This window comes from Haemorhous mexicanus, chromosome 1 (genome assembly GCF_027477595.1).
Source record: "Haemorhous mexicanus isolate bHaeMex1 chromosome 1, bHaeMex1.pri, whole genome shotgun sequence".
Taxonomy (NCBI): Eukaryota; Metazoa; Chordata; class Aves; order Passeriformes; family Fringillidae; genus Haemorhous; species Haemorhous mexicanus.
The window spans coordinates 27,258,466-27,763,318 of record NC_082341.1 but is presented as its reverse complement, the minus strand read 5'-3'; the positions used below and the strand labels follow the sequence as shown (position 1 = coordinate 27,763,318).

At 37.4% G+C, this 504,853-nt stretch overlaps 4 protein-coding genes across 6 annotated transcripts; 2 read left to right on the top strand and 2 right to left on the bottom strand.

Moving 5' to 3' along the window:
* Nucleotides 1–48,738: 48,738 nt before the first annotated feature.
* Nucleotides 48,739–80,636, top strand: VWDE (von Willebrand factor D and EGF domains). Its single transcript, XM_059843935.1, has 30 exons — nucleotides 48,739–48,915; nucleotides 50,201–50,432; nucleotides 52,405–52,470; nucleotides 53,213–53,472; nucleotides 54,865–54,954; nucleotides 56,044–56,188; nucleotides 56,879–57,093; nucleotides 57,419–57,492; nucleotides 59,075–59,348; nucleotides 59,430–59,638; nucleotides 60,084–61,069; nucleotides 62,252–62,388; nucleotides 65,123–65,278; nucleotides 65,896–66,000; nucleotides 66,345–66,459; nucleotides 67,837–68,087; nucleotides 68,206–68,425; nucleotides 68,966–69,103; nucleotides 69,689–69,748; nucleotides 71,146–71,826; nucleotides 72,152–72,247; nucleotides 72,334–72,429; nucleotides 72,953–73,048; nucleotides 74,287–74,382; nucleotides 74,714–74,809; nucleotides 75,298–75,393; nucleotides 75,492–75,587; nucleotides 76,879–76,974; nucleotides 77,535–77,638; nucleotides 78,785–80,636. The coding sequence occupies exons 1-30, from the start codon at nucleotides 48,871–48,873 to the stop codon at nucleotides 78,803–78,805; spliced, it is 5,352 nt and encodes a 1,783-aa protein (XP_059699918.1). The 5' UTR covers nucleotides 48,739–48,870; the 3' UTR covers nucleotides 78,806–80,636.
* Nucleotides 80,637–84,405: 3,769 nt separating this feature from the next.
* Nucleotides 84,406–91,500, bottom strand: LOC132322119 (von Willebrand factor D and EGF domain-containing protein-like). Its single transcript, XM_059838140.1, has 5 exons — nucleotides 91,271–91,500; nucleotides 88,449–88,544; nucleotides 86,836–86,940; nucleotides 86,343–86,438; nucleotides 84,406–84,832 (listed from the first exon to the last, which is right to left on the bottom strand). Exons 1-5 carry the CDS (start codon nucleotides 91,425–91,427, stop codon nucleotides 84,723–84,725), a joined length of 564 nt encoding a protein of 187 aa, XP_059694123.1. The 5' UTR covers nucleotides 91,428–91,500; the 3' UTR covers nucleotides 84,406–84,722.
* Nucleotides 91,501–123,487: 31,987 nt separating this feature from the next.
* On the bottom strand, nucleotides 123,488–140,334 carry TMEM106B (transmembrane protein 106B). 3 transcript variants are annotated; one of them, XM_059843910.1, is made up of 8 exons: nucleotides 140,213–140,334; nucleotides 136,878–137,099; nucleotides 134,104–134,167; nucleotides 132,624–132,783; nucleotides 131,686–131,826; nucleotides 131,548–131,597; nucleotides 129,944–129,997; nucleotides 123,488–129,207 (listed from the first exon to the last, which is right to left on the bottom strand). In XM_059843910.1, the coding sequence occupies exons 2-8, from the start codon at nucleotides 137,095–137,097 to the stop codon at nucleotides 129,069–129,071; spliced, it is 828 nt and encodes a 275-aa protein (XP_059699893.1). In that variant the 5' UTR covers nucleotides 137,098–137,099; nucleotides 140,213–140,334; the 3' UTR covers nucleotides 123,488–129,068. The 3 variants fall into 3 exon arrangements, with proteins under 3 accessions (XP_059699893.1, XP_059699884.1, XP_059699904.1); XM_059843901.1 differs by lacking the exon at nucleotides 140,213–140,334 and adding an exon at nucleotides 139,572–139,952; XM_059843921.1 differs by lacking the exon at nucleotides 140,213–140,334 and adding an exon at nucleotides 139,576–139,952.
* A 39,128-nt stretch (nucleotides 140,335–179,462) lies between these two features.
* On the top strand, nucleotides 179,463–445,758 carry THSD7A (thrombospondin type 1 domain containing 7A). The gene is made up of 30 exons (XM_059843888.1): nucleotides 179,463–179,535; nucleotides 219,831–219,956; nucleotides 255,841–256,370; nucleotides 327,677–328,508; nucleotides 343,985–344,233; nucleotides 345,784–345,965; nucleotides 351,599–351,754; nucleotides 354,084–354,287; nucleotides 375,410–375,601; nucleotides 383,546–383,780; nucleotides 386,770–386,885; nucleotides 389,058–389,190; nucleotides 391,121–391,224; nucleotides 401,575–401,769; nucleotides 404,128–404,391; nucleotides 415,526–415,704; nucleotides 418,697–418,702; nucleotides 420,201–420,334; nucleotides 420,956–421,109; nucleotides 421,927–422,068; nucleotides 422,535–422,650; nucleotides 427,927–428,044; nucleotides 428,743–428,888; nucleotides 429,443–429,617; nucleotides 431,679–431,852; nucleotides 432,838–432,933; nucleotides 435,932–436,014; nucleotides 436,346–436,556; nucleotides 439,930–440,017; nucleotides 441,661–445,758. Exons 3-30 carry the CDS (start codon nucleotides 256,208–256,210, stop codon nucleotides 441,743–441,745), a joined length of 4,932 nt encoding a protein of 1,643 aa, XP_059699871.1. The 5' UTR covers nucleotides 179,463–179,535; nucleotides 219,831–219,956; nucleotides 255,841–256,207; the 3' UTR covers nucleotides 441,746–445,758.
* The last annotated feature ends 59,095 nt before the right edge of the window (nucleotides 445,759–504,853 follow it).

The following is a 504,853-nucleotide window of genomic DNA, read 5'->3' as shown; positions in this document are numbered from 1 at the left end:
ATCTTTTTCCTTATTAATGCCTTTGTTATAAGCCGTCATCACTCCCAGGAGCAGCTTGGTGAAGGAGGAAAGCATGCTTTGATCCACAACGAGGCCCAGGTCTACAAAGAAGTACAGCTGGGGATCTTGTCTGCATGAGAGCAGTAAATTTAGGGCCCTTTTCTCTTTTTGGTACGTTCAGGGTCCTGGCTCCAGCTGATGTCCCCCATGGCTAGGGCGAGGGGCAATAAAGGTTCTCAGCATCTCTGCAGGCTCTGGACTTTGTTCCTCATGTCCAGACATCACTTCGATCTCCTAATTCTGTGTTGGCTCATTACTTTTGGGGTCTTTTTGGTAAGTGTCGTGGGGGGGGTCTTCTCTCGTAGCATTCTGGGTCAGAGGTTATTTGCATGTCCTCCGATGTCCCCTCCTTTCACTGTCCGAGAAGGGCCATCCACCTGGCCCAGGCAGGGTGGTACTGACAAAAAGGGGAATTCTCAACAACAGGGAGTTAACGACCGACTCTAACCGATGATTACAACATGAAGTTAACAAAGAACTCTGCCAGCAACTAGCTCCCAGCTCAACTTGTAACTCTGCAACCTTTTTTAAAAAAATGGGTTTATTTTTACTCCTAACAGCAGGAGAAAAAGGCGAGGAGGGGGTAGAGCTGATGCTCCAGGCAAGCCCCTGCTTCGTCCAAGAAAAGCAGATAATGGCAGCCCCAGGAGTGTGGCGCTGGTAACTGCCTTTATGTACTAAGGCACCTCAAAAAAGCCCAATTTACCTGGTGTTTTCTCCTGGGAAGCTGGTGATCGACCCCATCTGCAAGGGGAAGGCCCTTGAGGCCAGATTGTGGAAGTTTTTCTTTCCTTATTGTCTGTCAAACAAAGTTGCTCGAGGACTGGGCTTCCTATCATGTCAGTACAGCACCTAAAGAAATTCTTCACATCATGTATAACATATGCTGAGGCATAAATAAAAATCAGGTTAGTCCCTCCTTACATGAGTGGTGCCAAGGAGCAAGGTGTGGAGGGAGCAGTGTTGGGGCAGTGCCATGCTCCCCTTGGCATACCTTTTGTAGTGTCATTGTCTCTGAAACCCTTGGGTTTGTGGTTTTCTCAACTCTAACCCTAAGCATAACCCTAACCCTAAGTGTAGCTCTGGCATGACTGTGGCCTCAGAGGTCCTTTTTGGCCCTTTCCTTCAGTTCCCCCTTTCCTTGTGGCTTCTGAGGGAGGTTGGATGACTTACAGAGTTGGTATCTAAAATCTGGAGGTTGTTTCAACCATAAATCTTGTTGGCTTTGGATTGCTTCACTGCAGTTTGTTGTTATGACAAAGGGCAATCAAGGCTTGCAGAAAATTTTCCTTGAGTTTTAAAGAAAAATTTCCTCTCTTCTTGATAGAAGATGAACATAATGGCCTGATGATTAATTTTTTTTTCTCAAATATTGTAGTCCCGGGCAAAACTAAAATGAAAACCCAACACACACATATGCAAGAGTACATTTATTACTGATTGCTACTTTAACTATACTTTTCTTCACAACCCAGCACTTTCACTGAAGATAAATACATGGTTGTACTTTAATATTATTTTGTACCTGTGCTTAGATGAAGAAGTACTGCTTTTTCGTTCTGTCTTTCACTTCTGCAAAGTAACCTGATGAAGGAAGCTCCTGAGCCCAGAGAAAGTCCACCTGAAGTCAGAAGCATGGATGTTAGGAATTTACACATTCATACCAGCCTATAGGAACAGGAGCTCTGAATTTTATTTTAGCTGAAACACATCACTATGTAACAACACAAATACACCCCTTTTTCATGTTTTAATTCTTGTCTCATTAAGCAGTACATCCCTCACAGGAGACTAAACCTGTGCACATGCAGGGCAGCACAGCAGGGGTTTGGGGTTATAGTAGGGCACAACGGGGAGCACACTTGTCTCACTTTGTACAAATAGAAGTGACAAAAAGAACCTCAAGAGAGGGAAATGTTGGAGCTCTGCTTTCCATTAATCCTGATGCATTTTCATCTTTCTCTGCATTCCTGGGCACACCAGGACACAATGTTAATTAGGGCTACCCTATTGCTACATACCCCACACTAATATATGCCCAGGTGTGATGTCCTGCCATGGGCTTTCTGGTTAGCCAGTGCCATAAGCCTCATCCTTTTGCCCAGAGGTAGAGGAAGGTCCTTTCCTACACCCAAGGATGCCTCTGGCCAGGAAGAAGGACCATTGGAGCAGCATTAACACCCTAAACAGGCAGTAAAGTATTTAGCTCTGTGCACAAACTGGATGCAGATACTACCTTATCCATGTTTTCTGTTTTATCTCTGTGATCTAAAAGCCACTCCCAGACTGTTATCTTTCTTACACAAGAGCTCCTTTTATGGCCTGAAAATCTGAAAGAAATACATGGATCATAAGGGTATTGCAGCAGGCCCAAACACAATAAAAACAATTTTTTTCCTATTCTAATACTCAATACTAAGGAAACCTGAAGTAAAGCTCTAACATTACAACTCATTTTTCTTTGTACTTATTCATTCTGAGAGCAGAATTTTTTTTTTTTTTTTCTAAAAGAAAAAGGATCCTATGCATTGAAGGATAAGGGCATATGGAAATATGTCCTTACCAACAAAGCTGTGTTTCTGAGCAAGGATTTGAGTGGGCAGCTTACTGGAGATACATCAAGTACCCACAAATTACTTCTGGAAGGTCACATTTCTGTGCTCTTTTTTTCAGGTGATTTTGGTTCCCTGGCCATGCTCAGCTGGGCTGTGCTGCCAAGACAGGTTCCTTCCAGCCCAGGACCACATGGCTGGAGCACTTCCAGCTGCAGCAGATCCCTGATGCAGGACAGCCTTTGGGAAGGGGCCAAAACTCAGTCTGTACTTCACAGATTACACTCAGGCTATCCAAACACTGAAGCACAACCTGGCCTCGTTCAGCTTAGGAGGAGGCAAGTAGGCACTTTGAGTGGGCAATTTACTTCTGTGTTCTAAGGTGGCCCAGGCTTCCCATCAAGTGTGTGTGGGCAGTCTACAGGCAAACCAGCTGTCCCATCATAGCCAGCTGCTGTGTTTACCTCATCATAGAATGCATTTTAGAAGGAATTTGTCAGTTGATTCTTTATACATGTAAAGCAGCCTTTTCTTGTTATGCAACTACACTGAGATACTGGCAGACTGACTAGGCCAGCTTTAGGTCAAGGTAAAACAGGTACATGCCAAGGTCAGTTGGATGAATAGCACAAGTGCTTCTGTTCTACTCTGTCCTAAAATTGTACTGTCTGAAACTTTGCATTGCTGCTGTTGCCATCATGAAAAGTTGATGTATGCTCCTGCCCCTCCAGAGGCATCAGGAGCAGAAATGTTCAGCTCTGCAGAGCTGTGTGTCCTTCTCTTCCTCCATTCCTCTTCCTTGTACTCCTCCTTGTCCATGGTCATGTTAGTCCCACAGTCTGGAGGCAGCAAAATTCAGAATTTGCCTATGTTCCCAAAAAGACTCAAAACCGCCTAACACTTTGCAGAGATTTTGTTAAAAGGATAATTTTTCTCCATTTCAAACACATGTAACAGACTACTAACATGTTAGTTGCATGAATACACATTTCTTCCTTCCCTCTCAATCCTCTACCTATTTTCTCCAGCCTTAATTTCCTTCCTAAAATCAAAGGTTTGTGCACAGAGTTTCTAAACCTGTGCAATTCTTTGACTCTCCGTTAATTTCACCAGAGCAAAAAGTCTATGTACTTCTACATATCCCACCTCTGCCAGCTTTGTTACAATTGATTTTTGATGCTTATCTTGATATCTTTTAACTGAAATTCACTGATCTGAAGTACCTACAGATCCATATGCACAGTGGTGAAGAAAGACCTCAGAGAGATGCAGACAACAGAAAAAATAGAGATATGACTCACCACTCTGCAAAGCCAGGGACTTCCAGACAAACTTCTGCTGTACCACAGAAGGCTTCCCTTTCCTCTCTTCTCCGGGAAATTAAGTGAAGCAATGGACTTGCAGCACACACTTACTCAGGGAATTGTTTATTCTTCCATTGTACAAAAGAGATGGAATATACAGTCTACCCATCTGTGTTGCTAAGAAACAGGGCACTGTTGCCTTGGGACTTGATTCAGAATTCAAAAAAGAAAAGAATGTCTCAGTAGACTGCCTAAATGCAGCTTGAAACCTAGCAACAAGGCCAGAAGTTCAATATGCTTCTCTTATATGCTAGAAACAAGGGTATTAGAAGGAAAATATATGACTGAGGAAAAGAAAACAGTAATTTGAAAACAAAACAGTGGTGTTCTATCACCAATTATCCTAATGGATGAAAGGATGTTTTACTGAGCATACTTTTATGACTTGTAGGATCTGATGGTGCCCTTTGCTTTGGGCATGCTCATATTTACTAAAACAACTGAATAGAAAGGAGCAGCAGTATTTCCCCAGTATTTCTTAAATATTCATCTTGTTCAGTATAAGTGATAACACAGGAGTCAGGATAGCAGAATTAATTTCCATTTGTATTTCAGTTTTCAAGCATTCTGCCAACAAAACAGTTTAATAGTTGCTACACACACCTTGAAATGGTCACTTGAAATGGCTTGGATCGTATAATTGGGTGTGATTACTTAGCTACATACACATAGACTGTTTTCTTTATTTGCTTATGTGCAAGTGAAGTATAAATTATGAATCAAAAATACATTATATACCCTTTCACCTTAACAAATGATCATTATGTGCTGTTGGAAATTACTTTGGTTCAACCAGATATTTCATTGTAAAACCTGTTCTCTCAGGTTGCAGAATGTCACTACACCTCTGGAACTTTGGCCAGCACTCCAGCAGGAAAGGCCAAGTTTGAACTGAGTTATGGTTCTCAGCTGATCAAACAGAGCTCACTTGGGTTTTTTTTTTTCCTTTCTGATGTTTCATCTTGAAATTATAAAGAGATATTCTTCAGATGATATGACTGTGTACATAATGGATTTAACTGGAGATGAAGAAGGAAGCAAAATTCAGAAGTACAAATCACCTAGAGCTACCCAGCAGTCATCACATTTGTTCCCTTGTTTTTATTCTTATAAAATATACTACTTCAAAAACAAAGAAAAGAACAAAAGCTTTAATCCTTAAATATTTATAAGTTTACAGCACTTCCATGCAGGTCCTTCAACATTTATATTTTTAAATTTTTCAGAGTCAGGACCAAAAGACTATCTGGGAAAATATGTTTTTGTTTGGTTGGTTTTAAAGAATATTAAAAATACTTGGAGAGGGTACACCTTTTTCTCTGTCTTTAAGGAAATTTACATTTTTTTCAGGCTTTTAGCTGAAAAGGAGTTTGGAGGTTGTAGTTGAGCTTTGTTGTAGTAGGACTTTATATCTTTTCAAGTAAGAAGGATTTCACAGGGATCCTGAAGTAAATGAAATGTCCTATGCACATTTATGCTGCTCAGATACCTACAGTTTTACTGAAGAGAAAATAACATCAAACAAACTTCCTTAAGAAGTTGAAGACTTGTATTCCTTAAGTCACTTGAAGAAATAAAATAATTTCTCATTGCCAGTAGATGGCAGCATGTTACTTACTCTGCAAAATAAATGAGTTTTAAAACCCAGGAAAGCCAAAGAGTAAGCCGTGTTGCTCTACCATAGAATAGCTAGAGGGCTTGACAGTTTCCCATACAAAACCACCTCATCTTTTCAGCTAAATATAAGCTGTTTGTAGACTTAAATAAGATTTAGGAGATCTTAAGAGTTCAAGCTGGAAAAAGCAGTGAAGCTAGTCAGGATCCTCGTCTGAGCTGCAGAATCGTCTTAGGGACAAGCAAGCACAGATGGAGTATCACACCCAGATTTAACCTTGGAATCTGGGGCTGTAGCCAACAGTATCTATACTTTTTACCTTGAGGGAAGGCATTTCAGGGGGGAAAAAGAGAGAAAAAATCCAGAAAGAAAGAGCAAAAAGGAAAGTAAAATCTTCCCATTCATTATTTCTAAATGGTGAAAGAAAAGGAGGTGAAATAGATTTTTTCCAGTCATGTTATATCAGTCAAACCAAGACTATAAGGTAAACACATTCCTTCCAGGACCATAAGCATAACTTTTGGAGCATGTTGTGCTCTTTAATTTTTTAGGGTTTTTTAAACTTTAATTGTTCTATGCTGTATTGATTCCAAAGAATCAACAGCAACAACAAAAAGAGAAATAAAGAAAAAAGGAAGTTTACTTTTGATTTTGAAAACAGATCATTCTTATCGCCGCTTTCCAGCCTCTGTTAGAAATGGAATCTTTCCTTTTGGAAAGCTTCTCAGCTTCTTGGGTTAGTGACCTACTTTTTTCCTGTATTTCTGTGTCAGCTAAGAAAAAAAATAAATTCAGGGCACTTGTTTGGGATACATCCTAGCAATGCTCAAAAAAATTAGAAAGAAGACACAAGGTGTTTCTGATTAAGTCCTTGCACTCATGCAGAATCTGAGTATGTCCACTGAAGTCTGTGTAAAGGTAATGTGAATCAGAATTAATTATTGAAAACCACTACTGGAGCAACAGGAAGAAAGATTACATTACAGCAGTTTGCATTCTGTATAAAATGCTGATCAGTATGTGATAACAGGATAATATTTCATTGTTCCTTAACTAGGATATGCAGTGGTGTTTGAGGTTAAATGGGGGCTTAGTGTTCCCTTGCTAAAACTCATTTAAGTAAGGAACAAGCCTACAGATTTCATAAATCCACTTCTTACTTCTCAAATCTTATTAGAGACTGAGTAGAATAAATCCTGGTTTACACTAAAATAACTGTTTCATTTCCCTCACTGAGTAGTCGTTCATCAAACCAGGGAATGCAAGTCTCTGAAATACACCAGCTGTCTCCAGGATCAATGCCTACAGGTCCAGGCCAAGGTGACACATCCATTGTTGCTAATTAGTCTTCTTATTCAGTGTCATGCAAACATGGCTCTTTTGCATTTCAGTGATGGAGTTGAGAAATGCAGGCCAGCTCAGAGCTATTTTAGGCTCTTCTGCACTGCACAAGGAGTTGTGAGGATAATTCCTTATCATCATTCCTTTCACAGAGATGAAGGAAAAATAAAACAGTCTCAAAGTCTTGGCAGGGGCAATTCCTAATTCTTGAAAATGTAATAAACATGAGAAACAGCTAGGATACCTAGAATAACAAAGCAAACAATAACAAACCTGAAACCTTAAAACTAGCATCAGCACTTGTCCAATTTGAGTCCTTACAAATTTCTCCTTTTATCTGGGTATGCCTTCAAACATCTCAGTTATAGTTGATAAATTGTAAGATATTGTATGACACAAAAATAAAGTCTCATCAGGTTTGACTGAGAATTACCACAAAATTATTTTAATGGAAAATTTAGAAAGTGGGATTAAAAGCATAAGAAAAGTTATTTTGTTTTTCTAATCCATTGTGATAGCAGTCTTTCATTCTGCTGTTTCCAAATAACAAAGAACTGAAAAAATAAACACACAGTAAGTCAGCAGTAGAAATAGCAAAAAAATAGCAAAAAATTCTCTTATGATTTGTAATGCCCTTCTATAGCTAAATTAAACCAGATAGACATTTTCTTCCCCTTATACTTCTCTCCAGTAAGAGCAGCAAATATAAGTATGTATATGTGAATAAAATCAGATTGTATGTATTTGGTATTTTTACACCTTAAAATAGTTATAACCTGTATATATTTAGTGTTCTTACACCTTGAAACAATTATTACCCCATAATCTCAGTCTAAGCCAAGTTATGGCCTTAGTCTTTATCACCAAGTTCTAAATCCCTCACAAATAGGATTTAATTTAAAAATGCTGACAAAACCAAAACAGCTACATTGCTATGGATTTGAGTCATTGCATTTGTTACTGATGAAATGTTCTCTTTTCTGAGCTGGAGTTCAGTGGGATTGTATTCTCTGAATTTTGTATTAATAAAAAGCTAGACACTATAACAGGCCCAGTGATTCAGAATTTATAGGTTATATTTATTTGGTTAAATAATTTGACAGATTGGACATCCACAGCTACTCTGGGCTCCTGTTCAAATGCCTCATATTCATACACAACAGAGAATTTAATGAGTTTAAGCACAACATATGAACTATGTATAAAATATAATAAATGTTCTGAAAAGCTACTAGTCTGTGAGGCTTTTATAGCAGTCAAAATTACAATGTCATTCATTCCCACTCACCGAAGTAAGCAGGGGAGGGGTACAAAATATCTGTAAATACCCAGGAAAACAAGGGTTTAACCTTTCTTTCCAGACCTTGTCTTCTTTAAACCTCACTGAAGTGCCTATCTGTATCAGATATTTATGACTCAGACCAACTTCTACAAATTAAGAGCGATGCATAACAAAATAATCTCCTAGAAATATAGCCAAGAACAATATTTCTTTTTAAAACAAGAAACAGGACACCAGAAGAAATCCTGGTTCTTGATTAAGGTGCTCCTACAGCCAACTGGATTGTTGCAAATTGAATCCTGGGAATCCAACTGTCCCTATTCAATATGTTCTGTCTCAGTCATATGAATCACTTCTATGGCCAGGCTCCTAACCTGAAGGCATTACAGCCCTATGCAGTACAGCTCTCAAAATATTCTGTTGGATACATCCTGGTGATTCTTCACACACCACTATCTTTAACAGGATGTAAGCTGGGCAGAGGAGAGAGTGAGTTGCAAGAAAAGCAAGAGGGAGTGGCCAAGTCACAGAGAGCATCATAGGCATGGACATGATATGGGAGGAGGAACTGAGACAAGTTTTGATTAGCTCTACCTTCAGGCTTGCAGACAGTAAACAAGAGAATACCTATTGGTTCTGTCCACTGTGAATAAGTGGGGACCTATGATATCATGACTTAATAAGTGTTCTATGCAATTGTCTTTGAAAGACAGTTTCAGTCATTACTTTGTTGTCATTTGCTAAATACAAATAATTTTCTGCAGGGTGTTTTTACTATTAGGAAACCAATTTCTTAAACAGCAGACAAAATTTTGTTTTACTAGAATTCAATATTTTCTTAATGAAGTTAATTCTTTAATTATATAAGTCATTTCCTCATACAAATTATTTTTCCAGTAATCCCCATATTTCTGTAATAGATGAAAATAATTATATTGTCTCTGCTGAATAACTTTAAGTCATTAAAGTCCTTTAGCTAAGCATAGTTTTATGAAACAGCCAAATGAATACTGTCTTTATAATGAAGATCTGCAATCTTGAATGCTTTATAGTATAAACACAAAATTCTACAATTAGAGTTTAGCTATATCAGCCAGGACTCTTTCAGGTAAATTGACTAATGATTTTCCAACATACTAAATTGTAAACTGCACAATAAGGAGTTAAAAGTACTGAAGTCACAAGAGTCTTTCTTCAGTGTTTCAGAAGCCAAATCAAGTATAATGTGCATTACTACAAAGGTGTTAATAAATATACACCACTTCCAAAGGCTGAATATAAACTTAAATAGATTCTGTATATGCATAGCTCTAAATCAGTTTAATTATAAATGGAAATCATTTATTCAACCACTATATTATATTAATATGTCACATTATCTGACCTGCTATATATTCACATCAAGGTGGATGGAGTTTGTTTTCATTATTCAATATGCTTAGCCTCCAAAAATAAATGGAAAACAATAATGAGTCAGATTGATGTGAGCAGATCAGTGCATACAAAAGCCAGGCTTTTTTTTATTTAGCAACAAAATAAATTTCAAAAGAAAATTCTTATCTAACATCTCCCAGTTGTTGCTTTTGTTCTCTTAAAATATCTCTCTGCCAGGCTTTTCTTGTTGTGAAGCGTGTTGGTGAAAGCAGCCTCTCACTTATGAACTAAACCTTTGTATAAGAGTTCCCTTGTGACAGAACCATGAAAACACATAGCCTTCACCACCCTTTGCTGAAATGCAAACTTGTTATTCTATTCATTCTTTACAGTTTTATTTCTCCTTCTGTCTCTATTTTAGTCTCTTGCTTTCTGTCTTCTTTTACTATATTCTGTCCCAGCACAGGGGTGGTAGGATGGTATAACATCTGTTGGTGGCTCTGCAGAGGTTGGACACCTCTTAACTCAGCTGAATGTTGAGATATTAGAGGTACAGCATTTTTTAGTGAAGTGCTCCAGAATTCATATCTTTATGGCCCATTATACAGGGACTGTTGCAGATGCAGGAAGGGAAAGAAAGAAGCTCTTTGTAACACATTTGTTTTTTGTCCTATCAAATCAGAGTTTTTTTCAGAGAAAATAACAGATTTTACAAATCTTCCAAGTGAACATTTTCTGTCTGAAACTATTCAATTTCATTATTTCCTTGTATCATCTCAAAGATGTTGATGTCACATGGAGCTGGTACACACTACTTTGTACATGAAACTGTGCATCTACTAGAGCTTCACCTTGCATCCTATTGACTTTTCTCTATCAAATGTCTCACATTAGCTGCATGGTTCTCACTGAAAGGAGGTACCACTTGTTAGAGTGATCTGCAATTTGATTATTTCAGCACCACACAAAAAATTTTGTTACTATCTACTGTTTTATTTTACAGCTCATGCAGCAATTAAGCACTAATTTGAGAATGTCAGCCCTGTTGCTTTGTGAAATGCAACCATGTACTTAAGAGATTCTCTGAATACATATAAGTTTAATTACACAGATAAGGGTCTTACTGAATTGAGATGCATGTCCTAAAACATGAACCTGTGTGACACATGATTAAAACCTGCCAGTGCCCAGTACTTGCTGTGCCAAATCTGATAACAGTGTTCTGTACTTGGTATCTGTGTACGTGCTCTGGTTCCAAATGCAACTCTTGTAATGCAAGTGCAACACCACGTACTGGGGTATGACTCTCAGTTGTCTTGGCAAAAAGGTTGTGAAAAATTCAGAAGGAAGAGCTGTCCACTGAGCATCTCTATTTCTATGACTTTATGAATGCTATCTGTATAAAAATAAAGCAGGGCAGCATCTTTAGCACTCACAATGCTGCATATTTACAGTCAAAAAAGTAAAATTAAAATTTTCCACTTCAAACCAAATTATGACACATGCTCATGTAAAGAGAGATCAAATAAAAAACAAGTTTCTATAATAACAAGAAGGTATAGATCTTGTGTGGTTGGCTGACAGACAAGCTCCCTTTAGTAAGGGCTGATACAGATGGTTAGACAGTAAAAGCCAGGGCAGTGAAGCAAAGCTTACAAATGAAGCCACGAGGAGTAACCCCTAAATCCAGATTGGGATGTGTCATCTGTCAGGCAAGGCTTATCTGGGTGTGTGTCCCTCACTAGACACAATTTGAGCTGCTGTTCTTCAAGCAAGAGATCAGCTCTAAATATCGCTCACATTTAAAAGACAAGCAGTTCATCTTCTTGGAGGCTTCAAATATGTCCCTCAGTTAGAGATATTCTGGAATACTTCCCCAGTGCTTCATCTCAAAAAAACAGGTGGTACCAATGAATGCTAGCAATGAATCTTAGCAGTCAATGAAACTACTACCAATGAGTGAAGTTACTACATATTAAAAATCACCTGGAAATTCATGATAGACTTTATACAGACTTTCTGTAACAGTGATTGATACAGCAGAAAATCAAAAGCCTCTCTGAGTTCAAATTGCTTTGAATCAGGACAATTGAATGTACAGATAAATAAGCTATTAACAGAGCTTTGAAGAAAAACAGCTGGACACTTCCATCTTGAAATGGAGTGGAAACACAATCATTGTCATGAAGTAAAAGGGAAAATAAAAGTTAGGAAAAGTGAAAGTGCTCTTTTATGTGCTTCTGTGCTGAGGTCTCTTCACCTGCATAAACTACATGTGCACAGTATGCTTACAGAGACACCTGGCTACAAAAAGAGCTGTGAGTATAGACATGTAGATAAGTGTTTTTGCTGGAATAAATACTAATACCTAAAAACCTTATTTTTATTGTTAGTTCACTTTCCTGAGGATAATAGTGTTTGGTTTCTAGGAGGAAAAATGCATTGCCTAATGAAGGGGAATTGACACAGAAGTAGAGACACCAGAGATTTAGAAATTAGAAGTGTTTATAGAAGACAATACATGGATCACAGGTCTGAAGGATGCAGAAAGATCCAACGTTCTTTTGGATTATAAATTTGGAGGGCATAGGTATAATATAAATATTCATAAGAAATACTCTGCCTAAATTGTCTGCCGTGACGAGGTCATGGGGGAAAAATTACAATACCTCAGGAAAGCCAGGATAAAGTAACAGGAAAATATCTTATATCTCCTAATCCCACTCATAATGACAATCATAAGTCATAATGACAATAAATTCATTTGCTAACAGACTGATATTGACTTAATTTAAGGATGTTGAGATAGAGTATATTTCCACCTCAGAAAATTCCTTTTATTTTTTGGTCAGTGTAGTATTCCTGAGGATCTGCCTCAGACTGAGAGAGGCTTGGAGCTGAATGGTATTACTCTGTCTCCAGCTGCCACCAAGGCTTACTTCTGGCCTTACAGGGAACAACAGAGATGTTTTTCCTAATCTGTAAATACTGAAAAACAAACTAGAGATGGACTGAGTTTTTAAATCAGCTGTTACTGTTTCAAAAGAGACACAAGAAAAGCCTTATAGTGACTTCTCATTTCAGTCTGTTGATAGTAAAATACCTGCTTTCTGCCCAATTTCCAGCTTTGGTGTCTAGGTCCCACAATGTAATTCTGACCTCTAACAAAACTGAAAAAAGTCAACAGATTCAAACAAGTTATACTTCCTTTTGAGGTAGGAGTATTCTCTCAATTCCCCACCTCACGTATGTTGCAGTGTGCCCAGGTCTGGAGACATATCTTATTGGTATGATGAGATAAGTGAAGAGGATTGTAACAGTGTGGTTAAGCCTTTGGAAAGGTCAGAACCTTTATCTTGCTTAATTCACACCTGGCTCTGTGCCAGGTCCTGCTCATGACACAAGTGCAGTTGCAGATGTGTTGCTGACTTAGATGTACAGAGCAGAGGCAGCATCCACCAAAGAACTTGTGCATCCTCACCCTGTGGAAGGGAGGAAAGAAAGGTGGAGCTGAAGTCATGCTTCCTAATTCTCAGAGAAGTGCTGCAAAGGAAGGCAGCAGAAGAGCTCTTAGTTACTTCTCCTAGTGAAGCGCAACCACCAAGAAATCATCCTTCCTGGAAGAACCAGGAATAAGAGAATGAAAAATTAATGGGCTGACTCCATCGCTTAGCAAAGGTCATTGTCCTGGAAGTTGGAATTTTGGATCCTTTTATGGAGACTGTGTCTCCATATGAGTCATTGTAGTGATGTGTTTCCTGTGCCCATTACTCAGCCTCACTAGAGGCCACAACTTCCCTTATGCTCTTCCTGTCATGTCTACCCCAACCAGGCATGTAAGTGCAGTAACAAGAACATGGGTTATGCCTGAAGACTGAAAGGTCTTTATAGATTTGTGCTTAAGCAAAATCAATGTATTCCCAGTCCATGTCTTCAGAATTTGTGTTACATCGAAGTCAAAATGCTTCCCATGTGTTTACTCAGTGACAGGAATCAAACAACATAGTCTTCCACATCCCACAAACATCTGTCTCAACACTGCTGAATAGACAAGAGCTTCTTAAACCAACCTATTATAAAATTATGGTTTCCCATGTCAGGAATTAATAGGCTTACTCAAAAAAAGAGCACAACTTGTTTCCTATCACACAGGCCTTGCAGCTTTCTTTCTATTGACTAATTAATCCAGAATTTCACACAATGTATTTCAGTTGAATACTCTTAAGTTGCATAGAGCTGGTAGGATCATGGTTTTCAGTTCTGTGGCAAAACACGGGTCCTGAAATATATCTGGAAGTCGCAATAGAAGCTTTATGTTCCTTTAAAATGCTCCACATTCTTTACGTTATGTGAATTGCATAATTTTGTAATAGATAGCTGTCCTTTCCTTTCAAAGTTAGAAAGTTTTCTTGTATCATGATCACTGGAATAGTCAAACCCTCCCTATGCCAAAGACCTTAAAATCAATTAATTTTTGTTAAAAGATTTATGACCGGTCACTGGTTCAAGTCTAAATTCAGTTCACAGCTGAATAATTCCTATTCTTGCCTATCTGAATGCAGCTGAAATCCACATAAGTAAGCCTTGAGAACATCAGAAAAAGCTTTTTACTGTTCCATGGCAAAGGGCACTTCAAAAATTAGTCCTCAGTAATCAACAGCAATGCCTGGTCTGATGTCAGACACCTGTTAAAAGAGAGCTTAATTTGTGACAATAATGATGTATCCAAGATTTGCTTTTTCAACTTCCTGAGGCCACTTTTTGACTTGTTAGCAAAGTTACAGGCATATAGTATGCCAAGAAAAATATTGTTCAGTACATAAGCCAGCAATATTTAATTTTGTATAAAAGAATTTGTGATTTACTGAATCATAAATTCAGTGTATATATTATAAACTGAACAAGGATATATAATAATTAGTTTAATTATGTAGTGTAACAATATAGTTTGCTTTTTCTAATTACTGTTTTTCCAACTTGGTTTACAAAATTTAACTGTGCATGTATTTTAATGCAAGGAAAAGCCACTCTGATTTGACCTCTTACATAAACAGGTCTCAAGAACCTTATTTTTTCTTGCTACCTAATTGAGGTAAGGATTAATAAAATTATTTTATACTGCTTGTAATTTTCTTTTTGTGAATTTTTGGGTTTGCTATGTGGTGAGCTGTCTTCAGAAAAAGAAGTATCCTCCTTTACAAATGGAGTAAATAAAATAAATAAATATATATAGGATTAAAACAATATTGTATTGCAAGTCTGAGACAAAAATGAGAATGTTAAATTTTGTTTCCAAATTGAAAGCAGCTGTTTGTTTTTATGAGGCAACGCAGAGGGACCACAGGTTGACATATAGCACAAATAATTTAGATTGAGCAGAGCATCATACTAATGCCACTACAGGGTTTCCAGAACTAGACTCACTGAATTTCAGTTGTCTCTAATATTTCAACACATGGACATTTCTAATGTCTCAGTAAGACGTTTACTATCAAATATCACTGAGATTAAAATCTGCACTTTTTCACCAAAGCTTATCTCAAACAAAGTCTGCATCCCTGATAGCATACAATTGTAACAGCAGCCTTGTGGGGTTTCTCATTCACTTTGGTGTTTCTACCTGTAGTATCTGACTGTTTTATATCTTATTGCAGTTGGGCACCCCAAAGTCAGGGCATAGCTGCCTGCATTTTATTGAAAGGTATTTGTGACACAGAATGTCTTGGTCAGGTAATGTAGGTGGAAGCACACATTTAGGTGAGGTCTAAAGCTTTCAGAAAGATAAGGAATATATGCAGAAAAGTCTTGTTTCTGACAGGAGTTATATGCTGCATTAAGAAAAAAAGAGATGAGTTTAAACTGACACTTTCCTTGGTATATCCTCCTAGTATTGTCAGTCCTAACATGGTGTGCAGCAGATGTCTCTCTCTCTAATTGTGCTCAGATGACTTTCTTTGCTGAATTTCTAGAATTCATTTTTTTAACTATTTAGAAGTCTGGTAGGCCAAATATTTGTTTTAATTACACAGCTTAAAAAAAAGATTTTTTTTTAACTGGAAACTTGATTTTTTGAGCAAATGCCCTCTAGTCCTTGTTTTCTGAGAATATTTTCCTATATATTTTCTTCACCACACTCAAGTTTGATAAATCCCTAGCAGGTTCCTCATCTGGGTTACCTTGTTTCCAAGCAGTAGAGTCCTGCTGTGGGACAAAAAGTAATGCAAAGTCCAGGGCAAGGGCCAGGTGCTTTCAAGTGAGCTCTCCCATAAGTATTAGCTAGAAACCCAGGCTTGTACCTAATCCCTAGAACCAGAGGGTTTTCAGGCAAAGTCTTGTTTTCAGTGTTTCTCAGTGTCTCTAAGCTCAATGCATCTCCTATGCAGAAGACTCTACACGTTTTTTGCTTTTAGACATGTCAGGCACAGTGCCACAGCCAGCACTGTAACAGCATTCAGCAGCACCCCAGGGTTACCTCCCTGGGGTTGCTCTGTTGATTTCCAGAAGTTAAGCCTATACCTTCTACCTGTATTCCATTAAGAAAGGGAAATATTTTTGATGGAAGCAGAGGTATTTCAGCTCTCCTGCTGGCATCATACTAACTGAAACACGAAACCAATACTGAAGTGATGAGGAATAGAGATTGTCAGAGTTTCAAGGGGCTGTTTTTTATTAAATGTTCCCAAAAATATTTTAAAAATCTAATTTCCATTTGAAATGTTTACATTTTGCATTGGATGAGCCTGATTCAGTGAAACAAACGCTGTTTGTCTAACAGGATGTAGACACTTGCTAAGTGTCCTGGTGAAACAAACCCATTATCTGAGAACCATGGGGTCCATTTGATAATCCCTCAGTCTTTCATCTTCAACCAAAGACAATGAATCTGTCCCAGCAAACACTACTTATTCAATGAGTCTTTTCTTTGGGAAAGAGGTCATACAAAAGGAAAAAAACACCGTAATCCAAACCAAACATTCTTATTTTATCAAGTTCCTTCCTGCCATTGGTGTCAGTGTCTGTTTTCACTAAATAAAGATTAGATATTACTTATATAGGGTAAATGCAGAATTGTAGAGGCATTTTCAATAAAGCCAGTGTATTTTGCATCTCAGGAAAGAAACTTATTCTTCATTCTATTTCAGTGCAACTGTTCCAAGTAAATTGGTGGAGTTAGGGAGCCAAGATGTGCTATATACCTGAGGCACTATCAAAACTTTTCAACTTGTACATAATACATACAATTTGTGGATCAGCTTTTCTAATGTATGAGAAAAATGACATATATGGCAGAAGCTCTAGAGAATTTAGTGATCAGTACCAAAACAACAAAGATTTAAAAATTGCTGTGAGTCCAGGAGGAAACCAGTATATGTCTTTTGCCTTCTGCCTTGGTTTCAGGACACCTGCCAAGACTTTGGGTCCCAGTGAGAGGAAATAAGCTCCATGAGGTAGCTCATTATTTGTAAAGATGGTGCATAAATGCCATTATAGCTTCTCTGTAATTACAGTTTTGATGATATGTGATTATGATGCATTTCAGGAAGTGCATATTAGCAAATACAGGAAAACACTTTCTGTTGGAAAAGAAAGCTGGTCAATTACAGTTGCAAAAATCCAGCCATGAAGGAAATTATTCTAGCGTAGTTGTTCCTGACTCAGACATAAATATTGTGTAACAGGCAGAATCAGCTGCTATTCTGGAGTCAGAAAACTGGACAGATCAGCACTGCTCTGATGCACTGCTTTGCTGGGGTTTCTTTGCCATGTCTCTGGCCACCATCCTTACTGCACTATGTGCTGACCCCTTGTCCCCTACGGTTTTATTTTTTAACAAAATACAACAGCTCCTCCCTTCCCTGCAGCATCAGCCTGGCTGCCCCTTTACCCTTCATCTACAGAGGTCACCTGGCTCTGAAGTCTGCCTGTCATGCATCATGGAGGGGCAGAGCTGTGGCTGCCTCCCAGCAGTGCCTGGGCAGCAGAGCATTCCCTTGCCAGCCATTCCTGCCTCTGTTACCTGCTGAGAGTGGTAAGGGAGAGAAAATGCTCAGCAGGTCACATGAGGCCCATCTGCTGTGTACCCTATAGATATATTCTAAAGGACTGAGTAAAAACTGCAAACTATACATACAAACAAGAGGAATTCCTCCTAGGCAGCTCTCCATAGTTCCAAAATCCCTGTGATTTTTGGGTTTTGTTTGTATTTTTTTTACCCTGTCTCTTTGGAAGACAAAACCTGTAAAAGTATAAGGACTTCAGAAATAGACTAAAGTGCCCAGAAAACTTTGAAAGCAACTTCTCAGTGGTAAATGCTAAGCTGAGAAGATACCTTCATAATTTCTTGTTCATACTGTAAATGAAATATAATATCTTAGGTTTTATTCTCCATATACAAACAGAAGTGTTACCACAGTTTGAACACTAGAATAGGACATTTGAATTAACATCTACTTGGAAAAATGTAAAGGCTGTCATTCAGTTTTTGTTTATAAATAGTGCCAATATAATATGTATTTCTTCATTTTCACATATCCTTCAATACCTTTTTTGAATTAATCTGATATTTTCTAATTCTTTGTAAAGAGGAAGAAAATTTGGAAGGCATTGCACATATCCCGCAGTACAGAGCCATGCTCTAACACTTTTACTTAGATTTATTAAGATTTTTTTCTGGATGAATGTGCATTAAAAATTAATAGAAATTGGTTCTTCATGTCTGACCAATCACACAAAAGCATCATCTACAAATACAGTTATAAAGAAGTACGTGCGAAAGCATGGAAGAAAATGGGCAATAAAAAATTCCCTGGGAAAAATTATAAAGTAAGTCCTTGAGCATCTCCAAAAATAAAATCTCTCTCTTTATGAAAAAATGATGACATGAAGCATAGGCCTTTCACATTACTGTCCTTAAGAATGATAGAATTATGGAATCATAGAATGGTTTGGGTTGGAAGGGGCCTTGAAGACTCCAGTCCCTCCTGCCATGGGCACCTTCCGCTAGACCAGGTTGCTCAAGGTTTGCAGCCCATGTGAATCCCAGAAAATCAACATTTGCAACCCATGTGAATCCCATAAAATCCAAAAGGCTTGCATGCTTCATATACATGATCAATACCACTTCCCCAGCAGCTACACACTGTGCTCACCTGCTGTATAACCAACAAAACACACAACAACCTTCAAGTTCACCAGGCAGGCACCAACCTCTCTTATGGCTCAGAGCCATTCTGCTTTCCCAACCCAAATGACATTTTACTGGTTTTCAGTTTTTCAGTACCTCACAGACAGTCACCATCTTGCATAATCCAGTGAACTCCACTACTTGTAGGTCTGTGCCAATGCCAGACCTGCCATCCATGCAGAACTTTTCTGGTTTTTTACTTCTGAAATGTTCACCTCAGCTAATTAAGTACTTCAATAGTCTTTTAGTAGGGATCTATGAAGAAAATTTTGCAAAGTAATAATTTTTGAAAGCTGTCTGTCCTGATACTCACTCTGGTCCCTACTGCAGTGTATGGTAAAACTTGCTTGAATGTTAATGTGCCCAAATTTCTCTTGTCACAATTTGAGAGATGTAAAAGAAAATAGCAGGAAGGGTCTGAAGTGATCTACTGCTTCAGAAAACTGAAAAGTCATATAAAGTGGCCAAGATAAGAGGTACTGGAACTGATGTTCTCTCTAAATATGAGCCTGTCACTGCTTGCAACTGGGAATAACTACAAATAGTAACTTCTCCCATAAATTTTAGAAAAGCCTTGCACTGTTTTTACTTCTGTGAGAAACTGCCTAATCAACAAAAGAGATTGTGACAGAAATCTCATGCTTAAAGAGATAATAGATGAGGCATTTAACATGCACAGCACTTGGGATCCAGTTAAATGAGGAATGTAGGCTGCAAAAGCTCAAGGGGATCTATTAGCAACAATGTCCTGCAGTGAGAGTACCCAGCCAGGTAACAAAATCATTTGTAATTAGGGTATTCCTCAGAAAAAGTAAATCATTAATGTGTTCCTGCTGTGCTGGGAGTATTCATGACTTATGGAGAGACAGCAGTAGTAACTGGGCTGGAGGAGTAAAACAAGGAGTCCTTTGAACAAGATCGATGGTGTTATTTTGTACCAACCAGGTATGGGGGGGAGTAAAACCAATATGTCTAATGACAGCTCACTGGAGGGGTTATTTATGCTGTGCCAGAAGATTTCAGATGCTGAACTTAAGCATCCACCCACCAAGGAAGCATGGAGAAAGAGCAGTAAGACTTGAGACTTAGTTCAGTTTCCAGGCTAAAAAGATGTTTATTGATTTTATATAAACAGTGAGATTTGATGGGTTTGATCTTTGAGTTTCTCTTAATCAGTGTCTGATCATACTGTAAAGATTAGAGTTCATCAGAGGCTTGGCACATGACCCAGAAATCTCAAAACTTTGGAAGGGTTCTGCCTCAGTCACTACTCCACTGTACATGACCAAGGGTAAGAATTCAGTTCTAGATTCAAAAACTGCCACGACTTCAGATACTTTTTTTCATATTTTTCAGGCCATATTTCAGAAATCTTTCTGGATATGGGAGTCAAATCGCTTGAAAATGAATGGGAGAATTCTTACCAATACTAATGAACATTTAATCAGAACTTAAAAGGAAAGAAACTAACTGCATACATCATCTCTTTCTCAAGTTATACTCTTTGGACATTAGGAGTCTGTGTAATCTGTGACTGACTTTCTTCTAACATACTCAATTTTTCATTGGCTTACTGAGGGATGATGCCCTTGATAACAGAGAGTTAATGGATTTCCTGGCACTTAGAGACTTTTGAAAATTCTGACTATCTCCTTTGAAGAGAACTACTTAAACTTGTTAATGTTTACTGAATGGTTTTGAATCCTCTGAAGGAAAGTTTTAGATAAGGTGTTGCTTTTTTGTCTCTGATAGCTTAACTTGGGATTTGCCTTGATGCTGAACAGAGCACTCGAGGGAAAGCTAGAAATCTTCTGGAATTTGGAAGATTCAATCTTACTTCTTAAGCAAGAGAGAGAAAAAAACCTTGGTACTCATAATTTTTACTTCCCTGATGATATATGCAGTTATAAAGAGTTTCATTTGTAAATTCTGGGAAAACAAACAAAAATTTGACAGCATCTCTCACTAGTGTCCTTTGAAAATGGTTCTGGAAGGGAAGAAAAAAAATATTTTTGATTTATTCCAGAAGGTCAGAATTTACATGAACAGGAAATATAACCCATATTGGTCTATCACATGCAATTACTGAAAGCCAGGAAATGGAATGTATTACTTTATGCTTTTCAACATGGGCTTTAGGAATTTAGAGAGAATGACTCTCTTTATAAAAAACATGAAAATTTCTCTTTTCCAGTACCTCTTGAGATATGGGTTTCCTTTTTGTCAATGCAATAGTGTTGTGTTTTTCCTATTCCATTAATTCATTATTCATTCAGTCAGTTATAGCAAAATAAATTAGTATCTTTTTGAAAAATTATTAACAGAATGAAAAGACAGGCACTTTCAGCATATTCATTAACTAGTCTAAAAAGTGAATTTTATTGCTCTCTCAGATTTTTCTTCCTGGTGTACAGTAGGTTACCTGTTGTCTTCACCCCTCAACCACTGGATGTGGAAAAGGGAAATTAGGGAGATAAAATTGATTAAAATAGTTTTTTGCAGCACCACAACAGCATAGTAGAATTACTAAACCTTTCTGCTGCAAAAATATCCAAAATATGCAAAGTAGATTTCTGGTCTGCATTGATTTCTCCTAAAACTACCCACAGTTATTTCACATTTTCTAAAAGTTACTTGTGTGTAAGGTTTTCAGCCCTTGAAACCACAGCTCTGGTGTACTGATTTTGGAGGTGATGTGAAAAGTTGCTTTGGAGCTTCTGTTCTATTTTCTTTCCTATGTACTGGTGTAACAGCCCAGTGTCTGCTTATGAGCTCCTCCATACAGAAGAGTCATGGACACTCTGGAGCAAGTTCAGTGAAGGGTCATGGAGATGATTAAGGGGCTGGAGGATCCAGTGAGAAGAGGCTGAGAGCTGGGACTGTTCAGCCTGGAAAAGGAGCTCAGGCAGATCTTACCAGTGTGTAGAAGACAGATTTCTTCTCCATGCAGTTTCAATATTTCTTGCATCAAGGCTCCAGGGTTGCTTGTGGCAGTTAAAAAGTTTAGTGCAGTTCTGAAGTTTCTAAAACAGTATCCCACCAACACTTTCTTCTATTTTTTGACTCTCTGTTTGTTCACTCTCCCACTCTGAAAAGTCGACTCTGCATCAGGATAGTTGCATTGAAAAATGTAATATACTCATTTAGTCACAAACAAAGCAAACTCTTTCTCCATGAGACAGTGTGCTGAGGAATGCCTCTAATGTTCTGCAAATCCCACAAAAAAAGACAGAGTGGAGATAAATATAATTGGACCTTATAGACTTGGAGGGGTGGCGTGGGGGGGAAAGCAAGCAAGCAGGCAAGTAAGCTTTATGATTCTTATTGTACTACAGGAATCTGTGATCAGATTAAGACCTGTAGGCTAAGTGCCTTCTTTTGTATGACTTTTTTAGGGAACCACTGTTTATAGTTGTATTTGCAATCATAGTTCAATGGACTTTTTCTGTAATCTGAATGCATGTTCAGGGACTTAAATGGGAAGTCTGTTCAGAAGCAATTGCAGAGCTAAGTCCTTAATGATAGAGTTGGAACACAACTATCAAAATAATTACAATTATATACAGAGATAAGACTGAATATTGCACTGCCTTGTAGTGTGCAAAGCATAAACCAGACAGAAAAATAATTGATATCTCAGAACCTATCCAAGTTATCTACTATTCATTTTTCATCTGCTTTTGGTTTAATTTCTTAATCCTTCTGATAGGAGAGCTGTGTGATAATATGCTGAAGAAGTAACTAATGATCTGTACTGGAACATTATAAAGGAAGTAACAGTTCCACATGAAAGATTCTGCAACAAACATTGTTTATGAAAGTCTTAAAATGTCATCATGGGTATTACTGGAGAAACAAGAAAAAAAAGTGCAGAATGCTACGAACAAGAAAAGAGGCCTGAAAACATCTGTGGAAACAAGTACCATCTCTACAAATATTATTTTTAATGTCATTTTGCAATTCTTTTAATGTACAGAATTATCTGCTTGAAGCAGTGCAGAAGGGTGGAAATGAATATATCCTCAGCATGCCAGCTGTTGCTCTGCAGATAGATAGGCTATTTTATGCCAGGCAACACTTAAGTTTATAAGAAACCTCTGCACATGATTTTGGAGTAGGTGACTCAATGGGATTCCATTGCCAGGAGCAGCAAGATCAAATATACTGTCTCAGATTACAATTACCAATTCATTGCCCAAGCAGGAATTAAATTTATAGTCAAGAACATCAGGATGAAGAGCAATAATCTCACCCTATGAAGCCACCCCGCTGCTTTTTTCTTAAGCAAACATAAATGGGTAGATATTCATTAAACTGTTTGGAAAGTGGTAACCTGTCAGCTCCACTGACCACACTTGATTTGGGTGGGTGGGCACCTCAGTGAGAAATCTGATTAGTAGGAGATAGCACAAAAAGCCTCAGTGAAATGTTTTGTGAAAAGAGACAGCCCTGCTGTGCAATATTGTTGTGTCTCAGCCATGCCCTGCTGGGATAACAGATAAAGCAAGAGTAGTTATAGCTATAAAAATTTACCATATGACTGCAATGCAGCAAAAGGATTAAACTTCTTTTAGTGACAGCACTCAACTTTAATTGTATCAACATCACCAGAAGGGGAAATTCTGCTGAACAGAGAAAAGAGCCATAATTTTCACAGTTTTCAGTGCTGCTACCAAATACACAGCCCAACTGTGGCATAACCAAGTTCTTGGCCATTTTCACTTTTTATGTCTGAGAAAATATTTGTTGCACATCCAAATGGTTATCTGATTGGCATAAGTATGACAAAATTCAGACTGTGAAGGAGTATAAACTTTTGAATACACACACTAACGTGCTGATGTAAAAGTATGCCTTGTGTACTTCCACCTGCATTGTGCTTTTTTCCTAAAATAGGCTATATTATGGTGAAAAAGAACAATTTTAACTCATTTTGTCAAGTACTTTTGCTCAATCTCTTGGAACAAAGCCACTTGTTCTCCGGCACTGTCAAACCTTTGGGCTTTTGACACACATTTCAAAAATTTTTTTAAGAAAACAATACAGAAATGCCTTTATGAATAGCTATTTTAAAAGCTCTGAGTGTCCCTTCTCCTACTCCTTATGTGCTACTAACAAAGACAAAGGAACAACCAAGGAAGACAGGGCCTTAAACTCCTATGACAAATTTTGCTGGTTGACACTCAGCATTCTGGGAATATAAGTAACTCGCTGGGCTCTGCCTGAGTTTCCTTCCCCATTTAATTGGCAATGCATTGTGACATTTACTCCCAAATTAGATCCAGACTAGACAGAAGCAATTTTATAGTCATACTTTGTTAGCTTCACTCTGAGCAAACCTAAGCTTGATTGAATGCTACTTTATTATCGAAATCCAAAGTGTTGCATCAAGGGAAAAACTACAGCAGGCAGAAAATACTCTTTGACATGTCCATAATTCAGTAGAGACAAAAAGAAATACATTTCATTAAAGTGCTGGGACTTTAGTTGCCTCAGGTTGCTCAAGAAAAACTGCTGAGAAAATCCTTGCTGCCTGGGTTTGGTCACCTTCTTGTTCTTGCTGGTTTTGGAAATGTTTACCAGGATGGTTGGCTTCAGCACCTTCCCAAGGTTCAAGATTAGGCTGATCAACCTACAGCTTCTGGATCCTCCTTTCTGTACATCTTGGAGACAGGGGAGACGTTTGATTTTTTCCCAACCTCAGGAACCTCCCCTGAGGGCCATGACATTTCAAGGTTTATTGAGACGTTGGCCAGCTCCCTCAGCACATCTGGCTGCTTTCCACACAGTCCCAAAAATTTATATCCAGTTTGTTTAGATGTTCCCTGTCCTTTTACTAAAGACAGTTCATTTTGAATGATTCAATGATTTGTTAGATTTCAAAAATTCAGCATCTTCAGTACTTTATTTATTTCTGGACCTTATAGTAGCTCGAGTAAAGCATTATCAGGTGTTGCAAAGCAATCTTACTAATGTTCTACAAAAATATTCAAAATTTTAAACACTGCAATTGCATTGCTACTGCAACAAAAGCATTAAACCTGTTGATCCAGATTCCCTATTCATGTTGGATATATTCTCTGTACAGTAAATATTAAGACTACTTTTCCAATCTGAGAAAATTCATCTAAGTAAAAATAAAATGTATTTAACAATACATTGCCAGTCTAATAGGGCACAGTGGTGACTTAAAATTTTGAAAAACATTGCTATGTGTAAATACAATAATCAAGTTTCATGTATGAGACCTTTTGTCTCATTCTATGGAAAAATTCACATCATTCAATAAACAGAAGGAATCACTTATGGTTTTCTGTAAGCTTTATGTAAAAGTGTAAGTTCATTTTAGCTCTAACAATGTGTATAAATATGATTTTTCTTAAATCTTGAAGAACAGCTACAACTGTCTAGGCAGATCTTCGTGAAAGAAAATGAGGTACTAGAATATACCTGCAAAGTGCTTGTACCTAAACAAGCTGATTATAAATCTGTAGGTAAGTTTTACAGATCCTCACTAATATATGTGCATAGAATATATTGTTTTACCCTCATGAAGTTTTTGTAACTGTAGTCCAAGAGCTCTAGAAGGGTCAAGGGATTAATAGATATCATCAAAACTATGTAGAAAAACATTTCTCAGCTGCTTGGGAGCAGCACGTTTTGTCAGCAGTTCAGCACGAAGGCGTGTTCGCTGTCCTTGGCTGCGTGTCCACCTTGCACTCTGCAGCACAACCATTTGGCCACAACCGTGGCTCTCAGTGGAGATGTCCCACACTGTAACTCTGCATGCATGTGTTGTTATTTCAGTGCTGGCTGAAGGCAGTTTGCAGTATAAAAAAGAGTTCCATAAAAGCTTACTGGAAAAACATTTGAGAAAACTTAGATGAGATAGCTGTAAGCCACTGAGACTCATTTGTACTAGAAAATAAAAACATCTGTTTATTTCTTTAAAAGCTCTGCTATCACAGGTTTCTCAAGCATATGCTCCAGAAAAACATTACAAAACAATAGAAACCAAAAAGCCTGGATATATGCCATTTCTCATAGCAGTACGTTAATGAAATAAAAGTGACTTTTTTGTAATTGGTAAGACAGCATTTTTTTCCTTTTAAAATGTTTTTTCTCTTGTGTATGTTTTTCTGTAAAATATGTAGGAGATAAAAGGGCCTTTCAGACAGGAAGGTTAGTTGTCTCTAGACGTATTTGCAAACAAAATATCATGAGGACAATTGTGTCATGTTTTCTCAAGTATGTAGAGTGCTTTAGGCCAGATTCTACAAAAGTGTAAGAAAAACCATTTTGACTACAAACATTCCAATTCATGTAAATCATGTGTACAGAGCTGCAGCAATTTCTTGCCATGAAAAATTTCTTTCTCCCTCCTGTATACTATCTTCTGAAGAATCCCCGGGTCTTTAAGAACTGCCACAAGCCTGGAAGAGTATCAACACATTTCACACACACCTTCCTTAGTATTTAGATTATTTCACTGTAAAAAATTATGGAGTAAAGTGTTACCATCATTTAAGAAATGGGACATTTGAAAGAATCTTGCAGACTAAAAATAATATTAAATAAAAATCTTGCATGAAATATGTAAGACTTTTTTTTAATCTTGTGACTCAGCTTAAAGGCAAGTTTTTCAGACAAGACTTCTTTTATTATATGTAAAGGAATCACTCTAATTTTGTGTGACTTTCTAAATTAGATCTAAGTGACAGCAATGACTGATCATGGAGATAACCCCATACAGTGATTTCTTTTTCCTAGAAAGCAGAACCATAATTACTCTAATTGGAAGTGGCTTTCATAAAATTCTGAATTCTTGGTAGATGTGAAAACCATTCCTTAGATATTATAGTTTGGTTTTTTTGATTTTTTTTTTTTTTTTTTTTTTTTTGCTTAGATGTCAGTATTTAACTACTTGAGAACTTATTCTTAAAAAAATAAAATCACATTCTCTGACAATTCTCACATATCTCAATAGTTCCTTCTAAACAGGACTAAGTAGAAATGCAGGAAGCATGAAGAATGCTGTGAGGATTTGGAGCACAAGTAGCTTTTTGTGAAGGATGCAATTAAAAAACAACTTTAATGATGATCTTTAGACAGTAATGATGGCTTTGAAACTGGCTTGCTTTCTTAAACAATTCAAATGCAGAATGTTGCTCCAGGGTACATGTTTTCCTGACCATCTCTTTTTGGGCCATGAGAGTGCAATCAGATTAAAGGGCAGTTTATTTCCAGGACTGATGAAAGACAGTATGCAGATTGAGTTTTGTAACACAGGGCTCAAAAAATAGGCAAACCTTCTTGCTGAATGAAGCAATGTGTTACCACACAGCTTATCTTGCCATTCAGCTCTTATTATTCAAAAAGAAGTGCATCTCCTAGTCACTGCTTGTCATTATGTCAATGCCAGCAGCAACTGAATTTACTGGGGAGAAAATTTTGTTCCGCCTCTGGTGCCCTTGTAAACAGATTCTGTATGTTGTAGTGATCTTTGCCTCTTCATTTTATGGGTTCCTTTAAAAAGAAAACTTTTTTCTGTCGTGCCATTTAAGAACATGATAGGCTTAATTTGAATTTTGCCGCAAATATAACCTTTGAAATATCAGTGGACAAGTCTTTATTCTGTTCCGTGAGTCTTAGAATATCTTTTATCTATACATGTATATATGAGGCAAAAGCACACAAATACATAGATGTAAGAAAAAGCAAAGTTGTACAAAATACTCTTCACCTATCTTATACATGCAGAAAAGAATAAATTGGATTAGGAGTGAAAGTGAAGCTGAAGGGTTAGAAACAACTATCAAGTTTTCTGTAGTCTCTACTCAGCCAAACCTCTCTGGCTTTAAGTTCTGTGGCGAAATAAAATATCTTTATGGAAACCTGATTTGTACCTTTGTTTGTAGATAGCTGTATATTTCTCTGTCTATAAAATTTTTTGGTTTTATTCCTGACCTCAGCTTTGGATATACATATTTCAATTCCACTTGGTCATCTTAAACATGCATCTGTTATCATATTCATTAGTAATGAATACATATTCTCATGTACATTTCTGTTTGAAAATGAGCTCCATTAATTGTTGCTGCATGTGATTCATGAGGAGAATCTCCTCATTTAGCCTCCTTTGTTAGAACCGTTATTGCCTTTCATATCCAGAAATGAGTGGAAGGGGAAAAGTCAGACCACAGGACATTACTGCATGTGCCTTCTTATCTGGTGTGGGTGGGCTGGCAGTAGGCTCAGAATTTTATTGGCCATAAAGCCAGATAAAATCTTCTGAGGGAATGACATTAAAGTCCAGTGACGTAAAATTCCAGTGAGGTAGAGATAACTATGTTGTATTCATACAAAGGTTTCCCAAAATATCAACATGGACAGGTCTGTAATTGTGCTGTAATTAGGTCCCCAACTGTGCCTGCTTTCAACTCCTTTCATTTCCTACCAGGAGGTCTGTGAATGCATGGAACAAGAAAAATCTGGTCCAAATTAGAGCAGGTTGGCAAAACTTCCAACAAAACAGTTTTCCCTGATGAAAAATACCTTAATTCCTGTAAAATTTCAGTGAAGCAATAATCTGGGTTTTTGTCAGGTAGGCTGCTTAGGACACCAGGTCTGCTAAGTCTGTCCTTGCCAACAATTCCATCATGATTTATTCTGAGGCTAAGAATCCCAAACAATTAAACAGTGAAGCTAGAAGACAGAACTCTTTTAGCTAAGTGTAGTGGGTTGATTCCAAATGGCAGATAAGCCCTTCTCTAGTAGATTGAGGGAGAGAATCAGAAAACATAAATAAGAAAACTTGAGAGTAGAGATAGATTCATAGAAGATCGGGAGAAGAGAGGGGAAAAAAAGCAAGTGATGGAAAATGACATTACTCACTACCAGCTGACTGATGCTCAGTCACTGTACAAAGGCAGCTTTGGAAAAATTCCCAACAATTTTATTGGTGAATATGACATTATATGGACTCTCTGGCCAGCTGTGGAGAGCTGTCCCAGCTGTGTTCCCTCACAACCTTTTGCCCATCCCCAGCCTACTGGAGTGGATTAGCAGGAGAGAGAGCCTTGACACTGTACAAGTGCTGTTCAGCAGCAGCCAAAACATTGATGTTCCAAAGACACTGTTTTGGTCACAAATCCAAAATAGAGCTTCATATGGGCTGCTATAAAGAAAATTAACTCAACCCAACGAGGCCCTGTACATTAAGATTTTTAAATAAGTGTTTGGCCTTGAATTCCACAAAACCAATGCCATTTCAACTATAACTGCTTTCTAAGGGAGACAGTGTTTTTGCTAACATCTTAAATTCCTAGGAAATTACTAGGATTTTACATAAAAACAATTTTGCTAATCTGCCCAGTTTTCACAAGGAAGTGGTGATTGCTTGAAAACAGTGATGGCTTCATATTTACAAATGACTTTTTTCTCAGTTATAACCTCTCCTTCTCATGCATGTGTACCAAAGAGAGAAGTTAGGAAAACATTCCTATATTTACAGCTTTTAGATGTAGATTTTGTATGCTATTTGCTATTTTCCGCCTGCCTGTATTTCCAAATCCCTTTTTTGCATAATATTGAGGTTTGACACTGGCCAAACAACAGGCACCCACAAAAGCTGCTCACTCCCCCGCTACAGCTGGGCAGAGGAGAGAAAAATTTAAACAAAGGGTTCATGAATTGAGATAATGGCTGTGAGAAAAATACTCCAAGGGCAAAACAGGCTCAACTTAGAGGTACAAAATGAGTTTATTACTAACAAAATCAGAGGAGGATAATGAGAAGTAAAATAAGCCTATAAAAGTACCTTTTCTTCCCCCAACCCCTCCCTCCTTCCCACCAGTGCAGGGAGACAGGGCATGGGGTTTTGTTTTGTTCATTGCCTGAGATCTTCCACTGCTCCAGGAGAGGAGTCCTTCCCCTGTGAGGCTGTGGGGTCCCTCCCACGGGAGAGAGTCCTCTGTGAACTTCTCTGGTGTGGGTCCACTCTCATGAGCAGCAGCCATACTGCACCTGCTGCAAGGTGAGTCCCTCCCATGGGCACATAGTTCTCCCAAAGCTGCTGTGGCGTGGCTCACTCTTACACAGGGTGCAGTGCTCCAAGGACAGGCTTCTCCAGCCTGGAAGCAGGGGGCCCCCTCTCTCCCCCAGATCTCCCACTGGATTACAGCCTCTGCCAGGCATCCTCCTGCTCTGGCATGGGCACCTCCTCCACAGACTGCAGGTGGATCTCTGCATCCCCCATGGATCCCCAAGGGCTGCAGGGGCACAGCTGCTTCACCACGGTCCTCACCACAGCTCACAGAGGAATCTTGGCTCCCAGGACTGGAGCACCTCCTTCTCCTTCTTCTGCACTGACCTAGATGTGTCCATGTTGTTTCCCTCGCATGTTCTCACCTCCTCTTCTTCTCTGGCTAGGAAAAACTGTACCCACTTTGATTTGATTTTTTCCTTAAATATGTTATCACAGAGGCGTTACCAACATCTCTAATTGGCCCAGCCTTGGCCAGCAGCATGTCCATCTTCAGAGCCATCAGGGATTGGCTCTGCTGGACATGGTGAACGCTTCTGGCAGCTTCTCACAGAAGCCACCTCTGTGGCCCAACCTGCTACCCAAAAACCAGACCGTGCAAAACCAACACACAGATTCAATGTGTACCAAATAACTTGGTTGTGTAGAAAGGGAAGGAACACAGCATGAGTCATTTCTGCAAAAGTCAGCATGAGGCTTTTGCATTATGGTTTAATAGGACTTAAGTGATGCACTGGCTTTGTACTGGTTTTCATACAGTGGGGACTGTGGGTCAGACTCTTAAAATTATGAATCCCCAGCTAAATATAAATACTTAGCTCTACACTGGAAGTCAAGCAGCTTCTGGGGACTTTAGCATCTTATTTATTTTTGTATGTCTTAAACATCTGGTATTATGCGGCTTTCAGATTTGGGATGTTAAGATTATTATTTTCTTATCTTAAAGCTGAATTAATCCCACTTGAAATCTGGTGAAGGTGGTGGTGGCTATCTAATTTGTAGTTCATTCTCCTGTAGGGTCAGTCCTTGAGGGTTTGTTTACTTTTCTAAATTAAGGTCTATTGCACCATGTACTTTCAATGTAAAATTTTCTATAAGAAAAAAAATTGATGGTTTGCATTACTAAAGACCATTTTGTCAGAGAAATAAAGTTCACAAATGTGTAACAAAAATGTCACAAACACACCCTTCAGATAAAAAGTTCTGTGTCAGCTACAGATGCATTGCCAGGGGAGCAGCCAATGACATGGGAAGAACTGATGGGTGGTGAAGTTATTTTGCTGCCTCACACACCGGCTTGGCTTTTAATTCTCTTTATAATTATATATGAGAACACATTATACAAGCAATCAGGCTCAGGGGAGCTCCTCTTATTTCTTATCTGAATAAAGTACATTGACATTAAATAACTATCATGAAGAAGTAAGTCATTGTCTCCCACAGGAGAGCTGTTCTTTTATCTTGTCTCAGAGATTGATCATTTCAGAGCCCACAGACAGGTCTCATCTTCTTTACCATGTTTTTTCATTTACATATGCTAATGGCTACTCTGTAGATGGTACCACTTTCCTAAAGCCATTCTTACAGAAAATTAATTTTCTCTGAATTGATTGATGACACAGTTAAAAATGTAACTTTATTATAAGGTATAATTACTAATACCTGAGCTAACCTTGACAGAAAAAGTATAGCATAAGGAGTAGACTTAAATAAGTGCTATCACAAAAATAAGCAATACAATATATTTATTTTGATCCCTCAGGTCCCATACTTGGTGAACAAAAAAGCTATTCTGCTATTGTAAAGATTAGCAGTTATTCTCCTCAAGGAAATAAAATTAGTCCTTGATTCTTGTAAGTGGAAACATAATTGCCTACTTCAAGTTTTATAAGGGTATTTTAAGCTTTCTAGTGTAGTAGTCATAGATGCCAATACAATTTATGTTGTTGAAAGAGGAGGAAAGAAACATATTATGTAAAAATGCCTCCTTCACTACTCTGTAATTTAATGTCATGTTTATTTTCTGTGCAAAGTGCTGTGCATTAGGGTTTAAATTTCTCATATACACATCAAAGAGGAGGGAAAGAAGAAAGTAGTGTCTGTGTGTACAGCTGAATCTTTTACTGAAACCTGTATGGTACATACATGAATTTTGAGAATCCAAAGAATCTGTTGGCACAGAGAAGATAAGGTGGCACTACACCTCTTCCGTCTATGATGATTTGCTGTCTACAGTTGCTACGTTCAAGGCTCTCCAGCTGCCCAGCTCTACAGTTGTGCCGAGTTCAGTAACAGATTCAGCAATGTTTCCCTCTTGACTTTGCCAAATGCCAGCTCAGAGACAAACCACAATCATATTTTATTTATGTTCAAAAGCTGAGGTTGCATTTTGAAGCAAGATACCACATTGCAAGAGATAGGGAAGAGAATGTCCTTAGGATATTGGAGAACTGGAGAGCATTGTTTAAGACGTCTGCAGTGGCTAGAAGGAAGAGACGACAGGTTTTAACTTATGTCTAGGGCTTCTACCAATCTGTCATTACATCTCTATGTAAATGGCATAGATATATTTGAATTAATCAACGCTGAAATGGAATTGCTCAGACAAGGTACTCAACCTGGCAGGTCTTCATGTTCCAAAAGAACATGTCAGTAGGTTTTAATCTTAGAATTATAGAATTGTAGAATGGCCTGGGTTGGAAGTGACCTGACAGATCATCTAGTTCTAACCCCCGTGCCATGTACAAGGAGATGAAGATTGGGCTGTTTCCATGGTCCTTCATCTGTTCTGTGATAAGACTGGACAATACTTTCCAGAGCTATCCATGTAACGTTTTTTGGTGATTCTTAAAGGCTACACAAAAGAAAAAAAACCCAGCAATTTTCTTATAGAAGATTTAAAAGATCTTAGCAGAGAATTGATAGTATCAGGTCATGAATGCAAAAACCACTCCATATATATTAATATGTATTGTCTGTAATGTAACTTGCATTTAACACAAAACTATGGTATCATGCAGTAAAAATTATGTACAGTTGCTTTAGGCAGATTTACAGTTAAACCATAGGACAAAATAATAAGCCTATTATATCCACCAATATCATTAAGTATGTTTTATATGTGAAAGGTACGTGTGTATGCATTTACACAGACACACACAAGTATATTCTTTAAATGAACTTATATACAACACACACATGTAAAGTTATGATGACTGCTTCAGACCAGCGTTGAATGGAGGCACAAAGATGTAGAGATGGAATTTAAGATTAGAAGAAAAAAGGAAAAGGAGTATTTGGTGGGTTTAACTGTTTTCTAATTTGTAAAATAAATCCTAGTCAATGGTCTGGAATATTGAAAATTGCCTCGAGCTTTGCTAGGCAGAACAGAATACAAGGAAGCGATGGATGGTTTATAGAGCTGGACAGAAAACAAAATGTTTTAAAATTTCCACAGAATGGAGGGAAATGTTCTAAGAAATATTTGGCAATTCCTTTCTCTTCTTGCTTTTTTTCCCCAAGCTTATTCTTGTCATTACCATGTCTACATATGTAAGTTCATGAGTACACATACACACACTAAGGAGATTAGATCACTCAAAGATGATAAATCCCAGATGCAAGCCATGGATGTTCTCCATTTATACATAAAAGATAACCCCTTGGGGAATCTAGCCACTCTTCAACTGCAAAACATTTAATAGTGCAGAGAGGATGTGGATCTTGATCCTGCAAACACTTTAACATGTGCTGCAGTGTAAGCTGTTAAATAGTCTGAAGAAGTCAAGTGTGTAAAGCTAAGTACATAATTTAGTTGCAAATTGAAGGGTTTAAAACACAGCAGAATGTATTGCTTTTAAAACTGCTAATATTTTTTTCCTTAGCAATACCACACAAAGCAGGAAGAGATAATTACAGCTTGAAAGTCTTTTAGTAGAATTCTTGTAAAACCAAAGATTACAGTCAGAAGGGGCAACTGTCATAACCTTTATGCTCACAGATGCTGAAAAGATGCTGGTGGTCTAGGGATTATCTTCAAATACACAATGCTAAGACTCTGCTTGAACAGCAGGATGTCTGCTCTTAGCATTGCAGCAAGTCTGGAATCAAGGAGGTAAGAACATCACAGAGTCATAGATCTGTAGAAGCAGAATTCCTAGTTCTGCAAAACAGCAAATGTAAAAGCTCTAGATTAAGTCTGTGTCATCAAAGAGGAAAGATGTAAGGTCTGACTGATTAGATTGCCTTTGCAGAGAGGGTTTAAAGGCTGAATGTTTTAACTTCATTAAACATGCTGTCAATGGGTTGTGAAGTTTAAAATGACCCTTCATCTTCAAAATGAGGATGAAGCTGAGCTTCTGACGAGCTGGCTTCTACATATGCAGCAGTATTCTGAAAAGAGAAGCCAAGGAGGTTATTAAGGACTGGGTGGGAAAAAAATGCTACAGAGGACATTTGCTTAAAAATATGTTCTTAGTTCTAAGACTGCCGCTCCATGCAAGGCAAATAGCAATCTTTTAGCCTCCACTACATTATATTTCTTCTTCCTGACTGACAGTCCCTTTTCCTATGAACAAGTAGACAAAAATGAGCGCATTTTAAACCCTGTTCTTTTGTAATATGTGTAAGCATAGACCAGTCTAAATACAGCTGAATGAAAGGAAATATTTCATTGTATTAATTGCTTTTACTTCTAAACATCTTCAATTCTGAGTGATAATCACATTAGGCTAGTAACTAAACAAATCTCATTTGCTTTATGACAGTTAAAGAACAGCATTGACCAGGGTAATTATTCGTTTCATTGGAATGCAAAGGGCATCAGCTTGGAATAGTCCTGGTGGGACACAGTAGATGTGTTTGAGATACATTTTATCCATCAGTCTGTACGTGAAGCTTTAAACTCTGATATTTTACATTCTCACAAGGGACTTGTAAGCATTCATTTCCATCACATTTCAGGGCAGGTTACAAAACAAATTTTTAATGGGTGTTTGAGGGCTGTTGAAGATACAGGAACTTTTATTATCCAGTGCTTTTCATTGCCTTGGTTTTTGTTTTTATATTTGCGGACTGTATTTTAAATTCACTATAGTTGATTCTCTGAAAGTATTATATGCAATGGAGAGCTAAAAACATACAAGCAGGACTGAAAGAAAACCCACTAAATGCAAATTCTTTTCCTAATTACTGGAACTGCATAAAAATGAGATAAATCCAGCAGCCAAATTTTATCAGCAGAAAGTCATGTATTTCCGTGGGGCCCACCAGTGTAACAGGGACTATTATAACAACCAACATCTTCCATTCTTTTCAAGCTTTTTCCCTCAACTTGCAATCAGACATTTATGCAGTTTAACAGTTTAATTTGGCTTTGATTTTTGCAGGTTTTTTCTGGTAACTTTTATGTTGATTTCATGTGACAGTTTCAGCAATGACAGGCTGAAAGTATTTTCCAAGCCCCTGGGTGGTCTCTGAGCCATACAGAAGAGGAATTGAAAACTGAACAGTATTGTAGAGCAATAGGCCTAAGAGGAAATGATTATTAGTAAAGCACATTTGTTTAATTTTATATTTTCATAGCTGAGGCCTACAAAGATGGAGATTTAGAATACCAATGGTAGTAGGATACTACAGTAACAGTAATTCTGTCACTCCTTAAAGCACTGCAGCTCCAAGCTCTTCCAGGTGATGAATTTTACTTAACTGTAAATTGAGATATGGCAGGAAATTGGTCTGTTTTTTAGCAGCACTAGCCTTTCCACTGCTGACAGAAGAGACATAAGGGTTTATGACTTTGCTCTAGTGACCTATCAAAACCTTCAGGTATTTGTCAAAATCACATTTCCTCATCAGAAAGAGCACAAGCTGCTGACATCTTCTGAAGATTTTCAAGTTTGAAGGAGTGTTGTATGATACCACGTATATGATGCCTTGACATTAGTAATTATGCAACACCTATGAACTCAGGTTAAGAATATTATCTTTTTTACAGCAAGGGAGGTAAGTTGCTCCAACGGGCTGGAGCAAATCTTTGCTTAAGAAACACAAAGAAGGAGTTCACTCTTAACTCAGGTGCTTATGTGTTTTCTCAAACACAAACAACAATCTACCAAATGTAACATCAGCCATTATTTCCCTTTGTCAGGACCACAGATGTAGCAGCTCTGAAGCTAGGCAGGTGTGGTACAGAAAGGATACACATTTAACTGGAAAAAAACCCAAGAAATTATGTTATGAGCATAGGGTTTGGAGAAGGATTAAGGCAAAGACAAATGTCTATACATAGTTTTTGTAGGTGACACAGTTTGGGGGAAGCAGGTTCAATACAGCCTTGTGCTAGCAGAAGAAATGAAGTAGCTGGTTTGTTGGGTTTTTTAAGTTGCGGTAATATCTCAGTCTAGATTTTACTGATGAAGTTATTGTTTTATTCATTCTTGCCCTGTGTAGTCATTGGAACAAAACTTGTATCATGAAAAAAAAAGAAGCCATAAGGATTTATTTGCTCCCCCACTGACCATCTGGCTTTCATTCTCAGATCTACTTATGATCTATTGCTAAAATGACAAAACTGAGATGATTAACAATATTAAATGTCAGAATAAAGAAGTTAATTTTTTTATCCTTACTCAAAACTCTGTCTCCATAAGCCATTTAATTACCAGGTTCTGTCCAGTCCCATCTGGGTGCCAGAACAACATTACATTTAATACAGTTCATATCAAAATTCCTAACTATAGAAGAAGAAAGATAGTGAAACAGAACCTTCATGTTACAGTAACATTGACAGAGTTGCCCAAAAGACATACAATTAAAAAAATTACATAGCCTTTACCATAGTTATACTGCCAATATAATGAGAATTAATATTTTAAACTAATATAGTTTCTTTTTTCTGTATCTCCCAGTATGGCTTTACTTTCACAATATTTCTGTTCCTTCCTATTGTTAGCTTAAGAACTGGAGATATAGATTCACAAGCCAGCAAGGGTTCCCCATTTAGATCTGGCAATGGTTAGGTAGCTGTTTACCTTGTAATTTTATGTAACCCATTTTTGCATCTCTACTAAAGATTAAGAGCATAACAAAAATCAAACCATGTATTGCTCAATACCAGTGCCTGAGAGGGACCAATACCATCCTGCTTAGAGAAAACAGAACACACAAGTGAAATAATTTCTTGTCATGTTCTCACTTTTGTCCAGTCTGATGCTTTGGTTTTCCTGAGCCAGACACTGGAGCTGTGTTTAACACTTCTTCATGTCTAACACTTCACCAGATTAATAGCCCTCAATTCAGTGTAATTAATTTAGCACCAGCCTTCTAAACCTGGTATACCACTGAATTAATATTTTAGTGGATTTTCAATTTTTTTTATTTTTTAGAAATCCAATTAGCAACAGTACTTTGCATGAATTTGTAAAATAGTTTTTGAACATTTTGTTCACTTCTTTAAAATCAGGTCTGTGCTTTGTTCCTGTGTCAATCAAGTCATGCTCTATTTTTTTAAGCATAATGAAAAACAATGGCGTTAACCTAAAAATTGAGATGGCCAAACCATTGGAGAGGGAAGTTAACAGCAGGCAGAGATTGTCCTTCCAGTTTCTTCAAACTACAGATAAAAAGCAAATTATTTACATAACTTGCTGTGCCAAGAAAATTCTATCTGTAGTGAGATATCTTACTCCTATCCAAGAGAAAGACTTAATTTTATCTGGGGAACAGACAGGAAATGTATTTTCCATTAGAGTGAGGCAGGGGGATCTGTTTTCCTCGAAATACTTGTTTAAAGCCTCAACAAAGCCCAATGGGAGGGAGAAGAAAATCACGTCTGCTTCTCCCTGTGAGGACACTTCTGGTTTTTCTTACTGTATAAAGATACACATGAAAACAGGCATGCTGGGTGAAATCTTCAGCAAAAAACAGTGGAACTTCACACAGTAAAGCTAATTGATAATCTCTGCTTCCTTTAGAGTGCATCTGTTCTTACTGTCCCATCCCATATCAAGTCAATAAATACTGTCTTTCTCTACAATGCAGGGAAAGGCTTACAGAAAGTCACAGCTCAGCTCAGTGGAGTAGTTAAAGCTGAGGAACCCCTCTGCATGTGCTTGCTTCCTTTTATGATTCTCAGCTGTGAACTCCCTCTTTCAGACACTACAGAGACCTTTTCATGAAACAAAGGCAAAGAATGTACTTTTCCTGGTTGGGTGAATGCATCTTTTTCTTACCAGGGCAGCCACAGATTATTTGTTTTTATATTCAGTGTTATCAAATAGCCATGGAATGTGTGTAGGATGTGCCCCTTATCAAGGGTGCCATGTCTGTATTTGGACACAGCCAGAGGTGGCTGCTCAGTGACCTTACTGACTCACTACACAGGGAGCTGTTCCCACATATGAAGTAAAAGCTAGGAGGAGAAATGAAAGGCCCAGAAAGAAGGAACACAGCTTTTAGCACTAGGATGTGGGATTTGGGAAAATTTTAATCCCCTTTCTTCTTGTGGGATTTTACTAAAACACATTTTAGTGTCTACATGATCAAAGGTTTTGGTAGTAACAAAGGTAATCTAAGAATTTGAGAAAAATATTCTATTATTTGTTTCTCATCTGCATAGGTTACATATTTTAAGAATATTTTTTCTCATCTGCATCTTAGAAGACCACATCACTTAGTCAAGACTTTTACCCAGTTATGTTAATTTTTATTTCACAAATATTAGAAATAGTGGTGCAAATACAAATAGATGAAAGTCAGTAAGACTGAGTATGAAGTACACTGTACTATAAGATCAACGTTTTGCACCTTACTCAAGTAGCATTTATTCTATATAGGGTAAAGAATTAATTCTATGGTGTCCTACTTTTTAAAAATTGCTACTAAGTGAGCTGTACACACACAAAGACAAACTGTATGGGAGACAGAAAGAGATGAAATAGTAGTAGTTGAGAATTGTATCATATTCAGCTTATCAATGTAATTATATGTCAGTGCTCCATTTCAGTATGTGTAAAACAAAGATAATTCCATTAATATTCCACTAGCCAAAGAACTTCCCAGTCTTCAAACTATTCTGGCACATTTTGAGTAAATACAGCTGACAGACCATGAATTAAGGATATAAAAATAGTTGAGAAAAATAAAGGAGTAAGTGGTTGATCCAGAGATGATTGAAGTTAATAGAAAGCCTAACACTGATTTTATTTGACTCTTATTAACTCCTGGAGACAGATTTCCCATGATTTACATTAACTCTTATACTGCTTATCAAAGCCAAATTACATTAGATTTTTAAACTGAAGTCTTTTACTGCATAAGTCAAATATAGTATATACAAGAGGTCAAATATAAAAGAGAATTAGGGACTAAAACATACTAAAGATGTCATTACTTCTGAAAGTTAAACAGACTGTCAATGCTGAGTACACTTACATGGCAGCTTAAAAAATACCCTCTACAAATTTTAAAAGCATTTTGGAAAACAAATGTCACTCAAAAGCCCCTCAGTTTTCTGAAAAAGCCGCCAGCAGAATAAACATGAGTAAAGTTAACTTCTTGTGATGCTGCAATATTAGCCACAGAATGACCAAAATTAATAAATGCACATGACCATTACCTGTTCTCTGTTTCTATTTATTTGGTGTCAAAGATAGGAAGGGGGATAGAATCAAATATCTCATTCTGAACTGGAATAGGCAATGTGTCTTAGTGTGCCTTCCTATGTTTTAGTGATGTTTCAGGACATTAGTTTCAGAGCTGCCAAACCATGCTTTTAAATCAAACGAACCTTAGCTAAGTTAAAAGTCACATAACCTACAATTTGAAGGGAAGATTGGAATTTGACTTTAAGGGCAGAATTGATTAGACAAAGAATGTTAACAATTTATTGCTTTGGAAAGGACGAGTTCACTTACCATTCACACACATGAACTGGCACAAGCAAAAAGAAATTATTTTTACACAAAGAAAGAACTAAAAATATTAAGGGAAAAATGCAAGAGAACTCATCCCTCTCTGATACTTTTGGATCTGCCCAGGGCTGCAGGCTATCTCTCAGCCATCTGCTCCTTACAGGAGTGGTGTGATCTGCTGAAGGCAACTCTTTGCAAACATTCAGTGCTTGGCAATACTGCAATAACCCTTTGAAGCTTTGCAGGGAAATTTCTCCCAGCTTCCAAGTTCTGCTCACAGCTTTATTTGGAGTTGTCATCCATCCTCTATCTCTGCATAGATAACAAATACAGCAACATAGATTTAAAGGGCTTATTCAGATTTACCTTGCCTTACACTACAGACATGCTTAATGGTACAGCATGAAAGATTCATTTAAGAAAGAATTCAATTTGTACTCTTAGCTACACAGTTGGAAAGAAAAGGTTTATAATTAATTAGATATAGCGGGCAATTTTAGCTTAAGCTTAATCAGAGTCTTCTTTAAGTGTTTACCTGAGTTCATAAAACCTGGCTAAGAACTTCTGAGTGTCAGAGTCAGTAAATCCCAAAGTGTCAGACCTGGGGATTCATTGTTCAGGACAGCATCCACCTACCCAGCTGTCTTCAGCTCTCACCCTCTGCTTCCCCCTGCTTGTGCCCTACCATTCACACTAATTACTGATTATTCCAAGGAGCCTACCACAAGTACTGCCTTTCTTGTAGGTGATCCCCTTATTTACCTTCGAGTTGAGGGTTTGGATACAACTAGAAAAAAACATTTGTGGCTTTATCTAGAAACACCTACTTTTAAAACTCAAGGTGATTTTTCATTTCCAGTTTACACCTGAGCAGCTATGCACACCTATTTGTACACATTTTGGCAAACACTGCTGATTGTTCTTCTTAGCTTAGTTACCGAAAAGAAATCTTTAATCAACTTGCTAGCCACCTGGCTGATGCTCACTCTGGACTGTTCCCCTTATTGCAACGTGACATAATGACATCTTGTTAAATAATGCATGGACATGTACTTTGTATACATTAAGTTAATGATCTGAGGTGTACTGCTACAAACATACCACTGGCATGTTAGCAATAGAAGTGTCAGATGACAAAGTTACTATGGTGGCTGGGTTTATGAGAAAATTCCTTTTTTTCCCTTGGACGTTTTTTCCTGGGATTCCTGTTACCCATACCCACATGCTGGAGCTGCGCAGTCATGAACTCATGCAGATAACCCTTAAACCAGAACAATCTATTTGCAGATCCAAGAACTTAAGAGCCACCTTCTTTGTTATCTGAATTTTTAAACTCTCTTTTCAGCATTGCCCAAGGTGTGTTCCTTGTCATCCAACACGTCTTTTTTCTTCAATTTATCACTACGCTCTTCCCTGCCTTATGAGACAGTCATGAGTCAGCAAAAGCACTTCTGCTCAGGCTTTGTTCAAATAATAAATTTAATTTATTCATAGACAGGACTTCAGGATCCACCTTAAAATAAATCTATATTTAAAAGCTTAACTAAACAGGTTGAGATTACTAAACTCTAAGTTAGTTTTGGAATAATTTTCAAAACCAAACTTAAACCTTTCTTTCTTTCATTATTAATCATAAAATCCACTCTGAGAAATGCTGCTTTGTGCTGCAGCATCTAAATGCTCCCTAGAATAGATATCATTGCTCCTTGTGCCATGTTTTCAGTGGAAAATTGGGCAATGACTTGGACTACATAAACATGATAGAATCTTAAATTCTTCATTCAACACTCTTGGTTTTCCTCCCAAACATCCTGCTATTTAAAAATATACACATACAAAATTGCAGTTTGACTTCACAATCCACTGTAAATGAAAGAGGTGTTTTCAGCAGTGCAACACAATTTTACCTAGCCTATGATTTACTTAATTGAAACTATGGAGATTACTGACAGAAACTATCTGAAATTCAACCTGCTGGAAAGCCCTATTCTGCTATTATAGGCCTGCGACTGTCCTAGAATTACTTTTGTTTTCCATAAATTCACTGTCACTGACACAACTCTGTTACCATGAGTGCCAAGTACTACTTTTGGCAAGATGTCAGCTCTTTTAACCACAATATGCTCTTTCTCTGCTGTCACTGTAAGAGGCTAGGAGGCTGATAGTAGCAGAGGGAGCTGGCAGAGGAAAACCAGTCCAGAAAAGATGAAAGGTGCCTGTACTGCAGCAGCCGGTACTGCCTCCTCTTTCTATCCCCTGAATGATCCATGACAAAAGGTGTTAATCCTCCTGTAAATACCACTCCATCATGACTAGCAGGGGTCAAAGAAATAGCTTAATGTTTAAATTTTGTCAAAGCTTCTCACATCTCTCTTTCTAGCTCTCGACTTTGTAATTTGTTTTGTAAAATATTTCTCAATCCTCTTGTTTTCTTTATAAACATGTAGTTTGGGAAAGAAGAGAAGTAAAGCTCAAACTAATTTCAGACATATACAGTATTTCAGGATAAAATTTGTCATATCTGCTGACAAATAACGGAGAGAGTTGAGAAAACAATTAAGAAAACTTGTTAAAATTTCCCCAAATTTTTAGGACAAAAGTATCTTCCTTAGACAACTGAGAGGAATCCAAGACACCAGATTCAATTCTCAGGCTGTGCCAGTGATTCCTTTAAAAAACTCACTGCCATCATAGAGCTGAACTGCTTCTTGCAAGGAAGAAGCTCAGGGTAGGTGAACAAAAGATGACTGAGGTTACCCCAACAATGCTGCTCTGCCTCTGCCTTGACTCCAAGCCCTGACAGCTCTTCCTGCCGGGAAAGCTGCTCTGCAAAGAGCCATCCAGGTCAGTATCCCATGGAAGCAGTCTTTGCTGGCCATTGCAGCCTGGCAGATGTTCAGTGGATGGCAGTAAGGTGTGTTTTAGTGTTAGCAACTTTTATTTTTTAGACTTAGGCGTACGTATGCTACAGAGATTATGAAACATTTCTGTGTGCAACGTTGGTGTGTGCAAAGTAGTTCAATGACTGCACAACCTCAGGCCTACAGTGGAAAATACCGGCAGTGACAAATCTTAAATGCTGAGATTTGTCCTGCTTTGTCCTCTGACAGATGTCTCTGAAGAAGAGCATCTCTTAGCAAATCTTGAAACTTGGGCTCTTGGAACTGTTAAATATTTGCTAAACTCAGTCTGCATTCATGGTAATGAAGATTCAATATAGTAAAGGTTAAAGAAATATAAAAGACTCCTGGTGGTCTATTGAAGGACCAATTTGAAACCGGCTCTTCAGCATTTTACTGCACATCAGAAAATAAATACAGTTCTGGGTTGGAGGGCATTGCTCACGATGCCAACCTACTTTGGGTCTGTTTGGACCTCTTTGGGATATGGACACGCATCTTCACAGGCCCCCGACAAGAACCAAGGACTGTTTGGTTCGTTTTCTTGCAGAGAGTCCGTCCCCACGAGGGAGCCCGGGGCAGGGGATGCCACAGCGGCCGGGTACAGGCCCCGGGCTGAGGCGGCCCCAGAGCCGGGCCGGGGCACGGACACCCCCTCGGCGACCCCGGCGGGGCCGGGCCGGGCCGGGCAGGGCAGGGGGCGGGCCGAGGCCCCCGAGGGAGGGGCTGCGCGGAGGAGCGGGGTGGACGCGGAGAGCGGCCACAGGCACCGGGAGCTGCCGGCGGGCCGGGAGCGAGCGCGGCCGGGAGCGCAGCGGAGCGGCGGGGCCATGCCGGGGGCCGCGCCCGCAGCCCCGCGCCTCTGGCTCGGCGCGGCCCTGCTGGGCTGGCTGGCGGCGGCCGGCGCCCGCCGGAGAGGTAAGGGAGCCCGGGCACAGGGAGGGGAAGGGCAGGTGAACGGGCCGGAGGGTTGGGAGCGGGGATGGGCGCTCCTGCGGCGGGGACAGCGCCGGGCTCCTCCGGCCCGCGCACCGCCGGGCGCCCGGCGCGGGGCTGCGTGCCGCAGGTGTCACTGGAACAGGCTGGACCCTGTACCTGCCGAAATAGGAACTGCCCTTGTCACAGCGCACTTGCGGGGAAAACCTGCCAAGGGAACTCCAAGAGCGGGAGAGCTCGGTCTCCCACACTCTCTCCTGTGTTGGAGCACAGGCAGTGCCTTGGCACATTCTTACCTGGGACCTCTGCTGAATCCGTGTCTGGATAGCTTCAAATTTCGGATAGAAAATCTACATCAGGTGTAGATGCAATAACGTATTGCAGTGAGAGCTACTAGAAAACGTTCTATAAACATGTATGTTACAGTTTCATAAAAGTTAGGCGATTATTTACTACCTTTGCAGAGCGCCTCGCAGGGTGTGAACAGAAGTGTCTGAAAAGTGTTTTAACATCAGTCTAATGAGGTTATTTGTAAAGGTGTATTAATTTGTGCATGTTGATTCGATTTTCTTCATTGGTCCATGCACAGGAATCACCATGTTCCTGTTCCATGGGATTGCAATATTGTCGGTGCTACAACATTTTGCTCATCTTCTTTTATAGGTGTCATCAAAGAAAATGGTATTTTTTAGGTTGTTACAGTAATTTCTATTATTCTGCTTTAAAAGTATTACTCTAAAAAGTTGTTCTTCCAAAAAGTGAACTTTTTTTTCTATTTTATTATTTTGGAAGAGTTTAGACCCGCAAATACTTTTGTTAAATTTCAGTCATAGTTGTAATTTCTGCCTTGGTGTGTTGGTATGCTGCATCCTTTGCAGTCAGTAGATGCAATAAAAAGCACATTCATACTCAGAGTAGGCACTTACTAAAGACCTTGTTAGTTTATCAGTGATTTTTGCCAGACCCCAGCCTTTGGGCAGCAGGACATATACACTTAAAAGCTGTTTGTACCTGGGGGACTGCATTGCCAGTGCTGCCACTTGCCCTTGCCTGTTTGTACTTTGCTGTGGCTCCTTTTCTCCTCTCTACAGTTTGTATCCAGTAGTCCGCAGTTCCTTACTGTTCCATTGGGTTGGAAACACTATGGATAGGTGGAAAATCATTGACCCCTCTTTTCACATGGATGGAATAGAGATGTGAACAGGAAGTTGAAAAACCCTTCCTTTGTGGAATTCATTTTCCACCCCAGTGCCTCAGAGATAGTCATCAGGAGCCACTTCATATCTCTTTGAGGCAAATGAGCTCCTGTGTTGGCTTCAGAAACCTCTTTGACTTTTGGTTAAGGTGCTTGAAGGATCTGTTATGTGACTCAGTTTACAGCAGCCACAGTAGAAACCTCAACATGTTTGCAGAGATTTCATCTGTATCTCTCCCAAAAAGCTCATCCTCTAGCACAAGGCCATCCATGTGTTAAAGATGTTGCGGTTTGGGTTCGCATTTCTCAGTATCCATCAGGACCAAGGAAGTCTGGGATGGATCAAAGCAAAGCTCACTGCACTAATCCTGAAGACAGGAAAAAGGAAGTATGGAATCAAATTCTTCCAGCTGTGCAGAGAGACAGACTGAAGAAAGGTAGAGAGCCATGAGCAGTATAAGGTGTTCCTGGAAAAAAAGCGCAGAATATGATAAGTAAACTCAAATGCTAGGGAATTAGCTGTATGTTTTCCCAGGATGGTCTGCTTTTTTTCAGCAGACAGTGTTTAGTATCTGGACCACCAAACAGAATGGGAGAGTTACAATTTCCTAGAAACAAGTCTCTCCTAATAACCTATTGATAACCTTTTTTGTGTATCTCCTCTAGTTCAAGTGAAAACACTGGTACACAATCTACAAAGGAGACTGGATATCATGGTCTTATTTCTAAGTATTCATTTGTGTATTTTAGAATTGGAATTTCACTATTCTAAAGCAAATATTTAAAATGAAACTTAGTAAATCACTAATACATTTAAAGGTCCATAAAAATAACTAAAAATAATATTCCCATGTATATGGAAAGGTTTTTGTCAAGAACAGTCATGAGTAGATGCTAAATTTTGTTAAAACTTACATGATTTTTCTGGTTTGTGTCAGAACATGTTAGGATTTTTTGTGATTGTGGATGGAGTCAGGCCACCAGTAGCACAGAAATCTTCCCCTAATTTAATGTTCCTCACATCTTGGATAGAGCTAGTGGGTAAGTCTGCCCTGTAGGTAACCTTTAGCATTTCAAAACTATCAGAACCTGTTTCCAGGTCCTTATAATTTTGTCAGATTTGAATCATCAGGAAGCCTACAAGAAAAATGGAGAAACACTATTTACAAGGGCCTGTAGTGGGAGGGCAAGTGGTGGTAATTTCAAACTGAAAGAGAGTAGGTTTATATTAGATATTAGAAAAACATTCTTTACTGTGAGGGTGGTGAGGCACTGGAACAGGTTGCCCAGAGAAACTGTGGCTGCCCCATCCATGTAAATGTTCAAGGTCAGCTTGAATGGAGCTCTGAACAACCTGGTCTACTGAAAGGGGTCCCTGCTTGTGTCATGAAAGTTGGAACTATGTGATATTTAAAGTCCTTCTAAGCTCAAACTACTCAATGAATCTATAAAACTGCTGGTTGTTAGAGGCAAAGCTTTTCTAGAGCATTTTCATATTCTAGATGAATAGAGTCACTATTCATCATTCTGAGAATAATATCTGAAAGAATGCTTATATCAAAATCTGTTTTTATTTAAGGCATCCTGAATAAGGAAATCATTATTTCGATGGAAAATGTTGCCAACTCCTTCTTAAATGCTTCTAGTTGGAGCAGATCTGTTCTGCAGGGGTAATGTTTTTGCAGAGAACACAACATTAATTTTTTGCATGTCTGTCCATAAGCATGATCATTTATTTGTTTTTGCTGTTGCTGAAGTTAGAAAGCATTTCAGTTACTCAGGTGTGCAGGAAAGTTGTTTTTATTTGTGTTATTGATGATGACAGTTATTTTTAGTTGTTTTTCATAAAGAAAAAGGAAAAAAAAGTCATCCAGTGTTACACAACATAAGATTTCCAAAGAATAACTATGAAAATAATAGCATACTTCTAGAAAGGAGAAAAGGATGCAGTAGATTCATAAAGAGCTGGATGGCCTTTTAAAGTGTTATGCATAATAACAAGAAACTTATAATTTGATCTTTAGTAGGATTTATAACCCTATTACAAGTGACTACAGTCAGTTGTTTTAAAGATCTATCAAATGGTGATCTAATTAAACTGTGGTGGAAAAGAAAATAAAGACTTGTCTCATGTCTAGCCTGATAAATTAATGGAGAAGGTAACAGATATTAATTGTTTCAGGAGTGATTCAGTTACAGGAAAGAAAACTAATGAGGGTGCTGTAGGAAAGGGAGAATTCCAGTAAAAAATAGAGGACAGGAAGAAACTTTCATCATGGTTCGTAAACTGCTTGTGCTCTAGCTTGCTTGGAAAACATTTCAATAACACACATGACTGACCTGTGATTCTTCAAGGGCTTTTCTCTAAATTCCAGTGAAGGGTAAGTTCCCTGTAAGGTCAAATTGTATGGACATGAATAGCCCACAGGCTACTACAAGAAACTCAGAAACACTGTTATGGCACAGTCAATCACTCTGACTTCCAGCTGCCCTTAGAGGATAGAAGATAAAGCTATTGTTACCTGCCTGGGTAGCCTAAAGCTGTATCAGATTAAATCTTTAGTCTTTGAAAGACTGTAGGATTCTCATCCTGTGCTGAGAGAGATAAAGTGTATTCCTTCACTAGGGCATCTTCTCCTTTTAAAGGTGGGGAATTACCTGATTTTGAAACTGTTTTATAATTGTGGTTGTCTAGAACAACAACGAAAAATGTGGAAGATGGGAAACTATCTAATATTAATAAACCCAAATGTTTCTAATCAGTGGCACAATTATACCATGCAAAATGTGCAACAAATACAGACAAACCTGTGACTGAAAGCTTCAGATCAGAGCATTCATATTCAAAATGTAACATTAGACAGTTTTGCTTACAGCTGCATCTTTTAATTCAATGCATAATGAAGGCAAAAATTAAGATTCACTGTATCATTCAACATAACCCAAATTTCTGTTCACAGCATCAATTGGTATCCATTTTAAAAGCAAGGTAAATAGATAGGCATACTTTTAGTGTCACTTATATATAAATGTTGTCTTACTTTATTTTTCCATTCTTTGACTTTCCAAGCACATTCCTGAACAAGAATGACTATTCAGTATGTTGTATGTAAATATTCCATTACCCAGAACTTATGTTGTCACTGTCTTCTACAAAACTCACCTGCCAGATCAGACTCAGAAATTCTGGCATTCTGCTTTATTTCTAAATGAGTTTGCATTAAAAAAACCCAAACAAACAAATAAAAAAACTGTGATAAAGACTGCTTGAGATTCTGAACCTTCATTTTATCTATCAGAAAATTTGAGAGATTTTTCGAGGCCACGAGGTCACTTAGATGTCAAAAAATATGTTTGACGTTTTCTTTATTATAATTTAGTATGTCATTCATGCAAATTGACTTAAAATGTGTAATCAAGTATCTACCCATTTTAGCACACACTTTTGCTATGTTCTGCATGTATACATGCAAACTGCATGCAACTATCCAGCTATCTCTCATCTGTTTGAGGGAATTATTAATTTCCTGCAGAGGAGTTCTGTAAAGTGGTAATCTGTTATGGATGATCTTTGGATAAACCTTATTCCTCCTGAGGTAAGTTTTGTATTCTCATATATCTGACCTTTCATTTGTATTCAGGTTTCATAAATATCAATAGAACAACCTCAAAATCCAGGTAGAATGTATCAACATATTCCTTCCCACTGGTTTTGCATCCAGGGTAAATGCCTATGTAGTTATTACTGCATTTATTGTCCACTAAAAGAAGGAAAGTTATGACATAATGAATTCTGTTAAATTTCAAGAATGCTAACGTGCTTGTTACTAGAATTTCAATATATTCTTTCATAAATTTAGTTTTGCATAATATTGCACCATATCCTTATTTTCCTTTAAAAATGTTTAACATCTCTTCTAAAATACTTGTTAGGCATTCCATCTTGATACTCTAAATGCTCTTGCTCCACAGTTCTAGAATGTTCCCCTGGTGGCCATCAGATCCTGCAGAGCCCTTACCGAAGTGTGGATTTTGATTCATCCCACCTCCAGCAATCAGCTATTCAGGATTTAATCTGTGACCATTCTCTGACTCCGGGATGGTATCGCTTCATGATTTTTGATAAGCCTGCTGAGATGCCAACCAAGTGCGTGGAGGTATTGTTACAAATCATTTCATTCTGAGAAATAGATATTTTGGTGAAGAATTTTTCAGTAGGGTAGGTATAAAAAAGAGTATGAGTATGGGGACTGATGTGGAAAAATACATAGTTCCTATCTTCTCTAAATACTTGATTATATTAAAATGTGTTTACTAGAAAATTGAGTCTTAAGCATTGAAAATTTTACACTGAATGGGCAATAGCAGAGGATGATAAATCTCTTTTAGAATACTCAAAAACTGTAATTTCCACTCAGTGCTAAAGGAATTTTCTCAGTAGCAGCACAGCAAGGCTATCATGTTGTAAATGGAACTGTGTAATGGTCGGTGTGTCAGGAAGGCGCAGTATAAAGAGAGCAGTATAAAGGCTTGAAGCCACATGAACCCAGTAATTGTGGAGCTTTTAAAGTCATCATGTCACAGTAAAGAGATTACTACTAAATTGACTTGAACTAAAAGAGCTAATTGAATATTAGTTGCCTTGTCATCTGCAAGCCTCCAAAGACTCAAGAGTTACTTGAAATATTTAATACTTCAGATGACTTGTTCTTTATTTCAGAGCTTATTTGTAGCTTTATTATGGAGCTCTTTTATATTCTAAGGAGATACATCTTTTTAGCTTCCCTTTTCCTTTAAAAACCTAAAAATGTCATTAGAATATTGTAGCCTTGACTTTTCTAATGAATTGAAATTTCCTTGTTGCGGTCTCTTAAAAAAATAAGCTAAAATCCTGTCAATTAAGTGATTTTAAATTAATTCAAAACAGTTCAAACATACTAATGGATCTGCTGCCCACATCTCTTAGAAGAAATCCAGGAGGTTAGTAGAGCCTTCAGTTGATGGCAAAGGGCAGATGAAAGGTGACAGTTTTAAGACCTTTAGTTGATACTCAGTGTGCTTCTGCTCTACACTGCGTTTGCTGTGCTCTGACAGCATCCACACAGTCACTCACTGCAGGTTAATGGTGCAAAGTAGCTCACTAAGCCATAACACAACTGTGAGCTTTTCTCAGCAAAACACTCAGGTGTGGCTTCCAGTTAAGTTCTTCAGGCACTAAATTATGGCCTGTCTTTAGAAACAAACACAAATTCACTAGGTTCAGTTAAGGACTTAAGTCGCTTTTGTGTGCATTTGTGTTCAGCCTTGAGGAGGAAAGTCAGCAATCCCTCTGTTATACTGGCTGAACTTTGCTAAAAGCTCCTTCGAGAAATTAATTACATATGTACCTCTCATTAGAGCGCAGCATTAACCATTTCCTGATGTTTTTCTCTGGTGCTGAAGATGAATCACTGTGGGACTCAGGCCCCTGTCTGGCTGTCTCTGAGGGAGTCAGAATCCATGCCTCGACCTGGTGAGATGAAGCAGTTAACAGCTTGTGCTACATGGCAGTTTTTCTTCAGCACTTCAAAAGACTGCTGTCTGTTCCGAATCCCAGTCAGGGTCAGGAACTGCGGGGATTTCTTTGTTTACTTTCTGCAGCCCACCCAAGGGTGCATGGGGTATTGTGCAGAAGGTGAGAAAATGCATGCTCTAACTCAGCTAAGTGTGTGTGTTTATAAGTGTTTTTCTGATTAATATCTGTCTGATATTTGGTGGAGTGGAAATGACAGGAAATAGTTATGCTAAAATTTCTTGCAATCCTTGCTTTTAATATTGGTATGATAGGAGAAATGATCTGAAATGGTGAAGTGGGCTCACTTTACCCCTCTTTAACTTATGTGTAGCATTTGACTTATTTTCAAAGAACAAACCTTAAGAATTGAAATTCTTTCAAAGAACAAACCTTAAGAATTTCCATATAATGAGGTGGGGTTATAAGACACATCTAGAAGTCAAAATTCAGTGTACCAGAATTCAGTGTAATTCATGGCACTCAGACTATCCAAATAGCCATTACTGAACATACATGAATTTTGTATAAAAATAATTTTTTTCTTAAGAACTTGAGCAAACTGTGTTTATATAAATTATTTTTTAGCGCTGTTAGGAGTATTTTTCTTGTTGTAATTTTTATCATTTTTCTGGAGTGTATACATGTTGTTTCTAGAAGAAAATTCAACACAGAAATGCTCTACTGATACTTATTTTATTAGTTCTATGAGAAAGGAGACCCTTTTCTATGTCTCCTACTGTCCTGGGCACTTGTGCTGCAAAAGTATGTTGGTGTTGGCAGCTCAAAACTTCAGCATTTCATTATTCATGACAGATGTTTCAGATAAGCAAGCCAGGATTAAATCCTTAGATTTAACAGTGAAACAGTGACAAATTTGTGTAGTAGGAAATTCTTATTAGCTCATATAACACACCATTATGAAAATACTAGCAGTATTTTCATGCATCCTATGCTGCATTGCTTTCAGTCATATTCTCTGCTACTGACTACTTTCAAAAGCTTAGTAGCAAATCTGTCAGTGGGCTTTCTGGTGCCTTGTTGGCCCATCATTATACCTTTAGGTCCAACTGTTAAGACATTCTCCAAGGGTTCAGCAAGTATGTGCCTGAAACAGTGAAGAGCTCTTGCTCACTAGGTCTTGCATTTACTTTGGATCCTGGTACACGATGAGGAAAAAAGGTATACAAAACCACAGCTAGACAGCAAGCTAGCAAATTTTTACTACCTCAAAACAAAGCAGGCAAAAAGCATAACTCTTACTTGCCTCTACTGAACACTGTAAATCTGGAACACATTTTGAGTTTAAATGCCCATATTTAAGATGATGTTGTCATGAGAAGTACATTGTACTGTTGTACTGCTTTTCGTATCTAGGTTACTGTGTGACCAGTGTTTTTTCTTTAACACTTGGCAGCTCTAAATACCTGATGCAAATTTTCTATCTGTCCTCTACATGCTAGGGAATTCAAACACTATAGCACTGAAGTGTGGAACAGCAAAGTCTGTTCTTTATTCTTTTTGGTGAATAGGATTTCCGGTGTTGCTGCTGTCCTTCTGATGTAGTTTGGGTAGAGTGACTAACTGGCATTTTCATGTTTAAGTCAAGTTCCACTTTTTTTTCTGTAGCATTTAAAATAGAAAACAATAGCAATGCACAAGCAATTTTTCTTAGGCTTCTGTAGGAAAGATAATTTTTTTTTCAAAGCAGATCTGCACTGAATTTTGCTGTCCGGGGTTACAGTTAAAGAATAAGTGTTCAGATGTGAATTTGGAGAGGCAAAAAATATATTTAAGAGAATAGTATAGTTCCTTTTTATTCACTAGCAACATGTGTAAGTATTGGCTGAGCACATCAGCAGTGAAGGTTGTAGAGGTGGTAGAATGTTCTGTACCCTTCTTCCTAGATGATTTCCAGCACAAGACATTGTGCTCACTGCTATCATAGCTGTACATGGATCAGATTACAAGATTGCTTCTGTTCTGAATTTTTGCATTTCAAATTAGTGTTTTGTGACATTTGGTCCATAATCTAAGAGCACTGCTGTTCATATTCTGTATGTGTGTGAATATAAAATGTAAAAACACTTTATAGTCGTTTCAGATGCAAGGCCACAGACCTGTAATCCTGAGGGAATGGAAATTGAAGGCGTCTGTAGCAGTGAGTATTTTGTTTTGATTTTCCAGGTTTTCTGTGCATCTGTGACCCAATAGTGTCAGCATTTAGTGATATTCTGACTTGAATAAAAACGTGTTCATGTTATCAACAGTATGGCTTGGTTTCTGGCAAAATGAGCAGTTTGAAGAATAATTTCAGAGAAACTTGGATTACAAAAGTTCTTTCTCAGAATATTTTGTATAGGTATCAAAATGTCAAAATGTAACTTTAATGCTGAATGATTTTTCAAGAGTAAAATATAAGAGGAATCTACAAATAATGTTGTTGATTTTTCTGTTCCTTTCCTAATAACCTTTTTCTTTTTCCTTTTTTCTTTTTCTTTTCCCCACTTTCTTCATAAATAGTGAAATTATTCTTCTGTAAGGCACATTCCCTTCCATGTTGCTCTCTCCTGCCTGGTAAAATAATTAAATGCATTTTATTCTCTTGTTTATGTTTTTGGTTTAGGTTTATTTGGATTGGGTTTTTTTCATTCTTTAGCACCTTCCTGTTGTCTAGAATGTAATCAAAAGCTCATAGAGAGTTTTTTCTCCATTTAATAATTATTAGCAGGAAGAGACACATTTTTCTTTGATTCTCTTAAGAAATTATGTAGCATTTCCACATATAAAAAAGGTAAATATTACTAGTGTATTATTTAGCAAAAAAAATATGTCAATATCATTGTGTCTAGTACTGATTTTGTGCAGAATAAAAAGCACAGACCACACTTCTGTTTGACTAGGTAACCTGCCTCCTACATCATCTCCAGCTCTGTCACCACCACTTCCATCCGTTCCTGAAGTTGTAGCAGAGATGATCAAAGGCAGCATCTACCTAAGATGTACCTTTGGCATTCCTTCTGCAAACAGCTCTGTTGGATTCATTGTCACTTGGTCAAGACTTTCTCCTGAAGGTGTCAAAGAAGAACTTACACATGAAACAGCAGTTCATACCTTCTCACTTCTAGAACTTGATGGGATAAATGTCAGACTTGGAGACAGAGTATGTTAAAACGTTATGATGATTTCTTTGTGTATTTGTAAATATGGCTCAGTAGACACTAACAGTTTTTAGAGAGAGGTCCAGCACATTCCTGTATAATTTCTCTTGGCAGAAGCCTACTGCCTCTACTTACTTACACCAACTGCCCTTATGAATATGTAAATATCACAGAAATATAACTACCACTGCCTCTGAGGTTTTGAGACTGATTGTCTCAATATAATACCATGTCCCTGCAGGAAAATTTTTTATTCAAGTAATGTAAACTAAGAGGATTTTTGGATACAACTACATCTTAATGAGAGGCTGTAAGAGCCAGAGATTGTGAAAAGCTGTGTTATTGATTCATTAGATGTGTATTTTTCTCTGGATGTGGGTGTGTGTTTGGGATTTATGTTTTAATCTCTGCCACCAAAGGCAGTGTGATGCCTTACCTTCCACTCTACCAGAGTGAAGATTTAGGCTCTCTTGGTAACTTTGAGAAGCCTAAGCATTGGAAAATCAATACATCTTTCAACTGTATATACCAAAATACAGGTTAATTATTCCTGGAGGGGAAAAAACCAAATAAAACCATGTGGTTGGTGTGCATATGTATGTTCAAGCCAAAGACAGGCTGCCTGGATGGCCTATGGACAGGAATAGCAATTTTTATTCCCCAAAAATCATTTGGGGACTTTTGAAGTCTTGCTGACAGTGTTGGCTTGGTAACAGTCAGAAGGAAAGGCACAATCATAAGCTACCTCCTGCTGCTATTAATCACTTTTATTTTCAGGAACAGAAATACTGCATGTATGGTCAACACATCTCAACATGGATACAGCAAAATAAAAACAAATTCCAAAACAAACACCAAACCAAAGCAAAACCTACTACAGTGTCTAGTAGCATGAAACTGGTTCAGTGGAGGGAAGTCACACTGAATTCCTCATCTTGAAGAAAATTTTCCAGTCTCTAACGTCAGGAAAAACATGATCTAAGATCTGATGGTCACTAAACAAAATTAAAAGGCAAAAGTTATGAAATAGAAAAAAAAAAGGCAAATAACATGTAAACAAGTGTAAAATACATTTTCATAGATATCATTGGTTGTAAAAATGCTCCAGAAAAGATTTTTAAAGTACTCATTGAATAAGATTTGTATGCAGCCATTAGTTGAAGATATCTCTGCACCACTGGTAGAATATGCCAGGAAAAGGTCCTAGGATGCTAGTTTGGTTTCTGATTTTTTTTTTTAGCAGTATTTACCTATTACCCATGGCAACTGGTACCTTGTGCAACCAGAAGACTGGCCATGATGAATCATTGAACTGACTGCGGTGGCTGAGTTCTGTCTTCATGTGACTACTTCATACCACAAATATGTTCTTTTATTCTGGTTTTACCCTACAGGTCTACTGTAGCAGTTCTTCTTTTTTCATGGAGAAGCCAGATATACAAAGCTCTTCAGTTGAGAGCAAGGAATTTTTTGCTGGAATTAAGGTAACTTTGTAAAAACCATAATGTGTTAGGAATTTTTGAGTATTGATACAGCAGTCATTCCTTTGACTAGAAAACACTTAAAATGAATAAACTGTGAATTAATTGAGCCTGTTGTCAGCTGAGGTGGACTTAAATTTGTCCAAAAGCAAGAGTCACAGTGGTTTGTGTGCTCCCCATGTAGTGAAGGAGCAGGAAGGCTGAATTGACATCTCACACACACAGTGCAGGCCTTGGCTTCCAGCACTGGAGCTGACTGGTGCTGTGCTCATAAAGTTTGGGGGCGCAGCCTGAGCCAGCCTGGTCTGGGCTTGGAGAGGGCTAGCTGGGAGGTGGGCTGTGCTGTGCTGCGTGTTCAGAGGCCAAGCACCAAACTAGTTTTAGTTCCTGCTGTGGATAGAGCTATACAGACCCTTTTTCTGGACGAGAATGGGACCCCAGTCCCAGAAGGATAGACTGCATGTCAATAATTACATATTGGGTATAGTCCTGCTGACTCAGCCTGAGCCTGTTCCTGTAGGATCAGGGCCCAGATTTCTCTCATGGAAGTGCAGTTCTGCAGTGTACCCTGCAAGGAGGCAATGTGCTCTCTCTGTTTCCCTGTGAGGCTGCATTCAGGACCCCACCCCTCCTACCAAGCTGAGCTGTAAGCCCCTCTCTCCAATTGAGTTTCTGATTATACATTTTTGGTGATATTGTAAGCTTACAGAGAGGAATCCCAGGAGAAATATGGTGCTTCCAAATTCTTTTCGAATTGTTACCTCTAGGTAGCTTCCCACTTCTTCCACCCTTCACTGTCCACTTTGACACTACACAGAACTGTTTGTATCTTAGCTTCCAAGGGTTACTCATTTTTGTGGTGAAGATGTGGTTTGCTAACTCCCTCCTTTCTAGCTAACCCTTTTTCTTGCCTTTTCCTTATCCTTGCCCCTTTACCCACCTCTTCAAGACTATGGCTGCTGTGTCTGTATCTTCTCCTCAATATGCTGCTGCTCCTCAGCCCATGTAAATTAGCACTACTAGCTTGTTAAGAAGCAGTGCTGCAGTTTACTCACAAAGATTGCATTTTAAGCACAATTTCTTCTGTGCTAGATACATCCAGAAACATATGATATATCAGAAGATGGGAAGGAATACAGACTGACAATAGAAAGTAGCATTCCTATTCCTTGTCCGGAATTTAGCCAGCTAAAAAGGGACTGCAAAATCTCATTAACTTTATACAGTGTTGATGAAGGTAAGTAGTACCCTGATTTTGTTTCACTTTGTATATTTAATTACATTTTTGTATATTTTTGTAAATACTTTGCTGGTTTCCTTCTTCTGAGAGGTTGTTGCACTGTAAAATACTTTCTAAAATGTTAAAGTATTCAGAGGCTGTATGATGCTGCTGAAAATATGAAAGAATTGCTTGTTGAAGTTTGCAGGTGCTTTGGTAGACACTGGTATCAGAGGCACATTCTTTAACTTGAATAGGCAGAATTCTGTAATACTTGTAAAGTTTATAATTCAGGTAATTTTGTTTATGTGTTGCATTGCAAGTATTATATATGCAGTCATGAAGTATCACTTTTTTACTCTTCGAGCCATTTTCTGTAATATTTTCTCAAGCACAAATCCTGTGAACCAGAAGGAGCCTTGCCTATGCACGCAACCATTTTTTTTTAATATTATCAAGAAAATAATGTTTCCCATTTGTCTATCAAACTGGGAATGCAAAAACATTGTCTCGGGTATGTATATGAAGAGGTAGAGAGGAGGTTTTTTGCATGACCAAACCAAACCCAAGAAAAATGCATAATTATTTAAGTTTATGAAAGTGTGTGTAAATAAGTTAGTATATATTATTAGTATCTCCATATGTACTATGGAGAAGGTGGCTTATTTAGAGAAGGAACTCACTAATGATGTATTTTCTTTAAAACAGGTAAAGAGCAGTTAGGTCTAAACTTGGCTCTTTCTTCTTGTCATGTGGATCTTCTCCAGAAATTCTGCAATGATGGAATCTGTAGTCAAGCTGTAATTTATTTCAGCGCTGTGACAGACTTCATGCAGGACGGAGACAGGATTACCAGAATTGCAGTCGAGCCCATATCCAGTGAGAATTTCCTGTGGAATGGCTATGTTCCAGAAAGCACACAGGTTGAACATCTTTGTGTTAAGATCTGTAAACTGTCCAGAAGTGTGGCTGGTGTTAGTGAAGCTTTTATTTCAGTTGTGACTCACTGAGTCACACCAAAATTTCTAAGTGGTTGATTTTAGTTGTTTTTTTTTTTCTTCCCTTGAAATTCTGTGTTTTCATTTGCATCTTTTGTCTTGCATTTTAATATTGAAGTAACTACTAAGATTGATTAAAAGTATAATATAAGATACTTATTAGAATGTAAACTACTATCATAAATAATGTAGCTGAGTGCAATTATTTCCTCACCTGACATGTTTTACGTTTTTTTTCTTTGTTTTGAAGATTACAGTTAAGGATTTGCCCACTGCCTACTGTTACTCATTTACTGACCCTCATATAATTACTTTTGATGGAAGGTAATTACTGGCTTGCTTCTCTTAATTTTAAGTGTGTTGGGAGCTTTTCTGGATGGGTTTTGGGGAGTGTGTTCAATTTCTTTAATTATCTTTATATTTATTCTAAATCTGTGCTGGTGATACAAGTAAGCTGTAGTTTCCTGCAATTGCACTGACTGTTTTACAATTCTTTTTGACTATAAGGATTAATGTGCTTTATTTGGTAAAAGCTTGCCAGCTTTTGGGATTCCAGCCAGGTTTTGGTGTGCTTCTTTCTTACAAGGTATTTCTGATTCACAAAGGATGTCTGAACTAACATGGGCTCCACACCTGGAAGTTTTATGTTCTTTGTTCAGCAGAAGCACATTTCAAGCAGCAGGATGAGAAGATGAGGATATGTTGCCTCCAAAAAAGGATGTTCAACCCACACATGATAACAGAAGGGGAAATAAAAGTTATGATTGGTTCTCTAAAAGAACTTTGACTACTACTACTAATAATAAAGTCAATGGGCTTATCCTGACCTTGCAGTTTTTCCTTCAGTGGAAGTTTTAGGAATGTCTTAACTGGGCATTGTAACCATGGATGCATTGTGATCAAACTTTCTCATGACATAGAGTTTTCCTGCAATGTGATCTGTCTGTAAGCATGATGATGCAGAGAAAGAACTTTCTTTATTAAGGATAAATTATGTTGTTACTTTATTTTACAAACTGAGGAAACAAATTACCTACTGAATTATGGACAATCTGATGCAGTCCCAGTAGTGCAGCCATCTGCAGTTTGTCTGCTGCCCCATTATACAAAAACCAAATTGACAGGCTACAATCAACTGTCAAATGCCATTTATAGCCAAGAGGCTATTAAACTTACAGCAAAAGTTTGGGAGTTTTCTTTCTGGTTTTTTTCCTATTTTTTTTTCTTGCTGCTGAATCATTAAATTGGCTATTTTAACTTTGCTTCAGGGGACAGATGGCTAACCCTAAGGAAAAAAAGCAAGTTGCTATTTATGGTTTTCATCTTAAATGATCATTGGGAATAAGCACTCCCCATCTCCATCCTAATAAAGCAGACCTTTTTAAAAGGATGTGACTTTCTAAATCATTGTGTCAAAGGTACTTGTGCAGTTATCAGCAGCTGCCCCCCACATGCATGCTGCTATGCATCTTATTGCTCTTGCTGCATAGGTGTGCCGTTGTAGACACACAAAGGTTGAGAAGTGCCCTCCATATGCACTGTTAAATCAAAGAATGGCAGTAGCTTCATTCATGCCTATGTTTCCATTCACAGCCATTGTCTACATATATTCCACGCATGATTCTTCTTTTCTGCTGTAAAAATAAGATTTTTTTTTTTTTTAATTTAGAGCTGCTCAGAGGAAGATATAATGGCATTTGCTCAGGATAAACCTGTGTTTTGCTCTGTGAGCTGTAGTGTTTTTTCTGACTTGGGAAAATGAGTTTCAGTATCAATGTTCACCAAATACTAGAAATCTGCTTGAAAATAGACGTGTAGTCTATTTTCAAAATAAACGTTGCTGACGTGTAGTGATACTGTTATTTCACAACCAAAGTGATATCATGTGCTATTCTTTTGATTCCAGAGTCTATGACAATTTTAAAACAGGAACATTTGTTCTCTATAAGAGTACATCTCGAGATTTTGAAGTTCATGTTCGCCAGTGGGACTGTGGAAGTCTTCACTACCCAGCATCCTGCAACTGTGGCTTTGTTGCTAAGGAAGGAAGTGATATAATTGCATTTGACATGTGCAGTGGTCAGCTCCATGAATCACAGCCACACTTATCTGTAATAAACAGAGACACAACAGGAAGCAATGTCAGAATCACTGAATCCTACCTAGGAAGAAAAGTAACAGTAAGTGGTAAATAATTGCTTACAGAATAGGTAAAATGAAAAATCAAGTTTCTCATGAGGCTATCTTCAATCTCTTTTTAGGTTTTGTTTTCTTCTGGAGCTTTCATTCGTGCTGATGTGAGTGAATGGGGGATGAGCCTAACGCTTAGGGCACCCAGTTCAGATTACAGACATACAGTGGGACTCTGTGGCACCTTTGATGGAAATGCAGAGAATGACTATCACACTGCAAGTGGCATGGAAATCCCAAACCATGCTAATGTTCCTTTTTCTTTTATTAAGGAATGGAGGTAACAAAATGCTTCTGTTGATGAATCAAATGCCACCATTTTTGGTTCTACCTTTCCTTCACACTCTTAAAAACTTGTCAAAATAAAAAAAAAAAGCAGACTCTCAGGTTTTAAGTTTATATTATAATGTCATAATTACATTCCATAATTAATTTAAGAGAAAATTTAAACTGAATAGCCAAGTAAGTATTTAAGCACTATAATGTAAGATTAGTTTGATTAGGTTTGGAAAAAAGCACCAAGGTGTACAGTAGATATGCACTCATCTCAATTCTTTTTTAAGTTACTCTTGAGGTTTTGTGTTTTAACTGGTGTTTAATATAACTGTGTGATGCAGACTTATGCTGTAGAAGTATGAAACAACAAACAAAAAAAAGTTAATACTTCAGTAACACAAAGAAAATAGTTCAGATGATACAGTTTCACCTTTTCCTTTCTTCACCAGAATTTTACCAGGCGAGAGCTTGTTTGACAAGACACCTGCTTTGCTAACATCTTCTAGAAAAATGTTCTTCTGTGACTGTGCACTTGAAGATGCCAGATTGTATCAACCAGCAAACAACCTGGAGACAGTTACTCAGTCAGAACCTCCTCTGTCTTGTAAAGAAAGTGAAAATGGTAGATTACTTTCTTTGATACCAGGACTGGATGTCACTGCTGAGTATCTTGGTCCTGCTGATCTTGTCAGGGGCTTAAAGAAACGTTCATCTACACGTGAAATGGATTCATCTGCACTTCTGCAGAGGCAGAATAATCAAACCAAACTTCACAAAACGTCCGTATCAAACTCACGTCCCCCTGCCACATCAGAGGGAAATACTGGTACAGAAAGAGAGGGAAGTTCAAACTTAGACATTAGGAGGAATTCTCACTATTACAGCAGTCATTTTCACAAAACTCAATCTGCTACAAGTAGAGGGAAGCGCCAGAATTATTATGAATACCATCCAGTATTTGTCTTCCAAAGTCTCAGCCAAACAGATTTAGAGGGATATAGTTATTTTTTCCCAGAGGACCATGCCACTGACACAGATGAAAAGCTCCTTCCTTCTTGGCCCACACCTTCAGGCCTTACTGAATCTAGTGCTTTGTTCCTGTGCCAGCAGGCAATAGCTAATTCCAGCATAGGGAGGTCCTGTGGTGCCCTCCTTGGCCGGCGAACAGGGGATGCCATCGATATGTGTGTTAAAGATCTGCTGCTGAAAGATGACCTCAGTTGGACAGAAGCTTCCTTAGCTCTGCTGGAGAATGAATGTGAGAAAAGAATTTTAGAAGAAATAAATTACAGCCCACAGGAGCTTGAAGAGTCAGTTGAGAGCCTGCTCACTGCTCTGAAATGTCCCAGTCTCTGCAGTGGTAATGGAGAATGTACAGAATGGGGCTGTGCATGTTTTCAAGGCTACAGCTCATATGACTGCAGCATACTATCTGGTAAGTGGGGGAGGAAATGAGATTTACTTCAATAATGTTCTCAGTGTTTGTGCAAAGTGTATTTTTTTTTGCTTCCTTTCTCTCCTGCTTTTGTACATGGGCAAGGGTTCACAATTGTTTAGTTACAGTTTACTACAGCTGTAATTATTTTGCATTCAGCCTTCTTGTTTCCAAGGCCAAAACATGAGCTTAGTTTCTAATAGGTCAGATTAAAAAAGTCACTTTGCAATGCAGAGTGTAGTCCCAAGAGACTGAAGAGACTGTAAATGTTTCCACGTGCTGTCTCCTTCAGGGAAAATATGCCACATTCATCACTCCCCTAGTTTTTTATAGTTTATGTGATCCTGCTTATTAAATCTCAGTGGGATGTTTTTGTCTTCAGTGATGTTACGTCTCTGTAAGCTGTTAGATGGGATGGGAGCAGAATTGGTAGTGAAGAAAAAAGAGCTGTAACAAATAGTGCTGGGCAGGGTTTTTTTCATTTTCAGTAGGTAAGACATTCCCTAAAAATTCAGTTGAACAATTACACTGGAAAAATATGAACAGTAGTACCAAAATCAAAACTCTTTCAAAATAAAACCTGTTAATATTTTGCAATCATGTTTTTGTTTTAATGACTGACTTAAGAGCAAATAGAGGGAATATAATAATAAGAAATATTTTACTTCAAGAGAAATAAAATAAGATGGTTTTGCCTCATAAAAACTGTTTTTGGGTGTTCTGATCTGTCAGTTTATTTCCTGACATAATTTCCATCTGAGATTTTTTTTAAGTTTTTTTTTTTTTTTAATAAAAAATAATCCCTCTAAAAATTATTGCATTACTGCCTCCTTTCCAGTTTCTATTTCTAAGGCCTTAGTTTCATTTCAGTTCAATTCTGGAAGTCTGATGTAAGGAGCCATAGTTGAGAAAGCAAAACATGTATTCACAAGCGTTTATCAATTGAAATTTCTCTGCTTCCTGATACTGAGGTTCCAAGAGAAGACAGAAGCCTGGCTTTAAATTTAAAGTTTCAGTGTAACATTGTAAAGTCTTTCTGTTTATGCTTCTTTTCAGCAGGTCCCAGATTTTCTTGTTTACATAATTTTCATGGTTGGATAGGAAAACAAAGCTACTGCATAATATAAATGCATATGAATGAGTTCTCATATTAGTATTTATTGTCTAATCTCTGCTTCCAAGACCAGGCTCCAGAAATTATGGAGCTGGAGAATGCTGGGCTGTGCGACATTCGACAGCATGACTGCACATCTGTGAGAGTGTTTGGACATGGCTTCAGGGACTCATTGAACCTGAAATGTGAAATCATCAAATTGCAAGTAGGTCTCCCTGAATAGTGACAATTACATTTTAAACTTCTTAGAGAACAAGGGACAAAATGTCTAACGTATTATTCATTGACGTGGGCACAGCCCAATGGTTTAGTGGAAGCTAAAAGCAAAGGCACTCAGCACTTTGCAGCAAACACTCAAGACTTTGCAAGATTGCCGTTTCCTCCATGATAAGAGAAATACAAAACATAATGGGAATGCTCAGCAGCTGGGAGGGAGATAACAGCACACAGCAGCTATCCATCAGAAGAGGGCAAAGGCAGCCCTATTAGTAACAACCAGCACATCGTTGTGTTTTTAAGTGCTTATAGAGAGGAATTGAAGTACCACTTCTTTGAAAAAGGACAGCAAGGTTAAAGCCATTACTAGATTTCTGTCTCAAATCTAATGCTTGAAATACCATTTTATAAACATAATAAATCTATTAAGAAAAGATAAAGGCATTTTTGATATGTTGTCCATTTCCCAGAGGTAGAATACCATGGCTATTTAATGATATATGTCAGGTTTGAACAGGAGATTAAAAAATGTTTCACTGTAAACTTAAGGGGAATTTGTGTAGAGAGACTGTTGTTACTCATTCTTGAAAAAAATTTTCAAGGCAAATATATAAGCAATTTACAAGTTGTAGCCTGGAATAAATGGTCAGCATGCAAGTTTTTATGTCATGTTAGATGTGAGAACAAAAAACCCTAAAAGTAAAACTGTATTTTATTGGTGTGATGATGGAGGGGGTGAGAGCTGGCAAAAGGGGAACCATTCAATGGGAAATTTTGTTCCTGAGACAATCGTTTTCTTTAGCAATTTCCAGCAGATGCTGAAATTATTTTGACAGATTAGGCAATGCTGGCTGTAGATTTTTCTTAAACTCAACATATATCCACTCAAGTTGGCTTGAAATGATTGTCGAGAGTAGGTTTATGCTCCCCTTATTTTAAAAGACTTTTAGACCAAGCTTGCAGTAAGACAATTATTGGGAGTTCACTTATCACAGTTTGAAACATCTCAGTTTTAACTCATGGCAAGATATTCTGAAATCTCTCTTGGTGATGCTGTATTTTGCTCCCAACACAAAAACTTCCTAATTAGAAAGATCGTCACTTTTAATGATGATCTTCTCACTGACAAGAGCCATTTTATTGCTTTTATTTTTTTCCTTGAGAATACAAAAGAAAGGAAGTTTGTGGTACTGGTTTTTTGTTTATTTTTTCTGGCTGGAGAAATAGTTAATTTAAGGAAATGTCAATGGACTTGCAACATTATAGAACTGCACATATTTTGAGATTGAACTTAAATTATCAAAATTTTGTAGAAAAGTAATTTTGACAGAATCTAGAATTTCTTTTTCTTTTCAATATTTTCACTTTTGAAATGTTAAATCAAATCTATTGTTCATGGGCTGTCTTGCCCTGTTTAGGGTGGATAATTGATACAGGTTTGGGTAGGAAATGGCCAGGAGCCAATGATTACAGAGATAGAGAATTTAAAGGTAAAGGATAAGAGTATATTTAATCTCTGCAATACAAAAATACAGTTTTATTTTCTTCTGTTTTACACTGAACTCCAATTTCCATGAATTTTAGGACCTAGAATGCTTACAGATCTGAAGGCTTTTTGCTTGGCTTTTGAAAGGTTAAATTGTTTCTGAAAAAATTATCTGAACTTGCCTCCAGCTAGTAACAACAGGGTTCTGAAGAAGTAGACTGTATCTACATTTCAAAGGTTGCAGTACTAAATTCACTCAAAATTACATGTTCAGAAATATATAGTTTTTATACTTACCTGTGCTGTGAATTTCTTAAATGAGTATAGGGTGAAAGAAAAAAATGAGTGGCTGGAACAGAAGTAGCACATATGTCTTTTTAGCAAAAGTGTTCCTTTTTCTGTTAAAAAAAAAAATAAGGCAAGGCCTTTATTGCAGATGACTCTCCATGTGAAGATTGGGATTGAATAAATGTTTTGATTGGCTCCAATAACAAAAAAAAAAAGTGCAAGCTCAGTAAAAACTACTCAAGCTCAAAATCCCTTTTACTTGCTGTTCTCTTGATTCTTAGTCTGCCTGGATTCTTAGTTCCATCTCATTTTATTTATTTTCCATATGCTTAACCCCACTTCCACATCAATGCTTCAGTCAAATAGTGTTGTCATCCTTACTCTCTTATCTTGAGCTCTCAAGATGGATCCTTGGATGCTCTGTTCTCACAGCAGTTTAGAAGAAAAGTCTGTGGGTGTCAAGAAAAGTCAGTGGTGACTTGTTCCATTGAACAACCTCTTGGCTTGTACAAGGGCTAAGTGGCCAGCTGCCAGTATTGCCCCAGGACCCAGAATGATTCCTGAGCCCTGCCAAAGCCCTCATCTGCTCCTTTGACTAAAGCCTGTCCTGGCATGGGAGCAGAGGCACTTGCACGTCAGATCAGTGGTGTTTGAGGGTCACCCATGGCTTCACCCTCCTGTTCTCTTCCAGCTGGAAGGACTGTTTGTCCTTGGCAATGCAGTGCCAGAGGGCCATGCATCAGGAAAGCCTTCTCTGCCTGTTCCTCCACAGTAGCAGGATTAGGTAAAAATCTGTGTATGCAAATACTGTCATGTAATATTTGCCACTGCATTCTAATCCAGACACATTAGACTGGTTCAAACACTCTGCAATACATGGGGAGTTTTTCTCTGTTAAAAATGTTTTCATTATGTATTTCAGTGAAAAATTTTCTGTCTTAACATTCAGTATAGTGATAGACAATGGATTCCTGAAGAACCTCTAACTGTGCCAGCTGTCTTCCAAAATGCCAGGGCAGTTGACTGCCAGTTACCAAGTGATGGCCAGCAGTCTGATGTCATGGATATGGTTGATGACAAGCCCCTTGCCAGATGGCAAATAAAGGTACTCTCAGAAATTTCAAATATTTACTTACAAATGTTCCTATTAGGATGAAAATATGTCACGTAGATATTATCCTTTATTTAATGGTACTAAAGGGAGAAGTCAACTTGCTTAACTTGGGGTCTCCTAAGTCTTGTCAGTCTTGTCACCTAAACTTAAGTGTCAAGTATTGTTTAACAGTGTTCTTCTGCAAGGGGACTGGTGGATACAGCCTAGGTCCTGCAGAGACACACATTCTTCAAGAGCAGAAGTTAAAGGCCAAGTAGTTACCCTAGAGTATTTCAAATGACCTTGGATCCATCGTTGGTAGAACCGAGTTGAGCTCAGCCACATGTAGAAATCTCTGTGAGCAGATATCTGAGCTCTCATACAGATGGAGTCAATAAGGTCAATGGAGCCTGCACACAATTCAATTTACCTTAGACACTGATGTGTGGTTGGTCAAAATCTGCCTAGACTCCTTGGCAGATTTGATTAGATTTCTGATGGCTTTTGTGAGGGTTTAGACACCTGCATGTGGGTGTCTGTTAATGAATGGAAGGAAGCTCATGCTAGCAGACCAGGTGGGTCTATCAATACCTGTATCAGTTAATCAATTTTTACTGCTCACCTTGCAGATTTCTAATGATGGATTTGTTTATAGCAACTCTAAAACAATGATATTGTATGATGGAGCCTGTCAGACATGTGAACCACAAGAATCTGGGTTATGTTCATTAAAGGTATGTGTTTCACTACTCTCTGTTATGAATATAATGCATTTTTCAGGCTGAAAAAAAACCTAGAAAAATTAGCAGAACATACCTGTTCTTGTTTCCAGCAGGGATTTTCAATGCACAGAAAGAGAAGCTGGGATGAGGCAATTTTAAACGTAAAAAATCAAATCAAAAGTTCTTAATGTAATTACCAATTAAAACCAAACTTGCTATCAGTTGTTTAGATTTAAAAGCAAGCTTAGTTGTTTAATAGAAGTGCAGAATGATTAGATTTTATTTGATACTTACAAATTCATAACCAGTTTGATAATTAAAACCATTAATGAATCACATTTTCATTTCTCTAAAAGGAGAAAACATGCAACATAGATGGACTCTGTTATGGTGAAGGAGACACAAATCCAACGAGCCCTTGCTTACTGTGCAGACCTGACTTATCAAAGTTAACTTGGTCAGTTGTTGAAAGTAAGTTCTAAATAGTATTTTTAATACCAAGTAGTTGAAAGTCTGCAAAGTTTTTAAATTTATGATAATAGTGATAATAGTGATGTTTTAAGTTTAATTAGGTAAGTGTTCTGGCAATTTATATTAGTTTCTGAAAATTATATTATTGCTTCCAGACCATATATAGACCATATATGTAATATTTTAATTTACTTTCCCTGACTCTCCTGATGTAGCAATTGCAAATAACTAATGAAGATTAACAACTTATTAGTACTTTAGAGTCTTGATATTTAGCACAGCTACATCCACATATGTTTGTCTTCACCACATAGGTTTAACAGGTATATGTCAACAAATTATTCTGATTACAAACAAGTGGAGATCACAAATTAAATTAAATTATGTCCTATTTATTAGACACTTAATATCTGGGTGTTGTTTACATTGATGGCATAGGTACATGGCCTAAATCTAAGTACATCTAAGTGCATCTAAGTACATCTAAGGCTGCTGTACTCTAGTCCAGTTAGAAACCATACCATGAGGAGAAAACTTAAGTCTAAATTTTTCATTTTCTTTCTCTGTAGTACAGAGTTCCAGCAGAGAAGTTGTAGCTCTTTTGGTGCAGATTTCAGTCTTTGGATGTACACATCACCTTAGTCCCTTCACCAAATGGAATGTTTCTTGGAGCTTTCATATTAGCCATCCAGCCTGTCCTGCCAACCCCAGCCTATAACATCACAAATACAACCATCCTACAAGTGTCTTCATGAGTGGAAAACTCATGAAATCAAGACTCTGCCTTGATTAGGAAAGGTCCTGTCTGAATAGGACTTGTGGTGCCTGTCTTGGTGAATCTGGTCCCAGTCCAAACTTGTAGTGAAAGCCAAGGTAGATATAACTGTTGCAAAAGGATGAGATGTGAATAGAAGGAATGAAATGAAACTCATCCAGCAGAGAGGGTGAAACTCATCCAGCAGAGAGGGAGTCAGTGGGTTTCCATGTTATCAGCATGTTATGGACTGGAACTCAATACAGCCAAAGTCAGAAATCTCTGAGAAGAAGGAAAACCAGAGGCAACACTCCAAACCTAAGGAGCACAACCTCTTCCACAAGGAGGATGGTATTAGAAATGAGAGAGTTTAGCAGCTGAGACACTGATTATGCCTTCTTCTGCCTTCATGGTTTTTGTCACAGTGGGTGGATTATTGCTGGCAGCAGTCACTGGCTAGCATTGAAAATGTCAAGTGTTTTTCCTGTGCCATTCAAATGACCTTAGAATTTTTAGAGAAATAAGTACATGAGATTTCTTTAGCAGAAAGATATGTTCCTTTTAATTTTTAAAAGTATGTTGCAACTTTTCCTTAGAGGAGGAAAATATCTCTTTTGTTACAGATAACCAGCCTCCAGTGCTTGAAACTTTTCAGGGAATGCTACAGACATTTTATGGAGAAGATTTTTTATATCAGTTTTTGGCTTCAGATCCAGAAGGCTCTGCTATTCATTTCACATTGGATTCTGGTCCAGAAGGTGCCAGTCTTTCCCCATCAGGTCTCCTTTCATGGAAAGCTGTGTCAATGAATGTCCACAAATTAACATTTTCTTTGACAGATGACTGCAATGCAACAACCAAGGTAGAAATAGAGGTAATGAATATTACAGTAAAATGACACTTACTAAAAAGATACCTAAGATATCTGTTTTCAGAACTCATTGCTAGTTCATTAAAGAAAAGAAAACTGTCTTATTGGGCATGTCTTGTAGGTCAGTGTAAAATCATGTGATTGCCTAAATAATGGCTCATGTGTGACAAACATTAATTTCCCACCTGGAAGTGGAAGATATCTTTGTGTGTGTGTGGCTGGATTTGAAGGTGATCTCTGTCAAGTGAATACTGATGACTGTAAACTTAACCAGTGTGGTATTGGCAGATGTGTGGATGGAATAAACAGCTATTACTGTGAATGTCCACATGAACTTCAAGGTAAATTGCTGCTTTATTTCCATGCATTTATCATGTTTAGTGATAAGTAGGAGTTTTTAATTTTATGTCTACAATTTTCTTTTTTTAATTTTTCGCTGTAAATAACTTACTGTTGTACGTGGTGTAGTATTATGAAGAAACTTTATGGTCTTGTGGTACAGGTATATGATATACTTCAAGATTTTTCTTGCATGACTATAATAGTTGTTTATTTTAGTTCATTATGAAAGCTAATCTGCATTGTTTCCCTCTGCAAAGGTAGATTCACCAACACGGGAAACACAGGAGATTCCTCCTGCAGATAAGCATGTAGTCACCACAGCCCATCTTCTCCATATTCTACAATAAGCAGAATACTTGATATGAGAGGAAAAAATGTAAATGGCAAACCTTATCAGCTGTTCTTATTAGATGTACTGAAATGAATGGTTGAACTTTTTTTTTCTCAGCACTTGCATACATTGTACTTTTATAAATATACCATCAAAGTCTGGTGACACAATATTATCTAAAAAATTTTAAATCTGTATTTCAATACAGGTAAAAATTGTCAAGAAGATGTAGATGAATGTGCATCCAGTCCTTGCTTCCCTGGAGTATTTTGTTTCAATACTTTTGGTTCTTACTATTGTGGTCCATGCCCAAATAATCTTCAAGGAGATGGGAAGTCATGTCATGGTAAAACTTTTTGATTTTCAGAAGAATGGTATTGTCTTACTGTCATTCAGATAAAATATCTTTGATTGTGCTTCATGTTTCTAGCAATAACTTAGAACTCTTTTCAGTAGTCAGCAAAGCAGGGCTCTGTCTCTGCTGGTGGCAGTGTTAGATTCTACTAGGTCAACACAGCTGTAAAACACTTTCTAGCATAGAAAAACACAGATACAAAACACATCCCCATTCTTTTACATCAGAGTAGAATAATACAGTGGAATATTTTTGACATTTTTTGTCATTATTTTCATAATATGAGAAATTATTAATAAATTATTGAAAAAAAATATTTTTATTAGATTGATTAACATAGAAATGTTTATGCAAGCCAAGGCAGCTGCCAAGCATTTATTTAAATGCAATTTCTGAATAACTTGTATTTTTAAAATACTCTGCTAAAAAAATTTTAAGAAATGTTTTTTAACTTTTATCTACTTTCTGAATTTTGCTTTGTTTTTATGTAATAAAATTTTAACTCTGTAATTTTTTTAAATTTTAAAAAATGTAGCTACTTCTGTGCACTACTAATGTGCCTTCACATCTTTTCAGAAAGCTTTGACAACACTGATGTTGAAAGGAAGGATTCCACAGAAGTTGGAAAGAATAAAGGTGATTTTTTTCCTGAAGAAAATGGAATTTCTGATTCACGTGCTTATAAGAATATAGCTGGCAGATACAGGTTCTAGTCAGTTTTATGCTATTCACTTTATGTTTCAGTTTGACACAATTTATTAATTACTGGGGTTGTATTCTGATCTGAAAAAATGAGACTGAAATGTCAATATCAACAAATCTCTTGGGTCAGTCTAACGATTTTATTAACAGTGTGATGTATGACACTCTTACAGTTGCCTTTTGTTTTAGTGACCAACCACTGACATAAAATAGGTAACATGGGGATAGGGACATCTGTTATATAAGATAAACAAAAGTTTATGGCATTATGTTGAATGTCATTTTCCTGCTTCAACTCAGAGGAGAGGTGAAGGATATGGCAAGTGAATGTCTTTATTCCAAAACTCTGTAAGTGCTGTTGCTGGCATTTCCAGGTCTGTGCCTGCAGGGGGTTTCTCTGTAGGAAAGTCTCATGTGTCTGAATTGTTTTTGGGGGGAAGGAAGACTCTCATTGCACTGGTAGTGCTGGATAATTCTTCATCAGCTGCAAAATGGTTTGCTTTTCAGCAGTGGGAGACCACACTTTAGGATGATTAAGTAAAGTTTAACCTTTTGTAAACCATTTTCTAGTTATAAATTGGTTAGGGTTTCAATCCTCTATTGCCCCATAGTGCTAAAACCCCATATATTCTTTGCACAAACCACACTCTTTCCCTGGGCAGAATATGAAGAATTTACCATTCATTTTGTGCTCTCTTGAATGAAGAGACTGAATCAGGCTCTGATGTTTGTTAAACAGTTGAAACATCCCACTACTGAAACCCATGCAGAAAGTTTGATAAAGTTGATTAAAAAGTTTGAAGAATAAAACATGGTAATAATTGTGCTACAAGTTGGTGGCTTGTTCCCCTAGAATGCTGTCCATGGTGCATCAGTATTTTTAAGCATCTACATACATTTGGTTTTATCTCTGCTTCTAGTGCTTAGACACACTGATGAACCATATGCAATATCCTGTCTGAATTATTTCATTTACCTAGTTGAAAGCAATATATGGAGCTGATAATCTGCTGACAGTAAATCTGTTTATTGACCACATGTGGGAAAATATCTGCTCCTATAAATCATGCTTTATCCTTATCTTCCAGCCAAAAAAAGGCCATGGTGAGGGCAGGAGAGGTTATAATCAGAATACCTTGATCTTCTCTAATTCTCCCAGTTAGGTTCTACTGCATACTTACATTCTGACACAGCACAAGGAGAGATTTCCTGAAGCACAGAATGAATGGGCTGTATATTTATCTGTTCAGAAAACATTCCCCACCATCAAAGGGAAAAAAAGTCTGATGGTATTCACATACTTCTCCCCTCTTTTTTTTAACATACTGTAGGTTTTCAACCATCATCCTTTGAGAAGGTTTTAAGCATGTCAGGTTATATTCCCAGTTCTACAGATGTCCCAAAGAGATTTATTTCTACAGAAATGGTCGGTAGCAGCACACTACCAGCTTCCACAGTAAAAACAATCACTGCCTGGAAGACACCTGATTCTCAGAGAAGTGCTTCTGTACAACCTGTGGTTTTTGGAAACATTGCTCATGCTCTAGGCACCATCAGTGGTCAGCTTGCTGACTTGGAAAACAGTTCTTCAGTACATGCTGTAAAGGCTGCGTCTTCAAGGAGCCATGCTGTATCACCTGAGAAGAAAACAAGGGCACAAGTTGAGGCCTTCAGCTATTTTGAGAGCAGCAGGAAGACTTCCCCTAGCAGCAGAGCAAGTATAAGCAAAGGACATTCCTTGCCAAACAAAGCATTCAAAGGTGGAAATGCTCAAAGGGTTCTGCACCTATTAGCTAAGCACCAAGCAAGTAATTTACCTTTTACACTTGTGGAAGTCACTGTCCCACCAAAAATGCTTCCTGAAGAATTGAGTGAAACAGTGATTCCTAAAGCAGTGACCTGTTCTGATTTACCCTGTTTTCCTGGCGTGCCCTGTGAGCCAAGGCAGGATGGAAGTGTCAAGTGTGGTCGTTGTCCTTATGGTTATTATGGAGATGGCTTCACTTGCAGAGGTAGTACAAATTATTGCACTTAAATGCTTTGAAAAAAAGAATCTTGAGATGTCTTTATATTTACAAGTATATTGTTACTGTATTATCAGTGGAAAGTGTAGTGTATTGAATTTTCTCATTTGCATTATTAATATTGGCATAGCCTACAGGCTTTTAGTTGTATGGATGCATTTAAAAATACCTGATGTCTTGAACTTTGCATTTATGCACAGTGACATCATGGATTCTCTTGTGATTTGTTCACTACATTAGGCAAGACACAGTGTGCTGAAATGCCACTTTCATTTACCTTTTTCCTTTCTTTGTTTGCTTCTTTGCCTTTCAGCAAGATGTAGACAACCCTGTGGCAAAAATATGGAGTGTGTGGCACCCAATATTTGTAAATGCAAGCCTGGTTATGCTGGTCACAACTGTCAGGCTGGTGAGTATGGCATGTTAGTTTTGCCTGTGGTAACTCATAGGCACAAATTAATGATTTGCAGAGTGCTGTTGATTTTTTTCCTACAGCTCTATGCAGACCTGATTGCAAAAACCACGGGAAGTGCATTAAGCCCAACATCTGTGAGTGCTTACCTGGATACAGTGGCTCCACCTGTGAGGAAGGTAAATGTAGCAGTCTTTGCTTTTAAATCCATAACTACCCAAAGGATGCTGTGAACAACTCCCATGTCTGTTTGTTCTGACAGAATGAAGGTGTGTTCATTTTACTGTCACTTTAACAGAGCTCTTGAGTTACATTTTGGTGTATGTCCTGATTTTCTTGATACACACTGTAAATGTTGCTTATGATTGGATATGCCTAAATTTAGCTTTCACATTAAGTAGAGCAGTTCACCAATGAATGTAGTTGCCTCTAAGCTAAGCACTCCTAAAGAGTGGGAAGCACAGTCTGGAAATTGTGTCATCTTTCTTTTATTCAGGGTGACCACCACTGTTGGGACTCTGTACTGCTGAAGTGAAGTTGCTCTTGTTGCCTACTTCTGTCAAAAGGCATTGCTTGTATCTTCTTATTTTATTTCCAGTTTTTTGCTCACTGGCAGTTACTAACATTTCATTTTTTATAAAGCATAACCAGTCCATGCATCTTTCTAGAGGCAATTCCTTGAACTTAATTCTGTATCTGCAGCACATTGTAAACCACCATGTCAAAATGGAGGCACCTGCTTGGCCAGAAATCTCTGCACCTGCCCATATGGTTTTGTGGGACCAAGATGCAATACAAGTAAGCAAAACAGAATAAGAGAAAAATACATAGTATTTTTCCTGTTCTTCAGGAGCAAGAAAGCAAATTATGGTTTAAATTTTTTATGCCTTCTGTCTAATGTTAGCAAATGACCTGTGCCTCTTTGACGATTCCTATACCTGGGCTTTTTAAACATCAGGTATTATTTGCACAAAACTGTGAAAACATAATGCACTATAAAATCTGCAGGTAGTTTATATTTTATTATTCACAAACATGGAAAAAATGAATACATTGTGTATGTGATATTACCTTTAGAAAAACATGCAGATGTTCCATATGTCCTGACAGCTTTTTAACTTCTGTTTGCTCAGATTGATAGCTTAGGTACTGGGGTACATTCAGAAGCTGGTGTGTCAGAAAGACTGGGAAACTGGAAGATTGAATTCAGAACCACATTATGTTGTCTTTTTTCCTTTTACCTGGCCTGAAAATTGAAAAATTTGCTGTGATCATGGCTGAAAGATTGGAATTACTTTGTATCATGTAAATTATCTTTTACACATCAAATCATGCATACTGAAATTTGGCAACTCCTAATTTTGGGTAGATTTTATGTGGGTAATTTGTACCCTTCAGAGAATCCAAATTTAGACATGCTGTTTATATATTGTTCACCTGAATGTACCATTGCTTCATTGGCCCTGAATTCAGAAAAACCTTAGTCTCCTCCTCAAATCCCAGGACTTTTGGTTTTCAGTTTTTCCTGTTCTAATTTCAGTTCTGACAAAAAAATGCTGCTCTTTGTGCAAAGAATAAAGAGAATGGGATGTTTTCCTGAAGAAGTGATTAGTGGTTTTCCCCAGACATGATATTTTAGTGTCTTTGCTTGTCAGTCTCACTTTCCTGTGTGCACGCAGCTGCTCTCTCATCATGTAACACAGTCCATTTATCTCAGTATTGCATTTCTCATTTGGTGTAAAATTTTTATTAAAGTGTCTACCTTTTTAACACTAAATATAACCAGACCATGGATATTTGCTTGGAAAGACATTATATTTACCTTTGTCATCTGTGCTTGCTATTATGGGTTTGAGACGAGATTACTCTGTTCAGCAATTCCTCTTCAGATAGGAATTGTAGGTTACTTCCAGTGGTAATTTTTGGAAAAGAACTGAAAAACAAATAGAGAATAATTTGTGATGTATTTCTTTCTTGTCCTCCCACTCTCTGTCTCCTCCCCTGCCTTATGTTTTTTCCACCTTCTTTCATGGCAGTGGTTTGCAGCAGGTACTGTGAAAACGGTGGCGAATGTCTCACTCCGGACACCTGCCAGTGTAAACCTGGCTGGTACGGACCTACCTGCAGCACAGGTAACACCCCTGCAGCTTCCATGGGAGAGCGTCCACAGGACCTCCCATTGTTTGAAATTTGGAACTGCATGGCTTGGGTGGCAGCAGTGGGCAGCTGCTCTCTGTGCAGAGCCCCCACACTCCCCTGAGTCTCTGCAGGTTAGTTCTGCTGCCTGCAGCCCCTCTGGGAAGTCTTGTGCTGATCCTTTAATTTGGGGTAAAGATTCTATGGGAATGATGTTACCTGCAGTTACCTTGGGTGTTTAATTCCTGTTCTTGAAACAGAAACACATATTTGATAGACTTTATTGGGATATCATGCTTCCCACTCTTCCTGACCCTGTTTCTGCAGCAATGTGTAATCCTGTGTGTCTCAATGGTGGTTCCTGTACTAAGCCAGATGTTTGCCTGTGTCCACATGGATTCTTTGGTGCCTACTGTCAGAATGGTAATATTTTCTTTTTTTTTTTCTCCCCACTCCTTAGTTGACTTTATGGGGAAATCTGTGAGAAAACATTAAGACACAACATTAACAATCAAGATATGTACCTGAGAAGTGGTGTAAAACAGAGATTACATTATTTTTTAGATTTTATGAGTGATTCAACAACTGTCCAGGAGAATGAAGACTCAAAATTATTCTTGTATTGCAGTCAACATTTAAGCAGCTTTCATCCCATTCCATTGTATGTTATGTGTAGTCTAGTTACTTTTGTACACATACAGTTGCCAGCCTTGACTCCTTTTTATCTAATTTTGCCTTTACTACAGATTTTTACACCAAACCACATTAATATGATTTTTACAAGCCAGGCTGGATAGTACCGAATGTTCATATAAGCTGTCAGAATCTTACTGTTGCGCTTTGTTTTCCAAAAGTATATCACCAAGTCAAAATGCAAAGTACAGCCTTTTCCTCCTGTTTGTACCTTTTAGCTGTCTGCAGCCCTCCTTGTAAGAACGGTGGTCACTGCATGAGAAATAATGTCTGTACTTGTCCTGATGGGTACACAGGCAGAAGATGTGAAAAAAGTAAGCCAGTGTTAAAATCTTCCTGTGATCCAAAAATAACCAATAAATTACTGTGTAATCATTAAGTGTATTAAACAGCAGATGTTTTTGATTTCAAGGTGTCTGTGAGCCAAGGTGTATGAATGGAGGAAGATGTGTAGGCCCAAACATTTGCTCTTGTCCTTCAGGATGGAGAGGAAAAAGATGTAACACTCGTAAGTACCTTGTAGTTACCAGGACAACCATACCTTAAAAGTAATATGAGATTCAGGGCAACTCTGCCCATGCAAGTAATACAGAGTTAGTGCCAAAGAACTGAAGAACATATATACACATTGAAAAAACAGTTGGCAGGAAAATTTAGGATATCTTGGCAGCAAAATTTAGGATGGAGACCTGATACCATGCAGTTCTTAGGCTAAATCATGGGACCAAAATATCTGTGAAATTCTTGTATAGCAAATATTATTTGTTTCTTTCTGGATTCTTGTCTAAATAAAAACATCTGCATTTCTACAAAGAGAAGAGTCAAAAAAGTGAAAAAAATCCAATTTATGCTGTAGGACATAAAACCAGAAATAATAGAAAAAGAAGTTCAGTGAAATATTGGGAAGCTGGAAACAGTTGGATGTGATATGAATAAATGATGCAGTGGGCACAAGCTCTTTAGGACAGGTAGAAATTGGACTGTGATGGTTGTACATCTGTGGGTCACATTGTATCTTAACAGAGATATTGATGGTGCATAAATAAATTGTGTCAGCATGGATAAAAGCACAGTCTGCATGAAAATCAGCATGAGGATGGCTAAAGTGTTAGTGTCTGTCAGAGTACCCACCCGAGGCTTAAGAACTGATGTGGGCAGTAAGCTCTCTAATGGCATGAAGGAAAAACAAATTTCCCTGGATTACTTTCTGTAATTATTGGAAAGGGGTTGTTTTTTGAAAAAAAATATTACCAGTATTTACAGGGGTGAGATATTCTTGGACACTGTGGAGGAGAGATTTGATTATCAAATAATCAGCTATGAGTGAATGGAAATAATTGTGGGGTAGATCATGGCTTAATAAGTGGGGAACAAATGTGCAGACAAATGGGTCAGAGAAAATAACTTTGGATCAAATATTCTTGATTCAAAGTTGATCATTGGGTGTTCAGTTGAATGACAGACAAAAGATCTTTCACCAAGGTGTGTGCTTTAGAAAGGTAAATTTGGAAAAAATAAAGCTCTTTAATGGTTCTCTCCTAATTCAGTATTTCAGGCTTTTGTAGAAATCTGTGTCACAGCAGAACCTCTGAATGTGGGGTTTGGTTGTAGGGCTTTTTGTTTCTAGTTGCTTCTCTTCTTTAATATCTTGTTGGCCTTAGACACATATTTGAGTGAAGATGATGTGACTCTTGTGTTTGAAAAGCACTCCACCTCTTGTGAGAGCATCCTGAAATCTGAATAACAACTCAGTGTAACCACTTGGGTTATAACCATAGTTTGTGATTATGTTTGTGCAGCAATCTGTCTTCAGGAATGTAAGAATGGTGGGGAGTGTATTGGACCAAGTACCTGTCATTGTCCTCCACAGTGGGAAGGATTCCAGTGTCAAACACGTAAGAATGAAGGAACTTTAAACCTCTTGCTTTTGTGCAGCTCAGAATGCTTCAGCCATGCACAGTGCAGAGAAGTTCTCCTGCACCTTGGATGTAGTTTATCCACATCTGTGTCAAAGGCAGGATAAAGAGTAGAGATGGCTCTGCCTGTTCTGAAGCCCTCCAGGATCTGATGGCACCCTGGGAGTGTGGGCAGTGTGTGTTGGTTTGCTCCAGTGCTGTATGCTATTGCACAAGCCCTGAGAGGCCATTATGATAGCTTGAAATAGCAAGATGTGCAAAAAACCACCTTACTCATGTTCTTTGCTCAGTCTCATTCAAGCCCTCAGCGTGTTCTTACATTAAATCTGCATCAAAGCAAAAGGGAGATGGGATAGACACAAGAACACTGTTTGCTCTATGTGACTTTTAAGTGTCCTTATGCTGAGGGATGTTACCCTGTGAAAATACCTTCCAAGGTCTTGGTTCCTGTAACAAACAGAATAACTATCTAGAGATAGCATCCACTTCACCAAGATGTGTCCATGAATAAAGCTTCACATGCACCTCTCTTGTTTTAGCTGTGTGCAACCAGAAGTGTCTGTTTGGAGGCAAATGTGTATTGCCCAACGTGTGCTCCTGTCGTCCAGGTTATACTGGAGTTCTCTGTGGGAAGAAAATTCAGGTACGTGTAGAGCCAAGACACCATCCCAATCCAGTGATTTGGGAGTTAATTAACTAGTGCAACAATCACAATCCAGTGATTTGGGAGTTAATTAACTAGTGCACCCAAGTCCAGTGAAGCAGCATGATAAACACCAAATGTGTATTTTGTCTGATTGCTTCCTTTCACTCTGTAGCAAGGGAAAATTAATGGAATTTCTAAGAGCCTTTCCAGGAATTTTTAGGTCCTAATACTTACAGAATTGTTCTCAGCACCAAATAAACTTCCTTTGTTTCAAATTAAGCTGATTGTCTCTTGTCATGCAGTAGGAATATGATAACTATCCTCTTCATAACAACCACTATTTTCTTTTCCAGCATCTGGCCTTATTTTAGGGAAGAGTGTCCTACTGATGACTTTCTTAGCTTGCATCAAGTCAAGCCCTGATCTTTTCCCAACTAACTACACTGCCAGTCAGTTCATCAAGTGTAACTTGGGAATAACTTTGCTTTATTGTATCAGAGGGAATGATGACCATTTCTGTGTTTTGTCATGCAGTTTTCTGTTGGATTCCCTTGCTTGAGTGCTGATGCTCACATGCTGAAGTAATTTAATTAAACATTTTGTTGCAACTGTTTTGTGATGTCTGAAGCAAAAGCATTCTGCTCCTCTTGCACCATCTATGGTGTTTCTCATCTTTTAATTTTCAGTGCATTTAGACACATTTGTGCTGCCAGCAGAATTGAGAGATGGAGTAGATTTGTTTCAGGAGTTGAAACAAAGAAATGCTCATACATATTTTTGAAGTGTGCAACTACTCATCCTACATCAAGAAGACTGTAATGTTTGTAATATGGATTTCCAAAATGTGACCCAAAGAGAAAAATAATTTTGATTTAAAGGTTTGCATAAATATGTCCTGCACTGAATTAGTCTATTTTCAGTCTAAAAAGTATATATATTGTCAGTCAGACAGTGCTGTATCATATATTGATCAAAATGGCACATTTTCTTCATGAAACAAACTATAAGCCCAAGTTTCACTTGTTGTTTTCATTCTGCATATCAGGCAAGCGGGGATTCATTAAAATTGTTTCATAAACTTAATCATAATAATGGGTTGCCTCATTAAAGTCTGGTTTTAATATTTTTTTTTTTTTCTCCAAGGTACAAAGACATCATGGTTGAAGAAGTGTGGCAATTCAATTGCAATGCTCTGTGGATGTATGAGACTTGAAAATAGCAAAAGGGTTGAAGGCAATTTCAGAGTCGTTTAAATGAAAGGAATATTCAGAAGCCTAATTTTAAAAGATTCATATTAATCAAAAATGTTGGTGAGCTTCAAAACAACACTGCTATAGTCATTAAAACATACATATATATATATTCCTGTAATTTTTTGCTACCTCATGTACAAACCCCACAGCCTCTGATGTCTTTATTGAATTCCCAGATCAGATGTCTGAGCCCAAAATCCTGCAGTTTATTCAACTGGACTGTGGAATTTCTGTTGAGGGAACTGTAGCAGCTGTTGGCTGACTCTTGCAAGGAAGGCAGCACTTCTGCAAGTGTGAATGGTACCTCCTGTTTACAAACACTGTTTACATACATATTATTTGGCTGCAGGCAGAATTAAAAGCAAAACCGGTTTTTCCTGTTTTGTATTTATGTGGGTCTTGTTGTAACAACAAGCCAGTAGCAAGGAAGGAGGGGAAACCAGAAATGAGGCTGGGCTACTACCAATGAAGGCAAGGCCTCCTGCCCTGTTAACAGCCAGCCAGATGCAGAATGACTCTGATTTATCTATGACAAGCCTTTGCAGCCAGAAGCCAGATCCCAGCTTTTCTGTTTTGACTTCATTACTTACAGTCACAAATTTGAAAAGCCAGCTACTGAATTACTCCTGTGTCTGTAAGATTTGTATGTCCCTGTCTGAGATGGCAGTAATATGAGGAAATTTTGTTCCCAAGACTCTTAAAGAATTTAGCAATGCTTTCAGCAATGCTGATTATTAAAATAGGAACTAATAAGAGGAGAAATTTGTTGTACATCATGCCATCCATACTCACCATGACAGAAAGTATTTGTAAAGACTTCACAGAGGATTTTTTTCCATTACCAATTGCTCCAATGAACTGTTAGCACCTACCAGCTGCCAGATAGTTTTTGAAAAGATAAAATTCCTACAAAGGACTGTTATCTTCTCCCAGAGCTGAGAAAGACATTTCAGCTCCTGCCATAACAATGAATAGACACAGACATCCCTTTAGCTGAGCCATTTGAAGTTTACTGCTTTGGTTTTTTTAAGCCAAAAATAAACATCATGCCTTCCGGTTCTCCTGAGCAATATTCAGTTTATATGCACTAATTTTGAACAGGAAGAAAATAGAGGTAATTTTGCCATTTACTGCCATTCTGGGATGCTGATTACCAAATCATAGCTGTTAGCAGCTCTGTGCCTAGATTTCTCCTCACCTTTTGATAGTTTCTTAAGTCATCTTGCCAAGTAAGCTGGCATTTTGAGAGCTTAGCATCATTCCAGAATGATACCTCATGGATTTCCAAGTGCCTTACTGGCGTATTTAAAAAATGTCCAATTTCCCACTTGCATTTTAAATTTCAGTGTTTCCATAGTTTCTTTCAATCAGGCATCTACATGGCTGATAGCCTGATGATCTGGGAACCATTACATTATTTAAAACCTACTCCTCTTGGACATTTCCTTTCCCACATCTCACAAAGGTGTTGATGAACAAAATCTGACTAGCTCTTGAAACTGTTTTGGATACAAAAGGTACTGAACAAGTTCTTAGAGTACAAGCACACCAATATCAGATAATCTCTTATTGTAATCACTGCTGTTCCATGTGTCAGTTACAGAGATACTGTGCAAAAAAAGAAAGATAACATCTGTCTGGAGCCCTGCTAAAAGTACTTTGGTTAATGAGTTTGTTCAATCCTTCACTCACAAAACTTAATCAATACATATCTGTGCATTTCTAGGATTTCAGGCTCAATAAAGGGGTTTTTTATTATAATTGTTAGTGTTTACCGTTTATTTTCAATGGTTTTTAAAGGCAGAAATTATTTATTTCCTATTTATTTTCTTTCAAATGCAAGCTGTGCGAACAAAAGCACATCCAGAGTTTTGCTACAGTAGCTAAAAATTCTCAGTGCTAAGCTGTGCTATTTTTGCTATTTTCCAGCAAGTGCATGATGCAGAGAAATTATTAGTACATGCAAAATGCCAGATAGCTACTTCAAAACTGCCCAGTAATTATGTGATTAGTTGAAATTTTGTTTCTACATTGTCCATCATACACATGAAACAGAATTCACTCTAATTAGAAAGCACATGGCAACAATACAGTAAAATTGCCCAGTGTAACAAGATGTGGATTTCTGTAGAGGGCTTGTGCACAGAGGTTAACAGAACTGCTGAAATTGTAACCTGCAATTAGGCCCAAAAGAGTCAGGGGATGTGGGAGTGGGGAGAAGGGTTGGAGTTGACACAGTTCCACTCTGGAGGAATGAAGGACAACTTGTATCAAGCTGAAGATTTTGCAGTGATTCTTACCATGTTATGCACAACAGCAGTATCGTAGTTGAAGTTTCTTGCATGATTTCTCTAGACACCAAAGAGTTCTGGAAGGTACCTATGCACACAATCCATTTATTACCTGGTTGTACTACAGTTGCTCTGCAGGAAAGCAGAAATTCTCCCAAGTGCACATTGATTTTTGCCCCCAGTCTTGAAATGATCTTTCAAAATGCAGTACAGTGAATGTTCTCTGAAGGAAGGGCTTGTATCACAGAAGGTATCACATCCTGTTGGCTGTGATGTAAAAATAAAACCACAAGTGGGGCCTATGGGAAAGGCTCTTTCTTTCTAAGAAACTTAATTATATATTTTCATAGCTGAGAAGAGAAAGCAAGTTAACATTTCCATTTACCAAAAGCAAACTCGTGAAGAAGTATCAGCACAAGCCCTAAAGTAAATAGGTATAAAAACTGAAGCTACTTGACTACACCCACTCCATTATTTGTCTAAATGGAAAAATCTAAAGTTTAAATTCTCATAACATTGGGGTACATATACAAACCCAAATGTAAAGGTTAGAAAGTTTTGCTAATAACTAAAGTTGTTTATGCAATTTCTGTCATTTAAAAGTGTCATGTGCTGAGATCAGGTCATTTTATCAACTTCTGCCCACAGCTCAGTTTAGCTAGCAAATGGTATTTTACAGCTAAACCAAGTAAATCCATTCTTGCCAGAAGCACTTAGAGCAGAAGAGAAAACATTAATAAAAATGTGCATATAAGTAAACTAAAAAGAAGAAACACTTCACCTTTCTATGCACACTCTAGAAAGACAGAGTATCAAAAATGCAACCACTGCAATACCCCTAAAATTTTTACAGTTGTTTTAGTGAAAAGCAGAGTATCTGTATAAGGTGTTACAGTTAGCTCTAATGAATAAGGGAGCTAGCATGTTCTGTGTTGCTTTTCTGGACCTTTGAGCTGCATGATTACTTATGTCCCCACAGGAGGACATAGCTATTTCCAAAAATTACATGCTCTAACTAGTATGTTCAATCCTCCAGTGAGCAGAAAACAAACAAAAGGCAAGAATTACTGGCAGTTCTTTTAGTCTTTTTAGTATGTTTATCTGTGGAAATAATAACTGGGGACACAGACTGTTGTTAATAATACATTCTAAGATTGTTCAACTCTAACTAACTAGAAAAATCACTTTTAAACTCGCTTAAATTTTAATTGAATGATAAGAAGAAATATTTCTTAAAATTAAAAAACAAAAAACAACCAAAAAACAAAACAATAACCAAAACCATGAAGAACACTGTAGCCAGTAGATGGTGCTATGTTCAAGTAGTATTTCTGAAATACGCCCTTGCATTCTGTGTGGCATCAAATTACTGCTTACTTCAATCATTTCTAAACAGGAAACTAAATTAGCATTTGTTTTGGCCTGTTCAGAAACACCAATTACAGATCTTTCAACGACTGCTTCTGGTCTCTTGCTCCTGACAATGCCAATATCTCTTCCAGCTTCTAGTCACTATTACTGTCACTTTTGTCTTTATTAGTAGAAGTCAGTCTTTTTGGGAATAATACTGAGATATTATGCTTCTTTTTATTTACATAGTACTGATTATTTGTTCCAAATTTTGTGTCTGGTGCAAGTAATTTTTTTCCCATTCATTCCCTGGCAAACACTATGTCACCTAAGGTATAATACATATATTATAATATTATGATATGTATAATAATATATATATATATATATAATATATATCAGCCTAACTCCTGAATTTCTAAATGGTGGCATGATGTAGTGGATTGTGACACAGAATTACATCATCATCATCATCATCATTATAAAACTTCAGAACTGTTGATGAAACCATCTTGTTCCACACATGATAATCACATTTTCGCCAGCAGGTGTGAAATAGCCAGTGTATCCCAGCAAAAGCAGCACAAAAAATGTGCATTCCTCTTATACTGGGCCCTGTCCTTGCAGGAAATCCTTCACAACATCTCTGCAGCAGGTTTCCTCTGAGCCCCCAAAGCAAGCACAGGAGAAAGCTCAACTATGCAATTGCTCAGAACAGGAAACGGGAGTCTCAGGAGCTAAACCATTGCCTTTCAATTGCCCTCTGCATGCTTGGGCACCCTCTTGTAGAGAAGATTGGTAACTGAGAAGACCCCATTACCTTTGCCTCTTTGCTCAGTGGCTTGTAATCCCTGGAGAAACAGGTCCACCAAAGTCACTGCCCATGAGAGCTACATGTTCTGGTAGTTAAACACAGTTAAAATCCTGTTCAAACAAAAAGTAAAGCGTAGCAAAAATCCTCACACACACAGAGAGAAAAAATTCCAGTTTCATCTAGAAGACAATGAAAAGCAATCTCTCAAAAAAATAAAAACTGATCTGAGCATCATTTGGAAAGTTCACTGATTCAGGTTGCGTGTTTTGGCAAAAACTTTCTTCAACAGTGCCATAGTAAAAACAGCACAAATGAGGCAAGGAACAATGAACATAGGAAACTCAGTCCATTCTGCAGCCCATTCAAAAGGCTGCAAAACCTAAATGAAGCCATACAGGAACATCTCCAGAAGACAACGTCAACATCCTCCACACGTGATTTGTGACAGGCACAGCTTTTCCTCACTGCTAGTCTGCAGCCTCCCATTATACTGCTCCCAGTACAACGCAGTCTTGAATAGCATAGAATTATCAATGTCTTCAGAAGAAAAATTCATTTCCCTGTCTCACTGGGGTAGGGAAAAGAAATAATTGGATGTTGAGAGATGGTCAGATAATATGACCTTAGAAGTAGTCAAGATAAGAACTTTCAGAGTATCAGCATGGATTAAGCTTTTAGGAAGCAACAGCAGAATTGACTGAACAAGTGTTGATGGGGGAGTGCTAGTTGTTGGGGTTTTTTTAAAATACTGTTTAGCTGATTGAGATCCAGATCAGTTTGGAGGGGGAGGGACAGGAAGCAGACATAAAATGATAACCATGATTTAAATAAGATGCTTTGCAGTTTGGTAATGTTCCGGGAAGATGCAAACTCTGCAAGTTTCCTCTTGCAACTATTTAATCTCAAGGCAAATTATATTTGAACTAACATTCACTTCTGATGATGTGAATTGAGGGCTTTTTGTTTCGTGTGCTTTTAAAAAATGTAATTATATAACACAGTAAGTCTAGTCAAAGGGGAGAAAAATCAAAAAGAAGAGCATAGATCAATTCTGACTTGATTTGAGGAAAATTTTATTTCAAGGTCAGCTGCATCAATCAAGAATAATACTTTTGCTTATTAAGAAAAAAATGAGGATAAAAGATGTCTGTCGTACACTGCACACAGTTGGATAATTGTAACAACTTTCTTACGATCAGCAATACCTTCCTTTCATATAGAAAAGCATGTACTTAATATAGTGAGGACAAAAATCTGTCTAAAATCAAGTTACCATGTCTATTTTAAGGTCCCCCACTGCTGCAGACTTCCTCTCCGTATAGTCACGTAAAAAAAAAAATGCAGAAATGCAGATTATCTTGGCTGAAGTTGCTTCATTCCTTCCTTTTCTTTGTACACTGTGGCCCGGAGTATGGCAGTCGACATCTACACACATTTGGAGCGATGCATTTCCCTCCGTGCTGGCAGGGCAGTTTACACACAGCTGAAACGAGACACCAGATACACAGCATATCTTCAGCACAGCACAGGATCATTTTTCTTTTTGTCTCACTGCAGTAGCAGAATTGTTCCCTGGTGACTGCACTGGGACAGTATAAATAAAAGCATAATGGAAGAACTGAAAAGCAATGTCTCTCAATTTATGGCATTGTGGCCTTCACTGGAATACAGGCACAGTACATCTAGTCTTATTCATGCTCCATTTCCCTTTTAAAATACTATAATTTCTGTTCTTTAAGGCACAGGCTTTTTTTGAAATGGATGCTGCCATAAAAGTGAGAGAACAATAAAATTTCCTGCTGAAACTTATTGAAGCCAGTGCTTGGATCCACACCCATGAGGAAACAATCACCTCATCCTAGCACTATCTCATGTACGGTCCTCCTCCTCCCCCCAAGAGCAGAGGTGGGCACAGCTTCAGCTGTCCCCTGCTACACACCAGTTCAGCTGACAAGCCAGGGGCTGCAATTTATGTATGAGCATGTACACAAAAGAAGTCAAACTTGATGCAGATCTAGTTAGCTTGGGAACTGATTATTTTGACATTACTTCTGCCATTACTGCAGCTGCAGGGAGCTAAGCATTCTATAAGTTCTCTGCAACTCCCACACTTGGCTTTTAATATCACCCTCTGTCTCAATACACTGATGAATATAAACCCATTTTGATGGTCAATGGGAATATCAAAGTATTACTTGTGAATGTTTGCTGGACCATCTGTATTGTAGAAGAACTAACACTAGCTGATTTAGTGCCACAGCCATGAGAAAATATCAGATGAGGAGGACTTAATCCAGAGACTCTGAACCCACAATATCCAGTTCAAAACCAATGTTTGCATGAGTTTTCAGACTCTTGGAGAGCAAAAAAAGAAACCCTTGCCTTTTGTAGTCTCAGGATTATTGCCACAAAGGCAGTGCTGTTACAAGCATACAAGGCCCAGGAAGCGAAGATTAAAGACTTTATAATCACCTGCTTTTGTGAATCAAAGTTTGTGAAAATGGAAGTAGTTGTTCAGCAAGAGTGTCAGTACTAATCCTGATTACAGGCAGCTTTCAGAGTTCTAAGAACACATGGAGTTGATTCTATCAACTTAACCTCAAAGTGAGAAGCAAGCTTAAATTTTACATGTCTATAAAATTTAATGAAGCTTCTAACCCCCACCAGTAGCAACAGTACTTCTGTAATTTTCAGTTCCTTATACTGGGGTCTCAGTTTACAAACAATATTTCAGAAACACCAACAAAACATACCAAGTAATTAATTAAAAAAGAAAAATCTGAATCTCTTTCAAAGTGAAATGTTACGTGTTTCTGGCCAATCTACTCCCTATACATACTTGCAAGAGCCCCAGTATGTGGAAGCAGCTCTCAGTTACTACTCAAAGATCCCTTCCCTGGAAGCTTTGTTAGGCCCTGAAGATTTGAACACTTTGATTGGTAAATCAAACAAGCAGAGGAAAGGATAAATGAAAAATGTCAGAAGTCATTTACCTAAGTGACATGCTCTACCGACCCATCCAGCTGGACAGCTACAAATCCCAGGAGCCACACAAGCTCCATTATTCCGACAGCCTTGAGGACAAATTGCTACAAGAAAAAGAATAGGTCAGTCAGCAGGATTTACAAAACTGACGTAAAAGAATCCTGACAGAATGAAAAATTCAGGATGATACAAGTCAAAATGGCAAAACACATTTTCTTCTAGGCCAGATATTCAACTGGTATAACTCCAAAAGCATTTCCAGGACCATGGAAATGGAAAAAAAAAATTATAGGTACTGTGTAATGAATCTTGGTTTAAATGTCAACAGTTGTACACCTTAATACAAAATATTTTCACACTATTTTATCTGTGTAAGCATCCACAATGTAGGTCACTCATTTTTGTAGTAATGCAATGACATTTCCATTAATATACTTAAAATGTTTTTGATACTGCAGTTTTAGAATTAATATAAATATTTGCATAAATGTAGACACACACCTTCCTGGCATCTTGATCCTGTCCAGCCAGAAGCACAGAGGCACTTCACCACTCCATTGACAGAGACACATTCCCCACCATTCTGACAGCCTCCTTCACAGCTTACTGTGGAAGACAGCATACATTGGGCATTTCAAAAGCAGCACAGGACTTCAGATAATTGTCTTTAAACAGCTCGTCTGGCATCAACTACTTGTTTCATCACATCTGCAAAAGCTAAACTTTCAACTGTTTGGGGCAAGGCACTGTTCTACTTCTCACCAGTGACATGGCTGCTCATCAGCTACACCACAGGAACTAGCAACATGCATATTGGTATCAAACTTGCCAAATCACTCTTGGTAAGCCAATAATATGTGGTGAAGGATTCATGTGTTTCCTTACCTGACAGGACCTACATGTAACAAGAGGAAGAGAAGAGGGTATTACTTTGACAAATGAAACTATGACTAAGTCAAGTTAAGCAGTGCCTTCCCAAAGGCCAATACTTGAGCTAGCCTCCTCATTTCAGAATTGTTCTACACATCAAAGCCCTGAAGGCCTCATTAATGAAGCGTTATTTATGCCAGACATATGATTGGTATCAACTGTGGAGAGCACAATCACTGTTCTGTACAATCAAATGCTGCCTTTCACAAGCATGAATGTATATTCTATACCACCTTCACTGTATTGAAGAAAAACAACTATTTTTCACTGTAAAGATGGACAGTTTGGATGTCTGCTTGATAATTTGTAGATAAAATTTCCAAATCTCTTGTTCAACTACAAGTATCGAACACAATTTCAGATAACAGATTTTTGGCACAAACACTGAACATGCAAGGACATGCAAGTCAAACCCAGCACAGCTGGAAAAGATCTTCAATGTTTGTTTGCATATTACTTTGTCACACAATGTAAGTTAATGTATTTAATATTGATTGCATTTGATCCATCAGAGTGACAGAGAGAAGTGCATGAGGACTGGATGAAAGCAAATATTACTCCAGTCCTCTAGAAGGGCAAGAAGGACTCAGGGAACTACAGGATGATCTGCCTCACCTCAGGTCCTAGTGAGGTAATACAAGGACTGATGTTGGAAACCATTTCCAGGCACATTAAGGACAAGGAAATCATCAGCAGGTTTCACAGGGAGGGTGACCAAATGCTGGTACAGATTGCCCTGGGAATTGTGGAGTCTCTGTCCTTGGTGATAATCAAAAGACATGAAGACATGGCCTTCAGCAGCTGGCTCTAGGTAGCCCTGCTTGAGCAGGGAGCTTGGAAATCATGACCTCCACAGGTCCCTTACAACCTCGCCCAGTCTGTGATTTTGTGAGATTGCACATTGCACCACACCACAAGTTTGTACATGTACAACAGTGTATTTTCCAAGGCAAAAAACTCACTCAGATTCTCACAACACATTTCAGCACATGTACTCCATCCCATCCTCCTGCAAGCACGCAGATCCTCTAGGCCATGCATGTCTTGGTAGTAAGGTCAGAGATTTACAGAAGTAAGGTCATTATTTCAAAGTGTGTTAGACCCAGGACTTGAGGCATCCTAAATTAATTTAGTCTCTTTTCAAACTCTTTGTCTTTCCAAGCTATCACTTCCTTGGGTTTTACCTTTATGGCAGTATCTACCCCCATACCCAGGAGGACATCTGCATTTTCCAGGTCGGAGGCACTCTCCCCCATTTTTGCATTTTGGATAACATGTAGCTGTAAGACAGACAACAAAGAAAGCTTGGATAAATATTGGTGAATCTTACTAAAGTTACTACTTAAATACATAAGAAATCTGCAAATAAGAAATTATTTTATTTTCATCTGTTTGTCTTAATATTTTCTAAGATGTATCTGCCATTACATCTTACATTGCTGATAAGGTGAAATCATTTCCCTGCATGGGGGCACTCCACCACACTAAACAAAAGCTTAAGCAAAAGCACTCAAAACTAAGGAATGTTTTGGGCCTGGACAGAAGAGGAAGAAGAAAGATCCATATTAAACAGGAACACAGCTGAACTGCCAAAAAAGCTATTGATAACTGGAGAAATAACAGAAAATAGGTAATAAGAAGAAATGATTCAATATAAAGATGTTGCAACTTGAGAGGCATCATGTGATTCCTAAGATGAAATATCAGACTCTTTACTCTTTACTGGATTCCTGCTTTCATCTTCAGAAAAACTACATGCTCTGTTCCTTATACCTCTTCTCTAAAATGTCTCCAGAAGTAAGTCAGGATTTCCTTCTCCCCCACACTCCTTTCTTCCCTTTTTTTGCTTTGGTTGGCTTTTCAGAAACCTTTCTGAAATGTGCAGTGTTTGTTTAGCAAGCATCAAAGATAAATGTGACTTTTCCCACAACTCTAATAATCTGTTGGGAGAAAAGCATCTATGATCATCATAAATCTTGAAACTTTTTCATTGCTGACAGCTTGGAGAAGTTTGATAAGGTATGAATAAAAATCTCAGTTTTGCAAAATTCTGGATAGATCCATTCAGATTGCAAATGAATTACCTATCATGTAGACCCTTTGCATGTCATAATCACCCCTGAATCAGCCCTGCTGTCTGTGAAAACATTTGTTTATTCACACACAGGTTTTAGAAACCCATCTGTGTCTGGGAGTCTCATCTGAGTTAGCTGCTGGTGTGAGATGAGCCTTCTACTTATTCTTTGTCTGGATGGGTGAAAAGTAAAAAAGATGAACAATGAGGAACACCATCCTGATTTTGTCCTCATATACTTATTGCACTCTCAAGACACCCAATTTGAAAAACAGAGGACTTTTCACATTAGTACCCACAGAATGAGTGCTAGCAGGCAAAGAAAGAACAGAGATATATGAAAAAACCAGCCAGTGCTCAGCTCTCCATAACTTTTACCAGATGCTCTCATTTCTTGGGAAGTGCCATACAAGAGCTCCTGATTTAAGAACAATTCTGTTTCTGTGTTATTTTACACAGTTTTCAGTTTGGTTTTTTTTTGACAGAACAAGGTATGTAGCTTCATTTATCCAATTTTTTTTTCCTACATTGATGACCTTATGAGCACAAGGATTCAGTGGTTTCCTTAGCAATTCCAGACAGTTCACCTCTCTAGTTCAAGAACTGATCTGCCTCTCCACCAATATTTCGCCTCTCCCTAAATCCCAAAATGTTTAGGAACCAACAGTTTTTGAAACAGTTCATAGAGCATACTTTTTAATCTCCACTACACAGCACATCAGCTATACAGTACTTGTCACCACCTGCTAGCCTCAGCCTCAAAATGAAACACTCCATGAACAATTACAGCGCTAATAAAATTTTCAGCATCTCATTTCAGAGTTTAAAAAAAAAAAAAAAATCACTTTTCAAATGAAGAACATTGAAAATTAGAACAAATATCGTACAATTTTTTCACCTCTTCACATTGTACAACATCCAAAGCAAAGGAGCTCCTGACAAAGTGATTTTTAGCATTTAATAGCCACAAGACCTACAGTTAAACTTTTAAACAAGAAAATTGGAAATTCTATATGATACACTGAACAGGGTTTAAACTAAAACTCTTCTTCAGGATGTTTGCTTTTGCTTTTTCAAAAAATACTTTGTCTCTCTATGGAAACCAACAGGAACAGACTCCACCCTAGCTTTATGCCTCCTACCGTGGAAATGGGATGTACAAATGACTCTGTGCCTCAGGTAACATCCAGGAAGGAAAAAACAGTGCTTTTATAAGCATAGTGTATTCCAAATAGAAAGAAATGCAGAAAATAAGCTACTTTCTACACACTCTTTTGATGCTTTTTTTAGTGACTAGTCCTGACTAATTGCACCTAGAGATGCTAATTAAATGTTGTTGTGGCTTAGAATGCTGTTAAGACTCTAAAAGCATTCAAGAACCATATGGATGCAATCCTGTGCATTGCGCTCTAGGATGGCCCTCCCTGGGCAGGGATGTTGGACCAGATGACCTTCTGGTCCCTTCCAACCTGACTGATCCTGTGATTCCTTAAATACTTACAGGGGAGTATTTAAGCGTGCAGTTAAAGCAGTAGGAGGAATAAAACACCAAAGCCTGTCCAGCAAGGGACCTCTTACCCAACACCCAAGTGCCAAAAAGTTCTCTAAGGACCCACGGCCATGTCCAACAGCGGGGTCTGCTTACTAACGAGGGGTCTTCATGCTGGCTTTCGGCTGTGCTCCATCAGTTCGCTATCGCCGAGTGTGATACCAAAGAGTGCCTTAACTCTCTTCTTCCACCTCCCCTCCTTTAGGATCCCCCCGGCACCTCACCATCCGCCTCTCACACCAGATCCAAACCCCATCTCCTCAGCCCTTCCAGCAGGGATTGCTGGCCGGAGGGCTGGCACGACAGAAGCGAGCCAGCAGCGCTTGTGCCCGTCCCTGCCGCGCTCGGAGCGCCCCGGGAGCGGCGCGTCCCGCCCGCGTTACCGTGCTGGCAGCGCTCGCCCTCGTAGCCCTTGGAGCAGAGGCAGGAGCCGTCGGCGAGGCAGAGTCCGCCGTGCCGGCAGCGAGGGCTGCAGGCGGGGGCCGGCCCGGGGCAGAGAGCGCACAGCCACAGCCCCAGCAGCAGCCGCAGCCCCGCCATGACCCGGCACGGCCCGGCAGCCCCGGCTCGGGCAGCGCGTCCCGCTCCGCTGCCGCTCCCCTCGGCTCGCTGCCCTCTCAGCCCCGCTCCTTCACGCTCCTCTCGCTTTTACCCTCTCAGTCCGCTCCCACTCCCCCTCCTCCTCCTCCTCCTCAGCGCCGGCCTCCCCCGCCCGCCGCCCCCCGTGCCGGGTGGGAGCCCCCCCGAGCGCCCGTGACCCCAGCAGGGCCGGGGCTGCCGAGAAAGGAGGCTCTGGGCTGACCTCGTCACCCTCTACGACTCCCTGAAAGGAGTTTGGAGCCAGGTGGGGGGGTCTGCATCTTCTCCCAGGCAACCAGCAACAGGACAGGACAAGAGGGTGTACTCTAAAGCTGCACCAGGGGAGGTTTAGGTGGGACATTAGGAGGAATTTCTTCACAGAAAGGGTTTCTAGACATCTAGACACTGCCCAGGAAGACAGTGGAGTCATCATCCCTCGTGGCGTCTGAGGAAAGACTGGATGTGGCACATAGTGACTTAGTGTGGTTCAGTCATAGATTGGACTCAATCTTCTCATAGGCCTTTTCCAACTTGACTGATCCTGTGATTTTATCTGCAGGTCCAGAGGCCTCCGGCAGCAGAGGAGCAGCCACCAGCTCGTCACACAATGTGTTGGACAAGGAGCCCACCTTAGCACCCAGCCTGCCTGACACCTGCTGGCCCTGCCACCACCTCCAGGACAGCACAGCTCTGAACTCCTGCCTGATTGAGACCCCACAGATTTCTATAAATTTCCATCTTTATAGGTGCCATACATGAATATCATGACACAATATTCAAAGGAGGGTTTCAGAGAGAGGACTTAGGGACTGAACTCACTGCCACCCGACAGAGGAGAGGAATATAGGTCTCACAGAATCATAGAATGGCTTGGTTTGAAAGGGGCCTTAAAAATCATCTGGTTCCAGCGCCCCTGCCATGAACAGGCACACCTTCCACTTCAAAGCCTTATCCAGCCTGGCCTTGAACACTTCCAGGGATATGACATCCTCAGCTTCTCTGGGCAATTTGTGTAAGTGCCTCACCACGTTCACAGTAAAGAATTTCTTCTTTTTATCTGATCTAAAATTACTTTTTTCAGTTTCAAGACATTTGCCCCATGTCCAGTCACTCCATGCCCTTGTCAAAAGTTCCTCTTCAGCTCTTCTGTGGTCCCTTTAGGTAGTGGAAGGTGCTCTAAATTCTTCCCAGAACATTCTTTTCTTCAGGATGAAAAGCCACAGGTCTCAGCCTGGCTTTATAGAAAAGGTACCCCAGCCCTCTGAGCATATTAACTGCTCTTCTCTGGACTTTCTCCTTGTGTCTGGGAATGGCTTGAGTACAATCTTGTGAAAAAATAGGAATATATTTCAATTTGATCATGAAAATATATCTGCTGCAAAGAACGCAAACATAGATGATCAGAAAACATTTTTTTTCTCTCATTATTTTCAATATTTCACAAGCATTTCCTATAATTTCAAAAGTTTCCCAGAGAAAACACACGCTTTCAGCACCAAGACTGAGCCCAACAAAGCATTTTCAAATGCACTGGAATGAGCAGTAGTGAAAATGAGAGATTATAAGCACCTACACAGAGTATCTGCAGAAAAGTGAAATAAACTTCATGCCTTTTGAAAAACTAAGGGAAAACCAAGTCTTGTTGTTGACTGTGAGAGCTGACTTTGGATTACTTTTTCAAGTGGCATAAAACAGCTTAATTTGCTTTCCAGATGAAGCAGGAGTATGATTTGGTAGCTGCTTTCACTTTGACTGGAAATTAAAATTTGTGTGACTGCCTTGTAATTGAAAGAATAAAAGCCAGCAGTACTTCTGTTGTAAAACTGGTTTTAATCCCTTTTCACACCTACAGAGTGTGGAACATACAGCTCATAGCAGCAGTAGAATACAAGGCAAATCTGCTGCCAATAGCATGAGGTGCTGTCTGGCTTCTTGCAAAAGTTAATATTATATACATTATCTTTGCAAGACGGCACTTAGATTTTCAAGTAGCAAAATACCATTAATTGATTAAGCAAGAGTAACCTGAAAGTACAACACTGAATAATTGCCTAAAACATGCACAATTCCCTCTTGCTTAGGCAACCAAAGCAACATTTAGAGGTTACATACATTTGTCCTGTGCAAACCCACATAGCAAATATCCTTTCAAGTAGTAATGATGAATCAAAAAGCCCTGGTGATTTGATTGCTCGTGCATAAATTGCCGTAGTGTGTTGATTTGCTGTCTAGAATAAGAACATCCAAAGCCCATTCCTATTGCAGTTCTAGCTGTGGTGAAGAGAGCAGGGTCTCCTTTTCTCACATGCAGTATTCCTTCTTGCAAAGACAGGAGCAATAGGATTATGCAGTGATACCACTTTTAGTAAAGCTACTTGCCAGAAATATATTGTGGAATAAATTCTTCCCAAAAGGAATAGCTTCCTTTATGCCATCCCCACAAGAGCAAAATGAGAAAAGAACTGAAGACACTGAATATGGGTTTTATTGTTCTCTGAGTATATCATAATTTTGCACCTCCTTGAATTCTGCCAATAATTTCGTGCATATTGATTTCTTCACAGAAATATTTTTTCCATTACTGTCTTTCCTCTATCAGACAGTTTTATGTGGAAGTGTGCCTTTCTGATATTAATGCCTAGCAACAACTCCTTCATATAGAATTCTTTTCAGATTTTAAGAGCTATTCTTCGTTATTCATGATTTTTAAAGCACTATTTATTTTCAGTTCCATTTTCCATCTTCTCTATTCCAGCAAGATGACTTTTGGTGGCTCAGGTTAATTAAGACCCCCTTTTTATTTCTCTCCCAGTTTCCTTTGAGGATCTTAAAATAATTAATACCAAAGAAAATAATCACATTTTGGAATATGGCAAGTGCCCCATCAGAGAGGATAATTAAATGCAAAGACTATATTAAATAAGCTTGCCCAGGTGTTTCATTGAATGAAGTAAATTTGTTTAAACATTATCTTCTATAGGAAGGATTAGGCTATTTCACCATTTTTGTGCATCTAAATTCATCTCAGGGCTTATCAAATTTGCTGAGTGCATGCCTGCATTTACAAATGATTGAATCATGTTAACAGAGGTTCTCACTGAAAACAGAAATGCTTCCAGGCATCCAACGTGCTTCAGCCTTAGAAGCACAATCTGATTAAAAAAAAAGGCAAAACAAATCCCAGCAGGTAGTTTAAAAAAAATGAAGTTTTTAAGTAGAAAATTAGACAAAGAGAATTAAGATTCATTCACTATTGTCGTAATGGTCATATTTAATACTTCTTTTCAAAATAAAACCAAAATAAGGCAGTTTAAGCGGTAGGACATTCACAGGCTCAATTTTGTGTCAACATCCTCCTGATGCACTGTATCACAGCAATATGAAATAGCCTCTTGAGGGACACTGCTGTCCACTCCAGACAAGAAGAGAGGGAAGAAATGAACTCTCCATTATAATCAGAGTTAAGGTACTCCATGGAGTGGTTTATTATGAGAATAAGGATGCTCACCTGGAGCCTGGGGTTCTGCTCCATGTGAGGCAAAGCAGGTACAAGACTCGGGTCCCCAGGAGCCCTGTGGGAAGACACCACTTCTGGCCAGCTTAGAGCATGTGCACATGTCTCTTGCCTATTTCAAAGACTTTTATTTCATTTCAGCCTGAAAAACATTCAGGAAGTACAAGCTCAGATCTCCACATGCCATGGGAATTTATGAGCCAGCCAGCTGTAACACAGCACAACCTCCTCTCAGTAATAGTAACTTCTAAGAAAACAATAAGCTTAGAAATTGGGATACAAAACCTTAGAGGGTGCTTGTGCAGAGGTGATGCACAACCATCAAATAAAATTTCAGTATCTCAAATAATCAACTGGAATTGCTGGGATGAGAGGTAATGTTAGAAGTTGCATTACACAGCTGCCTCTCTACTAGCCCTGTGCAGCACGTGCAGTTCCAAGCTCTGGCACAATCATCCCTGCACTGATACAGCTGCACTGGGTGCTGTACTTAAGTACACCTAAAAAATGTGTCATTCAGAGATGATGCTTTGTTTATCAGTGTCACATCACAGGTAGAAGCCCCATTTATAAGTGCTTTCCAGCATAATTTGGTCTCTGTTCTACCATGTCTGGGTGAGCCATCAGTTAGAGGTACAGTTAAGTAGCATTGATCACAGCTGTATCTCAACTCAAACCCACGTCAGGGCTGGCAGATAACAGGATTTATGACCAACATCAGTCTTTTTGTTGGCAGCTTGAATACTGATCTGTCTTCCAGTGCAATTGGGCTTCAGTGACATTTCAATGAAAGTCACTTTAGTTCTGCTAAAAGAAGGAAATTATATATGGGTTTATTTTCAAACATGCCCATGGGTGAATTTAGTGAGCAGAAATATTATTCATGCTCAAGCTATGTACAAACACTCATCCAAAACTGCCAGGCACATCTCTTCTTGGTGTCCAAAATTAGGGGCCTCTGTGGATTACATGTACAGATTGTCCCCATTAGTGCACCTAGCCCTAGTTCCATAATATGAAACCCTATTTTTAATTTATATTAAATTAATGCATTAATCCAAATTATGCCAGCCCTGTATGCAACTTCAAAACCATTATTCTAATAAGTAATTTTCTTCACATTACAAACTCTCAATACACTAGCTTTAGTCAATAAGACTGATGTGCACTGAGTGCTGGTTTACAGATTTATCTTGCTTACTAGATAGAAACATGAAAAAGATATTTGTTAGTGAGATACTTAAGAATTAACACTTCAGTCATTGCAATTAATTATAAATCTCTCAGATTGCCACCTCATGTAGGCATTTGCAATTAGAGTGCAGAATAAATCTGTGCCTGTGGACTCTGGGTAACCCAAAGCAATACAGGAGTGTTGTCAAAAGACCAGCCAGGCTCACTCAAACAGTTTAACTCTCTTTGTTCTGTGCAAGTCAAGGTCACCCAGTCACTACTCCCTATTTTGAATCCTGGATGTAAATTGCCTGACAGGAAAAGAAACAACATTTCTTCTGCCCATTAAAGAGTACTGAGAAAAAAGATCAAGGCTTGTCTTGCTGCTTGGCATACAGCTCTGCTTTCAGCAGTAACCTTAATTTGTTGTTGGATCTGCTTCTGTCTTTCAGGATAGTTTGGTGATGTCTAAGCTAAGAAACCTTCCATTTCTGCAGAGCCAGTACATCAGTGATTCTTTATCTTATTTCACAAGCATAAACATTACTTCAAAATTTAAATTTTATTAAAGAAGGCCCTAACATTCCACTGCAGGCCACCTTGGTTAGTCACTGCAACCAGGAGAGACCAAATCTCTGCACAAATATAACACCCAATTTAAACTTGAAAGCTTTAACTTGAAAGCTAAGGCCAGGTCACCTTAATTAAGGGATTTTCTGCTCATGCTAAAGGTGTTGAGATCAGCCCCATTCTGTAGATGCACCATCTGAAACATGCTGAGCAGACACCCATCAGTGGAACCCCAAACCTTTGATTAATATTCAAAACTAACTCAAGGACCAAAGTTCAGCTAAAGCAAGACTGCAAGACTCTTAAGTATCACATCCAACTTCTTTTAGAGCCATCTGGAAACCTCCTGATTTTTGTCAGTACTATAGTATCAGACCCTGTATTCTGGCAAATAAAAGGGCATGATGCTGCAAGGTTGCTTCCAAGGTTGTCTTGAATTTCTATTTGGCCTGGAGTTTAGAGGACTCAGTATTTCACAATACCGTCAAAGCCAAACTGAAATAGTCCTGCCCTCATCTGCTTTTCTTTCTGCATTGCATGAAGTTTACTTGCAAGTAAATCAAAATTATTCAGTTTTCTCACCACTCATGGGCTCTCAGCCATGTCCCTCAGAAATAAATATGGAGTTTTTTGGTCCCAGAATCTTATATTTTTCCCTCAAAGGAATTTGGCATAATGTTCAGTGAAAAGAGTTATTGAATAGTACTTGGTGTAACTATTGAGCATAACTCAGACACCACTACTGTACACAGTATAAATACCAGGGGCCTAATGTTCTGTGAATTAGTTGAAGTGGAAATTCCATATTCACAATTCATCCTGATTAACCTGAGGAAAAAAAACAAGAGGCAAAATACCAATTCTAAGATAGGGGCTTTTTTTAATATTGAGTAGTGAATTTTACAGAATTCAGCTTTATATCAATCAACTTCCTGCAGTATGAAGTACAAGTGATGATTTGGTATTTATATAGTTGTTATTGTATCCTAATTCTCCTACACACTTGCACTGCTGTAAGTCAGAGCAGACACTACCGAAGCTGTCCCAGAGTAAAACTAGTGTGAGTGGAAGCATTCAGAGAATCATCCTTAAGAAATAAAGATATCACTTTGTCTGCCACAGAAACAGTGCCAGCTTTAGGGTGAATGTGGCTACTGTTCAGCAGGGCCCAGCAACATTATCCACCAGTGTGAAACAGGAAATGAACAAAAAAACCCCCACATCGAATTGATATTTAAATATGGTAGGATGTAATTACTCATGCTGGAATTCATTCAAAGAATCAGCACTCTCAATGCTCCCTTATTTAAAAAAAAAAAGTACAATCACTTCTTTACTGTCCACTAACAGAAGAGACTTAGGTTTGGAAGCTGATTGTTAAAAAATTGGTTCAAGACATATTTCTCTGGTTTTCCTGTCATCATCATGTTTATTATGCTTCAAATCTACATCTGAACAAAGAAAGCGGTAGCTCAGTTAAACAGTACTTGGAAGTTCTTTCTTTACAAGTTTAAAATGAATTATAAATGTTTCCAGTTTGTGTTCATTTTCACAGTACTTCTGAGGGAAAATTAAACAGCAGAACCTCTTTACAAATGGTGAGACAACAAAAAGTGCTTTGGCAACTCATATTTAGAGCTAAGGTATTGTTTGGGCCACAACTGAAACGTGACAGCATGACTAATGGAAATGTGCCTTCATGAGATCTGGTGCTCTCTGGCCAGCAAATTAATATGAGAAAAGAAGGAAGTCAGACAGTAATTTATTTCTAAAGAGCTCTGTCATTCATCTAAAAACCACTGGCAAGCATCATCTTTCCTAACTGCATAGGTATGAGCATGTCAAGGGAGCACACCTCTGACTTAGAGCTGGAATCTGAGCCCTAGAAACTTAGAAAGTGAGAATTCCTGAACATAAATTCTTAAAGACAACAGAGAAAACAGGTTGATAATGAATTAAAATTCATGTTAGCCAACAAACAAAAAAAGGGAAAATTATCATTAATACCAATGAAAATGTCTCACATCTACTCTGACTCATACATGTGTAGGTTACAGGTGGAGGAAATTAATATATCCAGAACATTTTAATGTTTGTAGAAAAAAACTCCATCTTTGTCATTGCCCCTCCTTAAACATCACATTACATAGGTGATCTCCAATTATTCTGCTCAACTCTGCTCTCTGCCATTTATACACCACTGTGCTCCACTTAAACTCAACCCCTTGATGGACACTAACTCTGATGGACACTTTTGTCTGCACTGATTGAATTTTAAAACTTGTCACAAAGAGTTAGGAATGTAATCCTAGAAAAATCAAGCAGATAAACACAATTTTTACACTATGATTTCTGTTTGTTTATTTAATTTATTTATCTGTGTGTATCTTTTGAACTCCTAGGGTATGTAACAACATTCCTAATTTCACTTTTTATAAATGCAAAATAGCAACTTTGTACATACATGCACAGCTGGGAACACATGCCCATGAAACAGAGCCTGAGGTGGCCTGGCATTCTAGCATAGTCTGAGTCCAAAAAATCCTGAAAATCAGACTTCCAAGACATAGGATTCTCCATTTGCTGGTTTAGACATCCCATCTACCAGCACTAGCAATGCAATCCCTTGAATTATCTTAGATGATTTTGACATTTGACATTTTTTTAAACCGATTTAAAACCAATTTCTTAGGCTGTGTCTCTTCTGGGAAGCTTCCTTCTCTTTGTTACAAAATTACAATTGCAAGTTATATGAGAAACTGCAGTGTGGAGGCAGGACAATTCTCATTTTATCACATGATCATTTCACACCCTCTCAGTTTATTCATTATTATTCTTAAGTGGTTTAAATCTAGCACCAACATAGCTGGCAGATACCCAAGTCTGGAATCCTGGTCCCCACAACTGGTTATTCAACCTAAATCAAAGAGATTTTTCTGCACCTAATTGCCATCCATTGGGAGACTCAGAAGTCCTTGGGTAAAATTTGTCCCATTTTGTCCCCATGGGCACAAAGTGATCACATATCTCTGGGCTGATCCTACCCAGAGCTGTACAATGGAAGCTGTACCACATATATAAAACTTAGATGCTGAACAGAAGAGTGCAGAGCCGTGGCAAACACAGCTCTGCCTTGGAACAGAGTAGAAGAAAGCTCAGCAAAAATGTTTCAGAGCATTTAAACCAAAACACTGACTGTACAAATTAAACTGAGTACACTTGATGAAGATGAGACTAATAAAAGCCCAGCTGCTTAGCACTTTTGACTTTCAGCTCACACTGCTTGTATGCAAGATGATTTTGGTTCCAAACTGAATGTTTCTGGCTGGAGATTAGTAGGTAGGCTGAATATATGTTCTCTGTCTTGTTTTAGGAGAAAAGAATAACCAAAGTTTAAAATCTGAATTCTGAAAACCAGCCTCAACAATGCAAACAGATCTTAAGGCATCCTCTTCCTCTCTGCAATGATTAATACTAATGTAAAAATCTTTCATTTTTACTGATTTCAGTGATGAAAAAGTCCAGTCCTGCATTATTAGCCTCTTCTGTGCCTTAAACAAGACAACCAGACAATACCAAACAGACCTTCCCCTTTTTAGGTTTTTTACATACTTTCATTAAGGGTCTTAACAATTTTTCTAAGGCAAAATGGAATAAAACACCATAAATACAATTTATTTAAAACTGTTAGATTATGATATCTCCATCCTCTCTTTAGAATGTTGCCCAGTGGCAGCAGTTTTCATTTCTAAAAATAATTTTGTACCTATAATTTTATTTTGCCACAATGAAAACTTGTAACAAACATGTCAGCAATAGTATTTCCCAGCAAAATCTTTCAAAAGGTAGCATATCTGCATTAAAAAATGGTGTGACATTCTCATACATATTTGCTCTTTTTTGGAGATATGCTGTTCTGTCTTAAGACCCTATATTGGTGACTATACAGGCTGCCAAAAACACTACAGTAAAGGATGTCAAATGTTGCTCTGTGAAATTGTTTTAAGAGCCTGTTAAGGTGGATTGCAGAATTAATGTAGGTTGCAGGACCCTGTTTTAAGACAAATCATTATTAGAAGCTGAATTTTTATGGGGCTGATATTTTCAGACTTTATGAATTAGCTTATGGGCTGAAATAAACCACAGGGCTGATGAAGTAAAGATGGAACTTATTTTTTTCTGTCTGGTAGAATTTCTAGAGCTTGCTTTGAGCAAGTTGGTGTCTTGCTGCCCTGGCACCTTAAATTAAGATGGCCCTGCATGTGCAAATCAGTGCATATATTCACAAGGAAGAAATGACAAAACAGACATGCTATTTTCCATAAATCATACATCCTCCAATTCCCTCTCTTTCTAATGGCACTCAGAGGAGCACCCGGGCTGCAGATCACAAATGGGGAGCCATCACGTCCCTCCCCAGCCAGCTCAAGGGTGGCATTCAAGTGTTCCAGATGCAATTCAAACTGCCCTTTACACTTGGTAATCAATATGAAACACCACTAATATCTGACTCACTGTCAGAAGTGTTTTTTACACTGCCAAAAGAAGATAAGGCTGATGGGAACCTGCACTATCCCAATGGTTCCAAGGACTCTGGGTCACTTCACCCCTTCTTAGCCCTCTGAGCCATCCAGCACCAGCATCCTGCACAAACAAAAACATGAAATCAACCTCTTGAGAAAATTGTCTTGATCCTCAGGAAAAAACCCTAAACAAATGAAAGATATTGCCAAAGCTCTATTTGCTTAAACCTGCATGGAATTATCTTAGTGAAAAATTAGAGAAGCCAAAATAGCCCTAAGGAGGGAATGTTTCCCATCATAAAGAAATACCCCAGCAGTGGCTCCCTGCCAGCAGAGAATGAGAAAGAGAGGAGAACACCAGCTCCTGTAGAGCAGCACAATCTAAACCGTGTAGCAGTCATTCTGCCCACTCAAAAATCACCCCACTGGAGTCTCCCCAGTGCAAAACCAGTGCTATGGCCCAGGTACTGGCCAATAGCAGGCCAATGATACTATTTCTGGGCATGCCTGTGGGTATAGTTTTCATGAGTTACTGTCAGCGTCCCAGTGAGGTTAATGACAGAAATAAAATAAACATTATATTGCCAAAGCCAAGCAAGACTGATTTAAAAGTAGTACCAAACAAGGGAAGTTACAAAAATTAAACTTGTAGAAGCATGTGTTATGTTCCTGTTTCATAATAAGAATAAAAATAACAGCCTAGAAAAAGAAAGTTTTATTTCTTATTTTCAGTGTTAAGAACACCTACATGGAATAATTCCATATTCATAGCTGTTTCTCCTCTGCAGCTGTTATCTGTAAGCTGACATGGAAGCCAACACACAATACAGTCTAGTGCAGTGAATGGAGTCATTGTGAGACTGTAAGAACTTTTGTCTTCTTTGGAACCCTCACACTAGCTACAGGCAATTATGAATTTGCAATAGAAGGAGAGGACCCAGCAATCTGCACAGCCCACATAGTGCATCCCATTGTCTCCCAGGCACAGATTATGGATACAGCAGAGCTAAAGTGGAGAGTAAATACCTTAATGTCTTCCTTGCTTATGTCATTCCTGAGCATTAGCTCTCCATCTGTAGAGTACTGTCTGAGCTGCTACAGATATGTCTATTCAAATGTGTTTAATATTCAGCTGACTGTGCCTTTTTGACATGTCCCATCAAATAGCCAATAATGATGTCTTTTTTGGCATTCCTAAAACTGCTCCCCATGTCTCTCAATTACTTGCCCCCAGCAAAATGGCTGCAGTTATTAGCTGGTGCTTCACTGTGTCATTTGTGTTATTCCTGTTCAATTGGAAGTAGGACTTCCTGCCACTTATTTGCTGATGGCAGCTAGCTGCCTTTCCTTCCCCCCTGAGGTTTTGTCTCCCCTCCAAAACATACTAGATTTTTCACTGGCCAGAAGCATAATTATTCTTCACTGTCAGTAAATTCCTCAGTTTCTGTTCTGTTTAGGTTCTGTTCACATCCAGCATATAGGTACTATACTTAGTAACAAATAAACTTCTAGAGAATAATTAATAGCTGTTTTCAAAGTACCAAATCCAAACAGCAAAAAATATGCTATCTGACATGGTCAAAAAAAGACAGCCATAGAAAAATTACTTGGAACTTATGATTATGATTTTTTTGGTTGGTGTTGTTGATCACCATGGATTGTAGTCTTTGACTCCAAAATACAATTTCGTATTAATATATGCCCTGTAATGCTACAAACTGCTTTAGCAGAGGTTTTTTATTTTGGTTCTGTGAAGAATAATGAGTGTTTAATTTAATCTTCTTAGAATCAGCTATAAATAAAGCCCACTGAAAATCATTCCTGTCTGTGTTATTTCCACTTGTCAAAAGAATATAACAATGTTGTAGATTTTTAAAATTCAATCTCCATTAAACACTGGTTGCAGAAAAAGTCTTTTGTCTATTTCTGGGCATCACACATAGCTATCTTGAAGTTTCTGATGAAACTGGTGGGGGATTGTAAACACCTAACAATACACTGAAAAAGAAATAAAATCCAAACAGAGAAAAAAAAAAAAAAAAAACCCAAGAAACAAACAGCTGAAGTCAGGATAAAAGGCAGTCAAAGCATGAAGGCAACAGAAGCATGTCTATCCCACATAATCCCATGTTCTGGCCTACTTCATTATTCCCTGTACTGTTTTCTGTAGATTGCATTTCCAGATGATTGTGCAATTGGATGATTGATTGTTGACTGTACACATTACAAGTGGTACTTCAGCATTCTAGTATTTCCTGATCTGTTTAAATGACAAAGTGTGCCCAGGCCTCTCAGTGTTCAGCTCTGAATTCCCCCCTGTGCAGTCATCCTTCCCCTCCATACTCTGCTTGGCAAAGTGGCAGCTCTAATCCTTCAAACCACAAATGGGTCTGAAATGATGAATTTGGGATGTGGTGAATCAAGTCTATAGGTGAACAGCAAGAACAGATATGAAACCAGCACTAAGATCATGTTAAATATGTAGGTTTGCATTAAACAGTGCCAGGGACTGTTACTAGGAAAATGATAAATTCTGTGTTCACATGATCAGGTTGGTCCCTGGCCATATGAGCCAGTGTTCTGACAGGCCACCCCCAAGGACACTTACAGGGATGAGCTCCTTGAGGACCATTCCCAGCAGGCAGTGTGTGCCCCACCACGTGTTCTATAGCCTGTTTACATGGGCAGGGTAGATCATGCCTCTTGGTCTCTTTAGCAGTAAACAAACCTTAATACTTTTAATGCCCTAATCTAGATGTAGCTTTGCAGCCCTGGCATACCCTAGTGTACCATAGGGGTAGCTGCCCTAGACTAGATAATAGCTACCCTATTATCTAATATGTCACTGTATTAAGATTTGGGCACAGGAAAAAACACAATTGTGATCCATTTCTGGCTGGAAGAGCATTTTAGTTCAGTAGAACAGCAGCCAGCAGTTTAATTTTGTGCCATACACTATTATATTTGTATATACTGGGTTATTATATGTGTATATACTGGATGTGTAAAGTATTAACTCCACATTATGTTGTCAGGGGAGAATTGCTCAGCATTCATTTGATATCATGCACAATATCAGATTTAAAAGGTTCAGGATGAGAAGTGTGAGAGGAAGTGATATAAACAGATTATTAGAGAACTGTTTAGACCATTTTTTATGGTGTATCATCTAAATGGATATCTGTTTAGTTATTATTTATACTGTTGTTTGGTTACTACAATATTCTTCTCACACTTTTTGTTTGATAGCAAAAGTTCAGCCTCTGTCTGGACTACATTTCAGACTAGAGAGTAGTAAAAATGTTCTGAGTAAGTTTCTTTTTTACTATGACTACTTTTAGAGGGACTCCACAGATAGACATGATTTGGGAAGAAGACATTCACAAGAAACCTTGTGGAGGAATGAGAGACCTGTCATCTAGAGAAATTGGCTATTGACCTGAAAATAGAGGCAGGGGGAAAGCACCATTGGACTGTCTGTCACAGCTCTTTAATTCCCAGTCTTTTCTCACAGCAACACATATTCATTCCACTTACAATTTCCCCCTCAAATCAGGCTTACAGTCTGCAGCCTAACATAAAAGCAACACAGAAATAGTTGCAGGCTTTACAAAACACCACAAATTACTCTTCACAACATTAATCAATTGTCCTACATTTTATTGGGTAAAAGTCATCAGCATAGGCAATAATCATTAAAAAAAAAAAAAAGAAAACAAATCTGTTTCTCCTTCAGGTTCAATATTGCTAAAAAGCAAAGAAAAGAGAAAACAAAAGCAAACAATGCAAAAACTGTTTATAACCAAGATAGCTGGGTAAAACAAGCAATTTGAATACATCCTGGAGGCAGCAAATGTCCCTCAAAATTGCCTGCACCTGAGGGTTCCCATGTATATGCAATTCACATAAAAATCAATGTAAAGCTCTAGCTATGCTTTCCATTGCTCAGCACCTCAGAGAACCCCAGCATGAGTCCCAAAGAGAGGGTGAGACTTTTATCTTGGCACCCATTATTGAACACAAAATGTACAAAAAAATGGATAAATTTTAAAATGTCTTATATTTGTTCCAACAACATCTGAAAAACAAGGGTTGTAGGCTTCAGTTTGAGTTCAGTCCTGCAGAGTGCTAAGAAAGAAATCCTGGTGTCACCTCAGATACAGCTTAAAAAAAACCATCATCAAAAGGAAACCTCACATCCACCACACTTACTTTACTTGTTCTAGGATAAGGCCATACATCTCCTCTGAAGTAAATGCAGCAAAAATTGGCTTCATTTTTAGCACGAGGAATAAGCACACACTGGAGAAAAAAATTCACCCTCCTTATCTGTATGTGGGGGGGGGGGGGTTGCAGACCTTTCAAGCATTTCCCTGTAGTGGTGCCAAAGGATTGGTTTTGGTAAGTGATTTTGAACAAGCTCCTCTGAATGAAGCCTGCTGAAGCTAATTGCAACCATATTAAATTGAGAGAATCAGAAGTTAGAAGTTAAAGTGGGGAGAAGTTAAATAACTTTAAAGCTACAATGGAAAGCTTGACCATTTCATTAGAAGTTGCTGTCTATAATGCTGCGAGGGATGGAAAAATCTGGTTTTCTCTTGGCAAATTATTTCAGCAGTCCTAGGCAAAGCCCTTCTTAATTAACCAGGTGATATAGACGTAGCCTTTGAAGTCAAGGTATCTGATCACAAGGATTATTGATGTTTCTTAAAGATACACTGTTAGTTAAACAGTGTATCTTTTTGAAACAGCATTTGCTTCTTTATTTAATGCCCATTTTCGGCTGGGCATTAAAGTAAGAAGCAGAAGATCCCTCGTGTAGCTCTGCTGCAAACAGCTTTCAGAACAGTGAGGATTCAGCTTTCAAACAATGAGAGAGAGATTGTCCAAGTGACAATGTACCATTTTGGTACACAGTACCACTGGCAAGAGGGACAGGAAATAGGAAGGAGGCTGGGAGCTGTCCCTGACCGATGAGTAAAGCACTTCTCTGCAGTCTAGGAGGCCAGCAGAAGTTGAGATGGTAACGTTGGGAATCAGCATGGAGCCTGTGAAATGGCTGCAGCTTTTCACCTGTGGAGCAGAGACCTCTTGTGCCCCAGCATGTAATTGGATGCAATTGACAAAATGCTGTCCGCAAAATGCACTTGTCCTTATCGATGCTCTTGGGCACAAAGCAGTGGAAGGGCCATGCAAACATGAAAGTGAGGTCAGGAAATGAGTTTCCCAGTTTCAACTGCAAAAGGATTTATATTGCCCACCACTAGCACTTACTGCCCCTGCAGTTTGACGAGCCTTTGATGTAGTTAAGTGTGACAGTCTCACTGTGAGGTGAGGGAAACCTGCTAGAGGAGCTGGATTTGCTGTGGGGAGAGGGCAGAACTGGTGAGAAACACCTCAAGCCCTTCCCAAGAGCTCTTTGGCAGAGTGGGAGGATGTTTTTCAGAGGGTTCATCATCCTCATAGCCCAGAGGTCTGGACTTTTACCTACTCCACATAAGCAGCTTAGTCTGAGGGGACTCAGCTATCTTGAAAGATGTACGAGAAAATCCAACATATATAATGTGGTGAAACAGTGGGATTGTTTGTGTCTGGTTGAAATGAAATAAATAAATAAATAACGTTTTTGTTTGTGTTGCATGCTTTGGCTGATGTCGTTTATGGCTGTCAGCAGCTTGTGACATTGCAGAAACAGTCCTTGTGACTCTCAGGCAGGGTCCAAGTGACAGAGGTGACAGTGAGCAGTGTATTTCAGGAACCAGTTACACTCTACTCAGGGCTGCTCACTGCTTCAGCCCCTGGCACAGCACAGGTTGGAAAAGCAGGGCTATGCCCTAAGCCCACGTTTCCTTCAATCTCACACACACATTCCAAGCAATCTAGTTTGTGCTTCTTCTCTTAATACTGAAATTGTGGTGGGACCTGATTAACCTGCTCCTGGTGGATTCAAAACAGGCCCAGCAGCTGTGACTTGCACAGTCAAGAAGAAGGCAGGAGGTATCTTTCATGGTTGAGGGAGACTGTATGTTTATCTGAAGAAGCTGGTGTTTCTGAGCTTAAAATTAAAATATGATGCCATGAAAAATGTCCATGTCCCACAGTATTTGTTAGGTTTTCCATCACTCCACGAATGCAGGAAACACTGTCAGCCCATTTACACCTTTGTGGCTCAGTAAAGAAAGTCTTTTGTGAAGGAAAAAGGAAGAAAAGCCTGGAAGAGAGAAGCCCAGAAGCCAGTCATTACTCTTCTTGTCAGTGGCTCTATCTCAGTGAACTTCTTAAGTAATTCATGATGGTCCCTTTGGGTTTTTTACTTCACAGCACTGTGGGACTGTCCATTGAGACTGTGATTCCTTGTTGGGCTTTACAAAGAGTCAATGGTTGACCAGGAAGAGACAAAGGAGGTTTGTGAATCTGTTGAACTGAGGGGCTGTTACATTTTTAGCTAAATTTGTAAGGAGGAAAACGTCATCTAGAATAAAAGGAGCATACTCAACCCATATGTCAAAGCCTAATAAATCCTGTCTTTAATTTTGGGATTGTGAATGGACCAATTAAATGGATGTTACATTCCTGAATGAACCTTTGTAATTTTTATCCATTTGTAGCACAAAAGCATTTTCCTGAGTGGTAACCAGGGGCTCAGAAACAAAGGACTCTTGAGCACACTTTCATTTCCTTTTCCCAAAAAGCTCAAGTATGAAATACTCTTCAGATTAAACCAGAAATAAGGACTCAACACTTAAGCAAAGTAATAAATGAAACCTCTTCACAACAGTGGCACTTCTGGCTGAATGATAAAATACGTAGACAAAAGCTTTTCATTTGGAGCATTTCATGAACATATTTCTAAGAGGTAAGAGTACTTCAGAAGCTGAGAAACATTTTTTTCCTCCCTTTCACAAAAACCACTTCTATAGAACATAGAAAGTGGCAAGGAACATATTTTCCTTCCCATTCTGGGGAAGGTGACAGGCTCTCCTCAGAGCCAGGAAAACAGGTGAAGCCAAATGCTGCCATGGTGCCTGCAGCACCAATTCACCTGTGCAGAGTCACACCATAAACTGAGCAGTCACAAATGCACAGAAGGGCAGGCCAGGGCCAGCATGACTTCACCTTTGCACAGCCAAGATGACAAGCAGGCTTCATCCAGTGGGATATTGCCCAGAGGTGAAATATGTTTAATGGAAACAGCTGGGAAGAAGAAAGGACAAGCAGAGGGCATCATGACAAGGCTGTTCTGAGACACCTGGTGCCATGAGCTGTGAGTGAGCTGGGTGTGCTCTGCCCCAACTGCTGCCCCCGACTCAGCTGGTGTGCTCAGCAGGTCAGGGAGCCTCACTTTTCTGAAATGAACCAGGGATGCAGCAAACCCCAAAGAACTATGTCATTAAAGACAGCAAGCATGCTCCTGGCACCATTGCAGTTTCTTTCTGCTCTCCACAACTGATGACACATATCAAAGGTAGTGATTGCAATTCCTGCTGGTTTTTGACCCTCCAACTTCCACTCTCCTCCCAGAGATTCACAAATACCAGCTACCTCCTCCTCATCTCAGAGCTAAAGTTAGTTCAGCATGTGAATATTTGCTCACTGCAATGACAAACAGGAAAAGTTAGCTTTAATTTTGTTGGTCTGTGTGACTATCTGCTTGCCTGTGTGACGTCATTAACACCCCCTGGTCCAAAAAAAATCACCAAGAGAATAAAGAATTTCAGCACTTCCCATAAGAGACAGGCTGATCAGGGCATTAGGGAAGAAAATTTATTCATAACTTGCATTTACACAGAGCTCTTCCTTAGTGTCCAGGCAGCAGAAAAGGTGGGTTAATTTTCATCTCCCCTTTTTCAGATGTGGGAAGATTACAACATTGAGAGAGCAAATAATTACACTGAGGTCAGTCACCTGTGGAGCAGGACACAGGACCTGGGGCTAATTTATACCATTCTCTGCCACCAACATAGAGTGAACTCAGCAGTGAAGCAAGTTTCAGAAACCAGCTCCAAATCTGGTGTATCAAAGTCACATGAACTGATGAGAGATGCCTGTGTATATGAATATAAACTTGTTTATTCATGCTCCCTTCATGACCACATCCCTCACCTGCAGGGCGTGGTGCAGAGAGATTGTCAGGTTTTTCATGTTTGGTGAAAATTCAGTTATTTGACTCCTGTATCATGCAGAGCTCCATTTACACAAGGATTTGCAAGGCATCTCCAAATCAAAATGACATGAATCAAATCTGTGGGTGAAGCAGCTAACAAGTACAGTCATCATGGAACAGAGACTGTAAGATTTTAGCTTGGTTCTCGAGACCCAAATAAGCACACACCCAGAGTATCTGCCTGCCTCCAGCTTGCCTGTTGTCTTTGAACCTGCTCAACACCACCAAGCAAACACAGAAGCAAAGACAACTGAGATATCAGGCCTTTGCAATTGCTGCAAAAATTGAGAGTCATGTAAAAGACAGATGTCAGAAGTGCTTCCATTGTAGGAAAATCCACCTTTTATGGACCACAGAATACTCCATACAGAAATGGTCCAATTGCAAAATATCTCATCTAAAGGATTAACTGATTTATCTGACACTGAAATTACTGTTAAAAAATGGAAAAGAGAAAGTTCCTGACAGTGTAAGAAAAGTTTTAAAGGAAGGGAAATTAGGGGTGCCTAGATTTCCAGACACAGCATCCCTCTAAGAAATAAATCCCAAATTAGTCAGTGCCAGAAATAATTCCCGAAGAGCCCATGCTTCTGAGATTGTGGCCTCAATTATTTTTGTCATGAGACTTAGAAGAGATTAAGCAGATAGGGGCAGAGCATGCTGATTAAGGAAAAAGTGGTTTGCTCAGCAGATGTCTTGTCAAAACCACATCCTTTAATCTGAAGTACAAACACACTAAGACCAGCATTGCAATGATCTGTTTTAGCCCTTAGAGCATAGAGTATTCTGGGGCACAGCAGCAGGAACATGAAGGAGGTGTGGTCATTAGGGCACAGAGGAGTTATATGGGAAATGTCTTTCTGTGCAAGGGTAAACATGCTTGTCTAGGCAGTTTCCCACCAGGAGGAACGTGGGCACAGCCCTCCCTTGTTGTCAACACTCAAGGGACATTGTGGTGCCCTGAAGATGTGCCAGGGATGGATTCATCTCTCTGCTTTTTCCAGGAAAAGGATGCTCTGTGCAGAGCCCATGAGCCAAGCAGCACTGAGAACAGGGACAGTGGTGTGACCCCAGCAGAAACCACCCCAGTTCCTGGAAAGCTGGAGACAGAACAAACTCATCTCTCTCCAGAGAGCATTGAGAATGCAAAAGATTAACTTGGGCATTGAGCTCAACTCCATGGCTGAGACTTGGAAGAAATCTGCAGACTAAGAGACTGAAGATGAGGCTAAGAAAGTGGAAATCTTAAGTTCTGTCGATGTGGTCACTCATGTGACATGTAAACTTGTCTACATGAGAAAATCTTTCATTTTTATTAGCTGTAATCAAGTGCTTTAAAGTGTTTGCTCACACAAAATTGAAAATAGCAATTTTTGTCCAAGTGTGGGATAGATTCAGCTTGCTCTTCCACAGTTCAGAGGAGACTTTGTGCAAACAGGAGCTGTACACTCAGGAACCAGGGGCTATAGACAGTCTTTTGCAATGTTAATTCACAGTTCAATCATAATGACCAAAAAATAACTTTTTCAGCAAGAGACCTGTGATAAAAAGCCCATTGACAATTCTAGGGCTTGCTTCAAGCTGGCTGCAGCCAGTACGTTGCATCAAGCTAGCTCAAGGAGGGATGGAACTTACAATTCTCTGCAAACTCTTAGTCTAAGAAATACCTTTGTTTCTTCCTCCAAATGTAATTAAATTCTTTGTAGGATTTGCCAGAATTTGCTTGAAGCCTTGAATTTATGATGGGACACTAACTCATCTAAGCACCTGTTGTTTAACAATATAAAACAGCATGGGAACCATATCTGCAACATGCAGCCCCCACAGCTCTTTCATTTGTCATTTCTGAAAATGTAAATACATGGCAAAGATTATCTTCAGTACAGTATTTTATCCATCATAAATAATATTATATAAACCTAACTCACCCGAGACTTTAAAAATAACAATGGTTACCTTTTTTTATGAATCTGTTCAGTTTTCTGAACAGTTTGGTGGAAATTTTAATAGGGTTTGATTAAATATTAACAGTGTATTAGCCATACATGTGATCTTTATACCTAAATGTACAATGACCCAAGGGTGCAAGAATGTGAGTGTGAATATTTGAGGGAGTAAACATGTGCACAAAGCCATTACCTTGAATGTAGGCATGAAATTAAGATTAAATAAACAAGCAACTTCTGTCCAAGGACATGAAATCCCCACACTGATGTGATCTGACGAACAGGGTTTGTCACACTGGGTGTGGAGGTTTCCTGAGGAAAGGCTCAAGGGACTTTGCTGCAGGATGCACAGGATGTGTAAGAGAGCACATCTCTCCTGCCACCCCGTGTCCATGGAGCACCTGCTGGGAAAAGGCAGAAGAGTGTGGAGAGCCACAGGGACTCAGGCAGAAGGCATGAAGTGGTGTGAGATGTATCAGAGCACCCTCCTCATGGGCACTATGTCTGCACCTGAAACTGAAAGGACACTGCCACCCTGTCCTTCTGTCCCTGCACTTCCAATGGGGAATGTGACTGACAAGTTCCCCAGAGGAGCAGCCTGAAGGTACATCAAACAACCACCAAGCTAAGGGCTATTTTCCAGCTGTCCAACAGGACTGTCACATCCAGTGCAGGAGCAAATGGAATGGGGCAGAGTGTCCAGACAGGATTTCACATTACATTACAACCTCTGGATATTATTTGCATCCAGCAGCCTCTCCTGTTTAACTCCTCTCCAGTTCCAGCTCTGTACTGCTTCTGAGCAGGAAGCAAATGTTATTGTAGCTCTAGAGGTGCCAGCCTTTCATGATTACATTGAAGTCCTTGGCAGAGTGATGATTGCCCAAACCAAAAATTGAAAGCTCATTATCTAATCTACAACATTCCTTTTGGCTCTAACAGAAAAAAGCAGCTTCTTGTCTTATTTAAATTATATTAAAAGTTTCAGTGACATTTTAGCATAACATTTGACAGAAGATCTCAACAAAATTTCATAAACTTCACAAAACTCTTAATAAAAGTTTTTAAAAATCAGATAACTAATAAAAGTTCTTTTTAAATATGTAACCAAGTACATGAACAAAATTTTGGAAAAAATAATTTCCTTGATTCAACTAAATTGTGCTCCAAAATTCCAGTTCAGTGAGTCTTCTGCTGACTGTATTGGGGCTTACACCTAGTCCACAGTTAGTTTCTAGCGGAGCATTTTATTCTGCATTGACTATTTACCTTGGTATTTGCAGAATGTGACACAAAAGGATATTTCTGACTGAATTCTTTAGGTTTGCCAGAGGTGCAGAAAAAAGTTTTGCTAAAAATTTCTAAAATGAATATTATTGGCCTCATACTGTTCATGTTTCTTGCTGCAGATTCCACTACAATCTGATGTATAAGTCATGTATTCTGGACACATGCACAGGCATTTGTATTCATATGAATAAATAGAAACAGACAATATGGAAAACAATCTGTTAAACAATCTCCAGCCAGCAAAAAGGTGCAATTATTTTTGCTGGAAATACCAAAAATTTAATGTAAGAAAGTTATTCTTGAGATGCTTTTGTTGGAAAACACCACAGCACAGAGGGGAAATGGAGGAACGGGTTTGTGTTCTAATTTTCTTCCTTCAAGTCTGTGAATGTGTTCTGTGGATATCAAGTATCACTCACAGAATATAAAAGGCCTTAATGTTTGTTCCTCCCTCCTTCACAGTCCCACTTCAGCTGCTGGCCTGGGCAGCCTTTGGAGGTCTACTCTCAGCTGACTCAGCTTTGTGAGCTAGGCACAAAAATTGTACCTAGATAGGAGAGTGTAAGGACAGTGAGGTTGTAAGACTCATTTTATGCATGAACAGATAGAAAGTTTTGTCCTGGATATCCCATGAAAATGCACTTGGGTTACCTGTATAAGCATTAACTTTACTATTCGCTTTCAATGAATCTCAAATGACATTTAAACTAGAAACTGTATTTCCAGCATCATCCACCTGACATGCCCAGGCTTATGGCTTCCAGGCACCATTGTGTTTTTGCTTAAGATGCTTTCAGATACAGGCTACAAGTCAGACACTTCCATCACACACGTTATGAATGGATGCTGCACCATTTGAAGGCAGAAATTAGGTCAGAGGAAAGCAGGAAAGGCTGTTGAATAAACTATGTCAGGGAATTATTTGGATAACAAAACACTGAGGAGAGGTGATGTATACCAATATATAGAATCTGCCTTCAGCTTGAAATACTGTCACATGAAACCTTCAGTCTGTATGTCAATTCAGTTTGAGCCATTAGCCATTTTTCCCCAGTCACCCTGCTCTGGGAGGAACATCTCTCTAGAGACAACACTGGATGATACAGTCATTATTTATCATCATGACACCCCTCCCGGGACTGGGAACAAATGGCTCCTGAAAATCTGTCAAGACCATCAGTATATTACAAAGATGGCAGAGATAGTCATTATATAATAACTCTTCCACAAAAATGTAGTTTAAACAATGTGATATTAAACACTAATAGCCTATTCATCAGCAAAAAACCAGAACAATCCTTAGACTCAATGACCCCATCAATGTTTATGTCTTCTATCATGGGCCTTCAGAGCTTATTAACTAAAATGTTTTTTCACATATGTGTACACATACACATATACACACCTCTTCATGTGCTGGAGGTGAAAATTGCAGTGCACTTTCATGCACAGAAGAGAAGCAAACCTGATGGGTGAAGGCTGTCAGAACAGCAGTGGTGCTTGGTTGTCACCGACATGTTCTATGAAAAATCCTTTCCTAAGGATTTTTCCCTCCTGAGAAGCTGAGAGGCCTCAGGAACAAACTGTAAACAATTCTTATCTGCTGCTGTAGAATGCAACAGGTGGATCTGTGATTGGTCTCATCTGGTTGTTTCTAATTAATAGCCAATCACAGTCCTCGTGTCCAGACTGTCTCGGTCATAGACAAGCCTTTGTTATTCATTCCTTTTCGATTCTTAGCTAAGCCTTCTGATGAAATCCTTTCTCCTATTCTTTTAGTATAGTTTGTAACACAATATATATCATAAAATAATAAACCAAGCCTTCTGAACATGGAGTCAACTTTATCATCTCTTCCCTCATCCTAAGACCCCTGTGAACAATGCATCACTTGGTTCTGCTAATGTCTAGTTCATAGTTTCTAATTGTTTTCTAGTAGACAAACCATTCACTAATCAGCGGTCTCCTAATGTAGTCTTTACCAAATTCAAATGTCCCTGTCCTGGATTGCAATGCAAGATGTGCCATCTGTTAGAACCAGCTGGGGCAGTTATCTTCTGTTAATGGGTCAGCTGATAAAGCCAGGTGGGGCAGTTTGCCTTATCCCTTCCACAACCTATCCTCCCTCCAGGAGATGTCTTCTGTTCATGGGCCGTTGAGTCTCACTGCATGAATGATAAAAATTACATCACCCGTTGTAAAATGCTCCACCCAGGAGAAGCAGCCAAGCATTCCTACCTGGATATAAGCTGAGATTTGGAATACAGTCAGCCTTTTCCCACTGGATTCCCAGAGCAAGACCAGGCCCATCTACATCACCACTGGCCCTTCAGAGGAAACCTTACATCCTTTCTATGGGATCACTTCTTCAACAGGCTGAGTAGAACTGCAGCCACCATTTGATAGGACTGATACCAACAGCCTGACCAACAGGGTGTCAGGCTGTATTCTGACTCTGTCAGTGTTGTTTTGTATTACTGCATTTTTATTTTAATTTTTTTTTAATTTTCCTAATAAAGAGCTGTTATTCCTACTCCCATAGTTTTGCCTGAAAGGCCCTTAATTTCAAACGATAATAATTTGGAGGGATGGGGTTTACATTTTCCATTTCGGGAGAGGCTCCTGCCTTCCTTAGTAGCACCTGTCACTTCAAACCAAGACACTCTATTCTTGATTTAACCAATTTTAGGTCTTCAAAATCCTGGGTTTAGCTATACCTACGAGATTCCATAGAATCTTCAGTGTTTTTCTGTAACCCAGATCCTGCACTCACAAACCACAATAAGGACTGAAGCTGCCAGGGGGATCCTGCTCCTACAGCTGATTAAAATACATTACTTGATAACATCCTTATAGTCTGAGTATCCAAAATATATTTTAATCAGCATTTTCCAGGCTTCCTGGAAAACTCATGATTTTTCTTCTGAATCATAATAAAATAATTTTTTTTCCATGGATACCAAATGTCAGTTGGCACAGGTAGTTTAATGCTAAGACTTAGGCATTTGAGTAGTAATTTGCAAACATCTATAGATTATACAGTCTATAAAAAGAAAGATCGAGATATTAAGATTACAAAAGACAAATGTGTCTCTGGAAAATTGCTTTGGACTTTGAGTGTTGCACTACATTAATAAAACAGCTCTTCCTTCCTGTTTGTTTTATATTACTTTTTAATAGAATTAAGTGAGCAAGGGATAAGTCATATTTTAACCCTACCAAGAAAGAGCAGTGTATCTTTCTATCCAACTTCTTGGAATTCTGCTAACATTATTTTAATTACACTTCTTGCTGCATTTGAATAATTGCTTTCCTTATACATGGCACATTTCATATTTCATTAGAAGGACATTTCATTTTAAAATTACTTAAAATTATTTATTTCATATTTTTAATTTAATGATTAAGTTGACAAGGAAAACACCAGTGTATTTGTAACAGACAATGACAAAACCCCCTCTACTACATGACAATAAAAAAAAAGAAAAAATAATCAGAAACATTCTATTCAATCCGAGAAAATAATAGCTAAACAATGCTGTAAATTGATTTTTGTATCTACTTTAGCATTCCTCCCTCTAATACCTACATACAGAAAGTTTTGTTATGAGGGAGCTCATTTTCCTTTTGAAGATTTTGGGGTTTTTTAGTTAGTTCATTGGCAGCGATTCTTTGAGCAATTTAATTTCTCCGGGTTCTGCTGTTTCCTGTCACTATCTGCCAAATGGAGAAGTGCAGAATCTAAATCTATTAAATGAGAAGTAATATTCCTGCCCAAGACTAAAGTCCAGAAGCCCACTGAGATGGGTATTCATTCATCTTTGAAATGAATGATTTCATTTTGGAAGCTACAACACCAATGCAAATCTCATTAGCTGTCCAGGGGATACCTAAAAACCCGTCCACTTTATCAATGTATCAAATATAGATTCAGCATTTAAAGCTAAAGTACTATCAAAAATAACACATTTGTACTTCTTGCATGGTAATTTCTGTTGGGATACACACACACACACACATACATATATATACATATAGATATATAGATATATATATAGGGGTTTTTGGTGAGTGTGTATATATTACATGTATTACCAAAAATATATATTATATAAAGCATGTGAACATTATTTATTTGATATATGTTACACATTGTATGGTATATTTATTATATACATAAATTACTTTTTTAACTTTTTTGTTTTCCAATAGGATTTACCAACAAACTTATTACATGATGTATCACATCAACTCCAAATAAGTTTATTTGCCCTTTTAAGAGGATTTTGTCTATACAAACTTAACATTTCCTTGACTTTGCACATACTTATATGTCCAGATCTTTCCTAATTATGACTATGCTTTACCAGTTACACAAAGATTCAGTATTTGTCATTTTAATGCTTTTTTTCACAGGGACACTCAATGTTATTCGGTGAAAGCGCTCACTAACCTCAAACTGAAGTTGCACCACTACATGACTAGTGGTGATGAGCAGAAATACAGATCTTCTGTGACATCATCAACTGTAAAATCAGCTCCAAACTACCCTGATGACATCACTATTTAGCATTTGTGGAATATGAATGTTTTTTGGAACAGAATTTGTTTGCTTGAATTAAAGGATAATTACAAAGAAAACACAAAGTATTGATTATCCTTCATATTACAGACCTGAAAACACCCTTTTGTGAACAGTCTTATGCTAATGATAAAATTTATTACCACGAGTTTTCAGCATAGAAGTCACAAATCTCTACAGTAGTTATTTCAAATGGGCAGGCTTGGGTAATGAAACCAACAAAAAACACCTGCAGTGCTGCACTACAGCGATTCACCAGAGGTCATGGTCACAGTGCCTGGCAACGTGACCACATCAGCCTCACAACAGAAGCTGCCCACCCAGATCCAAGCTTTCCTGAAGATATAATGGCAAAGAATTGGAGTCTGGATTGCTGGATATCGTTAATCATACATACATGGACTATTGGTGTTGAACAATTATCCAGAAGCAGTAATGCATGAGATTTCACCCACTTATGTTTCAGTTTCAGTATCACATCATCAGTAGCACAGAAAAGCTCTCCAGAAGACTTTCCCAAAATAAAACAGGAATGCCAGGAATGTACTAAGTGAAGCTAATCTTAAGTGTATTACATTGTCACATGAAGGCTCCACTGATTACCCTGTAAGGTAATACTGCTAATATTTATTATTCAAACAGTTCAGGAGACTAAGAAAAGAAATAAAATTAAACAAGATGCTATTCTCATCAACCTAAAATTCCAGACCAGTATGTCTGTTGTGTCATCACTGCAAATATATTTGCAGGAGCAGAGATGTTCTGCAGTGCCTTAGAGATGCAAAAACTATGGAGGAACATCTGACACACTAAGAAACCTGATTACTGCATTTGTTGTTACACTAAACTTTTACACCCTTCCAATGAATTTTCCCTCCCTCAGCTATGAAGAGATAACTCATTCACTCCAGGCTATTTTTTGCTGCAGGTATACATTTTATTACACAATTAAATGCCTACAGGAAATAGATGCCACTCCACATACACTGGTACATGTAACTCTCAAATATGGTTTAGCTCATAGAATAGGAAAATTGTTTTTCATATTCTGATTTGCATTAATAATGATGATTAACATGCAGTTCTTGAAAATATTGTATCTTAATCAGTCTCTCTGTAATGAAGGAGTAAGACTTTCCACATTTTCACAATAGGGCAGTTTGCTTTTTAAAGGTCACAATTCAAGAGCCAGGGAATTAATTCAGGAATTTCTTAGTTTTGAAGGCTAGGTCCAAGCCATTAAGTAGTATGACATGACTGACTAACTTAATACAATTTTTTTTTTAAATACAAAATTCAAGTCTATTATGTGAGCGTGCTAAAAATTACACAGGGATGCATGTCTGAGAAATAAGATTTTCCCAGGCATATGTTAGAGACTGAATTAGGGATAGGTTTCTCAATGTATTGTTAACAACTCACTATCTAAGGATGATCATGTAGTAAAACTCTAACAGTCTGAGCAGGTATAATTGTATCTCCTTACCTAGGCAGCAGCAAAAAGTACATTTTGATGTTAATATTGATTTTATGTACTTTAAATAACTGATGAAAACATCTCATGAAGAAGAGGATCAGACATTTACACCAAGAAAGCACATTTGCACAGTGAAAAAGAGATTATTTACATATTAATACTTTCTAACACAATATGTATTTAAAGCCATCTCTTACACTGTGGAGGGAAACATGCAGAGGGGTGAGGTCATGGAGCTGACTCAATAATAGCATATGTGCCCCTAGGACAGAGTCTACAGCCATAGTTTTTAACCAAGATCATCTCTTAATGGTGCTCTCCTAGCCCAGAGGATGAACAGACTATCTCACAGAGTACCTCTGTGTCTAACACACATTTGTCCAGTTCTACCTACATTCCTGTTGGTATAATGGTGTCATGGCTGTGTCAGTACCATCCTCTCCCACAGGTTTATAGTGACCTTGCAGAGGTCTAGATTTAGGAACAATTCAAACCGATGGAAATCAGAGGCAGCCAAGGGTCATGGTTTCAGCAGGATATAAAGTAATGTTGATTTACAGGAAATTAGAATATTGCTTTCTTTCAGAGTAATCTTGAAATTCATAACTGTATAACTGAAACATGTTTCTCAGTAGTAGAAATGCTTCTCCAAAAACTCTCCTTCTGCCTGGGGTCTTGAATTCACTGCTTCATTCTTTACATACCGGGTCCCTCACTGCCATTTCAGAGCTCACCACCTGCAATTCTGCATCAAGGGATACTGGAAGAAGCAGCTGATGCCCTTGCAAGGTCAATCTGCCATTTTTGAGTCAGTGGAAATCCAGCTACACAGACACAAAAAGGGGTGCTCAAGAACTTTCACTAAATTAAATGTCTCAGCATCAACATGATTCTCTCCACTGCTCACTTAACACATATCCAGACCTCTTCCATTTTAAAATCCAAAATAGACCTCTGAGTGGGAGTATTTCACACATTCAGAATGAAAGTCATGTACTGGATTTATTAGATTGAAAGTCCATTTCATCTGAACAGTTCAACCAGGACAGCCCTGCTCTTTCCTGGGAGGTTATTTTTCTTCTGGCTGTGCTTAAATATTGGAGTGATGTGGGCAGTGAGGGGCTGGGAAGCAGAAACACACTTTTAACCCTCTTTTCTTCTTCAGAGATCACTTTTCAGCTCCTCGAGCATCACCTGAACTACCCCCATCTCACTAAGGAGGCTGCTGCCACTGGCACATGCTGCAGGCTACTGGCATCACTGATGGAGGGAAGGCAACAGCACCTGATCACCTTGGCATATAAGTTCTCCATATTAAAAAAACCCTACAACCCATCCCTCCCCTCAAAATAAAACCTAGGATGCCTGAGACTGCACTATAAATTTTATATATATATATATATATATATTTGTACATATCATTATATATACAAATAAATTGTTAATAATAGTGGTGGGAGGTTGGTTGTTTGTTTGTTAAGGTTTTTTTAGGGGGTGTCTTAGATGCCAGGGAGCTTCTTTCTGTTTTTTAAATCAAAGACCCGGCAGCTTCCCCTGGGTTTAGCTGGCCTCATCAAGGTTACTAAGTAACCTTGAGTTGTATTTAGCTTTTCTACTGCTCTTTTGAGAAGGAAATTGAATCCCTCCCATGTTTGAGAAGCCCAGCTTTCAGTTTAAATAGGATTTTTCAAGTATTAGCATATCAAACAGTATAGTTGACAGCAAGCAACATAAGATTAGCACATTTTATTTTTTTCTAAGTCTTAGCTTCCTTCTGTCCTGCTATTTTGCATTTTTACTGAGAGCAAACCAAAGGCAAGCTTGGTAGCCATCTGCAGGAGCAAGACACCAGGTATATTTACAAAACAGATTGATTTGCTTGCAGGATTCAAAGCGTGGCTTTCATCCATGAACACTGCTGGCCCTCAGGAAGTCTACAAGGCAACAACATTTCAGCCCTGACCCCTGAAAATATTTACCAGTACTGAAGATCTGGATTCCAGAATGACACAGAGGATATCAGAAATGTTAAAGAAGCCAGGATCCTCTCCTGATCATAAATTGATCAGGGGACATGCCATGTCATGTAGTACATTAAAAGGGATATGGAAATAGCAACTCTGCCCCATCTCTGGATTGGCAGCAAGCAAAAGGGGATGTAGACAGTATGAGTTTTAGAATCTACATTCTGTGAAACCATTTTGGGCTTTTAAGTCTTATTTACCATTTTATTGCATATTTGATGAGAAGCTCACAAATTTAGTGTCAGTGTGGAAAGTGAAATAGTTGTATTGATTGTCTCAACATGTTTAAACACACTGAATGTAAACTTTGGTCACAGGTTTATTGTGGGCATGGATCTCAGGGCAGACAGCCACTAGCATTCCACAAACATAAATTATTTGAGACAGACTTCGTAATTAAAGAATGATATATAGGATATCCTACATACATATATATATGTTTAGGACATAAGCCTCCAAAACTCATAAAAAACATAGTAGGTCTTCACCTGCTTTTTAGCTATTACCACCTATATAGGTAATCCTTTTATCACTCCTCTGACTATACCAGAACAGAAGTCCTGTGGTATAATTGTCATGAGAAAAGACAGACTGAGGCAAATTACATTCATTTCTCAACCTCAACTATATTGCTAGGACCACTAGAAGCATTACTTCCTAAGAAGCTCTCAAGTATGACATACATCATTACCTTCCAGGTATCCATAACTGCAGTCAGTGAAATGTTACATTACGGTGATGCCAAAGCTCCTTAATCAAGTTCTACTTTTCCTGCATTAGGTGATTCACTAGTTCATGAAAAAGCAGCTCCATTATGGAGCAAGGTCAGCTCCACAGTGCCCATGACAGCTCATTAAGCTGTTTGGCACCTGCTACCCATCCACAGGAAAAACACCTCAGCTCCGAGGCTTAAGAAACAAGGATTCCTGAAGAAAAACAAAAAGAAAAAGAAATACAACAGAAATGCAGCAGGATTTTTACCTCATCTGACATCAAGAGACTCATAGCAAAATTAAATGTGTGATTTGGTATTCCTTAAGTTGCCAGACAGACATCACCTTTACACTGGAAGGCAATTAGTGTCATTCATAATCAGTGTACCCAGAGCACTCAGGTGCATATGTCCCAAAACCACATCCCAAGTATGCACTCTGTTACACATCTGTATGAAATTTTGAGAAGTAAAAGGAAAGCAATGTACAGACAGCCAGGGAAAACTTCAAAATCTTTCAGAAGTTTCTGTCAGTTAGGTCTTTGAAATGAGTCTATTTCAAGATGTCAGACCTTTCAGTAGTTAGATCTCAAAATAATCTGGGTGCTCCAGAATAAGAATTTCTAGGTCTTCCAATTTGTCCAAATTCATATTTAAGTATATATCCTCATCTGCTAGTGCATTTGTTCACTTTTGATGCTCTTTATACTCCCCAGACAGGCAAAGTGGCATTTGAAATTTACCTGGTAGAATTTTACCTTTGTAGTCCCCTACCTGCTTTGAATGGAAAAAAAACAACAACAACAACAACAACACAGGAGAGGAATCCAAATAACATAGTTTGATGATTTTGGATCAAATAAAACTGTTCATCATTAAAGATATATTTCTGTCAATCCATTTCCAGATCAGTAGAACAAGACAGAACCAGATCTTTCCATCTCTTCAAGCTCTTATCTAAACAAAGGAAAGCAGTGCTTAGAAGTTGTTCTCCCATTTAGTGTTCCATACAGGGCTTGGACAGTTGTAACAATGGTTATGACAACTCTGGGATGGAAAAATGACTCTATGAAAAATAAAACAGCAAGCATGACTGTAGTTATTTTCCCACCTAAACTCAGTTAAAAAAATCAGCCACTCTAAAGAGATTCACAAGCTGAAACAAAAACCCTCTACATACTAAGACTCCCATTCATGATCCAAACCAGAAAATTGGTGTAGCACTTGTGAATATACAAGTTTTCTCCAAGACAAACATCAAAAATATCCCACTAAGTTGTTCCAAAACACCTCTGTAAAGCTATTTGTAACATTTGAGTATTATGAATGTTCTGAATGTTCCAAAGTCATGTTCTTTGTTGCCCAGTCTTTAAAGATTCGGGTTTTTCAGCAACAATGGTTCCTTGAAATCTCTTTGTAGATAGGTTTAACTGCGTCTGTCTGGGAGGGAGTTAATTTTCCTTACAGCATCCCAGCCTTACAGCTCTGTGCTTTGGGTTTGTGGATACCACAGTGCTGATAACACACCAATGTTTTGGCTAATGCTGAGTACAGTTCACACAGCACCAGAGGTTTCCTTTTTCATTGCCTCTTCCCCCCTTTGTGTCTGCCCAAACCTGCAGGGCCCAGGCTGTGAGTGGTCAAGAAGAGGACACAGCCAGGACAGATGCTCCTAGCTGACAAAAGGGCTATTCCATATGGGATCATGCCCAGCAAAAAAAGCTCAGGAAAAACAGAAAGGAAGGCTAACCAGGGTTATGGGGTTTATCTTCCTGTTGTAAACACCTACCTGCTGCAAGGAAATGAATTTATTTTGTTTTGCTTGTGAACAAGCTTTGCTTCTTGTATTAAAATGTCTTCATCCTGACCCAAGTTTTCTTGCTTTTGTCCCAGTTCTTTTCACCATCCTACTGGGAGGGAAGAGCATATGAGCAATGGCATGGGGGCTCACCTGGTGACAGGGGCCAACCCACCACAACGGCCCAAGTTTGGACTCAGTTACTTTAGTAGCTCAGTGAGACAACACTAATTCATTCACATATGGTGTTCAGCTTTCAGATACTCAAGTTTATTACAGACTTAACACAATAAAACATAGTATAAAAAAAGTAGATTGCAAAGTCTTCACATCATGGAATGCCAAGTTACAAAAATTGAAGTCATATCCTTGAAAATACATGAAAGCTAGTGGGAAAATATGGTGAGATAGAGGGAAAATTTCTGGGAGACAGAGAAGAAGGGGAAAAAATACTAAGTCAGTTAAAAAAAATATATACGTGATCCAAGCTTTTTAAATAGAAAATTTAATATCCTTCTTTGAGTAAAACAATCCTGTCTAGAAACATATTCATAATGAAGTTAGGCCCAGATTTTGAACCTCTGAATAACAAGATCCCTTGTGCCCCAGTTAGCTTACATTAACATAGTTTCTGTGTCCTACAAGTCATTTCAAAATACTCCTTGACTTCTAGAGTTTTTATCATGCTTTACTGGATAGATTGTTTGCTACACTTACAAGAACATCTTAAGTTACAAAAATAGTTATCACTCATTAGTATTTCTATACATATGTCAAGCTATTATATGCACACTCTGTACATTGGATGTTAACAGCAGTTAAATTTGCTTCCTTAAAACAAATAAAAGAACCAAATCACAGTCAGTCAGACCCAAAATACCCAGGTACCATAATACACTTACATGTGTGGTACAAAACATCCCTGCCCATGCAAAGCAAAAGCAGTTTCAGTACCCAGGAAACTCATGCATCCAAGTTGTAGGACCCTTGTGATGGCTGGAGGAGAGTATGAGGATCAGGATGTTATTCCCACTGAACAGTGTCCCACCAAATCGAAGGGCTCTCCACACAAAGTGTGCAGATCCCACACAGACTGGTTTTCCTGACCAACAGGCCTGCTTACCCATGGTAAAGCAGATTTACATGGCAATAGCTGTAGGTAGTAGATCTACCCCAAAATAAGCTTCAGAATTCCCAAGCTAAACACAGACTAGGAAGGTGACTTCTGAAGTGGAACAAACACAGGGTGTTCACCACTGCCAAATAATTGTTGTCAACATCTTTTGGCTGGGATCTATTCCTCCTTCCCTTTGCCAAAAGGGAAAAAAAATGAGAGTTTTTGGTGTGACCAGGGCCATCACTAACAAATATTTTGCTGGTTACAAGTAGTCCCTTGCTGAAGTATATTGGTTGCACTTGCATTATTTATACTTTCAGTAGTGGTAAGCCTGGAAGCATTACTAGGGTTGTGGCATTTTGTTAGACAGGCAAGTAAAAAATGTAGATCTTAGAGGTACCATTGCTGGTCTTTCTCATCTCTTAACTCTACAAGTGCACTTCAGCTGACGTGAAGCTTCCTGCAGCTGCCCAGCTCCAGAACAAGTCACCCATTTCAGAAGGTGCTGTCTGGGAACAGACAGATGTTTTGCTACAGATTAGGGGGGTGGGAAGAAAAACAAAACCACAATTACCACCCCTCAAAAAAATTGAGGAAAAGAAAGGGAAACCTTAAATGCTGAATAAGAAATAAGACTATTTCTCTTTTGACCCTTCCTTAATATAGAAATTTCTCTCATACCACTCCAAGCACCATCCTTTCCATCATGAGGGCACAGCACTTCAGTCAGGTTAAAGACCCTCATGGCTCAATCCAAGCACTCAGAGGTTCGGTGCTTAAATGGTTCCCTTTAAAAACCACAAGCTAAAAAGCCCAGGCATGTTTGCAATGCACTACTATGAAAAAATATATTCACTTGCAGAACTGCAAGGACAATTTGAAGCAAAGTCAACTAGAACATGTACTCAAATCTGCCAACAGCAGGCTGCAAAATATAAACACTGCAATGTTAATATCAAGGTCATGCACACATCAGAAGTGCATAAAGAACTTCAAAGTTATACCACAGAGAAAAAAGATACTTATGGTTTGTCTTCACAAAAGATTAGGAATTAAGCAACCATCCCTATGACATTGAGATGAGTAAAGAAATTATGAATGAACTTCTACAGGCTTTTTCCCACACCAGGAATTCAGGAATGTTATCTTTTAAAAAGAGTGCTTCCCTTTAAAACTCTCCAAATAGATATTTGATGATTAGAGCTTTGATGGTTTGGATCTTGGATGGTTATTTATTAATTCTTTCATTTTTAAAGCAGTATATTTGAAATGTACAATAACTTTGTTATCCAATGGTCAAATAGTCAACATTTTTATGCATTTAAGTGTTCCATACTTCAGTTATATTTTTGAAGAGAATACATTAAGCTGATTTTCAATAGTGCCATTACAGTGCAACATCCAGACTATATTTCTTACTGTTTTAAGAAATAACTATCAGAGCTTCCATTTTAAAGTGCAACAGGTTTTGGTAAAGGAATTGCTACAAAGTATTCAAGTGAAAAGAATTCTACCAGAAATAAACACACTGCAAAATCAGCATAAAGGTATTTGATAGTGTTTGAAGACCAGAGGAAATTACAAGTGAAATATGAATCACTTCAGAAGACAAACATGAGAAAAACCAGGAAAAAAGTTTTACTTTTTCAAGTTGAATTTCAGGAGAGAATTGTATTTATTGATTTACAACTTAATGGAAAGGTTTGCCTTTTTTATTTTAAGATCAAGATAAAAATAATGTGAAAAACGAAAGGTCTGGCACTTGGATCTATATTGATATCTTGTTTACAAAGTTATAAAAGTTAATAGTGAGTTCCCTTGCTCACTTAGCATGTTTCTAAGCTTGGTCACATAAAGCAAGTACCAGTTAAATATTCACACAGATGTTTATCTGTTTATCTGACGACATGCTATATTAAAATCAGTAGATAAATTGAAATACTTGCCTTATTTGGTTAGTAATATGCTGACAGCTGTGCAAGGGAATTCTAGCACTTGGAACCTAAAGCCTTTTACTCTCCCATTATTGACTTAATTTGTGAATTCAGTGGGATTTTTAACCCACAGTTTGTTTCTTAAGATGAGAACTCTTCATCATTCAGTAAGTCTATCACAAATTGATGTTTAGATATCTTAAATAAACTGAGTTTTATCCTCTCTCTTGTGACACATACATGGAAAGAATAACTCCACTCAATTATTTAATTTAAATCAGAGAAATCCAAGCACTTCATGCAAGGTTAAGAATCACAGATTTAAGTATTGATTTAGCTCAATGTGTACACCAAAATTTCAAAAGCCAGTTTAAGTCTCAACACTGCATAAAGTGTAACTTCCCCCATCATGCTTGTGCAAAAGCAGTATTCACTATCATCACCAAATAATTTGATCATTGTGCCATTCCAGTTATTTTAGATTACTTTTGATCCTTGGGAAAAAAAATTGTTTTAAATCAATATAACTATCTGCCTACAGCTGTTTTCTTCTTTTTCTATTTCAAAATCCACAAAAAACAGCCCCCAAACAAAAACAACACTCCAGGGTGTAAATATTTAAGCCTAGAGGAAAAGAGCCTGTGTCACTTGCTGGCAGACTTCAGTTCTGATATGATTTAAACCAACATTCTCTCCCTACTTGTGATTATCAGCATGTCTTTCTACACCAGGTATCATGAGTTTACATCTCTGCTTCAAGCCAGCTCCCCACTCTGCTGGTCTTTAGTTATCACCTGTATCTTTACAGGCTATCAGACAAGCTTGTAAATGCATTTTAGCAGCTACAGGACTGAACCTCATCTAAGCTCTAGAAAGGTGAGTCAGTTGCGGACTAGTTTCCCCCATGACTGTGAGCTGTAATAAAGAATGTTTACTTTTAAGGGCCCAAAATCAAGAACAATCTTCAGAATATAACTACAATAATTCTTCTCAATTGACTATCCCAGCTACAGAAGTTCTCTAAAGGCAAAAGATGAAGGCTTCATCTTATCAACTACATGAAACTGATACATGACAAGAACTATATGACACTTGAGGTTCCAAAGGTTTTCATAGACTCTGAAGTGCTCAGAGCAATTGACATGGGGCGGGGCAGGGGGGTATTATGGTTACTTAATGTCTCTTAAATCAGTCTTACATCACCCACATTTTTTCCTCACCCACCCCCTTAGGTCCATCTAAGAGAGGCCAGCAAAGAGAATAATGTAGACATGTATCTTCACTGAAGTACTTGAGCATCAGAGATTGTTAGCGGCAAGTTACTCAGAAGCCTTTTTCTATTGTGTTTATTGCCAATTCATTTTGTGTAGCTTATTTCCAGGAGATAGGCAGCACAAACCCAGTAATACCTATTTTAAAAAATACATTTTTCATTACAATGCGACAGTCTCAATAGTACCTTCTTACAGCTGCATCTCACCTAATTCAGAAATAAAACAATCCTGATCTAGCTAATTAAAAAGTTAACCTTCAGAACAGTCAGCCTTTAGGAGTCAAACAACTTTGGACCCACAGCTTATAATCATCGTGATTGACAATTACCCCAGAAATTCGCATGTGCAAACTGTGCTACAGAAACTCTTTTGTGCTGTCAGTCAGTAATCTCACAATTCCATCAGCATTTACTCCTACAGAAAGAATTGCTTCATCTTCCCTTACACAACTTTGATGTGACCGTTGAGTGCTCTGGAGGTACAGATAACTACTGCATTTCCCTACTGAGCCTGCGCGAGAATGAACACAACCCAACACATTAACACTAAAAAGTTGCTTAGGTACAGAATATATTAAAACAGTAAAAATCACAAAAATTTACACCAAGCTCTCCAAACCTACGCTCAAAGTTTCCCACCTAGCTCCAACTGCGCAATCTTGATTTTAATACCTGTTCTAAAAAACTTATTAAAAAACAGACTGGTAAAGTCTTGTTTGTTTTCTAGAGTCTTGTATTTTTCCTTTGTCAGTAATTGTTGTGGGGGTTGTTTCTTGTTTAGTTTTTAAACCCAGCTTTAAATCTAACAATTCATATTCTCCTTATAACATCCCAGAGGTAGCAAGAGGGAATATGAATGAAAAGATGCCAGATTCTAGAAACTGCACATTCAACTATAGTGTCATTCAAGAGACCTTTCCTGGTTCTCATAGACTGCATGTCACCTCAAATCATGGATAGCAAATAAAGTGTAGAATCCCAAAATAAAGAGCTACTGCCACTGGGTTACTAACAGAAATTTCATACCCAGACACCTCAAAGTAATCTTGTTATTTAAGTAGTAACATTCCATTTTCAATAGTCAAATATCAAGAACTGAAGTATAAACTGAAAATTTATGAGTATTACTTTTTAAAAATGCTCATTAGTGACACATTTCACCTAAACACAGACATACACACAGTTACTCTAAGTTGATGTACCACGCTGTAAGGAAAAGTCCCAGTTCTGTTCAAGGATCTGATATTCCCCCTCTCCCCCCCACCACACAACTTGACAGAAGTGCTTACAGTAACAGAAAGCAAACAGAAGGGGAAAACACAACATTTAACAAGTGCACCTATTTACAATTTGCACCTTTCCCTCCTTGCATCTAAAGTGTACAGATCTCCACGTTTGCTACACTGTACATCGCGTGTACTCTCCACTCCATGGAACACCAGTTCTATCCAAAGGATCTCTGCAAGCACCAACTGCAGTCATTCCACACCAACCAACAGGTGCTTTTACTGTGGAGGCTGAAGGACATTTAAATATTCTGACTGGCCCAGCTGGTAGGTTGTGTTTCCTCCACAGTCCACATACTGGTATCTCTCCTGGGATATTTGCTCAGGGTGGCCTAAGTACGAGGTCGTCACTGTCACTCTTAAAAAGACAGAAGAGAAGATTTTCAGTTTCCTATTCTAAAAATCACTGTGTTTCTATTACTAGGGTTATTAAGGAAAAGGTTTTGGAACAAAATATGTTTTAAATAAATTTAAGAACATTACTGATTTGCCACTATAGATTTTCTCCATGAAAGACATCTGGTTCCTTTTCCTAAAGATGCTAAAGCTGAGGTTTACTTGTAAAATCTACCGCTACAAATAATATTTCTTGTTTGTGATAAGAAAGCAAATGATTAAACAAGCTACAAGCCCTGCTATATCTAGTCTAAAGATATGCCCTGGTCCCTCACCAACAAAAGACCCCACCATTCTGAAATTCATGCAATGTTACAAAAAGCACTGTCACAAAGCAGTCACTGACAGAGTGCTAAAGCCAGGACCTCCTTCAAGATCAAAGATCTCAGCAAGTTTTGAACAGTGGCTGATAAACAAAGTAATTTTAAAGTTTTTGAGACATCAGTGACTACATGGTTACAGCCCAGCTGCACAGCAGATACAGTAACAATGATTCTCAATCCAGTCTTTACACCACCAGAACCTGTCAAAAGACACAGTTCACTTTCTGTAACTATAAAGTACTACACTAAAAAGCAAGTTGACTTCATTTATCTATGATGCAAAGACTCCAGGATTAAATATTTGAGTATTATTTTAATGAGAATTACATGGCTTCTGAAGTTGTTTCTCATACATAGGAAGACTATCATACTTACTGCATCATCACTACTATGTTATGTACTTTGATAGATGGTAAAGTACAGAAGTCACTGCAAAAAAAAGAAGAACAATTGTTAGATTTACATCAAACTTTTCCAGGGTAATTATCTGAAAAGCAAGACTTCTGGCTTCAACTGGAAATTCTGCTGTCTGTATATAGAGACTACAGAGTTGCTGGCAATGGCAACAGAATAATTTGCCAGTGACTGTACGCTCACCTGGACCACTGCTACATACAGAGTCTTACTTTCACAAGTACTGTCTTCACATGTGTTTGCTTTCCTGTAATGCTGAGGACACAACAGAAGCATCCTCAGAAAATGTTCATTCCATCTTCCAGAAACTAACCAAGGTTAACCTGAGCCACTACATTAAAGCCTGTCAGTGTCAATTCGTCACCTCTTTTTTGACCTCATCCACTTCTATATTATACAAAATAACCTTTAACAAACATACAGATATTCCAAAGTCAAGGTTATTGTTCTCTTGCAAGATAACCTTTTCAGACTTTCATTTTCTGACACATGCCTACATACCAGCCATAAAGAGCACCATGTAAGTGCATACTTTTAACCCCTGCTTCTTAAATCATCGCTCTTGGTCACAAATTTATCAGCTCTAGAATCAAAAGTATGTGATCAGTGCAGTATCAGCTGCAGTGGCAGCCACCTACAATATCTGCATTCCTATTTGCAGCCTTTGTCATTCTTTCCCCCTGAACAACAAAAATAAAATACGAAGAGTCAGTGAACTCAGCTTTTCCAAATTGTAAGAAAATACAGTATTATCATGAGTTCTATGGAGTTTATTTATTCCTCATGCATTCAAAGTGTGGCAGATTCACAAGATTCAGTGTTTACATAAAGCTAACTTACACACTTTTAAAAGCTGACAGAGGTTCAAGGTTTTCTGTTGATTTGAAGTTTGTGCCTCTCTTAGCATTTCACACCTATTTCATTTTATTGCAACAATTGAAAGCAACAAGGTTTTCTCCAATCCCAAAGAGGCTGGCATCCACTAGAAGTGCACACAGACCTGGAGCCTCAATAGTTAACTCTTTCTGTTCAGTCTGGATTTCATTGTAAGAGAACTAAAATCGAGGTTTGTGACCAAGATATAATGAGGTAACAGTCTGTTGGACAAATGAACTTTCAGGAGCTATGAATAAAGCCACTCAAGGGCAGGCTGTAAATACTGCTTACTACTGTATACACAACATGTGAAGACAAGCCCCTAATTTGTATACCACCAAATACAAATTTCCTTCTACTACACAGAAAGTTGCGGGAAAGTTACTTGAGAACTTGTTAGGGGATGACACCTGCACTTCCACCCCTAAAGCAGCAGTCCTAACTAGTGCCAAGCCCTAAAATACTATAACAGAGATACCATTTAAAGGGTTTACAGCCAGGTACAGCAAGCCACTATATGAAACTCATCAAGCAGTTGTGGTTTACCTATCTTTCAGTAGTACTAAACTTAAAGAAAATGCCCCAGTATCTCTTCAAACAGATTCCTGCTAACTTTGGAAAAAGTTGTTTTTAACAGCACTGCAACTTTTAATAAGATTCACGTGATATTTAATAGTGAGTACACTTACTACATGTAGCTCATTTCATCTTGTATGACTGTGGGCACCATATAATCAATCTAAAAAAAAAAACAATGAAAACACCATTAAGTAGATTTATATATGAAGATTAACACATGTTTAACTTTGAAAGCCTGAGCTACTTACCTGTTTCATATCCAGCGGACCAATGTTGGTGATGTTGTTTAACCGTGCTTTGCCAATAACTGTTTTTGAAAACTGAACTTGGGCTGTGATATTTGCCACTTCAACAGAGTAGTAGTTGTTATTTGTTATATTAAGTGTGTTCTGAAAAAACAAACACAAAACAGTAACACCTATCCATTCTGTCTATCTTGTTAAGCAAGCATTTTGAATCTTGTGCATGAGACAGTAATACCAGAAATTCTGCAAGTAGATTTTCCTGCCTGTGAGGACTGCAGAGAGGAGCAGGGTCACCACCACTTTTGAGTTTGTTTAGTGATCATATTGAGTAACACAAACTTCTGCACAACTTTCCTAGTAACAACACTCCACTTCAAATACAGCATTTCTTCCTATCCTCGATTATTCCTTCCAGGATATTTAGCTATCAAAGGACCTCTTTCTCCCATGACATCTTTGCTTTATTTAAAATGAAGAACTCTACCAAAAGTCTTTAGGCAAACCTGTACGAAGGTAATTACGAAGAAATCAAGAACTGTCTGGAAAGAGCTCCTTTAAGTTTTAAGGTGGGTAAGAAAGTACTTTTCCTCAACAACAATTTTGACAGAGGCATAATACCAGGGCAGTAGCAAATAGCATTCCTACATCCACACACTACATTTCAGACATATTCCAAAAGTAACACTGAGAACTCCAAAGTTACTGCTCCCTTGGAAACAGAATACGCAGTGTCAGCTTGCAACTACATCTCTATTAGCTACAGCTATAGGAACCAACCACAGCAGGCTCAGTCACATTTTTCAAACTGGTCACCGACTCAAGTTCTTAAGGCACCAACCAAGCTTTTCAGCCAGACCACAGTTTCTACCTACATTAAACTCTCAAAGCAGTATCTCCTGTTGCATTCATGCATTCCAAACACCCAAAAAGTCAAGACTTACCGTAATATTGAGATAGATTATTCGCCTTTCCTGTTCGTAAGTGACATATACGGACTTCACACCAATGTACTGAACATCAATCGAGCGAGGAAACAAGAAAAATACAGCCAGCCCAGAGAGCAGCAAACACACAGTTACAGAAGCAGTCACATACAGCTTTCTGGAAGAAAAAAAAAAAAGCACAATTCAGAGTGAAAAGCACAATAAAAAACAATGACATGCTATTTTAAGTGATAAGGAGCAGGACTAATGAATGCAATTAATTCAGTCTATTTCTAGCTTCCATTAGCTTCTAAAAAGGGGAAAAAAAACCAATGCTGCACTTCACAGCTATGTCTTAAACAGCTGTTACTCTTGCATAAATATCAGAAATCACATTTCAAATCATGTGGTTATTCCCACATTTGTAACTTGCAAAAGAAAATGGAAGAGGTAAACATTTATGTGCTTTGAAACAAATCCACTTCCTCTTAACATTTATTTATAGCACAACTCCCATCATTTTGTGAAAGGCTCACAAAAACCACCCAGAACACAAAATAAAGCTCTTGTGACAGAGAATCCTGACTTCCAGGGAAAGTGTTAGGACTTCAGCTAAGGAGCAGGAAATGCACAATTAAGCTAATATAAAAAGGCTGTGTTTGTGTGGGTGTGGCTTTGTGGCTCTGTGTGTGTGTGTGCATATAGGAGGGTGGGGTGGTGGTAGTGGTGTGAGAGATAATAAAAAACCCTCCACAAATAAAAGGATCTACTTCAGCTCAAATTTTGTCAAGATTTGAACACCAAAGTTATATGTTTCATATTTGCACTACTATGACATTAGATATATTATCCACAATAGTATTATGTGAAGCTAATATATTTCTTTTACCTGGCACTCATTTCTGTTTACTACAAAAATATCAAAACATTAAAAAAATTTTTTAAAAAGTAAAAACCAAAACATGCCAGAACAATAAGCCCTGAGGATTGTAGTGAACCCCCTATGTAGATCCTAGAAAAAAAATTAAATATGCTGTACCATAAACTGTTGATTTTTCTAGCTGCAAAAATCAGAATATTACAAATTAATTTAAGGTGACTTATTTTGTAGTAGTGGCTCAAAGATGCTACAGATTAACTCGAACTCTAACAGTGAAGATGTGACTGCTTAGATCAATTAGGATGTTACAGAGATTAAGACATACTCACATCATTACTGTAAACATGAATAGATCATACAGTATTCCTTAGCTTTGTACTTAGCTAAGATGTATTGTGATGGAAGTATGCACACCTGTTAATAAATAACTCACCAAGAGTTCGAGGTTAAGGCTGATATTACCCACAAGCCCTGTTCTTCCAATGATGAATGCAAGAAAGCATTCCAGTGATTTTTTGCTTGATTCTTCTTATTGCTATCTCCTTTGAATTGTTGAATTTTAACTAAAAGAGAATAATTAACTGTAGATTCAGGTATCACAAACAGCTATTGACTTACGTTCTTCTTGGCCTCAGTCTCTGATCACTGTATGGAATTAAGGCTACCAGCTGATTTTCCTGCCCTGGAAACAAAAACACCCTTTCAGAATTTAAACAAAGAATAAGTGTTGTTGCAGCTCTTTTAAACAAAGAGTAACCGATACAACTTAGTGGCACCAAAGAATAAACACTAAAGAAAAACATTTAAATTCCAGATAAGGACCCAGGTCAAATGCTACTGTAGCTGATGTCACTTTCTGAAATAGAGCACAGGTTACACAACACCAAGATGAAAAAACACCAAGTCCACAAGGACCAAAACAGCAATAAATTCTGCCTCTGTGCTGCACACATGATCAGAGGCAGTATTTCCTCTGGCACCACTTCCTGGAGAAAAAGAGATGCAGAACAGCTCTGAGCTATTTATGCCAGACCATATGAACTCATCGGACAAAACCTTCAGAAGCCTGGGCAGTAAGAACTGATCCAGAAGTCATTCTGCACACATTCTTCTGAAAAAGCAGAGATCAGGTTTGGTTAAAAAACCCCAGCAAACAACAAGCCCAAACAGAAACAACCAAAGCTAACAATACAGCTCATCTGGGCAACACAAGCTATGCATACATGGCATTCTGGGAATCAGAATTATATAAAACCATATTTATCATGGTGCTGCTGAGCTGTAGCACCCTGGAAGTCAAAATAAGTATCTGCTGATTTCTCCATGAAGGTTATGTCACTGGACAGTATTTTTGTAGGGCATATCTTAACAGCAGAAGTAAAGAGCACATGCACAGAGGAGTAGTTGAAAATACGTGTACTACATCTGCCAGAAGAGTTTTTGCTATTTGTTGTGGTACTGTATGAGAACAGAGGCCTCCAGGCCAAGTCAAATTGGCAATTTTTAAGCCAAATGCAGAATTTGATCAAATCATCACTTAGTTAACCAAGCACTTGGCAACGATTCCATGCTGAATCACTAAGCTAAGCAAAACATGCTAACCAAGCATACAGCAGCATGAAAAACATCAACATTCTAAAAAGTCTCTACCAATTTAAAATATATTTTCATCTCCACTTCAATGAAACATCTTAAAACTTTAAGAAAATATCACAGTACTCCTTTCATACATCAGACTAAAAACTAAAGCTGTTCAAGTAACAAAACAATTTCATGAATTTATTATAGTTTAACCATCATGTCACGTATTAATTATACTCTTACTAGTCATGTTGTCATTCTTAATTTTTCCCCTCTCCCCTCAAATGACCTCCAAACGTGACATTTTTTCTTCTCTAAAATACTAAGGAATGATTACAAACACAATTCTCTTAGCTCTAATAACTCATTTTAAGTTTAAGTTTAACCACATTATTTCATTAGAATGTATACACAACATGCATGTTTTTATAGTTACTGCAAAATTTTTAATAAAATAATTAACTAACATTTATTTAAGTATTACATCCAAGGATTCTGCAGTGAGATTTAAGAAGCTTTGGAACATAGAAATCCTGCTATTTCTGCACTTTGAGTAAAATGTGCTATTGATATTAACAAGTATCTCAAGTTAACGAGTTAACAGAACAAACTTTTTTACCCTCTCTGGCTAAGGCAATTTTTAGTTTCATAGCTTTTCCAGGTGTGAAATTTGCTAAATTCAGAGGTACTCCAAGAATACATTTTAGTTGAAAGTTTAACAGCTAAAACACAAATCTCTTGTGATATTTGCAACCACTGAAATATTCTGTGCTCCCTGGTCCTTCTACAAAGGTGAGATGCAAGTGTTTGTGAACTGTGTCATAACCTAATCTCACTGAAGCACATGCAGAAGGATAACATGGCACAGACATCACTCAAATTTCCTGAGCTGCTGCTCAAAAATCAGTTCCAAGAGCTTTTACACCCAATAATCTATTTTGGGTAAGAGGTCTGGCAAAGGCAAACTCTAACATGAAATCATGTCATCAGCTCTTCCCCAGTGAAAGGGAAAATCTCACAACTGAAGCAAAATGCTGTGCCTTGGCCCACTTGGCTCTCCTTCTGCCCAGTTTCAGATATCCCACGTTCTCCCTTCACAGGTCTCTTCATAAATACTGAGGGAGCTTATAATTTAGGACAGAAGCATAACAAAGCAGCATGTTTTACCAAGAGGAAAAGTAAAGGATGAGGGCAAAGCAAACAAAACAGTTAGGTATTGTAACCTACTCCTTTCCGAGGCAGCCAAAGAACCTATGTATTTTCAACTCCAAGCTGGAGTTATCCACCTAGCAAACACCAGTGGGACAAAAGCAGGATAAAGGAAATCAAGGGACACTGGCAGCAGTGAGGGCAAAAGAATTCACTACAAATCAGGGAAGAGGTGCTGCAGCCCAGGTCTACTTTTCCATCTCTGTATTTGCAGCCATTTTTGCAGTTTTGTATTGATTCATACAGTTTAAAATAGGTAGTTAAAAAAAGATGCAATAAAATGTCACAAAACGACAGGTTTGCTAGTTTAACTTGCAGGACCTATGGTTATGGGCGTATTCAAAGCTGAGGAGGAAGAAACAGTTGCAGGGTACAGACAAGTGGAGATCCAAGTTGTAACAGCCAAGGTGTAACAGCTGATCCAATTTGTTACACTCATCTAGCATAACAAAATCCTTAGTGGTGAAAAAAAAGTCAAAAATATGAGAAAACTTCAACTTGAGTTGAAAAGCTATTTGTTATGCATTATTACAACTGCATAGGGTTATGATGTAAATTTATAGGTTAAAAAAAGAAATAAAATAATAAACAAAAAAACTTACCTCGTGGAATTCTTCCTGTTCCCTGACAGGTGGGGCAGGTGACACTGTCCCTTCCTGTAAATTCCACATAGGGAAATTGTGACACATCTCCACATCTGCTGTCCTCATTTTGCACTTCTGAGTGAACTAAACCGTTCCTCACGTTATCAGACACTGAGCTTCCATCATAGCCATCTTCCTTGCATGCATGCATAGGCAGGTGAGAAAGTGATTTTCCCATGTCTGAAACAAAGTCAGAAGGATGTTTTCAGGGAGAATGATTCAAACATGGCTTGCATTTATTCCTCTGCACCAGGTAACTATTAGTGTGTGACCACAGTCTGACAAGACTCAGTTCTCCTTTGTTCGGACCCCTTAGGACCTGCAAAGCACCAAGGCCTGGTCAAGCTGGATCAATCCCAAACTATAAAGAACCTGAATTATCTGGGAGCTTTGTTCAGATTCTCCAATATGCACAGGGTTAAAGGGGATCAATGAGAGGCTTTAAAGTTAGAACTGTACAACTGCAGGCAAAAGCTGCAACAGCTTTTCAAAGGATTGTTACCGTACAGGCTTTAACACAGCACACTAACCTTAGTATTAAAAAAAAAAAAAAAAAAAAAAAAATCAACACTGGGCCATAGAAAGCAATTTTGAGCAAATTCTACACACATGACAGACTTAATTTTAGTAAATTTTTTTAGCCTGGACTTGTTTTGAGAACATAGGATAGACTGTTAGTTTCCAAGCTAGAAATATAGATCACCTGGTATTTAAACTGATGACTCCCTTTTATTCAAAAGAGAACTAGTTCACAGGGAAGCCAAGTGAAAAATGGGAGTTACTTAAACACAGCAGATACCAATATATAGCATTTAAAAAGACTTGTTTAAAAAAGAGTATCACTCACAAAAACATTTTTGTTACCTGTGTGTATTTTAATTTTTCCTCATTACTGTAGCTTTTCAGCCATGACACTGAAAATACCTTGAAACACAGAACATTTGAAACTAAAGTCTGTAAAAAAGTGCAGTAAGCACCTAGTTTTTTTGCAACATGTAAGAAAAAACCTCCAAGAGAAAAAAAAAAAATAAACCTCTACAGCAATGGCACTTAGTTGTTCAGGTGATCCACATAACCCATTTTAGTTACCTAACATATAGAGACAGCAGTCACTCAATCAGGTTTTTGAGGAATAAAATTGATTAAAATTGATTGACTAATCAATTGATCAATCAATTGATTAAAAAAGAATATGCAAAACTTCACTGTGTTTTTTCTTTTTTGTCCATTAAGAGGTATTTTTAGAGCAGCAGCTAGGAATTATCTTGCTGGTTCACTAAAAAGAAGGCCTAAGAGGAAGATTAAAAGAGGAAAAGAAGCCAGAATACTTTAAACCAACTACTCAAGAGAGAAATATCTCAATACTGATTGACAGTGCAAACACAACATTAATTCATTACATTGTCACAAAGACTAGGTGAATGTGGGAGACAGAAAGCAAGTCAACAATGCCAACTAGTCCCAGTTACTGCCCCAGCAAATATGCAGGATTATTTTTTTCACTTATGTCATTAAACCCTTACAAGCAGGAAAGCTATTTACCCTTCTGCTGCTACAGCACTTTTTAAACACTCTAAGTTTGGGAGCCATTCAATAATGGAAATTGTTGAACTGAAAATTAAAACTACTGAGCTATTAAAAAATCCTGAAAAAGCTGCTGACATTGTTGACAATTATTTCACATGGGGTTTTTGTTTACTTTTCTCCTTGCAGCTGACCTACAGCCTTCAAGCTATGGAACCTGAGTCTTGCAGCTTAGGCAATAGCTGTCACAATTACAGATCTGAAAGCTCAGGGATCGTGCTGTTCTGCCACCACTTCATCCAACACCCACTGGCAACTGAAGTGCACCTTCTAGTTTTAGCTTCTTCCAGAAGGAAAAGTTCACACACTCCCTGATCACACTGTGACATGAATCAAAGTGCAGCAGGCAAGGCTGACTGGGAACTCCTTTCAAGAGCAAATCCTTTATTTGAATTAAAGTACTAAAGCAGGTGCATCCTTCAATGCCAACTGTACCTGGTCTTCAATAACTGAATTTAATGGTGCCAGAGACCAGGGAGAAACATCTCGGTTCACAAACAGGAAAAAACAGAACAATCTTCAAGCAAAATTAGATTCACCAACTTGCTTTTTCCTCTAGCCAAGCCTGAACCTTACTACAGTTGACCACAAATCAAAAACATGTTGATCACTAAGAGGCTAAACAGTAGTAACTCTGACAATATAACATCTCCATATGTCGTGGAGAGCTGGATAGCTGCCATGCCGTCACCAAAGTCAGAAATCTTGCTTCACAAACAGCTCTCCCTTGCAACTGATGTTACATTCCCCTTGAACTTAGCTGGGACTTCCGTGAATTCAGTTTGTTAAAATGGGTTCGGCAAATTAAAAACGTTACAAGTGGCTTTTGTTTATGACCGCACCCTTCAACCTGCTGTGCACTGCAGCACAATGGTACATGTACAAAACCAAAACAGTGTCACAAGGCAGACTGAACCACCACAGCCTGAGCTACAGGCAAGACTAGAGAAAACAACTCTGTTTATAAACTCAATGAAACTTCATAAAGTCAAACGAAATTGTTCTCCAGCAAGTTAGGCTGATGTTCTTACCCTTTATATGCAAAGGTATAAACTTGACATTACAAACCTACTTCTTTTTCAATACAGCAAAATGTTTCGAATCGCAACCACCGTCTGCCCCACCAGCTGCGCCTTAACCGCGAACATCACAAGCGCCTCCGAAGCAGTGGACGCGGTAGGAGGGTAAGGCAGAGGGTAAGGCAGTGACTTGGCAGCCGCAGGCTCGTCCAGCTCGGCCGGGCACGACCAGCGCTGTCTTTCCCGACCCCGTTACAGAGCCCCGTCTCGGACACTGCCTGAGCGGCAAGGCGGGCGCTGCCAAAATAAAGGACTCAAAAATCCTGGCGTTTAGGGATTTTCTCGTCCATCAGCGCTAGCTGCTCTCACAAACATGGCGAAGTTTAGAGCCGGCAGGTTTGGACCAAGGCCCGGCGAGCTCGGCTGCTGCTGGGCTGCCCGGCCGGCCCGCGGTCCCCGCTCGGCCTGGGGTGGTCTCGGCGCAGGAGCCGCCCCAGGGCAGGGGCAAGGCAGGGCACGGCAAGGGCCAAGGCCAGGCCAGGCCAGGCCCCCGGCCCCCCCGCGCACCGCCGCGGGCCTGCCCAGGCCCCGCCGAGGCCCAGGGGCGGCCGCAGCGACCCCCGCCCGGCGCGCAGCTCCGCCAGCGCCCCGCAGCCCCCGGCGGCCGCGGGAGCGCCCTCCCGTCCCCACCTGCGGCACGGGCTCCGCGGGCCGGGCCGGGCACGGCACAGCGGCAGAACCAGAGGCTCCGAGAGCGACGCAGCTGCCGGCGCCGAGCCCCGGATCGGGCGTGTGCGCAGCCGCGGGGCGGAGCCGGGCCCGTCCCGCCCGGCCGCGGGCGGAGCCGGCTGCGCGCTGAGCTCCTGGCCGCGCCGGAGCTGAGGCGGAGCAAGGCTAGGGAGTGGAGCTTAAACCGCCGTCCCACCGGGTGCGGGGCGATCCCGTACCCAGGAGTGGGATCAAGGGTCGGGGAAAGGGGAATAGGGAGGTCGCGCATCCCCACTTTGCGGCAGAGGGTCTAAAGCGGACAGAGCGGGATCCCATCCAGGGTTTCCCTGCGAGTCGTCGTTCAGAATCCTTTTAACAGAATCATCTAGATTGGAAAAGCCCTCTAAGGTTGTCGAGCCCAACCTATGACCGAACCACCATGTCCACTAGACCACAGCACCAAGGGTCATGTCCAGTCTTTCTCTGAACACCTCCAGAGACAGTAACTCCACCACCTTCCAGGACAGTCCATTCCAGTGCCTAATCAGTGCCTAAATCGTTCTGTGAAGAAATTCTTCCTAATGTCCAACCTAACCCCCCCGGTCAGGTTAAACCCATGACCTCTCGTCCTGATGCTAGTTTGCCGTGCTGCCCGCAGCTATGAGCGGCCCCTCCTTCTGCCCTCAGCTTCGTGGCGCCTTGTGAGGCCCCATCGCTATTTTCTGTGTCCTCTTTGGTAGCTCTGGTGGAAGTTCCTCGCCCCCTTGTTCTCCGGGAGAAAGGGGATCTTCATGGGTGCAAAGCGGTGGTAGGACAGCAAAAAGAGGCGCCCGAAAAGAGCACGGTTTATACATTTTACAATGTTGCACATTATACAATGTTGTTGTACGGATGATGTTTATCCAGGGCGTGGGAATTCGATGTTCTCCCAAAGATTTGCCAGAAAAAGATGAAGTGCATTGTTGTTGTGATGGCTTCTCTGCATGGGTCTGCCTCTTGTTCATGAAAACCATTACCTGCTGTCTTTAGAAATGCTCCAGACGACTCTGGGGATATGTGAGCACCAAAGGGATGAGATCTGTGCAGAGGGGACACAGCTCAGAAGGAAAGCAGAAGGAAGCTCTGCCTCATTTGCGAGCCTCGACCCAGCAGCAGGAATGAATCAGGCTGGGGGTAACTGTGATTCACACCACTTATTGCAGTGCAATGACAAGCACAGGGTCAGGGTTCGAGGGAGAGAATTGAGGAAGAGAGGTTCTTATGACTCCCTGGGGTGTCACGAGGCTGGGGCAGGGTGCCAGGCTGCTCCAGAGGCTGGGAGGAGACAGGCTGCCTCCAGCAGCCACCCAGAGCAGGTGCAGCTCTGAGGCCACCTGCAGTACAGCCTTGCCTGTAGTGTGCACAGCACCTGGTAGTGGAACCAGCATATGATCAGCACAGAACAGAACTTTTTCCCAACCAAGCATGTGCTTAGAGAAAAAAAATTAAAATCTTCATTTATTCTTAAGCAGACTAATGCCAGTCCATTTATTCTCTTTATCCTTGGACTTGTTTTCTGGGAGTTTTAGAAGTCTGGGCTTGCAGCAGTGTCTAGCTTTCATTATCCAGTTCAAGTAATGGTGAATCCTGCATCACAGCTGGCTTGGCTCTACTAATCTAGCCAGGCATGGTCAAGCTCCTGGCAGTTTTGGCAAAAGCTGGCATGTTCCATGTCCTTTTGGTAGATCTCCACCTGAATCTTTGGCCCATCACTGTTCAAGTTTCCTGAGATACCCATTGTACAGCAAGATTGACCATGGTGTTTTGTGAGTTCTTACCTACAAAACAGTACGTGTCAGTTACCTTGAACAGGTGCCTGGCATGCTCAGGATTGGTATGGAGTTTGTATCTTGCTTTAAAACATCAGCAAATCCCAAATTTGGAAGGCTCAGGTTGACTAGTAATTTCACTGGCTATTAGATTTTGGATCTGGCTCAACTATACATTGATCCAGGGAGCACAAAATGCACTGTGGCAAATACTCATAGCTTTCAGCTGTACAAACAGAAAGTAAGAGCACCAAGTTTTTGCCTTTCACATTGTTTAGAATAATAGTGGCGGCCAATCACATTGACCCGAATCATCACACAACAGGGGATGTGCCAGAAAGGTCAAGAAAAAAGGTTTTTGGAGAAACTTTGAGAGGTCCCACGGGGATCTGGCAATTAAATTTTTCAAGAGAAATATTACTGGTAAATTGTAATTAGCATGGAGAATTTTTTATCAAATTAGAATTTTGCACCTTGAACTGCAGTAATTTTTATCCAATGCTTACAGCTCTCAATCTGATTTATAAAGCCCCATGCAGGCAAGAATATTATAAGACTGTTGGACGGAGTTTTTTCCCCTGCCATGATAGAAACAATAGCTGAAATCAGTAAGGGCTTTAGAGATAGTTCTCCATTAATGTAGTAAATAGACGTGTTTCTGGTTAAAGACTTACTACTTGGCAGAACCTTTCCTCCATATCTTTGACACAAACAGAATGGTTTGGGGTTTTTATCTCTTTACAGCTGTCATGATGAAAGGGAACATATCTCTGACTATCTGTTTGCTTTGTGTTATTTTCACTTTGAAAATACATGTTAAAGATAGCATTGTAGAAAGAGAAATGGAAACACTATAAGGATCAAGCTCAGCCATAAATCCTCAAGGTCACCTTAAATATAATTTATTTGGTATAAGCTGACATAATTCAAGGAAAACATAATAAACAATAATATAAAGGTGAAGTGTCACACTGACTATATAGTCTTGAAAAAGAAAAAGAAAAATATGTGGGGAGAAGATGTAAAACTTAGAAGCAGTGTTTAAATATATTATTTAAACTTAAATAACATATTTAAGCTAAAACATATTATTTAACTTAAAATGTTACTGAAATGAGACTGAGGTTGGGATAATCAAGACAGGGTTCCTGTGATTATTAAAGAGTATTTTACAGTAAAGAGATACAGAATGCACAACATCCAATATTGCATGAACTGAATAAATTATATCTAGATGAGGATTGCATGCCTAAACAGAGACAAAGAAATTAATCAGTTCAAAGATACATGGTAAAGGGATGGCATGCAATGCTAGTGCTAGTAGGAGGGGTATGAAACAGAAATACTCAGATGGCAGAAGGAGAGAAGCTGAAATCATCAAATCATCACCTTTGGACTGAGTTATGGGACAGCTGCAAGTAATATAAGCTCTTGGTTCTCATAGATCACTAAAGGAGTGCAGTTTATACTTCTGATAGTACATCAGTAAAGAAATCCAAGCAATGAATCTGCTTTCAAGTTGAGTTTTGTGGCTGGGATATGATAAGTGAGTCAAGGCCTTGAAAGGTCTGGAGTTAGCAATCCATAAAGGAGCTGATTGCGCCAGTGTGCAGCCTCCCAGGTCCTGTGAGCAAGAGACTTAGACCCTAGAAGTACCAGTGAAGAATTATATTTACTTCTAATTTTCTCCTAAGATGAATAGCAATCGACTAACATTGGTTATCTGAAAAAACTTCAGGCTGTCCACATTTATTTCATCCTTTAGGAATATAAGCTACTAATTCTGTGAATATTGAAGATAATGAAACTGGTTTCTTATATTATAATAATATTAATAATAATATATAACATCTAATAATTATATAATTATTATATTATATTATATTATATTATATTATATTATATTATATTATATTATATTATATTATATTATATTACATTACATTACATTACATTACATTATATTAATAATTATATAAATTATATTTTCTGTTATGACTGCATATACTTAACACCTTCTACTGCAGAGCATTTTGACAGCAAAGAGCAGGTTGCCATGCTCAGAAGCAGAAATTTGTAGAAATTTGCTGACTGGATGGAAAGTTATTTAATGTTGGCTCCTAAATGTTCAGTTCCTCGTGCCTCCTGTCTGGTTATCTATTTCTATGAAATTTCTGTGAATGATATTATCTCTCAAACTCCACTGAAGCTGGAAAATGCTTTTCAAGGTTAATGAAACTTGGGACAGAGAGAGACAGAGATTGCATAAACCTTGTTTTCATGGAACCTACCAGGCTATAATCAGATGGCATCCTGTCTGAAGGCTGAGCTGGGAACAGAACCTTTTTTTATCTGCAAGCAATCTCCAAGTTCAGAAAAACAATCAAACAAACAACAACAAAACAAACAAACAAAAGAATATGAAAACTGTAATCCCCATCTCATATAATGTATAAAGGATGGGGGATTGTGTCCGTTTGTCTATTGATAGTGGTAGAGAAGATTCTTATGAGTTCCTGTAATTACTTTAGGTTCATCATTACTTTACTGGGAGTTTTCAAATATTACATTTACTGGGAGTTTTGTATATAAGGAAAAGCAGGCTTTGCAGAACTATTACATTTGTTTGTGTATTGGGTTCCTCCTCCACCTTAAGTAGTCCAGGGAATACTTATGTGCTGCCACATTGTAAAGATCATGTTTTTTTCTAAATTTCTCTCTAGTTAATGAGGACACCTGAAAGAAAACATTTGTTCCCTATATTACAGTTTTCTTAGTAAGAAATTTTGGAAAAGAGATACAAGTTAACCAGACAAAAATAAGAAACCTAATTTTTAGTGAATTTACTCTTTATTCCTGTTTTTTTTTTTTTGCAAGTCAAAGATGCACTAGACTGATTTATAAAGGTTTGCAACAGTGACTTAATTTCAGTTTTGCAAAATATGCTAAGTTTCATCATTGAAGGGCAGGTAAGGTCACAGGCAGGCCAAAACAACAAAAAAAAAACAAAACAACAAAACCCTAATATTAACGTATATTAAATTGTTATACTAACTAAGGTAGACTATTTTATACTATCTTAAAAACATTTTCTACTGTCTTAGTATGGACTTTTAAAAGTTCAGTTTTTAAACATCCTTTTTTCCCCTCCTAAAGTATAAGCTGTACTTGTGAATTGCTGTTTTTAATGGTATTCTATGGTAAATATTTTAGACATGATACTTGGGTGTAATTTGTCACAGATACTTTCAATGCTCTGAAATTTCTGATGGTGAGGCCTGAGCACAGAGTTATTTTTCATGAATAAAACATAAGCATATTTTATAACTGATGTGTTTCTGATATATTTCATAGCTACAAGTAGCTGTCAGTGTTGCAACACTCCCCAGTCTTCTGCTGTGTATACTTTATAGCTGCTCTTTGTTCATCACATGTGCAGAAACCCTAAATTCTGCATTAGTTGACAAATGAATAAAATGATTGCATTAGGTAAGAACATGGGTTTTGCCCATTCCTCCACAACTGTGATGCTGTATAAGAACTGTGTCACACTTCCTGCAATACATGCTGCCTATACCTTCTGGGGAAAATGGCCCCTATTTCTCCTGTTTACATAGTCTCACCTCTCTTTTTGAAAGAACATTAGCTGAATATTGATGAGGAAAAGCTAAAACTGACAACAATCCACAGGTCTAGACAAAGAATAAATCTTTGGATTGCCTGCGTGAATGTCCTTGTGATTATACTTCTAATGCTTTTAAATAGCTTCTTTCAGAACAGGGTTTTTATAAATTACATGCAGAACCATTTGTCTTTACCTTAGAAAAGTAGCATTGGGTGGCAGATGTGGCCACCTTCAGCCATGCATATGGGCATAGAAAAATACTATTGTGAGCAGTCCCATAGATCTGAGGCTCATCTAATTTACAAGTGATCTGTGCTGCAGCTTCTGGTGGAGGAAAGTACAAACAAGGACATTCTATCTTTATTATTTCTAATGCATGACTTGTCTAGCCTTATTAAAACTGGCTATCTGCAGAGCTAAACCTATTACTGAGAGGCTTTTAAAATTGTGTAGCTCCTCGGGGGAAGACTCCAACCACCAATGGAATATTTGGCCTTTAAGCATTCAAAGTTATTTAACTTTTAAAAAGAATATGTTTTTAACACATATTTGCAAAAAGTAATGACATATGTATGAGTTGCATAAGCCTCTGAGAAGATCCAGTTTCATGTGGTTGGAAAGTTGTGTAAGTGATGGTGACTCACTTCACTAACAACAAAATCAGTATGTCACAATGCAATAAATACATGAGTTTGCTTTTTTTTTTTTAATTTAAGTTGATCAGCACCAAGAAAATCCACTTTTACTTAAAATGTTCCCATATTGTTCTTCTAAAACACCTTGAGAGAAATCTGGTATTGAGTTCTCCATATTTCATTTAGGAATCTCCCGCCTGCTGTAAGACTCAAGAGTCAATGTGTGCAACCTTCTGCACAGTTTATTCTATTATTTATATAAAGATATTGATTATGGCATAGGTCTTACAGAAGCATGAAGTACTTTTCTGAGCCACAAAATATGAGAAATGGTACCTGTTACAGATAAGTAAGACATAACAGAAGGTGCAGCATCAGGAGCAAAAATGTGAACAGATAACATTGAGGAAAATATTTCACATACATCCTAAAGCCTGTTCCTGGCATCTTAGCTGAAGTGCTCTTTATTGTATGCATTGCAGCAGTAAATATCATGTTTATCAGTAGCAAATGTCAAGACATCTTTGATAGCCTGCCTATTGTAGCAAAATGATAAGCTCCTTGGTCAACTGTTAAAATCACGTTGTGTTAGCCTGCCAGCTATGGTATTTTGGGAGTGCTGTTAAAAACCACAAAATTACTGCTTGTGTAATGGTTTTGTCATTGTGGTCATGCCTAGCCCCACACAGCCTCTTCTGCAAGTTTGCCAAGTGAAGGTGCCAGAAGATGCAAGTTTTTATTTCTTGGAAAATAGATAGAGGCAACCAGTTGACAGAGGTTACTTACATTTCTAGGGGTTTAGCTTTCCAGCAACTACAATATTTACTTTTTACTGACTGGACCAGAGTCAGAAGCTTTGAAAGGTGTTTAGAAATTTGTGTCTTAGAAATGGAACATCCTGAATTGCCTTGCTTCTTAACAGGGTCTTCCACAGAATGGCAATGGTAATTTTTCATTCTTGCCCACTCAGGTGGTCTTTAGCTTTAATACTTCATTAAATAAACGGAAGCTCTCTTTTTTCCTATGTCCATCTCCTAAAGGTTTAATATTAGAAAACATTTTTTATCTTAAAAAACTGCATACAGTTTGTGAAGGCAAATGAAAACTAATCTGTTTTAAGCAATTGTTTAGCTAAAGTTTATACTCAGAAGTTCATTTTTTTTCTTTAGAAAAATACTTTAATAATAATTTTAGTTGGGATATTTACTGTGCCAAAGTGCTATCAGAGACAGTGTTCATGTTTCTGTTGTAAAATGCTCTGCAGTATTTTAATGGAATACATATAGAAGAGATGGAACTAGAAATTAACATTTTAACATATCATGACCATCAAAATAATTTGTCATGGAAAAGATGATCATATAATTGCATTGTGATTATATTAATAGGTGTAATTTGTTATGTCTGATTTTTTGTCCACTTTTGCACTTCTTCAAAATAGGATCCTATTAAAATGTTTTTTATTACTGTCATGACAAGTGCACTGAAATATTTTATTGATAACTTAAATCAAGCTATTATTGCATGATATCTTACTGCAAAAGTAGTTCAGCCAGTGTGGTGGGTTGACTCTGGCTGGATGCCAGGTACCCACCAAAGCCATTGTATCAGTCCCCCCAATAACTGGACAGGGAATTGAAAATATAGCAAAAGGTTCATGAGTTGAGGTAGGGAGAGGGAGAGTTCTCTCACCAATTACTGTCACAGGTGAAACAAACTCAACTTAGGGATGTTAACTGAATTTATTGGTAACAAAATGACAGCAGGATAATGAGAAATAAAATAAATTTTAAAACCACCTTCCCTCCACCCCTCCCTCCTTCCCAGCTCTACCTCCTCTGAAGCTTCATCTCCTACCCCCAGCAGTGAAAGGAGACAGGGAATGAGGGCTATAGTCAGCGCATCACATGTCGTTCCTGCCACTGCTCAGGGAGAGGGGTCCTTCCTCTGCTCTACCATGGGGTCCTTCCCACAGGAGACAGTCCTCCAGGAACTTCTCCAGTGTGAGTCTATCCCATGTGGGTCACTCTTCCACAGGGTGCTTTCCTTCAGGCACAGTCTGCTCCAGGATGGGTCCCTCACAGGGTCACAAGTCCTACCAGGAGACCTGCTCCAGCATGGGCTCCTCTCTGCACTAGTCTGAGTATCCCTGCCAGGAGCCTGCTCCAGCATGGGTCTCCCATGGGTTTGCCTCTCAGACATCCACCTGCTCTGGTGTGGGGCTCCTCCACAGTTTGCAGCTGGATCTCTGCATCCCTGTGATCCTCTGTGGGCTGCAGGGACACAGCTGCTTTACCATGGCTGTACCATGGGCTGCAGGGGAATCCAGCTCTGGCACCTGGAGCACCTCCTGCCCCTCTTTCTCCACTGACCTTGGTGTCTGCAGAGCTGCTCTTCTCACATATTCTCACTCCCCTCTTCCCTGGGGGCAATTACATCTGCACAATAACTTTTTTTTTTTTCTTATCACAGGAGCAATAATATCACTGCTGATTGTCCAGCAGCAGGTTGTACTGGAGTTGCCTGGCACTGGGTATGGCAAACCTGGGGAAAACCTCGTCAGCCTCTCACAGAAGCTACCCCTGGAGCCTCTCCTTGCCATACTAACTCAATACAGCCCAGATGGACTTGTTACAAAGCGTGTGTGGCTGCAGAATAGTGTGTCTCTGCTCAGTACACAATGACAGTGTATTCATTCCTGTAATACCCAACATAATTTAATTATTTTTAAAGGAAGCAGAGACTTCCATTCCAACAAACAATGCCATTTCTAAACATGATTATACCATGTATTTTTTTACTGGGTGATACAGAAGAGAGCTTTAGTTATATGGCACAGTGGAAATTTGAAGAATACAGACTTTAGTTTCTTAAAGATTAAACTTTTATCCTTTCGTTTTTTCCCAGTGAATAATGCTTATTTCAATATGTACATAGTGCTCACAAATCTCAGATTTTAGGTAGAGTGTTATTCATTCATAATTGATTGCTTCTCTGTTGCTATGGCTTTAGATTTCAAAAATTAGCCTCTACTTTTTCCTTCCTTTTTTTGAGTTGCAGATACCACAAATAATATGAATTTGTTGCTAAATAGATTATGAATTTCCATTTTATCTTGCAGCTATGGGCCTCATAGAGCTTTGGTTGATGTTAAGTGTTGTCTTAGCAAAGGATCCAGTAACAGGATTATAAACCTGCAGCTAAAGGTTTGGTGTCTCAGATAAAGCAACAATCACTAAGAATAAGTAGATCTAACTTCATTTTTATGTGTTTAGTATGTTGTGTGTCCTATAATCTTTTAACAACCACTTTCCCATGTGTATACATATAAATAGTCTCACCATAACTGAGAAATAATCTAAAATAATCAGAAATAATTTTATGCCAGCTGTGAATAGAAAAACAGCTGTATAACATCTGTATGAAGTCTGAGGAAGGTTTTAGCCATGGTAAAAATACCATGGCTAAACCTTTCACTAATTACAAGTAATTCAAGTAATAGCTAACTTGTTTGAAATTAGAAACAGAGTTATAATACAGGTAACCTGAACATTCAAAGGAAAATGTAGATTTATGCTTGTGCATAAGGCAAACAGCAGAGGGAATGACATGAACTGGCCTAGATTAGACCATGAGAAAATAAAGCTTAGAGGTGAACATGTCTAAAATATATGTAATTACTGATTAGGTTTTTTGGAAAGTGTGGGGAAAAGTAAATGCTTGAAGGACAGATTTTATGAATTGAGAACTTCACAGCTTATTTTGAAAGTGTGAAGATTTCACTGATGTAACACAGTCACTGAAATCTGTGTTTCTGAGAATGTTTATGTGCAAAATAGTGTTGTTTGGACATTTCTGTTAGCAAGCGTGAAGAGCAAGAAGATTTTATCTCTCAATTTAAATTAAACATATGGAAAAAGTTGGCTTACATTTTTCCAGTCTGCTGATTTGATTTTCATTCATGTAATTTCATACTCTGTGAGAAGAATAATGTTATTCAGGGAGGACACGCCAGGATGAGGATAGGTGGACTCTGGTGGGAAAGGATATCTAGCTAACAACTAGTCACCTTATAAAACAAGGACAAGAAGCAGGAGCAGCATTAAACACTGGGACAGCAACACTGAGGAAGAGGAGATAGCAAGACAATAAGAAATACGGGGGTCCTTTGGACACTGACTGATGGCCACTGAAGGAACCTCTGAAGCATGGCCTTGAAGAGGTTCAACCAGAAATTTGTTGCTGAAAGAACAAAGAAAGCAAGAAACAAGATTAGATTATCATAGAGCTCATGGGGAGGTGCAAGCTTCTAATGGAACATTTGAAGGGACTTCAGAAGTTCTGTAAAACTTCCTAAGGTGGATTGAGGGAATGAACAAAATTTATTATACCACATATAGAAAAGGGGCCAAATGCAAGGAAAGGAAGAGATGGTGAAGAACCAGAGAGGAATGAGTGCAAAAAAGGAGAGGAGAATAAAATGAATCAGTCCTGAGTGAAACAAGCTGCTGGCCAGTACAGTTCCCTGGCTAAACCTTTGGGCTTGATTACCTCAGTGTAGATTATCATGCAGTTAAACTATTGTTCCCATGTGGATGTGTCTGATCAATAGTGAGCTGATGGCTGGGATGGGCATTCAGGGTGCTGACACATGTACACAGGTCAAAGGGGGCCATAGTTCCAGGGGACAGTGACTGGAGAGGTGGGTCAGCTGGCAGAGGGGCCCATTTGTGTGTCTGAACAGCACAGCTGCAGGAGCCAGTGAGTTGAATAAGAAGGCTCTGAGCTTGGCACTGGAGGGGCTGGGGGTCTGATAGCTGGTGACTGAAGGGACCATAGACCTGGAACAACTGGCAGCAAGCCTTGTGTGTGTATGCTGGCAAGTATTGGGCCTGGTTAGCTGGCAAGTAAGGCATGATCAGGCCACCAGTTTTGTTCATGTTCATATTGGTGCTTTTGGTGTAAACCTGTGTGTGTGCAGAGGCCAGTGAAGCCACTGCCATCTCCTTGGGTTGCTCTGTGCTGACAGATGTATGCCTGTGCACATTTGGGATACCTGCCTAGCCAAACTTCTGGACCTAGGAAAGGCCACAGCAGCATACTCAGCAGCAGGAAAATGCCCTGGGGTCTTACAGCCCACCAGACTTAGCTTACCCCAAGAGGCAGCTCCATGTCCTTATATCTGTGTAACAGCACTCTCTCTTGGCTGTGCACAAATGTAAGAGCTGCAGGTTGGCAGATGCACTTGTCTGTAAGGAGAAGTCAGCATGTCAGTAATTTGTGGCCTTGCTTTTTAGCTCATTCTCAGAGGTGGTGATAATGATAAACATATATATGTCCGAGAATGTGGAAACTTTCTGGAGATAACTGAAGTTAATGTGCAAGTGCAGCAGAGAAGTCTGAAATGACTGTCTGAAGTGTAGGTGTGTTTATAGGAGCCCTATTCATATATTACTGTAGCACATTGATTTAATGTCTTATTTCAGGTCCACCTTGTGGATCTCTGGGAATGACATCGCTTTTGCCATCAATATGGTCAGACTGAAAAGTTGTTTTTCTGTCTTCATTTTTATTCCCAAATGTACACTTTTGACACTTGATTTGTGACAGCTGACACCTCAAAGCTTATATATGGCTCAAGAGTTAAGCAGCACAGGGCCAGACAGAATGAGCTAGCTACAATATCTCAAACATACAATACTCTCTGACATGGAGTGTGAAAATCATCAGCTTGTGAATAGCGTCATATAGAAAAAATACTAAAATTAAGTAGAAAATTACTTGAGTTTTGACTTAGAGAATGTTACACTTTTAAACTGCCTGGTATATATTTTTCATCCCCTTCTCTTTCTTCTCAAGGATATAGTAATAAAGATTTTATTCCTGTATTTCAAATCCACTCACATGTCTCTTTTGATGAGGGAAGGGAAGGGAAGGGAAGGGAAGGGAAGGGAAGGGAAGGGAAGGGAAGGGAAGGGAAGGGAAGGGAAGGGAAGGGAAGGGAAGGGAAGGGAAGGGAAGGGAAGGGAAGGGAAGGGAAGGGAAGGGAAGGGAAGGGAAGGGAAGGGAAGGGAAGGGAAGGGAAGGGAAGGGAAGGGAAGGGAAGGGAAGGGAAGGGAAGGGAAGGGAAGGGAAGGGAAGGGAAGGGAAGGGAAGGGAAGGGAAGGGAAGGGAAGGGAAGGGAAGGGAAGGGAAGGGAAGGGAAGGGAAGGGAAGGGAAGGGAAAGGTCAAAGACTTTCCCCGCAGGTTTCTGGATTTTTCAGTGCTGTGCTAGAAGAAGGGACAATTAAACTACAAAGACAAACTTTGTTCTCTGTTTTTGCCTGGAAAAGGACAGTTGGAATGAAGGCAGAATTTATCAGGCTTTTTTAATAGGAAAGGAAAACTGAAGTTGCTACACCCTGAGTTAGTATACTAACCTTTTATATGTTTAAAATTAGTTTGCTGTAAAGCTGTATTTTTCCTGATGGGAAAAAACATGTTTAGTATCTCAAAAAATCCAGACGCTGACTTTGAAGGTTTGGAAATATTTAATTCCACTACTAAGTGTGATCATATATACATGATTGATCAGATTGGAGTTTGGGTGAGAATGGGCTGCCTTCCTCCAAGGAAACAAATGATGGAACAGATTTTGTAGGTAAAACGCAACTGATGACCACTAAAATTTACAGATGGCTAAGAGGGTTAGAAGAAAAGACAAATACATGATTTCAGGTCTCAATATATGATCAATTAAGTATGTTTTGAGATTAGTGACACTTTGGAGACTGAAACCTGAGTGTATGGGAAAGGATATTTCAACCTCCTTAAACTGGGATATTTGCAGTAATGCATGAAAGCAATTCCCACACATTGAAAGGATTTTTTATGTCAGAAAGTCAGAAGGCCTTTCAAAGAAGCCAAATTTCATAGAATTGCAGACTCATAACTTTGATAATAGAATCATAGAATAGTTTAGGTTGGAATGGACCTTTAAAGGTCCTGTAGTCCAACCCCCCAGCAGTGAGCAGGGAGAGACCTTCAGTTCCATATGGTTGCTCAGAGCCCAGTCCAGCATGACTTTGAATATTTCCAGGGATGGGGCATCCACCCTCTCTTAAGGCAACCTGTGTCAGTCTTACCACTCTATTAATAACAAATTTCTTCCTTATACCTAGTCTAAAAGTACTCTTATTTAGTTTAAAATCATTACCCCCTGTCCTATTGCAACAGGCCCTACTAAAAATTTGTCCCCATTTTTCTTATAGTTCCCCTTATATATTGAAAGATCTCCACTGGACCCTTCTCTTCTCCAGGCTGAATGACTCCAGCTGCCTTGGCCTGGATTCATGGGAGAGGTGCTGCATCCCTCTGGTCAACATAGCTGGCCCTCCTCTGGACTCTCTCCAACAGGTCCCTGTCTTTCCTGTGCTGGGACCCCAGAGCTGGATGTAGCCCTGCAGGTGGGATCTCAGCAGAGCAGAGCAGAGCAGAGCAGAGTAGAGCAGAGCAGAGCAGAGCAGAGTAGAGCAGAGCAGAGCAGAGCAGAGCAGAGCAGAGGGGCAGAATCCCCTCCCTCACCCTGCTGCCCACACTGCTTTTGGCTTTCTGGGTTGCAAGTCCACATTGCTGGGTCATGTCAACTTTTCATCCACCAGCATCCCCAAGTCTTTCTCTGCAGTGTTTCTCCCAGTCTCTTCATCCCTAGTATGGATACCAGGGGCTGCACTGGCACATGTGCAGAACCCATTTTATTCACATGGACCCACTTCTCAAGTTTGTTCAGGTTCCTCTGGATGGCATCCCATCCCATCCCATCCCATCCCATCCCATCCCATCCCATCCCATCCCATCCCATCCCATCCCATCCCATCCCATCCCATCCCATCCCATCCCATCCCATCCCATCCCATCCCATCTCCAGACACATCGATGGCACCACTCTTCTCTGTGCTGGCTGCCAGCTTGCTGAGGTTGCTCTCAATCCCTCTGTCCGTGCTGCTGATGAAGACATTGAACAGTTCTAGTCCCAGGAGGGACTCCTGAGGGACAGCACTTGTCACCAGCCTCTGTCTGGGCATTAGCCTCACTTCTGGTAATTAGCTGCCTCATGCATCAGGGATCAGAGTGAAGATGTACCATTTCTCCCCAAAACAGATCAATAAACAGGTTTCAGTAGAAAGAGACATAAATATACTCTGAATATTTTGCTCATTTAAAAATGTTTAAACAAGGATCAAAACCAACCACAGTGTTGGGAAACGGCTTGCTTCCATTCAGAAGGACAGCTATTTTCCATTTTGACCTGCTAAAGAGAAGCCCTATTGTTTGGCTCACTGGAGTCCAGGTCAGGAAACTGAGGTGTTTTATGATCCCATTGGGATGGTATCAGTCTTGCTGAAATTTATAACCCAGTAGTGAAAAATACTAATTCACAATCATGTTTTTAAAATAAAGCACATACTGAAGTATTTTGCGGAAGGTTCAGTACTGCAGCTGAGTGCCAGCTGTGCTGAGCACACACCTGTTCTTAGGTTTAAGTTATTTTATTGCATTTCTAGGTTTTACTAAGGATTACAAATAAGGGTAAATTCTGAACTCCCAAGAAGAATAGTTTGGAGTTTGCTCCAAACACGTGATGTTTGGTGAGCCCCAGGCATCCCTCAGAGCTGTAGCAGGTCATGCTCGGTGGGGCCTTCCTCACTCTGGACATAAAGTGTATTAAGAAACCTAAGTCTTCTTTTGGTTACGGATGATATTCTAAGTAATTTTTAAATTCAGAGTTTAAGTTTGCTTTGAAGATCTCAGGAGAAGCTAAGCAAGCAGAAGGAGATTGAATTCACAATCTAAAATTTGCTTTTTAAACTTGGAGATATTAATACAGGATGCAAGACCAAGTCTGCTTTCCTTTCGTTCTTTTTTTTGTTTTGTTTTGTTTTTTGTTTGTTTTTTTTTCCTTGTGTAACTTTTAATAATAAAGAACCTACGGGTTTATATCTTTATAACAACCCCTCCCCTTTGCATTCACGAACTCTGCTGTCTGCCTGTACAAGTGCAGGCTGAGCAATAGCAGAATACTTCTGCTGCCTGGGGTTTGGGTGACTTCAACAGATAGAGAATCCTTCTGCAGTGCCCTGGGTATCCCATCAGTGCCATCAACTGTACTTGTGAATCCTCTTCCAGCTCAGCATTTTGGTGGCCTACAGTCACTGATACCTGAGATTGAATGCATTGGGTGAATTTATCTTTCTTTTGTTTGTTTCTCCAAGCTGTTAAGGCTAAATAAACAATGTGTTCTTTAACTTTCTAGCCATAAATTGTTTAAACTTGATTATGTTTGCTTTTGAGTAATAAAAAGCTCATGTAAAGTGAGCTGTGTAACACATGTAAAGATAAGAGTTTTCTTTGCAGTCCGATTATGGCTTTGGACAACACTTTAAAGCCTTCTAGCAATTGTAAATCAATATATGTCAATTAAATGTACATGTGGCTGCCAGATCAAATTTGTTCTGTGTTTATTTACTCAGTTTGGCTGCTACCAGTTATTTCACCTTTTATCAAATACAAGCAGTATGAAGCTAACAATGAAGAATGATGTAAATGTAATGATCTTATTGACTGAATCAGAGATTGGTCACCAGAGAGAGATTGACTGCACCTACTGAAACAGAAGATACTTAGGTAATGGACTTAGGTGAACTAAATATCATCTGAAACTCCTACAGAATGGACATCATGGTATTCTCCTCCTGAGAATATCTAGATAATAGTCAATTCTTGTCAGCAGCAGTACCACAGCCCTGCTTCTGGGAACATTAAGGTTCACCATAATGGCTTCCACAGCTCAGAAAGTTCAGAAATACACAGGTAGTTTCACTTCAAAATACTAAAAATAATTTACAGCTATGGTTTTCCTCAGCCTGACAAAAGATACAGTCCATTCTTTCTTTTCCTTTACCAGCTGCATGGCCAGGTTCCCTGTGGTTTGATTTCAGTCCTACCTGTGATGCTACACTGCAGGTGAACAGTGAATATAGAGAGCTGTCAAGTACAGCACTGTTCCCCCTTAGGGACAAATGGGGAATCAATACTGCCTGAACTCTGCTGATGCATCTGCATTGCTTGTATAAATTGTTGTTCCTAATAAGTGACCAACTCAACATCCATTTGTCTACATTAATGGGTTATTTCAAGATTTTCCTCTATTTCAAACAATCCTCTAGACAATGGCATAATTACAGGAAGGGACCATTTCTGTGATATTATGGCCAAGTTAAAATGTGTGATGGGAACTTTGATTCATATACTAGAAGTGCTCTTTTCACTTTGCTTCAAAGGTGTGTGAATAAGATTTTCCTCATTCATTCAATGGCAAGAGCATATGAAATCTCATCTTCCTGATGGAAAAAGAAGTCCAGTCATTTATTTACATAAACACTGAATCACTCAACAGTTTTCAATGCTACATTTTTAGAATACATTTACAAGGTAGACTTGTCAGTTTTCCAAGCTTGGGAGGTGACTGCCAGTTCTGGTGCTCCAGACTGACATCCAGCTCACAGCACCAAATTGGTTAGGGGCCTCACCCTTCACCTGTGCTAGGATTCAATCTTTGTTTGAGTACCAAACCTGGTACATAGTTGTAATTTGATTAAGAGATGCCTGTATGCAGAGAGAAAGAATGAAATCTAAGATCTGGTAGTCCTTTTTCTTTAGCTCTAGCAAGACATTACCATCACTCATTTGCCAATAGATTGTACTAGGTATCATCTAGCTAACTTTCTACAAGCTACAAAAGCAGACCAGTTGCAGTAAAATAAGCTGCTGTCTCCTGAGGATCACTTGCATGGACTTCTGTCTGCCCATGTACCTGCAGGTAGAGTGACAAAATGGTCTTTTTGTTCCTGTGGTTTGCACAGAGCAATGCAATCTGTTCATTGCCATAATGGATGTTAATCATTATTCACACATATGTGTGGAGTTTTCATTTATTGGTCAATCTGACTTTGATAAGAGGCATCATTATTACAGTCTCCAGGAGTTAATGAAGTGGTAAATGCTTCTGTCACATGTCTTGGAAAGGAAAGGCGAAGATTGGGGACAGATGAAGCATTGAAACTTGCACTGAGCAATTCACTGGGTTTTGGTTTAGCTTTTTTAAATGAAGACTTTCTAATAATACAATTATTTATTTATATTTTTCTACAATTTGCTTGGTTGGTTTTGGGGGGGTTTTGTTTGTTTTGGTTTTTTTTGGTTTTTTTTTTGTTGTTGTTGTTGTTGTAGGTTTTTTTTGGGTAAAAATAAGAATTTACATCATCTGATTTCAGAGCAAAAAGATGGGCTTTATATTTTATCCACAGAACAAGGACAGTGCAGTGGCAGCCTGCTGACGTGCAGCCAGATTCAGACTCATCAGAGCTCCTCCACTTTGAATTAGAAGTCCCACACAAACAGGAGAATGTACAGTTTAATTTCTATCTTCTTTCCCTTTCAGACTGCTCTGCCCAGGCTCTCAGCCTGTGTTCTGACACTGAAATGCTTACACTTGTACTGATCTGCACGGATGTGAGATGTTACTGGGAATACAAGGCCAAAACCTGAAAGGCTTTGAGTCAGCGATGTTCACGTACATAAAACTGTGCCAACATCTGCAAGATCAAGGCTCAGGGGAGCAATTAGCACAGATGGTTTTGTGTGGTACATATCTGTCAGGGCCTGGCCTGAGACCAACAACTCATTCTACATTGGTCAGTGAGTAACGTTTCATATCAGCTGTAGTTTACTTCTGGTCTGAACTGACTGGAAATGATGAAATGGGATTTGATCTCTTAATGGGCCCACTGCTCTTTCCAAAAATTTGAAATGCTAATATATATTTTTTTTTTAGACTTATTTGAAATTAATTTGAAAGTCATGCTCTGGCTATCATTCCTTTTATTATGCATTCTTATGAAACATATAGTAAGGATAATTGAACTAAATGAATATTTGAATATTTTCATGGTCTAATTCACTGTAGTTCTCCTCTGGCCTGAGTTAGCATGGTTTGGGTTTTAGGTGTTTCTCTTTTGTTTTGTTTTCTTTGGTTTTCTTTTTTGTTTAGGACTTTTTGACTTTTTTTGTTTGGTTGGTTGGTTTTGTTTATTCTCACTTTTCTGAAAGAAGGTTTTCAGGTTTTCCTATGTTACACAAATCTTCCTCTTTCCCCAGAGGTGGAGTATAACTTATGTTAGGACTACAGGGCCATTTTCTTGCATGTGTGTGGCCTTTCCTTCCTGAAGGCCCAGTAAGTGACTTTTTGGTCTCCAGTTTATTCCTTTGAGAACACATAATACTTTCAATGTATAATTCAGCTAAATTAGCAAATCTTGTTTCATTAGAACCCCCTCACTAAATGAGAAGGGAGCCTAATTAGATGTCAGCCCCCTGGGGTACAGCAGCACCTGCAGAAGCAGGCTTAGATCTCAGGTGTAAGCCTGGGGCTGATTTATCTCTCCCCTCCCACCCCTTCCCTTCCCAGACTTGTTATTTTACCTTTAAATGCTGATGGATTGCCAGCTCCTGAACTGTGATGGATTCTGTGTGGCAGGGTGGGTGACAGTGAAGCAGCTGTGTGAGAACAAAGACTGGTTTGTTGGTGCTTGTGTGATTCTGTCTGTAGGGGTTTTTTCTTTTAATTTCAGCAATTTAGACATGGAATAATGTGGCGGTTTTGTAGTTATATTAGACTTCTGCACCCGATTTGGGAGAATAGCAAAATTTTGGTATCTCTTTAAAATAAGAATATTTATAACACAATTATATTTGTTAAGAGCACATTTCCACTACTTTTCATTGATCCACTAATCTTTTCCCTCTTAGTGTGGGGGAAATAGAGTAATAGAACATAGATGAGGAGGCAAGAGTGCTTGGGAAAAAAGCATAGTGAAAGGAAACAGGAAATACATAATAAAATTATCTATGTCAAATACTTTCAAAATTCTTTGTTGCTCAGAAGCTTTCTACAATACTTTCTTGCAAAATGCTGTTTTCTGCATATAATAAAGAATATTTCTCCTATCTGTCTATAACTTTAAGTATACAATGCTTCAATGCTGGTACTCTTATTTAAACTAAAATGCAAAACTCCAGTCATTCCAAAGACAAAGGAGCCCAAGGGCAAAGTAGTAATTAACACTGAAAATGTTGCAAGGGGGAAAAGAAAACCCTTATATATCTGCATGCTAATGTGAATTAGAAATGAATAAACTTCTGGAATAGCTAAACTGTTTTCATATTTACAGCTTTATTCAACATTTGATATGATGACCCCACTTGGGGTCTCAGCAAGGTGACACCATGAGAATTACTTAGCATTTGTTCTTTAGGCTTCTTTATAATTCTTCTAGTTTTACTTTGTAACTGATTGCAGTAAAGATGTGATCATTCCCTTATTCCCTTTAAATGTAAACTACTCTGAGAACAATTTGCATGAATCTATAATACCCTGTTGGCATATGGTTTTATTAACAAAGTGCATACAAACAACATGAAAGGAACTTTTAGGGATTTTTTTTTTTTTGGTATAATTAAAAAACCACCTGAGCTTTTAACCATGTCATCAGAAAAAAAAAATTATTGGTGTAACTACTGTTATTGGGGGGGAAAAAAAGAAAATATAAAGAAAGCAATATGGAGTTAATAGAAAACTCAGTGAATTAATTGATCCTTCTGATAGCAATTCTATATCAAAGAAACAAGTTCTTGCTCTATAGTGGTAAGCAAGTAGGAACCACAGAAGTTGCCAAGTTGCCTTCAAATTCTCAATTATTTTTTGGGTAAAAGAAAAAAAACACTGAGAGACTTCTTAGGTTCTTCAGCCTTGGATGTGTCACAGCTCGATCTGAGAGTCTTACCACAGATTATCTGCAAGGTTATATAAATAACCAAGGCTTCAGCAGTGAAGTGTGTTTTCCTTCCTATTTCCCCATAGTCTGTGACAAATTTACACTTTTTTTGCGTATGTTACTCTGAATCGAAATTGGATTTTTGATTACATATTAAATTTAAAAGCTAACAGTTTCTGAACAGTAAGGAAATCACAATTAAAAAGAGGAAGAGAAAATGGAAGGGAGTCTGTAAAGGTAAGATTTGACTTTGCTGAGTGTTGGCAAAAGGCCAATCAAACATGTTAGCAAGTGCTTTTATGGTTTGATGCTTTTTTCCAACTTAATTATTTTTATTTATGGAAAACAAGAAATCTTATGAACTTTTAAGAACTAAACTCTGGTCTGAATGAAAGGTAATGTTAGATCAGATACTGATGTAAGAAAAATTAGGAAAAAACATTGTGTCCCACTCAAGTTGGAGAGAGAGTTTTTCTTATTGTCTTTTCAAATCTTTAACCTACCTGAGAAACCAGCAGATTTTTTAAACCTGCACTGAATGTGAATTTTCTGGGCAATGCCTTTTACAAAACTCTGCCTATCTGTAGTGCACGTGCATGCACAAGTGAAGTTTGCCAAGTGTTTGGAAAATTATTCCTGAATGTTTTATAGATATGGAGATGTATTCTTGCATTTCATATTCAAAGTGTTGTGAACTGAATTCTTCAACAAGTATGTCCTTTCCTACTGCTCATTTCCACTGTGAGAAACTGGTGACATAACATCTGTTTTTATCCAATATATCAACAGATGCCTTCTTCAGGAATTACACCTTCTTCAGGAATTACACCTTCTCCTTAAGCAATTCCTCTTGCTGCAGCAGAATCCTTAGGTGTGTTCCCATCAGCAGAAGGCATGGGTTACTCACTATAATTGGTTATCTAAAGGGCACTGATACTCAGTATGCTTCATGTTCATGTTCAACCAGGCAAGCACAGAAGAGGAAAAGGTTGCAGGAATATCTGTGGTTGTCTAAACCAGTAAGGCTACATGGCTGGAAGGAAAATAACTGATTGCATCTCTTGCTACTCAGAGACATAAGGAATTCATTATATTCTTTTTTTTAGGAATTGTTAAACAGGACTGAAGATAATCTCCATTATTACCCTTTAGATTCACTAATCTTATAGAAAAAAAAAAAATGTTTCCTGTGCTTTTAAGATTCTTTTTGTACTCAGAGCATGGCTATGTTGTAGAATTAAAGCACCATAATGAACCAAAAATACTGTTTAGGCAAGTGTTTATTGGCAGGATTTAGGAAGTAACATAAATTAGTTGAAGTCCATTGATGCTCTAGGACATGTTTTGGGATACATTATCTGTGGCAGATTATATACGAGGATGATGTGACTGTCAAGCAAATTAAATGAATCATCTCCAGTGTGTGAAGTGACAGAATAATGAAATTTAAATACAAATAATGACTTCATTTATCTTAATTTAGGGTCTGCACCCTGAATCAGGTGCAGATATGAGATAAAATAGTCTGAAAAATGACACTTGTTCTGTAAACTCTGGAAAATTGTCTGTTCGCCTCTTTTGTCTGAAGGATACTTAAATACCAATTTTATGTTTGATCAGAACAGAACTAACAAGTTCTACTAAACCTAGGCCTGCACAAATAGTATATGTTTTTTAATATCTATTGTTTTTAAAAAAGCTCTATGCCATCCTAATAGAAGCTGTTTGACATATTGTCAAAAATGTGGTTGCTGTGATCTACTTTGCAATATTCTTTGCATCTACGAGGTTTGTAGGGAAAAACCTTCTCAAAACTGATTCAGAGTTAAACTGAAAAGTGTAAGCATATCTGGGTTTAAAATTTGAGCTAAGAACCTGGGTGGGAATATGACAATTCTTAATAGTTGTTTATGGATGCTTTTATAATTGCAGTCCTGCTGCTTAAATTAACTACAAGAAATTCAGTTAACAAGGTAAATCTGACAAGTGGGTCACACAGAGCCACCTTCTTGATTTTTCTTTCTTTCATTCTTTCATAAATAAATGAAGAAAAATTCAAGCTGTTTGTGCTCGGATCTGTGAGATCATTTGCAATACAAGCGATGGCATTTCAAATAGGACTGGGGGCATTTTTTTTTTTGCCCTGGGTTTTGAGGCCAGTATTAACATTTCATAGTTTCCTTAATAATGAAAGGCACAACAGGGAAAACTAGTATCTATCTAATGAAAAAGAATATCTAGTGATTGCTATGAATAAACCAACAGATCTTCTAAAGTGTGTAATGGCAAGCTGCAGAGTTAAATGAAAGCCAGTGATGCTCATTAGAGCCTGCTATGACACCTAGTTAGATTCATTAGTGCACAGGCAAAGGTTTAAACTGCAGAAGACAGGTATATAGTTTCATCTGCACTGGGTTGTTAGTGAACAAAAGGAAAAGGGAACAGTTAAGAAAGAAAATGGTATTGTAAAAGTGCCATGTGGGCAACTAATTAATTACTGGTTGCTTACCTTTAAAAAAAAAATTCTCCTTGGGCCACTTATATGAAAAATAAGCATCTAAAAATCACAAAATCGAAAATGAAATAATCAAAGCCTCTGAACTGGCTTTCTGATCACTGACAAGCCTTTTGCTTTAAGATTACCTGTCTCAAATCCATAAACCAGCTCTCTATCAAGGGGTATTTCTGCTGCTCTGCTTTCCAGCGGGACCTGTGAGATGATATCCTGTTTTAAAGGATGCTACCAAAATTTAATTTATTTTTTTAAAGTATTACTTCTACACTTACTTGTGTTGACATTTTATGTTATTAATAAAAAAAAATATTAACCTGCCAATTTCTTGACACTATTTATGTAACTCATTTATTTTTGACCTGGCCAATTACAATGGCCTAGATGATTTCATTGTATTTTTGAGCTGCTAGCTCAACAGCATTGACTTTAATAATATAGCTATGACCACAGCTCCTTGGGACAGGAAGGGAGTTCCTGGGAACTCCTTTCAAAGGGACTTCCTACACTGGCACCCAGAGCGAGGAGCAGGCTGGGGCACACTCCTTCCTGAGCAGGGAGAGGCAGTCACTGCCTCAGGCTTTCTCAGCTGGAAGGAGGTGGGAAGCCAGGACCTCCTGGACCAGAACTGGGCACAAGAGGTGCTGTCCTGGCTTGTGGTTCCACTGGTGGAGAAGTGGTGAAGGGAAGAGGAGCAGATGCAGCTCAGCACTTTCCGGGCTTTCTTCCTCAATCCTGTGACTGCTGCATCCCTCAGCTTCTCCAGATGGGATCCCCTTACTGCAGGGAATGTGGACTGGACAGGATCCTCTTCCTCAGTGGTCTGATATATGACTACAAGAAACCAACAGCAGTCACTAGGCACAGATAGATGAATTTTTTCTCAAAAATATGTGTAGGTTAGTAAAAAGGTTAAACTGGTATTGGTGCTAAAAATATTAACTTTTATTCTTTTGTGGGGAACTTTGCCCTGCTTACTTTGAGTATTTTCTGGCTAATGTATTTCTTCACGTTTTTTTGGGTTATGTGCAAGAAGACAATGGAATTATAATCAGCATTTCTACATTTAAGTCAACTACAGGCCTGCTTTGAAAACGAGCTGCTGTAAATACTGCAGACCAGCATGCAGAGTTCTATCACTCCTGTAAAATTGCAGAGCAGTTGTGTGCTCTGGGTTTTGTCAAATGGCAGGAAGCTGCTATTTGGATCTAGCTACTAGAGCAAGAACCAGTTTTTCAGGAGAGTGTTTTGGAAAGGGTAATTATGTGGGAAGAGTCATTTAAGTGCACTACTTCATCATAATTAATAATAACTGAATGAATGAGTCTAGTGAGATTGAATTCTTAAGCCCAATTGCAGTGCTATAATGTGCAGCAAATCTTAAGCCTTTCTGCTGGAAAGCTTAAAGTTTTTCTTAGATGTTAGAAATTCTGGTGTAGCTTTGGCAATGGTGGTGATTTATAGAATAATAAAAACCTGAGTTCTTTCAGTCTTTGCTACATCTCTTTATAATTTATAATACAATTGTCATCAGTCACAGCAGTTTCAAAACATTTAGGTGACTTCTGGGACATCAGGTTTGAAGTGAGGCAAATTATGGGTTCACACTTCCAGGCATCATGTTTTATGAGAGCCTGTTGAAAAAGAAAGGTCACCAAATAGCCCAAAACAAAGCAGGAATTTTAATTATTGGTCTTAACAAACTAAATAATTCAAGTTATACAAATTATCTAAGTAGTGTCAGGTTAACTCCTGACACCATAAATCAAACATATGGGTGAGCTGTGTAACCTTGTGAACTAATCAAGGCCTTCAGAGAGCTTGAAAGGGCATTCTCCAGCTTATAGGTTCTGAAAACAAGACAATCTGGGTTGGGGGGAGGGGGGTTGCCTCTCAGGACAGCTCTGGAACAAGAGAAATCCTGTGTTATGGAGGCTGAACAGCAGAAGTTTTCTGGGCTTCAAGACTCTCCTCAATGAACTGTGTCTATAGTTCTGGAACATTCTCATCCCTTTTCTAATCAAGCCAGTACTGTTTTGGGCAGCAGGCCCTTGTCCCTACCCGTGCATTTTTTCTGGAGTCACCATAGCCACAAAGGAGCTACAGCATCTGATTAGGAATCCAAACAGCCAGGAAACAGAAGAGAAGAAATTAAAAATAATGCTTTATTAACCCAAGTCAGCATGCTGATATGATGGCAGAAGTGTAGAAAGACCAAAGTATCTTAACAGATGCTTTAGTGTAATCCAAAGGTGAATATATTGTAAGCAATGCTGCACTTCCCAGTGCCAGTGAGGAGCTGCTCTGCACATGGATAAAACAGAGGAATTAGAAAGTACCGTGCTCTTGTGGTCAGGAGTTAATGAAAGGGATGTAGTCACTCGATTTCTTGGCTTTGGGGTGACCACAATTCTGAGAGCAATAGACTGATTTATTCTGTCCAGCCTCTAGCTCAGTGTTCACTGAGCTCATTTAAATGAGAACTCCAATTCGTTTGGAAGAGATATGAACTCATCCTTGTGTGCTGCTAACCTGGCCTGAGCATAAACAGAATGTCCGTTTGGTTTTCTCATCACACTTGATACATATGCAGTGCCAGAGCAGAGACAAAGTGAATGCATTTTGTTGAGTCCAGCAGTGGACAGTGTCAAACAGAGTCTGTTCCCTTTTAATTTTTTTGTTTGTTTTAGGGTGGTGGGTTTTTTTTATTGTTAGCCCTCAGCTCCTCCAGGAGCTGTCCCAAAAGCATGTTCTACTGGGACTTTATGCTGCATCTCAAGTGCTTAAATGCCTGCTAAATGATGCATCTTGTCACCTGCTGTAGCTAGTGGCAGGTGAGGTGCAGAGGGAAGAACGTTTCTACCTCAGTGTGTGATGCTGACACCAGCGAGGGGAGGGACTCCCCACAGTAATTCCTTTGGAGCCTGCAGCGTGGGATTTGCTTATCCCATCTCTTTAGAGGCAGAAATGTTACAACCATAAAATGATCCAGCTAAACAGAAATATGGAGATAATTTAACACAATACTCTTGCAGAGTGGGTAACATGAATGAATATATAATTTAATATAGGTAAGGGCAGGAATGAGCTGTTGATTAAATGAGACACCTTTACTTCTTGTTACTGGGGATTCAAAAAGATGGAAGTTTATTTCTCTGGGATTCAATTATTCTTTTTTCCTTGACTGCACAGTTAACAGCAGTCTAACTAATGGGCCTGACTCATTTAAGGATAAACAAGTGCCACCTTCCTGTCTAGACATGTATGGTATGTAATGACCAACCTCCCAATTAAATGCCTTTGAAAGCTATGGTTAAAGCCCAGTCTTCAGTTTACAAAGGCCATTCAAGAAAACTAAAACTATTCTTGAACCGACAATGTGCATCCAAGACATCTTTTAGTGTAGTTCAAAAAGAAAAGCAACCAAAAGAAAAGGTAATTGCTGAATATTTTGACGAAAAATAAATGATTCATCTTTGAGAGATAATAAAGGTACATGAATGACATTTTCCATCTTGAAGATTTAAAAATAGATTGTTAGGCATAAATCAAAAAAGGCTTTCATTATTTTACAAAGTAGTATGCCAACTGACCTCAGACCTCAATGATACAAATTGTTGTAAACGTACTTTATGCATTTGAATTGTCATCTAGTCAATCACTCTTGGAAAAACACATTTTTAAACAACACTGTTTACAGGATTTGACCTGTTTTCATTTTGACCAGTTTTAGATGTTGTAACTTAATGGGCAGCCCATTTCTCAGAACTGGGAGAAAGTTCAGGGGTTTGGAATGGTTTGGAGATGCAGTTAGATACAACAGCCCACAGATGGAGATGGTGCTTTCTTTTGATATTATTTGGTAATTATGCATACCTCTATAGATGGAAATTTAAACAAGAAGAAGGTCTCAATAGTTATCACTATGTGAGTTTCTTAAAAGACAAATTTAAATATATTGTAATGTGTTTCGTTTTGAGTTTTATTAAAGCTATTAATGAGTTCTTAAAAGATGAATTGAAAAATGAAGTAGATTGTGCAGATAATAATTTCAGCTTTGGAGATGGGAAGTTGCATTTAATTTTAGTATTCAAAAGAAATTTAAATATCAGGCTATTTATTTTTTGAGTCATCTTAACTGTTTGCAATATTTAAGATAAAAATCTTTACTTTTGAAATACAAATGATAAGTATGTCAGTTATTTGGGGGTTAATATTTGTATATCTATTCTTTATAAACATAGCTGAGTTTATCCTTTTTTTATTGAACTTTATATCCTTCATGCCTTATAGCTCTGTCTCATAAAGTCCTCTGTCATCTATTCCCAGATAAATATCACCCTGTGTACCATTACACACTTTTACGATTTTTTCTGTATGAAACAGTGATTCTTGATGTATTTCTGCTTTCATTTCATGCTATCTAAGCCTCTATAATTCAGTTGCCTACTTTAATCACAGTGTTACCATGAGAGGATAAATTTTCTGCGGTTTATTTAAACTACATTTTAATTTTGCAGTTGTTACTCTCAGGGGGTCTAGAAGGCTACAGCTGGCACTGGAAGGAAAGGTGATCTAGCACAGGCAAGGTCTCAGAGTATCAAAAAAATATTTTTTTTGTTTTTTTCTGGTTTACTACTACTGTCTCAGAATAACCACAATGGCATTAGCCATTGCAGGAATTCCAATTCCTACACATGTAGACTACAGTAGCACATGGGTACAATATTTTTAACACAGATTTGACTTAAAAAGGAGGAATCAGTTGTAGGGGAACTGAAGGCATGGTTATAAATGATTTAAATGTTGCCTTACTGCAGGGTTAGGGCTCCAAGAAAACTGCATAGTACTGACTTTTCCTGACTTCCAGGGATTAAAGTTTCTAAATAGACTGTCTTTTGAGCAGTATATTGAATGATGTAATGCCCATGGCAGTGCAGATAAGGACATATTCTCCCCATGTTAAGAAACAATAAGGGAGGGCTGTTCAGAAAACTGCTTTTTTTTTTTTTTTTCCCTGTAGAAAAACCAAATGTGAATACTTCAGATAATAATTTAAGGATGTTATAGCCATGTCCCATCAACTTCATAATTCAAGTTGAGCACTGTTCTCTGAAGTGTAACTAACTTACGGATTTCAGTGTGTTTACAAGGGCCTTTCGGACTGGTTTTAGAAAAGAGCCTACCTTAAGGATCTTTTTTTTTTTCCTTTTTTCATATTTTTAACAAGCAAACTTTATTTCTGATGAAAGCAGCAGAGTAGGATGGAATTATGAGAACCCCAACGTGGAAATGGCATATAACTGTCTTACGGGCAATTAGAGGAAATGACTACAAAATTCAGGGACACTCAGTGAGATCCTTAAGACTGGTGAGTTAGATTTTCATACTTATCAATTTGGTCATTAAAATGTTCTATCAAACCACTTTTTTTTCCTTATAAATTAATGGGCTTTCAAAGTTTTACACTCGCAACAATTTTCTACTTGCAGTTTGTTGGGTAAACTATAATTTTATGTAACTACAAAATGGTTGAGCTGAAAAGCAGCTGGAGGTAAAGTTTATAAAGCCAGATGGAAGTTGGTGCACTGGCATACTGTCCATTATGTGGTCACCATTAAGATTCCAGGACTTAAGAGCTTAAAAATCTTAAAATTTGCAAAAATTAAGTGGCCAAGCCTGGCAATGAAAGCAGAGGAAGAAGTAACTGAAACTTATTGCTAAGCTATGAAAAGGCTTTTGCTAACAGGTGTATATGAATGGAGGGCATAAATAGCAGCATCTTTGATATCCTAAAGCTACTAATTTTATTATTGGGTTTTAGCAGATGCAATGCAGGCTATCTTCATAAAAAATATGTTTGCTCATGGATAAAGGGTGACTTTCTAGTGAAAATGACTGCTTGGCACTTTCTACTGTTTATATCCCCCTAAAGGCTGTTTCTTAAGTACAATAGAATCTCTTTGGTTTTGTTTTGAAGGGACAAAAAGCCTTTTAAACGAGGAATCCTGAGTGCTTAGTTTGTAGATATTCTTTAAATTTATTTTTTAAGCAAACACACCACATAGGACTAAATCAACGCATGTCTTCATATATATATATATATATATAAAAATTTTTTTTTTTAATAAGCTATGATGTTATCCCTTATTGAAGGATACCTATTTGGGAAATTGCTTTAGGCAACTTCTAGTTTTGCAAATCAGAAAATAAAGGCAGAATTAAGGTTCACAAAAAAAAAAAAAAAAAGCAGTTCTAAAAAACTCAGAATGTTCCTCAAGGTGTAATGTTATCAGCTGACTTATTTTTCTTAGTTTTTCACAGGTGAATCAGAGATAATTAGCAAATTCATCTCTGTAGAACACAGAATTAGAATTGATCAGGTTTGTATTAGCAAAATGAGTGAATCTTAGTACTGCCTAAGTTTATGGGAAACTCTACTTCTGTTTCATGCTAATTAACATAGCATCTGTACCCTCACCTCTCTTCATAAATAAAATTTACTTTAACCAACAATTTGTTCCAGAGATGTGCATACTGTGTCCATTATACTTTTTAAATGATGAAATATAATAGATGCGTCCCACCACTTCTGGGAGGGAAATTAATAAAATTATTATAATGCTATAAGGCCCCCAGTCATTACAAAGGCTTAAGAGAACATAAAGTAGAAAGATTTTTTGCGAACTCTAGAGTATCATACAAGTTCTTCAAAGCTAAGTATACTTTCTAATTGCAATTAAATCTATTAGAGAGGCCAAACAGCTGTGTCATACCAGGCTCCATTTTTCTCTCTCTTTTTGCTTGTTTTGTTTTGGAGGGGTTTTTTGTTTGGTTGGTTTTTAAAGTTTGCTTGTTTGGCATGGTTTGCTTTTCTTTGGGGTTTTTGTTTTCTTGGGGAGAGGGGTTTGGGTTTTTTTTGTTTTGGTTTTTCTTTAAGGGGAAGATTTTGCTGGCATCCATCTCCGTCACACATAATTGTTTGCTTGGAAGATGAATGCCATCACTAAAATCATCCCTCACTTCCTTCTTCCCCCATATGCTGAGCATGACACCATATGGGGAGAAATATCCCTTGGGTCCCTTGGGGTCAGCTGTCCCAGCTGTGCCCCCTCCCAGCTTCTTGTACCCTCCTAGACTCCTTGCTGATGCGGTGAGGAGCAGAAAAGGCTTTGACTCTGTGTAAGCACTGCTCAGCAGTAACCAAAACATCCCTGAATTACCACCACTTTGCAACACAAACCCAAAACAGAGCCCCATGTTAGGTATTATGAAGAATATTATCTCTTCTCCAACCCAAACCTGCATAATTCCCTTCCTACATTTTCTCTGCAAAGGAACAGTAACTTGAAACCTGAGAGATCAAAGGGAGTCACCTATGAAAGGGACTGACATTTTGCAAGCTGGTTAATCTTGCAAATTGGTTAATTGTACGTGCAAGCAGGTATTCACTAATTGGATGCTCAATTATCCATTTTTCTCAAACAATGGACAATTGTGTATGTGAAATTAAAGGTTTTATGGACAGCTAACTCTTTCCCAATAATGAGATTAAGCAGAGACGATCTTAAAAGACATCATCAACATTTCAAGGCTTCAGAGAAGTCAAGGGGGATGAAATTCTCTTATGAATAAGCACCGTGTAGTGTTGCCTAACAATTAAAGTATATATGTGGTAATATTAATATCAGAAAGCAGCAGAACCCAATATAAATGATAATTAGGAGAAATGACAGCTCTGCAGAAAGGAGCGATAGCATCATTAGTGCCACTAGGGGCTTTGTGAAGCCTACTCTTGGCTGTGCAGCTCTGGAGCAGGGAAACAGGGAAGGGGGTGGGGAAAAAAAGCTTTTGATCAGGCCAGATAGTTCTCTGGAAATTCAAACCATTGCCTAGACAGATTGCAATAATTTTCCCATTTTCAGAAGGGTTTACATATGGCTTTTCAATGTGTTTTCAGTCAGACATTGTGAGTGCTTTTTGAAAATAGGACTTAAACTTGATTCCTGAGCTTTTTTTTTGCCTCCTCTCCATATTGCATTAGGACAGTTACTCTACAGCTACAAAGTGATAGCCCTGGAGGCTTTTAAAAATACTCTCAACCTAAAATATAATGAACATTGCTTTGTGGAGTAGAAGATAGGATTACAGGGATCCCATTTAATGTTTCTCTGTTCCTGTCACCTGAGGATTTTGTCTGCCTTGTGGGGTTGATGTGACTTTTATCTACATTCATAAAAAAACTTCCTGGGCTTTGAGGTAAATCTAAGAAGGGAAAAATAAGAAAAAACAACATATAAAGTTGAGAATTGTTTTACTTTCTAGCCAATATTTTGCACATAACTTTAAACTACCTCGAAGGTGAATAAGTTTTTATTTTATTTAGAATATATAAGGGCCAATAGTGCCTTCATTTTATTAAAAAAAAATAGAAGAAATAATTACATAATTTTCTGAGTACCTCAGAGCCTATAATGATGCTTCTGATTTTGTTTATCATTCTTGTCAGTAGTTGATATGAATCCACAAAGTAAAAGCCTATACCTGAAGTCCTAAATCCCAGAAGCTCTCGGTACTGTTCTGCTTTGATTCTGCTTCCCTTCCCTCATCCTTCCCTCTCCTATCCACTCCATTTTTCCTGTGTGTGATTACTGGTCAGTTTTGGGTAGGTTAGAAGCTGTGGAGAGAGTAAGGTCTGTCCCAAGTCCCATCCAACCCAGGAGTCTTGGAGTTCAGAGTGGGTTTTTTTGGTTTATTTTTTGGACTAGAAAACACCAACAATACAAAAAAATCTGAAACTCTAGCTTCTAAAGTCTCAAGCCTTACACTGGACATAATTAAGTTTTTCAATGCAGAGTTTAAAGCTCAGAAATTAAATTTCTATTATTAGTTAGGTTAGAAACATCTGTGTGGCTTATCAGCCAATATTTTTGGCTTTCAAATATGCAAATATATTTACATGAGCTGAGTGAAGGGACTAGAACCAAGTCTGGGATGACAGGTGAGAGTACAGCCAGATTTTGGTCTAGAATTGGTGGAGCAAACCAAAGTATCACAGAATATTCTGGATTAGAAAGGACCCACAAGGATCATTGAGTCCTTTAGTGAATGACCCACGTGGGGATTGACTCCAGAACCTTGGTGTCACTAGCACCATGCTCTGACCTACTGAGCCAATCTCAGGGCATTTCAGACATGGCAGCAAAGAAATAATATCCTCAACAAATCAACAGGAAACTTGGCTTTGAACCTCAAAGATGAGAGGCTGTTTATTATTTACTTATGTTTTATAAATCCCTTTTTTGACACTTTTACTCCATTTTAGATAATGCTATTGGTTTCGATTGTAGTGCTTGTGAACAGAATTTTGTGTAGGATAAGACAGATGAGTTATTCCTGCCTTTTCTCTCAGCTACACCTCCTTTCATTACATGCTGTGAGCTTATTGCCTCATTTCAAAACAAACAAGCCCTAATCTGATCTAAATAAAATCTGAAAATAAACCCAAAACCAGAAAATAAAAAAAAAAAAAAACAAAAACAAAACCAAGCCACCAACCCCAAAATATTTCCACAGTCAGGAAAGGAAAATTCCCTAAGGTTTCAGAAGACCCAGTCATAAGAATAGACATGCACAGTTATTATTTCCCCCAAGGGATTTTAGAAGATACAAACATAGCTCTGCAACCATTTCTGCTGGGCAATTTTTATTATGATATATCTTCTTCTGGTAATGCCTCTGTGATACCAGTTTAAAGCATGACAGCACCCTGTATGACAGTAAAATGTCTTTGAATACTACAGCACAAAATATTTTTATATTCTACATAGTCTAAAAAATGTGCTAAATACTCTATACCCACATTTCCAAAATAATCCTTTAAGGACCATTTTATACCATGATAGTTTATGCTGTATCAGTGATCAAGTCAGCTTAGACAATGTGACATATTTTCTAAAGTATTGGAATAATGCTCTATTGAAAAATTAAAACATTAGTATTTGTGTATGGTATGCAATATTGCAGTTTACTAGAAAATTGTCATATTTAAAAAAAAATGCATCATCACAATAAAATTGATAATAAAGTGCAAATGGAAAATTCACTGTGGAAAATAATTCCTATTTGACAGATACACTATCTCTTAATTGTGTCCCTTGGAATAATGAGCCATTTTTCTGAGCCAAAATCACAGTGAGGTGTGGCCTACATTTGGCCATTCTTGGGCAACCCAACACAGGAGAGGACATAAGAAGTTTAAAATTGAAAATTATGTTTTTTATATTGTAGCGCATTAAAAAATGACCACTTCTAGTGGTCATGGTCAGTTCATATGTCTTAGTGACAGGATGACTTGGGTAGGTTAGAAGTTGTGGAGAAAGCAAGGCTTGTCCCAAGTCCCATTCAATCTGCTTTTAACCCATAACCATAAATGTTTATGTTGTCAGACCAAATGCAATAAATTTTTATGTACAGCATGCCACTTACACAGCATCTGCATAGGCATCAGGTATTTGCTTCACTTGGGAAAAAAAAAAAATTATGGCTAAAAATTGAAAGAAATGAAAGCCTACATGAGCTTTTCTCACCACATCTACTCCCAGGGCCAAATAGCATGATCTTACTGCATATAGCTCTAATAAGTGGATTCCCTTGAAAGAAAAGCAGGTTATAGGAAGGGTTCACTGTGTGATAATACATTTCTTCTTATTGATGAACTAGTGATTTTTTTTTTTTTGCCAGGACACTCAAGGATGCTGTTGGGGATACATTTTTAGCTCTCTACAAGTGAATTTGGGAAAATTTTACCCTAGTTGACTACAACAAGAGTGGATTTTTACAGTTCCTGACTTAGCAATGAATTGTGTCCTTTCTGCCTTTGATATGTGGCCCTTTGTAGTAGATTCAAGCCTTGTTCATTCTGTCAAAATTTCAGTTATGCTATATGTCTTGAAATAGGATTATCCACATCTTTCCTAAGGGATGATGAGAGTAATGAGCAATTAGTTCACAGAGGGCCAGCTTTTCATGTAAATTTCTTCCTTCTATGTAAATTCTGCTTTCGTTAACAGAAATTGACCTTTATTTTTCCAATTGCCAGCTCCCTGGAGTTTCTCTAGTCTCCAAACTATACTGAAAAAAAAGAGCAAATGAAAGAGAATGTTTCAGTATATTATCCTTTGTCATTTTAATGCCAGTGTAAACATTAAACTGGCAAAAAAATTTCTCTATTTAGTAGATAACTAGTGTTAAGAAGGTTCATTATTGTTATTAAATAAATGTGATATACAGCTGGAGTTTTATACAGGCATTACAAAAGTAGTAAAGTTGTTCAATAAAGGTTCTTGTCAGGTTTTATAATGCTAAAGTTGATATGCTTTTATTTGAATGTACAGTGAATGATAGAGCTTCAAATTTCCATGTAAGTAATTGTGAAAGAAGAGCAGGAAGTCCAGTGCAGAGTGAGTTCCTGGAGTGTGAATCCAGGAGCAGAATGTTCTCCTCACACTTCTTATACCTTCAGCATAAAGCAAGGGAGAGGTGAGTTAAAATACTGAAATTAACTTGGGATGAAACCATCTATTTTCTTCCCTTTGTGGGATGATGATCAGGGATATATATCCATTGGATAAAATACATTGAAATCTTCATGAAATTAATAACATTTCCCCAATAGTAGACTTTGAGCTGTTCCATCTCATGGCTGACAACTGACATTCCTATGAGTCTCCTGCAGCAGCTGTGTGCCATCCTGTCCTTTTCATAGGAATGTACTCAAAATACATTGCTGGGAGAGACAGTATGATAATAAGATTTCCTTCAAGAGACCAAATGTGCTCATTGGAATGGCAAGCACAGAGGACCACAGATACAAATTGAAGTGGATGCTCCTAACTTTATTTCCTTTTTCAATTTCCTAAAGCGTCAGTGTTGGAATGGTTCTATTAACTTCATTGATATGAATAAAATTTTCACTGCTTGTTGCATAAAGCTTTTAGCAGCAAGGCTGCCAGGCCTTAGGCAAAGTAAATTTACCTCAGAATGTAAATCCCCATGGGGATTAAAAAAAATTAAATATGATCTCATTCTGTTCTGAAACATTTTCTTCCTACACTTACATAAATGTTCTCAGATCCCAGCAGCCCCTCTGTGCACCCCATTGCTGTTCTGCCTGCTCATATTGCTTGGCAGTCTGATTTCAGAACCTTCTTTCTCCCTTTCCTGCCTGGTGTCTCCAGCCCTTCCTCCTGTCCCTACAAAGCTTTCCATATTTCTTACTCTTGATAGCTGTAAATATTTATTGCTCTTATCATCATTGCTGGAGTTGGTGGTAGATGTAAAATATCATTATATTTTTCTTAATAGCTGATTGAAATATCAGTTCTCCTAAGGCAAGCCTTTATGGCAGGGCAGGACATTCCTCAATGACTGATTTATATCCCAGTACTTTTAAGTATTCAGTTTTCAGAGAATACACAGAAAAAATGGATTTGAACAGAAATGTTAAAAGTCTGTTTTAATTCAAATATATTTTATATAATTATTTCTAGTAGATCAAATGTGCTGCTAACCATTTAAATTATGTCCTAGGAAAAGAAAGTTCTCCAGCAGAAGCCTTTTTAAAGATGCTAATTTGTTAGAAAAACTAAGAGATGGAAGGTTTCCCAATTTGTATATTTCAGATATGAAAAAAGACATTTTTGTTTCTGAGGCAAAACCAGAGGCATCTATAAATAGATAGAAAAATAAGCATTATTTCATTTTTCTTCTGTTTTAGGACATGTGGCCAAAATACCAAGGGAATGCCTTCAAACTGCCCTATTGCTTACATTTGTAAGGAATACTCTGTGAATAAAAAAAGAAATTACTAAATATTTGATTTTATGCTAGGGATAATGTTTCACATGGAGGAAGGAAAAATATATTTATTCAGTATTAATTTGTTTGTGATTTTTAAAATAAAGCTAGGAGACAATGGTTTGGAAAAGAGCAGGTAAGCCTGAGCTGCATGTTAGGCATGGATGATGTAAATCTATCTGTGCTTCATCAGTTTTGCCTTAAATGCTTCTCAGTAATCAGGGGTGTAGTTGTGGGTGTTGTCTGTGTCCACATGGTGCTAGAAAATTAAAGCTTTCTAGACTGAACAGGAATGCCAGTTAGGGTCTGCTGTGCTGGTGATTTCTTGAGTAGACTTCTGCCCACTGGAATAACTAATTAATGTCACATAAAGCATAGGATGTGTAAAATAGCGACAACTCAGTCAATTTATCACAGCTTTGCTGAGCAGAGGCAAGAGCTTCCTTACTGCTCTCCAATTTGTTGGATGGTTTAGTTCCTTGACTATGAACATGTATTTTCAGTTGTCAAGTCTTTTAGGGATAATTTTTTCACCATTTATTTTTTGCATGATCACAAAACTTTTGAAAGCTTTCAGAAGTTTTTAACAGATTTATGAAGATATTTCTTTAAAGTCCCACAGAACACTTCAGCCAATTTATTTTCAATTCTCATCCTTGGTTTTGCTCTAAAGGGTCTGAAAAAAACCCACACAAAACAAATTATGAGCACACCTTGCAAGGCTGATATATTTGTTTAGAATGTGATGGGGATTCTGCATCTAACAGAATTTACATTTCAGGTATAGCTGCAGCTTGGTTCTAGTGTGAAATGAGGATTCTTTCAAAGAGTGTCTGTATCCATGAGATGCTTAAGATTACTTACCTTATATGTATTTTTCATAAGATACATATATGTGTATATGTATATATATAGAGAGAAAGAGCACATAATTTATGCAGTGAAAAAATAGAGAACAAGTTAAAATACAGATAGTGTTAAGGAGCATACTGGTAAACATGTCAAATAGTTGAAGATGAAGACAATGAGCAGAAATCCCAGTTTTCTCCTTTGCTGAGATGGAGGACAAACCAGAGCTTTTGTAAATGAAAGGGAAGAGTTTCAACCTAGGCTGCCCTTTTTGCCTTTTGTTCCCCCTCTCAGCCTCTCTCTGAGCTGCTGCCCCTGACAGCTCCAATTCATGGCCTATCTCAGAACAAGCCCCTGTGGCTGTGCGCAGGTCACATGCACAGAAATAGTATTAGTTTTCAAATATAGCTGAGAAACTTCATCTCAGGCAAAAGTCATTATGGTCAGAGCAAAATCCTAATATTTGGTATTAAACATTTCTTGAGGTGAGGCTTGGGAAACTCAGTCTGCTCTGTAGGTAGTGCTGATACCCTAAAAGTTACCACATGACCAACTTGTATGGCCAAAAGGGATAGAAATTATTTTGACCTTTATCTTTGCCCTTTCAAATATATATAGGAACTTTAGAAATAAGATGAAGTTTTACTTTGACCATGCTGATTTTTGTAGGATTTGTCATGAGTACCCCACTTAGGAGAGGGATGAGTCATTTTGACTACCCATTTTTAATACTCTGAGAGATAAGGGGAAAAAAATCCCCCCAAAAAAGACTTTTGCTTTATAATATTAAATTTGGTGTGATTATTAAAAAAATAAATAAGGAAAGAGTAGTGAATTCATGAAAGGGTAATAATATTTCTGAGAGGTCTGAAGAAAAGAAGGCTAAAGTGGAGGCTGTAATTGCCATTTTCAGCTGCTGAGGGAGTGCTTACAGGGGACTCAGAACCACACTCTGCTCAGGTGCCCCGAGAAAGCATGAGAGGCAGCAGATCCCAGCTGCAGCAAGGGAAATTCTCATTAGGAAAAACAAAAGCATTCTCTACAATAAGCAATTGTCAAAATTGGACAATTTCCCCAGAAAAGCTGGAATTTCCATTCTTGGGGATTTTTGAAACTAGAATGGACAAGGTGCTAAGGAAGCTGATCTAGCTTTGAAGTTGTACTGCCTTGAGAAGGGAGTTGAACCAGATCATCTCACATCAACCTAAATTATATTGTTCAATTATCTTGCTGATTGTAGATAGTGATATTTGTAAGTCATAGAAATTATGTGGATCTCCACTTAAAGTGTTAGCTTTGCCCTTGCGATCTAAAAACTAAACAACTTAAACCTGATTTTCCCCTAGAGTTTGCAGCAAAGTTAGGAAGGGCAATACTTGTGTGCAAGGATGTTTCTACATCACATAATGAAGCATTTTAAAGATGACTCAGGGTAGAGTGCTCAAAGAATCCAAATGCAGATTTTTAAAAAGAAGGCACATTTGATATTTTGTACATCGGTTTTCCTAAATCTAATAAAAATCACAATAATTTTTCTAAAATAAGCTTTTAATAATGGATATTAAACTGATAAGCCTGGTGAATATTTAGTTTACATGTAAGTAGTTACCATTTGAATAGTTTTTAAACAACTATTGTAAACTCGGTGTTTTGAACAGTGATCCTGCTAATGCGATAGAACAGATGCTATTATTGGATTTACAGAGCAGGTTTCTGTAAAATTCTGAATGTTGCTGTAGATTGATCACATTATTGCAGGACATGCAATCAAGCTTACAACTACTCAGTCATAGGTATTGGGGCTAAGCTTATATTTAGACAAGCATTTGACGTATCAATCAATATAACACCATGAAAGATTTACTGAAGTTGATCATACCATAAGTCATTTTTGCTATGTGAAAAAAAAAAAGAATTAGGGGAGACAGACAGAAAAAGTTCTTCTCTCCACTTGGACTATTCAGATTGCACAGAATGTCTCATGTTCCTTTAGGAGTTATGAATAAAAGTTGCATCGATTCACTCCTTTCCTCAAAGTGCATGAAGAAAAAAAAACCTAGATAAAAAATATTTTGCTGCCGTAGTTACTGCAAAGAAAGATAAATCTGCTGGAGATATCAAGACAAGCCTACTAACCAGCAACTTTTGCTTATTTCAGAAAGGGCATTGAAGCAGTGGTTTCAGTACTCGTTTGCCTGGCTTTGCTTCTCATCCATGCCCTGAAGGACAAGAAGTGTGAAAAGTCTTGTTTCTTTTCCGGACTTGGAGTTTCTGACATCCAGAAAGGAAAACCAAAGAAAGAGAAATGTAACAATGATTGGAAAAGCTTTTCATGATATGAAGTGAATATTCATCTGAAGATACACTTCAGGAAAATGTATGAGGTTTTGTCGTTGGCTGTTTAATAATTCCAGACATTGATGATTTACGCCAGACCTGGAGAGCGCAGTGTTTGCCTGCCATCTGTCCCAGCTAATCTCCAAATTCCATCTACAAACGTGGATGACTTACAACTTCCCTGATTAATGTCATCTATCATTTTCTTCATAACACAGAGCAATTAATCTCGGCTGGTCCCAGGGGTCCGCCGCAGTAATAGGTTTGTGAGGGGTAGAAACAACCCGCAAAAGTCTGTTTGGAAAGAACACCCTTTAACACCCTTTTCATCCTTTCCTCACCGCCCCCCCCACCCAACCCCCCTTTATTCTTTCCTTTATTTATTCCTTTTTGTGTGCATATGTGTCTTTTTCAGCCCCTCTCGTCTCTCGTCGCTGTCTGACACCCGTGACCCGGCTCCAGGAGCTCCCTGGCCGTAGGAGCGGGCGCGGTGCCCGCGGGGCTGGGCCCGGCTGCGCAGTTGGCAATCCCGCACCCGCGGAGCAGCGGGCAGGTGCCCGCACAGCCCGGGCGGAGGAGGACACCCGGGAGAAAGAGGAGAGGGCGGACGCAGCTGCATTGCGGATGGAGCCGCTGGCTCCCGGGGAGGGGCGGCCGCGTGATGCCGGGGGCGGGTGGAGGCCCGCGGAAGGCGGCGTGGGCGGCGCGGGGCACCGGGGGCGCGGAGCCTCCGCCCCGCCGCAGGAGGGAGGGAGGCAGGGAGGTGCCGCCGCCGCGTCCCGGCGCGGGCAGCGGAGCGGCGAGGGGCGGTGAGTGCAGCGGGCGGGCGCTCACGGCAGCCGGGGGCGCGTCTGCCCTGCCCGGGCTCGCCCTCCGCGGGCGGCGGCGGGGGCGCGGAGCTGCCGCAGGGCGGTGCGGGGATGGGGCGGAGAGTTGCTTGCGGGTGGCCGCGGAGCCAGGCTCTCACCTGCGTCCTCCCCTTCGCCCTCTCCCCGCCGCTCGGCTCTGTCACAGCGGGACCCTGCCCCGCTGCCCCCTCCCCGCTTGCCCCGGCGCGGCTGCGAGCGCCCGGGAGTTGCCGCGTTCTGGCAGCGGGGCGGCTGCTCCCGATGTGGAGTTGTGAAGGGGCCGGGCGGGCGGCTGGAAAACTGTTTGCTCAGGGTTTTTGGAGGTGTCACGCAGAGTTTAGCGCTCTTAGAGCGGCTGCTCGGCTGTGGATACACTCTTGGTGGAGAGGCAAAGCAAAAAGGCGTGACGTGAAGCCATGCCTATAAAAAGTAAAAAGGCCATCAGAAAGGGTTTGCCCAGAGCCCCGTGAGCAAGCCTTTGGCCCGGGACTGAAGCTGTCAGGGTGCTTTGTAAAAGCAAGTAATTGCTATTTTAAGGAAAAAGCCTCTCGTTTGTCAGGTTGTTTTGGCGTGTTGTAGGAGCAGGGTGTAGTTGCGCCCTTTAAACACGCAGAAGTGCCCGGGAGCGCTCAGCGCTGGTACTGACGCGCTTGTGCTGCGTTTTGTAACGGGACCGGCCAAGCTGATGTTGCAAGAATAGCCAAGACGCATCTGTAAAGAGACCAGAGGGCATGGGGACAGTCTTATGTTGCGTACGCTTAGACGACTTCTGGAGCTCTCTTAAACAACCCAAAGGAATGTAAAGAACAAGGTTCTTTAATTAAATAATTAAAAAAGAAAATAACTCTTGTAGTTAAGGCTTTTGGCATAAAGTTAAATTCAAGTCATGGGTGTTTCCTTTTAATAATTCAGCCTAAGTGAACTGTAAATCTGTGTTATTATGGAAACTGAAAAAAAGTGGTTCTGGGTTATGAGTGTGGCTTTCTATGTTGTATGAACTATTTTATGTCTAACACTGAGGCTGGGAGGCTTAATTCTGAGTGAATTTTCTGATGTGGCTACATTTAACAATTTATAAATCAGCACTAAGTTCAGAGAAGCTGCACTAAAGAAAGTTGTTTCTTATTAAGATACTCATACTTCACTATAAATGTCCACTTTATAAAGACTGACCAGCTCATCCTTTAGTTTTAATATGTGTAAGATAACATATTAAAATAATTTGCTGCTCATGCATAGGTCAGAAGACGTATACTGTCCTTTCCTGACTTTAGTTCTCTTTTGCCAAAGACTCTATTGAAAAAGTCATTTTTTCTAGTAGGATTCTTTGAGAGTATCTGAAAGACAGTTGGGGACAAATGTTATGAAAGTCACTTGAGAACATCATGCTGTGCTCTGGGAGCAGGTGATTTTCTGAGGTACAAGTTGTCCATGACTTGTTCCTGTTTCAGCTATATTATTTGCTTTATTTTGGAATGAATCACTTTCTCCTAAGGTCATTGATATAATATGAGACAATAATTGAAAGATTTTAAGACTTTCTTAAAAAAATCCAGCTTTATGTGACTGGTTCATTTTGTGAGGTCTGTTCTAACTTGAGGTTCAGAAGGACTGTGGAGTTGTTTCTTCTTGTTATCAGATGTTTCATTGGTTTTGTGGCACTGCTCTGGAGTAATGCAGGTTTTCTGGTGAGATGGTATGGGCTCTTATTCATCACTACTTTGTCTCCTTGGAACAGATTAAGTCTTAATATTGTCAGGGGTTTGTTTATGTAAACTAAGGAATTTGGAGCATCTCTAGCAACTACCACATTATTTCTGATGTTTTATAATTCATTTTCCTGGGCAGTACAAAATACCAGGAATTCCAGCTATGGTTAGTCACTTGGATTCCACATTTATCTTCCCACATTGTGCATTTTATGACAAGGAGGAGTAGTGGGAGGCTGACAAAGTGATAATACTTTGACATAGCACTTCTAGAGGCTATATATCACACCAGTGTACCATATATTTCAGCAATCATATGTGGGGTGTCTGTCACAGCTGGCCAGAAGAACTGGGGGGAGGGATTGCTGCAGTCAGGCCTGCCATCCAAATCCACAAGAGAACAACAAAGTTTTTATTTGGATCCTATTGAAACATTAATGTGGACAGTAGAAAAAGAGATAACTTTATTGACTAGATTGTAGTTGATACTAAAATTTTTATTGAATTGAAGTAGTAAAATCCCATGTTTTCTATTCTTTGTAATTCCTTAGGTCAACATGTGTAGGATGAAATACCTTTTCACTTATGTCTTCCTGACTGCTTTAAATTTTAAAGGTGCAAGGCATTGGTTTATCACACTTAAGCAATAGTTAATCAATATCCCAAATGTATTTGGAATGCAATCAGGAAAAGAAAGAATTTTAATTTTTGTTTTAACAGCTGCAAAACTGTATTAAATTGATTTTTATCCATAGCAGTCTACCTTTTCCAGCTTTATTTCATTAGACTAACAAGTAAATATGTAGATAATATAATTTGAAAAAAAATCTTGCTTCTTCATTTACTTTATTTTGTGCTTGAGACTTTTACCTGACAGAGGCTGAAACCAGGATTGAATGTCTTGTGAAGGAGATTCAGGAAAAGATGAGCTAGAATGCTAATGTCACATAGATCACAGGTTTCAGTTTGCTATGATGGATTGTGCTGATGTAAAAGTCACTCTTCCTTTCAGAAGCAAAACTATTCATGAGCTAAATATATTCAATATCTTCTTTGGGCTGTTAGTTTATCATAAGCATAGAATGCCTGTCAGAACTGTGCCCTCAACTCAAATTACTACATACAAGGTATCCAAATCATATGAGAAGTGGTTGTTGCATTTATTTTAATTCATAGATCATGAGTAATTTTACAGTAGAGTCAATTTGCCATTTAAGTTTTGGTTTCAGCAGGCCAGTTTTTCTTAATTGTGTGTATTAGACCACTTGGAAATAATTTGCATTCTACAAGTAGAAAATTACTTTTGTAATATATGAGTATCCACTTTAACTTCCATATGGTTGACTGGTGATGGGTGGATATATAGTAGATTTCTTGAAATTTATGTATGAAAAACAAGTCTCTCTTTCCACAGTTGTCCTTATCTCCTCTGTTATATATTTGGCAAAGATGTTCATACCATAGTTGCTGAAGCTGAAGTCTTTGAATGATGTTGTAATTAATTTATTAGCCCTCATAGTTATATATGTGAATATACAACCTATGTAAGATTTGTTCTGTGATAGAAACATGGGGAAAAATAAAGGAAATATTCACCTGGATGTTCAAGGTAAAGTAGCAGTGGGAAAAGCAAAATCTAACCATATGATCTCTGCATAGAGAGGGTTCTGAAAGAGCTAATAGAAAATAGTATAAACTCACAGTAATTTATGAGGAGGAGAAATGTTCTGGTCACTCTTCTTCAAGAAGAAATAACTGAAATTTGGTCAGGTGCTGTAAAGGGCTGATAGGAAGGTCTGTCATAAGGAGACAAAAGAGGTCCTGATTTGTTTGGCCAAGTGAAATGAAAGCTGTGTAGAACATGGATTCCATCTGCAAACTCAGGAGAGCACCAACAGAAGGGAAGCAGAGGCTTTTGGTGAAGAACATTGCTGTCAGGAGAACAACTGATACTGCCCTTGAAAAAATTGTCTTGCAGAAATTTGGAGAAGACCCTCCTGTAGGAACACATGGGTTGTGAAACAGGAGTTTTGAGATGGAGTTTGTCTATTTTTCCAGAAGGGATTATATATGCCTAGGAAGTGTTTGCATTTAGCTCCTGTCCAAGCTTTTAATGGAATGCCATGCAGCATACCAGTCCATCTCTCCTTTCAGGCTGTTTATAATGAGGCTTCAGAAACTCTTCATTGTTTTTTGGTACTTGCCAGTGTCCAACCCCTCTTGAGTGATTGTTCTCCTGCGTCAGCTCTAAGCTGCTTGTTGCTCCTTAGCAGGCTAAAGCTGCATTGTGTGCAGCCTGCCTTTCTATTCTTGATTCTTTTGCCTTTGCTTCAGCAGCCCTCTGGGCTGGCTGAAGTGGGACATAAATCTCTCACTCCTCAGCCTGTACTTAGGTCTGTCTCTTCCTCTGAATGGCCTTATACATTCTTATAAATTTCTTCTGAAAACACATAATATTTAAAATGTTTTCAAATGAGAGATGTTTAGTAAAGGAATATAAAAAAAGGGAAATGTAGACATTTTTAGACATTCTTCTGTCACCCTCACATACCAAGAGCAGTGAGGAAAGTGAATGTAGCAGTTTGTGGAGCTGAAAATCTGCTAAAAATGACAGAATTTTAAAATAAAAGTTTGGAGGAGCTTTAGTCTGCTGAATCTTGTTGGCTTTTTTGTCTTTCAGTTTCTGTTGTGTGTAAGAGAGTGTAATTTTGCTTTTGTGTAGCATGCCAGCATCTCTGGTGGAACTACTCACATTTCAGATAATAGCACAGGCTTCTGTTTATCTCTCTGTTGCTCCTTAGAGATGTCTTTTGGATGGATCCATTAGCAACCATAGCAGAGTGTGTGCTGAACTCTTCCTGCTTCAAGTCAGGATGTCCAAGTTTGGCAAACGCTGCTCTGTCCCTCGGAGGGTCCTTAGGTAACCTGTGTGCTTTGGGACCACTTGTTTGTCTGTTTGGGTAGAAAAAGGTTTACTTCTAATGTAACTTTATTTAGTAGAAGGATACTTTACATGAGTAATTTTAAGTAGATTCCATCTGGAGAAAGATAAGCCTGTCTCTCTCCCCTGGCCCAAGAACAGTGGTGGTGGTAGCAGTATGGAAGTAGAAGTCCAAAAGTCATCAAACAGCTGAGTTAGAAATGGGGGCATGTTCCCCCCAGCCAGAGTGAAAATAGCTGTGAAACCCTTATTTATACCACGGTTAGGAAACTTGGATGATTTTTTTCATGATGTTTATGAAATGATTTGCCTCCTCTCTGGCTTTTTATATCCGTAGTCTTGATGACTGTCCACTCTTTTGGTTTTATTTAACTAACTTCTCCCTTTTATTTACTATTCACTTTATTCTACCTTATGTCTATTCCTACTCTTATGTCTTTTAGTGTCTGCAACTTCAGAGGCAGTGGAAAGCTTAAATTTGAATTTTTAAACAAATGCATCTGCTGGGAGAAAATTCTAAGTGAATAAGGTCTAATACAATTATTTTGAAGTATACATGGGTAACTTACAAGTACTTGGTTCTTAGTAATACTTCTGGACAGAAATTTCTTGGAGTCTTTAGTATTACTTTAGCTTAAAATTTCAGCTAGGTTGTAAAATTATTGAATTTAAGGTAAATTACCTGAGGGAGGGAATAAACACATGGTTTTTGCCTTAAGTAATGTACTTAATGGGGGTCTTTGCTACACAAAGATTGAATTGTTATCTCTCAAAAATGCAGATAGTTCTATTGAAATTTGTAATGTCCTTAGAAGGCAAAACTACATTTTGTAACAAGAACAAAAAAGACATTAAGTGAATTTACTAATTTTAATTTTAACAACTATTAATTATTATTTATTGGTCTTTCTCTTTTCTTTGTGTTTTTCTAAGCTTGATGCTGGTTTTTTTTGTTTGTTTGAGGAAAGAGAATAAAAGTGAGGAGAAGCCTACCCCAGATCAGTCAGTAACAATTTTGTTATTATGTTATCTTCTGCCTTAATGTGTGTATAGTTTTTATAGTCTTACTTTGAAATTAGCCAATAAATTAAAAAAGCTAATCAGAAATCTATATTTAAAAAAAAATGAGCATATGCTCATATGCTTCTGGGTGCTGTGAATATGCTTATATGCTTCTGTGTGCTGTGAATTTTCTTTTAAAAATATGCTGGTCAAAGTACTTTGATTCAAAAGTCTCCTGCTTTGCTTTCAGGGCACCTAAAGTATAAATGCTGTATTTTATATTCCCCCCAAGTCATTAAGAGTTCAGTTTTGTCACTGAAGGGAGATGTATTCTCCCACTGACTTTAATATGTGTAAGACTGGATTCCAGTAGTCCAGTAACTAAATAAGATGATAGTGTTCCTCCAATTAGATAAATACAAAAGAGATTAATCTTAAAATAATTGAGGACAGATCAAGATGTTTTGAGAAATCCACTACAGTGACAATGTGATTATGTGGATTATCAGCTACATGTAAATCTTACTAAGGATGATGGATAGAAATCCCAGACAGAAACAGTTGTAACAATACACCTTTTGTGGTCTCTGCAATTAATTTAATAAATGTTTTGGAGATTGACTAATACACAGATAGTGACCTTTTTGTTTAGGTCAGTGAGAAGTCAAATATATCTTGGAGATTAGTATTGATCAGAATAAAGCCAAAATCAATCTTGGATTTTGAGGGTCATTACACTTGGAAATAGGATGCAATACTGCAAATGTGGGGTTGTGGAAGGCTTTTACAGTAGTTATGGGAAAATAATCTTTTACAAAGTTGCACTGTCTAAAAAAACAGATCAACTGCTAAAAGATTAGTTATTTAAATAAGTAATAAATTCAGCTTCTTTCAGCTTTCCTTAGTTTGAGAGATGATATCCAACAAAAAGTTTTTATAACCATTAAAGTTGATAATGAAGTTCCCTTTTGCTTCCTTGCTGGAGGGATTTTGCCCTCCCTGTTTGGAAGCCATAAGCTGGTGTTTAGGAAAAGGTTAACCTATGTTTTTTTAGAGAGGTTTGTTTGTTTTGTTTTGTTTTTTAAGTGGTAAAATTCTCTTCTGTCTTGACTCTTTTCCTTAGATGTTTTGGTGAAACTTAATTTGTGCAGTTGGAGAAGTACAAGTGAAAGAAGTAAATTACAATAGAATGTACCTTTGGAATATTGCATAGCAAGTATAATAAATTTAAATGAAGGGGAACTAGTGCTGCTTGCTATATCAGAAGTCTTTGAACAGAACTTTTTATTTTTGTCTTTAATAGATTTTTTTGTTGATTTTTTCTGATATAAAGTCTCTGGCCTCTGTAGCTCATTTAAAAATAACCTGGTAGAAATTTTTAAGGGTCTTACCCAAGAGTTTTCAACAGAAGTGAGTCTGTGAAGATCTGAATTGACTGAAATGTCTATCCTGTATTAAGTGCAAACAGTATTTTGTAGAAGATTCCTCTGTAAAAGATAAAGTTTCCCCCTTATTTTCAGAACCTGTTAAAAGATGAAGGTTGTTTTGTTTATTTTCTGCACAGAAGTCATCTTCTGATATAACTTTTTCTGCAGAGAGCACTGGATGATTTTCTCCACAATTAATTGCTACAACTGCATTGATATCTGTGATTATACTTTGGGCTGTCACCTAGGCTTATATATTGAAGTCTCAAAAACTGCATGTAAGCTGATAGATTATGCATTTATACTTATTTTAAAATGGATACATATTTCTAATCCTAATGATGTGTTTGAATGCAAATGGAAGTCTCTGGGTCTGTGTCCTGTGCATGATTCAGGGACCATGTACCATTGTCCTTAAAAATGAAAGCCCTGTATAAATGCAAGCTATTGGCATTGGAACTGATCTTCAAAGCTGCTCAATTTAAAGATATTTAACTATTAATAATGAGCTACATTCCAGATACATTAGTTCATATTCTGAGAGATCAAAGTGCCAAGATTATAGATAGCAGTTCTCAGGCTGTAAAAGTCCTTTTACCTGAGCAGCTCTTCTTATCAATGGACTTCTCTTGAATTTCTCATAATAGCTATCCTCAGAGAAAATCTGTGGTGGGTATATTAAGAAATTTGCCTTATGTGTACCTGAAATAAGACTTTGAAATGTATTAGCAGATATCTAGAGAGGACTAATATATGCCACCTTTTGCTGCAATGATATTTGCTTTGGACTTAAGTCAGGCTCAGCCAAAAAAAAAAGACAACAAATCACTTGAAACACCTTCTAGGTGATTTTCAGAATAATATTGCTTAATAATCAGAGTGAAGCTACGTCTAAAAATATCTCAGAAAAATGGGACTTTTAGTGTAGAAATATCATTCTTTTTACTGAAATGTTTTGGATGAAATTTGCAAGAAGATTTTCCAATGAACATTGCCACATGGGATAGTGTATGGGTCAGTTTTACTAAGTAGAGAATGTTTGTCCTCAACTGCTCCCCATTCCTCTGTTTCAAGTACTAAAAAGAGAAGATACTAGAATTGAGTTAAAGAATTTTCATTGTTTAGATTGTCAAAAGAAGGAATTTGTATAGTAATTATAACATAATAGTAAATTTATATTCTGATTTTCAATGGGTTTTTTTCCTTCAATGAAACTAATGGATAGTGATCAGAAAAAAATAGTGATTTTTCTGTTGTGCCCAACCTTTAAATAAGTACTTTTTTACTCTATTAATTAGTACATAAAACACATAAAGCACTAATCTACCTCGAGCTGACTAGTGAGCCTCAAATGCCTGAGTTCTGCATTTCAATCTTCTCTGAGTATGGAATTCAAATGCTAATATATTTAATATGTGAGACTTTTAATGCAGAAAAATGTATATTGAAAAGTGATGCAGCCACCTGATTAATTTATTTAGTTAGTTTTGAAGAGCCCACTCAAAATGGGTCAGGCTTGCAGTATTTGAGCTGACTTTGAGAAAGTTTGGAGGCGGTTGGTAACTTGACCTATATTATTGAACTGGGACTTTAGAAACTGGGCTGAAGGAAAAATCTTGTAAGCTTCTTTTGATGCGTGGAAATGTTGAGGTTTGGACACTGACTTAATCTCCTAAAATGAGATTTCTTCATCTTTTTTTCTTCATCTGAGAGTTTTAAGTGAAGTTCGTTATCATTTTATCTGTGTAAGAGCAGAGGAGGCTCAAGTTGTACTTAGCCAGGCATGTTCCTATTGAAAAGGTATTGTAAGTCTGAAAAGTGGTTCCTTCTGATATTTAATGATTTGTTGCTTCTTCCAGTGGTGGAATTGAGTATTTTAGAAGTAAAACTTTATTTTTCTTTTTAAAAAGATTAAGAATGTTACAGATCTGATGCTGTGTTGCAAAGTGCTGCTGCTTTGATTGGTGTCACAAGCCTCCAATAGTGTTTAGCTTGAGCTCTGCCTCCAGCTGTGTTCATATGCTACAGTTTCTCAGAAAACACATCACAGTCCAGACCCTTTTCTATTGTTGTGCTATTACCTGTTCATCACAGAAGAAACAAATTGTCTGACTTTAGAATTAGAAAGATTTATGGAAATTTCAGTCTATTCTTAGTTTAAGAAACCCTGTTAATAGCATTAGTAAAAGTGTGATGTTGGGGATGCCTGCTAATGATGTGACTTGGTGCATTGCTTTTTAAATTACTGTCTCTACTTTTCCCGAGTGGAAAGATGGCCACCAGAACACAAAAAAGTTTGAGAAAGAAGAGGTATTTACCCTTAGTTACTGCAGTTTTTCTTTTGCTGATCTAGATTGTCTTCTTCTAAATTTTCCAGATCTTTCAAAATCTTCTGCTAAGTCCCAGTAGTTCTTATCTGCTAAGATTTCTGCATGAAAGAATGGCCTATCATCTGTTTTTCTTATATAGGAGACACCTGTAGTGTTCAAATAGATTTACACTCGGGATTTTTGGCACTGAGTACCACTAGTATTCTGTTGTAATTCAGTAGTTTTTGCATGCTGACTTGGTGAGGCTTTACAAGTTTCCCTTGAGCATGTGCAAGGACCACTTGAAAACTGAGGAAGGTGGGTGTAGAAATCATCCAACACACAGAAAAAGATGGCATGATCTGATCAGCTGATGCCAAAGACATTGGAAAACTTTACTCAAGATGGGGTCCTTTTGGACCACTTTTATTCTCTCTTTGCACCCATTTGCAATACTTTAAATGATGCTGCTTTCTAGGCAAACATCTTCCAAGTAACAGATTGTAACAAATGTAGTTTTGTGGGTCTGTGTTAGGAGAATGTAGTGGTTTTCAGGTACAGTTTTGCCTGCCCCATTCAAGTTTTTAGGAGCACTTGGGACTATCACTTTTTTCTTCAGTTTTCCAAAAGAATCTTGTCAAGACATGAAGAGAGCATCTTAACTCTCTGTCGTGATGGCAGCAGATTTGGTGACCTAGCTGCTTAGTGAACTTGCACATTCATTTGAAGCAAACTTATTTGGGGAAAAGAGCATGTAAAGTATTTTACATAGTTTTGCTACAATCAGCTTTCTAGTGTCAATTCTTTGTATCAGAGCAGAAGTTTTACTCGTGGGTAGCAGTGGCATTACATGCCTTCCATCTGAATGCTGCAGGCTCTTTGTGTATGCTTGAGGCATAACTTGCCATAAAAGTGCTACTGATGTAACAAAAAGTCCTTTCCTGTTTTTTTTTTCTTTTGTCCTAATTGCCAAATAAGAAGTACAGACAATGAAGACTAACAATTCTTACTGAAATAATGTGAAAGAAAAATCAAGCTATTCAACTAAAGTGATTAGAACATATTTGTTGCTTAACTTCTGTGATTTTCTTTTTTTTTTTTTTTTTTTAATATTTTTTTTTTTCAGTGCAATACTGTGGTTAGCCCTACAAGCAGTTTCCTAATGTAATATCTTTATATGGACTGAAGCACAGCTTAGGCATGGCAGGCAATTGCAATTCAGTGCATGTGGCGTGGGAAGAGTGACTTTGGGTAAAATCAATTTGTGTGGCATTTTAAAAATTAGCTTCTGTCATTTTTGTTTTCTTCTTCCTCATGAACAAAGGAGACTTTCTTTTGGAAATATAAATGGAAATGTATGGTAATGAGTACAGAATTCCTTCATGAACTTGAAAAAAAGGTTACAGTACCAAGAAGAACTGAGATTCTGGTTTCAAGCTTCATCAGCTGAAGGATGCTGTTTGAAAAAAATTCTGCCTCAGGTCACAGCTAAAACATTTATTTAACTAGTCTCATTATAAAGCTTTATAGACTTCCAAGAGAAATTAATAATTCAGAAGGACATCTGTTAGTAAATAATTTAAATAACCATTTTTAAGCTAACAGTCATTAGTTATCTGTGTAATATTTCTGAAGAACAGCTCTCCAATTGAGAACAATGTGTGGCAAGACCTCAAGAAGAGAATAATTTGACTGTTCAATATATGAAACACATTCATAGTATTTAATGATTTATGTCTTACTGCCCTCTGTAATCCTCATTTTTAGCATTTGACCTTCAGAGTATATTGTGACAATGAATTGCACAAAAATAAAGCTTCTGTAGAAAAACTGTTACTTGCATTTGAGACTTGTCAGTAGTTTTACTAAATGGCCTCTAGTTTGCGAGCCTCAATTTGTCTTTCACACCTTTGATTGTATGGATCTCTGCTCTAGCCACTCTGTGTGCATTTCTCTTTCATGATGAAAGGTGCTTTTTTTAAAATCTAAAAGTCACAGTATAATCTTTGAGCATCCATGTTGTTATGCCCTAATGTCTTTTCTAGTTCTTCTCTGTAATGGTGTAAAACAAACAACCACCAGAATTGGAGCTACTTTCATGAAGTCACATTTTGAGGATTCTTGGTTTGCTATCGAAATCTTTTCCAATTAAATCTCCTCCCACTCTGTCCCATTGCCAAAATGAATAGATTTTTCTCTGCTGCTGGACATCAGGGAGCATTTTCAGGCTGCTGCTTTTGATGACTCTGAAATGCCATTTTTATAAACTGGTATAGAGCCCATCTCTGTTTATATGTGATTGGGGTTGTGTGTGGTATTTTTGTAATACATCACTTTATGTTTATAGGCAGTGGATTTCACCTGTAATTCAACTTTCCACACTTGTGTGAAAGCCTTCTGCAACTTTGATCATTCTGAATTATTAGTAGGTATGTTTTTCCTTCATTACCAATTTTTAAACAGTTAACTTTTCTTCACATACATGTGGAAGAGTAAATGTCTCTATCCACAGATAGATTAAATATATTATATTTTACAGATCATATATCCACAAATATATTTATACTTATGTGATACTGTAATGAATGAATTCCTTTCTAAATGCAATATATCCTCAATTTCCTGTATAATTTCTGTCTTCTATTGTGTCCTTTGTGCTACTGTTGAATACACATGCAGTAGATATTCATAACTGGTCTATTAATGTTGAATAAAATACCATTTTACACAGAAGTGTGTGTATATGCACATACCTGAATTCATATACTCCCATATTTGGTTTATCATCAATATAAAAGCACAGTCATGTTTAATCTTAGCTTTACTGATAATTTTCATATGTTCTGCCTAATCCTTACGCTGCTAGTTTTGTAAAATTGTCAGAGACAATTCCTAATTTTGTAGCCATTTTTTCTGCTGTCAAAATTATAATTATATCAGTGTTGCATGAGAGCCCCAAAATCTAAAACTTACATAGAGAGGCTTAAAAATAGCAGCTGGCATCATAACTAATTTTTAACAATACCACATCTGCGATGTGGATTCACCTGAAGACAGGATTTTTTTTTTTGGGGGGGAGGGGGGAGGCCCTGGAATAAAAAACCTAAATTACTAAACTATTTTTATGAAGTTTAAACTTAGAACCACAGAGCCAGAGTTTTACAAACTTTTGCTTCAGTGGGATGGAATAATTGTGATTTACAAACTATTCACTGTAATTTTGCAAGTTTTTGGAAATAGATTTCTGGTAGAGAAGTTCCACGGCTGGAAAATATCCAGTCTGCAGAGATCAGTGACATTTCATTGTACCTGTCTCTTGTTGTTCTCTCTCTACAATTGCTGTTGTATCTTGGGGAGATTTAGTCACAGAAGAACCAGAGGTGTTCATACCTTCTTGGAGTAGCACAGGAACTGCATAAGGACCAGCAATATCTGCATGTGTGCACCCATCCCAGGTGCCAATGCTGCCATGGCAGCAGTGTTCCTAGTTCAGGGGTTTGCTGAGCACATGGGGGGGTTCTGTGGGGTTTGTGAATCCTCACCTGGGGGACAGTTCCTCTCTCTGGTGTGCCCTGCACTTACACAGCAGAGCAACAGGGACTCCCTGGCAGCTGTGTGCTGTCCCTGGGCTTGTGGTGGAGGGGAGGGTTAGAGCCAGGTCAGAGCTGCTCACCTGCTGTGAAGGGTTATGGTTGGAAGTATTTTGTTGTCTTTATGCAATACTAATGCTGCTCTATGTAACACCTGGGGCCTGTCAGACACTGAGAGGGCTCCACTGAGGGTGTTCCATGTGGTTACTTAGTGTGTTTGGATGTGCTTCCACACTAGGAATCCTTAAGCTCATTTAAAATACGGCTCTTAGCCCGTGGTGGGTAAGGACATCCTTGTTTGCTGTTTTTCTTGCAGTTGAGTGTGACAAAGAGCCTCTGTTTGTTGAGTAACTCAGTAAAGAGTTCAGCTGTGTCTGAACAACGGTGTTAAGGAATATCAGGCTCTCCAAACAACCCAGAAAGGATTATACCAATTTTTTTTTTCCAGCTGAGAGGCTGTATTAACAAAATAAATAAAACTGAAGGAAAACAATTACCTCCTTGCTTAAATAAACTTGGAGAGTTTTTCTAAATGTTTGAAATGTGGATGTCACATTTAAATCTAATTAGACCTGGAAAGATGCACGGGGAGATTGAGCCAATGTCTCCCAGTCAGCCTTGCACTGCAGTGCTTCCAGCAGAAAGTTGTTGCAATGAGAAGCAGAGTTTGGATGAATTTCTCTTCCTGTTTTGTTCTTAATTTTATTTATTTTGGGTTTTGTGGGTTTTATTTTATTTGTTTTTTTCTTCAGAGAAGTGCTTCTTAAATGCTGTTTATATGCTGTGACCTCCTGTGTGATATTGATTATAATTAATGTTGAATTAGGGTGCATCTGCATTTAATTTTGGAAAGCATGAGCTGGAAGGCATTGCTTAGGATTGCAATTGTACTTTGTTTTCATGCTAAGATGTGTTGCTTCTTGTTAGGAGAAGAACCAAATGTTTTTATGTGTCTTGAAATGGTCCCATTTATTGGATGTGAGTGCTTTTGTCTGAGTTCCAGTTTAAGCAGTGAGGGCAAGGCTTAGTCTGAAGATTTTTGATAACAGGAGGAATTCATGTAGGCATTATCTTTTCTCGATTTAATCTTGCCTGTCAGCTATGAAGAGTTGTGCCTTGTGGTTTATTAATTAGCTCTTGTCTGGTAAGCACAGGATGGAAAGTTACTCTTGTAGGCAAAGTCAAAGCCTCAGAGGGCTGAGGTAGTGTCATTTCTTACCCCTGGCCTCAGAAGGAGCCAGGATAAGCAAGAAATGTTGCCTGTCTTCTTCTGTGATGCTATTTTCTCTATAACTCCTCATCTGAAGACAAAATTGCTGGGAAAAGTAGACAAATTCATATGAACTTTAGTTTCTCCTGTCCAAGAATCTGATTTATGTATCAACAAAAAAACTTTTTGTTTGTTAGTGTTAGAAATAACCAAAATAATTAAGACAAAGGATGACTGTGTTTTTCTGTGAGAGATAATTAAAAACTAAACCTGTGATTAAAATTTAGTATTTGTTAAATTATATTCAGTTGGGTTGGTAAGAAGAGGAAGGATCTAGCACTTTTATTCATTTTTTCAATTTAAGTTAGAAATTGTTTTACTGTGTGGATTATATACCATATCTGCTGAAACAGACTTGCTTTTCTGTGTGCTTCTGCTTCTTCTAGCCTTAAAAAAATAGATATACATTACTTGAAGGTACAAAGTGACACATCCTTGGGGTCCTTTCTGCCTAAGATTAATATCCACCTTCACTTTAAGTCAACCAGAAGTTGGACAGAATGTGCTGTGTGCTTGTTAAGCTCTGGATGAGACCTGAACTATTTTCCATTAGTAAATTATTCTTCTTACAGGTTTTTCTCTGGCTTTAATACAAAATAGGATTAAAACCTGCTGAACTTTAATCCTGTTATAACATTTTGTTACCTCATGTGCTTAGCTGACTCCAAGTTAAGTATTCTGTGACAAGTTTGCCAGATTTGTCCATGCCTGGTATCTCTCAGGGGCCAGTGTTGTACCATCAGCCCCTCACTGTGAAAAACATTTCACTTCCTTGGTAGCTCTAAATCATAATGCCTTGATTTTGGTGGTTTGGTTGTCCTGTTGCTCGTGGCACTGCAAGAAGTTTCTGGGGCAGGACATTACTCACGAGCCCTGTGTTGGGAAGCCCTGATCTGCTCCAGTGCCGCTCCCCATTGCTGCAGGACAGAGCTGATGAGGCAGGACCCTTGCTCCAGCTCCAAGGGGCCAAGCAGTGGCCAGAGCTGCACTTGTACTAAAGCTCAGTCACCTGGGCAGGGCAGGGACACCTCTGGCAGCTTCTGCACCAGCTCTTGCTCCCAGGCACTGGAGGAAGCTCACGTGAGCGAGCTGTGTTGTGTACCCAGAGGTGCAAAGCAGTGCCCGTGGTGTGGCTGTGCTGTCCTCCCTGCAGCTGCCTCAGGTGGGACCAGGGCCCTTCAGGCTGCCTGTGCCCCTCTGGCTGGCAGAGATCTCACTGCCTTTCATTGGCATCCCGTGGCTGGCTGCCTCCTCTCCCCATGCCTGCAATGCACAGCACGTCCCTCTGCAGTGCCATGCTGCTGGGACTTGTCATGCTGGCTGCTGACACGGACCCTGTCCCTCTGGGGGTCCTATCAGCAGTGCTGTCCTCAGGGTTGTTTTTCAAGACGTGGTTATCGGTTTAATTTGCTTAAAACTTGCCATAAGGAGAAAGAGGCTATGAGGTCTTTTTTCCTGGGAGGAATTTGCACCAGGCAAAACCTGTCACAGAGCATTTGCTGCACACTATCACACTGTGCTGCTAAGAAAAAGAGCAAGTGAAGCTAAAATAGTTTATGCTGCTGTTAGAATTTCACTCCATTGTTCTGTATATTACATGTGCTTTTAGGAAGACCAGACTCTTTAGGAACCAGGCTGGTTGGTACTTTAAATCCTGAAATCTCAGGTTTCTGACACCTTTGTTTCTGCTGTAGATAGTTTTGTTGTTGAATAAAATCATGAATTTCAATGGGGAGTAAGAAGAAAAGTAACTCAGCATATGGAGAGCCTTTCCCACAGAGAGGGAAGCCACAGAGTGGATGGATTTAATACACCAGGGTGAACTTACTGACCCTGATAAAGGCTTCTTCTGAGCCCTTGAAGTCATCTTTAATGATATGATCAGTTTTAATACTTGGTGGTGATTATGCAAATTCAGAGACTGATATAATGGATGTTATAGGATCTAGAGCCACTGTATCTATTACTTTTGACTAGATCTGCCATGAGATAAAGTTTGCCTACTTGGACTTTCTAGAAGCACTGTTTGTCTGCTATGAGCTGACAAGAGCTAAGGAGTCTGTGTTTTCCCCTAGAATCTCCTAAATTACTTGTTCTTGAGTGAGGGGGAAAGAGCACTATTTCATAACCTAGAGAACATGTATTTGTTCTAAATAGTAAATATGTGATTTTGAAACTGTCTCCTTTTGAAGAATTTTCATCTAATACTTAGTACTCAATGCAAATTTAATAACTAAAATTTATTTTGTTTGTATGGGCATCACACCAAAAGAGTAAGATAAATAACCAGTTATTGGTGTTTTATGGGAGGATCAGGAGAGAGAGGATCTGTAAGGCTTGGGATTTTTTTATTATTTTCTTCTTTTCTTTTTCTTCTTTTACCATCCATGGTAAAACTGATGGTATGAACTTTAGGCAGGGTGTGTAAGCTCCCACCTGATCAAACCCTATCTATCACTGTTTTCAGTAAAGCAACTTCATAATTTGCAAGTATTATGAATTTTTAATAGTTGTTACTTTGTGCTCACTTCTGGATTCTGCAAGGATTAGTCACCAAAAAAACCCCAATACAGCAGTACTCTTTAGCCATTCCATGTCTGAAGTTCTGTTTTATATTTGTTAACATGCTTTTCATTAAAAACTCATATTTTATTAAAACAATCAGACAGTCTTAAAAGCATTTCAATTATTGGCTGTTGAGATATTGCTTTTTTAATATAGTTGTCTGTATTGTTGACCTTTCTGTGTCAGTGTCTAATCAGTGTCACACTGAGTACATATCTGGGATCATCTTTTTTTGGTTGGCTGGTTTTGTTTTAAAAGCACCATTCACTTTGTCATTTTACGTTGTTTCACTTTGCCATTTTACATTGTTTTACTCTGTAACTGTTTGGACCTTTCCTTTGTTAAGGTAAGACTGGGGAGCTCTGTTGGCATTTTTAATACTTAGGGATTTCTGTTTCTGAAGATCTAAAAATATTGTACAAATGGTCATTATTTAAAAACTTATTTTTTAATAACTAGAACATAATAATCACTGTAAAATACTGATACATCATTTTACTTCCTTTATAAGCAGGAGAGATAGTTTTCAAACACTTTTGCCTGTTGTCTCCTAAAGAAAACCTTATGAAAAGATAGAAGCTTTTAACCCTGAACTCATTGCTTGGTAACTTAGGTGTGCCTTTTATTTAACTGTGAGAGCATCAGCAGAGTGTGTGAATTTGTGAAAGGTGATGCTTTCATGACCAGACTAGTCAGGAGAGTTTCAACCATAGCCTTAAGAATTCCATTTTGGGTGTGGTTTTTTTTTTTTTTTAATGTTTAATGAAGCTTAATCCAAATAGATCTGTGTTTGTTTAAGCATAAATTGAGCCACAATTCATCTTTTTCTCTAACTACGTTGGTAAATTGGGTTTTGTTCAAAACTGGAGTATAGAAAGAGTAATGTTGAAGTGTTTTAGGATCTGCTCTGTGAATTCACTTTTAGGTGATTAGAACAGACAGCTCCTGGCCCTGAAATCAACATAACTACAGAAGGGATTTTGGTTACTAAGAAATATCACAGCAATAGAAATGTTTCCTTTAGAAAACAGATTGGCTCCTCTTAGTTAAGAGGAGAATTTCTTTAAAACATATAATTTGTTTTAAAAGGGGTAATTTATATTCTGATCAAGACCCTGTGGATATTTTCATCACATTATCTAAATATTTGGGAATCTTTAGGATTGTTGGAAATATTTTTGATTATTTTATCACATACTTTTTATGTCTTTTTTTAATGTTTATTTATAAGCATTATAACATTTTAACTTCTTTACTTCTTTAAAGTATGTCCCATGATTTCAAGTACTCTATCATGAACTTCTAAGGAAATTGTTTTATTGTTAGAGTCTAAACACTGTTCACTACTCTTCTTAATTTCTCCCTGTCATTCTGGGGTGGTATTTTTTTTACTCAAGGAACTGAGCTTGGGTACTACAATGGAATACTGATACATTTAGTGCAAGCCCAGTCTAATTTTATTTTCAAATGTTTTTCTTTCCTGTGCTGAATCATAATAAAGCAAAACCACTGTGAAATAAATCCAATAACTTGCTGAAAAGCAGCATGTCAGTTGGTCAGAGCAAGGTGCTGATTATACCCTATCATCACCAAGAGTGTTTGCTCATCAAGAGTAGAACTTATGAAATCTCTTATTTAGGATTTGAGTAATATCAGTGTCTATGACAAATGTAATATAAGAAATATTTAAATACTTAGACAACACCATCATTTTGAGAAATTTTGTCATTACCTGTGGGACTATGGGTTGGCATGAAAACATTTATTTGATCATATTGGTCTTTTATGGGTTTTAGTTTGAGGAAGCCACAGTGAGCTCTTCATGCAGCAGTACCTATTAAAATGCTTCTCCCCAAGCTTGCCAAGTCTGAGGTGGCACTGTGTGTCTTCTGGTAAGCTCTTTCAGAGCAGAGAGAGGGGACCCTGGGAGGGATCATCCAGAGGAGGTGTTGGGGTCAGTGTGGGTTGGGCTGTGAGGTCCTTGCTGCCTGTGTGGTGCTCCTCTCAGGAGCCATGCAGGAGGCAGCTGCTCCAGAAATGACATCTCTCACACACACTGCTTTCAGGTGATTTATTGCTGAGATGCCTTTGGATCCCTGGTGGAACTGCTTGGCAGGGCTTTGGGCTTTGTACTTTGAAAACAAAAGCCCTTTCTCTCCAAGGTATAAGTGACAAGTTGGTATTGAGGCAGAGCCTTCAAAAGTGTGTTTTGTTCATCAACTGTCGGAGTGTGTGAGGCTTCCTCCCTTAACAAATGGTAACAAAACAGATGAAAGCCCTTACATGGTGTTTGATAGCATCTTTGAAGGTCTCAGGAGGCCTGCTAACAGTTGGTTGTACGTGGGATTGTCTTCCATATAGTCCTTCAACAAAGAAGGTATAAAAATAAATCCTATCAGTTTTTCGGGAAGGAACATGAAAATGAAGGTTGCTAAGAACCCATGAGCAGTCTGTTATATCAAATGAGTGCCAGGAGATGGGGGCTTGCTTCAGGGTCTTTGCTACCACAGAGACCACAGAGCATTTTAAGACAAGTATTATAATTTGATCATAAAAAGAATAAGTTGAAAATTGGATCAGAAACCACAGAGCAGTTGTGGATATTATTTGTGTTTGACTGGCAATATACCAGGGAGAGAATGTAATGCTACATCCTTCTCATCCAAAGGCTTTATTTTTAGTCTTACTTTCACAGCTGTTTTCATCTCCACCACTGTAAATCATTCATACATCATAAACAATTTAAGCTGTGCTGTTTGCTCCTGAAGTATGAATTGAAGTATAAAATTCACTTTATCATCTTACTGGTATCAATTTGTCCTAATTCCCAAATTCTATCTGACTCTCAAGCTGTCTCCTAAGTAATTAGCAGTATGAAATGATACCTTCTTAGTGACTGAAAGACTTTCAATTTTAGTTTAACTTAGATTTTATTATTTGATCCTTTGATATGTTCAATCTTTTTCCTTTTGTTGCTTTAAAAGCAAAGGTGTAACAATCTGGATTGATATGAAATCTTACATGAATTATCAAAGTTAATATTGCTGAGTTCTAAGGCTTCCTATGATTGCCAAAAAAGTTGAAAGACTGTTGTAAGTACAAGCTTTGTCATAAAACCTAAAGCAATGCACAATTGATTTTGACTACTTAAAAACTAAATAAAATGTCCCATTGTAAATTTTGAATTCCCAGGTTGGGATGAGGATATTGAGCCCATTGTTTTCAGACTGGCAGTTTTTAAATGCATATCACTAACAAGAATACTGCTGTTACTTCAGGAACTAAACTGTAACCTGTTTTTGTACCTTAACTCTTTTAACTCTTTCCAAAAGGGACTCAGAATTTCAATTCTTAGATTTTTGATTTTTAGTAGGTGTCCTCTTATAGGCTGGTTTTATTCCAAGGGTTTACAAATAGTGGTTTTACTGAATCCTCTTCCATTCCTGCCAGCAAGTAAGCCATGCTATGGTTTTCCTGATGTCCAGAAAGAGGGGGAAGAAAAAAAAGTGTTTAAAGTTTTTCTGTGTTATGATATTCTGCAGCACTTGATTTGCTACTGTTTATGTTCACTCCTGACTGTGATTGGAATTCAGCTAGGGAAGTTTTTAGAGGAAGGGTCTTGTTCTGTGTGTTCTCATGTGAAACTGAGGAATTTTTCTCTGAGGTCACTCAGGAGCAAGGTGATTCTGCACACCTCATCTATAGCTAAATTTGGGATGCATAAGTTACATTTTAGTGTTTGTCAATGCTGTTTTACGGAAGTTCCAGGTATTGTCCACAGAGAACTCTCCTTGCTTAATAAATGATTTAGAAACTGTCATTCAGCTACCAAAAAGATGTTTAATTTGAATCTTTAGAAATGGGCCACCACAAATAAATTTAATTAGGACATGCTGTCCCAGAAAAAATTCCTGCTTGACTTTGAAGATCTGGAATAAAAGTAGTCATTAGGCAACAGCCAGCTACAGGAGAGAAGAGGCAGCAGGTTTTTTGGTTGTGAGTTTTGATTTTTTAAAATTTAAATCACAATGTTTGTTATTTTTTTTCCTTGCATGTTGATATATCAGTTCAAAGTATAGCACAGTTCAGCATGAATAAAACTATTTTAAAGTGATGGAAAATGGGGTGGTTGTGGAATGCGGTACTAGCAAGGAGTAGTAGCACTGAACTAACAAGGAGTAATAATATTACACGTTCAGTTTTAAATACTTTGTCCTCTTCCCTATCCCTTTTTAATATTTAATTACATGTAATTGAAGAAAAATGATCATATGGCACAAAAGCTGTCCTGAATGTTGTTTAATCAGAACATGCTGTCTTCTTTCATGCCCTACATTTTAATGTAGGCATAAACTTTTCAATACAATTCAACTATAAATACTGATTTTTATTCATTTTCGTATCAGAAGACAAATGGATGACACTGTGACTTCCACTGGGTATAGCTCACTAGATTTTATTGAAATCTAGATTTTATTATTTATTTATCCACCCTCTCCATACTGTAGCAGTCGAGTTCTTTTTCAAAAAATAAGAATAATTTCTGCATTTGTTTTTTTAATGTTTAAAAAGCAATCACCTGATGAGATTGTAAGGTTAATGACTGACTTTTAGGAGAAAATAAGTTTGTCATATCTACCTCTGAGCTGCACATCCAGTGTCTGATTCCCTAATCAATGTGAGTTGAAAAATAAGAGCTTGATTTTTGTTTTGTAATATTTTGGGTTCTGTCTGCCTTTTTATTTTTGTTAATGGACCTGCCATGTTCCTTCATCTTCTCTGCGATTTCAAGTGGAGATAATCTCATAGCTAAATAACCTTTTTCTAACTCATCTCATACACTGAAGACATGGTTTGTATTTGTGCCTGTGTGCTCAGAACAAATAGCTAGAAGATAAGAGACCTATAATGGAAAAAATCAAAAGAGTAAATGCAAAAGTGGAGGATGGAAATAGAAATAGAAGTAGCCTCTCTAGTTGCAGCTTATTCAAACTCAAATGCTTACCAGGAAAACCAGACTGCCAGTTTTGATCCAAAAGTTCAGAGGAGCAGGACTTGGTGTGTAAAATCCAGAGAGGGATTCCACTTCCAGTATTTGCAGAGGAGGTGGTAGGCAGATGGGTGATGGAGCATTGAAGGAGAAATGACATGGTGACAAACCTTGAAAGGTGTGGAGGACAAACTAATCACCTTTGGGGTTTGTGGAGGATATGCTGTTTTCCCTGTGAGTTTCTGACTGCGTAGCACAGTGAAGAGTTGTAGGGATGGGGCACGGGTTGAACAGAAACTCACACAGCTGTGTCTGGGCCTGAGCTTGCTTACTTATTCTATAGGTCTTAACACTTACCTGGCATAGCAGGTCCAAAATAGATCACCAGTAGGAAAATTGCTTCTTGCTTTTTCCTCCCTTATTCTGGTCACAGTGGTGCTTTCGAAATGCAGAATTTTGAATGGAAACCAGATATTAGTAAGTGCTAAAATAGCTGTCCCTGAGCCAAGGTTTCACACTCTGTGTTTTTCATCCCAGGCTTGTAAGGTGCATATCCCAATATCCAATGTGCATATATAAGGTGAAGTCTTGCTGTGCAGGGGTAAATCTCTGTTGGTCCCTTTAGAGGAGACACAGGATCCTGCCTTTTCACGCCAGCTGAAGTCAAAGGAAGGCTGGAGATTTGAACGGGGCAGGGTGATAAATCTGGAGAGTGGGACTTGCTGCTTCTCCTGCCAGGACAGGGCCATTGTAAGGGACTCTCATTCCCTGAGGAGATGTTCCTGTAATAAAACCAACATGAGCTGAAGAGAAACTAAATCTTTAGTGGCTCCCTCTTTGCAATGTCTCTTGACTAGGTAAGGAAACAAAGCTTTGATGGTTGTATTGTTGGAGGTGGAAAAATACCAGAACTTTTCTATGACTTGCTTGGTCCTAAATACAGTCCTCTGCTTTCATAGACTATGTTCAGAGCAGCAATGTAAAACTGAGCTAGTTTTAATTACCTTCAGCACCCTGGAAAAGATGCTTGAAGAGATTGTGCGTCATGTAATGGATAGCTTTCTTCAGAAGTGGTGCTTCTTTCCAATGCTAGTGGTCAGTTACTTTATGAATTGAGCTTCTGAAATCAATCACAGAAATCAGAGTAAGCCTCAATGAGCTCTTTCAAATTTCTCTTTTAAAAGATATGTTCCAGGTGTCCATTTGGATAGTTTATTTTAACCTCTTAGTACAATAAAATGCTTGTATTCAGTTAAAGCCATCTAATTGGATTCCTACTCATAGTCTCTTTTTCTTCATAAAAAGGTAATGGTACATCTTGACTTTTATTTTATTGCAGTCTGACCTATTTCAATTGAACTTAACTTCATTAGAGAGTGCTTAACTTGGGTAGAAGCAAAGCTTATTCTCTTACTCGTGCTAATATGGCAGTAATAATTCACTGAACAGGCTGAGGATGAGAGCAGGGTGCAAGATGAACTACCATGTTGTAATTTAAGATTCATTGTGTGTACCTTTTAAAAAAGATTGTTCTCATGAATATGTGCAGTAGGATGGCCTGGAGGAAGTTTGAAAAGATAAATTTGCATGCAGTAGAACATTCAAAGGACATATTGTACACATCATCTCATGCTGCCCTTGGTTTCAATTTTCATAGGTGTTCATTTGTTGCAGTCTGAAAGTCAGTGGAAAGTGAGGAAGCTGCACAGGACCCTGTCTGAGCCTGCAGTGCTCACAAGGACCTCAGCTATCTATTTGTTCTTTAAATAAACACCACCTTTTGTGTCACTCACATTTCCCATGACTTTAAAATGACTAAGATAATGTTCCAGCAATTCCCAACTAGTGTGTCACTTAGTAGAATTTGATTGTATTTGGGCTGTACTTGTGAGGTAGCTCTTGGAAAAAATCTTAGATGGCAAGACTTTTTTGGATTTCTTCCACATGGAATCCTAACTATGACTTAAATCTGTATTGCATAAGATTTGTTCTGTGATAGATTAATTTCTTAATTGTTATAGTTACATAAAACAGATTTATTTTCCCCTCAGACAGGAATTCTGAGCATTTGAATATCCTGATAATAATATCTTTTATAAAAGGATGGAAGTGTCACGTTGAAACTTTTATAGAGTTTCTTTACTAGGCTATCAAGCATAAAACTGATGTGTTGCATTGTGTTCCCGTCCCTGAAAGTGTTTCAGGTAACATGGTTATATGCAAGATATATTAAACCCTAAGTAATACAAAGGAACTGAATTATGCAGCTAGCTTTGGTATTTATTCCTTGCTTGGCCAAAAAATTGGGTTAAATGCAAGGTATCTATAGAGCCATGTGCAGTACAGTAACACAAAATATTTTGTTTTCATTTTCACTCGTTGCCCATTGGATGGTGTTAAGGTTGACTTGGATTCTCATAGTTAGCAATCAAACTTGTCAATAATCTCATTGAAAGGTTAAAACAATGCAGCACTTTGTGGAAGAGGACCGTGTGCCTTTGTAATAGTAGGCAATCTCTAAAATAAAAAGTAAATAATTTGAGATTTAAAATGAAAGTTATTGTGTAATTTTTTGTTACTATTTTAAAAATTATTTTTAGATGCATACTTCGACTGTCTTCACTAATGATTCCTCTTAATGGAAAAGCAATAAAAAGATACAGTCTTGCTCTAGGGTATTTGAAAATTTCTTCAAGTTTTCTAAGTAGCTCAAGGCATTTTGACATAAGTCTAGGTCTGTTTCTGTTTTCTGTTTGGTAGTTTCTCTTAAAAATTCACGTCACATTTTGTATTACATTTGCTAAGGTAGAATATATGTTTTCTCCTTTTATATATTCTGTGTGAATAAGAGATACCTACCATTTAAGAGAGAATAAATTATTATCTGTGAGTAAAATTTATCTTCTATTACCTCTTAGCTGTTTGTGATAATGTTTTGTATGTCATGTTATGGGAATTGTAGATTACTATGATGATAAAGGCATACAAAACTTAAAATAATTCATATGAAATAAAAGAAAAAAATAGATAAAATCCGAGAACTCTGCCATTGAAACAGATTATTTCATTTGATGTTCAGTTTCATCACAGAACTATTGAAGTCATCTTGCAGGCATGTCGAAGTGAAAGTTGGTTAATAAATTTTACTATGGTCTTTGACTAGAACCAGTTTCATGTAGGAGGGTGGGGTTTTTCCACTGTGATTTTTGGGAGCTATTCACATCACTTGCATCTCATATTTACTTTAGCTACTATGTTTGAAGTCAAGAACCTAACTTTTAGTGAAGCTACTTTTGGCCTGCACCCTAGAGGAGATTTACTTGTGTTATAAATGTTAGCTAGGCAGTGTGAACAGCCTTCATGAGCCAAACTGTACATCCATGGTCATTCAGTCAGCTCCAGTGCACTCAGCAGGACTGCATGGGTACAGTAGAGATCAGAATTTGTTTAGTATGCTCTATTAGCATATATTCTTTCGTTGAGAATAGTAGCCTATTATATTATCCATTCCTTTAATGAAATCACAAATAGGTATGTAATGAAAATGATCATTATGGGACTTTTTTTTCCATGCCTTTCATGTTTGGAATTTGAACTGTTTATAAAGTGCTTTGTGTACCCAACAAAAAGCCCTCTCACTGGGAGAACTGATTTGGTTGAGTATGCTAATTCTGAGGCCAGAGTAAGACTGTATGCTCATACTAATCAACTGAACAACAATCACATTTTTGAAAGGAATTCCAGTAAAGAAGTAACTAGGCTGAAGGTATGAGCAATACCAGGTACCCACCATAATTGGAGAAAACTGCTAGGGGCAAAATTCTGTAGGGTAAAATGAGGCAATAAGCTTTTCTAAGCCTTCCCTAGGGAGAGGAAAAAGAAGACGTTTGGCCTAAATTTACATTCTGAGAAAGAGAAAATCCATTTTAATTTCTTCCTATTAAATCTAATGTAACTTTTCCAACACCTGTTTGGAACCTCTGTGCTTGGAATTAGCAATTTGTTAAGGAACTGTAAACACTACAGAGGCACTGGATATGGTAGCATTCTCTCACCCAAAGTTAAAAGTACTCATCTGAGTCTTTCAGGCTTCTTTTGTACTAATACTTGAGCTATATGGGTTTAGATGCAAACATCTGGTTCTGTATGGTTTTCTAGTGCTCCACACACCCTTGCTTTACATAGTCTTTCTTGTAGAAGATCCTAACATGTTTTGTTAAACAAAATGTGACTGTTCAGTACATAAGAAGAATGTGAAAATGAGAATGGGTGTTAAAACTCTTCATGCAGAAGCCTAATCTGAATGCATGTTGTGTGAGAGAGTTGTGCAGTGGTTTCCCTGCTTTCTGAGAGATAATTACCGTGGCAGTTTGTTGTTAGAACACTTAGAATGCGTATATGAAGTCATCATTGAGAGACTTAAAAAAACTCCTGTTAAAGCAAGTGAAGATTTGTAGAAGGAGAGAATCTGCAGGAATAATTCCAGTGTCAACAAGACCTATTTGATATCAGATTTTTCTCTGTGCTCCATGGCTGTGGAATGAAATCCTCCATGGGTTTCAGGGACCTTGGCCAAAGGTTCCATACAAGAGAACTGAGCTATCTTGCAAGTGGTTTGACGGTGTGTCTTTGTTGTAGAAAACAAGGCCACATTATTGCCTGAAATGGGCGAGAGATGTTGAAAGCTTCATCATACTCAGGTCTTGATTTAGGAGCAGTTTTGAAGAAATAGTATTTATACTTCCTGTCTAAAGCTCATGAAGTTCTTTTTATGGCTATTAGTGTGTTTTGTTCAAGGTGATGTTTTGTGATATCCAAAAACATTTTTAATTTAAGATCTGATTTTTAGATTTGTTCATAGAATAAAGGGCATCCTCTTTCAGCTTGGTGCACTTGTAGATGTCAGGAAACAGAGGAGTTGGAACTAGAGGAACATCCATCCTTGATTTCAAATTTACCAGTGATTCAAACATTATCTTTAGTGGTAAGCCTTTTGTTTTTGTCCAGAGGACTTGTATCCATGGTTCTGATTGCATAGAGTAGGGGAAAAATGTTTTCTGCCTTCATGGAAGCATTCTGCAGCGTGAAATACTACACTTAAAGAGGTTAGCTGATTCTAGTTGGGATAGTCATTGTTGCTCTTTCCTCTAGTGAATATTCAGTATTACCTTACAAAACTGGCCAGATCTCCTTGAGCAAGGTCTCAGGTGAATGACTCTGGATTTTGATCTCTGCTGCTCCAGGGGAATACAACTCTTACTGGAACTCGTAGAACACAACCTGTTTTGTTTGTGCAGTTGATTCTGAATGTTAATGCCAAGATCTTAATGGATTAGAAGCTTCCAGGGAGGCATTAATGTTTTGTGACAGCAATTTCTTTTGCAGAAAATGGCCCCACTTTAGGAGATGTTAGGTAGATGCTTCAGCACACGTTCCATGCTGCCCTTTGTTTTACTGTCCATCATCTTTGCAGTAATTAGTAAAAAGCTATATGAACTTCCTTCCTCTAAAGGAAACAGTGGAGAGTGAAATAGTATGTTGTCTGTAGGAGGCCCTAAATTGTGTTTCCCTTCCAGAATAGTGATAGTCTTGGGATGGAAGATGAATTAAAATATTTAACAAGTTCTACACGATGCAGAAGGAAATGCTTATGCAAATGCCATGCAACAGTATCAGTTATTAAAACTAAGGTATATGATGAACTGGTCATGCATAGAACTTACTTACTTCAGGCTTTATTATTTGAAACAGCTGAATGTTTTCATTATATCCAGAGGTGTTGTACATAATTATCTTTTTTTTTTTAAATTCTTGCATTTAATCAAGCAATTTTTTGCTGAGACAGTGGTCAAACACTGGAACAGCCTTGGTAGAGAGATTGGTGATAACATGACACAAAACAGTATTTCTGAGGCATTTGAACAATGCCCTTAAAACCATATTTTCCTTGATCAGCCCTGAAGTGGTCAGGCAGTTGGTCCAGATTATCATTGCAAGTCCCTTCCAGCTGATGTAGTGTGTTCTATTCAAACATGAACTGTGAGTTGGGTTTGCACTGAAAGTGGAAATTATACCTTCATACTGATGTATCTGCCATACTCCAGAGGGTCTGGAAGTGTGCATTCCTCTTGAAGTGCAGCTGAATGCTGTCTGCCTGATAGCACTGGGAGATGGTGGCCCCTTGGAATTGTGTAACTTTCCCTAGAAAGTGGGCAAACAAAACACTTTTGTTTACAAATAAAATTGAGGGCAAAGATGTTCAAAGAGGATAAAAAAAGGGCCCTGAGAATGAGATAAGTTTTGCGAGACACTTTGGCCAGTCTTATGTAGAGCTGTGGGATTCTTATTTCCAGATAGAGGCTGAACACTTGGCCTATTTAAATAAGCAAAGCAAAGGTCAAAATTATATGTGAGTGATACATTCAGTTTTTTTGTGTGTGTGCACATCTGTACACATCTGTCTGAAATTCCTGACATTTTGGCCCATTAGATGGAGAAGTAGTTTGGAATTCCAGGTCCTTCTGCTTTTGCAAAGAAATTCATGTGCTCAGTATTTTCAGCCTGTCCAGAACATGCCAAAGTGTGTACCAGATTTCTCTTCAGTGAAGCAGAAATGATTGTCTCAAGGAATGCTGCAATGAGCAGGGTGTAGGACTTGTTGCTCTCTGTGGTAGATGTATGTTGTGTGTCCCAATCATGCTTCAGAAGGGCTTTTCTTATGAGCTCTGGATAACACACAACCTAATTCTACTGAAGAGTTGTTCTGATTTTTCTTTTTCTCAGTAGTAGTCTATTACAAGGACATAAAGCAGGATTTTGTCATTATCTACACTTTTTCTAGCTTCATTCAGTTCCAGAAATGAGAAAAGGCCATTTTAGACCTCAAAAAAAGAAATGTCCTTGCAATGTCTTTCTACATCATTTTGCTTTTGTCAGTGAAAACATGCACTGCTGTGTTATTATTTGGCCTGAGCATTTCCACAGATTATATGGTGCTGTCACAATTTCTACTAACTTCAACATTTTTTCTTTTAATAGAAGAATAGAGCCAAATGTCCCTTGAGCCACAATTTTTTGTCATTGTTTTATTTTGCATGTCCCACACATTAGTCAGTTTCTAGATGTGCATCAAATTCTTGTGGTCTTTTGCTGAGCCACACATTCAAAAAGGGTTTCATATTTTACTTACTTTTGGATAATAGAATGTAACACTATATAAAGTTTCATGGTTTTTCAAGAATAGAACTTCTGCAAGCTCAGCTAGCATCTGGATTTACATTCACTTAGATACAAAAGTATACACCAAAAATGTGAACAATAATGTGATCATTTGATTGAATTAAAAATTCTTAGATTCAAATGCTTGTGTATCAGTGGGATTGTAGGTTGATTTTTTTTTTCTTTGCAATTTTAAAATTTAATTTAATTTTTTTAATTGAAGAAATAGCTCATTTATTTTGTATGCTGTTTCCCTGTAGTCTGGCTGAATGAGAGTCTTTAAACTGTTTAAAATACTTTATTGTAGCAAAACTCTGCTACTCTCTCCAGTGTTTTTTAGGATTAAATGCAGATTTAGGATTAAGTGCAGTTATTTTAAAGTTCTTCAATGCCAGTGTATTTTTTTCAGCAATAATCATTAAATAAATAGTCAATAAACAAGGCTTGTCAATATGCAGACCTTCAAATGAAAAAAAAAAAAAAAAGACAGCATGTAGAAAAAAGGACTGAAGAATATGGGAAAATCACAATCAGTTTGTAGTAAGGCCATGTATATGGCTTTGACCTCTTACTTAAAAGTTGGGGTTTTTTTTTAGAAATTATTTTTGCATTGTTAAGGCTTTGGGGGTTTCTATTTATTTTGTACATGGGAAGGAGATGAGTTGGGGAAAAGGAAAAGGGGATTTTTTCTATTTTTAAAATATTCATCCATCAGTTAAAAGCATGAAACATTTTGCAGTGTCTGTAATTTCAAAGTAATGTGTCTGCATTTTTTTTCCTTCAAGAAAACTTGGGAATTTGATGTATATGAAGAGAACTTCTCTGCCCAGCACTGTTGTAGAATGGATTTCAGTTCCTGATATTTTAGGCACAAATGCATTTAATTGGAACTGTTCATGAGAATACTTCTCTCTCTTAGAATTCTTTTGTTTGATTCTTTTTTTATCTTTTCAGTGCTACATCCCTACTCTGCTTCTGCAGACTAAAGAGTTCCTCCAGATCCTGACAGATTTCTGGGCATTTAGAGCTCTCAGTCATTCCTATGTGTCTTAAATGAGTTTGTTTAACTTGTGCATCTTTACCATTTCCAGTCATAGCCCATGGTCTTTTGCAGATTTTTTTTTAATTCTTAATGTGTAATTTACATGGAAAGGATGTTTAAATAGACTTAATGACCTTAAATGACCTTGATATTTCCCTGCCCACTGAGGTTTGCCCATTCTTCTTTGTATCTTCATCTCTATTTATATCTTCTATCACATATTTTTTAGGCTTTTGTTATTCCTTTTACTGGCAAATTTACTTTGTTTTTTCAATTTTAATGTTTTAAAGTGCTTCCTCTGGAGATAAGTATTGTGCACCACTTCTGTAGAAAAGAATAACCATATAATGGTCTTGCATATCTGAAATCAGTCTTTCTCAGTAACCTCAGACAGCTTAAAATTGGGATTTAAACTTTTTTTATTCATCACTGGTTTTAGGCATAATTTTCCTTTGTATTTGAATGTTCAGATTCATTTGTATTCATGGTTATCATGTCTAGCTAGCTAAAGAATATTATTGTCAGCTTACAAGGATATATTTGACTTATCTTTACTAATCTCAAGTCCTGTTTGTCTTCAAGTCTCCAGACATCAAGATGTTTATCTTAAATTCTTTCATTCTTATTTTAGCAGAGTAGGCATATAAAAAAAGTTGCTGCAGGCTTGTCCTGAAACAGCAGTGACACTGGTTTCCCAGAACCACTGTGTGAAGCCTTGGGGATCTGCCTGTAGGGAGCCGTGTATCTCTCTGCCTTAATCCTTTATTAAGATCAAATGGGGCAAAGACTTCACTCAGTATTAATACTCTTAGTTTTTGAGCCAGAAACTCTCCATTGTATCGCTGTAATAATTTTGCTGAGGGTTCCTGACTGATTGCAGCCCAGAGGCCATCCCATGCTATGCAATGATTATATGCTTTCTGTAAATCTGCTCTGAAGTCTGATCTTATTTCTTTCCTCTCTTTCATTGTCAGCCATGTGATTTGAAATACTTGAAACATGGTGGGCCAGTCTTTGCTTATTTCCTCCCTTATTTAAAAATAATTAGGTGGGAAAGACATTAATGATGTTAATAGCCTGGGATTTTGAAAAGAATGCTGCACTGGAATGGAAACTGTTCTTTCCCTTAGCTTCTTATATTAAAAATCTTTTTTTTTTTTTTTTTTTTTTTTTTTTTGGTAAACCAGATTGCTAAGACAGTAATGTTTACACATTTCCAAAACAGAGAATTCTGTAACTCTTCAGTTTTCAACCTTTTTGTAGTTTAGAAAGGAGCAAAAACTGTAACAGTTAAGAGTTAAGGTTTCAGCAAAACACATCAGCTTGAAGACATTAAAAAAGAAACCTCAAGCAAGTTAAAAAAGGACTGATATAGGCTCTCTTCCTTGTATTTTCTTCTTGCCAAAATTCTGTAGGTTTGTGCTTACCAAGTCAGACTCAGCACAACAAGTCTTGTTTGCCTTTGCTGCAGCCGAGTGGGTTTCAAGCAGGCATCTCGAGGTGGAGCCTCCACACCACCTCTTTGTTGGTGAGCACTGGGGGCCCTCCCTGGGGTCTTGCTTGGTCTGGTGGAAGGGTGGGCAGGGACCATCACTAAAATAGATGTTTGGGTACAAGAATGCTTGTTTACAAACCTGTACATATAATCATAGCTAGGTGATAAAAGTACTAGTTCTTTCAGCATTAACTGAACAGTAATTAATCTCCTTATCAGCTGCAGTAGACATTAACTTTTGAGTTTGGTCAGTGTGAGCTGGAGTTTTCTGAGAGCCATGCTTTCTCTGTTTCTATACGTAAATAAAATAGCAAGAAGAGGCTGTTTGAGAATGTTTATTTTCTCTGACCAGAATATCATGGTTTGGTTGTAGCTTTCTTTTTGGTTTATTTTTATTTCCAGAGGTTATACCACTGAACATCATCTGATAGTATTCTTCCTCATCTTCTACAAGTTTCTTAAAAATATTTTTAATGTCCTTCTTGATTAGATTGTTATTGGATTTAGGTTTAAAGTGCAGTCCCATACCTGCAGCCTTCTTAAGTCAGAATGCCTTTGCAAAGTCTGTATGCAAATACTGCTAATTCTTTCAGAATTGATAATGTGTCTTTAGAATCTTTCATAGGGAGGGGTCTGTTTTTGTTGCCTGCAGTGTTGCTGTGCATCACTGAGTCAGCATAAGCACCACTTAGAGCTGGAGGAGACAAAGAGGCACTTCAAGGTGTCTTTCATTTATTCTAGATGTCTGCTTCCAGGGTGACTGGCCTTGTGCAGAAGCAGCATTGCCTAGGAGGCTGTCTTAGATATCTACCTTACATCTATTTTTAAATAGAATTTTTTTTGTATGATAAAAGGTTAATATGAAGACAGGAGTGTTCAGAGAGTGCAGCCTTCACTTGACAGTTTTAAAATTTAGGAGTGCCCATTGCATGAGTGCTTGGTTTAGATTAGGTTCAGCCTTATCCCAGGAAATAGGGAGATATAAAGCCAAGAATACCAAGTACTTTCTAAGATGCTGGAATATAAATGTCCTGATAAGAATGTATGGGTGAGAAAGATTAATGCTGGGGGGTAAATCTTTTCACAGAAGCTTGACATTTAAACCTGATCTGCCAGAGAACCACTCATGGATATAAAATCCAAATGTCACTTTTGTGCTTGTGGGTTTGTTTCTTTGTGTTGTGAATATCCAAAGCTGTAAAATATGTAATCAAATTTACTACAGCAGTAAAGGTGTTTTTTTTTTTTTTTTTTTTTTTTGGTCAAAGTAAGGAAATCATTATAGTGACTACTGAATTGTGACTGTCAAAATCAGGAATCAAATTAATGCAGGTGAAATGCACTTTCTGGAATCAATTCTGGACCTTTTCATTGTTCTTGTTTGAATTTGCAGAATATGTGTCAGTCTACTTGATAAACTTTTACAAAACCTGGGTATCTGCGGCTTTTTTGGATATTTTTCTTTTCTTTTTGATCTCAATGTACCAATATATTCCAATTTTTTCTTTGCTATCAGTGTGATTGTAGAAAGCAGTGAGTACTACTCATTTCTTCTGGGTGATTTACAGTACTTATTTTATCAGGAATGGCATAAATTGAAAACCTTTAGGGAACTCAGTGAGAAATCTAATTCTTTATCTTCCTGCACCCGCAGTACAACTTGCTGGAGTTCAGGATTCTCAGCCACCACTGACACCTAATACAATGCAAAAACCAAAGCTGAGGCCAACAGGTTGACCAAATTATAATGCTACCCACAGTGTCTTGCTTGCTTGCTACTAATTCCCAGACCTGAATATCTATGCATAGTTTGTTTTAGGTAATAAGAATATTAATCTGTAAATGAACTGCTGAGATGCAATTATAATGTGCTGAATAAATATCAATTATTATTCATTAAAATGCAAATGCAGATAGGCACTTTAGAGACAGTTTAGGTTGTCAAAATAAATGAAATAAAAGTCAGGACATTAGTAATTAGATACTTACAAGAGGTGTATAATATTTTACCACAATTGCTGTACCAAGACAATATAAGGCTTCCTTTCCTCCAGCTTTATGTTGCAGCCTCACAACCACTTTTTTCTCCTATGACTCTTTAAAGTATTCAGGTACTGCAGCTCATACTTAAATTTTATTAGATGTATTCTAAAGATAATTCTTTCTGTGGCAGTAAATTTTAGCTGTATTCCTTCCACTCACCTTAATGAATTCTGCAGTTAAATCCCTGTGTGCCGTGTAAAAAATCCTGATCTCAGTTTGCAGAACAGCGTGAATGGCAATATTTATTTTAGCATTTGATGAGCATATGTTTTCTAGGTTTACACAGGTTTTATACTTTCAGTTCAGTACTCAAGTAAACCATTAAGCCATCTACACACAGATGTCAGTCAAGTAAGTTAAGAAAAATGACAATGAAATGTTGTGAAGTTTTCTTCTGAATGATATGAAGGGCTTGTTACAGTAAGCACTTATGAGGGTATTGCTCAATTAAAGAGGATTTGTAGACTCTGTTTTGTGTTTGGAGTGCTATCACAAATTGTGAACAACAAAGTTTGGGACTTTTGTGACGTGGGCCCTACTGTAATAAGTTGTTATTAACTTTTACACACCCTTTGAGGTTATAAATGTGCAGTAATCTACCAATGGCTGCATAATAACAGAGATTGCACTTGGTCTGATAACAGGGCAGTCATGGCTTCATTAGGCCATATGTGAGTGCATGTGTACTCCTGCATCATTAATGCTAAGTATAGTCACATGTCAGCATTTAACCTTTCATTGTCTTGTGAGTTAAATCAAGTAACATGAAAGTAATTGTATGTAATGTTAGTTAGTGATCTGTTGAATCCCTTAAATCTAGATGGGAATAGAATCCAAATATAAATTGGATATTGGTACCCTATCTACTAATAACCATATCCTGAAGCAAATTAATTTAGAAACTATTGAGAACATGACTTTTTATGTTTTAAAATGAATTTATTAATTTTTTAATGTGTTCAAGGCAACTCTTTAACTCTTCTATTGACGAGTTTCTTGTGGTCTTTTCTTTTCGACCAATAGTATTTTTAAATTTGATCAAGTAAGAACCTCTTTTAGGTGTTATGAAATAAGGTCTAGTAAGAATTAATTGCCCTTTAGTAATTTCTGTTTGCACTATGATAGCACCAAAATGGGAGATTATTTTAATGTCATTAGAATTAATTAACATATATTTGGCAAATATAAATTATTATCAAAGTCCTTAGTGAATTCCAAATTACATTCAAGTTGCCCTGCTGTGAGTGTGTTTTTCAGAGGGCAGTATCCAAGATTTTTCTGTTTGTGTCAATCCCTGAAGCATAATGTGAAAGAGCCAGTAGGTAAAATCCCATGGGAATTGTTTTGCTGTTTCCTGAAGCCAGGCATTCAGTGGCATCAAAACCAGATACAAAGTAGATGAGGTAGTGATCTGGAATTGTAATGCTGTGTGGAAATGAAAAGGTACAAGAATTAAGTATTTCATAGCATTATTCTGGTTAAGTATGGGAAAGGAAGAGGAAAAGGAGAGTTGCAATAAAATGCTCTGTGTAAACACTGGAGCAGGAGTTGGATGATTGCCCTCTTCCTTTATGTATGTGGACCCTTAAAGTAACTGGGAAGGTGGTGCTTGTAAATTTTCATACTGATGTGACTCACTGTTTGCATCTCTGCCTGCTATAAATGCCCTGAAGCAGTAAAAAAGATGGCAGATCTCCTTTTCATATGGGGGAATATTTGGCTTGCTTTCCATAAAGGGCACAGTGTGCTGTAAAGGATAGCAATTAAATTCTCTGCATAGTGGTAGGAATGAAATAATACCACTAATGAAGGCTAGAAATAAAAATCCCTGTCCCCTCCTCTTATGAAGAACACAGAACATGGATAAAACTTCATTTCTTCCCTTGAGTTTACTTCCAGTAGTTGCATAAGGACCTAGAAATACTTGTAAAATATCATTGACTTTATATTACCTTTTTGCTCATTCCTCTAACACCTTCTTCCATCTGCCATGCTGTTATCTCTCCCTGTCCAGATGAACTCGTCTCTCTAAAAAATAGAGGATTTTATAATGGATTTTTAAAAATGTGTATTATCTTTCATTTTGGTGTCATCATTTAAAGATGTTTGGGTATGGTAATCAGTAATGTCCCTATTAGGCCTTCTTAGGCCTAAGGAGTCATAGACAGTTTTAATAAATCTAAAGAAAACTTTTCAGTGCCAAAGTGTTTATAGCTGTGGTGGGGATTGTGTGATTTAAATTTATTTATTTAATGTAAGCCTTGCTGTAAAATTGCTGTTTCTGAGCCTATTATTTTTCTGTTCTGGTCTATGTGTGTGTGTTATAATATAAAGTACATTTGCAGGTGGGAATATTGGACACAAATAGTATCTACATATGGTAAATGTCAGAAAAGACACAAAGGAAAAGAGTCAAAGTGAATTTGAACTCCTTACATGTCTGAGACACAATTTCAAGACAGATTAACATGTGCAAAATTGAGATGAAGAGCTGTGTTCATACTTCAGCTTGGGTTTAATTACATAAATTATTCTTCTGGCGAGCTGGTCGGGTGTATAGCTTAGAGAGGAGGTTCCCAAAGGCTTGGAAACTTCTCACAGAGTATTCCCAAGTGTAATGAAAAATTCACCAACTCTGTTACACCCAAAGGAGGAAAAGGAGAAAGAGAGCTGTTGAAAATGCTCTCCCTCTGTGTGTGGGCATGCTCTGGACACATTGTACCTCAGAAAATTAGGATTTCTGTCAAGAGGGCTTAGTTGAAATGAATTGCATGAGCTGTATGTATTCATACAGTTCAACTCTGTGGAAGGGGAAAACACTAGATATTATCTAAGACTATTTAATGGATCTATATAACAGTTACAGAATGCAACAGTGTGCCATTGACATTATTGCTGATATAACAGTTGTTATGGAACAAGGCTCCATATATTTTTGAAAATATATATTTTCAAAACTGCAGTGTACATTGGTGGGAAAAAAACGGTATGGAAAAGAACTACCCAGCATTTATTTTGAAAATCAGCATTAATCAAACAAACATTGAAAGACTATGTTCTGATTGAAAATGAGGTTTATCAAATGATGATTGAAAAAAAGAAAAAACAAAGCACAATGAGTAAAAACAGTGTTGAAATTAGTTTTGCAGTCCATCAGCTGTCAGCAAAATACTGTAAAGTATTACTTTGTAGTTTATAGGTATTTTCATATAAACTGATCACAAAGTTAGCAAGCACAACTAAAACAAAACTGTTTATGAAAAGCTGTACCTTTTGCAAAGGAATGTATCCTCCTGTGAGCAGGAGGTCATCACATCAAGACTACTATAAAAAAGTTTGTGGAAAGTCCCTGTTTCATGAGTTTATATATTTTAGTAATTGCAACTATCACAGTAATCAAAAAATTGTCTATTTTTAAGTCTAAAACATTCATATTAGCTGATAAACTTCAGTGTTAGAATAGTAAACTGGGATATTCTGGCATTCTAGTTTTAATAGTCTTATGTCTGTTTGCAAGTCAACAGGATTCATATGATATTTATAAGTTTTGGATGCTGTATTGGTGTCATGGTGTTTCATTGTGCAATCTGTTGCAGATTCTTATAAATGACAGCAAATGACAGCCTTCCACTGGTTCTGCATTTCTTCTGAATGCTGTTAGTGACACCACTCTTTATTAATGGAAGGCTCAGAACTAGTTTTGTTTTTTTTAAAAAAGTTAAAACTTAATTATGTGGCAGAAGGTGGGAGAAATCTACATCAACTGTTCATTGCATTAAATCAGTGGAGCTGTATTTAAGTCACAAGGGTTGGAACTGAGCCACAGGAACATGTGTCCTTCTGCTTTTGCAAATGATATGTCTCATTTTTAAATACTGTTGTCGTCTAAGATTTAATAGACCTAATTGGCCTTATGGATGAACTCTGAAGAATTTCAACTTTGAACTTAGGAAAGGAAAAGAATCTGAACTTTCTCTTGTTGATAATAATGTCCCATGTATCAAATAGAAAAAAACATAAAGAGTTACAGATTCTGAATGTGAGTTGTATCTTATTTCTCAAAAGTAGATTCATTTATTTTGAAATGTCAAGAATAGAGAAGCCACCCTCTAGCAGAAACTCATTTGTGTGGTATGGGCTTGTCAGCATTTTATTATAATTCTGTTCTTCAGGCTATAAAAATTTGCTTTAAGCCAAAAGCTGGTTGTGAAATATTAACCTTGTGATAAACTTGATTTATCAAATTTGGCTGAATTTGGCTTCATTTTCAAGGAAGGTTCAGAGGTTCAACCAAAAAGGAAATTTGTTTCTTTTGACCATTCTGCTGTGTGCATTGCTCAAATTACTGCTTGTGTGTAACTGGTTTTGTGCTGCTTATGTGAAACTCTTGGAGTGTTTACTTTATATGGCTGCCATTTTTATGGATAAACACTAATACATGGATGAGATATCTCCCAAACTAACTCATCTCAGTTTGGTTTCCTTATTGCTCCAACTGAGCTTGGTCTAAAATTCCCTGAAAGAGAGTAAGTGTTTAAAGCTGGTGGGCTGCTCATTCCTTCTCCAGTGGGATGGGAGAGAGAATCAGAGGGGGAAAAATGAGATAACTCAAGGATTGAAAAAAAATGACAGTTGAATAGGTAAAAGCAAAAGTGTTGTGCAGAAGCAAAACGAAACAAGGAATGCATTCATCCCTTCCCCTGGGCAGGCAGGTGTTCAGCCATGTCCAGGAGAGCCGGGCTCCATCATGTTTAACCTTTCCTTGGGAAGAAAAATGCCATCACTCCAAAAGTCCCTTCCTGCCTTCATCCTTCTTCCTCCAGTTTTATAGATGGCTGAGCATGGTACCACATGGTATGGAATGTCCTTTTGTTCACTTGGGGTCAGCTGTCCCAGCTGTGTCCCCTCCCAATTTCTTGTTCTTCTTCCTGCTGTATGAGCAGGAGAAAAGGCCTTGACTCTGTGTAAGCACTGCTCAGCAATAACTGAACCTGTCATGTATTATCAGCACTGTTTTCAGTAAAAATCCAAACCCCAGTCGCATATGAACTACTGTGAAGAACATTAGCTCTATCCCAGCCCAAACCAGTACATTGTGTTAATTCAAAGAAGACTAAAAGCAAAGTTAGATGAATTTTCACTTTGATTACTGACATAGATTTGCTGCTGAATGAAGGTATCTAACTCATACTGCTACTGATGTAAAATAAACCACAAAGGATATTTAATTCTGTTTTCCAATGGGCTTCTTGCTTCAAGTCCTCTGTATATCAGTATGCCACTAGGAGGTGGCATACTGATGTACAGACCAGCACTGCTTTTGGACACAGCTCCTTATTTTAAAATTTCCTCATGAAGGAAAAGGGAAACAGTTTTTGGAATGTGGGATTTCAATAAAATGTTCTTATTCACAATTATGATGATGCAAAGGATACAATTGTCTCCTTTTGCTGCCATTCTTTTACAGTTATCGATATGCAACCATAAATATTACAGCTTAAATATGAAGAGAAGAATTTTGTACAAAAAAATCTACCTAATGCTAAAACTTCTTTGCCTAAAGTTTTGACTACACATACATTTCCTGAGCCTGATTTATCTTTATTGACTTTTAACAGGACAAGCTTAAAAAGGGTTGGAAGCTCTCAAATGAGATTGGGTATAATCATAGAATTTTCTCAATGTAGGCAAATATGTGCAGCTAGGGGAAAAGTCCTGATTGTGCTCCATCTTCTTATATTTAACTTGTTCTATCTTTCTGTGTCCTTAAGACATCTGATGGGATGTTAGTTGAAAGGCTGAGGATTTCACTGGAGTCCAAAAAAAAAGGAATTGGGACCTAGAGCAAATGGAGCAGAAGTGAATGACTAACCATTGCTAATTTTTTTGGTTTAGCTGGCATATTTCTCATATTTAAGGAAATTTGGAGCTCTGATTGTATAAATGCAGAATCATTCTGCCTGTTGGTGCCAATGTTCTGCACTTAGTTTACTGGATTACATTTGTATTGCTTGGTTGCCAGGCCAATTAATTGTCAGAAGGTTGGACTTTTTTTGATTTTTAGTAAGCCTCTGTAAAAATTTAATCTACATTGTTTGAGGCAGTAAGCCCAGACAGGTAAAGATGGTGTATATTTTTTAGTTTTTAAAAATAATTTCAGACTGAAAATAAAAGTGTTTTTCAATAGACTTGGTTAGGAATGGGCAAGACTAAGCCATGATTCAGAGGAATGTTCTTTTAAATTAGAACTTGGAAATGGATGTAAGTAATGTGCTCAGATAGCATAAATAGGAAAAAAAAATGGCAGTAGAAAGGTCCCAAACAGATGCCTGGCAGCAGTTTTTCACAGAAACAAAAAATGTGTGGAATGTCCTAGACATGATTATACAACTGAGAGGTAAACTTTAGGCTACTTAGGGAAATTCAAAAGTATCTAGGGGCACCTGGGACACAGTAAACTTTGAAATGTTGAGTGCTGTTAAAATATGCTTCAAATATCTTCCAGTGTTCTTGGCTATACAGACATGCTGATGCTGAATTAACTATCACTTTTACATGGTTTAGATCATCACCCCCTCTCCTTTAGTGAATCCTCAGGGGAACTTGTGTAGGTAATTTGTTCAACCTTTGCCTTCTTTTGTCTGCTTATTTATAGGTTGCTTCTGAATCACTGCATGGACGTTTCCCATCCTTGTGGCATTGATTTGACATGCTCTGGAATCATGATGGTTGTGAAGTCCCTGGCTGGCAGTGGAGAATTAATGTTTGGTGTGGCTGAAAGGTGCGTTTAATTTGTGCTACTCACTACTTTCCATGTGCAGCTTGTTTCTTTCCTAAAACCGCTTTGATTCTTCTTACAGAAAATTTGAAATATCTTGAATCAATAGCAATTATCTTTGCCTAAGATGTAATTTATAGACAGAGCTGCAATCTGCATGAAGCAGTTCCACAAGTAGACTGCTAAAATGGACATGATTCTTATGTAGATATCAGAGAGCTGCAGTTTATCTAAATGAAATATAGAGAGTTTAAGGTTTATATTTTTGTTCAAGTTACAAATATGAGTAAAGAAAGTCTGAGTAAAGAAAGCTAGGAATATCTTTAGGAAATAACAGCTAACTTGCTATTGTGCACTTAGGTTATCTCACAAGTCAAAAATTGATAGTGATATTGAACAATTCATCATAACTGAACCTATCTGTGGGTAACATATCTTTGACTTAAAATGTAATTGTAGGTAACAAAGTAATATTGTTCTTTTCATCTGCAACTTATTTGTCTGTATAGTTTGACCATAAATCCTACAATGATCAAAGTTGCAAAGATTAGTTCCTGAACAGGATAGGAAAGAATCTTTCCTCTGAAATAGCCTGATTTTTAGTCAATTCATGACCTTTAGAAACAAAGCCAGGAGTTTTTTGTGGAGTCACTATTTTAGCATTCAATAGGCTGACTAGTATAACAATTTTGTGCTAATTGTATTTCAGTCTGTCCAAACCTATTTAAGTCACTTTTACATAGTGGCTTCTAATTTATTTGTTTTTCCGCCGTGACAGATCTGACCTCACAGTAAAGTGTACACTTTACTTTCATAATCTGCAAGCCACTGTGTTTTTTCCAAATGATTTTATTTTGTTCAACAGATTTTGGACAAATTTCTATGAAACATGGGGAAATTTTGGGGCAAAAATCCGATGGTAGGGAGATATGGCTGGATTGTCTAAAAGTACTAAAAAATCTAAAATCCTCTCAAAAATCATCAACAATCTTTTTATATTAACTACATAAAATATGCAGAGCGTATGGTGTGGCTGATGCATTACTGACAGTTAGTTGTCCTAACAGACAGATGTGCTGTCATTCAAAATTTATGCCAGTAAAACCACTAAAATAGTGCAAGCATTAAAATATGTGTTTATTATCCTCCATAAATCATACATCTAACATGCTGTTATGAATATTCTAAAACTTCACTGATTGGTTTTGTTTTGGGCTTTTTTTCTTGTTAGAAATAGGAAATAAAAGCTAAAAAGAATGTTAGTGATTGAGTGGTAGAAATTTAAGATGAAGTAGAGCCAGAATGTTCAGATATTATCATGAGAAAGGGAGGGAGTACTAGTCTTTTGGATTTCTATATGCAACATAGAAATAATATAGAAAATATTTGGCACATTATCATAATTACGTTCATGTTCATGATATCAAGGTCAAACAAAATAATATTTTTAGAAGGATGTCATTTTACTGATTCTGACAGATATTAATTGAGGTTACAATAATTTGGTGGTGCTGAAAAGAGACAGGTGAATATCAAACCCAGAGGACTTCCACTGTATTGCATATTCTTTACCATCTGTTTTGGGAATTCCATATTCAGCCATGGACTGGGAAGGGATGAAAAGTTATATCTCCTTGTTTTCCATTTCACTTCTTTAAAAATGCTGCTTTCAAGTAATTATTATGATGGTATGTGTATATTTTTAATTTTAACTTTAAAGTTTGGATTTTTATAACAGAAAAACATGTTTTCTAATAAGTGTTTATATTTTGAAGCACTGCACTCTTCATTATTTATTCTGGTTCAAATACTATTTCTTTGGTCATTAATGAAAATCATTAATAGTTTCAGCAAAGAGTGTTCTCTCTCCTATCTCTGAAATCTGTTGTAATAAGAGGAGCCATTTACTTTGCCCTTTTAGTGGTAAAAAAAAAGAAGTCGTTTAAAAGATTTATGCCAGTAGAACATGGAGAGTATTAAATGAGCTTCACATTGGTTCTAAACCCAATAGATATTTAACTGAACAGTATTAATGGATGTTCAAAGGCATTTTGATTAGTTCCTGCAACCAGCTCAACTTCCTAATAGAGGAGGCATGGTGATAAATGTGTTAAAAGAACTATGTTGATTAAGCAGTGTTGCTCTTTTATGCAGTCCCTGGCAATGTAACAACATAGGAAGTATAAAGTCAAAACTTTACCAGCTGAATCAACACAAGAACATTTTGTTTGGGTTTTATGTAAAACTGTTGTTGTGATAGTTAAAAAATACTGCTTCCTAAGTTCTCCAATATCTCATTTTGCTTTAATTAAATTTTCTACATGTTAAATAAATATTGGATGTAAGTTTGAATTGACAGTAAAGTTAGAAAATCAAACAGCGTGTGTGTCTTAAATTAAAAAAAGAAATGATTATTTTCTGAGTCCAACTGGCTGATCTGATTTAGCTAAAGCTTTGCAAAAATGTCATCTTGATGGACATATGGAGCTGGAAAACATCATCTGATAATTTGTCAAATGCACATATGTGTTTAAGAAGATCTCAGAATGGAAACAGTTTTTGCTTAATGAGAGAAACTTCAGGTTGATTCCTTGACACATCTGACCTCAGCTGATCTCTCACAACAAAGGGAGCACCACAAGAGAGGTCCAGGGGCCACCCAGCTGCCCTGGATGTCCCACACAGCCCCCAGCAGCCGTGTAGGGGTGGGCACTGGGCATTTTGGGCTGCTGGAACTAAGGCCACAACAATGTGACTAAACACTCTAGTCTTAGCCCTTAAAAGATGAAGCAGTGTTTGCTGAAGGTGACCTTCTGTCTGAAAATGAATTGCATGTGTTACAGTGATAGTGGAACAATGGTTTTCCTATGCTATGGAAGTTTTCAATTTTTTTATTTGTGCTACAGAGCACAATGTCTTCAACAGAGTGTGATCAGTGGCAGATTTATGAAACTGTTTGAATATGGCCGTGCTAAATATTTGGTCTTTGATATTGAGAGGTTTTTTTCATTTGTTTTAATCTTGTGGGTGGTGTGTAAATGCAAGGAAAATAAATGTTTTTTCAGATTACCCAAGAAAAGTGGGTAAATGCTTAAATAGCTGCATATTCCTGTTAAAATGTGTCAGTGCTTGGCTAAAATTGTGGCACTTATACAGATTTACATTTTGAACCACGAAAAAGAAAGCATTTGGATTCCAGCTGGTAATTAACCCCTACCACTTTTTCCCTGGCCTCAGCTCCTCTGGCAGGGTATGTATTCTGGAGGGAGGACCTAATCTGTCTTTTATCCTCTCTAATTGCTCCTGTAATTGGGTGTGTATGTCTGTACCCAGTGCAGTGGTTGTGACCCCATCTTCCATCTCAGGAAGATGGCATTACTGAATCTCATCTGCCACACCTGGCACAAGGATCTCAAGTTTACAGTGAAAGTGGAATTTTCCTTAAATTTAGTAGCATGTATGGAAAAGGAGAAGAAAGGACATCTAGGGCTTTTGTTGTTCTGTTGATTTATTTTGGTTTTGCCTTTTTTGTTTTGTTTTTTCTTTATTTTTGTATTTTTCCCGGTTTCTCTTATTTATTCTCTGGGAGCCCGTGGCAGTTGGTGTTGCATTTGCACAGATCTGAGTGACATGACTTTTGGCCATGGGCTGCATCGAGTCTCACTGCAAATATCTGATTACCTCCTGACCAGCAGCTAGCCCTGCTCTCCAGCTGCTCAGTGAAGAAGGATATCTCCTCTCCAGCCATTAATCAGTGTAATCTGTTACTGGCCTTCTCACATCAGCCCTGTGCCTTCACCACATTCTCCCTGCTTTTATTCCTGTTTTCCCCCTGCCTGTCAGGTACTCTGAGAGCTGGGAGTCCTCCCAGCTTCCTATTACATTACTTTTCAGTGGCTGGCAGGAAGAATTATATAGTTATCCATGGACATTGCTACAAGATGCATTTAATGAATGGCCAGGCTGTCAAATGTTTGAAATTGATGTAGGAGGAATGTTTCTTGCCAGTTTGAATAAGTATCTGAAATCTGGGATTTGCAGTAAGTGTACAGGTTCTCAGCTTGTCTGGGCAGCAGCTGCCTGCCTGCAAGAGCTCTGGAAAGAGAAATTAAGCTGTGGAATGGCTGTGCTTGTAAAAAATGTCAATATTTGCCTGCTGTGTTGCTGACAATTTTTAGTTCTTCTTGTTAAATGTTCCCTAATTAACCACTAGCATGAGATGCTTCATGGGAATTAGATGTCAGATTTTTCAGAAAGAAAGGAAGAAATATTTCTCATCCAACTGGGAGGAATTGGCAGCTGTGCCCAAAGTCTTGATATTGCTAAGTCAGTTCTTTAACTGAAATGGAGAGTCAGAATAAGGCTTCTGAAAGTTGCATGATAATTTAGTTTCTTTCTTATTGGTGTGACATGTCTGATACGCAGCTCCTCTGATTCTTTTTTCTGTACTTTTATGTGGGTTTGCATAAATATGCTGCTTAAGCTGAATCACATTTCCTTTGCCCTTACAATTCTCCATGAGCAATGCAATTAAACAGCTCATGAAAAATGGTATGCTAGTAGGATTTGGTTTAGGCCAGTGTTTATAGCACTTAAACCAGTATGTCTTAGCCCTATCCTGTGTTGACATAAAAAGCTCACAGAGAAAACTACGTTATTGAAGGTATAGAGCTGCTGTAATGTGCATAATCATGTGGTTCCCTTACAGCCCTTAAGAACTTTTTCCCTATATAGACATCTGCTTTGTGCAAGAGGGAAACTTCTAGGATATTAAGCATGGTCACATTGGGTTAATATTTGAATTTTGGCACCAGAACTGGTATTGGCAGTTAGTCCATGCTGTAACATGCTTCTCATGTTTCTTAAATAGTGTTTTTTCTGCTTGTTAATAATAGGTACTTTAGTGTCGCTCTAAAATGTAAAATAGAGATGGTTGAAAATTATCTGAGGTGGAGTAATTTTCAGTAAGAGGAAAGTCTGGGGACAGCAGAAAGCCTGATATAGGGTTATTCCTGCCAGATACAAGAAAGTATTCTAGTGAGATCCTCATGGATAATACTTTTATAGAAGTAGGATATTTTGTAGCAGATACAAATTAGGACTTCAAAAATGAAGGACACGGGCAAAATTAAAACTGCTGCTTTGCTTCCTTCATCTGCATACACAGGTTGTCAGTATTCTAATGCATGGTAGAAGCATGATTCCCTATTTTCTGGGGAAAAGGGCTTCCATGTGCCTGGAAGTAGTAAAGTAGCAACCAGCTCTCTGGAATTGGCTTTTCAGGATCAATGGCTCTTAATGAATAAATTGATCCTTCTCGTTGCTCTTTTTCTTAATGTTTATTATGTGCATAATGTTTAGAGAATATGTGGATGTAGTAAGTAAAATAATTATGAATAGTTATATATTGATTATTGCAACATTATGTAATAATTACTATTGCGATATTTAATAAATGTGCTGTAAACTACATAGGCTGGCTGAAAAATAAATGGTCTTGAAACTTGGAAGCTGTTTTTAAGAATGTGTGATGACTTGCAGATTTTTTAATTAATTAATTGAAACCTTCATCTTCGTTTACTCAGAAATGTGTCCAGATTAGTAAAGATGTGCAACACATTAAAATAAATTTCTAAGTTATTTTCCATGTAAAAGATTTAGAGCAAGAAAGATTTCTCTTGCATTGCATTTGCACCACTTTTTATGTTTTGAATAACAATTTCAGATACAAAGTGACTCCTCAGAAATACCATAAAATGAGAAAAGCTTAAGGGCAATTGTGCTGTTAGTGAGTGATGATACTTCTATCTGGCAGTTCAGTTGGCTTGAATAATACAAGGTTTATGTGATTTATTATCTTACAGTGCTGAAGTAGTCTACTAATACAAATGTTTCCATTTAAAAAGAAAGTGAGCTTGCTAAATGGAAAAGATAATGTTTTATTAATTTTTTGTCTTGGTTTTATATTCTTGTGCCCTGCAGCTCTAGTGCAGCTGCTGTAAGTGCAAATGCAAATACCAACTTGCTTAATGGGGTAATTAAAGGCAGTGGAGGAAAGTTATGTAATGGATACTCACTAAGTGTAAAATGTATTCAAGCCATACCATATGATATTTTAAACAGTGGAATTGTCTCCCGAGGTTGGAAAGGCATTGTATATAGCTTGTGGAATAGTTCTTTTTTTCTGAAATTGGATGTAAAAAAAAAAAAATAAAAAGCTCTTCCTAATTCAACAGAATCTAGATTTTTTTTGTTCTTTTTACTTGAGTAGGGTAATTTGACATTTTTCCCCATTATTAACCCACCTTCCCAGTATAGTTAAAAAACAGTGTATTGAAATCCTGGCTAGCAGCTGCATTATTAGAGAGACCATTATGGAAAACCAGTTTTCAGGAAAAATGCTTTGTCTTCAGATTATGTCCATCATTGCTCTGCACATCTTTGTGTAACTGAATGTGTCTGAGGACAGACTACAAGGACACAGAGCGTTGTGTAGTTCAGCAGGGGAAATAAAAGCTGTTTAACATGTTCAGAAATCTATGATTAGGTAATTGAAGGCTTTTGTTTTCAAAACTGCCAGGTTTTGAGACTGGACTTTGTCTTTTTAAAACAACTGTGCTATATTTTGAGACAGCTTACAGTATGCTGGACTTCACAAATCTTTTCAAAGACAGTATTTGGCTTACTCACTGGAATTATTTCCTTTTGTAGAAAAGCCTAAAAATCAAGTGTAATTCACAGTGTAACCACAGTGATGAAGTTATAAATATATAGAATTCAGTGCACATTTGAAAGGAGATTTTCTACATTTTAGAGAACAAAGCATAAAATGGCTCTGCTATTAATGTGAATGTATATGAAACTACAACATATTTCAGATGAATTGAATAAAAGTTTGGGCAAATATGTAGTATGGCCTCAAACTGAACCAAGGGAAGTTTAGATTGGATATTAGGAAAAATGTTTTTCATGGAAAGGGTTGTCAAGCATTGGAACAACCAATGGAACAGGCTGACCAGGGAAGTGGATGAGTTGCCATCCCTGAAGGTGTTCAAGAGATGTGCTGTTGTGGCATTTAGGGACATGGCTTAGTGGTGGAGTTGGTAGTGCCGTGTTAACAGTTGGACTCCATCCTCATAAGGATTTCTGCAGCCTAAATAATTCCCTGATTCTCTTATGAAATATTAGATTATAGTACTGGAATCCTTGGAATGGGTGCTCCCATGGCATATGAAACTTGGTCTTTTTGCTTTAGGTGGGATCCAGTTTGAAATGTTTCAATCCTGAGCTAAACAATATCAGTATCACCCACAGTTTTTCCTCTCTTTCCTGTTCTCAATCCACTCTCCTATCCAAGTTCATACTTTTAATTACTTACCTAAAATTCTAGTCTGCAAATTTATTTCTACTACCTACCATCAGGTGTCGTTATGGAGACAGTGTGGGAACAAAGGGAATCTGCCCCAGATCTGCCTTGCAGTGACAAAATCAAGTGCCAGGAAGGTCCAGGCTTGGCTGCTGCAGCAATTCTTCTCATGCTGGCAGGATTGCACCTGTGTGATGAGTCTCATACAGAATGTGGAGTGCAGTTAGTGTAATGAAACCTTTGACTGATGTTCTGTGATTACTGCCTCTGCTAGGAATCCCATGATTTGTGATTTTTAAACTTTTATTAGAATTCTAAGAGTTCTTTTCTTGTTTTGAGTATATCAAAAGGTGCCATTCTTTGCTTGCCAAACTTCCAACTCTTCTGTCTTGAAAAAGTATTACTATAGTAATTTTTAGGGAATTAATTGGCAGATATTTAATTGTTAAATTGTGGGTCTTCTGGTTTTTTGTTTGTTTGTTTGAACTAACTTTTTATTCCCCACTCCATAAAGAGAACCCAGGGAAAACAAACCCAAAATCATGACCACAAGAATCACCCTAAGGAATATGTTTGGTTGCAGAACAGCTAGATTAAATTAGTAAAAATCAACTAAAATATACTTTTTCAATGGAGATTGTTAATATCAAGCACAGGCATTATTCTTATTAGCTAAATATTTAAGACTAGCATTTTAACTGCAAAGCTTTTTATATACATTACAGAAACATTCCAAAGGACTTAATTTTATTTTTATGGGGTCTCTAATAAGTTTATTTTGTTACTGTAGGAAAAATAGGATTATGGTTTTCTCTTTCTCTTGGAGAATGTGGGGGTGGGAGGATGCAATCAGCTGGTGGATTTTAGTGTTGATGCATTTCTTACTCTTTTTCATGGGCTTTTCTTACCTATCATGGGAAATTTAACATTGCTTTTCTCTGTTCTCCTTCATGAATGCAGAAGGTAAATTCTTCATTTCATTAAAAAAAAATGTCTTCCTGCAGATTTTTTCATTTTGGAAATATTTCCTGCTTACCTAAGCTTATTTATTGATCTTATTCCTCCATTCCAATGGAACTACTAGTTGAGGTGCTACATTGATATTAAAACCCATGGTTCACTCTTTCCACTTAATAATTTTGCTAGATTTTCTTGTTTACTTATTTTTTTCAGCATTTCTCTCCTGGAGTTTGGCTGAGGGCTTCTGCTAGAGTTGAAATAAAACTGTTTTGAAAATCTGTTTAAAAAATATTATTTCTGAAGTCTAAAATCTCATCTCCTATACGACTGCAAGATAAGAGTCTTTTAGAGTCTGTAAGATAAGAGTCTAACAGTAGGGACTCACAAAGACACGTGCTGTCATTAATCCACAGTGATGGACTGCATATACCCCTTTTCTGGTATTACTTCAGCTGGACACTCTCAAAATTATGTCACACTGTGATAATATTAAAGTTATCTGATATTGCATGAATGTAAAAAATCTGGTATAGATACTTTTGTTTAATGTATAGATATTTAATGTGTATTTAATTGTGACCATTTTTTGTCATGCATAGTGTTGGATATTGCAGTTGAAATGTTCCACCAGTGGATTTTTTTTTCTTGTCTTTTTTTATTTTTAATTTTTTTACCTTTAGGCCTTAACCTTAAGCTGAGCTCCCCTTTGACAGTGTGGAGGTGGGGTTACTGTGTACCTGGAGTTGTCCCTGCCTGCAGCCAGGGACAGGGTTCCCCTGTGGTCTGTGGGTGCTGTTGTTGCCACCAGTGTGTATTGAGCACTGGAGGCTCTTAGCAGCACCTACTTCTGTGCTGGCTGGCTCTTTTTAGCACTTTTCCTAAGACCCTTGTGAATCCTACGGGGCAAAAAATTACATAAGATTATTGTCAGTTTGAGTTTACCATATTGGGGGTTTAAGGTTTTTAAATTCTTTTTGTGTTTGTACTTCATCTCTGAAATCTGCACACTTCTCCACAGGATTGGCTGCTCACAATTTCAGCTCTATCACAGTTCTATCAGCCTTCAAATAAACTCAGAATATGGTGCCTTTCCCCACCCTCCCTTCCCAGAGCTGAAATATCTCCAAAGTTTTTAATGTGTTTCCTCACCATCACAGCTGAAAACATGAGCCAAGAGTTGTGTAGAAGGAGTTGAATGCTTGTAATAAGAATAATGATTTTTAAAAACTTCTTGATGGGACATATTTTCCCTTGAAATATATTGACTGACACTTCATTATACCTTGTCTTTAATTCTGTATTTTCATAGAATCATAGAATGGTTTGGGTTGGAAGGGACCTGTCCTAGAGTATCCCAAACCAGGACAGGACCTTGAAGATCATCTAGTTCCAGCCCCTTGCCTTGGGCAGCGACACCTTCCACTAGACCAAGTTGCTCAGAGCCCCATCCAACCTGGGCTGAAACAGTCTCAGGGGTGGGTGTCCACAACTTCTCTGGGCAATCTGTTTCAGTGTCTTACCACTCTCAAAGATTTTTTTTTCCCCTAATATCTAATCTACACCTACTCTGTTTGAAACAATTCCCCTTGTCCTGTCACATTTTACTCATGTAAATAGCCTCTCTCCAACTTCACTGTGGGCTCTCTTCAGGTGCTGGAAGTCTGTGATTAGATCACCCCAAAAGTGTGTCTTTTCCAGGCTCAACAATCCCAAATCTCTCAGTCTTTCCTCATAGCAGAGGTTCTCCATCCCTTTAATCATCTCGGTGGCCTCCTCTGGACTCCCTCCAGCAGGTCCCTGCCTTTCCTGTGCTGGCACCCCAGAGCTGATGCAGCACTGTGGGTGGGGTCTCAGCAGAGCAGAGCAGAGGGGCAGAATCCCCTCCCCTGCCCTGCTGCCCATGGTGCTCTGGATGCAGCCCAGGACACGTTTGGCTTTCTGGGCTGTGAGTGCAAATAATTGGGTCAAGCCCAGCCTCTCATCCAGCAGCACCCCCAATTCTCTCTCAGCAGGGCTGCTCTCAACCTGCTCATCTCCCAGCCTGTGTTGATGCTGGGGGTTGCCCCCAGCCAGATGCTGAACCTTCCATTTGGTCTAGTTGAACTTCAATTTGATGTATTTTATAGCCTATTTTATAATCTATTTTATATGTGTTGTATATACCCTCTAAGGTATTCTAATGTTATCTGATGAAGATGAGTAGCCAGGCTTTGATTAAGGCATGGGAAGTGACTAGTGGAATTCTAAATAGAAATTTACTATCTGTCTAGAAGTGAGAAATAAAATAAAAAACTGTGAGGGAATATGCATCAGCTGGATTGAAAAATCTGTTATTGGTCACACTGCAAAAAACTCCAAACCTGGGATCATTGCTGAATTATGTTGTTTATGTTGTACAGACTTGTTTTAGGAAACAGTGATATTTTATATTTTACATAATAGACTGACTTTAATTTTCAAAATCAGTGCCCATGAAATTTGCAGTTGATAGCTTGTTTTTTAGAGTTGCAGAATAATCTGGACTGGCTGGTAGTATGGATTTATGCAGGTAAAATATGATTGGGTATAATAAAGTCAAATTGATGCCTCTAGAAACAAGAAGTGCAGGCTTTATTTTCAGAGAGCTCCTGAATTCTTGACTGAGGAAAACAGTGACTCTAGAGAAGGCCTAGGGAGTCAGAGAAGAAAAAGTAACTCCTCAAGAGCAACCAGTTTGACAAATATTAGTTCAGTCTCTGGCTGTGAAATAGTGCAGGAAAGACTAAAATTCAGCATTTAGTAGAAAGACTAAAAGACATGTTTTCATCTGTGAAATCAATACTGGAAGTATTCTCAGTGATTGATGTTGATAGTTTAAAAGCTTGCAGAAGAGTAGGAGAAGATTTAGAAAAATATCACATAAATGTAGCTTGAGGAAACTGCAAGACCCCCTGTTTATTTCATTGATAGCAGTCTTTAGTATTGCTTGGTATAAGAGGCATAAATCCTTCAGAAGGGGAATAAATATTGGAGGCTAAAAATATTCTGTTAAAATAAATTTGGTTTTGAAAACTGGAATGGATCACATGTAGTGATATGGAAATACCTGGAGGAGCTTTAAATGTGGTAATAACCAAGCAAAATCTGGTCCAGTAAATTCTAGGAACATGTGAAACTCTGAGGCAGCATATTTTGCAGGTAGTCAGACATGTGTGGTGTGAGGAGTACAAGTCCCTCTGTGTAATAGTGGACACAGATAAGATAGGTTAGGATTTGATAATTCTAAGGCTGAGCTGAGATTCTGTAGCTCCATAATTTTAATTTCATAAATTTCTTCTTTTGGTGAAGAGTTTGATTTTTTAATTATTTAAATAATAATGATTTCAGTTTGTATCCTTTTAAAATAGTTGATGGAGTTTATTTTGGGAGGGTAGTGTTGTGTAAAAGTTGTAGGCCGGCTTTTGGTGGTAAGGAAAGTTCCATCCCTGGCAAATATCTTGTGTTATGCACTTTGGTTATGATCAAATCAGGGAACTTTAGGTATGATGATAGTAACTTCAATAAATATAATAAAAATCATTGCCTTGCTGGGTGATCATATACACATATTATCCCATAGAGCCCAACCCTAAGCTCTCAAACCTACATTCCAGCCTGGCTTCAGAGCATTTTGCTTGGCAGTGGCAGCTGTGTTTTTCTCCATTTGATTATTGTTGGCAGGTTGCAGAGGCTGTTGTCTTCTCTGCCTAGCCAGATCTCTACAGCTGTCTCTCATACTGGAAGTGTAAGAAAACTTCAAGATGACTTGGAAACTATTACATGTTTATGGTCCAAATTTTGTAAATGTTTCTCAGTCCAAAGCAGTGATTGGCTGGAAGGGGAGCTTATGAAAAGTATGAAAACAGAAAATAGAGTGCTTTATGAATGGAGGTGCTGAAGAATTGTAATTACCATATAAATAGGATTTTTTTTTATTGTTACTGAAGGAAGGAACATACTCCAAATCTGAAAGCCAGATAACATGGGCCTAATCTAATTTAGGTGTCTGTAGCTGAGTACATAATATGGCACTTCTTCTGTATTCAAAGTGTATTTTGATATTTTAGGGTAAGATGCTTCTGACTGGTTTTAGAAATATACTTCCAGGCAAGATAAATTGTATCTTATTGACTAGGCCTTTATTGACTGTAATGAAATATAGCTGAAATGTAGTTAACAACAATGAACACTGATGAATCCTATTCAAGATATGTATTCAGAACACCACAGGCAGTGCAATATTGCACATTTCCATCAAAAATGCATGGACTTCTGAAATAGTTGTGAGAAAATTATACCCATTCTTCCCAGCCTAGCAGTGTGAAAGTTCATGCACTTGATTAATAGAGAAAAAGAAATCAAATGCATTGTATGGTTGACTGATTTATGCTGAAAAATGCTCTTTATCTTTGAACTCTCAGATTGCAGGTCAGACTGGATTGTGTAACTTTTGTTTCAGAACATTCTGTGCAGATGTGACTGAACAGATATGTGAAGAAAAGAGTTCTTTCAAACAAAAGCTGAGCAGATTTTTTTAGCCATTGTCTATCCTGAATACAATTAATGTAGGCTTGAGAAGCAGCCCCAGTCCTAATAAATTGCAGTAAACTTTTAACTGGTGTTTTGGAGGGAGAGGAGGTAAGTTCTGATGAGTGGTTCTCACCCGTCTTCCTCTACTTTCTCCCCTTCAGAAGTATTTTGCCTAAGCTTCCTTTTTGTTTTTGTTCATGTACCTTTCCACACAGATGTTGAGGTTTATTTATATTCTTCAAAGAAATAATTTTACAGGAAGTACAAGTATTTTAAAGTGACTGCCAACATACCCAGTTTAAACTAGACATTGTTCTTTTAATCTTTGTTAAAGTTGTTTGATTAAATAGTGCACTTCTATAAGCCTTTTATTGTTTTTCCCTTTTAATGTAACTTGGATATTGAAATTTAATGAGTTTATACTTTTTAATGAGAATATTGAGATCTTTTGTATTAGTTGAAGTGTTAATACCATGAATATGCAATATATTAAAATAATAGAGCTTTGGTGACTTAGTGAAAATAAGCAATGGGATGCTGCCAGGAACACTGTGCTTTTGCATCAGCTGGCAAGTAGGCTTCTATATCACCTAAAGGTTTTAGTCAACACATTTCAAATTTAAGAGAAATTATTAAAATGCATGGAGGAAAGTCTTACAATGTCCTTCCTGGTCAGTCTTGAAACAAGGAAAGGAATTTTTTCTTCTTTATAATAATATTGAAATATTGAAGCATCTGCGTCCTTTCCAATTTTATGGAGAAGGTAACTGTCAATAAAATTCAAAATGCAGGACTGAAGCAGTTGAAAGAATATTTATTCATGAAAAGTACAAGGTATAACATCAATGGACAGGTTGTGGTAGCTTTAAAATGTTCATGGTAAGAGGTGAAACAGAGAACTTTAGAATTCAAGAATAATAATTTCTGTTGATTTCTACTCTTTTGTTGAATAGAATAAAAGGATGTGAGCCCCAAGTGATCAGGCATGTATTGACCACTTGGGTTTCTTCTGCTGTTTTGAACTGCTCATTTTAACACCTTGAGCTAATTGGATGTGTGAGAGGCTTTAATTAATTTAACAAGTTAGATATGTTTACTGTTATGTCAGAGAGTAAAGGAGATTTCTTAAGTGCTGTGTTGTGGTGTGTATCCTCCTGACCCATGGAAATTCCATGGAAATACTGATTTGAAAGCTTAAAAGCTTCTTGTTAAGGAATCAGCTCATGTTTGTATTCAGAACAGTAATTGGGAGTGGAAAAAGTCTCCTTTTTGGTAATTAAAACTACAGCTGAAATGCTGTAGCTTGATGCTATTTCTTAGTTATTCTATTCCTCCTTTTATACAGTTCCTGTTGCAATTTGTAAGGCCAAGCACTTATTCCAGATTCTACAGGAGTGCTGAGTCCTGAAACTTTGCTTGCTGCACATACTGGTAACACGTGCATATGCTCAGAAGGGGATTTGGGACTGGATTTGCACCCTGAAATGTAGCACCACTATCTCCCTCAATAGCTCTCAGGTGTTTAGCCTCCCTTTACAAATAGTCATTAAGAGGGAGGTGTCCTGTTGTGTACTTTGGCACAAATTTTCCTCCTGTCTGTGTAAGGAAGTTTGGAAGAGTTTAGCAAACAAGCAGAGCTGCCAAGAGCTTTGTGCCTCCCAGGACATGAGTGCACCTGGCAGCTTTGAGGCACGTGGCTGAGGTGGCTGATGCTCAGCCTGCAGGTGTGTTCTTGCCCTGCTGGGAATATTCTGGTTTGCTGTAGAGATCTGCCCCTGGTGCAGTGCTGACCTCAGGTGCTGACCAAGGCATGCTGCCTGCCGGTGTCACATGCCCCATCACCCTCAGATGCTGATGCCCTAAAAGCCATCACAAGGGCCTTCCTCCCCAGCATCTCCCTCAGTGGCCAGGCAACCACAGTGCTCACCATGCCACAACCCTTCCTCACCATCCTCATCCATCAGAAAATTGTGCTTTCAAGCACTGTGTTTATTAACACATGTGTAAAGTTGTAAAATATGCATAAGGTAAGTTAGTTTTTGGTAAATAACTGGAATTGGTAATTAATTGAGAAAAGTAGAATGAAGGCCTAATAGAGGTGGAGCATATTTTTTTGCAAGGATTAGACTATAAACTTTTAAACTGAAAGTTTCAAGGAAGTGTAAACAAAGGAAGATAGTTCTGTTGATATTTTATTGTATAATCCAAATTAGCGTCTCCATGTTATATCTGTAATATGCTTAAAATTATTCTTTCAAGCTTTTTTTTTTTTTTGGTTTTGTTTTGCTGGTTTTAGAAATAAGGCAGGTACACACTGAAGGACGAGCAAATAGTAATTTCCAGCTTTTACCTGCCTTCATACAGTGATTGGGAATTCTACTTCTGAGTACACTTTATAGAAGTAGCCCATTCAGATAATATTTCTTTTTATTGGTTTTTCAGTGGTTAGTCTTGGCTTCCATGTCTGCCAAACAGCCTCTCTGAGGAGCCTACATGTAGGAAGCATGAATTTATCTGTAAATGCAGGGAAATGATCAGGAAAATGAAATAAAAAATAAATCTTCTTGCAATACAGGGTGAATTACAAAATAGCTTTAGAGGTATTGGTTATACATATTCAGTCTGTAATTAATCTCAGACCTCTCTTGAACAGCTAAATATTTTCTGTTGTAAGGTCTACTCTATGGAGAGAAAAATATGTATTTAAGTTAAACATTGAGTTATCTTATTTTTGCTTCCTGTGGTAATATTTAGTGGCTTCTCTTTGTAGTTCATGTTAGCTTCATTCTTTTTCTGTTTTTCTGCATGAAACAAGATCTTGCAGACAGTTTGATAACTGAATCTTAAGGAGAAGCATGTCCATGGGTGCTAGTAGTGAAATTAAATCTTTATCACTTTCAGTATATAGTTTGCTTGGACTATAAATTAATTAGAGCACTATGTGATTTTCTAGGACTTCTGGTTTATGGATAATAAATCCATCTCTGTATTTTTTAATCTGTCTTCTTTGTTACAGTGATTCCTTGCCTTGGTGCTTATATATATTTTTTTCAGTAGAATCATAGAAGTGAGGACTACAAATAGTCATTCCATCGCTAGCCAGAGATATGTATGGATTTTGATTTCTTTTTAGTGTTTTTTTTTTCCCAGCACCTCTTACAATAAATAGCCTGATAATATGTTCCTCTTTTGCTTTTATCAGTAGTTCAAGGTGTCAGTCTGTCTTTTCAGGATTAGGACATGTGTTCCATTAACTTTCATGCCTCCCTGGCATGAAATGTTGATAATGAAATGATAGATGTTGAAATAACAATGAGAGATAAGTATGAGAACTCTCCAGGAGCACATTGTACTAACATAATGCCATACTTGATACTTGAACTGTCTGATATTTTTCTCACACTGTAAACTAAAAAAAAAAAAAAAAAACAAACTCTTGGTAGAATGATGGAGTTATGTGAATCCATTTAAATTTTTATCTGCTCTCACATATTAATAAAAGTGTTTGTAAGTTTTATAGAGAAGATATAACCTAAGTCATAATATTACAATTTATAATAATGATTTAATAAGAATTTCAAGCACTTAATAGAGTCAATTTTGCAGTCATCTGTAGCTTAGAGCTCTCACATTTTGCATAACAAAAATTGCCTAAAATATCTTTAGTGACCTTGACTGGGAGATTTTGCAACAGTGCATTTGGATTTATTCCAAATTCTATTATTATTTTGAAAACAGTAGAAGCTACTCATTTATGAATTTCTTAAACAGTAACTTGTAGTTTCAAATTACTGAAGACTGAAACATTGCTAATATAATTTCACTGTGGTCAGAATTCTTGAGATGCTTTGTTGGAATAATTAGAAACCATGGATTTACAATGTATCTTTATACAGATGTCCTCAGTAAACATAAACTTTATTGTAGTGCAAAATCCTGGGCTCTGAGCAGCAACACTGACTGGTGCAAGACATTTGTCTTTTCTGTGAAATCCCATTCCTGAGCAACCACCAGCACTGCTTAGCATCTTTCTGTCTTCAGGCTTTTCTTACCATAACATTGATCTATTTTTTAGCTCAAGACAGCATTTTAATAACCAGGCAAGTGCTCTGTTCTAAAATTAAATAAATGAATGCATTAAAAAGGCAAGCTTTGGACAACCTTTGGTTGTTTTTTTGTTTTTTTTTGCTACAGTAGATGTTAGAAAGCTAAACTTCCACAACACAGTTTGGAATCAACACAGTTATTTGGCATAGGTTATACCTGCTAAAAATAATTGAACTACAGGTCCAAAAAGTAAATCTTCTGAAATCTTAGATTTCAGAAAGAAAATATCTGAAGTGTGTTCAGACTAATTTTGCCAGTAGTTGAACATTATTTACATTCTTTTATTCTTCAGAGTACACTGCAAAACTCAGTAAATTTTAAAATGTTGTGATGGCAAGTAGGAAGTGATCAGCCAAAATATCCAAAAATAACCAATAATGTGACCAACTTATGAGGTGTTCCACAAAAATAAGGTTATTTCAACCATTTTTTTGGTTAATTTTTCCTCACTGTGTCTTTCTTTTCAGATGATTTATTATTTTTTGGTAAAACCAAATTCTAGGGTCTTATCAAACTGAAAACATTGAGATATGAGGGTAGATCAGTTCACTTTACTATAACACAGCATTTTTGTTGTGGATTTATTTGTACATATTTACTTGATCTTGCTGGGTATTAGAGGCAGTATCTAAGCAGTCTATTTAAACATAGCATGTTCACCTCAAGCTGGAGAAAATAGGTCAAATTCTGACATATACTGTGACTTCATTAAATTAGAATTCTGTCTTTATGCTGCCAACAGATTGATGACAAATTTAACTTGAAAATACTTAGGGTTCATCACCTTTGCTAATGTTGGGAGAGCAGCTTCAAGCTTATTTGTAAAAGATAAGAATTGTGTTTTGTGCCTTTCTCTAGTTGTGTTACATTAAATGAAAAAAGGGTTTTGCTCTGCTTCACCTTAGAAAATGTATTGTGTATATCAAGTTCTGTTTATCACCCTAAGAGTTGAGTGTCAGATTGGGGTCAGATTGCTGCCAGGCCAGTATAACCCTTCACCAATGGCAGAGGTAAGGTGGAAAGATGTCCTTAGCTGGGGAGTTCTGTAAGGTATGTAAGTGTAGTGAAGTCCTGCTTTATAAATCCAGGAGCCACTTCTCTTATTGTTATTATTCTCTTCTGTGTTAGTGCAATAGTGAATAGAAAACAGAAGGTAGAAGCTAGAGCAGGGCAAGAATCACCCAGACATTGGTCTGAATGATCTTGGAGGTCTTACCTGGGTTTAGCCACAATGGTCTGCTTATTTGTCATGGGGTAAACCTTTGTGGCTTCACTCTGAAGAAATGTACTGTCTGCTCTAATGAAAACTATTGCTCTCAGAAATTACACAGAATGACTGTAATAAAAACACTTCATGTCAGAATATGAAAATATTGCTTATTTGTGCTGAAAAGAATCATATTCCAGATGTTTTATGCTCATTCCTAACATTATACTTACTTTTGTGTACTGAAAATAACTGCTTGACAACATGTTTTGTAGATAAGTACATAGTAAACCTTGCTTCTCTTTCCCCCATGGTGTATCACAGATGGAGTAAATGGGGCTGTAACTCCCCTGGGTTCTTAAAAATGCACTGCCTTCGTTCAGATGCTGGAGCTGCATCATTGCCTTGCTACTAAAACTGTCCGACTCAGCCTGGCATAGGGGATGCAAAGCCCTTCTAGATTAAACTGACAGCTTTGCTTAAAATCTCTTTATGGATTGTTAATCACCAAAACAGAGGCCATTCTGCAAATATTTACTGGGCTGCAAGTGTTCTTATGGCTGGATAATCTGGAAGATTTGAAAGGCAATGGTGAGCAGCTATTATGAATTGGTGAACAGCTATTCTGAATTAAGAACCACATAAAATACCAAAGAGGTAGCTATAACAAGAGTTTTGACTTATCTCATTCAAATTCTTGTCTTTCAGCTTGGAATGAGTCTCTCCCTGGAGTTCAAGGAAAGATTTCAGAATTTATTCTTAGAAGGATCATTTTTAAATGACAGGAGGGAGGACTTAAGTGAATGAAAGCTTTGTTTAGAAACACTTTGAATGTGTTGCATTTTCCTTTTTATTTATGATGTATGTTGAACCACAAAATACAGTTGGAATTCATGAAAATCTCTCTGCTTCTACATCCACCTTCCTTCTTTTATTTTTACCTCACATTAATATGTAATAGGTGGATCTGTGAAATCTGTTTTAAAGATGATTTTTTTTTTCCTCACATTTTTTCCCCCCAGAGGAATTTTTCTCCCCTTTAAGTATGGTTTGGTGTTTTTTGCTACTTACATAAGTTGGTATAATAAAATTTAAGTAACCTTTTAATTCAGTTGAGGAGTTTGTTTCCTGTCAAAGGATTTGTTTTTAAATCTTGGGTCTTACTCTTCCCTTGCCCTATGACAAATACATAGAGGAAATTAATGTTCCAACCTACTTGGAAAGCACATTTAACAGGAAAGGGAGGGCTATTTTTAAAGTAGGAAAGGAAAGTGTTAATTGTAATAGGATTTTGAAAAACATAATAACTGTTCAGAAGTAACTTATTGTATAAATGAATTTATACCAAGGTGGTGTCTAAATAGAAGAAATGCAAACTGTGATGTGTAGTAAGATACACGTTTTGCCAATACAGCTCATAGGTTGAGCTGTGTTGTTATTGTTGTGTAACAAATATGTTGTGTTATTTTGGTAGTTTCTGAATCCTAGTGCTGACTGAAATGTCTGGAAACTTTCATATTTCCCAAAGTTTAACATGCACAGAAAAGGCATTTCTTTGTTATTTTTGAAATTATTTATTTAACTGAAGCATTTTCTATGTTCAAAATCCTGCATCACAGCCACAGAAGTCCCAGCTGAAAGCAATCTAATGGCATAGGTGAGGAAGACAGCAGTTGAGGGATGCTAGAAAGATGAAAGTAGTTCTTATTGCAGCCGTGTGGCTAAGTGCTTTTGACTCCAAGGGATGTCAGGTGAATTCTTTAACCCATACACATGGAGTGCTCTTACAACTTAGCTGCTCTGTGCCCTTTCAAAGCGGCAAAATTTGTGAATGACTTCATCAGTTTTGAAGTATTTTAATTTCCTCAGTTTTCCTTACATGTTTATCAGACTTCCACTATGGTTAAGGTAACAATTTGGGATCAGGCATAAAATAAAAAGATGTTTTATGAAGGTACTATTAATATTAAACTTTGTGGTACAGCAGTATGTCCTCTGAAGCCAAGGTCCAGCCTCTCTAGCACACTGCAGGTCTAGCTGTGATCTGATGGGGAGTGGAAGTTTTGCTGATGCATTCCCAGTTCCAGCCCCCCTCCCACAGAGCTCTCTTAGCACAGCCCACACTCTTGCCTGCTGCTGCTGAGCCCTTTCAGCTCATTCATTGTCCCCCAAGCCATGGCAGAGCAGCACCCTCAGAACTCCCATTCTTCTGCACTATTTAATGGGGGGCTTCAAACTCACTGTTAGGGAATTATTTTTGTGTCTCTTCTGTTTTGGACAGCTCAAGTGTAGGTCTTGCACCTTTCCTGTGCTGATTTCCTGATTCACAGTCTGTGCCAGCTCCCACTAATGTCAGGACTGGGGCCATTCCAGTAATTGTTTTGGATGGAGAGCAGAGGAGGAGTCCTTGATTGAGCTCATTTTCAGCAGATTAACCTTTTATTTGCTGGTCTGTCTTCTAATTGCATTTTTGTTTACATGACCTGTAGTTATGGTGTCATTACAATATGTCTATAAAGTTTTCATATGACAAAATTTGCTCTTTGCTAAATAACTAAGAGGCAGTGTGATGGAGGCAGAAACACTCCTGGAATTTCAGCTTCCATATTTCTGTTGCTACCAATCTTTCCTGTTTGGGATTTGTAGTTGGAGAGCTGTGTTTTTAATAAGCTGTCAGTCTGACCAGCTGTATGTAGTGAATCTGGAAGTCACTTCTTTCTAGAGTCTTTGTTTTTCTTTTTTAACCTTTGTTAATGGCCTGTCAGGCATGGTTGGGTTAATAGCTAAAGGACTTGTAACTGTTACCTTCAGTAATGCTTAGTTTTAGTTCTTGTATTACCACTGTGAGCAGAGTGGATGAATGTGAGATAAGCCTTGCACCTGTTTGGAGTGGGAGGGGTTCCACAAAGATGTTCAGTTTACCTCAAAATGTGCTTCTTAACATAGTGTAACTGCATTGTTAAAGGCACATCTGAAATGCGAACAAAAATCAAAGTTTTTCTTTCAATGATTTCAACATTTTAATTTACACTTTAATTTTCATGAATTGAGTGATTTAAATATGGGGTTTTTTTGGGTTTAAAATTATATAATTGTATGATAATGATAAGTATTACTTAGGTACAAGTTACACTTCTGGTACTGTAGTTCACATACTGTTATTTGCTCCAGTGTGAATTGATGTGTCTATTAATGTCATGATTTAGAAATGGTGTTCCCACAGAAACATCCCAAAACATGTGCAGCTTTTATGAAAGTTTACCACTAAGCTAATATCACTATTTGGAAAAAATAAAGGCAAAAATAAAAATGTAACACTGCACTGTGTTAAAACATGTGATCTTAAACTGCAATTGTTTCATTTAGCATTTCATCCCTAGAGTGGAAATTTCATTAGGTCCATTACTATTGTAGATTGTGTCATTTATCAGTCAGGCACTTGTAACATTGCTTTTTTTCAGGTAACTACAAAAATGAATACCTATTTTCCTTTTTTTTTCTTTTTTCTGTTTTGTGGGTTTGATGTTATTTTGTTGTTGTTTTGTTTTAGTGTTAATTAATTGTTTCAAACATGGAAAAAAAAAATTTCATGGGCAGTTTCAAATAGGTAGGAGAGCAGTAGATTGGCCTGAACTTGGAGAGTGGGAAAGTGAACAATGGAGGCATGTTTTCATTAGATTAGAAATATTATTCTTTGGAGCTCAAGGTGCAAATTATCCTGTGCCATAATGTTCTTTTCAAACACACAAGATAAAATTTGCATATCTAAATTGGATCAGCTTGAATGGGTTTCCCTGCTGTCTCATCCCCTCAGCTACAGTCTTTCTGAGTTGGCCTGCAGGTGGATCCAAACAGTAGTTTTTAAGTCTCTTTTTAAGAGCATCTTTGAAATAATTTTTTTCTTTTAGTTTTATATTGATTTCTTGCAATGAACCTCAGCAAAATTTCTCCTATGTCTCATCTAAGTATAATTTACACGATAATTAGAGGTTTAAATTTAGCTATGCTTACATTGGCTTTAAGAATAACAATTTCAACTGAGTCAATAAAATCACAGTTGTTTCATATTGTTAAAATAATAACTTTCCTTTTCCTCCTTTCCTTTCATCTTAGAAGCAGTGCAATGTTTTATTATAAATGTGACAAATTTTGCCATCCAATGGAAAGACCCTGCAAGCAATCTTGCTCTTCAATGCTGTGCTTTTCTTCTGTGTTTCCAAGGTAGACTTGCTGATACTGTACTGATTTGGATTTCTCTTCTCCCTTTCCATAAACTCTCACAACTTAGATAATATTTTATTACATTAATCAGGATGGAAGTGGATATATTATTCTCACCTCTACTAAAACAATTGCATTAATAGATTTTTATCAAGTATCAGGGGAGACCTCATCATGGTCTGCAGCATCCTCCTGAGGGACAGTGGGGGGCAGGCGCTGATCTCTTCTCTCTGGTTGGCAGTGGCAGCACCCAAGGGAATAGCAGGACACTGTGTAAGGGATTTCCTAAGCTGGATATTAGAAAAATGCTCTTTTTCAAGAAGGTGGGCAGTGGATCAAGCTCCCCAAGAAAGTGATCACAGCACCAAATTTGGCAGAGTTCATGAAGCTTTCAGGCAATGCTGTTATGCACATGGTGTAATTTTTGGACCAGAAGCTAGACTGTGTGCTCCTTGTGGGTCCCTTCAAACTCTGAATATTCTATTATTCTATTATTCTAATTAATTTCATCCAGCTGTTCAATTTATTCTGTGTTCATTTGGTAGTATGATTTCTTCTGATATATCAAGGAGAAATAGCGAAAGAAATAATTTAACTTCTGTGGACAACAGGGCTACAGCTCAAAAAAAATATTTTAATTTCTGTAAAATAGCTAGAAAGTTTTAAGGGTAATATTTTTACAGTGTCTCTCTGATGTATGAAAAAAAAATTGTAGCAAAATCTTAGGCTTTGGTGGTTTCTGTACCAAGGAATGGATGACCTAAAGCTTATCCCAGTTCATCTGTGTTTTACTAGCTGTGCATGTGTATTAACTGCCAAATACTGATGTAAGAATTAGGAATAAGCTGTCAGGATGGTCCTTGAACTCCATTAATGAACAAATAGAAGCAGAAAAGGGTTTGACATCAACCGAGCTTCTCCAAAGCCTCTGTCCAAGGTGCTGAGGGATACTGTTCATCTCAGCATTGTGGGACAGAGCCAGAGGGTCTGGCTTAGGGGGTGACTGTGCTCACCTGCCACCATTGGGCTTGTCTCAAGGTTATATTCTGGGTGGGTTTGGGGTTTAGAGGCCTTTGGTTTAGGTTTGGGTTGGGTTTTGAAGTTTTGTTTCTGTTTTTGTTGTTTCTGTTGTTTTGTTTATGTTTTGGTTTTGTTTCTAAACTTCTTACCTGCTCTGTGTAGAATGTCAGAGTGTTACAGAAAAATCAGATTTGGTTTGCTAGTTTTATGTACATGATGACTAAATCTCAACATTATCATCTCTCTCAGTTTGTCTACTGTCCCTAGTTCATGTTGGTGTTTCTGTTTCTTTACATTGGAGGTCTGAAGACCCTATTCAGATCTATAAATAGTTCTCATTTATGTGTTGTTGGAGTTTGTTTCTCTTATTCTTGCCCAAGTAATTTGAAACTTCATGAGAATAGGCTAGGATTACTGCTGTATCACATGATGATGATACTCATTAGTCAGAGAGAAAACCCACCCTGATTACTGTTTCTGAATGCAACATTAGCATTTCATGGTTTTTTTTGAAGATCACAGTAACTGCCTTTTCCCATCTGGATGATATTCAAGGAGGTGTGGTTGGCCTAAATGCCAATGACTATATCTAACTCATGGAGCCCACACAGTTATGCTGTCACAGTAAGAGATTAATGATATTACTTCTGCAAAAACATCTTGGATATCATTGGTGTGGGGAGTAAGGAATAAGAGATATTCCAGTGGTTGTTCTTGGACTGTAGGATTAGTTCTTATGCTTTAGGCTTTTAGGGAATACAGTAAGCTCTAAATGCTATTTCTGCCATGAGGAACAAAAAATACCAGCATTTGGGGAGAAGGTTCTGACTGTGTTTTGATGGGGAGAGGAGGAGTTGGACTCTAGACAATAGAGTGCTGTTGTGCTCAATTTGTTAGTGGACCAAAAAGGAAGGATGGGCTCTGTGCAGGAAATCTCACTTGTGCAAACACAAACATCCTTATCTTGAAAGTTACCTGACACATGCCCCGCTTAGCCCTGCAGTGACTTGGCACAACTGAGCTGGGGAGAGCAGAGAAGGCAGCTTTCTCTCTAGCTGGTTCCACAGTCAGGCTCTGGGCAGTGGAATAGTGACAGCCTCCTGCACTTCTCCAAATCTGGGCACTCTGCATCTGCAAGCCACTGAGCCTGTGTCTAACCTGTACTTCCCCACAATCTCTGTGTGTGTTAGCTAGGCAGGCACAGACCACCAGTGAAATCAGCCCACACTGGCATCAGGTAGCACCTTTACTGACTTTCAGGTGTTATCCTGGAACTTGCTGATTCATGGCCTGTACTGATGTTCATAACATTTTAACATAAAGCACGTTTCCAGATGTCACATGGATACCATACTGTACTTCTGAGATTAGATTGAGTAGAACAATATTTTTGAATATTGTAAATGTTTAACTTCATTTATATACCCACATATGTAAACATAATATGTTCACCAAACGATAGGTGTGGTGTTTGGCTTTCTGTGGGAAGCCTTAGGCAATATGCCATCATTGTTTAATAATCTGTAATGAAATTGTAATGAATTGGTGAGTTGTAATGAATTTCCTTGCTATTGTCTCTCTGATTGATCCTTAGTCTTTTAAATTGCATTTACTGTTTATAATCCAGTGTGTTTCAGTACAGCAGACATAACACTTGTGCTAAGTGTCATTTCTTATCTTGTAGTTCTTAGTGTTTATCAGCAGATAGAACATGGGTTATTAGTTCATTAGTGAAAATCAGGATACAGAAAAGTAATTTAATAATGAGAGAGTAGTTTCTATGTAAGACAAGAAATACCTTCAAAGTTTTCCAATAATCTTTGTTAAAAAATGGCGTGTGTACTTTGCAAAGAAACCATTTGTTCTGTGATAGTGAAGCTAATTATTCTCAGCACACTCTAGCTATGTCAAATTGCAAAAAGAACATCAGACTCTGTATGTTGTAGGAATTAAAACGCCATCAGCTGAGTTAATGAAGAGCATACAATGAATATGATCTCATTTTTTGCAGTGCAGTTTAAGTGAAAGCCTTTTAAGAACTGTTGCAAAAATCATAATTTAGGGGGGGAAAAAACAATAAAACAAATGTTTGCTATCTGTTTTAATTACTTTCTGCTTAGAGGTATGCATTAGGTTTATTTATTGTTTGATTTCAAACTATTTCTCTTAAATGGTTTAAGAATACAGTGGCTAATGATCCATTCTGAAATCAAATGAATAGAGTCTTCTGTATTCCATTATACAAAGCCAAAGAAACTAATTTTTGATTGTTTCATTATGATGTCGTGTGAAGATCACTACTTGAAATTATAGATTAGCATAAGCATGGGAACCTGAAACAGAATATAAAACACAGAAGAAAAAGGGAATTAGTGGTTTTGGGTTTTTTTTTCAAATGGGAAAAAAAATTTGAGTGGATTTCTGAATTATGTACCGACCGTGAATGTAGTGAAAATGCCATCCCCTATTATCATTTCAATTATTTTTCTTTCTGTCGTATTCCTTACAAAGACAGCACTGTGAAAACCTCCCTGTAATAGATCTCCTTGAAAATTTTAAATGTTTAGTGGAAAGAATATATGTTGTCTTGACCAAAGATAATAGCAATTTTAATTGTGCATACATGTAAGAGAGATTGGAAGATTTTTTTTCCTCCTTTCCACCAAAGATTCCCTGTGTCAAAACTATGTATGCACTTAGAAAAACTTAGGATATGAAATCAGAAGCCTGAACTCTTAACAGAAGCAGGGAACCTTTCTTATACTTCACCAGTCCCTTCAGATATGAAAATTAAGCATTGGGAGTTTAGAGGAAGCCCTGTCAAACTGCCTATCTGCAAATCAAGAATAATTTTTCTCAGAGATCACTGCAATCAAATAAGTCAATATAGTTAAGTTTTATATTAAAAAAAAAAAAAAATCTTGATTCACAAGGTTGGAAATCAGGCATTTTGTTCACTGCCAGTCAACCAGTTATTGACAGAGAGGGGGTTTGGTGTAGTCCTATGCATGTTTAAAGTGTTTGGCATAATGGTTCTTTCCTGAATCCTGTCAGTATATTACTTTGCTATGGCAACCCTGTAGCTTTACAGGAGATGAATTTGTTGAATTGCACCCTCCTTAAGCCTTACTGAGGTACAATGTGTCCTTCTATTCAGTGAGTTTCAGTATTTAAGATGCCATCAAAGATCATAGGATATTTAACTTCCTTTAGATAAGACCATGTACAATAATCAGATTTGGGCAAACTTCTACATCTGTTATGGTTTTGCTTGTATATCTGTGGAAAGAAGAAAGGACTAAAATGATCTGGGGATTTAATATTCAGTTATCCTCCAAGGTTTCCAAAGCAGGTTGCTTATAACAGTTTTCTAACAGCTTTTGGAGGAAGCAGAATATTTTATTTCTTTGTGTGAAAGTCTGAATTATCTTGTTTTGGAGTTGATAAGGAAAAAATACTAAGTAGTAATATACTAGAAATAGCTTTTGTACATATCTAAGAATTGAAAATACCTCTGAGCCAATCTGTCTGATGGAGAAATTAATATTTGAGCATATGTAGAAGTGTCTGCAGGAAGTGGGTGGAGGTAGACCTGGTGGTGAGAGTATTTTAGCAACATATTGCAAAAATTGCTATTTTCCTTTCACTGTGTGGGATGTCTTGGAAAAGTAACCTTATACTTAGGCACTGATATATCAGTCGGACAACTGAAGTTGTGTGTTGTATCTGTATTTATATATGGGGGCTAAGAGAATTTAAGCTGACATAAATTGTGTTAGTATCTAGTAAACATTAATTTTAATATATGTATTTAAATCATAAACCATTAATATGAAAGCATATCTTATTTTTTCCTATTGATACATCTAGGAAATTTTTAATGTGAAATTTGACTTCTGCTTTATACATGATGTATCTTTTTTTTCCTCCCCCACTGGTAAATCATGTCTATCTCTTTACCTGAACTCAGGTTGTTGTTTTACCTGAACTCAGCATCATTTGAGCATTGGCATTGTGGTTTCAAAGTCATGCTTCAAATTTTTAATGCTCTCCACCTCACTTCATCTGTGTAAATTAAATTTCCTTGTCCCAAGGAAATCAGCCTCTATTCATCTAGCTGGATGGTAACAACTGAACTGCATGCTGATCTAGAGACAACTGTTTTGCAGGCTTCTATAATATTTCAATAATAGTTCAGTCACTGAGAATCTCCTCCACACCATTCCTTCCTTCAGTGAGCAGTATGTCAAATGAAGCTGTCTTATATTCTGCAGAGTGTATAGGTGCAACTGCCAGCTATTTAGACCAAGGTTAGTTTTGAGTCTCAAGGGAAAAACCTGTGGAAGTACCAGAGCTCACACGAAGAGTTAATTGGAAAACTTTTTTTTATTTTCAGATACACAAATGTAATAAAGATTGAAGAAAACACGTGATATTGTCTTTTGTCATCACAGGGAAAAACAATGATGCCAATTTTATGAATGTTTTTTCCATCCTGGAGGTGTCACATCACCTTAAGCTTGGTTTGAGCCCTTTTAAGGAGGCTTTAGTTGTAATGCTAATGCTGATAGTTTACAATAATTTTTCAGCAGCACACAAAATGTGTTAAACACATTGTGATGTATATGCAGAAAATAAATTAAATGTAGTTGTGATATCAGGTATCTTGGTGCACAGGTTTGGCTACTTGCTTTATTTTGCCACAGAAATATTTATAATGAAATGGAGGTGAGGATGGTGCTCAGCAGTAGGGGAGGAGGAAAAGGCAGCTCTTAGGAGAATGGGAGTTTTTCTTAACACAGCTCAGAATTTTGCAGTCTGTGTGTTCTGAAATAATAACTTGCTTTGATTAATATGCACTTACAATTTGCTAACTTTGTGACCTTCCTTATTTAGATTTACTTTTTGCATGGTGGTTTGCTCCAGAGTTGACTTTAATGAGTGACCTATAGTTTTCAATAGTAAGATAGTTCAGTAGGAACAGATTTGCCTTCTATCTCCCAGTTAAAGAAACTACCATATAATGGAAGTATGACAGATGGAACAGACTTGTGAAGTTTTAGAAAGTATTCCAGAGGCTTTATTACACTATTAGTATTAGTATAGTATTACAGGCTTTATTTTGAGATACCGTATTTAGGGCTGCAATTTTAATTATAACCTAGGATTCTGCAAAGTATTATTATTAATGATAAAATAGGGTTCTATCTTAGAGTTTATTAAGTAAGCAAGTCCCAATTGAACCTTATTTATTAATTTAAAATTGTTTAAATCTCACCTCAGCTTACCCTGTGTCTGAATGGTGTGAGATACATTAATCAGTTTACTGAAGTTACATTCCTCTTGTTTATTGATCTGTTGAAGCCAGCAAAATCCACACAGCTGTATTTTTGGCCAGCTAAATTAGGACTCTTAAGAAGTCAACAAGTTATTAAAAGCTGTTTCCACCTATATTGTGTTTGTCACTATTACTGAGTCTGTGCATTTCTGGAAATCACTGAATGTATTGGTTAAGTTAAAAAAAGCTGCACCAATGAAACAACTCACTAAAGAAATATCAGCCTTGTTTAATTTTCTTATTAATTTGTATTACTTAACTAATTTGAGAATTGATAACAGAGTGTTTGAGTGATTTATGGCCTGAAAAAGAGGACCAATGTTTCTCTCCTTGAAAATGGAAATTGGCTTGTCAGACATTTAGATGAAGAATGATCAATCAATAGGATTTTAATAAGGAAAAGCTTTAAAATTGACTGAAGGTGGCTTTTGTTTAAGGTGATTTGGTATGTGCATATTACTAAGCTCTCCCTGGAGAGGATTTTCAAAGGCAATAATGGGCACTGATTTTCTTTGTTTATTTCATTCTCTTTCTGTTCCCCCTTTGCCAGGGATTTCAGTACTTACCTCTCCACTGTATCTTTGAAAGCTCCCCGCCTGCTCTTCAGGTCCTGTGAATAATTTTACTTATTTGCATTTAAAACTATGAGTTTTAAGCACTATTTTTCTCCAGTGAGCCTGTTGTCTAGACAAACATTTATTTTCAGTCTAAGTTCATGCTAGACATGGGGGCTAGCTGTTCCCATTGATTTTAGGAACACAAATTTCAAAAGTACATGCACGCACTGGAGGAACAGATTTGACTTGGGAAGATCCATTGAAATACTGTATTTGGGTTACCTCTTGGAAAATCTAGTATAATGGGCTTGGAGTTAAAAAGTAAATGGCAGTTATGGTCAACTGGGTGGTTTGTTTTGTCCATTAGTGGAGTCCCTATTGGGCCTTCTGAAACTTAAGTAACTTAAGTTAGATTAAAAAGGCTCCATTCTGTGTGCAGTTCACATACCTATACAAACTATAGATCCACAGCTAATGCATTAAAAGAGTAAATAGTCTCCAGCACAGCCACACAAATTCTGGTTGTCACTACTTCCTTGCAGTCTTTTTTTTTCTCCAGTTAGGTTTCTCATCCTGATTTCAGCCTGTTTTCTTGGCTCTTCCTATCACTATTTTCCAAACTTTCTATCTTAGTGACTTAGAGGCCACCATTATGTTCCACTTTGGTACCCAATCTTATTTTATTTCCCCTCAGCACTCTGTAAGCAACTGTGTACTGGGATCACAATTACAGAGGAGGTTCTAGGTTGTGCAGGCTTCTCTTTGGAGTTTGTGATGGGAAGAGCACACTGATCATTCCCAGCACAAATGAAGTTAAGTTTTTTCCCCAAGACGGGGGTTACCAAAAGTTTTTAAGTGAAAATGTCACCATTTTCCTCATGCATTTTTTTTTCCTTTTTTATTAAGGCAGAAAAAGTCATGGAGCCAGTTTTGATCTTCCCATCCAGTTCTCATCTTTGGATAGAATCTTCTTCACGTGGTTGGCATTGAAGCCAATGTAATCAGGGTAGAAAGGACAATGTTTATTCACAGTTTAAAGCCAGAAAGTAAAATTAGGCAGTTTAATCTGACCTTTTTCAGTTCTTGGACCATTGCATTTCACCGTGATATTGATCTATTCAGCCCAGTAGCCTTTGGTTACAGTACCAAGTCAAAACTAACATTTTTCTTGAAAACAGAGATGGTAAATACAGTTTTTCATCATGTTTCTTGATCCAAAGCTGGGTGCCCTCCTTGATAAATTCATTGATTTCTTACTTGAATTCTTTTAGCTTGATCTCCCAGCAAGCAGTTCTAGACATACTGGCTGTACCTCAGCGTGCTCTCCTTACAAAGAATACTTGTTTTCCAGGAGTATTTTATGCCAAGGATGTTGTTTTTGTTGCCTACATTTTTTTTTTTTTTTCAATTGAAAAACCCACCTTATACCAATGGCTATGAATGTGTCCAGGTATGGCTATGAATGTGTCCAGAATGTCTATGAAAATGTCCAGGTATGAAATAGATTGAAAACCAAACAAACACCACCCTTCCTCCCCCAGTATAATGAAACAATAAAACCAAAATCTTTAAAAAATATTTATCTGTCCAAAAATTTCTGTCTTAACTTAATAAAAGAGAATTTATAAAATCAGAACTAGATGATGAGATGTTTCTAATCATTCATGTAAATAGAATCTTCATTAATTTTTCAAAAATAACTTTTTCTTGTGGCAATTTTTTGTAGTGATCAGGAAACACTGGAGAGTTTAAGTGTGCATTATTAATATACTCCAGTCACTTTGTACATGTAATGCTTTCTTACTTTTCTGCAGTTTACACATATAACTCTTTAAGTTCATAACTTGTTCTCCAAATCCATGATCTAAAAGAAGGAAACAAATTTAGCAGGCAGGCATCGTGATGTTTGCAAAAATGGTTATTCTGAGAAAACCATCAATAATTGTACTACTTGTATGAAAGAGGCTGGGTTGCTTTTGTTTCTTTGTTTTAAAAATTGCAAGTTTATAAAGGGGATGTGGCAAAAAAACCCTGAAAGGGTAAAATCAGGGCCTCTTACCTGTTGTGAAAGCAAAATAGAAATTTCTAATAGCATATTATGACATGGTGGAGTGTGACACCTAGAGGCCATATGTTTAGGATTCCTAAAGAATAATTTCAGCTGCAATTTTGGACTTAAAAACTGGAGCAGGCATATTTTGAAAAATTAACTTTTTGATCCCTAATGAAATAAATTAAAAAAAGAGACTGCTTCTGAATCTGATAAAGAGTTCTTAAGGCTGTGCAGCAAAGATTAAAAGTGCCCTGTGCAGCTTATTCCAGCCTGAGGTACTCAATAACTAACAAAATTCTTGCAGGTCCCATATGAAGAGAATGTTCATAATATGCTTGTCACCATAGTAAAATATCTTCATGAATACCAGGCTCTCACACAAAGCAGAACTAGAATTTAGGCCTGTGAGTTTGTCAAGGAATGAAGAGAACAAAATCTTCTTGTAACTGTTATGTGAATTATTTAGATCATGGATATTACAAGGAAATATATATATAAGGGAATACACTGCACCTTCTTAACTCCTCTAAAAATTAGGGGGGCAACCATGCCACTGCATCCCATGAAATGGATATATCCAAGGACATCCTACCTCATATGGCAACAGAACCAGATCAGCATGTTACAGATTTAGAATACTTATCAGAAATATTTGCCACTCTATTATCCAGTGGGAATTAGCTGTAATAAACTCATTATAACCTTAGAGCTAAATGAATAGGAGATAGGTGGCTTAGTTGTTTTTTGGTGATGTTTGTTATTTTCAGACCTAAAAGAGGGGAAAAGGTCTTGGAGATCAATCAAAACTAACACAGTTCAGATGAAGAGGACTTTCACTTTACTACACAAGGAATAAAATATTTTTCACTCTATAGAATTTGGGCTATTCTAGTACTCATTCTGGAGGGTTTTTTATACTAGTCTAGTACTCATGCAGCAGAGAGGGTTCAGTTTTAGAGTTTATAAAACATCGTCTATAGCTCTACAAAAATTAACTGAAACTTCTCTAAAGGTTTCTGGCTTGACCAGTCTGAAATTGAAGATGGATGAAAGTGATGCTGAACACTTCTCTTTGTTGTGTATTACTTACTCTAGCAACACATGTGTCTATATATTTAGTAGTCTTTGCATGCTTTTTAGCCTTACTATGTGTAGAAATACAACATCATCAGGATATAAGGTAATATGATCCTGAAGCTTTGATTCATGGCTCTTCATAAAGAGAAGGTGTTAGCATGGGACTGCCTGGTAGCAGAAGAATACTGCCAGATGGATTCTATATTGAAATATGTATCTTATCATTTCCCTCTCCAAAAAAATAAGAGGTATTTCATGCTTACTTTGTCATCCTCCAACTCTTTAATGCTAGGAAATGTGAGCAAAGTTATTGGAATATTTCATGACTAACACTTTGTCATTTTGATAAAGGTGTTTGAGGTTAGTCATACTTTTTGAAGAGAAATGAAAAGGTGCTAAGTTGTCAATGATTTGTTTGAGTAGTTTACAGACTTCTTGTAGCTGTTGTGCCTCAAATAAAATAATAGGATTATTTAGTTTGGAAAAGATATTTAAGATCATGGAGTTCAGTCACTGACCTATCTCTGCCTAGTCCACCACTGAACCATAACCCCAAGTGCCACCTCTATATCTAAATATATAATTCAGTCTCTTGAGGGTCATAGGTTGGTGCTCTAAGGAGCAACAATTGCATTATTAAATTTCTGATATGCATACAAATATCAATTGTAGTTTATTTCTATTATTTGTCTAGAGGCTTCTTCTGAGAAATACTTAACCATTTATTTGGGAATGTCTAAGCCATAAACAACTAATAAGTTATGATTGTTAAGTATCTATTAGAAGATTGCCAGTAGGCTGAAAGTAGTGCATTGTTTACTGGAGGGAGGTCCCACGTTCACAGTAGCAAATGGGAGAGGATAAGAAGACATCAGATACACTGGAAATGGCTAACAACAGCACTCCCAGAAAGGCAGGCTGACAGCAACAGAAACTTAAAATAAGGATATATTCCCTCTTGTTTGAGAAGCCTAATTCCTGCAGTTAGGTTGGTGAGGTTGTTGTTGGTGTTTGTGTCTTCAGGCACCAGCCTACTCTTTGCCCTGGGGAATCACTGGCTTTCCATATCAGAGTAATAGATGAGTGCATGTAAGGCATAAGTGGGTCCCAAAACCAGTTCTTCAGAAATCCTCTTTTTTTCCAGACACACAAATACTTTTGTATATTAAATGTTCCTTCAATTTTGTCTCTGTGACCTATTTCTGAATAGTTTTAATTCATTATGTCTTCTGACAAAAAATAAAGTGGAATTATTATTTTGTGGTTCATCTATTTTGTGACTGATAAAATGGTAAAACCATAAAAAGTAGTGTGAAAATATTTTACTTTGATAATCTATATTTTAGTGGTTTTGAAGTATGCAGTTCTATAGTTGCACAAATATAAGAAAATATTTGAGTGTTTGTGTACATGTGCTTACCCTCTCTCATGATGCTGCTTTGTTCTGCTGTCAAAACCCACTTTGATTCATTGTGCCAACTACATGGATGATCTGTTCCCTGATGATGTTTCCAGATGATCTGAGTCACGTACAAAATATTCTCAGAGGCTTTCTTTATACATTCATTAAAAATTCCAGATAGAATCCATTGTATTTAATAACTCTGAAAAGGGTGCCTTTTCCCCTAGTCTCTCTATAAACTTGAGTCTTCCTCTCCTGCAAAGCTCTGGCTAAAAAGCCAATGTTTACTCTTAATTTTTCAAAGGAATATATAAGCTACATATGTTTTAAGTATGCAAGTCAATACAGCTATTGTTGTAGATTTCCTGAGGTTCTCAAAACTTCTTTAAACCCTTAGATACTTATTTCTATTTTTCATAAATTGTGAAGCTGGCATTATTTTGATTATGTCATATATTCTCAAGTCTCTCTGCACAGCCTGTTAAATAAAGTGCGTGTGATTAACCTAACCACAGATGTAGCTTTAAAATTGATGTAAATCAATAAACTCAGAAAAAATTTTGGTTTAAATCAGTGTTCTCTCTAGCACAAGGCAAAGGCTGAAGAGGAAACCATGCTTTCTGAAGCGAATACAGCATGATGTAGAAGTGAATAAAATGTATCTCCTGAAGTGCTTTTAGCTGAGGGTACAAGTTCTGGACCAGGATGCTATAAATTTGTTAAGATCATGGCTTTCTATGTATCCCTTATCAACCTATAATCTCCTGATTGTTGCCTGTTTTTCAACAGCTGAGGAACAGTAATCCACACTTGCTTATCTCTCTTAATCACAGCCTCATGGTGCTATAGCTCCCTGAGCCTTTAATTCCCTCTTAGAGGCGTAACAGAGTGGAAAGTAAACAAAGACGAATTTGCAACCTTCAACATTGCTAATTTGCTCTGATGTCAGAATATTTAAACAGGCAAGGACTTGGGAATTATTTGATCACAACTGATTTTAATCTAATGCATGTGAAAAGGCTGAGTCTGGGAAGGTTGTGCAAAATGACAGGCGTCCCAAGAGGGGTTGACTGAAGGTTTCTTCTTTAAACAACAATAGCTCCATCATTTTTCAACTCTGGGTCCTGTGCTCTTACTGTGTATTCTTGTTTGCATTTTTAATGTAACTTTCTGAATATGATATTGGTTTTCTTGAAAATTCCTCGTTTGCTTCCCAGTTTATAGGTGCCAGAAGCCCAATCTTTAGGCTTGTTATAGTGTCTGTTCCCTGCTTAGTGGGTGGGAGAGATAAAGATCCCTATTTAAAAAGCTTTGTCTCTCTCCACGTTTTTGTACCATCTTGACAGCCTAATGTATCCTGCATACTTTCATATGTAAAATGATTGATAACTTGATCTTCAAATTATTTTAAATTACACAGTTGACGTTTATGCATGTATATATGTGTACATACTTGCTGGATAAGAAAGGATGTTATCTTGTGTTATATATTATGTGCACACTTCATCTACCACAGAGGTGATGGGCTTACACTTACATACAAATTATCATACACACATATTCATCCTTCCTCAGAGCAGATAGCTGTGTGCCATTACCTGAAATAGATTTGATAAATACATGCAAGACAAGGTAGTCTTTTTAAATTTTTTAATTTTTTTTTCTAGATTTCCTTCAATTTGCCTTCATATGGTCTCAATTGTCTGTTCAATGAATGTGCAATCACTTATTTTTTGTTGTTTACAAAATGGTTAATGCAGCGTACATAGTACTACCAGGACAAATGTCTGATGCTCTCTTAATTGTTATATATTGTTCTGTTTATATCTGTTCTGGTTGAATGACCTGCGTTTCTGAAGCATGTCTGATGATGATTTCTTCTTTTCTTCTTACGTGTATCATTTGGGATATTCCAGGGAGAGACGTGTCTGGGAAGCCAGCCTTTTGCAGTCACTCTCTGCACTGAGATTACAGCGCCGGGCTATTTGTGTTTCTCCTCATCCCTGTTTCTCTGTCTCTCACTCTCTCCAGCTGGTGTAAATGACTGCTGCTGCCTCCCAGAGCAAGATAACCTGCTCAGTCAGCTGGAGCCCCCTGCGGACAGCTGTCTCGCTTTTAGCTGATGGAAAACTGCTATAAGCGCTGAATGGAAGAGCGTGGAGCAGCGACCATACCGGCACGAGGAGCTGCTGCAGCAGCAGCCAGAGCCAGCGAGGACTCTATTGTTCCCCGGTGTTAAACAGGTTTTCCTTTCCAACTGCCATGCACAAGGGCGGGAGGGAGGTTTGCGGTCCCTTTCTGCCCGCGAAGAGATTCTGAGGAGGGGAGGATCGTTCGAGGAAGGTTTCGCGGCGGTGCTGCGGGTTTTGGAGGCGGCAGCGGCGGTGCTGCTGGAGGCATGGGGCTGAGCGAGGGGAGCGCTTCTCTCTGCCCTGCTCCGGGGCTTTCCGCCGTGCCCGCCCGGTGCGGGGGAGTTCTGCTGCTGCTGCTGCTGCTGGCGAGCCGGGACACTCGAGCACAAAGTGAATTTCAAACTTCATCAGTGTATTTGTGGAAGACTGGTAAGTCAGGGTGCTGTGATAACGCAACAGCGGCGTGTTGAGTTTTTGTTGTAAGTAATAACCTTTTTGTGTGCTTTGTGTATGTGGAGGGAGAAAGTTAATCTAAATAACTAATGTTTACTGGCAGGATTAGAGGGGGAAAATAGGTCATCCTACAGGATTCCACCATCCAGGCAAATATTGCAATTAAAAAACTCCACATTTGTGAGTCTGTGGCACTGTTACTGGGATTTCTTACATATTTTTAACTCTGTTTAGCAGCTCTGTGTTGTACATAAAGGACAGAGCATTAGTGCCTGTTGTCAATGAGAAGGAACAATTATCACAATTGGACTCAGCATTGTTAAAAGTGCTCTAAACATACCGAATTTTCACAAAGAAAGATGTGATTCAGCACATCTAATCTCTCTGTCCTGTGCTGACATGTAATATATTCGGTGTGGTAATTGATGGGGAGTTGGGTTTGTTAAATTTAGTTTTATTCCACGGTATATAGGACACGTGAAAGCTAATGATGGATTAGGTGAAATAATCCAAGTGATGCCAGATCTCATAACCAAGGAGCCAAAGGCAAATAGGCTGTGTGGATTCAGCACCACAGTAGATGGATAATTTCCCCTTCTTTGATCCTAATGAGTTACGTGTCTGTTTTAAAGATTGCATAGTCATAACAGTGTTTCAGCCTTAACTCTGCATTGAAAATCAGTGGGGGATTTTCCCGTGTCTATTAATACATTACATTAATTCAGGACTTAAGCAGTGATGAATATGTGCATTTTAGCTGTCTTGATACAGTTGTAGTTCATATCTAAGTAGACTCAAACTCTCATTTAGGAAATTTAAAAATTTCTGACTGGGAAATATTTCACATTGGCTTTGGCAGTTAGCTTCCTTTCCTGTATGTTGCCAGGAACAAAACAATCCAAAAAGTAGTAGATTTGTTTAAAAAGTGGCTTTTCATTAAAGGATAATACAATAATAGGAGAGACTGCAAATTAATCATTTGTCTGAAAAATAACTTGGAGAAGACAGTCTCTTTCCTAGATGGAGGGACACTGCTTTCTGCAACAGAAGCAGATCAATTTACAATTACAGTGATATCCTGAATTTTTTAAGAGGCTCCATCTATCCAGCTGCTCAGAGAGGAGATTAAAAGGAAATTCATTTAAACAAGAAGACAAGCTTTCCAATAACACTAGAAAGAGAAATCTGAAGAAGGGAAAATCCTTTGCAACTTTCACTTCTGACTGCAAGATGGGTTACACAATGACAGTGACCTTTTTTCCCCTTTAAATTGTTGACAAATTAAAAACATTTTACAGTTCCATTACAGATCTGTAAATGTTCAACAGACACTTAAAAAGAGATGATATATATGTACAGGTTTATGGAAAGGCACAGTAATAATACAACATTCTCATAAAGCATTTCACATTTACCCTAAGTTGCTAGGCATCAGCAGAATAAACTCTCCAGCATTTTATTATGTCTCCATTTAACAGTGTAATGGATTGTATTTAAAAATGTTAAAACAGTAACATAGTTTGAGGATAATAATAATTCTAGTGAACTACTACTTAAGAGCACGTGCAATCAATTTGCTATGGACTTAACTCCACTTACTTTGCACATAGTACACGTGCTCTGAAGTCATGTCTGATAAACCAGCACCAAGGAACCTGCCTTGGCTTTTGTCTTCCCCCCGTTTCTCCCTTCCTAGCAAAGACTGCTTTTAAGAAACTTTTGTGTAGGACAGGTATGATCCAATTACTTTGCCTGATGAAGAGCTAGCGCTTCCCTTCATCTTTTCTTCTGTGACATCTCTCGCCTGTTTTGCCTACAGTAAGAAATATTGCAGCCATAACATCAGTGATGAAATGGAAACAGGATGAAAAACAAGTAATGAAAAACAAGAGTGGCTCTTTTCAGATGATGAAAGGCAAGATGCAATGAATAAGACACCGCATCTGTGGTTGGCTCCAAATTAAATTTTTGCGCTCTTTTTCTTAGCTGTGTGTTGAATTCTTTTGTTTTCCCTCTCTCCAGTTGCGGGAGGATCTAGGAAGAATTGCTGGTCAGTGGTCTGAAGTGACATGTGGTATGGGATGTACAGAGTTCAGCTAAAGTATCAGAGAGAAGAACAGAACAGTAGTGAGCTCATGCACTTCAAATGATATTTTCCTTCTCCTTCTGTGAATGAGAGAGGTCAGGACAATGTGGCTGAGACTTTGTCAAGGCAATTAGCTTGATTATAGGCCTTTTGGGACCTCTTATGTCCATTTTTTGAGAACCATGCTATTTTTGTATTGAATTTAGCCTGTCATCAGCTTTTCTAAGTGCTGTTCGTGACTTGTATCTCTCTTGTTTTTCTTTCTAAAGGTTTTTGAAATAATGACTGCTCTGTGTCTTCTATACTGCTTTACTGCATTATGTTTTCTTAAGGATGCCCTTGGCAATAATCTGCAATGATTATGAGGTTTGAGTTGAGGCATGCTTTGTTTTATATAATAATAATTTCCTTTTTTTTTTTTTCTTATGTTTATGGGGTTTGAAAGGTTTTTGTTATTGTTTTGTTGGAAAGAGGGGAGGAGGGTTCTAATTCAAATTTCAAGTGTTTGCTTTCAATCCATGAAAAGCTCTCAGAGGACCTGATTTCCTGTTTACTACCATCTTCCTGTCTGCTACCATAAAAATCTGAGGTTATTGCAATACTCAGTTTAACCATTTGGAGGTTTAGTTATCTTTGGTTCAGCATCTACAATGTTGTGAATAATCTCCTTTGAGCAGGCAGGTTGAGCTAAAATTTATCTCCAGAGGTCCCTTCTAATCTCCACCCATCCTGTGATATGGGTGCCATCCCTGAGTCATTTTTACTTCTCCAGCTGAAACGGCTTTGAAATTTTGGCTTTTTTAACATTTTTTGATCTCTTGAGAGAATGGGTATTTGGTATTCTGGTGTGTTTAATGGACCTTGAGAGTTTTGAATGGCATTTAAATAAGCTTAGTTGATTAGAGCTTCAAGTGATTAAACTAGGTTTCTCACCAAACTTTCTCATTCCATTCTGTGAGGACCTGGTGTATGCATTTTATTCGATTACAAATACACAGCTGCTTCATTTTGTGTGGTCACTGGGAAAGCCGTCTTGGCTTTTTAACATTAACTAAAGCAAAGTGATGAAACAGCAAGATTCCCAGAGCTGAGTCATGGTGTGGATTTGTTGATGATCTGAGCTAGACAGCAGCAGCTTTTAGCCACTCATGGAAGAGAAGCCGTGAAACTGGGGACTGGTGATTATATTGGTGTGGGGCTGACACAGACTGCCAAGTGTTGAGCTATTTATGTTGAAAAGATGTTTAATGGCATGTTTTGTTCATGAGTAATTTCCTTTCTCTGATTTAACTGATTTCATTTGCAATGAGCAGCTGTTTGCTTGAAGTTCTACACTGCTACACTGAACTTCTGGGAGTTTCTCAAATGCCATTTTTATTCTACTTTAACTTTTACTCATTGCTTTAGAATTTTGCTGGATATTATTGAGTTTAATCTGAAGGGGAGTAGTCAAGACTGGAATACGGCTCTTCTCAGTGTTGCCAAGCAATAAAACAAGAGGCAATGGGCAGAAACTGATGCACAGGGAGTTCCATCTGAATATGAGGAGGAATTTCTTTACTCTGCAGGTGACCATACACAGGAACAGACTGTCCAGAGGGGCTGTGAAGTCTCCCTCACTGGAGATGTTCAAGAACTGTCTGTGTGCAATCCTGTCCTGTGTGCTCTGGGATGACCCTGTTTAGGTGGGGAGGTTGGACCACATGACCCACTGTGGTCCCTTCCAGCCTCACCCATTCTCTGATTTTCATATTCAAAGACACCTTAGGGTCTTGAGCCCACCATGGGCTCAGATGTTGTTGTATCTGTAAGTTTTGCATAGCACAGTGTGATGACTGCTGATTCCTAAATGAAGACACCCATCAAGTTTTCACTTTTTTCCCTTTACATGGAGATGCATACTTTTCTTAGCCTGTCATGTCATCCTGCAGGACATATATTTACCATTCCTTTACACAACTGACTAAGCTTAGGTGCTTCTTGCCCCATCAGAAGTCTCTTTTACTTCTTTCTACCATCTCCTTCATATGTTTTTGTCGAATGAATTCACACGCTTATCTGTGATGTGCTGAGTGTGGGTGTGGTGGCTGCTTACAGTTAGTAATATATATATATATATATATATGATATATAAATTATATGCTGATTAATTACTGAAGAATGCACAAAGTCAGCAAGATTTGATCTCATTAAAATTGCATCTTCCAACAGCTTGAAGTAGTGCACATTACACCTTTGAAGTGGAAGATGCAGCATTGGATTAATATCTCTGTAACAAAAGAAGTCATAAGAAAAAAAAAATCCAGGAGGCAGTGCCTTTTCCATTATTATTTGTTTTAAAGACTTGATCAGATCTCAGACAGTGCAGACAGATGTAGCTCTGCAGAATTATTTTAAGTGTCTGCTACTGTTGTTACCAAGACTTGGTCTTTGGTATAACAATTGCAGTTGGAAGTTTTCCTTTCTTTTTAACAAGGGTAAAATTTGATTAGGCTTTTTGTGGATAAAAGTGCTGTTTTAAAATTAAAGTGGAAAGAGGAAAAAGGCATTGTTTCCTGAAGAGAAAAATTAAGTATCTATGTTTTCCTGCTTATGCTGTGTCTCCTAGATGAGAATTGGTCCTTAGATGATAACTTGCTCAACCTTTGATGCAGTCAAGAATTAGAGGAAAGGCAATAATATGTGTGTAGGCAACATACAGAATATCATTGGTACTTTAGGGGTAGTGGAGGCCTGGAGTGAAACAGGGGGCCAGGTGTTTCCACTAGGGCCAGAGGGGTGTTGCAACCTCTGCAGGTAAGAGCTCTTTTTAATCACTTTTTGATCTTTTTCAGGCAACAGCATCTGTATATCATTTATTCTTATTCCATTGCATTGGAAGTTCAATAGCCTATAAACAAATGTTTTCTGTTTCAAGGTGTTACTTTGAGCTCTTGTAACCAAATCACCCTTCACTGCTTGATATGAACTTGGGTCTCAATACTCTTCTGATTTTCAGCCTGTTGGTTTCCTACTTACCCACAGAGAGCAACAAATACAACATCTGTACCATTGCATCCCTGTCAGGTTTTACATTCTAATGGCCAAATCTAGCTTAAAAATAGTTTGGTTCGAAAAGTGGAATTTCCAGCAGTTCTGAAATTCCTCTTCTAACATCTTTGTTGCCTAAAATCCATAAAATCACAGAATAAAAAGTCTATTTTATTTTCCCTGTGTATGACCCTAGGACTGTCCTATTTTCACTGCACGGAGTGTTCCTATCTCATATTAATGCCTGAGGAGGACAGAAGTCCTTCCTAGGACTGGCAATCCAGCAGGCATTTCAAATTGGACCTAAATGCACACTGACAGGCATTATCAGAAGGGAAGAGGGAGAGAGAAAAATTACCTAACCAAACCTCTGATTAAAGCAAGCCTTTCAAGGGCTGTGTCATCCTGTTGGAGCTGTTCCATTACATAGGTGAAACTCCCCCATTTGTTCCAGTATTTCTCTGTTTTGGGGGGAGAGGGTTTTTTTTTTGTCTGGTTTTTGAGTTTTTGTTGTTGTTGTTGTTGGTTTTTGTTGTTTGTTTTTAAAACCTGAGTAAAGACTCCTTGCAGTAATTGTACCTTGAGACTGAAGACAGAAAAGCCTGTGTCAGTAACTAGGAAACTCCTGATTTTAAAGAGATTATGAAGAAATGATCTGAAGAGGAGGATTAGATGCTAAGGAAAATGGTAAATGAGAAGAAGATGTTTTATCTTGAGGCCTAACTGTCAAGAAGGGAATTCACATATGATGATGAAAGAGGGCAGTGAGGACCTCTTCAAGGGAAAATTAAGCCCTAGTTATGGTGAACTTCAGCTGGTGCCTGCATATCCTTGAGAAGAGAGGTCTGTTAAGGTTTTTAAACTGTCATTGATTGCAAAAGGTGTTTTTGGGGATTCATCTTTTTGATTCTCTGGTCTTCAGCTACAGACTAAGATAAAAAGAATATTAAGAAAAACTGTATTTCATCACCTTTTCAAAGAATAAAAACTATTCAAGCAAAATGTGCTAAAGAAACATTACTGCTAAATATAAATGATCCTCCAGGATAGAATCTGATTAAGTGTTGGTTACACATACACTGCATAAATTCATATTAATTAGAATTTATCACTTTTATTACACTCTGTTATGTGCATCTAAGCAACCACACTCTTTGCTGTCATCTCCCAGTTAAATCTGATTTTTTGTAGTCAAATAGGGCTTGTCTATCTGGGTCTTGAATAAGGATGTATTCATTTTCATTAGGCATGTTCATCACTGTTGCTCTTTGCCCTCATTTATAAAATATCCTTTCAAATATTTTATTCAAAAGAAATTTTGCAAAGCATGCATTAAGTCTTTGATTAATGCAAAAGACTTGTAGTGCAGCCTGGCAACAGAATATTTGGCAGAGATGCAGAGAATGGGTTCTTTAAGGAAATTATTTATAAATGTTATTTAGTATTCTGTCTTTATTTAACAAAATCAAAGTAAATATTTAAATGTTTGGATAAAAATGTTGTGCTGTGAAATTCTTTTTCTTATGCGTCTACTTTGCCATATTTGAAGTAGGAAAATAGAAAAGTGTGGCTGATAGTGTAAACCTATCAGCCTAAGATAAACAAGTACTATATGCTAGGGTAATGGTTGATTTCACTTGGAGGATGGCATTTTGAAGCTGTCAGAAAAGTCAAAAATGGCAGTTGGTAATGTTGTACTGGTAGCAGAGGATGTCCAGATTGTTTTTAGCAAGTGCCCTGAAGTGCTTATGCTAACTGGATCAGCTCAATCCCTCAGCTCATAGGGATGCTGGAATAGGAGACTGCCTCAAAAGCTATGGGTTTTATTCTGCGGGCTGGGATCCAGTCTTAAATTAATTCAGGTTTTTTATTACCTTGTAGACCAGGGTTTAACTTTACAGTTCCCTATTTCACTTGATGTCATTTTTTATCCTTCGTGTCCACTGAGCTCTTCAGATAACAGAAGTGTGTATCTTATAACACAAAAACTCCAGATTTAACAGAAAGCCCAATTCCCATAAGAGAATGTACAGTATTATCAAAGAAAAGTAAGAATCAATATTTGGAGTTAAATTTTTCTATGGTATAATTAAATTAAACTTGGTATTGTAAGTAATTTCTGGGGTAAAGGAAAATACATATATTTATCTTGTTTATTGAAACGTCCTGGATTCATGTGTCTTTTTTTCTTCTATTCTTCTGTGGTCTCTTCAAAAACAAGTCCTCTCTTTGTAACAGGGCAGAAAGACCCTTTTCCTGGATACATGTCTGGTCAAAATCTGTTTCTCTTTCATAGACTAGTGAAGCTGAAAAGAGTGGTGGGTTCCTTAAGTGGGCAGAGAGATGTTTAAATTCTCGGTGACAGAAGTTTAAGATCTGGTGGGTTTGTGTAGCACCACAGAGAAGGTGATGGGCTGACAGAGCCCACAGTGGGAGGCAGCAGTAGCACTGGCTTGGGTTCTATTTATGGCTGCTTCTTTCTTCTTATGTCTGTTTCTGTCTAGTAAGGCAGAAAAAATATATGGAGTCACTAAAGTAATGGAACAATTAGAAGAGAGAACCATGTAGAGAAATCCTAAAAATTGATATTATTGGGTAAAAGTTTTCCTAAGTAATCACAATTTAAATAACTGTACTATGTGGATATTAAAACTTGGTCAAATAAAAGTTAAAGCAAGCACTTTTGTTACTGCTAGCACAAAATATTCTCCCCTAGGAAATCCCAATGCTTACAATTTTCATATGAGTGCTGTACAGTGTTAAACTTATCAGTGTCTGGAATTTCAAACAAAATCCATCAGCCATTTATTGTAGCAATCAGCACGTTCTCAGCATTAATTAGCACTCTGATTTTTGGTGCTGCTGACATTGCTCAAAGTCGTCAGTAGACCACAATAGCGGGAGGTTTTTAAATTGCTTTCTGTACTTTGTGAGCATTGCCAAGAGTCTTTTGGCATTTCATGTCTGTGGAACAGAGAAGGAGAATCTGGTGTGTTTGCATGGATTCAGGGGAGGAGGGCCATGAGATGCAGGTCTTATTGAATGGCTCAGGTGGAGGTTTATGTGTGATCCCTTGTGAATGATGTTGCAAGAAAGTAAGCTTTCCAATGTCCAAATACCAGTAAGAGATTTCCATAGGTGTTTTGAGGGGAAAGAGATTGTATGACCATTCCTTGCAGTGTTACTATATTAAGTGATTTTGAGGGTACTCATTAGAAAGGGTTTCTGATGTAGTGAGACAAACATTTTTAAGATTGATGACATCCACTAATCTATTAAGAAATTTCTTAATGAGAGACATTATTACTTTCTACCTCTTGTATTATGCAAAATGAAATGTTTTATTGGTGAACAATAGTGTAACTCTCCTTATGTGTGCTGGGGAATAGCTATTTTACCACTGAGCCATTAGAGAAATAGAGAACAGAACAAAGAGAGATTGTTTTATAATGACTTGTGTTTGTATAATGCCTAGCACAATTGAATTATCTTCATTTGCTGGTATTCCTATATTCCACAGCTTTATACAAAACAACATAATTATGACTTGCTAAAGATGCTGTTTACAAAGATCTGAAGATAATTTATTAACATTCTAAAGGAGAATCCAAATGACATCAAGTAGTTCAAATAGCTGATATCAAGATGCCATGCTAGAGGATACTAGAGGAGAGAATTATTTTCATAATAACATCATAAAAAACCTTGGAAAGCTGATTCTCTGTGTGGTAGTTCCAAAATGCATTGTTGGGAGAAGATATTGAGAGAAGAGGCATGTTTGTAGAAGTTACTTAGCATTTCTGCATTCACAGATATAGCAGTAATGCCTTCTTCTTGTAAGTAGCAAAACTCTTGTTTTGAATTTTATATGAATGTGTTTGATAATCCTAAAGGATCACCTGTGTTGTGTAAAATTTTGCTTGCTTTGCAGTGTTCTGCTGCTGGTTTAAACAAATACACGTGAGGAATTTTTTGCTTGATTTAATTTTCCTGTGGTTTTCAGTCAAAATAATTCCTGGATTACAGGCAGAAGGTGAAGCAAGAAGGGAAAAAACCCATTAAAGTAGTCATAAGACTGCTACATCTTGCAACAGCAAACATAAAACTTATTTGCAAAAGTTATATTATATGCTGGTAAAGAGGCTGGATCTTGAATCCAGTGTCAGCTCTGCACGTGGTTTGCAGAGGTGACTCTGGGAATCTGCTTGTCTGTAAAGTGCCATTTACATGAATATAGTTTTCTATAGGTCTGTGCAAAAACCAAACAGAAGAAACTTTGAGTCTTGATACAGTTATTAGGCAGTTCCCAAGGTACCAGTGCTCTAGCACACTTGTAGTACGTGACATATGCAAGCAACAATGGATGTAGTGGAGAAGACCAGGACACTTGAGAGAAAGGAAGAAAGAAGTTAACATGAATGGAGAATTCAAATATGAAAAGCAGGGGGTAAGCAACCAGAAGGTTTAGGTTTTGGGTTGTTTTTCAATGTTGAAATCAAATATTTAAAATATACTGTGAGATTGAAAAACTCAGGGGGCTGAGAGAGGGGGCAAATTCTTGTATGAACAGATACAGACTTTTTAAACTAACATGATTTTTCTAATGAATCAGTCTGGAAGCTATTTTCAGGCCATATATAGCTCTATGTGCATGCTTGCATATATAATATGTATGTGATGGTCTAAAGGCATTGTTGAACAATGCTGTATGGGTCCAATAGAAGTATTAAAAAAAAATAGATTATCCAAGTCATCTTCTTCCTGAACAGTGGCACAGCTTGAATTAGAGGTCATATCTAATAAGAAGTCTATTTACTCTATACCACTAATTCCTTTATAGCAATTCCACCTTCATGGCTGCTGAGCTTACTATTTTTAAGAGGTATACTTTTAAGGCTGTCATTGAAATGTCTTTTCTTTTTTTTTTTTGCTTGTTTATTTGTTTGTATTTGTAATCCTAAATGAAGTTCACAGTCAGCATTGCTTTTTAGATGGCAGCATTGGAAAGACTGACTTGTTCCTGTAAGGTCTTCTTGGTGCCATGCAGGAGATAATGAAAGGAAGAGGAGGAAGTGTGATGAAGTGACAGAGCATGCAAGGAAGATTTGTAGTCTTTAACTTGACATGGATGAATGACTCATGACTCTCCATATTTCATCTTGATGTATGGATGTCAGCACCTTGGGAGTAGTTTGGGTACCTGAACCATAAAGGCAGGAAATTCAGGTTATTTTCTGTGCTGTACTTCATATGTTTGTAGGGAGCTGCAGGAGAATGTTACTGTCTGTGCTGAGTTCTCTGGAACTTCACAAAATGCATTTCATGACAGATTTCTATAGGTGATTTGTATTTTCTTACCCTCTGTGTTAAATATACTTTAAAAGCTTTATGGAGGAAATCCAGGTGATGAGCACATGTACTGATTATAACTGAGTCTTGGTCCTTTTGTCACAGTACAGATTTGAGCTATTCAACCAGGTATACTGCCAAATACATGTGATGAGAGTAAATTTAAAATAGTGAGTTTGTTGTAAAACTATAGTACAACTTGTGTTTTGAGGTAGTATCACTTTTTTGCCTTTTTTTATCTTAACTCTGCAAGAAGTTCATTTTATTGCTCTGAAGATATGATATAGTGAATGCCTTCTCTTGAAGTCTCTGAATTTTCTAGATTACATGCTTCATAGTTTCTTCTGAACAGTATACTGCTTAGTTTCTCTCTTAACAGGAAAGTAATAGTGTTTAAGGGTCAGAGTCCACAGAAGCCAAAATTGGGCAGTAAAGAGTTTACTTTTTGGAAGCAGAAGTAGGTATTTAAAATAGGTATATTTTGCTGAAGCCTCACATATAAGAAGAAATTGATGGATAGAAATGGAGTGACAATTCAGTGAACTAAAAATTACTGCCATGCATGAAGAAAAAAGTCTCTTTAAACAACAATCTGTTGCTTACATAATGTCCCCATCACTCTCATTTAAGAAATAGGTTTTCTCATACTGATAAGAGTATTATTTTGAGACTAGAAAGAGACAAACCAGTGAACCTGTGTCTTAGAGGAAATGACATGTTGTTGCTCTTCACATATTGATGCTATTATTTGGTGTAAGCCATTTTATGAAAAATGGTGGATAATTTTCTTGTAAAGTAACTTACACAACTTTTGTAAAAGATACGTATGTGCCTTGTGAATTTGCAGGTTTAGTTCATTAAAGGCCCTTTTCAGTATATAAGCCCATGTCCTTCCAAGTATGTTGTTTCTCAGACAGTATAACACACTGCTATAATGAAACTTGTTTATTATCATCATTATTTGTTATTATTAATCTATGTATGGAATGCATTCTGTATATAGACCCATGAGAGTGATAAGTAACACAACTAGAGGCAGGTGTTTTTGATAAACATATGGGTGTAAGGAGAAGGTGAGATGAAGAAAAGGTGCAATTTAATGAAAGAAAAAATGTTAAAAGGAAGAATAAATAATTAGTTTTCAGTCTTGTCATGCCTATATTAGTTGCTAATGCAATTCTGTGTTGCAATTTCACTCCCCTTTAGGACAGACATTCATCACATTTTATGCAAATATTACCAAAGAGAGTTATTTTGGAAAGAAAAGACAAAATACATTAAGAAGCCATAAAAAAGATGCCCTGCTTGCTGTATAATGAATCAGATAATACAATGCCTTTTTGTTAACTGTTTTTTTTTTTCATTGAGAGTATGTAAAAAAGAAACAAGCTGTCATTAGCTAAGGCTTATTAAATCTTCAGAATGTTATTAAAGTAGTTTAATCTAGTCAGGCATATCTAAAAAAATGAAACAACCCCAAATATATAAATTGGAATGCGGACCATAGAAGATATCCTGTCAATTAAAAAAAAAGTATAAATATTTTGTGTTCTGTCGCTTCACCTGTGTCTGGAGCTGAGGCACAGAGTTCACAAATTTTGCTGCAATTGGTTATAAAGTGGAGTCCACTTGAAGTAGAAGTGCTGCTTTTGGTTTTGAATTTTTAAAGTAAAGATGAAGAAGACTCCCTGAAGAGAGAAATTCATTAAGAAAGCCAAAGACTTTTTGGAGAATATGTTCTATTCAGGGTGGTTTTCTGTTCCCCACTTTGTATGTCTCAGAGCACGCTGGAGCTCCTAATGAAAAAATAATACAGATCATTAATGTGGAAAAACTTCTGAAAGTAGCTACAGTCTCACAGCATTCTGGGAATTAGTTTGAACATAATTGGTTGGATGTCAATATTAAAAAGCACTCTAATGAAAAAGAAAATGCTCAAGCTATGATAGTTTGCTGCTTCTGATGAAAAATTTAATGAGGCTGAATAATTAACCCCTTTTCTTTTCTTTCTTCCCAAACTGCCATGTCTTTCCCAATTTCTGCTTTCCATTTATTCTAAATATTTTAAGCAGTAGAGTTTCTATGACTGTAATAGAAAGGCTGCACTATTGTCTGTATGCTGCACTATAGCTAGTTTGCTTTTTTTTTTTTTTTTTAATCCTTTTTACCTTCATGGCTAGATGACTCCAGTGGACTGTTTGTCAGTTGTCATGCCCCTCAGCTATGACTTAGCTGAACTGTGCTTCATGAAGTCTAATCTTTCCTGATAAATCCACTGATTAGTGCTGTGCCAAGCAGCACAGGACCTGCTATTTACATAATGGTTACTCTAATTGGTTTAATGTGACTTCCAACCTCAGGCTGAGAATTACTTCCTTCTGAAATGTGATCATTGCCCAAATACAGACACTTTCCACTCACTGAGTTTACTCCTAATCACTTATTTAATAAAGTTATGAAGCACATGGAAGCTTTTTCATGCAGAACCTATTAGTAAAGAAAAGCAATATAACAACCAAGGAGAATAAAACAACGCACACAAACAGAAAAGTCAAAAACTAAAATGTGGACATTTTCCTCTGATATCTGAGTTGCCATAAGTTTGATATGATATGCATTGTTTTCTTAAATATATTGAACTCTATGTCAAGTACAGATAGATGAGAAATGAAACGTTTTAAATAATTCTTTAAAACACAGGTTTTGGTATAACACAGATGTTTTACTAATTTTTCAGATATATCATCTCTGATTATTGTTTTGGTACATATGATAGTTTTTAGGTCCTCATCCCAGCTTTTACATGGCTTGTATTAGCACTTCCATATCCTCCCCTTCTTTTGTTTCAGCGGGCTGTTGGATGCTCTATGAGAGGTTTGTTGCTGTGACCTGGGTCTGTTCCAGCTGCCTGTTCAATAACTGCTCAGCATTCTGGACAAGAAACCTGTTTGTACTGCCACAGGCCTCTACCTGCATCAAGAAATAGTGGTTCATCCTTTTTGTCATGTTGTGTTAATCTACTTCCAAAGAGAAAGATGAACCATGAAGATGGTCCTATTTATCTCATGCTGTCAACACCTAAAAAATTTTATCAAAGTTGAATTGAAATAAGAAGACAAAGCTTGAACCAGTTGGGTGCTTTTGTTAATGATATTCTAGATCTCTATAAGTTACCAGCCCTGAATATCAGGCACATCATGATGGCAAAAGTGGATTTAATATTCAGCTACTCTCTGTGGAGACATTTGGTGCTTCAGGAGGCTGCTGTTCTCCAGAGCCTGCGGCCTCAGAGATAACCTGGAATGCCAGATAAGGAAATTGATAAAGCTGTCAGTGGTTTGCTGTGCTCTATTTCCCAGGGTATGAGCCACCTTGTCACATGTGATACTCATGATATCATCCAGTCTATGACATTGAGAGATCACAACTTTTTCCTCACTTCCTAAGAAAGTGAGAAACTTTTAGTGTAAGCTTAATAAACAAAATATGACACATACCTATACTATCTGTAAACAGGAATTTTTGCTTTTTACCTAATTCCATTTCATTCAACAACTGTGTGAATTTTTTTCTTTTTATCACAGTCAAGAGAGAGGTAAATTTGAATCTTTCTAGGAGGAAGTTTTGTTTAGCTAACTAACTGTTGGAATAACAATGTGCATATGTTTGATTTTTCCATTGGGAAGATAAAATTTCTTGGTCCAACCTAATATACATTTGTCTCCTGTGAATTTAATGTCATGTCTCAAGGTAAAAGTACAAGTGCTCATCATTTTTATGGGATAGTAAAGGAGGAAATAGTCTCCATGAAACATTTCTAGATGTTTTCTTTTTGCATTTTAATTTATATTTTTAAAATAAAAATTAATCTTCTTTAATATGCATTTTGTAGTATCACTTTCTTCATGCAACTCAATACACTGAGACTTCCTTTGTTACATCCATTAAATTTTAATATAGATCACAATGATGGGGCTTTCCCCATTATGGAGGCATGCTAAAACTTTCTTCTGTCTTGTTGAAATTACATCTGACTCTTCAGAAGCTCATGCACTTTACTTATATTTTTTTTTCAATTTCATTTAAAGGAATGTGTCTTGGTGTTGCTGACACAATATACAATCAGACAAAATTCTCAGTGCCAATTTTCTTGTGTTTAAACAACCATGTTAAAATCTACTTAAAAAAAAAAAAGGCTATGAGGTGTGTCTTGATCTTATTCCCTTTTCAGAAGATTCTTGGCTATTAGGTAGCTTAGCAAGTATGCCTTAGTTATGGAATAACACCTAATCCTTGAATCAGAAGGAGCTGGAAGAATGGAGTTAGGTGACAGTGTTTCCTCTTGGTTTAGAATAATTTTTACAAAAGGTAACTCCCTTATCCTTCAGGAATGTGGGTGCCTGTTAGAATCTATAACAGGCATGCATAATGCCAATGTAGCTTTTTCAAGCAGACTTGGTAAGAAAACAAATATTTGAGTTTTAGATTAACATAAGATATTCTAGCATCCTTTAAAATTTTCAGTTGTAAGGAAGGGTGTATTTTTTTAGGTGAGAGGGAAGATTAATGCAGATTTTTGATAATTCTTATAGCTACTGTACATTTGTAGTTAATGGTTCAAGATCTTATTTAGTTCTTCTGATTTATGTGCACAGCCCATTTGTCTCCTTTTTGCTTCTACCAAGAAAAATCTTCTATGGAATTGAAGTAATGAAAAATGCTACTTACTCATGTGGTTCTTACCACCTCTGAGGTGCTTTGGATTTGTAGGAAAAAAAAAAAAAAATCAAATTTCAATGCAGTGTAGGTGAAAAGGAATTTACTCCTTGCAATAACAAAGAAGTCTCTGTGAATTAAATTTTTCAAGTATAATACCCATAATTTTAAAATCTGGTAAATGAGTACCCATGGCTTGGCAGTTGGCAATGATTTTGTGTCTAAATAAGCTTTTCACAGCTATTCTGTTTCCAAAGCAGAGAATGCTGTGTGGGTTTAAAAATAACTGGTTTCAAGAGGAGTTTCAAAATGAGAACAAGTTGTTTAAAAACCTTCATAATGGAAAAGCTTTCAAATTGAAATTTACTTCATGGTAGCCATTTATGAGTCAGGCAGTTCAGAATGATTCCAAGCTGCTGCTTTTATCTGCCTTGATAATAATGCATCAGTCTGCTGGTAAAGATACAGAAATTGATCCCAGCAGCACAGAAGCAACACCCATTTTGATTTTAAAGGTCATGCTTGTGCAATGCCTTTTGATGAATTAGTAATTAAGTCATTATTTTTTGATAATTTTGGTCAGCCTTTGTTTTTGTGAAGTACTCAGATGACTTTACTTTTCCAATTTGGTATCCTTACGTAGCTTTTCAGTACAGTTTGGAAAGTAAACAATCCTTCAGCTGCAGGGATGTAACAAATGTATAAGCATCCTTGTAGCTCTAAGGCTGCCTGCAGTTTCAGTGCCATCCAGCTGTTCACACTGGCAGTTTGTTTACAAACAGGAAAGTGGATAAGGCATTTTGAAATGCATTATTTATGCTCTGCCTGGTGTAATTAAGAGTTTCTTTTATTAGACTATTTTATTATTACTCATGGGCTTGTAAGAACATATTTCACAAGTATAATCTGGTGCTTCTCTGTTTTTAGAATATTCCTAAATACTTTGTGGTGATTCTAAGTAGCCTCTTGGAAATGACTCTAACGTTGTAGTGATGCCACAGAATTACTTAATACAGTTTCCTTCAGAAAGATCTTTGCTGTCTCTTTGTCAGTGTCAGGATTTCTAACATCCTGACAGATTATTGTAACTCAGCAGATGGTCTCAGACTTGATCTTTAATCAGTGAACTCAGACTGAAAGTTTGGTGTTTATCTGCTTCATTCTTAGCTCTGGACTAATAGTGGGGCAGATGGATTCTGTTCAGTGAAGTTGTCACCAAGAGTGCTCTTTGAAACAGTAAATGTTGCTGTGAAAGGCAGCTAGTGCTGCTGACATTTTGGATTGTTGTACTTGACTTTTGATGTCTTTACAATCCTCATTTGTGAAAAAGACAATTTTATTCCACTTTTCACAGAAGCCCTTTACGATTTTCAAAGGGAGGTCAACTAACCTTGTTTAAGAAAAGATGAGTACTTGAGCCCAAAGAAGGAAACAGATATCTTTATTTTGCAATAAATGTATTAAATAAGGAACTTCTTTCATGTGGGTTTTCAACTTAATTACATATTATGTAATATTTTTATTGTTTGTATTAACTTTTTCTGAACATTTGAAACAAATTGTCTAAGAGTATATTTTTGAAGAGTTTACATAGTCACAAAAGTATAATTGAAAAATTATTTGATTATATATGCCAAGCTTATAACTGCAAAAGAGATTTGTGGGGGGTTTTTTTGGTTTTGTTTTTTGAGAAGCACATATGTTAAAGCTGTCAATACAATGGCTATAAGTAAAACTCACAGCACTATTAATACTATTTTCTCAGCATGTTGTTTTCATACAATGTGTTTGTTCTCTTTGTGTCAGAGTATTCTGCCATTAGTTCAGTGGATTTGGTGACAGGTTGTTATAACTGCATTTCAGAATATAGAGATAAAATCATGATCTCTATAAATACATAGCTCTGTCAACCAGAACTAGCTTCTTCTCAAAAAGTGTAGAGAAAATTTTCTTTCTGACAGTTTTTAAAAAGTTGGTATTTTTTTTCTTTGTTAAAAACAAAGTTTCTAGGTAACAGGAAGAAAAGAAACATTTTCCTGATTAAACCTGTATTTTTAGGTGTGTTTCCTTTTTAGTACTTTGATGCCTTCAAGTATGAGCCTTAATTTAATCATCATAAATTTTAATTCCTGAACCAATCTATCTTTCTTCAAAGCTCTTGATGCTATCCTTGCTTGAAAGTGCAACCTGAAATGATACTTTCTAGATTTACTCCTGGTGTTTAGAAATAACACTGTTTTACATAGTGAAAAGTAATTAAGTGATTCCTAAATGAAAAATACAAGGCTTACGTGAGATTTTCTTTTTTGTTTTTTTGGGCAACCTTCCCTCAGTAAGGAATTATTAATGTTAAATCGTTTTGGTAATTATTTGTGATGGATTGAACTAATTATTAGTAATGGTTGCATTTCAACTCCCTCTTTCTTCCCCCTAAGTATAGTATCCTGGATATTCAGTGTTGAGAACTGCATTAGAAAAACATGCCATATGGTATTGCTTGTCTTTCCTGATTGAATGTAGCAGCTGTAGCACCAGCTGTTACTTTGCAGATTCCTGAGTAGACTGTATAGATTTCATCTGCAAGTGCTCAGGCATTCACTTTCATATTTGTTTTCAAATGGATGGATTGTCTGAAAATTAGATTGAGATTTATTTGAAAATATGAGACATCCAAGTATGAATATTGTTTAAAAGTAGGAGTATTTTCAGTTAGCAATCTGGGACTTTATATAAAAAATAAAAGCATGGCATTTTCTGGCACTTTGGTCATGCATAAACTTTGCTGGGTTTTTTGCAAAGTTGCACAAATAGAAGTAATCAATTGTATCTCTTTAAAAAAAGTAAACCAAAGAACAAACCTCTGCATGGGATCAGGCTACATGTATTACATTTCCTTGTAATATCAACACATACAATGCACAAATGTTACATTGTGTAAAATTTTCATGCTTGAATGCTTCACATTTATTTGGATTTTAGAGTTACTGAAGTATTTTAATTTCATTAAAATGATGAAATAATGCTTTTCACAACAATGTAAAGACTTGGTTAGAGTAAAAGCTAAGAGGCTTTTATTGACATTTAGAGGTTTGTTAGTAACTGGATCAAAATAACAAAACAGTTTGCTATGTCAGAGGTTGGAAAGAATTCATATTTATTTATTTAAAGTTTCCAGTAAGCATTTCTTCTATTGCATTTTTCTGGTGAAAAGGTCCCAGCAGAACTAAGCAGGTACTTTGGAATGCTGGAAAGAGCAGGGTATTCCTAGAGTGACTGTTAGAACACCCAAAAAAACTTGAGAGGCAAAGATTCAAGGAAGGAGTTTGTACTCTCAAGTAGTAGCAGACAGGATGGTATTCATAGTCCTATGGGAAAGACTGTACTGTGTATCATTCGTTTTTTAGTGTGTGTTCAATCTTCTTTTGCCCCAAACTGGTGGATGAGAACCTTTGGTCCCTTCAGGTGTTTATTTTGTGGCCTTCCATATCCCTGCCTTACAGATAGATGTGATTGTTCTGAGTGCTCTCTGTCCCCCACAGAGTGGGTGTTTGCTTTCAAACATTCACAGTCATTCTGGCTGGATGGGTTATTGATGAAATTGCTGTTCAGATCTGATGACAATTTAATACAGTACATGATAACTGAACTGAGTGACCTTTGCTGCAATTGATGTTGGCCTTTCTCCCTGTTAAGTGACCGCCTAATTTATCTAACTTAGAGGAAGTACTGTGATTGCTGCATAAACTGTCTTGGACAAAGATATCTGCCATTCATTCTGGAAAGGTTGAGTGGACACTAGTAATCAGAAAAGGTCAAAGAGCCTGATTTAAGATTGTTTAATTTTAGTGCTCTTTTTCGGAGGTGAAAGTACGTGATGTAACCAAGTGTCTACGTCCAGTGTAGGTGGGTCTGGTGGAGAAAACCAGTGGCATAGAAGATTTTAGAGTGTCACCCAGGCTGTCAGTTTATAGGTATTAGAGCAAAAGACAAGTTTTAGACTTGTCTTCAATTTTCACAGAAGATATCAAATTTTTTAGTTATATCATAAAATTTGTGCGCATGTAGTTAATATTTCATAGAACCAGACACAAACCTTTAGTGAAATCTGATAGATATTAATCTATTAAAATGGGATATTTTGGTTAATTTAACAAGCTATTTTCTGCAGTGTTTATGCTGTTTCAGAACTTGCCTCATTCAAATGGCATTGGCTACCACTTCTAAGCTGAAGCTCAAAATTGTCAAAGATAAATGAAGAACAATCAATTTGCATGCTTTTCTTCAACATATATTGTTCTAATCCACAAAAATTTTCTGTTTGATTATTCTGAATTTTGGAGTGATTTAGGAAGAGAAGTGATGTTACCTCCTGCTTTCTCTGTTAACCTGATCACATTAGCCCATTACTTGTGATGCATGCATACAGAGTGCACAAGAATTTCCTTCCTACTTAGAATATTGTATAGTTTGTTGGGACTTTATGCCATGTATGGTAATGCCCCCCTCACCTCCTCTGTTTTTATTTTATTTTTGTATTTCAGCCTAAAGCATTTGGAGATAATTTTTTTTTTTGTTAGATTTAGTTCTGAGTCTTAACCATGGCTGTTGGGAGTCCTGGGGGTTAGCAGAGTGACACCAAAATTTAAGTAGATGCAAACATTGTTTCAGAATCATCTAAGTGACCAAGTCTATTCTAACATGAATTTATATGCAGCTCTTCACTCTAGGCACCCATTTTTCTAATATATTTAGAAGTTATTCAGTTTGAACAGTAACTGTGGATATCAAATTACTTCAAATCATTGAGATTGTATAATAAACTTATTTTTTTGTATTTAATTAGGTAAATTTCAGTGTGTGTTTCCATAGCATGGGTGCATTAGTGCAGAGAAGGGATATACTTACACAGCTGTGAGATTCAGGTCTCCTGGGGATTGTTCTAACTCGACCTGCATGAAGTGCCCTGGAGGTAGAAATGGAGCCACTTTCATTTCTCATCCTTATCTTGGTCACTGATGAGGTGTATGTAAACACGGGGCACTTCAGTCTGTTTCACCCTGGTTTTATTTTATTTTCACTCATTCCACAGGACTGTAGACACATGTGCATGTGTGTGAACAAGCTTATTTACCCAGGGCACAGTGTGACTTGATTGAAGTTTCATTACAAGCTTGTTAACAGCTAGGTTAAAGAGAGTGTGTAGACTGTCTGGGATTTAATTAGTTCCCATCAGCAAAATTATTAGCACAGTAGGTCAGAGTTACTCCAGCCAAGTGAGAGCTTCAATATCCAGTGCAGTATCTGGGTCAGAGACCAATCCCATCATAAAAGCTGCCATTGCCTGGGCCTGGAGGGGCAGGGTCAGAGCCAGTGGTGCTGCCAAGCTTGGGATGGGGAGCTGCTCCTCATCACTGATAGCATTAAGTGCTGAACATGAGCTGTGGCTTTTTTTTTTAAAATGTTTTTGCTGACACTCTGGAATATCAGCCACTGTCAATGTTCAAGCATGAGGCAGCAGCTTGCATGGTGAATCACCAACACAGGAGATGTGTGAATTTTTTCTACGAAAATATAGCTCTAATAAGGATCCCATCACAGAAAGTAGGAGTTAACAGTCAAAATATGAGAAGTTGCTCTTCAATTAGCTAATCTGTCTGAATTTGCTCCTAAGTTTTTCTTCATTTTTAATTCAAATGGAAATAATCTATTTTACACATGTGTGTACCTCTCTGTTCTGAGCCCATACAGGGCATCTTTAATGCTGAAGTGTGTTTGGTGAAAAAAGTTGGGAAGGCTGAGAAGCAATCCTACTGATGTGTCTTTGAAATGTCTGTTTATGCAGTTACCTAAGAGTAATAGGACAGAAGGGAAATGAGAATGGGGACAGTTGGTATCTAAAGCTTTCCCATTTTATAAGGACAGCTGTAGTATTGCTCCATCTGCAAAGAAATCCTGCCAGTAATTCCCCCAGAACTGTGGGTAGAATATCCAGCTCAGCTCCAAAGCAGAACCACTGTCATTCATAATACATAGTTTCCATCAAGGTTGTTTTCTTTCTGAGAATCACATGTGCACTCACAGGAGAACATTTGGGCATCTTCTGTAATAAACTGAAACATAAAGGTATGGGTTTGTCTCCAGGAGGGAAAAAAAAAGTGAGCCAAGTTGCATGCCAGAAAATATTGTTGATGATAGTTTTGTGGAAAGCAAAAGCATATGGTGGGTGCAAATAGATAATTCAAGGAAATACTTCCCTGGTAAAGATACTTTTTTTTTTTTTTTAACCTTGTCTCTTCCTACTCATTAGAAAAAATTATCAATATTTTTCCAATATTTAAAATAATGCAATGAAAATATTTATGCAAATATGCTTCCTATGAACTTGTCTGCCTATCTTGCTTTGGTTTATTACTGTAAACTAGAAATTTCAAGATGTTGCAACATCCAAACTTTTACTGCTGCCAGTGGAGCTATCCCAATGCCTGTATATCAGTGTAATATCACTGGTTTTGTCTGAAAACTGAGAAATTATTTTACATTTACAATTACTTCAGAAGAATAACGTTTATGTATATTTTGATTTATTGTTCTGTTCTTTGTTTTATGTCGCTTTGAATACGAATACATCCAGTTCAGATTTTAGGGTTTTTTCATCATTTTCTTAAAAAGTAGGTGAATAAGACAAATTTTTCCAGGGCAGTGTCAATAGAAGTTTCTTTTTGGTCTATTAATAGCAGAGTAAGGTGGCAATTTGGAACTGTTTGGAATATTAGGATTTTGTAAAAGGTAAAGTAGAACATCTTTTGAAAAATCATAAACCCTGTTGTAATTAACCATGGATCTGCATTCCAACATTTGAGGCTGGTTTATAATAAGTTAAGCTTTATAGGTGATGAACCCACATAAGACAGTATTTAAACAGAAAAGTATGCTGTTAGCTGTTCAATTTCATACACATTTTTTGCTTTATTGTAAATAAATGTTCTTCAGAAAAGGCTTTGTCCTTTTCTCTGCATCAGCCAGCAGTCTTTGCTGTACTTTGTGTTTTCAGTTTGCATTCATATTTTTTTATAAGGCTTTAAAAGTCACATTAAAAATAATGGAAAAATAATGATTGTTTTGGTGCTCTTTGAATTGCTTTTGCAATCTGAGCACAAATGTTTCAATGACAGTGCTATATACTCATGTTTTCTTCTCAAAACATGTTTATGGCTTTTAAAAAAAGAAGAAATAAACAAATATCTTTAGATATTCACACATTATTATTTTACACAATTATCTAAATCTCTTAAATTTTATATTTTCTGATGGTTTTCTAGTCCCAATGTACAATTTTAACACTCAAGGGATTTTTTCTTCCCCATTTATCACAAATTTGCCACAGTCTTGCAGCAGTATTAGCAACATTTAGTGTAACATTAGCAGCATCTAAATTAGAATGGTTTTATTTGACACTGTATTTCCTTAATTGCTGTACAGATATTTCCTTGACTGGTCTGGAGTATATAAATGCACTATTCAGGAGACTTCACCTTCTGGTCCTAATGCCTTATGCTTAGATGGTCCTGTTCTCTTTGGGCTGGCATGATCTGCTCTCTGACAGAGGCTGGTGCTCTCCTGCTTCTTGACCTTGTTTTTCTTTGTCACCCTTATCACAGAGCTGAAGGTGCACTCTGCAGCTTTCACCTTCAAGGTCCTGTGCTGCTGGTGCTTCTTTCTTTCCACTCTTTAAAGCTTTGTTAGTTGTTAGGGAGCAGCTTAGGGCTGAATGGGAAATGAGTATCATTCCTTTGTTGTATGTTGATTTTTTTCACCTGTTAGTGCTAGCAATGAAGCCAAGGTCTCTTAAAAGGCAAAGTTTTGTGCCATGTGTCAAAGGGCTTCTGGAATTATTTTTAGTAAGTGTATCTTCTTAGTTGTCTTCCTCACATTCATCTAATTGCTTATTGTATGACTGAAATAAAGTAGTAAATAAGAAATGTCTGGGTATTAGTGATACAGAATAGAACTATAGGACTCCTAACATACCAGTCTTCACCCAGTCCTTATAAAAACAAAAATATTTGGAACTGCTCTTTTTCTTACAGGCTTTACCAGGAGTTTGGTAATAGATTACTCCAATAATCCAATAATGAGTGGTACTGGAGGAAATAGCATATGCTGTAAAATTAAGGAGTGCATTGGTATAGTAATAATAAATAGAACTTACTTGCTTTGAATATTGGTTGCAAATGTTGCCCTGATGTTGTTTTAAAATTGTCCATCCCTTACACTGCTCCTCAGGTAACAATATTTAGCCAGCTTTAATTGTTTTGGTCATGCTGGAGTTAAAGTGGCCGAAGAATTTAAAATAAATATATAGTAAGTGAATCCTTAGACAAAAAAAAAAAAAAAACAACACAACTCCATTGTGGGCCATGAGTTTGTGTGCTGGATCTCAAGCCATTATTTAGGCACATTTCTGTTTTCAGGAGAAAGTGTTAGAAAGAGAAGCCCTTGAATGGAATAAACAAATGGATTTGCCTTGCCCCTATGGTTCTCTTATTTCCTTTACATTTCTCTTTCCTTCCTCTAACCAGTGCTTCTTGTAGCACGTTTCTTCTGTTATCCATTTCTGTAATTTTGGACCTAATTGCATTAAATAATCAAATGTAAAATTTAAATGTAAAAGACCTTCAGAGACTAAAATATTTCTTAAAAAATGTGTAAATCCAGGAAGGAAACCCACAAATTCCTCTCCCATCTGAGGGTAATCAGATAAATGGCTTTTTCATGTACTGGCTACATTTCAACATTCTCTTTCAGTTGTATATCAGTTCTTCTGCATTTTTCACTCAAAACCAATCAAACTTCTGTATCAGTCTTTAAATTCCATCCTACAGCTGGAATAAAAGATCTACCCTAAATTCATGGTTTATATCTAGTATTTTTTTACATTTCTTCTCAGTGTATGACCTGATCCAAAATTAACCCAGTGTTTTAATTCCTGACTCTCAATCTGTGAGGTAAAACAGCATTTCAGAGAGGAGTCTTGCTCTGCTTGCCGTGTGCCCACACTGATGAGTAGTGCCAGCTCTTGAGTGAGCACGGCACCATGAACTCCAGTTCATCAGTGTCATTTGGCCTAAGAAATTAATTAAAAGAAATTCTGTCAGTGGCTGTGGGGCCTGTGCTGGCAGCATTGGGCAGAACATCCCTCTTCCTCCTTCCCTGAGCCATTATATAATTGCCTGCTAGATTTTCAGGCTCTGTTAAGAATCTGGCGCAAGCCAAGCTTTTAAATAGTTCTAGTGGGCACTCAGCAATGTGTGAACAGAGTGGGAGAGCCCTGTCAGGCCATATTGTGTGCTTTGACATGACTGGTAAATTGCTGCTGCTCTGGAAGAAAAGCTTCCTCCGTGCTTGAGTTGTTGTCCCCAGCTCCAATACCGGCTTACAGAAATCATAGGCTTTGGTGAGACATGGCAAGTAACTGCTAGGAGACTTCTGGCAGCAGTGGCATGACATCTTCCTCTGCCCCATCTTCCCAAAATCTAAACTCTGCTTAAAGGGACCACAGGTAGTGAAGGGGACCCATGACAGTAGCAGCAAGTGATCTGCTTTGTTAGACATTTGGGATGTTTGGACAAGTCTTGTCTTCCTTTCTGGTTTTAAGATACAATTCATTGACTATAAACAGCAGGTTTTGGCATCCTACATTTCTACAAATACACAGCAATGTACAGAATGTGAGAAAAATGCTGTCAAAAACTGGTCACGCTAATGAAACATGTAGAAGAGAGAAAGAAAGATGAGAAGACATTTTACTTTACATCCTGAGTAACATATAACATACTGCTTAATACTGAATATGTTATTCAATGCAATGGTTTTGGCTCCAGAATTTGTTATCTATTTAATTACAGACTTTTATTCACAGGATGACCTTAATCAGATATCCAAATACTTGAATGTAATGTGAAGCAAGTAAGATTTTTTTTTTGTATATGCAAAAAAATGATCTAGGAGATGGGAAATGGGGGAGCACAATGGGGGACAATCAGAAGTGGGACAAAATAAAGCATTTGATTGCTGAAAGATAAATGCTAGATACGAAGGAAAACAGAAATTTGGAGATACAAAAAGAAGAGCAAAGAGAGAATGAGGAGGGTTAAAAAAATCTATTGAAAAATTTACTATTCAGTCTATTGACCCCTCAGGCTGCTAGAGTTTCTTTGCTCTGATAGGTACAGAAAAAGGGATAAATTCCCAGTCCCAGTTTTGGATTTTTGATGTGGATACTGTGATGAGGCAAATTCTCTTAAGCTCTCTTCACTGACTTGAATTAGGTGACTCTTGGATAGAAATTATTCCTACAAGTTGTGCCTTATTCTACGGTAGCATGGATAAATTAATTTTCTTCATGTTGTCATGAAGAGGGAGATCTTTCCCCTTCACTCAGCACCAGTGAGGTCTCTTCTGGAGTGCTGTGTCCAGCTCTGATGATTCAGATGATTAAGGATCTGGAGCATCTCCTCAGTGAGAACCTTCCTTAATGCCTGCATATCTTTTTTTTGCTGCACACTGCGTATCGGTGTTTCTTGCAAAAAATATGTCTGCAGGGAAATTCAAAAAAGTGTATTTGTTGTTTGTTAAATTGTGCTTTGGTTTCTGATGTTTTTCAATGAAAAACTGAATGCTTGGTGAATGGGATTTTGTGCAGCTCCAAAGGATTGCCTTGGAAAAAAATGAAGACACTTAATTGAAGTGTAACCCTTCCCCTCTTTTCAAGGAGTTTCTGTTGTTTTATTTCAATGTTTAAATTCAGAGAATAAAAAAAATAACTGTATCTGCAGTAGCTCTTATTTTGTAATTTTGAAAGATGCTTTTTCAAAGTAGTGTAAGAGTGCTCAAAATTCTGTTTAATATAGCTGAGAAAGTATGATTAGAAAAACATTGCTGTTGTCAACCACAAGCCTCTCCTTAAGTCCATAGCCAATTAACTGCTGATTTTAAACTGATTTTAAAGAAGACAAACATAGCTTATGTATCCTCTCTAGATAAGAGCTATATAACTTTACATATTGGTGTGTGTGCATTTATGTATAAAAAAAGTATGACTGCAAGTTGCATTTGTACTCCAGTGCAGAGGTTAAGGTTTTGCTGTTAGATTTTTTTTCCAATTTGCTGCAACCAGCTTTATTCCAAATTTACTGGTCTCTCATCTTCTCCAAGAATCCCAAGTGCTATTTTAGCACTATGACAAATCTCCCCAACTGCAAACTAGAGGAAGGTAAGCACATTCCCCATTTATAGGCAGCACAACAGGACTACTTTTAGCTCAGTCTTAGGAATATGTTAGTAAAGTAAAAAAGCAACTTCACCATTAAATGCAGATATGATAAATGCAAATAAAGGGGTATAAATATTTGAAGTATGATGTGACCTCAGATGTGTAGAGTGTATTGGAAATAGGGGAATGCTATGCTCTTGTCCCTGCCTTACCTGCTTTACTTACTGTAATCTTGTGAATTGAAAACAAAGGATTCATTCTCATTACAAGCTGTGGCTAATCTAAGTGAGTTTCATGTATCTAGTAAAATGTTTTCCTCTAGATCTGAGAAATTTCTGATGCACATTACAAAAATATGTGTGTGTGTGTGTGTATATATATATGCATAGAAATAACATATTCAGAATTAGTTATATACCATCAATATTAACATACTATATAAAACATTACAATTTTTATATATTACCAATAGAATAAATATATTCTATAGACAACATACTGTTATAATACTATATAAAATTTGTAATGTGAAAAATGCTTAACGTGTTAGACATCTTATGTATAGCACATATGTACATACATGGCCACACATGGCAATTCTTGATACAGTTTGGTTTCCTGACCAGTTCATTTTTTTTTCTTTGTAAGCCATCAGCTGTCAGGGTTATAATTCTTCTGTATGGTTATAAATCTTTCTCATTTGTTTGTTTGAGATAGGACTAATTAAATTGCAAGCTTTGTGGTATGAAAGATCTGTTACATTTAGTGAAGTATTCAATCAAATTTTTTGTTCTAATGAGATGGATGCAAGTGTCAGTTCTGTCTTCCACTTTGTTGTTCCTTCAATATCCTTCTGTACTGTGACAACACATCTTTTATCCTGGTTGTCTGAAGTTTGGCTTGTATCATCTTTCTTGTATTGTGCTGAACAGATAGGAATCCCTATTATTGCCAAACCCTTCTCTGCAATACTTCTTAACAGGGGCTGTCTTTATCAGACTACAGTGAAAGCTGAGCTGGTGTGACTTTTTTGCTTCACAAAGCCCAGTATTTTAATTTCTAGCTCATTAAAACTATATTGTGGTGGCAATTATGACATTTGTAATGTATTTTGTTTTAGTATCTGTACATGCAGTTCTAGGGAGCAAAGTCAAAGCACTGTAGAAAATTGAATTAGAAGGAACATTTAGTTCAGCCCTGGAAAGATTACTTGGTTTTAAACCTATGTTAGTAGAGGTTTCATGATATTCATGGGCAATCTGATACTATGTCAACTGTCTTTCTTTTACATGACTCATTAATTTTATAATGTTTTAACTTCCTAATGTCTAAGCTAAGTTTCTGGCAGGCAAATGAAATTAATTATTTGTGCTATTTCCCATGGACAACTTTTGAAATTTTCTCCATGAAGCAAACTTTTTCTTCTGTGAAGTGTGTTTTGCCATAATTATGTCTTTATTAAAACCAAAGATAGTAATTTTTTTTTTCACTCCTTACTGTAGGTTTTTTTTGGTATTGCGCTTGTTATCCTTGTTCTCTTGATTCTGTGCAATAGCTCTGGTAGAAAGAAGTCCTAAATAAGCTTTACTTGATTGATGCAATTTGATTTATGTTTCTAATGGTAGCTGATGAAATAACTCTGTACAGAAATCATGGTCATAATTCTGAGACATTTCAGAAAAAAGTAATTAATTTGGTTTGATATTCTGAATGTAGACATAAAAATGAGCAACGCCTTTTTTGTCAGAACTAAGAGTCTTGTGGGTAATACTGTATAACAGCTCAAAATGATGTTACTGCAGACAACTGACTCCCACAAAGCATAGGAGAGTGGAAAATAAAACTAGAGTTGGGAGGGAGACCATGCTCTGGATGATGTTGCTGGCAAGGGGAGTGGAGTGACACAAACAGGAAATTGAAACCATTATCCTTGCTTGCTTTGAGAAGATACAACATTTTAATATCTTGTCTTTCACTTTGTAATCCACCTTCTGTGGGAATGCCCCATAATCCTATCTGGAAAATAAAGTCAATGGCTGGGAAAAATGGAGCAAATTACAGCTAGATGAGTATGAGGAGCTTCTTTTTGTTGGCCACTATTTGCAGAGAACAAAAGGATGTGTTAGGGAGAGTTTTGCAAATTTGACTGGTATTGAGTGAAAAACTTGTGAGATTTATGAAAAATGTTTTGAAGAGGAATAGGACACAGGTGCTATGCTTTGAAGGATTGATTACTTCCACTTCATTAGAAAAACAGACAACAATGTATTACTTGTCAATTCAGCATTATATTTTAATGCTTTAACATTTAATCTTTCAATTGCTTTATACACTTAGCATTCTGATGGATTACTGACTGTTATATCCATCAGCTCCATAAAAATGTTGGTCAACTTTCACAGCAATTATCAAACCAGAACTAGTAAATAAATACAGCTACCCTAGTGTTTTAAGTCACAGAACATGTGATAATCTCTAGCAGTAGTATGAATGATGAAATTCCATGATTCTGTATAAATTATAAAATAAAAAAGATGAAGTATTATTTACTTGCATGTGTTGGAGATTTGACTGAGGAATAATGATCAGTCAGATTAGGAAGTTATATTCTCAGAAGAATATGTTTTGGGCAGCACGTTTTATTGTGACCCTGAATGAACTAGATCATGCTGCAATTTTATGCAGTCTTTAAGTAAGAAGAAATTGCTAATTTTTTTTCAGCAGCTGACAATGGAAGGAGAAATGCCACTTGGAATGAATAATTTCCTTTTTGCAGCCTGACTTCCTTCTTCTTAGATGTGAAGGTGATAAATCTTTGAGTAAAACAACATAAAACAACAGCAGGAATCCTTATTAATAACAACTTTCAGCACTCTTTGCAATGACTCTGAATGCAAATGACACTGTAGAAGTGTAGATTTTTTTAAAATCTGAAATTTGCATTTCCTGCTAGCTAAGAAATTTGCCTGGATTGAAGGGAACCTTCAGGTATTAGATCTTTTGGTTTGGCTTTGGGAGTGGTGCGGGATTTGATTACAGGCATGTTGTCTACAATTCTGTATGGACAGAGGAGGAAAAGGGAATGTGATGCAGTAATTCTGTGATGAGAATTCATTGAAATTGAACTTTCAGTTAATGCTCTGGCCCTTCTATTTCTTAGACAAAGTAAAAGAAAATGTTGGTTTAGTTTTTGGTTTGTGCAAAGTTTGTTTTTTTCTTAAATGCCCTAGTTTTTGTTGGTACTGATTTTTTATTTTTCTGAAAAATGCCCGCATCTGCAATGAGAAGCCCCAGCAAAGACTGTGAAATGGGCAGAAAATACCTAAACAGGATAAATTTACCTTTTATGACAAAGTTAATAAGAAATTTTGATTTTACCTTTGTCTTCTGTAAACCTTTCCCAACATTTTAATTTAAGGATGGTAGCTTGGGAGACCTTTGTTTCTTAAGAGAAATACCTGTTAATCAGGCCTGGTCCTACAGGATGCCCGAGGTACATTTGCATTAGTGTTTTAGTTTGGGACAGGAATGTGATTTTTGTGTGGAGTTATGCATTGGTCCCCATTTGCTGTGCTTTCCTTCATACTGGAAATCACTGGGTGCATATCAGATTCCTTTGGGTGAAACTAAGCTGAACTGTGCTGTTTGGGAGCACAGTAGGATTTGTCTCCTACTCCTAAATGGAATTTGGCCCATGGAATGAAACCAGAGCTAGTCCTTGAAGACATGGATTTCTGTGTTGCACTGGCACTGCTTGCTTGGGAACCTCAGTTCCACCCTGTGTAAAAGTAGCATATACAGGACTGGAATGAGGAATTCTGTGATCATAGTAGACTTCAGTCTCTGAGAAGTTTCTTGTCACTTTTTGTCAATGTTTGGGTGTCTACTATGTATAATACATAAAACATCTACTTGTATGGGGAACATGTTACTTCCTTCTCCACTTGGTCTGGGTTGGTTTCAGTGTGTGACTGTTCATATGTGATTGCAAAAGGATGCCACCACAGTTTATAGACTTATGGTCATTTTCTTTCTTTCCAGTGTGGAACTCAAATGTGGTTAACAACTACTAGGGAAGGCTATTTCTATTACAGATCTGACTTTAGCTGCTTCTTTGGAATGAGAAAGAATGAGTTTATCTAATAGAACAATTCACTCAGTAGAAACATGTCCTTTTAGTTGACTTCAAATCATACATAAATCAAGGACAGCTCTGGGAAACAACTTTTATTGGCTGAGAACTTTACTAGAAATTACTAAGTGGTTCTGAGTTGCTGGTTTGAGGTAGGGAATCTAATCTTGTCATTTCTGTAGTATTAGGTAATGATGTAAACACTAGCCCAGCTATTCTTCATGCAGAAACACAAACAATATTTAGTTTGTATTAAATTCATTTTAGAAAAAAACAAGAAACTTGCAGGTACAGAATGGTGTTACTCATCTAAGTGCACTCAGGTAAGTTAGAGGGGCTGGCTGACACACAGAGTGGTCCTCAAGTTTTTAAAGATGCCTGTGAGTTGAAACTGCAATTCAGTGTGTTGAGCAGTCTTTACTTAATAGCAGTCTTTACTTAAAATACAGTGCAGTATGAACAATATGAGCCCCAGCATCAATCCCTGGGGTAATGTGCTTCATAGTGAACACCAGCTACGACTTGAGCCACTGTTTGCCAGACTTTGAGCCCAGCAGCCCAGACAGTTTTCAAACCATCTAGAAGTCTTCCAGTTCTCATCTTGTTCATGAGGATCATGCAGGAGTCAACATAAGTCTTCTTGAAATCAAGTTATATTGCACTGTTTTCTCCTTATGAACAGGAATGATCTTCTCTCAGTAAATCTGTTTTGAACTTTCATGATACTGCCTTATTGTCCTTTCTGTTCTTGTGAGTAATTTCTCAGAAATTTGCTTCATGACCTTGGCTCTGACTGTGCTGTAGCTGGCCAGGCCTCTTCTCCCATTATCCCCCTCCAGTTTTTTTAATCATAAACATGACCTTGAAGGCACAGCAGCCCCCCCGACCTAAATAATCTCTATGGGTTTTCATATGTCCAGTTTCTTTGGGTAGTTTATAGCTTGTAGCTCTCCAGTTTGGGCTGTCACACTTCCCAAAGCTTGCTGTTATGGTCTGTGAAGAACAAGACAATGAAGTTTTGTTGAACTGTGTTAGTTGATGCCATATCATCCTTCACTAACCAGCCCACATCCAACCCACCCAGATCTTTGAGCTTGCTTTTGCTGAGGACAGTGTATTTATGGGAGTGCATTTTAAAGGTGTCACATACACAGCCTATACATGTTGGGCTGTACTTTGTATAGAGCACATCTTGTTTTGGAAATTTGTGAATGTTTTTTAGTATGTTCAGCCAATTCTACATGATATAGCATCTATGTCCAGCACACAGCACTTAACTGAACTTGAATATTAGGGTAATATTTCACTTGATTATTAGGTCAATATTTCTCTTGCATACCTTCTTTGAAAGGTATATTAATATTTTTATACTTTATTCCTTCTCTTATCATTCCAATAATATTTTGAATGTCTTGCAGGTCTCATATTGTCTCTTTACAAAAGGAAAAGCTTCCTAGGTAAACATTCACTTTTATTGTAGACAGTAACATATAAAGTTCATTTAATTTGAGTGACAGTTGCATAATTCTGTTTTCTTGACAAGTCCATGAAAATGGATGAGCAGGGTTTATATTCAAGAAAATAATGAAGTTCCTCAGATTTTGAGTAATGATAGTAAAAATCCTTTATTGTTACAATCTATATAACAATGAATTCAAAGGTTTCGTATTCATTTGTGGATCAGAATAATAAGCCCATTTATAAAGTTCCATTTCATTTTATCATTGTAATTATTTCAGCGTATGAAACTGGAATAGTAAAACTCAAGCTTTCAGGAGGTTATTAGTGATTTAGCAATGGCTGCACTTGACTTATATTGCTCCTACCCAAAAAGCTTGCAATAGAATCCAAACAGAATAATTTGTATTAACCTTTCTCCTAATAAATATGTAAATATGCCTGAGCGGATTGAATCTGGAAATTAAAATGCCTAAATATGTTATGATAAATATAGGGAGACTGAAGATTATGTTCTCCAATATAAAATGAGAAAAGATAGCTGATTAAGTCTGAAGGTGAACCCTAGATTTAAATCACAACTATTTAAGTATTCTGTTCAATTTGTTTGCTATTTCACTTACAATACAGAAGAATTGTATTTCACTTAAAATACAGAAAATTCTTCAGAAAAAAATATTCTACAGAAGAAATGTAGGAGTTGGCTGTTTAAGTTTTATATTTGGATGGGTATTTTCCTATCAAATCTGCCTTCCTGTGTCTCCAAAATCTCCAAGCACAGACCAGGCTGCTGTAATATGCCTGCTGGTGTAAGAAGAGCACACATGTTTGGCTGCTCATTCACCAGACAGTCACGTAGTCCATTATTTTATTTGAAATGCTGCAAAAGCAATATTGAAAAGAGGCATAGCTCTCTGCCCACCAGCAGCCAGGCACCTGTACTACTTGTGGTGAAGCCCAGCAGTTCTTTGCTTTAGGGAAGGCTTCACACAGGGATTGTAATTTGGTTCTTGTAGATTTATGGTATCTGGGCATGGACCACATGCTTGTGTTGATATTATTCAGTAGTTCTCTAAAGTAAACTCCTCATGACTGTTGGAAAGAGTAAACTTTATTCTGGCCAACTCCCTTACAGGCACTCTGTCTCTAATTGCTGGAGAACTGTCATGTCTGTATTGGTGATTTTTGCGTTAACACTGCAAGAGGAAAGAACACTTTCAGAAGTTGAGGAGTCATTTAATTATCTCATGTGCTGCATGAATAAACATTCTAACTGTGTGATACTGCCTGATCCTAAGAGAGAAAGGGGTCAGCCATTTCAGGCTCACATTTCCTAGGCTGGTGTCTTTCAGAGTGAGTTGTGTTTAGTTTTGAAAGGGAAATAGAATCCAGAATTTATAGAAAAATCTGGATTTGCTAAAAGAGTATGTTTCTCTATGCTTACAAAAGGGGAATGCAGTGAATTAAAGGTGATGAACTCTGTTAAACTATGCATATTTAAATAGTATTTGGATCAATTTCAGTATTCCCTTGGAGTATTGAGAACTCTTTTCTTTTGAACCTTAAATTTTATTTATAACCAGCACTTGGACAATTCTTTGGAGTCTGTTTTTTGAATATCATCATAGTCAATGCCAATTTAGGACAATTTGGAGCCAAAGGATGGAAAGGGGAATCATTAACACACATACACAGAAATCAATCTATGGTATCTGTTTGCCAGCTGACCTCAGGCCAAAATAGATTGAAGATCAAAAGTAGTCAAAAGGGAAATTCTGTGTCATTATGAAATGCTTCAACTTGTCTTCTATTATGTGAGTAATGAACCTTTAGTTTTGGATTAGCGTGTTTACAGTTGCAGCTTGATGTCTGAGTCACAATTATGCATGGTTTTGATAAGCAGAAATGGTTTAGACTGAGAAGCAACTGTGAAATGTTCACTGTCAGTGTAAATATTATTTTAGTTCCAAGTACAGAGAAACAGAAACAAGTTTTCAAAACTGGATGGTTAATCTTGATCAAAAGCCAGCAGTAAAATAGAATAGCTACAGCTTTCAGCCATCTGATAGAAGTTATTCTCTGGAATATTTGTGCCTGAAATGTAAATTTTCAATTTGTCCCGTTCACCTAACTATGAAAGAATTACAAAAATATGTGGAAGGATGTAATTTACTGGCAAATTATCAGTGAAGCTGACAATGAATGATTTTTAATCAGACATTTGCAGTAGCTATAGCTCAAGCTTTGTAGTTAACCATCGACTTTGCATTATTGAAAATGATAAAATTAATTTATGTTGAGTGCTCTTTTTCCCGTGGTGACTGTTTCTAGTAGTGACAATTATTCATTTGTTTTGCATCAGTGTTTTTTTTCATTTTTCTTGATGTCCCAGAACTTTAAAATGGGGTAAACTGCAGTGATGGTGAGGTGAAAAGCAAGTTTTTATCTAGTCTTATGATCTAATAGTACTCAAATATTTTCATTTTATTGTATTGTTTTCTGTAACTATATTGTCCAGTTTTAATAATAGAATATGTTGATGAGAGTTTTTTTCAACTTTCTTATGTAAGAAGACAGCATATCTTTTGAATATTTTATTTAATACTTTAGAAGATGGATATTTCTATAGAGTAAGGCTGTTTTGGTATAGTTACTATTATATATAGATATGTGTATGCATGTGCAGTTATAATTTTTCTCCCCTACTTTCCATTACAAAGGTTTAAGAAACCCAAAAACTTTCAATTATTTTCAAGCAATAAAATAACTGTTCCTCATATCCAACACCTTTCTGCCCCCAGTTTCAAACCCCAAAATAACAACATACCATACCACTAATATTTTGTTGTTGCTGTTCTTATCCAACCAAAAATAGAGAAACATGAATTTAAGATTTAAACTCAGCAAATATGCAGGTCGTGTGCTGATGGTGTGTATCACCTTAACTTCAGAAAAGTCAGTTTGATTAGGCTGAGGTTAAGTAGCAGAGTATCTGGCCCATTACCTTGCCCTGGAGAGAATGGTCAAAGGGGGTCAGAATTAGATATCCTAATGTGGATTGAAAAGCCATGTTTTTAACATGTTTAGTGAGCATCTGATAGGAACTCCAGCTGTAGATAATAAGTTGTCCCCTTGTGGCATGTATTGTCTCAGGATTTGTGCTTTCTGGTTATGTGCACATAAAGTAGAGCAGTGTTAATAGTAACATTTCTTTTTGAAAAATCATTAATACTGTGGAGACAATTCTTAAATACCCCTTTTTTAAAAAAATAGATGTACATATAGTTAATTCTAGCCACATTTAACCCTCTTTGGTCATTTTAGAATTGCCTTTAAAACACACCAACTTGACCTATAGTTTTCACTGTTGTGCTGACCATTTTGCTTTAAAAGCACCCAAACTACTGTTATGTCCATCATTACAAAAAAATTTGAAAGAGGCATCTAAAACAGTAGAATAAAAACATTTTATCTGCAGATCTTGGATATATTTTAGTATATTGACATGAGCTTTCTTTACTGCTCTTTAAACAAACGCATTGCACTAAAAAGAGTGAAGGTGTAAAAATGTGAATTGCTATCTGCTGTGGAAAGTAAAAAATAAAAGGTGAAGACATTTCTTTGCTAGGTTGCACTGCCACTGAGCAAGTAATCATATATTGACTGGAATAATTCATTCCATCCTGCAATACATTTCTTCAGAGCAGAAATGTAAAGTCATTGCCTTCTGACAGAAATGCTCAAAAGTCTCTCCATAAGCTTCAAGTAAATCAGTGAAATAAGAAGCAAAATACTTTTCAAGAGAGAAAGAAAATGTAACAATTTTTCTCCAAATTTGAAAGCCATCTTGCTGTAATACCAGCATTTTGTTTTGACATACAGCTGCTTATAACTCCTGGTGATTTGTGACACCTCTGTCATAAAGGATGTGATGAAACTTGGGGGTTTTATGGCATTTCATACAAAAAACAGGTCTATGCCTGCTCAGGATTCCTGTAGCATTCCTTAAGAGTACTATTCCCAGATTCTGGAATTGTAGGATATTTTTTGTGTAATAGCTTGGTACATTCTATTTTGGCATGTGTGTACATTAAACTAAAATATAGGAAAGTAATTTGTCAATATTCTTATTTCTAAGTGTGGGGTTTTTGATAATTGTCCAACATCACGTTCAGCGGTGGTCATACTAAAGGTACTGTGCCATAAAACAAAAGTAAAATATCACTAACAAAATAAATATTTGGTTAGCTTTATCAAGCAGGCAGGAAGATTGTTTGGTTTTCTTAAGGCTTTTATAAGTTTATTTGCACAAACTTCTAGATCAAGTGATACTGATAATAACTTGGACATATTTCAGTTTTGTAACTTTTGTATAAGAATACATTTGTGCAGAGAATTGGGTTTGATTGACCCCACTTGTAAGCCATTGGGTTACCCTCAATGGTTTACAAGTGAGTGCAGGATTTACTGATATCCAAAGTTTGGGCTACCATTTGCCAATTTCCTTCATGGACACACCCCAGTTTTATTGGTTTAGTTGCCTGTCCGTAGCTGTTTGGAAAAACAAGTCTATCTGAATACCATCTGTATAGGGAGGCAGATATGGGATGAGAAGGTAAAATGTGTCGGGAGGATTAAGGGAGTCTGCAGTTTAAATCTGAATGTTGCATTGAGATTTGAGAAAGCAGGGCTGGGAAAAGCCCTGAGAAGGAAGATGCTGGCTCAAGTGGATCCGCAAGAGTGATGAGGATGGAGAGGCTGTGTGATGTGCAGGGCCAGGATCTGCATGTATAACCACGATTCTGGATAGGGCAGGACCATAGGCATAGTTTTAATAAATGAATAACATATTTAATGTTTGATTTGATTTTCTTTTTTACTACCCCACATTGAATTCAGGCAGAAATGTACAGGTTTCGTTATATGTAATTATTACTTATTAGTTGATCTCTATTGAAAACAAAATAATACTGCTTCCAAGTGGTTGTTACTGAAGTTACTGCACATATTTTCCATATTTTTAAATCCTTCTGTTGACAGAAGTTTGTTTCCAATATTTTAAAACCATTGGAACAGTATGGATGTGTGTCCTTTACCCCTGAAGAAAAAAGACTTGTGAATTGTCTTATTAGTCTCTCATTGAATGATTACAGCAGTTGCTTGACCTTGAGAGAAATGGGACACTGCTGGTGTTCTCCAGAGGCTGCTGTTATTAGTGCTGGCTGACCTCGGGGAACTGGGTGACCTCCATTTCACCTCCCAATCTCCCAACACCAAAACAAAGCTGTATTTTGCAACACCATGTGAATAAAAGACAAAGGATGGCTGTTTTTATATGTAGGGGAAGAAAGAAAGAATCTGCTGTAGCTTTGATTAAAAAACACAAGGCAATATAAATATGTCTTGTAAAAAATGGAAAGACTACACTGCTCTACACACTTTGACACTGATTTCAAACTTGAGTTTTTCACTTAGAGGACATTGGGCATAAACCTCACTGTATATGCTACAGTTAGTGCTATTTTTAAGGAAGAGGATGGTCCATAGTGTCCTGTCTCAATTAGAGAATCACCTTTCCCATTCCATCCATTCAGTGCAGCTACCACATGCATGCTGTTAAACATTCACTTTTTAAGGTTGTGTTGGGTCTTTTGACAAAGGGGCTACTGTTGGCTTGAAATGTTAGGCCACTGTTATAAAATCCAGCAATATTCCACTAATGCTTTGGAAAATATGACTATGTGACTGTTGCTATTTTCAGCTAACTGAAAAAAAAATTGATGAATACTTTTCCTAGTTGCTTTTGATAATGTTTTGGGTAGAAGCTTATAGTCTTTCAAGTTGAAAGGAAAGAGCAAACTCTAGCATGTTCTTTTTCTGGTCAGTGACTTAAAAGCCATGCTTGGCTTGCAGCTGGACTGATTCTGCATCTATCTCAAATAAAGAAGATAAAAAGTAATCATGGTGCTATTTAACATATCACTTTTGGCCTCCTTTAACTGTAGCTGTCAGTCTGGCAGGATTCCAAAAGTTATTCAAATATGCATGCATCAGATTCTTGTGAATTGCTGTAGGCTGACAAATGCTTACCAGTTCTTCTAGAGTATAACTTGCAGTTGTGAAATGCCGTGTATCTGAGAGAGTGCCTCAGGACTATATTTTCTCTAAGAAAAGAAATTCAGCTTTTCTCCCTCATTATTTTGGCTAAAGACCAAAATAGTTAAAACTGAACTACAGTGCTAGATTATACTTTTTATGAGAGGTGCTTTGAATGAGGCATCTGAGATTCAGACAGACAATGGATTGACACATCCCAAATCTGCTATTTGATTTCATTCTAATTAACATTACTATTTATACACATACTAAACAAACTTAATTTCATCCTGCTGGTGGGAGAGCTGATTTATGTGGCTGTTCTTTAGACCACTTTAGGTAAGTTGGCCTTCCTTCACAATCCCAGAGAAGGGAAGGCCACAAAAGGTAAGCAATGGGCTTGGAAGGCAGGGATGTCATGGTGGTGAACCCATTTCTGAAGGTATCTACCTTTGTGTCCTCTGCTGTACCTTACAGCCTGTTGCCTCCTTTCTGGTGTGCCCTGGGAGTGGTTCTAAACCATTCTATCTCTAATTTTAATAGCTGCATACATGAAATTCACTGAAATAGATTCCTTGCTGTGAAATAAATGAAGCATTGCAGCATAATGTATCACAAATGTATTCCTGCTAAGAGACTTATATTTTTGATACCTGCAGTCTGAAAGCTTTGGTATTTGTTTACATGCATGCAAAGATAGCCTGGTAATTTTAATTGTGTGTATATATATGCTATATGCCTGGCTTTGTTCTCCTTTAAATCACACACACAACTTAAACTGCCTTTTCTTTCAGGGGTCGTTGCTTGTATTGTTTAGAGTTCAGTGAGATGGCAATCTTGTCAGAATATTGAAGCCAGAGGCATTTTCAGATTGGAATGGATTCGGCTAATCAAATAACCGTACTGACTTTTTTTGACACTGAAAAATTATGATATATTGTACTATAAATTGTACTTTGGCCCAGTAATGACTAACACACCTAATTGACCTTGGGTCACCTAATATTTGTAGGAGTGTGAGAGGAGGAAGAACTCCATGTCTGAGAGCAACTCTTTATCAGAGTTTGGAAGATTTACTGGCAGGTTGGGTATAGGATGGAAAGAGTTATCTAATATTTGTTGTCCATAAAGTGTATATAATATATGTTTTTCCATTAATACCACTTTCTGTTGCTTCTAATATTTTAACCTTCATCTTTTATAATTTTAACCTCTGTCATGCAACTTTAACTTGGAATGAATCCAAGTGGCATCATGGTTAAGTCATGAATGATCTATTTCATAACTGAAGCTGTGATAGAAAAATAATAATTAAAAAATAATGATAGAGGCATGTGTATGTCACTTGGATGATATAATAGCTGGTTCTCTGCTGCATCAGCCCACTGTGGAATTTGAGATTTTTTGGATCTTCTTGAACACTCAACCAAAGGTATGGGGTCTGGGTTTTTGTTTATTTTGTGGTGGATTTTGTTTGATTTTCTAAATTTAGTTTCTGATCTTAATTATATCCTATAGCCAAGCTGATTTTCTGAGGGCTTGGACCTTTTCCTTGCATTGGATTTATTGATTGTTCTTTCTGTTAAAGATTTGAAGTAAATGATTTGCAATATGTGTTACATCTTGCTTTTGTACTAAAATTTTTAATGTGCAGCAAGCCTGGAACAAATTAATAAAAATATTCTCATGTATCTGTCAGATACTAGTAGTTTATCCATTCAGGTGTCATTTGTGGCACAACTGCATTCCAAAGCCTGTTTATCCTGACTTTTCCACAGTGAACTGCAATTGTATAATCTGGAAAATAGCATGAAAGTATCAAAGGTCTGATATTTTAAGAAGGAATTGTGAGAGGAGCAAGCACTCGGTCATGGAAGGAGTACAGCAGGCTCTGAGAGGGATCAGCCAGATACTTTAATACACCAAGGGAAGAGTGCTTCACCTTTTGACATGGGTGTCTCCAGTAACTAACTGAGGACAATGACTGGGGATCCTGAGCTCGTGGAGAGTGCTTTAGAGAAGTGATGGATCAGAGACAAAGCAAGTGTTAAGTGTTGACATGTTCCTTTGAATTTCTCTATCTCCTGTGTTAGGTATTAATTATAGCTGCATGTGGGCATATGTGTGTGCTTCAGCTGTTACCTAAACCCGAGATCTGAATCATAAGACAAGAATACTCCTGGCAGAAATGAAGCTGTGTCTGAACTACTCGGCAGCACGAAGGGCTTGACACTGGCTGCAGCTCCTGCTCTGTACAGTTCTGTTTCTGTGGTGGTGTAATGTCCATTTTTTCAACATGCTAAATGGTTATCCAGACACAGTCTGACTTAGGTGTCGCAGATTTAATGGCACTACAAAACAAATACATTATTTATGTGATAGACTTTACCAGCCCTGTAAGTCTGTGATGTATATTTAGACTGGGACACAGCCAGATCCTTAATGAAAGCTGATGACTTGAATGGGTGGAAAGCATTTGAAGGTCCATAACCTCAGCACTCTAAAAAATGGTACAAACCCATACAATGAATTCCATACCCATCATCTATGTTGATATTAGACTAAGTTAGACTGGGTGATAGAGTCTAGAAAAAATATAGAAATTAATACCATTTTATCTACTGACCCTTATTGTCCTGTAACAGCTGAAGTCAATGGCCATGGCATGAGCAAGTGAAAATATTAAAGGTTACTTATTTTACAAGACTGGAGGAAGTGGAAGTCAGCAAGAATGTGTGGCCTAGAAGAAAGCAGAAATAGGTTTTTGTTGCCTATGGCACAAGCATACTGACTGTACAAGAGAAAAAAAAAAAAAAGCCTTTTGCCAGGTGCTAAAAAAGAAAAGGCATTTAGGAGAAAAGGTTTCTCTGATCCAAAGTCTCACTGGAGAAAAATAAGGGGCTTGTAAAGAACAAAATAAATGAAAGTTTACCATACACACTAGAGGGTGAAAGAAGGCCTCAAAAGAATATAAGGTAACTGTAAAAATACAGTCAGAGAGAGAAGGATAATCTTTTACTTCATGGTTTCAAGTTGATTAATCAAGAACTGTATCCTTCTGATTTTCATAGTAATGGCAGGAAAAACTCTGGTAGCATGATGTAAATCAAAGGGCATGGTTAGCAATGGATGCATACTACAAGTGGTGGAAAAAAAAGTTTCTGTGGCAGATGGCCTCATGTTTCAAAGAGTTCACAGGATCAAGAGGTTTAGACTCTGAATCACTGCCTACTTCATTTGGAAAATCCTCATTGCTTCTCTTAAACAAAAGTGGAAATCTTCATGGAAACCTCACAGTATTCATCCCCTTCATTTCCCCTGCAAGTTTTGCTCATTCCAGAATATTCAAATTTGGTCTCAATTTATTAGTATTATAACAGTTTTTTGTTGCTAACCCAGTCCTGAAATGTAGAATTTCATAATCCTGCAGCCTTTGAAAGCATGATGACAGTATGTATTTGAATCCTTACTATGTGCCTTCACTCATACAATCCATTTTCCTTTTGATTGTTAAAGCTGGTAGAACAAAATGATTTCTGGAATTTCTTTACTTTTCCCATAGATGCACTTAATTTCAATAAGTCATTTGTAAGTAAAAGCAAGAGAGCTACCCTGCCTAATATATCAGTAGACATAAAAAGCCTGTGGCTGGAATCAGACTTGATCTGGTTGTTGATATATCTACTGTATTTGGGTCACAGTATGGCCACAATGAAGTCAAGTAGTCAAATGATAGTGATAAGAGAAAGACTAATCACTTACCTAAATACAATTGAAAAGATGGCTTATGTACAAGCTATTGGTTTTCTGCCCTTTGATAAATGCATGTAACTTTTTTCCTTTTTTATCTGAGGCTTAATCTGCTAATGGTCTTCACAGAAGGTGATTACTTTTTAGCTTGGTACAGATTTGATTGGACTTGTGTTGCAAGTGCAGTGAGCATAGCCTTTGGGACAGAGTCAGACTGTCAAATCAAAATGTAACAGTCATCTTCTGGAGTATATTTTTTGCTAATAGAAGTCCCTCTAGATTACATACATTCAACATAGCCTCTCGTGCAGATTCAGCACTAGAGCTCTGAAGCATTGTTTAATAAAAGAAAAACATGAGTGCTGATGTTGAGTTTACATTTTTCTTTGGTTAGAGAAAATGCATGTATTCTTTCTGAACATAAGGCTGACACATGCAGAGCTCGAGAGTGATCACAGCACTACTGTTTATGTGAAAGCTGCATAAACACTGTTGCCTGATATATGACTCACTCCCTTGTTTACCCTTCTTTGCTCCCAAATGTAGCACTTTTTACTATGATACAAGCATAGTTTTCCACCTTTTTAGTAGTGCTTATAAACCATTTAAGATCTGCATTTTGATTGTAACATAAATCAGAATATTTTTCTCAAAGATTTAAATTGGGATCCCAAAAAGCAAGCAGTAAATGTAAGCAACAATATTAATGAGTACAGAAATGCCAGAAAAGAATGTGATGTATAAAGAATCATTTTTGCACATGACTTTTCCTTTATTTAGACTTCTGGGTATGATGATGTGATATAACTGACATTGTGTCTGGTTTTGAACTCAATGTGTAGGTCACTGTAATATTTTAAAAATGATGGCCTGTCTAGTGATTTACAATTTTTTTCAATACAAAATATGTAACTTGTGAGGCTCTTAAAAAATTATATAGCACAGCTATGAAATTTTAACATCCAATCAGATATCACATCTTATATTTAGATTGATTTCACCATCAATATTCTGATGTTTGGGGAAAAAATAGCTAATAGAATTAATTGTTGCAGCTGCAAAAGAATAATGCTTGAGGTTTTGGCTGTTCAAAGAAGGAAAAAATTAGAGTGTAGTAAAAAATTTATATACAAAACCAGTTCCTGTACATTGAATAGTTTCTGAACATATTATGTAGCTGGAATTTTTTCCCATTGTTGCCAAATTCAGAATCATGGTTGAAGTAAAAAAACATTAGGAATCTGGCTTGAAGGTTCCATGTAGCCACTGAAACTGTGAAATTGAAATGCAGGTTAAAAATGCTTCTATTTTATGTGGCAATACAGTTGTGTTAATCAGGCTCTTCCTTCATAAAGCAAACCAAGAGAAACCATTCAATATCTAAGAGTGGTGCATAAAACATGTACTTGTGAGCATCAAGGAGATGTTCAGCCCCCCCTTGCAGGAAGGGCTTACATGAGGCTGCGAAAAATATCAGAAAAATTTGTGTGAAAAGAAACTATTAATTGTGCATTAACAGACCAAAGCTGGAAAAATAGATACATACATATATATATATGTGTGTGTATATATGTGTATATATATATGTATATATGTATGGTAACAAATAGAAATGGAGAGGAAGACTTGGAAACAGGTTTCCAGTTTTCATACCAGTACTAGCAGTTTGGCTAAAAGGCCTAATTCTTTCAGAAAACATCATAAATTTCAGGAATCTTTTAGAGCAAAAGAGAGTTAAAATGATGACACAAATAAGCTTGTTTTCAGCTCTCTTACCCTCTTGTTACCAACTGAAAAAAGAATTATTTTGGACTTAAAAAATTCTGAACCTACCTTAAGTAGAAGCAACAAATTGTCATTTAGATGTTGTATAAATGCCTCAGTTTTATATTTTGTGAATTTTGAAGGGTTCTATAAAGCCTCTCTAGAGAGACTCACAGCTTCTGTAACTGCTTTGATACACAAATTGTGCTCCCCACTACATCTTTTGTCACTGCTTTGCTGAGTGCTACCCTACTCACTCAGACAAGAATCCCAGTGTTCTGATCAGCAGCACCTTTTCCAAGTAACTCCATTTACTTTGCTAGCATCTTCCATATAGGCTGAGCCATAGTGCTACAAAGAAATCCCTTGACAAATACATCTGCACTTACTCTCTGCTCTCTTGTGTGCCTCCTTCCCCTTTTGCAAAGGCCTAGAAAGTCTCTGCACATCAGAATATCACTGCCCAGCTTATCCAAATGAGAGAGCCCTTTTCTGAAAGGAAGATGACATCAAGAATTAGAGAGTATTGAAGAGGCTGATTCAATGCAGTGCATTTGTCACAAGGCAGTTCTCTGACATGTTCCCTCTTCTCTGTTCCCCTCTGTGTTTTCATCTGCTCAACAGTTCCAGCATCATCCATCACAGCTCTGCTGAATGGCACCTCTTGCTTCTGGCCCTTCTCACTCTGGCACTTCCCCAGTGTCTTTTGCATTTCCTCATCGATTTCTCAGAATGATTTAAGCTTTGTGCCCTGGTAAACTAACTATTCACTGCTATTCCAACTGCATGTTTCTGACTGTACACAGAACTTTTACACTGCATAAACATACAATCATCATGTTGAGAGTGAGTTGGTCCTCTAATTTGACCATGGCCATCCTGAAAGGTGTTAATATTCACTTGTTTTTCAGGAATTCCAGAGTTAGGAATCCTGGGGCATCATGAGATAAAGTATTCAGTGCTTCTTTACTATTTTTGTAAGCTTTTTGTTTCCTAAAATCTAAGCTGGTTGGTGCTGCAGTTTAACCACAGTCCTCTCCTACTGCTCATATTGCAATGTGAGGAGTGTAGCTCACCCTCCTTGCCTTCAAATCCTGTAAAGGCTCTTCTTTCTTTCTGTGCCTTCTGAACAAACCCTCTAAAAACTGTAGCAGTATAAGCATTACACGAAGTTCCCAAATCATTCATTAATGTCAGGAAATAGATATATTCCATAGAAAAGGGTTATTTTTGATCCATGGTTCTTTCATCATAAGGAATGTTATCTTGACTGTTTTCTATCATGGTATTCCTTTATACATCTCATTATACATTTTGCTTCAGCTGAGAAGTTTTTAAAATCTTGGATTTATATTTTGTCTTCAAGGCTGTATAATAGGCATGACATGTCAGTTAAACACACCTGGGTTTTTTAATGGTTTCCTCACTACAGTTGTACAAAGTTCTTTTGTAAATAGGCTTAAGTAATGCTGTAAACAAATCAGCAGATTCACTTTGATTTATCCTTTAAATTCTTCTTGTGTAGATTAAGTATCAACATTTTTTATGGCTCATAGAAGCCACTAATTAAGTAGTACACTAATAACTTCAGAAATCTATTCTGTTGCTCCAACAGTCTTTGACTGTTGCTAATTACAATCTCATTAGTCTCTATTTTACTGTCAAAACATGTTCATGAAGTGTTTCTTCTCAATATGGCTAATATCTTTTCTGTAGTAGAAATCTCATTGGGGCTCGAGTTTCTTTTTCTTTCACAAACCAAATACATCACAAATGTTATTAATTTCCCCCTTTTCCTCCACATATAATTCTTTGACATTGCAACTTAATAAATGAAAATCTACAGGTATATAGACAAAACTTCTGTTTACTCTAAAGTAGAAACTCTTCTTCAGATACAACAATCTTCTAATTCTTTCAGTCCGTTTATTTATTCCTTTTAGAGACTGATTAATAACTGTTTTCTTCTCACTTTTTTTCAACTTTCAGGTTTCCAAGTTCACTCAGAAAAAAAGAAACATTCAGTGAAAGAAATAGCCTTCTTAAATACAAAAAGAGAATGGCTGATCTGGGATTTACAAATATATTTATTAATGCTTTTAAATAGAAGCTATATGCAAAAAGCAGTATAAATTTTATGAGAACATGAAAGATCAAATATTGTTAGAAGCTTGCAGTCATGTCTAGCAAATAATCATTATTCTGAGAAAGGGAATGTGCATTGATGTAATCACTTAGAATAATCTCCAAAATAACTCTAATCCTGAAAATAACTTTTTTGAATTTCTAGTAGGATAATGAAAAAAGAAGGAAGTATTAGGTGAACTGCTTATAATAAAAAATCAAAGTAGATAAAATACCCTAAACTCATGAATGTGATAAAATTCTGATTGTTAAAAAAGTTTCTTTAAAAAATAAAAAAAAAAAGTTGAGAAATGAAGTAGCATAATAAAAGCTATACATGGTGATAAGCCATAAAAATATTTTGCAGAAATGTAAGCACATAGGCACTTGGAAGCAGGATTTTAAATGCATTTTTTTTATTTTTTTCTTTTTTTCTTTTTTTCTTTTTTTTTCTTTTTTTCTTTTTTTCTTTTTTTCTTTTTTCTTTTTTTCTTTTTTCTTTTTTTCTTTTTTTCCAAAAACTAAATAGATTCCTACTTTCTCATAAAAAGTAATGAAGTCTGAATTCGGAGGGACAATTTGGAGAATATTATCAGAAATGTCATTATGGCTTAGGAAGTAGAAGTGGAGTTGTTATGAACTGAACCAAGATGTAAGGGATGGTGGTGCCTGACATATCCACTGACCTGAGAATGTGTTCAGCTCCCTCATTCTTCTCGTGTTCCCAAGACTGTGACTGATAGATACATATTTATTTAAATACCTCTCTGTGTCTTAATGCAATAAGGTATCTGAAGAATTAAAAATCCCTCCTTAGGGAATGAAAAAGTAGTTTGAAAAATAAAAATATAAAATGTTTCTATGGCTTGATCAGTTTCTGATGTCAATACTCTGATATCTGGGGTTTTTCATAAATACCACCTCTACAGAGGCATTGTGCAAGTATTGGACCTGGTGTTCATGAGAGGTAGCAACATTTTTAATTACAGTTGGTACTAACCAATTCTTTATTATTTATAAAGGATTGATTAGCACCCACTGTGATTGAAAATAAAGATGTCATAAAAGATTTTGTCAATGTTAATTTTTTTTCATTATTTTAACTATATAGTTTTACTTCATATAATTCAGTGCAAAAGTTTATTTCTGTGCCTGATTTCAACATTTTGGAATTTCAGAAGCCTGTGGGAGAGGGAACAATGAGTGTGTAATTTGGCTTCTAACTTTGGTTATGTCGATTGGGTGTTTTTTTTTTTTTTTTTTGGTGTCTTGTATTGAAAAGAAGCAACAAAAGTATTTGGGGTTTGTAATACGATAGCAGAACTGACTAAGAGAGAATGTGAGATGCAGATTCACATTTTAGGGTTTGGTTAGGTTTGGTTTCTTTCTATGGTATAGCTTTTATACTATTAGTCAGATTGCCTAGGTATTAAAACCCAGCATTTTGTCCCAACTATTTTTGCCTGTTTGATGAAATGGGAATGTGTGTGCACATGTCAGGCTATGTAGCTAAAGAAATAAGTAATGCTTCAGTATTTGATAAACATTCTCTTTTTTTCCCCCTCCTTCTGAAAAAGATGTTTTTCAGAAAGGCTGTATATAATTACTTCATGTGTTTGTGATTCCTGGTATAATATTATGAAACAAGAATCAGACATCTCATTGTACCAGCTGGGTGCTTCAGTGCATGGGAACTGATGCTGTTCAGCTTATGCTCAGGCTTCATACATGGAGATGGCTGGCATTTCATATGTTGAAGAAGTAGGGACAGTGGTTTTTCATTCTTTAAGGGGTTTTTGGATGTGTGGGCATAATTTACTTCTTTCTCATTAAGCTGTTACAGTGAAAATCTCAAGGTTTAATATTGTTTACTCTGGTCATTCTACAGTAGTTTGTAGCTGGACAACAAAGTTGATGCCTTCCTGATTCTCTTCAACCATCTTTTTTTGCATCTTTCAAAATGACAGCTTGTGCAGCTTCTGTTGGCACAGGAATACCTTTCAGATTCACGTTTATCTCCATGTTATTCACTGTATTTGAATGTGCAGGGCTAAGGCTGTGTGAAAATTATGATCTCTTGCAGGCTTTCTTGCCTTCCTAAAGACAATAATGAAAATTCTAATTAAAACAGATGAGAACTTATTTTGTGCAAAAAGGTAGTCACATTTTAATATGAAAGAAGTAACAACAGGCATTCATAAAGTGACAGCAGTATCCAAACTGAAAATTGTTGATGATATTTGGTGTAAGTAAGGTGGGCAAAGACATATCACATGCAGTCGGTGGCATATGACAGGAACCTTGTGCTGACTCTGAAGTCAGAGTGAATCTCGGTTATTTTGCACCTCCATTCTAGTTTCACACATGGTGTTTCACAACAGGGACTGACTAATGTGATAACCTCACACTAAGGTGCAGTATCAGCCTTGAAATAAAAGGTGGAGTGTGCTGAGCTCCCTAAGGGTGCAGCCAATTAGCACATTCTGTAATGGGGTCTTGCTGTCATGGGATGAGAGGTTTATTCCCTTCAAATGGAAAAATATCCAGGCTCCTTAAAGATTTGCTTCTTGAGAGCTGCTTTATATTTTCTGAGTAGAGAACAATTTAGCAAAAATTTTGTCATCTTATAAAGCCTTAAAATTCTGATTACAGATAGAGCTATGTGAGGTTTATTTTTGTAGTTACTGATTAGAATGGTAAATAAGAGTAAATTATTCCACTCTTTAGATCTGTGGCTATTTCTGCCTTCTTCCTACATAATTTTCATTCTTTTCCCTCCCCCCTCCCTTAATTAATAGGGCACATATGCAACCAGTTGGTGTTTTGTCTATGCAACACTAAAACTAAATTTTATCAAAACTTGATAGCAAATTTATGTTTTCCCATAATTACTTGATAGGTGCATATGCACCCATGTAAATGTATTTAAAAAGAAAAAAAAGGAAACAGCAGCCCTGGAAATGTCATCTGTTTCTACATCATAGAAAGACATTTAATCTAATTCTATATAATAATGAAGAAAACTGTTCTACAAGTATTTATCTTGCATATGATTTACTGAAATATCCAGAACTAAAGGAGAAGAAAGCCTAGTATAGCTCTGGCTGTTTTCCATTTGAGCAAATTACTTTTAGGAAGTTTTGCTTTTTCTTTTAGGCTTACTTTAGATTTTCTATATGATTTTCCTCTAAACTAGTACTTTTTTCATACTATGTATCTGATCATTCTCTTCCACCTCACAGTTCAGTAAGAATTTGTTTTTTATGGAGCTCCCTGTGTTAAGTGTGGTGACATTTGGGACATACAGGACAGCATGGACTTTGCTGGATTTAATGAAGCATACATGATAATTTGGGGATAGAAGGAAGAATTCTATCAGCATGGATGCTTATACATGCTAATTAAAAAAGAGAGAACTCATATCAAATCAAAACAAAGGTGAATTTAACAGAGCATCCTTTCTGTGACCTTGCCTGTTTCCGGATGCCTGGGGAAGAGTATGAAATGAGGACAGTTATGTACAGATACCACCTCTAAATACTATCCTTGCCTCCAGCAAAATGTGTCTTTCTAAACCAATGGTAATCCCTTTCTGTGTAATAACTACTGGGAATTTTTGCTCTCTAGCTATGTCCTACTGCTCTTTGCACACAACCACCTACAACAAGAAGTTTCCAAGTTGTTTTTACATGTTTTGTGAGAAACATCCTGTTTTGTATGATTTTAATTGCAATTTTGTTCTACTTATGTTTGAAAAGCCTCCTTCATTTATTAGAAAATGTTGTAAATACTCAGTCCATGAAAAACAAGGCTTGTCCAAACCTTAGCATCATGGGTCCCCACCACCTTATTTCTATGCAGAAGTGTAAATGCTAATCCCAGTGTGGGTCTCCAACACCTCAGATCTATGCAGTTTTTCACAGGAATATTGTGTAATTATAAAACCTGCAGAATAAATAAATGCTTTTAAAGTTCCTTCCTTTAGGCACTATTAGCTCTTCTGAAACACCAGGCAGAGAATGATAAAATTGTTGAGGTCAAGAGCTTAGTAGACTTCAAAGAAATAGATATTTATTCATTAAGGAGATCAATCACAGGTAAATTATGGTCATGTAGAATAGAAGCATTCTGTTATAAAGGACTTATGAAGATAATCTATTCTAGCTGCCTGACCACTTCAGGGCTGACCAAATGTTAAAGCCTATATGCTGATAACCCAGCTGGTAATCTAGCCTTTCACAGGGGGCAGACCTCAGGAGCGTCACAACACCCTGACAGGTGCAGCTCAAGCATGTAGATTGTCTCTTGTCCCCAGAGTTGGATTTTTTTTCTCTTGTTTTCATTTTGGTTTTGGTACAGTTCTGGTTTTGAACTGTTTTGTTTTGTTTTCCCACAGCCTTAGTGTATTTATTTAGGCCAGAGCTTCCAGGACAGTGATAAAATTTACAGTTGTGAAGCAGATTGATTTACTAGCTGTGCTCCTACTGTGTTTTTGGATTGGTGTTGGAGGATTTCCCTAGGCCACAATTCTGACCTTGGCATGATCATCAGAGCATTTCTAAAATAACAAGTGTAGAGGAGCATGCAGTCCTTCCTGTGTCTCTGAAGGAGGACAGCAGCAGAAAATACAGGGAAGCCTCTACCAGGAGTTGCTGCTTAGCCATTGTTTGTTACTGTCCAGCCACTTGCTAGTGTCTTCTGGGGCTCAGCTTGTCTGGGTTGCAAATTTGGACTTCATCTGGGACATCTTCTGTACATGGTTCAAAAGCTGGTGTCATCACTAATGTGATACAGCAGTTTTGGGTGATGAGCATCCCAAGTGCTAGCTCCCATAGTCAATGGGTGTTGGAGATCTGCCTGTTTTGAGCCAGACTTTTAAATGGTGATGTAACAGTGAACCCTAAGGGACCAGAAGAGTGAAGAGAGAGCCTGAGATGCTTACAGTCAGTTCAGTTGCTTCCTTTGCTCTTTACTGGCATTTAAAGGAAGTTTTTTCATTCAATCCAAGATCTGCAATGAAACATTGACTACTGAAAAGGGGTTTGTTGGGGGTGTTAAAGAATGAAGGAAAATAAAGTTGTCATGGTTCCATATGCATGAGAACAGTATGGCCTAAGTCTTCTCTGAGACAGATGTTTAGAATGTTCTCTGGGTAGGGATTTGAGGGAGGGTGTGCATCTTTGAGATGTGGCTCAGTGCCCAGGACCGCCTGTTGTAAATCAAGGGCCCAGAGCTTGCAGAGATTTTCAGTCACCTGAGAGTGGCTCACACTGACTTTTGTTTGCTGCTTAATGTCTCTAAAACTAAACTCATTGAATGGCATCACCTCTCTCTGCAAAGCCTCCAGGTCCTCTCTTGCCATGCATTTTAAGTGTTAGCCTGTCAGGAGGTGCTTCAGTAGGAGCATTATGTGAGCACTGAAGCCACTGGTCTTTTGACAGCATTAGGTTGTACAGGAATGTGTGTAGAGGAGCCAAAGGCTTATTGGATCATTTTTCATCTTGAGCAGTCTCAAGAGATTCCATTTTGTCACACTGTCAATGCTGTTATGTATTTAAGATGGAGGTGTACTTGGGATTAACTTCTGAGAACATGACTGACCTATCTATTTTGTCCATCTCCATGAGCTACTGGGAAAAAAAAATGTATCTTGTAGTTGGTTTCTAGTACTCTGCAAGCATGTGATTTCAGATCAAGAAAACATTTTCTGTGTGGGTAATAATGATCCAGCATCTTGGACCTCTTGAAATATACAGACGAAAGCAAACTAGACTGTAAAATTGTTATCTATGTTTATATAACATTTATACATATATATATATTCGTATATAACATTCAATTGTTATATGTGTGTGTGTGTGTGTGCTCCTGTGAGGCTTTGATGGTTACAACCAATGGATTGTAGCTGTGGTCTTGTGCCTCATCTGAAATATAATAATGGAATTCCCTTTGATTGAGAAAATAATCTTTTTAACCTACTGAAAATGCCATTAAAAATATGAAATGTCTTTTGAAATGTTTGTTCTCAATATGTATGTATTGTGGAAACTTTTATTGTATTATCTTGACTTTGAAAGCAGTTCTGACACATAATGCAGTGTCAAAGAAATGCATTATGTATTTCCCATGAACCAAAAATGCACTGAGCTGGAATGTGAAAGCCCTTGCTTTTGTCACTGATTTCTTGAATTCTGTGTGTTGAAGCAAATTTTCGGGGATCCAGTTCTGTGCTATGCTGTTAGAAGTAATGAATTCTTAGTTCACAGTATTGTTGCAGAATATATATTTTTAGTGTGCAGCTGTACCTTTTTCCATTGCTTCTAGTTGATGTTGGTGGGAGAAAGGAAAAATAATCTTATGTTCTTCAGGACGACATCATTGTCTCTGGGCAAGTAATTTTCTTTGCTCCCCATCAAGATTTCCAAGCTGCAATCTCAGTATTTCCAAACCCTGTATCCCCAAAACACTTTCATTCCCATTTTTTAAATAATTCCCTGTACTGTTTGCCGTGTTTTCAGTTAAAACCCTAGGAGGTCCATATGTATTAAAACCTCATTAAAGGCTAGAGTAATACCAGGAATAAGTAAGCATTGTTGAATAGAAATAGACTGCATGTATTGAACAGATGGGTACCACAAAGTAACAGAAACAGCCTTCCTCCCTTGCTACTATTATATGTGTGGTAGAAATCAACCCTTTAATGTCCAAAAGAGGGGATATATATGCCATTTATATTGAAATGTTGACGTAAGGCCTCAGTTAGGACTGAGCTATTCTTTGTAGATTTCTTTTAAATCATGCAGCACATTTATTGGGAATGCTTTGTGCCATCTGATAAAAGAACATGCATCTGAATAATGGGGTGGGGAGGGAAACATCCTGATTTTTGTTCTTGAAACTTCTAGGCTTTTATGTGATGACAATGGGTCCATATTTCTACACTTTGCAAGCGTTTTATGCTTTGCAAATGTTTCTTGCGAACCAAAATCAACACATCAGCCTGATGGTTGTTGCAGTACAACAGAAATATGGACATCCCCTGTTAGATAAACATCTTTAATTATTCTTTTGTTTTCAAACTTTACATTTGGAAAGTTTCAGAGAAACATAAAGAAGCTGAAGAATAGTTAGAAGAATAATTTTATTACAAACCATTCCAGATAATTTTTATTATCTAAAGAAAACATTGGGTAATTTTATTGGAAATCTCTTGCATTACCTTTGAGACTTTTTCTTATTTCTGGTTTGCAGGTTGCATAGTACAGTTCACCTGTGTAGATGTTGATAGTGAAAATTCTGTTGGCTATGAAGAACATTTGAAGTGAAACATGCAAATAATACTAAATTTGCTTGGATAAAGGTTCAGTTTCTTTCAGAGAAAATATGAAACCTGGTATCATTCCTAATAATAGAGAAAGGTCTGTTAGTATCTTGATTAGTGACTGAAACCAAGGTCTTAAAGGCCACCAAGGGAGTAGTAGAATCACTGTCTGAATTTCTATTGTTGGATTTTAGCTATTAGTGTTTGAATTACTGAAAAAGCAAAGCACTAAAAGAGCTGGGTTTTTTTCAAATCTCTCACCGTAATGTGTATCTCCTTATTTAAAAATCAAAATATACATTCAATATAAGCTACTGATCTAAATAAATTTAATTTGAAATTTATGAATCAGTATACTCAGTTACGTCATAAAATGGTGCTCTCTGCAGCTTTAAATTAATAGTTTGTAGACAGCATGTGTTTTATTTTATTGTCCCTTAAAAGGCAAGAAAGCAAGTTCACCCACTAGCATGTTTCAAACAACTTTTTATGTCATATTTTACTCTGTTAACATAGAATCATAACAGATTATTTGAATGATAATAATAGACTGCTTCAAATTAATTTATGCTGGAAAAATGCTTCCTGATCTAGTTATGGTATTTTTACTCTGAGTTAGCATCTATCTTAAATTTAATTCTGGACTTGCAACAGGTGTCTTAATTTGAATGCATGGTGAGGTGCTGTGGTTCAAACAGTAATGGGACCTGACAAGACCTTATAAACCACAGCTTTAAGGAAACAGTGGGAAAGATGAGCAGCATGGCACCCATATGGCCACTCAATCACCAAGAGCTAACACGGGGTCATAAGAGATGCCATGGCTGTGGCAAACTGCCAGGGATGCTTGGAGTATGGGTCATCTGGCAGCAACAGCCACTTCTGCAAATGCCTTTTGCTGTGGGTCAGGTTAGGATGCTCCTTGGCTGCAGCAATGCCAGTGTGACTGGAGGAAGTCCAATCTCACATCAGGGGTGTGAGCAGCATTCCACCTGCACTGCTGCTGCCGGGCGGGGGTGGGCAGTGTGCCTGCACTGCCAGCACTGGTCAGGCTGGGTGTCTGCCAGCAGGGGGTCAGGGCTCAGTGAGCAAATGCTTGTGTGAACGTCTTTAGGTGTTCTGCAACAAAATACTGCGCTAATTTGTGTGGATTGCACACTTACTATCAGTTTTGAAAATGATTAAAAATTCCTGCCTAACTGAAGCAAGTAGATTTTGAGACAGTTGAAGACTTGCTACCTGCAGTAGCAGCTTCAGAAATAACTAAATTATGGGGGGTTTGTTTGTGAAATCCACTGTTTTTATTTCTTTTTCCTTTTCTGGTTAACTGTTGAGATGTTTCTTTTTGCCTAAGTTCCACTCACACTTCTTACTGGCTCTTCTCTCCAGTTTTCCCTTTTTCTGTTTGGCATAAACATTCCCTGGAAAGCCCAGCAAAGCAAACAATCAAAGAAAAAATTCAGTCCAACTAACACACTTACAGTCATCAAGTTGTTTATTCTGCATGTGCATTGTACATATCTCAATGTAGCCAAGGTATCTCCTGAGCCCAGTCCGGCCTGTGAGCTCTGTGGAGTAGCACCTGGACACTCCAAGTCTCTGGAATCACACAACATCTGGCACAGAAAGGTCAGGTGTGTTTGAATCTTAGAAAAATAGAATGAACATAAGTAATTGAATGCATCTTCCAGGACAGCATCTAGTTTCATTCTCAAAGTTTCTAGGGAGAGAATTCTGTCTTCCTGGTGATTTGTTTGAATGGTTGAAAGAAAGAAGTCTCCTTTCTGATTTGAGTTCCTTTTCTATTTTACAACGCCCTGCCTGATAAGATAGAAATACATGGTCCTATGCTAAACTGGGGAAATTCTGTTTGACTGGCATGAAGTCGTGTTTCTTATTTTTCTGGAATATCTTCTTTGCCTTTAAAAATCTAAACTGGAAGGAAAAATGCAGAGCTTACTAATTAAACAGAGTGCTGTGATTTGCATATAATAATAAGATTCCTGTGGTTGGGAGTATATTTTATTCTCTTTGCTACCCAGCTGACTTTTGTTTCTTTCAGTGTTTCAGCTCATACAGGCTTGAGCTTTCCTTTGCTTGCAATAACCTACTGTTGAACAAATAAATGTGCCCTTCTTAAAGTGTGACCATTGTCTAGATGACTGTGGCTATTTCTCACTTCAAGGAAAAGAAGCATCCTAAATAGTGCTATTATAAAGTAAGAAGAGGGACAAAAAGGCACTGGAATAAAAAATTCAATAATGAGGTCAAGGTAGACAAATTTAGGCTTCTGCATTTGATTTATAATTGTTTTATTATACTTCCCCATGAGGCAGTTGTTGTTATCCAGTCATAAATTTTATATTTTAAAAGGAAGCAAGAGCTTCTCCAGTTCTTCAGTAAAATTGGAATTGAGTCAAATTTTACATTAGGATGGAGACTTCGGCGAAATTCAGATGTGTCCCTGCTTGAACACATTGCTTTTTCCATAGTGCATCTGAAGAAGGTGAGAGAGATTTTATGACTGCTAATGTAGCCTGGATGGATAATTACCTATTGTACATCCTCCAGAAAAATAAACAGTGGCCATATGATCGCTGTCAATGTCCTTTGTGACATTGAAATTCCCATAACAGGTTTTTTTCTTTGTTTCTGAACCCAGTAAACATTTTGATGTTGATAAGTTTTTAAAAATTATTAGGAAAGGTTCTTAGTCACTCTTACCCCTTTGTAGAGAGTCTCCTTGAGACAAAATGACCTTTCTGTTTTTCAGGGCCTTTTGAAGATATTTCTGCATAATTCAGGCTGATAAGTATCTTTGCATCACGTACTTGGCAAGGGGGCCAGTGTTTCTTTGTCCAACACTAACCTTCCTTCTCTACTCATTATCTCTGGTGAGAGCTGTTTTAATTGAAGTTATCCCTTTGGAAAGATATCTCCAGTGCAGTTCATTATTGATTTTGAAAGATCTGACCTGTTAAAATTTCCTTGCCAATGAGTTAACCTTCTTTCCTGAAGGTGAATTAAAATAGAGAATGACATTTCTAATTTCCTAAGTGATGTAGCCAAGGAGATGTGCTAAAGTGGTATAATGTTATCTCAGTCTTTTAAAAGGATAAGATTTGTTATTTAACTTAGTGAGACTTCTTGGGATGTGCAACAATAGCTTCCCACTAAGGTACTGTTGCCTTCTGGAATGGCCTTTAATAGAATACTGTCATACCATAAAATGACACTTTTGGACTTTCCCTCTTTCTTGAAGTTCTGTTTTAAGTTACAAAAGGCATTCAGGTATAATCAGTCATTAGCAAAACTGAAGAATGTGAAGTAAACTATTTACCTACCTAGAAATTTGATTGACCTGATAGCATAGCATCATTTCAGCAGCTTTGATGACCTGAATTCTGTGGAAAATTATTATCTCAATAATTTTCTGTCTTAAATCAAATTTGCAAAAGGACTGATCCTTCACTGTTTAGAAAATGAGTATTTTTCTAATATTTTGAGGTACTGGAGAGCTTTTTGAAATGAATAGAAGTATACATTGCTCAATGAATCTTAAACTATGAGATTTAGCATTTGTGGTAAACCATAAAAAGTGCATTATTAAGATTTTTCAATGTATAATTTTAAATTTTTTCTGCCGTTTTGTATCTGTCACATTTCTTTCTCTACTCAACTGGATGTAATAATTACAAAAACCATTTAGGAATTAGATTCTAATGTAGTTAATATTTAATGGAGTGTGAGTACATGTTGCACATTTAAGTTTATGGTAATTGTCTGTTAGTTAAGTTTTAAATTCTATAGATGGTTTTCATAATAAATTGTTCTTCCTGTCAGCTTTCTGATGCAGACTCTGTGGCATAGAATTAAATAGCCATTTCTAGAAAGGTACAGATTTTATAAAAAGACCAATGATTCATGGATTCCAAACCTTAACAGAGAGCATTTTCTTGCTGTCTACTTTTATAAATGCATAATGTCTTTAAAAATTCATATAGTGCTTTAACCTTTGGCATAGTGAAGTTAGAAAATTGAAGAGATTCTGGAAAATACATAACCAAATACTGCCTTTGTGACTTTCGAGTTTCAGATTGCGTGTTTCAATATGTGTGGTTCTCAGAATCACAGAATGGGTGAGTTGGAAGGGAGCAGCAGAGGTCACATTGTCCAAATATTCTGCTCAAACAGGGCTACCTGGAGTCAGTTGTTCAGGACAGCTTTTAAGTATCTCTGAGGATGGAGACTCCCTGTCATCTCTGGATACCCAGTTCTAGTGCTCAGTCCCCCTCACAGTAAAAGAGTTTCGTGACTGTCAAGGTTTAACCCCAGCTGGCACCTAAGCCCCGCACAGCAGCTCGCTTCCTTTGCCTGTTGAGATGGGGCAGAGAGTTGGAAGGAGAAAAGTGAGAAAATTCATGGGTTGAAAAATAAAGACATATTAATAGGTAAAGCAAAAGTCACATGCACAAGCAAAGCAAAACAAGGATTCATTCATTCACCTCTTCCCATGGGCAGGAAGTTGTTCTGCCATCTCCAGGGAAGCAGGGCTCTGTCATAAGTGAGGGTTGAAGACTTGGGAAGACAGACACCATCGTTCTGAGCATTCTGTGCTTCTCTCTTCCCCAGTAATATATCACAGAATCACAGAATATATTGAGATGGAAGGGACCCACTGGGATCATCAAAGTTCAGCTCCTAATGCTGAGCATTATAGTGTGGAATGTCCCTTGGATCTTTTGGGTTCACATGTCCCAGCTGTCTTCCCACCCAACAACTTGTGCACTTCCAGTCTCTTTGCTGGTAGGATGGTGTAAAGAGCAGAAAAGGCTTTGAGTCTGTGTAAACACTGCTCAGTAATAATGGAAACATCTCCAGATTATCAGCACTATTGTCAGCACAAATCCAAAATGTAACCCCGTGTGAACTACTATGAACTTTGAAGGAAATTAACTCTATTCCAGCCAAAACTTGCCAAGGGGAACCAAGGGGAACCTCCTGTGTTTCAGGTGGTGCCTGTTACCCCTGGTCCTGTCACTGGGCCCCACTGGAAGGAGCCTGGCTCCATCCTCTTTGCACCCTTCCTTCAGGTCTTCCTATTTTGTGGAACATGCAGTACTGCCAAGTTTTATCTCAGCAGTTGATGAAATGGTCCCTAAGTTTCTGCTGACCATGAGAATTGGGCAACAGTCAAGATCAAATTTAAAACATTCTTTGTTAAGTATAATGGGTGCCTTTAAAAGTCCTGTAGTGATGTGAATATTGCTTGCTTTACATTTACATGCCTTTCTCAGAGGTATACTTGATAGAAGAAATATTGTGTGGTCTATTATCTTTACTGGATGAGCTTCTAGAATTGTGGCTGGCTTTCTGGAAGAGCAGAAACCAAAGGATTATTTCCTTTCTCCCTCTCTCTACTTATTTTAATAGCAGTTATAACTGCCACCTGCCTACTATGTTTTACTTTATGCTAAATTCCCTGGAAGGATTCCTCTTTCCTGTAGAGCTTTTTTTAATATCTCCACTAGATTTCTGCCGGACCTGTGTGTTGTCAGAATTTTTATTAATTTTTTTTTCTTTCAAAAATTAAACCTGAAAGAATTCCTTTGGTAAAAATCTGATTACTACCTCATGGTACATGTTATGTCAAATTTTACTTTAACAATGTCTGATGAAAATCTAAGGTTTGCAGGTTACTTGAAGGCTGAATGAGGATCTAACAGGATAATAGTAGTGGCAGAAAGTAGTATCAGAGGATTAATCAATGACATCCCTCACTGCTAAATTCACTGCTTTGGCACAGTTTTCAAAGAAGTAGCAGATTATTAGAAAAGACAAAAATTAATTTCTTGTTTTTGCCTTTCTGGGGACAAACATGCAGTTTGCCCTGATACTGTGTAGCTTTGCATGTGTGAAGTCTCCTAATACATTCTTTGCCTCTCACCTTCTCTGAACTGGGAGGTTTCCCAATATACTAGTCAAATAAATCATTCCAAGTTAATCAAGTAAATAAATCCAACCAAATCAACTAAATCCTTCCAAGGTGACGTTAAAGAAAAAAGTTTCCTGTCAAGAGAAAGAGAAAAAATTCTTTTAATATCTGCTAAAAGATTCTGCTGTTACTTATAAAATAACCTTTGTGAAGTAACTCTGAAATTCAAAGGTAGTACTGGCAGTGGAAAGGTAAGTGGGTTTTATGCTAGGAGAAAAGACTAAAGCAAAGGTTGGCTTCTGTGTTTTTGTTTCTTTGATAGCTGAGAGGAATTTTACTATATCTTCTAGATATTTCTGAGAGTATTCTGGTGCAGTCCTTAAAATACTTGTGTAAATTTAATTTTTCTGTAACAGTGATTCATTGCATTTTAAATAGGACATCTTGGGTTCTTGTGATAGATCAGTGTGATAACATCAGCTCAAGTTCATGTATTTTTAAGCAGCAGTCCCTGCTGTGATTAATGGAGATTTCTGCTCAAAAGTCAATGTTATGATATAGTCTAAGGTACTGAAATAACTGCCTGCACTAATATTTCATATTAATTATTTTTAAAACAAAAATTGAGAAAAGTACTTACACAACAGGTTTTTTTTCTTTTAGATATTTTTCCAATATCACAAAAATAGACAAAACCACTTATTTAATACAATTTTGCAACACATTTACCAGATGGAAATAAGTGACTAAGTAATAGTCACTTTCTTGAACTAATTATTTCTCCCAGTTCTGTCTGAATGAAAATGATTGATTACAGGGCAGTCAGATGAAGACATTGCAGTGACAGGTGTCATATGGTCCTGATGAGATTTCTTCAAACCTAATAGAGATCTATTCTTCTCTGATATACAGTGGCACCTGTATTTTGAGCATATCCACAAGACTTAGTTGCCTTGCATTCACAGAGTTTTGAGTACCATGTCTGTATGATGAATGCACCACAGTTTTAAGGGAAAGATGCCATTTTAAATGGAAAATGTGTTTCAAAGGAATTTGGCAAAATGCAGATGATAATGAATAATAAATGAACAGAGGGTATATCTCTGCTTGGGAGAATATATCTCAGCAAGACATAAAGTCTTAGTGCACTTCAGAAGAGTTATGACTGAATTGTTATTTCAGCCCAAAAATGAGGCAATTTAAATAATGAAATATTTAAAGGTAAATAATTATATACATTTGACCCTTTGCATAATTTTCTGTATATGCAATTTCATTAAGCTTTTTTTGCTCCAATGAATTAGAAGAAAGCCAAAAGGATGACAGGTCCGTTGCATTATTTAAGTGATATTCATTAAGTTCAGATCTGCTATTTTATTTCATTCCATTAGTGGCAAAGAATGGTATAAAGAATCCAGAGATATGAGAAACCTTCTTATTTGATCTTTGAAAATCTGTATTAACTCTCTTGTGGCCAAGGAGTCAGAGGGAAGACAAAGATGAGAAGTATACATGCTGTGCTCTATGAATAAGATTTCTGTCAAGAGTAAGGAAAAGTATTAGTTTATCATCTGAGCTTCTTGCTTTTTTATTAAAACACACTGTTCAACACAACTGGGATTTAGAGCAAAACTCCAGGGAAAGATGTTGAGTAAACTGTGTGCTTCCAGAGACAAAATGACAGAACATGTATTCTTACTGCTATTTACTTATTGCACACAGTTTTTTGCTAATACCTATAATGGGCTTTAAAAATTCATTTTGTTCTTCTTGCCTTATACTGAAGAAGCAGAAGTGCAAGGTGACAGAAGTGGTGTACATAGATCATCCTGCAGGCTAGTAGTAGTGAGACTGAGTATCTAAATCTCTTTATGACTTCATACAGCTGCACTGTAGTGTTTTCTTATAATCAGCTTCTGGCTACCTTGTCTGACATCATGCCTTGTAGGAAGTCTGACCTTTTAAACAATTCAGTGTGCAAAACCACTAGGTTTAATTTCTGATTTCTGGTTCTAGTAGCCTAGCTGAAAAGCTGTAGCCAGTTTCTGAAAAGCTGTATGAGTGAATTTCTTCATTTCTCAGTGGAGGAGGGTTTTGACTTGGTTGCCCTTGGCTAATGTGAGCAGAGCCTGGAATTACAAACCACTGGGCTGGCACAAGCATGATGGCCTGTGCTGACGGGCGTACCCTGTGTTTGCAGCAGCCTCACAACTAGCACTTCTGGCCATCAGCACCACAGCAGGAGGCTATGATGAACAAGGGAAAGAAATCAAAGGGCAGAAAATGAAACAGAGGCAGAAAAATAAAAGCATTCACTTGGTCTTGATGAAAATTGAAACAGAAATACTCTTTTTTTTTTTTTTAAGGCATCTGTGTGCACTAAAGAAAATCGCATTTAACAAACTGAATTGCAAAATTATTTATGAGAGAAATTTAATCTGATTTCAAGTCTCCATTACCTGTTCAATATGACTAATTATCATTAGATTACATGAGACTGCACAAAAATAAACTCTTCTAACATTAGCGAGAAATTGGTTCTGCAACACATGCTGATGCCTGAAATGTCATGACAAAGACTAGTAGTGTGTTTACAATAGATTTAGTTGGGATTCATTCTGATGAAAAGTGGAGAGCAAGCAAGCTATTAGTTAAATTAGTCCAAAAATCTGCATTTCCTCATATGGCTAGTTTGAACACTCATTGACAATGCGATTTTCAGATTATGTGAGATGTTATCTCAGCAGTTTTGGTTAAAATTTGCTTTAAGATTTGTGGATAAAATGAATATAAGATGCTTACAGGAAGAAAACAGTGAATCTTTGTTCAAAATCAAGGAGAAAACTTCATCTTAATCTATACAAATCAAATCCTCCTCTTTACTAGGCATTGGATTCTGAATTGATTTTCTGAGTAACCTATCTCTTAAAATCAGAGAGATCTCTCTCTCTGACAGAGACGGAGCTGTAAAAGTCTACAGGGACATAGATAAGAATAATTCATGGTGATGTTTTTTGTTACACATATTATTATAGGGCTTTCACTGTAAAGTGATAATATTTACACAATATTACAGTCTGAATAATAATTGGGAGTAACTGCTGATTTCATGGATTTACTTGCAATTGGCCCTGCTGTTCATGGGATTGGCTTTTGTTCAGTTTTTCTTTGCCCACTATATATGAAAAAAATAGGTTCATTCCATTTGCTTTCTATCATTAAGTTTCTGGTATTTCTGTGCATTTTTATCATTACATTCTGGTAGCATGGCAAAAAGAACAGTAAATTTAGGAGTTTCTAATATGAGTTCTAAAACTGATCTTAGAAGGTGGTGGAACACATGGATTTTCTTTATCTGATGTCCGTGTACAACTATTATTTAAATGAGAAAGTTTCTACCACCATGTCTGCTGTGGTGTGTGAGCTGGAATTGATGGGAAGCTGGGAGGGTACCAGGGAAGACATCATATTTGGTCATCATATTTCTATACCTTCTTCAAGCTCCAGTTCTTTGTTGCTGGGGTAGGTAGGTCTTTGGCCTGTCTCGATGCAGCTGCCTCACAGGGGAGAGGCAGAGCAGCTTTCAACTGTGCATGATCAGAAGAAAACCAAAACAGACGTGTGGCAGAGATACAAGCAAAGGTTAATAAAACCTTTCATCCATCTTACAAAGCCTGCAAGACTGTTTGCTATGTATGAGAATCATCATTTTGTCAGAAGAGTGTTATCTGCTTTTCAGCCACCAGCGTGACTAGAGAGGCAACATGAGGAGAGCAATGTGAGGAATATGTTAGGGTGGTTTAACACAACCTCTAATGAAACTAAGAAACATTCATGAACCAGCTTTATATGTAAACAGACTGTTGGCTAGAAGAAACAGTATTCAATATCAGAAGTATTTATTCCAACATGACTAGAGGCTCAAAGCAATGTAATTGCTTTGTAGAACATAGAAGCTCTATTTTTCTTTAAACCATGCTGCTTCAATTAAATATTCCTTTTGTGTGTTCATTTAATATTCATTTTGTCTGCTACTGCTATACTATGTAAAGGGAAAATGAACAGTGAGAGAAATTTGTGCTAAAGAAATTTGGAAAAAGAACTGTTTTAAAACTGAATAATGTTTTGGGAATTAGCTTAAGTTTTTAATAAGCCTGAAGGAGAGGATTTTTTTCCAGGTGATAACAACAGCACAACGCCAGAAGTGTTCTGCACAGTGAGCTGTCAACCTTTCATGTTTGTTTATGTGCCAGTATATACTTCAGAAAAACATGTTGCACTGGTACTGCAAGCTGAAGGCTCTCGATAGCTTCGGTGCAGATAGCAATTTCCAGTGTGTTACGCCACTGTACAGTCAAATTACTTTGGGCAGAAATGTGTTATGAAAAGTGTGGATCCTGATGCAGTTTATTTTAAAAATTCAATATGTACAGCCAGAGCAACAAAATAAATATTAAACAGTGACAAATATAAGAAGGTGGTTGAGGGTTTTTTAATATAAGTATTGAATTAGGTTCTCAGCCCTGGTTGTCTAGGGCAGATGAAGAACTAGCATTATATTAGGAGAAAAATTTTGAGAAAATTTAATTTCTTTATGTTTGTTTTCCTTTCCTGTTTTTTTTTTTTTTTGTACTGTTGAAATAGATATTTTTAGCCTCTCAGTGTTTATAACAAATGGAAAAAAAGTCAATATCTATTCTAGTTGTCACAATATTAAAGCACAGAAAAAACGCAGACCAGCCAAATAACCTCTCTACCAAGTGAAATGTGGTGTTAAAACTGCCATGAGTTACAGCACAAGAAAACACATCAACACTGGGAAAGCATGTTGCACTCAACACTTTTGTTAGGGAATATACAACCTTGTCTTAGGCTCACCAGTTTTCTGATGTACAAAATTTAATTTTTTCTTTGCTGGAGGAAAATAAATATTTGGCTCTAGTAATTGTGAGGTTCCAATATGACAATGCTGTTAGGGAAACACTGAATAAGTGTTATGCCTTTTGTGATGTTGATGTCAGAACTTAAAATGGTGTGGTTACGCCTAGGTTTGTATTGTGTGTGTTACATTTATGATTTTTAGAGAAATTGGAAAACAGATGGATAATGTTAATTACCATACTGTGAATAGTATCAGAATCATGTGTGAATGTATTTTCCCAATGGATATTAATACAGGAAAAAAAATTAAAGGGCCCACATTTTATTAAGTGCCTTAATAATTATATGCACACCTAAAAAGATAACTAAGCAGCTGATTTTTATATGCTTTGATTTTCCTTTATTCCACTGTTTGAAGTACTCTGGAAAGCTGGGGAAACAATGTGCAATTTATAAATTAGTTTTATTTACATTACTTTTTAATGGTATTTTTTATTATTTCATTTTTAATTTGAGAAATTTCAAAAACTTGTTCTTCAGATTCTGAAATTCTTGGAATTGCATTGAGGCTTACACTCTTCCTTATGCTATTAGAAAATAAATTTGATTAAAGAGTTAAATAATTTGTAAGCATATTCAGTACTTCATTGTATTCCTCTGAATCACAGGTGTTATGTTTTATTATGTTAAGAATCCTTTCTGGTTTTATCTCTCTTCTATATTCTAAATCCCTTTTCTTTGATGCAGACACTGCCTTGCATGTTCTTTTCAACCTCTGAAAGAGGAGCCAAGAAAGACAAAAGCATTAAATAGAAATGGCAGTCAAGGTGATCCATAGCACTCCTGGAGGGGAAAATTTGCTGGCAAACAGAGCAGGCAGCAAGTGATACAGCACCCAGGGAGTCCTGCCATGGCTGGGAAAGATGCAAAAATAAGGTTTTGTCTATCAGTGCTCTTCTACTGTGCTGGCACTCCCAGTAGTATAAATTACAGAATCTGTCTGTCCAAATGCGGCCAGCATGTGGTGTTGGCAGCATGACAGACTCTGCATTAAAAAAAAAAGAAAAAAAAGGAAAAAAAAATAAAAAGAAGTTACCAGTAATTGATCTAGAATTCCAGCATTTTGCTGTATTACCTTTTGCCAGTGTGACAGGCAGTGTGTCTGTATCGGTGAGATTGTTCCCTGTCTAGACTTCCACAATTAGCTACTGCCTGTGATATAAATACTTTGTTGCAGCAGTGGTTGTTTTTCCTTTGTGTAAAGCAAATATAAATAATACAGGTATACTGTACCAAGTTACAGGTGTGCTTATTATATATTAATTCAGCCAAGCAAATCTGCATGTGATTTTGGCAAAGCTCTGAATCTGCAGTATTCTTAGTGACCTGCTGTTCATCCAGCTCTCTGACCAGCTCCACTATGCTGCAGTTTGTATTCAGGGTCATTTTCTGAGTCCTTCAAATACTTCTTGATCTGTGTCTTTTTGACCTCTCTTGAGATTTACTGCTTAGGATTGAACTCTATCTTGTAATACTTGTGTTCTTCTGACTCAGCCCTGGATCACCCAGTTAACCTTTTTTGCCCTCTTCACAACCTTTTCATGATACAAAGAAATTTGAGGTCTCCAATATTAGGTAAGGTTAGCTTGTTTCTGAACTTAGAAAAAGTAGAGTTTTGTTAATCAGTCTCTCAATAGTCCCATTAAATACAATCCTCTCAAAATACTGAAAACTAAGCTGCTCATTGTCTCATGCAGTCTGAGTCTCTCTCCCTGGCATTAAACTATTAATGCTACTTACAGGCACCAAACCAGTAACACAAAATGGGTCAAAACCCATTCTCATGGAAAGTACAGCAAAATTCAGTTGAAATCAGTGCAACCCTTATTTGTTAAAAATGCAAGTAATGTCTTCCTCAATGCTTTAAGATGTGTTTGGAGTTTCATGTTTGAGGATAGTTGGGGGATTATTTTGTCTTTCTTTGTCTTTGTATGAGGAGAAGAGCTCAAGGGATTTTCACATAGCCTTATTTGTCCTGGATCAGAGTTCAAAGTAAGTTCTTTTTAAAACAGAGATAATTTTAATACCTGAAACAGTATTAAAATTTACTATATTAAATATACTATATTAAACACAATGATAGCTTACTTTGTTCTCAGCTGCAAAACTGTCAGTGCTTTCATGGGGGTTTAGTTTTCAGTTTTTGACTCCATTGTGATCAGTCCCTGAAATTTCAGAAAAAACTTGCAGGAATGGTTAATTCACTTATGTTCCTGCTCTCTAAAAAAATAAATCTTAATCCTTCAGAAGCTTAGAGGGAATCTTAATATTGTATTTTACAGTAATCTCTTTAGAAGACAAAGAATTACAAATGACATTTTAAACTCAGTAAGACTTCAGTGACAACTCCCAGAACAAAAAGAAGCAAGCTTCCTATTTATTTCTGTAGCTGCCGTTTGTGAAACACTGATTAAATAAAGAGTGGATAAATGATAGTATTTTCATGAAAAAAGTTCAGCTCACTACAGGCAAAGTATGATTCTTTCATCTGAGTATGTTTAGAACAAATCCAAAGAGAAGCTATTTTGCAATCACAGCCGCAGCCTTTTTACCCCTGTGTGAAATGGTTTGAGCGCACGTGCATCCCATTGGCAAGGCGGGTCTGGGTCAGCACACAGCAGGGATGGCAGAGTGTCTGTGTGAAGACTGCTTCACTGGGAAGGAGAGAACCTAAAGAATATTCATAAAGGCCAAATTAAAATATTATATAAAGCCTTGATTAGGCTTGACAGGTTTCCTAAAGACTTTCTTGTTGTTACTAGTGCTTAACATCAGCTGAAGATTTGTGAAAGAGCAGCCATCCCCCACCTCCTGCAGCCTTTAAGTAATGGTAGGTGAGACTCTGCACTGTGTTCTGCTGAACTCTTTCATTCTGAATTGCATATGTATGCTACTTTAGTTTCTGTGAAATGAATTTTATCCCAAAATTTCATATTTAACAGTACAGCGGTAAATGTACTATCCATAATAGTGACACAATATAAAAAGCATAGCACAGGTAACCTCTGTGTGATTTTCTAATACTTGTGAGAATCATTCAAAACTTTAAAGTGGATTAGCAATACAAAGATTGATGTCTTTGATTTTTTGGAAAAGTCACAAAGCCCCTTTACTCAGTTCAGAGACATTTATTTTCCTGTTTTCCTGTAATTAATTTAAAAGGTCAACCATGCCTCACCTTGAAGCTTGCAATGTTTTTGGGGCCACTTAAGTTAGAAGTGAATTATTTTAGGCTCTTGATAATTGGGAGGGAGATGGGTCGTTGTAAGGAAAATTGGAGAGAAGCCTGTCCCTCTCTTTTTGTGATGTTCACATACAGATACATAGCAACAACATTCCTCAGCAAGTGCTAGAGGTTGACAACAGTGACTTGTGGGTACAGGGAAATGTGGGTAACTTAACTGAAGATTTCAAAGGCACAACTGAAAAACAACAGGAATATTGGTTAATGTGGATGGCAGAAATTGTTTTCAAAAGAAAAAAAAAATTGGTATTTCTCAGTGTAATTTTGGTGAAAGCAAGTTTCTATTAATACAGCTAGAAATAAATGAAATTATAATATTTTATTCTTTAAAAACTAAAGAAATAAATGAAATATCAATTCTCCTTCATCCTAAATAAGATGAATTAATTAAGCTGTTGAAATTGCTTGGATATTCATAGGTGTTTTGAAATGTATTAATTGGAAATTAGCTTGATACTCTTGTTCTTAATGACTGCTGAGTGTGGAAGTGTTAGGGTTGAGGTCTTTTTTCTCTATGTTTTTATTTTTCTATATATTCCATAATCTCAACGGGAAGTGTAGCTGGTTGTGAAGAATGATGCCAACTAATTCTTTTGTTCCTGTACATATTAGAGCATGCCTTAAAAACCAAATATTCATCCTTGATTCTATCACATAGACATAAAAAAAAAAAAGGTTTTTAGGTTTGTGATTAAAGCGTTCCAGGTTAAAAGAAACACAAACCAGGAGTTGGTTAGAGCATGGTGCTGATAACACCAAGGCTGTGGGCTTGATCCCCAGAGAGACCATTCCCAGAAGAGCTGGACTTGATTATCCTTGTGAGTTCCTTCCAACTAAGAATATCCTGTGACCCTGAGCACAGGAAAGAGAAACCATTTGAGTGAGAGGAGGGTATGGAGGGAGTGCATGGCCAGGACTGCAGGGCCAGAGGCATTTCTGGAGGCCAAACACCACGGGACAGTTTCCTGTCATTTAAAATCAGCGAAGACTTAGAGGGCAGGGAAGAGGCTTACAGGACAGAGAAGAATTATGTATTTGTGTTTTGTTTTGTTTTGTTTTCTGCTTTTTCTTTAACACCTGCCCCCTGCCCCAAATTTTAACTTTCTGTGCAAATGAAATTTGGTTTGGCCAAGTGCGGAAACACTTTAGTTTTTTGAGGAAGCTCACTGAGGACAAAGCCTAAACAGATTATTGCCTCAAAGCTGTGGTTCCCTTTTAGACCCTGTCATAGTCGTGTAAAGAAGTGTGGAGTAGAGTGAAAATTTAAGCTTTTTTTTTTACTTGTGGTCTTTTTCTCTAAGTGGGTTATTTTGTCTTTAAACTTAAAAATCAGCCTAATGTAGATAAGAGGGAGGGTCAGATACATCCCTAAGAGCTCTGTGTCAACATGCACATGAATTACTGAGCAGCAGGAATTCATGTGCATGTCTGCTCAAAGGGTTGCATAAATGTGATTTGTTGGTACTCACCTGTAATGATTTAATAAAATGTTTTACGACTTCACAGGACGAGCAAAATAAGGCAATTTTCTGCATGAGCCTATCTGTGCATCTCATCATTGTTTTGTATTCAGTTCTAAAAACGACATATTTATAATCTAATGAAAGAACATATTTTTTGTCCAGTTAGCACAATCGCATAACAGTTTTTGTTCATATTTACGTTTCCAAAGGCAGTATTTACTGCATCAAGACTGAGATTCTTACAATTTTCAATAGTGTAAACCTGCCTTAGAATTGGATTGAAGATTTTTTTTTAAAAACAAGCATGTTTTTTAGGTACAGTATGGTTTTTTGACTATGGATGAATAGAGATGTGATAGAGTCCCAAGTGGGCAAATTTTTGATCTGGGGTACAGTAACGACTTGATCTTTAGAAAAAGGGATTTTTTCATTGAACACACAAACCATCCACAAGGTGTAATGACATCGTAAGGTAGTAATTTGTAGTTTGCAAGATGAGCAATTTATTTCAATCATGAGTGGTTTTTGTATCTCTGCTCTAATTGAACATTTTCTGCAGTCTTTATTTTTTTTAAAAATGGCAGGTGTTCAAAGTGGTGTTTTGAGGAAATGGCATCTCTCAACTTAGTGTAAATACACCCAAATTAAATGCAGCAATAATTATGTAATTTGTGGAAGGCTGGTTAGAGACAAAGTCTTGCTGAAATGGAAATTGAAATGTGTTTATATTTAATATGCATTATTTTTTCTGGATAGCTAGATAGATCTTGGCAACTATAATTCAAACTTTATTTGCAAAAAAATGTGGGGGGTTTTCCATGGGCTGAATCTGCCAGCTGCTATGGCTATTTTCTAGCTGGCTAGTGCTCATTCTCAGGGTTTTAAAACGACAAGTGAACTGTTCAGCCACAGTGTTCACTTAAAAAAAGAGACAGTGAGGAGCAGAGGCTAAGTGCATAGCCTGTCATCAGCCCATTCCCAAACTGGTACTGAAGTTAATGTTGGATGAACAGTTGAAAATTGTGTGGAAGGCAATGAGAGTTTTAAAGCTCATGGGAATCAGTAATAAGATGTGGTCACATATTCCTTCCAGTCATTCAGTGAGAAGATGTTGTAAATAATTTGTATCTCCCATAGTTCATTTCACTTATTCCTGTGCAGAACCAAAATTATGCTGTTAACCTGCTTTGAAAATAGTAAAGTTTCAGCCTGGATTCTTCAACAGCTTTACTCACAGAAATAGTCTTGTACTGGGGTCATTCAGGTGAATGAGGATTGTGTGGCTTGGCCCCAAATTCTTCATAGGACAGAGAATTCCTCAGTCAGAGGAAATGTCTTCTGTGTGGTCAGGTGTCTGCAGATAGACAAGTTTTCTTTGATAAATAGTTGCAGGCGTTTTTTCTGAATTGCTTATTCTTTTGCTCTTATGTGGTAAATCAATTCACTGTGTGTGTGAGGGGAGATCTTAAAAAATCTGAAAAATATAGGATTTTTTAACCTCTGGCTTGTGGATTGCATGTTGAACTGGGTGAATATTTTTGTTTTTAATAATGGAAAAAGCAACTACTTCATCTTTCAAGGATATAGCCTTTTATTTATTTTTGTTGGCATTTATTATAACAACATGTTGCATGTCAAATATTTACCGTAGACCTTGGAGATTTACGAAAATGGTAGAAACAAGTTACTCCTAGGTGTAAGCTCCTGGGGACATTCCAATTGGACACAAGACAAAACTCTTATCATGAGAACAACCAGAAGTTGGAATAATCTCCCCAAGGAAGAGATAGATTCCTCAACATTGGACACTGTTAACTTACAGTTGGACAGAGTGCTGAGCCATCTTGTCTAGACTGTTCTTTTGCCAAGAAAGTTTGGACCAGGTGATCCTTGAGATCCCTTCCAATCCAGTATTCTATGATTCTGTGATTCACTAGCTTCTGTTATTTGAAGAGTTACCAGCTGGTATGTCTCTGTCTTCAAGAGCTATAATATCACAGATTATGTGGAACAAACATTTTTTAGCTGGGTTTTAATTTTTATTTTGTTTGTAGTAAAGGAAAGACTAGAAGTGGCCTACTTGAAATCACCACTGTTTTTCAAAATGTATTGTGTGGTTGTTCTCATTTTTGCATGCAATATGGAAGGAAGAGAACACAATATTAATTGGCATCAAGGTATAAAGTGTAGTGCAGTAGAAATGTGAAGAAAATAATTTAACATTACAGGAAAAGTTATTCAAGTGAATGAGAGAGATCCAATTCATGCCTTCAAGGGAGGAGCTTTCGCTCCTACCTTGGCAGCAAAAACTAAGTTGTGAATGTGATTTCTTAGTTCATAGTTCTCTGATGTGATTAATTAATGTGTATGTTCAGGAATTATTCAATATTAAATAGTCAGTTTGTCTGGGATAAAAAGTGAAATGTAGCTCTAATCATAAAAGCAGTAGGTGAAGAGTTATCCCATGCTTGTATTCTCAAAGTATAAGTTTCTCCAAGGATGAAATTCTTAGACGTACAGGAAATGCTGAGAGCTTGCTTTTGCAATATGGCAGAGAAATAACTTGAGTGAGCAATGTTAGCATCTTCTCTTGTTTTCCAGGTCCATGGGGGAGATGCATGGGAGATGACTGCGGCCCAGGAGGCATCCAGACACGAGCGGTGTGGTGTGCCCACGTGGAGGGCTGGACCACGCTGCCCACGAACTGCAAGCAGCCCGAGCGGCCGGACAACCAGCAGAGCTGTTTCCGTGTCTGTGACTGGCACAAGGAGCTGTACGACTGGCAGATAGGTAGCTGGAACCAGTGCCGGCCTGTCCTCTCCCGCAGCCACGAGAAGCCCCTGGAGTGCCTCAGAGGGGAGGAGGGGATCCAGACCAGGGACATCACCTGCGTGCAGAAGTCCAATGGAGTTCCAGCTGAAGATGTCATCTGCGAGTACTTTGAGCCGAAGCCCCGGCAGGAGCAGGCGTGCCTCATCCCGTGCCGGCAGGACTGCATCGTGGCCGAGTTCTCGCCCTGGTCCGAGTGCTCCAAGACCTGCGGCAATGGGCTCCAGCATCGCACTCGGCACGTGGTGGCTCCGCCGCAGTTCGGCGGGTCAGCTTGCCCCAACCTCACGGAATTCCAGATGTGCCAGTCCAGCCCATGCACTGTTGAAGAAAGCCTGTACAGCCTGAATGTGGGACCGTGGAGCGCATGCTCGGTGCCCCATTCCAGACAAGTAAGGCAAGCGAGGAAACGAGGGAAGAACAAAGACAAGGAAAAGGACAGAGAAAAAGTGGTTCGAGATCCTGAGGCTCGTGAGTTAATTAAGAAGAAGAGGAATCGTAACAGACAGAATAGACAGGAGAACAAATACTGGGACATACAAATTGGGTACCAAACAAGGCAGGTGACGTGTACTCACAAAAATGGAAAAACTGCTGCTCTGAGGTAATCATTATTTATGTATGCATACTTTCATTTTTATCTGTTTAAAGTAAAACATGCATAAGTGGATTCTTTTACATAAACCCGAACCTCAAAATGAAGTTCACGCTATTTCCACTTCTACATCCATCACCAAGCTCAAGTGTTTTCTGTGACGTGACACATGCAAACTGTGCTGGTGATCATACTAAGCATCTCATACGTGAGCACTGTTAAGCTGTGCTAGTCCCTAGCCTCTGTTTTCTTAAATAGATTTCCCCCAGCTGCTTGAAGATACATGCCAAATGTCTGTTCTGTTTCTGTGGGTTCAGGCAGGTATCTGATCTCTAAAAAGTCATGCATTTTTCAAACAGGTGGTGTAGAGGATGGGCGCAAAGACTAACAGGAAACTGGACTGATTCAGACTTACAGTAAAAGTATAAAACAAGAGAGAAGGATGCATGAGAATGCAGGAGCTACTCATTCCAGTGTATTTTTTTAAAAACAGATGAGCAGGAAATATTGTTTATCCCTCTTGATTCCTGTGGAAAAAAAATTTCTGAAAGAGAGACTGTAAAACATCTTTGTTTGTTCCAAGTACTTCCCCTATTTCTTTCTCATGTGTACCTTTATGCTGTCTGCCCTGGGTTTTTTCTGATATTTATTTTTGTAAATAATCTTGATTTATTATTTTACTTTTCAAGAGTTCTGTCAATCACTGATGTTTTGATAATTCTTTCCACAGGCTTCTGGATGCATTTCTAAAATTGTATTATCTTTGATTTGTTTTATCTGGCATTCTCTTGCTAGCTCATGTATTTCTTTCCTATCCCCCAGAATGTTTTATTCAACTCAAAAAGTCTTCTTTCAGTCTAGTCTTCCCTTTGATGTGATTCTGTTTCCTGCCCTCTCATTCAATGCCTGATTAATCAATTTTACTTCAGCTATGAAATGACTAGGATATCTTGCTGAATGAGACTGACAGTCATTGCTGCTATGTTAGTGTTTAGGAACTTGTTTCATGGTATTTTACTTTTGAGTTTTTGTTGTGCCATTTAAACATTCTATCACAGAACGTGTAATTGCTTCCACCTTTTCAATTAGATATTAGAAATAATATCTTTTTTTTTTTCCAAGTGTAGAAAACTTTTTTTTGAGTATAATTCCTTACAAGAGATGATCCAGCAGTGAAACAGGAAAATGATGAGTTCCCTGGTTGCAGGGAAGAACTGAAAGGCTTGGGTTGTTTAGTTGAAGGAGGGACATATGGGTGAAGATGTGAATGAAATGCCTCTGAGTATGTAACAAGCCATCATAAGGAAGACTGGAACAATCTATTCTCTATGTTATGGATATATTGGAGAAGCAATAATAGCCATATCACAGCAGTGCTGAGTGAGGCTAGGCTTCTCCATACTGGGAATAGTGAGACTCTGGAGAAAATTGCTTGGGCCATGTGTGGCACCTCCATCTTCAAAGGTTTATAGGCAAAGGCTAGAAAAATGCATCTGTCAGTGGTGACACACCTGGAGTAGCTCTTGCTTAGGGAAGAGGGACTGACAGTGTAGTCTTTTTGCAGTCTCTTCCAGGTCTGGTCTTCTTTGGTTCTTTAAGATTTTGATCCACGCTTCGATGAACGTCTTCACAAGAAATCTTAAAATCAGCAGCTCAGGCAGTCCCAGGTGTTGGCTGCAGCACAATCTCATTGTTGGCACAGAAAAAATTGCCTTTACTCTTTCCTTTTCCAGTCTCACATCATGCAGCCCTCACTGTGCCTAGCGCAGGAACATCATTACCCTTTAAATACAAGGAATAATTTATTGTACATCAGTTGCTATCAGATAGCAGCCAGGCACTCTTTTTGAAAGTCCCTAAGTTTTGGAAAGGTTAAGAAAATTACTGAGTAAAAAAAAGACACAGTCATGCCAAAGCTCTGATAAATGGTAAAAGACAGTAAAAGTATAGTTGGAAGTCAGTGGCATACTTTGCTCATCATCTTTACACTCACTCTTGAATTCACTTAGATCACCAGCACTGTCTTAGGTTCAGATACCACAGAGTATTGTGCAATATCAGGCTGGTGCAGGGAAGTGAATGAAACCCTCTTGCCTAAGGCAGTGAAACAATTGATAATACGATGTAGGATCAATACTTCAAAGAGGTCAAAATTAAACAAATGATGCAGTGGGCATTTTTATATCTAATGGAAAAAACAATGTTTTAATTGCAGAAAGGATTTGTATTAGTCTTCACATCAATGTTAAATATAGATTTTTTTTTTCCAGTTACCTAATATAAACAAGAAAATTTGGTGAAATGACTCATGTGAGAAATTCTGGTGCTGGTAATATAGCTTTTAGAGACCAATGTATATCAGCTGTATATCCATTTGCATCCTTTATGCTGTACCCTTCACTAAGCAATCAAATGCTTTATTCTATGACTGCCATTCCAGAATCTGAAACAATAGAATTATTTTTCTGCCCAAGGTGTCAATGCAGCCAGCTCAAATGATTTTATAATCTCCATCACATAGTAACTGCTACTAAATAATATAGACAAGTAAGGTGACTGGAAAACCTGCCATTCTCATGAGAAATACTCTTCAGCTTAAGTAGTCCATTTTCAGTGAGTTTTGACTTTAGCAATCAGAAACAATCAGCCCCCTGGCAGCATGACTGAAAGAAGAATAAAAACCCTCAGGCGAGTAATATTTTTTGCAGAGATAGCAAGATTGATATATTATAAAAAGGGTTTTTAAAAAGAGCAACTTTCAGAAGGGTGCTACAGAGAAAATGGTTCTGTAACGCTGTCAGCAAAACTTCAAAAAGGCAAAATTCTCCTGACATATCAGCACACCAAGCATGGTAAAGAGAAACAAGAAAATCAAAGTTTAATTTATATACTTTATTGCCAAGTGAACAATAGATAGTCTCCCGTGAAGGATGAAATATTGGATTTTGTATTGCTCATTCTGCAATAATGTATGTGTTACATGGCCTGTGCTTGCTTCATGTTCCCCTTAGTCTGAAATTCTGGTGTACTGAAAATATTTGAAAAATGGAAATGTTGAAGGAAAAAACAAATTCAGTAATTAATAGTGGCTTATAAAATGACTTTTCTCTGGATAGGTAACAAAATCTGGACAGTGCTGCTGTTAGGGTAGAGGACAAAACTTGATTGTCTGAAATGTTTCCTCTCTGATGAAATTGGTGTTTACCAAACAGAGCTGTTAGACAACAAACTGGCAACGTAGAGAAACATAAAATGTATGAAGAAGCTAATTTTGACTTGAAAACCTGTTTATCCTATTACAAGTTGTGATGATTATGCCTCACATTAAGTCTATAATTTTTTTTTTGTAATATGGACTCTGTTGCTGTTGTGTCTCAAACATTTAGTCATAATTTTCTATGTGATCTGACTTTTGTGGGAAAGTTTAGCAAAAAAAGTTTGGCTGTTTTGTACAAATTGTACAAGTCAAAGAAAAGCTTTTTTTTTTTTTTAAACTGTTTTTAATTCATACAATCTTTTTACTGAAGTGCCTTCTTGGAACCCCACTAGATTGGGAAATTTGGAAGGACTTGAGCACAGTCATTTATAAGTGTAAGAACATGGAACAGAACTAGAGTATCTTTTTGAGCTGTATGTTTCTGTGCTTCAGCAAAGATTTTGAAATCCAGTGACAAAGTGCATCATGTTCCCCTGAAGCAGCTGCTCCATAAGTGTGGGGACAGCCTGCCACTGCTAAGAGTCACTTAACTCAATGGGCTGGAAAGGGGGCTGTAGTTAAAGCAGTTCTTCAATGATATAACTGCCTCTTAAAAAAAAAAAAATGTCCCGGGAATTTCTGTACTATTTCCTTTATTTTTCTACATCATTTGGATATGGCTTGTTATCTTGCTTAGTCTGGGACCAAAACATTTCTGAATGGGGGGAAGAATGGAGGAGACCACATAGGAAACCTCACCAGCTCTGGTTGCAGTCCCCATAAATGGTTAATACTCTCTTGGCAGCACCACTGTGGAAGAGGCCTGTATGTGAAGATGAGCATTATTGGTGACCTAAATGACCTGAAGTGAGAATTCAAGGAAAAAACAGTAGAATTTTATAAATATTCAGAGATTTTTTTTTCTTTGTTAGAATATAACCATATGCAATTACAATCATGGAACAAAATGAAATGACAGAAAAGAATCCAAAATTTAAGACGTGCCAACCAATTATTTAGCAGATTGTCTTAGCCTCAATGCATTTGATCATATGGTCATCTTTGATTTGTTTCACTTCTGTTCATCTTAGAAAGTAATTATTTTTTAATTATTCTAATCTTCTTCACTAATTCTGTGCGTTCATTAAATATCTAGAAAACTATATCTACATCTTGTAACAAATTTAACTCTTGGAAGTTTACATAATAATCTCATTGCAGTGCTTTACTAAATTTCAAGTTTTGGAAAGTTTGAGCTTTTATTTAGTCCAATACTATAGTTGAGACATGAGAGATGACAGTAGAACCAAAATTATTGAATTGTCTTGCTGATATATATAATACTTGATTTTTCATCTTACTTCACAAAGACATGTATCTGCTTAAAGCAGAGTCACGATATTCACTACTGGTCACAGGTGTTAAGCTGAGTAGCCAGAAGCTAAGGAATTTGGGAATGGCCAATTGAGTATGATTGATTAATATTCAAGATACTGTCAGGAAAATCAAGGAGAATCTCCTCTAGAATGGCATTTTAGCTTTGTTTTCCTTTTCAGGTCCTTAAACCTCTTAACCCAATGCTCCCATTCCAAATCATAAAACAAATGTCTGCTTTCGCTTTATGAACTTTCACTCCTATAAATTGTAAACTGTGTGAAGGAGGAAAATAAAAAAACAAGCTAAACCATCACAAGCCTGTTGCTTTATTTATGCCATTGATTTGGAAAGCAGACAAGTCACCCGGAGGAATATGCTGTCAGCAAACAGAGAAAAGATTCAGACACACAATACAGCAGCACAGTTTGTTGGACCCTGTAATGTATCTCTTGCTTAAAAACACATCTTAAGAGATTCTCTGAGTCCCTCTATGAGGCAACAGGCAGAAAGGGGGATGTGTGTGAAAGTGGCTGTGGGGTTAAGGTGCAGTAACTTCAAGGAGATGGGCTGCAGAAAGGTGAGGGAAATAACAATGCAGATAGGATGGGTTGTGGAGATGAAGGAGCATAAACAACCTTTTGTTTGTTACTGAGGACCAGATGAAAACATGTATATCTGCCCCTGCTTTTTATGTTACTGCAAAGGCAGCTCTACTGCTGTTTGTAGAGGAAACCTCCAAGCTCACCATACTGTGAGGATTTAAAAGACATAAGTGGTTCAGTCATAGAGCACCTGTAAATATCACAAACTTGGATAATGAGCTCGATACAGTCATCTTGATTCATTAATTTGGAATTATTTAGAGCACATTTGGTTAACAAATGGAAACCAGGGAAGAAGAAAGTAATGTCAGATAAAAATCCTCTTGATAACTAAAAACTACAGGGTTATTTTTCAGGTGAATTGGGATAATAAAAATGTGAACTACTATTAGAGAAACAGGATGCAAACGTTGCTTTCCTATCGTTTTCCACTATGCCTTTACAATTTTCGCGAATTTGAAAGTAGAAGCGTCCTGTAGTTTTTTAATGTGATTTTGGTGGAGACAGTAATTTCTGTGGATATGCATAATATTATTCAATGGGTGTTCCTTTCTATTCTAAGGACCTGCTCCATCATCTTACTGAGGCTGCTGTTTTGACAGGGTCTTGTCAGTATTGATACACATTTGACATACCATGCCCAAATCTAGATTTAGGATGGAAACGTACACACCGTGCAGAATAATTGAAACAGCAATGAATGATTCTTTTTTCCACACCATATTTTAACTCCTTTCATATAGTGAACATTTGTTCTGTCATCTAGATGTATGACATTCATATATTTCTGTGCGAATCATCAAGACTGGGTGCCTTTCTTGTATATAGTTTTTATTCAAATACATATAATTGTCTTTCTTAGCAAAATATAATAGGTTATAATGTAATGAGGGCTGTACTCTATGTTCTGATAATCTCTTGTGGCAATAAATCCTATGAATGAATAAATTATTTCCTTGAATGAATGCAGTGTTGAATTTTCAGCTTCAATCTAGAGATTATGTTGCACAGTGGTAAATTGAATTAGTTGCTGAGATCTTTAATGAAGATTCTCCTACACTGTACTTTTATGCAGCTTTTCTGCCTCGTTGTCAGTTAATGTTAATTGACCTCAGTGTGACAAAAGTGTTCATCAAGGGGTATTTTTCTAAATTTTTGATTTCCTATGCTGGTATTATATCATAGTCTGTAAAGAGTCCTATAGGGAAAAAAATAGAATGTATTCCTTTTTTAGATTTACTTTTTGTTTTGGTTTTGTTTGTTTTTTTTATTAACATGCTAAGTGTATTCTGGGACTTAGAGAATGCCCTTGTTTTCTCAATCAGCTTAATAAAGTTATGGTATGGGAGCATATGAATTGAGCATCCTCCTGGAGGGGCATATTGTCCCTCAAGTTGGAAATGCACAGGACACACACACAGAAGTCACAACTTCCCAGAACATCAGAGTTGGCTATTTCAGTGGCTGAATTTTAGCAGTCCCACTGGAAATAAAATGTGTGGCTCACCTCCTGATACTGACCACATTTTTCCAAGTGTAGAACAATGCAGTGGACCCAGTGACACTGCCAAATCTAAACTAATGCCTGAAACACAACTAATAGTAGTTATATAATTTTCAGTAATATATTTCCTTATATCCTAACGTTAATACTACGTATTTTTATTCACAAAGTTTGGCACTTATGTTTTCTCTGCTGATAACCCTGTGAATCTAGCTGTTATTTTGGGTCAGAGTAGATTCTGATTAATTCTATGTAATGAAAATTCCCACTGACAAAGGGAAATTCCTTCCTAAAGCTTTAATAAGTCATCTCTGTAGATGCTTGCCAAATAACTTGCTCTGCCAATTTCAAAATTATCTGTAGCATGAGATGTGCATGCATGTCACTGTATCACTGGACTGTGAAAGATAGCACTTTCACTGAACACTTTTGCTTTCTTGTCTCCTTGGACACTCATGGTATCTGCAACAGCCCCACAGCAGCTGTTATTGACACTGGTTTGGGTATAGGAGCACCCCTTGTTGCTTTGCCCTTATTTTTTCTTGCCACAGTAGCTGTATGTAACCTCTGTCTTCTCCTGTAGTGTAGAAAGCCTGAGTGGTTTTGTTTATTTCAAAATTGTTTGGCAGAATTAGCTAAACTTGTGAAAGGCTCATGGTAAAATGGTCTTGTGAAAAACACTTCAGTGGACAGTATTGGATTTGTACATGAATAGAAGTGGGCTCATTGTTTGTGTGATCATAATGGCCCATTATACCGGGAGGTACGAACAGTTTCTCAGAACAATGTGCAGGATGACCAATACCAAACAGTGCAGCTGTATGGAAAATGAATGAGGACTATGTCATTTTCTACTGGGAAAAAGTACAGGCACTGTATTTTCACTGACTTCCTTCAAGAAAGAAGTTGGTACCAACCATAAACTGAACCTCTCAAGGGTGACTATACTTCACAAATGGCATTTTATGACTTCAGAGTAAATCATGGAGGTTATCTAAGCTCTGCATTTAAATCACTCTGTTATTATTCCTGCTGTTTAGTACCTGCACATTAAACAGAATTTTTTAAATTTTGATTTTATTTATGAGAAGACTTTTTTTTTGTTCTTTAGGTAGTCTCTCTCAAAATCCAGCTCTACTTGTGTTCCAAGAATGGCGTAGAGTTAATTTGATTATTTTACTTCAGAGGTTAAAGCATCCAACAAGCTGTAAGAACTCTGAGAACACTGCATGGAAAATAAATGGTTTGTTGCAGCACTTCAGGACATTGTGCTTGATTCTTGTACCCATAACTCCAAAATCCCTCTTACTCATACTGAGTATGTCTTAAAGTTCCCTGGTGGTCAAATAAAGAGCAAGGAGAAGACACTCCACATGCAATATTAAGATCTGGATATAATTCCAGATAACACAAAGGATTTATATTCAGCATGAATACTGCTGTGTTTCCTCAGGCTTCCTGCCCACGAGTGTGATCATTCAAAGCTAAAATTGCAAAGTAGAAAATTGCACACATGGGTCCTTACAATTCAAAGGCTGATTTGACCTTCTGACCTAACCAGATCATTTCTGTGAGGTAGTTCTGTTAAGAGTGTTAGCATCTAGGCTGTGGGTCTGCCCATGGGTCATCAGATTTCCCAGAAGTTTAAGCCTTAGCTTTTCTAGGGTGTGATGCTAATGATTGGTGTGGTACACATTTTACCCCTTCCCTCATTGTAAGGTTACATTTATGAGAAGCAGATGTGGTCTTTGCAAACTGTTCCTTATAGTCTCTAGTCTTGTAGCAATTTACTGAGATTTTAAAAAAAATTCTGTGCAAACTGCTGATATTCTCTCCCCTAGAAAAAGTAAAATATGCTTGTACTCAGCTCCTATTTAAGTTCTTTTCTTTGCCTTAAGGATTCTTTGGGAGTTGAGCCAATGTTCATGCATGCCTGTAGGTTGTCTTGCAAGGATGGTACCCAGCCTTGTGGCTGGTTCTAGTGTGATTTACAATCACTATTTTCAAACACAAATTTGCTTACTGACTCTTTTCCTAAAGATTCCTCTAGTTTTAGTTTGCCCTTTGGTCAAAAATGTCAGCATTTGCAAGCCTGCTTCGGCGTATTTGTGTATGTGTGTAATTTTGGTTTTCAAGTGCTAAACAAACATGTACTTTTGGTGTTCTGCAAATAATTATTTATTTTTCCAAGTCTTTCTGCAGATCAATTTGTTTGGTGAAATGGACTTGTATGTCAGCAGTACTCATCTTGTGGCTGGTGGTAAAGGTTGTGAACCATTTTTCTAATGGTATTCAATTAAGTAATATTTCATGAGATCAGCAAGAATTCAAGAGAAAATCTTAGGGTTCATGATGATGTAGCTGATTGTGGGAGATGCCTGATGGTGTGCAGGACTTTGAGGCTAGGAAATGGTTAAATTATTCTACTCTGAAGGAGCTCACTGTGGGCTTATTTTTTTTTTTTTTAATCTTCCAGGTAGTTCTTGCTCTTATTTCTTAGTATTTAGATGAAGCTTTTTAAAAACCTTTACAGCATTTTGGATATCCTTAGAATATTGATTGTCCTTTGATCTGAAACCTTCAGAAGCAGCTACCTTTTTCTGCTGAACTACTGAACCTCCTCTTATGATATTCAGTATGTGTTTCTTCCAGGCAGATAGCCTAGTTTTTGTTCCATCTTCTTCAGTCCTCTAAAGTTTTTAATTCATTCAGTCAGTCAGTCTTGTTTGTTCAAAACATAATTGGATTCTGTCGGGGTTTTGCTTTGGAAAATGCAAGCAGAACTGCAAAAAGAATAATGAAGTTCCTTCCCAATAGGTGGGAAAATAAAACAAGTTCTGACTCCACGGCTCTTCCTCATCTTGAAGGGCATGTGGTATCTCATCACTGTGATACTATTTAGTATGAGAGTCAAGAGGAGGAAGAATGCCATTTTTCCCTAGGTTTTGTGTGTGATGTCTGACAATATAGATGTCTGTTGAGTGTCTCTTAATAATTCTGGCTGTGCTGAGCTCTCTGGCACTCTCTGTGTCTGCTTTCCACACCAGTGACAAGGGTAGGTCACTCGTGCCAGGATTGGAGCAACTGGGCAGATCTGTAGGTACACCCACAAAGAAGCCCAGAGTGACAGGAGCCAAGACCCTGCGGACATACATAATCCTCTACTACGTCAAAGAGTCAACCAGGATTTAAAAAAAAAATCACAGTTTTTGATTTAAAAAAATGAAAAATTTCTTTAAAGTCCTTTTCAGTCAAAGCCCTGTCTTTTGTTCCTCCTGCGTGCCAAGAGTTTATGTTGGCATCAGCCTCCTGAACCGTAGCCATGTTATTCATTTCAGAATAATGGAAATCTCTGTATGTAATCAAATGGAAAATTAGCTAAAGAAAAAACAAATATATCAGAATTCTGGGAAAATGAGCATTGTGGATGAAAGTAAGGAATAGTAACTGTGAAAATTTCATTAATGAAAATCAAAGCTGAACATGGATAATGGGAAAACCAAAGCTGAATGTTGATAATGGTGAAGAAATAGAGGCAAAATAATGCAGACAAAAGTTATTGAAGAGACTATTTAATTTGCATTAACCTTGCCAGTTGGGCTCCATTACTTTACATTATAGTCAAAACCAATAAATAGCAGTTCTTGTTACATATCAGTGCTGAGTGAATTAATTTAATGTATTGTAAAGGACACGTTCTTCACTGTTCAATTTTGGATTTAAGTTACAAACCTCGCATTGTTGCTCCATTACATTTGAGCATGAAAAGCAGTGTATTAGGAAAAGCACAAAATCGAACTTCAAAATGTTGACTCCTTAATACCTTGTGTTTGTGACTCCTGTTTCCACTAACTTATAGACTGTTGAGATATAGTAATGTATAGATATTTTAGGAGTGTACTGAGCATGAATATTGAACAGTTCTCAAATCCAAACCAGTTTTCATCTCAAAGTTGCACATAGAGTAGAAAGGATGTAGTTGCAGGATGTAACTGTAAATAAAACAAGACCAAGTGAAACAAGACTCTTGGACCTAAGAATGAGACAGTCAAGGAAAGATCTCATAGAGGTGTTGAAACTCAAAAATGCCACAGAGAAAGAAAATACACCTATGTAGGGCCTAAAGTCAGAAAATGAAATCACCTGAGCACTTTTAATGCAAAAATAACTATCTACAATTATGAGTCGGTAAAAAAGGTGTATAATGCATTGTTTCTAAGATGATGTATGTACCAAAATCTTATTTAGTTTTAGGATGCATTTGTCTTAGTTCATGAAGGTGAACACTATAAACTCTTCAGTGCAAAGATTCAGCTTGTGTTCTATAAGTCTGTAAGCCACAGTTTGCTGGAAAACCAGAGTGTATCTTGGGATAGTGTGACTGAGTACTTGCTGGCTTTCCATTTTTGCCCTCCATTTGCTACTGCCAAGGCAGCTTTCTGACTGCATGGATTATTAGTTAGTTAATAGTTAGACCCTCCCAGCCATTCTGATGCTGCTCTTCATCTTTTCTCATTAATTCTTCTTTCTAATTACTAGTACAGTCTGATATTGTCAAAACATCAGCAAAAGCAGAAAATCTCTTAGTTGTACAAGTTATGAATGGAGTATGCTCATGCAGCAAAGAGTCCTGCTGCCTAGGACTTAAAATCTGCTTATTTTTGTGATTCATCTTGCATGTATTTGGACATCAGTCCTGCTGTCGTGCATTACCATGCATTTTGCTTCACGAATGCAGTATGCATAGCTTTATTTATTGCAAAAATAATCTATCAGAAAACCCCATTTCTTGTCTAGTTGAATTTGTAGAGGAGAAAATTCCAATGGTCTCTTCCATGGTTTTTCTACATAACCTAAAAGACAACTTTTGAGGCTGAGATTATAGACACTCATAAAGATCATTGTCATATAAAGTCAAGTTTTCTTGATTTTTTAAAGTTGTAAAAGTATTTTTCATTCACTAATAGACCTTTAGGATACCTCAGAGAGATTTTTTTTTTCTTCTGACTTAATCTAATTTTTTTTGCATCTTTTAAAGCTTATTTTTGACTGAAGAGAGTTCTTTCAAATGCACAACTTGCAAATTTGTACACAGGTACTGTTGTGTAATTTGCTCCAGGCTTATGTGTCAACCTTTGTTGCCCCATGTCTTTAGCCTTAATTATCCCATAAATTACTTAAAAATCCCTAGGTGTAACCTTCCTATCTTTAATGCTTAAGTGATATTTAGGTTTTATTTATTGCTGTAGAAGCACAAAAGAGGCTGTGGAACGTGAGTAGACACAAATTCTTGACCACATGTCTTCAGTAGAGGTTGCGCAGTAATTATGTTCTGTAGGTTGTCCTTTGAACCTTTTTCTTTACTTCTTTTGTCTAATCTATGTCTTTGAGATCAGGAATGGGTTTATTGTTCGCTTAATAGCAACAGGGACCATTCATCCCCTGTGATGTATTGTTTTGTTTGGGATTGCTTTCTCTTTCCATCGTGTCATTTAAGTGCTTTTATACTTTAAGCTTCATTTCCCCACTATATCTAAATGTTGTGTGAAATGGTACTTTCTCAAACCACAGCCTTAGTTCTATTTATATAATTCCTTCTTCCCTGCCAAAAATCTTGGGGCATTGTCCTCTGAATGTATTCACTAGATTGAGAGCAAGATGCTGCAGACTTTGTATGTTACCTCTATGCTGCTGCTTCTTGTATCCAGTCAGCTCCGGTGACTTTTAACAGCCTTTTTATGTAACTCATGCTTTTATTTGAGCTTTCCAAGCAATTATCTGGACATAGCTATGTGGGTTGATAGTGTGAACTTATTTGTGTCCTCCCTGTGCTTCTTGAACAGTTAAATTTGCATATATTATCTACTTAGACATTGTTCAAGATGTTTGGTGCAAAACTTCCAATGAGTTGGGTAGTATCAAGAAACAAATGTTAATTGTTTATTTTTATTTTCTGTTGTGTTACTTGCCTATTTGCCTTTTATCCTGTGAGAAGATTCACCCCAAGTCTGCATGGCTAAACAAGACACATAAATCCATCAAAAAGTGCAGAGAGCTTTACTTAAAAGTAAACTTTGCTTTCAGTTATTTGCGAGATTTGGAGATCAAATTGGTAGTACTAGGTACCAGACACAGAAGAAACTATTTTGTTTAGCAAACACATTGCCAGGTATTGATTTAGAATCAGTCGGCTTCTGGTAAAATAAAGTTTTAAAAAAGCATGTGATTTTTCCCTTTCCTTACTTAGAGTACAACACATATTCTTCTATTGCCTGGAATATGAAGGAAACCTTGATAGTGGCCGTTTCCAGTTAGCTCTCACTGTTTCTCTAACTTGCTCAAAAAAACCCAAGTGTTAAAAGAAAAAAACAGCAGCTAATTTGTTTGTGAAACTCTTCTTTTTCTAATTTTAGTTATCTCTGCCCTCTCACAAAATAATGTGACAGTATGTGTAACAGAAAAGAGGTTGTGTAGTGGTGACTTACAGTATCAGTTTCTTGTTGGTGTTTCTGTAGTACTGCAAGTGGTTCATGGTTTTAATAAACAAATAAGGAAATAAATATAGCTCACTTTACTTGTCTCCCTAGTAATATTTATGTTCTGGTTGCAAGAGTTTAAGAACATCCTTGTTTTATAATAAATTTTAAATTATTTTATTTTACTAGTAAGTTAGTAACATGGTATATTTCTGTTTGGGTCTTCTTCATCCCCACATATGGAGATAATTAGTAAAAATCATTAGCCTTTCTCATGTAACACTTCTGTCAAATAAGTTTTGAAACAAATGCAAAGCCCAGGGTCTGTTACACATCATTAGTTACCCTCTTCCCTCCTCACCAAAGCTACTTTGTGGTGGCAATTTTGTGCATGTTCCCTGGCAATGTGCATCTATAATTAAACTCAGGTCCAGTCACAGTGAGTATGAAGAGGTTGGTTTACTCTGCCCTCAGAAGTGTCTCATTGGATGGGAACTTGGAAGGGGAGGATACTTCATCCGTTCTACGAAACAATTTGCAAATACTGCCCATGTTACAAGCCATAAGGAATGTGTGTTTTCTCCCATCATTAAGATGTGTCTTTGGGGGATCAATGGGTCTATATTGTTTTGTCAAAGGTACAGAAACTGATTTATTGATTTTGACAGTACCGTAGTCCTATGCCAGATGGGGCTACGTGTAGGTGGAAAAGCCCATTATTAAAAAACAATTGTCTCAAAAACTCTAAATGTCTTTCTCCACAAACAGGATTTAGTTTTTGTCCTAAAAAAAAGAATAAAAGATGACTATCCTGTGTTAGGGCTCCCCATCACCATTACCTTTGACATAATAGGACATTAGAAATCTCATTCTGAGTAATCCCCTATAGTCTGTCTAGCCAAGCAGTGTCTCCACCTTATTGTCTCCGGAGGTAGAGGGAGATGCAATTTAGAGACCAAAAATATAACACCTGACTGTCATTGCAGTCCATTATTTTGTATTTCTCCAATATCCAAAGTAAATGTTTTAGGGATGATGGCTCACAGATTTGTCAACCTCTGTTTGGACATGCTGACACTGTCTCCATAACCAGGATCTTCTGCTAGCATTGGTCTGTTTCTTGTGCAAATTATGCTTTCATTTATGGTGTGTTTAAATCTCTCAGTTTCATCAAGTACTCCTAGTTCTATTACAAAATTTTGTAAATAGAGTTTCAAAAACATGTTGAATATATGGGTAGGGCCAAATTTTGTATAGCAATGAAATACTTGTAAATATTAATTTTTCTGTATTTTGTATTCTTTGAAAGGGAAAAATCAAGCCTTTGTAGTACAGTTTATAGGCCTGGTATTGAACGGAGTGCTACTTGCAGTACTAGTAAATATTTTTCCTGTCTATTTATCTGTTTCAGAAGCCAGATTTTTATTCCAACCCAGACATGATAAAAAAGAGAAATCTATGTTGTAATTGTAATTAAGGAGATAAAGTTATGGTTTATTTAACGGTAGTTTACCTTCTCTATTTCTCACTTTTCTATTGTGAATCAAACTTTAAAATTAGAAATGTTAGTTTTTACTTAGAATATAAAATTTAAAATTAGGAGTGATTTAGAGGGAGAAAGTCTTGCTGGCAGCCTATGTAATATAGGAATGGGGCAATCAGATAGAAAATGGAAATGAAATTATGGCCTTCATAAGGAACAGGAAATAAGCACTACAGGTAGCAGGGGACACTTTAGGTTAGAGATCCTTCCCTGTTTGGACCATGAGGCATCACTAGAGCAATATACAAATGATTAACAAAGTAAGTTATTAGTGACCAAGCATTCAATATGCTTGCCATTGTGTTTTTAAACCATTTGTAGTCTGAAAATTAGGACAAGATGACATTGATTATTTTTTTCTCTGCCATAACACCTTTAGTCATCTCTGTTTTGAATTCTCCCTTACTTGGAACATAGTTCCAAAAGAAAAAAAGAGTATACCTAAAAATAAAGGATAAGAAGTGAAAAATGTATGTATTTCCTGTGTTATACTTCCATACATGTAGGAAGACTTAGATTTTAATTTTATTCACAGATATGGCAATATTTTGATCACAGATATGGCAATACTGGTAATTTTTTACTATATCTTATTTGTCTGGTTTAAGTCGCTTTTGTCAAAAGCCCTGTGGCTGACTATTTGGGATCAAATAAATGTGGAGTAAAACTTAACAGCTTTAAAAATATTTACTGACTTTCATGTAACCATTGACAGTGCTTTTGCTGTTGGAGTTCATGACTGTCTGTGGATGTGTGTGCTAAAAGCTGTAACGCTCTCTCATTGCAGCTTCTGCAATCAGGAAAAGCTGCCCATCACATTTCAGTCCTGTGTGATCACGAAGGAGTGCCAGGTGTCAGAGTGGTCGGAATGGACCCCCTGCTCCAAAACCTGCTTTGACATGACAACCCCTAAAGGGAATCGTACAAGATCACGGACCATTAAGCAGCTCCCCGTTGGCAGTGAGAGTGAATGCCCACAATTAGAAGAAGCAGAGCAGTGTGTTTCTCAAGGAGACGGCGTAGCACCCTGCATTACGTGAGTTGGTTCATTTCAGTTCCCCACTTCTCAAATGAACAATTTCAATTAAGTGTACAAGGCTTGTAATGGAATATCAACCAAACCATTATTAAAGAAATAATTGGTAGGACTGTACCTTTTTTCTTTATCCCTGTTTATTCGGTGTACTTGAAAGCCCAAAATCTTCAAATAGTTCTCGTTGTAGTGTAACCAGTTCCTCCTCAAAATACAGGAAAAATAATAAGTATATTTTCTTTTCATTCATTTCAGTTTTTAAAAGACAATATTTGCCCATACGCAGATTCAGGCAAGATGAAAATAAATTAATTGTATTGATTTGTCAGTGATCTTTTCCCTACATAAAATTTATACCAGAATCATTGTTTTCTGAATTTCTTGTCTGTTTGAGGACCAAAAGTTGAACACAGGAAAGGGGTTATAAACACCTGGTTAGCCAACAAACTATTTTAGTGAGAGTTGTATTCAGCACAACAAAGGCCCTAGATGGGAAGTGGGAGAGCAAATAAAACTTAGGGGAAATGGCAGCGATCACTTTACGATTCAAGAGATTGCTGTAATCCTTATCTAATCAAAATTAATATTAAAGTCCCAGCTGTGTTTTTTCTTTATCAAACTAAGAATAGGGTCTGGAGAAATGTCACTTTATATTAAGCATCTTTGACTGTGGTATATATTTTTCATTTAAGAGTCGAAATATCATCTTTCTTTATCTTTCTTTATCTCCAGCTGCATTAGGAAGCACTTTGCTGTATTCAGCCTTAAAGTACTTGTTAGGTGGGGAATTCTGTGGCATTTCTTGCAGTTGATAATCCTGATTGGATTTTAACTGTGAGTCAAAGATCTTTGCTGTGTATTCACTGATTAGGAAGCTTCCAGCTTCTCATCATTCATCAGTACCCAGCAGGGATGCTTCAGTACTGCAGAATGATCTTTCTTTTAATTGTGAAAAAGAGAACGTACTGAAAGGTTTTCCTGAAGTCATAATAAAAAATATAGTATATATAATAATATACATATAATTACCTTGATATCCTGAAGAAACCTTTTGTTTCAAAGATAGCAATAGGCTTTTGGGTTATCTGGGGGAAGGGGAGGGGGAGTTGTGAGGGTTTTCCCTCATTTTCTGGCTCTTATGTTTCTCAGCATTCATATCTCTTTCATATTGTGGATTTTGTTTATATAAATTGTCAAGCTATAAACAAATGCTGAGCGTCACAGTCTTGAAAGTTATCTGAATATGGACTATGTGTCTCTGTATATCAAGTTTTTCTCCCTTCAAATAAAATATTTATATATGTCATATGTTTCAGGAATTGAACAGAAAAGATCCTCCTAAAGGGTAATGATTTTAAGAATTAAATAATACGAAAAAAAGTTTCCATACTCATAAAATGCGAGATTTAATGCACCTTTGTGTGCAAGAAATTGCGATGCTCAGGCCTTTTATGAAATTAATGAGTTACTGAGGTGTTTCAGCTTGCATAATTGAATACTTTGTAAGATGGGTGGATGATTTCTAGAGATCCAATTAACCAAATGTGGTGCAGGTATGGCTGGCGCAGCACTGAGTGGACAGAATGCCGCGTGGATCCCCTCCTTAGCCAGCAGGACAAGAGGCGGGGGAACCAGACAGCGCTGTGTGGAGGTGGCATTCAAACCAGGGAGGTGTACTGTGTGCAGGCTAATGAAAATCTCCTCTCCTACCTAAATACCCTCAAGGATAAAGAAGGTAAACTTGACTCAATTGCAATTAAATTAGTGTGAAATCAGAGCATGTCAGCATTCCAGAGCTCTTTCACAGCTTTCATTGTCTTCTGTCATGAGTGCCTCCTTACCTTGTGAGCTACTGCTATTTTTTAATTCAGATGAAGATGCTTAATTGCTGTAGCAGAGATTTCATTCTCTATACTGCAAATATAGATTCCAAATATAAATTCCTACAAATTACTGTTTCTTACTGTCTCCTGAAAAATACTGTGCAGAATACCTTTCTATAAGAAAGAACATGAAAAGGTGGGTCAGAAATCGTAGACTTGGTTTTTTCATCTACTGTAAATTTCTTGTATGTCCTTCATCTGGGTGATGAAGTTGTGCTGTTTGACATGCAGATGGAATATGTAAATTCTGGCATGCAGGTTCAATATAGAAAAATGTAAAATATTATTAGATTTAATACGCAGAGAATAGATTTTTTTTTCCTTGATTTGGTCAAGTTTTTAAGTAGCTTTCAGTACTTCAAGCCAATATAATTTCATGGGTTTATTTACCTAGCTGAAAGAGAGAAGAGATTTTTCCTTGTCACCGTTAAAGCCTGCACAGCTTCTTAAGAAAAGAGAAAATAGCTTAGAACACAAAATCTTTAATTCATTTGGTAGTATACGTGTTTTAGAACAACACTTGATTATTTTACATTACATCTACTTCTGCATAGTAGTGCAGAACTATAGATTCAGAAATCAGTGAATTAAGCTAAATGCATTTAACTTTTTAATTAAATTTTTTCCTCTGCCTATTTCATGCAAACACACATTACAGCCATATACTTCAGGAAAAACAACATCAATATGCAAATCCTATGTAATACCACATTTTGTCCGGGGCTGGCCAAACAGCAGACTAGCAAGGTTCCTGCTGTGGTTTAAAGGTACTCTCAAACTTGCCGCGGAGGTAGAGTTTGTGGGGAATGTTAATGCCAACATCCATTTCAGCGTGACTGCTCAGATCACTAGGGTGTGACTTGTGAGCTCTGCAGCCCCACATCTGTATTTATTAAAGAAGAAGCTTTCAAGCCTCTTTGTCTTATGCAAATCAGCTCTGCCCAAGGGCTTTTAGTAAATCGCCTCTGCTGAACAAAGTTTAGATGCCTCTGCCGCAGTGTGAACTACAAAAACCTCCCAGCTAAGGAGAGGTAACAATAAAACCAGTGGCAGCTTACTGTTCAGAATGATGATTAGGATTTTGGTAGGCTGTGAAGTCTCGCCAGATTAGGCGTGTGTGAAATTTACCCTTATCAGACTGTGACAGGAATACATGGAGCCCATCAGGAGGTAATCTCAGCAGGCTCCTGAAAGCTGATTAAAATGTAACTAGTCTTTGGATGCATAAACATGAGAACAGTTTTTCAAGAGCTCAAACTGGGGGTGAAGTGGTTCTTCGTTTAAAAAGGAGCTCTGGGCTGTTTCCACATTAGGGGACAGACTTTCAGAAGAGGTGCTGCTCTGCTCATCCTCCCTCTCTCTCCCCCCATAGAATAGAAAAGCGATGAGTAACCTGAGGATGGGAAAAAGCCAGGGCACACACCCACCAGGTTATGTTGTGGGGAAACGCCTTCATCTCAGTATAGCTTACTGCTGGTTGTAGCAAATGCTGTCTTGCTAAGGCTGATTTAAAGACCTCCCTTCTCATATTCTCATGGTGGCGTTTCCCTGTTATTTCAGAAAGTCAGTCCCAGAGCAAGTCGAAGGCTAGTGCTGCACCTCTGCTATCAATCACTTTTGAAATAACAGGTAGGTAAATTAAAGCCTCCAACCCCACCTTTTGGTTAGAGCATGCAAAGGAGGCGATGCCCTTTTGGGGGACCTTGTTTGCTATATGTGTACACTTAACATGTTTATGTAGCTCTGAAATAGTTAAATGGATTTCAGCATTCTCAGGAAATTTCAGATCAGTTTGAAAGTGACAGGCCAAAATTCTAGCTAAGGAAGCTCATAAACCAGCTGGGATGCTGGACCAGTTGCCTCCTCCACTCCTGAACCATTTTAGCTAGTGACTACTTTTCCTCTCACTTCTGAGCATCAGGAATTGTATTTCAGCTTTCATCATAGCTGCTGTTTCCAGTCCCTTCTGTAGATTTTAAACACCAAGTTAGGCCTCTGGTGAAAATTTGAATACTGAAAATTTGAACTTCTAATACTGAGCTGAACCAGAATCCCTCACACTATTCAGGTCAGTAGGAAGAAGAAGGAGCATTGGTTGTAGTAGTTAGGCAGTACCAATCAAGTTTCCTTGAGGCCACAGTCACACTGCCATTACTTGCCACTGACATGAATTGTTTCATCTCTGTTCACCTACTTAACTGGTTTACTCATGAAGCTTCTCTTATTATATGAGGTGGACTGTTTCATCTTATTCCGAGTACCTTTAAAACCCTCGATGTAGAATAAAGAGGAGGAAAGTTCTTTTATGGGCATCAATTTATTCTACATCTACAAATACACATTTGTTGCCTTATTAACCACAGGGGAACTGCTTACATGCATGGAATTGTGCCATTTGTCAGAGTATAAGGTTCTGAATTAGCTAATGTTTTTTGATGAGAGAATTCAGCATTACAGAAAATGAGAAGAAAATGTTATTTGCTGGTTGGTCATAATGTGTTTTAGGCTTGGGTTTTTCTTGGGATTTTTGAGTGAGAGTACTTGGAGAAATTTCTTTGTGTTGTTTGCTATGAAACCAGTGTGGCAAACGACCAGAAAGAGAAATATGAAATTGTGTCTACTTATACTGATACAGTCACATACAAATTCAATCTCTTTGCCAGCCTGGTCATTACTGAGCACTAGTCTCTTGAGTGTCTTTAAAGAAAGATGGAGAGTTTTATGTCTTTATAAGTGTAGCAAATGCATAAAAGCAGAATTGTTCTTTTTCTTTTCTGTTTATAAAATGCAGTAATTCAAGGAGGTATTTTCTAAGGATATAAAATATATTCCACTAAAATTTCCTAATATAGGAGATTATTTGAGGAATGGATAATTAAATCTTACTTTATTTTTTAGGTTACTAGCCTCAAACCCGAAATTCCTTGAAAACTGAATCTAATTTATTAGTTAGACTGAAGGAGAGAGATTGTCAAAATGCATTAACTTTTCTTTCTAATTTTGGCCCAAAATTTGGTCAAATTTCACATAGATCTCGTAGTATTACACACAGTCTAATTGGCATTCAGCATTACTTCCAAGGAATAAAGAACAATCTTTATTGCTGACACAAGAAAGTATGAAAGGGCAGAGATAAGACAAGGTTTTAAACTGTAAATATATGCATCCAGTATCGTCTTATGTCAGTGTCTTGGCTAAACAAAACACATCAAAGCCTATGCTCAATCACACTTTTGTGATGCTGGAAGAAAGTAATTTAAATTCATGGGAACAAGATGGTCATAAGATGCCCAGGCAAAGCTGTTTTCTTCTTTTACTGTCATCTCAGGAAAATAATTTTGAGTAATCCTGCATGAAATTCATCCTAACTGCTCAATGATGAAAACATTTTTTAATAACCTGAAATAGAACTTTTCTGTCCTATGGCTGAATTCTTTTGTTGTAAAAGTAAAATATAAGAGATAGCATTTGTACATCACTCAGTGTCTAAACAACAGCATTTGGAAAGCATTTTGGCATATTTAAAGACTTATTGTTACCTTTGATATGAAAAAACTACTACTGTTAAAAGCTTCCTGATGAAAGATCTTTGTTATTTTTCTGAGTAAAATTCCCTGAAATAGTGTGATGTTAAGTTTTTTATCATGGTGAAGGCTAGAGATGAAGCATGGAATTCCTCAGAGCACTTTCTCTATTCCCTGAAGCAAGACTGTCTAGAGGTATGATTGGCCCTTAATTTCACCTGTCTCACATGGGCAATTCCCCAGTTAAATAAAGGTTAAAAATGTATGGAGAGCAGTTAGTTACTGTTTTTCTTTTTTTATTAGAAAGTATTCAATACAAATTTAACAGGAAAATTATGTTTACTTATATCCATTTTCTACACCAAATATGCATATTATGCATGTGTATATGTATATATTATGTATATCATGTATGTTAGGTGTGCATGTCAAAATTACTGTAAAATTCAATGATATGTCATAAAATTTTAATTCAACATACTATTATGCAAATGTTGGAATATTAAGCTTTATATTATTTTGTTTCAAGAGATTGGTAAGCTAGAGACAGTAATATTAAATTACTGTCTGCCACCTTCATGCCTTCATTATGTGGAGCAGCACAGTGTAAAACTGTACCAAAGGAGGGAACATTGAAAACCAGAACAGGGTGAGGATTTTTCATTCCATTTTCCCCTTAAAAAAGTGAGAATTGGATGCTTTTTCCAAAACTGTAAAGATCAACTGCTTAGAAAATCTAAATGGAAAGACATACACACATGGCTACAAGATTGACTGTACTTTAACAGCCTGGTGTTTACTTTCACATTCTATAAGTGGTTATTGATCTCATCTTTCAGACAGATATTTTGTCATATGCTGTATCTATTTAATCTGAGAGTCTTTCCATCAAAAGTGATAGCAAAATTAATGATGTAACTTCCCACAGGAAAAAAAATACTGAATAGAAGGAGAGTATTTTAAGTTAAGGAATTTTATGCTTCCTCAATCAACTAAAGTAAAATAATGTGGCAGACTTCTAACAGATATTCTCTGTTTCTGTAACATTTTGTCAAGTCCTGTATTATGAAAGAGAATTAAAATCTTGCTTTCAATTAAATGGTACATTTTCAGTTTGAGTTCTGTGCCTTACTCTGGCACCTAATAGAATTTTCCTGTTACTTGTACTACCTGTAAAGTCAAAAGAATAAAGTATATAAGGAGAAGGGTGATTTTGGTTATTGATCTTTAAAGAACAGAAAACTCTGCTTTCACATGTGTCTCTATGGATTAATAACACTTAAAAAAATTAATTGTCTTGTGCAGTTTTTACAATTACATATACACATGATGTATACATATTTATCAACATATATATGGCAAATGCAAACCATATATATAGCTGAAACAAAGCTTTTCTTGAGCTAAAGTTGCTGCTGCACAAATCTTACTGCTGAGTGTGCAGTTGATGGTCTTTAGAGTAAAAGAAAAAAGTTTTTGCCAAAATTTTAGCTGTGTTTCAGGTTAAAGCCTTAAAATAATCTTTTAAATATTAATTAACCAGGCCTTTGAAGTTATAGTATCATATAGCTTACATATACAAGTGGAAAGGGGTTTATGCACCTTTTGTTCAGTTTCTCAAGAGAAGAAGTAATGAGATGACAGGACACAAATTTATGTAGAATGCAAAGTGAACAATTGTTGTGTTGATATAATTTACCCCTCAAAGGAAAGGACTGGGTCTGAGGGGGTGCTGCAATATCTACAGTCTTCCCATCTCCACATAAAGGTATTTGACTTTGTTCATGCAAAGAGTAAACTGACTTCCACTGAACTTTTTTCAAGGCAGGCATTTTTCCGTCACATCATCAGATTAAAATGATGAGATAGCAGCCTTTCTCACTAAAGGATGGTTCTGTCCACTTAGAGCTGAGGATTCTGACCAGTGACATATGAGAAATACTTTAACTTTGTTTTGACAGCTTCAAGGCCAGTAGACCGTAAACTGTGTACAGGACCTCTTCCCAGCACCTCCCAGCTGTGCCACGTTCCCTGTCCTACAGAGTGCGAGACCTCGGCGTGGTCAGCCTGGGGACCATGCACCTATGAAAGCTGTGATGACCCTCAGGCCAAGAAGGGTATGTAACAATTCAGCAGAGCCTTTTAATGGTGATATTTACCATTCCTAAGTCACTAGGTTATGCAAGCGCATGAAATTTTTGGACTGCATTTGACATCACTGTTACACCAAAGGTAGAAAAATGTAGCCTGTTTACTAGGCTCTCAAGATCAGTTTGGGTTTTTGCAGGTCAATTTGTTTCAAACCTTCCTCTCAGATTGAAAGAGATACATTTTGTGTGCTCAAATCACAACTTTGGCACAGTCTCAGATGGAGGACAGAAGCCTCCTTTGAGGTATGTAGTGTACAAGACAATCAAAGATTTACGGTTCAGTAATAGCTTAAGAATTCACCATTAGACCATAAATCATGATCTGGCAAAGAGATGGCACCATTCACTGTTGAAATGTGATGCTGTTTTACTTATGACATATGTGCTGGTTTCAATTTTCAGCATGTTTTACAACTTATTGCCATGCAGAACAGATTGTAGTAACCTGACATCAAAATAGGAAAGCAAGTGACAGGGACCTCATGTTAGAAGTCTGTGGGCTTCTGGCTGTAAATGAGAAAAACTGGCCTAGTCATCGCTACAAAGTGATTATCTGATAAAATTGGGAATACAGACTTGGTCTCTTGATTGAAAACAGTCGTAAGAAAGGGCAACCACATATGTCCACTGGAAGGAGCAACTGTGATTACTGTGTTTGCTTAGCTGGATATTTCTGGCATACTGCTAGCTACACTTCTGTCTGGGCAGCAGTAATACAAGTTTTACAAAGCTGTTTTGTGGAACTCTGACCCAACCTTGATCAGTTCAAGAAGGAAAAAGCAGTTCAGTTGTGCAAATCTATCAGATTAAGTCTCGTCTGAGTACAGCTGTCAAGTAGTCTGTTATTTCTGTTGCTGTTCCATCACTGAAAGATTTGCTACATTTTCAGGGGTAAAGTTTAGGTTTGTGAGACTGATTTGGACATCTGTCTAATAGAAGTATATTAGGATGTACTTTGTGCAAGCCTTTATTCCTGCACACATGAGCGAGGATCTTTTCTCAACTGCCAATGTTTTTTTCTTATCTGGAAATTTTTACATTTTATTTTGTAATTGCCTTGACAGTTCTTCTGAGAGAATGATGTGAAAATTGTGCAGGCACTCCCACTTTTAGCAGCATGTCTGCCTACATATTTCCAGATCATTTGCATCCTTTGTTGCTGTAGATATTGGAGTTCTTTATTTTTGAAATTGTATCAGCCTTTTGTGTCAGGCTTACTAAACCTTTTGTACATAATTTGGCTGAACTCTTCAATTTAGAAAAAAAGGAGAACAAACAGCAACTGAAGATAAATGGAACAGTATTTTTAAAGTAAATACTTTCTTTTATTGAATTAAGCGGCATATCCTCAAAGAATCAGATCTTGCACATGTGTGTTTGAAAACTCTCCTGTTCAGTTTATGTCTTGGTAGAAATGATGGAGTATATTATATGTAGTATTTTATAAAAAATATCTGTATATTACTAACTTTCCTGAATACTGATATAAAACTGAAAAGATGTGAAAAGAGAAACCATTTCTTGAATCCATTTAGTTTGGTAAGGTTTTTCTGACTGTGTTTAATCTGGTTTTTTTTCAATGAGCCATCCCGAAAGGAGAGAGTGGGTTGCTTTTGGTTGCTGGCATTGGTCCAGTAGATTACACAATTTGCATAAATGCTCATCAATTTGTCCATTCCAAAATGAGTTTAGGTAGTCTTAAGGAAATTTTTAGATGCTTGCAAGGGAATATTGTGATGTTTATTACTGAAAATGTATGTATTCACAGGTTTATTTTGAGTTTATTTTTGTGCTTTTGTTTTTCTCACAAGTTGTCTTTTTATTCTTCCATTTTATTTTGGAGGGTTGGAGGGGGAACGAGTGTTTGTAAGCTGATTTCACTTGATAATCCATTTCTGTTGGAACATACCTGAGAAGAAAACAAACAACTTATTTGAGAAATGGTGACCCAGCAATGTAGTCAAGATTCATAAAATAAGATGGATCTTGCAAGAGTGATGCTCAGGAAATGATCCTGTCCTCTTCCTGGAGTTTGCATGACTGTCATAAACAGGGGTTTAAAACAAAGCCTCCTGATCCTGAGAAGGCTCAAAACATTGAAACTTGTAAAATTTTCTCTCTAGTTCTTTTTAATTGAGTTCTTCTACCCAAATATCTAAAGTGCATTGCTCTGCTGAGTGTCTGTGGTATGTTTTACAGAGAAGACAAACAGAACTGTTCACTCAGGTGTAGACAGATAAAAAGTGCTTCCCTTCACATTTTTAGACTTAAATTTTTATTTTAATGGACATTTCAGGCTTTAAGCTGAGGAAACGTCGCATCACCAATGAGCCTACAGGAGGAACAGGAAACTGTCCTCACCTTTTGGAAGCCATCCCGTGTGAAGAGCCCTCTTGCTATGACTGGAGAATCACGGGGCTGGAGGAATGCATTCCTGACAATGAAAAGCCATGTGGCCCTGGCACACAGGTTCCTGTTGTTGTCTGCGTCAACAGCGACGGTAAGATGGATGCTTTTCCCTACAGCCCATGCCAGCTAGAGTGAAGATACTAAAATGTGGTCCAAAAGAATATCAGTTGTTGTTCTCAGCTTTCTTGGTCCTTAAAACCAAGCTGTCTGGAATAGATACAAAATGTCCATTAATACTGGAGAGGAGGGGTAAGACCTCTAGTAGCTCTAGGACCAAGCTCCTTCACTTACACTCTGTAGGGTTTCAAAGCCTCCCAAAGTGACTTAGAGAAAAGTAAAGAGAAAACAACTATTGTTTGCCAGTAGATTGGATTCATGCCTGCAGTGGCTTGACTGAATTCCCTGATGTAATCCCACTAACAAAGCTGATCCTCTGAGCCTAGAAACAAATAAAATGTGAGCAAAGTAAGATGCATTGCAGTAAGTATAGCTTGAAGAAAAATAATGATATGTTTATTAAAAAGGATGGTTTGATGAGCGTTACAGAGTTGGGTTGACAGTCCAAGCTGTCTTGCTTCTTCAAAAGGTCAAAAAAAATACGACCATTTTTCAATTATCTTCTATGAGACAAAACAGATCTTGCATGACACAGTCATAAAAGCCAATTTTGAAAGCTGCTTACACAATACTTTAATCTACTGAAGGTTCATGAATTACTGTTGTGAGAATAGTCTTTATTCATTAGCAATATCATAGTCTAGAGCAGCAGATAAATTAAAATAATTGCATTGACTGCAGTGTAGTATGGTAAGCAGCTTCTCAGTTCCAACAGAGAATTAAGTAAGAGGACACATCTGATGAGTGTTAACAGCTGCAAAAAATATTTTGAAATTAGATCAGTCAGAAGTAATAAGAACTGATTATAGAGATATTTAAATCTTGAGCTTTCCTGCTGAAGACTTTAGGTTGTAATTGTTTTGGGGATTAAATTGAAATGCTTAGAGTTAGAATGTAAGCTTTATTTTTCTGCATACACCTAAGAGAACTAGTAACCATCTTTACAGCTCAGAAAGAGATTAGCCTCGAATTACAATATTCAATCTACCATATTCTAAGTCCTTAACTCAAAAAATTTCCCTTTGCAATTTGATAATTTCTTGGTAGCAATACTGAAACTATTTGCATGGGTTTTTGTATACATATTCAGATGAAAAATGGCCTTTTCCTTGTAAATCAAGGTGTTTCCTAAATAATTGTGAAGACACTTTAATATCTGTAAAACAAAAAGGCTATTTTTTTGCTTTAGCAGATTATGGTTAGTTTGGCTTGCCTTTATTTTGAGGAATTGTATTTTCTCACACATCGAACATAATTTCTTTCTAAACTGTAATATGGTAATTTATATTGACTATAACTTATTGTATATTTGGAGCATGCAATTGATCCGTTAAGCTTTGAGATGTCTTTTATGTATATGATTTTTTTCTATTGAAACTTACAGGATTTGCTCTTGGCACTTCATGGGCTTTGGTGTTGGCCAAATTTGATTTTGAAGACTTGTGTTTAACTTTATTACTCCCAGTATTGGTTTTGGTCTCTCTGTCTTTCTGAATTATATGGCATTATATATTGCTGTAAATATATCGCCTTATACATTGCCTATATCAGCAATCTGCCTCAGAAGGAGTGAGAAGTCAGAGTTTGGCCTGTCAGTCTTTAAGATTGAAGAGTTGTGGGCTTAGCTTCAAAGAAAGGAGAAAACAAATTGCAATTATGTCTTGTTTTGTAAAGATCTGATCACCCAGTCATCCAGTCACAAAAATATGTGTTCAGTTACATTTGAGAGAGGGCAAAAGCAATGGAGAGTAATGTAATGAATTGCCCCAGCTCTTCTTTTGAAATTCCTTCTTTGAAATTCCTTCCTTTAGTAAACAATCTTTTGTGTACTTCACCAGTAATACCAAGTGTTTTCTGCTTCACTCTCTCCTGAGAAGGATTAGCATGATGCTGTAGAAGCAAACAAAGACCCACCAACCTCAGAAATCTCCTCCCAAAACTGACTCTGCTCAAGCATCTTACTACTTTGCCTCCCACAGCACCAACCCACTAGAAATCCTGTAGACAACTCTTAAATGCTTTCTAAACACCACCACCTCTTCCCAGGTAGTTCCCATCTAGTATTTTGGCCTCCTACCCTGGCAGTCAAGAAAATCTCTATGGCGTCCTTCAACCAAATTGTAGGCATCTAGATTTTGCTCTGCAAAATACAATACAGCACTTTGCAGTCAAGCAGGTTTTTCTTCAGCCCCACAGCTTTAGGCTAGTTCCAGTAAAATAAAGTTTGGAGAATGCTACTCTTCCACTGTCAAAACATCATGGTTTAAATTATTCATCGTAAGGAATTTCTGATATTCGGTGTTCTCTGAGCACATCTTGGGGAAGACTGCACTGCCTGTCAGTTAAATACCGTACCTTTATTAACAGGGTACACAATTTGTATAATAATCACGTGTTGCTATATTTTAGATCTTAGTAGCACACAGGGAATTTAATTTCACTTTGACAGGTAAAAGTGACCCTGAAAGAAAACAGTATTGAAAGCATTAACTATTGCATAAGATTGCTGTTACTCAGACAAAACTTTGCTTGGCAATATTATCTTCCATCTCTTCAAGAATTCTTCTTATTATTAATATTAGGTATTAAGCCAACCTTAAATCTTAAAGTTCTTGGATAGCAAAGGTTGAAATGAAGGGACTTAAATGTACCCAAAAAAGAGCATATTGTGCACTTGGCTTCTGCTTTATAAAATGAAAGAGGCTGGTATTTCAGACTGAGCACTGTACTGGATAAAGCTCTGTAGCTTTAATATAAAATAAACCAAACAGTGTTTTGTATCTTCTCTTTCTGTTCATTATTGCATTATTCTGTATATCTTAAGCATGATTAATTGGGGTAATATGTCTAGACATGGATGTTTGGATTCTCAGTTAGAATCAAGCAGCAATGTTTTTGAAGTTGTTTCTTATAATTGGAGTTAGCTTTTCTCTTCATTTTGGTGTTTAGATAAGAGTCATTACAGCCTTTGAGACAGCAGCAAACAATAAGTAATCCTCCCATCTCATTGCTGGAGGCCTGTGATTGCCACTCTTTCCACAGTGGATGGCAGCAATCAGAATTTTCATTCATGCTGAAAAAAACTTGACATTCCCCAGGTTGTCATTGCAGAGGCTATAATTAACTTTGATGTATTTTATTATATGAATGGAACTTCAGTCTTTTACCATGGAAAGAACGTTTTCTGAATATATGTACTTAGTAAATCTTCCAAGAAATTTTACAAAGGAGTTTTTTAGGTGAAAAAAACCACCTTTTGGTTGTGGAAGCTCCCAGACACAACATAAAGTGATCAGAATTCGTTTATTGTATACATAATTTTAATAGTTAAGCATCAGTTGCTCATGTTCCATTCTACAGATTAACTTTTGGTAAGGATAGAATGCCTTTTTAAAAGTGAATTGATATTAATATTTTTGTTGTATATGTAATATATGCAAGGCATACACACACATTCATGCACACCCACACCTATGTACATACTATCTATTTTTAAGTGCATTAACACAGTTCACACACAGAAGAGTAATTTTAGAACAGATTAATTTGTTCTATTTCTCTGTAGCTATGACAGTCTGTGAAGAATACAGCTTCAAAAATATCTCTGCATTATTTGAAATCCATAGTGGGAAAGCTGGCTTTGTTAACAGACACATTTGTACTACTCATATGTAATAAGGAAATATAATTTCTGACATAAAAATCTGCAATATTACCTACTCATGAAATGCCTTAAAGTGCTTGTTCACTTATTTTTTCATTTTTCCTTTGGGCTGAAGGCTGTAGCTCAGGTACTGGCATTGGCTGGAGTGTCCTTCTGATCCTCAAAGTCCTTGCTCATTTTCTAAGAATTTATAGATAATAGGTTTACAGCCTTTATGGCATATTGGGCTTTGTACTGCTTCATGTGTTGCTTCAGACAAAACAGATCTCACTTCTGAAGTGCAGATTTTTTCCAGATCTTGTTGGAGTCACTAATTGTTGGTTACAGTACCTCTACAGGGGACAGACAGGAGTGGACTCGTTTCCCTCTTCTGTCTCACAGCTGAGAGTCACTTGCCTTGGAAAAGGGAGCCATGGCAACATCAAAGCTCTTCAAATATATGCAAATTCCTACAACTCTATGAAGTGGCAGAATTGCTGCTGAAGTTGTGTAGGCAGAGGTGCCTGCTGGTGTAGCTGAGTGCCACAAGTTCCTTTCTGGCACCTGTATGGAGGTGGGTGATGCAGGTCTGGTTTTTCTGACCTGTCACTGACAGCACTGACATCAATATTTTCTGATGCAAATGAGAGGATTTTACCAGTTTTGCAATACTGGAGGCAAAGCAGTGGTCGTAGTATCAATTAAAAGATATAGAAGGTAGATTAGCCTGTTTCATTTAGACACATTACAAACCAAATGGTTTAGCTACTTTGTCAAGAGCTGAAACACTATACTGATCAAAATGGAACAGAGGACATTTCTAGGATACCTGTCCTTTATCTGTGTTTATTCTCAGCTAGTGAGACTAACAAAAGACACTACACTTCAGCAATGAAACATCCTGTGTTTTATTTGCCTTACTGTTTTTCTCAAGAGTTAGAGAAACGGAAATACCTCTTCTCTTATTTTTGTTAAATTTTACTTTAAAGTAAATCTTACAAAATTTTTTCATCTAGTTTAAATTTTCTTCTATAGTTTCCTGATCAATATCTCAATTTCCTTCCTTAATTTTTTGGTTGTGGCTTTATATCATCTTACCATAAGCAGATAATGAAATATGTAGAATAAATTTCAGGAAAAGCTGAAGTTTCACTGGTGCAAAAATTTTTATTAAAATTATTTTTGGCTGGTTTCAGAATTGGGTCTTTCTGTATATTTATGTTTTGAATCAAATGCTAACTGAGTAGTCTTCTGGTTGTCATTTATTTTCATGATGGGAAGCAATAAGTGATTCAATGGACCTGAGCAGAGGTATTTTATAGGTGTGCCCACATGTAAAGAATCTATTTTTCTGACAGTTCTGTTGTGCAGCTTTATGCATTTGATGAAAAAACCATCAGACTGGTTGGATTTTATTATGATTATTTAGAAAAGAAAATACCACTTTGTGTCACTTTATGACTTAGTTCTTTATAAAGAATGAAGAGCCAGATTCAAGTTCAAATTACGTTGAATTATTCAGTTATGCCTGTAAGAAAACCCAGATCAAAATCTGGTCAATGCTCAGCAGTCAATTAGCAGAAAAATACAGTAGCTAATGACAGTTTCTCTGAGCTCATAGTGCCTTATGCTTACAGGAACTTGGTTATGTTGGCATTAGTCATCATTTCCCAATATTTGTTTCCTAGCTAATATCATAACATCATTGTTTTAAACTGTTCTTTGCTGCTGACAGCTTTTTGGATGACCATCTGAAACATTTAAATCAAATGTAAGATGCATACTTTGTTCCTCACTGTAAGCACATAGGCTATGAAACTCATACCAAAGCCCTTCCCTCCTTTCCTTTAATTTTTCTGCTAACATAAGGAACTACTGAATATGTTTCTTTGATGCTTGATATATTTACGAATTTCTTAGTAAAATAAAAAAATTCAATAAAATAAAGTGAATTTAAAGGACTTTAAAGCTGACACTCTCAGGCCATTATGTTTCAGACCATTGGATTTTTAAGGCATTTATTTTAAAAAAGATTTGTTTTATTTAATATAAAGGAATATAAGGAAAAACAAGAGTACAGTATACTGTTTAAACTATCTCTAAAGTCTCAGAATAGTTTGATAATTGATAACTTTTCTGTCAATAAAAAGTCACATTTAATTGATGACACCAATTCCTTTTTATCTCTCATCTTGATATTAGGAAAGTGACATGTGACTACTGAGTTCCATAAAAGAATGGATGATTTTAGTATTTATGTAACATGTAATAATTTATTATATGGAAAGAATTGAATACATTACTTTTTTTGTCCCTCTCTTTAATAGTTTGCCTGTAGTTTGATGTGATGATTTCAGTTAAAGGGATAAATAAGCCAAAACCAATGTTGCATCTGCACAGTCCAATAAACATTAGCACTTAGTGCATCAGGCCCTTGTTTCCAATTTATCATATGTGGTTGAAGATGGAGTTGCATTTGGTATGGACAATGTCTGAGGAGACATTAATGCCTATAAATAAAATAATTGAAGTAAAAACAGGTGGGCCAACCTAATTACCAAAATCTTTGTCTAGTGTAATAGGTCATAATGTGGCTTTCTGGTCAGGCAAGTTTGGTGTGTTTTGACCAGTTTACTTCTAAAATGTAATGCTGCATTATTGTAAAACTTTTGGACTTCTAAGAGTAGAGGCTGCTGGAGTGGAAAGTGCTAATATTTTTTAAAATGTATCCAAGAGTGTGCAATGTTTTATAGAATCCATATTATCAGTGTCTTTATTTTGTTTTTGATGGTACAACCATCAAAAGTAGGATACTGCAAGAACTGCATGTGACTAAATTAGAAGGGAGGGATTTTGATGTCTGCATTTTGATTTGTGTAATATTCAGCAATGCAGGAACCCAATTCTGATTAGACTCCAAGCTTCATTGTGGCAAGAATGCAGAGAGGGATAATTGTAGATATACTTCATAACAACTGGAATTTCTTTAGGAAGTTCAGTTTAATGTGGTACAGTTTTTCCATTTATCACTTCAAATTATGCTATTATGAGGCAAGAAAGAAAAAGGGGATTAGGGAGTTATGGATGGATTATGGAACAGGATTTCTAGAACTGTATTGAAATCCTTTGATTTTGGGTTTGTGTGTCAACTTGTTAACTCTCTAGAACACACCCAGAAAATATTTGAAATATTTTTACAAAACTTATAATTTTGCATCTAATTCAGTTATATATAAAAATAATGCTATATAGCTATACATTAAGTACCACTTTCTCAGAAGAATATATGACACAGCACTATTCAATAATCTTTATGACAAAATGCTCTAAGACAGTATATTCTCACTAGGTTTGATGGGAGTCAATTTCCCATCTGAGAAAATGTTGCACAGACCTATTTACATTTCACAACAACTTGCATATTATGGTCCATTTTCTAGATAAATGTTACCAGATTTCAAAGTTGTGAAACCACTGTGTTGATAAATGGTGAGGATAAAGACCTCATCATGAGCTACTCATGTTGAGACAGAATAAATGGAAATTTTGCTCTCAGTACTTCCAGCCTAGAGCAGTTCATTGTCTGACCTTTCTCATAGATCATAATTTGTGTTGAGCACTGATTAAGGAGAAAATCACCCTTATCTGCCAAAAACCACTTGATTTCACAAGACAGCTGTTCCAGTGGCCACTTAGAGCCTTAAGATTATACATGTTATTTGCAATTCTTGCAACTCTTGTGCACAGCACAAGCAGCAGCTTCACTGAATACTTCAGAAACTTCAAACTAAAACTAAATGTGGAGAGAAAATGATTGCTCAAAATCAAGGTCAACAGTTGATACCAGTCTCTCCAGTGTTCCAGTGATCTCTTTCAGATGTTGGAGTGCAGGTAGTTTGTGACTACATAGCCACAAGCCCAGCAGAGGGAAATGAGAGATTTACACCTGGGACTTGGTGAAGAAAGGCAAGACAGGAGAAAGAACTGCAATGTTCTGGCCAAACAACTGGGTTGAAAGCTGGGGAATGGTAGGATTTGACCCTGGTTTCCTCCAGGGCAATTTCCTGAGACCGAGTAAAGAACTCAAAGTTATAAAATGTCTCTACATGACAAGCATTAGCAATGAATTTGGTGAGGTATTTAATCTGCTAAGGGTCAGCCCATGGGAGGTTTTGACAAGCAGCTGGAAAGAATTTGGCAGAGCTGGGTGAAAAGAACAGTGAGGTGACAGGCTAGGAATAGTGTCTGAAGAAAATAAGGCTGGATAAGAAGCCAGAGAATGGGAAAGAAAGCAAAATTCATAACATCTAGGGCTGGAATGCAATGAATTTTAGTCTGCTTCTGCTTTTGTCTCATGAGCTCACCAGACAGAGCAGCAGTTTCCAGCATCAGTGCAACACCCATAGCAGAAATACTATTTATCATTTGACTTCTGTTTTAAACTAGAAAACTGGGAAGAAATATTACATCAAAAATTCATATTTTAGTGTTCAAAAGAAAGCCCTCAAACATTAGGAAATTAAGTTTGTCCAGTCCTTATGTGAATATATCAGAAGGAAGAATTTAATTGTGCCAACATGACATTTTCTCCGCAGAATCTGCCACTTATTTGTGAGACAGATATATCTCCTTTGGTGATTAAGTGGGCATTTTGTAGTAATGAATGCAATATCTGTGAAACAACTAACCTTAGTTGTCCTATTCTTCAGGGTTTAATTTTGCTCTGCTTTTGTTCAGCATCAGCAAAATATAAATAATGCTGACCCGCCACATCTTCAGTGTTCTGAAAATAATGCTGTGCTAGTGGGCATCTGATAGTCATGATAGAAAGATCTTAGGAAAAATGCCAGTTCTGTTTTAATAACACTTTTAATTAGTGTGTGGTAAATAAAACAATGAGTTGAACAAAGAGAATGAAACTGAAAATACCAAATAGCTCCCCATTAAGGAGTTTCCAATCTGTGAACTGATGGAGGAAGGGACCCAGTGGAGAAATAATATGCATGTGATTATACAGTTAAAAAAACTGCATTATACAAAGGCACCTTTCATTTTGGCATTTACTCTTTGGTTTCTTGATATAGTTTTGGGGGATTAACTTGTGGATTAAGTATGTAAATCTTGCCCTAGGAATTATCAGATGTTTGTTTCTACTTTTATTTAGACATCCTTTATTGGTACTGATACTATTTTATTAATAGTAAATTGCTGCATTAGTGTTTTCCAGAGAAAAGATATTAAGCAGAAAATACATGAAATTTCCTGTTCAGAATTGAGGTTTTTTAGTTAAAGAGAGGAAAAAGAAGAATTACATAAGCTAGAAGCATATTCTGTATTGTGGAAGGCTTCTAGAACACCAGTAGTGAAAGAGAACCTAATTTTCAGGGTACAATTTATTTCTGTGAGTAGGTGTCAATCTAATGAAATCTCTCAGGCTTCTGTGACTTTAGGACATTATCTTGCATAACTTATTAACAGAGTAAAGAGTTGTAGTGTCCCTGAACTTGCAGAGGTATTCCTGGGGTTTTTTTGGTTTAGTTGTGACAATGTTATTATATTTCCTTCCACAGAGTAGGTTTACAAGATGTAGTGGAATTTAGCTCTGGTTGTTTTCCTGACAGCTCCTTCTCTGAATCCGTACAAGTAGAGGCTAGGAGAAAGAAAAAAGTCAAAAGGATGGGTTAGTTTTTAGTCTTCTTGGGAGAAAGACTATGAAAATGTTTCCAAAAGAGAAGATTAATTCACAGTCTGAGCTCCCTAAAGGCATGCTGTGCCTTCCACTCATAATGATGAGATATTCATTGCAAGATGGATAAAAAGGTGTTCTCCAAAGACTGCATTTTATCTGCTAGTAGTAGGACACAGACAAAAGCATCCATGAAATTAATTTAAAAACCATTTCTCAGAAATGTGTAAACATGACAGTGGCAGTGATCTCTCTTACACCTCTTGGGTCCTATGTTTTAACTGTGATTGAATTGAGCTGTCAGATTATATAGAGGGTGACAACTCTTTACTAGCTGCAGCTGGATGAATAATGCAAAGAAAATGTTTGCAATCATCTTTTGCCATATAAAATAATTTTTCTTATTCTTTTAAACCCCCTTTTGAGCTACATGTGTCTTTGTGTGGCAAGAGGTATGACAATGTATATGAATGCACAGTTGTAAACTTGCTGCAAATTCACAGTATAGTAGTGAAATACCAGATAATTGACCAACTGAAAAATTCACTTCATATTCTGTCAGGTGCAGGCCATTAATCATTTTCTTCATCTGTGAGGTAAGATTCTGCATTACAGAGAATAACATTACTCTGTTGGTGGCCAAATTCTAGGAAAATACTGCCCTGCTGAAGTATTTATGAACCCATTTATGATGCAACTTTTTGTAGTTTTTTTAGCTTAAACGTATAAATTTATTAACCAAAGATAATGTTTACGCTGAAAATTAGAAGCTTGAAGTTAGTGAAAGTTTTGTTTCTTGAAAAACCAGGCCATTTAAGGTAGCTGCTGAAAATATGCAAATTGGTACCTCAGTGCAGGGAATCGTTGAAATGATTGTGGTGAGCACTGTCATTCTACTGACATTAGTAGAGCTGTCACATTGTTTTCATGCTGCTGCTTTTCTTGCCTATTATTTCCTTTTTATGCTTCTATTCCTTGCTCATATCCCTAAATGTTAGTCTAGTTCAGATCAGCACATCAGAAATATCTTCTCTAATCAAACTGGTTTGAAGTCACTGACATTCCATTGCCCTTCCCAAACTTGTTCTCCAGGTTATTTTGACATTATTGGATGGGAGGGGGAAATGTTTAAAATAGCACTTAAAATAAAATACCTGTGAAAAGGCTTTTACCTGTGAAATACCTTTTAAAAGGCTACAACAGCCCATGTGTCCATATATGATGAAGTTAAAAATTTGCTGAGAATAGTCAGCAGTGAAAAAGCAGTACAATATTTTTCAGTACTTAATGAAACATGGGTTTTTTAAATAATCAAAAAGACAAGCTGCAATAAATGCATGTTGCATTTTCAAATCCATGTATTTTAAATCCTACTGTTACCAATATTCAAATAACACTGTCACTATTTCTAAAGCCTGTGGAAAGACTTTTCTTGACTTTTAAACGCAGTAAAACTTCTTTAACATTTTAAATACAACTGGAAGAAGTATTTTTGATCTTTTTTTCTGGAAGTCATACTTGAATATAAATTTTTCAATATATGAATTGTGGCTTGATTGGGAAAAGGTTATGAGAATAAACTGATCTTGGAACTAGCTAGCTAGCCTTGAAAGTAGCTATATATTTTTAAGGTGTCTTGGTGCTTTTGATGAGTTTTTTTAGAAATACAATTCAAATTTTCAAGTGATCTCATCCTCAAGGTTCTCACTGTCCTCTTTTTTCCTTTTAGCTCTGTCAGCACTTTTCCCCTCCTTTCCCCTCCTTTCCCCATCCTGCTAAAATGGCCTATTGGTTTGACATATTGATCCCACTTGGTCCCATGACTAATATTGATTTTATTCTCAATGGGACCGTAGCCTGTCATCAAACTTATTTTTTCTTTCATATCAAGATGACATTTGATTGGCTTATTTGGCACTAGAAGGCAACTCTGCTTGGTTATGATCAATACACTTGTATTCTCTGTTCCTTATCATTCTCAGTAAGACTACATTAGCAAATGAACCATGAAAATGTTTCAACTACCTGTCAAGCAGTAGGAAAATTTTACTCCTGTTGTTAGGCAGTGTTTGGGTACTCTGCTGGAGTCTTTATTAGAATTATTGAACTTCTATCCCTGTGGTACAAGTCTACTATAGCATCAAGTTAAAGACTAGGGGCTTTTTAGCTAAAGGCATATCATGTTTCAGTTTTTGTTTACTTTGCTTATTTGCATGAAGGCACTTTCCAAAGTTGATCCAAATTACCTGCAAAAATAATTACTTAAACTATAATAAATGTGTCTGTGAATCCTCTTATTTGAAGTTAAAGTGTTCTTAATTCTATTTGCAAGAATTTCCTCTTTCATTCTGAATAAGGATAGCCATGCAAAATGTTAATACAGTTTAACTAATCTCCTTCAAAGTCCCAGTTTAATTTGGATTAATTCTTCAGTATCCCTGTTTAGGTCAGGCTTTTTCACAGATACTGACTTCAGTAGTTCATATACAGCCTATTTCATGCTGTTGAATATTCAGTGCTGTCAGAAGTAGTGAAGAATTAATGAAGTAGCATCTGTAAGAAGAGTTTTCCATTAGTCTTTGATGCATATGATACAAAATATGTACTGAGTACCTTACAGGGTTGTGTCAGAGATAAAAAGGCTGTGTTACTTTTTAAACCCTAGTTAGTGCTACAAGACACCCTCAGTGTGCCTTTGTGTGTGTAGTGAAGTAACTTGCCTTATCTGTGTATATTTTTCTTTTCAATTTTTATTTTTTTTAATTGAGATCCTCACTGATAGCCAAATGATTGTTGTATGCTTGGGCAAGCTGATACTGTGGCTGCTGTCACCCCCACCACTTAGTAATACAGGGAGAATTGGGAAAATCTTTTTCAATACTTTCTGAGCAAACTCAGATTTTAAACCTGAATAAATCCAGCAAAATATAATGAAAATTTAGAGGGGGCAAAAAGGCATAAGAGGTAAAGTTTCAAAGTGGTTACCACAAATCTTAATACAGCAAAACTAGAACAGTTATTTTTCTCTTTTCTCAATCTCATTGAGTAAAGAAGTCAAGCCCAAATAAGTTTTCCCTTTCACTGAAAAAATGTGCATAGTGTTCTGTTGGTTTTCATTTTGGTTTCTTGGGGTTTTCTTCCTCAGTTTTCTGTATATTTCTATTTTAGCATAGTTATGGGATGTTATTTTTTCATACTGCTGTTTGATCTGGCCAAATGTCACTGCATTTTAAATAAAAATATATTATTTGGGTAAAGAAGTGCTATTTCTTTCCCTGGTTTTATTTGTGTCTGGCAAATTTAGACTCTGTCTACATGACTGTAATCCTGATAGATGACTCTAAAATAAATGAAGGTACATATGTCCTGTTATTACCAGACATGAAAATGGGATTACTGGAAGCATTAATATTGTATCTGAAGGTGTTAGTTCATTATGTTTAACCATTATTTTTAAGTTACTGCCAAAGAATATGCAAAGATGTTTTCCATCTGAAGCAATTATAGCAGGAAATATCCATCTTAAAAATATGTTCTTAATTTTTGTGTCAGAGTTTTCCCTTTATTACTACCATTATTTCAAAGTATGGAGTTACTTTGTTTCTGGTTATTCCTGTAACTACTTTGTATATGGTACGTGGTGTATTAATGTGTTATTTACCTGACCTCTTATGGAATACTGACCTGGATTTTTTATCAGTGACTCACTTTTCTTGAAATTTGAGTGATTGAACATTTGGATGAATTTAAGGACAGAGAAGACACCTTGTAACCAGCACTGTCTTACCTCTGGAGCAGAATGGCTTTCACATTGTTCGGCTTTCCTATAAACCACTTGCAGTGCTACCTGCTTCTGCCTTTTTTCTACACAGTTGGTAATATGCTATGTTGTGGGAAAGGTTAGCAAACACATGCCACCCTGTAAGCTGTAACTGAGCTCATTTACTGTTTGGTTACAGAGAAGGAGCTGAAATGCTCAGGTACTATTTTTGAAGTTATATTTCTGCATGAATGTGGGAGTTCTTGGAGCCAGTGTCATCCCACTCATCAGAATTACTTTTCCCATAAGGTGAATAAAGAAGAAATTTGCATATAGCCATTAACAAGAAGTTATTGATAGTAAAATGTGGTGTTTCATCTCATTAAGGAATAGAAAACAATAAAAAGATCATGATTTTTTCCTTGAGTCTGTTAACATGCTGTTATCCTTGTAAAAACACTGGACATGGTGGGTTTCTATGCTCCAGCTATTTTGCTTTTTATACTATTACTTCCTGTCGTTAATAGTCATTTGTCATTGTAAATGTTTGCTTTAAAAAAATCAAAATCATATTTTAAAATGTAGTGTTTCTTTTAAAAGGTATATGTATTTTCCAGTATTTCCATAGGCAAAGGACAGCAGTCAGTGGCCTTTTCTATAAGTCTCTGTTTTATCTGTGCAGGAAAGGTAAAAATGTGAAAAAGATAATGGTACCTGTGCTTGTGCTCTCAAGTTACTTGTTTAAAAAAAAACAAACAAAAAGAAATAGAAACATACGTGTTTATGAGAGTCACATGGGTTTTTTGAGTAAGTGGCAGAAGTATCATGTTTACTGTTTTTCTTTCAGTAAGGAATAGAGTGCATGACACTACTCTGGAAGCAAAGCCACAGTAAATTTGCGCACACAAACCATCAAATCAAAGAGTTTACAATCCTGCAATGTTTACATATCATTAAACTGTTAGTCCAACTTTCTGTCATTTTTGCATAATGAACAGATGTGAGTAACCAGTGTATTTGTCTTCATTGAAATCAGTGCCGTTTCTACTTAGGCTTCTTAGAAGAAAATTACTTCAAGAATATTAACCATCAACTAATTAAGATGTACTTAATTAAATGCAAATGCTACTTAGCAAAAGCTATTGAGAGAAAGGCATGTGATTAGGGAATTAGCAACTGATTTAACACTTGGAGCTACCAGCTAGGCACCTAAGCATTAGACAGGAATGTAAAAGCTTCACTTGATGATAATAGCACAAGGGATAGATACACAATGTTTTCACTTTTAGTTTGTTGAAAAACTTCAGGGTCAATGAAGTAGGATATATTGAGGTCATAATCTGTAGTTTCTGTTACTTTATGTTTGATAATTAGAGAGGTTAAAATTTGTTCCAAATGTTGAAAATTTATTGATATTTTTGACAGCTGTTTCAAGATCTGTAATGGAAAATACTTACTAAGGCAATAGACTGTTGCTGCTGTTTTGAAAGACATTGCCATTTTACTAACATTAAAGGGGTTTTTTTTGAGCAAGTGTGAATAAATGCCATTAACATGATACGAAGGATAGTGGAATGAGTAAAACATTAAAAGTTTCCTATTGTCTATCAAAAAGTGCTATTTGCTAGTATTGAAGGGCAAGAATTGTTCTGTCAGGCAGATACTTCTGCATGTGCTGGTTTTTTTCTTCCAAATACTCTTAAGATTGTTGAGCTAAACAAGATGGTAAATGATGAATTTCACGCAAATATTATCATTTCTCCTTTCTATTTGATTAGGTTTTCAGAAAATAACATTTAAATTGTCCCTACTGAAAAATCTGGGTCAGCTTTTTGAAGTTGTGTATACATTTTAATTAGAGACATGTGCTCTAAAAGAGTGTTCCTCAGAGAACTCCTCCTGTATAAGGAAAAACAAACAACAAAACAGAATTGCCAGAAAAAAAAGAAAAAAAAAAATCAGTCCTGGGTCCTTTTCTGATAGTTTTTTAAAGAAAACATCACACTACTTCTGGAGCTTCTAGGTTTGGAAGGAAAACAATTTGCTGTCACCATTCATGCTAGGCATGCATGGTTTTTCCTGTTGTGGTGAATTTTGGTAATCAAATAGTGATTTGAAAGAAATGCAGAAGTACTAGAAATTAAAACAATAATTTTAGTTTATCCTGGTGTTTGATTACTGTCTGCTCAGATATAAGGTGTCCTGGCATGCGAAGATGTATGAGGTTTTGATAAGTTTGACAGCTTTTCTGTAGCGTGAAGAATTTCCATTTTGCATTAGACTAATCATCCAATGTGTCGACCAGGTTATTACTAAAGAAAATCTAGCATAGAATTTCACATTTGGATAAATTTGTACATTTTTCTACTTAATGATTTTCTCAAATTTTAAAAAAATTGTCTTTAGAATCATTACAGTTGAACTCATTAACGCTGCTTCTCTACTCTTACAGTGCAGTCGTGACATTCCTGTAACTTTGAGGCAGGTGGATTATGGACTGATGACTTTCTAGTGGAGAAGGATATGGTTTACTAACTGTGACTGTGGTTAAAGTTAGCCCAAGTGAAAACACAGCTCAGCACATAGCACAGCTCTGGTTTTAGTAAGTTTTGAATATAGATAGGCATATTTTGTTCTTGGTGGACAGAGTCCACATAGGATTTTTGGTTCCTCAGCCAATCTGACACATTTTGAGATTGACAAGGGGGTCAGTGCAAGGACAGGTATAGGTCCTCATGTGAAAGGCATGCATATAGGAAACTAGACAGGAGTTCAAGATAAAGAACATTCTCAGCCATTTCAGCCTTTACAGCTCATACTAGAGGCAGTTCAATATTTTCCTGTTGATTGTTTTTCTACGCAGGAAAGGAAGGAAACAGTCAGTGGCAAGCAACACAGCTCACAGATTTTGCTATTGTGTGAAGTAATACTGCATTTTTCTCCTGCAGCCTCCATGCTTAGAGGCATTACTTTAGACATTTAAATAATGATAAGGCCTCCTTCACCCATAATCACATTAAAAGTTGAGCTCTGGGTTGCTCTTCCAAATATTTCAGCTGCCCAGCAGTTTCCAATGGGTGACACATCATATACAAGATACTGATAGAAGAGACTTTTTTCCTTCAAGTTGAAGATATAATACTAAATTTGAATATAATGAAACAAAAAATAAGTAATATGAAGTCTGCAGTTCAGTTTTAGCATATGGGCTCAGTTGCTGTCATTACTTCTTTTATGAACTTTGAAATACAACTGTAAAATTTGTTTTACTAATGTGTGATATTCCTGTCCTTCACTGATTATTACACAGACATGTTAAAAATAATGTCAGCTATTAAAGATCAAAATGCTCTCTTGATTTAATTCCCCTAATTTTTATTTTATTGTCAAAATTTACTTAGTTTATATCAGGTTATAGGTCACTCTTTCAGAAACAATAGCTGCTTCTTTCCTTGTTTAGAACTGAGACCAGGCTCATTGACTTATTACATAGGGCTCCAGCAGTAACTTTATTTTATGCTGATTTTTTTAAAGTTTTTCTCTATGCCTCACTGGGTCTTGCAGTGATTTTACTGTTCATTTTAAGGCTTAAAAAACATTTTGCTCTCTGTTAAGCACTTGCCTTCCCATACAGGTCAGAATTTGACAGCAATTTTTTACTGTGCACTGAAGCATGCACTATGTTAAAGATGCACAATAAGCAAGAGGGTTTCTTTACCGTGTCTCTCTAGTGATTCCAGCTCTAGGAATGCTTCCCATTGGAACTTAAAGCATTTTACAAGAAACTTAAATATCAGATACATTTTACAGATGAGTAGACAAAAACACAAAGGGCTGACATGATTCAACTGCATTAACCACACAGCGTGGTCCAGCTCAACTTTTAGCATCCAGACTAAATTTTCACAGATACAATACCTGCTTTGTGAATGTAATAAAACAGGAATGGTGATATGAATACTGATATTTATTAATCAGTTTCTCCTGAATGCTATTCACACGCTACCTCTCTGATCTGTAAAAATTTGCCTATTCTGTAGTTCTGAAATTTGGGATTTTTTTTTGGTTTTTTTGTTGGCTTGGGTTTTTTTGGTTGGTTTTGTTTGTTTGTTTGTTTCAAAACAACTAAATAGTTTTGTAGTTCAATAGTGGCTCTCGTGTGGGCATATATATCAGGAAGCCTTTGAGCCAAGAAGCTGGCCAAAAGGCGGTTTATGTAGTGACTTGCTTTGTTGATTGTTCAGATGGATCCAGCCTAATTATTTGATAAAGAGATGTGTATTCAAAAGACTATCCCATCAGCACTCCTCACTGATGTAAGTCTCTAAAAAAACATCCCAGGAATAGTTTAAACAATTTTTGACATTTTAAATTTTTGAAAAAAAACCCCTTTTTCCTCCTGCAATTTTTATGTGCTGTCATTTCAAGTGTTATTTGGAGTTTTTAATCCAAAATGTGTGTCTCTTGCCTAAGAGAGAAATATAATTCAACAACATAAGCGTTGTTTGCAAATATGGAATACTGCTAGATTCCATTGCTAGATTTTAGTGAACAAGTCAACTGATAAGTGGTGAAGATTTCTCTTGACAGAAATGTCATATTCTGTTTTCATGTCTCTGCTTTTTACTTTTTTATCATTCTGTTGCTTAGAATATAAGTAACCCAGGGCAGACGCCTTTTTTTTTTGTTAGTTCTGTCTTCAAAACTTATGCAACATAAATTTATACCCATAATGTTCAAATAAAATCATAGAATCATTGTATGGCTGTGTTTGAAGGGACCTTAAAGGTCACCTCGTTCCAATCTCTCTGCCATGGGCAGGAACACCTTCCACTAAAACAGGTTGTTCACAGCTCCCTCTAACCTGGTCTTGCACACTTCCAGGGATGGAGCAGCCATCATGTCTACAGACAACTTATCCAGTGCCTCTCCTCCTTTGCAGCCAAGAATGTTTTCCTTAATCTCTCTTTTAGTTTAAAGCTTTTCCCCCTTGTCCTATCATTACACGCATTTTCAAAAAGCCCCTTTTCATCTTTCTTGTCAGCCTTTTTCAGGTACTAGAAGGCTGCTATAATGTCTCATTGGATTCTCTTCTCCAGGCTGAACAACTTCAATTTTCTCAGCCGTTCCTCATGGGAGACATATTCCAACCCTCTGCTCACCTTCAGGGCCCTTCTCTGGACTGGCTTCAACACTCAATGGCAAACATTTTCAAATGGGACTTTTTCTAAGTAGTCTTTACAATGGCACTGTTCCCAGCTTATGGTTGAGTGGTTCCTGGTGGTTGACTACACTACGCCCTATAAAGAGGAAGGCGAAAAAGGTCAAGTTGTTCATAAAACCATTAGTGAAATGTCAGAAACAATTTAGTATAAATAAAATATTTCCCTGAAGATAAGAAGTACCCATTAGAAGACATTTCTTCCAACTACATTTCTATGCTATTGAATTTATCAGATAACAATTGGACACATGACAAAAACAAAATGCCAATATGTGAGATACATATCTCTAGAATTTTTTCTCTGAAAAAGCGAATTAAAAATTGGGCTTTTGATTTTGGGAGAGAGTGAAGGTTTGGTTTCATTTGAGATATAAACTCGGACTGAAACTAAGTTAAAAATATTCTTCATTGTGACACCAAATTAAGCTTGAGTTTAAATTTAAAAAAAAAAAAAATTAAGAGCCAATAAGTGATAAATAAATTCAGTATAGTGCTATTTGTTTATACTGTGACACCCCATTGTAATAGTAGCATTTCTTGCAAAGTGTGCATGTGTACTAGCAGTTTATCTTATTCAGTCTTAACTAGCAATGGAACAATTTGAGAGTAGGTTTCACCCCTTTTCTAGCTTTTTTTTTCCTGTCTGAAAAAGAAGCTTAGTCCTCTCCTCTATCTCTTGTCCTTGAGCCCAAACAAATGCCCTTCTGATGAAGCAGAAAAGAATCCCTCCTGCACTGGTGTCAGGGTGTGATGACCTGCAATATAACAGAGAGAACAGTTGATGCAAAGACTGAGTCCAGTGAGGGAAGCAGAACTTGGCATGGGAGAACCGTGAAGCCTTTGGCAGGGCTCAAATTTGTATTTTAATATGGGAAAATATAGCTGTTGAGACTGACTTGATCTCAAAGGTCTTTATAATTCAGATGAGTATGACTACTTTAGGCTATTTTAAAAACATGAGCTGCAGAATTTTCCCAGGTTTTCAGAACCAGGGAAGATTGATGTTAGTACTTCTGTTGTGCCTAAATATTCTGTATGACTAAAATACTTGGCACTGTTCAAAAGGATCTAATATTGAATGGATGGCCTTCATCTTTAACTCTTTCACAAAGAATTTGGTTAACACTTCTGACTTAGTACTAAAACATCTTCTGGTTTCAGGAACTCCATTTAAGAGATTCTTATTTAAAAGACTGTAAACTTTGAATGACAAAAAATGGAGTTTATGTAGTTTCTGTTTTAATTAGTATTTGAACCAATTCATTATTATATCTATTGAGCAATAAAGTCTAATTTGAGACTTGGTAAAATGGAGTTTTTATATCTCTAGCTTCATTTATCATATGCTCAGTTCTTTCTGAAGTAGCTTTCAGAATCCATTGGGGTAGTTACTAACAGTACCTGATGCCTTTATGATTTAATTACAGGGTATTTGATCAATATTTCTAACAAATATTTTGTTGTATTGAAGACTTACATTCATTTGCAAATATTGATAAGTCATTATTTTGTTGACATTGGCTATTGAAACAAAGGGGCTGACATGATGGGTCTTAGAAAGTGCATAATGTAGACAACTCATGTTTTGTCCTGTCAGGATCATGTAAAATTCAAGAGTGTTTCAATAGATGAATCATAACAGAAGGTTTTATACCCAAGTACAGCAAAGATCATATAGCACAAAAGGCATTGAGATGCTTTGAACTGTTATCCTTTTTAGAAAATTAAAAAAAAAAAAATTTGTTTACAAATGAGCTGGCTCTTTCATGTTTTAATTGTATGTGGCTGTCAAGGCCTCAGAAGTCCAGTGTACCCTTAGATGCAACATTTTCTGTTCCTCATAACAGGCATTATGTTGGGCTAACAAGGCTAGAATTCCAAAAACTGGACCCGAGTCTTTCTCTCCTTTATTTTTTCCATCATTTGCTCCAACATGTAGATTTATCATGATACTTACTGATATGTACCACCAGAATATGTGGTCATTCATTCTTTCCCACTTAATAAATCTTAACTTCTTTGATCAAGAAATCATGTCTCCTCACAAAATTATCCATATTGTGATTAAGGTGCTGTTTGGACAGATCTCAGACACAGTGGTCCCATGATGATCTGATTGAAAACAAAAGCAACCCTGCTACTTAAATACTAGCTAATATTTCATTAAGCAATTCACACCTGCCTGGATCGTATTATTATAGTGAAATGTGTACCTACAGAATACAAATGCATAGATCGTGTTATATCTCCATGACACAGAGAGTGATGTCTTGCTGATTTGCTAACAAATGAAGATCTTTCTAACCAAACAACACTCTGACTGTAATTTACTGCATGTTTTGACAGATAGCTGCAATTCAAAGGAGGAATTGTGGATTATAGACTGGCTAAGTTAGGATGGTTTTCCCCTTTTCCCACAAATCTAGATGAAAACTGGGTCATTTCTATACATGCATCTCTATGTACACAGTTTTCCATAGGGTTGTTATATACTCTGTTACATTTGGATTTTGTGTGGGAACATATATTACGAAACAAAAGCCTAAAGACCATCCAGGCTGGCATTCACTTCATGAGAATATCGAAACAATTTAGGTTTAAGTATGCTCTTCTAGAATCGAGGCAGAGGAGACGAGTAATAAAAAAATCTATTTACCTTGTTTATACAGAAGAACAGAATCTAATTTATTTGTGCGCCCATCTGGACTGGATTGCTCATTTTGAGTTAATTTAGCAAATGATAGACTGCTATGGCCTTTTCTTTATTTTTTTTTTTCTCCCAGGAGAAGAGGTTGACAGGCAGCTGTGCAGAGATGCCATCTACCCGATCCCGGTGGTGTGCGAAGCGCCGTGCCCCAAGGACTGCGTGCTCAGCATGTGGTCTGCCTGGTCCTCCTGCTCGCACACCTGCTCCGGAAAAACCACAGAAGGGAAGCAGCTGCGAGCCCGCTCCATCCTGGCCTACGCAGGTGAAGGTAAGGGCTCCCCTCTCCTCCTGGATTGGCAATCCTCAACTGCCTCTGTACTGTCAAATTTCTTGATCGACAGAAACAAATTATTAGGTCACATTGTGGGTTTTTAATCGCAAAATTGTTGAAACGGTTATCCTACATTTACTCCTGGTACCTAAAGCTGTTTTAAAGAGGGTTTATTTTGCTTGTTTCAGTTAATGTTACTATATGTTTTTAGTGTGCCTAATGTTACTGTTTCTATTTTAGATATATGATTTTCTTGTGTTCATTAAAATTAAACAACACAAACTTTTCATCCGATAGAGATTAACAATGCTAATTTACGTCCAGTTTGGAAAGGTACAAGTATACAGAATGCTGAAAAGATGAGAATTTTGATGATTCAAATGTTGTCCAATTTGGAAAGATACAAGTATCCCGAATTCTGAAAAGATGAGAATCTTAATGTTCAAATGTCAGCAAAAGCGTTTTGTAGTTTCTTTTTCTCTAACTGGTAACTTATGTTACCCCACTAACATTGTTATTCATAGCAAAACTTTGGGGTTTGCCCTGCAAGTCTTCACTCTTAAATGGCTTCCATTTATTCAAGTGATCCTTGCACAGTGTCTGCAGCATATGCAAAGAGAAGGCATAGCTGGAATATAAAGGAGAAGACAAAACAGGTTTTAGATACAGGTTCATGGCTATTCTTTCCCATGGTTCCTACCGCTCTTTTTGTTTTGGTTTTAAGTATTTGGAGGGGTGGTTGGGTTTAGAGGAAATGTATCCTGTCTATAATGTGATTCAAAAATGGCCATGTCAAGTGTGCAAGGGTCCAGCTGATAAAATGCCTCATGCAGGAGCCAGGAGACATAGTCACCAAAGAGTTCTTGGAAGATTTTTACTCCCATGTTACTGACATATAAGTTAAATGCCTCAATAGAAAAGGATTACATGTATGCATTAGTTCTTCTTTTAAACTGTTAAGCATTTTATTACTTTATCTTAAGATCAAATTTAGCTGAAAAGTGAAAGCTGCAAGGTATGGAAGCAGTGAAACGGAGTAGCTGTACACTTTGCTGTTTGCAGACACAACTAACAATGCTAAAAGTGTACTGTGTATTTGGCAGAATTTGGGTGATTGTAAAAAAAAAACATGGCAAGCACTTTCAGCCTTTTCTCTGAACGGAATCTTTGCTAGAAATGTAAGTGGCAACCAGAACTGTACTCTATTTTAGTAGGTGATGCAAATAATAAATTACTTAGATGGATTCAATGTAACAAAGTAGAAACACTTTTAAAATTGTAAAAAAATTTGGTGTGTGGTGTCCCTTTTTTTTATACAGTGTGTCAAACAGACTCATTTGGGGGAAACATAGAGCCATATAATTCAAATAAACATATATTCATGTACTTCTTGCTTGTCCATGTAGGTCAAGACAACAGATTTTCTATATACTTTAGTAATTTTACTGGTGACAGAAATTTAAATCCTGACAAGCATGCCATAGAAGTCAAAACCTAAATTACTGGAAAAATTATTCCACTTTCTTATGCTTAATCTTAAAAAGTACTTTTTAGTCTGACTTTGATACTTAATACAACCTAGGTTAATTTACAAGGCTGCAGATGCAGCAAAGTTGTTCAGCATCACCTGGATTTTGGGTATGTGAATTTTATTAATATTTGTTGTGCAGTGATCAGAATCACCACAGAGTGATCACCAAAGACTGACAGATCTCAAACCACAGAGGCTGTAGTGAAGAAATCCTTAAAATAAGGCTGAGAAAGCTAACTCATTACCTGGGTGTTGTAGTGCTTAAGCTTTGCTCAAACCCTGCCTTTTTTCCCACTGTTTCAGATGAAGTTATTCTGTGCTCTTTTCAAGGATGCAAGTTGCTAGGTCTGCCCAGCTTACCCAGGAGTGCACTCACATCTCAGTCAGATCTCTTCCATACAGTGCTCCTTTGCACTCATACAAACTGCAGAGAATGAAAGTATATAAATAAATGAAAGAACTTTCCAAGGCTTAGGGTATTTTTACAACTTTAGCTGGAAAGTACTTTTCACCTTTTCTTGTATTATATTAAAAAATGTATCAGTTTAACCTTTTTTTATGCTTCGGTGGAATTAGAGTTATTTTCATCTTTCTCCTCATACTCTGGTTATGCCTCTTAGTCATTTGTTACGTGACAAATAACTGAATGACTTTCCACCTCCAAAATCCCATGACCGAGATCAGCTGTGTTCTCAAAACATAAAATACTGGGTGCTGGGAGGTCATTTCTTGTTCTAGGAGCACAGAATATATTCATGTGTTTGAGCATCTGTATTCCACTGATATAAAAGGAAGCTTCACATGAACATTTTTTGGAAAAGATGCAATTCTCAGTTCTATTCAGAACTTAAATGCACAGAACTGTAGATGGAAGCTCTGTAAGCATCATGTAAAACTAAAAATTCCAAGTCTCATAAATGTAAGACCAATAATTCCATCTACGTGTTAAAGCTGAGTTTTGGAAACAGCTATCAGTTCTGTTCAGGTGAACAGTCACACAAGTTTTCTCTTGGATTTCTGAACCTTTTCTTGAGCTGTTGGTATGAGAGACAGACCAGCCTAGGTAAACTATTCCATATTAATTTCTGTATCCTGTTACCTTGAGTTTTCACTCAAAACACAATAGGAAAATGTACATAAATATATATTATTCCTATTATATATCAGGACTGGATGTTAATTAAAGAAAAAATATGCAAGACTGTTGCAAATCCATGAATAAGGCGAAATTTGTATTCTAAAATGACATAAGGAGTCCAGGTGTGAGTCCTTGATCACACACATCCTCCTGCTAGTCATTCAGTGCACAAGCCTAGAAAGATCAAAGCATTGCAGGCATTGCATAGACAATGAATACTGCAATCTATCAAAGTATCTGGTACATTTAATTCTCATTCATTTGGGTACTTAAACACGAACACCTCTTGAAATTTTTGAGGCTCTATAGATGTGAAATAGTTTTTTTATCTGGATCAGATGGCTTTTTATCAACTATTGTCTGTGATTGTTCAGTTTCTCTCCTCTTTGAAATGAAAAATACTATATTCTACCATTTTTCTTGTTAACATTGGCATATAACTGTCTGTAATAGAGCTATGTCATTTCACACCTAAGAAAATGTTTTCCTCTTATTACCAGTCTATCTTTGCTGCTGCACTGGTTTGAAGAAACCATCAAATTAACATGACTGGCCACCAGGAAACAAGCACAGTCTAATCAATATATTTATTTGATTTAGAATCAGAATAATTCAGTAGTATTATACTATTTCCTCAGTGTAAAGAATAGGTTCACAGAAAAACTATAAGCCATATGTAAAATACAACAAATATAAGCCATATGTAAATTACAACAGTGACAAAGTTTTCTAATGAGCTCTGGGATACCAACTGCTCCTCCAGCACCACACAGATTTCTGCTTGAGCCAGGAGCTGACCTCAGTTGTGTACCCTCTCATCATCATTTCCTCATTCCAAACAAGACCCTTTTCATGGGGTCAAACCACATGCTGCAGAGCCTCAAGCATGGTTGTGGTCATGCACATCTGGGATGGGCTTATTTACTTGCATTCAGTGGAAAGAAAGGAGTCTCTTCATAAGATAAAGACTTACTGTGCTTTGTGAGATGTGGAAATGAGTGTCACAATAGCATTTTTTTGATATTTTTTCTAAGATCACTGTCCTCAGCTTGAAGGTTTGAAAGGCAAAGTGATTTATAATTTTGCCCGTCTGTGAGACTGCCTATAGTGTTAGCTCATTTGTGTCACTGTCAAATATATCTTCATGGTACAGTAAGAAACTCAGAGAAGTCAGTGTCTCAAAATATAAAATGACAGCAAAGGACATAGTGATGTTATCTGATACATCATGCAGTTGTTCTGCATAAATCTAGGAAGGTATTGTATACAGCTCAGCCTATCTCTTGAATGTAGGGTGTGTCTATTTTTGGTTTATAGTCTGAGTAATATTTCTATTCTTCTTTTTATTCCCTGCTTACAATAAATCTTATTTAATGTGTATCGTACACTAAGATTGTTCCACATTACTTCTGGACCTGAGACTCAACAGTACTGAATTAATCTTAGTTTTTCAGTAAGTAACAAATATGTAGATTGATTCTGTTTTGATTATACACTGCCATAGACTGGAAAATTGGTGCAATACAGCATAACAGTAATGTTGTGGGTACATCCAAAGTTTTATCAGTAAAAACAATTTTGGAAAAGTAAACACCCCACTTCCCAAATAAACACCAAACCAAAATCAAAAAACCAAAAGTTGAATGCAAAGAGGAAAATAAGACAACTTAAAAGCTTAATGTATTAAAATGAGAGGGAAGGGAAATTTTTTTATTATTATTCTCTTAGGGGAGAGATGCATATGTGCAGCAGGGCTTTGCTATGGGTGTTACATGTTCATAGATCAGCAAAGTGTAATGCCAGAAGGACTATTTGGCATGGCCATACAGCACAGAGCACTGAACATCACAGTTAGATAGTATAGAATATCAGTTGTCCATCTCATCAGATATTCTGTTTGACAGGGAGCAGCAGCTCTTATCATCTATCTGCAAGACTGATTTATTGAATATGTAAGAAATAGCTGGATCAAAGGAGTTTCTTATCAATACTTAACAGATAGTTGATATGCTTTAAAATTTTATTCCTGTTAAATTCCAATACAGTTTGACTTCATAGTTGCAAACAAGAAGTTATGCTTAGGGGTTTTTAATGTATTTACTCTTCCTACATTTATTGAATGTGTTTTTATTTTCCTGGTTTGAAATAACAGTGCTTGGTAATTAAATCTGAAAGCACAGAATTGAGTATTTATTTCAGCTGCAAATTGCTCATTCACAAAAGAATAAATTTTGGAGAACAGGAGGTGTTTCATGAAACAAGAATAAAAAAAATCCACTTAGTTTTGGAACAGTGCAACCTGAATTTTCAGGCAACACTTACTAAGTGACCTGACACATGTGTGAAAAAGGTGAGCCAGGGCAGGGTATGTTACTGTGCTTCTTATGCTCAGGAGCCCACCAGCTCAGATTGCTGAGTGTGGTGAGGGTCAGGGGTTCATACTCTATCCTGGAAAAGTCTTGAGGACAGACCTCACATTTACCATGAGTCCACTCTGCATCCTGACCTGTTGTGTATTTTGGACAGGTCTGCTTGGTTTGTGAAACTGATGTAAACCAGGGCAGGAAGCATCAATGTTTGCAGAACAGGAACAGTCTTGGTTCTGACTGTGTCTGTCTTCAGGAAGTGCAGATGCCTTGAGAAGTGCCTACCTCCTGCCTACAGCAAAGAAATGAGTAACACCCATTTCACTCACTAGAATACAATAGGCACTTCAGTCACATCTGTTTTCTCACACTTTAAGGTTATTCCAGCTGTTTTGAAATGCAGTTATAAAACTTTGCAAAAACAAGTTATATCAAAATGATTACTTACAATGATTCTAAATGCTTTAAAAAATGTTTAACGTTTTGAAATTTCAAAGTTATCTTGTCAACGTCACCAAAAAAAAAAAATTATAATCCAATCATTTAATATCCTAGAGCAAGGTGTCTTACCCCTTTAGCACCTCCAAACCAGGCAGAAAAGCAATGACAATTCTGTCAGATATTTTATGAGCAATATGCAGGTCTCTCTGCAAAGCTAGTCTTTCCCTTCCAAGTCTACTTTGCTTAAAAATTCAAACCCAAAGCTAAATGATTCAACCTCAATTGGTTTTTGTATTCTTGAAATTATTTTTAGTACTGTCAAGAAGTTATTTACTGTCAACTGATCATTTATTATTAAAGGATGTGTTTATTATTGTATATCCCTTTTTCCTATATTCTGATGAATTCAAATGTCTATTCAATTTTTTTTTCTGTGTTACTCATTAATACATTCCTGTCAACCTTGTCCTCTACTGGGGATATGCTCATAAAGTTGTTACCCCTACACAGATGTTGTAAAGGGCAATTCTAACTGCCAGTTTTCCAACCCCTTCTGCATTTTCTGTACCTAGTTAAATTGGAGGAAGCACAAGAGAATGCTGTTTTCCTGGACAGAATGGCACATTGATTTTTATTTTAGTAGTATTATTTCCACATTTTGTTCAGTCTTTGCATGTTTTTTAACTCCTGATTTAAACTGAGCAGAACTGGATTCCCACTGAGCTGCAGACATTCATGCCCCAATGTTTTTCATTTACAAGTCAATGTCAATCTCTTTTTTTCCCCTGAATAGATATTCTTGCATAGCTGCCGAAACTGAACCTCAGTTGTCACTTTATTCTCAAATGTCTTAAGAACTGGTGCCTGTGGCATTCAATATTTTAAACATATTTTCAATATTTTAATCTATTTTAAATATGTATTTTAAATATATTTTTAACAATTCTGATAGGCTTGAGTTGCATCCATTTTGTACCAAAAAAAATTCAAGTTATACTTTAATTAGATTCACATATTTGTAGGTTTTTCCAATCCCCCTTTGCTAAATTTAAGATTAGCTAGTCTGTTGCATGACATCTCAACTAATATTATGTTTGCTGTTGCTTGGTTAAATCAATATTTTTAGGGAAAAGCCAGAAATTAAAAATATTCCTAGAGAAATAAATTGAGAACTATGATTTTATCTTGTGTTTTCATTTGAATGAACCTTTTCTTATGTTTGCTGCAGATCTAGATCATGCAGAGCAACTTGTTGTATAAAGTAGTTTTATACTGGCAACTTGACTTTCTTGTGTTGGAGTATTTGAAGCATCCATGGTTTCTTTGATTACATTTACTTTTTTTGTTTTATTTCAACGACAGGTGCTTAAAACCCTTTCCCTTCCCCATATCTGTAGAGCAGAGAGTCAACCTGAAGTTCAGTGTTGGGGTATAAATAATGTACTCTGCAACATGCATTTGGTAGAAGCATACATTTTAGAGAAAAGTATGGATCATCAGCATTAACTAATAAGAAGCTCCTCTTTCAGTTGTCTCTCTTATTTTTCTTGTCTTTTAGGAGAGGCCAAAATGTTGCTTAGATTTTTTTGCTGCCTTTCCATCAGTTGGAGATAGGAGCCCCATTGTTCCTTTAGGCCAGAAGCTCAAACCTAGATTCTAGTAATCCCAGATATTTAGTGGGTGTGATGTCTGCTCACAGGGCTGGACATGGAATAGCCTGTGATCAGCTCTGGTAGGAAAGACCTCTTCATTTCTCCTGGAGGACTGGGAGGCCAAAGTAGGTTTGAAGTGCTTGAATATAATGAACTGAACATACTATCAAAGAAACTAAACACAACAAAGATAGCATTATCTGTGCTTTTCTTCACAATCATTGACCCTTGATTGCATTTTAATCTTAACCTGCAATAGGCTTTGTTATCTTAATCTGGACCTGGAATTTCCAGCTGTGCCATCCTCTTTGGTTTACATAATATGGATAAACATCCACTGGGAGCTAGGACAAGAGCTCCAAAAATCTTTTCAATTCATCTGTGAATTAGGCATAAACAGTGGTCTTTACACATGTATAATTAGAATAATTATCCATTTCTTCTGTCTACAACCTTCATGCATCCTTGTGTGATCTCTTGCAGTCTCTTCCAGAGAATCATGAAATAATCAGGCTGTAGATCAGTCCAAGCACATTAGTGTTATAGAAGTTATGATTATTTTGTTATCCTTTTTGGTACAGATTTGCATACTGTCCATAAATAGTCTGTTCTATGTGGCTTGTTGACCAAAATTTGTCAAAGTCAATATTGGGCATATGAAGAGGCGGAAAAGAGAACAGCATTTCTTTCATGTAATCAAACTGATAACATATAACAAAGAAAATTTCAAAGTGGGTTTGTGATGCGTTTTTTTTAAATAAAAATTGTGTCTCCTTCCAGTGAAGGATGTTTTGCCCTCTTTCATTGTTGCAGGAGGAGCACAGTGCCCGAACAGTAGTGCCCTCCAGGAGACGCGCAGCTGTAACGAGCACTCCTGCACTGTGTATCATTGGCAGACTGGCCCGTGGGGACAGTGCATAGAGGACACCTCTGTCTCTGCTTTCAACTCCTCTGCCAGCTGGAACGGGGAGGCCACCTGTTCCGTGGGGATGCAGACAAGAAAGGTCATCTGTGTGAGAGTCAACGTGGGACAAGTGGGCCCAAAAAAGTAAAGATTTTTAAAAGTATCTTTGTGCTGTAAATTATGTTTGGATTTTGCTGCTTTATATCTTGATCACCAGTCACTGCTTGCAAAGGCAAAAAGCCCCTCTTCTGTGTGTTCTCATGAGGGGACATTTCATCTTCTAAAAATACAAGACTGGCACAACAGGAGGACTAGATAATACCTTTCCCAGTATGGATTTTAATGGGTGGTATTTACAATGGTAGTTCTGCTGACAGCTAAATCAATCTAGTTGGCTCCTTACTACCATCAGGTTGAGTCACAATAAAATTCTTGGAGTATGTGTGTGAAATGCAGAGCAGCACCATTTCCAAGATCTTCGTGTTGCCTCCAAACAAGCAACACACTGTATGGATTAGTGCATTTCCACTCAAAAATAATGATATGAATCTAAATACACTAAAGCCCTTTTCAGAACCAGACCAAGGAGCTGCAGCATAGTGGAAAATGGCATGACATTAATTTGAAACATTAGTTTGAAATTAGTTTGACAAGCTTTGTGATTTTTTACCCATTTATGTGGGTTTTTTTAGTTATTCCTTTGGCCCAATGATTTAGTTTTACAGTTTACTGTGTTACCAGGGTTAAATACAGATTAGCTGCTAGTAAAATGCATTTGATAATATCTTTGTAGGGATTTGCAGTCTGTAAATATATCCCACTCAGAATAGATTCAAAACTCTAAGAACTGGTAGCAGAGGTCATTTAGAAAGTTCATGAGGCAGCTATTTTCACACAAAATGTTTGCTTGATGCCTGCCATTTGCTGTTTTATTTGGCTGTAGATTTAAGCCTAATTTACTTTAAATGGAAATGTGGGGAGTAATGTCTGCACATTCAGTAATCTAAATTGTTGTGTATTAAGTTGCTGTTCTATTTAGTCATGATGGAATTATCTTTTGTTTGGAACATTTACATAAAAAATCTCACAAATTTCTAGTGATTTATCATCCTTTTTAAATCTACTGTAAATGCCTCTACCTTTGATTTGATGTTAAATTCTGGGAGGAGGACTGTTTTATACTTTCATAAATGAATCGTGTGAAGTGAAAAAAGGTCTTGGTTGTTCCTTCAAATTGTCACATCAAAATCACTGAATCATATTAAAAGACCCAGACATTTAACATGAAAATGTAAATAGGAACCTTGTTTTAAACTCCCCTTAATAAAAAGGATTACTGTGGTATGATACAATCAATATTATTGGCCTTATCTGCCTCACAAGTTACAGACTCCAGCATGTATCTTTTCTGTTTAATTTGACCTTGAGTAAGGACTGAGAAAAATCAATACTTTGCTTTAAGCCATATATAGTAAATACAAACAATATAAAGCATAGAAATGGTGTTCTAATTGAACTAATTGTCTTGCCTAAGTATCTGAAGAGCAATTGTAGTGCTTAGCACTCCTGAAAGATGAAGCTCTCTGTGAAATAGTGAATGTGTGTATTTCAGACTGTTTTGTATGCTTATAATTTCTCCTGTTTTTAAAGGGAAAAGCCAATTCAAGAAAAGCCATTAGCAAACCAACGTTCAATGCTTCTCAGAAACATTTTTTAATTTTAATCTTAAAGAAAATTTCTCACAACATTGTCAATATATGTGATTGGAAGCAGAGGTTTTTTTAAAGTGTATCTGATCATATCTAAACACACCCTTGCAAATAGAATCTAATTTTGTGAATCACATAGAACAAGACACAAGGTGACTTAAAATTGTAGAGAGAACTTACAGAGGGGCGATGGAGGTTTGTGTAGCTATTGCTGTATTATTTCATGTTCTTTCACATTGGTGGGAGGGAAGAAAAGAGAAGGGATGGAGATCCCATTTTAAAAGGGCACCAAGGAATTGGTGCTCGTTCATGGTAACTGATCATATTCTGAGAAGAATATGTGAGTTGACAGGAAAATGCAGACATCTGATGGAAGTCATACACAAGCAAGTATTATTGTTGAAAAGTGTGTTCCTGTAAAACTGCAAATCAGCTTTTGTCCTCCTCACATTGTAGAGGACATTCCTCTCTGCTGACCATGGAAACTAGATTTTCCTGAAAGTTTACCATTACACTCGCCTCTCTTATGTCTCTGGTCCCAGTTGCCCTGGACTGAAAAGGGGGAAAGCTAATCATAGTAATGTTTTTCTGTAATGATCCAAAAGCTCTCAAACATGGATGTGATGTTTTTCTTACATCTTTACATATTCTTCGGACAGTCCACAGTCTGTATGTTTTTGGAGCAATAGAAATTTTGAAATTATTTCAAATATTTTCAGTACTTCTGCGAGAGTTTTTGTATCATTCTGAAACAAGTATTGTGGCATAGAGAGTTGTTTTTCCTTGATGGAAAAAGACAGAATCCCCATAGAATGGGGAAAATGACCTGGGTAATGAGTCCCATATGTGGTAGTCCAATAATCCTTTTTATATGCTGATCAAGCCTCTTCCTAAAACAAGTAAGGTTTTCTGCCTTTTCTGACAGTCTCTCTCAGTCTCATTCATCTGGCAGTTTTAAATTCTTTTCTGGTTTCTCTCATAATCACAGCCAGCTTATACCTATTTGTTCCACTGGGTAGGCAGTGTTATTTATATTATATATGTGTCCTTCCAGAGTTTGTATTTATGATAGAGTGATGAGATTTAGCTTGGAAAATAAAATGTATTTTCCAAGCTAAATGGGATGGCTTTTCTTCATAATTATGTGAAAGCTTGGAAATTACCCTGAAAATACAGAGTCTAGCATGGTGAGTGAGGGATGATGGTTATTTAAATCCTGAGGTGCAGAATATGCTAGATTTGGCTTGCTTTCACCACATGTATTTAATTGCTACTAGTTTTATAGCTGTGCTCCATCCTGGTGAATTCTGAGCAGCAAGCACTGTCCTCATGTGCCTACAAGCATTGAGTATCTCACACAATTCACTGTTTCATTGCAGAGTGATGGTTTATTTGATAATGCTTCTTTCTAATTTTTTTGTTAGATGCCCTGAAAGTCTTCGACCTGAAACTGTGAGACCTTGTCTCCTTCCCTGTAGGAAGGACTGCATTGTGACTCCATTCAGTGACTGGACACCATGTCCTTCTTCATGTCAAGAAGGTAATTTTGTCCATTGCATGCTAAGAAATTTTAAGAATATAAAACATAGGGAGTCAATTACTTGCAATCACTTTTGGCAGAATGCTTATACGCATCTCTTTCTGACAGAGGACATGTAATATCTGGTACAGCTGCTGCAGGGAGGACATAGAATTTTTGCTGAATAGAACAGTTATTTCTATCCATTTTCTTTTTCCTCTGTTAGGATGTTTTTCCACATTCTGCCTGATGTTACAAACCCCCTTTCACATCTTACACTGATAAAGAGATAACTAGTTATGGGGTAGACACATAGCTGTTATCATCAGCTTATCATCTTAACATCAATACTTACACAGTGTTAGCATTTCAATTGTCAGATTATAAAATGGGGTTTGGAAAAACCTATGCTGTTTGCTCATCAGAAAAAAAACCGAGTTTTTAAATACAAGGAGATAAGTATGTTGCTAAGTAGATATGCAGTTCTACATAATTTTGTCTGGCTGCTTCTACTGCAAGGAAAATTGAAGGAGAGTTAATAAAAATCAACAGACTTTACGTTGATGTGAGTGGTCTGATTTAAACATAAAATCCAACACCAATTTAATACACTTGGCAAAGCTCTTTAAAACAGTGCAGGTCTCCCCTGAATTTTTATTACAGTGAAATCACACATGAAGTTAGCGTGATGCTAATATTAGGGTTTTTTCTCTTCTTAAGCTCTATATGAGGCATTTTTCTAATGTGTACTATTACAGTCAGACTGTAATACTCCCTCTTCCATGGGGTGCTAATCCCTGTGTGGGACATGGTGATTACTCACAGCTACTCAGAATGTAATAGATATTGTTACGTCAAACATACAGACTTGGGCTGTCACAGCCAATTCTTTATGCTTGGTAAAGGACACAAGCATAAAGGCATTTTTGCAGTAATTCCTTTCAGTGTTCAAGGCATTCTAACAAGTGAAAAAAGAGGTTAGGAAGACTAAATTCATAACCTTTGAAAAAGAGCGGGGAATTGAATCTATGAAATAGATATTCATTATTATATATGTGTTATTTTACAGCAGTATTAATTGTTCTTTTTGAAATATTTTTGTTCAGGGAGTCCATACTGAGCAAAAATGCCATCCTTTTCTGTTCCAGTTTATGTGGGTTTTAGGAAAGTTCTTGATGCAATGAGCATGCCTTCCTGAATATTTACCACAAACTATTGTACAGGCTTCTATAAACAGTATATTTGTGAACTACAAGTGCTTTGTCTATTCAGTGAGTCAAACTCTCTTTATACTACAAAAACATTTTTTTTTTTCATGGGGGTTTACCCATTTGTGCCAGCAAGCAGATCAGTATCTTTGCTGGGCTGCACGTCTGCCTTGCCCCTTGTGCCAGCTCCTGGCATCTCCTGGAGCTGTTTGACTCGGGAGTGAAGGGTTTCCTCTGTGCTGAAGAGTGGCCAGGTGGTGGAGAGCCACCGCCGGGATTCTCCTACTGCTCACTCCTAATTACAATTGCTTGGCCGTGGTCCAGCACGCTTCTGCGATCAGACAAGCTGCAGCTGCTGTAATAACCCACCCAAAGCTGATATCAGCCCAGTCAGCCAAATGTCTGCTCTACTGCTCTCTGTGAAAAAAAATAAAAACCTTCCAAGATTTTTACCTAACATAGGCATTGCTGTGGAACTAATACAGATCTGTAGCTTTTCTCTTAATTTTCTGCCTGAAGAACCGATACCTGAAGATGACTGAAAACAAAATTCCTCCAGGAACTATTTACTGTTTAGCATTAATAATGGATGACCATAATAATTAAAAACTGCAAACTGTAAAGGAATTCTAGAGTGGAATTTCTGTTTCTAGTTTTACATGCAAATCTTTAGAGCAAGCTTACACCTTCAAACTGTAAAGTGTAGCAGCAAACTAAGCTGGTTTAATTTTTGTTCTCTTGGACTGTTTATTCATTTCAGCTGTCTGTTCATTTGTTCAGTATTGCTGGTATTGCTTTCTGTTTAGTTCTTCTTCCTCGCCTTGAGATGAAATTGAAGTGTTTTAACTATTATGCTAAATTTTTATGCTTATGGGCAAAATAGCATGTCAATATTATGGCAATTGGTTCAAAAACCTTGTTTTCACCCTAATTAGTTTCAACCTTAAGTAGCAGCAGTAGAAACCAGCTATTCTACTCTTTGCAGGGGGTGTCACAGTCAGGAAGCAGTCTCGTCACCGAGTCATCATCCAGCTCCCTGCCAATGGTGGTCGGGAGTGCCCAGACTCTTTGTTTGAGGAAAGGGAATGCGAAGCTTCTCCTGTCTGTCATAGCTACAGGTATGTGAGACAATCAACCAGAAGCAGCTCAGATATGCTTTCTAAACTCATACTAACTCTAGACCTTGCTGAATTCCATTACTTAGCAGTAGTTGTTTTTCTACCATGCACTATTTAGAAAAGTAGGATACACATCTGAATCGAGGTTTCACAACAGATATACAGACTCAGTTGGGCCCAGTGGGAATTACTGGCACATTTTGTTCCAGCTCCTTGGAAAGAACATTGTAAGAACTAAGAATTACTTTCCAGAATAAATTTTTCCTAGAAACTGTTTTGGCATTCTAAACATATAAAACAAATCTTTCTAAAATATCCAAAGTTCTGAACTTTTTAGCTTATATGTCTAGGAGAGCTGATTTCTGGTGCCACACTGTTCAACCTACCATAGCCTTCATTTTTCAATCCCTGTAAGCCCTGAGACAGTCCAGAGCTGAAGATATCCCCCATATGCCCTGTGTCCTCTTCATTGCCCTGATCTTCACCACAGAATGTTAAGGACTATTCCAGAAGGTGGAACAATTTTTGCTTAAGAAAATGTTTGGGTAGTTCTGTAATATCTATCTGAGTGTGTGGGAAGGTCTTGACATACAACAAGAACTTTCTGTTGATGGAGACAAATTTTAGAAAATTCTGATGCCATTAGTTAGATTTACTTGCCAAAATAATAATAAAAAAAATTTTTAGTGAATAATAACTCCCATGAAACTACTATCTGTTGCAGAGGTACAAATAGAATTTAAGCTTAGTTTAATGAAAAGAGCTTGAGATTAAAGATGATGTTGCTTTCATCATCTCATAAGAATTATCATTGCAAATTCATTAGGAGATCACATTCTATGTAATTAAAAGGTATGAAAAGATTGAAAAGAGCATTGGGGAGCTACAAAAATCAGTAGTCTAAACACCAGAGAAATAGAGCTCAAGAACTTTTTATAGTCAAAATAAGAGTCTGAGTTTTGTCTTTAAAATGCTGGCTGCTCCTCATCTCTTTAGTATCTTCCATATCTGAGCTACATGATAATGTGCTGAGCATAAGAAAGAAGAGTTGCTGGAGAGTGGTAGATGGGGTCATTTATATTTTATGACACGAACTAATACTAAACACATGTTCCATATATTTCCTTTAGCATCTTTCTGACCTGCACACATGCTGTGACAGATGGACTCACACACTCAGCTGGCTCGTGCCTTATTTAGTTGCTGTCCCACAGAGGCAGGTTGCAATGAAACTCGAGGTGCAAAACCATTGGGATAGTTTAAAACATGCCAACTGCTGATGGCTCGAGCTGTGGATTATTTTAAAGTTGTGACAACAAACAGACTTGCCTGGATTTGTTATATTTAAGGGCTGGGGTATTCCGCAGCACTAGCAGGGAACTTTTTGTAAAATTTTCATAGCAGTTTATATCAATGATAGAATAATTTAAGCAGTGCAGTATTGCATTTGTTATTGACAGTTTTTTGCAAGTTCTTTGGGTTTTATTTTTAATATGGTGGACCCATTGTGTTGGCTTTTTTGGCTGGCTCCACATTTGTAAGGTGTTGCCCCCTCAGCAACCCAAGATCCCAGGAATTTCCTGAGGCATCCTTGCAATCACTCAAGCCTACTGGCCCAATACTTTCCTGTAGCTACCTTTCCTTTTGGTTTCTTATTTCTCCTTTTCTCTTTTTACCTTTGATTCCTCCTTTTTTCCATGTCATCTTAGTGGTCTCCTAAAAGAAGAAAAAAAGTTCCTAAAAGAAGAAAAAGGTTAACAGAATAGGGATAAGTTTATCGTACTGTTATTGGTTGTTTTGGGAATTGCCTGTGACCAGTCAGTAAAAATAAGCAACAGCTTATGGTGGTTTATAACACTGTCTAGCACTTGTGCTGCCTGGGGTTTGATAGCTGCAAGGTTTAAATGGATTTCTTCCCCTCTCATTTCAGGTGGAAGACGCACAAATGGCGCAGGTGCCAGCTGGTACCGTGGTACGTGCGCCAAGACAGTCCGGGAGCACAGGAGACTTGTGGTCCTGGGCTACAAGCACGAGGTTAGACCCTTTGTTTCTGTCATTTATTCTCAGAAATCTGTAGATGCACTGGTGTGGGAAATGCCTTACAGTTTAAGCCTTGTAACCTAACATTAATTTAATCTACCTTTAAGTGCGTCAGCAAAGGAAAATACTGAAAGTGCTCAGGGCCATGTCTCAGTATTTTTGGAGTCTCTGCCGGCATGGAGATCTTACAGACTTTTCTGGCACTTGTTCCCTGATGCAGTTTGTGTCTGTGACCCCTTATCCTTTCTCTGCATATCTCCAGGAGCATTTTGGCTATTTCTTCTCTATACCCTCAAATTAAAGTAGTTACAGAGAGCAATAGGAGCATGAGAGATTGAAGACTTTGTATTTACACTTTAGAATTCAGTGCCAGCCCATTTCTCCAGGTTGTGAAGGTCCTTTGAATGGCAGTCCTTCCAGGTAGGTACTGACTGCTAAAACTGTCATTGTCCTCAAACTTGCTGAGCATGCTTTCTGTACAGGTTGTTAAAGAGACTAAACAGAACTGTGCCTGGAGTTAACCACTGAGGTGAAACAATCTTAACCAGCTGCTGGTTATACTTCTAAACCACTGACCCTTGGAGCCCAGATATTTTTGCACCATTTCCATTATATGGCAAATAATTTTTACATCCAAATCCAGCTTTACTGTCACTTGTCTTCGTAGAGAATTTTGTGGCTTTAACAGAATTGCGTATGTGTGACTGTTAAATATAGCCAGGATAAGGGCTTTTTTAGGTGCATTAAATACATTCAATAGGAAAATAAATGTTGTTCCTATTTACTGTAACAGTAATTGAATTGCTTTGAACTACTGGTCAACCTTGAATTCCAGGAAGGCTTTTCTCCTTTGTTGTTTCTGAGTGCAAACTTGTATTTGTTAAAGCACTATTGGCTCAGCAGATTGTGCCATTGCCGAGGAAGGACACTGCTAACTGCAGAAGTGAAATGTTCAGGTCATTAACTTCCTTGCAGTATTAAAGGAGGTCATGGTGTACTTAAAAAGTTATGGAGTAAATCTTAAGCTAGTAGCTCCTAACACTTACTCAAAAAGTGTCACAGGAGATCAATTTAGAGCTTACCACAAAATGAAACCTTAAGGCATTGCCTGCTAATACAAACGACTTCTGGCTGCGGTAATTATTTCAGAGGTCTATCACAATGGAATCTATTTCTAGCAGCTCTGGAGGATACATTCAGATTGCACACTGAGAAAATAAGATTTCTGTCTTTGATGGCAGGAATTCAAATACTGAAAAGTGTTGTCTTCTGTGCTTACATGGTAGTACCTAAATCCCTTGACTTTGTCTCAAAGTCAGTTAATAAAGAAGGACAGTTAATAATGGTGCATGCAGATTGGATTTTATTATTCTTTTGTGTCATGAGAGTTTCTTTGTATTATCTTAAATGTAATTCCAAACATGTACAGGGCACACATATATAGAATAATACATGATTTTGAAATTAATGGCCATGTAGTTTTTCAAATCTATTAAAACAGACTGTCAGAATTTCCCTTTGGTACTACACAGAGTTCGATCTTGTGAAAGATGATGTATTCAAGCAGTAATCTTGTTCTCACAAGCAGATAAAATTCAAGTAGCTCTCCAGTGTAATGTGGTCAAGTGGTAGGATGAGTAATCCTTAATTAGGAACCCCTGGAGCGGCTAAGCCTGAAGAAAGCTGGTATTTTTGATAGAATTCTGTGATTGTTTCTGAGATCGATTGTTAGGAAGGAAGATATTTGTTTACTACTGCTTTTTGTCAGGTCTATCCTATGTATAAATTCCATTGTAGAATTCCCAGAGCAAATTATTCAAGTTGGAAAATGGAAGTTTATTTGTACCTCAGTCCAGATATCAAAATATGAATCTAAATGTTGTTTAGGCCTCTGCAGTGGTGAAAGTTATAGGCATTAAAGACAGAGGGGGTTTTGGCCAATATTTTTTCCCATTTATGTAAGTGATGTAAATTAACATATAATGTAAGTTTCCAACTCAGGTCTATTATGTATCATGTCTCAGTGTTGTAATACCTCACAATGTGTTGACCATATCTTTTATACTGAGTAATGTAAATTGATAATCTGTGGCAGCTTAACACAGTAGTACAGCTTTTCCTCAGATTGACAGAAGTAAAATATTTTCCCTTTACAATGAATATGACTTGGAAGTACAAGTTGAATTATTGCACAAAAGTAAATTTCACTTTGGAAAACACACTTCTCTAATTCTAGAGATTATCAGCTAATTTTTTTTTTACTTCACACCTCAGAAAATTGTATTTTGAACATGAATAGTGTATTTTATTTGATTATATAATCTATCTCCTGCACAGGGCATCAATTCCCTATCCCCTCTTACCTTTTCAAATTCTGCCATCAAAATAGCCGTGTGTGAATTTTAAGTGACACATTTTTTTGTTTGGTCCCCTGCACAAGAGTTAATTTCATGTGAGGTGTTCCCTGAAGGGAGGCTGACCTGAAAGCAAACATCTGCCTGACTGAGCTGTGCACTGGGCAGTATTAGGGAGATTTCACCAGTTCCCAAAGGAAGACTTCAGAAGAAGTTTTATCTCCTCTCCGTGTTAATTCTTGGCTCCCTTCTGCACACTTGGCTACTCCTAAACAAAAATTCTACAGGCTGTGGAAAACTTCATAATAATATGTCACTAAAAAATTCTGTACTATAAATAATTTCTTTAATAGCTATTATTTATTAGCTATTTTGTGTACAGAAAAGACTGAGCTACTACTGTGCAACTCTTTTTAACCACCCCAAAATCACAAAATGCTAAACACTGAAGTATGAAATCCATTTGGTATAACATTTATGATTGCTACTGTAATTCAGAGATTTTGATCAGTACATTTAACTGTTTGTTGGTGAATTCTGTAGAAATATTGACCATACTGTGAAAATTTTTGACATACCAGCATTTTTTTCCAGTTGAGAAAGAGTTCTGTTTCAAGTTTCTGGTGCTCATGCATGCAGAAATCACACATTGATCCATCTGTTTGTGCCAATTTGCTTTTGATGACAAAGCAAAACAATAATCTTTTAGAAGTAATCTCTGCCATTTGGTTTCCCATTCACTGCTCTTTCATTTTGTGTTAATACTCAGTAGAGCAAGTAATTCCATTCTTCTTTGTGGAAAGAGATCTGAGCTCCTCTTTTTCAGTGCAAGGAGATGTTGCCATTGCTATCAGCTTGTCCTATTTGTGATCTGATTGCCCACACACAAACACTGTAACACACAGACTGTCAGCAAATGTGTTAAATGAGAAAGTATGAGAATGTACACCAGGGAAAAGGCACATCTGACCATGCATTCATTAGCAGTTTATTTTGAACAAACTAGTCTGCTACTGGTCATGTTTTAGTTAGAAAGATAATTAAATCTGAAGGAAAAACTAGAAGTTAGAAATCATTAGAAATTACTGTTAGGTATCTGATCTTAGGATTCTCCAAGTAACTAGGACATATGCATGCCTTGCTTTGTATCACAGCTTTACTATCTACGCTTTCATTCTTCAGTTTTTTTTATCACATTTCATCCTTCTTGGCAAAAGAGATACTTGGGTGAATCATAAAGTTTAGAATTGTGATTCATTGTTAAAGACAGCTTTGTTTCCATCTGTCTTGTATAATGAAGGTTTTTTTACAAATAATGTCAAGTTAAATGAATGTCGTAAAACTGTAGCTTGGGTCAATGCAGAGGAAAGAGAATAAAAGAGCTCGGTGGTTTCTGGGTTTTGTTTTAAAAAAAAGTTTTCTCTAGAAGTATTATTTTAAAGTGTTTATTAGCTATTCATGCAAATAATGGGCACGTATTTCTATCTAATCCTAAGCACAATAAAATAGCATTTAATACTGAGTAGCAAATTCATTGCTGTAGTCAAGAACTTTATTTGAAGAAGGTTGGTGGTCATGACAATTGTATTGAATTCCTATGATGAATGAAAATCTGAATTTGTATCACTGACAAAATGTCTTCTAACAGTAGGTAAGAAGGGCAGGAGTGTATTAGAGAACTGAAGCAACTTAAGACTTCTGTCTTTTCTTCAAAACCCTCAAGAGGAGATGATGTGTGTGCATCAGCAAGGAGTTTGACACTTCCTTTTTATGCCACCCAGAAAGAACAGGAAATACAGAGAAAAGCCATATTTGACTGCAACAAAATTTATGTTTATTTACATAAGTTGTTTCTCAACTAACAAGATTATTTGATCAGATTCATTGACGAGTCACCTGAAATCCAGGAGGGAGAGGCACAGTGGTGGCAAATGCAAAATACACCCTCCCCCTGCAAGAAAATAAAAATAAGACAACAACCACCAGCCAAAATCTAGACAAGAAAATAAATGCTTAGTAAACCCAAGCTACTATGTTTGAAATTGTGAACAATTTAGGCAGGTATGAATTATGTTATGCTCATATATTAAATCTGGGTTAGTAAATCTCAGCTTCAGTGACTTGTGAAGGAACTTAGAAATACAGCTCAAATCCCTTTTGAATTGCATAGGAAAACCTAAGAAAGTTAATAAAACTTGTTTTGCCAGTAGCTCCTGCAAATATAAGTAGGACTTGTTGGGCTGCATCCCAATAGTAATGAAGAGGACATGTAGCAGATGAGAAGCTTGAGTGCCCAAACTGCAATAACTGAATCACATCATGGTGCGTATGGATGGATGCACATGGTAAGGGCTGTCCCAGTGACCGAAAAGAGATTTGCAGAAGGTTGCACAGCCTGCAGTCCTTGCCATCATGAATCTTCCTCAGAGTTTTGTAGGAGAAATGGGATGAAAATTGTGATGTCAGCATATGCTGTAATAGCACGAGGAAGGTTATTTGTAAATTTAAACAGAAGTTAAAATAACCTGGATGTCAGAGAAAATACCTGAAGAGCTGTGCTTTATGTCACTGGGAATTGGCCTTTATTAAAGACCTGGTCTTGAGCTCTCACTGTTCTTCATTCACAGGATGTTTGTAGTTTGAAAGAGGAAGGGGAGGAAGCATCCCAGGATGGTCATGGGCACACAGAGAGGCCTGCAGGCTTGTTAGAGCCGTGGGGAGGCTTGGAGGCAGAACCAGTGGTCAAAATCTCTTTTCTCACTCCATAGCTAAACAGGGCCAGCAGCCTCCCTCAGCAGACATTGCTTATGGAGGCAGGAGACTTTGATGTGTGGGTGTTACATGCCCTTGTTGGAAGGAAAGAAGTCAAAATCAGGGAGTGCTGATCTTCATGGAGCTATTAACTACTATTTTAATGTCATTGAGCCTTAACAGATGAGAGTGCTCTATTGCTTGGTTTGTGTTTTAGTCACTGCAAAGTACAGTGATCAACTTCAGGAGTCATAAGAAAGAATTTGGACAACTGCTCAAAAGCAGTGTTTACATGAGAACCTAATTTTTTATTTGCAAAAAAAAAGAGCTGCAATCTCCAGATAAATTTATTTGGCAGAAATACATTGTTATTGTTCTTGGAACATAAAGAGCACTCAGTCTTGTAATTTCACAATATTATGGGCATATGCTCCTTCTCAAGATACTTTGTGGTAGGAATATTTTGTCACACTGTCTAGTCCACTGTGTCCCAGAAAGAAAGAAATAAACATAGATGAAATCATAGCTTAGACAACATGGATAGAAGGCAGAAGAAAACTTAGGGGGCTGAAATAATTCTTGTTTTCTAGAATTGGACAAAAATATTTTTTTGTTAAAATACTTAGCAATTGAAAAAAATTATATTGCAAGTGTTTTGTAAAAGAAAGGACAATAGAGAATCTTAATTTAAAAATAAATTTTTAGGTATAGGAGGCACTGAATCTCACACCTCAGTGAAATGTCAATGAAGTACGCTAATGGTGAAACACTGGAAAGGTTTTTATAAAAACTCACACATGACATGACTTGCTAAAATATAGTCTCAGTGTTTCATTATGCCAACAAGAAATATATTAGCCTGTAGTCTCCAGTGGGTACTTGGTGGAAACAATGCTATCCGACAAAGTTTTAATTACATCAAAGTCCCTTGTCTATAAAATTTAGACTGCTATTTATTTCACACCTTTCTTCTGGGAGCTAATAGTTGTTAAATAGCAGAACAATTTTATAAGTGAATAGTTTCTATGTTAAATTTGATTTTTCTGTTAGCTGTACTCTTGTTTTATGTTTTCACTTAATAATTACTATGTTTAATTCAGTAATGGAGTAACCATGCTCTTTCCACTTACTGCTAATGTCTGTAATAAATATAGTGTGGTTGTATAAGTGAAATAATTAGCCTGGTACGGTATAGCTTTATAGTAGCTGAAGACACTTCTCTGTATAGTGAGTAAATCACCAATCTCAGCAGCCTCTGCTTAAACACCCATAGGTTTGATCAAATAGGCAAGAGATGGGTTTGCCCAGGTTAGCTTGTGAGTGGAAAAAGTAACTCCTCTAACAGTGAGAGCATTTCAGATGTCAAGACTGTTAGCTGGCCAAAAGCATGTATTAATGGAACATATGCAGTTGTCAAAGTCCCTGATTCTAATAATGGAAAAATACCCACTTTTCAGCAGTCATAAGGAGCATAAACCTTGATACCCGAATCTGGAAAATAGCAATAGGAAAATTAAATATAGAGCAAATCATCCAAGTCTTATCAACTAAAAGTAGCATGAATAGTTATGAACAGGCTCTGTGAAAATTAAGGGAATTGATTAAGTATGCCACGCTGTCCTCTAATTTGTGTTGTTATTAAGGTGAAATATTTAGGTCCTGAGAATGAAGTTTTCCTTCTTTGATTGCTATGGTACAACTGGCAGTTAATCTGAAGAAAAACCAAAGTGTTAATCCTCAGGGGAGCTTTTCACCTGAGTCTGCCGGATGTAAATTAGATGCATTAATATGAGTCTGAAACAATTTATGACATAATGGGTATCTGCTCATGGAGTAATATTTTATAACTAGGAAAAATGAGGGAATGAATATTGGTTTTAAAAAAAGTCAGTTTAGCTAGAAAGAAGGAATGTTCTTTGGTGAGCAATGTTGATTATCCTATCCAAGGGCTAGATGGAGAGGCAGTATGTAAGATGAGTATTAAACTTTTGAAGAAAGTTATTAAAGGGTATTGCCTAGTTAGTTGACTGTCTTTTAGTCATTGGCTAAGCATAGTTTTCACTGCTAAAAATGATGGCCTGTATTTCCCTAAGAGTGCAGTGAAGATAATGCAATTAGTTTTGCTAATGTGTGCATATAGCAAGGCCAAATTCAAGACAGAGGATTTAGGTTTGACCTCTGTGAATTTCCACATGGTAAAACTAGTCTGAACTATGTTTTACCTTAGGGATATTGATGTGTGCTATCAGCAGAGAAGAGCATCTCACAAGAATCCAAAGCTATAGCCTAGGCTTCTATTGGAAGATAGCAGTTTGACTTGTGTTTTTCTGAAATATTTGTGTAATCTTAGAAATCTGATAGTATGGATTTTCAATTTTTAGATATTTGATTTTTCTCGCTGAAGCATTGTAATTATATCTGAAAAAATATTTCCTCATGTAAACTACCCTGATAGTAATGGGATTTGACAGAATAATTGTATTAGGCAGTGTGCAGCTGGCCAGCCCCCCAGTAAGCACAACTTAATGCAGTACTGAGCCTATTACAAACAGTGCTGGCAACCCTGCTCCAAAGGGCAGTTAAGGATCAGGGAAGTTGTTTGCTCAGTATCTCAGGAAAAACACACCCCCTTCCCTCTCAGTGTTTTACAGTAATGTGTGGCAAAAAAAATTCCCTTGGGACATTTGGGTATGTTTTAGTAGGGACATGGACTTGAAATGGAACACATGGGTCATCAAGTTCAGCCTCCTAAGTCATCATGAGGCAGAAATTTAGTTTAGAACTTTCAGACTAAAAAGCTTTCTTAAGAAATCATAGGTCACTAGACCATTACAATTACCTTAAAGCAATTAAAAAAAAAAAAAAGTTCCCTTAGCTATGCTTCCTTTTTTTCCTCCAGGAGGAAATAGTTATAGAATCATAGAATATCCTGAGTTGGAAGGGACCTGCAAGCATCACTGAAGTCCAACAGCTGGCCCTGCACAGGACAGCCCCAAGAGTCACACCATATACCTGAGAGTGTTGTCCCAATGCTTTTTGAACTCTCTCAGGCAGTGACCATTTCCCTCGGAAGCCTGTTTCAGTTCCCAACTGGGCGAAGAACCCTTCCCTAATGACTAAATTAACACCCCCTTACACAGCCTCAGGCCATTCCCTCACATCCTCTTAGTGGGCTCCAGAGAGAGAAGATGGGCACCTGCCCCTCTTCTTGCCCACTTATAGGCAATTTTCTCTTTTATTTTGAAGTGTTGTGTTCATACTCCCCTTTTCTCCAACGGTTGAACTTGAGTTTTTTTCAATTCATGCTAATAAAGCAATTATTTTCAGCACAATTCAAGAGCTATGTTTAAACTGTGGAGTGTAATATTAAAAGATATATTCCTTCATATGAATACAGAATATTCATGCTGCAATATTCATGATGCAATGCTGCTGCAACAATAGGTGACCCAAATTATTTTGCAGTCGAGATGCCGCATCCACTGTGTGCTGTCAGATGCATAAATATAATTCTCTTGTGTGAACAAACAACTAGAAGTTTCCTATCTTGTTACCGTATAATAAGTCTTACAATGTTTTGGGGAAGGAACTAGGTTTATTGAGCTTAGAATAGATAAGCAATCATGCTTAAAAAAAAATTGAGAAACAATTATAGAGCATTGTTGGCTTTCATGAAGGGGTAGAGTGCCTTCTCAGCAAGTTTGCTGGTGATACAAAACTGGGATGAGTGGTTGATACCCCAGAGGGCTGTGTAGCCCTTCAGAAGGATCTGGACAGTTGGGAGAGATGGACAGAGAAGATCTGTATGATATTCAGCACGGGCAAGTGGGGTCTGACCCCATGCACCAGGACTGACCTCCTGGAGAGAGAGAGACGGGCCTGCAGGTGACAGTCGGCAATGAGTTTTACATGAGCCAGCAATGCCCTTTGTGGCCAAAAATGCCAATGGTGTCCTGGAGTGCATTAGGAAGAGCATTGCTGTCAGGTTGAGGGAGATGATCCTGCCCCTCTACTCAGCCCTGGCGAGGCTGCACCTGGCATCCAGGTCTGAGCTCCTCAGTACAAGAGGTATGGAGCTCCTGGAGCAGATCCAGCTGAGTGTGACAATGATGATTAAGGGACTGGAGCATCTCTCTTGTGAGGAAAAGCTGAGGCCTGTTATCCTTGAGAAGACTGAGAGGGGATCATATCAATGCCTACAAGTATTTGAAGGGAGGATGTCAAGATGATGGAGCCAGGCTCTTCTTGGTGGTGCTAAGTTTTGGGACAAGAGGCAGAAACTGAAGCATGGAAAGTTCCACCTGAACTTGAGGAAGAGCTTTTTCACTGTGAAGATGACTGAGCACTGGAACAGATTGCCCAGAGAAGCTGTGGAGCCTCTTTCCCTGGAGGTATTCAAGAGCCTTCTGGGCACAATTCTGTGCCATGTGCACTAGGGGACCCTGCTTGAGCAGGGGCCTCCAGTGGTCCCTTAACATTAACCATTCTGTGATTGTTAAAGACTGCATTAATGCCCTCCCTATTCTTTGTAAATCCTTATGTTCCAACTCTTTATTTTTGTGTGACCTGATGTTTCCTTAAGGAACTTGTTTTTCTTCTTAAGTAAGAAGCTTTTATTCAGGACATGGCTATCCTGTTCTATAAAGTTGCACCCCTACTGGCTGATGATCTTTCCCTAGGAAACACGCTGTATTCCTCAAATAATTTTCAAGACCAAAAATTGCTGAAGAACATCAGGCAGCAATACTGTTGTAAAGGGTTAAGTGATATCCAAATACTCAAAGAACTCAAATATGCTTCTAAATTTTAAGTCTATCCATCTTTCTGAGATTCAATCTGCTGATAAAACTTTATAACTGCTACAATTAAATTAAGACAATATTGCAAGTCTTTTAATGTCTGTCTGAGATGTAAATTGTGTCAGTGATATCAGGAGAAATGAAGTATAAAGTGGACAGGTGTGGATAGCATGGCGCAACTTTGATAATATTTACAGTTGTCTGTAATTTTTTCCCCTGGTAAGTCCTGATAAATTATTTTAAACAAAATCTTAAGTGAAAAATGACAAATGTATTCATTCAAGGTAAAACTGGCAGCAAATATCAAGTTGTATAGATATTCTGGGCTTTCAGTGTGATAGAATGATAGAATATTGTAGACTTAACAGAATAGAGACATTTATTAAAAGAAAAAAAAAAAAAAAAAAGGTGAATTAGACTCCATCTCTTTTTGCTTCCAGCAATTACTTGTCGCAGACAAGACGGAGGACAAGCTGACATCAGTGAGTGCCTTAAATACTCTGGCCCATTACCACCCTTAACACAGATGTGCCAGATTCCCTGCCAAGACGACTGTCAGTTTACCAACTGGTCAAAATTTTCTCCCTGTAATGGGGACTGTGGAGGAGTCAGGACAAGGAAACGCACTCTTGTTGGTAAGAGTATCAAGCAAAATAATGCTTCTTTTATTTATTATTGATAATGTTTTGTTTAAAACCTGAGGACTTCAGAGGTTCCTTTTGACAAGTGTTACAGTGGCAGAAAGCAGATCCAGTGTCATGCTCTGTATAGTGCTGGCGGAACAATACCCAGGAGTAGGAACTCGTGCCATATGTCAGAAACTCTTGATATGGGTGAGTGGCTAGAGAGAAGATGGGAGAGCATAGAAGAATACATTTTTCCCCTAAATATAGTGCATATAGTAAGGGGTTTTTTTTGTTCTGTTGGGGTTTTTTGTGGTACTTTTTTATTTTTTCTTTGTGGGGTTTTTTTTTGACAGACAAGGCAGCAATCATCTCACTTTAGCAGGATCAGATGTTAACCCAGTTGTCTTCTTCTTCCCACACCTGGACTCAACTAAAGCAGGCTTCCTTCTCTCATGGTGTTCTTTGGTGCATTTAGAGCTACTATGGCAGCTGAGTGTGTTTCAGCATTTTACTATAGACCACCATTTTCAGCCTTAAGCTTTGGCTTACCTCTTTTGAAAATAGCTGCAGTCTTGAATGTCAGATTTATGATTAAGCCAGTCCTTTCTTTGGCTGAATATTTCCTCTCCCAGTTCTTTCTTTTGCCATTCTTCATTGTCTACATCCAGCACCACAAACCACATGAGGCAATACACTGGCTAGTTTTTTGCCTTATTTCTTGAGATAAGTAAAAATGCTCTTTTTTTGTGTCCCAGGAAGGCTCTTTAAGTTTTATTTAGCAGAATAAAAAGATTTACCAGTGATGACCTTGCCACAAACTTGTCCTAGTCTGGACACTGTTCCACTTTGAAACATTTTTTTCTTCAACTCCTTTTTAGACTATTGTTTGCTAGTTTTGGTGGTTTTCTTCATTATTTTTTCTTCTGCATAAAGTGAAAAAAAATGCCCTGCCTCTAAATTATAATTGAAACCTCAAGAGTGAGGCTTGGCCTCTGTCACAGCACTCTTTGCCAATTAGTCTGTATTGTCTGTGGTGCAGGAAAGCTTGCTAAGGGGGGTGCCCATTAGCAGGCTCAGAAAGAATGTGATAGGATCCAAACCCTATCCCTGTCTCCGTCCCCCTGTAAATCAGAAGACCAGTGGAAAATGAATAATTCATGATCTTCAAGAAGCCTCACTGTGACTGTCTAATAATTCCGGTAAGCTTTATGTCAGGTTTGCTTCCACAAGGGAAAAAATGAACAAAACTGACTAACAGTATTTTTCCTTATTTTAAAAACAGAGAAGGAAAGTACATATTCTTCCTACCACAATATTAACACTTTGTGATGCTTCCTGTCCTCATTTAAGTTACCCCTTCAAACTTGTTAACTCTGTGATATGTGCTGGGGTGTATTCTCTGTGGCAATGTGTTACCCAGACTAATTCATAGTACTTGACTTGGAATAAATTCATAATTATTCCTGGTAAATACTTCCAGAGGAGAAGCATACATTTAGTGTCATCAAAAGAATGGGAAACTTTTCTCCAGGTACCCATTTTCTATTTTACTATTCTAAATGAATACAATTGCAAATACAAGAAGTAAGGCTGCTGCAATGTCCAGTGCCTTGTTTTGAATTGCAAGGAAAATGCTACAGAATATTACATTTACAGTATTATCTAAGTAACAGCTACTAAAATACTACTTAGTAACAACCACTACTTTTGCAAAGACTACTGCATTAATTTATATAAACTGGAATGGAAAGGAAAACTAAGTAAACTTTACCAAAGAGAAGGTTTAAATATATTGAGTGGATGGCTATGCTCTAGTTCAAGAAAGAAAGCAAGAACAGTACTGGATGGAAACAAATTCAAAGGAGCTTATTCTATTAGAGGGAAAGGATGGTAATTATGAACAAATGTATGATAACAGGGGATTAAAGAATTTTGACATTTTGGAGGAAGGTGCTAGTGTAGCAAAGATGCGTGTTGCTCCCTTCTTGTCTTCTTTCAACTTGAAAAAAATTGATCCAGATAGAAATATTTTTATTGAACTGCACACTGTTGATGAAATAGCAGGAAAAGAGTGTATTTGTTTAACTGCTAACTTTCTCAAACTTTACTCCTGAAACATTTTTATCCAAATTAAATGTAAACTACATCGTCCTTTTAAAAAATAAATTGCCTTTATGCAAATTGTAGGTATCCACTTCTTTGGAAATCCAGTTCAATAATTATTAATTTAATAAAGATTAATGTAATAGGTGTTAGATGTATGTATGTATGTAGTCCCAAGCACTTGTTACAGAAGCCTAAATTAATTTTTTGGGAGATGAGCTGTAAACTGACACAAACTTGCTAATAACTATTTCTTCTTTCTAGGAAAAAGTAAGAAAAAGGACAAATGTAGAAATTCTCAGTTGTATCCTCTGATTGAGAATCAGTTTTGCCCGTGTGACAAGTACAGCGCTCAGCCTGTGGGAAACTGGTCAGACTGTATTTTACCAGAGGGTAAGATGGAAGTGTTGCTGGGAATGAAGGTACAAGGAGATGTTAAGGAATGTGGACAAGGCTATCGCTACCAGGCCATGGCGTGCTATGACCAAAACAATCGACTTGTGGAAACATCACGATGCAACAGCCATGGTATTTACAAACCTATTTTCTTTCATCTGTTTACTTACGTGCTTTAGTTAAGTTTAACATGATATATGTACAAATAGAATTAGCAGATTAATGTTTATTGGGTAGGCTGCCTTTTATCCCAAGATACCTTCAAACCTAGCATGGTTTTGCTGACTTTTAAAGTCATGAAATTAAATAAAATCAGGGTAACCTACTAACTAGGTATTTTACTTGAAAAAAATTAATACCTTGTTATTTTTCCTGAAAACTGTAGCTGGAAATTTGAGAATAAAGCCATTTAGAAGGGGCAAATTAAAACAAAATAAACAAACAGAGGACTATTTTGGAAAGGCTGAAATGATTTCCACAGATTCTTTAGACAGCTTTAAAAATTAAATAGCCTTATCTCTACCATTTGCTCTTCAGCACCTTCACTAACTGGCATGAATTGACCTGAGTTCAACAGCACACAGCATTTTTCTCTGTGTAAATCTGTCATGTGTAAAACTAGGAGGGTTAAAGACTTTATATTCTTTGTATTTAGATTGCTCCAGGAAGGAGCAATTTTCCTTCCTAAAGGGGATGCATGTGTAGCATTAGGATCAAAACTGGCAGTTTCTGGTTTTCAGTGAGCCAGGAGTGTGCTAATTGACATCAGTGGAGTTTTTGTCTTCATTTTTTTCCTGCTTGCAAACTTGTATCTGAGCAATTGGTATGAAAAGCTGGGTGTTGGTGCTGTTAAAAGGTCAATATAAGCTTAATTCACATATGGGTTCTACTTTCTAATGTTCAATTAAGATAACAGAAATTTCATTTATTTACTTGGATATATTTAAAATAGCTAATCAAAGAGATTGAATTAAATAAGACAATTTTAATTTGCGCTATTAATTCTTATTTAGAGATATGATAAACTAGAAATTCAATGTATCAAGTCAAGGGGTTAGCATATGCTATGTCAGAAATTCATCACTTTCCAGCATTAAGTTCAGAATGACCTTTGAAAAGTGGAAAATTGTAAAAGAACTTCAGTGTGTAAGAAAGTAGGGGAAGTGATGGCCCATTGCCAATCAATTTTCAATGACTTGAAGAATGTGCACTGCCAGCTTTTGTGTCGGAAAAAAAAAGGAAAGAAACTGTTTGTCCAAGAGCATATTGTTGGTGTTGTATGTGGTAAGTAACATGCTGCTGCTAGGAACAACTTTTTGTGTAGAACAAGTATGGATGTAGCTGCTTTCAAGCCCTGGCAGTGCATTTTGAGGTGCAATTCCATTGCAGGAATCAAAGAAATAGAAGAGGAATAAAAAAGTACTAAAAAAGTGTATTCTAAACCATCATCGTTTACCCTGATATAATTCTCTCTTCATGATAGTAATTTCTGATCCAATAGATTTTATCAGGGAATGTGGCCTACATTCACAGTGACCACAATGAATAATAATCCAGTGGAAAAGCTGCTAACAATGTGTTACTGTTATTCCTGCTATAGCCAAGGCTACTGTTTATATGCTATTAGCACTCACAGGCACCCATCCAAAACCACAATATAGCAATGCTTTGTTGTGCTCTTTCTTTCTCAAGTTCCATCCTTTGTTTTTGGGGTTTTTTTTGTCACAGGAGACTTGAAGTCTCTTTTAGCTTTGTAAAATGGAAGTTTTTTCTTGTCATTACTGTATTTATTGTAGGTTGGGAAGCCTGAAATCTTTGTTTTTAGGTGTTGTTTTCTTTCGAATTCTTTCTTTCTAGTTCAGTTCACTAAGATGTCTGATTCCTTGATATTCCACTTCACCACCCTCACACCCCTCCTGTCGCTGTTTTCTCATCAGTTCCATCTGAGAGGGAGTGTACACATTAACTTGGTCCATGCTGTAATGTGTGAGCAGATGAAGCTTGGAATTCATGTTGAACTAATCCTGTATTCCTTCTACTTTCCTAAAATTGTTTGATGGGAGTTTCATGTACACAGGGAATGAAGACTCTAACATGATTTTGGTGATAAAGGTGTAAACTGATGCTAATGAATACATCACTAAATTTATTATTTCCTTTCCAGTAGATCCTCTGTTATTGATAGGCATTGTACATACAAATAGCGTAGGCTTACATAAAGCTTACCTAATTTATTGTTTGCCTTCAGCATTTTTCCAGGTTTAGCATATTTTTGAAAATACAAGGGAGCTAGAGCAAATTATATAGCTTTTTCAATCTAATTTCAGTATATGTTTACTGCTTTTTCTGAATAACTATTTTGTATTCATGGATTGTATTCTGATGATTTGTTTTATTTTTTGCAATGTGTACAAACTTCTGCTTTGCCAGTTAAATCTTATTATATATTTTCCCAGTGCTTATTTATGATGCTTTTCTTGTTATTCTCATGCTCTTGTTGTGTGACGGTTCTTCAGTTTGGCATCTTCTCTAGGTTTTAGTATGCTCTTTGTTTTGGTTTGGTTTTACTTTGGTTGGTTTTTTTGTTGTTGTTTGGGGTTTTTTTAGTTTTGTTTTGTTTTCTTTAAGAACAAACATAAAAGCTAGATGATGCCAAATCAACAAGGGCCTTCTGTAGTATCACAATAGTACCTCACCTGCTAGAAAATTAAAAGTGCCTTGTAGCTTCCCATCAATCTGCATTTGGCTTTTCAAGCAGAACTTGACAGGACACAATGTATTATAAAATAATTTATAAAATAATTATAAAATAACCCAAGCCTGCTTGGGTTATTTTATAAATTTTAACAGAGGATCTTATTTTCCTACAGCAATGATTTTTCACTGGATTTTTCACTAATTTTTTTAACTGATCTAAAGTGTCATCAGTTTTTTCTTCTATGTTACCTGTTTTACTCTTAGTTCCTGTGGGTCTCTTATTTATTTTCCAAGTAATATGTAATTGCAATTTTTATAGGATATGATTTGGCCAATTAGCTTGTACTAGGAGGGAAAATAAGACCAACATTTAAGGGAAGATATTTCCAGTCTGGTATCCTACTAGAGCTTTTGTTGTCTTCTCACACTGTGAAATCCTGAAATGGGAAATGGAGATAATTGAACTTCTTCAGCTGTGACAACAACCTCTAAATCTGACAGGAGGGAAAAACTGCGTCCAAGCTGATGTTATTAATACATCATGAGATATGTTTTGTGATATACTCAAATAACACAAAAAACTCAAATAGTGAGACTTTCAAAAGTTTTGTGTAAATATTACCACGTAAAGTTACAAAGCCATGAACAGGTCGGTGTTGCAAGCCATGTTGTTTTGAGAGGAAGAAATGAGAAGATAGACCTGCTCTGCTGTGCCAAAAAATTCATTAGCTGGTTTTTTTGCAAAATGTTGCTTGCTTATCATCACGATTTGGTTATTTATTCAGAAAAGACAAAGAAAACAGAGTCAGAAGAATAAATACTTTCTTTCCTGCATGGCACATCTCGTGCTCAAAAGATTTAAGAAGAGTTAACTAGCAGACTGTTTCACAGCCACCAAGGACCTAAAGGACAGATGGGACACAAGGGCCACCCTAAATTAGTATACCCATCTGAGAATTCTTGTGATAATTTTTGAAATTTTGGGCGCAGTCATAAAATCCCAAGTGCAAACAAGTTTCTCAAGAAGACAGGAGGGACTGTAAAAGAAAAGGCAAAATATAGTTAAATAACTGTATTGGTACTGCTAGGTTAGAACTGTGGGAAGAAGAGAGCAGAAGTACTTCTGCAGAGGTTTCTTAGCTTTCTGTAGCTTAACAGGGGCTTCAAAAAAAAAAATCCCAAAGAAACAGTTTTAAGTAGACTTAAGTTTCAGCTGCAGGGAGACAAGGTGGTTTGTTTTTTCCTTACTTTCTTTTTTTATCTGTGTTATATATGCCAAATATTTTGACTTAAATTTTCAGAATATTTTGTTTCTCATTTAAGTTAAATTTGTTGTTAAGAAAGTTTACACTATTCAGCAGCCATTTGAAGTATTCTGCCATGGATATTTTCATCCATTCCAGTTCTGCAGAGTGTGGGCAAGAGCTAAAAAGCTTCCAGATGTCACCAGGTGTGGGAGCATCAGCTAAAAGGGGTAACTGAGCTGCTCTTTACCTGTTTCCCTTAGTGGAAGACACATAAATTGCCCTTTCTCTGCTTCCTGGTTTTCAATTCTACATAGATAATTTTGTTGGAGAAATATATTAACTTATTTTGTTAATCAAATGTGAGAGGATTTTTTTCTCCACTAGAAAAGCTGCAGTTGTTTTTCATAGCTTTATCCCTGCCATGAGTAGTGTACTAGAGCTCTGTGGATAATGACATGTGTCTGCCAACAATCTGTTTCCATGTATTTGTCAAAAAAATTGAGATTCTCTTCATTGTTCCTTTAAATTGTACCTTGGAATTTTCATGACAAAAAAAACCCAAAAGCAAGCCACTGCCACGCTTATGAACTAAACTATTTGCTCTTCAGTGTTCAGTTTTTCTCCACCATATATCAATTATGAATCATGACCCACATAAGCTGAGTGGTGGTTGTGTTTGTGTGTGCCTACTGAAGGCAAACAGAGTAGCATGGCAGACAGATGCAGCATTTTTATATAGGTCGTATTACTCTGCTTAATTCATGTCCGTTTACTGTTAAGACCTTAGGCACAGTCAAGCAGTCAGGATAGTTTGTCTGCTGCCTTATTAGTGTGAGATTATTTCCCCCTTCAGCATTAATTAAATGAGATGCATTGATTTGTGCTGACTCTACAAAGCCCTCTGTGGCTACAAGGCTTATGTGGAGGATTAGAGAGGAATATCTGCATATCAGTGAATACTTTTGCAACAGCTGCTAGGAGTATCAATAGAAATGGAGGAATTTTTTATTTAATTGCTTATATGTGCAATAAAATAAAATCTTGTATGGTATAACGGAGTCTATATAGTCCAAGATGTCTGTCACAGCTTGCTTTATCCACTTTTATTAGGATTTTTAGATGTGGCTTTTTCACTCTCGATAGTCTAACCTGAAGCAATGCAAATTTATGCAGAAAACAAAATCAGTGTTAAAATTTAATTGGGACTTTCTGTTGAATGTTTATTCAAAAGTAAATATATTTCCCTTTGGAAATTCTAATCTAGTATGGTAGTAAGCCTAGATTCTCAAATTGTTATTAAAACATTTTACTGTTTCATAGCCTATATATTTTCTCATATTTTTAAAAATATATATGTATATCTATGTCATGTGTTCTCTAGCAATATGTTACCTCTTGCCCTGCACCAGAAGTCCTACCTTAGGCCTCTGAATTCTGGTACCTTTACGTCTGCCTTGTCAACAGGATATCAGTCTTAAAGCAGTCATCCATCAATCCAAAGAGCTGCAGTTAGTTCACCAGAGGAAGAATTACTGATGCAGGATATAGTTAAGCATGAACAATTGCTCTCAGATTTTGAGCCTTTGAAGGGTAATCCTGAAAAAAAATGGAAGAAATCTTTTGGTGTTCAATATAACTTTCCATGGATCAGCAGAAATATGAATAGTCTCTAGAAACACATATCTTCTGATACAAATGAAATGCAAATAGTTGTGTATTTCTTTGTCCCAGAAGATGAGATCCATGAACTTTGTATATTCTGGGGAAAAAAAAAAAATCTGTGAGAACAACATAAACCATTTTTTTCTTTGAAACACAGCATGAGGTTTAGTCATGAAAGTAGGAGCATAATTCTGTCAGTCCTAGGGACAAAAGAGTTCTGTAAACATCTTGTGAGATGTTTATGTTTGCACCCTTCAACTGGAGTCGTCGGTCTGCTCCTACACATTGCACATGCAGTTTGTGGGGAAAAGTCTTGTATCCACCTACTTATCCTGCTTGGTCATTAGAGAAAGTGTGAAGTCCATTAAAGTTCTCCCTTATAAATTATCCATCTCATCTGTTAATTACTTTGCTCTAGGAGTCCAGATTTTATAGCCAATTAGCAACGGGACAGTAAACTTTTCCCTTTTACTAATGAGTTCAGTTCATGCTCCTAGTGGTTCAAAGCCATTTGTTAAATTGTGGTTCAGTAATCTTTAATGACAGAATAGCCATGTTCTCACTCATAGCAGACAACTGCCCACTTCACAGCCTTATAGGAGCTGAAATAACTGAGAAACTACTGCCCTGGGAGCAGGCCCTTAGATATAGGCAACTCTTTCCAACACTTCTCTGGACCATGCAGGGCTGTACCCTGTACCACAGCACACCACGGTCCCATCTCTCCAACATCCCTTAGATGTTGTGAGGAGAAGGAAATGATGCTGTGGAACACTTCAGTCAGGATGAGAAACAGCAGGCAAAAAGTGAACTGCTGATGTCCAGAGAACATATCTTCAGCCCTTAAAGTGTTTGCCTTCTATTTAATTGTCCCTCCTTCATCTTCTCAGCTCTTCTTCATAGAAATTTCACTGCTCTCATTCTTCTCTCTGCCATTATCTTGGTAATCACCTTGGTAATTTCTTGCTTCTTTGAACCTCAAAGCTCTGGTATGACTTTTGGTGCAATTATATTAGCAACCAGCCTGTGTGGTATAACTGGGTGACATTCCACCATAGAGATGTTTCCCACACACTAGAGGCTCGTTTCTGTAATAAGGTAACACACACACAGGGTTGGTCTAACACAAGCAGCACCTTTTCAAGGGTGATTTGATCAAACTGAAAATAATACTGAAAGTTTAAAAATGGCTCCTTCACATCCTTTTTGTGTCAGAAACTATGTATCTGCATCACCAGTCTCATTTGCATGTAGTATTTCTGGTGACTTCATTTCAATATTTTTCTATATAACAACATTCTGTCTTCTCACTTGCTAAAATGTTTGCAGTGTGAACAGTTTACAAGTAAAACCATCTGAAATTTAACAAAAGCAACAGCAACAACAACCAAGTCTAAACTTTTCAAAGTTCCTTAACATCTGCTTTCTTGGATTTGAGGGAGGATTGCTATGAATTTACAGAGATCATCCTTAATCACCCTAAAAGATATGCTGACTTCATACACAAAGAAAGGTATCTGAGGTGACAACGAAGCCAGAGAAGCTTTTCCTGAAAAGTACCATTTGATAGGTAGTAAGTGGAGTGGAACAAGTAATTTTCAACAAGTAATTTATTTTTTTAATTCACTCTTCTTTCTTGACTAAAGTGATATCTGTAAGCAATTTGAAGTGTGCTTCCTCCTCAGCTCTAAGGGAGTCCAGTAGAATAGCTAAATGTTAAATTGTTCTGCTGAGCAAAATACTGAGGCCCCTGAGAGGAAATATATGCCAAAGGATAAATATGCCAAAAACTTTTTGATGCCAGATATAACAAGGTCATCTTCATTCTGCATACTAATTACATGTAGAATAGAAATCAGAGAGCACAATGTTTGCATTTCTTCCCTTTGTCCTCTGTTTTGATTTGTGAGAACATTCTTCATTACATTTCACTCTCTGGCCAGAGAATGCCAGCATAAGCTCTTGAGAGCATTTTGTTCTGTTTGTGCTTCACCAAGATATTACTTTTGGCAGGATGTTTATTTCTTTTCTCCTCTTTTTTTGTTTCCATATAGTGTCTCCTTACAATTCTCTTGACTTTATGTTCTGAGCCATTTATTTCCTCTTCCCTCTCACTGTCTTTTCTTACCCTTTCCTCTATTCCTCCTTAGTCCCTCTTGTTTTGCATTTCCTCTGTTGTTTTGAATTCTGACTCTTTGCCATGAAAAGTAACTTCATAGAATTGTATCCTGAGTTGGCAGGGATCCACGAGGATCACAGAGTCCATCTCCTGGCCCTGCAGAGGATGCCCCAAGAGTCACACCACGTACCTAGAGCATTGTCCAAATGCTTCTTGAACTCTGTCAAGCTTCGTGCTGTGAACACTTCCCTGGGGAGCCTGTTCCAGTGCCCAAACACCCTCTGTGTAAAGAACATTTTTCTAATACATAATCTAGTCTTTGTGTTCTTAGATATAGGCAAAAATTATTTATTTTCTTTTCCATCAGTTTGGAGAAGCTGTGAAATTCCTTTGTGGACCCCCTTAACAGTGTTAGTATACCAGTGCTTAGGAGTTTCTTTAATGCTTGTCTTGTATCTTACAAAAGAATAAGTGTTTTTCTCTCTGCTCTCCAAAAATGCTCCACACTTCCAGAATCTCCAAGTGATCCTACGTTGTTAGAGCTCCTTTTTGGTGCTTTCATTGATTGACTCCATTCTTGTTCTCTTCTTAACAATGTCTTTTCCATTCTTCTTGTTCAGCTCCTTAACTTTCATATGTGGAGTTTGGGTCTTGACGCTTTTCTGAGGAAATAGGAAAGAGGGAGGGGAGAGCATCATAGGCCAGATATCATGAAGATGGCACAGAAAGAGCTGTATGGTGAACAAAAGCCATTCCATGAAGCTTGCAGGATTAAGGAGCCAGTATAAGATTGTAATTCAGTATTTTTCCATTATAGTGTGGATAGTGTCACGGGGACCGCTGCAAAATATGTTAACATAACAGCAGGTTGCAGTTTTCCATGCTATAACTCTTAATAAGACTCTATAGCTGTAGTAGGAAGCTGTTTTGCCTTTTTTGCATTCCATGATTAGGCAGTTCTAGTGGCTGACTTCAATGTTGATATTTCATGGATAGTATAAAGGTTGCTCCAGTGATATGGTTTCATTGGCTAATTTATGGAATCACTTGAAATAGAGCTCAGGGTAATTAAAATGTTACCTGGAAATGACATGTAGTATAATGTATTTGATACAACTTCTGTCTGCAATATTCTAAATATGTTGTTAAACTTTTTGCCCTTGATTGGATGAATTGAAGGGAAATGAAACAAAATAATTTCTAGTTTGTTAATTATTTTAGTTTAGTATATTCCACACGGGCTCCTTTAGGTAGGCTATGAATTGTTTTCAAAGTCCCAAAATACCATGGTATCCTGGAGAAGATTTTGGCAAAGACTGGGAAGATCCCTTTGAGAGTTACTGAGACAATCTCAAAGGTCTATGGACCTTAAAATAAAGTCTTCCTGAAGCAGCCTGTACTAATTCAGGCTACATGTTTAAGGATGTACAATATATTTAAAACAATTTAAATTTGGGGTTTTCAGTCCTTAATTACCAGAGATAAAAATTTCACAAATGGTAAATGGCATAACTGTGTTATAGTAGAAAGATTTCTCCAGAAACACAATATTTAGAAGTTATGTTGAAAGTAAAAGCAGCATTTCAGAATCACAAGAAATTTCATAGAGCAATGAAATCTTCACTTGGTTCTATTAGATAATAAATATCACTAAACATTTCTTGCTTGAAGAGAATTGTTTCTTTTACCTTGCTTTGGTTATTTTCCATTTTCATTCAGTAGCTTCCTGATTGTGTGAGTACATTGTTTTGTATAGCACCTGAGAGGACTTGTTGAAAGCTCATTTCTGGTGCAAGTACAGACTTTGGTATTTATGCAATCAAACTTCAGTGCAGGATGGAGCTCTGAAATAGGGTGCATCAGATTTCTAGGAGTCAGAGATGTCAGGTAAGGTGAAATGTAATCAATTTTGCATCTACTTCTGCAGGGAAATCTGTGTCAGCACCTCTCATATGCAGGGATGTGATCCTGAAAAATTTATTTTGTCTAGCACAGTGTCCCCTTCATGCACTTTCACTGAACTGGTTGCTCAAATAGCAACAGATATTTAATGAATATGCTTGTATTCAAGGTAATAGTATTCTAGTCATTTTAAGGAAGACACGTTTGGTGAGCAGTAGTTTCATAGTGCTAAAGTCCAGGATATTCTCTTTATATTTATTTAAATATTTAACACTTCTAAACAAAGTAAAACCATACAAAATAAAAACACCATCTGAATTTGACCATAAAATACTATAAATGCTAATGTATGGCGTTTTTTAAAAATATTTTCTTTATCTAAAACAAATTAACTATATCTAAACCAACAAATTAACTAGAAATAGGTATATAGGATTGAAATCTAAGTGGTTTGATTCTTTACAGACCTTGAGATTGGTTGTTATTGGTTCCTTTTAGAAGAGACAGAACAACTTTACATAGAAGCATAGGCTAAAAACAGTTCAACTCTGATGAAAAGATTGATCCCCTTCAAATTTAAAAAAACTCCATATATCTGACAAACAGTTGAAACATTTGAAGCCTAGTGAACCATGGTAATCTTTTGAGGATGATCTTAACCAAGTAAGGCCAATTTTCCCACTGTTTTTATTAAATATTTTAATTAAATATTTTAATACAAGTTTAAATACACCAAGGTTTTTATTCTGTAAAGTGAATTTTTGCTAATGTTAAATACTTTGCAGATCTGACACAGGAAAGGGGAGAAGAGAGTTCAGGATATAGTTGTAGTAAACATGCAGTTAAGGCCAGCTTTTTATTTGATGTATTATAGCTTCTCCCTGAAATACTTGAATAAATTATACATATTGTAAAGCTATGGCATATGTTGCTTTTGAAAGAAAGACATTTTCACTTATTCAGTGAATTGAGGCCTCATGTTACTCCCTGCAGACCATGTCATACCCCCTTCCAACCTCTCTGGACCAATGACAGAACCAAAACAAACATCTGCTTTTCCATTCAGTGCAATTATTCAGTGTGCTGCTGGGGGCAGATGGTTGTTAATCGGCAGATCATTAATGTGGCAGGCTACTCTCTCTTTCTAACCTTAGAAAGGTCACAAGGTGTTAAGTTCCCTTGCTCCAGGCTGGCAAGATGCATTTCTTCTCAGTTGGATTTTTGATGTATAACTGCAATTGAATTACTTGTTACAGTTGTGGAGTATCCTTCAATTAAACCTTTTTTCCTTAAAAAAATTACACATATTATTTTACAGAGTAAGATTGATGCTGCCAAGAGATGGTCAATTACACTGTAGCTGTCAGAAAGTTTGAATACTGAAATCTGGAGAGTGTGAATCCTAATCAGATGGGATGATGAGCAGTGAGGATGCTCAGCTGCTACTCCAACAGTCTCCAGCTATATGTGTCAATTTTCTGCAGAATTTAATTTATCCCTAATGATGAAGAGATCTCTCTATTCACACAGTCCTGTCAAGTCAAACTTTGGAGAATCTAAATGAAGCAGACGAGGGCTTCAGGGAGAAGTCACCAACTGACATGCTGAAGAGATTTCACTTTCTTTTCTATTTACCTAGGGTATATTGAGGAAGCCTGTATTATTCCCTGTCCCTCAGACTGCAAGCTCAGTGAGTGGTCCAACTGGTCTCGCTGTAGTAAATCCTGTGGGAGTGGGGTAAAGGTTCGGTCTAAATGGCTTCGTGAAAAACCCTACAATGGTGGAAGACCCTGTCCAAAGCTAGATCACGTCAATCAGGTAATTTGAGTTATATTTACATTATTGATATAGCTTTTTCCAAACTTCAAATAACCCTTTTATCTGTATTTTTTGTTGTAGAAGAACTGTATAACATAAGGAGCAGATGGAGGTAGAAGGAGTATGTGTTGGTTTAAAGTTCCTCAGGCAGTAAAGGATCTGTCTTAGCTACTTCCTCATCTGCAAGAATTCTGCATATTTTGTGAACTGCAGATTGCAGACAACAAAACATGCTTACATGCAGATTTTGAAGACTGTGTTTCCATTTCTTACCTGAAGGGATTCTCCAAGAAAGATGGAGAGAAACTTTGTATAAAGCTATGTAGTGACAGGGCAAGGGGGAATGGCTTCAAACTGAGAGAAGATTTATATTATACATTAGGAAGAAATTCTTCACTCAGAGGGTGACGAGGCCCTGGAATGGGTTATGCAGAGAACTGGTGCATGCCTCATCCCTGGAAATGTTCCAGTCCTGACTGGATGGGGCTCTGAGAAAACTGGTCCAGTGGAAGGTCCCTGCTCATGGTAGGGGGCTTGGAACTAAATGATCCTTAATGTCCCTTCTAATCTTCTAATATATGACAGGGGGTAAAATGTCTCGTTACAGTTGCTCAAACTGGCAAGATTTTTAATGTCACTCCCTGACCATCTTAGATCAGAAAGTAAAACTCTCAAACAGTCATCCCAGTGCCTCTTAGTGGGTTCTCCTCAAGTTGGAGCTTGACCTTCTTGGGTACATTTGCCCTGGCAGTGCAGTTCAGTCACAAATGCAATTCTGAAGTCAGTCTCCCAGCTGTCCCACAAACTGCACTTGCTATTGCAATATGGAGCAGTCTGACCATACAGTCTGGATCTCTTCAAGTGAAACTAAACCATAAAATGTGACCCAAGAGCACCCCGGGAGTGCTGGAAGGCTTGGACCTCTAACAAGCATTTAGTCTTTGGGACTAAGTTTAGCACTAGCCCAAGTTAAACCCTTTAGTCTCTTTCCTTGGAGAGTTTTAGAAAGGAAAAACATTCCTTGTCAATTAACTTATGCTCTTCAAAGTTGATTTATATTCATATTACTGTTGAATTTAATTTAGTCTGCAGAGGCAACCACATGGTTTTTTCTGTAAATATTCAAAGATTAAAAAAAAAAATGTGCTCTCAATTTACATTTGAATAAAAATGCATGTATTTAATATTATCCTATTGACATTTTGCTAGAACAAAATGAAATGGCTTGTTGATCTAATTTTCTACTTTAGGGGATGTAATTAGTTCTAATTTAGAAAATCATAAGTGTTTAACTGCAGCTAATAAACCAAGTTTGTGATCTACTTTAACAAAATATGAACTAGAATGAGGGTTGCTGGATTTGGGTCAGCATGTAAATATGCTTTAAATTGGGAGGAACGTGTTTCAATAGGAGCAAATTATAGTCTATACAAAAGTCTTTATCCTTCTTTAATATTCATGTAGTACATAATAGGCTTGTATTTTTCTGCATCAAAGGTGATTTTCCTGAGGTATGTTCGCCACTTTTATGCAACACTATTGCCCTCTGCTGGTACTTTGACTCATTTGATTTGTGGTTACATGGTCTTTGACAAATAATAGCTGATTCCAAATGTAATTATTGAAAAAACGTAATTGAAATATTGTACTTTCATGAGAAGGAAATTCCACAGATAATGCAAGGATGTTGAAAAATATAGAGCCTGTATTTTTCATTTTTAAATACATTCCCTTTCAATTCAGACACATGCAGAGAAATGCACAGGTATTCCAATTCTTAATTAGTTATTTAAACTAAATATGATCCACCATTCAGCTGGAAAAGAACTGACTTTTCAGAGTCATCATTCAATAATCATTCAATATAATGTGTATAAGTTACATATTTATTACTTAATAATGTAGCACTCTTATTTGCATGCATGTGACCCATAGTGGTAATATTGGATCTTAGGTGCCCACAAGTATGTGTACTGTGATTTACAGAGGAACTATGCTGTAAGATGCCATCTAGGAATTATGCACCTGGACAAAGACTACAACATGTTTTTTAGCCCAGAGAACGGGAGGATGGGAAGGAGGATGTTGGCAGTCTGCTAGTACATACATAAAGGGCTGCTGCAAAGAAAGAGGAAATAATCCATTTTCCATGGGCATCATGGATAGGATAAAAGCAGTGGGCTTACACTGCTGCAAGCAGATTTGGGTTAAGCCTTGGGAAAACTTTCTAATAGTAAGGCTAGGGAAACACTGAAATAATATCCTTAAGACCTTGTTAAGAAGTCGTTCAGTGTCTCTCGGGGCTGACATGTGTGCCTGTGATTTGAGGAAGGATGAGCACAGTGAAAGCTGGATGTGTCACTCAGTGTCTTTCCTCCTGGCCGTGCATGCCAGGGTGGCTCCCAAACCACATTCCAACTGAATAAAGCTTGCTCAGTACTCACTTCAATAGGCTAAAAGACATCATAATTACAGTAATAATGGAGTCAGGTTTGATATAGAATCATGTCAATGGCCATAGCATGGTTTCAAATGAAGAGACTTATGTGAGACTGTTACAGAAATTAAGGACATCCATCTTTTCATTGATTACAGGCATTATTTTTCCTCTTATCAGGAACAGGATGGGTATGCAATTCTTATACCACCAGACTGCTGTGGCCTGCAGTCATAGCTACAAAAATGCCAGTAAGGTCAGGAGAACACCTCTCACAGGTGCAATGCAATATAAAGTCCTACTCTGGCTTTCTGTCAAGAGATCCAAATTTTATGTTACTGCAAAAGCTGTTGAGTGTGTGGGGTTTATGTATTTCTTCTTATGCTAACCAGGGTCAGACATACAGACATTTCCCAGAATTAAGGCTTTCCTATTCTCATTTTGGAAATTCTGGAGAAGAATTCTAAAGAAATTTTCAAGAGTCCAGTACCTTCCCTAAGATGCATTTTCACCACACACCTTTATGCCTTTTATTGTTAATGCAGTTCAGAGAAGGCCCAAGTATGCTGACTATGCTGGTGGCCTTGTGCATGGGCTGATCAGCTGCATAGTGATATGATATCAGACTACACATTTAGTGTCGAAGGCATTCCATTTTCTGTGGTATTTTGTTGCAGGTTAACCATCAAACATCAGCAATCTTTTTCTACACAAGAAGGCTTGCTGAAAAGAAATCAAGAACTTTTTTAAGACAAGTCTTGGATTTTTCATCAGTTTTGATTGTGCTGACTTGATACCTAGAATGATATGTCAAATTAGCTAGTATAATTTCAAGGCAATAGGCTTTAAGTAATTTATGCATAATTAAGATATTCAATGAAGGATGCAGGAACTTCGGAAGGATGAGAATTGACAGTTCCATTTATTTGTTGTACTTAATGCTGTCAGAAGAATTTCAATTGATAGAGAAGTCAGTGTCATCCAAAAACACTGAGGATTTTCTATTATCTAAGAGAGACTTGATTCCCTACTGTGTAAAAGTCTGATGCTCATTATAGGCAAAAAGGGAAAACAGTTCAACTGTCTAACCAAGAGACTAGGTAATATACAGTTTCTTTCCACCAGTTGTGATTTATAAAATTCGTTTTCTTCCAAGGGCAAACTTTTTGCAAATTCCCTTATGATAGCAAAGGAGATCCAAGAGAAAAAAATAAAATCCTTTTTCTTTGCAGAACTAACAGAATATTATCTATAATAATATTGTATATTGTCTATAATAAAATTGTGCCTACATTTATTCTCTTTAAGTACTTATGCTTCACTCATACAATTCTAACTTTTTCTCTTTGCTTTTTTTCTTTCTTTTGGGTTCATGAAAATTCTTCAGGCACAGGTGAGTATTTATAAAATAGAGATTTAAGCTCAACATCTGCTTCTTGCTCAACATGTGCTGTCTGTCCCATTTTTTGTAATGTGTGTTTGAGTCAGTACATGGAACACTATGTAGAAATTGCTATGTGAGATGTCATTTAAAAATTAGCATTCAAATCTAAACATAATACTAATTCTGGTATACAGATACATTAGAGTGATTTTAAGCATACACAATGAATAAATAAAATGAATCAATATATATTGGGATAATTACTCTTGAAGTCACCTCTCCTAAGTGATACAAAACCCCCACAACTAATAACTGGGATAGTAATATAATAGTGGGATGGAATCATAGAGAAGAGATGCGAAGGACAGAGCTAAAGTTCTAGCAGAGTGTTAACAGCATTTTTTTAAAAAGCTGTACTCATGAGCTAGCCTAGTTACAGACCTTATGTTAGTTCTTTTGAGGTTTTTGGTGGAAATGGAACAGCATGGGCTGAGTGGCAGTGAAAACCAGAGTTTTCTAGCAAGTATTTAGTCTGTATTATTACTATAGTGTCTAAATCATCACGTTCATATTTTTTATTCTTTCCAAGAGCATTAATGCTTTTTTCTGTATGATCATTTTTGCATGTTTATCTTACTTGTGTGCACCAAAACTGACACTGGATGTGGATTCCAGGTGTATGAGGTAGTCCCCTGCCACAGTGACTGCAGCCAGTACATATGGGTAACTGAGCCCTGGAGTGTCTGCAAGGTGACCAACGTGGACTTAAAAGAGAATTGTGGAGAAGGTGTTCAGACAAGGAAAGTCAGGTAAGACAATATTGCTCCTCCTTCACTTTAACAAACCTTCACTTTCAGTTTTGGCTGTATTTTATTTGATGTAATTCTATGTAATGCCTAGTGTTGAGTCCGACCTGGAGCCTGGCTGATAGAAATCAGAATAGATTCAGGGAGTGCAATATGACTCTGTCTACTTGTTATGGATATAGACCTTGATTCCTAAGTTAACCTATTGGTAATTAAAAGGTTTCTGTGTAAATTAACGATTAATACTAAGAATATAAAATTTTTGAAATTTTATTAGTTCTGGATTTAAAGTTACCAGCTGAAGTATGCACAAAATATGTCTAAACAATAATTGATTTGCATTATTCTGGTTTAGAGGTTAGCTAATGTCAAGCAAATCACCTGCCCAGGGGCTCCCAGGAAATTACTGATAGGAATTGTTTAACTTATGTGTATGCCTTTTTGTTGCTGTCATCTATGAAAACAAGGATTGTTTTTGACTCTTCAGCTTTTCTTGGGTATTCATAGATCAATAATGATTTCATTTATGCGCTGACAGAATGTTAAAATGCCTCAGAGTACTCTAGAGCACATACCATACAAAATCCATGGCAAGTGAAGTTGATGTGCGGTTCTTTTTTCCAGATGCATGCTAAACACTGTGGATGGTCCTTCTGACACAGTAGAAGACTATCTGTGTGATCCTGAAGATATGCCACTTGGTGCTAGAAAATGCACATTGCCATGTCCTGAGGACTGTGTCATGTCTGAATGGGGATCGTGGTCTCAGTGCTCTTTGGTAAGCAGTATACCAAAGTGCCACAATTATAGTTTTGGGAGGATACCTTAAAAGTATATGTGAGAAGTGTTTTGTAAAGGTGCTGAATGGTAACACCTGTAAATGTCTATATATAGTGTCATCTTTAGGGTTGTTTTGTGTTGGCTGCAAATGAAGTGTGACAGTACTTTCCTAAAGCTAAATTCTTCCAGAACACAGACTGAAAAGTGCCCAGTGGTCATTCTTCCCAGTGTGGGGTGCCTTCTATGTGATGGAATAGCTTTGGCAGTGGCTTGTGAGTTTGTCTTTGAGCCTAGCTCTGAGCCTCTGCATAGCAGCACAGTCACTGAACTAAAAATGTCACTATCCTGGTATGAGTGATGAAGTCTGCAGATCAAGACTGAGTATAGAAAAGTAATTTTGGATCTCCTCTCCCCTTCCTTCCTGACAGGAATTTCAAAAAGAAATGTCAAAAAAACAATAACAACGACAACAACAACAAAAACCAAAACAAACAAAAAAAAACCCAAAAAGTGTTTTGGGACCTCTGTGAGGCTTTGGTGCACTACATTATAACATTTGGAAAGTGAGCATTTCAATGTCCTGTTAACAAGTGAAATAGCTCCAAAGTACTAATACTGAAATTTGCATTGGTTAGGAGAATAGAATGGTGTTACCAAGTTAGGTTAAAGAAAAGAGTTTCTTTTATACATTAGCAGGAACCTGTTATTTTACACTTGTATTTTCTGAAGGGTTTATTTAAAAGGTTGTTGTATTGCTGTATAAAGAGGTATCAGGGTGCCAAAATATTTAAGCTGTTTCCAATCTTACTTGCAAGCCATGCAATGGAAGTAGTGTCCGTGAAAGGTCAGCTGAATGCCTTAGACAACCAGATGATGGAAAGCCTTGTCCTGCTGCCACTGAGGCAGAAGCCTGCACTTTGAACAAGAACTGCTACCACTATGACTACAATGTGACAGGTATTTGTGTTATAGTGACAGCCTGGGACCACATCTTACAGCTCATTTCCATTCACCTTACAGGATGGATTTTTCTGCTTTCCATTCTTACACAGATGCAGCTGTGGAACTTGTACTGAAAGCTGATTCAGGCTGTTTGATCCAGATAAAATATTAAATTGAGAGTTTGCATGTGAAATGTGCACAATGTAACTCCAGGAAAAGTATTTCTCATATAATTTTGTGATTTACTCAAAATCTATGCAGACAAAACCAAATATGCACTTTTCAGGAAGGTACCATAACACTGACTATTTGCAGTAAAGGTCACTGTTTCCAAAAATGCGTAGCAGCTGAGCTCCGTGAGCCTTTGCATGTGTAAAAGTTGCTTGTGAGGGTTATTTTAGGCCATCAGAATTAGGTGGGAGACTGGATCATTGTGAATTCTATCTGAAAGTCTGCAATGCTAATGAATCCCTCCTTGCAGACTGGAGCACGTGTCAGCTCAGCGAGAAGGCTGTCTGTGGCAGCGGTATCAAAACGCGGATGCTCGATTGTGTTCGCAGTGATGGCAAATCAGTTGACCTGAAATACTGTGAACAGGTGAGTGGGTACCTGTGAGAAAGCTCCCTTCTAATTGTGCTAATTAATACTGAGCCAACTGAGCTGTATGGCATCTTCACCAGATGTTTTGCAACACTATTCATGGATTGTTAAGTACCTCTGAAATGAACCGAGCCATCAACTGATTTTTATACTATTTCCTTTGGTTACATTTAAGGGCCTCTGTGAACATATGCTAATTATTATATCCTGGAGGAAATGACTTAGAAACAATAATTAATAAAGTAGAATAAAGGTAATAAATCTCAATCAGAATACTAATCATAATTCTAATTTGATACAACTTCTGCATGGAGTCTTGGACACCTGCCAGTATCAATCATGTACTCAATGTGTTGGAAAATATTTCTCACGTGTCATTCTGCAGCTGGGCTGAATGCTAACTTCTTGTATCCAGCTGTGTGATGCAAAAAATACCCAAGCTAGTGTGAAAAAGCGTGCAGCATGAGTGCAATATTAAGTAGGAGTGTATAAGGAGAACGAGCTAGCAGACAGGAGCACTTAGGTTTTGAAAGAGCTGTTTTGCAAAAGTTCAAACTTCCAGTTTGACAGCACTGGTTTCCTGACATTTTGTGCATTGATCCTAGTGCTTTCAATTGCATGGAAGCTGTAGTATGAAAAAAACCATGAAAACAGCACCAATGCTACTTTAAGGGCAATCTTACATGCATTTCTGATGGAAAGTAACTGCACTTGTTTCAACTGCCATTCCCCCACCACCATGACATCAGAAATAAAATAACTGACAAAGCTGGACAAAGGGGGAAAGTCCCCCACAGCAGTTTTGGCACCAACAGCTTTTCTGCAGGACCCTTCTGGCTACAAGCTGCTCTCAGGATGTGCCCATAGAAAAGAGTCTCATCAGAAGTGGAGGGACTCAGGAAACTCATCATTTTTTTTGGACTATAATTTTGTAATGGTGTATCTGACCTACTTAAACTTCTCCTATCTCCTCTGACATCCTGGATTCTTGAATCAAGTTCTTATCAAAGGCAGAGAGTTTCAGCTGAGACTTACTTTTGTCCCATGTTCCTCCTTCCCTCATAGTTCTTGGGTTTCTAACAAAATTTAATAATTTCACAGAATCATAAAATGGTTAGGGTTGGAAGAGTTCTTAAAGATCATCACCCTAAAGATCAAAGCCCCTTCTGTGGGCAGGGTCACCTTTCACTCTAGCAGTTTGCTGAAAGTCTCCTCCAACCTGGCCTTGTGAGCACTTCCAGGAATGAGACAGCCACAAAAATTCGGTCTCAAGAAAAAACTCAGAGTAGGAACTACCCTAAGTCATACCAGCAAGTTGCTGTAAAGTTAATAAGGCAGGGCATTAATGCACTTTAAAAAGTTTTAATGTGTTAGAAAAGAGAAAGAAATGTCTGTTGTTTCTAAGAGGTTGCAATATTGATTAATTAATACCAAGGCATGCTGTAAAATATCCATCCAAATAAATATTTCAATGGAAAGAAATATGATTTATTTGATTTTATGGGAAAACATATTTCTTCTACTATAAAACCAAGAAATTACTCCTGTTAAGCAAAGATTTAAAACGACATTTAGAACTGATTACATTTTACACTGAAATCTCATTTTAGAAAACCTCTGGAGTTTTCCTGCATTTAAGAAATGAAATTTTATTATTCAGAAGAATAATGAGGGCAAGAATATAATATCTCAAGAGCTACTTGCTGTAAATGACTGACTAAGAGACATCACTGCAGTGATGTCCTGGATTTATCAACAGATCATCTTGAGATACATCTTGTAGAAAGCTCTGATCCACTCCCTGGTCACACAGTTAAGACTCTTTGTTGAATTATGGATGTGTAAGCAGTGGTCCAACAAGGTCAAAGGCTGATCCAATAACTGAGGAGTAAAACCTGTTAACCTGATTAACAGGAAAGCCAAGCTGTTCAGATCTTAACAGACCCTTCATTCTAAAGATGTGAAAGCCAATTCTGTGACCTTGCAGGTCCTGAAAGGAGAGTATTCAAGAAATTATCAAAATGTGAATACATACTATACACTTCTTGCTAATGATCATTAAGGGTGGGGGTTTCTGCTGTGTTTTTGCATTATAAGTGCTGTGGAGAAATATTAAGTGAAGTTCAAAATCAGGTGCATGTGGTTAGAAAAGTTGATGAATAGGAGAAATATTAAGTAATTGTATAATGACCTAGCTAATTCATTTTCTCTGGCCTATCATAAAATTTGGTACTAGATGTATGAGTAAAGATTTGCTTAATTTATGTGTAAGTACATTTACTGAATTATGTTTCTTATTATTATATGCAAAGAAGAGAGCTCCTAATAGATAAACCTACACTGATTCCTAGGAAATTAAGACTCATTATTGCAGTGAGTTTCTATATGATATATAGTTCAAGAAAGCAATAAAGCCATATATAAAATAACTCTTCATGCTGAATTTCTTCTATAACCATCTCCAGGTCTGAGCATCAGCAGAGTTAAATGCTGACATTCCATCTGAGCCCCTGTGTTCTGATATCCTTATGTCCATATGATCTTGTGTTTATTTGAGTTGATCAGCTAAAGAAGGTAGCCAGTCATCCTGATTACTGCCAAGATAAAACAATTTCCAGAGCTTATTTCCAAGTCCTGGTTATGTTAGTGTAGTTATCTTCAAATTCTCAAAGCATAGTAATACTGGATTACTTGGTTTCTACTTATCACGAGAACTTGACTTCCCTTTCTTTGAATATTTAAAAATCAAATCACCTAAAGCAAGCTGATCCTGTTCATATTCCTTTTTATAGACTTAATTGCATTCATTTACCATTAATTAAAGATGAGAAAAGCCTAGAAACCAGCAGCTGTGCCTGCATTAAAGCAGACTTTGCTGGTTTATTGGTGAGTAGTCTGCTTGTCAGATTACATGATTAACCTCCAGCAGCAGAGTTTAATCTTTGGTGCCAAACATTCCCATAAATGAGTACAGATACTTCTTGTGGATCACAGGATTTAAGGAGCATGCTGGTGTGGCAGCCTGTTGCCCCTGGCAGCAACCCCTGGCTCTGTGACCAGAAGCACAGAGTGCACAGGGGTAGCTTTCAGTACTTGACGTTGTTGAGTCAGAAACCACAGCTCATCCAGAACAAAAGCTTTAGGGTCAGGGAGCTAATGAACACTTTTTCAAATATTTTCTAAGCTCTTCGAGTTGTTGAATTGTGATTCATCAGTTCAAGGAAGGAGAGGGACGAGGAGGAAATATGTGAATAATATTGAACTGCAACCTGTCGGTCGTTCCCCAGATCTATTTAAGAAGCACTTCAGTATCTAAGACATGCAAATAGGAGGTCACTGTGGGTAATCTGGCCTTCAGCTTTCTCCTCTTCACTGTTAATATCTTTCTTGGGCTTTTCCCTCTTGAGCTGCTAAAGTCCAGCTGAGAAAACCAGTCTTGAAAGAGAGCAGTCATGTTTCTATAATTGGCAGGAATCAATTCAGCAGACTTTAAAGCCTTTGCTCAGAAGGTTTGACCTAAATATGGACTTCAAAGAAGGTTCTCTAACTTCCTAATCATCCAAATTCCAGATTATCCAAAGGTTTCAGGTTGTCTGTGTGTGATAGCTGTATAATCAAGGCTATACTGAACCACTGAGAAAAGCCAAGAACTCATTCTTTGATGCATAAAAGCAAACAGAGGTCTAAACCCTCATCTGTCTCAATAAATGGTGCTGCAAATGCAAATTTAAAACTTGGTGAGTCTATCAGGAGGAGATATTTTCAGTACTTGTTGCAGTTTATTTATGGAGGACATGTTAATGTTGTGCCTAATTATTGCTCCATGCTTTTGTTTAGTAGAGAAGAGTGGGTTTATCTCCTTTTTAAGGTCTTAAATGCTGGTTTTATATCATTAACTTTTCCAGTCATTAAAATTAATAGGTTTTGAAATCTCTAGTTTGCTTTTTTTTTATTTTCATAAACTAGGTGGAGATTTTTTCTAGTTAAAGATATTCACAGCTGCCTAGGATTCTAAAATGTCTCAATGATGATCAAGGTCTGCTGGTGAGGTCCAGTGAAGAGGACAGTCCTTTCTGTAGATCTGTTCATGTTGGCAGGACTGATTTTCTTTCATGCTTTAGATCATACATCCTATGAATGTATGATACCTCCTGACCTACCCTTTTCACTCAGCTGTGCAGTATTCAAGTGTTATTATGCTAATATTTTTGCCATCAGTCACATTTCATCTTGCATCATGTATTCTCATTTGTGTTAGTGAGAATATCTCTTTCCTTGCATGGATGGGGAAAATCTGGAGAGTTATAAGAACATGGAATGGCTGTCCAGGATCAGACCAAAGGAGCATGTAGTTCTTGTGCCATGTCCTGAGCATGATTATAAAACTCTTCCTTCCCCAGAGCCGGGCATTAGGCTGAATCATACCTGGAGAAAAACAGAGAACAGAATATAATTTTGGGAAAACTTGAGTCTTGAGATAAATTTCTCTGTCCCCTTCTCTCAGACTCCTCCAGCAACTGGAACTTTTACTTTATGGATGTTAGAGAATTCTGGGTTTTTTGCAAAGTTTTTCAGAAAAAAATGCAAATATCTATATTTTTTGGAAAAATCATTGTCAGTGTCAGGTCAATATCTTTGTATGGACAGCAGAATAGAATAGAATAGAATAGAATAGAATAGAATAGAATAGAATAGAATAGAATAGAATTAGTAAGGTATGAGTAAGAAGCACAGACATACAAGAAGTGTTTCCACCTACTCCTTTCATAGCTTCCACCTGTTTTCAGCTGCTGAACTACATTTGCCTGATGGGTTTTCTGTGTGTTTAAACCTTCAGATTTCTCTTCCATTAACTTGTTCAGTCTCTCTTGAGTTCCTGTAAACTTTCAGCATCTGCAACATCTTTCGAATATCTAGTACATGTTCATCCTCCTCCTTTTGCTAGTTTTGAACTTGGCTTCTAGTATCACTTCAATTCACTTATTAATAGCCGTTCAGTATTTTTGCATTCCTCTTTCAAAATACTTCATAAATGATTTTGGCCTTCACCTGTTGTAAAAAGTAATAGTGTAGAGATTTAGCCCTCCATTTATAGGTTCTAGTTTAGAAAATGATTGCTGAAATGGAATTTATGCATGTATATAAAGATCAGTTTATGCATTAGGACTCTCTTGAAGTGAGAATTTTAAATGTCTTAGTGACTTTACTTTTTTACCTTGCACTGATGATACAGGCCTGGAGTTTTGTGCTAACCATTTAACATTTTCTTTCAGCTTGGTTTGGAAAAGACATGGCAAATGAATATGTCCTGCGTGGTGGAATGTCCTGTGAACTGTCAGCTCTCTGACTGGTCTGCTTGGTCTGAGTGCTCTCAAACATGTGGCCTTACAGGTCAGTACATACCTTTGGCACGTTTTAAAGACTGAGACTTTCAGTTTATACAAGTATTTGAAATAGAAACTGTATCTCAGTGAAGCTGAGTAGCATATCACGGCTGAAGAGGAGACAATGGTTGGATAAGCCTATTGCATTTTAATTTTCTTTGGGCCTGAGTGAAGAATCCTCCATTTTCTGCAAAATCTGCATGTAATGTTTCCCACAGAGACAGTGGCAGAAAGTTGCAAGTTCTTGTTTGCTGGAATCAGGCAATTGTGGGACAAATGTTTCTGTGTTAACTGAGGGAAGAACACAGCATGCTGGCCTCTTCTAGCAGCAAGCCCCAGATGAGGAGCTGGAGTCTCCACTGAAATGTGCAAACATATTGTCACATTCATAAATAATATTTTTCTTTGGGCTTCTGAACTAGGAAATTGCTGCTTTTGTTTGTTGTTACAGCAGCAATCCTAATCAGGCATCCTCCTGCACTTTTACACTAGAAACAAATGACAGAATATAAAGTGTCCGACTTGGAAAATATGAATCCACATAACAGACAAGAGCCAACAGATCAGCTTTATAATTCAATTTTTCAAATCTGGAAAAAAAATGCTTTATTCAAACACAATACTTTTCAACAAAATAGAACCATCTTGAGGAATAAATCAGTCTAGCCACTTTGTTGTTAGTTATATTGCTGGTTTTTGTTACAGGAAAAATGATCAGAAGAAGGACCATAAATCAGCCATTTCAGGGTGATGGGAGACCTTGTCCTTCTCAGATGGAGCAATTCAAGCCCTGTCCAGTAAAACCTTGTTATCGATGGCAATATGGTCAATGGTCTACATGCAAAGTAGAGGTAAAAGCCATATGGGACTCAGAAGTCGTGGAAAGTGTGCAGTGAGGCATATTTCTGATATGCCTGGATACCTCCTTAGTAACTCTTTAAACAATTTGCTTCCACCTCTCTTACACAAAAAATAAGTTTGGTTTTTTCCTTAGATTTCATATTTATCAAGAGATGCAACAGTGTCTTTCAGATATTCAGAGTATAAATGTAAACTTTGGTACCTAAGCAGCATCTTTGCTAATTGTAAAAGAATATCAGCAGAAATATATTCACATATTAGAAGAGATCTTCACTTGACTGCAATACTGCTCTGGTTGCAATTCAAAAGCATAATTAGCTCTGTAATTTAAGTCACCAGTGACCAAAAATTTTGGGTTGGGGTTTTTTTTTGTTTCAGAAGTAATGAACCATGTCTTCTCCTTTTTGTCTTCTTTTTTCTCTTTATTGGAATGAATAAGTAGTTAAGCAAAACTAATAGGGGATAGAGCGACATGTAACTGAGATCTAGTCTTTTGGCCCTTTCTTCTGTTCAGTGTTAATCAAGATATGTTCTCCTTCTGTAGGATGCTCAATGTGGAGAGGGAACACGAGTGAGGAACATCTCCTGTGTGGTTTATGATGGATCCATTGAAGATGTTGGCAAAGTAGTAGATGAGGAATTCTGTGGCGAAATAGAGCCTATTATAGATGGTGACAAGAAGATAATACTTGAGGAAACTTGCACTTTCCCTTGTCCAGGTAACAAAGCTGTTCAAATAGATGTTGCATCTCAAGGTTGCTTGGGTGTCATTATAGCTATTAGGGCCTAGGCAATTAAATCTTTTTCATCTGCTTTACTGATTGGATTCGTCTAACAAATCACCTACTTTTTAGGAGCAGCTTAATGATAATCAGTCAATTAGAAAAAATACTAGATTTTAAATTTATAAAAGACATGATCTCTCTGTCACAGATTATATCTAAGACATATATATTTTTTCACAAAATCCATTGAAATAAAACCTGTATTCAACTCTATAAGAAAGGGTGTTGGTTTACAGATAAATATTAGTGTTAAGTCTGTAGACTGTGTAACAACTTTATTAATACTTTTACCAGACACTAAAAACTTGATGTCTTTTAATAGGTGCCTAAGGAAGATAAGCTAAGAGATCTTATTTTTTTCTTTAGAAGTTTCATTCCAAATGAAACTAAAGTTTTGACCTCTGAGAAAACTTGAGTGTCTCTAGTTGTTAAGCTCTCTGGATATGGCCTGCTCTATCATTGCCTTTGAATCTAAAGGAGCTGTTTTGAATGATCAGGCCCATGATGCTCATACTGAGAAGGATTAAGAGCATATAAGAGCTGTTTAATTTGCATTAAAAACACTCCAGTTAATTCCAAACACTTACTTGTAGAATTTGAAGTATATTGCTGTTGTTTAGTTGCCATTAATGATGAATCTTCAGAAGAGGTGATAAACTCCTTCAGTTCTGATGTAGCTATCATTTCATACCAGTACTCTATTTTCATTCTCTTGAAACTCTCCTCTTTCCCAGAGTTTTTTCCCAGTTCATTTCAGATTGGACTGAAGGTAAAGTTGTCTCAATAAATAAAAATTAATAAAAAATTGAGAGATTTCCATCACTGCTTTGTACATAGCATTCCAATTGCATAATTTTAATGTATTTTTACTTCTTAAATGGAAACTGGAAGAATACAGAGACTGTAGTGATATTTTCATATTAGTGAATTTTATAAAAAAATATAGCTGCTTACTGATTGCTTTAAAAATTTTGCTGAGCAGGGACCTGTTCTTCAACAATCTCACATTTAGCCAGCAAGAGTAACTGCTCTGTGGGGATGTGCTAATGATACACTCCAGCTAATGTTTCCAAAAATCACTACTTGTTTTCCTATTATGTATACATCAGTTCGTCAATTATTCATTTCTTTGCATGCTTTCCTAAGGTTGGCAAATAAAATTCCTTCATTAATCAGGCATCTGGTCAACATAGTACTGATTATATCTGTCATCAGTATAATGCAAGGTAGCATGAATTTTTAATGGCTTTCTCTCTGAAATAATGAGAACTAAGAGGTTTATTTATGAGTTTGTGCACAGTCTAGTCCCATTTTCAACTGCAGTTTTAACAAAATGGTTTCTTTGTGTTGTGCCTCAGATCTTCCTTAAATGTTCTGTAGCTGATTGTGCTAATTAGTGTCATTAGTATAGTTTTATTTTTCAGTTTAACACTATAGAATTCTACAGGTCTATTAGCCTAACATGAAATAGCAAGAACAGTCATTTTAATCATGTTCCCATTTCCCTTTTTTGCAAAGGATTTTCCATCAGTTGCTTCTACATCTTTTTAGAGAAAGATAAGCAATAATTAATCTTCTTAATACTAGACAATGTTTTCTAAGATCAAAGATGAATTTTAAAAAATATGTAAATTTAGCATAAGATATAAAATGCACAATATCTTAAAATGTACAAAAATCTAGACATTGGGTAGAGCATTGCAAAGAGATTCATAATGAGGGTGATCTCATGGGAATGCTGCAAGAAACTAAAACTGCTTTGGAACAAATGGGCCCTTGTATAACCTTTATGATATTTTCTACAACACAGACATTCCGATAGTATCAAAATGGTATCTTTTCTATACTATTAATCAAGTTTAAAAAGAGGAATGAAAGGAACTAAAAAGAAGGAAAATCAAAAAACTGTACTTGGGACATTTTTAAAGACATATTCAGTAAAAAAACCTCTTCACACACAATGATAATTCATCTTATAAAACTGCTCTTTGACAGGTGACTGTTACTTGAGAGAGTGGTCAGAATGGAGCCTTTGCCAGCTAACCTGTTTTAATGGTGAGGATCTTGGTTTTGGAGGAGTACAAGTCCGATCTAGAGCAGTGATCATTCAGGACTTAGAGAATCAACATCTTTGTCCAGAACAGGCTTTGGAAACAAGACCATGCAATGGTAAGCACCAAAATATGTGTAAGGCTGGTTCCTGTAAGAAAAAAATACAGAACAACCATGATATTGTTTTCTTTCTGTCCATGGTATCAATTTTAGGCAAATGCAAATTTGATAAACAAAAATGCACTTAAATTGTTGTTTTCCGTAGATCAACCATAAAGAGAAAAACTTTCAAGTGGTAACTATCACGTTACCCCTCTAGAATTATTCTTCTTTAATAATGACAGTTCTTTTTATATGGGACGAAGAGTTTCCCTATACGATTAGTAGCATTAACAAAAAGAAATCTCTGAGTTTTGATTCATAACCAGATTTAGGTATCTTTCTACCCTTTGAATTGTTAATTGCATGACAATATCATTAAAATTTCTCAGCCATGCTTACTACTGCTAGTAAACGAATGTCCAAGTAAAGTAGTTTCCTGTACCAACTTGGCCATTCAGAGGCCAGATCTGACAAAAAGGAATTTTGTATTTATGATAGAGAGCTAAGGTGCAGAAGGGCTCCATGATTCATCCCAGACCATATGAGATGTGCACAGAAGAGCTGAGACATGAAGCCAGATGCAGCCCTAGCCACTTCACCAAGCACTGGAGCACTGGCTGAAGCTCAGTGTTACCAGGAAAGGAACCTGACCCCTAAATGAGTTTTGCACAACAGATGGGCCACAACCATTATGAGTTTATTGGAAACATTTCTTGTACCCATTTACTCCATTAGGCTTGCCCATAATCCTAGTTAGTGTCTCAGACACATCTGGTCTATTCTCCATGTGTCCAGTAAGTGCAGGAAACCCTGGGAGCTCCATGTGTGTGGTTCAGCACTGGATGAAGGAGAAAGGGGCATCCTTAACAACTGAACAAGCCATTGATCATAATGAGTGTGGCCATAAAATGAGTATTGTCACTGATGAGCGTGGCTGCTGCCCGTGGTAGTCTCAAACCTTGTCATTAAAGGTGTTGAAATGTGAATATTCTCTGTGCAGATGGGCAGTGCTACGAGTACAAGTGGATGGCTAGCCCATGGAAGGGATCTTCTCGGACTGTGTGGTGCCAAAGGTCAGATGGTTTAAACGTCACAGGTAACTACTTGTTTTATATACACACACACAAAAAAAAAAAGGCTGGAAAACAGGTGGATAATGTGTTTTCCCAACAAACTGAAAAATAAACCCCAAACCTTCCTGGGGTATGAATCAAAATCATGTATTCGCTAATTAAAGATGTAGTTTCTTTTCTAGAATCATGCAGCATGTAATGCTTATAATAAATATAAATATTACCTACTATAGTGGACCTGAAATGTGTTACATTGTATATGTTTGGGGGTTTTTTTTACTACAGACATCTTTACACTTCTAAATGTAGGGTTTCAAATTTCAGCCTTACAACTAATAAAATTTGTATGTATTACAGGTCATTTCAGTGCCTATACAAAGGCAGAGAAAGTTGCACAGCTTGATAATATCATCTATGTATGATATATCTCCTTAAAGCTGCAAAATATAAAATTTTAATTATTGTGCTAATATGAGTTTATTTCTTTACTTCAGTGCCATAAATCTGTATCAGGGTATAAAAGGGACTGCTATGGGATGTTGTGACTTTTTGTGCAAGCCAAAGCACAAAAAAAAAAATGAATTAGGAACGACTGAGATCTCAGAAGAAAACCTTCATATTAATCTATATATATGGATTTATATATGGGCAATAGGGATTCATTTAAGCTAAGCTTTATGCATTTATATAAATAATTTTTGTGTCAGACCAAGTGATAGTAAAAGAATCCCAGGGACTGTAAACATATCCTCAATGCCAGCTGCTGTCAGGTCAGTCACAGCAGAGGCGCTGTTACTTACTGCCACCACAATACTTATTCATGGTGGAGTCCACCACTAATGTCTGTTGTAACAGTAGAAATGAAATATTTGTGTTATTTTTAAAAGGTGTTGAAATAATAGCTCAAAGTCTCTTGCAAAACTTACCTGGTGATGTAGGAGTATTAAAACACATCTTGTTCACAAGAATTGCAGCAGGGCATTATTCATGCACCTTGATTTCTTCCTGCTTAGCTAAGAGGTTTCTTTGGTGAGTATAACTATAAGAGAGAATTCTTATTGAGATTATATATAGGATATTATCTATGAAAGGTTCTATAGGATTTGAAGTAAACAGCATCCTGGAGATTATATCTCTGAGATGTTAAAATCAGAGTATATTCATATTTCTGTCACATGAAAATAATAATTTATTCCAATGTGACTGAATACAGCCTTGTGATAAAATCTAGGAAAGACAAAAGTTTGCCTCTGTGTTATTGGCAGATTTTTCAAAATAGACCTCCAAGGCAGACAAACCGCGGACCTATATTGTATCACTTTTTTTTCAAAGTTTGTTTGTATGTGGCTTTAAGCTGTGATAACTTTCTGATTTGAAAGGAAGACTAACATAATATTCCAGAACATGCAATCACTTGGCTTCATGCAACACAAAACTATATTTTTCATATGTTTCTGTTAAATGCAAAAGTATTGTTTTCATGGATTTTATGATAGTTTTCAAACAAAGCTCTTAAATATTCTATTGTACTAATATATAATGTAGAGGGAACTTCTCTACATTAAATATACAGTAGTGAACAAGATTTTAATTTGCATTTGTACATTTTCTGAAAGTATTTTGCATAAACTACAGTATTTATGAGCTCATTGATGTGATAGATGCATATATATGATTGATTTAAATTGAGATAACCTGTTTTGATTCAGAAGCAACCCCTATCCTCGATTACTGTGTCTTGTCAGCCTTATTCTTGCACATTTGGATTCAACATAGTGTATTTTAATTCAGACATTATTAAATAACCATTGTGAGTTCTGTTGGTATTTTAAGGTCTTTTTCTATTTACTCACTTTCATAATATCATTGTGCTGAATAGTTCTTTTTTACTTGAAGGTGTTATTTCCCATGGGCGATGAGGCAACTCTTTCCTTCTGCTTCCTTGGATGACTGATATTTTATTACCTAGATTCCCACAGGCATGTGATTTGTATGCTAGGATGTATGATTTTCTTTTCTGGGGGTGGGGAAAACTTATGGCAACCAGCAGGGTTTTCTTTGTTCTTCACCAGCCATCCCGTTAACACTTGGATCTGCATAACCACAACTAACTTCATCCGCTATGGTTGTGACCAACCTCAGCTATCAGGATTTCATCATCACATCACACCAGTATAAAAATGGTATTAATTTGGGAGATGCATGATAAGTTTTCCTGTAGCGGTATAAATTTTAAACAATGTGATTCCTATCCCTCTTCCATAAGCTAAAAGGAAACACAGGTAGATTCAAACTGATTCTAAATGTATTTTAAAGTCGTTCTGGCTGAAGTGATAGTGAAATCCTGATTTTGTGTACTGGTCCATAACGATAACTGCACTATATATAAAGCTGTAGAAATGAAAACTAGGTCTGTATAAAAAGGGAAAAGACTGAAACCCACAATATCATCAGTATTGTAATATTCAGTACATGCTTTACGGAAAAATCTGCCTTCCTTCGTAAAATCTCAGACTAACATGAAGCCTTGATTCATAAGGGCATGTGTAAAAGTGACCCAGTAGCAGCAGAAAACAGGCATCCTTTCATAAACAGGATGAGCAACTTGTTTTCAGTTCAACAGGAAAAGATATAAATAAAAAAGATTATTTTATTTCTATTGTGGCCACAGTTTCAATATGTGAGTCATAAGGAGGGCCCTAGAGAACCAAATCTGTTCCCTTGAGTACAACAAAGCTTTTAAATTGTTTTTTTGGGCAATCCACCAAAGGAAAAAAGTGGAAAACAAAAGGCTCCATTACCAAATATTAGTTTTCTAAAATGCACATGGAATTAAACACATTTGCTGTATCCTTACTCTACATATAAGAAAACCCTTGATTCCGATTGTGCTTCACTCTGGAATAAAAGGACTCTTACATTCAAATTAGCAACAAGATTGTCATCCATGATATGCTGCAGCAAGTAATTTCATCAGTGGTGAGGTATTACCATGTGAAAATATGATTTTCTGTCCTACAGGGGGCTGTTTAGTGATGCGCCAACCAGATGCTGACAGGTCATGTAACCCACCGTGCAGCCAACCCCACGCTTACTGCAGTGAGGTATGTGCTACTGCATTGGAGCATAGAACACCCCCATGAGGCCTTCCCACACATCTCTTGATTACAAAGAGCATGCCAACAAAAAGTATTTTCAGTGATTTTACAAGTCACAAATTTGTTAAAACCCATCTCGCACAATTTTCTACCTTTACAATTAAATGTTAAATAGTTGATACAAGTTGAACTTGCATAAAAATATATGAAGAGATAATCTCCTGGCTAGCACTCATCCAAACAGTCTTCTCTTCCAGTCATCCATGTTGCTATGCTTTACAGCTCACAGAAAACCTTGTTTTCCTGCTGCATGTTGTAAAACACTTGTTCCCTGCAGACTAGGACATGCAGTTGTGAAGACGGATACACTGAAGTGATGTCCTCCGATGGCACACTCGAGCAGTGCACTCTCATCCCGGTGGTGGTGATCCCCACCATGGAGGACAAAAAGGGAGATGTGAAAACCAGTCGAGCTGTGAACCCTACCCAGCCTTCCAGTAACCAGACAGGACGAGGAAGGACCTGGTTTCTGCAGCCTTTTGGGCCAGGTGAAGTCATGCAATGAGCAGTTCTTAGTGCTAAGTACTGCTGCAGGTCTGGCATTTATATTTTTGTATACCTAGGAAGACCACAAAAACCCTTGGCTGTTCCTTTAAAAAGGCAGGCATGTACTCTCACTGAAAACAAAGGAAGAGACATAAGTGAGCACCTAGCCCTCTCACTACTCCATCAATGTATTTAGTGAAATCTTATGTTGCAGATTTCCTTTTAGCCATTCTACCTGTTAAAATTCACAGAAACTATTTGAAATGTGACTGTGGAAGGGAGTTTGTTGAAAAGGTGCAAGCCAGTATAATAAATTAGGGTATCTTAACCAATAATTCTGACAGAGGGATGAAAGGATAGCACTGAAGAATGCAAATAGTAAAGGCTTCTTAAAATTTGCAGACATAGCACAAATTGTAGGAAAATAATTGGTATAGGCATGCTAATGCTTTTCTGACATATCCATATTTATACTAATTCATGTTAGTCAAATGCTAACCATATCACTGATATTTAACATAGGCCTGCTCTAAGTCTCTATGAGCAATATTTGCTTTTATGATGGACCATGTTCTTTAGAGCTGAGCAACATGCAAGAGTGATGTAAAATATAAGTTATTTAATAAAAAATACTTCATAAAGTCCATCATGTAATCAAATGTCAGTAAATATTTTTCGTCTTACTAAAATACTAAATATTTGGATAAAAAAAATAATTAACAAAATACTTTCACATAGGAGATATGTGGCTTGTCCAAAATATTATTAATATGAAAGAGGGCAATATGGTTATCATCTTAAGTGTCTCTTAAGTCACATAGGGCTAAATATACTAATATACTTGTGCATTAGTCATTTATTTCTAAAGGGTTTTTTGATGTTTTTAATTGCAGAATTCAAAGTAATATCTTTATATGCATAATCCATAAGGTGTTTTAAGTTGAGATTTATAAAAATATATCTAATATGCAGATTAAATAATGTTTGGGTTAGAAATTAGAAATACTTATATTAGATCCCATTAGTCCTACTAGTATTTATTGTTATTTGTACTTTGATATTATATTTGATACCTGCAATAAAATGGTCTTTGCTCCAAGTACTTTAATCAAAAATAAAAAATAGAAAATCAAACTTTTCTGGTCCTCTTTTACAAAACAGCATCTTACCAAATATGTTATCATTTACTCATTTTAGCTAACCCCTCCTGAAAATGCCAGAGAGTGTGTTGTAGCATGCACAGTGATAGCAATGAGCAAATATCAGACAGTCACCTTCAGCAGTTTTGGAATAGGGATGCTCATGTGAGTTCAGGGAGGATTTTGGAGCAAGGTACATTTGAGAAACTTCATGAAAACTCACCAATTTTATGTAACTTGAGTTGGGAAGGAGACATAGCTCAGTTCAGATAATCTTAAACGTACTCAATAGAACTAATACTTTATGCAGTGAAGTTATGAGCAAATGTGAGAGAAAGTGAACATTTTCCAATCCTGATGAGATTTAGGCTTGATTGTTTTATTTCAGGATTGGATATCTATTGGAAAGGTTTTGGCTTACTCTGGCATGTTTATTTTTCTTCCTCACAGTTTCTAAGTCTAGATCTAAAACAGATCTTTCATTTTGTTCCACAAATTACATTGCAGTTCCAGAAAAGAAGGTCTTAAAACTGTCCTCTTCAGTTGTCTGGGCAGAGGTATTGCCACAAAAAGATGAATCTGAGATGCCAATTCCCTTGCATACTTAGAAATAATCTGTCCAGAGAGAATTCAGAAAGCCTGAGTCAGCGGTCAGTAGTTGCATAGTAGGAATGACCTCATTAACAGAGTTCCTAGCTTTGACAAAAACAAATAAATCTGTATACAAGACATTGCCAGCCTTTTTTTCAAGGAGATGTTAGTATTTTAAAAGAAGCCAGCCTGAAAAAAAACTTAGCCTCTTACATTTACCAAAGGAAATAAGCCAAGGAGAGAGGAAAGAACCTGACAAAACTGAAGTCTGAATTTTTCTCATTGATATTATTGTATCATAGGATTTGTCAGGTCAAATCTACTGTTCCATTAATCTTTAATGGATCAGTTATTTCAGTTATGTCAGTTATTATCAGTTAAACTGTTTCATTAGGTTGATTAAGGTAATGAAGGGAAAATGTTCTGATATTGATTAGTCTTGAACAACTTGTCCACAAGACAGCAAGACTTTGCCTTGCTGCAGACCAGAAGGCCTGAGCTTAACTGCATAGCAATGGAGAGCACTACTGTGTAACCAATCTTAGTCTAACTTCTGTTGATATTATTGTGGAAATAAAAACAGCATTGATGGTGTCTTTTGGTTCTGCAGCACAAGAACAAGAAGCACAAAGCGTTTGGTCAGAAAAATTTTAGCTATGTTTCCTGACATTGAAAATACACACAACTTCATGAAATAAAACTTGTACCACTTGAATATGAAAAAAAATTATAATGGGTATTTTTTTTTATTGTCAAAGAGAGGCAACAAGGCTAGCTAATCCCCTGGAAAACAATGTTTGTAAAAAGCCACTTAGAAATTTGAAAAACTAATTGGATAAAACTAGTGAGTCAAAAAGCATTCACTCCTTTAGTTTTGATATGATCATTTGGGGGCAGAGCAAAACCCCACAGAAAAAGCCACATAATTTTCCTCATAGACATGGGTGCATCTGAGGCAAGAAGGAGAGTGGTATGTATGCCCAAACCTCCAGGGACATCATGTTCCAAATACAAACTGCACAGGCTGCACACCAATACAGTCCTTATCAACAGACAGCTGTTCTATTTAGGAGCATGGGCTGTCTTTTTTTGTATATTTTTATTTTGTGAGGTGAAGTTAATTATAGCAACAAAACTTGCATTTAGTAGGGAAAGACATTTTAAAATTTTTCTACTTTGTGCAGTAGTAAAAGTTATGTGCAGCTAAGGGATGGATGATATACAGCATGCTAAGGACATTTAAAAACATACAAGTAAATAGGAACAAGAATTAAAATAAAAGGCAGATTGCTTTACCAGAGCTAGAATAAAAAGTGATGCTAAATGAGTCCCAGGCTGATGTACTGCCCTGTGATCCCACTGAGGGATTGCTAGCTACCAGAGGGCCCCAAAACTGAATTTCTGGGTCTCTCACCTTCTGCCTCTGCCCCAGATCTCAGTTCCATTTGAACTATCCTGACTCCAACTGAAAAGCAGAGCACAGAGAAGTCATTGCTCAGTTATTTAACAATATTTACTCTGATTGAACTGTAATTGCTAGTCAAGACATTTATTTTGGATTATTAAAGTATTTCTATGCTATATCAGAACTAATAATTCAACTAGACTAACTCCAACACTACTGACTAACATTCATTCCTTTTAGATGGGAGGCTGAAGACCTGGGTTTATGGTGTAGCTGCTGGTGCATTTGTTTTACTCATCTTTATTGTTTCTATGATCTATCTAGCCTGGTGAGTTCTTTAATTATTTATAAGAAAACAGTCCCCTCACAGACTGTAATGAAAATGTTTACATCTGCTGCTGTAGAAACTGCAGACACTTCTGTGAACTGCAGTGTTTAATTTGCCTTGTCCTTTTGTCCAGACTCAGGTTAGCAGATTCTGGTTGTACTCTAGGTGATGGATCACCACATGCTCTTCTGAGGGTATAAGAACTTACAAATATGGGGTAGCTTAGTGTACAGCTCATTTTTCCTCAGTTTATTGTGTCTGTATCAAAAAATGCTGAGAGAAATAGCAACAAGGACATTGAGTAACCAGACAAATCATATTTTATATCTGACAAGATACAGAGATACAGAACCAGAAAAAATCTGAAAACTTTCTCATCTTTTTAATACATGAAAGAATTCTTTTTTAAACAAGTCCCCTTTGAGAATGTACTCCCTGAAGTTTTCTAGGTCCTGTTTGGAATTTCAGATCCAGATGACAGTACAGGTGAAAGGTGAGGGAAGTGTGGTCATACACATCAGGCTCTAGGCTGTCCTGCATTAGTAGGTGTTTGGGGGGCTTCTGGGTATGTCTGCCATTCAGTAAACTTTTCCCAAAACCTCACTTCTGTCTAGGTAAAATAAAAATTCATTTGGTGTTTTTGTTGCTGTTTTTTATTTGATTCATTGTTTGTTTTTGTGGGTCTGTTTGTTTGGTTTGTGGTTTGTTTTGGTTTTGTTGTTGTGATTTGTTTGTGTTTTCTTTGTGGTCTTTCTTTTTCGGTTAGTTGGTTGATTTTTTAGAGGGGGTGGGACTTGAGGAAAAGGAAATCCATTAGTATTCAACAACACTGCAGATTATTTGGACTGGAACCTGTGACTACTTCAAGTCATTGTGACAAAAAGTTTCATATAAAAGGTTTAGATTTGAGCAGCTAAGTGACACAGCTGAAATAAGATTTTGGACAAGACTGAGAATGCACTTTCTTTTCTGATTTAAAGAAATGCTTACATTACACTCAAAAAGAAGATTAGCACTAAAGCATGGATAAACATTCATTTTTCTTTGGCCTGGTAATTTTTAAAAACTTTATCAAATGGATTGGAAATACTGCTGGATTGAAATCTAATTCAAGGCTAGACAAGGAATATCATGCCAAACAACCATACCTCTGCTATTAATGACTGGTTTGATTAAAACCTCTAGAATTGATTGTAAGCATTCCAGCAAGTATAGTGAGATAAAACCAATCAAAAGATGGATCTTTCCTGTGGAAATTCTTGATGTGTCGAGAGCAGTTTAATATTTGAGTCTTGTAATTTAAAAGAACCTGATTGCAGCTTTGATACATGACCAAATGTTGCATGGCAGGCTCTGGATTCTTCTGAAAACTGGGTGATGTTGCAAGAGTACCTGCCAAGGATTTCATCAAGTCACATAACCATCATAACAGGTTGTTTCTGAACAACTGAGTTTTGAATTAGCTATTGGTTTGGGTTGATAAAGGGATAATTAGTGATCCCAGTGAAGGTTTTCGGCATATAGCTTTTATAAACAAACAATTGAAGGCATTGTCAGCGTGCTCATCTTTCATTTAAGACTGAAATACGTTTTTGTATGTTATTAGTTGCTTGTTCTATTTACAAATTATCTTATTGTTTCAGCAAAAAGCCAAAGAAGCCCCAGAGAAGGCAGAACAACCGACTGAAACCTTTAACCTTGGCTTATGATGGAGATGCAGACATGTAAACTACAACTTCTCATGGTGACAAATGGAGTCTAAACTATAGGAATGAAATCAGAAGGTGTCCAAAGCCACAGGGATTTTCTATGGAGTGGATTAAGTGTTTTGAATTTTTCTTTTTTGTAACTGCACCATAGATAAAGAAGGATGGATTTCATAATGCCTACTGATATTCAAGGTATTATTGCTTTACTTTAGACCATCAGCACCGAGAAATCAGGCAGAATCACGTTAATAGACACTGCAGTTGGAGATTTGTGGTGTTTCCTCAGTCTTAGAACTGAACACCACTTCTGCCTCCAGAATACTGTATCTGACATAGTATTAACACTTGGAAGCCCCTGCATCATTAACCAAGTATAATCAGTACGCATGAGGAGTTTGTACCAAGCTATGACTCTTTGTATTCAAACATAACAAATATACTCGGTTGAAGCATATGTATTATTCTATCAGATTATATATGTGATGAAGAGCATTTTAGTGCTTAGTACAATATTAACTTTTAACCGGGATTCACCCACTGAGCAAGTTCAACAGTTTGCCAGTTGATGATAACTTGTGTTAACCTGCGTTTCAGAGGGCAATGACTCACTTGCAAAATTCTGTCCTGTTACCACTCCAAATTATAAAGGCCTCATGTGTACATCCAGAGAAGAGGCATTCTCAGATTCACTATTTTCTAGTGGTTGGTGTCTGGAAAAAATACCTGCTGTAAATGTTACAATATGTTTCTACTTTCTCTAACTCAAACTGTTGCCTGCATCTTTTTTGCTACATGTAAGGCAAATTTTTGCACTATATTAGTGCAGCATGATATGCACTTAACTAGTATTGCCATAGAAACTGCCTCTTTTCAGAAAGGATAATGATGTATCTTGTGCAAGGAGTGTCAAGTAGACAGGTCTTGAATCCTGAAGAGAGTAGTGTTCAGTTTGGACTGCGACGGGATGGAATCAGCTACGACGTTTGCTGTACACACACCGTTCCTCATCACAGCAGCCACTTGTGCTCTACACCATGGCAGTCATTCAAGTGTCTAGTTTCTTGCCCCATCTACCTATACTGGTATAGATTGTCCTGCTGGTTTCTAATTGTACTTTGAAGGCTGTTTATGACTAGATTTTTTATATTTGTTAACTTTGTTAGAAAAAAAAAGAAAAGAAAAAGAAAAGTGGTTGCCCTGTAATCCTGAGTGACATACTTCTTGTCTAAAAAGGTGTTCTGATTGTTCAACTAAAATAAAATGGTTTTACTTTTCTTTCCTTCTGTTAATGAGAGCTCTTTCACTGTTACTGGCAGTGCAATACTCAGAGACGTTTTGTCTTTTCTAATTAGGATAATTCAGTAGACTCTTTTAATTATTCAGTTAAACTCCTGAGTGTACTGGCAAGTAAACAATAAGATCAATAGTTCTGCCATTTTAACGCTCATGTCTTTTTGAAAAATTCTGGCAGTGTGAAAACTCACTGTTAACCTCTTCCATGCTTATGGCTTTTCAGTGTTAGGCTTCCAACATGAAGCTCATTGACTTGCCACTCATGTGACATGGCTGTTACGGATGTGCTCCATGACCTGAGAAGGGTTGTTCTCCTCAAATGGCTTCTGTGTGCAGCCGGAACGTACAAGTGACTGTGCCACTACTAAGCAATACAAAACTTTTATCAGGCAACCTCTCAAAAATAATTGTTACATAAAGTTCAATATTGGGTTCTCAGGTCTTTTTTATAACCTAAACCACTTCTGCCTACTCATCACTCTATTTACTCAAGAAGCACCAGTTTTTGCACACTGAATGAAACTAGCTTTGCAAACTTTGGCCCAGATCCACTGAAATCAATGACAAGACTCTCATGGACATCAATGGGTAATATCTGTTCTTAAAAACACACACCTTTGTTCTATGTAGAATAATTCTTGAAACCAATGAGCATTTTGTGGATATTCAAGAGAGATTATGGTTCTACTTTAACTTAGCTGCCGTATTACCAGTGTGGTGTTACTGCATCAAGAAAATTGCCTTCATCCCACTGCGTAGGTATTCTCCAAATGGGAATGATTAGCAGAGGAACAATGGTAACAATCTTTGGTGCAGGCTTAATTTCTCATTTTATATCTTGATCCAGCTGCAGCTGATGAAGTTTCATGGCCGCCTGCCACAGCAGTGGTTCATTCTTGTATGTGTTTCAGGACTGGAGTATTCAGTCTTACATCACTTTGTAAAGGTCCATTGCAAAAATACAAATCTTGATAATTTTAATTTTCAGCATTCTTGAGTAGAAAACAACAAAAACCTGCTTGGTTCCTCTTTTGTCGGATACAAAAAAAAAAAAACATGGAAAAATGATGAAGTATTACAGAACAATAAATACACATGGAGACAGATTTTAATAATGATTTCTGGTTTTTTAATAGTCTGATTCTGTGTTGTCGAATAGTTTTGAACCAAGAGGGCATTGAGGGAACAGGGTTTCTTTCATTGGCAATGAGTCATCTTTATTTATGACACTGGCTGGTCTTAGCAGAAGCTGTTGTCTAGTTCTTGCCTTGCAGAATTTGATGTCCTAGACCTAAGCATTTAATAATTTAAAGGTATGACATCTCCTTTTCCTTACCACATTAAATGGATAAACAGAGAGATAGGAGGATTTTTTAAGTCTGTTTGGCCTTTGCAATCCATGCAAGTATTTTAGTATGTGTTACATTTTATATCTGATCAGTGAATATCTGGTGCCCATCTGCATCATGCTAGGGCTGCATTTAAAATCTAGAGTGTGTTTTTATTATTATTTTTTCTATGAACAAAGTGCATGGAAATCTGAAGCCAGAGTGGCTTCCCTCATTATCAAGAAAAAAAACTAGGCTGTAAAGAAGGCTGAAATTTTATGTAAATCTAAGTATTGCAAAGGTGATTAAGCCCTCTAGCATTGAAACAGAAGTAAATAATATGTGAATCATCAATGTAGAATGAAAAGCAATTTGCTTTAAAAATCAGAGTGCTTCTACAAATCCAGTGCCTAAAGCAGCCACTACTGTAGATTATTAGTTTGTGGAAGTAATGTTTCCAGTGATCAAATAAACCATTCAGAAAATAGCAAAGTAGATATTTTCCTGTTGATGTGGTGGTTTATATTTTTCTTTTTAAAACTGTAGTTTCTAGCTTACTGTGTCTGCTTTGAGTCCTGGAGCAGTTCCTTTTTGAAGCTTTGATACAACTGCACAAGCCTGTTTATATTTGGCATAAAGCATCAATTTTGAAACCCCCTTCCTCCTGCCAAAATGTAATGAAGTTTTTTTTCCAATCTTACAATTTGAAGAGAGCAATTTAAAAACTCTATGTGTAAATCACTGTAAAATATACCTTGAATTAAATGGAAATCTGTCTTTTTACCTTTATGTAAATCGTTAAGAGTTTATTTTGCCTAACATAATTTACTTGAATATTTATTTTGTAGAAGGAGGAGGCAGCTGTCTGAGGAATGTTTACCTTTTTTTTTTTTTGTTAATGTTATTTTGTAAATTGTGTAATGCATTTTTATTTTTTAAATTATGTACATTTCTTTTTTAATGCACAAAATGTTTACGTACAACTACTACTGCAAATTTGTGTATATTGTCACTAAGCTTTATTCAGTTAATACAGATGATGGGAAAATGTAACAAGTCTTACATTTTCATCTGGGTTATTTTTACATAACTGATGTATTGCTGACAATAAATATAAACACAAAATCATTTAATGTCATTTTTTAAATAAATGTAGTATTCCATGCTGGGATAGACTAACAATAAAAGCCAGATCCCTAAAGTATAACCACCTTTTAAATAGTCTCTTCTTTTATCTGAAAGGCATCAGCAAACATATTCTTGTTAAAAGTTAGTCTTTCTATTTAAAAAGAAAAATACTTTCTGATTCTATGGTAACAATCAAGTCTGTTGCTCTAGTCCTAGCTGACCTGGAAATTTACAAAACATATTTTGTCAATTGATAAATATCCAATAAATGAAATTTTAAGAAATAACCTTTTCTTCCTTGCCACTTTTATATCAGAAAAAACAACCCTTCTGTAGAAAATAAGGGGTCAATCAAGATCTCACTAAAAGACATCTGTTCACTTCAGGTCAACCTGAATCTGTCACTGTCCTTACACAAGAAGAAAAAGAACAAAAGAAGTCACTTTGCACTTTTTCATAATTGCTCATATTCAATCTCTGTGCTCTCCAAAACTCAATTCTTTTCACGTCCAGTTCTGCTGTGTAGTTTTCACACCATATCATGGGGGTTTGTCCTGTTTCAGTAGCTATTACCTCCCCAGTAACCTTTCCAAGCTTACCCCTAAAAGATTTAAATACAATTTTGAGAGCACACAACTCTGATTTTCAAGGCATTTCAGGATTTTCACAAGTAATTCCCACCTACATTCTCTCCTGCTGGAATCCACAGAAAAACCACAGAAGTGTTGGTCTTGAATTCCCACCTAAAACCTAATAGAATAATAGAGGATTTTTAAGACCATTTAAATGTGTTTAATTCAATACAGGCAAAAATTTTGTAACCAGTTAAAAAACATCTGAGAGAAGAAAATTTAAATTCTCATTAGTTGAATGAGAATTCATTCAACTAATGAGAATTAGTTGTGGTATACTAATTAGTATAGAGAATTAGTTGTGGTATACTAATGAAGATGATTGAGTCTTCACATTCAGTAAAGAAAATGTGGTAGAATTTTGGCAACTGTTTGCAAGACTTTTGAATTAATGGGAAAGGATCGTCTCTATTTTAAAAAGAATCCCAAAACATTAGAGGAGAGTATGGTTTCCAAGTACAAGTGTGATGAAAGGACATGAAGTGAGAGGTAAATCAAGAGACTTAGATAAGCTTTGTAAAAGTTTTAGCCTTCTAGTAATGTGAAAACTTACAATATTGGAGAACACAGAAAATCTAGAAAATTTTTCTGCTGAAACAGACGTGAACTTGAGCAGCTTGAGCTGCTTGGCATCACTCTCAGTTTAGCTACAGAAAATGTAATCTCTAAAAATCTCTCAAAGTCTTCTGGGTTGTTTTGTTGTTGTTGTTGTTTTTTGTGGGTTTGTTTGTTTGTTTGTTTGTTTGTTTGTTTGATACAGAAAAGCTGTCTTTCTATCCAAAAGCAGGTAATGACCAGGCAGATGAACAAACACATTTTTTTGGGACAGGGTAGGAGTGGGTTGGGTGTGTATGTATGTGTGTCTTGGTCTCTGCTTGCCCCTTCATTTATTTTTCAGCAGAGGCTGAGGATGTGTCATTTTGCTTACCTTCATTTGGGCAGTGCCCCTGGCTGTGGAGGGCATTTCCTGTGGGAACATCCCGGTGAAGCATCTTTGTAAACAGGCATCTTTGAGTCCTGCTTAAACAGAAAAGTGGGAAGGCTTACTTCATGGCACAACTTAAATGGCATTGGGCATTCCATTTCTGCTGTCAGGCAGCTCTGCTCTGGGACAGGAGAGCACAGCAGTGTCAGGGTGACAGGCTGTCAATGCCAACCTGTAGTTAAATCCACACCCCTGACCCTCCCAGCCTGAAGAACAAGCCATTTCTGGGACTGATATTCTGACCTGCCTTGGGGAGTTGATGCTGTTGGATGCTGCTGGTCCTGGTTTGGTTGGGTAACAGCTCTGCTGGGGAGGGGTGGGTGGACAATGTGCTGAGCACAGCCCAGCTGCAGACCCTGGCACTGAGGGAGGCAGAGCACTGAGCTCCATGCATGCACTGAGCTCCAAGGAGGTTATTGCACCCCCACTCCCCCAGCCTTCTTAAGGCTCTGCTGGAAGCCCCAGGACTGGTTTGGACAAGGGAAAAGCCCTTTGATTTGTCACTGTGGTGAAGGTAAAACTTAGCCACAGGATCATAATCCATGATCATAGCTCTTGTTGTTTCCCATTTAAAAAATAATCTTATTTCAAACAGTTCAAGTACTAAACCTATTTATTTATATTATGGGTTGATGTATCTAAAAATCTTTGTCTTTTCTGAGAAAATGAGATTTGGTACTCGTCCATTTATAGATGAGGGGTTAGAGGCTCCCATGTCTGTTTTAATATTTTGCGGACTTTATTCAGAACCTAGCCCTTAAATTTATCAGAATTATATTCTGAAATTGCAATTATAAAATTAATGAGGTTTTCTTTTATTTTCAAAACTACCCTTCAGAGTATCATATAATTGTTTAAAATGGCAGAAAATTGTTTCTCAATCAGCATTATTTAGCTTATAAATAAAAAATGTTTCTTCACAATTTCAATGTTGTATTTCAAAACTAATATAATTTTTTCCTTCTCCAAATAATTACAATTAGAGAGCAAACCCTCTTTCTTTCCTATACATGTCAAAATGTGACTTAATTCTCAGCTTCTTAACCCTTTCCAGGGCTGCTCCTTAAGATATATATAGGGAAATAGCAATATGATTGGAGCCTGGGACCAGAATTTAACAGTTCTATAACTGGACATTCCGTTTGTTGGTGGTCCAGTACTGACAGATTATTTTTAATGCACTGCCTAATGAGGTCCCACCAAAACCTCTCCCAGGCTGAACCCAAACTAATTTACACAACTTGTGCCATGTAAAACTATGAAATTGTCATACAAGACAAAGGGTTACATACTGTGTCTAGCTTTCATCCTCTAACTCAATTCCCTTAACAGCTTTATTCCTGTGCCCCCATTGTGTCTTGATGCTTGACACAACTGCCAGATTTCAGCCTCATGTGGAACTTCTCTGATTTGCACTGAGTGCTATCATAGCCTTAATTCTCTTTTGATGTGTCTTCTCACTCTTAAGATTGCAGTGAGACAAGAGTTGCCAGCTGAAAACTTACAAGTACATGAAGACACGCTGTCAAAAGTAAAAATATGCATATTGAAAATGTGAATTTTGAAGATGAAGTAATATTTTCCTCTCTTCCTGCAACTAAAGAAGCAACTTAGAAACCTTGAAGATACCTAATTCAGTTTAGAAAGCTTGAAGATACCTAATTCTATATATTTTAATCATGTCATTCTATTATTGTTACTTTACATTTTTCTCTACTGTTCCCTTTTTATACTAATTTTGTGTAAATTTTCATTGTAATGTCATAGTAAGGGCTCACTCTTCTGTGTGTATAATCACAGGAGGGAGAAGTCTCTCTTTGAAATCCTGACTGTGATGTGACAATGAACAATCATTAACATAAGCTCAGATTCTCAGTACCTATCATTTTTCCAAGAATTCCAGGGTGAAACTTTGGTGTGCTAGTTTGGAAATATTCTTAGGCTGTAACATCCCTAAAGAGTGAATCACCACAGGAATCAAACAAAATCCCTATTCCATGAGCAGCTCCATGGCAGGAGGTTGTTCACATTTCCTGCTTTGGAATGTGATTTTAAACACACATGGATGTTCTGATTATAGGTACTTTATCTATAAGCTACACCAACAACTTAAAGCCATGGGTAGTACAGATGATCTTGAGGTATATTTAAAATAGTTTCTAAGAGGTGTCTAGCATCATCCATGTGTTAACAGAGCTGTGTTCAGGTAGATATCCTGTATGCAAAGTCAGGAGTGACATCTCCATACATGTATCTTTAAATTTTGGATCTCATTTTCAGTTTTGATTTTCCACAAAATGAAATTGTCATAATTTAGTTTGATTTATACTGAGATAATAGAGATTAAAACATCCCATGTACTCAGTGCTGAGGAAAATTACTCCTCAGCCCCAGGTCTGCTCCTTTTCAGCCAGAGGGCTGAACCCATGTAACCTCCAATTTGGTTATTAGTCCCCAAAACATAAACTAACAGTTATTAATAAAGGCTCTGAGATCTACTAGCAAAGAACCAATATCCCATACAGAGTCTGACTCCCAAGATAGTCTGAAAAACTGGTAGGAATTGAAGTTCCACCAATTCAGTCTTACTGGTTTTTAAGAAAATAATGTTGGTGCCTTCCTTACTGCTTTGTTTCTTCAGTCTTCACAATGAAGACTTCTGTAGCTCCATTTTGTGAGAGGAAATTGGTGACACCAGGTTTCACTCAGCCAAGGAAAGAAAAAAATAATTAGCTGGCTGTTTTGTGACTGCCTGAAGTTGAATTTAATGAACTGCAGCAAAAGCTTTCTGCAACATTAGAGCAGCAGCTGGAGCTAAATCCTGCATTTCTGTCTTAAATGGCCTTCACTTACAAGTTGATGAGAAAAACATTAGTGGCAGTCATTTGTTCAGTTTTACAGAAATATAAAAGGAAGGTCTGCAGCACAAGTGAGAAGTTAATTGTCAATCTCACACTGACTCTCCAATCCTACTGCAGAACTGCAGTGCTGAAGAAGCCAGAGCAGGGGCCTGATGGCCTCAAGACTGCAAATGGGCTCCTTCAGAAAGGCAAAACATTATTTACATTGAAAATTGTAAATAATCCATCTCTCTAACTGCATTCACTTTGAAATGAGGTGGTACTGCAGGTGACAAGGCTTTCATCTGCCACCTTAGATCAATGAAATGGCAGTACAGTTGGTTTCTCCAGAATACTTCATGGGTCTCATCAAAATGCTGTGCCATGACATATTAAAAATTGTCTTTATGTTTAACAAATTCTTATGAGCTATGAAGCTGTCTGCTATTATTTAAGGACTCATATACCAATAATAACACTATAGACATAATAAGAAAATAATAAAAGTGATAATACCATTTATTATTACTTGATTTACAGTGTTTAAAGCTTTTTAAGTTCTATTTAAGCAGGTGTCAATTAGCATGCAAAACATCCTGGGCAGTGTCTGCTTAACTGCACTGAGTTATGTGTATAGCAAGAAATCACATATGCAACAGGATTGGGAAGGTTGTTGGCTTGCTGATTTTTTTTTTTTTTTTTTTTTTTTTGGTAGTAGGGTCACAGGAAAATTGAATAAAAGTACACTAAACTGCTTTTAAAGAGAGAAAACTATTATTTTAACGAATTGTCCAAATTGCTGTATTCAAATTGCTTTTCAAAAAAGCGTCCCAGATCTGCCACTTACCATAGAAATCCTAAGGACAAGGAAGTTCATTGTGGTCTCAGTTTCCCTGTGGAGAGTCTGGACAATCAATTGCTTGTGCATATCTTCAAATTCTCAGAGCCTTTTTCTTTTCTTCTTTTTCTTTTTTGTTTGTTTGGTTTGGGTGCTTTGTTTATTTATGGAGGGTTTTTGTTTGGTTGGTTTAATTTTGGGGTTTTCTTGTTCTTTTGCAGGTGATTGGGGATTTTTTTGTTTTGTTTTGGTTTGGTTTTTTGTTTTGGGTGGGTTTTTTTGGGTGTGGGAGGGAGGAGAATCTTTCCCATTGTTCTACTCATCAACATTGTACATATTTGACTGTGTCATTTCATGTGTCAGACACATGAATCCAAATCCATGTGATTTTATTTTACATCCATGTGGTTTTTTATTATATGTTATTTATTCTGGAAATCTTTTAACCCAGGTAAACTGGTTGCTAAGAGCATCAACAGAGGAGAACAAATTAGAATAGCAGGAAGGGTACCACATGTCTGCATTTAATTTGTACAGTAGGACCACAGTTTTATAAAGACAGCAGTAAGAAGCAGTGGTTCTGTGCAGAATAGTGTTTAAGACTCAAACATGATGATTGCAGACCTGGAGCTGGACAGAACTGGTTTTAGAGGTAACAAAGAAATAGAGTCTAACACACACAAAAGACACCATATGTAGTAAATTGGGTGTAATATGGAACAGCAGACCAATGCAGACAGAGCAGAGGTGTAAAAGGGTTTTGGCAGACACATAAAAATGGCCCCAAATTGATCCTAGACTGAGGATTAACACAAAAATTATATTCTTCTCACTAAAAAGCCCCAGAGGCTGGCAATTCACTGGCACCCCACCACTGCCACCAGTATGAAACCCCACCAATCTCAGCACCCAGAGGAGCAGAGGAGACATCCCTAACCCTGGGAGATAGGCACTAGGAGGTGTATATAAAATCATTCAAACTGCATTCACCTCCTTTTCTAAACAGTTGGATCTGGACTAACAGTGGTTAGAGTGCTTCACTTTCAGTTATGCTAAAAATTTTTTAGCTTTACCTATATAAGCAAGCAAGATTTTGAGTGCAACAGCTCTACAGCAGCACAGAGAATTCTGGGGCAGATTGATGAGAAAAAAGGATAGATCACTTTTTGAGTTATATGAATAGACATACATTACTCTTCTCTTGGTACATGAAGTTCTGAAAAGGAAACAGAAAACCTTGAAAGCTAGATACACTCTGGCTTCAAATCATTAGAAAAATGTGTAGAAATGAAAGAAAAGGTTGTCATTACCTTGGAGGCATTTCTTGCTATTTTTAATTAAGAAATTCAAACTAGTTTTGTAGGATAGTTTAATTTAGAACAGAAGCAAAAATCCTAAATTTACTAAAACTGCATTATGTGCAAAGCAATGTGATTACAGAAAAGAATCAACAATTATAATTATTATACAAATATATCAGTACATATATCAGTATATAATCAGATGTATCAGTATATAATATATCAGCTAGAAAACTGTTCAATGTGGACAGACAACGGGTTAATGCTAAAAAATACTGACTGAGCAGATAGGATAAAGAAGCCTGTGGGCTAGTTATGGAAAGCTTTAAAATTATGAGCAACTGGAACAAAAAAATGCCTGAAGTGAACTAAAGAGTAGCTAGAATTAACTGCAAAACACTGCAAGATAGAAAGTAGGGGAAGAAAGAAAAACAAGGGGAAATATGTCATAAAGCAATAAGCCGCAGCAAAATCTGATATGATCAAGAAGATGACAAAGCATGTGCTGTGAGGCTTCCTCAAGAGCAGAGTAGAATTATTTCAAAATATCTTACATTTGTGATAGTTAATAGACAAATAGTGTCTTTAACTACAGCTCAGCAAATGACTGGTGAAGACAGGGACAGAATAAGCAAAGAATTGCTTAGCAGTTGTACAATGTCTTATAAAACAACTTACTAGCAAAAGATGTTTATGAGTGGGAAATCTGAAATTAATCTTTAAAGAATAACAAAAATGCAAACTTTTCACAGCACCCTGGCAGGCTTTTTTTCTGCATTTACACTCTCAAACCAAATATTATTTGTGTCAGGACTTCCTAGGCCAGCAGCTGTCCACCAGCCACTGTATCTGGCAGACTTAGGTGACTTCAACTTTTATGATAAGGGCCAATTTTTTTTTGAACTTGTGCCATCTCTTAGCACCTATTGCCCTTCTGGTTCCAGGTTAGGTTAGAAGCAGACCTGGGGTATGGTCTACAGCAAGTGCCATTGCCAGAAATCATACCAGACAAGAAGCAGGGGAGCTGGTCAGTCTTCATTTTCCTCATTGTGTGGCTGTTCCCTGAGCAGCAAGGATCACAGCACACAGGGAAGCACCTGAAACATGCCTGCCACAGCATGGTGGAAAGAGCCTTGGCCTGAAGAGAGAGGAATGAGATTCTTATGAAAGGAGGATTTGAAGGAATCTAAATGTCATAGTGTAAATGAGGGGAATTATGAACACTCTAAACTTCCAGCAAGTTCAGATATTCTGTGTTCCTTCAGAATAAGGCAAGAAAAACCTGTAACTCAAGTGCATGTAGACAAAAACATGCTTTGATATGCAGTCTGATATATGGCCTTGAAGAACATCAAGCCAAATTTCAGCTCCAATATTCATTATTCTAACAATTGAAGCATACCCCCTCCAGGCAGTAGAGAAAAGAAAGCAGATGAATTCCCATCTTGCAAAGTATTCAAACCAAACTGCCTAGAGCAGTAGAAGATTTGCAGAGACAAACAATCCTGCTGGCCAGGGAGGGCACCCAGCTCCCTTCCATTAGGGAGGGCAGTGCTGCTGATGGGCCAGGTGGTCTGGGGTGACACCTTTGCAAACCTCACCATTATGAGAAGTTGTCTTGCTTGCTTATACTTTCATTGATCTTTATGCAATTTAATATTGTTTTAAAGCTTCAGCTAATATTGGATACCATAAATTAACTTTCTAATTTAAAAAATCCTGACAGTTCCTTGGAAAAAACCCTTACCTTTTCAGTTGTAGGCCCTTATCTTCATCCACAAGTGTGATGCAAATTTTCTCTAGACTTTGGTGATGTAGTTGCACCTGGATGTCTTCTTTAGCAAAACCACTACCTGTTTCATAATCTTTCAATAGCAAACAGAGTCAGGTTTCTGTTTCTTCTCCACAGAAAATCACTATATTGCTGCAAGATGAAATAGCTCAACCACCAGGTTTGGCTTCATCACCTATAACCAGAGCCTGCATGACTTCTCAAAACCCTCTTTAACAATTGGGATTCTCATGCACTGGACTAGCAGGCAAAGTACCTCGAGGTAAAATTATGGTTTTTAGCCATAAATCAGGTCCAATCAGTTTTGATTCCCAAAAGTTCCCCTATGGTTTAATGAGAACAGGGCCAAGGCACAAGGCTTGAGTACCAAGTTCTGTGCATGTGCACAGTGACATGAAGCACAGCTGTGTGAGCCTATGGAAAACAAACCACAGCCACAACACTGGAACAATTTATAAGCAATCATGCTGTTAGGAAAGGGTAAAAAAATATGGGGAAAAGCAGCAAAGCTTATTTGCATAGCAGAGGGCCAGAGCAGCAACACAGTTCTTCTGAAAACATGTAATAGCAAATAATTCAAAGCATAAAAATCAGCTTCACTGAAGTGGGTATAAAAATAACTCACTGGTCTGCCTGACTCACCAACCTAGATGAGACATTTAGGTAAACATATAAACTTTACAAAACTTCCTAGGACTAAACTCCTTAATTATTGTGCTTTCTTCTGTTTCATAAATAAAAGCTGAAAAAAAAATGTCTGGGTACATGGCAAAACAACAGAAATTGCAGAAGCAATGACAGGTTGTGAGGACTTTAAATGACTCAGGAGATCAATTAATAGACAATATGTGAAATGAAGCAATACCAAATAATCTTTTTCACAGTATCTATTTGATCTTACAGCTTGCACTAGAAGCAGCAGTTCCAGTGAGTACTGGGCTGTGAAGAGCAGAGAGCTGCAGCAGCATTATGAGATTGTGCAGCAGCAGCAAGAACAGCCAGCCAGCCAGAGAGAGCTCCCACATTGGCATGTTTCTCTTGTCCAATGCTAACAACTGTTCAAGAAACAATAAAAAACAGAAAGAAAAGAGAGAAAAAACAGAAAGAAAAGAGAGCATTCCCAGAACATGGGCAAACTGGCGTGAAAACCCACAAGCATCTCCTCCCAGAGACAATGCCAGAGAATTTCAGATTCATTATAACACAGAGTCCACCAAGAATGCTGTGGTATCTTGACAGTATTTATTTCAACTACAAGGGGAGAAATAGAAAAATATCAAGGTCATAGAGGATCTGTTATGTCTGATTTCATATTATCAATTGCAATTCTTAAAAGATTTGAAATTTTAAAAATAAATGAAACATGCCTCCTTGGAATATACATACAGTAACATAATACTGTAAATATTTATTTTCCTGCTCACTTTTACAGAAGAGACCCTTGCTATGTACAACATACATTTGCACACCACCTTGTAAATGAAGTAGCCATGGCTTGAATGTTGTGGAAACCCAGAGCACCAGGAATATTTCTCTGTCTGCTCTGGGGTGCCCTGACCCCCAGGGGAGCACTGGCTCTGGCCCTCATTCATGGAGGAAGTTTCCTAGACTTCAAGATAAACTTGAATTCACAGAAGTGTGAAATCGATTATAGAGAGTAGTGTAGGTGTATCACTTGGTGATACACTACTTGGAGAAATTTAGGTTTTGGGATTTTTAGTATGTTGTGGATGGAAGCAAGATGGAGGGCACAGGGTTGTCCTGGGTTTCTTCACGGTTCTCCTTCCTTCTTCTCCATGGGTTTGGGAGGCATTTTGTAATTGAGCAGAGAGGTCTGCATTGTGGGCTCTTTATGGGGTTAAAAGGGAAAATAATCTAAGAGTCAGTTCTTAATTGGATAGTTTAGTCTTAAAAGACCTTGCAACAAGAGATTGTTGGCCATTTTGTGCTTTGCTAATGAAAAGCTGCCAAACTCACAGTAGTGGGACTGTTTTACTGATAAGAAATAATCAACTCCTGAGTCTGAAGATGAGCTACCATCTCAAGTGCCTCCAATCCAGACCCAGAGAAACTGACAGAATGCCAAGGATGGCTCACCCTGCAGGAGCTGGGAATTCCCCAGGCAGTGCACAGATGGAACCATCACGAGGCCTCTCTGGGCACTGAGGGGTGCTTTGGTGCTGGTTAAAGGAGAGGCAAAGGAGAAGTGCAGCTCTGTCAAGGCCAGATGTGCCATGTTGGTTGTTCTCAATTCTGGAGAAGACACCAGTCCATGGGCCATCATTAGTGCAGATGTATCCACAAGGGCTCCAGAGGATGCTGTTAATGGCTTAACTTCTCAGAGAAGTGCAGCTATGCTTCCAGGTGTCACTGTGGTACCTGAGATGCTGCAAAACAGAGAGAGTCTGTTAACATTTTCTCAGAACTTCATCTATATGTTCTATAGAACTGTTTGACTTTTTGTACACAACATGTTTATACTTCCGTGTGCTTTTTCAAGTACATATTGTATGGAATTGCTTAGTTTCCTTTAACCAGCCCAGTAAGACCAGGTGCCCCCATCTTCTTTACTGCTGTGAAGGTAATAACACCAGTTATTAAAATCCCATTGTGTAGACCCACAATGTTCTTGCCTTAGAAAAAGAACAAAGACTCAACAGTTTCAAACATTTTTCCCTCTTCCATTAAAAGCCCCCTGTAGTCTGAGGTAAAAGCAATTTAATAAAGCCTCCTTCTGATGCTTACACCTTTAAAAAAAAGAAAGGATCAACTTCCAAAAAGGTTCAAAGAACACTGAAACGAATTTGGGGCATGTTTTTCTGTCACTTTTGTGATGTCCTCTAAACACTTTCACATGTCATCAGACCAATTAGCCAAATGGAGACCTATTGGTGAAAAAACTGAGCCAGAATGACTTCATTATTTAGCAGGAAGAGCACCTTTTCAAACAATACCATCCAACTTTCATTTCTTTGAACCAAAGAGGGACTTCAAACATGTTAGATTATCAGCAAAGAACCACAACTGACGAAAAAAAGTGATGGCCCAACAAAAGAAGATTAATCAAACAGAGGTGCAAATGAAAGCAATGAATCTTTGGCAGATTTTTTAGCACAAGCATTAGTCTTTGCATGTCAAAACACGAATGACTAACAACTTCACAACATTTTTCAAGTGCTAATTATCACAAACTTTAGACTCCTGGAAAATTTCCTGATGGTTTAAAACTGATTTTCTTGTCTATATATAAAGTTATGTGCATATATATATATGTGTGTGTGTGTGTTAAGACGTGTGTAAAGAATTACCAGTGTGTTACATTGTCTGGGTACAAGGCCAGGGAGGGAAGACAAAGGGTTTTATCAGAACCCTTCCTACAAGCATAAGGGGGTTTTAGTTTGTGTGTGTTCCACAGCTGGGGGCCCAGTTCTGGAAACCATACTAATGATACCATTAATAAATTGTAATAAATAAATAAATAATACCAATAATGACAAATGGATATAGGAACAACTGCACACAGGGTACCAGCTATCTGAGCAAGGTACCAGCGAGCCAAGACATACCTTCAAGCCCAAGATATAAGATAATTTTTGAATATGTAAGGCCTTAACTTGGATGTGTGGATGACAATATATTTTCAAAGACTTCCCCTTTGAGGTCCTGACTGTCACAACCACATTTTCATTCTTGCAAAAAACCAGAGAGAATACAACACCTAGGAGCCCCCAGGAGGCACCCAGCTGCTTTGCCTTGCATTTTTGAGGGGCTGAAAAAAAATAATCACACCCTCTGGATAAGTATTTGTTGAAGTCAAAGACAATTATTAATTATTAAGCTTAATATTATCCATTACGAGCTCTGCTTGTATTTATAATTATTTTCCTCCAATCTTAAAAATCAAATAACATCTCTCTCAGAAATAAAAACACATTCACTACCAAGAAAAATAACATCTCTTTTTACTATCCATGATAAGCACAGTTCAGTTCCCAGTAAAACCTCCCAAAAACTAAGGTGGACACATTCAAATGCATTAGCAGGTTAAAGAGAAGAATGAGACCCCTCCCCTGGAACAAGAGGTGCCTGTGGTGTCCTGGGAAGGTGAATTTTCCAAGTCTAGGCCAGTTAAACCTGCCCTTTACCAGTGGTTAGACCTAGGAAAGTTAAGCATGGGCCTGCAACAGAGACCCATATACAGAAGAATAAGTTTGATACCTTGTTTATAAAACCAGGTTCTGCCCTGTTTTTACTCTTGGAGTCTACAATTACTAACACTATTACCAGAGGTTTTGTTACTCTCTCTTCCTGCCAGTGCTCCTACAACGCAGCAGCTACTTCCAATTGACTCCTCAGTAACAGATGGGTATGAGAGCTCCTGCACTGAGCACATGAATAATGAACAAGGCACATTTTTTGGATGAGAACTACACAACTGAAGCGTCTCTCCTGCCCTCTGCCTCTTTCTGTGTTGATGTTATTCCTACTTCATTATTGTCCTTTCAAACATTTTCTTTGGAGAGAACACTGGAATTAAATTACTTCTCCACTTTTGGCTGACTGCAAAGCTGCTGTCAAGTAACCAGTGTCACCAATCTCCCTCACAAACTACAGCAAATGGCTTCTAAGACAAACTTTGCCCAGCTGATTTTGTCTAGCAGTGCTGATGCTGAAATGTGCACTGGGCTTATACAGGAGGAGAGAAGAGTATTTGGCAATAGGCAGTAAAATGAAGAGACAAACCTCATAAGATTCTAGCCAGTGTGAACTTATATGTCTTGAGAATGAAAGAAGATAGAAAATGAGAATGGAAATGAACACATGTTGAATGTAAATATTTCATATTTGGTTATTGGAGGCCCTCATTACCTGAAAATTATTGAGTCTTTTATTGTGAAAACACCCTGGCTGGCTCTGAAAAAATTTGGTTTTGTATTCATCACAGTCTTTAGATGATAAATATTTTGGATATGATAAAATGACTATTTTTTCCACCTAGTCTAACCTACTCTTCCCACCTAGACAAAATATCTGACTTCTTACAACCCACCAGCATTTGTGCACTACAGCATCAGTGGCAAGCTGTGGGTCTGGAAAGAACAGGACAGTGCCTTTGCTGAAGCCCTGGAGCTGGAGCACTTAATGACACAGGAACTCTCTCTGCTGCTGTGACATGACAATCCTGCGCTTGGCGGGCAAGATGCAGGGATTAAAACAAAAAATGCAATAAAATAAAATAAAATAATGAAATGAAATGAAATGAAATGAAATGAAATGAAATGAAATAAAATAAAATAAAATAATGAAATGAAATGAAATGAAATAAAATAAAATAAAATGTAATAAAATAAAACAAAATAAAATGTAATAAAATAAAACAAAATAAAATGTAATAAAATGTAATAAAATGTAATAAAATAAAATAAAATAAAATAAAATAATAAAATAAAATAAAATAAAATAAAATAAAATATGTAATAAAATAAAATAAAATAATTAAGTCGTTGGGTAGGGAGAAGGTAGGAGGTATCAGCCAGCTCTTTCCCGGTGAGAACACCGCCTTTTGGGAAGTCAGGCAGGATGCAGCACTCGGCAATCCCCGTAAGTTTGGAAGCCCGGTGAGTTTCCCCGCGCCGGTCCCGCCGCGGTGCCCGCAGTCCCTGCAGGAGGCGGGAGCGGCCGGCAGGCGGCGCTGCGGGCGGGGCGCGCGGCCGGGCGTTCCTGCCGGGAGCGCGGATCTGTCACGGGCTGGAGAGGCGCGTCCCGAGAATCCTCCCCAGATGCCGTCTGTGTAGCAGACGCAGAAATAAAATCAGGGCAATGGGGAGATTTAGAGGCCCGGATTACTGTGCTGGGAAGGTCCCATCAGAGACCAAAATTTCCTTTTTCTATTCCTGCTCTCATTTGCATCTCTTTGTATGCAGCGTTGCACTTTCCGCTACAGTACATCTGGCGCATCCCTGCTCTGCCAAGGTTTTCCCTGGCTTTAGCTGTCACCGCTGCCACTGCCCCAGTCCTTCGCGCTGCTTTTTTGCCGATTTAGCACTCCTAGAAACATGGAGATAGAAAAATGCAAGATCTAGATCTCCCATCTGATACCAGACATAGAGATAAATTCAGGGCTGAACAGAAGGGACTATGACCTCCTTCATGCAGCCCCGTGTCTCTCTCGCTGCCAGCATCCGCAGCTGAATCGTGACACATGGTAAAAGTCTAATGAGCACACAACAATTTTGAGGAAAATTTCAGTGCTGTGAGTAAGCTTTAGAAAGAAGCTGAAGGTAAAGTGACAGAAGGAAACAGGACAGAAGGAAACAATACAATGGCGTTTTCTGATGGGATGATTCGAAGCACAGCTCATGCTGCTGATGAAGAGCAGGTACAATCACATGCACCAATCAGCAGCTTCTGTAAAGAAATGGAAGAAAGGAATAAGAACCAGAAGTTTAATAAGTTTTTCAAACATTTTGGGGAAACGGATCCATAAAGGCAAAAGTGAATCCTGGGTAAAAAGACCAGTCCTATGAAGGGAGTAACATTCTTGCAGAAATTAAAATCTGCAGAGTGGTTTTGTCTCTCTTATTCCCTGCAGAAGCTCAGCAAAGAGGACAAATGGTACAGGAAAGAAGCTTAGACACAATCATTTGCCACACATATAACACTGAAGCCATTCAAAACAGCTGTCTAGGTTTCCATTAAACCTCACATCTGTCTTTTGGGTGTTAGGAACGATACAAGTGAAATACAGTGGCTCCATTAAACACTGATTTTGGCACTTTGCTCCCTTTGGATGAGTTTTCAGTGGAGTTTTATCAGAAATTCAGGGTGCCAATGCCATTCTCCACTTTATCTCAATGGTCCTCAGATCTTAGCTGAGACACGCCATTTCTGACAGACTAAAGTCTCTAGCCCAATTCACACAACATGAGGCAATTCTCATCTCTATTTCTTGCCTAAAAAGCTAATGGTGTAACTACTGTGTATAGAAGTCAGGATTTTTTATACCCTCAAGTAGGCAACAGAGAATCTATGCAGTAGCATTTCTTTATTCCTACCCCTTTCTGGACAAAATTAACAGTCACCACTTGCTAAACTAGTTATATACTTTGCGTGATGATTTCAAAGGTGAAAAGAATAATTTAAAGATAATTAGAGAAAAAAAAGATACAAATAAAAAAAAGAAATATTTCCTTAAAAATATTGCAGAGAGAATGCAGAGGTGCTAAGATGGCTTGCAGGTCCGGCAATGAGTCCTGGTGGGCAACACACTGACCATGACTCAGCTGCAGAGAAGCCAGCTGCACACAGGGCTGCATTAGGAACAGCTTGAAGGAGGTTATTAGTCTGCTCTTCTCAGCACTCACTGAATTTATCTCTACCAGCTTCTCAGAATCAGAACCTAAAGTAGTAAACAAGAATGACCCCTGATTCTTTATTAGTAATAAATAAACATATTCTTCTATTCCATCACAATCTGCATGGATTGAACCAGATTATTATCATGACTGCCAGTGGTTTTTGCTGTCTGTATTAGGCATTTTTCATATTATCTTTACCTGTCATGAAGGGCTCAGCTTTCAAATATTTCATTAAAACCAATAAACAAATATTATAATTCTTAAAAAATCCTGTAAGTCTCTTAAGAATAAATTCAATACTACTCTTTATACCCTTATATATACATTCAGAAAATGCAGGGGATGTAAGAGAATCATGTTAATCTTGCTGCTAGTAAAGCTGATTGTAGGCATGATTAAGCTGTGATACTTATTGATGTGTCATGAATACTGATACTCCTATGTCTGAGCCTTCTCTGGATGAACATGTTTCTAGAAAAGGCAAGAGAGACCTTTTCCACGTCATGTGTACACCCAGGACCTTACCCTCACCTCCCCACCACCCTCCTAATATACACTGCTTAATTTTTTTTCTTTTAAGAGTCCTTGAAAATGAGGTGGACAGGGCTGAAAAGTCATCTAAAAAGGAATGAGCAGTCATTTTGGTAAAAACTCGTCGCTTCTCTGCACTGTTAAACCACCTGGAGCTGCAAGGACAAAGAAGCTGTTCTGATGGTCAGCTTGTCAGCCCCTATCCATCCTGTGAACAAATAGCACATTGGAAAACTATTCCTTTGGCACTGGCTTAGCCTCTCTCTAAAGAGGAGACATAACAGAATATCATAAAAACACCCTCTCCCAACCTCTCCTGAAAAATTGTACACTCAAAACCTACTTGCTTTTCCTTCGTGGCTCTCACTCTATTTCACAGGACTCACAAAAGCATACTGATTATGGCTTGATTCTTTGTACTCCCTCTTTTCACCAGCTAATACCCTGTCCACAAGCAAGAGAGTGAATCCCAGGCTTGGGCACACGGAGAAGCTCGTGTGCAGGGGGCCAGAGGCTGTGTTTGCAGTGCAGGAGCCATGGACTCATGGAAGCTCAGTTTGCACTGAGGATACCTCAAGGGCCTCGCTTACTCCCCTTTGAAAACAGGCTGGGCTCCTCCAAGGGTTACAGCAGACCAAAGGTGTGAATCCTTCCTCAGCTGACTGGACAAGACTTCCTCAGGAAGAGTAAATTCAACCTTCTTGAAATCGCCTGTGTGATTTTAATGATGGTGATGCTCTAACATAACTCATCTTCAAAAATTATTGCTTAAAAGGATTATTAATCATGCCAAGGAGATTTTTTTTCCTCAGAGATGGCAGCAAGTACTTATATGAGGGAATGAAGTGTTTCTTTGTAGTCAAGCATTTTGCTGTGTGTGTGTTATATCAGTGAACTCAGCCAGACTTCCCAGAAACAAATAAAATATCAGGGTTGCAGTAGAAATTCTCAGGGGGGATGCTTAGCCTGTCTATTGCTTAAGGATTCTACTGGATAAAATATGCTGCAGAATATGTAAGAATGTAGGGCATTTTCAGGCAAAAGATACAGCTTATTGTTATTATGATTATGATTATATTATGATTCTCTTATGATTCTATTATGATTATATTATTATATATTTTCCAGGTAAAAAAGGTAATGAAATTGCTCTGCCTCAATATCCCACAATAACAAATAACATTTTTTACCACCTCTGACAGAAGGGCTACTTCAAATACTTCTTTCTTGTAATGAAAACAAGTGTCAAGGTAGAAAGGTGCTCTTTATGACAGAGCAGCAGCCAGATAAACTCAAATACATATATATTCACAAATATTCCTTGGAAAGCAAAGAATCTCACCCTGCAGACATCCTCAGGAAATCGGGCACACAAAGCTCTCCTGCTTGTGGAGCTCTTTTATCCCAGAGCCTCAGTGAGGATGGTTCTGGGACTATACTGCCTCCATTCTTTGGCTGGATAGGGATGTACCTTGAAACATTATTCTAAAAATTTCACTCATCACTCAGTTTCATAATACCCAAGAAAAGATTAGAGAATCCATGATTTGAACAGTACCCCCACAAAAACAAACACCATGCAGACAGATACCCAAGTTTTCATTCCCTTTTTTAAAGCACTTATTTTCTTACTGAGGTTAATTGAAAAAGTGAACCAGAGAAAACTACAAGTGCAATTCAGCATTACCTAAAGAGTAGAAAAGGCATTTTTCCAGTATTAAAAAATGTATGTTTATTTACAAACCAGCACAAATCAAATTCCAAAGGCAGCACACAACTCCATGTCAGCAATGGATACTCACCATCAAAGTGGAAAAAGAACAACAGTACATTAATAGGCAAAATTTGTATTTGTATTTTAAAAAACCTGTTACATCACATGCACTTAATCTGTCTTAGTACTATTCAATAGACCGAAATAAAAGTCAGAAAGCAAGGACACCTTCACCTAATGCTTGGAACTACCACAGAATTTCCACAAGAGAGCAGCATATACTTGAATTTGAGAAAGAAATGACACAGAACTGTTCTTTTCCCATCCTTTCCCCTCTCCCATTATTATTATTCCACTGCAAAAAGATAATGAATGCAAACACACCCAGGCTGTTGGTATGACAGCAGTCCCTGAATGTCAGGGAAATGCCACCTCACTCCAAGCTGACAAAGTAGAAGGTGGCCACATGAAACATGACAACTACTAAGAAATTATATATTAAAAATTATAAAATATGGCTGACCATGAAGCTTCTAAAGAACATATTCATTTATAGTAAAGGGATATATTTTTGTTAATGGATCACAGATATATCATGGAACATTTAAATCCATTATTCGAGATATGTATCTGAAAATCTTTTGAGGTAGTAAAACTCATCATTGTTTCAAAAGCATTGGACAACTAAGCATGAGTAGAAAATTTGTTTTTTTCATCTTCAGTTCATGGAAAAAAAAAATGGATTTTTTTCCATTTTACTATGCTGGGAATTTTACACTAGTAGCAAACAGAAGTGGGACTATTCCTATAGAAAGAAGAATTTTTAACCTCTTGGACATCAGAGTTTTTTTACCCTGAAAATTCCAGAAAAAATTTCCAAACTTTTATAGATGTCTTTAGCTGCATGCTTTCCCCACTTCCATAAACCCTGTAATTCAGGTGAGAACTCTACTGGCCTCTACAAAAAAACCCATAATGTCTCCAACGCCCAAGCAGAGCTGCAGAAATGCAGCTGTCACTCTGCAAAAAGAAGGACCAGAATTTTCCATGTTAAAGCAGAAATACTTGCAGTAGCATTGAGGAAGAAAAGAAATATTTTGGAGGTCAAGTCTGTTTAGGTTAAAAAACCTGATTGAAACTCCTCATTTAAGGAGGAGTTTGTGGAACACGGATGCTTTTCCTGGTCCTGTTAAAGGGGCCATGACCAGCAGTAGGCTAAAATTCTTTCTATTTATAATAAAGAAGCCAAAATATCTGACTGCTCCCATTAGCATCTCCTGCCAGTGAACTGTTGTGCTGAATGTGGTTTCCACCAGTGTCATACTCTGTGAAAGGCAGGCTTCATTCAACAGAGATTTAGAAAATGCCAGAAGGCCAAAGGGACAGGAAAATCACCAGGCACACACTTAAATTCAAGCAGAGCTTGGAGGAGAAGGATATTTGTACAATTTTGAAAGTGATATAGAAAACAGCTACCACAGATGCCAATTAACATTAAATCAGCTGCAAAACATCTACAGATATCACACGGGCATCTTCACTTCAGTGCATCTGGAAATCACAGTATTTATCATTATTTGGGCAAGATGCTTGCTCTCCCCTCCCTCCTGGCCCTGCATCTGGGGAGACAAGCCTTCTGTTGTATGTCTTTCAGATTCTCTCTTTGATATTAACTTATAGAATAACGAAAAGAGCTACTAAGGGACAATCATGCAGGAAACAAAAGAAAGATTTCTGATCTTTTTCTCCCCAAAAGCAGCAAAGAAATTGTGCTACAAGAGGTGGGTCATCAATAAAGAAGAAGCCATCTGGATGGCTGTAGCTGTTTGACTAGCCTTTTGTCTTTCAGAGGGTAAGTCTCAGAGCCTCAGAGACAACCCCATCAAAGAAATTTGTGGCAAGATTGATACTTGAGCAGAAAGCCTGTCACATATAATCTTTTTAAAGAAACCAACCATGCAAACAACTGCAATTTGCATCTTCCAGTCTAAAATCACATTTAACTGTGCCAGAGCATCCTCATAAATGAAGAAATAAATAGTCTTATGTATGATTTTGTTTTCTTGGTATATCCTAAATATTTTGGACTTCAGGCTTCAATAAATGGTCACTCTCCATCAGTCCAGGATCACTACTGTGACCCAGAGGACTCATGTTAGTCCTCAGCTCTGTGGGTAATTAGGCTGTGTCAGTCTACCAAAGATAAAGAGCAGGGAAAAAAAACAGCCCAACATTTACAAATAAGGCCTTTGGATACAACTCCATCAGAAACTGAGGGGTTTTTCCTTATAATTGCAGGTTATTTAAAACAACAATGACAAGGATTTAGCAATGATTCATGCAACCTGTCTTCCTATTCCTTAAATCAATTCAAAGATGCAAAATTCAGCTGTTCTTCATGTGCAAAACAATAGGGTCCCAAAGATTTTTTTTCTTTTCCATTAATCTTTATAAATGTAGCTTTATTAATATTTGATAAAGAAGCACCATGTTTATTAGCATCATTTAGATGTTCCTTTGTGCTAGAATGCTTTATCTGCAAATGTTTTCTACTGCTCTTAGAAATCTTGTGGTTGGTGATGGTCTCTGCTCCTCATAATCCCTCTTCTTCCTGAGAAAAGCTCCATCACAAATTCTAAGGAACTTTATATGAAGGGTTATAATGGTTTGCAGTCATTAGTAGTTGATGTCACTATGCTGTAGTTTATAACACACTGCAGGCATTTGCAAAAGATGTGAGTGCAAGAGAACTTTGTTCCTTGGGAAATATATGAGGCTGGTAGGTTGAGACTCATTTCAGGACAATCTATGAACCAGACAGAGTATTGTAGGACAGCACTGTGTGTCTGACACTTATGAAATTGCATTTTAGGTAATGATATACTTCCCACCTGCCTAATATCTATTTTCCAATCAATTCCAATCTGCTTCCCTGGACAGTAAAAAGGTTTGTTTCTTCCTAACACATACTTTTCTCTTACTCTTACCTTTCTTGCACATTATAGGCTAAAGAAACATTAGTAGCCATAATTCAACCACACCAGTGATCAAGTTTATTTTTTCTTTAATAAATTCTCCGCTCACAGATTGCCAGCACACTCTTTTAACAAAAGAAAAAAGAAAGTTATGATATATATGGAAAAAAAATTAAAAAATAAGCACCAAAGATAATTCAATTCATTATCTTAAAGGGAAGCTTACATGAAGTGGCTGAGGTCATGGTCTGTTCAGCCTGGAGAAGAGGAGGCTGTGGGGAGACCTCATTGCAGTTGCAAATTCCTGTGAGGGAACAGGAGGGGCAGGCACTGATCTCTTCTCTGTGGTGACAGTGACAATACCCAAGGGAAAGGCCTCAGGGGAGGTTTAGGTTGGATATCAGGAGAAGGTTCTTCACCCAGAGGGTGGTCGCTGGCAGAGGCTCCCCAGGGAAGCGGCCACAGCACCAAGCCTGACAGAGTTCAGGAGGTGTTTGGACAATGCTCTCAGGAACGTGGTGTGATTCCCCAGGTGTCCTACGCAGGGCCAGGAGATGGACTTTGATGTTTGTGCTTCCCTACCAACTCAGGATATTCTGAGGTGATTCTATGATTCACAAATAATAGAAAGTTTTTATGACTGCATATTATATAGTTTCAACTTAGCATAGGATTCAAAACCTGGAAATATTACTGCTTTATATAACACAAAAATACTCCATCAAACCTTTTTCAAGGGAGTCTCATCTGAGTCATTTATTCCTGTGACACTTTGGAAGATAAGGGCTTGAGGACACTAATTTTGCTCCTATATTTTATGCATTTTGACCACTTTATTCAGGGGAGATGTAAAAAATGTGCCACATTATATAAAAAAGCATGGCACATTCCCAGGTTTGGACACAAATGACAAGGCATATTTTCATGCATAATTTATATTATTTTGAGAAACTTGGTCCTTTTCCTTGATGCAGCCTAGCTAGGTTATATGAACCATAAAAATAAACTTTAGTTATCATTCAAATACACCTGATGTCCTGCTAGGTGGGGACCTTATCCCTCTGTCAGATATTTTGGCCTCTCAAGGTTAAGGTCCTGGGGATTCTGCCAGAAGGCAGGTGCCGGGCTGGCAGACGGTGTGGTGTGTCCTTTCAGGTGTGGGGGTGCTGTCCTTCACTTCTGAAAGAAAAATCTTTTGGATAGCTGTGCAACAAACTCTTTTACCTTGCCTTTTCTGACTGAACAAGGCAGTAATCCTGTAAGAGGCCAACAGCTCCTTTGGGATCCATTCCCACTCTGCCCTCCCCAAGGTGGTTCATGGTCTCATGACCATCATGACTTTAACTTTTGTTCTTCCTTATGAGGAAAGCAACAGAATTATGCTACATTCTTACTTCATCCCCTTGACAGAGCACAGTATTCTCCCATTTGATCTAATACACGATAAATTTTTGTGTTTCCTTACCTCCCATGCCACATTCCTGATCCATGTATCTAACTGCTAATCCTAGCCAATGGCAAACAATGGTAACCCTGTCAGAAACTGGATTAGCAGCAAAGCTCTGAGCTTGGTTTGTAAGGAGATGCTGCCTAACTGATCTGCACAGTCTCCCTGCCCTACTTAGTTTTTCAAGTCTGGGACATGAGAACAAGAACAGATGTATGACCTGCACTGGAAGAATTGGAAGGGCAGCAGCATCACACAAAAATCGTGGTTTTGAGTAAAAAGAAAAATTACGAGAAGTGACGGAATGCAAAATATTTTAAATTACTGGAGAATCCCTTTTTTCCTCTGTTGGTCATAACTGTATATTTTTTTTTTCAATCCAATATGTCTGTCAGGGGACAGGGACTGCAAGGCACCATGGGACTACTGCAAGACAGGAAAACACAGGACTGTCTTTGAAGTTTCAACTAGTTCATTTATAAGGGAATTTCTTTACCATCATAGTGTTAGTTTTGAGGGAAGGAAAAGCATTTCATGCCAAATGATCAATAGATGGAATTATTTCTACTTGCAGAAATGTGCATTTTTAAAGTGGATCTCTCTGATTTTCCCATTACATCTGCCATTTCAGTACACCTCCTGTCCTCTGTAACTAGACCTCTTGTTAGTATGGCAAGTAGCCTGAGAGCAATTTCTGTCTTTTTCCCACTATCTGCTCTCACCTCACTGAGTTCTGCTTAAGGCAACAGAACTACCTCAGCTGTTAAAGACAGATGCTCAAATAATCAAATACCTAACCAGTTATACAAACTAATTTCATAAGCAATCATAATTTCCACCTCCTTTTTCAGAAACAAGAGGAAAAACTTATTTTCGAAATAGAAATGAAATTGCCTGGCCATGTGCATTTTCACTTTTCCAAAGTAATTATTAAACTGCTTAACTCTGGCAATTTCAAACCTCCTGCTGTGAGAAGCAGGTATAGAAAAAGGAAGAAAATTCTATTATGAGTTTCTAAAAGGACAGGCTTGAAGCAAGATTTGACTACAAAAGCCTGCATTCCCAGCTGATTCTCAAGCCATGATGGCTGTGAGGCTGCACCTCCCTGATGCTGATCTGCCTACCACTGATGCAATATGTACATCCAGAAGTGCCAGTGGTATATAGAAGAGTGGTTCCTGCAATGTTGAAACAAAATAAGTCTGGATACAAGAACTTCCTTTTTTTTTTTTTTTCTTTTTCGTAAGCATATTGTAAGAAAAACTCTCACAAACAAAACAAATGAAAACTTAGTAAATAGGCCAGGAGTCTCCCTTACATGGTCTAATTATCATCTGTCAACAGCAAAAGAGAACATTGTTCAATTACAACACTGTCCAAGAATTTGTATGCGCTTATTTCACAAGCCCCCAAATACTCCAGAGCATTATCTCTTCCTGTGGGTAGAAGATTGGTATAAGGAAGAATAAATGTCTTGCCTTTGGAGGCAGAAGATTGTTCATAAAGACTAAGAAAAGAGTCAATTTTTCCTGCTGTCTGAGATTTTTTAATAAGGCCCTTTTCCCCCCTCTTCATTTTGCATTCTTTTTTAGCAAGTCTAATTATCATCCTTTGGCTAACATTATATTGAGCCAAATTAAAATGAAATTAGATTGCACCTAAATATTTTTCTTACTTCTTTTTCAAAGCTAAAAATTAAATTAGGAAGATACAAACACTGAAAATACAGGACAGAATGAGCATCCTGAATTTCTTTATACCTCACAAGACAAAGAACATAAAATATTAAAGAAATGCTTAATTTTCTTTTACAATATATGTTTTGATAAGCACATCTTGTCAGGTTTACTTTCAAACAGGAAGTTTAACATGTTTGCAATATTCCCTACTGATTTACACAAGGCAGTGAAAACTACAGCCAAAGGACCTCTCTAAAGTCAGGATTTTGGCTCATACATAGACCAGTTTCTGTTCAAATGTTCTTTGTGAATAATAAATTATGTGAATAGCATAATGAAAATGAGCCTTCCTCTGGAAGCACTTTTATACTATAATTCCTTTCAGAGAAAAATTTGGTTTTCCCTTCGTGAATCTGGAAAAATAAAGAAAAATAGTTAATATGTCTCCTTATCCCCACATATTTTAAGGCTAATCATTTAAATTTTCATAATTGTTGACTAGAACTATTTAATGAAAAACAGCTTCTTATTTTACAAGAACCATTTGGAAGATAAGCAAATCAGATCACTGCTGTAATCAGAATGGCAATGACTATACAGAACTGGCTCTGAAATGGTTTTTAAAATGGAAGTCAATGAATAGCAGTGATCTTCCAGGTATTCTCTTGAAAAAACACCACTGTACACTGTCAACACTCTATAAAACTACCCAATACACATGGGGTAGCAGGAAGAAAGTAAAAAGCAATACCAATGTTACATCAAGGTTGGAAGGAGAAAGTAAAATTACTAGAGATATGGAAAAGCTCACCAAAATGCAACTAAAACCCTTGATTGCTTGTAAGAGAAATTGAAAGAATGGGTACACTCACTGGACACCAGGAATACCAAGGGCATTAGCTCCTTTTACGTTGCCATGGAAAAACTGTTTGTTGCTAAAATTGCCATCTCTATTAATGAAGCATCACATGCCATTTCTATAGAAAGCTATTAAAAAAAAAGCAAAACTAAAAAACCAGCACTACAAAAAGAGCGAATAGGCAAACTGTGGCAAAACCAGTTAGCTGCCAGCAGGACTCTGCATGACAGAGCTGGGAGGGCACCCATAAATACCCAGTGGGTCTGGCTGAGCCACCAAGCACATTCATTTCTTGGAAAGACTGTGTAGATGGGAAATGTAATTCATCCTTGCTACCTGTTTCTTGGGAGAAGGAAAAGGAATCCAGGCTGGTAGGAAGCAGGGACAGTGTGCACAGGGACAAGCCCTGGAGAAGTTAAACCACTGGACAGCTGGATTGTGTTTACTGTTTCTCTTTTCATAACCTTCTCTTTCCTAACTTGTACTTTTCAAACTTAGACCTGAAAAAACTAATTTTTGATTTACAATTAAGCCTGCCTGGTGTTGGAGGCAGTGGGCACAAGCCTGAAACCTACAAACTTTCGGTGTTTCATACAGATGAAGCCAGAAGGAAGGAATGTGCTCTCTGCAGCCTTTGCTTTCTAATTGCAAAGAAAGACTTTAGGGACCTGGCATGATGATTAGGAACAAGTGCACTCCAGCAAGCACAAACCAACCCCTCCCTCTGCCATGATCAGAGAGCTGAGACAAATCCCATCGCTCTCAGCAAATCCTGAGGCATCACAGCAGCAGGGGCAGACAAGATGATAATGAGTGGTGTAGAGAAGAGAAGGTAGCAGTTCCTTGTTAACAGAAAAGGGGAGAGAGAGTAAACAAAAGAAAAACATGGCAAAATTCAAATCTGAAAACGATTTTTGTTTCTTCGCGCTGTGTTTTTAGGCAGACCTGTAGTTCAGGCAAACTGTGTCACTGATTTTTTGACATTAAAAGTGAAAAGGAGAGATTTGAGTAAATGTGTTAGATCATTTTACAGCCACAACAAGAAGTTAATGGTGGGAAAAAAAATTGGAAAAGTCATTTTATGAGGATTATGTGTTTATGAATCCTTCTGTTATTGAATTGCTTTGTTTGGGGTTTTTTTTGGTGTCGAATTACAAAGTTCAACATATGTGAGCAGGCAGTTACATGTAAAATTTTGCTGTTATTAAATAGGCTGCTTTTAATCTTCCATGTATATTCAAACTACACAGTCTTCCAAAGACAAACACCTTTAAAATAAGTTCTCTAGTTTGTCACTTATCAATGCAACTACTCTACTAAAAGACAAAAAAAACCAGGTAGACATTAACTTATCTACAAGTAACAAACCTAGGAATAGAATCAGGAAATAATATAGATTAATATTCATAGCATTAAAAAATTAAATAAAACTCTATTATGATTTTTCAACGGTAATAGCATATAAAGATGAGAATTCTGATTTGGAAGACAGGTTTCTTAATAATGCAGTGTAAAATTTAATACATAGGCAAAACCGTCAGACTTCTGCATCAATATTTAAATTTCTCTTAAGAAGCATTACTGACTTTAGTAGTCAGTAGTAGCCACATTTTAATAATTCGACCAAATTGTCTTTGATTATGCAAATAATCTCAGCATTTGATATTATTTTTTTTAATGGAAATATGTGACTTTAAATTAATGAACAGCTGTCGTAACTCAAGAGGCTGAAAAGGGCAATAAAGGACTGTGCCTCACAATTTTCACCAGTGTTCCCAGCATTACTTGCATTTACTGGGAACAATGCTCTTGAAGAACAAGAGGTTTGGATTTACAAGCCAAAACTACCTGTAAAGCAATCTCTGACAACTTCTGAAGGACTCTCATGAACAACACAATCACTTTCTAAAGGCAGAACTGTGGATACTTCGTAAGGAAGATTTTTGATCTAGATAGGTTTCTCAATCATTGGACCAGTCCTCAGTCATTAGGGGATGGAAATAGGAATGGAAGCTGCAATGAGCCTGGAGACCACTGCCACAGCTGCTTTGAAAAATACATAAGAAAAGACCTTAAAAAATAGCAATAAAACTGGGAGGCATATTTTGTTTACATACATACATTTACATTTGTGCTCCTAGGTTCTTGAAAACAGGTGGTGGGATAGACATCGAGTTGCATTTTATATGAAGGCTGACAAATTTTTTGGGCTTTACACCTGTTGTTCTCAAAGCAAAGAAATGAATTAAACACCATGTACATGTAAGAAGAACCTGTATTAATAATGGTGTTTTATTTAACTCCTACTGATTAGTTGAACTAAGGAAACCAAATTCTGTGAAGAAGAAAGTATTAATTTAGTATGTGTGAAGACCTGCATTTGTGGCTCTTCAGAGGAAAAATACATATAAAGGATGAAAGCAGTGTTTCTATGAAAATGCTAGGATACAGAAAAGTTTGCTGAATAATGTTCCATTACCTAGGAAAGAAAGAGAATATTCCCTTCATGGCACATATCCAGTGAATTAAATTACTTCCAGTAAAGGAGTCATAAAAAATACACAGTCCTGGACAATGCTGAGTGCAAAAACTCATGGCATAAATCAAGAAAAGGTACTTGGTGAACAAGAGCATCCCAAAAATTAAAAGAAAGACAGACACCTCTAGACAGACACTTCTTTAGAAGTGCTAGGAAAGATGGTGAAAGTCTGGAATTCAAATAAAAATTTATGAAAACTTGTTTCAAAGGGAGAAAAGTTTTTTTGCTTAGGAGTTAGCAGGACTCACTGAAGGAGCTTTAAACTAGATTTGAAAGAACAAAGGGATAAAACAAAGCTCACCAGAGATAAGCCTGGGGGCTGCACACCGGTATTTGAGGGACAATATGCTAGCGAGGTCCTTCTCTCCTTGTTCTTAAAACAGGACCTCATTGTCCTGTAATATGTGATGAGAAAAGGCTATTACTGGTTAAAAAGGATTCATTTTCTTATGAAGTAAAAACATACAGATGGGCTCAGCTGGGACAAGTTTATGGAGAAATTAGTACCCTCTTCATTGCTTTCTGTGAGGATGCAAAACTTCAACTGTTACGTAAAAGTGTGAAAACTAAAATAAGTTTATTTACTGACACTAAGGATTTATATGCAAGGATTGGAGATTAAAATTGCAATTCCACCCAAGCTTGTACATGAAATATCTTGTATTACTTTCCTTAAGTCAGAAGAGCCATTATTAGGAGTGCAGCTCTTTGTGGGTAAGAGTGGCAGATGGTGCATAGGAGTAAGTGGTGAGCAATTTACAGTAAACAAATTCTTTATCTCTGACGGGTCATGGGGAGAACTAACATGGTCCCCAATTCAGTCAGGGAATTGTCTGGAAAACGGTGCCATTCAAATGTACAAATCATTGAAAAGAAAAACAAAGCCAACACAAAAGCTTTAGATCACCAAACTGAATCTTATTTTTTCTACAGAAATTTGTCATTCTTCTGGGACTGACAGCATGCTGCAATTTGTAAAGGTGCTCCAGTGTGCTCAGCATCTGCTATTGAGAGCACAGTTACAGGCATAGCATGACTGAAGCAGTCAGATTTAATCCAGGTGTTTACTTGCACACCTCAGCTATTGTAAGTAGCTTTATAGATGGGCTATTATGTGCAAATAGGAATTTATAACCACTTTAACCAGGAGCCTTGCATGGAGGCACTCAGCACAGATCTGGGTTTTCCTTATCTTTTGAGAAGATGAGGAAACTTGTGTCAAAAACCAAATCCATCTCTTTGAGTAAAGCAGCCCTAACTGAGGGTGTGTGAGTGAAGCACTTCTGGGATTTTCCTTTGCTGCTCAGACACAACGAGCCCACATTACCTGTGTCCATCTGCAGTGGAACTCTGAATGAGTTGTGGCAGAACTATAGTCACCAAATGCATCTTCCCTGTCTTCTAAATTTGGACTCCAACAGCAGTCTGTGCCTAGGTAATAGTGCCACTAGCTATGAGGGGAATATGTATGTGCTTTCTTAGGCAGATTATGGGCCTGCCAGGCTGCAAATGTTGCAAAATGATGTCTGGCTCTTTAAAGTAGAAGTAAATAACTTTGCGTGGAAAAGTAATCTATTTCTTTTTAAAATTAGATACAATTATTCTGGAGATGCTTATAGCTTGAAAGAGAAGTTGGTAGTTCCATCAGTTATCTTCTCTGTAATTTCATTTATTTTTATGAAGGAACAATTCTAATGTTCATTGAATAGACACTAACAAACTAGAACACATTGCTTCTCAGTTTATCTCATGCAGTTTTAAAAGTCTCAACTCTTCCTGGTAGTAAAACAACCATCAAAGCTTTTGTAGAATGTAGTTAGTCACTCCCCCACAGAAATTACAGTGCCTATCACTGGCATCAAGACCAACAAAATCACTTCTCTTCCCTCCCCACCACCTCGAGCAATTAAAAGATATGATGGGTTTTAAGTAAATAAATATTCAATCCAATACTTGAATTCCAAGCATCAAAAAAATTGTCATCATCACTGATTTTCTCCATGTACAACAGTAGCAGAAAAGAAAATGCAGCAGCAGGATTGAAGAAATATCTTGGGTTTTAAACCTTTGGGTTTTTCAAATCAGATGCAGTAAAAGTCATCAATAAAATAACTTTCATTTATCCTGGTTGATTTTGAATCTGAGCTTTCCTGTACTGTTTCAGTCTGAACTGCCATTTATCTGTTTTGTTTTTTCACATTAAAAAAATGTAAATTTTTACATTTTTAACACTCCTTAACCACTTTGGCTAATCCCACTTAAGGCATTCTTAGCAAATTAAATTAAACTTATCCATCTGCATCTGTGCTTAAAATGAAGGCAGTCATCACTGAGATTCCTGTTTCAGACTGGGCTACACACAGAGCAAATACTCTGGACTTCAACATCTCCAGTGGTTGTGGACTAATACTGTGAGAGGTACCTCTGTGAAACAGAAGCTAAAAGCTGTGGCCTGGTACTCATCTAACTCAGCAGATCCTGAGTGCTCTCTGTTCTTGTATGTGCAGTGCAATGAAAATATTGTCTTCAGAGAGGTCTGGGAGCCCCATCCCCAGGGAAGTTTAATGTTTGCTTTTCAATGTCTGAATAACACAGCAATGCCTAAGAAAAAAAATAATGCAAGATTTATTTTCCTTTTAATTAATATCTGCTCAAGAGAGCTTTGGAACATTTAAGACATTGCAAAATATCATCTTTGTTTAAAGTTAACAGAACTAAACCCAGGGCATCAGGCAGAATTTAGATAAATTATTGCACTTTTGAATCACTTGCATAAGACACAATTCTATATGTCTTTTGGGAAGTTATTCAATAGTTCTTTGTGAAAATTGACTTACACTGCTTCAGGTTTTCTTGGTCTTTTATCAGGTACTGATTTGGTATTTCCTGATATTACAAATTACAAAATAAATTATGTAAAACACAAAGTGAAAAATAAACCTAATTTTTACTGGAATAATAAATTAACTGCTAATTAGAAATAATTATCCAGTTGCATCCCATTCTTGGCTAGAAAGTTCTAAATAACTTTGGACAATTAACTAGAAAATATATGAAATCACTGTTTATTGAGGTCAAAGATGAGAAAAAACATAGGAAAAAGCAGTGAAGGTTATTTATATGAACAACCATTACTGATATATCAGATTCAGTCACACAGCTATTTTTTGAGAATTCTAGGAAAGTGATGAAATCTCTTCATATGACCTTTGCATCTCATAAAATAAAATAACATTTATTTTTCTGACAGAACATTGTCCCTAACAATCTACACAGCAATGTTTCTCTATATTTGTATTTATTTCCATAAAGAAATGCTTATGTATACACAGCTTCAAGAAGACATGTGGCCAAACATTTCATTTTCAGTTGTTGTTTTACCATCATATACATCAATCCCTTCTAGTGGTAGCACTGTTTGTGAAGTAAAAATTCTATTTATTCTACATAAATGTATCTATTCTGTGAGCTGTAATTATTGAAACATTATTCCAAACGAGATTTCTGTGTATTTTAAGTTCTGTAATTGCAGAAAAACACTGAGTCCCATTGCAAGAATGAAAGCAGGTGAGTTTACTTCAGATTATAGCTCTTGAATCCATAGATGTTTCACAGAGTAATATTCTGTACCAGTTCTGTTGTGCCCATCTACATCTTTTATTTTTTTCCTAATAAAAAACATGATACATTTTCAGATTCAAGAACATGAATTTCAGGATTTCTTTGCCTGGATCCTTCTTTTTTTTTTTTCCTTTTTATTTCATTTTTGGGCACAGCAGCCAGGAATTTTTGACTGCCCCTTAATGAATGATCAAAGCCATGTAAAATACTCACTCCAGACTAGCTGCCATAGAAATGGAAGTGCTCAAATTCTTAAAACCCTTGATTATGACACACTTCCATTTTATAGCCCTGTAGGTCAATTAAATTTTTCACGGGGTTTTTTTACTGAATAACAAACAATTCTCATTAGTTTTAGGTTTTTGCTTTTGTTCCATTTTGGAGAGGCTGTTCATAATGCCCCTATAAGTAAATCTCTAAAAATGAGATTTTTTTCCTGTTGCTCTTTTTCCAGTTATGTACTGTAGCTCAGTATGCAAAGCAGTTCTCTCTCTCACACACATATTCACATGAATATTTCTGCCTCCTTCTCAACAGCCAGGGCCCTATGCTATAAAAAGAAAAGAGGGATTCTGAAATGGCTTGTTATCAGAAGCAATCAGATGAACTTATTAATATTATTTATAATTGCTGCATTGTTGCCTGAGGAGCTGGTTGCCAAGGGAATTATTAAGCCCACTGATTTCCACTTTTGTAGAGGATTTGAGAAAATTGCTTTTAAAGGAAACATCTTTCATTTTATCCACAAAGTAGGAAAAAAGCTAAAGTAGGCAGAACAAATAGAACTTCTTTAAGATGTCTGATAGAAAATTCCCCTGAGTGGAAGCTCCAAATGGATACAATAAACCCTAATTTTTAGAGAGTTTTTTGGAATCCACATGCTTCAAGGGAAGAAGGATGAGGGATTTGAGTCCTCATCTCACTAATATGTCTACATCAGAGTGCTAACAACAACCAGAGATATTGTAACTGGCTGTTCAGGAGGAATAACAAAATAAATATCAGTGTAAATGTGCTAATTCATTACTGACATACAAAGGGTTAGAAGTACAAAAGATAAAGCACACCATACCACCATCTTTTAACATCCTCATTAAACTCTTGCCTGTGCATCCTCCAGGCTGTCCTCTATAGACTCCAGGTGTGCTACACATTTGATTCAGGCTTTTTCTGAAGCTGCTCCTAAAGCACACAAACTGGCCCACAAGAAGATTAAATCTCTCTCAGTGTGCTAAGAGCCCAGTTAGCAGAGAGCATCTTCCAAAAGCACCTTCAGTCAGAACAGCAGTCCCATGACACTGCTTGCAGTCACCATTTTGTGTTCATCCTCCTTTGTACCAAACACTAAGGACTCCTCTCCTCAGTTCTAATCTCAATCCCACCAACTGACCCTGAGAAGGCACTCCTGAATTGGGATCAGGTACCAAACTCTCTGGAACTTAACAAATGTGAGTTCTATTAATTTAGTGAAGGCACTCAATTTTTAAGAACTCCCTTAGCCCTAGGCCACACGTCACAAGAAGCAAACAGTTTCAATACAACATTATGATAATAATAAAAAAATAAAAAAAAATAATAATACAATAGCTATTTTAGAGTGACTAAATGATGAAGCAGAATATAAAAACACTGCAGACATGATTAGCAGTTTGAACATTGCTAAGGAGGCTGAATCCAAGAATCAACGGATTCAACAACAGGAACGCGCACAGAAAGATTTTTTTTTTTTCCTTTTGTAGCCTTTCTTCTATTTTCAACATTCCTGCTTTTCTTTCCACACTCTTTTCTAGTCTGTGGTTGTCTTCCACTTCAGATCACATTTTCTGCTTCAAAATTGGAGGTTCTAACATAAAGAGCTTTTGTTTGGTTTGGGAGGGGATTTGTTTATAAGCAGCTTCAAATTTTATTCCCATTTGAAATTCTAATTCTTCAAATTCTGACCATGTTTAGACCAGCAGTTGCCCTTCCTGAGAAGATATTTCACCCTGCACCACCCAGATTTCCACATTCTAAAATGTAAGCAGGCTCTGTATCTTTACTTTGAAACATTTGAATTTTTGCAAAAAACTGATACCCTTTTCCTTTGTCTCATGGCTGGATGTAGTGACTTGAAAATGGCATAATTTCTGTCTGGAAACACCCAGTCTTAGCAGAAAACCTGAAAAATAAGCCACAAGTATCTTTTCTTCAAATTGTGTACACTACTGAATGATAGCTATTATTAGCAACAGCTCTGTGGAACTAATTAAAAAATATTATAAGAGTGGATTTACCAATATGTAAATACATATTTGCATCACACCACAAAATTGTCATAATATTTTATCATTGAAACAGACAAAGCCAGTTCAGGCATGCTTGCAAATGTAACTTCTCTTCATCTAGTTATTAATTTTTAAAATTAAAAACCTGAAATATCGATAATTTCATTTTGTTAACACTGCTGTTGTTAATTGCTGTTGCAATAAGCAGGGGGAGTATGTTGAAACATATTACTCAAGCAATCTTTGATGAATGTTAACCCACAATTACCTCATGTTTTATTCTAGAATTGCAGAATGGTTCGAGGACAGCAAGGATTAAAGTTTAGAAAATGACTGCAAAAGCATTTGAAATTATGGTAGATTATAAAATATTTTGAAATTATGATGAAATAATGAATTTTTACCTAAAGAATTATTACAACACAGAATATGCAGTATCAACATAGGAGAAAAGATGATGATAGTATGCTTGACAGAAAACTTTAAATATTTTCACAGACTTGATAGTTTGTGAAAGTCAGTGAAACAAACACTGATATCCTTTGTCCTTTTGTAAATTAACATAGTATTAAAGATGCATTTATTTGCCTTCCTATCCTCTTCTTTATATCAGCATCACTGAAATGTATTGTAAAATCTTTGTTCCATATTATGAAGCATTAAGCAATAAAAGGATATAAAACTTCTCTGCTCTTCATTCCATAAATTACATAAAGAACATTTGCACCAAAAGGTAAATTTGTATTAGTCCTAAGATGTATCATAACAGAGGAACTGTGCTGAAGCATGGATAAAAAATGTCTGTAAAGACCACAGGCAAAGTGTTAGTAGAAAATTATTTCTGAAACCTTGAAGTGTGTACAGACTTGCAGAGATCAATTTCACTATGTCCTAGCTTGGATCTACACGATGCAAAATCTTCATTATTGCTCTGAGATGGCCTCAGCAGTTTACAACATTTAGAAGCTTTTTAGTTCTAGCTGTGAAAAGTTTCTTTTTGCTCATGGCTTAATGGCAAAAATGGTCCTTGGTAGCTGAAGACTTCAAAGAATATCCTTCTATGTGTGTGCTGAACTTTCTTTCCTCTTATATATTTGAACTTTCTCTTTTCTTCAAATTTTTGAAGCTGAAACATCATTAAGAAAAGACAATTTAAGTACTTCAAAAAGACAAATGTTAAATAATTCTCACTGCTCTCAGAATCTTTTATTAACACAGTTATGATCTCTGATAGCTCAAAGCCAGATGTTTTCCAGTTGGATGAGGGTGAGCACAAAGCACAATTTGATGTGACTAATTAATCTTAAGGAGAACATTTCTAAATCTTCCAAGATGCTGAGAGAACTATTTCAACAATTTAAATAATTTCAATAATTCAATCTTTTAGACAACTTCTCCTTTGCATCTTCTTCCCCTATAATATCTGACCTTTTTTATACAACTATTTCTCCACTTCCAGTAACTTCCCTCTACAGGGCAAAACACATATCTCATCAGAGCAGCACATGAGTTATTCACGTAGGATTTGTGCCACCACACATTTCTTTTTTTGCCCCTATGTTGTACTAGTGATATTTCTTGGAGATAAACATAATTTTCTTGGAAGTTTTTGATTTGGAATTTCTTCATCTGATAGGAAATGGTCAAATAACCTGGACAAAATTTTCAATAGAAATATACTGGTTTTACCAAGACTGTGTGGGGAATGCTCTCAAAGTAAGAAACTATAGTAAGCAGGTCTGGGTTATTTAAAGATTTTTTTTTTTTTTTTCCTTTCACTGGATTGTCAGAGTATGTATGTAAATTATTCACAATTCAGAGTTTTATTGAGGTTATTTAGATTATTCACCTTTGTCATAAACTCTCCTGGACAGTGAGCGACTTTTTTCTACCACCACCTGAAAAGACAAGTACAGTTTCACACTACTGAGGGATAGAATCAAACATTGAAGCCCATAGCAGGAACCACTGAACTCCTGTCTTCAGCTTGTTCCAAGCAATAATTGCCAATACTATTGGCTATTTCCTATTTGCCACTGGAGCAGTAAGCTCAGTGCTTGGGCTTTCTCCAGCAACATGGACCAGAACTTTGTCATATTGCTAGCAAACAGCCCAGTGACTCTCATTCTGAGATATATTGTGTGCAGCTAAGGCAAGTTTTTGTTTTCTACTTCCATCTGTCTAGAAAGTTTCATGAAATATTCATGCAATAGGAATTTGTTTCAAAGGCAGTCTACATGCCTTATTTCTGAGTCACTAATTTCAGCAGAAGCTGGAATGCCATCAATGAAGCCCTGTGTGTATAAAAGATCTGCCTTAAGATTCTGCTATTTAAGAGTGCCATCTTTGTTGCTACAAAAGGAAAAGTGACACTCCTTCCAGTTTTTTCTTATAAAATGGAATTTTCCTTATTGTCTCTAATTTCCTTTTGTTGTTTTTAGCCCACAAAGCAGAAAACCAGCATTATAGGTCATCTGAAACAGCTCTTTGTCAGTAAAATGCATAATCCTGAATAAACAAGAGCACCCTCTCTCTTTTTTCTGTTGAGCCTTTCACTCTATGCCAACGTGAAGCCCCGAGGACAAGCGATGACTTCCCTGTACTTACTGTGTACACACACTTACAGAGTTTCCTCTGTTACAGACCTTTTATAAAAGTTTAATTCCACCAAATTCCCTATGTTTATTTCCCATAGAGTGAAATCCAGGTTTGGAAAGAGTACAGATGTTACCTCTTCTATCACTTAATCTCAGTGGGTAAAATGCCAAAGACCAAAAAAGAAAACAGATGGGCGGAAAGCCTTTCAAATCTCAGGCTGAACAGGCCTGTTTGTTGGAACCAGCTAAGAGAAAACTGTCTTGACCATTTTTAATTGCATTTCAGATATTTTAGAGAATGAGCAAGGAGGAAATTAAAACACTTCTAAAAATTTTAAATTATTGATTTAAGAAAAATTAAACAAATAATTACTGTAAGTATAGTAAAGGCAATCTGCAGGCCCTCAAATCTTCCAACGATTTGCAGAAATACACTACATTTTTTATTCTGTCAACAATTACGGAATTTTTCCATATTCCGAAGAACAGGATTTATCGTGATAATAAGATAGAGAAACATCCATTCTACTAAGTGAACATTTTAGAGTGTCTTGTATGTAAGACCTCTTGACCGCAATTAAAACAAACATGAAAATACTTGTTTCATAAAAAATGTAAAACAAACTGTCTCTTAAAATGCATTGCTTACTGCTTTCATCAAAGTAGCCCCAGAACATGCTGTGAATGTAGAGGTTATAGCTCATTAGTTATGGCCACTTGTGTGAGGCAGTCCACAAACACAGAAAAAATACCTTCAAAAAACCCCTGACACTCTCTGATGGTACATGACATATTGCAGTGTTTGATTTCAATAAAACACTGACTAAATTAAAAATACATGTTCAGGCTCAGCAGTGTATGTTTTGTACAGGCCAGGTTGAAGAGGAGGAGATTCTAGCAGATCAAGAAGATCCTGTGCAAGCAGCTCCATCTAAAATGTGCCTTACAGTGTGAGCTCACCAGGACTCAAGCAGTGACTTTGTGTGCACATCTTGCCTTGCACATCAGGCTCTGAAGCTGCTTAGACTCTTTTAATGCCTTCTGACAGCATGATGATCTCCCTGGCAAACACGTTCCTGTGCTGCTTATCTTGCCAGCAAGGCTAAAGGGGAGAAAGGTTTTCTGTTTCCTCCATCAGCTTTTGGTTATTTTGCTGAGAAGTGAGGACTGCGTCCTCTGGCTGGCACAAACACGGCTCTGCAGCACCTGGGCTGTGGCATGGCTGTGCCTGGTAGGATCACATTTTGTGGGCTTGAGGGGAAGTCACTGGTGACTTGCTGAGTAGGAAGATGAGTTTATAAATCAGTAAAATCCTTTTCAAATCTCTTTAAAAACTGAAAAAGTTTAATTCTCTAACAGAAAAATTAGGGGCACAGATGTTAGAAGACTGCCTCTGGGGATAACAGGGTCCTTTTCTCCTGGGCATCATGCAAACTTGCAATATCTGTTCAGCCTGGGCACTGCAGGTCTTTCTAATATGACCTCCCCCACGTATCAGCAGCAAGCTTTTTTAAATGTGTATACACAAAACTGATCTTCTACAGGGATGTCTTTGAAATCTGACACTTTTCCTGGATGGTCTTTGCACTGAAACAAAAGATGCATACACAAAATCCTGTTGCTCCAGTTTGACAGTGTTGTGCCCCTTCTGCGACTGCTGATTCTTTGTGATGTCTCTGAAACAGCACACATGGCATAGCTCATCAAACCATAGCAGGCAGTAAAAAAACAAACATGCAGGAAAACAAAACCCAGACCTACTCTAGAGCTCGATTATGCTGACCTAAAAAGCCTCCTACTATGTAGTTCTTGCATTAAGATATAACTTTGCAAAAATCATTCCTGCTGGGTTATAATGTGCTTATTTTTTATTATTATTATTTTAAATCTCCCACTTGCCAGGGAAAAAGCCATGATGTGAATGTTGGAACATTATGAAAATGGATTCATAAGCCAAGTCTGTCTGCCAGACTATTCTTACTAAATTCTGCAATGAGTGAGAGACTCAGCATGTAGCCAACCAAAACTGCTTCAGAAAAGAAAATAAGAAAAAAAAAAAACAAAAAAAAAACCCTAAAAAAAAACCAAAACAAAAAAAACCAAGAGAATAAGGGAGAGAAAGCATTTTTGATATCTATTTAGTTATCATGGAATTACATAAATGTAAAATCCCCAGGGCCAAGAAAAGATCTTGATTCAAATGAATACCCAGTCTGGTAAAACCAAGACAAAGGGATTAATATCAGTCTCGTGGTGTCCCCACCACAAACACCAGATGAGAGCAGGCCTGTGAACCATGAGCCCAGAAAGATGTTTCATCTTGTGTGCTCACTGCCAGCATGCATGGCTGCTAGGGCTGGGCAAGGGTAGGAAAGGTAGGATACAGCCACAGCTGTGCTCACAGTGTCAGCAAGGATCCCTGTGACCTTCGGCTGACTACAAAACCAGGGGTAGAAAGCCTTCTCTCCTAAAACTCACGGCACTCCTTTTATGTTTCATTTACAGCTTTTCTGGTGGGGTCCGTGAGCTTCATCTCTGAACTCTCCTCTCTTGCACACACCTGCTGCCTGGTGGCAGAGCACCTTGCAGCTCTCTGTGTCTCACAGCTGGCTTTGCACTTCTCTTGTAGCACACTTTGGCAATCTATTCACTCTCCAAAACTGTGTATCAAAGCAATTTGTCCCTTCTTTTACCCCTTCTTATAGCAAAGGCTTTGGCATTACTGCATCATCTCATCTAAGGCAAAATCCTGGTCTTACAGTGAGCACGAAGAGTTTTCTTCATTCTGAAAGTTGCCCTTGAAGTGTTAATAATTTGTCATGCCTTTACCTTCAAGCAGCCAGATTTCTCTATCAAACACAACAGTACAATGATCAGTAGACTTTTAGATCAGTCTTAAAACAAGGAACAATAAGCCCAGGGGTAGAACTGAGACTAGATTAAAAAACACTCTGGAAATTGAAACTGGACGAATGAGTTGGCAAAAGATCAACATAAATGCCCATTGGATCAATTTACAGGACACTGGCATAAGTACAGTGAGATTTATAATGCCTGCTGTGGCATAATTAATAAAGTATGCCTGGGGTAAATAGCAAAATATAAGCAAAATATAAAGAAGGGCCACTCCCTCCCAATTAGGTTGGAAATAAGCTGTGTAATATACTCGAAACCGCAGGGTACATCTCCAAGCACAAATATGACAAAGTGAGGAGAAACTTCACACTGTATTTGATCTCTATACCTCAGTGAAATTCTAATTAGACAAACCATGTTCTAAATGTTTTCATTCTGTCTCTTAAGTGCTGATTTGCATTTTAGCAGAGCTTTTTGTGGTCTCTTTCTCCTAGCGCATTTCCCTTTCATAACCCTCCTTCCTCCATAAAAAGGAAACTGATTACTGATGATTTGCCAGCAGTGTCACAGAGCTGCCCATTAGCCATTTTCCTCAGTGGTAAAACACTTCCAAAAACATGGCAATGTTATGCCTTACTGACTGCCACCCAGGAGTGAGTCAGTCCTGTAACTAACAACAGCCCCACTTCTGTTTCCTGAAGACTCTTAAGAGCAGAAGCTGGGAGAGAAACTCAACAATGTCACTAGGTTCCTTACTTTGATTTTTTCCCATCAAAGTAAGGAAACTAAACCCAGAAGCATGAGTGAGTGTGCCATTCCAAGAATGTTCTAGATGAAGTAAGGAAACTGGGGTCACTACTTACAGAGAGTAGTCGTGGTATCAGTGCTTTAAACCTACCACCAAGCTTTCCTTATAAGTTCTGCATTCCTTGTGTCCATTATCAGTGATTCATCCTCCCCCAGCTTTGTTAACCTCCCTGTAGGTCTGAGATGACACCCAGACAATAGTACTACCTTTATCTTGTCTCGGGGGCTTATCTTACAGTCCAAGTTCCAGGTAGCCAGGGAGGCATATTCAGAGGGGGCTGTGGTGGTCTTTGGTGCTTGCTGATGCCATCTGTCCCACAGCTTGGGGTGATCTTTGTTGGACTGGTGATATGTGTGTGTGAGCAGTTACTTCTTTACACTGTTTGTCACTGGGGGAATTTTTGTCTGGATGCATTACCCAGGATTGTGCTAACCAGAACTCACCTCCACCAGGTCTGGAGTTAGTGCTAGCCTGTGGCTCTATTCTATGCTTATCTCATGGCAAAGTCCTTCTGGCATCTTAACAGTGTTTGAGACAGGCCACTGTGGTCTGTATGTCCTCACACTGTGTGCCAGCTGTAAGCACTACTGTCATCTGCCCTCCATCAACTCTGGACAGACAGGAAGACTGGCCATCAAGTGGGAAAGATACTTCTCTACCACAGATCTTAGACACACCTTGTTAAAAGACACTTAAATACAGACTTGCTTTATACTTCTTCCCATCATGTTATTTTACCAGACTCTACCACATCAACCCTCCACGCAGACCTTCAGAATATGTTACATTGTACCTCCACTAAGTTTTAAAACTCCTTTATCTGTCTATACTCTAATACAAAATGCTAAAATGTCTTATCAATGTGTCATTGAGCACTTGCCCCACTCCTCTGCCAGCAGTTTTCAGAGCAAGAAGACACAGCCTGGTGATCTGCCAGAGAAGAGGCACGTTGCAGGAGCACCTGCATCTCTTCATTGCCCAGGGTCAGACTCCTCTCCCAGGACCACCACCAAGAGGTGAATGGTTCCCCAGCTTGTTCAATTCACAGTCACACTCCACCACAGCACTGCAATTATTCCTCACACCCATCAGTTCGGTGGCATGTCAGAGAGTACAAGCATTTCCATATTCCAGATTGCCACCACTAGCCTCTACCACCTCTTTGTCACAACTCCACCAAAATTATCCAGGATCATGCCTGAACTGCCTGTCTTGTGTCTCATGAATTTAGCTTTGTGCAACTTGGTAAATGGCCTAGAATTACCTCAAACCATATTAATTTGACATTAATAAAGTTAGTGGTCATCTAGGACAAGGCTTTCAGGGTTCTTTTCATATTTGTCTGTTCAATATAATATTCATTTTATTGACACGAGAATTTTTGACTTAATAATCATAATGATTTTTATATCAAATAATCACTTTCTAAGAAGTAAGTAGTCCTCTTTTAATTTTTTTAATGTCCACTGACATCAACTTTTAGTATATATTACTTATGATCAAGCATTCATAGTTCTTTCATGTAGTCTCAAGCAAAAAGCCTTGAGCAGAGCTACTTATTCAGAGCATTTTGCACTGAGGGCATAGGCAAAGTTGTTCAAGTAGCATAAACTAATCCAAGAACTCAGAAGTGAGATGAAAATTCTTGTGATGACCTTTCACTTTGTACAATAATTTATCTAAAACAAACGCTCCCTTAATTTGCATTATAATGGCAATCACAGGAAATGACTGGCCAGCTCTCAGAAGTTTATCTGTAGTAATTAAACATTTTCTACCCCAGAATTTCACATTTTATTGATGAAGCTAAATGTGCAATTCACTTCATCTGGAAATGCACTTCCAGAAGGTCAAAAAAGAAACTTGTGCCATTTCCTTCACCTTCTATTAAAGATGTATCAAACTACCCATGAGCATTCATAGTGTATATCATTGAACATGAATGGGCTCAGTGACCTGTGCAAAACAAGGGTATTGAGCAACCTATTAGACATGCTGACAAAACCACAATATTTGGGTCATATTATACAACATAAAAACAATTACTTCAAAGTTATGCTCAAAGATACAGCTTACTTAAAACTGCAGACAACTTTTGTTCTTCAGGAGTCATTTTTCGAATACAGAGGGATAAATGAATTTTTGTTGGGTTACCATTACATTTAAATGTAGTCATGAAGTCTGCCTTACAGCATTGAATAGCCACAAGCTACAAGCTGTATTTAGAATTTAGAAATAGAAGTGCCCACAACAATTGTTGTTGTGTCTTCTTTTTTTTTTTTATTTTGCCCTTTTTTTAACTCAAGAATATTCTGATTATTTAAACCTTCCAATAAAGCTTTTTTTTTTTTTTTTTCCTGTATTCAATTTTCAGGTTAAGCAGCAATCTGATATTAGGAAAAATCTAATTTTCTCATAATTTATGACAGAAACTTCATCATGGAAAAAAAAATTTAAAAATCCCCAAAGAAATGTTCTCCATTCTATTCAGGCTCAGACAAGGTCTGGGACATGAACAGACCCCACTGTACAAAAATTCTGCATTTAAGAAACTCTTTTATGCCAAAATATATCAACCTTTACCAATCTAACTGCTTAAGGACATACTTGAATGAATGAAAGCAAAAAAAGAAATCTCATTAAATGTTTCCAGCAGCTCCAAATCATTATGAATTTTCCTATACAGCATCCGATAATTATATTAGTTTTCCAATAATGTAGTCAAATGTCTCTCGTTACAACTAATTGAGAAAGTACAACAGATTACCCAATCTTACTGTTTTATGAAAAAAAAATCTTGTTTGGTCACCTCTGCAAACTGTTGAATGTGTTGACCTATACAAAATGTCACAAGCATGTCAGGACTTACCTTTCTGTGGGTTGGAATTCTGTTACTGGATAATTCTCTTTATATAAACGTCCAAAACTTCCCTGCAAAAAGTTCACAAGGCTCTATATCCCAAATAATTATTTTATTACAATTGTAAATATTTCTAGCCAGCAAGTCTAAATACATTGTTAACTTTCTGTAAGCAGCAAACTCAGAAACTTTACTGGTACTCCTGAGACTGAAACTGTCTCTGACCCTCAGGGCCACAGTTCTCATGACAGCCCCGTTAGCTGCATACAAACATCTCTCTGACAAAACCTGCAGGCAACAGGACCAGGCACAATCAGAGCTGCACAGTCTTTGCCACTGGCATTGAGGAGCATGCTGGAGGAAATCCAGATGAAACTTGCAGGGTTGGCAGCCAGTCTGGTTTCTCCCCAACAGAACAATAAAATTCACATTACTATTGTTCTCATTGTTACTGTGGTTATCCAGCTGTGTAGAGTTAGATACTCCCGTGCAGTGTGGAGCACTGGGGTGGCAGGGCAGAGCTCACAGAACCTGCTGTGCTGGTTGGGGCAAAGTTGTCCTTTCAGCCTGGGCATTGGCCATTTTTGCTCAGCAGAGTGTCAGCATAGTGAAATCCCATCAGAACTGTGAAGCCTATTTGGAGGCACACAGCTAATAGCCATTTAATTCTGAACTCCTGTATAGTCCTCAGCAGTTTATTTTTACAAGATTGAAAAACAAATTGACAAAGAGAAAGCTGAGGCGATAAATGAATATGGGGGTTTAAAATGCCCATAATATGTCTTCACCCAGAGGCTCCAAACTCATAATTGTTTAAAACCAGTCACAGAGGGGGAGTTGCAACCCCAGGTGGGATTCAATTATTCATGGTAGCATTTGGAGTCAGGAGCATGACATCAAAGGCCTGCAGTCAGAGACAGTGTACAATTACAGCTCCAGCTCTGTTTTGACACCATCTCCTGGACATGGCCCATGTGTTTCAGGGACTTCAGGGCTGGAGGCCACAAGGAGCATATGCTTCCTACTGCTTCACACACTTGTGCCCATGGGCTAGAGAGCAGTGGGGTCACTGTGCTCAGCTATTTGGTGCTGAAGTCCTACCCTTCATGTGTAGGGCAGCATGAATATCTCTGAGCAGCTAAGTCCAAATACATCTCACTATTACCTGGCAAAAAAAAGCTGTAGAAACTTTGCCTTTGCCTATGAAACAGCCTCCCATCTAATAAGCACAAGGCTACAATAATAGGATGCCTGTAGTAATATCAATAACAATAACAATTATGTTGATAAAGGAGACAGTTCTGCAATAAATATTATGATGATTAATTTTCCAGAACTTTCAAAGGGCCTTTTCAGACCACTGTCTTTATATATTATGGATGCTGCATATATGTTATCATTGATTTTTTTTTTTTTTTAAACTTGGAGCTTTTGAAATATTTATGGCTTAAATCAGCAACAGACACAAAATATGCATGGAATAATATAGCACCAGGGACATTGGTGATCATTTGAGAAGGGTTTCATGGAAAGAGGTACAATTATTGAAAAAGTGGCAAGATATGAAGACACCACAAACATAATCACACTCTGTGAGGAAAAAAATATATTTTGCAAAAGAGCCAAAAGAATTAATTCTAAATCCAAATTAAGCCTTCCTTTCTTCTACACATCATTCATTTCTGCCCTGATAGCAACTCTCCTACTTTCCTGATTAGTAAATAGGGTATGCAAAACAACAAGTTTATTTAGAAAGATGGGCAATGGGGCAGGATAACAGTCCTGCAATGAGACAAAAAATTATAATTGTGTCATGTCTCCCTATTAAGGAACCACTGTTTGCCATCCTGGCTGCTTCCATACATGCATTACTTGTTTAATATCAAGTGCAAATATATCACTCAGCAATAATCTATATCCTCAGAAACTTAAACCTGGGAATGGCTTTTCACTGACAGGCTGGACAGATCACTCAAAGTTCTTTTGTGTCTGCATCCAATGTAAACTTTTTTCAAATTCTTGAGGGAAAATGGTAGTTGTTTAAAGGTCAGGTAAGTAGAAAATTAATGAAACTAGTTAAGAGACATGAAAACCATCTAAACCAAACCTGAACAGAAAAGATGGCCTGCTAGAGCCATAGCAAGAACACAGGTAAGCTCCACTGCTAAATATAAAAAAGTTACTAGGTCCTTCCCTTCTATGTTTTAAATAATTCAAGCCATTTGCAATGACCAAAACCAGCATTCAAAATGATGGAGTGTGTGTCTGTGCACATGCATGTTTGTGTTTCTGGGGGAGGAATACATCTTAAAATAATAAAAAAAAATACTTTGTTCTCTTATTTGGCATTTTCTCTAAGCAGAGCAGAGAGAGTCCCAGGAGTAGAACAGAACCTGCAACCAATAAAATTTCAACTAGTACAAAAAGAAAATTTAAATTCTCCTTATCGTGAAAACAAGTGATTTAAATGTTGGCAAATTTAATTATTTATCAACAGTTACATGGCTTCACAGAATGAAACCTAATTCAATGCTATTCTCAAAGAAGCCTTACCCCTTTCTTTAATGCAAAGATGGGAATGAAAATGAGTACTGTACTGACTGATAAAGGGGAGCTATTGCTTTCCAATAAGGTAAATGGCACCAGCCTGATCCCAGAGTAATTTGGCATAGAACTGGTTTTCCGGGTAAAGTGAAAAGGACATTGTGTAAGGAGCCTCTTCCCATTGATTCATTCCCTCCTTTCAGGCTCTGGTGCTCCTGAAACAGATTGGCTGCTCTAGCACAAACCCAAGTGACATCTGATTCACACACTGGCAGCCATTCAAGCCTATCTGGTCGAGCAGGCTTCCGTGAACTGGGGACTTCAGGTTTGCTCCACAGTGTTTATCAGCAGTTTTCATGCTGTTGAGATGATCTTGGCAGGGCTGCTCACAGTAATCCCTCACCCCTTGGTGCCACTGCTCTTTGCAAATGCAGCTCTCCTGCTTCTAGGTGTGTTATCTCAAAAGACTGCAGCCTAGGAAGGCTGTGCTAATGATCAGTTAAGCTGGGAGTCCTCAGACAATTTGGATGATGTGCAAAATCAATGCCCTGTAAAAACAAATATAATTTTTTAAGATGTAATTAAGTTAACTACCAGCCTATTTAACCCTAGCATTTAAATCCATCAAGGCTTTGGAGCCTGAAAAGGGTCAAGCACTTCAAGCATCACCTAAATATATTTCCTCTTGGTGTTAGCCATCTCCTAAGGTGCCAGGAGCCTCTTTGAGGGTTCAGCTGTCAAAGAAAAGCCAATACGTTAGATACATGTAAGAAAGATGAGCCACATGCTTAAACACCCGTTTGGGGTGACTGTAGAATAATGGAGCAATTTGTTGTATATATGAGGGGAGAGATATAATTTATCTGCATCTGTAATCGTGTGCAGAAGCTGGATAAAAAAAGATGCCAAATGAAACAAATTGTGTTAACAGCATGCCTCAAAGTATCAATGGGTTAATGTCTTGCAGCTTATTCCCTGAGGGAAGAAAAGGAACCAATCCATATCTATATATAACCATCAGCACATGGTACAGTGTTTTTCATGATTAATTAGGTGCTGTCCAATAAGACTCAAATGAATAAAGTAAATTAAGAGCAAAATCAGAAACTCTGGGGAGTCCTGGAAATAACTGAGGATAAAGCATAGCCTATTCTAGGCATTTATTAAAGCATTTATCTATTTACTGCATAAGCATCAGTTCTACAAAGCCAGTCTGAATCACTGCTACAACCAAGATATAAGCAACCTCAAACAGGACCAGACAAACCCATTCAAAATTACAAGGGCTGGATGAAAAAAATCCCCATGGGTCAGTGCAATGTCAGAAGAAGAGGAAGGATTTGATATGACTGTGCTCAATGATACCCATGCTCAACATACATCAAAGAACTTCACAATTCAGCATTTTTTATCAAAATGGCCAGAGCTAAAGAATGAGACCTGCTTGAAAAAGATTTCTACAGCCATTTCTTGAAATTACACATGGACAATTTTATGATCTCTTTAATAGCAAAAGAGACGAAAGAAAAGAGGTAGAGTAAGTCCAGCCTTCAAAGGAGAAAATGCTTCCTTGTTAAACAAAAGATAGGCAGTACATACCAAAAGTCTCTTTGAAAATAACCCTTAAACTTATAAATATTGTGTGTGTCATTTAAAGATCAGTGAAACATGAAAAAGGTGATGGCAATGTTCTACCAATAAGAGGAATTAGTAAGATTATATTTATTTTTCAATAAGGAATAATTTATTGCTAAGACTGAAAAATGAACAGAAAATATATTTTTTTACCTACCAGTACAATTCTTATACTCTTTCAAACATGATATACTGTTTTTTAATGTGGGGTTATTCTAGCTATAAGGCTTGTCAGATTTCTCCTATTATCAATCATTAGGCAGATCAATTGCTCTTTCCAACCTTTGAGAAAATACAGGAAAAAAACCCCAAATATTTATCATTATGCATAAAATATTCATGATAATGTAGAGAACATTTTGGGAATGAGTTTGAGATCTGGTTTAGTAACACTTTGTACCATCTAGTAAAGGTACCTCTGGGTTACATAAATAGCCTGTGTGACAGTGTTAAGGTGTAGTTCCTTGCCATGTCAAGAAAACTCTTCAGCAGTTGCAGCTACTTGAATTCAATATTTCTGTACTGAAAAGAGTCTTTAGATGATGGAGAGATTATGAAAGGAAGTTCACTAAGTCCTTTCATTTTATCTATTGATTTACCAGACTTTTTGGCATGGAATCCAATATTTCTTTGCTGTAATAGAAACCTGCACCCTCTTGTCTTTGTAAAAAATTATCTTCTCAATCAAAGCCTTCTTTTACTTACTGCACTAGTCATTTAAATTCAGAACTAAACCAATTACATATTGTATTAACTCCAGATATGCTGACTTAAAGACTGCCTCCAGTCTGAAACCAGAACACACTGCTATCCTTCATTTGCATACACAGTATTTGACATTTCTGGTTTCTTCTTGCATCACATAATGTCCTGGTATACTTACCATAGGAAACAAAAAATTCAATATTATGTGATTTTGATGCTATTCAGTATAAAAGGACTTGGGCTATAAGGCACAATCACAGTCTGAATATGATCTAATTTAATACAATGTCTCCATTATGCAAATAGTTTTTTATTTTGTACTAAATGCATGATCCTATGTAAAAGCCCTCAGAAATTAATCACTAATCAATGCGGGAAAATTGCTTGGATTTTTTAAATGTTATTCATTTAAAAACATTGCCGTAGAATGGGTTCAAATACAAGCATACATTTTCACCATTTAATAATCAAAACTTAGCTGCAGACTTTGCATATGACTAAGGTGGCTCTTCATGCTGTGCTCCTTAACAAACACCCAAGTGGAAAGCCAGAGGGCACCACTGGACTGGCATTCCTATTGCAGCTCCAGGTGTAATTGCATTCTGTGTACATGTGTACCTATTTACAGGATAACAGGCATTATGAGAAGGTGGACTATAATTTACTAGTTTTTAATGGAAAATATCCTTTATTTGAGAGTTTGTTTCCAGTCAAATTCTCTGTGAGAAACTTAGACCTCAGTGATGATAAGCTTCAGGGAAGTGGCACAGCAATTAGCAAGTACAAGAGCTAGTTCCATGGGGAATTCAGAAATAAGAGCTTTCCTGCTGGGATAAATAGAGGCATTATTGAAATCAAAATGTTTTGTTATAATACTTGAGCTATTAAAATCAGTCTCTGCTGAATTCTCTCACATGGGAATGAAAATTCTTTTGTGTGTAGTGACTCGCAAAATTAAGAAGCATCTAATGTCAAAATAGAAGCCTGAAGTAATTTTATAGAATAAAACTGTAAAAAAAAATCAGAATCACATCAAGAAACAGACATTGCAAATGTTTCACCAACATTGCAAGCAAGCAAAGTTCTCACATCTTTGTGAAATTTATGCGGAATTTAAATGGACATTTGCTATATCCAACAAACAACTTGATGTTCATTTCTCATTACAGCAGTCCTATTATTGTATAGAGTGCCTATGGACAGGCACAGTAAAAATATGTAAATTTACTATTTACATACCAAAGAGAGTATGTTCTGCCTTTGACCATTATGTACCTCTTTGCTTACTGTGTATAATTAGCATAAAAAATGCTGTCAAGTTTATCTTATTGCTTTGCTATAAATATAAGTTGGATCAACAGGTTAAATTAGGTTTTAGACAAGAAAAGAAATGGAAGCAGCAGTTTTTAAATATAGAAGAATTATTCTGTAGCCATTGAACAGCTACTACAATGCAACAATCTTGAAAAGGCTGATTTGGCAATACAAATGTGCTTTGCATACCCTCTAAAGGACATACAAACCATTTCCTTCAATTAGCAAAGTTAAGTTGATAAACAGCTGGAATTTGTAATGTCTTTTTATGCCAACTGTAAATAATTTTAATCTGATTAGAGTTCTGTCATAGTACAACTTCATTTTATGACATAAATGTCTAAACTATTTTTAATGGGAATTTTATACAGGTTGGATAGGTTGTCATGAAACATCTAGGTTTTTTACTATTAGAAGTCTACATTACCACCTCTGCAGGAGCAGAACACTAAAACTTTTCCCTAGTTCTATGTCCCCAAAAAGACAATTGTATTAATAAACTAAGAACTTTCCAGGTAAAGCCCATGAGAAGATATATGACCCACACCCTTCTGCCATGGTGATGTACTTACAAAGACATAGGAAATCAGCTTTTTGCAAAGGGCATGGGAATAGAACAATTTAGAAAGACAAAACAGGACAGCTGGTATAATAATTTGTCATACGAATGGCTTTGTTGCTTGCCATACCAACATAGGTTAACTCACTGGAGTTCTTGGTTTGATCATTCCCCTCTTTTTTTTATCACAGCACCTTTCTTGACATCAGCATGTCCATTGTACTTTACTTCACCATAGATCCCTCTTCCCCAAATTCACTGCTTCTATTACCTGTGCCCACATAACTTACCTTCCTCTGGCAGAAGGGAAAGAATATACAGCCTCATCCTCATGAGGTAATCAATAGTGCTTCAAAGATAAGCCAGCCAGCAAAGGCTTGTAAATGCATGTCACTTCTGTCTTCAACAGCCCTCAGTATGTGACATTTGCAATGCTTTTAGTTCCAATTGACCTGGCTCAAGGGAAAGATGTCAAAAAGCTTCTGATGAATCGGAGCTCCTGAAGTTACTGCTTCACTGGAGGATTACCACCTTATGCCACACTTTCCTTGCATAAATAGTACACCTTAGTCTTTATTAACATGTTATATACACCATGGATGAACTCTCTAATAAATGATCTTCTAAAGGTGAAATATTATATTTTTGCTATAAATTTATCTGGTTTTGTTTGTTCGTTTTACTTGGGATTAATCAGTTATTTCATCTATGGTGAGAGATAAGATGAAGAGATGCAAGAATAATTACCTTGATGGAAATAAAACAAGAAAAGAACAATAGAAGTAAAATAAACCTTTAATACTGTTCTCTTGCAAACTAGTCATAAACTCAGAAATATTAATCCCTTCCAAGGTTTATCTTGGAGACTGCCATGTATGTGTATCATATTGCAAGTTTAAGCTGGTATGGTTTGTGATAAAGTCCAGAGGTCAGTGACTTTTCAAAAATACAGAACTGGTGGTCAGTAGAGCAGGACTCAAGGACAAAGCATTGGAAAAAAGTTCTTGAAGTCCTTATCACTGTCAGAGCTTAGTTACATTTAACTGTGTCAGCTTGAGCTCCACAAACTCCACTTAAGTCTGTATATGTTTCAGTTGAAAATTTAGGAGAGGGCAAAAAAAGTTGAAAAACATCTTCATCCAAACCCTCAGATTTATCTCCATTGTCATGTATTTCTGAAGGCATAAAAAATGAATCAATAAACTCAAATACTCAAATTGCTGGCACACTCTTAAACAGAGTAATAAAATTTGCTATTAATTTTTAGAAGCAGGAAAGTTGTGCTCTTAGTCATGTTTTAGAAGGCAGTACCTGTCTGAGCCCCAAGAGCTCACCTGGACACAGAGCCCAGGGCAGTGCCTAGATTCTGCTCAAAGCTGGGCAGCTGAATGCACTGTGAAGCTCAGGGTCTTGCACTGGAAAGTGACATCTTCTCTCACATTCCCAGAGGGAAAACAGATACACTTGGACTTTAAAATGGAAGTGTTTTATTACCTTCTCTATTTGCACATTCAAGCTGCTAAATATATAAACATGAACTACTGGATAATTCAGATGGGAAAGCAGCTCAGGAGGTCCATAGTTGAGCCTAATGCTCAAAGATGGGTCAGCTTGAGATCAGACCAGAGTGTTTAGGGAATTTTCTAATTTTCTCCTTCTAAGGTTGGAGACTACACAAACTATAAAACTGAAGGAAATAAATACAGATTTTTATATATGTGTATAAGTAAATAACACTATATTTAATTGATACCTAGAGTTAGAAAAGCAGCTGATCATTTTTAGAAAAGGCCTGAATATCAGGTATTAGGGGATACATATGCTAAACAGGTCTGTGATGCAAAATTAGAATTCGTTGTAAAAGAGGCAAACAAAAGTGATGTTTGTCTCCTTGTGCCATAGATGAAACAGTGCTTCTAAAAGCAAAGCAAAAACAATTGCTAAGTGATATATAATTCTCGAATTTTATAATAACTTGACTTCTAATGGCACTTTGCTCCTACTAGGAAGATACCTTTGCTTAAAAAAATCAAGATCTTTAAAATGTAGTGGCACAAGTTCAAAGGCACTGATACCAAAACTGTTGCTTAATTGCTACAACTCTCTAGCTCTTCACTGACACCTTGGGCAAACAGCAAATTGACTGTTCCATTTTTAGGGACCATGATCATGAGGTGCAGAGGTATTTCTATGGTGTGTTTGAAGTTTGTTCCTTCTGATTTGCTCCTGTGAGATTTCAAAATAGCAAAGCTGCAGTTGTTTTCCTCGTTAAAAGGGTTATATCTTCAGCCTTCTCTCATGCCTGAAAGAAGGAGAGTTTTGCCCTACTGCAAAACTCTGCTAATCTCTGATGGCTAACAAGCACTGGACAGCAAGAAGGTAGGAAATGATTTCAGCCTCAGTGTTCTCTCAGAAAACACATGGAACTGCCGTCTTTTGCAGTAAGGGAACCTAAATCAAGTGAGCCTGAATGACTTCAGCAATGGCAGCATGCCTAGTCGAAGAAATCTTTGCAAAAAGGACAGTCCCAGGCTACAGGGCAGAAGCACTGTAGCTGTTCAAAAACTGTATTTAAATTGATACCAGACACCAACAAGAATGAGAGCTTTGGGTGTTTTTCCTTCTTTTGTGAGACTCTACCTTTACTTGAGCTTCAACCAGTTTGGGGTCTAATGTTAAGCAGAATTCTATCCCTGAAAAAAAGTGGAAAGATAACAGGTCTGATGTCCACATCAACAAAACATAACTTCCTAATCAGGTGTGGACAGCAAAGTCTGACCAGATTGAGAATGGAATGATGAGATGACCAATGTGGGTCTAAAGACATAGGTGCCAGTTATTAATGGAAAAACTGATAGTTCAGTTTAAAGGACTACTATTACTTCTGCCAAATTCTCTGCTGATGATGCCAGACATTCCCCATGAAATCAGTTCTGCCCCGCTATAGGCAATTCACAGCTATTGATGCTCCAACCACCGCTGGACTCTGGTTGAGGCAGTGAGTTACCAGACAGGTCAGCAGGCTGCCTCACATCCCATACACTCCCTGCTCCATGCTGCCTTACATCCCATACACTCCCTGGTTCAGGCTGCCCTACATCCCATACACTCCCTGGTTCAGGATACCAAAGCAGCAGTCACGACAAGGCCACAACACAGCACGCTGCTCCAGCAGATACAAGAGGAGTTACTGCCAACAACCACCCAGGGAGATGCTCCCAGGGCTGTGAAGAGCAAAGCTGCTGAAGACCAGCCTATTCCACTCCTCAGAAAACACCTGCAAGGCAGCAGTACCTGCATATAGGTGGTACTGAAGTTACCCAGTAGATTTGGTCTGTCTCTGAAAGTTTATTCATTATGAGTAACTGTGTGAGGATGACCTACAAAAAAACCCAAAAAGATTATTCTAAGAATCTTTCTTCACATCTGCATGCCTGCAATAAAAGTGTGTGTCAATTACTGTGTGTAGCAACAAGCAGAGCAGTGTTGTTCTTCTTGTCCGAAGAAGAAGGCCAGTATAGAAGGAGAGGAGGTCTGCCATTTGTGCTCCAGCGTGGCTGCAGCAGGTTGACTCTGGCTGGATGCCAGGTACCCACCAAAGCCTCTCTATCACTGCCCTCCACAGCTGGACAGGGGAGAGAAAATAGAACAGAGGGTTCATGAGCTAAGAACTGGGAGAAATCACTCACCAAACAGCATCATTGGCAAAACAGGCTAGAATTAGACATAATCTATTACTAACAAAATAAGAACTGGATAATGAGAAGTAAAATAAAACATTAAAACATTTTCCCCTTCCTCCTTCCCAGCTCTACCTCCTACCCCAGTGGCACAAGGAGACAGGGAATGTGGGTTATGGTCAGTTCATCACTTGTGGCTTTGTCCTGATGCTCAGGGAGAAGTCATTCCCCTGCTGCTCTGTGGGGTCCCTCCCATGGAAGACAGTTCTCTATGAACCTCTCCAACGTGAGTCCATCTCACAAGCAACAGCTCCCTATGACCTGCATGGGTCACTCTTCCATGGCATGCAGTCCTTCAAGGTCAGGCTCCTCCAGCATGAGCTCCTCTCTCCACAGGTCTCCCACAAGGTCCCAGCCTCCTGTCAAGCCTCTACCTGCTCTGGTAGGAGTCTCCTCCACGGGCTCTGGGTGGATCTCTGCGTCCCTGTGGACCTCCATGGGCTGCAGGGGCACAGCTGTCTCACCATGGTCTGCACCATGGGCTGCAGGGGAATCCCAGCTGCAGAGATGTTCCCAGGTGCCTGGAGCATCTCCTGCCCCTCCTTCTCCACTGATCTTTATGTCAGCATAGTTGTTCCCACATATTCTCACCCTGCTCTTCTCTGTCTGCAATTACAACTGTGCTATATATATTTTTTTTTTCCCTCCTCCTTAAATCTCTTCTCACAGAGGCTTTACCACCATTTCTAATTGGTCCAGCCTTGACCAGCAGCACATCCATCTTTGGAGTTGCCAGGGATTGGCTCTGTCTTACATGGAAGAAGCTTCTGGCAGTTTCTCACAGAAGCCCCCCTGTAGCCCCACACCACCAAAGCTTGGCCATGCAAAGCCAATACAGTGGCCTACTAAATAACTTAAGCATTCAGCAATGAAGTCCTGTATTCCTTTCTCTCTTAACAAAGGCCAAAAAAATACAGTTGAATATGTAGGGATGTGCAAAAAGAACATGATCCAAGCTATATCACTTCTTCAGCCTGGCTTTTCAGGCTGCTGTCTTCTGTAATGAAAACAAAGCTTTGGGGAACAGGAGTCTTTTCTCTGTGCTGCTGTCCCATACTGCTGGCAGCTGCCTCACCCTGCTTCTCTGAAAGGTGACAATTCCCCTGGCTGGTCTAAAAAAGGTTTTATCTACAAGGAAGAAAAGGTACAAACAAACAGCTTTGTTTTGACTCCAAATCCTTAAAGTGGGAATCAATGGTGTGATTTCACACAGATTTACATAGGCAAGCTACTTAGCAACTAAAGACAATTACATAACATGAGCAAGGCAGCTTAAAGGGTGGGTTCAGCAGTGCCATGTATTATCTACACTATGCTTGGATTCAAAATAGAGTCAAGGTACTTTTATGGAACAAATGTGGGCTGAAAAAGGCATTTTTCACCTAACCACTTGGCATTAAGTTAGTAACTAGAAATGAATATTGTATTCCTTTTCAGGGACAAAACATTTCATAATAGTGCAGCTGATTCAATATTTGAAAAGAGTTTGATGTATGAAGATATAAAGACATTAAAAATTTAACCGATCCCTAAAATATTTAAGAAAAAAAGGTTATTTCATAATACATCTTTCACAGCAAGATGTTAAAACAGAAGTTTGGAGTTTGAGTCAAAAATATTCAGATATTGGTGACTGAAAAAGTGATCTTTAAAATAAATACTAAAAAATCATATTTTAACAACTAAAATGAAAACATCCTGAAGTCTTTCTTCTGGGTAATATTATTGCTACACTCTATCTTTTACAAATTCCATCTCCTTAGCTGCTAATTAGTGTTTCTTATTCCACAAGGGTTTTAAATTCTTGCAGAATATTGTCTCATGTAGCCCTCCCAGCATCTGATGATTCAAGTTGTCTTTGTATTTTACTCTTTCCAAGCCACTGCTTGGAACTGGCTGCTTTTAACTCAATGCTACAGCCCCAGTCTGCAGACTCTCTCTTGCCAGAACTCCCACAGGTATCCCTCCCATGTACAGAAATGAAAGCTCTGACACTGATCTGGGGAAAACTTTTCAGATCAAAGTAGTAAGTAATTTACCTCAAGTTATTAGACTTGCTACATTGGTACTTCTCCAGACTCCTTTTCTCCATTATGAGAATAAAGATGTTTCTCCCAAACTCTTTCCAATTGTTCAGTCACAGGGCGAAGAAAAGATGATTTCTCTTGGTATCTCTCTCTGCAAATTTCATTTGATAAAAATGGTATGATATTCACTGTAAAACCTGCACTACTTTGTGCTGTAAAGAGATATACTATATTTTTCCAACAGAAACCCACAGAATATGTAGCAGGGCAGTGAAAACCCAATTTTTTTCAGTTGTATTTCCTTTTTTGTGTAACTTCCAACTGCTGATGCCTTGCAAGAACATGACAGTCTGCCCTGCTTTACCTGAAAGAATACAAGAAATGAGGTGCTATCAGCTTGTTCTGACACACTTCTCTTCTACCATAAGATGGCAGACATAGTACATAAATTTTCAGCAATATACTGAAAATTACAATTATTAGGCCAATATGTATATGATGTTCCCTACTGTCCTTACTGGCATGAACCAGAAAAAAGTGGTCACACTGTACCATTATCTGCTACTGCATTCATGGCATGCTACTAGTTCATCGCTGCAGCTCTTTCAAAACAACATGACTTGGCAAGAAAAATAAAATAATAAAAATTTGATCAGGCATAAAATGACTGTATTTTTGGTTAAAGTGCATAACAGTAGCACAATATAGGTAAGATACAGCTTTTGCTTTTATTCAGCTGCTTTGTATGCTGTAGGTACAAATGAGACTTAAACCAGGCATCCAAACTGAACCTTTCAGACGTTAATGTGATGATAGCTGTGTTATTATGAGCCTAATGATATCTACTGCACACAAGAATACATAGGTGTCATGCTGGGAAACCAATGATCTAGCTCTCATTCTGACTGCAGGCAAAGAATATCTCATCAAAGCTATAAATTTCATGACTCTGTTCCCAAATTTAAAACCCTTAAGGAAATGGCTTTCATGGTTCAATAGTTTTAAAGGGTTGCTCTTACTTGGCTTTGTAACTAGGAAATTAATAGTTCTTCCAAACAAATCAGAATTATGCCATTGCTACGTGCATTTTCATGCTATTGCCTTCAGCATTTCACTTCCTTCCCCAGATAACATCACTGCACACTGAATCCACACTGAATTCACCATGGGAAAACATTTATTACCTGCTATGATTTCACTCTATAGCCTTAGATAGGCGATAGAAGTCGTTTGCTCATTGTAAAAATTGTTTTCATTAGGTCATGTGAAACAGAATCAGTTTCTAATCAATCTTCACTTTTCAGAGTAAAACCAGGGTAAAACCTATCCAGTCTAATGTCAGGGAGAGTTAGTTTCTGTAGTGTGATGCAGAGCAACCAACCAAGAGGTAGCCTGCTTATGGGACTGCAATAAGAAGCACTGAAGTGAGCTACTTCCCTGGCAGCATGGTTTTCTCCCTTCAAAAACTCCTACTACGCAAATATTGAAGCTTCTGAGAGGGAATAATCATGTTAAATAGTTTTCTTAATTTACAGGTATAGAAATGCTTTCTAAGGAACCGAAAATGAATATTGTATTAGAGTTAGCTGCTGTATGTGACACTTTGTGCACATAAAGCACCACAATTTGTGCTGTTCAGGAGAAAGATCCTAAATGAGCACCAAATGTTCAGTGTAGCAATACATTTCAACGTATCATTAAGACAAAACCAAAATACTGTGGATTCTCATTAAGTCATGAGAAGCTACACATACACTGGGATTAAAATACCAAGATATATTTGTTTTTTTTTCCAGAATCCTTATGACCGCACAACATTTTAGATACAAGTATTTCAATCCCAGTGAAGCAACAAACAGGAAAGTGAAAGCATCTGCTTCAAAAGCAGCTTTGATTTTTAGCTCATGCCAATCATTTGGAGCCCTATGTTTAATGTAGGAATACAGCATTCAGAGTAAGAATCCTTGCATGACAACAACAATTAGGTAATGTACTAAAGAGATTAATTTAGTAACAAACTATTGCACATATACCTACAGTACAACATAACCCACACTCTCATAAATCAGAAATATTACCCTAAGTGAAGAACTTCCACACCTCGAATTTTTGATTCTCCCATGAGGGAGTGGAAAGCTTAGACATTATTTTTTAAGAACAAAAATTATAGTAATAGAGAAATTTGCTCTTCTTTGGGGATGAAGCAATTGTCTGTAATAGAAAACAGTGCTGGAGTCCAAAAAATTCTCCATAGCCCACTGTTCCACAGGAGAGAAAAGAGCAAACATGGAGGATTGAACAAAAACAGCAATCCATCATTAACTGCACAAAAGCAGTGAATTTGCTTTAATATGAGGAAGATGACAGTTTTTCCTCAAGCACAGAAAACATAATTATCCCCTAAGCCACCCTAAAATAGCTATCACTAATGCAATCCAGAAAACTGCAATTCCCAACTGGGGAGCATCATTACTGTCATGCATGACAGGGATGCAGTGGGAAATAAGTAGTTCTCCATCTAGACTTTCAGAACAGCACGTAACTCTTAGTATTAAATAAGAGAATAGAGGGGAAGAGAAATAAAAAGGACATTATAACTGTCTGCTTGGGCACATGTACAGAGGGGTGTCTGTGTGTATTTGCATACAAAGAATATACTGCTCCACAAAAGTGACTGCAGTCAGCTGAATTAAAGCTGTCTCAAGCTTTCCTCTTCCCATCTCTAAGTTGAGAGCTTTTTCATCTGAGCTTTTTCAGATAAGCTTTGAACTTCATTCTGCAGGAGCTACGGTGTTTTCAGTATCCAAGCTGGCTTGTGTTTGCTTGCAGCACGTACACATCTTGAATAAAAGTCACAACATTCTGCATCAGGTTTACACCTTAGTTCTGCTGAAGAGTAACACTCAGAAGCATCATGTCAGAGCCATGTAGCAGTGCTGCAGCCATCTGCTTTACCCAGTGCATTATATCGAAAAATCCTCTGGACACTGAGGAGAAAAAATATATAATGAAAATGTAATTCATACTGGTAGTTTGTAAACTCAAGAATACGCAAAAGAATCAATTCAGCTGCAAATTTTAACTAGAACAGAATCAAAATAAACAAAGCTACCTATTTGATATATATATATGCATTTGATATATTTTATCTGATCCATTTGATCTTTATCAGTTAAACACCTCTCCCCCTTTGATAAATAAACATGTCTACAAAGAAGTTATTAAAATCAGTTTTCAGCATTTTTCTGGCAGGGATGAAGGTAGGACTGCATTTCAATTCAGCCAATTTTTCTCAATTTCCACCCCAGCTTTTACTTATGGTAAAAGTACTGGTTATTATTTTTCAGTGAAAATGTCTAAATCCCATGTTTCAGTTTTGAAGTAAATAACCAAGAGACAGATGATCAACACTGACTGTAGACTTTTGGTGATGTACTTTGGAGCTAGCTAAAACTATGGCTTATATAATTATACTTTCACAATAAATTTTTGAAGAACTTAGTAAAGATATGGAAATAGCCCTTTAAAGCTCATCAGAGTTATGCCTCAAATGGAAGCAAATGGTATCATAATGTCTGAACTGTTTTTCTCACTCAGGTGTTTGAGAGCCAAGTAATGCATTTTCATGCAAAACCTGAACAGCAAATAACCACCCTTGTCTTCTCCAACACCTGCACAGTCCTGGGCTGTCACACAGCTTAGACTCACAGCAAATGGCAAATGTGCTACCATGGACTAAAAGGAAATAAGATTATATAAAGATTCAAATATTTTGCACAACTGAGGCCCTATCTGTTCATTTCAGGCAGGATAAACCCAAACATTAAGTGCATCAAGTGCAGGCTGAAAGGCCAAGGCATGTCCAGTTCATCTCCATCAGTAACTCCCCCTGTCATTACCTTCCTTTGTTTAACCCCTATGTAAAATTTCATTCTCTTACCTTTTTTTGTAAGTTACTAGTTCGGTCCTTCAAAGTTCAGAGGCCTTTCAGCCTGTTCCACTGGACACCCTGCCCCTTCTTCAGATCCTGATGAGAACTAAGCTCTCAGAACTATGGTTTTCTGGGTTAGCCTGAAGAAATGAGAAGCATTCCCTTTGTTTTCACCTACCCTGTGATCCTTCAAGTTGCTACACAGAGAACAGCCCCTAAGGTCCTGCATGGTAAATCTCTGCTTCTGTCTTTCCTAAATCTGTCTCTTCATCTGTAGGGAAGAGACAATCATATGCCCCCTCCTCTCTGAGATGGCTACAGTGCTTGATCTGCACCAAATGGACCAATGCTGAATTTATTTCATAGGTTTATTTACTCGATAGCTGCATTCGTTAAAATGAGGTCTAGTGTTATTAAACTCTTGTAG

Bases quoted from the DNA above. Each gene is read 5' to 3' on its own strand.
- VWDE (XM_059843935.1), top strand. From the start codon at position 48,871: ATGATTTTTGATAAGCCTGCTGAGATGCCAACCAAGTGCGTGGAG. The intron at 53,473-54,864 runs GTATGTTAAAAC...TTTACCCTACAG, and splicing joins ATGTCAGACTTGGAGACAGA to GTCTACTGTAGCAGTTCTTC. The intron at 69,104-69,688 runs GTAAAACTTTTT...ACATCTTTTCAG, and splicing joins AGATGGGAAGTCATGTCATG to AAAGCTTTGACAACACTGAT.
- LOC132322119 (XM_059838140.1), bottom strand. From the start codon at position 91,427: ATGGCGGGGCTGCGGCTGCTGCTGGGGCTGTGGCTGTGCGCTCTCTGC. The intron at 88,545-91,270 runs GTAACGCGGGCG...TCTGTCTTACAG, and splicing joins GGGCGAGCGCTGCCAGCACG to CTACATGTTATCCAAAATGC. The intron at 86,941-88,448 runs GTAAAACCCAAG...TGTCTTCCACAG, and splicing joins GGGTAGATACTGCCATAAAG to TAAGCTGTGAAGGAGGCTGT.
- TMEM106B (XM_059843910.1), bottom strand. From the start codon at position 137,097: ATGGGAAAATCACTTTCTCACCTGCCTATGCATGCATGCAAGGAAGAT. The intron at 131,598-131,685 runs GTAAGTAGCTCA...TTTTTTTTTTAG, and splicing joins GTCCGCTGGATATGAAACAG to ATTGATTATATGGTGCCCAC. The intron at 129,208-129,943 runs GTAAGTATGATA...TGTCTTTTTAAG, and splicing joins AACATAGTAGTGATGATGCA to AGTGACAGTGACGACCTCGT.
- THSD7A (XM_059843888.1), top strand. From the start codon at position 256,208: ATGGGGCTGAGCGAGGGGAGCGCTTCTCTCTGCCCTGCTCCGGGGCTT. The intron at 391,225-401,574 runs GTTAGACCCTTT...TTTTGCTTCCAG, and splicing joins TCCTGGGCTACAAGCACGAG to CAATTACTTGTCGCAGACAA. The intron at 422,651-427,926 runs GTGAGTGGGTAC...ATTTTCTTTCAG, and splicing joins ACCTGAAATACTGTGAACAG to CTTGGTTTGGAAAAGACATG.